General features: G+C 41.1%; 13 protein-coding genes across 24 annotated transcripts; 5 read left to right on the forward strand and 8 right to left on the reverse strand.

The window, feature by feature from the left end:
- Positions 1–8,468: 8,468 nt before the first annotated feature.
- BORCS6 (BLOC-1 related complex subunit 6) lies at positions 8,469–10,313 on the reverse strand. Its single transcript, XM_038132151.1, is given in 5 exon segments — positions 8,469–9,874; positions 9,876–9,954; positions 9,957–10,128; positions 10,130–10,201; positions 10,248–10,313. Coding segments are annotated over 5 exon segments (1,125 nt in total). The 3' UTR covers positions 8,469–9,138.
- PNRC1 (proline rich nuclear receptor coactivator 1) lies at positions 9,946–12,321 on the forward strand. Its single transcript, XM_038133097.1, has 2 exons — positions 9,946–10,692; positions 11,253–12,321. The coding sequence occupies exons 1-2, from the start codon at positions 10,312–10,314 to the stop codon at positions 11,691–11,693; spliced, it is 822 nt and encodes a 273-aa protein (XP_037989025.1). The 5' UTR covers positions 9,946–10,311; the 3' UTR covers positions 11,694–12,321.
- Positions 12,322–36,207: 23,886 nt separating this feature from the next.
- Positions 36,208–53,910, forward strand: PM20D2 (peptidase M20 domain containing 2). Of its 2 annotated transcripts, XR_005256427.1 has the most exons (8): positions 36,208–37,256; positions 37,333–37,481; positions 41,120–41,262; positions 44,242–44,396; positions 46,766–46,901; positions 48,637–48,771; positions 51,155–51,262; positions 51,799–51,817. XR_005256427.1 is itself a non-coding variant. In XM_038133014.1 (7 exons), exons 1-7 carry the CDS (start codon positions 36,423–36,425, stop codon positions 51,999–52,001), a joined length of 1,728 nt encoding a protein of 575 aa, XP_037988942.1. In that variant the 5' UTR covers positions 36,212–36,422; the 3' UTR covers positions 52,002–53,910. The 2 variants fall into 2 exon arrangements, 1 of the variants encoding a protein (XP_037988942.1); XM_038133014.1 differs by lacking the exon at positions 48,637–48,771 and having other exon boundaries at positions 36,212–37,256; positions 51,799–53,910.
- A 2,674-nt stretch (positions 53,911–56,584) lies between these two features.
- On the reverse strand, positions 56,585–86,565 carry GABRR1 (gamma-aminobutyric acid type A receptor subunit rho1). Its single transcript, XM_038133551.1, has 10 exons — positions 86,462–86,565; positions 73,132–73,185; positions 71,326–71,432; positions 69,905–69,972; positions 67,907–68,130; positions 64,489–64,571; positions 63,176–63,316; positions 62,566–62,718; positions 60,640–60,836; positions 56,585–59,805 (listed from the first exon to the last, which is right to left on the reverse strand). Exons 1-10 carry the CDS (start codon positions 86,563–86,565, stop codon positions 59,518–59,520), a joined length of 1,419 nt encoding a protein of 472 aa, XP_037989479.1. The 3' UTR covers positions 56,585–59,517.
- Positions 86,566–107,545: 20,980 nt separating this feature from the next.
- On the reverse strand, positions 107,546–144,602 carry LOC119698861 (gamma-aminobutyric acid receptor subunit rho-2). 2 transcript variants are annotated; one of them, XM_038131510.1, is made up of 9 exons: positions 142,656–144,602; positions 134,381–134,487; positions 126,387–126,454; positions 122,128–122,351; positions 118,688–118,770; positions 117,289–117,429; positions 116,907–117,059; positions 116,090–116,286; positions 107,546–111,981 (listed from the first exon to the last, which is right to left on the reverse strand). In XM_038131510.1, the coding sequence occupies exons 1-9, from the start codon at positions 142,841–142,843 to the stop codon at positions 111,673–111,675; spliced, it is 1,470 nt and encodes a 489-aa protein (XP_037987438.1). In that variant the 5' UTR covers positions 142,844–144,602; the 3' UTR covers positions 107,546–111,672. The 2 variants fall into 2 exon arrangements, with proteins under 2 accessions (XP_037987438.1, XP_037987437.1); XM_038131509.1 differs by lacking the exon at positions 142,656–144,602 and having other exon boundaries at positions 134,381–134,874.
- A 156-nt stretch (positions 144,603–144,758) lies between these two features.
- UBE2J1 (ubiquitin conjugating enzyme E2 J1) lies at positions 144,759–171,481 on the reverse strand. Of its 2 annotated transcripts, none has more exons than XM_038131512.1 (8): positions 171,294–171,481; positions 162,095–162,168; positions 160,331–160,462; positions 160,004–160,088; positions 158,481–158,586; positions 156,505–156,634; positions 152,661–152,792; positions 144,759–145,979 (listed from the first exon to the last, which is right to left on the reverse strand). In XM_038131512.1, exons 2-8 carry the CDS (start codon positions 162,152–162,154, stop codon positions 145,707–145,709), a joined length of 918 nt encoding a protein of 305 aa, XP_037987440.1. In that variant the 5' UTR covers positions 162,155–162,168; positions 171,294–171,481; the 3' UTR covers positions 144,759–145,706. The 2 variants fall into 2 exon arrangements, with proteins under 2 accessions (XP_037987440.1, XP_037987439.1); XM_038131511.1 differs by having other exon boundaries at positions 171,274–171,480.
- A 9,494-nt stretch (positions 171,482–180,975) lies between these two features.
- Positions 180,976–202,685, reverse strand: RRAGD (Ras related GTP binding D). The gene is made up of 7 exons (XM_038133101.1): positions 202,353–202,685; positions 195,568–195,863; positions 194,971–195,170; positions 193,872–193,986; positions 187,947–188,089; positions 186,015–186,163; positions 180,976–184,063 (listed from the first exon to the last, which is right to left on the reverse strand). The coding sequence occupies exons 1-7, from the start codon at positions 202,498–202,500 to the stop codon at positions 183,912–183,914; spliced, it is 1,203 nt and encodes a 400-aa protein (XP_037989029.1). The 5' UTR covers positions 202,501–202,685; the 3' UTR covers positions 180,976–183,911.
- A 4,374-nt stretch (positions 202,686–207,059) lies between these two features.
- ANKRD6 (ankyrin repeat domain 6) lies at positions 207,060–293,143 on the forward strand. Of its 6 annotated transcripts, XM_038133109.1 has the most exons (19): positions 207,060–207,208; positions 207,573–207,706; positions 224,080–224,220; positions 246,524–246,665; positions 257,735–257,991; positions 266,455–266,553; positions 274,761–274,859; positions 275,368–275,466; positions 278,685–278,783; positions 279,689–279,787; positions 281,373–281,471; positions 281,703–281,780; positions 282,588–282,692; positions 282,941–283,078; positions 283,308–283,484; positions 285,474–285,626; positions 286,214–286,327; positions 288,069–288,411; positions 289,454–293,143. In XM_038133109.1, the coding sequence occupies exons 5-19, from the start codon at positions 257,872–257,874 to the stop codon at positions 290,011–290,013; spliced, it is 2,382 nt and encodes a 793-aa protein (XP_037989037.1). In that variant the 5' UTR covers positions 207,060–207,208; positions 207,573–207,706; positions 224,080–224,220; positions 246,524–246,665; positions 257,735–257,871; the 3' UTR covers positions 290,014–293,143. The 6 variants fall into 6 exon arrangements, with proteins under 6 accessions (XP_037989037.1, XP_037989035.1, XP_037989036.1 ...); XM_038133107.1 differs by lacking the exon at positions 224,080–224,220; XM_038133108.1 differs by lacking the exons at positions 207,060–207,208; positions 224,080–224,220 and adding an exon at positions 207,301–207,484.
- A 258-nt stretch (positions 293,144–293,401) lies between these two features.
- On the reverse strand, positions 293,402–296,078 carry LYRM2 (LYR motif containing 2). The gene is made up of 3 exons (XM_038133112.1): positions 295,194–296,078; positions 294,902–295,042; positions 293,402–293,973 (listed from the first exon to the last, which is right to left on the reverse strand). The coding sequence occupies exons 1-3, from the start codon at positions 295,320–295,322 to the stop codon at positions 293,893–293,895; spliced, it is 351 nt and encodes a 116-aa protein (XP_037989040.1). The 5' UTR covers positions 295,323–296,078; the 3' UTR covers positions 293,402–293,892.
- Positions 295,397–387,614, reverse strand: MDN1 (midasin AAA ATPase 1). 3 transcript variants are annotated; one of them, XM_038133103.1, is made up of 102 exons: positions 387,386–387,614; positions 381,761–381,987; positions 379,998–380,222; positions 378,573–378,680; positions 378,303–378,495; positions 376,123–376,335; positions 374,758–374,889; positions 373,220–373,323; positions 370,490–370,604; positions 368,763–368,956; positions 367,674–367,755; positions 366,901–366,996; positions 365,818–365,930; positions 365,141–365,289; positions 364,980–365,040; positions 364,272–364,483; positions 362,675–362,778; positions 361,534–361,678; positions 360,805–360,901; positions 359,745–359,858; positions 358,978–359,125; positions 358,702–358,812; positions 357,730–357,881; positions 357,087–357,265; positions 356,505–356,713; positions 355,290–355,436; positions 354,380–354,521; positions 354,117–354,251; positions 353,902–354,040; positions 352,823–352,961; positions 352,601–352,731; positions 351,966–352,110; positions 350,718–350,847; positions 349,929–350,159; positions 349,006–349,203; positions 348,130–348,338; positions 347,485–347,607; positions 346,388–346,585; positions 346,188–346,295; positions 345,432–345,620; positions 344,569–344,658; positions 344,215–344,475; positions 343,803–344,073; positions 343,295–343,454; positions 342,878–342,994; positions 341,527–341,735; positions 340,834–340,979; positions 340,144–340,346; positions 338,806–339,026; positions 337,689–337,802; positions 336,734–336,866; positions 336,084–336,193; positions 335,297–335,430; positions 334,534–334,694; positions 334,074–334,194; positions 332,732–332,942; positions 332,355–332,586; positions 331,388–331,514; positions 330,349–330,519; positions 329,993–330,207; positions 329,512–329,893; positions 329,221–329,330; positions 327,415–328,111; positions 326,294–326,455; positions 325,333–325,606; positions 324,133–324,368; positions 323,395–323,490; positions 323,060–323,154; positions 322,261–322,385; positions 320,980–321,126; positions 320,589–320,698; positions 320,064–320,137; positions 319,679–319,874; positions 318,017–318,173; positions 317,715–317,861; positions 317,177–317,303; positions 316,182–316,287; positions 315,032–315,147; positions 313,531–314,010; positions 312,784–313,010; positions 312,285–312,431; positions 311,888–312,060; positions 311,353–311,514; positions 311,085–311,222; positions 310,682–310,823; positions 310,285–310,454; positions 309,921–310,064; positions 309,144–309,276; positions 308,222–308,541; positions 306,551–306,712; positions 306,067–306,168; positions 305,715–305,916; positions 305,086–305,253; positions 303,479–303,636; positions 301,907–301,996; positions 301,423–301,538; positions 300,636–300,810; positions 299,951–300,024; positions 299,743–299,857; positions 299,033–299,096; positions 297,701–297,843; positions 295,397–296,331 (listed from the first exon to the last, which is right to left on the reverse strand). In XM_038133103.1, exons 1-102 carry the CDS (start codon positions 387,485–387,487, stop codon positions 296,143–296,145), a joined length of 16,707 nt encoding a protein of 5,568 aa, XP_037989031.1. In that variant the 5' UTR covers positions 387,488–387,614; the 3' UTR covers positions 295,397–296,142. The 3 variants fall into 3 exon arrangements, with proteins under 3 accessions (XP_037989031.1, XP_037989030.1, XP_037989032.1); XM_038133102.1 differs by having other exon boundaries at positions 310,285–310,457; XM_038133104.1 differs by lacking the exons at positions 295,397–296,331; positions 297,701–297,843; positions 299,033–299,096; ... (11 more) ...; positions 309,144–309,276; positions 309,921–310,064 and having other exon boundaries at positions 310,328–310,459; positions 310,683–310,823.
- A 67-nt stretch (positions 387,615–387,681) lies between these two features.
- On the forward strand, positions 387,682–408,345 carry CASP8AP2 (caspase 8 associated protein 2). The gene is made up of 10 exons (XM_038133105.1): positions 387,682–388,082; positions 389,128–389,203; positions 390,348–390,428; positions 392,177–392,277; positions 393,449–393,523; positions 394,711–394,826; positions 396,613–399,107; positions 400,104–403,035; positions 404,554–404,653; positions 405,999–408,345. The coding sequence occupies exons 2-10, from the start codon at positions 389,155–389,157 to the stop codon at positions 406,053–406,055; spliced, it is 6,006 nt and encodes a 2,001-aa protein (XP_037989033.1). The 5' UTR covers positions 387,682–388,082; positions 389,128–389,154; the 3' UTR covers positions 406,056–408,345.
- Positions 387,849–389,140, reverse strand: LOC119699104 (translation initiation factor IF-2-like). Its single transcript, XM_038132152.1, has 2 exons — positions 389,122–389,140; positions 387,849–388,618 (listed from the first exon to the last, which is right to left on the reverse strand). The coding sequence occupies exons 1-2, from the start codon at positions 389,138–389,140 to the stop codon at positions 387,849–387,851; spliced, it is 789 nt and encodes a 262-aa protein (XP_037988080.1).
- A 3,825-nt stretch (positions 408,346–412,170) lies between the features above and the next one.
- GJA10 (gap junction protein alpha 10) lies at positions 412,171–417,257 on the forward strand. Of its 2 annotated transcripts, XM_038132427.1 has the most exons (3): positions 412,171–412,336; positions 415,050–415,585; positions 415,685–417,257. In XM_038132427.1, exons 1-3 carry the CDS (start codon positions 412,287–412,289, stop codon positions 416,611–416,613), a joined length of 1,515 nt encoding a protein of 504 aa, XP_037988355.1. In that variant the 5' UTR covers positions 412,171–412,286; the 3' UTR covers positions 416,614–417,257. The 2 variants fall into 2 exon arrangements, with proteins under 2 accessions (XP_037988355.1, XP_037988354.1); XM_038132426.1 differs by having other exon boundaries at positions 415,050–417,257.
- The last annotated feature ends 12,255 nt before the right edge of the window (positions 417,258–429,512 follow it).

Raw genomic sequence — 429,512 nt, forward strand, 5'->3', positions numbered from 1 at the left:
AGACATTTTGTCCTGAAAAACAGCCCACTTCATTATTTTCTATTCTTCTCTGTACTGCAATTGTATCAGCTTTGAAACGGGTAGAGCTGTTGCTAGGTGATCTTCTTTATCCACTTTGTAGCTGAAATTTCAGCCAGGCTGAAAAGAGTTTTTTTTATCTCTAACAGCATAAAATTAAATTCTGAGGCATTAATAACTGTTTTCAATGCAACCCTGCTTCTAACTATGGGCCTCTTTCCTCGGGCCAACCCAACCACCAGCACAAGCAGCGCACTTTCGTGGGCTGCGGGTCAACATGATTTAAGTGGTAGCAGCTGCAAACCCTCCCTGAGCATTTCCCTTATCTCAGCTGTGTGCATCTGGCTGGAACACCCTTTCTTCTCCACAAGGATTCCTCCCTTGTGCTGAGCAACTGTCTGTGCAGTGGGACAAGGCTGGGAATCAATGCAGCCAAAAAAACAAATAAGTCTTCCACTCCCTCCTTGCTTGGCTCAGCTGGGTGGAGTTCCTCACTCTGTTTTGTTTTGTGGCTGCACAAGGAGTCTGGATAAACTCAGAGGGAAATGCAGTGGATGAAAAGGAACAAGTGGGCATGACTCGGGCAGGAGAGGAGCTGTTCAGGCTGCTTTAACACATGCCTGGCATTGCAGACAAATATTAAAACAGAGCCTCAGATTTTCTTAGGTTTGTGATCTACCAAGGAAATCTGGGTCAGCTTTATGTGTAAAGCTGAACTAATTGAAGTTAGAACTGACATTATTAATCGATCTTGAAACAAACATGTCAGTTATACTAAACAAAAAAATGAGGGGGGAATTTTACTGCTGTGTCTCTTCAGATTTGCAATATAGGAAAGATAAACTCAGGACAGTTCTCACATAACCACAGACAGCAAACTGGGGTTATATCCCCTATTGTTCCTGATCTAGCTATGTTTTGTTCCATCTGTTACTGACACGCAGGGTCACCATAAACAATTTTTTTTTTAGTTTTGGGTGGCAAAACTACATCTACAAAAATTAGCAATTTTTTTTTTCTACAGGGTGAGGGCTACAAAGGATGGTTCAATTACATTCATCGTCATCTGTTTAATGTCAAATATTATTTTCTTCTACATGACCCATAACATCCAAAACCCTGATAAGTAACTGTCTATCCAGTTTCAACAGCATTAGTCACCTTGGAGATACAGAAATTTCTGTATCAGGTGGCCTGCAGTGAGTACTTGCCAGCCCCGCAGATCCACCCCAGACAATCTGTGGTGGTACAAGCAATCTACCACCTGGCCTATTTATTCTTTATTCTACCTTCTAAAGAAACCTGGAGCCGAGCTTGCAGAGCTCCCTGTGGGATCGCTGATCTCTTTGTGCCTTAAGGGCATGCCACTTCTGCAGCAGCTCGAAAAAACTGTTCTGCAGTGAGAACTCACTTTCAATCGCACCTGCTATTGAATAGGTTGCCAAAATACAAGTATTTCAGCCTACTAGCACACTGGCTGAGCCAACACGATGTACACACAAAGTACATTTGTTAATTTACTTTCTTAGAAGTTGTTCAGAACAAGTGTAACCTGGAAAAAAGAATCTACTAACCAGGAAGGAAAGCTGAGAATGAAAAAAAAGGCCTCAGTAGTAGCATTCCCTGAGTGAACTGTTAAGAACTGAAAAGGGGAAAAAAAAAAAAAAAAAAAAAAGCCTAACACATAAAACAGTGTAACAGAGAAACCTTTTGATAGGACTCCCCAGTGTTTGCATCATCCAGCTACCTTTTCACAGAAGTAATACAGGTTTTCTAGCAGGCAGCAGTGACAAGTCATGCTGCTGTACGTCCATCATGCATGTGTAACACGGAGTTATGTTCAATCCAGAAAACTTCTGTTTCCCAGGTATTGTGCAAATGGATATCAGCAGGATACTTAATTCAAAGTCTCATTACAGATTGGTAGAGAAACAAATATAGTTTTGTCCCACTCTTGTTTTGTCTGTTAGCCAAGCTGAACTATTTCTGATACAAAGAGTTAACCCTTATCTTGAAGCACAGCTTATAAATAATCAAGGACAAACAGCATGCACAAGTGATTTCACAACTGTAAATGCTGATGAATGAATGCCGCAACCAAAAATTCCTACGGTGCTACGTAAATTCCAGTAGTCATCAACAAGTTACACAAACTTTCTGGTTTATATTAACACATAAGGGAAACATGTTCCATGACTCCTACTTTACTGAGTGTCCCAATCAGTTGCCTCACTGTTCAGTTAAAGTGTAAGAAACAGACCCTAGCACTGGGCTGAAGTCTTTGCAATCATTGCTGATGGGTATTTTACATACTAAGATTGTACATACTTATTAAGATCTGCACAGCTGACCATTATTAAAAACTGAATTTTAACAACTTTTAAGCTTGACTTTTTACAGCTGTTCTACCCAATACAGTCCAACATTAATTTTTGTTTTGAAACAGATGTTTTATCCCTTATGTAGAATTAGTGTTTTGGTCATGATTTGCATTTTTTCCATTGTCTGTGCAGCACAGACAGTATGAATAATTTTGTTAAAAAGGAATTGATTTGCCATATTAAAGTATGTACATATGATTCTTAGTGAACAAAAGAAAGGAACTGCTTTGGCATATCTTATACTCCAAACATTCCATCCCATCCTTTTTTACCACTATTTCTTTCCAAGGTCTGTTGCAGGTAATAAATATAACACATCCCATTGAGTTTCATAACTTCCACAAAAATACATCCAGCTCTTTGTAAAGTCAGCAAAAGCCCTGTGTGAATGCATGCCAAAATGTGGGCAGGAGACCAGAATTTCTTTTAGCAGTAGCCTTACTACAGTATTTACTTAATCTTTCTATGATTAAAAAGAAAAACAATACAGTTTGCTTTGGGGACTTGCACATATTGCATCACCTCACCATGTCACATCCTATTTGGTGTTCTAGAAAGCCAGTACTGGGAGCCTACGTAAGCAGCAGCTGATTGATTTGCACCTCTCTTACCAGATACATCACAGCACTCACAGTTATACTAGTCTTATTTTGCAAGTAGTTTGTAATTTTTATTTGCATTTGTTGGCCTATTGTTAAAATAAATAAGAACCAAATAATGACCTAGCTCTCTCCAATTACAGATATTAAATTTTTCTATAATGCCTCCTGTTTAGTATAATTATCTGCTATATACATAGTTTCTGATTTGCCAGTGCCTGTGGTTTGATTTTAAAGCAAGCAGTTGGTGGTGGCTATTCTGGATACAAGAAGCATGGCAGAAGACAGCAGCAAGGAATTACAGAAGAAAGCATAAGGTAATTTATTGTGACATTTTAAGGGCTAAAGGAATGTATGACATCAAAAGAAAATAGATCAGGTAGGCAGCAGAAGCATCGGCCAGAACCTGCAGATAGCCATTTGAAATTTGAGGCAAACAGAAATGAAAAACAACAAGGGCAGCCAGGCAACTGAGCTAATAAGGCTGGTGCTTTGCCAGTTCGATAACACAGATGTAGTAAGTCATGCAATTGCAGACAGAAGATAAGTGGGATCAAAGAACAGCACCGAGAACTGATGAGGTCCAGAACAAGGTTTTGCCGGGGGAAATGGGGTACAGCTTGTGGCTGTCGAAAATGGTGAACGGGGCAGGGGAAGGAGGGGGTGGGGACATAGTTGTAACTTTCCAGTTCCTCTCAGCAGACAAAAGAAAGCTGATGGCAGCAGAGCAGGAGAGATGAAAGGCTTGTAGTTGCACATCTCTTTCTTTAAAGAGGGAAACAAAACCAAACTAGATCGGTATCATCAACTATAAATGGCATGCAGGAAGAGTTTTGGAAAATGGAAAATCACAATGTTGCTCAGTGGTGAGAAACTCCCCATCCCTTCCAGCTGAGGACACGTCACTGGAAAAGTCCCAGTCTGGGGGAAAAAGAATCCTCTGAGTAAACAAATTGCATAGGCAGTGAAAACAGAAAGTGGAACAAAGTCAAATGATACTTTGGCTTTAAAGGAGTTTATTTTCAGGTTAGCATTTCCTTGAATGGCATCAGCTCAAGTTCAGACAAGAAAAATCTCATTGCAGTGAAAATGGCTGGTAAACTTCACTGCTGGTAAAAGCCCATTGAAAGAAAGTTCATTTATTAAAAATCTAGGATTTCAACCTGAGAGTTCTTGAATTTTCAGCTACTGAGTGTAGTAAAATGATCCCACTGACAAACCAGATACCCAGGATTGGGCAAGTTTGTGGATTTTTTTTTTCCCCCTTAATTTACATGTATTTCTAGACAAAGAAGTCCTTAACTAAACCCTTCTAAACAACTCCCTGGGCATGGCTCTTTGTCTTGCAAGCAAGTTCAGTGGTGAGAATTTTTCCAGCTTGTCTATAAAGAAAACAAGGGGAAAACTTTCTCAGTGACAATGAGACAAGAAATACAGTGTTGAAAAAAATTCTAGAATTCTTACCTCTCTAACTAGCATTCATAAAAACAAAAATACTGACATAAATTATTACCCTTCTCTGATAAAAATCTACTTTCAACAAAGGTACTTCATAGTAATTAATCACAGCAACGTTAACTCAAATTCTGGAAACAATTACAGTGGTAGCACTTTGCAGCTGTAATTGAGGAAAATAATCAAGATACTTTTACCTTTGCTTTTCTGCTCCCCCACTTAATAACTGCTGCTGTGTCCTGGCTTATGTATATGACAGTCCAACCCTGGTAGCAAACCTATTCACATTCTCTCCGATTTGGGAAGAGGATCAATTAAGAGTCTTTGGGCAAAGAGGTTATGAGTTTTTTGTTTGTTTATCATATAGCTTCGAATGTGTATAAATAGTAGAAGGGAAACAGAACTTCAGGAAGGTTTCAAATTTTGGTTATAATTTTCTTGTCACAAGATAAGGGTAATGTTACTGCTGTTGCAACAGGGGGCACAAGGATCTTGACTGCTAAGGTGGGAGCTCAGGGCTCAAGTCCATTGATCACATCTCTAGTTTTGGAGCTTCAAACAACAGAGAGCCACAGTGACAAAAGCTTTCCTGAGGTAGTGAGCTGAAGGGGCAAATGTGAAATTCAGTCGCGTTTCAATTCCTGCATCTGACGCAGTTACTGCATTAAGCTTTCTAAAAGAGAAGCGTCATCAATTTTCCATGTGTGCTCTTACATGCATGCAGGAGGTTCCAGGATGTGGCTAGGCTGGGGACAATGCCAGAAGTACAGACAATGCTCGCAAAAATGTACTAATTGGACTAATTCATACTTATTATAGGAATGTTCTTTTCTCTAAGTAATTTTCAGGCAACAAAACCAGGTTGTGACAGTATTGTAAACATGATCTGCTGTTCTTTTAAAGTTCTTTTTTTCATGAGTACACACTGCGGTTGATCAGGACAAGGTAGTGTGGCATCTGACAGCCAAAACCTGTCTTATGTTGGATGATACCTATTGCAAGAGATGTCTGTCTCTCCAGTTTTGGCTAACACATTTTGCTAGAAGAATTAATCTTACTCCTCTGGAGACCTGTTGATAATTTAGAAGCCTTGCCATTTTTTGTCTTTTGGTAATACAACCATGCTGTTTGAAACCATTTCAAAATAGTTGCATCTGTAATGCGAAGAGGTTTGTTCTTGGATTCAACTCACATGCTGTTCCTCACACTGGTAACTCCGTCAAGACCTTACTCATGGGAGTATGTACCACCTAAAAGCTGCTCATTGCAGCCAAAAATATTGCTTATTTTAGACACAAGACACACAAAGAGTTGATGTATTTACTTATTGAACATTTGATGCAGTTAAGCAACACTGGGGGAAAAGTCTTAAAGGTGAAGTATTGGTGAAGTTAATTCTTGCTTTGTGTGACCGTGTTTTTTCTCAGCTGTAGTAAGGTTTTATCTGGTAAAGCTTCTTTAAATAGCACTGATATAGAAGTGGATCAGAGTCAGGGAACAGAAAACCTCACAAAGGAAGGAAGACTAAAAATGCACTGAATGAAGCAGAACCAACCATACCTTAATCAGAAAAAGGATTTCCACAGTCAGACCTCACACTTGAAAAAAAAAAAATCATCAGACTAAGCCAATTCCTAATGGAGTGGTGGTTCTCAGAGTAATCATTCCTAGTCCGCAAATGATTCTGCATCCAGCTTCGATTAGTGCAACACACATCATTATATTTTGTTAATTTTCTTCCCTGACCTTGCCCATCTTGTTACAATGAAAGTTCACTTGGCAGCTGAAAAGGAAAGCGAGCAATTGTAACACTGAGTGACTAAGCAAGAAAATACGGCAAGCCATTTGAAGGTCTTGGAAAACCCAAACGTGGTTTTACACTGCTCACCCACAGACTAAGCAAAAAAGGCAAAAAGAACTTGTAAGTTTTCACTCTCAACATCTAAAAGCTAGAAGGGGCTAGAATTAACACAGGATGTGCACAAGAAAGCCTGGACTGGGATCTAAAGGGCAGCACAGGAGCTTACGGCTGCAGAAGGACCAGCTTCACCAGAAGCAACAGAGCTGCACATAGCTCACAGGGATTCACATGGGATTTCAAGGGCAGGGCTGCCACCAGAGCTGCGCTGACAGACGCTGGCAAGTGTCACCATTCCTGCAGCAATGGAGGCTGGTATGGACAGGGGGGCTGAGAACTACAGCAGCCATGAGGTTACCAACCGATACCAATTGTAGGGGCACAGAACAGGCTGACATAAATTTGGCTGTGCCTACCCCAGGGACGGAAAAGGCACAAGGCAGACTCCAGGGAACAGGAGGAGTCACTTCAACAAGTTCAGTTAAATCTGCCCTTCAAAAAAAGCTGATGTGTTCAGAAAAATATTAAAAAAACAAACCCAAACAGCATAATTACTGCTTTCTTCATGCTTGCAATTCACTAGTCAGTCATTCCTTTTTCATCACATGAATGACATCACTGTCAGAAATTATTGCCTGAGGACCTAGACTGAAACCAGCTCTGCAATCACATTAAAAGGTCTCTGTGCAGATGCAGAAGGAGAGTTTAAATTAGCTTTCAAATTATTTTTCCAAATAAGAAACACAGTAAGTGAAACACCTCAACAACAACTAACCACTAACAATTAAAAACATAAAAGTAATAACTTTATTCTACAGACTCAACAATTTTAGTAAGGAATTAGCATTGAATGAAGATGACTGCAAATGAAAGACTATCAAACCCCAAGAGTGTACTGAAACACTTTAAAGGCTTCCACCTTAACTTGTATGAGTGAGGAGTAGCTGTACATAAGTGGCTACACAAATAAGCTTGCAGGTCTTTCCTGTACATTTCAACAGTACTCACAAATTGTGCAAGATCAACCTTTGGTGTTCGCTCTTGGTGTATACCAAACACACTTAGCAAAACTGCTGCATATGCATAATAGACGAGTTCAAATTTTCCCAGGAATAACAAAACTACTAAAAGTGCAGCTGCTGCTGTGGAATTAGGTAATCTTTAGTGTCTTCTAGGCCCATGGGAAGCAGCAGCAGTTCAGTTCTTTTTCTTCCTCCTAACTTCTCTTAGGCCTCTGGTCCCCTCCTGGAGCCACAGCTATTCCCGAGCAGACAACACCAGAGAGAGCCCTACCTTGGCACAGCCCAATCCCAGTCTTGTCCCGTTGCTAGGCCTACAAGGCCACAGATGAAACACATCCCAGTGCTGATGGGAAGACATGGCCATGACAAGGGGCTCAAAACAGGGCAGAGACTGGAATCCTGCAAAGCAGGGTGGCATTAGCAATAATTATTTTGTTATAATTCAGTATTGTCTGTGTGCAGAAGCACAGGGTATCACAGCGTCCATCCCTCACCTGGCGTTTTTGAGGAGATTATGGTGGAGTAGCAGCTCTGCCCATCATAAACATGTCTGCTCTTCAACCACAGGTACAGGACTAGAGCAGTATTTCTGGCTACCTTCATTCCAATGTTTTTAGGAGCCACTGGTCACCAAAAGCACTATTACACTTACATAAGATTATTGATCATTTTTCTGCTGAAATCTTGTTACAGGGACATTTGTGACCCAAGCAGATTGCCAAGAGCATCACCTAAGAGGCTTTTTACATAGGAACATTAGCGAGTAGAGAATTGAGGACTTTCAGGTCTCAGAGGAAACACTCCCTGATATAGCAAAACCTCTTACTGCCTCAAAACTCCCTGATATAGCAAAACCACTTCTGCACACTGTGATTCGTATACAAAAGCTTCAAGTTATACAAATAAATTATTCCAAAGTAGTCATTTTATGTCAGTCATACACCCACATAATGTCACCATGTACTCCTATTCCTCATGTAATTAGATATTTTCCCAATTGGAAATAAAAAAAAAAAAAAAAAAAAAAAAAACAAAAAAACAAAAAAGCAAACTACAAAATAACAGGATAATTTCACAGTGATGCCATTTAAACTTTTACACTGTGAAAACTGTAAAGATTAAGAGGCAAAGCACATTTCATCTGAAAGCTTTTATTTAAAACTTTGCTTATGATTTGTTCTTATCTGAATCTCAAATATCTTCCATGGACTTTATATTCTTCTCAGAAAACAAATGTCTTTGCTATATGTTTAGCAAATGTCTTTGCTAAACTTACTCTTATCTTAAAACTGTGTCCTGTAAGAAACAGTGGTGTTCAGTGAGTTTATTTGCTGTAAAAACATAGGTGAGAATTACTCTTCAGGCTCCAAATCAACTAGAAATAATCACAGATGCATGTAAGCATCAAGCAGGTACTCACAAGAATTTTGAATTTGATTTTTTTAAAAAATTAAGAGCTACTTTTAATTAATACTCGTTAGTTTCTCTTGGCTCTCAATAAATAGAAAGCGTAAGGAATGTGGAATCCAAATTCTTTAATGGAGCTGAAGCTAAAAAGCACCATCTGCCATGTACCCCGCGGTTTTCAACCCGGACTTTTTCCTTCGTCCGTCGCAAGAATTTCCCTTCGTCCAGATCAACACCGGCGATCTGGCCACTGCTGCCGGCGAGTCACGCACGGGGAGAGCGAGCGAGGATGTGCAGGTGGGAGCTACGGACGCCGTGAGCCGCGGGGGCCGCCGGAGCGAGAGAGCAGCAGCCCCAGGCCCCCGCTGCCGGCACGGGAGGAGCGGCGGCGGGAGCAGCTACTTGCAGAGCCCCTCCAGCCGCTCCAGCGTGCCCTTCATGTCACGGATGCGCTTGGCCAGGGCGGGCACGGGCTGCATGGCGCGGTCCAGCTCCTCGCAGCGCGCCACCAGTGCGTACATGGCGCGGATGCTGAGGTCGGCCGCCTCGCCCAGGCTCTCCACGCCGTCGCGGTAGGTCTGGATGCAGCCGACGCTGAGCGCCGTCAGCGCCTGCAGCCCGCAGTGCACGTTCCGCAGCAGTTCATCCACCTGCGCCGCCACCTGCCCGGCCAGGGCCACCACGTCCTGCAGCGCCCCGGGGTCGATGGCGGGGATGGAGGACCCGCCGCCCCCCGCCGCAGACTCGCCCCGCGGGGCGCCGCTCAGCCGGATCCGCCGCTCCAGGTTGTTGGCTACGAACTGGGTGAGGCGCCCTTCGCGCAGCACCGTCCCCTCCAGCTCCAGGGCGCTGGCCAGCGTCGCCCGCCGCCCCTCCGACAGCTGCCGCCCCGGCACCGCCGCCCCTCCGCCGCCAGCCAGGCTGAGCGCCTCCAGGCTCCGCTCGTCCCGCCCCCGCCCCTCCGGCGGCGCGGCGACCGGGCCCGGCTCCTCCATGGCGAGCGACGCGTGCCCGCCCGCTGCCGCCGCCCACCGGGGGCGCGCCGACGCCTGTTTACGTCTCTCGCGATTGGCTGAGGGGCCCGGGGAGGCGCGGCCTCGGCTGTCCGTGCGCATCCCGATTGGCCGGTGGCGCACCGCCCGCCCGCCGCGCACTGCGAGCCCGTGACTCGGAGACCGGGGGCGGGCCTGCCCGGATTGGGCGGCCCCTAGGGGAGGCGTGGCCCCGAGTGTTTGTGTCGCTTTCCATTGGCTGGAGCGAGGGCAGAGAGGCCGCCGCTCCGCCGCGATTGGCGGGGCGGGGCGGAGAGGGGCGACGCTGGCGCCGTCGGCGCACGGCGGTTGGCGCGGGGGCGGAAGTGGGCGGGACGCACCCGGGTAACAACACCGGGGAGCTGCTGGTGGCTCGCCTCACTCCCCCGCCATGTTCTCCTAGCGGCGGCTCTGGTTGCGCCACCACTTCCTTACCCCGTCACAAAGCCCGGGCAGACCCTCCCCAGCAACCCGACCCGCTCGTCCCTGCTTGGGCTTGACCCCTCTCCCCGGCACAACTCTGGGTACCCACGTCCTACCATGGTTACCACCACGGCGCCGCCGCCCTTCTTGGCTCGGATCTCGGCGGGCACCGAAGACCCGCGGCGGCTGCCGCCCTCCGCCCTGCTCCAGCGCCTCCGGCGCGGGGACAGCAACTGCGAGAACCAGCCCAGCTGCTGCCTGGCGGGCCCGGGGGGCAGCGCCCGCCCCGCGCTGAAGAGGGTGCGGCGGAGAAAGGGAAAGGTCCGGCCCGGCCCCGCGGGGCTTCTGCCCAGCCGCTACCAGCAGTACCAGCAGCACCGCGCCGGGCTGGGGAGACGGACGCCGCTCGGAACCGACTTGGTGACGGACGCCCCCCCGGCGGAGCCCCCTGCGCCTGCTCCCTCGAGACCCGCGCCCGGCAAACCCCTCAGGAAGGAGGTAAAGACAAGGCTGCGGTACTTCCCCTCACTTCAGCCCGCTCCCGGTGCCCGGCGAGCCGGCCGACGGTTTTCCCTTTCCCTCGGGGTGGGGGGGGAACAGCGAGCGGGGCGCCCCCTCAGAGCGGAGCGGGGGGGACCGGGCGGGGGGGGCGGCAGAGTTTCCGTTACGCTGGGACGGGGCGGGGCTGAGGGAGAACCGCGGGCGGCGATTGGCTGCCCGGCGCCCACCAATGGGCGGCCGGCGCTGCGCCCCAGCAACAAGCCGGATTTAGCCCTGCCGCTGGCCGCGCGCCAGCCCCGCCCCGCGCTCGCGAAGGCGGGACGTGCGTGGCGCGCAGCGCCCCATGGCGGCCGGCGGGGCTCCGCGCCCTCAGGCCGCCGGTGCCAGCCGAGCGGTGGGATGAGCTGTGGGATAAGCGAGAAATAGCGAGGAGAAGGCTTCTCGGTACCCCCTCCCCCTGCCGAGGTGGCCCCCGGCCCTTCAGTAAGTGTCGGGGGCGGTGAGGGAGCGCGGAGGAGAGGGGTCGTAGTTGACTTGATTGTTCTTTGTCTCCGCAGTTCTTAAAAAACAAGATGGGAAAGACAGAGAAGGCGGCCGTCTCCTACGGCCAGCCCGTTCACAGCTTACACCTGGGTGAACAACCAAAGATTAACAGGCAGAAGAGTAAGTGTAACACGCCAGTGACGAAGATCGCCTCGGCGAAAAAGATAGAGAACTTTTGGCAGGATTCTGTGTCGCCAGAAATAGTTCAGAAGCAGGAGAAAAAGCCACTTAAAAACACAGAAAACTTCAGAAATGCCAAGTCCAAGAAACCTATTGCCCTAAATGAAGTGAGCCAAAAAGAAAATTACGCTGGGGCAAAGTTCAGTGACCCACCATCTCCCAGTGTCCTTCCAAAGCCTCCCAGCCACTGGGTGGGTGGCACAGCTGAACTGTCTGACCAAAACAGGGAGTTGATGGCAGTCCATTTGAAAACTCTCCTAAAAGTTCAAGCGTAGTTTCCAAGATCTCTTGAGTAATTGGCAAAGAAAACTCCATCCAGGAAACTTAAACATGCCTTGTTGCAACAAAAATTGCAAAAGACTGTCAAGTCTTATAATCACATAAAAAAAAATCCTTGTATTATATTTTTTATGGTTGTGTAAATAGTGTACATCTTGTATTATGTGTATATTCTTGTTCATACTTTGAGAGGTACATTTTAGTTTTGTTATGAAAGGATGTATTTTGCACTGCCTGATTGGTAGATGTCTTGTATATAAAATATGGACAATTTTACGTGTGTGCTTGACACATGAAGACTTGACTTGCTTTGCACAAGGTAATGAAAATTTTGGAAGGAGAGTACAGCTTTCTGATTAAGGTTCCAGATCAAATGTGAATGTTCTATTCGTGCACTACTGACAATAGTTTTACATTCTGTCTCCCAATCAAGTATAAACACAGAATTTTCATACAAATGTGAAGTTTTGCCCTCTGCTCTGGAAACTATCTGGAATTCCTGTTCATCTGTTCGTTTTTAAAATTAACTGGAGTTTGACTAAAATTCCGACCCACCAATTTGAGCGCTGCTGATTTCTTTAAAAAAGTTTAAAAAAAAAAAACCAACAAGGAAAAAAAAAAAAAGGAAAGAGCAGAGCTTTCTGCCAAAAATTCAATTGGTCACTAAAAAATTAAATAAAACAATTTGGCCTCCCCTTATACATGTCTCTGTTTTTCTTTGAGTGTGTGTTTGTTAATTCAAGTATGCGAATTTAAATCACTTGATAGCCTTCTAGTGCCTTCGTAGAAATACTTCATCTTTTAACTACCTCAGGAAAAAATAGGAGATCAATAACACACCAAGAATTCCTTATGCTTAAAAAAAAAGCCGCCTTTGTGTCAAGTCAGTTCTAGGATTGTTTTGTTTGTTGAAAATTGAGAGCTCAAGCAAGTTGGGCACTTAGACAGTGAAATTCATCCGGTAATGCTCCTTAAATGTTTTCATAGTATGTGGCTATTAAACAAGTGAACACTGAAAAGTAAGCAGTGACAGAAAATGAATGGAGCAAGTCAAATGTTGAGTTTTTCACCAGATTTGTCTTTTGCTCATAGCTATGCTGGAAAATACATCCCACTGACTTAAAATTCTTAAGGAAGTGGACTGTGGATTAGTCTGACAGACATGTTGAGGATATAACAGATTTGCAGTTACTTTCTTAATCTAGTGTTTAAATAAGATTAATACTAGGAAGTATGTGAAATTTACATAAGATAGAAAAGCATTTTTAAGTTTTTGGAGCCACCAAAAAAAAAAAAAATACACTCTCTGTACTCTGGTGTCCTAGGAGGGGAGAGGTACGTAGGAAGGAAATGGCAGCTTGTATCTGACTGAGGTGGCTCCGTAGTGTGAGCAGCATCCTCAGAGATACAGATTGAGCAGTGTTACGAGTGTTCATGCTGCATGTGCTGCAGCTTTGGTCTAGAGCATCGCTGCAATTGGCAGGATTCCTTAGTACAGCTCTGACATGAGCTTGGTCAAAAGCTCAAAAACTTGGGCTTTTTGGCTTGCTTGTAGATGTTGGTTATGTAATTGTAAAATTAGGCTATTTAGCTATCCATGTTCTAAACTAAGGGTTGATACAAAATTTTGGTTTACCCTGAAGAATGAGAGGTTCACTGTCTTGCAAAAGAGACTGGTGTTGGTGTACTCGAGGTCAGTGTGTGGCTTCAACAACCCAGTTTCCTGCCTAATCTAAATACTCTCTAATTTAGTGTCCCCCATCTTCTGTTCTAAAAACGAACAAAACCCCTCCTGGTTTTCTGTTTGTGGGATTTTTTTAAAAATAAACAGTATTAGGGCAAAGAAAAATGACAGTGGAATCTCGCCGAGGATGATTCAAGGAGACTGTAAGTCCGAGTTTGCTATATTTGGTAAATGCTGTATTGATCTGCCGTTGTGCCTTTTTTTTTTTTTCATTTTTTCTTTTGCCTGGGTGTCACCCACGTGAAAAGCAAAACGTCTTAACAATTACCCATAGCTTTAGGCAGTGGTTAATTTTGTCTGGTCAGCGTGAATCTTGCTAACTAGCTTGACAAGAGGGCGTTTCCATCAGCCAGTGGGTTGGCATTGTTTAGAAGGATGTGTCCTTTATCCCCTTGATTATTATCTCATTGCCAACAGCCTCTTCCCTACCTTTAAGAGCTTACAGAGTGAATGCTAGTTCTGATCCTGGATAAAATTCATCAAAGTCACATACCTCTGTTCCTGCCCTGATTTGCCAACGCATCCCTTAGGGTTAAAGAATTCATTAAATGTTGAATGTTAATTGCCAATAGTTCTCAGCTCCTCAGTCAGTTCTTTGAGAGCTGGTGGTTGAGACTTCTGAAGTGTTGGGAACTTAAAACTTCCCATAATTTGTTGGACCCTAAAGGGTAAGATAACAATCTGGTCTTTCTAAATAGTAGCAAAACACCCGAAGCTTATTTAGCACACATCTGTGTCAATGATGCCGCAGAGGTGTTGGAGCACTTCATGTTTCTGTCTTCCTGAGATCTTGGGGTTGAGCCCCTTCCTGCACAATGGACAGGTTTGTATCTTAGACCTAACATGCACTTCAACATGACCAGCTGAAAATAAAGATGTAGTTGTCATTCCAGGACCATATTCTGCACCTTACTTGTCACTTTCCTGCTTTTTTTCCTGTATTTTTCTAGGCTTTTTTTCCTTTATGTTTCTACAATATCATCTTAGAGGGATTATCACTCTCAAGACTTCCCTTCACTTCGACAGATTCCTTATCCGTTTCCTGAAGAGGAGCCATGGACATACTTTCTTTTGAGTTCAGAGCCAGCAAAACATTAGTGTCACATTTGGAGGGTTTGTTTGCAGTGTAATCTAAAATTATGGAGTGACACTTAAGGAGTGACCAGCCTATAAGGAAGAAAATGAACAAAATTAGTGGATGTGTTATCAGCTAGTCATGTGTTTGCTGTACAGGAATTAAATAAATACCTTATTAAATCTTCTGAGGTCATTAAGGAAACAGAACATTAGCTCCTCAGATAATGGAAATCGTTTCTGTTTGAAAGTCTAGTGCAATGCTGTGGAGAACTCCCGGGGAACCTACTGAGAATTAACTTCCACCTTACTTTTAAACAGTTAAATGTTAGGCCTTGATGGTCCTGAAATTTAGCTCTCATGGAGGACAGAAGTATCTGTTGTTGGGCTCTCATGCGTGGCTAAGGCTCAGCCCATTGCACAGCTTCATTAATAATGGCTGACTTGGTGCTCTAAGGCTGAAATGTTTCTGCCTCCTAATGCAACAGGAGCTAGAAATCCTCTGTGCATTTGAACTCTGTTACACCAGGATCTCTTCAAAGATTTTGCTGAATTCTGCTGAATACTTAAGCAATCTGCATATGAGACTGTAAATTTAATTAAATTCCATCTGATTAATATTTTATCCAAGGCATGTAATTTTAAACTGTACTTTAATTATTTTCAGATTATTTTTAAGCTTTTGCATTATGAAACATTTGGTAACTGTCACACTTGAGGATTTTTTTCTTATTTAGACAGTTTTGAAATCAAGTACAAAGCTGTGTGGATTATATAAAGCCTGAAGATTATCGATTATGTTTCGTTGTAATTATGAAAATAAGTTTACCTTTGTTTTCTACATAGAGTCATAGAATCATAGAATGGCTTGGATTGGAAGGAGCCCTAAAGATCACCTAGTTCCAACCCCCTTGCCATGGGCAGGGACACTCCTCTAGACCAGGTTGCTCAAGGCCCCATCCAACCTGGCCTGGAGCACCTCCAGGGATGGGGCATCCACAGCTTTCTCTAGGTAATCTGTTCCAGTGCCTCACCACCTTTATAGCAAAGAACTTCATAATATATGAATATTATGAACTTTGAAATATCTAATCTAAAAGTACTCGCTTTCAGTTTGAAGCCATCCCCCCCTGTCCTGTCCCTGTATGGTCTTGTAAAAAGTCTTCTCTCCATTTTTCTTGTAGGTTCCCTTCAGGTTCTGGAAGGAAAGTCTTGACAATTCCATTATGCAGTTAATCGCATTCCTTATTTTCTTCTACAACTTCTTGTTCTCTTTGAATTTTGATTTTACAATGCATTCTTTAAATATTTTTTTTCATCTTATATGCTTGACTGAACTTTTTAAGGGGATTTTATTTTCTGTTGTAATTTCTGAGATGGTTTTCTGTTAGGAGTAGACTGATTCTTATCCGAACGAGGCTATGATGTAAGTAAGGTAAAATTGTAAAATGTAAACATCTACTGTGAAAAACTGATGCCACCTTGTTGAACAGGAACTACAGTGTTAAATATTTTTTGATAACGAGAAATAAATATTTAGTTGCTCTTTCAGTAGAAAAGATAGATGAAGGGCATATCCATCAATTAAGGAGAAATACATTATCCAATAAAAGGACCTAAGTGCTGAAGTTGAGCAATAGAATGTTATCAGCAATTTTGAGGCTGTGAACTTTCTGGATTGCTCTGAGTGTGGTAGAATGTTATCAGAGCTAAGACAGGAAGGTCAACAATTCAGCCGAATTTGAAAAAGTTTCCTGAGGAATTAATTTGCATAATCAACATGTCTTAGCAGAGTCTTCCCCTGTGTTGAAGTCATTCCTCTCTTTTTTTCCTATGGGGTAATAAAATCTCATTTGTTCAACTCCCAGAAAACAGATTTTGCAGAGCCCTGACTCACTTGGAATGCTGCATTGGTACTTTTATTTAACATTAGCCTAGTGACATTACACAAGTGTGTGGCAGATGCACCACTTAGTCTGAGTGGTTCATTAACCCTTGTCTTCAGTTTGAGAACTAGGCTGGTTACATGCACTTAGAGTGTAGGTTGCCAGTGGTGAGTAAACTGGTGTAATTTCCCTAAATTATACCTGGAAGAGGAAGTGTTTGGGGATCCAGGACTTTTCTCGTATTTATACAGTCAGACTTTGCTGTCTCTTTTGTTGTAGTTCAGGAAGTGGCTATATGTATTTCAAGAAGTGGTGTAATCATCCTGGCCATTGTGCCATTCTTAAGGTCATAAAGCAAAAGGTTTTGAGTAGATTGCTGTTTGTATTAAAGATGCCATTTGCTCCTTTAATGAAGCGGTGTGCTTTCATCAAGTAGGCCTTTGAACCCTTTAATTTGCCAATGTCCTTATAAGTGGTGATGGCAATGGCCATCAAAATAAAATTTACTTTGTTTTTCATTTCCTGAAACGAGACCTAGAGCTACAGTTAATAAAGGGCTTAATACAGAGAGTCAGGCATTCCTCTAGTTTCTCTCATCACCTGATTCTTGTGTCCTTCACTGCCTAGTGACATAGCTGCACAACAAAGAATAAGGTGTGCCCTTACTTAAAATGATCTGTAATTTGCTTCTGTGTGTATATAGCATGAAGCTTTTCTAAGTTTTATTCCTAGCATCAGGATATTCACAAATTGTATGTTATCATATTTAGAATAGCAATAAGTCATTGTAGGAATTAATGAAGTCGTAACTTGATGGACCTTGTTCAAATTTTAGACATTCTTTGTATGCAAGTAATAAAAAAGGGATCATGTTTCTTTGTGCCCCTTCTCCTTTGTACTAGGAGTGAAAAAGGAAAAAAATGGCGAGACAGGGAGGGAAAAAATACCCTGAAAAACAAGGTCAACTAAGAGATGAGAGAAGCAGTGTAGATGTCACCATTATTTAATGTTGGAAGGAAAGATACTGCAAGAAAAAAATATCTCTTGAGGTAGCTGACGTTATTGCAAATTTAAGGAATTTTAATGGCTAGATGAAACTCAGTTTGCTTCTACTTCTTGATTGGGACCATCTGGAGAATGACCATATGAGATGGCAGACATTGTAACTGTCTTTTTCTCTGACTGCTCAGTACCTACTGTTCATTACTAGAAATTACACCTTGGTGCAGCATTCTTAATGGTTAGTGCTGCTTCAAGTGTCACAAAATGCTGCAAAAGTGCTTACTGCTCTCAGGTTTTCACAGTGTTTCAGAAGCAGCCAGATAAAGTATGTACATTACTGTATGTTAGAAGCCTACTGTATGTTCTACAGCTGGGAATACAGGCATGCTAGAAGGGAACTAGCTGGCTTGAGATCCCTCTGTAGGCTGGTCATTCACCCAGAAAGTGAGCCATAGTGTCTGGAGGTCCAGCCAGGTTTTGCCTTTGCCAGTACATATGGTTTGTTGTGTGTGTGACCTGCAAGTCTTCCTTATCTCACTGTATAGTATGTAAAATGCAGCTAATACAAGGTTCTGCTTAGAAATGTTTGTGGTTTGATAGGACTGGTGAGATAAATCAGCATGCACCTAGGTTTTGTGCGGTATTCAGTTTTATTGCACAATAGTTTTAGTAATTTGCACAATAAAGATGACAATAACACTTTTTTCCACCCTTTTTTTGGACCCTTTGATACAATATATAATCTGTACACACCACTGTCCTCTCCCCATGACCAGCAGTGGGGTGGCTGATGATAAATCAGCCGTTTCTGTTCATTAGCTGCTGCTCTCTGCTGCTGCACAAACATGCTGCAGCCAGCAGCTGGCTGAGAGGGCCATGGACGCGTGCAGTATCCTCAGAGTTCCTTGAGTTTACATTTGCTTTATCTTTAGCCTTTTATTAGATCCTGGAAGAAAGAGAGAGGCCCAGTCTTTCCCAAGAGAGAACATCTTCCTCCAGGAGGACAGAACGTGCAATTTGTGACTGATCCAGTTTTTGTCTACCACCTCAAGCCTTCCCATCACTTTCCCCAACTGTTTTCTTTACTTTTCACTACAGATGTGTCTTTTTTCTTGTATTTCCTCTTAAATGCATTTTCTTGTTCTCAGTTTTCCTCACTTCTGGGCAAATGTTCACACATGTTGGTTTTTTCACCTGAAAAATAAAATTGAGTGTGCCACATTTATACTGACTGCTGTGTTCTGGGTACAATTCCTCCAAGACAGTATGTACTTTTTCCTAGAGGACAGTTAGATTTTTACAAGGGGCAATGATTCTCTTGAGATTTCTGCTGTCAACCTGATATGAATTGACCTGTCAAGCCTTGATAACCATAACATAGCTCTCTTGATATCCTGGAGGACTAGAAACAACTGATGTACTGGTCGACACAGATACCACAGAATTAATCTGTCAAATACAACTCAAAACCCCAAACAATTGGAATTTTCTTTAAGAAGACTTTCATCAGAGATCAGAAAGTCTGAGAGGTCTGACATGGACTGGTCACTGACAGGAGGACACATAGGAAGATGCAAGTGCAGTCTGCAGCTCTGACACTCATGAACCAAGGCTTTCAGTCTAATTTTCTGGGCTGGGTCTGCTGTTTGAGAGCCTGTCATGTGTACAGCCTGCTTGCTGCACGTGTCCAAAACTCCTTATCCTCCTGCTGTAGGACAGTGGCTGTCTGAGTGTTCAGTGGTAGTTCCATGGTTGGCCAAACATTTCTGGTTGTGTCATAGGCAATTCAAGGTAAGAGTTTACACTGCTCCTTTGTGTTTTCTCTCATTTTGGTCAAGGGTAGTCTTTCTAATTTATAACCATTGAGACTGAATTCAACAGCAGCCATGTGACTTCTTGCTGCGTGTAAGTTAACTTCATTAAAGAGAAACTGGTAACACAGGTGCCATTACTTTGTCCACCGAGATAGCTCTGATCAACTAACTGTGCCTGTGCACTGTTAGTTCAACTCAGCTCCTATTTTCAACACATTTCATTTTCCCTCTTTATTTTTCAGTTATGAATTTTTATTTCTTTTATTTTTCTGACTACAATGCTGTTGGGAATACATGCCGAAGCTCTGGAGAGCCATAGCTGGTACACAAAAATGAACAAGCAACATACACATTGAAATTTCTGTCTTTAGGAAGTGTTGGGGTAAAAGGAGGGGTCAGGTTAGGACCCCCAGTTCTGATGAGCCCCCATCTGGATCACATAGCCACCAGCCTCAGTAATGTTCTGAAACATGCCAGCTTTGATGGCTGTATCAGTGTATTTCAGAGTGTTTAAAGAAGGCAGCCTTCCAAAAAAACCCAGGTTTTCTAGTTTTCCCTTCACAGCCCCAGAAGTAGCACTCAGTGAGAGGGCAGCCCACACCCCTAAACAGCCTTGAACTGAAACAGAATCTTCTATACAGGCAACACAGCCTGATTTTATCCTCACCCCTGTGGCAACACTGAAAACTTAACCTGTATTGCTGTTACAATTGATTATTTCCAGTCTTCCAAACTGTTGTATGTTTATATGATTTTTAACACGTACATGCCCTACTTTTCAAATACTATGGGAAAACAGTGTGAAGATGTGGGGGAAGGGTGAAAGTAATCTTGATCAAGTCTTGCAGCCTGTATCCAAATGCCATCTTAGTCACAATTTTCTTAGGAAGGGCTTTGCTCACTTTTAACACTGCTGAGATGGTGATGTGGGCAATGCTCTTGGGACTGGGATTTGCCTCTGGGCTTCAGTGAGATACTGAAGAAGGTGAAGGAGTGGGAAGCTGATACCTCATGACCAGAGGAAGGAGCTCTGCTGACACAGAAACCTTTCTCCATATTGTCTTCCTCAGCTGCATCCAGCCTCCCTGACATCGCTTTTTAAGGACCTCTAGCACACCTCCACCCTTCCTTAACTTCCGTGCCAGAAATGTAAGGGAATGCATTTTACATACAAACCGCAGACACATTCAGTAACTTTTTGGTTCACTTCCAGGGAGCATTGACACCGGGTAGACACAGAGGTGACAAGGAGAGAAAATAATTGACAGAAGGTTAAAAAACCACATTACTACTGAGAGAAAAGATGAAATGTGCCATGTGCATATGGGATGCAAAAGAACACTGGTACGTTTGCTTCAGCAGATGGAGTTACTGCCACGGGTGTCTTTAAAGCACATGCATATAGCTTTAGGTATGCTCTGTTTCAGGGTCCAAGGAAGTGAGTAGGAGGGAAAACCCAGTGTCAAGGCCTCGTAGGGTACAGGCTGAGTTCCCTCCAGTGGTTTGCTTTGGCATTCCACAGGGGTGGCCCCGAAAGGACCCATTTGGGGAGCAGGTCATCCCTCCTCATTACAGCCTTGCCCAGAACCCATGCTTGTATTGGGCAGCTGGAGGGTATAGTCACTGAGTAATTCTTTGGTGAGAGCCTAATTGCAAGTTAATTTAAAGTCAGTTATATAAACAGATTAAATCAATCCTTCCCTGTATTTATTTTTCATCACAGGCAGACTCAACAACTCTTAAAAATTCTCTATCTGCTTTACACTGCTGCTTCATTGAGTTGATGTCCACTGCTAATATTTGCTGCTGCTAATACCTGCGTTAGGCAGAGGCTTTGTGAGATCACAGTGAGTCAGAATAATCTATGTGATGTCGTCAGGCAGTTTGGAGAAAGGCTCAGCAGATGAAAAACGCCACCAGCAGCAGCTCAATCTGTATTTGTGGCTTAGTGTAATGTATTTATTTGTAGAGAATAGCAGGCAGTAATTTATTACGCAAAAATATTTTTGAATTATTGTCGTACTGGTGTGTCAGAACAATGAAAGAATAGCAACCAAAAAGAAATTGAAGAAAACCAACAAAAAAGTTAATGTTTTTGTTTTTCTTCAGCTCATGTTTTACCAAAAAGGCAGCTGGAGATTAGAGCAAGTGGATTAGGCAGGAAACCTTAATTTCTAAAAGAAAACATCCAGTGCACTTTTGGCACCATGTACAAAATACACTAGAAATAGTGTCTTTTGTAAAACACAGGCTCATGACATATTAATGACTGCATCCCTGGGGTTTTAAAAATTAGAAAAATCACATTTCCTCCTGCAAACTTATGAACTTTGGAGGAAATTTCAATAAATAAAACTGTCTGTTGTTGCTCTCTATCCTGTCCTTTTATCACAGGATAAACAGTGAAGAATATGTCATAAATCAAGGGCCTGAAAGTTAGATACATATGTCTAACCCTGGCTTCAACTTAACAGTCAGCAAACAGAAAGGGGCATGTATATTTCTGGCAACTATTTTTCCAGATTTGGAGGATATTATAAATAATTTTGTTTTTCAGAACGTCACTAGTTTATCTAGGCTGGTACATATTGTCAGTACTAACCTAGTCAGAACATAGAAGAAATAGGTATCAAGTCATACATTTCCAAAGAAATCTGTAAGCTTTTAGAGAGTAGTGTAAAATACAATGCTTTTCCATTTCTCTTTCAAACTTCCCTTTTAAAAATATTTGGAATTTTTAATATTTTTATTAATTATGGTATTTATAAATGTAAGTAAGTTACAGTACTTTTCAGGCCTGATGGATTTTAACTTTAGTAGTATTTTTCAGCAGTACATTTTGTAGACTAGATGCACATTAAGTGACAAATTAAAGATTCACTGCTACATGAATGTACAGGCAACTTCATGGCTAATGAGAGCTATTGCTCAATTGGCATAAATATTTAAGAAAAAAGAAGGAGGTCTTTTAAAGTTTCTTTTTTATTAAAAGCATCCTAATTGTTGAAAACAATTTATTTATGATATACCATCTCACTCTGAATTTAGAACCAATCAAATTGTATGCTTGGACTGTGCTCATACCTTATAACTAACACCAGTTAAAACGTTTAACATTTCAGTTAAAAGCCTAAAAGCCATACATTATCACAACTGAAAATCCTCCTCTATACAGGATAAAATGAAAAATACTACAGCTTATCAAAATGTCCCTAATACTTTTAACTGAATATACTTAATTTTGACTTTCAAAATAGAATTCCTATATGAGATAGCAGATGATTACTTGTCTCATTTACCTGTGCATCACCTTTCACTGTGATGAACCTAAGCCTTTTAACAATACCCCATGAAACCAACCCAACTGTTCACCTGACCCAAATGAGCTAATTGCACTTCAGAGCATGGATCCTATTTCATACTCACTCAGCCTGGCCTTTTGTTGAGTTAGCTTTTTTTTTTTTTTTTTTGATTAGCAAAACAGGTTTTGCAAGACTTGACAGTTCTGTTGAACTTGACCTCTGTTCTGGAGGTGCTCATGACATCACTTTAATGTCACAGGCACTTGAACAGCATCTAGGTGCAGAACATCAGAAACTGAAGTTCTCCTTCTACTCTGCTTCCTCACATGAACAGTCACTCTGCTTTAATGGAGGTCTTGGAGTGTCACGGACACTCTGTACCAGGACAGATTTTCTCTTGACAATGGAAATACCATTTCCTGAACCTGAGGACCTTTTCTGGGAGCTTGACACTGATGTTTCCACATTCTTTGGCCTTTCCTGTAATGACTCATATTGTGACTTTATCCTTGATTACCCCTTTAATATACAGCATCTTGGAAATGATCTGGAGTGGAACTGAGACTGTCATCTCAGTTCTCAAATCTCAGCAGTGGAAGTGTCACAGTGTCACCTATACTCTGACAGGCAAACCCAACAGACTATTATTACAGCACTTCTTCAGGAAAACTAAAGTATTTTTTATAGCAGAAATTACATTTCAGTCATGCATCCTTGATCTGTCTTGTCAAATCTGTAAACAGTGTTCATAGATATTGCTTGGTCTTATATCTAGATACCTCACAACACTGTTTTTCATTTTTAAGAATAGTTTCTTTGCATTCAGATTTCTGACAACTCTGGATTTGTGCTACCAAATTAGTCATGTGAAGAATAAAAAATATTGCTGTGAATTGAATAGTATCATCAGCAGAATAAATACAAGAAAACATTTAAAAGACAGCATTATCCGTACCATCTCCTCAAAAGAAAATGGTGCTGGCAGGTTTTTGTGAATCTAGGCCTTTGTTCAAAATGATTTCATAAGAAATACCATATTCTACATGTAAACTGAGTATTCCTGTCTAAGCACAGAATCTGGAGGAGAAAAAAGCAAATGAGATATGTAACAGATGAAAATTTAGGGACATCCTGACCAGGAAGCTAAATAAAGCTTCATTAATGATTTAGTCCTTCAAAATAATGGGATAAAGTGCACCTCACACTGGAACATTTACCACATGTCTGGACAGTTCTCATTCTTCATCTTTTTAACTAAGCGTGCTGAAGGATCCGTGGGTTTCGGGCTGTAAAATCCCCCTGGCTAGTTTGGGATTTAGGCCAGCATGGATCCTACATAGACGAAGCAAAGGACGAGAAGCGCTCTTTCTCCACGTGGTTCTGATGTGCTGTTTATTAGCTGGAAAGGGACATCTGCATCGGAGACCATCCAGGTGAAATAGGAGACCGAATTCCAAACCCAAGGGACATTTATACCCGCGGAATGGGAGGCGGGGATGGAGGGCCGCAGCCAAGGGGACACCAGTGAGGAGGGGTGAAGGGAGAGGCTACAAGGGACAGATCACCTTATCAAAGGGATACAAAGGGAACAAACCACCTGAGGGAAAGGGGAACCGTTCATGTAACATAACACCCAGTGCAGAACATCTAAATAACTATTTAGTGCATCACAACACCGTGGGTCTCCTGTGCAGAGAGCAGGACTTCTGCATTACTAAGAAGAGGACATTCAAAGTGCTGGGGAAGATATTTCTGAGAAAAAGTAAGTACAAACATGCACACCAAACAAAATCAGTCACAGAAAATGTCACCATGGGTCTAAGACCTGACTCTACAGACACACTCATGCTTATTTTTTCTATTAGTGAGTGGACTTAGTGATGTGACAATTCAGAACAAAATTCAGCAGGTACTAAACCTGTGTTCCTGCTCAGGGCCTTACCACAGGTCTGTGTTTGTACACTAGCCATGAAGTTACTAACTTCCCCACAAACTCTCTATATATATTAATAATTTTCATTCCCCTTACATAATGTGTATCCCACTAAGGGCACTAAGGAAGCAAACGTGATGGATGGTGGCCACCCCATGGACTAGGGTGAGACCTGCCTTATGAGAAGGGTGTGTTGTTCCTACACCATCACCTCAATGATGTACTCATCCAAAGGGCTCTTTGTGCATCCTTCTGAGGCAGGAAGAAACATGCTGTGTGCTGTAAGCCATCAATTTGATGGTCTCTAACCCTCCCCAGCCAAGGATGTGGCATCAGATCTGCTGCCAGAGGAGGGCAGCAAGGAATTGTGCCTGTTTGATGGGAAGGTCTGTGCACGGCATGAGGGGGTTGCAGTGCCAGTGTGCCTCCCTGGGACATCCAGTGGCCATGGCTCATGGTTTGTGTTAAGTGAAGGAGCAGAGATGTCACAGCTGTTGTAGGAAGTGAGATGTATATTTTGAGGATATCAATGAGTTATAACAACTTCTTCTTCTCTTTCAAGGCAGGTGTGTGGCTCCAAGGTGGGGTATCTGAGATGTTTCTCATGTAAGCTGAATATCTACACCACAGGGAGAGCTGCAGGTCTATCTGCACATTTGGAGGTTTGGAAACTTCCTCTGGCACTGCAGAAAAATTGCTTTGCTAAGGCTCGCCGTATTAAAGTCTAATGCAAACAGTAGCTCCCAATACCGGACCATAAGGTAATGCAGGCTGGAAGGGACCTCAGGAGTCTTCCGGTCCTGCCTGCTGCCCACAGCAGGGGTGGCTGCTAGGCCAGGCCAGGTTACTCAGGGCCAATTCTTACCATCTGAAATGGAGCCTGGCAGAGGGTTGGATGGCTGAATGGATGGCCTTTCCCTGTCATACAGGATTCTCCCTGTCAGAGAGGATAAATATATCTCCGTAATGCTAACAGGTTGGGAAAGCTTTAAAATCAATCTGTCCCTGTTACCTGTGTATTGAGTTAAAAGGGCTGAAAGATATAAAATGTTTAAGAATGAATGGGATTAAAAGAATAAGCAGATTAAAAAAACCACAATGGGTCTTGTGTAAAATGTTTAGATTCTTCAACTGTCATCTAAAATCAAATGGTTATTTAGTCCAGTGTCCCTTGAGAGGATTTGTCCCAGATTGGTGGGAAAGCATGTCTGTATGTTACAAGCAGGATGCCAAGAACACACACTGTATTCATAACTGAACTGAATGTTTATATGCATTTAAATGGTAAAAATTTTGGTAAAAAATAGGGTGCTCAGTGAGCATAAGATAGCTCCTTCTCTTGCCAGGGAGCAAATAGCAGTTTTGCTTTCACTATAAAATCAATAAAATCAAGTGAATACATGCTGGAACTGTGAGCTTCACATTCGTGTTACTCCACAAGCAGAGCTCAGTAAAGCATCTGACCTGTGCACATTGTGTCTCACAACAGACAATGTTATCCAGTTTGTTTGTTTGGTTTTGTGTTCTTTATACTTTTAGAAGGATTTATGTGCTCCTTTTTAAAGGGACATTCTGGAAAAGGCTGGATACAATAATGGAGATAGGTGAAATTTATAAAATAGCTGATGGGGAGAGTGAGGACGCTTGATGCTATAGAAATAACGCAATTCAGAGATGTTCCCATTGAAATTAGCAGTAGTAATAATAAATGGTGTATACCTTGAAGCAAATGTAAAAGGAGAGTTGAAAAATCTGACAATCGCTTTTATGCATGTGGTGCTGATTGAAAGTACTGTCCTGTATTCTTTTCTTTGGAAAACAAAGTCTTTTTTTGTAAGTATCCTTTAAAAGAAAAAGGTGATACCATAGAATCAGTACCCAGCCTGATTCCAGAAGAGACATTGCTAGGGCTGGAAATTTAATTTTGCTATTTTGAGTCACTCAAACCTTGGACTTTCTGCCAATCTGCAAAGTAATCAGGCTAGAAAATCTTATGATAGAGGCACCTGCTGCTAGGAAACCCAGATTAATATTACCAGCACATATTGAGTAGGCTACTGAACAGCCAACACATACTAATGATGCCTGGGCTGCAAAGTCAGCTGGCAGCCTCGAGACATCCCTTTGTTGGTCCCCTGAGCTCTGCAGCTCCGCAGCTTCCCAGTACCAGCACAGACACTTTTTGACAGAGCAACTTTACCCTTTCTTTTTTAATTTATTTATTCCAAAGTAGGTCACGCCGTGCCATCTGTTGACACTTAAAACTCACAGAGGTTTCCAGATTCCCTGTGGTCTCCGGCGGTTTAACATGTATTTTTAATACCCTGTTGCTCTACCTAGCCGCTGGATGTACTGAGACTACTAATCACAACAGCTTGTTCAATCACATAATGCAAAGAATGCAGGTCTTGAAGTACTATACTAGAGGTGAGCATGGCTGAGAGGGGAGGGAACACAATAAGAAGGGCCTGAATTTTTTTGCTGATGGTGAATAGTGCTTTCAACAAAGAGATGCTCATGTCCACCTGCTTTCTGCTTCTCCAGCAGCCTTGTTGAAAGCTTAGGAAAGCAATCAGCCCCCAGATAGGTACATAGTGGGTTTTTTTTTTCCGGCTGCAGTTAAATTTGCTTCTCTTGTTCTCTAACTATGGGTATGTGAACTGAAGAGTATTTCACATCCACAGTTGCCTTTAAGTTCCTTGCACAGCATTCTCTGCCATGTGCTTGTTCATTGAGAATTACCCCCGCACTGTGAGGATGATTTTTAAAAAATCCAAAAAAACTAATGCTCCGGATTTCAAGTAATGACATTCAATTTATCCACAGGAAGATTTCTGGAAAGGCACATGTCCACATGGGTGCATAATTGGCATGGCACACAACTCCTAACAAATATCTTTGGTATGTGGTACAGTAAGCAGCATTGGTGAGGAGAAGGAAGCTCACATACATGTCATATAAAACATACATAAAACATTGTACAGTGTGCACAGACATTGGTACATGAACACTGTGCCTGAGAATGTAGGAGATGGGCTTTTAATTACAGGAACTGGCCCTGAGCACCTTGCTACTAACTGGATATTAGTAAAGCACCCCAACAAACAGCAGCCCAGGGTCTCTAAAATGTGCTTTTAAAACAAGCAGCTTAAGTCTAGGCAAAAAGAAACAGGCTGAGGTAGCTAAAGATCAAGCCTTCTTGGGCTAGAAACACCTAGAACACATTACCTAAGTCATGCCAGATGTCACTGGGCAATGTATGACTTCACCTCGAAATCATCTTAACCATTAGTGGAAACCAAAATGGATTGGACTAGCTTGTTCAGTAACAGTCTGACCTCCACTATTTGCAATTGTCAGTTCTTGTTCATAGGTTTCTGGATATACTGGATGCCTTTTTTTCCTCAAATTTTAAAAATACAAAAAAATATTTGTTTCATTTCACAGTGATGACCGCATAAGTTCAAAATTACCCTGGAACTCTGGCAAAGTTCTGCACATGTGTTACATTGATTTGAAGAAATCCAACTCTCATGAGTTATCTGTACAGAATTAGCAAAGTTCATAGTATGTAAATTAGAAATATGATTCTTTGGAGTAGCCCTGTAGACAAATATATTTTTTCCCTTTTTCACCTTTCTGCTTATTTTTTCCCAGAAAACTGATATCAATTCCAACAAACCTGCAAATTCCCTATACCCATAAACCTCCTTTTGTCAGCAGTAAACGCAGAAGTATACATGATGAGTGCAAACATACTCTGTGTTTACTTATATTTGTGATATTACAAATTAAATTTTAAAAAAGACTAAAAATCATTGTGTGCTATAGCAGTTATAGCTACTGTGTTATTGCTTTGTATATTCCCACTGTGACTAGATAAAGTATGGCTTTGAACGGATTTTTTGAAATTAATAACTTAAACAAATAATTATTAATCAACACTCTTAAGTCTTACTGTGCTTGTATTTGCATAATTGGTACAAATCAAGAACAAAAATAACTACTCTTTTTGATGTAATTTCCCAGGGTATTATGGAAGATGTCAACACTTAATACAAGTGTTTTTATTATTATGCAATGTATCATACTTCTGATTTTCAAAAAATAATAACATAAAAGCTTTGAGGGTAAAAAGATTTTCAATTAGACACAGTAAGCTCCTGGTTTTCTTTCTTAATAGCTCCTCAGTACCACTAAATCCACCACAATGTATTTAATAGTAATTTTTGATGTAATCTAACAGATGTCTAACAGATGTAATCCATTTAAGATTTCCGTGGATTGTAAATATATAATAAATTTGCTGTCTATCTGCAAAATAGTGTACTCATATGAAACAAACTAGAGGCTTTTACATAAATTTTGTGAGGAAAAAAATGTCCATCTATATTTAAATATAAATTTTAAAAGAGAAAATTGTGTATTGAATTGTTTGAGTAGTCATCTTCCGTCTGTTTAACCCAGAAATACATAGTCTGTGAGCAAACAGTTGTAATATTTCAAAGGCTCACTGTATTAAAAACAAAGAACTTTAAGAGCTGCAAAGTACTTTCTTCCTCCAAGGGAATAAAAGAGCTAGGACCTAACTGTGGTTCTGTTTAAATATCAAAATTAAACTACTTCTAGCAGCATAGGATGTAAGTAACTAGTGACACAACTAAAGGGTCATTTTAACATGAGGAAAGGTAAGATTTTTTTCATTACTTTGAAAAGTTTAACCCAGTCTAGATTTCCTTTTTCACTCACATTTGCAAATATGAAAAATGTTCTTAACCATTTTTACACTGGGACCTAAGAGAAGTAATTAAATGCGTGGAGAACTGTGTAACAATTTTTCACTTTGTTTCAGTTCCATCAGGATTTCACAGGGAAAACATTTGGTCTTGCGTGCACAGGGATGGATTAACTCTGTTTGAGAGGTAGTGGGGGGGCAGTTAACACTGATGGACAGAGTGGCTGCAGTTTGTGGCCGTAGCACACCCACCTGTTTTCTGTGCGTTTGTTTTCTGTGCTGTGGTCTATGAGTCAGACAGCACACGTACAGTGGGAAAGCAGCAGTCCCTGCTCATTGCCATGCTCCTCTCCTCCCAAAGCTGAGGCACCTCAGGCTTTCAAGAGGAGTTGGCAGCCAAGAGACTTTAGCTTTCCGCATCTCATCAGTTTTTCCTTCCACTCTGGGCTGTTAGTGTTTGTTGCCCAGCTAGTAAGTCATGCTGATGCCAGAATGATTTTGGCTTTTATATTTCTTCTATATATATTCACAGCTCTGTAGACTACTGTTGGATATAGTTCCTAGCTAACTCCAGTACCTTTCCCCACCCTGACAGGCAGAAAGCCAAAACACATTCCAGAGGCTCCAGGCCCTGAGGGGTCCAAGGCCCCTATCCTGTCTTGATTCTTCCTGGGAGCCAAGGTTGAAACCAGCTCTTCAAGACACATTTTCATAAACAAAGTTTAGTTCCTATCTAAAGTGGGGGGGGGCTACAGAAGAGGTGGAACCAAAAGGGAGTGATTATTTCATCACTTGTGCTTCTAACTGGGGATTCTTATCAATTATGCCAATCTGCTAAATTTATAAAATTGTATTCACCCTGTGCAGGGTGGGCATTTTTCCATATTTGTCCCTTGGAGACCTCCAATAAAGATCAGCTTTTATATTGCCTCCTATACTAATATTGTCTTGAAAGTATGTTGTTTTATTTCTAGGTCTTTAAGGCATCAATGCTATTAAATGAAGCATTGAATTTATCTGACATTAAATAAGAAAAATCTGCCTCTTAGAGGAAGAAAGGAACTAAGCATCTAAGCTACAACCAAATATAATATAAAAAAATATAACACTTAAATAAATAATACCAAAAAAAGGACTTATATTGTCAGTAGGGAACTGATTTAACATCAAGTGTCTTGAAGAAACACATATGTGATCAGACTGCTTTCATCACAAATCTTTTCAAACTGGGATAGCAATATGACTGCAATGATGCTACTACTACCAAAATTATACAAATATAACAATTGACCTATAGTATAATGTGAAATAATTACCATATTACAGATTAAAATACATATGAAAGTGTAACAGTGTAAGAAACAAAAGAGCATAGTTGAGGCAGGATATTTTATTGGAGGAGTGAGGATTCAAAGGCATTTTCTGCTGAGGTAAGATCTCTGATATTTGATACTTTTCTTGTTGTTACAAAAGTAAAATTTGAGTATGAAAGAGAAAGCAAGCAGTCAGTAAGTTTGTGTGTTAACAGTCTTGGATATCAGTCATATGCACATTATGCTGCGCATACTTCTAAAAGCCCCATAGTAGCTGATAAGTTTTATGTAAGTCTTCAGAGAGACAAACCAAAGAAAGAAATCTAAGTTTGTCTAGCTCTACCATTTTTACTAGAGCTATCTGCTCTAATCGACAATTTTTAAGTCAGGCAATTTTTAAACTTTTCTTGGAGTTAACTGATGTTCCTTGTTAAAACAATCTCACCCCAGCTGGGAAAAAAAAAACAAAAAAACCAAAACAAAAACCCCAAAAGTAGCTACAGCTAATCCCTGGCTGCATTCTTGCAGCTTTCAGAGTGCAAATGAAAATCTGCATCAGATAGAAAAGTACTATTTGTTAAACCAGTCTAAAGCTGGCAAAGCTTATACCAGCCTCTGTGGCTAATGGTGCATGAAAATTATTGTTTTGAAAATAACTGTGTCAGTTTAAAATATTATTGCCTGTCTCCCAGAGGATACCACCCACATAGTGGAGTCAGCCGACTGAGAACACAGATAACTCTAAGCTGCTTCAGGATAAAATCCACTGTTTAAAGCATAAAATGCCGAGGGGGGTGGGGGCAGCTTGAATTAAGCTTTTGGACTTTGCACTGAAACAGCTCAGAGGCAACTGTGTCTCATTCTGCCACCAGAGCTGGGGCAGGCATCTTTGGCAGGCACAAAGAGCTGGGGGCAGCAGCAAAGAGCCACAGCTGCCTTCTCAGTGAGGGTGTGTGAGCTCCAAGCACGTCTCTTACCTTTGTGCTACACATTCACAGCATTTGGGCAAATGGTGAGGCCTTAACCACTAAATCAAATAGGTAATAAAACACACCATATGAGGGGTTTCAGATTTAATTCTGAGTATTGTACATGATGTAACCAGACATTAAGAGGGAACAATAAGCTCATGTCTCAGTCTGCTCTGAATTTTTGACTTCACTGTGATTAACTCTTAAGTGGTAGCAATGATACAGGGAGAAGATTTCACTTTTCTGATCCCACCTACCCTGCATTTTTTTCCCTTAATATGAAATATGAAATGTATAAGACATGTAGTGGCATCCCTGATCCAATAATGCTTAAAAGAGACAGTATGCTTCAGTGACTCAAGCCGTTTCTCTTCCTGAGTTCCTAAAAATTCTTCTGCTCTGTGTTGATGCTGATACTGTGATCTGACCAAGGAAGCCCTTACCATGCTTTCTTTTTAAACACAGGATTCACTGTTGTAGCATTGCATGTCTTGATACGTACTGCTAATATAAAGGTATTTGTAGACCAGGCTGGAATGTTTTCTTAGGCAGGTCAGTGTACAGCTCCTACACACAGCAGCAGCCTACTTTTGTTTTTAATACTCACTGTGCTCTTGTTTTTAAAGCTTTGGAGTTTGGCTTGAAATCCAGGCCACCCGGAATTTAACAGCAAAACTTTCACAGAGTTCAGTGTGATCAGGATTTCAACCTCAATGCCTAATGTTACTAATGTGGGATGCGGTAAACTTGATCATCCAGTTTTTTATGGCCACAACAGATGTTCCTTCTTTTGGACCAATGGAAAGCTACTGAACTTCATCCACCCTCCAAAACAAAAATACAAGCATTTGTTTACAGCCTGATTCCAGGAATATGAATTGAATTATCAGCTGTGAGGTTTGTTCTTGTTTATTTATGAACAAATATACGCACAATTCTTGCTTTTAAGAAATGTTTCCCAGATTGTATTTCCTCTATACAGTAACAGTATTTTAAACAGTCTAATGCTCCATTATAATTTGTTTAGCACAATCAAAATATCATCATAGCATTTTTTACCTCATTTTTTAAAAATGGACCAGTATTTTTCCTCTGTCTTTGAAAACAACATGTTATGGTTATATGTTTTCCATTTGGTAGACTTATAATTTAGATTGACTATAATACAACATTTCTGTAATCACGACCCAAGGCACAACCTATAGAAAGCAAAGGTACTGAATACAAATGTTTTCTTCCTCTTGAACACATTCAATGAATTTTCAAATCAGCAAAAAAGGTTAAAAGACTGATGCCTTCTCCTAAATTAGAAGAATATACATGATAATGTAATAACTGAGACCTGAAATTTTCTAATTTAAGGAGCAATAAAATTATTGCTAATTTAAATGGTACCGTCCCATCTCTGGGGTAAATAGCCAGTGGTTCTTCCAATCAAACAACAGGATAGAAACAAGAATGGGAGTGTAAAGGCTCTCTATTAGAGGAATGGAAGCTTCATTAACATGCATCTGTTTCTTATGAATAAAAGAACTTTACACCTTTTCCTTTCTCTTTCTTGAATTGGACTGATTTCAGGAGTCACAGAACTGTTTTTATTGTGCCAGATTAAAATTTCTTGTGCCTTGCTTAGTCTTCAGCTTATGTGAAGGCTTTGCTCACAACCAAGCCCCCCACTTTGCTTTAATACATGCTGCAGCTGTGTTTATTTTTAGTTCTGTGGGCTGCCCTTGACAGTGATTCTTCCAGCAGCCCTCTCAGGGTAGGATTTATCAGAGTGGCTGAGCAGCTCATGCTTCCACACATCTAGTCTCACTACAACTTCCTTGTCCTGGCTCTTTGTGGACCTTTGCCCAATGTAACTCACTAAACCAACAGGAAGTTACCTAACTTTTTGAATAAGCCTCTTTTTGTGCCATTTTAGTGAATTGCAACAGCTCAGGTAAAAGTCCCACAAATACCAAAGGCAGCCTAGTAAGTGGCACAAGTTCTTGGCTGGATGAGGGAAAATCATGATGGAACTGTGACCTTTTGGAAGCAGAGATCTATTGTGTGTCTTGCAAAACTGTTTCCGGATGAAAAATATCCATTTTTCTTTTCTGAGCAGATTTGTACTGACTGAACTAGCTCATTGAAGACAACATGTTACCCACACAGGAGGAGGAGCAGGAGCACATTCCAGGAGGTATGGAGGGAAACTCTCCGGTCAGCAAGTCCCTCCCAAGGAACCACACTTGCAGGTTGTACACAAAGTGTGCAAATTATCTGGCGTTGTGAAGTGGAACATACCAAAAAGACATACCCATTATTAGGTTAACTGATGTTAATGCTCATTATGATACATATTTCCCCTTTTCAAACATGCAAATTGGAACTCTCAAGCTGGTGTAAACTCTGTAATGCTTACATTTATAAAATGATTGTCTATCTTAGTGCTGCATGCTTCACAAATCCTCACGGCAGACAGAGAGGATTCCAAATGTATTCTAAAGGTTCATTTCAAACAAATGAGACAGTGGTCACATTAGTAATTCAACCCTCTGATTATCTGAGATCTCAGTTGGGAAGGAAAACCTCAAGCTGTGAGTAGATAACATAATCCCTAAAAGTAATTTAGCTGTTCCTCATGAGTGGTAAATTTTCCTGGAGGAGCCAGTGCTAACTTTGTCCCACTTTCAGATGCTGGCATTCGTGTGCAGTCTCTACTCCTTCTTCAGCCCTCCAAACAAGCAGCCAGCTTGTTTGGAGGCAGCTGCCACAGAACAATCTGCTCCATGGCCAAGCCTCACCATTCCTGTTACCTGTGGCTCTGGGGCTCGGCATTCTCAGCTGGAATGCCACGCACTGATCGGGTATGTAAAGCTCTGGAATGTCCTGAATGAATCTGTGCAGGTTCAACAGGACCCTGGGTTTTTATTGAAGAAATACAAAACTATATAGTGAACAGTGGTGCCTCAAGGAATCTGGTACTTGGGAAGAAAAAATACATGAGGGTTTTTTTTTTTCCTTTCTCACTAAAACTTAAAGTGGGAGCCAGCTTTTTCCATGAGTACAAAAGTGATTGAGTTTGATGTATGCCTAGAGTGATTGTTCCTAAAGAATGCTGGCCTGGCACTATCCTCAGGAACATTCTGCCTGCTCCAAAGGGCTTCCATCCCTAAAAATCCTTTGGCAAACAGATCTGAATTATGTGACCCTCTGCTGAATATGTGCCCCCTCAGCTGCTGACAAATACTTACTGCATGTATCCATAAGGATAGTTCAACATGTGTCCAGAGTTCAAACTAAGTTCAGCATGTTTTGGGGTTGATGGCTTTATTCCACTTGGAAGAATCTGGGGGCGAAGGAAAGAACCAACCATAACCATAATACTTGTCAACATACTTGTAGTATGTTCCAAGGGTAAAAATAGCTCATGACAAATGTAAGGCATGGGAGCCTGAGCTCTTCTTGGAGTGACTGAGAGTCCTGTAGGGTTTGGGTGTCACTAGGAAAAGAACCTCCCCCATTTTCTGTGGAGAGGGGAATCCTGCAGATCAGCACACCAAAGCACCTCTCCAGTTGACAGTATTCTTTCTTGTGGAGAAAGAATACAGTGGATAAATGAATAAAGGAAAAAAAAAAAAACAACAAAAAAAAACCACCAGAGTTTGTCATTTTGTTCCTGTTGACTTCAATTTTAGTCAGGTATGGGTTGGTTCAATAGGCAGGTTCCTTGCTAAGCAGCTTGTACCTAAAAACCCCCGACCAGCTGGCTCTCACAGGCCTGGACTTTGGAAATCCCAGAGAAATGTAAAGATGTAACCCGAATCCAGACAAATAGGAATCCTGGTTGGAAAAAAAATGACGATGTCAAAGAAGACAGGGTGTTTCCAAGCCCAGAAGAGGCACAACACACCTTGCACTTGAATGCAATCTCTGGGCGTTTGATGGTAACACATGTATGTAACAAGGCATGTGTTCCATCAGCATGTTGTGCCAAATTAGGTTCTTACACCCAGTGTGCAAGAGGCCAATCCACACTCAGAGTCAGGTATTTGATTTATTTACAGTTCTGCAAAGAAAGGCGTGCTGGGTGGCAATTCCATTATCAAAACATTTCACTACTTACACATTTTAGCAAAGGCATGATTGTTCCCTGGCTACAAGTTACATAGTTCTCCTCCTACTTACCGGTCTATTTTTTATTGGTTAATTGAGTCCCTCTCTTCTTGTGCTAATTAGTCCACATACTCAGTCTTTCTCTTCTTTTGAGTCAGGGGACCATGAGTTGGTGGCTACAATCTCTTTCTGCCAGAATTACATTTCACCCAGTTGGAGCTGATTTCAGCACAGTTGCTAAATTGGCTTTGTTAGTTTCCTTCTTATCATGGGAGCTCTGCCAAATGTCCTTGTGGTTTGTAAATTCTGCATTCTCATTACCCACTATCTGCCGGACAACCTTCTTCCCAAGCTTTTTTAACACCACCCTCTCCCCACCACATCTGAGATCACTGAAGCACACCAAGCCCTAAAGTTTAACAAGGCAATTCTTCCAACACGTAATTTATCTAATATTTTATGCTGGTTTCGGCTGGTGTGGAATTAATTTTCTTCACAATGGCTGGCACGGGACTGTGTTTTGGATTTGTGCTGAACACAGGGTTGATAACAAAGAGATGTTTTTGTTATTCCTGGGCAGGGCTTACACAGAGCCAAGGCCTTCTCCAATTTCTGCACTGCCATGCTGGTGGGGAGGCTGGGGGAGCTTGGGAGGAGACACAGCCCGGACAGGTGACCCCAAACTGACCAAAGGGACATTCCAGACCATGGAACATCATGCTCAGTATCTAAAGCAGGGGAAGAAGGAGGAAGGGAAGGACGTTTGCAGTGATGGCGCTTGTCTTCCCAAGCCACCCTGAGGTGTGATGGGGCCCTGCTCTCCTGGGGATGGCTGAACACCCGCCTGCCCATGGGAAGCAGTGAATTCATTCCTTGCTTTGCTTGCGTGCATGGCTTCTGTTTTCCCTATGGAACTATCTTTATCTCAGCTTGTGGGATTTCTGCCTTTACCCTCCGCCATCCCGCGGGTGAGGGACTCAGCGAGCGGCGCGGCACCGCGCCCGGCACGGGCTGCGGGCGGGCCCCCGAAACACCGCAGGCTGGCCGGGGCCGCGCCAGGCACGCTGGGGCGGGGAGTTCCGGCGGGGCGCCGCCTGTAGGCCAGGCCGTGATTTCCAACTACATTTCCCACCGTGCCTGGCGGCGCAGAGAGGCGATAAAAGGGGGAACGGCGCAGGTGTCACGCTGGAGGGCAGGTGCGGGCGGCGGGTTGGGCTGGGCTGAGCAGCGGTGCTCCCGAGGCCTCATGAAGCCGCAAGAGTCGCCGGAGAGCGGCCCCGCCACCGCCGCCGCGCTGGAGGCGCTGAAGCAGCGGGCGTGCGAGAGCGTGGATCTGAACGCTGCGCGTCTGGGCGCGCTGAGCCGCGACATCTGGAGCCGTCCCGAGCTGGCGTACGCGGAGCACCAGGCGCACGACGCCCTGACCCGCTTCTTCTCCGGCGGGGACCTGCCCGGCGCCGCCTGGGCCGTGCAGCCGCGCTACAAGCTGGGCACGGCTTTCCGCGCCGACTGGGGCACGGCGGCCCCGCAGGACCCGCTCCGCCTGGCCTTCCTCTGCGAGTACGACGCGCTGCCCGGGCTCGGGCACGCCTGCGGCCACAACCTCATCGCCGAGGTGGGAGCCGCCGCCGCGCTGGCGCTCAAGGCCGCCCTGGAGAGCCTGGCGGAGCCCGCGGCCGTGCAGGTGGGAGCCCTCCCGGGGGAGCGGTGGTGAGCGCTCCCTGACAGCCCCTGACTCGCCCTGTGCCTTTGTGCTGCAGATCACGGTGCTGGGGACCCCCGCGGAAGAGCAAGGAGGAGGCAAAATAGACCTCATCAAGGCTGGAGCGTTCGACGGCCTGGATGTGGTTTTCATGGCGCACCCTTCGCAAGAAAACGCTGCTTACCTGCCCGACGTGGCCGAGCATGAGTGAGTGGGTGGGTTCAGGTGGAAAGAGATGGTTTGTTATTAGACTTTTGTCTCCTTCCTGAGAAGGGGACCTGTTTTAGCAGTGGCTGAACCCGAGCCTTGCAGGTGCCCTTCAGACAAAGGTATTTGCTCTCAGCTAAGGAGCCAGGTTAGTGTTAGGGAAGGGCACCCACAGCCATTCTTCAGAAGTGCCGTGTTCAGCCTAGTGCTCAAATCCTGGACTGATCTGAGATAATCTTCCATGTATCCCAAAAATCCATCTTTTGTTCTGACGTTTCTGGGCATTTCTTTTAAACATTTATGTGATTATGCCATCTGTTGAAGTAGAATTTAAAGACACAAATGCAGGGTCTCAAGGGTCGTCATTCTGTGCTTTCCTGGATGCCAGTCATGTGGTCCTCTATGCATTTTTAATCAGTTTGGAGGGTGTTTCAGGTTTGCCTTCCTCCTTTTGAAAGAGCTGGCCAGCAAAGCCTGACTGAAGTTTGGATCTCTAGTAACTTCCACACTAAATTTAGTCACAGCCATATTGTGTGTATTTACTCTCACATCAAGTTTTTGGTTTTGATCCATAGTACCTGTCTTTCCTTCATGTTTGCTCCCAGTGTAAGGATGGACAGCAGTCCTACCCACACAGCTGCCTTTTCTGCCAGCTGTATAACTCTTTGAAAATTATGCCTTGTCTTCTTCTGATTGGCCCTAATGTTATAACTGAGACCTGAAACTTTCTAATATAAGGAGCAAGAAAATTTTTGCTAATTTGCTAATTGAGAGACAGCGCTGGCTCACTTGTGCTTTGAGTCACTTGGTTTGCCTTAAAGTACACCTTGCCGGAATTGCATCCCCAGAATTGTACACACTACATGAGGTGCACTTGCCTTACATCTTACTCAGCTGCTGCATGGACCATAGCATTTCCTTATAATTTTGGAGACAGCTGGCATGTTTGGGACTTCCTCTTTAGTAATTTTCAAGCAATCAACTCTTAGGCAAATGCTTGGTCTTTAAGTACATGATTTTAAAAAAATGCTTTGGAGCTTCATTCTTTTCTTGCTCTGCCAGTCTGCAATGCCATGCTGTTCTTCCTTTAGTGTTGTAAATGTCTGTTTCCACAGTGTCCCAGCAGTAGTCTGCCAGCAGGTTTTTTTCCTATATTTTATGTCACGTTCTTCTTTGTGTTATGTGATTGCTGATCCCAGAGGGTCTTACCTTGCAGAGACTCCACTAGTAAACTCCCTCCAGTGCAACAGTTTTTACAGGTATTACATTTGACTGTCTCAGACTAAATTCTGAATTATTCAAATAAGTAATTTTCCATCACTTATGACTTGTATTGGGAACTATTTTCACACTGGTTGTTTTACTGTCCGGCTCTGATATGCTTGATTTTACTGACCATTTTGCTTTTACCAGGGCTGTTTCCAGTGGATAGTTTGCTTCTGTAAATGCCAGGTTACATGGTAAAACAGACAAGAGTTAGTCTTCTTCACCTGGCCAGTTCCCTGCTACATTCCTTCCTTGTGTTTCTAAAGAGTCTCAACTGGTTGTTGTAACCTCCTTCAAGACTTAGCCCAACTTGCCTTTGCTTTACCTTAAGACTATAATCTTCAAGACATAGTTTTCAATGATAGTTTTGTGTTTCTGCTTTCTTTTGTCTTTCTGCAATAGCCTTTTGAGTTTGATACAGTAAGATCTGGAAATCTCTCCTCAGAGGTCAAGATCTGCAGTAGGATGCAAGTCCTAGATAGCCTTTAAACCTTTGGACATGGAGAAGGCATGGAATTGTAGTGCTGAGTGAAACAACTTATTACCTCCAAAAGCTTGAAATACTGTGTTTGTCATATTTTATGTAATTATGAGGTTTCAAAGGTAGAAAGACAGTTTTTCAAATTTTAATTGATGTTTGGTTGTTTGCAGGCAGTTTGACTGGTGATCACTAGGTTGCAAGTATTGCTGTGTGTGCAATTCTGAAAACTGGCTTGTCCCTGAAATAAGATTAACATATTGGGATAACTGGTGGATACATGCCAAAGTTTGCTGATTCTTATTCACTTACCCTTCACTTAATCAGCCTATTTATTGTTGGGCAAACAGAATCCACATTCTTCTGGTGGTATTCTTAAACTGGCTTAGGGTGTTTTTATTCTGCAAAATCTGTTGGGTTTTTCTGAGTGCCTGTGACATTTGTGTGGCAAAAGAAGTACAAGTAAAGGAATGCTGAAAGAACGTTTTTTAATAAGAAACACATGTTCCTTCTGGAAGAGAATACTGAAGCATGACTTTTTGCTGTACTTTGCCTTCTATTTTTTTTGAGAATGTCCAGGGATCTTTGTGAGTTGATTTGAGGGGTTGCAGTCTAATACTTGGGATATTAATGGACAAGTTTCTTACATTTCTTAATAAATTTAAAATAAATCTCCTAGTCTAAAGAATGAGTTCTAGGATTGTTTTGGAAGATTTGTGGGGATAGAAAAGGGCAAGCTTAATTTGGATTGCCGCAGTAGTAAGAGACGTTTCCTGTTGCAACAGTACACTGCATTGTGTCCCTCCTTGCCTTCCAGAATTTAAGTGCTGGTGTTAACTTCCAGCTGTGGCATGGTTCTGAGCACAAGGGGTCACTTCAGGATAACTGGTTAAGTTGGCATTTGTGCAGGACAGAGGGACAAGCAAATTAGGCTGGTCATGGCTGGATAAGAGACAGGTTATGTGTCTTGGGGTGGGAGGAACGCTTGAAGATTGAGTTTTTTTCTATAAAGGAGGGGGTCTGGAGTACAGATTGCTTTGTGTATTCTATAAATAGTGAGACCTTATATGTAGATGTCAGTATTTAATGTTTTCCTCTTTTGTAAATAGTTCTCATAAACAGTCTAAAATACTAAGTTATTTTGTAAGACTAATATTAATGGCCCTCAGATGAAGCAAAGCATTAATTTTTATTGGATGTGTTAAGGTGCAATATTTTATGATTTCTGTCGAGTTAGGTGATAGCCTTTGCATTAGATTTCCTCCTTGTTGCAAGCCTTTCTACCACCTTTTTAGAAGGGTGCAAGAAGAGAACATCCTCACTGTAGCATAGTAATGTGTATTTTACAATAGGCTGTGCTTTTCCATACTCATAAAACTTGACTTTTGTTATTTAAACATGAGTTATATGTGATCTTACGAGCTTTTCCTATCTTACATACTGTACACATTTTATTTGACAAGAATTAGGACACTCAGCTTCCGATTTTGAATCAGAGAAAAGGGTTTGTTATCCTCTGAGAAGAGTGTTTTTAACTTTGAGTCTCAGAAGAGTCAGGCAGTATAAAAAAAGCAGTGGAGAAATTTAATTAATATGTGAAACATGTACTCTTCAGGAAAAGGCTATATAAAGATGCTACCAGTAACTCCCTTGCCTGACTGGCTGCTGGTATCATTCCATTCTGCTGGTTTTCTTGAAATCTTTCAGTGTTTTTTTGCACTCAAAGATAGTTTATCTATGCAACAGTCTAGTGCCAGGTAAATTGTTTGGTTTTATGCTGCACAAAATTTAAATAACATATATTTGTAGGAACAAAAGGATGTTTTTCATTTCAAAGAGTTTTGTTTTTTTTCAGTGAATGAGAAACAAATAAGCAATGCCTTTTATTTCCTAGTGTGACTGTGAAATACTATGGAAAAGCTTCTCATGCTGCTGCTTATCCTTGGGAAGGAGTTAATGCATTAGATGCTGCTGTTCTTGCGTACAACAATCTGTCTGTTTTAAGACAGCAGATGAAACCGACCTGGAGAGTTCATGGTGAGATCTTTCTTAAACCTAATGTCCAGCAAGTTAGAGTTTAGGCTGTTGAAGTACTAACATAGAATATCACACACTAGTATAGTCACTTCAAATATTATGAAACAGCACCATTTCATTTAAATGGTGTGTCTGCAATTTTTGCAATCATGTCAGTGTCCAGAACTAACTGCTCAAAACAGGCTGAGAGGTCAGATTTGAAAGGGGACTCAAATGCCCAGGTAAAGGTTAGATCAATTTTAAGTCTTGAAGTTGCAGTTAAAAAAAAAAAAAAGAAAAAAAATGCAAAGTTTATTTTGGTACATGGCCTTGAACTCCTTAATATATGTGGATTTGCAAAGGTGTAAGATTAAATGCTTCCAAAAAGTGAAGCATTACTTACTGCATCACTTTTTGAGTAGATATTCCATTAATTAGATGGCATTTATTGGAAGGGTCTAGTGGTCTGGAATGAAATTTATTTGGTGAAGTACAAAAAACAACCGATGGCAGAAGATCACAGTCCTGGTTAGTAGCTCAATCAACTAGATGTTCACTGTTTTCTAATATTTAATATCTAGTAGGTTTTGGATTAGAAAGGCCATTTTGCAGTAAGACATGTTAACCATTAAGCTTGATTTGTCTTTCTTCAACATCACACATTTCTACCTGTACAGTGAGAAAGATTCAAAAGATGAGGTGAAGCAGCCTTTTAGCTATAAACCCAGGGTTCCTTTTTGCACCCAGCACAACTTTTGCCAAGTTGAAATTAAGAAACTTTGCCAGTTCTACAGGACTTCTGAATGTAGAGCTGTTTATTTGGAATATTTGTTACGAGCTAAAAATCCTTCCAGATGTTTTGAGCTGATCATTATGTGTCTTGGCTGCTTATGCTGTATGTAATACAAGTGTGCATTTCTCACCAGGATATCTGGATAGAGTCCTAATCCTTTTGACTGTAGATGAAGCTGTTTGCAGTTCTGCTGTGCAGCATGCCCAAAAGAATTTCAGACAGCAGACACCACCTCTCGATCCTATTTCTCAGTAGAAAACAAGGCACATTATTAAGAGTTTTGGTGTCTGCAACCCATGTGTTGCAGTTTAAGGCTGAAGATGGCTAAGTTTTCTGTTGAATCTAAGCCTAAACCCCTGAATACTGCTTTCATTGTAGTTTCTAGAGGTTACATGGGTAATGTTGGCAAAAAAATCTAAGTACCTAAACAGGCCTTCTATAGGTAATGCTTCTTGAACAGCAGCAAAACTGAAATTACTGTGTTGATACAACTGCTGTCATAAACCTGGTTTTTCAAAGTGGAAATATTTAAAATACTTCTGGGAGAGGAGAAGCAGCCAGAGTAAGATTGAATTTTAGGAATGCTTTCTTTACAACATTGTGTAGGAGACCTCACGTTGTAGACTTTCAGTATAATCAGTGGCTGAATTAAGTGTTCCTAAAAATAATAGTGTTAGCCCACTTACAAAAGCTGAAATCATTTCCATTGCTTGAAGTCTAGAATTTCTAACCAATGTTTAAGGTACTGAAATATTGTTGTCTTGAGTTCATTTGAGATTTTGATGTTGTCTTTCTTCCCTGCTTATGAGCGGAGTACATGTTGCCCCCTTAAAAATGGGAATGTAGTTTGGTTTTTTTTTTTCCTGCTTAAGTAGTTGTATTAAACAGGTTGTAAAAAAAAGTTTCCATCCAGAAGGGCAAATTGGGTGCTACTAATAGTGTGCAGGCAGCCTACTTGTAATTCAGGTCTGCTGTCCAGTCCATATTGCAGCTGTATTTAATTTTAACTGTAGACTTATTCAGACTCCAGTTCCACTTACAATTGTGCTGGACAAGACAAGTGAAAACTGTTTATTCATGAAGCTACTTGTTCTGAGAAAGCTTGTTATGGGTATGTGTCATGCAAATTTGCGTGAATACTTACTGCTTCCTTTCCTTTGGTGTCTGTCCCTCTCATCTGAGCTGTTCCTGTTGTTATGGACAGATACTGATACTGGATTAATTCAATGCTGTTTTTTATTTTGACTGTATTTGAGATGGGAGGTAAAGTTCATAATGTTAATGGGTTTTCTGCACAGAAAGAAATGTTTTGTTGTCTGTTTACAACAAATCAGTACTGTCTCTTCAGGCCTCAGTGACACACATCAGTAACTTTGGCAATATTTCCATTTAAGGTAGAAGTTTCTCAGGTTCTTCAGAAAACAAATCTAATTCCACGTAAAAGAAACTGAGGGTAGAAGACCAGGGAAACACCCTGTTGGAAGCTGTTAGTGCAGTGACATCTAATGTAGAACTGGGATCTGTGACGTGTTCTTGTCAAAATATCTAAATATTCCTGTATTTTATGGTAATGCCTTTGGTGCTGTAATAATAAAAGATGTAGTTACACATTCCCTCCAGGAAGCACTTTCAGCTCAAACTGCACTTGTGACTAAAGCTACATGTATTATACATTCCAGTATTTCTGAAGAATTAATATGAGCTATCTAAATTAACTTTCTGTGCACTGCAATACATACATTATTCCAGTATTGCTGAGAAACTCATTCAGATTTTCTTCAAGCTGACAAAATAAGTTGGAAACATTCTAATTGAGGAAACGTTTAAAAGTTGGAATCCAAGTTATCCCTTATAGCAGTTTTTTTTCTTGTTGGCAGGCAGATTGCTTTATGACTCCAATGCATTGAATTTTAGGGGATTAATTAGAAATGCTAGTTTGGCTTGACTCTGGGATGTAAAACAGATGTCTAACCAAAGAATGCTGTGAAATTGTGCTGAAAGACATGTACATGTTCCATGTAATCTGACATGATGAAGAAACTTTGTCCACATATTGCATTTTTTACATTTTTTGTATTTCATGCTCAGCTGATGTTTTGTTGTTTTTGTTTATATGTTTATAGTTCTTGACCCAGGAATTTCATGCCAGGGCTGAAGATCAAACAATTGCATTTAACACTGACAACACAACTTTTCCCTTTTTGCAGGTGTAATAAAAAATGGTGGTGTGAAACCTAACATCATTCCTTCTTACACTGAACTAGAGTTTTACTTGCGTGCTCCTTCAAGGAAAGAGCTTTCTGTTCTGACAGAGAAGGTTGAAAACTGCTTCAAATCTGCAGCAGTGGCCACAGGATGCAAGGTAAGAATATATTCATTGTCATGTGTTTCTTTTACACAGACCGGAACAGGAAATTAGTGTTTACTTTATTTGTCTGCATAGTGTTTAGCCAAAGTAAATCTAAATTACCGGTACACTTTTTGCTGTTCTGTTGCTCTGTGTCCTGAAAGAAAGCTTTGGTTTATAAATAGAATGCCACAGAAATCTAGAGGAATCTGTGTTGGGAGAGACCTCTGGAGGTCATCTGGTCTAATTCTCCGTTCAGAGCAGGACCGATTCTCCATTCAGAGCAGGACCACTTAGACCAAACTCATCTTTTGCCATGTGAACTTTTGAATACTTCCAAGGATGAAATTCTACCACCTCCCTCAAAAAGTGCTCTACACACCTCGTGGTGTAGAAGGGTTTTCCTAATGTTTATGCTGCAATGACTTGAGCACTGACACAGGTTTCCTGCAGAGATTGCAGTGCTTCCATCTTTGGAGATACTCAAAAGCTGCCTTAGTATGGTTCTGGGAAATCAGCTCTAGGTGACACTGATTGAACAGGGGAACTGGGCAAGATGACCTTCATAGGTACTTTCCCACATCAACCCTCTGTGATTCTGTTGTATCCAATGGGAATTTCCTTTGTTGCATCACTTTGACATCTGAGACGTCTGGTTCTGCCTTCTCTGTACCCTTCCCCTCTGGTAACTCTAGACAGCAGTAAGATGCCCTGCTAACCTTCTGTTCTGTGAAGGCTCAGCAGATCAGGTTCTTTCAGGCTGTCATTGTACATTGTGTTCTCCACCTAATCATCTTGGTGGCCTTCCCCTGGCCTAGCTCCAGTCTTGATTTGAGGAGAAACCAAACGAACACAGGATGATGAGATGTGGTCTCGCAGGGGTTGTCTACACCAGTAATAAGAATATTAAAACACTAATGACACCAGTCTCAGTTGCCGATGAGCGCTACAAGTAACAGGCAGCAGTGTGGTATTTTGTGCCACTGATTACAAAACACTTAGAGCTTGCATGTCTTGTGTCATCTGAGCCAGTCATGTTGTCATGCAGAGCTAGGCTTGATCATGCATTATCTGCTCTTGAATGAGTTCCATCTTGTATTCTGCATGTTCACAATCACCTTGTGATTCGTGAGCCTGGGCATTTGTTCAAGGAGGATTTATTTGCTCTGTAATCCCTCTGGGAACTTGAGGCTAGGATGCTCCGAGGAGTGTGTAGTTTTCAAACACCTCCTCTTGGCCCTTCCAAGAGGATGTTATCTGTAGCTGTTGTTCAGTGAGCTGGAACATCCCTGTGTTTCAGTGACACTTAAAAAAATAATAGCTCCCAGACTGCATTTCTGCTTCTCTTACTCTGCATCCTTGGATGCATCCTGCCTGATCCCATGTACATTCAATTACTTTAAGTGTCCTGTAATTTCTTTTTGTTTTGCTGTGGGTGATGCTTCTATCCTACAGATAGTGCTGCTAGGCTCAGAGACCTGGGAGGCTTGATGGCAAACCTCACCTGTAGAAACAAGCAAAACAGGTATTGGGTCTTCTGTCTGTTTTTTTTCCCATATTCTCGGTCATGAGGTCCAGTGCCCCATTAAACAGCAGGCTCATGTAGCAACTGAGTGATTTTTCAATAAGTGTTCTCATTTGTTTTGCTTTTAGTAAATGGAAGTGTGTCTCATCTAGCTGGTTCAAGCAATAAGATAGATGGTTCTACTTGGCTCTGTTAATTACAAGCTTATGACTAATTCAGCTGTAAAAAGAATGTATGTGATCATCAAAACAAATAGGTATGGGGTATGTGAATGTTAGCATGTCAGTTTTACAGTCTTTTTGAGACATTAGATGTTGTTTTCCTACCGTGTCCCCTTCACTTATCTAGAAAAGAGGTTCAGAAAGTGCACTTTATGCAGCATGAAAGTTAAGACCTCTTTTGAAATTTGACATTGATAGATTTTTTTTTCTATTTGTTTTCAAATTTCTTACCTGTATGAAGCCATTTAATGAATGGGGCTGTAGTTATTGGAAGCATTCTGAAAAAAAGGTAACATACAGTTTGATAAAAGCCTATGTTTATTTCTATGTAGTTTAGTAGTACCTGCAGGCAAAATCGTTAGACACTGTTACAGGAAATACTTGTTTCCTATTTTTGGAGAAAATGTTGAAATCCTTTCTTCTGGAATTTGGCTGTCTAGTGCAAACTGAACAGAACATCAGCTGTGTTTTGATGGAGGGTAATATTTGGCAGAATGTTGTATTTTTGAAGAAATTTAGCACTTACATATGTTTTGCCTTGGGCTTGAAGTTGGGAGGTTTTTTTGACCTTCAGATTGTTTACATTGAACTGGCTTACACTGGAGAAAAACTTACAGTAATTTGGGGTTTTTATCTAGGTGGAAATAAAAGGTGGTGAAAATGATTACTACAATGTGCTTCCGAATAAGAGCCTGCAGAAAATTTACAAGGAGAATGGAGAGAAGCTTGGAATAGATTTTATATCAGAAGATGCTATCTTGAATGGTTTGTCAGGTAACTCCAGCTGCATTTTTCATTGTGTCTTAAGCTTAGGTTGATCAGGCTTCATGTGTATAAAATAACAAATTAGAGCTAAGTTAAACCCAGTTTGGTCAGAAGAAAAAGCCACATTATAAAGCTAAAGCTCTGTAGGTTTATATCTCTGGCCTGTGTTCCTGTATTTATTGTAGAAGCTAAGAACAGGTAAGGAAAGTAGTAAAATTATAATATTTCTTATAATAGTTCCGAAAATATTTCTTGTAATAGTTCTGAAAATATTTCAAGTAATAAGCAGTTTGGCTGGGGGGAGGGATGGAAAGCTAAGTCTTTCTGAGAACATGAGGATGTATAATGAATTGTCTCTCATTCTGTGGCTTTAAAATACAGAATCCTGATTTGCTATAAATGGGGATGAGACTTAGTTTTTAGTAACCTTGTTTAATAATATTTTCCAAGCTTACATATAAACAAATAAGCTAGAATCTAACAATTATTTTAGAGGGAGTTTTTGGAGAGATTTATAACTTGAAGTTTATTTCACTAACTCTAATTTAATCTTTTCATTAACAAGTAATTACATGCCTCTAATTTTAGGTGATGGGATCAACAGATTAGTTTTCCAAAGGGTGCTCTTCAAGTAGGTGTGCACTTTTGAGTCTTGACTATGTCTCAAATGATTTAACTTTTTTTGGTGTCTGACCTATAACAGAAATGGGAATTCTTAAATGCTTAGGTGGGTTTCTTGTTATCCTTAACACTTTCTTTTTCAGCATCTTCCTAGAGGAGCTCTGTTCAAGTCTCAATTCTGCTCATACTTTGAGCCTTCACTACTGATCTTAACTGTATGAACATTTTTACTCCATTCATGCTAAAGGTTTTTCTCTTAGAACGAAGATATTGTTCTCAGTAAAAAGTTATTTTAGTTAGTTTGATTGCGGTACTTGTCTTCTCTTTATTAAATGCAGATTATCTTTGGAATTCGGACAGATTTGGTGTTTAGGAGCAGCTCTCCAAACTTCTTTTTGTGGGTAGGGGAGACACGGTATCTAATGATATTCTTGGTATCTAATGGTGATGGGATTTTTTCTGTTTCTTACTTCCCTTTCAAATTAAACAGTGGTTCATTGTCTTGTGTTTAAAAACAAATTAGAACTTAAGACAGATTTCTTCCTACTTTCTTCAGAGTAATACAAATAATATTTACTGCTTTGCTTGTTAAGCCAAAGAAGGGGGCTGAGGAACCTTAACATGTTTACTGTAGTGCAACTTTCTGGAGCTCTGCTAGTTGGTTCCTTCAAACCGTTGTAGTAAGGATAATCATGTATATCAGTGATTTTGCTTTTGTTCAGAGGTCTTGAACTGAGCCTTTCACAGACACCCAGCTGTGATAGGGCTTTCATATGTAAGTTATATGATATGCTCAATGTTAACCATGAACTTGCTTAAGCCAAAACTCCCTGTATGGCTGTCCTGTCCTTGAATTGCATGTCAGATGTCAAAATGTGTTTGAGCAATTGCTTTTTTATCTCACACTGCAGTAGGGCTTACTGAATTTTCTTTCCACAGCTTCTCCTCTGAATTTTTGCAGTGGGAATTTAGGAGAGATTACAAAGCACAGTCTCCAGAGCCATAGGAGTGGAACTTTGTATGCTACCCTCTTCTGGGGGCGGGGGTTGAGTATTTTGTGTCGTCTTTTTCAAGACCTCTATTTCTGTTTAGTTTTCATGTGGTTTTTAATGTTTTCTTTTAGGATGTCAGTTTCTTCTGTTGAAAGGGAAGGAAGATAGCTCAGTTGCTTCTCCATGTCTGTGCAGCAGAACAGTCGTTAAGAGCTGAGCGCACTCGCTGCCACCTCTGCATGGTATTAGTGTGGCTCTGCTCCCAGGTATCGCTCTAGGCAGATAAGCGTCACCAAGGCTTCCCTGAGTACCTCAGATTACAGGCTCTGGCTGTGCAGCTCTGCTCTGCTGGGCACACAGCCAGGGGGATGTGACATAATGTGAGACTGAGGTAGCTTGGACCAGGTGCCAGGACCTGTTTCTCCTCCTACTGTTCATAGGACTTTACTACAGGATATCCATAACCTCCTAAAGCAGATAGCTCGGTTACACGTCTTAGTTGAGGCACCCATGCCTGTGATAACTTAATCTAGTCAAAATGTAGTATTCATGGGGTTCATTGGCTTCCTGTGTACAAAAGTGGTAAAGATGATCTTAAGGAAGTCTAGTATATTTGAAAATTCCACTTCTGAAGCTTGGGACTATATATAAAATATTTCCTGGAATATTTTGTGTTTTCCCCTCTGTTTATGTTTGTGGTAATACTGACTCCATCAAATTTGCAGTGACTTGGAAGAAGCTTCAGGATATATTTTTGAGAGGCTGGAACTCCAATATCTCTCTGTTGAAGATAGCACAGGATTATGTATATTGTATTGGTAACTGCAACTACTTATGCTTCCAGAAAGAATCCCAATCTGTATGTGTCTAGCAAGCACACAATTTCAGGTGTTTTTATAGAAATTACTAGAACACCTGATGTTCTAAACATACCTCTGTGTTATTCTCATAAAGGGAGTAACATTTTGTCTGATAGAGGGGAAGATTTAGCTGTTAGATTTTCATTAAAAGCTGCCTGGATTTTGCCTCTCCATGTTGCTAGAAAATACCCAATTTATATGTCTTCTACACAGGAAAAATAACATGTCAGCTGGTAGTACATTGAATATGGATATAAGTTTAGGAGGAATGACATGACAGAGAGCTGTGATGCAGTGAAATTTCTAATGTTTCATTTGCTAAGTGGAAGTAGGGAAAAGGGCAGCACAGTCTTTGCAGCAGTTGGTGTATTGAGACTTAGTAAGGCAGGTCTAGAACCCTTGGTTTAGTCTGGAGCATGCAGAACTTCTGGTTTGTCTGTCCAGATTGACCAAAGAAGGAATCGGTAGTGCGGACTACTGGAAATTAAAATAACTTATTGCTGTGCCAAGAGTTAGATTTTCTTCAAATGCATCCTGAATTTTTGGGAAGAGATGTTTTTGAACAAGCATTGTTGTTTCTCTTACCTGTAAGCAGTGTAAATAGCAAACTCTTGTCCTTATAATGTAGGCTCCGTGGACTCACTTTCAATAACTATAGGCTTCCAAGTAAAATCTGTGTTTTTCCATCATTTAATTACTAAATCTTAAGGCACTAGCAATATCTTTTCTTCATAAAGTATCACAATATAGAGGATACCTGATGTGTTAAAATTAAATTTTATACACCATTGCTAAAGAAACAAATTCTTGCGTCTCAGGCCCCAAAAAAAGTTAATTGGGATCTTAGTGGGTCATCCCTATTTTTCCCTGATAAAAAACAATGCTTCCTCTGGCACCTGGGTTTACAATAAGTGGTATGTTGATTTCTCCAGCTTCAAAATGTCATTTTAACAAATAATGAGTGAGTTGCTTGTTTGGGAAAAAAAAAACAGCTTGGGAGGTAGTTGTAGACTCTTGGATGATTTCCCATGAAGAATCTTCTACTTTGGGATGATAGCATTCAGTAGATAAGGCTGTGAGATAGGTGCTAGATAACATACTGAAGGGAATAGGCATGAAAGGTCATCATTAAAATCTGCAACATTGCTATCAGGTGTTTGTCTACAAAGCTCTAGCATTTTGTCTGGAGTTTAGTTCTGATTTTATTTCAAGGGCGCTTGCGCTGTTGAGATTTCCATAACTGAGAATAATCAAAACACATGGGGGTGAAAACAGTTACCCTCGATCTGTTTTTGTTTAAAGATGAATAGTTTCTACTTTAGTCCCCTCCAGAATGGTGAATATTTGCATATTGCTGAGAACCAGGAATTGTTCAGCCTAGTTCTGAAGGGCTCTAACAGGGAAGTAGCTGAAATGTCTGACACTCCCAAGGTTTGCAGCTTTCCTGTTCTGAATTAACTGCTTACTATCAGGAGATGCTTGATAAAAATGAGCAGTAGAAGGAATAAGAACATGCTGATATATCTTCCTTGCAGTCCAGTAACTGGTCATTGATCAGAAGCGCACTGGTGAGCAGCACCTGAAGATGGCTAGTTAGGGAAAAACACCTTGGTGACAGGAGATATTTGTATGGATAGTGGCTCATTAGAATTGTTCTTATTTTAGTATTTGGGGCAAAGGATGCTCTATTTTAGATATGGGCTGGAGAGAATGTCTATCATGCATTTTCTTACAGCATTCAAAACTGCCCAACACTTTTTCATTAAGAAAATCTCTCTGCTGCTTCTAGGTTCCACGGACTTTGGAAATGTTACATTTGTGGTCCCTGGGATTCATCCTTATTTTTATATTGGCTCTGATGCATTGAATCATACTGAGCAGTACACAGAAGCTGCAGGTGAGTGGAAGTGAAAACAATTAACATTAATTGTGGAGTTGCAGAAAAAGCTGACAAATGTAGAATTTCTTGGTTGTGTTTGAGGTTGTGTGTATATGGGTAGGATAACCACTCCTCTTGCTAAAGGATAATAACATCCAGACAAAAGAAATTAGAAGGATTATCCATAACAGCATATTCAGGAGAATTTCTAAACAAGAGCTGAAAGATAAGTCATTTTTAATCCTAAATTACAGGCAACGTAACAGTGCTAGCTTATAAAACTCCACATTTTTTGAAGAGCATAATGTGAACACTCAACTTTCCTGTTCTCAGTCTTAGTTGTTTATATCAGTAGCAGAAAATTAAGTACTTGCAAAAGAAGAAAATGTTTTGAGGCATGGGAAAATAGGTTTACTTCATGCAAGTAGATGTTTAAGAAAATGTTCCTGCAGCTGAAACTTAAAATCTTACTTTGAAAATATCCCTTGTGCAGTAAGCAAGTGGTTTAGTATTGGTAATGTAACCTGAAGTTCCTCTTACTTTTTTTTCTGCAGGGTCACAGACTGCTCAGTTCTACGCCTTGCGCACAGCAAAGGCTTTGGCAATGACAGCACTGGATGTCATTTTCAAGCCAGGTCTGTTGGAAGAAGTCAGGGAAGACTTTAGAGAAGTGAAGCTCAAAGAAGAGGAACAAACAAATCCAGTAAAACCTAAAAAAGAATCTGGTGTTGGTGAAGGAGCATGTGCATCACACTAAACTTGATTAAAACATTCTCAGTAGCATTGACTTAATGGAGATGCTGTATTTAAATCCCAATAGGGGCTGGATAATACATAGCTGAAGAAATTATGATTTTATTTAATTTAGACTTCAGGAGAAGTAAATAGTATAATTGCTTTCGAAAAATGTGAAATTTCATCTAGCTGTAATGTTTGTGTTCACTGTGGTGATGATTTTCATACAGAGATCTCAAATATATTCTCTTTGATTTGCAGTGTTGAATAAATTATAGTGTTTACATCCCTTGTCAGTGATTTTTTATGTAGTGCTATATTAATATTCCTTATAGAGGAAGTATGGCAATTTTCTGTTCTGAAATAAGTACTTTTCATTCAGTGATCATATGCTGAATCTGATCTGTGAAGCTTTTATAAAATTTCTGGTCAGTCACTTTTTTTGGGATAAGATGGAGACTTAAAAAATGAGCTGGTTTCACTGGAGAAAAGGGGCTATGTTTGGAAATATACTTGGTTTTGATAAGAGTAGCTTCCAGCAATGGTACTGTTTGGATAGGAATGCAATCTGTTAAGCTTGATTGTCCTAAAACGCATTGATTTTCCTCCTATTAAATTTTGGAGGTGTTGTGGAGAAGTCACGGATCACAAAATTGGAAAGCAGCTAAATGTTTATTTGATTAAATCAACACATTTAAACTCCTGCAAGAAGAATTCTGCTCTGAGGCAGTACAGGTGTCCACACAAGGTATTGCATTAGCTTAACTGATCTGAAGGAAGTGTATAAATTTAGCTAAACCAGTGGAAATCTTTGTCACAAAGCTACAAGTATGGTGCCATGAAGCAATAAATGGTTGTGTGCAAGTCCCTCTAGTAAGCTCAGAGGAGCTTGCAGTGAGGACTGCTGGCTTTTTTAACCTGTTTGTTCCCGTGTCCTAAGCAGCACATCTGTTAAGTCTTGCCAGTTGTCCTTTCTGTGTGTTGTGTGGTTAGTCCATTTAATCTTTGTTATTTTGCTTCCCAGGGACATTGATACTGCAGTTTTATCAAGGTGGTGTTTTGTGTGCCCAAACACGTTAGGATGTCTTTTAATTCACTGGTTAAAGATCTCGTGAGTACACAGAAAATAAGTCAGTGGACAGATAGAGTGAGAAAGCAACTTACTGATTAATGTTTTCCTAAGCACAGGTATTACTGTGTAAGCTTCAGAAAGGAAGGCAGGCAAGCTGTATTCCTCAGAAGTCAGAGTAACTGTCTTTCAGTAAACTTTTTCTTTTTTCAACAGTCTCTAAATGGTAAACTCTAAAATTCTGTTCAGCATTTACAGTTTATTGATCTCTGTATTCACTTTAACATTATGCCAGTATCCTTGTTTGCATTAGCAAACAGTTTTCACAGCTGGATGGAAGAAACAGATGAAGGTGGGACTCTGAGCCATAGATGTGTCCAGGATAGTAAGTTGAATACTAAATCCAACTGAAATTTGTTCTAAGGTTTGTCAGAGGAACTTTGTCCTTAACTTTTAATTTACAGTCTGCCTTGCCAGTTCTGGGACACAATTGCAATTCATTAAGATCTGCTGGGTTATCAGGCTAGTGCATTAATTTCCTTAGCACATGTGGCTTTTTATTTCCTCCTGCAAGACCTGCTTAACTCATCGCTTTGCTGTTTTTAAGATGGAGTGTTAGGATCCCACGTAGATAGCACATGCTGTGTTGTTGTGTTTCCTACAAGCTGATATGCATTAAAGCCTTCTCAGTTCTCTTTGTTCAGACCTCTTAGCTGCATCATATCCAAGATCAGTTAATTAAACTTCTCTGAACTAAAAGTGTGTCTTCATTTTATTGTAATTGTTGCTGGAATTAAAATGGAATTAAAAGTACTGATTAAAGATGAGTTGATAGTAATAAAGGAGTTTAATTGTGATTGAATTTTCTTGTCTTTTGCTTAATATTGGGATGCTGCGTGATACTGAGTAGCATGTTTGATTTTTTTTTCCCCTAGTTTGTTATGATTATGTAAGATTGAGGGTGGTTTAAGCTTTCCATTTTGGTCTGCAGTTGAGAGGGTTAATGCTTTTCAAATACAGTACTTAATGTCAGTCTTTATAATCTTATGGCTGTTTTAACTGTTAAAACATGCTGGAATTGATAGAATAAGTCAGAATGTGAGCTTGTGAGTGATCACTGAAGGATCTCTGTTAGGCTAAAGCTGGTCTAGCCTCCAGTTTGAAGTGAGATTATCACCAACACTAGATCAGGTGATCTTGGCTTCATTTGCCAAATCCTTGTGACTTGTTCAGCCTCCTTTCTCAACTCCCCATGTGAGGTAATTCCAGTTTGTCTCAGAATGTTCATTCTTGAGGTCCAGAACTAAAGCAGTCTGGGATTTAACCTTGCAATTTTACTATCACAGTGATACTATGTATGGGAAAATTTTAGTTCCTGTGGGAATAAAACTTTGACTTTCAGTCATTTATGCTCACAAATCGTGCATATATGAAAATATCCAACATGCTTAAGTTGCCCTAACTGCAGTCTTCCCCAAGCTGTTTGTAATTTAAGAGTATTGGAGTATTTGTCAGGAATAGTATTCTCAGTAATGAATGTGTGGGTAATGGACTGTAATGCCTGAAATTATTCTGAACTGCTGATGGCAAATGACAGCTGTGAAAGGATGAGGTGATGAAGTCCAGATGTTGTGAAGAACTTCAAGCCTCTGCCAGCCTACCAAACTACTGTATTTCCTTATTTAGTATCTTGTCTTAGGACCCGAGTAAAAGATACACCTGGTTTAAAGCAAAACAAAAAACATGAAATGTGATGGGTTTATTTTTATGAAAAGATTTGAAGGAGAGAACTTGCAACCTGCTGTGTTCCTGGTGCAGAAGAGCCCTGCAGTCTTTCTTCAAAACATAAATGGGATGCAGTTTTGTGTTCTTGTGAATCTTATTTCTGTAATTGCTTCCCCCTACTGTGAGTGCTCTGTACCTGCTCCCGTTGCAGTCACAAGGAGCAGGACTGTTCCTCTGAGGAAGAGTCACAACACATTAGCTGTTGAAGTCTCTCTAGTATTCATTGAGTGATCTCATAACTTGCTAACAGCACTCCTGAAAACAGACTTTTATTTAGAGCAAAATGTTTAGGAACAAATAATTTTGAAATAACAAAGAAAAAGTCAGTCTACATGATTTCCTTTATACCCCTGAGGTTTGCAATTTCCTTGTCCTGCAGGTAGCAGCCCTCCACAGAGCCTTTGTCCACCAGCCTGTTTCACTGACTGCTGCTGCCACCCACATTTTGTTATTACTGGGGAGCAAAAGTGCATCCCTGCATAAGTGCTCATACCCAAACTATACTAAGCCAAAGCTGGATAAGATTGCTACTCGTTTAGATTCCTCTAGGCACTAATGGAAGCCAGAAGTATCTGACAAACTCACTGAGAATTTTTCTCAAGGTACAGCTGCATCTAATGTCCTTATTTAAAAATGAAGCCCAATGCTTCAGTCCTAATGAAGTCCACATGGTTGAGGATAGTGTAAGAATATGGTGCTCTTGTTTATGTTGCATACAGGTAAAACCCCAACAAAGAAAGGCCTTGTAAAATCCGGCCTTCCTCAGCTGAACTAACAGCTAGCCTCTTAAGTTCCCATGAGAAAGAATTCTAGGAATGAAAATCATTTTGCATAGCAATCTCCTCTTGTGAGAAGAACGGGTTGCACCTGTGAGAAACAAAGTCTATCCCATGAGAATCCGTGAAGAAAATATGTAAACACATGTGTAAAAAGAGACTCTTTGCACACACACTTTCTAACCAATGAATTGAGTGGCAAGAACATTACTAACCAAATAGAATTAAACAGAATGACTTTGAAAACTATACAAAAATAGGCTGTAACATTCAAGTGGGGCTTTTTGCTGCTGAAACTTTGAAGTGCTGTGTCCGTCGTTATTCGCTGGCTATTGTTATAATAGCTCTAGAGTTTTAGAGAATCACAGAATGGTTTGGGTTGGAAGGGAGATGGAAAGACCATCTAGTTCTTCATACCTTCTCACTACTCCTAGCAAGCATCATACCATTTCTTTTCCTACTCCAGCCTGGCCTTGAACGCTCCCAGGGATGGGGTATCTGCAGCTTCTCAGTTGCAGACTGAAGTTTGCCTCCTTGCTGCTTCACCCTATCAGTAATTATCATCATCCTTAAAGACTACCAAAGGTTTCCACCTCCAAAGCTAGAAGTGCTCAGAGGCAGAACCTGTGTCTATCCACAATACATACAGACCTGCCTTCTGTGCACAGCTTCATTCCTGGCTGGGCTTTGGGTTAATCTCAAAGACATTGCAGAGTATCACCCAAAGCAAGAAGAGCGAGGATGGTAACGCACACAGTTACTGTGTGAGATGGAAAGCTGAGCGTCATCATCATGGTGATCTGGAGCTTGCATGCAGGCTTCTTATCTGAGCCCTGCTTGTGAAACTCTGTGACTCTCCAGCCCTACCAGCATAACCAGATTTAAGGATGCATTTGGTATTCATCTGGATCAGGTCCTGAGTTCTCCATGTAGAAACTCATGTAGATCATGCTTTTGAAGGTAGAAAACACAAGATGCTGTACAAATGTGAAGTTTTATTGTGATTTTCAGTGTTTCTAGAAACAAAAGCAAGCAAACCTCTTTGATTTGTTGTAGAAGTGGAAAGGAGCAGAGTGTTAATGATTGGATACAAAACCTATACGGTGAAAGGTTAAAAGCCAAAAAAGTGCATATGTAAATATGTTTAATGAGTACTGTTGCTGATAGCAAACACTGACTGTATATGACATATCCTGTAGTTATAGAATACATGTATATACACATTTATATAAGACTGAAAAGGCACTAGAGTTTCCCAAATAAAACACAAGTAAATTAATAGTGTAAATCAAAACACTGAGGTTGGGGAATCAGTTTAGGGGGTTGTGCTGGAAGGGAAATTTTGAAAAATCGCATGGGAAGTTGGAAACTAGGTTCCCACTGAAAGCCAGGGAATTCAAAAATCCAGCTCCCATTTGTATCTTCAAAATCTCCTTTAATATACTGATCAGATGCCAAATAATGTATGTAGTATGAGATTAATGAGTCTATAAAGGAATGTACCATACTGCAGAAAACTACAGAACATTAAGCTTCTTATGGAGCTGAAGAGCTTACTATAAAATCTGGCACTCTTGTTCATGCTATTCTTAAATTGTAGAAATAAATGGGTTCTTGCAATACTGAGAATCTAAATACATTCCTGTGCAAGTTTGCCCAAGAAACCTATTTGCGGGGAAAGTTGTCATCAGAATAAGGAATAAAGAATAATGTAGGGTGGGCAAACCTGGTGGTCAACCTTTTGTCTGCTTTTGCCAGAGTGATCTTTCTACTTTCATATGACTGAAATGTTTACAGGTTAAAAAAAAAAAGGCATTTTTTTAATCTCTTGTAAAAACTTACAGGAGACTAATATTCTATGGAGGGGACTTGATAAAACAAGGTGTAATAGTACATGTGCATGTAAAAATAATCTCCATAGAAATTAGTAGTAGAACTATCTCATGGGTGGGTGTGTTTTTCAGTGATTTTTAGCTTTTGTGATTTTACTGCCTTACCTATGGAGTGTAGGCTGTGTGAGATAAGTATAGGGAGTTTTTCAGGTCACAATTTTAGCAGTTGTAAGAACTGCTTAGTATGTTTATGTAACATTTATTTACATAGGAAATAAAAACAACAACCAGCAGTGTTCAAACAACTGCAATGACTGTGTCACACGCCTGATGGTAGAGTGACAGAACAGGCAGGCCAGGGCAGATGTCATGTAAGAAGATTCACTCTCCTTTTGGAGTCAAAACTGCTTTGGTCTGATGCTCAGAGCAGCTCCACCTGTAATACACAAGAGTATCTGCTGTGCAGGCAGTGATGAATTCTGCAATTGTGTGCAAAAGCATGTGGTGTTTGAAATCCTGTGAATGCAAACCCTCAGGTAGCTTTGTGAACACAGGTGTATATCGTGTAGCAGCAGAAAAACTGAATGATCACAATTCTGAGACACCTTTGGTGCTGCTGGTGTTGTAAAGGCCCCTGATTCCATTCCACTGATTCTTGCTTTTCTGAACTATTTTATCACTTCTGTATTACAGATTTTGCCTTTTCCTTATGGAGTGTATTCACACTGACTGGCTGCTCTGCAGACACTGTGTTGGAGAATTGGGACTTAAGTCGGTGCCAACTGCCCCCAGCTTCAGCTGTGTCCCCTTGCTCTGCCTTGGAAGGTGCAGAGCCTTCTCTGAGGGCATGGGCTGAGGGTGGGCTGCAGGATGCTGGGGGACCATGCAGCATGAAAGCAGATTCTGTCAGTTGTACCTGTGTCTGCAGTGGAGATGCTCTCTTATGGTAGAAGCTGTTTTCTTGCTTCGTTCCAAAGGTTTTGGCATGGTATCTCTTGCAAAGTCCTTATTACTGCTTTGTCAGCTGTTGAGCACCTTTCTGTTATGTTTTTATTACAAACAGATGAACGTGGTTTTCCTGAAAACGAGTTACAACTACTGCTGGCATTGCAGACTGCAACAGGTTTTCAGGCTTTTCAGGCTGGCAATGCCCAGACTGTATCAGAGGAAAGAGGCTTCTCCTCAAGTAAAAAAACCTTGCGGTTTTTAAATTTTTGAAGACAACAGATTGTCTTCACTGGATCATTTTGTAGAGAAACCCATTCCCAGGAAACTCAAGAGCAAAACTACCAGACAAGCAGATCCAAGGAGAGCTCCTGTGTTTCCCAGAGGATTTGGTTAGCATTACAGGAAGTCTGGCTTTTGTTCATTCCTTGTTAAATGTAAATTGCAGCTCCTATTTTTAAAAACTTAGTCAAGACAGTTTGGAAATAGTTCCATGTTTTAAATACTATTAAGACAAAGCACAAGTCTGAAAGTATTGCTATGTGGACCTGTCAGTGCAGTACTGCTCATGAGTCATGTATTAAGCTGTGAAAGTTGTAGCCATCAATTAACTTGCCAAAGTGTTTCCAAGTACTGGATATTTTGTGTTTGTAATTACCATTTCTGACCTCATCCTACAAACATGCAAGTATTTGCATATTCTTGTATTTATTGGTATTGAATGTGGTCAGTCTGCTGAGCTGAGATGCATGCACTCAGGTACTCAGAGAATTAGGATTTCAGGGGCACAAAATGGAGGATGCACCATATATAAGCAACTGGCAATTATAGTCACTTGTTAAAATAGTTTACAGTGGCCTGTGAGGCACAAGAAGGAACATAGCACATCTTTAAATAAGTATAAAATTTTAGATCATGTATCCTATATTTTGCTGACATGTGAAACTTCCACAATTATTTATGCCACACATGTTTATGTATTAGAGTTGCCTCTAATAAAAAAAAAAAATCCTGGAAAAAAATCAATCTTCCTTCCAAATAAAACAATTCTCCAATTTCTTTCTCTTAGCCTACGAGACTGTAGTTTCATTTCAAGTCACAATGCTCTGTGACTACAGAAGTTACGAATCTTTATGAAAAAATGGACCAGTATATCAAATTAAATAGAATGTATGCCCCAGGGAATATTATCCTGGAGTACTTGTCGATGGCATGGGTGTCGATGCGCATGCTGACGTATCTCTGGTTTTTCCTCCTGGCAGAGCCCCTCTCCGAGCCCAGTGCCAGCTGCACCATCATCCGGTCTTGTTTGTCCCCATCCTCAGACATGAAGTGCCCCAGCTCGTTCACGTCCCCGTCGTTGTAGCTGCCGTCCACCATCATGGGCCGGGGCTGAGGTAGGCTGCATGCACAGGCAGGCTGCGGGCACAGACAAGGGCAGCAAGGGTTTGAGCTTTGTCCACGCACTCATAGACACCCCTGCCCTCCTTCCATCCCATAGAGGTGGGGAAAGGCCTGGGGGATTCAGACTACTGGGATGCAAAAGGAAGAACAAAATGGTGGAACTGGGCAGGAGCTTTTTCCATCGCCACTTCCACGTCTGTGAGGCACAGATATGGTCAGGGAGAGAGCAGACCTGTCTGTGGAAAAGCTCCTTCGGTTTAGGCACACGTACCAGGGTGCAAATAAAGGTTGGAACTGCACCTTGTAGCTGAGAAAATCAGAGGAAGACAGAGGGAAACCACAAGAAAGAATGAAGCCTGATCCATTTGGAGCGAAACCCCCTTAGGCTGAAATTTTAGTTTAAATTTAATGTAACAAGGGCAGAGTGGGAAAATTGGGACCACTGTGTATATGTTTAGACTGTGCACAGACAAAAGAGGAGGATATCTGTCATGTCATCTGAAACCCAAACCACAGAATCCAACTCATTCTATCCACAGGTTTTAATCTACAGTATTAAAAAAATATTTAAAGGTAAAATCCTAAGACCCATGTCATCTATACAGGCAGCGGAGGACTATACCTAAGTTAGCTTTCCCAGACTCCAAAGGAAGAGCAGTGAGCTTGGGCGTGGGTTGTCTGTGGCAAATCTTTATAACTCGCAATGCCTCACTGCTGGTGTCTTTTTGCACGCACTGCGTTTTCCCCAGGCAGCTGAGAGCTGCAGTTGCAAAGCTTTGAACACTTCCAGACTTTTGCCACACCTTTTCCCAGGGGCAATAAAATGACATTGGAGACAGAAAACTTCACCTTGTCTCGCAGTTTCCTCTCTTTCCGCTCTTGCACCGTTGTCAGGTAATTCACAGCCGCGTATTCCAGCACCGAGAGGAAGACAAACACAAAACTGACCCACAGGTAAATGTCCACTGCTTTGATATAGGAAACACGAGGCATGGAGGCATTCACCCCAGTGATGATCGTGGACATGGTCAGCACGGTGGTTATCCCTGGGAATACACCAGCAGAAGAGACCATAAGGTGCTTTCAAGCGAGACTCTTCATCACAAATACAGCAGTTGTTACAACTTCCTTACACCTGAATTTACCTTGCAATTTTTTTTTTCACTTTTGGGTAATGAATTTCACTGCCTGAGGAGGGTCCAGGCAGCCCTGATTTGTAACTGGGGTTTTCTTGTCTATTTGGTGAGCACAGCTCTAATTCTGGTCTCAGGGTGTTGCTAGTCTGGCTCTTCACCACACCACCAGCCTCCCATCCCATGGCCAGGCAGCAGCACTTTGACCCTGTGCGGGCTGCACCCCATCCTAGGCTCAGGACAGTCCCTGGAGGGGTACAAGTACATGGATTTTAACTCAATGATCCTTATGGGTCCCTCCCAACCCAGGATATTCTATGATTCTACAATTCTGAGTATCTCAGCTTCTAGTTCAACCCCTCCACAGCATGGACACAAGTGAAGCTGCTGCTTTTACCTGTTTTCCCTGTATTTTCTGTATGCTGGACTTCTCCTGGGAAGTCCTGCTTCATAGGAAGTCACAGAAGTCCCTAGCTGACTCTCACACTTGGTCTGCGCCTTCACTGGAGCAAAATCAGGGAATAATGGTGCCCCACAAGGCAGTGCTGTCCCACATTACACCCTGGGCAAGCACAATGAGCACAAGAGCAAGGGCAAGAGCCCCTATAGTTCAGCATTACCCTGGCTCTGGGAGTGCCTCTCCATGGCCCTCTCATTTCAGGGGCTAATTACGTCACATTAGTGATTACTTTGGAAGTTGAAATTCTGTGTATAAGCACAAAGAACTGAATTCACAGGAGTATCTAGGTGCCAAAAATACTGCTAAGGCAGCGCCTGCATCTTCTGAAAAGCCATGGCCCATGCCCTTATGCTTCTTTTAATGATGTCTTGAGGCAATGAATGCTGTTTCTAAATTCAGACTTGAAAAACTGCTCTATTGGCATCTCAGTTTTGTCTCTCTGTATTCTCTCCACTAAGGAACATGATTTTAAGAATAAATAAAATCCTGAGGCGTGTTGCCTGGAATAAGAGGAAGAAAGCCTGAGCTCAGAATCTGAAAAAAAAAAAACAAAAAAACAAAAAACAAAACAAACAGCACTTTGCTGAGGGCAAAGCATCCACTTTAGAAGAAGATTTATGTCCATATCACAGTTCTGCTCCTATGGTGACTCCTGTGACATATGGCTTCATCCCTCAAAAAGTTGCTGCAAAAGGGGAAGCTGAATCCCTCACACTGCAGTGCAAACTCCTTAAAAAAATTAAACTGCCCAGCACAGTTCAGCTGTGTTACCTCCACCCTCCCTCTTCCTGTAAAACTCATTAAACTGAAATTTTGTCAGGGCTGCTGATACTGATTTTCATCTTCTCACTCACTGAAGTCTCTGTGGAATACTGACACCTTGGCTGTACCTGTGCCCTGTCTCTGTTCAGAGCAATAAAAGCAGAGTGGGATGTTTGCTCTCTGATTCATTCCAGGGGCATTTTGTGCAAACAGGAAAAGCAATTCTCTTGGCACAAGGAGAGTTTGCGCCATGAGGGGACACATGCCCTGACCCTGGGGCATGCATGTGTGACACAGCTGATTCCTGTGCCTCGAGGCAACACGAGGGCGGTGCATGGCACCAGGGATCACACCTTGATGGTCAAGGCTGTGGTTGCAGCCTTTGTCTCTTAGGTTTGCTGACGACAAGATTGTTTTTACCTAACGGGACTCTGGCAGGAACTGCTCGTCGGTCGATCCAGAAGGACACCCAGGACAGCATGACCATGAGAGTGGCAGGGAAGTAGGTTTGGAGCAGGAAGAAGAAGATGTGTCGGCGTAATGTGAAGTTTATATAGAGGCGATTGTACCACCCTGTGAAACAGAGAGTGAAAAAGAGGAGTTACACAAACACCAGACTACTTTCAGATAGGGTGATGCTGCACCAGGGGAAAAGTGACTACTTTTCTTTTCTGAAAACACAGTTAATGCCAGCAGATCATTGCAATTTACAGAAAAAACTCCTTACTGAACCAACTATCAAAGTCAAACCATCTCTCGGGCTGATAAATTCCAGAAAATGTAACCTATCAATCAGAGAGTTTAATTCAAGTGAAGACTTGGTGTGACCTTGAAGAGGGATTATCATTCCAGACTACATGACCATTAAGATGGAAGTGTGTGGCAGGGACAGCCAACTTGGTATAGAAGAGTGGCAGCTCTGATGGGATACAGAGAAAACCTCCAGTGGACAATTCTCCATGGCCAAGCTCAAGAGAGACAGTTTTCACCCCTTCTTCCCCCAGCTCTGGCAGGTGCTCTGGTTGCCCACCTGTGCTGCTGTAAAAGGCAAGCTTTGTGGTGGTGTGAAACTCCTGAATCAGGAACTGGGACAGTGATATCCTCTCATCTGTTTTTAGGGAATCGTTCCCATTCTTCCAGTAGAGCATGAGGTCATCTTCTGTGTAGGCATCTAGGGAAGCAGAGCAAATTCAGGATAGGGCACTAAGACAGTTGCTGCCACCCCCACGGTCCAGAGCTTACCCACAGAGCTTCCAGCTGAAAAAGTCAAATTCCCAAATGCCACAAAGTGGTGGGTATGGCTGTGGCAAGGAGGGGACTACCTTATGGTCACAACCCTTAGGCTTGATGCCTGGTACATTTTGTTAACCCTCCTGTTTCTCTAACCATAGTTTCACACACATAATACGTGTGTCAAGTAACCTACTGCATCAGAACCTGCAGAATTCTTTCCTGTAGACCTCCTAAAATCAGAAGCAAAGAAAGGGAGCCTTAGCAGAAAGAACCTGCTTGGGGTGATGAGAGGAACAATCTGAACAAACAGTGGTCTGAGGCATGCAGGAGAAAAAACTCTTGGAGAAAAAGATTTCTGCCTATGATATACACAGGAACATTACTTCATTTTTTAATACATGTGAAAGTAACAGTAATGTTAATCCTTTCAGATGGGTTTAGTAGCAGCTCTTTTCACATAGGGAGAAAAAAAATTGCATATAAATGTATTAAAGCAGAATTAAGATTGTAATTTCTTACTGCAAGCTTATGAAGGAGAAGAAAAAAACTCAAAAAAGCCAAAAGTTTAAAATGATGCTATGTGAAGCCTGGGAAATTCGTATGTGCATCATACTTGGGACAAAAGGCATAAGCTAGCTTTATCTCAAACAGACAATTAATGTCACTACCCCATCATGGTTTCTACACCATGGATGAGCAGATGGTGCCCGTGAAGGGCGTACAGCCATTTATCCATGTGTTTGAGGGCACCTGGGCAAACAGGTGCTGTTGGACACTGCTGACCTGCAGGCAAGTGGCCCAGGGGCTTTGGGGGTGGGGTGGCAGTGGGGCAGCCTGGGTCCCACTGGGCATTCAGGGCCACTGGCAAGACAGTGCTCATAGCTGGTTTTTAAAAACACTTGTTGCAAACAGCATCAAATTCTAGTGAAAAAATACAGACAGGGAGCTTTTCTTAGCGTTGAAGTCTGATGACTTTGGTTAGAGCTCCCATGAATGTAGCAGCAGTTTAATTATTGGTATAATTAATCATTGATATAATAATTATTAGTATAACACAGTTTGGGTGCCCATAGGGTGCCCTTGGCTCCCCTACACCTCCACTTTACTTACAGCTTTCAATCTCCAGGGAACAGGTCTGCGTGTCCAGTGGAAAGCGACTAAAATCCATGTTGCACATTGCTGTTACTGTAACTCTAGGAATAATAAAAATCACTCCATTAAAAACTTGTCTCCTTATGGGACTGTAAAATAGTAAAGCCGTGAGTTTGGTCTTTTATTAAACACCTACAGCCAGTACCACTCAACTGAAAATAAATTCTTTCCATTCAGCTAAAGCCATTCCACTTTAGTTAAAGCCATTTCTTCCTCTCAGCAAGGTGACTAGAAAGTTAGGCCATTACAAATTGCAACTAGACAGAAGTATTGGAGAAGAAAATGAGAAAGGGCAAAAAGGACACTTCCCCCTGACAATCAGCAAACATATCTCTGCAGACATCTGTCCTTTAAACAGATGCTTTGTACGATAAAATAATTTGCATTTATCAAAGCCATCGTAGTTGCAACCCATGAGGGATGCAGGCAATTTCCTTGCACACCGTGAATTTCCAGCTGCTCAGTGGAAACTCGGTGATCACACATGAGAATCAGCCACCAGAGGGCACAGGGCTGGAGCTGGAATGCAAGTGACCACCAAAATGCTCTGGTCCATCCGTCAAAATCTCTGGCTTTGCTATGGTCTGATTATCACATTTTTAATAGCATAATTTGGTGTTTGAATCAGAAGCAACCATAAATCTCAACTCGACTGATTTGGACGCCAGAGAAGTAAATGAAAATAAAAGTATAAATTATATTGGGGAAAGAATTAATAAGTAATGGAAGGGTTAGTGGTAGAGAGACATCATACAGTGATAAAAACACAAGGCAATCCCTTAGATTAGTAGTCCTTCTACACGAGTGGGTTCTGTCTGATGTTGCTTTCCTGTCTGGATTTAGCCTTTGAGTGAAAGTGGTTGGCTCAGCTGGAAGTTTAGGTGCCAGTGAGGTCTATGGTGGCTTGCAAGACAGGAAAACAATGTCTGGCAAAGAACCCTAAAAGGGCAGACACCAAGGGAAAAATACAAGCTGCAGGCAAAGGCATTCAGCAAGGCAGACAGGCAGTAACAACCTGTCAGGGAGCCTTTGTCCTTCCCCAGCATTCAGGAAGCATTGCAACCTGCACTGGCTGCTGAATAAACACTGAAACTTTGCTGTTGAAGTCTTTCACCACTTTGTACTGGGCAATTGTTTAAGCACAAGGCTGTGCAGGATCTGAGTTTGATGTCCTCCTGTTCTCATGTTCTTTAGATAACCATAAATGCTTGCATTGCAGGTGATTGGCAGCTAAATGAGTGTGTAGGCATGCATGCCATAGCTGAACAATATGTCATATTCTTGTCCTTTCTTATTGTACTCAGGACCTGACCAAACTTTGCAAAGGCCTAAAGAATACCTGAACCTTGTCTAATCTGCTGAGTGAAGAAACAGCTTTGATAATGAGAAGGTAATGCTCAGGCTATGAATTCAAATGAACTGTAAGATAAAAATATCAAAGAAAAGAATTCTTGTCAAACTGATGCTCCCTAGGGAATCAAGAATTTCTTTGCTTGACTTTTTTTGTAGAATAATAAAACACCTTGGCAGGCTGAGAAGTTACCCCCTCACCTCGTGGCAGGCTCAGCTTCATCTCTGCTGCTACCGACATTCCCTAAAGACCTCCACAGCCTTCACAAGCAGTGTATTCTGCAACTTTCTCACTAGTTAAATCTATGAGACTTGCTGATACTGACGTCCTATCAGCCAGGTTTTCCTTCTTTTTGTCCTTCAGAATATATTGTCTATCATCTAATGCTTTGTTTATTTATCAGGTATTTTGTTATTTCATTGCTGTGGAGCTGATGTTGACATTCTTGCATCAGAGTATTGTACAGAAATTTCCTTTCAAATACGTTTTTATGGGTCCTTTGGCAGTACTTGTTTTCTAGCTGGATGGAGCTGCAGCCAAGTAAAACAGAACACATTTTATATTCCTTTAGAGATTGACAAATTGATTGTCTAGGATAGAGTTAATTTTTTTTTCATTGTAGCTAGTGTGGGAATATGTCTTGGATTTGTCACGAAAACAGCATTAATAACACAAGGATATTTTTATCAATGCTGAGCAGGGCTTCCACAGCACCAAGGCCTTTTCTGCTTCTCACACCACCCTAAAAGGGAAGAAGCTGAGGGTGCACATGGAGTTTGGAGGGGAGAGCTGACCCCAGCTGACCAAAAGGACATTGCACAGCATATGTCATCATACTTAGCATATGAAGTGGGGGAAGAAGAAGGAAGGGGTGGAAGTTTGGAAAAAAGGTCTTCATGTTCTCAAGTGACCCTTATGTGTGATGGAGCCCTGCTTTTCTGGGGCTGGCTGAACACCTGCCTGCCCTTGGGAAACGCTGAATGAATTCCTCAATTTGCTTTGCCTGTGCATGGGGCTTTTGCTTTACCTAATGGTCTGCCTTTATCTCAGTCCACAAGGATTTTTTGTCTTTTACTGTTCCAATTCTCCCTCCCACTAGGATGGAGTCAGCCAACAGCTACATGGGGCTTAGTTGCCAGCTGGGGTTAAATCATGACACAGATGCTCCTCACTTAGCATCTCCAAACATTAAAATGTTACTTATCAGAAATTTAAAAATCCCAGTTTAGTAACATTCAGACTTATGTCAACTGATTACCTATTTGGAAAATAAGGGAGAAAGCCAGGGACCACCCCTCAAGCCAGAGGACAAAGCAATGTTTACAAAAAATATCTCCTGCAAGGAGCTTCCATGGATTTCACATGAAAAGTGAGCAAAAAGCAGGAAGAGCCAAACCAAGTGTTTGGGTAGCTCTAACAATACACAGGAGTCACCAAGAGCTAGGTACCCTTGCTCTGAAGCTTGTCACTTCATGTACTGAAGAATGTTCCCTCTGTTTTTTTGCTTATTATAAAGTGGCACTCGGTATAATTTATACTTCCTCATTATTGCTTTCAAGAATAGAAACTGCACATTTTGCTAAGCCCAGAGACTTTGCTGTGTAGTGAAGTGGATAACTACAGCTGCCCTGGACTTCTCTTTATTACCAGACACTGCCCTTTTATTTAGAATGTGCCCTGCCTCTTCAGCAGTGCCCGTTGGGGACTGCAGCCTGCTAGCCCCCACTGAATTGCTCCGAGGGACTGCCATGTCTGACTGCAGCTTCCCAACAGGAGCAGGGGCTAGCCATGCTCACAAGGTGAAGAGACAGTGGTGGAACCAACAATGCTGGCACAGAAACTGGCTTTCTGCAACAGGCACTTAAATGTACTCGTACAGGCACTCAGATGTCTCTGGATAGCCAGCACATTCATTCTTTTTTATGCCTTTTTTTTGTATGAAGTCATGCAAAAACACAATACAGGAATCAATTAAACCATTTTCTCTTCTCACTAATAGCTTGCATTGACCAAATGCAGTTTTACCTGAGGCTATAAAGTACCTTCCCATCTGGCTGGACCCGCAGCATGACATTGTCTGTGGTGGTGTCGTGGATGAAGGAACGCTTGGAGTGGACGAAGAACATGTCGGGGACCCAGATCTTCTTCACCAGTCTGCCATCAAAGGTCATGCTTTGGTTGTTGGTGCTGGGGAAGGACAGCCTCTCATCTTTCCAGTAGTGCCTCAGATAAAGCGTCATGGTGAAGTCCTGTAGTAAACAGGCTTCTATCACAATTTACACCTTATCAGCACAGTAGCGATTGCTCCTCTCTGGGACAAACCATGAACGGTAAAGCACCTCTCTTGAGGGCACATCCACTCCCCGGGCTGCAAGGGGCATCACCAGATGCAGCTCGTTTATTCATCAGGTCAGATAGATTTACTGGGTTCAGCCACGACTCACTTCTCAAGCTTAAATGTAGTACAGAATTAATGACTCTGTCACTGATGTGTCTTCATGTAAAAAGCAAGTAATGATCTTGCTAAGCACCATGGCATTTTTCTATAAAGCTGCACGAGTTAAAAAGTATTGATTCTGAAAATGTAAAATCTTCTCCATTATTATTTTGCTAACAGTCAAAATCGACCCTGAATATTTTTTTTAACCCAAGGCCATCTAGTGGTTTTCCCATGTTGATGAGTGTTGCAACATGACATTAGAGGAGGAACAGGGGCAGTATTCAAAAGCCATGAGAACTAATTCAATATCATAATGTTTGATTAATAAAAAAAGAGGAAGAATGGGTTTGTTATTTGGGTTTTGTTTGTTTTGGGGTCTGGGTACTTCTAAGTCCTTGATGTTAGTTCTTCCGCTCTGCTTTGAAGTCCCAAAACTTTCTAGGGACCCTCTGGCCACCTTCACAAGCTTTCTCCTCAACCAGAACAGGTGAAAGCTCAGGATATCCATGGCTAGCTGTCAGGGTACCAAGAGCACTGGAGTCAGGGAGTCAGCTGGAAGGGTCCCCAATTCTGGGGAAAATGCTCACCCTTGAGGTCAGACAACTGCAGATATCCCAGCCCACAAAAGAGCTGAAATAGCTGATATGAGAGGAGCCTGACATGCCACCAGTGTGTCTGCCAACCACCAGCTGTGCTGCCACACAGCCCTGTGCCTGGCTCAGGCAAGGGAGGAGGTCCAGTGCAGGCTCTTTATCCCTCTGTCTGTTAATTAGGAGCACAGAGAATCTGGGGCTTCCTGTGAAACTTTCAGAGCTATTTGATAGTTTTGTTGAAAAGTCAAAACATTTTGAAAAGTATTTTGTATTGGGGAGTGATTCTTTTCTCTTCCAAAGCAAAACCTGAGTTACTGAGAGACTCTGCTGGTCATAGAATGTTTGGATTGGAAAAGTGCCCTTAAAGATCATCTTGCTCCAATCCCCCTGACATTGGCAGGCTATCTTCCACTAAAGCAAATTGTTCAAAGCCCCCTCCAGCCTGATCTTGAATGGGATGGGGCATCCACAACTTCTCTGGGCAGCCTGTTCAGTGCCTCGCCACACTCTGAGTAAAGAATTTCTTCCTTATATCTGATCAAAACCTACCCTCTTTCAGTTTAAAGCCATTCCCCCTTTTCCTTGGGAGCTCTCTGACCCCTGACTACCTCAGAACTTGTCCAAAGTGACTATGTCTGCAGCATGTAAGTGCCTTAAAACAAACACATTTACTGGTCTCCTCAGAGCTTTTAAGTGTGTTATCACTATTTAAGAAAATGAAGAAACCCAAATCCTTTGAGACAGTCTTGGCAATGTTTTATCATTCTGTTCTAGAGAAAAGAAAATTACAGATTTCTTCCTTCTGCTTCAAGGGCCATGAAATTGTAGCATGAGGTCCATAGAAGTAATTGTTGGCAGATTCAGATTGAACCTGAATCTGCCTTTGGAGGCTGTGCAGTGTTTGTCCTTGGCAGTATTCAAACCCCATGAACACAAAGCCAGGTAGCCTGCAGAGTTTTGGTCTCCAGAGGTCCCATCTATGACTCTTACCATGTCCACTTCAGAAATGCTGTCCAGACTTTCAACTTGGACATCCACCCCAACAGGAATTGCAGGGCCTAGGGAAAATAAAAATAGGAGTTGACAAAGTACAAACCTAGGGAGACAAAGCAATCCTCTGACTTTACTGTCTTACAGATAGAAATAGATGCTCAGTCTCAAATACAAACAACAGTAAGCCAATAGAAAGTATAAGTGATTGTAATTCACAAAAGAAAATCTCCTAATAACAATTAAAGTCAGTAATAAGACTGACTTACTAATAATTTTCTCTTTTTTATTGTGTTGCCCTACATGTGTCCCTCCAAGATTTAAAGGCAACTTTAATTGTTTTTAGCCCTAGTGCTTGAGTTCAGGACTAGTGAGACAGATTACTGGAAGAGGATCCATTCACAGAGAGACCAATGGTGGCACAACTAAGAAAATGTGGGAGATTTTCCCTCACTTTTGCTCCCCTTGCAGGCTAATAACATCCATGAGAGCTACTATGTGCATTTGACTTTCACAAGACTCAGTGCTCAGCTGTGGAAAAGAAAGGGTGACAGGAGGGGATACACTGCAGGACACAGGCATGTGCCACTGCGCCTGAGGCTCCTGAGTGGAAGGATCCAACTGTGACCCCATGTAATAGGGATTCTGAACTTTTTTCCCTCCTCCAGGCTTTGACTAGTCTCTCATATAACTCTGGCAATTACAGTCCAGGAGAGCTGTCAAGTAAAATAATGCTCACATTTGTGAACTGCTGTGAAACTGAAATGTTTTTAAATTAATTGAACATGCTGGTATTTGGCATATTGAGCATTTAGCGATAAAATCTTCTTTCATCAGAGTATATAATGGTATCCTGGATTTGAATGACCATCTGTCAGCCAGGAAGGGTAGATAAATTACAACATTCTCTAATCCGATGGGCTGAAAGAAAGTGTGTTCTCCTTCATCCATTTCCCTGAAAGCTGTGGTTGCTCTAGCACACAGCTACAAAACTGTGAGCAAGCATTAACGCAGTCAAAATATTTTATTTTGGGTTATAAATGAAGTAAATGTGGTATATCATTTGATTATGCACATGTATGGCCATACCAAGACAAAAACTTGGCATTTCCCACATCATCCAGGAATAAACATAAGGTGTATTTGCAGAGGAAATTTTTATCAGGGGAAAGTATCACTGAGCACCAGGATAAATATATTGCCTGTCAATCACATTTCCATGCCTTTGACTATGCTTTTTGCTCATCCAGAAGGCTATTTCACTGAACCTCCATTCCCCTGAGAGTGCCATGAATTCACAACTCAAAAGAATAGAAATTAGAGACAGAAGAGCCAATCTGCTTCTCAGCTGCTGTATGTTTTACAGTATAAAGAAGCAACAGTGCAAAACAGGAACAGTGGCAAATGTGCACGTTTCATACCTCCAAAACCTGGTCTCATGCTGAAGTCATGGTCATCTATTCGCAGCAGCTGCTCTGACTTCGTCAGGGGAGATTTGGTGATGTCAGGGCTTCGTTTTAAGATTGGGCTACCAGGAGGAGAGAAGCACAGCTATGAGCCCAGGGCAGTGCCTGTGAGAAGCACGCACTTTTTTCACTCCATTTACTCCTCAGAACATCCACCCCTTAGACCATGAGCCTGTGATTGTGGCAGTGGTTGGCAGAATGTCATTAAAAACTGATTCCTGCACTCAGCATGCAGTTTAGGCACCTGTGATAATTTTAGCACTGAGAAAACGTTTGTTCAGTGGCTTTTTGTCCCTGTAAAATTCTCTCTGCATACAGCAGTTCGGGGACAGTCACTAAAACATGTGGGCTGGAGGAACAATATGTGTGGATAAGTGGAGAGGGGGAGGCATTCCTGACATTGAGTTATGATGGAGTGTGAGGCCAGGAATTAAGGAAACAATATATCAAATAAGCTACTGGCTGTTGCCCAGGAACAAAATGGAGACCGTCTGGGAAGCAGGCCAGGAGGCAGGCCATTCCCTAACTTGGGATAAAATGATTAGCTTCTGCCCCAGATTTCCATCAAGGATAAAAAGCAGCATTACAGGCCTGGGAGGTCTCTGAGCATTAAAGAGCCTGGGAGGGTAATTTCAGAAGCTGTTGGAGCTGCACCGAATGCTGGACAGAGGAGACTCTGATCCCCTTCCACATCCAAAATGCAAGCTGCTGTTCAGTGCCCCAGTGCTGTGGCTGGGATGGTGATGGCAGCAGCTCCTTGGTTGTTCCCTTGTGTAGGGGAAGCCTTTGCTGCCTTCAGAGCCAGCTGCATGTCAGCCACTTGGGTGGCAGGAGGGCTTAAAAAAAAGGAGGAAAGGTTTTGCTGGCTCTTGATTTTAGATAAGATGGCACACTCAGAGAGGGACTCATCTGAATGTACACAAGACAAGTAAGAACTAGACTAAACGAAAACAGGCTGACAAAGAAACTTGATGAGGGAAAGGTTCCTGAGATAAAGTTTCTCGTAAATGAGGCTGCTTAGCCATGCTGGACTTCTCAAAGACTTGTTGAAAGAAGCCAGTACAACAATCTTCTAACAGATGCCAGTGGTGTTGTCAGTGACTCCTCTCTCAAATCCTTTACCTGGACTTCAAGATATCTTAGAAAGATGCCTAATCTAAGCTCAATAATTGCTAAGAAGTTTGAGTTGTCTACTTCCATCAGTGAATTGTGGTCATGAATTATCCCTCAGGCACATTAAAAGCTGGTTCCTGCTTCTGCTTGAGGTTTAGTTCAGCCTCTGAAAGACCTGTGAGTGTACATTAGGGAAGGTTTATGCCTGTCCAATGCAGAAGAGCCATATCAGCAGGCCAGTGGCATTTGAGAGCAGGTTTGACAGCGCTCAGAAAGGTGCTTTCTCTCTGCCAGTGGCAGTGGGGAGAACAAGTGGCATGATGGAGAGCCCATGGAAGGGTCTCAGCTCTGCAGAAGGGATTCTTGGAGGGAAGACACCCACTGGCACAGCACGGCAACACAAGCTGCGCATCAGCACCACACGAAGCCCGAGGGGATGTGGCAAATGGCCGTGGCCTCACCCCCTCAGCCCCATGAGGGTGCCAGGCAGCGGGGCTTCCCCTGGGGCCCGCTGGATCCCGAATGGCACGGCTAACACCTACCGACAGCTGGCTTGCCGGAGCGGCGCCCCCTTCCCCTGCCCAGCCCCGCCGCGGGCAGTGGCCGGCAGGCCCGGGCCTGCAGCCGCCGCCTGAGGGCTCAGCTCACCTGCCCTGCTTGTGCGCCTCGCCGTGGGCTTCCCGTCGCTGCCGCTGCGGCCGGCTGCAGGAAACAACGGGAAAAGGGAGAGCTGAGACAGATGGACGCGGGCAGGCGGGACAGGATGTCAGGAGGGGGGCACCGGATCCCTGCAGCTTTACCTTCTGTCACATGTGAGAGATGATGCTTACCTTTGTTTTTTCACCCTTTCAGCAAAGGCCGGTGTCAGGCTGGGCATGGCAGAGCGTGGGGAGGGTAGGGATGCTCGGGCTCACAGCAGGACAGGGCAAAAGGAGGGGAGCATGATTTTTGTAAGGTGGGATGCCTCTGGTTTTGACTGTCTGGCAACAGTACCCGGGCAGGCATCTCCGGTCACACCTGCCCAGCTTTGGCTGGCAACACCAGGAGCTTTGGAGACAGGAGCTGCCATGGGGTCTCCGGTGGTGAGGGCACAGCCATTACACCTACAGATTAGAGTCAGTCTCATGTTCACGAGAGGAAAAGCTTTCCAAATTATTTGGGGGGGAAGGGGGGGGTGAAGAAAAAAATTGTGCAAATTGTTTCCGGCTTCATACCATCTCCCAGTTGGCTGTCAAGAAAGGCCTTCTCAGCTCTTCAGCCAATATTTTATTTAAACTTTAAAGGCAAGAATATTGCTTTTGGCCACGTAAATGGTATCTTGAGCAAAAGTAACATTTTAAACATTTAAACATTTTCTCCAGGCAGCAACTGACAGAACGAGAGGTCACAATCTTAAGCTGCATCAAGGGAAATATAGGTTAGATATTAGGAAAAAGTTTTTCACTGAAAGAATGATAAAGTACTGGAATGGTCTGCCCTGGGAGGTGGTGGAGTCACCATCCCTGGATGTGTTTAAGAAAAGACTGGATATGGCACTTGGTGCCATGATTTAGTTGAAGTGTCGGGGTTGGACTTGATCTTGAAGGTCTCCCAACCTTGTGTGATTCTGTGATTCTGTGATTTAACAGTTCTAAGTCATCTTTAACTAAAAAAAATTAGCTTCTCTCTGTAATAAACTAACTCAAATCAACTCTACTAATGAGGCTTTTTGCCCATTAGCATACATTTCAAATCCCTCTGTAGAGACTTACAGTGGCAAAACTCTTTTTGCAGTAATGGTTGACAGCACCTGAGCACCATTGTCCCTTTGGCGTGTGGTGGAGGAACCCCAGGCCTTGTGGAACAGTTCCTTTTGGGGTTGGGAACCTTCTAAAAGCCAATAGTATGGGAGGGAAATTCATCCTGCTGCTGCCACAGAGAAGCAGACAATGAGGTTAGGAATGGGCGCGTCACGCTGTAACATTGACTCACCCTGAAGTGAAGCACTGGATGAGTAGGATTTTTTTTTCCCAGAATCTATTCTGTGTTTCCCAGAGGAATTCGAGGAATAAGTGCACAGGCAGACAAGTGTTTGGGGGAGTCTTTGAGCCATGCAGCACCATTGCCATTAAAAGAAGCAGCTTCTGTGGCACTGCTCAGACCTGGGCATCACAAAGCAAAACACTTGCAAATGCAAAATGCACTTTCTGGAGCCTTCTGCCTTCTGAGACACTCTGATATGTCTCACTGCTGCCTGCTTCTCTTCTGCTGGCTGTCAGGAAGTAATTTCTTGTGTTTTGGGGATATGCAGATTCTGGCAACAAGCTGACCGATTTAAATGACTTTAAGTGCCCTAGTAAACTCTTGGCTGCTCAGGAATAATGCTGGTATTTGAACAGAGATGAAGCAGGCCATGTTCTTGCAATTTCTAATTTTCATTTCCCTTGTAGGTCTTATCTAATGCTTCATGGTAGCTCTGTCCCTATTTTGCTTGTCAGGGGAGACTTCCAGTCATGGCCATCAAGGATTCGTAGCCAATTCATCCCCATCCTCTGCACTCAGCGACCCTGGGTGCTTCCTTTCATTTCCTCTAGGTGTTTCTCTCTCTCCTCTAAAATTAACTTCATTTCTCTGTCACAGACAAGCATAAAGTGTCCCCCATGCTCCATCCACTGCAGAGTACTGTGTTCATTTGAGCTTTGGTTTGGGTATTTTGCTTCTTTTTGCCAGTCCTGTTCCCCTTGTCAAAGCTCTATGGTGGCAAAACTTTTTTAACTGTTACCCAGTTACTCCAATTTAAAGCCCCATTTCTTTCTACTCAATAAATATCTTTTCTGCTCTGGTTCCTGGGGAGTCCTCTGCTGGCTCAGTGATCAATGGCAGCTGCATCATGGGACCCCATTACCCTGCATGTCTGGGCTGTGAATCGATGGAAAGCTGCTGTGGCTTCTGCTGTTTCTGGGTGTTTGTGGTCGACAGCCTCAGCCAGGAGATTCAGCCCAGACATTGTGCACAGATTGCTCAGGACAACTGGCTGTGAGTGACCCTCCTGCTTTCACTGGGGTGACAGGATCTTTAGAAATAACAAACATTCCTGAGGTAAGATGTATTGAATAATGAACAACCCTTCCCCCTGCAGTGTTAATATTTATCTCCTAGCAGCTACAATGCCAAAAGGCATTTCATGTCTCATGAAGCTCACAGAGATGCTTTGTGAAAAAGCAACAACTGGAGCAGAGTGGCATTTACTCACAGTGCTCCCTGTGCATTGCTGGAGTAGCTCTTGGGCCCCTGATGGCAGCTGGGGTGACACAAGCTCTACAAAGTCATTGTTGTTGCCCCAGATTTACCCACTGCTTCAAGGGATCTTGAGATGCCTCTGCCTCAAAGTCTGAGGTTTGCTGGGAGGGAGGCAATGATGTGGCTGAAGCGGAGGATAGCTGGGGAAGAAAATCAGCCAACCCAGATCATGACTATTACTGTTGCTGACACAAGGCAAAATTCAGTTTCTTTTTGTATTTTAAAGCATGATATTTCCTATTGCTCTAATAGTCACTCCAACACAGCAAAAAAGGTTGCAGGGTTAGGGTTAGTGTCTGATTTTCAGTAGAAACAGTCCAACCATGACATCTGAAAGTCCCAGCAAGCATTTCCAAATACCCAACTTCATAGGACAGGTGCTAGAGGAATGTCAGGTCCACACTTACAATGTGCACTAGAAACCGCACAGTGTTCTTCATCTTGGAAATAAGAGCTTTTGGAAGTAACCCAAACAAATGTGTGAGAGGCATTCACAGCATTTTAGTTCACAATTACTTCTGCAACGTAACATTTCCCACCTATAATCTCACAGATCAGCCAATCCACAGACCTCCTTGCCACTGATGCAAGGCAACAGGGGATATGGAGCTTGTTGAGTGAGTTTCCAACAGGACTTCCAATTGGAAAGTAAAGAAAGTGATCCAAGTCTCTCATGCCCGCCAGCCACGCCATGGCACTCAGCTCTGGGCCCCCCCATCTCTGTGTGAGCAGGGTGGACAGCTTGTGCTGTGCCTCCCATCCTGCACCTGCTGTGCTGCGCACACCTCATGCCGTGATAGGCAGGGGAATGCCAGCACCCGCGTTCTGCTTGGTCTTCCCATCAAATTACATCTGGGCAAGGCAGGAGAGGGCAGCGGAGGCAGCACAAGTCCCTGAAGGGAACAAAGTCTTGGCAGGATGGACATGGGATTGACAAAGGTGTATTGGTACTATAGAGATCTGTGAGAAGTGTACAAATCTTCTTAAATACCTGTTAAATGCCTACATATTTGACTAGGCTTTGATCTCCCTATTTTATGACTGGTTAGTGACTGGGGTTCATACGACATCAACATCCTGTTAAAGGCCAAAACCAGACAGGGGAATGCTGGTTTAGGGAATGGGGGAAAAGCAAAAAAGAGCTGGAGATTGTAGGCACAAACATACAAGAGGTTCCTGTGGGGAAAAAGTAGGGCAGAGACAAAGGGACCTGGGATCTGCAACAGCACCTGGGCTTTGGGTGAGACTGAGGAGAAAAGAGGCAGGATGGGCAGAGGTGGGGAGGGAAGATAAGCACTGGGTAATGCCAGAAGATATCAGGAGCAGCAGACAAGAGAGGAGGCATCAGACTCAAACAGTGCCTCATCATTTTGTGGGATGACTTCTGGGGCACAGAGAGCCGGCGCAGTCCTTCATAAGTAGTGGTGTCCCCTCACCACAGAGTGGTGCTGGACGGAGATAATGTCCAGCTCCTGGAGACATGTGAGCCTTGCTGGGCTAAAGAACTTCCCAGCCTATGTCCCAAAGGAAGAAAAGAGTATTTGGAAGGGAGAGCTCACAGAAAGTTCCTCCATAGAATGCGTTATGACTTTCAAATGAATTGGGAAGGCTTCTCAGCAAGCAGGAGATGCTGGTGGATAGGAGGTGCAGCAGGTCCAGGTGAAGACTGAGAAGTCATCCAGAACCCAGAGAAGAGCTTTGCAGCGGGAGGAAAAGTGAGGTAGCTAAATGGGAAGAAAACCCACTCACCACTTGAGGGAGGAAAGAGCAAACTTGAGGGAGGAAACTGCGTTTACCTGGTGACATGCACTTCACCAGACATGATCCACTGTGCAACACATTAATTCCCTAGGGATAATGGAGGATAGAAACCCACTAATTTTACTCAGATTGAGAGGCTTGCAAAGCCATGAGCTGTAAACAAGACTCGAAGAATTGAGGAAAATTTATCATGAAATGTTTTTGGTTCGTTTTTTTTTGCATTTATTTGTTTGCAATTATTTTGGACCATGTGTCCTTATGATTAGTAGGTTTAAAGATTGTGAAGAAAGGTGATACATTGCTATTATTATCAATATTGTTAAATATATGAAAAGAAAGGGGAAAATAGCACTATTTTTGGTGTTTACATTATGAAGTCTGAGAAACTGTGGGATTCAGAGCTCTTCTACCATCTTTTTTTTTTTGAGTGATACAGAAAATTCAATTAGAGTCCCATTTTAATCCATTATTACCTGAATACAGGTTGGTCTCAGAATCCAAAATATGCTAGAGACACACACACCCTTTAAAAGTTGCACTTCTTTTGCTCTTTGCCTGGACATAAACACTGACTAAAGAAAAAAGGGAACATACGTACACATATTGATAACTCACAGAAAAGTTGTGGCACCTGAGGTCTTGACACGGAACCTGATATTGCAAAAGTGGAAATGCCCCTATGTTGCAACAGTTGCATCCAGTGCATGGGTGTTTGTTGAGTTTTGTGTTACATATGTTGAAAGGAAGAGTTGGAGGAAGCAGAAGATCCATCTTGCCTGCTAGGAAGAGGCAGGCGTGGTGCCAGGACTCAGCCAAGTAAAAAAGAGAAACAGATGAAGGGAAGGGGAGAACTAATGGGGAAATGCAGAACATGCTGAAAGGTTTCATGTCTGACCCAGTCTCAGAAGAAAAGTTGACTTGCAAGCACAGTGTAGATCAGGGAAGGGCATTTTAAGGAGTATTTAGATAGGTGGAGGTATTTAAGTTAACAGAGGCTGATGGCATCTCCCCAGGAGCGCTGGGAGTACCAGCTGCTACAGACTCTGAGCTGTAAGCCGCCACCTCCAAGGACTCCTCAGAGATGGGTGATGCCCCTGGGAGAGCGTGAGGGTGAAAACAATACCTGGTTTTAAGGACGGTACAAAAGAAGGAAGTTGGAGCTTTGAGATCCAAAAATAAATTGTGACAAACTCAAGTGATCCATTGGTTTGCCTCTCCCCCAGAGAATAATGAGATTATAAAGATCAGTCAATGTGAATCTTTGCAATAATTGACGTCAAACCAGTCTAATGTCCTGTCTGATGGTGTAACTGGCTGCCTTAGTGTAAGCAGGAGGAAAAGTAGATTTGAGTGAGGTTTTTAGTATTTCATTACTAAACAAGGGAAATAGGGCTGAGATGAAACTGTGACTTTGAACATGTCTGAAGTACCATGGTTAATGTGATGCCATTAAAATTTGCTGCTGAGAGACACTGAACAACATTTCACAGATCTCATCCTGGAAATAGCTGGTCAATGTTTTCAATAGTAGGACAGATGACAGAACTATAAAACTCAGGCATGAGGGCGTGCTTGAAAGAGAAATAGGCATTTGGGGATCTAGGCTCACAGTTCAAAGCAGCCACAATGTGTTGGAGAAAAGGTCTGATGTCAATATGATGAATTGCAATAAAAGATAATACTAAGAATGGTGTGGAATATGGAGAAATAAATGTATAAATGATGAATGGGGAATAACTAGGCAAAAAAAAAAAAGAGAATTGTAATAGAATAGAACATAAAAGGTAGAATTTTAACAATTCTGCTGTTGGGCAACGTAAAAAAATATTCATATTGGCATAGGACCAGAGATAGATTTGAAGTAAATGGATTGAACAGTAACGAGTCAACAGGCTTTTACTGAGAAGAAAGCCAAGTAAGAACCTCTTGAGTCAATTGTCATTGGTGACACAGGACTGGAAGGTGACAGCTTTCCACTTCTTTGGAACCCTAAAAAGCTACTGACTGTTCCACTGGACTAATTAGCTACAAAGGTAGCAAAAACCACCAAAAGTAGACACCAGATAAATGTAGTATGTATTGAATAAGAGTTTTCTTGAAGGATATTATGCCCTTTAGAATTATGGAAACATTAAGTTTGGAAAAGACCTTTAAAATCATCAAGTCCCACCATCACCCTGGGACCACCTCCATGTTCACCATTAAACCATGTCCCCAAATGGCATATCCATGTTTTTTGAACATTTCCAGAGATGGTGACTCCACTGCTTCCCTGGGAAGCCTGTTTCAATGCTTCACAACCCTTCCCATGAAAATATTTTTCCTAATATCTAATCTAAACCTCTCCTCGTGCAGCTTGAGGACATTTCCTCTTGTTCTGTCACTCACTACCTAAGAGAAGAGGCTGGTGCCCACCTCACTACAACCTCCTTTCATGGAATTGTTGTAAAATAATGGCCTTCTCTAAAAAGTTAGTGGCCTTGTAGACAAGAGTGATTAAGATCACACATTGTACCTCAAATTCCAAAAGAATGTTCACAGGTTCTTCTTGTAAAGAAATCAAAAGTCAGAAGGAAGTTCCCCACATGTGAATGGTTACAAAACAAGAAACAGAGGAATTATGGAGAGTTTTTACCACGAAGAAAGTTTCCCAATGTAGTTTCATGGCACCTATGATAGGATCACTGTTGTTCAATAACTTTATAAATTATTTTGGATTAAAGAGTAATTACTAGAAACAATATTTACTGAGGATATGTAACTATTCAAGGTAGTTAAAATCAGAGCTTTGAATTGCAGCAGATTCTCATGACTTCAGAAAAATTCAGTGCTACCAAATTCAGAAAAGTGTACATTGATTTCTACTTTGTATTTTCAATTTTTTTCTATTTTGCTTTCAGAAATGATGTTAAAATAGTGATGGCCTCCAAACCAACTGTTACGGCTAAGGAAGCATCATTGTGGTATTTCTTGGTAAACATCAGCTTAGTGATGCACAGTGCTCAAGAGGACAAGCAATGGTTCAGCATTATTGGGAACAGAGCAGCAAACCAGACAGAAGGCATTTCAATGCTGCTAGCAACACCAAGGCATGCCCGTATCTCACACATCCAATGTCTATAGCTAGAAAAAAATAGCAGAGTAAGAGGAGAGATCTTGGAGGTGAAGAAACGTTCCAGGCAGGCTGAGCAGGGGTCTCAGGGTGGGAAAGGAGAAGTTGGCCAAGTGATGATGGTGCAAGCATATCGATTCAGGAGTAGCTTGGTGCAGATGGGCAGGAATCTGTCACACAAGACTTTCCACAATGCATAGCAAGGAAAAGAAATTTGAAAGAAAGTACATAAGCATGGCATTACACTGTGAAATTCACTCTGAAATCTGTGAGTGCTTTCACAGAAGTGAGTTTGGAAGGTGACTGAGCATATTTTAGAAGAAAAACCATCACCATTTCAGATGTGAACTCAACCCTACAATGAGAAAATCAATTTATATGCACTCAGGAGGGAAGAAATTACCTTGCAGCATCTTTTAATTGGTTTGGGGTTGTTTTTTTTTTTTTTGCTAGGCTTCACACAGCTTGTTATGTCTCCTCACAACAGCTCATAAAACACATGGCAGTAATGGCGGGCCACAGGAAAACATGAAGCTGATGATCCTGAGCAAGTTGCAATGTTACCTGGAGCTTCTGTCATTAGGGGCCAAGTAAGGTTGCAGAGTACTTGGCTGTGTGGACATAGCTACAGAAGTGCCAGTAGAGGCTGTTCTGCCACAACTGAAAGGAGTAAAGTTAGGAAGCTGTGTGGTGCATAGACCTGAGGTCAATTCTAGAAGGGATGAAAGGAAGCTGGTGAAAATGATGAAAGTAGAAAACAGAGTGTTCAAAGCATTATCACTTGCTATCAGAAGCAGAGGGGGGCACTTCTGGCTGGTCCAAGAAAAGGTGCCATGCACAATTGAAATTTCTTGAAAGAACGACAGGGGTGAAAAGGCAAATCAGAGAAATTTGAAGCACTGACGAAAAATAAGCAAATGTGTAACATGATAAACAAGAGGAGCATGGTTGGAGGGAAGAAAAGGGTTTGAAGTAAGCAACAAAGTAATATGAAGTTAGAAGCAACAGCGTAAATATTGGCAGATTTGTGTGAGAAGGGCCAGGGACATGGTTAGGGGGAAAAAAATAGGTATGTGAAACACAGGCTAGAAAAAGGGACAAAAAAAAAAGAGAGAGAAACAGCTTATTGAAGAAGATGAGAAACCTTGAATGAGGGAAAGAAAAGGAGTGAAGGAGATGAAGAAAAAAAAGGAGGAAAGGGGAAGGCAAGTTAGTAACTGGGGAGATGGAGAGATACCACTTGCACTGGCCTGAAGTCCACACTGGCCTCTTGCTCTCCTGAGACCCAGCACTGCTGGAGAAGTGGTGTACAGACACAACTCCATGTGATCCCAGAAAGCAATGCCTTGGGAGCTGCGGGCTGACTGGATCTGGCTCACCACTGATAATGTGGCAATGCCTTCAACAGGCATTTTACAGTCTTACCATGCACTCCACAAGTCTGATCCAAAGACAGCTTGCATTAGGAAGATTTGTTTATGCAAATGGGTTACTATTTGGAGATAAGAGTGAGGCAAAATTATTGGTCAGGTAATGGTAGGGACATGACTAACAACATGAAGTGAGTCTCAGGTAAGGTTAAACAAACATGATCTCTAGTATTTTACAGTGGAATCTCTTCTGTTGAGAGCAGAGTCTGAAAGGTTGTCCAGGGAGATTTTAGTGTTAAAAGAGATCTTTTTTTTTCCCCCCAGCAGTTAGCTCTGGCAGAACAACATGGCTCAGCTCCAGGACAGTTCTTTCCCTATCGCTCATCCTCTCTAGTAGATTCTGCAAGTCTAATTAGCAACACAGGCTTTGGCCCTTTTGTTGGCACAATGATGTTTTGACTTTTAGTGAGCCTTTGCATCATTCTAGTGCCCCCCTCCCTCACCCCTCCCAAAGCCTGGTGGCTTTCCAAGAGCCTGAGCAGTTGGGAAAACAGCAGACAGCTCTCTTGCCAGTACTCCGGAACTCAGCTCCTTTCTGTAGGAGTTTTGGCACTCTGATCCCAACAGGCATAAAAAGCCTTGCAATCCCTGCAGGTTTTGCACATGGCTGACTGCAAACTGTGAACGGGTCTGCAAGGTGAGAAAGCTTTTATTTTTATATTGCTGCTCTTTGAAGTGAAATTCCTTTGAGGTGATTTGTCCTGGAGATTAGCAAAAATAAGTAGTTGAGTCTTTGACAGGCACACAGACATTTTTACAGTGAATTACAATATTTGAGGGCTCTGTAGTAAGTCCCATGCAATAAAGCTATCTACTATGTTGCTTTCACTGTGACTGTCTGCATACTTTGACCTAGACTGATTTGCCATTTTCTTGTCACACCATGTCCTAAAGCCTCAGCATCTTTATTTAAGAAATTATTTTCAAAATTTTTCAAACCTTTTTCAAAATTCCTGTCATGCAAACCCAGTCCTCATAAGACTGTGGTGCATGGATGGACTCTCATGGGCAAAACCTCTCCTGACTGCTCACTCTTCTTCACAGCTCCCGTGTCTCATGCTAGAATGGGATACCTGCAGTGATAAAAATTGTGGCAGACAAGGTGTGTGACCCTGCAGCTCCCCATATCCTCCATTCACCATATCTCTAGAATGTGAAGGCTGTGGATGTGAGCTCAGCTGGATCTGGGCAGGTGAAAAGAGAAGCCCTGGAGATAAAAACAGCAGATCCAGTGGTGAGTTTTAATTTGAAAGCAGAGTTCAGCGCAAGTGAGTCTCACTTGGGAGAAACTGACACACCATCCAAAGAAACAAGCTAAAAGCCTATGTATTCCTCCATCAACTGCACCATGAGAATCAGGAGCAAAACTGGACACGTCTGTCAGGGACAGCAGGATGCTGGCAACCCACCCCACGTGGCAGGTCTTTACAGCAGGTGCTGCTGCCATGTGTCAACACCTGTGGCTGGCGCTGAGCCCTGGCACTAGGGCAGGAGGATGATATTGCTGTTCTGTAGGGATTCTGGGGGTTAGGGAGGTCATGGGTGCAAATCAAGCCATCCTGAGCATCCTGTGATGGTGTGGAGACAGCCTTTTCCACATCAAATAGATTTTCCCATCAATCCCCACTGAGGTCTGTGTCTTTCTTCAGAAGGAAAAGGCTACAGTGAAGGGATGGATTTCCATCCTGGTCCTTACCACAAACCTTATAGAGCAAGAAATAAGTGTTCAGAGAGGAGTAAAGAGGTCAATTACTCTAACTTCTCCTCCTACATACAGGCTGTTCAGAGCCGGCTGTTGAAGGGAGGGGGAAACAGAGTCAAATCCAAAATGTTCAGCAGCAATGTTCTCTGCAAGTTTTTCTGATGTAATATACCATCCTCTGTTGCTTCAGAGGTTGCTACCATCCTCTGGATCCTTTTGAATCCAGGATCTAACTCTGTGATGGAAAAAGGCATAGACTTTGATTGAAGTGCCAAGGCATCATGCCTACTTCAAAACTGTTTTATATAACCAGCATCTTAACATAAGAGACCATCCCATGAGAGCAAAGAGGCTTGGCTGGACCTCTGAGATGAGGTATTCTGCCATACACAGATGCCTGGTAGTGTTGGGCAGGCATGATCTTCCACTGGGAAATCCTGACTGCAGTCCCAGGGGGTCAGGGGGATTACCTCTGCATACAGCACCTGCTGGAGGACTGTACAAATACTGCACCCAGTGCTGATGTCAATCCTGGAAAAGCAGTGAAGGGACAGAAGAAAACAAGCAAATGGCTGGGTCAAAGCTTGGGAATCATTCCACATTGAGAAATGCAAGAAGCCTTATCTCCTAAATGTATGTAATCAGAGGTGAATAGAGGCTTGGTCCTCCTGCAAATACCTCGATGGAGAGAAGATAGCACAAAACAGATGGAAGCCAGAGTTAAAAAATACTTGCAAACCTGTCCTGAATTAGACATTGAAGGTTAGGGGGTTGGTACAGAAGGGCTTGTTCTTTCTGCTTAGAAGGAAATCCTAAGGTCCTGTGGTCATCCTATGGATGGTCATAATCACCTTTTTTTCCTTACATGGGTGTCTCACAGGCTGTCCCATCATAGGGCAAAGTGGGCATTGTGCTGGACACCACGCTGCTGATGGACAACCAACCCTACAGCCACAGGCCAGCTTTGCTCCTCTCTCCCCATTAGCTATCCTCAACATCATTGTGCCCTACTGAGGAAAAAATAGGCCAGAAATGCCCTCCCAGGCCAGCATGGGCATGCTGGGAGGGCAGTGGAGCCAGTTCTCCAGAGCCACACCACCTCAGGGCTTTCTGATGGGCTTACCCTGGAACAATTACACCTCATATACAAAGTATAAGTGAAGAGGCAGCTCCCACATTTACTGAATAGGTATTTCTATTCCATTTTCACAGATTTTTAACACTTTTCTGCTTTGATTTGTCACTTCATTGCACTGACACTCCTAAACATTTAGTGCATATAGAGCTTTCCTTAAAGATGATAGATAAGCAAGAAAATCGCTGTGCGTGCAAATTCCTCTCATCTGGATGCTTCCCAGCTCACACGGTGGTACCTTGCTTTTCACCCCCTTCATTTGCTACAGCCAGCACATCACCTCTGCTGTCACTGTCATGAAGCCTCAACAAAAATAAAGGGATTTTGTGCCTGTCTTGTACCCATACTGGCTCTGGTAATGCATCCCCTGAGGGCTAGTTGTGAAGAGAGCACTGCATCCATTTTGCCAGTCATACCTCCATGGAGGTGGTGTCACTGCTAAAGCCACTTCCTATGTATAAAATGGTTCATGGATGCACAAGTACTGACTGGGACACTGCAGTCACTCTGTAAGGCGCCCCTCACCTGCTACTAGGGGCTGTAGGAAAATAAGCACTTTCCATCCCTTCCACCTTTCAGCTGTTTTTTTTCTGAAGGCTAATAAGTGTGGTTTGAATTCCTCAGGACTGTGACATTCCTGCATTTCCATCCCTATGCACTTTACTGTACTGATGATGACATGGAGTCTTTACAGAACAGCACTATAGTAAAGCAGAGACAACACAGGTTTGGTCTGCCACAAGTAGAAGTACACAGCATTTAAACAAAATTAAGTGTGTCAGGTATATTCTTACATGAAAAAGAAAAGTATTTTTTCCTCTATGTGTAACTTGTTTTGTGCCTGAGCATAAAAATCCTCACACAAAGTTCCAAATATTTCCCAAATAGAATAGAAACAATCAGAATTCAGTTGTAGCAAAAACCCTTCCTCAACTCAAATCTTCCTAAAATGGCTGTCTACAAGATAGTGAGAGCAAAATATCACATAGTCTTTTTGTAAGAGAGAGATAGAGAGACAAAGAATAGACAATGTTTTACATAATTTTAGCATATTAATACAATATACTGAATGCTCTTTCTGTTTCTTCTGATGACTGACCATTGCCTTGCTGAAAGACTATATTTTTTCCTTTTAAGAGGGCTATAAAACAAATAACATGGGAACAAAAAAATGAAATTCTGAGTGTTTTAATTTGAGATCTCAAGTCCATCTAATTTTCAATGAATGCAACAATTCTCATGGACCTAAATTTCATTTTCACTTTCATGTAAATATTCTATCACATTTTAACTACCATAAATATAAATGCCTCTTTTTTTGTACCCTTTCAAACTTTGAGACACTTCAGAAACCTATTTTTTAAAGAAGCAGTAATTTTGATTGTAGAAAATGCATTAAAACTTACTCATTGGCAAAAGAAATGACAGAAAATATTTTTGCCTGAGAGATCACAGTCCGCAAATGCAAGCTCAAATTATCTGTTAGTCATTTTATCATCACCCAAAACATTACATATATCTAAACTGTAGCTACTTGAACATAAAAACATGAGACTCACCTGCCCTTTTTGTATACCTCATGTATTTCTTTTCCTTGTCGGTGGGTTCTGCATTCAGTGGATAAAATCCATCCCCACAGCAGGAGGAAGATGCTAAAATGCATTTTATGGACAGTCAACATGTTACCTGAAGGTCCTGTATCCAGAAATAGTCCATACAAGAAAAAGAAAATCTAAATGTAGATCCTGTTTCTCTTTTTAAGACATTATCGGTCTGATCGTTATTGGAAGGATGTTTACTCATACAAAAAATCATCCTGCAGTATTTAATCTGGACAGTGGGGAAAGCAATTTCCACTAAACCTATAAATCCTTCTACGTCAGATGGCAGGGATTTTCTAGCACTGTTGAATTCACGTATTCTCAGACAACAATTATTTTTAGTCCAAACAGGCTATTTTGTTAATTGGTTTAAATTGAGCCCTGTTCAAATACCTGTGGCACATATACATATATATTTCTGCCTTGTTAAGTGAAGTAGTGCATTTGTTCAGGTAGATGTCATTGGTAATTCTTTAATCACAAAACTTATCTTTGTAGCAGTAATGTTTGTTACAAGCATTGCAATAAATTGAAAAGTATTAATAAACATATATCAATTTGCAGAGAAAAAAAATTATTTAGCTTTACAAGCAGCATTTGATCCTGTGTGTTCTTCTACATTACTTTAGTATCCAGTGGTGCTGTGGCCAGAGTGGTCGATGCTTTCACGACTTGTGCTCTGCTGAGCACCATGTCTGGAAAGTGTCCAGTGCTCAGAGGAACAGGGAAGGACAGAATGGGGGAGATGGCTCTGCATTCTGCAAAGGGATGTTTGGAGCCATCCTGCTGAAATTGAGCAGCAAACACCCAACAGAGCTGCAGGAGGACTTGGGGGCCTGGTGTGTCAGGTCTCATGTGGCTGGCAAGATCCTCATTTGTGGAAAAGAAAATAAAATTCAGTGGGCAGAAATAGTTGAGCCAGCCCCACTGCCCATCAGTTTGGAGCTCACACCCTCCCTGCACAACCCCCAGCTCCATGTTCACCCTCCTCCTCTGTGCCTACTCCAAAGCCTCACAGCTCTGGTTCCTACTTGTGCCTTCTCATGGAGACCTCATCTGTGTCCTGCTGACACCACCAGCCTTGTCTCACCCTTTTGGTAACAAGGCTCTTCTTCCTCTGCCTGTTACCCATGGATTTCTATTGCAGGGCAGTTTGTCAGGTTTCTCATCTCTTTCTACAAACCCTGTGGAGCAGATCTCTACCTGGCCTAAGCTGCTGTGTCTTCACTGACTTAGGTGAGCATTTACAATGCCTTGGGATCCATGGGAACGACACACTGGGAGGCACTAACAGTTCACGCAATCAACAAAGATTCAACTTCATGATTTATGGGGATAAAACACTTTCTACGCAAATTTACGCAGGCTTCAAGAGATGGGCAATCAGTCACCAGCAGTTTGTTGTGATGATTGATCAATACTACTGTTCAAAGAAGTTGTACCCATTTAACTTTGAAAATCACCTGCATTCCATTTACACTGATTCTCCTTCTCAAGGAGAATAGAAAGCACCTTAATGTTATTTTCATTGGTAGGGATGTTAGATATACTCTTCTCAGTCTCAATAACCTATGTAAATGTATTTTTGATTCATACGTATTTAATAAATACTAGTTTCTTTCTTATGCACCAGAGGAGCAATGGGGATTGACAAGCAATGGATAGCTATGAATTCACTTAGCTGCTCTAAAACAGCTGCAGGTGCCTTGGTACGCATGAGAAGAGGGAAACAATCATTCTTTGACTAACAGACAGAATTTGCCGAAGGAATATATCAAGAAGGCCAAAATGTGTTTAATTTCCCTTTTTTGGATTGTTGTTCATAGAAAAGTTCAAATATGAGCAATTCATAGAAAAATCCCAGAACAAATTGTCAGACAACTTCTAAATTCCTTAAAGAAAATATCTAGATGAAGAACAGATGTAGGCTCCTGAAGAATAAACATGTGGAAGAAAATTCCCTGACAGGCCAACAGGCTTCAGAGCTGGGGGAGAAGCAGCAGATTTAGATCAATTTAGCTTTCAACACCACCTCACACAGCACTCCCACAAGCAAGACAGAGAAGCATGGTCTTGCTGAAACCTCTGCAGGACTGATGCAAAACATTTGCAAGCTTTAGCTCAGTTTATCTTGCTGCACCTCGAGAGCAGCTGTCCATGACTGCTCCTAGCCTGCAAGGTCCAACACGTTTTGCAAACGAGCTGCAAGGAAGCTGCAAACCACCTGGGGTGTAACCCAAAGGGAGGGCTGGGAAGGGTAGGAACGGCACAGTGTGTGCCTCCAGGTGTGTAAAGTCACTTCAAACAGAAAAATACTCTGCTTCAAATGGCCGTGAGATACAGAACAAAAAGGTAACTGAGAGATCAGTAAGGGGAAAATGAGGTAAAAATGAAGTTAAATACTAAATTAGATATTAGGAATATTTTATAACAATAGGGACAGGGAAGCACTGCAGCAGAATATAGAGTTTGCAATTGCCATAATTAGAAATTATTAAAACAGCTATAGTGGGTCTTGTCTTAGGACCAAAGGTTAGACTACATTACTTCCCAAGGAAACCTCCAGCACTATTTCTTTCTGGTTTTCCCAGAGGAAAAATGATGGAAATTTTCCATATCAGGATTAGAAAAAATGCAAAAATTCAAACATCCAGGAACAAGAAGAGAGATGGCCAGGTGCCTTGTATATGAAAAATAAAACAGAAAAATTGAACAAAAGAACTTTCAAAAAGTTTGTCCTCCAGTTTTGCTTAATATTGACCTTGAGCAGATGGACAATTAATTTTCCCTGCTTTCTCCATGCGAATGTCTAGAGATTAAAGATATAGCACTATTTTCATTCAGTAGGTAAAACCCTCCAGATATCAAATATGAAAAAAATTAATAATTTGCAGTGAACAGTATTTTTTAAAGTTCATCAGTTTCTACATTTTCACAGGGCTATGTGTGAGCTGACTGCAGTCTCCTCAAATGACTTTACTATTTATCTTATCAGCTGTTAGATTTGGTGGGAATATCCCGGAGATACATGTCAAAATATTGGCATTTTGATTTATTATTTAATTTTATTTGATTTGGTAATCCCTTGGCATTTTTTCCTTGTGGACCCATCAAATGAGTGTTCAAAAATATAAAATTCAACATGCACTCTGCTTTCCAGATACTCAACCAGTAATAAAATAAGTACTAACTTTCCACCTGCATTTGATACTTACCAGATCTCAGAGCAAATTTTAAAATGGAAAAGCAACAATAATGTTGACTTTCCTAACTTTAACACCAGTTCTATGGATAAGAGACAGTCATTTGAATGTGAAATGATTGTGTCAAACCTCTCCAAGCCAGACAGCAGCTGATCCAAGAACAGACCAAGCAGTGGGGATGGACTGTAGCCATGAAGTCGACTGAGCAATGTTGAGTTTTGCAGTAGGAAAGGCCAGCTATTTCCTTTTTTGTAGCAGAAGCCATCTTTCCTGGAATGCTTTTGTGCTTGAAGCCAGACATCAGGCTTATTTGGGTTAGAGCAGCAGCTGAATGCAATTGATAATCCACAACAAAAATATAAAAACATCTCAGACAGATGAAACAAATTATTCTGAACAGGAATGGTGAAAGAAATCAGAGTTCTTGAGTAAGTAGCAATGAATAAGGTGTGAAGTTGTGTTGGAGGGCCCTCACTTAGAGCAGCTTGATTTCCCCTCAGGAATGCCACCCCCAGGTGCTGCTCAGCTCAGTCCTGCTCAGCTCCTGCCAGCTGGTGATGCTTTCCTGGCTCGAGGATTTTATCGCTTTCACCACTATGTTCCTCAGAGGAGTTCAGCAGGGTCTTGGGCTTTTGCTTAGCTACTGAGGCATAGAAACGCCAGGTTCCCAGACTGTTCAGGACTTTAATCCTGGATTTCCTGGATTTTCATTAACAAAGCATGATAAGAAATGTCACAAAAATAAACTTTTCACTCAATTTGGTGCAACCAAATTATTATAATTTGTTAAATATACACTTTTCCCATTTGATTCCAGAAGAGTAAACTATTTATCCAGTTCTGTTTATAACCTATCCATCTCCAAAATGAGAACAGAAGAAGTCAGAAGAATAAATTGAGGCATATTTTTTTGCCTTTGAGACAACAATATACTGGGATACTGAACTTGTCAGGAGCAGAAATCCAGTCTGGAGAACAGTCACACAAGCCACCAGACACCACAAGAACCCAGGAATATTTTCAGTGCCTTCAGGGCAAGGCACAATGCAGTGGAAGTGTCTGACACAACAATAACTCCAGTGAAATCATGACCCAGCCTTCTCTTATTTCACTAACTACCCAAAGCTTCAAAAAGTGCAGCAACACACAGCACGCTCCTTGTAAATACTCTTGGAGCTATATTCAAGCTACAGCAGACACACGTAAAAGAGAATTTAAATGGTCTAACCTCTTTCCAGCATACGTCTGCATTTAAGAGCTATTGATGCAAGCATGGACAACTGCATCACTGTATCTCTGTTGTGGTTTATGTTTGTGGGGGCTGGAGGAACACAAGAGTTCCTGTGTAACAGATTGGGTGCTGCTTGTCTTCTGGAAAGTTATTTCCCCTCTGCAGCTCTGTTTCTTTTAGAAATGATACTCTGTGCTGCCGGACACAATGGTGAGAGAATAGTTTTTTACTTCTTTAGTGTCTTCTCTCATGGGTGTTGTCAGACACTTTAAAAATCTGGCTTAATATTAAGTTAATGGGGTTTATGCATCCATTACTTGTGTCCTTTTTAAGAAAAATACTTCCATTTTTGGGACATTCACAGGAGATCCATGCTCACTTCATGTGGAGTGAAATATGTCGGCTGGATCTCTCATGTTTGTTGGGTTACAGGACCATATCCAAGGAGGATGTTGGTACAGATGAGGAATAGAATTTGATCGACCTAGGGATAAGTGGCATTTCCACTGAGTTCACTATGGTGGTGTCAGCAGAGCTGGTGGCTATTCCTAGCACTCCTAGCTCTCTTAGCTGTGCTTTTTGTATGACTCAAAATCAAACTCCCCAGGACATTGAGAGGATGAGAGAAGTGGGAAGATACGTATTTACACTGGAATGGTTAACACTAAAGAAGCCCAGATGAAAGGGAAAGAAGACAGTGTTTCCTCTGCAGGCACAAGAGGCAAACACATCCTTTCCAGGCTGTAGCTAGAGGTGCTGTGATTGCGGAGAGCAGAGGTCAGGAGCTACTGGCCAGAGTAGGGCAGAGAAAATGTCCAAACAGGAAGATTTTTGTTTTCAGTGTTAAAGATCATTATATGATCTGGCATAAGTGTGCACCAGGATGGGAATCACATCACTTTATATCACTTTTCGGCCACTTTATGGCCAAGGTTTTCACCACAAATAGCCTTTGCACTTTGTTATGACATTTGTTTTCATGCCCCTGCTCCTCTCTGTTGTCTCTTGCACCCCTTGCTTATGACATCACATCTGAGCAGATTCACATGCTTTTTGTAGCAAACCCTGGAACTTCTCCAAGCAGCAATGAGGGCATCGGTGGACCTCAAGAAATCATAAACACTAATGAATAATTAGATTTCTGTGCAACTTGAATGGCAAGGAGGAACAAGTGCCAATGAACCTGTGACCCCAAGCCTTCTTATCGCAGAATAAAAATCAGATAGAGACAAGGCAGAGTACATGGGCCTCTAAGCCGCTATAAATCCCTAAATGGATTGTGCACTGCATGAAAGAAAAGGGAAATAGGCCAAGCCCGCACTGAGCAGAGACCTGAATGGCTACAGCAAACAATGTGCCTGAGAGAATTGCTCTGCTCGGGGACTAATGCACCGAGCTGCTGTTCCGCGCTGCCGAAATGAATAGCAATGCCGCAACACCCCAGCGAGGCGCGTCTTTAGTACCACTCTCCTTACATTACAGCTCTTCCCCCAGGGATGTCTTTCTCCACCAAATGTGTCTTTGCTCCCCACATGATGTGTCTCTGTGCCCATAGAGGCATATTTGAGTTTGCAAGTGGCCCTGCACTCTGAGAGATTATGCGCCTTGCGTGCTCAGCTGTGTCCTTTTGTATTCTGCCCCTCCTGCAATTCCCCGGAGCTGCCTTAGCTGGATTAGGCAGCTTTGTGTGTTCTTGGCTGTGGGGAACCTGACCTTTTGCATAGAGGTTCTGCTACTAAAACTGAAGAAAAGGTACCAAAAAAAGAGTAAAAGATAAATGAGGGTTAAAAAGGCACCTTTAGAAGTATGCTTTGCTGTTAGCAGTTTAACTGGGTTAAATTAAATATTGAAACGGCATACATGCCTAGTGCAGCCCGGTGCAAAGGATTTTTGTCTGCTACTAGCAGATATACTAGGGGAGGCAGACTTTGGATACTATGGATGTCAAAGGTTCTCCTGATGCTCCCCAGTATGTCCTAATCCCCATAGTACACAGCCCTCACTTGCTAGGAGGGACTGTTCCCTTAGAGGGAGTTCTGATAGAAGATCCAGAACTAAAAGATTTGAAAGCATGGATCAAAGACTGGATCGAAGTTATACCCGGGACATTGTAGACTAATTTCACTCCAGCTACTAGAGTGTGGTCCTTAGTCCCTCAATCCAGCCCACACCATTCTGCTTTTTTTGCAATAAGTACATTTCTTACAATTAAACCCTAGATTAAAATGGGTTTCCCGGTTTCCTCTACTGTTCTCACAGTTCATATGCAGCTCCCCATGGAGCTGCATTCCATGGGGAATTTCATCAGCAATATGCTAAGGGCCTCTGCCTATCAACGAAGAAATTCTCCCAAATGTTTTTCAAAAAACAGCAACAAAATGGAAGAAAAAAGAAAAGTGATGAGTCTGAAATTCTTACACACAAACACTGAGATTCCAGCAGGGCCATCTCAAGGCAAAAGCTGACACGAGTATGGGCAACATATACAGAACTGTCAATAGCAATTCAGTGAAGGCAGCAGTGCTTAATAAGAGAGTTGTTCTGCCAATATTCAGAGGGGATTAAAGGAACAACTGGACTAATTACAGCCCTCAGCCTGACAAAATATTGGAAAGGCTGATATGGCACTCAATAAATGAAGAGTTAGTGAGTAATTTGATTAATGTCAATTAGCATGGCTTTAAAGAAAAATAGATCTTTCCAAGTTAATCCTTTTTTGATTAATTTAAAATGTGTTTGCCAGAGGAAATGGAGCTATGTGATGTGCTTCTGTAAGGCACTTAATGTCGCACCACATGGAATTTTTATTAAGGAACTGCTACAATACAGTACCAAGACAAAATAAGAAAAATATTAAAATATTTTAAAACAGGATAAACTCCCCCATATTGAATATGACTGCAAATGGCAAGTCTTCATCAGGTGATGCAATTATCTTCCCAAAGTGCTGATTATTTATCCTATTTTGTTCTTGACAAAAAGCAGGAATAAAACACAAACTGCTTCCTGAATAAGCATGCAATGGCATGAAGCAGACCAGAAAAACTGAAGGATCACTGACAAGGAGTAAATGGAATATCACAGGGAAAGGCCCAGAAACTAGTGTCATTTGACCACAGCTTACTACAAAACTGTGCTCTTCATAGGTACTAGACTGTATCTAACAGTCAAGAATATGGCTCATAATTTTAGGATGAGGAGGAGAAAATCTGGAGACCAATGGAGAGCTTAAAAAAGGAATATAAGATAAATAGCATGGACAAAATTTACTAGCTTTTGTGCTTAAAAAAGGAATATTATAAGAGGATGAAGGTTATATTTCCTCTTTATGTATTGATGCAAACTGGACAAGTGTTGAAAATTATTTCTCCTCTATCCATCAAGCTAAAGATTTATTCAAGTAGCTTTATTAATTTTGTTACAAGATTCAGTGCGTGGAAGACCACAAAACAAAAATTTGAAATAATTTTTTTTTTTACAATAGTAATGAAGTTTGTTTCACTATGCAAGTATTTATTGACTGAAGATAATATGATTTTCTGAAGGGTTTGGACAGGGATGAATCTGGAGAAGTCCACTACTAGGGCCATAAGAGACAGATGATTAGATCATCAAATATTCAGTGAGACAAGCTGAGAACCATCAACTATTGGCACCAGATAAGTGATAAATTTGACCAGTGCTTTTGAAACTCAAGCATGTGACAACCTTTGCTGAATTTGGCAGTGAAGTAACTTCAGAGGGCAGGATGTTGTAACAGTTAAGTTTTACAAAATTATTGGCCAAAAAGACTTTCCTAAAAAAATAATAGGCTATTACAGTTTGTATTTTTTTTAAATAAATACAAAAAAGTCAAGCAGTCTGCCACAATAGACGTAATCTGAGGCACACACTGGTTGTCTTTTAGCTCCTGCTTGGAGTCACCCCCTTTCATGGGTGTCCATCTGTTGGACCTACCTGCCATTCCCAAATGGTGTCTGGCCATTGCACACAGGACTGACACAGTTCATTCATGGTTGTGGAGTCAATGATATGATCAATGTCAGCAGGTCCCACTTTTCTAGTCTTGTTTCACTCTGATGGAGCCTTGTATGTGAAAGCCCATGGGCACCCCATCCCAATGGCTTCCTACATACTTCCCCTCACTGGAGACACTGCAACCTTTTAGTTTTGGCACAAAGAAACCCAGTAGCTTTTGTTTTTCTCTGTGAATATGCTGCAGAATCTCCAGCTCTGTCAATTCAACTATATTTCAATTTTGCACTGATCATGACTGCAGATTGGGGCAACCCTAACAACGATATTCCTTGAATTTCTGTGTGGAAAAAAAAATTAGCTGGTATTTGGATATACTGAAGCTCTGTGAATTATACATGGCCATTTGGAAAATTACTGGTTGGGTCCTTTTCTTCTGCTACTGATCTTCATCACTGTAGCAATGATGCCTCAAAGCAGCAGTAAAAGACAAACTGAACAAGTATTATGAGCTCCATTGAAACACACCAGGAAGAGAACAACAAACAGGAGCCACAATCTGTCACATGAAATTCTGGACTCAGTGGAAATCTCTAAAAGCTGCTAGATGGTTATCACAAATAAACCTGCCTGACACAGCTTCACCAACATGGCTGGTGCTGTTCCCTGCCTCTGGATCTCGAACTCCTGCAGTCCTTCCAAGTCTTCATATCTGTGATGAAACAGAAATGCCTCAGCAGACATTTCTCACAGTGCCTTCCTTTAGCCCATTACCCAGAAGCATAACCCACTAGTGCTCGGTTGCTCTGTCCTCCATATTTACAGAGATGAACTGGAGTTATTTTAGACCATTTTCCCAATCAGTGAATTCCCTGTCAAAAATTTTAGGACAGGATACAGCTAGCATTTGCACATTTAAAAAAATTTATTATAACTGAAACAATTGACCTTTTTTTATGGTATCCCAGGATCTCAATGTAGCAAAATATTGATTTGCTCAGTTTGGCTTACTGCTGTTGTCAGTGTCTTTATAGAAATAGTGGGCTGAATACAGTGAAATGCTTTGTGTTTCTCCACCAGATTAGCTTCTGCCTCTTGTCTGCAGATACCATATGGTGTAATATGGGAAGAGACAAGACTATAATTAGTAGACCATTAGTCTGAATGCAATATTTAACTGAAATAAAATGCTATTAAGAGGTCTTGTTCTGCAGACATTGACTGCAAGTGTACAGGAATCAACAGAAGACTGTGTAGCATAGAAATCACTGCCATTGGCAAACGACCAAGCTTAGTATGTAAAGATTCTTTAGTGTCAGAGCATCCTGCTTATCCCTCTGCAGAATGAGGGAGTTCATGACTTTTAATCCTGTCATTTCTCAGGCTGCATGGTCAGTAGCAACAATTATTTGTCAAGTCTTAGTGGCATAAGAGATTTATGTTTGGAATAGAGCTTTTATTAATGTTGGTCTTAATATAATTTAAAATCTTTTATTGAAATCATTTTGATGTTCCTTTTGCAGCACAAATTATCATTGATCTCTTGAGACGTAATTGAAGGTTTTGATAGGTTCTTTTCACATCAGTCATAAAGCAATTTTGGTTCATTGGATGTGAAACCATCAGCCTTGGTTTCTGGCTTCTTGCTATAGCAAGAAATTGTCTGGGATCCAGACTTATTATTAACACAACCACTGTCTGGAGATGATGTATTTATCCCATGCCATGGGTTTAATTTTTCCTTTTGGTTTGCAAGAATATTTGAATTTAGCATTGATTGTTCAGTGTGAACTGAGCCTTAAGAGGAAGTCCTGATGTTAATGTTTCTTTTCTGATGACCATACACCAGTGAACAGGCCTATTTTCCTGTACAATTTGCTAAAAAGTTTTCGTGGTACTTCAACCTGAGAGATCCAATTAGACCAGGCTTCTCAGGACCCTGTACAGTTGAATTTTTTTATACTTCCAAGGGTGAAGTTTCCACAGCCTCCCTAAACAGCTTTCTCCTTGTATCTTGCTGCAGCTTGTCACTATTGCCACTTGCCTTCTGTCAATCGCCGCTGAGAACAGGAAGCACCTCACAGCACACCTCACAGAAAGCAGATCAGCCAGATCAGCCCCCATCCTCTACCCATGCTCAGGGCTATCCTTCCCTACGTGCAGGACCCTGCATTTACCTTGGATGAATTTCTGAAGGTTCCTCTCTGCTCATCCCTCTAAACTGTGGAGGTCCTTCTGAAGGGCTGCACAGCCCTTTGGGGTTTCAGCCACTCCTCCAGCTTTGTGTCATCAGTGAACTTGCTGAGGAGGCCTCTGCCCCTCCATCCAAGTCATTGATGAACAAGCTAACTCAGCAGGCTCAGAGATGCCTTGACCTGCTGTGAAGCAGAAGTTGCATAGGAAAACCAGAGTGCCAGATATTGAAAATGAAGGAGTGCAGTGTCAGGCTTGTGACATATTAGGTGAGCTGTGCTACAGAAAAAGTCAGCTCTTTTATTTTTTAACCTTTTCCACATTATTTCACCATGGTTTCTTCTTTGCCCCTTCCAAACCAGGTCAATGCCAATTATATGAATCCAAGCATGTACCACTAAAGCCATCATGTGTGGAGGCCATTGAAAAGAGTCACTGAAGTATATGAGCAAGCACAAGGCACATCACCAGGGGGACTGAGGCACAAAAGGTCTATCAGAAACGTCTCAGCAGCTCACTGAGGTGGAATAGATGGAAGAGGCAGACTTTACCTTACATGGTTTTATTTTCAGATAAAATAGAGAAAACTGGATGTACACTTTGTTGCAAGCACGCTAGCAGATGGCAGACTTTTAAAAGTATTAGATAGACCATAGAAGAGGAAAGCCTTGTCAAAACCACAAACATAATTAATACAGTTTTTGCTATGACCATTTTGGTTTCTCACATCACTGATTTCTGCACATATTTCTTCTTCCACACATTTATCCTCTTTAGCCTCTCACAGCCAACACATTCCCTAGTTCAACCTCTTGTTCTCATTCCATGGCACATCCAAGCCAGAGTAAGCAGAAGTGAACACACTGCAGCAGCATCAGGACAGCACAACCCTGAGCAGCTGCCTGTCCCCAGGGCTTGTGTCCACATCAGAACTGCTCCACTTCTGCCACCAGTGCCATTTGCTTGCGTCCCACCTGGGGCCTGACCTCGGGGATGAGACAGGATGGGAGTGAGCCTTACACCCAGCACTGCACAGACAGATCAAGTCCTGGAATGGCAGTCAGGGGAACAGAATCACCTGCATTTTTTCTTTCTATTGGAGTACAGAGACATGGAGGGTGAGGAAAAGAAAAGAGAAAATCTTGCTGTCGTTCACTCTATTATTTCATGTGCTTTTTCCCTCTGGAATACTAATTTGGTATTTTTTCTTTACCAGAACCTCAAACACCGCAATAGGCAGCTGCGATAGGAAGCGACACTAACCAAGAGCAGGTCTCTGCCTCTTGGAGCATAGCACGGGCAGTGGGACTGGCAGGGACATGGGAAGCAGTGGGGCCAGAGTGACAGTCAGGGAGGCAGCGGCTGAGGCTGTGGTGCTGAGTGCTGGAGGCAGCAGCACCAAACCAGGCAGCAGCGGTGCAGACAGGCAGCAGCCGTGCAGACAGGCTTCCACCTGCTGGCCACAAGCAGTTCCACAGCCGCTTGTCCGAGCTGCCCGATCCACCCCAGCAGATGGGGACCTCGCAGGAGTGAGCGCGCTGTGAAGCCCCGGGACCAGGGTGGGTCAGCGGGGAGGTCTTTGTCTTGCAGTTCGGGGGATCAGGGAAGTTTATCCCAGCACGAAAGAGACTATATAAACGGATGTATATTTGTATCTGGAAGGAAATTACATCTTCCTGATAGCCTCTGGGTGGAGGCGAGGGATTGGAAAAGGATGCTCACTGCCCAAGGTGGGGGAAGCGTGAAATAAAATCCAGATTGCCATAGTCCACACTCCAGTGTGTGGGTAACTGGAGGCTTCAGGAGAGCCAGCCGAGCGGTTCCCATGGATGGCAAAACTCACCCAAAGACGGAAAAAAACCCCAAAATAAAATATATCTATCCCTTCTTCCTCACTCCCTCTTCAAAAGGCATCACTCTCTAGCTGTGGAAAGCTGCCTAGCATTAATGGTTTTGGCTTAAATGGCAGTTTTTCTTTCCTTCATTGAACTCTCAGGCACCAGAAAATGGGCTCTGATTTCTTAGGCTAAATCCTCCCTACTCCCTCTCTGGCAACTGTGAATTTGTTTCAGAGGTTTGATACTAATAGCATTTGAATGGTTTATGTTTAAAGGAAAATAATGTCATTATTTCAGAGAGAAATCCAGAGCTAATAGAAGGGGAGATAGTGGTTTGAGATGCTCCGGGCAAGGACCCAAAAAGCAGACTATTAGCATGGGTAGTAGCAAGTTTATGCCTTTGCAGCACAGCATGCTGATGTCAGCCCAGAAACAGTCCAGGAAGATCACGAATCTTCACCAGAAATTCAGTCTGTGCTATGTAGGAGAACCATGGATGATGTTTGTGCTGAACATATAAAGCATAACATGTAGGGGAACATATCATGCCCTTTCCGTGATTGTCATTAGTGGTCAGTACATGGTGTCCTATGCTACCACCCAGAGTTGAACTCTGAGAATGCTGTTTCTCCAACATAAAAAAAAAAAAAAAAAAAAAAAAAAGAGAGAGAGAGAGAGAGAGAGAGAGAGAGAGAGAGAAACAATCTTTCCCTCTACAATAAAATATTTCTTTTCAAATATTTTCCTTGAAAGCTTTTCAGACCTTTTCCTTCTGTCGACTTCCTTCATTTCCCCACCTACTGAGCAAAGGCTGTGGAAAGAAACTAAATAAACCCCAAAAAATACAGAGCAGACATATCTACAGCAGCATGTTTCAAGACAGAAAATGTTGGTGAACTTTTCTTTAAGACTTCTTTCTTTTAAAAGCAAAACTCAAGATTATGTTGAGATTTCTAAAAAAGGTTGTCTGGGGTTTTCTTGTCTTTTTCTAGTGCTGGAGGTTGTTATTAATCTGTACATGCTTTTTGCACATGGTTTCTGTAGCTCCTTATGCGAGCTTATCTCCCCATTTTGACATTAAAGACATTGTCCAGTGTGCCAGAGCCAAAAAAGCCATTAACTATCTTCAGACTGGCATCCCTTTAACAGTAACTTCTTTCATAGCCCAGACAAAGTATTAGAAAGCATTCAGCATTTTTGAGAGACGATTAAGATGATCTAATGGGGCTGTTTCATCTCTGATGTCAATAATGTGATGTTTTCATCTTGTTGCTCACTTTGTATTGGTGTCACAAATTTTCTCTTGGCTATAAATGTGGCCTGTAACTTCCATTACAGCATATGCAGAGCTGTCCATGAGTAAAACGTAGTTGGATTTTGCTTTGTACTGAGTGGCATAAAGCTGCTCAGGGACTTTGCTGGTAAAAACCAGTGTATGAAAAAGGCTCAGAGGGGGGCTGTTGACCACTTTATCTGCTCACATTAGTACCCAACCCACATCGTTTGCATGGCAGCCTGCTGGGAAGCCTCCTTTGCACACCCAGGTACTGTCAACTGACAGACCTTTGGTTGTTAGGGACTTCTGGCCACGTATTCCCTGGGCAGCAGCCCCGTGGAGTTTCTTTCCACCCTTCTCATCCACCACAGTGTGTAGTTTAAGCTGCAGAGCAGTTCGGGGGTGCTGCTGGCCGGGCTGCTGCATTGGAAGTACAGTTGGTGGTGCCCCTGTCCTCCCATCCTCAGGAGCTGGAGAGATGGCCTCAGGGGCAACATCATGCTCCCAGTCATGAGAACAGGGCTCTTCCAGGTCCCCTTAACACCAGTGTACATAAATGGCAAAATCTCTAAGGAGCCGTTTAAATAGAAATCTGCAGCGTTCAGCCTCGCTTGCGCATACCCCGCTCCGGCCACGCTGCTCAGCTGCAAATTCAATCACCTGCTGTGGCTCTTTTGAAGGCTCTGCCTATGACAGTATCTCTACCACCAGCCTTTCTCCCTGTTTGAAGTCCTTTGCCTGCACAGAGCTTACTTTGTTCTCTCACTTCTTACAGATTTAATCTGCTTTCTGCAGCTTGGCATCACTGCAGAAACACCAGGTGAATGGAAAAGAGATGAAAGAAAACCCCAGGATCTGAGAGATCCTGTTTTACCTGCTGAGCATCCCTGCTGCTCAGGAGATATGGGTCTCCTTTGCCTTCTCCTGTTCATGTGTCACAAGCTGTGGAGCTTCTCCTGCTTTATGCACATTTATTTTGTGTAAGTCGGTGTTCTGTAAAAGATAAGATGCTGAAGTAAAATGGAATAATTCTTGCTTTAAGACATTATTTTAAAATACCTTGGATCATCAGTATATTAGTAGGAGGATTCTTATCAGATAATGAATAAAACTAGATGTAGTAAAAAAAAAGACCTCACAAGTACAAATTACCTTCCTGCATGTGAAGCAGTTTTAGTGTATCTATGTCCTTAGGTCACAGGGTAAACAATAGTGACTTTGCTTTTTAACTGGTAATTGTTGACACTATTTATTGGTATTCCAGGAGATTTAGCTTTTCAGTGAGTTTAGCTTTTAGTCCCACAGCTTTGGCAGAATATCTCAGACCCTCTGCTGGGGTGGGTGCAAGCATCTCTGCAAGTTCCCTCTGCAAGGGTGACACTGGGACAGCCTGGAGAGAAGGTGACACCTGTGGAGTAGCCCAGGAGCCAGCACCTAAGGTATCATCTTAGGGAATGTCTTCAGGAAGGGAGGGGAAAATCCGTGAGTCGGTGGAATGCCGTGCTCCCTTGCAAGTGGAAATAAAGGTCCCAGGAGCCTCCTGACGGCTGCGAGGGTGAAAGTCTCTGTGCGTGCATCCACCACAGCATCGGCTGCCCGGATCTGGGCAGCTGCACAGTCCCCTGCCAAAACCCCTGCTGCTTAAGCTGCCTTTGACCTCCTGCTTTTCACCACCCATCTCACAGCCCGGTTCAGCTGCACCCCTGCTCCTTGCACCTTCCCAGGGAGACTCCTTTGACACAAACACATCAGACAGCCCCAAACCTCCATGGCTGAGGTCAAGGGGGTCGGCACCATGCCTCCAGCTGTAAGAGCCTTGGTGTGCCCCCGCACATCTTCTGCATCCCTCGGGCACAAGGTCTACGCAGCGCCCTTCTCCTGCCTCACACCACCTCCTCTGCCACATCTGCATCACCAGGCCATGGTGTAACATATGTACTCTTTAGGAAACAAGATCAGCGCTCCTGGAATTAGAATCTGAGCGATGCTGGCTGAATCATAACCTTTAAAAAATAGCAGGGTTTGGGTTTTTTGTCTATTTTTCCCACAGAGGAACAAAGCCGGATTTAAAGGTCTGCTGTGGGTGGATGATTGCAACCCTTGATCCCCAGCCAGAAGCATTACATTACATAAAGAGTTTTTTTCTTCATTAAGAATTAATCTGTGCTAACCAACTGTCAGCTGCTGGTAACGACCCTTTATTAACATGCTGCCCTTTCTGGACTAGGGGCATTTAACTGACTTATTACATTAGATGTAATATGAAAATGCACTTATCCATATCCCAGGCATTCACGTGGCCCAGCTTTCCTCCTGTCTGCCCACGCATGTGCTGGTGCAGGGGAGCGAGGGCAGACAGGCAGGGCAGGGCACGGCCTCAGCCACCCTCCTGCCTCCCTGCTGCCTGGCTGCAGGGTGAAACCTCAGCTCACCAGCAGTCCAGCTGATGAAAGAGACCTGTCTGTAAAAAGTCCTGCTTTGGATTATACTTGGGGGCATTATTTGCCTCCATGTCAGGAATCAAAGTTTGCAACAATGCTGTAGGCATGGAGGAGCCCTTCTATGCATTTGTGGAATGCATGAGTTCATTGATGGTCATTAGTTTATTCTGCCAGGTTGGAGTTTTTTAGATGTGCAAAATGAGTCCCTTCTGGGCTACCAGGTAATCTTAACAGGTGTTATGGAAAAGCCAGGACTGGTGTTCATGAAAGAGTTACCACCTCTCTGCTGTATAATTGAACATTTAATGAAACAGATGAAAAACATATACACACAAAACCCCAACCAAACAAAAGAAAACCAACCAAGAAAAAAATCAAATTCCAATCTCAAATCATGCCACTTCTTCTGGAGAAGGAAATGATGGATGCAAGCAGGGCTTGTATAACTTGATAGCAATAGGACAAGGGGAAACAGTTTTAAACTGAGAGATGGTAGGTTTAGACTAGACATTAGGAAGAAATTCTTTACTGTGAGGGTGGTGAGGCACTGGAGTGGGTTGCCCAGAGAAGCTGTGGATGCCTCAACCCTGTATATGTTCAAGGCCAGGTTGGATGGGACTTTGAGTGACCTGGTCTAGTGGAAGGTGTCCCTGCCCATGGCAGGGGAGTTGGAACATGATGGTCTTTAAGGTCCCTTCCAATCCAAACCATTCTGTGATTGAAGTAAGGCTGTTGTGAGATTTTTCTGTAAACAAACTGAGGAACTCTGAGGAAGATCTCAGACAAAGTGGAGGTCACTTAGTCCAGAGAAGTGAAGAGCAGAGGTAACACGAGATGTATCTGCACATATTTAGGTACATAAACTGTACATAAACTTCACTTCATACCCACAGAGCTTAACAGACCCAGCAAGGGAGATTCAGCTGGGCTACCGGTGAACACTTCCTAATTTTAAGGCTGGTTAACCACTGGTAGAAGCTCCCTGGGGAGGCTGTGGCATTGCAGATTTTTAAGAGCAGTCTGCACAAGCACCTGCTAGAAATGGTTTAAATGTGGCCAATGATGCCTTCAGGCACAGGAGCTGCCTGGTTCCCCCCAGTCCTGCTTGGCCTGACTGTTGTGGCAGCACTTGGCAAGGCAGCCTTGTTCTGGTGGTGGGGACATGCCCCAGGACCATCATTCCTTGGCCAGAAAGGTGTTGGTGCTGGAGCTGTGTTGAGCCTCTCTGTGCTGCGCCTGAGTCCTGGCACACCCTGAGCGCTAGTGCCAAGTGTGTGTGCTCCACACAAGCACTCAGGGAACCCAGCTCAGCAGCTTCACCCTCCTTGTTCTTCCTGATCATTGACAAACATTTTTCAGCCTCTTTCTTTCTTCAGCTTGTTTCTGGGTGACTCCTGATCTCCTGTCACAGCCTTGTGGAAACAAGGATCAGGGTAGACACCAGGAGACAGTTGTAGGGGTGTCTGTTTGGCAGCAAGTGCGTGTGAAGCCTTTGACTCCATGAGCCGCTGTACTGACAGCAGAAAGTGGGGAGGCTGCGATGGGAGATGGGTGAGATGGTTGAGGTGTTGAGGGGCCTCCAGGTTCAGGGAGGCAGCTGGGAAGTGACACCGGAGCAGTTTAACACCGCAGTGCTGAGTCTGGACAGGCAGCTGAGCCTGGAGGCTCATGAGGAATTAACATTGAGGCATTCTGCTCCATACAGGCTGAGCCAGGGCTCAGCCACATGTCTTGGACTGGCCACGAAGCTTTGGGGCAGCGTCCGTCCTGGAAATGGATGTGCCTGGAAGCATTTTATAGTTTAGGTGGCAGGTTAGCAGCATGGGATGGAGTGGTTGAGGAATGAAACTCTGGGTCTAAGGTTCATCTTGGGTGGCTGCTCCAGTCCTGGGTGCACTGGTAGTCCTCCTGTGGGCTGCCTCCTAGACCTACACCCACTGTCTGGCCAGGCCATGACTCCTCCCTCCATTGTGTGTTGTGTATCTTCACAGCCTTGACTGAGACCTGAAGTGAAAGTAAGACTAGGACTTCTTTCTGAGGCTGCTTCCTCCTCTGTGAAATCAACCAAACTTTAACTTTTATTATTTTTACAAGGCTGTTTTACCTCTTCCTGATTAAATCACTTCAACTAATTGGATTCGCAGAGTAAGAAAACCTTACAGAGTTTGTATCTGAGAAGCAGCCTCAATGGTCCCTTCCCTTGGTAGAGCACCAGCACAAAGATTTTGCACTGGAGCTGTTAGTCACTTATTTTTGTGGCTTTTGTCACCAGCTGAGACGTGGGAAGAATACTGACATTCTGTAATATTTACGTCAGCTGCCAGAGAAATGAGGAGGAGAAAGCATAAATGTTACAGCTGTGGTTAAAGAAAAGCTGGAGAACCAAGGAGCAGCTAATGGCTTGGCAAAATACTGCCTTTGACACAGTCACAAAAATCCTTCTTTTCATTTGTGGGGGAGGAATTTTTTCATCTTCTTGCCTCTTTCCCTACTTTTTCTTCTTTTTAAAAGGAAGCCATGTTCTGCCAAGCACTGCATAGCTGCATCTGCAGGACGGTGGGTAAGAGAAGGGGAGAGCCCTTCCATGGGAGGCTGAGCATGGGGAAGGGGAAGCTGATGGACAGCATTGTTCCCAGGCAGCATCACTGCTGGGTACCATCACCACCAGGCAGCTCCAGGCATTCCTGTACAGGTTAATGAGGTACAGAACCACACACACAGAGCTCCTGCCCCAGCCTTACTCTGTGTGAGCGGTGGTTAAGGCTCATGGCAGCTCAGCCAGCGCCATTTCCATTTAGCAGCTCAGTTCAAAACTGAATTGCATTTTCTCTGTAATCTAGGGCACATAGTGCCCAAGAGCCTGGGACAGGTCATTTGACCCCAAGTATCAGCAGGGCCTCCCATTTCAATCCTTTCATTTGATTTCTGTTCATACACCAGCCCTTCTCCAAAACAAAGGAACCCTTCGAAGCAAGAGCTCCTCCTCCTTTTCTTCTCCCAGGTCACCACTGATGAAAGGAAGGTCTGATGCAGCAGGAATCTGACAGGAAGATCCTGCAAACAGACACCACCTTTTCAGACTGAGCACCAACCTCAATCAGGGATGGAACACACAGAGAGAGTCCCCATCTCAGCCTCAGAATAGGAGAAACTTCTTTCAGTGCACCACCCTGGGAGCACCTCAAAGACCTTTGGGGCAAGGTGACACTGATCCCATAAAGAAAGTATCTCACAGAGGCACAGAACTTGGACCAAGCCCTGAGGAAACGTCCTTTGTCACCTTGCCCAGGGTGGCAGTTTCCATCCATGGTACCATAATGGATTGGGGGTTGTGGTTAGGGTGATGACCACCTAGGTGGTTAGTGCCTCCAGGTCTGGCCAAGCAGGAGTTTCCTTTTCTTTGCTCTTCTTACAAAGTCCCCCGCAGCACCACCCCTGAGCACCCAGCAATATGTGTTAAATGTCAAGGCCTCTATCTGCTGCAAATGATAGCATCTTTCTCCTGGGCAGCTCCTTGGAGAGCATCTTGTGTCCCTGCTCAACAGGTGAATAATGTCCCTGCCTTTCCTGTTTTGTGGAATGACATCTCTCCTGAAACTCTAGATGCAAAATGAGCAGTATTTTTACTTGGAGGCTGCTGCAATTATAACCTGTGCAGAGCACTGAAGGTCTCCTCCCATCTGTATCAATAAAGAGGTGGTCATTATGCACCTTAATAAGAAAGGTTTAAAATTTCACAGTTGAAATTAATTTGGACCTTATTAAAAATCCAGATAAAATGGAAAGAGCCAGGAGGCTAGAGAGTTTTACAGCTCTAATGTTCTGTCCCGTTTCCCAAAATATATTTGTTCAAATAATTCAAACTGTCATTACAATTAACTTGTCCTTTCATTTCCTGCTCTGAATTCCCTCTAAGCTAAACACACAGTTTTCTTCTATAAATCTGCATGACAAGTAAAGCAGTAAAATCTTTCCTTCTTTTTTTCCACATCATTTATATGCATTTTACACGGGTTGAGTTCCCAGGCATTTCTCCTAAGCTAATTTCTATGGTTGCAAGTGCACATGTACACACTCAGGGACTCCTAAAAGACTTGTGGAAGAAGTTCAATTTGGACAACTGGCCAAAAGGAGTCTTCAGCATTTTCTCAAAGGGGGGAAATATAAAAAATATTTTAAAATTATATTTAAAAAAATCAGGTGTCAAATTATCTGCTAAGGGCTTTGCTGCTTGCTCTGGGGAGTGGGCAGTGCAGGACTGTCCTGATCCTTGGCTGCCTTGCAAAGGGAGGGCTGGGGCATGCATTCCATGTCATGCAGTCCCCATCTCTTCAGTGCTGCAGGATGAGCCGAGAGGTGGGGGCACACCTGGGAGCTGGGCATGTCTCTCTGTCTTGGTATGAAGGGGGCTTGGCCCATGGCTGCCACAGGCACATGGCTCCCGTGTGAGACCCTGACCAAGGACCAGCTGATGACACACACGGCCAGAACTGAGCCCAAATCTCTGGCCAAAATGGCTACACCAGCTGCACCGCACCACCTCTCATGACTGCCTCACGGCTGCTGGGGATTCCACCCCTTCTGGCAGAGGATAACCTTTCCGTGCCCAAATCAAGGAGTGCCATATGTGGTGTGTGATTCTCAGGCACTGAGAACCTTGGGAAAGTTGGTTCCCCTCACTCTTGCCTCCACAGCAGGCCCTGCTCACCCAGGCGGTCGCTCCTGTCCTTCCACAAGAGCTGGATGCCAAGAGCGGCACCTTTTCCGTGCTTGTGCGCAATTTCCCTTCTCTCTCATCTGAAATGATAATTCCTCTGACCAGGAAAGTAATGACCCTGATACATTATTTCAAATGTCATTTGTGCAAAGTAATTAATCAGCTTAATGTGAGACTGGATTACATTTTTATTTTAATACTGCTAAATTCTTGCTGTTTTTTAAATAAATTTTCCTGCTCTTCTACATTTCAGCAGGGCAGTATCTCACTCAGGCTGTACCTTGCTGTAATCTCTCCACTGTGGAAATATGACAGACAATAACCTTTATTTAGTGGTTCAGGCATTTAGTGGTTCAGCCTCACCCATGCACATTTATTTTAGGTCCATAAGTCTGCATTAGGGATAATAGCTGAGATCTGGCAACTGGGACCTCTGAGCACTTCCCAATCTTCCATTGGGAAGTGTGGAGACAATGTTTTCAAAGGCACAAAGCAGGAATTAAATGACAAGTTCTCATTTGTATTCAGATGGAGATTGAGATACATACCTGCCACTTGCTCTTTTGAAAATGTGCCATTAACTGTAAAGTAATTATTAAACTTTCTTCAGTTGTGGGTTGCAGTTTTCACAAAAGGTCTCCATAGCTTATAACTGTGATTAACAGCTCCATTTCTCAAACAGCTTTGCATACTTCAAAGTACTCGCATGCTTCCACTATAGTTCTTCCACCTTTTGAAATGTTTTTTTTCACTTGAAATCAATTACAAATGAGGTGTTTATTCAAATCCTTTGCCCCTGGGTATCAGCTTATAGGTAACAGATTTCCAAACAGAATTAAAATCACATTTTAAAGTTAACACCATGAAATTTACTCTTTTCCACTCTTTCCATCTGTTATTTTATTACCAGGTTTGATTACAGCAATCAGCACAGTGGATTGTACTCACTGTGCAAGTTTAGCATCAGCATTGCTTGTATCCTTCTCAACACCTCCCTTTTCAGAAAAATAATGTAAGAGAACTCACATTTTTGCCAATACCTCATTTCTTGGCCCCTGACTGACAATAAGAGCCTTTTTTCCATTCAACATAGTAAGTTTTCTGGGCATAATAAATGGTAATTTACATACAGTATGTTACAATTTCACATATGGACACTATTGAACATAGGTACACATTCCAGTGTCTTCCTTTGTTATACATTATGCTTGCACACACATTATACATATGTGCACATACCTATATAGTTACTTTTTCTCAAAGACATGATTTGGTTAGAAGTTGAATTACAATGGAGCCAGACCTAGAATGAGCAGAGCTGACATTTTCCCTCTTTGTAATTGGACCAAGTTGTCCAGAGAAGGCGTTTTCATCAGTGACCTCAATTTGCCCAAACCTCTGTGCACTTCTGAAAATCCTCTCCTTCAGTGGGTTCATTGTCCATCTGCTCAGTGCTTCAGAGAATTGGGTTGTATCCGTCAAACAGCGTTCAGAGCCCAGCTTCAGGCACTCTCTCTCAAAACACAGGATTTGGGATCTGGCGACTGGAAGTTAGACAATGCTCATGGAGTCCCTTGTAATCCAGAGGAAATCAAAGGGGAAATCAAAGGCGAAATACACTGTCAATACTACACTTCAAATATCTGTTCTAACTTCATGCCTAGCCACTCTCCTCTGAATAAACAGAAAAATACAATTCATAATGCTGACTGAAGGAGAAGACTTAGCTTTATTTGCATCTATACTTTTAATTTGCTGTTTCAATTAATAATGAGCTTAAGCAATGCCTAATATAGAGGAGGGATTTTTTTTCGCTTCAGTGGAAGAAGACCCTCTTGATGGTTTCATAGGCTGACAAAAGCAGACATCAATTTGCATCAGTTATGTACACATGCAAATAAAATAACAGTAAGGTATCCTCTCCAAAAGATGCCTATTAGACATTAAAACTACTGGGAATGCTAGTACAAAGATTACAGGACCTAAAGGACATCTTTGCCATCACATAACTTCTAAGGGAACAGGAAGCGTAATAAAAAGAAATGGCAAAGTAAAGCACTAGGGCTTCCTGGGTTTTGTATGCCAAGAGGCATTATTCATTGACAGCCCTCACTTTTGGGCTGTTTTTCTAGACTTATCCCTGGTTTAATATCATTGTAACGCAGGGGAGTTGTAACAGCATCATAAGGCAGGAGAGATACCTGCTTTCTTCCAGCTGGACTGGTTCAGAAGATGCATTTGAAGAACTCACTGGTAACTAATACAAAATTGGATTCCCACTGGGTGACTTGCTCAGAAATCATAGGCATGCCCCACACACGTGCTATCCAAGCCTGCTGAGCCCCTCGGCACCTTGTGAGGTAGGCAAATCCTAGTGCTCCTCACTTTCTTGGTGGAGGAGCTGAGGCACTGCGAGGTTAAATGGCACGTGCCGTGGGTAATGCCGAAAGACTGGCAAAACAGGGGGGCACAGGAACCAAGTTTCTCACTCCCTGAACTCTCTGGTGGCTTCATGGTGTAGTTGTGCTGCCTTTCCCCAGCAAAGGTCTCTTTGCTGCAACTGTCCTGCTGCCAGCTGGGACATTGGCTCTGGTTTTACACTCAAAACTGCTAATGATGAAGAATGCACTGTTATGCCCAGGCTTTAACCTCTCAAAAGAATGAGTGGTCTATTTCTTTAATATTTTTTTGTGTCTTTCTTGTAGTGATCTCCACCTGTCAATGTGAGAAGTATCCAATGAGTGGTAAATGCACTCTCCTGGTGGCTCAGGAGACAAGTGGCAGGCTAGGCAATCCTTCCCCTCAGACACTGTCCTTCCTCTTCTTGCCAGCAATTTTAGAGGTGTGGTTTCTTACTTTCATGACCAGACAGTACTCAATTCATGTAAGCTATTAACATGGCTGAATAAAGGGGAACATATCTGTTAATTTTAGCTTCTCTCATCAATTTTGTTTCCACTAAATCAGTGCCATCATCAGCTTGACTTAAGCAGTAATATTTGAGGCACAAGGGAAAACCTGGGTATTGCTGACAGCCAAGAGTTGATATTTCTCTGCTACTTTCTACATCCCCTGAGATTTAGGATGTTAGAATTCCTGCTGTGTAAGCAGAAAATTTCATGTGCTGACAAATAATTATGGTTACATCAGTATTTTTGTTTGCTTTTTCTTTATTCTAACCTCAGTCCTGGCTCTTCACACTTCAAGCTCTGCCCCCACAGCTCAGCTTCAGCTTGGGAAGCAAGTGTTTTGATGTACATAATCTCCACAACAGCCAAAAAGTCATGGTGTTTTCTTAAAATAAGGAGCGCACAAACCTGAGCATCATTGTCTTGTTGCTATCATGTTTCTACATTTGGGTTTTGCTGTCAGTGTTGTTAGCAAAGGAAAGGGAGATATCATGGGATAGGAAAAGAACTGCCAAGCACATAAGCATGTTGCAATGCTGTGCAGCCGCTTCAAAGGACTTACATCGACCTTAGACCCACAGTATTATCCTTGGCCATTGAATCTCTGACATGCCTCTGTGCCTGCAGAGAGGTTCTGGCAGACATGTATTCCTTTTGATCCCAAATGCCTGAACAGAAGGGCATTGTGTTGACTGGGAGAGGCACATTGGGATACACAGTTTGTCCATGGGCTGCACTTTGTAATCTAGAAAAAAACCCCCCTGACTCAATCATACCACCTGTGCTCTGTAACCAGCCCAGCCAGCTGTCCTAATGTACTGATGAAGGTCCTGTCCAGACAGAAAGCAGAATCTGTACCCTTAAAGGAGGTGTTCTTCACAAAACAATAGAAAAATGTTATGTTTATATGCCAAAGAAAAAAACAAAACAATTTTCTCAAAAGGAAAGGAAAGTGCTCAGTTTCCTTACAGGAGAAGCACTGTCCAGACCTCCCCACACAAGCTGCCTTTATTTAATTCCTGACAGCTCACATGAGCATTGTCTTTGGTTGTCCATTGCACAGCAGGCACCACCAGTGTGGCCAGCCCCAAATGAGCATCCAGCACCTTTTGGCTGTATGGTGGACACATATTTTCAAGTATGAGAAATGGCATGTGTCATAAAGCACACAGGAGCAGGAGGGTGGGCTGGAAACCAACCAGTACAGCAAGTTCCTCCAGGAGGCCTGCACATGGAATTGCCTCCTGGGGGATGTGTCCTCCCATTTACACTTCAAAGAAGCAATACAACAATCAGGTTTCTAGCTTTGTTGTCCAGATTAGACAAAAAAAAAGTACCAACAAAAGTGTTTTGTAGACATCTTCTGATTCAGAAATGCCAGCATGCTTAGCTAAAGACAGACCAATATATCAAATTAAAAAATATATAGGTGCCTGGGAATATTAACCTTGAATATTTATCAATGGCATGAGTGTTCTGGATGATGCGCAAGCCCACGTGGCCCTTCAGGCCTCTCTTCCTTGATGAATTAGATTCATTGCTCATGGCTAGATGCACAACCATCTTTTCTGGTTTTTCCTCTTCTGGTACCATCTGGTTTCTTGTATACCCTGCCAGGCTGTTGGCATCAGATTCACTGTAGTTTCCATCCAGCATCATAGTTTTTGAGTGAGGTATTCCACACGAACACGAAAACTAGAGACATAAACAAGAAATATAGCTGAATATTGGAAAAACATGTAAGCCACCGAAATTATGCCTTTCTCTTAACAGACAGCTTGTAAACAGTTGAGTTCAAAATTTTGATTGAGATATTTTAAGTTTCTCTTTGAACAAAAAGGTGGGTTTGTTTTTTGTTTTTTTTTTTTTGCTTGTTTTCAAAAGGAGGAAACAGGGTTTATCTCCACTGCTTGGACAAACAGCTTCAGCAAAGATTAGAAAAAATGCTTTAGCAGACATATAGTCTAAGCAAAAGGTTTTTTTAGGTAGCTGCTGTTCAGCCTTACTGTCTTGAGATTCCTTATTATTCATTCTTTGTGTTTATAAATATTCATGGACAAGATGCTGTTTAATCTGTGGAAATGGCTTATCCAGTACATGTTACAGGAAGAAAAGGGCCAAGTTCTGGGTTTACAGATGCACATGCTTTTTTCATAAATATGATTTTAAACCAAGCAGAGAGCCAGCTAAAAGCATAATGTCAAATCCCAGCTCTGTTGGAGCTAATAACAAAACTTGTATTGACTTTAGCAGCAACAGCATGCATCCCAGAAGTCTAAAAAATTCCTATGCATACAGATAGAATTTTGAATAGGAAATGCAGTCTTCAACCATTCAAAACCTTCAGTTTTCCTGTCCCAGCAATATGGATTATGTATTTGCATGCAATGAAAATGAACTCCAAAATGTCCTTTCTGTTAGGAGTTCCTTTCTCTGGTTTCCCACAGACCAATTTCCTTACCCCAAAATACTCCACCAGCTTTGATATGTGGGTTTACCAGCAACTTGTTTTCAAGGATATGTTCAGCTAAACAAATGTATATATCTGAATTCATATATATGTAAAAATGTATATGAAATCAACATGTAATATTCAGGATGCCATTGGAAAACCCTGCAGTCAAGGCTTTTCCTTTAAATTATTCAAACAACGGATCACATTGCTTATTGAAAACCTTAAAATCAACTTGAGGATTGTTTTCTGTGTTCTTGGCGTAACCAAAAGATTTGGTATCAGCAGGTTATGTTCAGAAAAACATGACAAGTTAGAAGCCTTCTTACTTTACTTTTTTTGATCGCTCCATGAGTACAACTGAACATCCACTGGATTTTAAGATATATTTTATTCTAAGCAGGCACACTTTGAAAATCCCACACCCCAAAACTAACAAAATCAAACCAAAACAGAACAAAATCAGAGTGCAGCTCCCGAAAAAGGATTGCCATGATTTAACTGCAGCTGACAAATAAGCTTCATGCAGTCGCTCATTCAACCCACCTTTGCCCCTGAACTCCAGGGGATTGTGGAGAAGAATCAAATGTAAAACTTGTATATTGATATAAGAATAGTTTAATAATTGAAATGTGTTCTATGGTGTGGAATGTCCCTTTGGCTCATTTGGGTCACCTGTCCTGGTCATGTTCCCTCCCAACTTTTTTAGTTTACCTCCTCACTGGCAGAGCATGAGACACAAAAACGTCCTTGACTCAGGATAAACACAATTTAGCAACAACATCAGTGTGTTACAACATTATTCTCACACTGAATTCAAAACACAGCACCATACCAGCTACTGAAAAGAAACTAACTCTATGCCAGCCCAAACCAGAATAATACCAATCAACAAAAAAACCACAGGGGAGAATTACACATCAGGCTCTTTGTCATGAACTGATAGGTGGCTGTGTGTGAGGAGACAGCAGTTACAATAACAAGCCAATTGCTGCAGGACTCAGCAGAGAAAGCAATTCTGCAGATTTACTGTCAGCCCCCAGGTCAAATTAGAGTTCCCATGGCTTCATGCACGTATGATGACAGCCACCTCTATGGACAAGAGAGCCTGAAGAGCTAGAAACCCACCTCCACAGAACCTAAAATGACACTTATCCTCACATAGGCACGTACACGCAGGGGTCCACTACATAATTTCACCCTGCAGGACTTTCAGCCTATGTCTACAATAATAATTCAAAGACTGCCAAAGAGCCTCCTTGGACATGGGAATGCAGCTGACAGTACTATTAAAGCGTCAGAAAGGTCTCTGGCCTCTCTCAGCCCAGCAAGCACTGAAAAGTTCCCAGGTATGGGCTGGGAATAAGCATGGGGCCACAGACCTTTTGCCACAGGCATTTCACAGCAGCTCCTGTGATCTTCAGGGAGAGAAGGTTTAGTTTTAGATACTGCATGTCTTTGTCCCTGGCACATTTTATTTCTTAATGTAGACATAACATGGAGCTGTCTTCTGGGCAGCCTTACATGTTCATACTAGAACTTTTGGGGTCTTTCATAGGGGAGCAGCTCTGGCTTACAAGATCTACATCTACTATGAGAAATGTCTCTTCTGCTTCTTCAAGAGCTTCTTCCTCAAATAATGCTACTTATTATCTCTGTTCCTGTTTCCCCTACTGAAGAATAATATTGTCACATGTTGAAGACTGGGTACAATATTTTCCCTTGTGCAGTAAAAAGGTGTTTGCTGAATATAGAATTCAATGTACAAGACTCAATAAAGGGAAGATTTATGATATAAATAACAAACTACACCGTCACTGGATGTGGCAAAACATTCCAGAAAACTTAGCAGAAAATTAACAAACCCTCTTAAGTTCATTTCATCCCTCCAGTACAGTTAAAAATAAAGGAGAAGAGCTTTCATCTTTAAAAAAATACAGGTTTGTTCTAGGCAAGCCAAACTTAGCAAGGATATTTCTTGTTACTTCCCATGACCTGCCATATTCTTTGGACATGGGATACCTGAGCAGGGCTGGCTAAAATGCCACAGACCACTGCTCACTTGCAGCAAGTCAGACACACTGGAGTCACTGTGCTTACACAGAGCATCTCCACCTTGGGTTGCAGAGAACTGCTGGGCCCCAGGTGGGGGCTGGGAGGGGCGTAGATAAATTAAGATACTCAGAAGCTGTTCAAACAGCTTTCCAGAATCATAATGCTATTGAGAAGGCATTGAAGAGAGGTAAAATTTCATCACAGAAGTCTTGTAAATTTATCCAGTTGTTTTTTTAAATGTATCTAATTACATTTTTTTTACAGTATGCCAACTGAGAAAGGTGCTGGGCTGTTATGGGGCTTGTGCTGTTCTTTAAGAAAGTCACAGGGAGAAAAGAAAGGGAAAGAGAAGGACTTGCAAAACCAAAAGAGTAGTTTATAGAGGGAAATAGCATGCTTAAATTGTATGAAAGATGATGTCTGCATTGGCATTTCCAACAAACTTATACAAATTTCTCCAGGAGTCATAGATAGTAGGTCACCAGTATTACCAGTAGACTAATGTGGTGAGTTCCTACTGGGAAGAAAGAAACTGTAAAACATGGTGATGTCCTGGGTGTATGGAAAAAATTGAGCACAAAAAATAAAAAAAAATGAAAAACAGTGACTGAAAAAAACAGTGACAAAAAATTTTGTTCCAAGCCTTAGTGTTCAAAAGGCAATGGTGCTTTGTTTGACCACAAAGAAGGGCCTAGAGGTCTGTAAGATACCGCAGGCTGGAAAGGACTTCAGGGCATCTCTAGTCCTATGACCTGCTCATAGCAGGGCCAAGATAGTCAGGATGTATCAGGTCTTGAAACACTCCAGGGATGCAGGATAAGACCTTTTATAGCCTATTAAGAAGTACAAGCATAAACTTGGCTGACTGTTGTTTGTGCTTGGTGGTGGGGAACACCCCCACTATTACATCCGTTAAATCCGGTTTCCAGAGGAATGTTCTATAGAGGGAGGAAATGAATTTGCACCAAATAAGACCTTTAGCTTACTAAACAAGAATCATGGCTGCAACGAAGTATAAGATTTTATACTTTCCCCTCTTGCCATTCCCTGACATTTCTAGGTTGTGCTCTTTCCCAGTTCAGATCCCACTCTCTTCTCTGATGTTTCTACGAAGATCCATAAGATCCAATCCTGTTTTTCTGTGTTAGCAATTCAGCCTGAGGTGGAGCACTCTAAACAGCCCCAATTACACACATGGTTGTCAATGTTTTCCCATTAACAGACAGTCAATATAAAAACTAGATCATCTGTAAGGGAAAAAAAAAGGAATAAGTGGATGACAAAAGTGTTTCTCACCCTCTCCCGCAGTTTCCTCTCCTTCCGCTCTTGCACCGTTGTCAGGTAATTCACAGCCGCGTATTCCAGCACCGAGAGGAAGACAAACACAAAACTGACCCACAGGTAAATGTCCACTGCTTTGATGTAGGAAACACGAGGCATGGAGGCATTCACCCCAGTGATGATTGTGGACATGGTCAGCACGGTGGTTATCCCTGGAGAGAACCAAGAGAAAGAAGTGTTTTTGACTGATACAGTCCATAAGAGGTTTTGTCTCTAGAAAAACAGAAATTATGGCCTACATGATGTCCTGAAAGATGTTCAGTATGAGACAAATGGGTGCAAAGTATCTCTTCTGCTAATGCAGAATTGTTTCCCTGCCTACATTTTTGTGCTCATGATGGGTTGAGTTTTGAGGAGCGATGGAGCAGACAATATTTTACATTTAACAAACAGCATTTAACTCCTTCCTTAAACGCCAGGGTTTAAACACAATGCTGTTAAAACATATTTTTACACACCTAATCCTAAGATCAGGTCTGCTAAGACCGATGGTGACAAGGACTCCTGTTTCCTAGCTGTACCATTCTGTGTTACAGCTTCATTTTTAAGACCACACCACTTTCTGTCCTGAGCTACATATAAGTGAGGAAGACTGCTAAATGATGAAGGACTTGAGACAAAGTGCAAGTTATACATTGTATTAATCATCAGATAAAACCACCATTTGCTTGCACAATATCTTTAACCATCAAAATGAACTGTTCCCTTTCCTGACAAAACTTTCACATTCAAAACTTTTCACACAGCCATGGCTTGTTGCAGTTGTTCTCACCCAAAGAGACTCTGGCAGGAACTGCTCGTCGGTCGATCCAGAAGGACACCCAGGACAGCATGACCATGAGAGTGGCAGGGAAGTAGGTTTGGAGCAGGAAGAAGAAGATGTGTCGGCGTAATGTGAAATTTATATAGAGGCGATTGTACCAACCTTTGAGAGAGAAGGAAAGCCAGAATCAGTGAGAACACCTGGACAGCAGGTACAGAGAGACAAGATCTCTCTTTGGTTCTTTTATTTCTAAGACTAGTAAAACAAGAAACTGAGTTTTCAAACAGGCTGTGGAGACTACACGTCAGTGACATAACCCCAAGAGCCCCCTCAAAAGCAGTTAATACAGTATTACATTTAACAATAGTATGATATCAGAAAAGGTCAATACCTGTGCTACTGTAGAAAGCCAGTCTTGATGTGGTGTGGAATTTTTGTATCAAAAACTGAGACAAAGTAATTTTTTCATCAGTTTTCAGAGATTCATTCCCATTTTTCCAATATAGCATCAGATCTTCATCAGTGTAAGCATCTTAGGGAAAGAAGAAATACAATATGATGTGACATTAGCTTAGCGGTTCAACAAAAGTTAATACATCCAGTCTTTGTCATGAACTAATGCCACAGGTAAGGTTGCCAACAACAAAGGAATTCAAAAGATCTTGTCATATAATATACTGTGACAACAACAAAAATCTGGATTCAAGATTCAAGAAAACAAATCCTCTTTTTACTTCACATTGAAATGACAGTTAGAATGGTATTCTTCAGAACATCACAGACTAAAAAGAGATAATAGCTCAGGAAATAATCAGGGGTAAAACACCTTAATTTAGAGGAAGGAGGAATTGTGGACACTTCAAACTATCTTAGAATGATAAAAGCAAAAGGGACAGGTGAGAAGCAAAAGAAATACGTTAAAACTATAAATGAAAAACATAGAGAATTTGTTCACTAAGTAACAGGAATGGGAAATGAGAAGAGGGTTATCAAGATCATCAGGGACAGGAGCACATGGCTTATGGACAAGAGGCTGGGGGAACAGGGCTGGTTCAGCTGGGAGAAGAGCAGTCTGTGGTGGGGTCCAGCTGCTGCACTGCTGACCCTCGTGGAGAAGGTGGCAGGAGCCTTTTCCCAGATGCTTTGACAAAATGGAGAACAAAAGGACAAGAGGCAAAGGCTGCAAGTCTCAGCAAAGGATTATTCCCAAGCAGATAAAAGGAAACATTTTCAGGATCAGGGCTGTGAAATATTTGAGCATGCTGCAGAGAAAAGTTGTGGAGGCTGATTTAACTTGCTCAAAACCCAGCTAGACACAGCGCCAAGCCACCCATCATGAAGAACTCTCTGCTCTCAGCAGGATATTGGAGCAGCTGACCTCAAGGTCAGTGAAAATTATCCTCTGATTCTGATTCTATTTTTTTGCAGAGGAACATTCAGTTAAATAGCTGTGAGGACCTCAAAACAACCAGATATTAGTCTTGCCATACACTGGAGAAAGTCTACAAAAAAATCCTACTGTTCACGTTGCTTTCTCCACCAAATAAGCTGAGCCCAGATCATAGTGTTTGCAGAACCAGGATTATGTCAAAGGATGTTTTTCTTGAAAATTCTGGTCTTGCAGCACAAGGACTAGATACACAATGCTGCTGAGTCAACAGGACTCCTAGTAACTCAGATGAAATATTTTTTCAGACTCTAAAATAGACAGTATTCTGAAACGTGTCCAGGGAAATCTTTGTGCAGCCAGCCACGGAACGCATCTAGCTAGAAACACGGATACAACGTACAGCTTTCCAGCTCCAGAGAACATGTCTGAGAGTCCAGGGGGAAGTGGCTGAAGTCCATGTTGCACATTGCTGTCACTGTGACCCTAGAAATCAAAAATGAGAAAAGCTGGTTTCTATGAGGAGCAATCAAGAGAGAATGTTATCACAGATAATTATTCTGCAGCTTTTAAGCCAGAAATATTGCATGATGTTTGCAAAAAATCCACAGGAGAATGCTTACCAATTCTCCATGTTCAAGCTAGATGGATTATACACAGAAACTCAAAAAATGTAATTTCAATATCAAGGAACTAAGGCACTGTCTTGGATGTCACTGTTATACTAATGTCAGTATAGACATTTCTACTGTGTTTTATATCCAACTATTTGCCTACAAGACTACAATGTAAAGTAACTTCACCATTTACGTTTGAATATTCCCTTATGTGCAGTTTAATTAAGGTTTCCACATTTTCCTCACTGCTCAGTTCCCTCCATAGTCACCCCCAGAATGACCCAAGCCTGAGGAATATGACCGTCCCTATTGCAAGCCACAAAATTCCTTCAGTACATATATTATCAAGGCAAAAGCAGTTTCTTACAGCTCTCAATAAACCCTTTTAATCTGAGGGGTGTTTTTCTGGGGCAGAGGTTGTAAAATGGGTGCAGCTGGTTTTCAGCAATTGAGATTTGCTTCTGTTAAGTTTTTGTCTTAGCTAAAAAGCTGCAGCAATCACAGCTCGTTTTTAAACTAGTCCAGTTGTGCACAGTGTTACATAAAAAATTTTCCAGTGGGTCAGTGAACTTTCCCTTGCAGACGGATTTGCTGTGGAGCTCCTGATTTAGGAGGGGCAAATCAGCTGTGACTCATCGTTTCAGAGGCCAACTTACGTTGGTTGTGACCATTTTCTAGATGCATTGCAGATGTTGGTAAAGGACTTTTCCTCTGTTCCGGGGATTGTGATCCAAATCCTACCCTGACCTATGCACTGACCATCCCTGAAAGGCACACACATGCTGTTCATTTTGACTGTAAACTACAGCAAAATTTCGCCATTTGAGCAAAATTTAAAGAATGTTTTTGGGAATATGCTCCAGAAGGTATTCTGCAACGATGGCCTCCCCTAACTGTGTGTAGCATTTAAGCATTGTATACCTCAGTCTCATTAAAGTGGGTTATTTTCTTCCTCCAGCATCATCTGAACTGTGGCACAAGCTGTGGTCAATAACTGTTAGTCAGGAGCAGAACAGAAACTCGGCTCATCAGTATGATATTCCTCAATTAGAGTGCAGTGTCCAGGTGGCTTTGAAGGCCCAAGGCCCAAAACAGGAATGAAATGTTCCCTAGTCCATTGCCAATCCCATGCAGACTTCTCAAGATATCTGAGGGCATTCCCAGCACCACTGGACGCCCATACTTTTTCAGCTGGATACTGTTCTGAGTGTTCTAAATGCCAGCAGGCCCAAATGCCATGGAGATTTTCTTTCTCCTTGAGTTTACATATCAAATTATCAATTTAACAATTGTGCAACCGGCTATGGGTAACATTAAAATCTTGTGGGTAATATTAAAAAGTCACATCACCTCCTCAACAGACCACAGAAGCAAACTTTATAGAAAACCTTTCCAAGTTTTTGAAAATCATTTTACCATAGCTGAAACTAATAAGTTCCAGAAAGATCCTAGAACAGAAATCCTTGGCTGCAAAATATTCAAAGGTCACTGTACACTCAGAGCATGTTTTCTGTCCTGGGGAAATATCCTTTTTTTTTGGGCTCTTGAGCTTTTCTCCTCTGGCGGTGTGTTTTTGTCCGCTTTTGCTTTTTCATTCTTCTGAAGGAAATTAAATCTGCTGGGATGCTGATGTGAGCAGCCATAAAGGTGGGCTGGTTAGAAGGGAAAACTACTGAGCAAAAAAACTGTCTGATGAAAAATATGGACAGAGAAAGGTTTGCCAGCCTGGGAACAAGACAAATCCTTGAGAAGCACAGCTGGCCTCTTTGACATGCAGATAGGGTACCTAGAAACTGGAGACATCCTGAATTACCATCAATAACTGCCAAAAAAAAAGTGCTTTAACAGGCATTTTATTGAAAGAAAAGGTAGGAAATTATCTTGAAAATAAAAAAGGGTCTGGGAGAAGAGAAAACATCATTATCTATTTGCCGTTACAGGTGAAAAATAAAAATTACCAGCATCTATTGCCTGTTGAAAGTGGTGGCATCCTACACCCACTTATCTCTCTGGATATAAGGAGGCCTTAATTTTTATCCAAAATGAAGCCTTCCTCTGAGACTTTTCCATGCTGCACATACTTTTCTGCTCCTTAGAAGGTTGAATTTAGTGCATGAACTTTCTACCAGCTCTTAGACACCCACCAAGGACTCCTGGCTGACTCCACACCCCATGACTCAGAGCATCTCTGACATGAGACAGTGCTGTCTCACTGGTCCCCTCTGAGCCCACTTTGGAGGCTTTTTCAGTTTGTCCTTCCTTCCATCCGTTGGATGATTTGGATCACTTGATGGTGGTATCGCTTGATACCAGTGCTGTGCACCTGCACAAGCAACCTATCCTAAGTGTACCTGAGGGTATATTGTGGATGAAATGCAAATTCATGTATTGTAAGTAACCTGTAACAGGAAATACCCTGGTTAGTTATTGGCTGTTGCCACATGACTGACAGATGCTAAATTATTGATTGCTGACAGCAATTTGCAATAGAGTGATATGAATATACAGTCACTTTATTAATCACAGGCGCCAGTGGTGATTTTGTGGTAGTTTGCTTGCTAGTGGTGATTTTTGTGGTATTTTTGATAATCTGTAAAAAGGTAGAGAAGTTTAGAGGATTAAGCCTCCATGTCCTTGTGTATTACGGAATCCTGCAAACCCACAGTCACGCTCCGTGTACACTCGCAGGATGGATAACCCTCCAGGTCATGACAGGCATCCCTCAGGATTCCTCCAGCCCTCAAATCTACTAGAAAACCAGGATGTCTTTAATATTGCCATTTCAGCTTCAATAAACATAAACATTTACATCAACAGGAAAGCACCACAACTGAAAAAAAATTCTAGACAAACAAGAAGGAAAATAGGATAATTATAGAGGTCACCATCTGGTATATCAGCAGCTTCCAGTTTAATCACACACTGACCCTGGGATGAACATTCCTGCTTGACTAAGCCCTCCACTGACTGCAAAGTGTTGGGGGCATGCTTCCCCCAGGACGAGATTATCCTGTTACTGCCTACAGCATGGGTTCTCAGAGTTTCCTGCAAAACATTTCGTACAGGGACACACATTTTTGTCCCTGTTATTCTGGAAACAGGGCTCTGCATCAGCAGTGGGAGTCGTAGGATTTGGAGTAGCAATCCTGGTGATCACCAAAGCCAAGCCTAGAGCAAAACTGGCAGCCCCAGGGGATGCTCAGGAGAAGCAGGGCTGCTCCATTACCTCATGCTGTAGAGGACGTGCCCATCAGGGAACACTCGCAGCATGATGTTGTCCGTGGTGGTATCATGAATGAAGGACCTCTTGGAATGCACGAAGAAGACATCAGGAACCCAGATCTTCTTCACCAGCCTGCCATCAAAGGTCATGCTCTTGTTGTTGGTGCTGGGAAACGAGAGACGCTCATCCTTCCAGTAGTGCCTTAAGTACAAGGTCATAGTGAAATCCTTCAAAAAAGGGAAGAGAACCAATAAAGGAAGAGAGGTCTGTCAGTGCTGCACTCTACAACTAGGACACACCAGAAAGAAAACTCACTCCCACCAGATAGATGAGATCTCTCCACTCTCAACTCCTGATTCTTTCCTAGGTCAATGCTCTCTGTCAGTAGATTTTCCTGATGAAATAATTTCAGCCAAAACAATGCATAGCCAACTAATGAATTTATTAAAGTACCCAGTAATGTTCAGTCCCTAACGGGATATAAATACGGCCCAAGAGAAGCGATGTCCTGCAGAAATGGTTCTTCAATTCTGGCAAAATTATCTTACAGGACTTTGGTAGCAACAGGATGATCAAGAGGAAAAACTGTAAGTAGCTTAATGGTCAGGCTAAACACTAAGCAATTTATCCCCAAAAGGACTAAATTGTTGCGAACAGCAATCAGGTGAGGGAACTGTGTTTCCTAATATATAAATGGGTAAATACAGTTCCCTTTTAGGCTTGTTGATGGGGCAGGAGCTTCAGTCACATAAAGGAAAACATCTGTTTGTTGATACCAACCTGGCAGTTGCTGCTTTTGGAGCTGAATCTACTCTCATGCTGAGAGATCAAATACACTTATTTTCTTTATATTCCCAATTAAGCAGGTGATTATGTGGGCTGCAGATGCTAAGTCTGAGCAGGCAGCAACACAGGCCAGGGTTGCTCCCTAACCATGTGGCAACCACTTTCTCAAACCACAACCAATCAGTTTGGTGACAGTGACAATCAGTTACCCTGACTCTCTGCTTCAAAGGACTGTCTCACCATGGCCATGCATTGCCAGTAGGTTTTTCATTAATTTGTCAGAGAAGGCTCTGGTGCCAGTCCTCACCTTGCTGCTTGGCACAGTACATAGTACAGTACAGCCAGGCCTCTCTTACCACGGCAGAGACTGGCCAGGGGGACACTTCTGCTCACCCACCTGCAGGTCCCCACCTTATCAGACTGGTCCAAGGCTCCTTCACCGCTCATCCCAGGGATGCTGCCAGCTCCTGTTCCCTACTGCACACTGGCCCCTTGCATCTACAGTCCCAAAGAAACACTTCCAGCAATTACTGTCCCTAGCAGAGCTTAGGTTACAACCCAGCTAGAAGAGTCAGCCTCGGGGGCTGGACGTCAAGCTCATCAGTTTGACTAGAGCTGGGAAAAAGGGAACCAAGAAAGAGGCACTATTGCTGCTTTCTTAGGAATCAGTGCAAGTTACGGTAGAAGTCAAAAACAGAGTAAAGAAGAGCCTGGCAGTTCAGGCTTACCAGTTGCCTGGCCATGACATGAGATAGAGGGACATGGGGCTGCAGGAGAGGAGGACCATTCTCATGGTTTAACTCCAGCCAGCAGCTCAGTACAACACAGACACTTGCACACTCCTCTCTCCCACCACCTCCAGCCAACCTGATGGGGAGTAGACTAAGAAGAAGTTGGGTTGAGATAAAAACAATTTAACAATTGAAATAAATAGTAATAAAAAGAGTAATGAAAAGGAAGATGAAAAGAGATAGAGGGGCAAAACTCCAGAAAAACAAGTGGTGCACAATACAGTTGCTGACAGATGCCCAGCATGTCCTCCAGCAGTGATCAGCCCCTCCCAGCCAACTCCTCCCAGTTTATACACTGGGCATGATGTTCTGTAGTGTGGAATATCTGGAATATCCCTTTGGCCACCTTAGGTCAGCTGTCCTGGCCATGCTCCCTCCTGGCTTCTTGTGCCCCTCCTCACTGGCAGAGCACAGGATACTGAAAAGTCCTTGACTCAGGGTAAGCACTGCTGAGCCACAACCGAAACACTGTGTTATCACTATCATTCTCATACTAAATCCAAAACCAGCACTGTACCAGCTGCTAAGAAGAAAATTAGCTCTATCCCAGCCAAAACCAGGACAGCCAGGCAGCCTGAGGCTGTGGCTGCAAAATGCCTCTGGGCAGCAAGATCATCAGAGCATGGGGGAGCAGGGACCATCAGCCAGGCACCCTCAGCATTGCTTACAGCCACTGGAGAGGAGGGGGAAGAGACTGTCTGAAGGCACAGCACAGGGAGGAACTCACTGCTTTCAGGCCACCCCTCTCCCTGTCCTACCAGACAGGAGCTTCTCATCTTTCACCTTCAGCCCCTTTCTCTCTCCAAACAGCCAACACAGTGGCCTCTGCAATGGCCAACTCTCCTCTCTCTCCAATGGCCAACACAGTGCACCAACTGCTGCCAACAAAAAGCAGCAGCTGACAACAGCTTCTAAGTATAAAATCCAACTTAAGCAGGCTTTTTCATGGCATGATTCAAAAGAGGCAGTGTGCTGACCGCTCGTTCCTTTCGGACCAGCACACGCACACTATTTACAAGCAAGAAAAGGGGGTTATTTCAGCACTCACAAATAGGAAAGTCCCTTGGAAAATGAGGTTTTACAGCAAATTTGGAGAATGCTAGTACCTGCCAGAGGCACAGCCAATGAGTCTACACAAGTACCTCAATTTTGGCAGCCTATTTCATGTTTGCTCCAAGCTCCAGGCAGCCTCAAGAGTGTGTCCTGCCACTGCACACCACAGCAGCAGTCCATCCACATCAACCAGACAGGCACCGGTTTTAAACCCACATGCTTTAAACCGCCCCTGGCTGCTCTCACTGTCATGCACAGTCTTGCAGACACGCTGGGTTGGGGCTGGTGATGCTTCAGTCTGGTCCTTCTTTGGGGCACCAGGTGCCTGCTCCAGCAGTGATAAGTGAGGCCTGCCCAGCCCAGGGTACCTGATTTTCAGGGTCACTTCAGAGCAGTTTGAAACAAGCCCTGCCTGCAGCTCTGCCCTGCCTGCAAAGAGGAGACAAGGAGGGCACCCTGCTGCAGGCACAGCCAGCCCCTGGTCCCCTGGCCATGCAGAGAGCTTGCTGCCCACTCTCCTCCCTGCAAACACCCATGCTGGGACAGTCTGTTGGGAAGAACACACCAACATAAATCAGACTGAACTGGGAAACCATTCTTCCACCCCAAACATATGTCAGCAACTGCTGTAGAATGTACTTGTCATGAGCTGGGAAAATAGGAACTATCGACAGCCAAGGGAGAGAACTGACCTCCAAGACTTCTGACAGGCAAGATTTTAATTGAATCCTGACAGAAAGCACTGTGAGTTATTTACTTGCACTAATTAAGCCTCTTTGCTCTGACATTATCTTGATACATTAGGGCCCCAGTTCTCCTCCTGGCAGTCATTGCCTGTGCTCTCCTCCCACACACCTCACTGCATGCATACCCCCAAACCCTCTCTTTCAATATCCAGGCAGGCAAGCTGCCTGGTTTTAATCACAGAATATAGAATATTTTGGGTTGGAAAAGACCTTTAAAGGTCATCTAAACTAACCGCACCAAAATGGCATGAAGATGTACTTGCACCATATTAAAAACCACTCAGCCTAAAGCTCTTCCTTTGTCTTTTATGTTTTGTCTAGACCACAAAAGGTGCACAAGAACAGGGAGGAAAAGGCAGAAATAGGAAGGAGCCCAGAAGCTTCCTCTTTTCCTCTATGTTCCCCTTTCCACTTCTCTTTCAAGGGTTTTTATTCCATTTCCTACAATTAAAAATAAAAAAGTCCTCACGAAACAACCCCAAACCAAACAGCAAAGCATGTGTGACACTCATGTGAATTGAGTGGTTCCCTAAGGAAGAAAACTCCTGCAGAAAACACAGCTTATGTGAATTTTACCATGTAGCTTCAACTTTCATATGCAGCTGCTTATATTTTTAGTTGTGATAGATCTTTCACAGCACTGATTACTTTCCCATTCAAGGTTCCTTTTTCTCTTCACGCTTTTAATCTTTTTCCTCTGGAGGTAGAGAGGTAAGACTTTGATCATTTGGTTTTTTCAAGTCTTTGGTTCTGATTATCAGCCTCTTTGAATTTTGGAGATGCTGCTATTACTTTCATCTGACCAATGATTACAAGCCCATAGGTTTCAAGTCAGAAGGTCTTTTTATGACTAGAATTAACTGAGGCTTAGAAGAGGATTACGTACCATGTCAACCTCAGAAATACTGTCCAAGCTTTCAACTTGCACATCCACCCCAACAGGAATCGCAGGGCCTGAAAGAGAATGAGAGTTAGATATGTAAATAAATGTTCTTTCATATCTTCTGCATTTAATTAGCACTTCTAAGGTGACATGCAAACATTTCTGAGCTTATGTTGTGCATTTCTGTCAAAGGTTCTTCAGGTAGGGGCTGGGGAATGAGTTAGTGAATAACCATGTAAGGGCCCTTTTGAAACATTGAATTATCTTCCCCTTGGCATGTGCTGCAATGTTGACACTTTGCCAGTTAGTCTAGAACTTGGATGAAACATTTGCCTATGTTTTTTAAAAACTAGCCATCCTATCTTAAATTGTAGGCCTTTATGAACAAATTTAGCCCCAAGGACAGGGGACTGAGATGAAGACATGGCAAGCAATGAGCTCTTCCTTGGAGGTTTCTAATTTTTTATCAGCAAGGCAGGCCACATTAATCTCTCAAGAGCCCATCACCATCTTGATTCATATTACTCACTGATGATATTGCTAGTTTTCCACAGCAGTTTTAAAATTAGCAATCAGAGAGCTCACAAAGAGCAAATAATCAGAAAACATCCAATAATGAATGGACACGCCTCTATTACTAGAAGCCCTGTATCAAAACTTCACTGTAGACTGCTGCTCATTGATGACCAGGACCTGTTCAAGATCCCCATAGTGTGCCCTCATGCAGCTTTTCCCAAATTCTGGTGGTAAGTGCCTCCTCAGACAAGCACACCAAGCATGACCCAGCAGGAACTGCTGAGGAACAGTCCAGGTGGATCCAGGGTTGCCTGGTGCTCCCAGTGTGTGGCAGTGGGACTCACAGGGCTCACACTGATGACCCTGTCCAGGGTGTGCCTCCAGCCTGGGCACCGTCAGTGAGACAGACCATGCCAAAGGAAGCAGAAGCCCTGCAGATGTGTCTGAGAGTTGTCCAGCAGAATTGAATTTTCCAAGGACCACAGTGGCCCCCCATGAAGATTTGCAAAGACTTTTAGCTCCTAGAATTTGAACCTGATTAGCAGTCAGATAACACATAAAGTGCACCCCAATCCCTTTGTAAACTCAGACCCACATTTGCAGTGCCACAAACAGCAGGGCCTGCTGCATGCAAACATTTAGCTGGAGTAGCATCCTTCTTGAGACCACACCAAAGCTCTGCATACTACAAGTCTAAGCAGAGGGCAGAAATGTTGCTGAGAGACCAGCACATTTTTGCAAGCTGCTATCCATCATGCTCCTGTACCTACAGCAGCATGTACACACTCCCACACATCTTCAGGGCTTTTGAACCCAGCCCTTATGTTTGCCTCTGCTGGAGGAGAAAGAGGCCCCAGGTCAGCCCCAGTAGGGAAAGGCCCATGAGACAAGCTGTGACCAGCCCCAGTGTAGGTTTGCCAGGGCTTTGATAAGCCAGACTCACCTGATTACAGCAGAGCACACTGATGGTGGCACTGTCCCCTTCCCACATGCACAGCTCCGGCTTGTTATGCCCATGGTGCCTGTCAGCAGCAGTGCTGGGAGCAGGCACCTTGAACAAACCCTGTGGAGCAGGACCAGGCTCCTCAGAACCACCAAGTCCAGTTTAAGTGGCTGTTGCCCCCAGCAGTGAAGCTCAAACATGGCTAACCCAGCACTTTGAGGTGAATCCCAGATGTTTACAAACACCTACATGTCACATTCAGACACACAGCTGTGCCAGCAAATTGCCAGCAATCATTTGCAACTGAGAGAAAGAATTTTTCTGTGACATTTCTCTTGCTCAGTAAAACATGCTTTGGTTTGTTGGGTACCTAACAAGGTAGCAAAAAGCACTGTATCTGTGGTGACAGGAGACACTTTGATGTGCAGTACAATCAACAGAGAAACAGCTCAAGCCCAGGGCTGTGTGCCCAACACATGCTGGGCAGTCCCCCACAACTTCCAGACTGCAAAGGAGACTCTCTGTGTATGAATCCTTAATTTAGCCTTGATTTAGGAAATCAACACCCACACAAAGTCTATTTACTGTGATGTCTATGCTTCTCTGAACACTAATCACAGATTAAGCCCCCCTCCCAAAAACAACAACAAACAACTAAAAACTAAACCCATAAACATAAGAACACTGCCAAGCTGATATCTGTCCTGCTCTCCTTCCCTATCTGCCCTTGAAAATAAAATACCATGTTCTTTTCTTTGTTCATGTTCCTGCATCAAACACTCAATAATCAGCTGTTATCTTATTGCAAGGACAAAGCCTAAGGTTCAGTCTGAAGCTGGCACAAAGCTTTATTAAATCCAAAAAAAGGGTGTTCCATGTTAAGATGTATGGTCAGGAAAGTTATTGAGAGAAGAGGTCCAAGGCTGGATTAGATGTATTTTCTCCAGTTATTCACAAATTTTGGTGATGATAAAACAGTGATTGTAATTGAAAGAGGGAGAAATTATTTGAACACTGTACTCAAATGTTTAGTGTTTAATACAGAAACTTAAAGATGAGTCTGTAAAACCAATTTATCAGCAGAAATATTTACTCTGCCTTTTTTGGGCAAACTCCTACTACAATCAGCAGGAGTAATCACTGCTTTTTTCCTTCTCCCTGCTCCTCACTCAACACCTGGGGCTGAGACAATGAGAGAGCACACAAATGCCAATGAGGATATGATGAGACACAAAGACACTTTGGAGGAGGTTTAGACAAGAAGCTGGACTGAGCAGGGAAGGGTGAGTGAAGGGCCAGTGCAAATGTTGCTGCTCATGAGGTAGCGACAGGAATCAAACGATCACCAAGCCCTGCTCTTGGCAATGAGCATAAGTGATAATGATAACTGTATATTAAGTGATAATGATAACTGTATATTAAGTGATAATGATAACTGTATATTAAGTGATAATGATAACTGTATATTCACTCTGCCCATCACTCTACAAAACGTCAAGTAAGATGCAGTTTTGCAGAGGTACTTGATGCAAGCAACACTGAAAGTGCATGCAGCTTCTGAAGCAAAGCAGAAGCCCGTCTAGAAATGACCTCTTTAAACCGTAGAAACAAACCCTGGGTTTCCTTGAAGGTCGTGTTGGCTACAGCACATACCATTGAATTAAATGGCTGTTGATCACCCAGAGAGAAATGCCAGGAGATCTTTGATCTCACTAACCCATGGAGTCAATTAGGAACTGCTAGCTTTTTAATCCTGTCCCTCTGGCAACTGAACAGTTGAACCACAGAGGCTCAGGGTGTTTTGCCAAATTCCTCATCAAATGCCACTAGGGATGAGCAAAAACTAAAAATCCCTCTGTATTAAGAGGGAGCAGAGTATGATGAGGGTGTGAATGTGAAGGAACAAGAACAGCTTAGATGGTAAATGACAAACTGAACTGGTAGACAGAGCAATTAACTTTGATGACAGCATTAGATGTAAAAAAGCCCTCATCAACCAGGCTTTCTTGGTCATAAACAATATTTTATCAATATTCACCTTTTCTTCAGAAACAGAAAATATAAAAGGATCATCCTAGAGAATTATAAGCAACGTAAGACTTGAACACGTTAACAGTGGAGAGATCTCAAAGCTCTCTCAGCTGGAGAGATCTCAGCTCTCTCTCAAAGCTCAGGCTCCTCTCTAGGATGTTCACTGCTGGACAGGAAGCTAAATGGATCCATGTGAAAGCTGGGAATATGGCTGTAAGAGGGGGCAGTGCTGCTTTGCTCAAAGCCTGCAATCCAGCAGAGTTTTTCAGATCACATTTTAGAGTCTCTGAAAAGTATCAGCCAAATTAATGGAATTTTGGGTTGGTTCTGACACAAAGAAGACTTTGTGGCTTGTTCCATTTTGCAAAAACTCCAGTTTGAGTATCAAACTCTGCCCCAGATTGAATGGGATGTCTGGCCTTGGACTAACCTCTCCAGGGAACCCAGGAGCTTTCCACAAGTCCTGTGCAGGAATGACTTCAGAAGGAGCCCAACATTAAAGCCTGTTACATCCCGGTGTGTCTTCACATCTAAAACACAACCAATGAGCAGCATGAAAACTTCAAAGTGTCAGTCAGTCCCCAGTCAGAACTGGGCACAAACGTGGTTTTTATTTCTGAACACTGGAGCAGACTTTGGAAGAGAGGGAAGAGGGTGCTGCCATGAAGATACCTGGAGTCAGTTTTCAACTCCACCTCTGAGACTAAAGCTTTGTGACATCTCTTTAATTTTTCTCTTTGGCAGTGCTTTCAAAGGCTCGTTGTTTCTTTCCGAGACAGTGTCCACTCATCTGTCTTTGAAGGAGGGAGGCAGATCAAGGCTCCAAGATAAAAACATGTACATGAGAAACAATTGGGTTTGAGATTTCCTTACTGACAGGTATCTCACGCACACCCAGAGAGACTGCAAACCCCTGTGGGACCTCTTGGGTGTGGGCAGCTCCCAGGCAGGCAGCACCAGGACATGCTCATCCCCCTCCTCATGACTGCACAGCTTCATCCCTCTGCGTCTCACGGACGGCTGCTCATCAGCAGAGAAGCAAGTTCTATTCCAGCCCTTGTCACTAACACTCAGTGAACTCTTCTTGCTTTATTCATCCCACTGTTCATCCATCCTGGCAAAAGCACTGCCCAGAAAGGGCAGCAAGGACCAGCTGACTTTAGGCTACTCGGCTATGAGCAAATATAATAAAAGTAAAGCATTAGGCTGGTCCTCAATAAAGAAGATACAGCTATTTTAAGTATCAACTAAAGCTGCTTACTCACAGGCTCCCTGTAAAATACGAGATGTCATAAATGAAATGCTTAAAATGGGTGTTTAAGCAAGGCAGCAAAACAAACATTTACATAATCTTTAAATATTAATAATAGTAAATAATACCTGAACATCTGCTACCTAGAACAAGGTCACTGACGTGGAGATAACTCCCTAAGGGTCAAAAACCCTGCAGTCTCTTTTAGCTTATGGACGCTCTTTGACCATCATCAAAGCAAAAAACTTTGTCATTGCCTCTGTGCCCTATTGCCTGTTTAATGGGCTGAGGGCAGGCAAGACAGCCGTGCTTATTGGGCTGTGAATAACACAACTTACACAACATTTGTTTGCTCACTTGCTCTTTCCAAAGATACTTTTTTCTTGAAAACCCCTTCACCTTTCTCTAATATTGAGGGTTTTTTCATTCCACTTTGCATAACCCTGGCCTGCTCTGCCAGTGGTCACAGCTGTGTTGGGCTGGCAGTTTGGTGACTGTCCTCTGCAGACCAGCAAGTGTCACCATGGCCACCATAAAACAGCCCGGTCTCCTTTTTAGCTTAAGGTGGAATTGCAGGCTGGCCCACCAAACTTGGGAACCGTCCACAGTACTGGGTTTCTTTAAGTCTTAATGCCACTCACCATTTACTTATGGTATTATTTTAATTTTACAGAATTGAGGTACCTTTCCCACCCGCAAGGTAACATCACAGACACAATGCAATGCCATGGAGCTGGAATCTCAATTAGACCAGAGAGAGTCTTAGGGCAGCAACCAGTTACAGTCATGTGAATCCCACAGGCTCCTCTCCTCCACTTCAGCAGTACAAAAGCCTTTTTATTCTCCCCAGGTCAGACCACATCAGTTTGACTGACATTGCCACAGCCAGAAGCTGGAAGGACTCATGGTGCATAGCGAATCACTGTGACTGCCTGATGAATAGCATTACGGACAAAACTGTGAGGATCACCTCTTGCCAGACTTTTTTCCCCTTTCCTTTATGTTTTTTTTTCACTAGGCTTATCATCTGTCACTAAAAACACACTGTGCAATCCTGCAGCTGAGCAAGAACCTGTAGCACCTGCTATCTCTGTGCATCTGAGTCAGGATTTCAAAGGCTGGAGCCTCAACAAAGCTGTCTCCATGCTTTGCTCCTCATCACATGCAATTTCAGTACAACTTTGCTAATGCCACACCCTTGTCCCAAGAATCTCTGCAAGTTAAGGAGGTTTTAAGCAAAAATTTTTTTAAAACCCATCATGTTTTTCCTTTATAAAAAAGGAATCTTCTCAGCAAAGGCTCTTAGGGTATTTCTCAGTTTTATAAATGTTATTCCAAATTTTGGCTCTAGAAAAATCTTGATGCCATGAGGGGAGGTAGCACAGGAAAACAAGGCAAAAGAGAGATTAAAATGGAGTTCCATTAACACTAGAAGAGTGTCTGTGTAATTATGTGTGTCCGTTTGGTGTGACCTGTGCTCAAATGCGTTCTGCAAGGACCCTGTGACACTGATGAAAACAGTAAAATTCAGATGTTTCCAGAAATACAGTGCAGTGGCTCCACTGGGCGTCAAACCATCAGCACAACAGAACCAAACCCTGCAGCTTCCCCCCAAAAGAGGCGTGATGCCCTGACATACATCCAGTTAGGGGAGAAAAGAGCAATTCCATGGCCCCCCAGCTGTCTCCAACTGAGGCAAGGTAGGGAGTCCAAATTTCCTCCCAGAGAAACCCTATCATCCCACCCATCAGACCAGTCTGTTGTCCAGAGGACAGATCAGCTGCAGAGAGGACAGATCAGCACCTTCAGTTTGTCCATATCAGGCACTCAGAAGTCAACAGCCAAGCTCCAAAAATTGAGATTGGCTAAAAAAAAAATATTTAAAAAAAAGGTCAGAAAACCTAAGACAGCATCCTCTGATGCTTATAGCGTGGGAGGGCATACCTGGGATTTAGGGAGGCATGTGCACTTTGGTGAATTCACACTTGTACAGCCAATTCATAAAGAAACCCAGAGCCAGCTCCCAGACCTCATCCTTGAGCCTCAGCTGCACCCAGGGCTCAGTGTGTTCCCACCAGCCCCAGGGAGATCTGCCCATGCTCCACCCAGAGGGCAATTTAAGGCAAACTCTCCAACCCTAGAAGTAGCAGGCTAAGTTAAAGCTGATTAGAAAAACGCTACCTCCAGTGTTTAGGCTGGACTACAACTTGTTGGTAAATAGCATTGCAGGGGCAGGAAACACTGGTTATGACAGGTTTTGAATTCTGGAGTTTGCAAATATATATCTAAATTGTGAGCAGGGGTCAGCACTGTGCTCTCAGAACAGCACATCTGCACTGAGGGGCAAGAAACATCTTTTCAGCCACACCAGTAATGGGCAGGTCTGAGAAGCTCTGTTCTATGGGCCAGGTGCAAAGGGCACAACCCTCTGTGTCCCGCCGGGCAGGGAGAGGTAGCCCTTCACCCTAGATGGCCAATTGACAAAGGATGCAGCATTAGTCATTCAGTGAAAACTACAGAAAACTCTGTCCTCAGCTCTGGGAGGATTTGGTTATTGATGTAATCAGAAGAGGGATTGCCATACTGGTATTTCAGCAGGTTTTTTTTCAGGTACCCTCTTATCTGTGCAGGAGTGAATCTAGAAAGGTCAGGCAAGCACATTCCTGTAACTGGGTGTGACTTGAAGGCAGAAGTGAAGTTGGCAGAGGTCTCCCCTCCCACTCTTTTATTTGCTTATGAGAGTTTGAGACAAGATTTTTTTTCTGGACAAAAGTATTCCATTCTTTTATTTGCTTAGGAGAGTTTAAGATTTTTTTCTGGACAAAAGCATTCTGTTTTCTCCTAGTAATGACCGGCTGTGATCTACCCAATGAGTTCTTTACTTTGCAATTCAATCACATCAGCTGAAAAGCTCTTTGCAACTTCACAACCATAAGTGAATATTAAAACCTGCAGCTTCTTCCTCTTCTCAACAGAGTGAAACACTTACTGGGAGGGTCCATCCTGAGCTCTGGGGAATGCCAGCCAAAAACAGAGCCAACTGCAGCAACAGGAAAGAATGTAGGAAATGTACAGAGTACAGAGGGCAAGAAGGATGAGCATGAGGCCTCTCTGAATTGGCACCAAGTCTTTTCCCTTCACTCATGCATCTGGACAGCGGTTTGTTTGCTTGGTTTTTAATTAGATTGTTAATTGGATAATTGGATTATTCTTAATTAGATTAGCACGGAATCAAGAGAACCATTTTATCCTCACCTCCAAAGGCGGGCCGCATGGTGAAGTCGTGTTCGTCGACTCTGAGAAGCTGCTCTGTCTTTCCTCTCCAGGCTTTGGTCAAGTCGCGATTCTTCTTAAAGATGTGACTGCGAAAGACAGCAACAGCATTGCTCCGATGTCTCTGGGCCCGAGTGCCACGACCGCCAGCCCGGGTTCGGAACCACGGGAGCAGCAGCTTTGCAGGCACAACCCCAGGGACTGTGGGGAGACTGCAGCACCAGAACATAGACACAGAGCTGCCTTTCCACAGCATCCACTCAGAGCTTTGTGCCCCACAGGCAGCCCTGCTTCCTCTGCCCCCTCCAAGGACATGGTGCTCCCTCTGCCCCAGACACCCCTGCTCCCGGGTGGCACGAGGCAGAGAGCACAGCATCTCCCAGGGGAGCTGCGTGCAGTGAATGCTGCAGCTGAGAGCAGGCACCAGTGGAAGCAGCTGGGTGCCCCACATTACCTGGCCAGGATTTGGCCAGGTACCAAGGCAACATTGGCACGGAAAAGCTCTTTCCAATGCCGGTCACGCAATGTCATACACTACTTGGAAACTGCCCCACTAACTTCACCAAGTCAGTGCCAGCAGTTTGTGTGGACAGAGGGACTTCTGGCTTTCAGCAACAACAAAACCACCCATTCCTCCCCACAACAGAGGGAAGAGAGGAGTATTAGCTGATGAAGCCTTCAGACCCTCACTTTTCTGAATATTAAGGTAGGAAAAATTCTAACTTTTTATTTGACATATTGTATGATAACAGTGGAACAAGGATGACAACAAACCCATGAGAAAAGTGCGAGATAGTCACTAAAATCCCATAAGGGGTTAACTAACCAGCAGACAAACAAATTGCATGCACTTCTGGAAGAAAATCCAGATCAGCATCCCTGACTGTTCCGCAGTGGTGTGGGTGGAAGACTTGGAACACTGAAATTAAGGTTCCTCAATCCCTTTGCTCTGGACATAAGAGCTGACCATGTTGTAAGTACTGCTGCAATTAGCTGGTTTCCAGTAACTTACTAAAAATAATTAGGATAAATAGGAAGAACTTTATACAAAAGGTTCAGGTTCCTTTTCCTATATGGAAAAAATATGACTGAAAATAAAAAAAACCAAAAAATCTTGGAGGAAAAATAAAGAGACTACTTAGGCTTAAAGTCTTGATCAAGAATTGAGAATACAAAACAATCCCCCCACTCATAAATGTGGGTGTAGAAAGGGATGTTCTTAGCTTCATTAAAATATTAAGCACGATAAGTATGAGCCAAAGGGAGCATAAATCACAAATCGGAAGGATAGTTTCCCATCAGAGCACTCAGTTCAAGAAAGAAATGATGAAACCTAAAGGGTGTTGACAGCTGCAGCTAATATTTCCTTACAATAAGGAGGTGAAAAGGAAGCAACAGAATTTAAAAATAATTGTATCAAATAGATGTTTTGAAGGAATATAACCCTTTGTACCCCAGGGCACATGCTACATAGGAAGAGTTGGATCTCCCTCAGGTTATTTTGGGGTCCTATTTCACTTGGGATGACAGAGCTTCTCTCCGTGCTGGCTGTGAGAAAGAACCAGCCGGATCAAGCGCCCTCCCGACAAGGCTGCATTATGGTTACCTAAAAGCAGGGGTGTAAAACCAAGCACAACCATTAAGGGCAATGGTTGGAGGCAAAAGCTTGGCTTTTAACTGCTTGCTGCAGGGGGGAAGCCTTGTTTTGCTGCAAAGTTAGGGCTGCTGCCAAAGCGCTCCACTTCACCATGCGCTGCACAGGCTCTGTGCCCGAAAAGCTGGAAGTCTGGAAAAGGGATTTTCCTGTGTCTGCTTGACTTTAATTATCAGGGAAAAGCCAGAGTACCAGCGAACGTTCAATCAAGTCTCTCTCCTCAAAGAAGGGGGTAAAAAAAAAATCCAATAAAACATTGGATTGCACTGTACAAGGAATTAGTATGGAAAACCTTGGCAGTATTATCTTGCAAATCAATGGCTCAGCCTCACTGAAATGCTACATTTTGATCAATTATTTGAAAATCATCAAACAACAAAGAGCACACAGGAGAGCTGCTGAAAACAGTCTGTGGCTGCAGAGGTTTAGAGGGCTGGCTGGGGACATGGATACTGTCTTAGGAAGAAAAGAGGTTTTCAGACACATCCTGAGCCAGGGTTTGCATTTAATAACCATCATTTAATCATCGGTTCGTGCCCAATCCTTCAGGTATTATGACGGCCAATTCAGATTTTACAGAAAGAGCTATGACAGTCCCTTTTTAATCAATTTAATCCATTTACAATATTTTTGTATTGAAATATTTTTAAAGACAGGAAGTCTACACAGCCTTTAAAATTTATTACTACTTTTGTCTATTCAATCCAATTCAAGACCGAATTTGTTTGAAAAAAAATTTCTTTATAATAGCATTTGACATCATTTGTGCTGTATCTTCTGCCCCTCCCTGGCAGTGCCCCATGCCAGCCCCACTGCTGTTTGGTATAGGGAGCATCTCATTACCTGCAGCTAAGGTGGCACCAGCTGCCAGTGCTCTTGCGGAGCTGAAGTGTGCTCTGAGCGCTGCTGCCCACAGGGTGCCTTTACTGACAATCTGATCACCAGTATCTCATAAATCCTCCTTGATGTACTTATGGTCTTTAGCATTCCTGATTATAGATTTGTCAGGGTTTCTTTCAGCTTTATGCATTCTTTGCAATTCACCACTATTCATTTAAATCCACCCATCTCCCTTTGTATTTTTGCCCCATTTTTCCTATATAATTTTATTGCTGTTTATTTTTCATTCAAGGGGCATATATTTGATTAATCTGACTTCTGTGAAGAATTGTTTCTGTTTAAAGAGGAGAGAAGGTGACAAATAGCTCATTGAGCTTCTGTAAAGGCTTCTGTATTATTGCCCTAGTTTTTTAAAATATATTTTCATTTCCAGTCACTTTACTCAGAATTGTCTCAATTGCATAAAATAGATGCCTTTTCTATTGCCCAATATATCAAAGAGAATGAATTCTTGATGGCATGAGAAACTACGGATAACAGCTCAGCAGGATTCAGAAAAGAGCAGGTGTCTACGCAGACATTCAGACCTTCCCAGAGCAAGATGAAGAACTTTCAGATTGGAAACAGTCCTCGTGCTGTAGGGCACGATGCAAAGGCTAAGTGGTGAGCCTGTAAGGAAACGTGGTCTCCATCCCGAGCATGGCACAGCTGTTGGCAGCCAGAGTCTGGCAGGTTTCTGCACCTTCTCAGGTGGATTTTTGTCACAAGATGGTACCTCATGGTCATGGGGCCTTGGTTCCAATTACATATTGGGATGCAGAGAAGTATTTCTACAGTTTCAGTGAAAATCTTACCATCTTTCAGTATGTTCTCTGGGGGTAAAAAATCCCAAAATGCATTAGGTGAAAGCATCATTCACTTTGTGTAGCAGCAGCCACAGCAAGTTAGAGGAGATGCACACCCAGCACCAGCACCAAGGAAGGTACAAGGCCTCCTCCTGTTTTTCTAACCACCAAAGCATGTGACTGCTGCAACACAAAGCCCTAGCCCTAGAAGCTTAACCAAAAAGAGAAGGTACAAGAACAGTTTATCACTGTCATAATGATTAGCTAACTCCTAGGTGAGAATTCCAAATATATTTTCACCACTGTGTTATGGGTGCATCTTTAATCTTAATATGCATGGATCATATGGGATCAGATATGGTTGAGAAATTTCTGACAAACTGGCAACATCAAGATCCTCGATTTTGGTGAAGTCTCTTTCCAATGCCTGTCAGGGCCACCAATTGAAGTGCTTTAGGAGCCCCAGCTGCCCAGGAAGGCCACACCAGTCTCTATTGCTTCCAGAGTCTCAGGAAAGAGGTACTCTGTTGCCCTGTCTCTGGATGTAACGTGCTTCACACTAACTCATCTGTGGGTTTATGCTGGGAGCAGGAAGGAAAAGAAAGTGACTTTCCTTGCCAGATTTCTAGAAAAACTAAATCTGACTCTGGAAAAAGGATGGACACAAACTCAAAGGGTGTGAACAATCACTGCTGTCATACACATTCTCTCCCTGTTTTTTCCCACATTGTTCTTTGGCCATGGCTGATGCTGCAGTGTTGGGAAAAAAAAGCTTCAGTAGACATCAAACCCTGCACCAGCAGTGCCCTGGGCTTGAGCCCCAGGCTAGCCATACACCTGTAAAAAATGGCTATCACATTTCAATCACTGAAGCACTAACAAACTCCGAATTTTTAGAGAAACCACCAATAGAACAAAGAGGATCTGTGAGAGCTGGGAGGTACCACAGGCTAGAGAAGGTGTCTGCAGTATCCAGCTGAAAAACAGGAAAAAATGCAGCTCCACAAGGCAACAGAGGGAAGTCGCTGTTGGCAGCAGCAGCTTCAGCAGGGATCACAAGTACTTGCTCCAGTGGAATGCTGTTTGGAAAAAGTTTGTGTGCTGAGCCTTGTATTGCTGGGTCCTTGTGATTGCCCTCTGCTTCTAGGTCCCAACCCAAGTCTGGCATGTAGCACGCCCTGAAAATGGCATCTCTAATGGCATCTCTAATGAGATTCTCCAAAGGACTGATCACTTCCAAAAACCTTGGCAGGAAGTCTTTAACTAAGAACAAGCCAAAGCCACTTCTGTATCAAAGGCAGCTTTTCTGCCGCTGAAGCACGAGGTTTGACGTGGCTGGTAGGAGAGAGGAACAGGCAGACTCAGAGTGGGGTGGGCGCAGGTCCCTGGAAACACAGCATTCACTGGCACAACAGAGATGGTAAATGTCTCCTGAGTTCTCAATTTGTGCAGAGCAATAAACATTACCAGAAGCATTACCACCAATCTTTATAGAGCAGTAAATATTAACAAAACCACTAACTTTCAGAGTTTCTTTCTGTCTTTTGGAAATTCTGTCCAGCTGAATAATCTAGCAGGATTGCCAGCATTTGTTTACCATTTCTTAAAGGCAGCCACTGCTGAGCTACTGAAGAGTACCAAAAACCATTTCAAAAACTCAGTCCTGGACAATCCAGCAGCACTTGCTTGGCATTTGGGGTAAGGCTGATGCTCTGAGGAAGATGCAAGCACAGCTACATACACTGCACAGCCAGTACTACCCTCAGCAAGTCTGACCTGCCCTGGCAGCACGAGCCCAAACTGTGCACAGCTCTCTGGAAAATCCCAGCTATCAACACAGCAGCACAGACCATCTGACACACACACCTGCACCTTTCCACATTTACACTGTTTCCTTCAGCACCAGGCTGTTCTTCCTCTGTGTAAATTTATTCTCGGGTGCGCAGGTAAGGCTGGGGCAAACATGCCCTGCCCAGCAGTCACCCAGGAGACTCCAACAAAACATTTTACTTCTCAATTCATTCATCACTTGAATTCTCCAAACAAAATGAAATGCAAAATTTTTTAACCAACAATGCTGTTTCAGTTCTAGACCCCTTGGTTTCATGCACCATTTGTACATCTTGCACATCGGCAAGAACACACTCAACTTCATAGAAACCAGTATCACTGATATCCTTCAGTTTCTCAGTCTAAGTAGCAGGGACTGTACATCACGGAAAATGTGAAAAACTACTATCAAAGTATAAAGGCAGGAGCTGCTACTCCATGAGCACACACCAATTTCCTACACAAAGCCTGGGCTCTCCAGAGCATAACATGAGGAATCTTGGGCAACAGTCAGGGCAGTGATGCACACAGGCAGTTGTTTCTTTATGTTATACCTCAATCTGTAGGAGCAGAGATGTGTTATCAGTGTGGGGGGGATGCAGGAGTAAGAGAAAATTAAATTCAAGGCAGTTTCTAATCAAGCAAGGATTATCCATTCAGCACGCTGGGCAAGGCACTGCTCATGGATAAAAATAATGTGTTACAGTGTATTAACACAAACAACCAGGAGTAATTAATGATGCACAGGCGACTTAACCTGGCAATCCTTAATTTGGCTTCGTAACCTGACTTTCCCCATGTTCCTTTCCCACTTAGGCATAGGCTCAACAACTTCTCCCCAGAATGGTGGCAGAGAGCTGTCCCAGAACCCGCAGGAACAGCCACACCAAGTGCCCAGAGCTGCGTGGGGAAGGTCCTCTGCATCCTGGGAACCTCTGTGCAATGTCCGAGTAAGAAACTGCAGCGCTGGAGGAGTTCTGCGCCTGCACAACCCGGGTGATATTCTTGAAGTCCGTATTAAGACCTTTAGATCAGGCTGATTCATCACCTTAGTGGACACAAAATATCAAACTTACCAACTGTAGACCCCCCAATATAGGAATAAATTTTCTTTAATAAGAAATGTTTACTGTAAAATTTACTCTGCTTCTTATGGTAAGTCAGTAAGAGAAATACTAAGCAGAAAATGTGATGAAATAATTTAAAAGACCATTCTTTGAATTTCTCTTACATGATTAGGAAAGCAGCCTAAGAACTAGCTTTAGTTTTCTTTTTCCTAGAATAGTCCACTATTCATTGTTGTTTTAGGGACAACTAAATTTTTTATCTACGTAATTGATAATGAATATGAAATTTAAAATAAAGACATTTGAATATTGAAATATAAAAATGGAAATATAATTGAATAGGAAAATGAAAATATTACTGATACTGCTCCATACACTTCTTTTTGTTGCAACATTGCATAGTTCTCTGCATTTAAAATTTCATTCTCATTTGACAATCCCTAAAAACCTGAATTTATAAATTTTTTAATAACTACATTGCATAGGAATTGTATGCATGTGTGTGTGTGTATATATATATGGCATATAGTTCCTCAGATCCTACCTAGATGGAAAATTGTTCATTTAAATCATTACACCAGAGAATACTAAACAGTATTGTTATTCTTTGTAGTGCATTTATAAAAATAATTTTAGCAGTGCATTAGAGCGCAGACTTCCACTCTGTTACAACTCATGAAAATATCGGCACTGTAGAACTTTTCTCCAAGTTCAAATAAAGGTCAAAACTTTTAAAGCAGGAAACTTTTACTTCAGGACAAATTGATATTTAAAGAAGGATTTCCACTATGTTATTACTTCAGAGTATGTGATCTTTACTACACAGAAAGGTTTGCAAGGAAGTGCTACTGTTCAATCCCCCACATTCCTCAGAATACAGACATAGGAATATTTTCAGAGTTGAAAGATCTCATCCAGTAATTGAGATTCTGTGAACTTCAGTGGTAAAACTTCAGTTGACTATAGGATTTCAGGATCAGACCCTGGCTCTTTCAGCTTTTTAACATTTACGTCACTATAAGCATATGCCACTGTATTTTTTCAATAAGTAGTGTAAATCTGATAGCATATTATGTTTTCTTTGCTTCCAATTTATCATGTTTCTTTTCAAAACATTCAAGTAACAACACTCCCTATAGGAGTGTTGAGTGATAAACCAAAAAAGTCCACAAAAATAAATGAAAATTTGGAAGTTTACCATAGTGAAACCATTTAATAAGATGGATTAACCCAATTTTATTTTTGAGCCCTTCAAACAATGAATAGTCTTGTAAGATATAACTGCCACTGGATGACATAACCACAAAAAAGGATAACATACTTTGGACTGTCTGGCAGGTTTGGAAGATTATCTTTTCTAATGTAAACCTCCAGACAAATCTCAGCAGCAGTAATTCTAATAAACTTTACTAAGACTTTTAACTCATTCTTGTGTTTTCACTTAACTTTAAAATACTTTTTTTTTACGCATGCATGTATTTATTAAAAAAAAAAAATTTTTAATTTTACAATCCCCGGCTAACTTCCAGCAGTTAATTTGTTATCAATTACCACAATGTGTGCTAACCAACTTCCCCATCTCAAACAGTCAGAGCATGATGGGCAATTCCAAGCGAATGTAAGTAACACAGACATTTCAGCAAGCAGGTGAATAACCTGCCCTGAAACAGTGCTGAAACATTAAACAGTATGCACATTTGACCATCTCTGTTAACTGCAATTCCTCTGAATTCCCTCAGAAATTTGCATGTATGGCTGAGAACAATTTTACCACAATCCATGCCAAAGCAGTCAACTTCTTTGCAACACCTGCCTCACTCACAGTTAATCAAGGTTAGCCATAGAATTGTCCACTTACCCATAAAACTGATTAGACTACCAGAGACCATTACAAAAACATTATCTTGTAAAGCTGTTCGCACACACAATATACATGAAGACATTGACAGAGTAGGATTTTATCTCCCTGTAGTAATGTAACACTGCAGGAAAAGATACAGACATGGTATAGTAACCCTTACCTTGCTCTCTGCACATCCAGATGCGTTGTCCACCTCCTTCTCCTGTGCTTTCTGCTTTCCACGAGAAGAACTAAGCAGAAGATTAATAAAAGGAGTTTTGTGAAATAAGGCATCTTGCTGGAAATGGGAGCCGAGCACTCTGCACTCCAGTGACCTCCTGCAGTACAAGTCCCCCCGGGCTTGAACATTGAATCGACTCTAATTCTGGCGTGTCGCCTTGGTCGGCGAGCAGTGGCAGGAACGCTGCGTTCCCGGCGTGATGCATTCGACAGGCTCTCGGCGGCTTCGCACTCAGCGCTCTTCCCTCATCACCGCTTAATGATTGGCCATTACTCACCAAGTTTGCCTCACTGCACATTGCCACTGCGTCCTAAAGGATACTTGCTAAAGCCATTATATAAAAACCCGCAATTCTGCACGCCGGCTTTTTGCTCAATCCCCTAATCTCAGTGCTATCCTCCTGCCAGACTGTAAAGCCAGGCTGTCCCTTTTCATTAGGCTTTCTACGTTTTTTGATCCTCTGTACGGCATCTTTTTCAACGGGTAACTGCCTGTGCCACGTTTCAGATGTGCATCTCATTGTAAAATGTACATATTTTAATGGATTTAGGGCAGTTGAGGCTCTGACTCTTCATATTGTTGGAGACAGAATATGAGCTACTTTCTCTGAAAAAGCTGACTTTATTTACTGTTACCTTAAAAGGAAAATTTAAACAGTAACTCCCAATCTATGCATGCAACCGCCTTTACATAAACCAAGTGACCATTGATTTTTTTTTCCAAAAGGCATTTGCATAATCAGGCATTTTAACTTTTATCAAAGGAGATCAAAACTAAAATTCAAATCAGCTATTTCTTTAATCACAATGACGAGGCTGTTTCCAAAATCCATTCGAGGCTTATTTCCTCACAGCCCGGTCACAGGGCAACGCTGATTTGGCCTCTCTGTGCAGCACCGGGCCGTGCTGACAACAGCCAGTGTGTGGTACAGGGGCAGAAGTCTGCTCGGCACGGCAGGGACCCTGCAGGACAAGAAAGCACATTCAGAACAGAGACTCCAGAGGAGCAGGCGACTCAAACCCCAGCAGAACGGTCTTGAGGGTCAGACCTCTTCCAGAACCCTCCTCTGTGAGCCCACGTTTGCAGTACTTGGACAGGGATTCAAGCACCACACCAACAAGGAAACACAGGGCTTCTATCTTAGAGGCTACAGGTTTTTTAGGGTTTTGGTGTGGGTTTTTTTTTTTGGAGGGGGGGGGAGAATTTGTGTATTGGTTTTTGCTTGTTTTTGTTTAATTTCTAATGAAATAAGACATATTAGGTAAAAATATGTTAATTAACATATTGACATCAAATTGGTCTGCAGCAGAAAGTCTAACTGCTGAACAAATAGATACTTTTTTTTGTCTGAACTTCCTACAAAAGCTATTTTTTTCACCTTTTTTCCTTTATACCTGCAAACAAGATTATCAACAATACAGAGAAACGCTAATAGATTTTGGGGTGCTTTCTAAATTTACAGTCTCCCTTAGACACAAAATCGGTTTTCCTTATTTCAGAAGTTGTTATAGCTACTTTAATGTTGCAATACAGTAACATATAGTTGATAAAATTTAGGAAAGCTCTAGCTAGCTTGATAAATACTTGCTGAAAAACAGGATGAGAATCTCACATAAGCCAGTGCTATTATGTTTGACAGCAACAAAATGAAAGCTAGCTAAACTTCCTTGTCTTTGAAATAAACATGCTGAACAGTAATTTGAACAATAATACAAGAGGAAAATTACTCCACTTTATTCTATTTCAGTATTTAAATAGTCAAAGGCAAATGTTCTCAAAACCCTAGCAACTGTAGGTCTGCTGCCTCTACATGCCTTTTCACGTATTCATGAATATTACCAGGGACTTACAATAAGTAGATCTCTGGGTCCAAAATATTGATTTTAAGTTAAAAAATTTTTAAAAGAACACATTGAACAATCCCTGAAAAAAAAAAAAAAAACAAAGAAAAAACCCCAAACAACCAAAAGAAACCCACTTATAAAAACCCAACCAACCAAAAAAAGCCCTCAGACAAACAAGAAACAAACTGCTATGTCATACTTGAAACATATCCAAAGACTGGCTTGAAACTTTATTACTAGCAGGATTGTAATAAATACTTCTGTTAAGCATGTTCATATTTATCAGAATTTAAGTATAATAAGGTTTAAATTTTCTTTAGTAAATAAAACCACATACGAAACATTCAGTTCAACACATTATGTATATTTCTGGTATAATTAAAAGACAACAGCTCTGGGTAAATAATTATATTACATATTTATAACTATTGCAAGAATAGACATGTTTTGCATAATCTTCAAATTTTAAAAACAAGATATACAGTTGAAAGTACTAGAAGAGGACATTCAAATCTTTCAAAAGACTACTTAATCTTTCTTCCAAAAAATAAAAACCAAAATAATGCAAGTTGTTTTCTGGCACCTACTTTCCTCCCACAATCCCTTTCCCCTTCCACACACACAAAGCAGCATCACAACCAATTTGTATGTGTTTCTCCTCTGGAAATGTGTCATGGCAAATAAAAGTGGTTACAAAACTGTATTCTCTCTAAATTAGGAGTTCACCAGACACAAACACATAGCAGTGTTTCATTTTATAATCCCCTCTTCAATGTCAGATCTTATACTAACTTAGATGGGGTACTTATATGAGCATTTATGCCCCATAAAAAATTGAATCAACCATTTTTTAAAAATCATCTTTTACTAGTTCATAAATTATTCAAATTTAGTCCCATTCCACATGCCTTAATATTACTATTCCACTGCACTGTTTCTCCAAGTATCTAGTGGGTACTCAATTAAAACTCATAGCTTACAGGTCCAACTTTGCTTTTCCTACAAGTAATGTATCTGTAGGTACATTAACATTCATACGGATTTAAGCGTAAATACAAAAAGTAACCTTTGTAAACAGTTCTCATGTCATAGCCAATACAGAATGTTCAGTGAAGCATTCAAGTCACTGCTGTTAGGACAAACAACCTTATAACTCAAACACATACTCGTTAGCCAAACATATTCTACGAAATATGAGAGCTGCCAGCGCAAAGGTCAGCAGGACAATGAGCACGGTTGAGCCCGTATGGTTGGTGTTGACTCTGGGCTGCTGTGCCCGGTTGAAGTCGGCTGAAGCTGGGGCCCGTCTCTGGCTCTGCTGCTGCGCACGGCGCTGCCGAGGACTCATCGAGGTGGTGCTGCTGGACACAGCTGCAGTATGCTCCTGGCCAGCCGCTGCACTGCTGTTCTGAGCTTCAGACTAAAAAAGAAAGGTTGAGAGTTGTCAGACAATACAGCACATAAGATTAGCAAGAGATAAAATCACAAGGACTCCAACGTGCTCTTCAAATAACTGTTAATATGTGTCACTAATAATTACAGGATTGTTATAGCTGGTTGTTTCTGCCCATACACCATCCTGAATAGAACTATATTTCAAGCTGAAAATCAGCAGTTCTGTAGACAAGAGAAGGCTGAAGGAAGTCTGTCAAACCATATTTGTGTTAGAGATTTCAAATATCTTTGTTTAGGATTTGTTTTAACTCTTTGCTGCTCAAGAAATCCTCTCGATAGTTATATCTCTGAGGATTTGCAATGTCACCTATACTGAAGGGGAAACAACACGGGGAAACCAAAAGAAGGATGGAGAGAAGTCCAATAACTGTAATTAACAATGCCGCAGTGCTTCCTGTGGACAGCTGGGTCCAGAAGTCTGTTCTCATCACCACCACCACCACTGAAAAAACAAAACAAAAATCCTAACCACAAACCACCTGATCCCAGCAGGAGTTCCTGAGCATAGCACGTGTGCAGGCACTTACCTACTGCCCTCTCCTGGACAAACTCGGCCTGACATTACAAGTACTAAAAAACGCACTTCGGCAAATTATGAAGAAAACAAGTTTCAATCTTATGAACCAAAAGATATGACATCTGATCTCCCTGCAATACTAAAAAGCTCAAACTTCCAACGTTTAATAATAAAAATAATAATTAAGCACAGTCATAAGAAATAAGCATTTTGACACGGTTCAGTTTAAAAGTGTTTTTAAAAAAAAAAGCTCTGAGAAAAAACTGCAGGTTTTAAAAATTTTTAAGTCTCATTTTCAGTCCTCAGAAAATAAGGTTTTCTGGTATTCCTACTTAAACCAATTTGTAGCTATTTTCCTGAGTTAGCTTCCTCTCCCTCTAAAAGAAGGAGAGCTCTAATCTTTCCTTCTAAAAGATTATCATAACAGCAGGTAAAACTAGAATTCTGAACATTTTAGATTTTTTCCAAAGCCTCTTAATGAGAGGATCCATAACCTTAAGCACTGCTTCAGCCATCTACTATACCCATAAAAGATAACCTTTCCACATGACTTAATGGGGAATGCCCTCAACTGCATATCAGGTTTGACAATCCACAAGACAGTAAACAGTACTTGGTCTTGTGACTCTTCTGTGTGTGGACAAAGAAATCAAAATTTCCACCTAGTCGGTGATTTGTCTCATCAAGGGAAAAGGCCTTCCATTCCTGTCTCCTCACCATTAGTATTTCCCACTGTTTTTCACTGGCAAGGAAGTACTGATGCAATTACTCACCACACTTGACAACTTGCCTGTTTACACAGGCGTCTTGCCTAAATAAGCGAAGCAGCTTGGGTAGCTTCAAAGAAAAATGTTTTTAAAAGATACATTTTATCAGCAGAGACAGCCAAGAACATCACAGGCAGCCTGTCTTTCCAAGTCTTTGAAAAATGAAGTTCCTAGATTCATCTACATTCCTGTCACCCAGAAGGTGAGAGGGAGAGAAGTAAATTCAGGACCCAAGAACTACCAATTCAGTAAGCAATGTTTTTCTTCTTCAAACAGTTTTTAAAGATAGAAAAAAGTCTAGAAATATTCCTAAACCTTCATTTTACTAACAAAAGTAACTAGCACTGGCTGTCATACACATCTTCCCAAGACTGCAAAACTTTAAAAATAAAACAGAAGGGCCCTGTTCTGAATAGAACAAGCTGTCATACACTGACATGAACAGATCTGTGATTCAAGAGAAATCCCACTGACAATTTCAAGGCTTTAAGTAATTTTTCTGAGGAAATTATAGATGGATTGGGCCAGCAGCAGACCAAAGGCTTCACCCAAAGCTCAGCTAATGCACCACCTTGGGATTCCCAACATAACCAACGGCCAACTATTGCCAGACATGTGGAAGAAAGCTAAGAAATGAGTGATCATGGTCCGATATAAATTTGGGTCCAGGTGCTACAGTATCTTAAATAATAGAGATATAGATAGATAGATAGGTATTTTTATTTGTTTGAAGACTTAATTGTTAAGAATCCTAAAAATGGCAGATGGGCTGCACTATTTTAAAAAAATCATGATCATCTTGTCTTCAACTTAATAGCAAGTCTTTAAACTCTTCCTAAGTAAACATTACTATATTTTTAGACTAACACAACAACTCAGATGACACAATTTCCCTTGTTTCTGCCAAAAAATGGTTTCTGCCAAACCATATTGGAAATGTGGATGAGGGCTTAACAGACTAAAAATAGAAATATTCAATAATAGTTACATTATAGCCACCTTTAGCACCTGATCTTTACAGACATTTAATACACACGTGTCACATTATTACATACTATTTATATTACTATGTGTCATATTATTTCTGAAGCTTCTGAAACTGTTAGGACTGATAGAAAACTTTGCTCCAAGGACATCTCAACAATTATTTGATGAATAAGTTATTTTGGTAAAATATATTAGAACTAACAAAAACTTATATAATCTAAGAAATGCAAGTAATGGTAGAATTCATTGCATCTTTTATATCTCCAGGCCATTATTTTAATTTTTTTTATCAGAATACTAGAAGGATATTTAATCATTTTAGAAGGGATGTTTTAAAAATACAGCAAACTCAAGAACTCAGAACCATATAAATCCTCTGTGTTACTGAAGCCTCTTTCACTTATACCAATGGTCTGGGGAGAGACACAGAAATCAGGACAGGTGAAATACTTGTTTGTCTGTACAACTTCCAACTGAAGAAACATCGAAGTTTCACACAGCATGGCTTAATGGCTAATATAAAATATGTCTATTTTTTAATGAATCAAAGTTGGGCCAAGTACTCTCAAGTTCAATGTCTCAAGACATTTAAAATGGTTGCTGTAGTATTACAGAACTAAGATATCACTTAACAGAGATAAAGGGTAACCCTTTTTACCAATTTATCATTCAGAACTTATGATTAAAGAAAGGGCTTTTATAAATGTCATACATCAGAACACAACCTCATTTTCTGACAGAAACCTCCTTCATCAGCTCAAAGAGTATCTGGCTTCAGTTACACTGTTTATTTTATCACCCCTCAATGCTTCATCCAGTCACTATTACCAGTGCAAGTCACTACTACAGGATATTGTTTAATAACAAGTGTACTGAGGCTTAATGCATTCCCAGATTATCAGAAAACAGCCCAACTACAGTTTTTATCATGTTACTTAATAAAGCTCACAAAGCATCAACTTTATTCATTAGCTATAAGCCCCAAGGTGGGACATCATTCCATATCAATGCACCAAATGTATTGCTACAGATTTGGTGGAAGTTCAGACACCCATAATCCATGCAGATTTAGTCTGTGCAATCAGGGGGAAGACAGAAATGCAGCCTATCAGCCTCTGCTGCTGAGTAACCTGCACTGCTCTTCAGCCTCCACTAATGAGCCCCACAGTGATTAGAGTTTTGGTACCAAAATTTAGGTGACCACTGGACCTGAGTATCTGCAATATATTCCTTCAAAAACATTGTTTTGCTCAGATGTGGAAGGATTTCACCTTAATACTACAGCAATTACTTTTATCAAGCCATCTTTAAGCAGAAGTACCTTGCTTGCACTTTGAATATTCAAACAAGGATAATGTATCATTACTTTGCCCTGAGTAGACATAAACAGCTACTACGAATAAAATAAAGTACTGTCAGAAGTAGTCTAGTCAGAGGTGTTCAAAGCACTGGCTTCAGACTCCTCAGAAATACTATGCTGCATAATACCTTAGGTAACCTATTTTTTTAGTTTTTTTAATGCTAAAGACTGTTCTTTGCAGCTCTGTATCCTGTTAGACGAGTTGCTGTGGCAGCATTTTCCAGAGCAGCATTGCTCCTTGTTCCCACACTGTTGTACTCATTGCCTTGCACCTGGCAAACCTCGATAATGTTGCGACAGGTTCTCTTGGGAAGCAGGTCTCACTGGCATGAGAATCAACCCTCTCCCCTTCTTCTTCCTTCAAAATCAGCTGTTTAAAGGCTGGATTAATGTTCTCTAGTAATACAGGCACATAAAACTTAACAGCCAATGTGCAACACCTGCACCAGTGTTGCACACTCCAGTCATTGCTAACAGGACAGTGAATGGGAACAACCACTGCTGGTCTGGCAAAAAGACAGGAGAAGGTGGGGAGGAAGTGAAGTGACCTGGAAGATGTGGCCATGCAGGGAAAGCCCAAAAGCCAAGAGCTCTGAGTGCACCTTCCCCACAGCACAGACAAACACATCCATGCAGCAGTTACACAGTAAGTATTTTCAAAGGGCAAGAGTCTGTAAGACTGAAGTACTGAGTAATACAATGACAGCCAAAACATTAACAACAGTTTCAAACTGATTTTTGAAATCTGAAAAACACGCAGTTAATGGAAATACTGTAAGACTTGGTCCTTCTTTAGTCAGTGAGGCTATAGCTATAATCCTTTCCCTAGGTGAAAGACAACAGAGGGGAGAGCTAATTAAAAATATCTCTTTTTCTGATGGAATGAAAAATTCTCTCTCCATGAATAAGGCCCTGCGTGGAACAAAGAAATGGGCACAAAGTGATGCCATCGCAGAGACCCATTTCAGAGTGCCCTTCACATGAGAATTAAGTTAGCCCTGTCCTAGGAAGGACATTACTGTGATCACAAATATCTTGCCATTAACACATTTCAAAAATCTGGCCTTTCAATCAACTTAAAGGTAAAAAAATCATGGAAAAGAGAGCTGTTACTGGAAAGAACAAACTAGACCATGAAGCAGTCCCATAGTAAAACACAGACTACAGATTCCTTCACCTTCACCTAGAGGTGACCTTTTCCTTAGCACCTATTTACCATTGAAGTATTACTTTAATGAAGACTGGTTACAACTGTTCTAGGAGAAGAAGACAGGTAACACTCCATTTTTTCTGCATGATTACTTCTAGTATTCACCTCTGTATTGTCTAGAAAGACAAAAGGTCCCATGACTTCAGAGTGAGACACATTAATCTACTATATCAGAAGGAATTACACAAGTTAATACAAGAATTCAGCATTGGCCCTATCTCATCCCTTTTTACTCTCAAAGAGATTAACCCAGCAAATTCTCTACAACAGATTTTAATTAAGTACATTTTTGTAGAGTAAGTGGCAAATATTTTATCCACAAAGAGAGAATAATATGTTTTGGTATTGCCCAAATCTAACACAACTTAATAAGGCAGAATTAGGTCTTTACACAACAAGAACTCAATAAACGGATTTTACACATGCAGGAAACCCAGCTGAGTAGAAAAGATCTGAGGTTTGCATGGGTACTCTTTCACACCTCTAAGCAGATCAAGGCCCAGAGTGCCCTACTTTGAAAATATTTCTGTTGCCTTTCACATGAATATGAACACAAAAATAGCAAGCTCAAATTCCTTAAAACAGTCTTTCCTGTTACACATTTCTTTCTGCCACTGTGTGGCTATTTTCCACTACTGAATGGCTCCAGATAATTCCTAACACTCAAAATGTGACAGCTCAGAAACACAGGTGTTGGTTCAAACTAAAACTAACAATCCTGAATATTATTTCAATTCCCTAAAACATGAACCCACTTATCATTTACAGTTAATCACATACATGAAAATTTTTACATACATTTATATGTTTGTATGTTTAAAGGTCTCATTTCCCATAGGACTGAACTTCTGAAAATTAAATTAATCATTAATTATTAAATCAGTATAATTGATAAAACTAGTTTTCTCAAAATGTGATTAATTTTAAAAAAGTCTCTCTCCTCAAGAAAATACCAGCAATGCCTTGGTGTGGCAGATCTTTCTACTATATTAGCCAGGATTTGTAATAAGAATAATATAATAAAATGGTTTATTAAATCCTGAACAATCTGGAAGAATCTTTACTGTGGGGGGAAAAAGTTTGCTATTAGCATGTTTATATTTCTACATAGCTTGAAAACATGTTGCAAACACATAACAGATGTTATTGGACATGTTGTAGGTTTTTTAACCAATCTGCAGCCCCATCCTCTCTAAAAAAGGCAGCTTAGCTGGGATTTGCCTGCAATTTATCAGTGAATTTAGATTGCATTTGCAACAGTCGTAACAGCAGCTGCCTTGGCCCACCACCAGACCTCAGTCACTTCTGAAACCTTTATGTAAGCCCAACACCTAGCAGTATTAAAATATAAGTGTCATATTTCAAATGGTAAGAATATTTTAGACTTACTTAAGAGGTTATAAAACCCAAGAAGATAGTATTGATTAATATTTTAAAGCTACAGGTTATCACTAAAACATTTTTTGCCTCTGGCTAAGAATTCTGCAGAGAAAACCTCTGCTACAATACGCAGATGGAAAATTGTAGTGCTTCAGACACCATAAAGTTTTAATGAACACTTGATGTAATTAAAGGAAACACTGGGAAGAAGAACTATTTCTTGTTTGAAGAGAAGAAAGTGGAAGCAAAGGTTGCTATTTCTAAAAATGATTCAGCATACTATTTGCTAGCAGATTTTATATAAAAGTATGCAGGAGTTCCAGCATAAATATGTGAACTACATATTTAATCAGGACTCCAATCAGCTTAAGAGGACCAATTTAATAATCAGACTATGCCCAATAAAGCTCCAAGATGGACCATACCGTTGCACTTGCTGGATCTGGGAATGCTCTAGCTGCACCATCCTGCTGGGGCTCACGTGAAGCAGCAGAGTGGCTCAGTCCTGATGTGTTTGAGGGTCCAGCATCAGATCTCCTGGATGAATTGACCTCTGCCTACAAGAAGCACACATGTACACTTCACAGACAAGATCAAAATTGCTCCAAAACGTTTTGGCTCATTTTGGAATGTGTATTTCATTGTAGAGAATATGAGGCTTACCAAAGTGTAATAATCAGGTGTGCCAGTTGCATTTTGATGACACAGCAACAAGTTTAAGAAATTTTTATTCTTTAAAAATAAGACTGCAAATGTGCAAACAATGGTTTAAAAATCAATTTTGTTTGCACATTACAAATATAACATTCAAAAAAAAGCACAAATGTAGAGAGCAAAAAATAAAATTCTTTAGAAGATCCACATGACATTATGCCAGAACACAATTTTTAAAACTTTTGTTTTGCATGTCCTTAAGACAATGTTGGCTACTGTTAATACAAGTGAAGTAGCACAGCCTGTTCCCCCACAGGACTAAAGAGCCTCTAGTGAGTGCCAGTGTAATCTGGCTATACTGGTTTCAGTACCAAAGTTGCCTCACAGACAGAGTGGGCATATATGCATGGCACTACACTAGGTAGTATATGCATACCAGCGTCCAGTATTTAAATTTCAGCACAGAATAAAAGAAAAAAAAAAAATCAAGTCTTGCAATACTGCTTTCATTCACATTTACAAAATGTTTACTACACATTATTTCCCAGAATTTAGATTTCATGCTTAGGAAATCTGAGACAAGAGATCAGTAGGGACATGTAGAAGAACACAAACCCCAGTATATATGCCAGCAGTAATCTCTTGGGAATGGAAAAGGATATACCATCATAGTGCTGAACTGGAATACTGCTAAAATTTACACACGTCAAAAAGAAAGAAGTCTTGACCAGATTAATTTTTATGAGTAACCAAGTTACCTCTCAAGTCATGTGTCTAGATCCCAATTTATTACAAATATGACAACTTCAAATCTAGTGACTGTCCTCAAATGCAGACGTAGGTAGTGGTGGTAGTAGTAGCAAGAAATACAAACAGTGTATTAGAAAACAACCAGTTACAGTGATAACAAACTGGTAAGATCACAGTATAACAGTGTGAGGAAATTAAGTTCTCTGCTTCTTTATATGCATTACCTCAAGAGAATCTAACAAATACACCACCAAAACAATCTGGAGATGGATTTAATATTTAAAAACTTAGAATTTGCTAAGAAGACTGCTTTCTCTTTGCACTTGACTATTATGAACTGTAATATTAGACAGGAAAAGTTATTATTCAAATACGGATCATCAACAAAGCAACACAGAATTATGAAACATTTAGACTGGAATGGAACTCCAGATGTCCCTGGTCCAACTCTAGATCTCTAGAGTCATGTCCAGACAAGTTTTGAGCATCTCCAAAGCTGGGGGTTCCAGAGTCTCTCTGGGTAGTCTGCTCCAGCATTTGACAACCCTCGAGGTGAATCCTCCTTTCCTATATCCAGGCATATGTTCCCCAGAACCAGAGTACAGATTTTCATACTCTTGCTTCTTTCAAGATGAGCTTATTTCATCTTTACTGTTAATCTCTATAAAGCAGTACCAAATGTGCATTTGATTTACTTTAGTTTATGAAAGTACTAAGTCTAGTATCTAGACTGAAGTCAGACTAACATTTAAAAGATGACCATATTTAAACATAAGAGGGTGAGCAGAAAATTAATTTTACTGCAAAATATGCCTTGTGATGACAACAACAAGGCAAAACATACTGTTTTACAGTGGCACATATGCTGTAAGTAATTTCTTTTTCTTTTTCCTTTTTTAAGCAAAATGGAATTTCTGCTATATAACACCAAAAATGCAGAAAACTATTTAGAAGTCAATATAAAACTGATACAAAATATAATTTACTATTAAAACAGACAGGAACAAAGGTGGATGCTCACAGAATCAGGAAAACCGTAATGAGAAGATGTGTTGGGGGGTTTTTCCCCCTCCTGAATTTCGTATTCCTATCTCAATACCACTTTTTAAAAAGTTACCATGTTGTTTAAAGCTGGTAAGAAACACAATAACCCTGGGATCATCTACACATAGTTAGGAAACCTCTTATTTAAGGATGAAGCTAAGGCAGAGGTTGCTAGTATGCTTGCTAGTAGAGAGATTCTCTCTAATGATACACTCAATCAGCAATCTGATGTTAAATCTTATCCCATAAATTGACATGAAATGTATCCAAATGATTAAAAACTTCTTTATTTTCTGCTAGCAATTCATACTATTAGTTTATTACAAACACATCAATTGAACACCTCCGCCTAACAACAAACAGATAAGAAAGTCAAGCAAAGCAGAGAAGCAGGAAGCTTAAAAAACCCTAACCCCTTAAAATTTGCTTTGAGAAGGGAAGAAAGGTACAACCAGAGGACAGAACTGATTTACCTTATTAAAAAAAAAAACAACAAGAAACAAAAAACACAATGGATGGTGAAAGGCTGTACAAACCTAAGGCTTTTGTTCATTTTTTTTCCTGACAAGGGCTTTTTCTTAGCAGGTGGTGTCAAGCACATAGATACATGGAAAGCACCTGTATTCTTTAAAGACTGATATCTCTAAGCCTTTAATTTTAAAACTGAAAAAGGTATGAAATGTAAGTTATGAGTTCTTTCTCACAAAAGAAAAAGCCAAACAAAACCAAACTCTGATATTTCTAGAATATCTTTGAAGATTAGCAATTCTTAAGTAAAAATCAGTCCTACAACTTTAAACCATTATATATTGTAAAAAAGCCAGGAAATGGCAATCCATTGTTTCTCCAAGTAGCTCAGCTTTAAAACTCTGTCCCTGTTTTTCATATCTTTGTAAAATATTTTGAGATGTTTTCATTTTAAGTGTTATGGCACAGGAATATGCATGTCCTGCAAAACTGGCAGGAATGCTCAGAAGACAATCTTTACTTTCCTGGCACAAACAAAAAAAGTAAAAAGTAGCCTTTAGGATATTATTAGAAGAACATGGGTGATAAAAGGGGACATACTGGCAGCCCTGACCTCAGTGAGGATGCGTTCTGCACTAATGCCATTGTCATAATGTAACTGTAGCTCCCTGCCCCCAAGCACAGTAGTCTTCCTTAGTGGCTGATTTAAGAGTTTAGTGAAAAACCCAGTGAAAAACAACACTGTGCATGCAAGACATGCAATTCTCTAAGGAATGTATTTGTCTAAACAAACCTTGCTTTCACTGACACACAAGCTAGAGAACACATTTTTCGGTCACAGCAACTTCCATACCAGAGTTCAACTTTCAGTATCTTCAGATAGTAGCAGAGTAGTTCAAAAGAATTTGCAACCATTTTTCAGTAGTAATATGTTTTATTTCTTCCATAAGCCAAAAGGAAAAAAAATCACAAAGGTAAAAAATTTAGGTTAGCTTTGCCCAAACTTTTGTCACACTTTTATGATAAAAGTAATTCTGGAGAATTTAATCAAGTTATTAGCGTCGGAAAATGTGGAAGTAAAAGCAACATAGGCAGTTTTTACCACATTGGTGACCACTAAAATTAAAACTAATCAATCAATGCTTGAGATGCACAACTTACTAACCGGCAAATTTCAAGAGATCCTTTCTTATTTCCTCTTTCAGACTATACTGAGGAAACAGGCTTCCACATAGCAATTGATGAAGGTTTTCTGAGATGATGAATGTTTCTGTGATTTACAAGTTTTTCCTCAGTATTTTCTTTTCTAATTCTATATAATAAGAGAGATAAAAGTTTAAACAGTGACTTTACCTTGAAGCTAATTTGTCTGGCAAGTTCTTTAGCCTCCTTGTCTGCCTGGCTTGACACGCTTCCAGATGTCAGTGGTAAGAGGGCTGTCTTCATAGATGTGCCACACATTTCACAACAGAAGTCCTGTGACCTGCCCACAAAATGACATAGCTCAGAATAGCATGTTCTCAGTGTTCCTGTGTGCTTGTTTAATAAACTATTTGCAGAACAATGCGCAGAAAGACAAGCAGTAGCAAGTCCAGTAGCTTAGAAGTACTTCCCTCTGCCTCAAATCACACTATCTTGAAAAAATATGTTGAGAATTATCTATATCACTAACACAAATTCTCTCATGTCATTTAGGAAAATATTAACAACCGACTTAAATATCACTATTATTTATACTTTGTTAATAATTTCTTACAATTAGAATTCTTATATCTGCAGCAAATAAAAACTATAAATTATAAAGATTTAACTATTATTACAAATGTTATATTGGACCCAGGAGCTTGCACCTCCAATTCAGGAATTTCAGCTTCTAGGAGAACATAACCTTCCCACATCATCTCTCTATAGTGCACACTGCAAGTGGCTCTCCAGGCCAGTGAGAAACCACAGAGACTTGACAGCACAAGTATCAAGACCAACCTACCCCACTGACTCACTACTGAAAAAAGCCTGGTTCTACCTTTTTTTCAACTTTCTTTCAGATAATTGTACACATGGATATGATCCCCTGAACCTTCTCTTCTCCAGGCTGAACACTCCCAGCTCTTTTACTATCTCCATGGATGAAACACGTTCCGGCCCCTCAATCACCTCTGCGGCACTGCACTGAATTCACTCTAGGACGTCCTTATCCTTCTTGTACTCTGACCTGGTCACAGCCCTACCTGAACCCAGCACTCCTGATGTCTCACCAGTGCTGAGTACTGAAGTAGAATCACTTCCAATGACCTGCTGGCAATGCTCCTCCTCGTGCAACCCAGGACACTATCAGCCTTCTTTACTGCAGGGGCACCCTGCTGCCTCATGATCAGCATGGTGACCGCCAGAATCTTCCCTTCCAAGCTCACTTCTAGTCAGCTAGTCAGCTGATGTTATTCTCCAGAGGCAGGACTTTTCTCTGACATTTCTCCAGCCAACTGAGGCTCCTCTGGATGGCAGTACAACTTTCTGCTGTATCAGCCACTCCTCCCAGATTTGTATCACCAGCAAACTTGCTGAGGGTGCACCTTGTCCCATTATCCAGGTCATTAATGACACTGAATAGCACTGGCCCCAGTAGACACCAGGAATACACCAATAGTGATCAGCCTGCAGGTGGATTTTGTGTTGCTTATCACAATCCTTTGAGTCAGGCAGCTCAGCCAGTTCTTAATCTACCTTACTGTCCCCAACCACCTAGGCTGTATTCCATGACTGAGGACAAGGGAAAGGAGACCAAAAGCCTCGCTGAAGTCCCCATAAACAACACCCACCGCCTTCCCTTTGTCCACTAAGCTAACAATTTCATCATAGTCACAAACCTAATCTTAAGTTAACTTCCTAAAGATCATTCAGAAGAAGTTGCTTCAGAATTTTGAACTAATTTCATTATTACCTAAAGATAATTCTACATCATTATTTTGGTTGTTTTCTCCTCCACTTACTATCAATTCCATCATACCCACTTTCTCTCCATGCTACAATTAGTACTGTATCACAATGTTAATTACATCTCCAAGTCTGAATTTCAGACAAACCTCAAATATGACCACACAATGCTGGAAGGAATGGAGTGCTCTCAAAATATTTTGTTTGACTGCAAGTTCCAAGTTTGCACAATATTCAGAGAAAAAAGTGACTACACATACAAGTCAAACTTGTTTTATTTGGAATAGATAAGATAAAGACTGAAGACAACAGACTGAAACAGCTTATTTTCTACTCGATGCATTACCCTAAAAGTGAGTGAATGTAAATGTACCTACAATAACAAACCTAACACTTACTTCTTTGCAAGAGCTCTTCTTTCTTCTGGTGTATAATCTAGAGATCCTATTGCTCCTTCACCTTTGGTTGGCATAAATCCAATGATGGCTAGTAAAGCTGTTCTTACTAAAATGGGAAAACAGAGATATAAACAAGGTGGCAGAAACAACAGTTATGTAATCTCATTCCACACTTGGCAAAGTTGCATTTCTGACTGCAAAACTTCATTCTGCCAAGTCTGAATTTCCTACAAGCAGCACTGGCTTGGGTTTGTTTTGGTACACTGCAAGGCTTTCTCAATTCTGTTTTAACGTCGAGTTGTAAACAAAGAAAAGGCTAACAGCCAACAGAGAAGAAAAAAATCAATTGTCACAAAAATGTTGCATTAAGGTGAGTGTTCCAGACTTTAAAAACGATGAGAAAAGGTAAAGCAGAACTAACATATAAAAAGGTGGTTGAGGGAGAACTGGAGCAGGGAGAGAGGAAAAAGATAAGAAGGTTCACAGGGATTTTTTTTTTTGAATTCTGCAATTTAGGGCACACATGCTCAGACCTTTTTTTTTTTTTTTGCAAAGTATTTCAGAATTTGTTCCTTTTACGTCATCATAGTAGGGGAAGGAGCTCACTTAAAATATTAATAACTGCTTGTAACAGAATTGTCATCTGAAGCATCTCTTTTGACAACATCTGTACTTGTACTTTGTTTTGCAGAAGTAATGAAATTTAAGAATTCGAGATACTTTGCCAATAGATTTGGTAAATAAATATCACAGCAAAATAAGTACCACAGAAAAGAGACAGCATATATGCAACTACTTAGAAACACAGTATTTTCTACTCTTTAAAAAACCATTAGAGACTTAACAAAAGTTGAAGAGTGGTTTGCTAGAAAACTCCTAAAATCTTACTAACGTATTTTAAAAACGTATTTTAAAACTAATGTATTTTATTTTATAAAGTGAAACTGATATAGAAATATTTGATATACTATACTCAGCAAAACTAAAATTACTTGAACATAAGCATACTTTGGATGAACTGTGCCAGCTGCAATAACAGTATTTTTAAAAATAAACATAAGAGAAGATTCAGTTATTCTGAACTCAGACCACATTATCTTCCTCTTGAGTGCTCAGAACCACATCATTAGAATTGAAAACTCACTTCTATTATTATTCAAGCTGGCTTAGTGATCATGCAAAACCAGGGTAAAGTAACAGGATTTCTTTTCATAAGAAAAATTTTAAACAAAACACACAAAGAATATTCTAAGTAGTCTGAGAATTCTTAATGCTTATGTATCCAAATAAAGAAGAGCTCACCATCACCCCTCGGCTTCTCAGTCCTGGAGTTTACTTAGTATGATTTCCAAATCATTCAACTTCACTCTTTTATGACCTTACATTTGACAAATTCTCCCATAATTTTACACCCTCAAAATCTGTCTCCTCCTCCACTATAAACATTCTTCATGAGATTTTTTTTTAGTTTAAAGAACAAGTTGTTTGATAGGTGTAACATTTATCAAGGAATTGTTACTTACTACTCCATGAAGGCTGCCATGTTTCAGGATGATGCCCTGAGATGCTTAAACAAATTTTCTTCCCCACTTCAAACCTGCCATTTGCCTTCAAAGGAAGAAGGAGGATACAATAAAGCATGCCAGAAATTAACTCTTGAGTTTTTGTAAAAGTTGTAAAAAACATGATCAAAAGAATTCCATACACAAACAATATGTGACAATTCCAATATGTGCCACCTTTCTTACAAAAATAATATTATGTTCAATGCCAAGAATCTCTCTCTCTCTCTTCCTATGATAAAATTGATAACAATAAAAAGGAAAAAATTAGTAAGCATGCTTACTTACCGTCAGCAAAATAATGCTGGGTGGTTTCATGGGATATTCAGGTGGTAGCACTATTCGCCCATGATAAATCCCTCCATCAAAATCTGAATCTGGAGGGCCTCTAACAGTGAAGTGCCATTCAAAAAGATTGTCCTAAAATGCCCCCATCGATGGAAGAAGGGGGGGAAAAAAAAAAGTGTTCATCACAGAAACAGACAACTTGATGTCATTTCCTTGAAACTAGAGAGTTACAAGAATGCAGCACTAAGGATATAGCATTATAGGCTTCTGGTAATTTTCTTGCGCAATAATTTGCCAAAACCCTCAAATTCTTAATCCAAATTCCTTATGCTAGCTGTATAAATTATTACAAGAGTTTTACTACCCAACAGATGGAAAACTGAGTCAATTAAGAGTACGATCCAAAATCTTTAGATCTTTGCCTCAGTGAACAACAATTTCTGGAGAACCAAGGGCAGACCTACACCAAGAAAGAACACTAATGACAGCCTTCCCAAAGCTCCTTCCATGCCCCGGTCAACACAGGGATTTGACTCACACCCCAGAGAACTCCTATTCTCGCTCTTCCACTATCAACTTTGAAACAGGTACTGTGCCTTACTGCACAACTTTGAAAGGTTCACTTTGAAATTTATTGTCATTGGACACATAAATAACTTCTCTTTAAACATTATTGCTTTGGGGTTTTGAGCTGGGATTTGTGTATCAGAACTTGTGTTGCCAACAACTTCCTAAATATTTACAAGCAGAACAACTCCTACTGTTAGGAGAGGAGCCTATAAATGAGGCTTGCTGTCAGTGAATGAGATCCCTGAGCTAATGCTAAACACTGGTATTAAAGCATTGGGACAGCCCACATAGCTGCAGTTTTTCAAGTCTAGGAGATAACTGTCAAGATTCCAGCATTTCCTTTCATCTGCCACTGTTCTCTTCCCAGTGAGACACTGTTCTAATCCAGAAATAGGATCTTCGTGTGGGTTACAAATAATAGCAAGAATTAAACTTCTCGTTTCACCACAGGAAGGAGCAGCAAGCTACAGACAAAACCCAGTAGACAATAAGGAGTATTTTATAGCACCTAGGAACGTGCATTATTATGTGAGCACATCAAGTGTGTTACGCATTTCTGCAAACAGCTAAAAATCAAACCTCCCAACTGAATACCACAGAACACTGCTTTTTAAAATAAACCCAGTAAAATCAGAAGGGATTTCTGTTTAAGCTTCTAACCACCAGAACTTCATTGTCCCCTCAGCCCAAAAACTTAACTGGGTGTTTAGACAAGAAGCTACCCCTTAAGTGAAATCCCTCTCTCTTACAACGCATCCAGAATTGTACACATTTGTGTTTTTCACAGGTTTTCTTAAATGCAAAACAGCAATCCTCAGAGATCACCTTAAGTGTTTCAGTGAACAACTCAGCAACTGAGCCAGATGTCAGGTTTGGATACAAAAAGCTTAATGTACATATTAAGTATTTCCACAGTCTTGAGAAGGCGATGGGGGAATAAATACACCCATGCTATAAAACTACTCAGGTGCCATGTAAAACTGTTATAAGTACTTTCAGCAATACCCTGAACTACAAGACCATTGAAGTTTAATTCTGCTGATTTCCATCATAGGGGAAAAAAACCAGTTTTCTATCACTTAAATATGTACATTTTAAATATATATGCATTTTAGAGAAGTATATATTAATTAAGAGTATATACTAATAAAACAGCCTAATTACAAGCTCTTGAAAACACACAGAGAAACAAACCTCCAAAGGCTGTGCATGATAATGATCTGTAGGATCCTTCAGTTCTGCAGCTTCTTTCATCAAACGTTTGACAGCTGAAAAACAAGAAAGCATAAGACAGGAAAATGAAGAAAATAACTTAATATGCATTGCATAGAAAAATACATAAAACATTTCCAGAAGAACTCTTTACAGCTAACTAATCTTTTCCAGCAGATTCCAGCTTCATAATTCAAGACACTATACAATTACTTATGGTGAATAAACGTTAAATGGGTTATACAAGCATAAAGTTATGAAAAATATGCGCATGGTCACAGAGTTTCTCAACACTGAACACTGGGACTAAAGCAGTTTTATATTAGTAATTGCACCAGACAGGAGGAAAAACATATGTATCAATAACAGGGTTTCAGACTACAAGATTTACAAGGCTAACAACCTCAATATTTTACAATACAGGACACCATGTGCATCTTTAACAACTGCTGAAAAGCTTTATCCTGACACCTCCCATGACAATTACATGACTACTCCTTTAGTTGATCAAAGGGAGGTCACAGTAATACTTGACAGAAATCAACACATCACCAGTAAGAGGAGATGAAGTTTTTTAAAAGATTTGAAAACAGGTATGTCCAGCCTGAAAAATTTACCCAGGGCCTCTGCAGTTGGAACATGCACTGAGTGTGAACACCCAGGTATTCTTCTGTCACGACTTCAGGATACTCATTACTAACCTTCTCCAACCTTCCACTCCAGAAATACCAGCATCATCTGTATTTTCTGCATCTCCTTCTTGTGCCCTCTTTTGCAAGCTCTGTTACATCACTTACACTTCAGGTGCCCTCATGCACACCATACATTAATAAAAAACTCTGACCTCCCCACAGAGGAATTTTCCTTCCAATCTACTGTGGAAAGTTCTTTTCCTCCTTCACACTTTTGGACAGCTATAATGGCTCAAAGTTTGAGAATTCACTTCTTACAACCCAAACAGAAAACCAGCTACATGGAAATCTGCTGCTGCCAGTTACCTCAGTTATGCTGCTGCCACAGGGAGGTGTCAATTAAACACCCTACAGATCCCACCAGGTCATGGCACAGCTAGCAGCATTCAGGCTCTGCTGAGTAACAGTTTGTCTCTTTCATCTTCATTAAGGTTTACCAGTTCATTAGAGAGGAATATAAGAAAACCAGTCCAGACCAGTACAGGCTTTGGACCCAGCATTGCTTCACAGCCAACAAGGCTGGACACTTGCCTTTAGAAGAAGAGTGGCATGCACCAGGATGAGCTAACTCAGGAGTGAACACCCCATGAGGCAAAAAGAAGGCCATGAGAAAACTGAGAATATACATAACAAAACCTAATAAAGACAGAGAAGTCATGGACAAGGCAGACAACTGTTACTGAGATTTCCCAGCTGAGAGACCAAGACAGAAAAGAAGTACATTCCCCCATAAGAGCATCATGTGGAGTCACCCACGTTCACTGAGGGAAAGCTATTAGAGCATATTACCATTGCACTCTTGGGGCATGAAACATAACAAAATCTAATTTAGCTCTCGAATATCATAGAGATACTTTGCTTATAAGAAGTTTTCAGTATTAAGCAAGCCAGGACATCTTAAAAATCTATCAGGAGACCTAACTTCAGCCTTCCAATATCTGAAGAGAGCCTACAAGAAAGATGGGAGAGGGATTTTTATAAGAGCATGTAGCAACAAGATGGGGAATGGCTTCAAACTGAGAGAGTAGATTTAGATTATATATTAGGAAGAATTTATTTCCTGTGAGAATGGTAAGGTGCTGGAAAAGTTATCCAGTGAAGTTGTGCACGCCCCATCCCTGGAAGTGTTCCAGGCCAGGTTGGACAGAGCTCAGAGCAACCTGGTCTAGCGAAAAGTGTCCCTGCCCATGGCACGGGGGTTGGAAGTAGGTGATCTTTAAGGTGCCTTCCAACCCAAGCCTTTCTATTATTCCATGATTTTAAGCAGCACATGTGTATGCACAAAGGCTGAGAGCTGGGGTTGTTCAGCCTGAAGAAAAGGCTCTGGGGAGACTTTACTGTGACCTTTCAATACCTAGAAGATGCTTATAAGAAAGAAGTAACTTCTTACCACAGCCTGTAGTGACAAGAGGGAATGGGTTTGAACTCAGAGAGTAGGTTTACATTGGACACATGGAAGGAATTCTCTGCAGTGAGGGCAATGAGACACTGGAACAAGCTGCCCAGAGAAACTGGGGAGGCCTCATCCCTGGAAGCATTGAAGGTCAAGTTGGACAGAGCTTTGAGCTGTGATTTAGCAGAAGGTGTCCCTGCCTTAGGCAGGGAGGCTGAACTGGATGACCTTTAAAGAACTCTGCCAACCCAAACCATTTTGTGTTTCTCCTCCCACATTGCTGAAAAATACCAACTGAGAAGCCGCAAAGAAAAGAGGTAAAGGTTCATTCTGAGAATGTGTGATCCAGTGCGAAGCACAAAATTTGTTTCTTCTTTAAGCAGTGCTGCAGTATTCATGAAACAGTTCTTCCTCTGGCTACCAAAAACTGCAGTGGAAGAAACAAGCATAATTCACAAAGTCTGCCTGCAATAAGTCCTGGTATTTCAACCCACTTAAGTCATACTGAGTCACTGAGTAAACATTTGGCAATGGCAATTCTGAAAAATCAGAACGGTTTGGACACATTTGAAATAAAGAATTGCAGGCTGTCAATAAAGTCAAAGAGTATTGCTAATTAAGCCCAAAATAAAAGAAAAGTCAAGACACTGAATTTGTCTAAGACAAGTTTTAGAGACAAAATAATCAAGTTATTTTTTAATGTGACATAACCATCAGCGTGAAAAATAACCATACAATCACAGATAGACCCACTTTTTCAATGTTCATCAAAATTAAATCCTGAGAAAATTAAATGTCTGGACTAGAGATTACAGGAGAGTTCCCACCAAGCAGGAGGTGTGGGAGCTCTCTATTGCTCTGTGGAGCAAAGAGAATACTACAGGTCAGAGGCTCTGCCTGACAATCTTCCTCTTGTGTTGATGAACAAAATTTTCTGAAGAGCAAAATATGAATATTAAAAATCTAAGCTTGCTTTAGGATTGAGTGGTGGTGGAATAACAATTAACGAGCAAAATTTGTACAATAAATGCATATGTGATTTATAGACTCATTTCTGCCAAAACCCATGTCCAGTCAAATTCCACTTTCATCATCCTTTACCTTCAAGCTACCCTCAAACCTCATTTCACACAACTGCTTCTTTTGAATATATCAGCAGGTCACATTGAAATACTCCTGCTTTGTGCCCAACCAGACAAGTCTGCACCAAGTGGCTGGGGAAACCGGGACACAGAAAATGCAAGTGATCAGTCTTCGTAAACATCAGTGTGACTGCCTAAAGGGATGACAGGATTCGAACATTGGTGGTGTTTTCTTAGTAAACCATAATATCTTTTCTTAAAAAAAAAAAAAAAAAAAAAAAAAAAAAAGTTGTGCATGACTGTATCTTCCTCAAATGTACAGCAACTTTTTCATTCTGAAATGAATTCTCAAACCAGTTTGAAATTTCAGTTCCACTTTTTGAAAAAGAAAGTACATAATGAACAGATAAATAATGGAATCCAGAATAGCTGGCATAAAGCTAGAGATCTCTCAATCTTTCAAGTTGACTTATCTAAGTTGGGAAAAGAAGAATAAAACAACCTGACAGCTTTTACTGCTTTGGCAAATGTTTCCTACCTTTTTATTTATGGCTGCTATTATTATTTTTTTTCACTTTAAGCAAGATTTAGAGGTCTATTCAGAAGAAATACAGAAGCAGTAAGCTTTTCCCTATGGCTCTGCTAACCAAAAGAGCACAAGTAAGGATACAATTTATTTACTGAATACAGGTTTTCCAATGAAAGCAAAACTCCCATAAAACCCTTCATCTCAGAGAAACTTTTATAACTACTCAATCCACTTAAGTGATTAGTAAAACACAAGTAATTGTTATGTGTTCTTCTATTAATGAGGCTACTACCTACAATTAGGAAAAACATTACACAACAATAATAGAAAAAATTTTACAAATGAAATCACATAAACAGTTTGAGAAAAACATCAAGTCACCTCAATTACACGGATGTGTCATGGATGGCATTTTGGGAGGGTCTTCTTAAATCCAGCTGCCTTTGTTTTCTTCCCCCTTCCACCCTGTACTTGACCATTGAGCCAAGAGTGCCTGACCCATAGCTGGTGTGACCATCAAGTGACTTCAGAGGTCACAGCACAGAGCGTCACCTGCTGAATCACCAGTCCCCAAAGCCGCCCAAAGCACCTGGGAACCCAAACTGTATTGGCATTTAAAAGAAAATCTCATTTACTAAAGGTAATGTTTAAATTTCTGGTAAGGGGAAAAATAACAGTGAATCACTCTGTCAGTAGCTCCGCTGCACATCATTAGAAAAACTCATCAGGATTAAGTTTATGTGTAATGTACCTAGGATTTCTTGTAAAATGACAGCATTTGATGAGCTTTGACATTTTAAGTTTAAAAAAAAATCCCACTTTAAGTGATGTGGTCACTGGCACATGTAAGAAAACATTTAAAACAAAGAGTCATAGTAGCTCTTTGATAAGGAAAATGGCATTTTTTCAATTTTTTTTTTCTGTACTCTCTAGAGAATGGTTTATTAAATCTAAACATTCAGAAACTCTAACAGGTTCACAGCAACCTGCACAGTGTCACTAGGACTTGTGTGTCACCTTGTGGATGTGACTCCTGGACAGCTTAGAACCTGTGAATGATGCGTGATCATTTGTGATCCAAAAATAAGAGAAATAAATCCAAAACACAGCACTGAACCAGCTACTAGGAAAAAAATTAACTCCATCCCAGCCAAGACTAGGACACTCCTCTGGCAGTTCCATTGACTTCTGCAACAAACAAATGTAAACACCATTTGCCAAGAAATAGGCCAGCTGTTTTCCAACCTCAGGGTCTCAGATACATCCCTTCTCAAGACCCATAAGCCTCCTGAATAGCTGCTTTACATCTTCACAGCCTCATGTACATTCTTTCAGGTGATCAACAAGCCTCCTGTACTCATATAAAGTATTAACAACTATTAAAAAAACAAAAAAACTTTTAATTAGTCTTGTCCTGCTTTCCTCTCACCCTCAGAAACAGCCAACCTTTAGTCCTCATTTCCCTCAGGGCAGCAGGAAGTACAGTACTCTTCTTGTAGTTGCAATTGAAAACAACTGTTTAGTCAACAGAAAGGGAGGTAAAACTTACAAAATCCAAGGTGCTTGTTGAACCCGCTAAGATCAAACAATGAATAAATTTTTAACATCTGTTCAACGTTTTATTTTTAAACAATCTATCCTCATTTCATACGCGGAAGGTACTAAACAGCACAACAGCTACTGGCTATTTCCTATTAGCTCTGTTTAGTTAACAAAGAACTGTCACACGCTTGTTGGCACAGAACACTTACTTGTACAAAATATGCAGTGGAGAAAGAAGTACAGTTTGTAGAAAAAGCAGCAATCATATTGAAGATGACAGCTAAGAGGATCACAATCTCAGCATTGTTACATTCCCTATGCCTTCAAGGCTCCCAAAGCAGTGCCCCTGGGCAACAAATGCAGGAGAGCATGCCATGCCTGCTTCCACGTGCTCTCCCTAGGCCTCCAGTGCCCTCACTAATCAAATTCTTGATGAGGTGGTCTGCTGAAAGCAAAACAAACTCTGCCTCCAAAAAACTAAAAAGTATGTTTTTTTGTGGGGTCTATGTGAGGCACTGCAAGTAGCTGTTCATAATTCTTTGAGTGTCTGTGCTAATGCCCACTCAGACGCCTGGTCACAGCCTACACAGACGTGAGACATTGTCACTACAAGAGCAGTGACTATAAGATTTGGTGTCTGATCTTACAGCAGGCTAAGGGTCACAGCTCTTGGGGGAAAAAAAATGTAAAGAGATTATTCCAAGTAGCTGTCTTATAAATTTCAGAAAATAGGGATGTTCCCGAGGCATGAAGAGGATGAAGTCTGTACTTTAGTCAGCTGAGCTTTAATATTGATGGGAGAGGTTTATCAGCCATGTGGTAGCAGGCTGATATACACTGACTAATCCATTTTGAAATCCTAAGACAGAAAATAGCTTACTCTTTTATAACTGCCAAAAATACAAAAATATGAAGCAACAGTTGACAAGGCTTTGTCTTATTGAAGCAATACAAAGAAATCTGAACTGTGGAGTGTGAAATCTCATCCCTTCCAAAATTAACGGTCTTTTTGGGAAGAAATAAAAAAGAAACTCAAGTTCATAGGCAGTGTGAGAAGACAGCATCAGGTGAATGCCCCCATGGCACCCTGCTCTCACAGAGGGTAAGTGACATGAGCTGTTTGGCCATCCCAGACCGGCCACGGCCTGTACCTATGGCAAACCGAGACGGGCCAGAGCTGCGCTGCCTCTCATTGACAGAGATGTGGTGTGCAGGGGAACAACTTGCTTTGTGTCGTGGAGAGTTACCATCTCTCTGATATGCTGGCATGAACTAACTGGCTGTAGAAACAGGAATAAGGAAGAAGATGAACACATTGCCTAGGAGCAACCAGCAGCAGGACAAAGATGTGTAGTAATATTGCTCTTTTGTGGTCTGCTTGAGAGCACGCAAAGTACGGCAACGGAGAGCCTAACTGATCCCCACTCATCAATCTGGTCTAGCTCATTCACGGAAGAGGGATCCCGGTATTAACCACAGATGAACTTCAGCTCCTTCACAACTCTATAGCAGAATTTGGCTAAAAATAAAGATCAATAAAGGCACATGTTTCTTTTAACAATATTTTCCTATTTAAAATGTATTTTCATCTGCAACATTACATTAAAGCAACTTATACTAAAAGGGTGAGTAGGATTTGCCCTTTAAAAATATACTGAGCAGACAAAGTCACTGTTTGCAGTTTGCTCAAGTCTAAAAGCAGATTTCAACAGTAGAAGCCTCTTTTGCAGGTACAAAACGATTACTTTTTCCACTCTGTCTCAAGATAGCATGCTCCAAATCCCTAGAGCTGACCTAAAGGTTAGCAGCTTGGGTCTTCCACTATTAAAGGCAAAGCAACAACAACAGGCACAAGGTCAGCTACTTGTTCTAAAGCCCTTGAGGGGTCAGTTACCAAAGTAATCCCTTCAGTCTACAGATGACACAACCCCTTGAAACAGAAAATATGGTGGACTTCTTTTTATGTATTTTAGTGCCTTTACATTAATTGAAACCACCTTAATATTAGAATACTCTACAGTTCCATCGTAAGCCTTTAGTCAAATGGCAAGAGTAAGATACCACCACTAAAGTGCACAGGTAACTGGGACAAGATAGGAATTTGTAAAAAGTACACAGAAATATTAAGCAATTGCACATGCTCATCTACCTGGTTAGCAAGTAAAGTGCCAGAGTAGAAGCAGTGGCTATACATGATTACCATCAACTCATTTTAATGGACAACTGTTAAAGAAACAATATTTATTTAAAATATTTGTTTGTATTTATTCAACACCTTTTTGCCCATCTGTTCAGTGAACGATTTCACACATACTGACTACTGAAATCAATCTTTTAAATCATTATAGAAATTTTATAAGTTATTTATATAATTTACAAACTTTCACCATCCATATGGAAAGAATTAGTTTAATAAATTAATATGTAACCAAACATGCTTAATTTGGAGAAACAATATTAAGCCATTGTATGAATTACTTCTCTTTGCTGCATAAAGTTCATTTTGCTATGAAACAGCTGGTTCCAGCTGGTTTTCACCACCAACAGGTGCTGAAAATCAATTCCAATAAAGGTAATTTTCTCTTGAACATAGGGGGGACAAGTAGCAACAAAGGAGAAGACGATTTCTAAATTAAGCCACAAATATTTGTCCTCTCCACCCAGATCCCAGGTGCTTGTCATACAGCACACCACCACAGTTTCCCATGACGTGGCAAACCACAACCAGGGAGCATATTTGTGTGGCCTTGTAAATTCACATATGCCACACATCCTGCATATCTCCCTAAAAACAAAAGTATTCCTTCCTGATATTTTAAATGACAGCAAGTTCGTAATTTGGTTAGTGATCCTTCTTATCTTTCAGTTATGCAACTTGGGTGTGAGGCTAAGGGACATAATTTAACAAGAGACACATCATCCGCATGAGGTATGTTTGTAAACAAGCGTGTCACTGACATTTGTAAGGTACAAGTCATCGTAACATTCAGTTTCTCCCCATGTCTCATGCTGGTAACAAGACGGTATGATTAAAAAAATAAAGCCACTATTTATGACAATAACATGAAGCTGATAATGTCTATTTCTCAACACCCCGTTAGGGGAAAGCAGTGGACAGCAATCCGCACTCAAGCCCTGCCAGCCCTTACAAGCTGCGGAAGAGGTTTTGCTTCGGCAGCGTCAGGCCTCCGGCTGTGCAGGCGACTCCCAGGAGGTGAAGCCCCGGCACAGCCGGCGAGGCCGCTGCTCCAGCCCAGCCATGCGGGCAGACACGGCCTGTCCACTGTTTGCTTCCCAGGAATCCAAACCTTCCCTTCTAGCGCTGTTTTCTCCACATCTCTTGAAGCATCTCTCTCACTTCAAGGACTCAAAAGAAAGCCCAGGAATTATAGGCATGAATTTTAACATGCAAACATGCCAAACCAAACATGTGAGCAAATAAATAGAGCCTGTACAGCAACATTTCTCCAAAACAAACTGACGCCACACAGGCCAAGTTACCCTTGGCAAGCCGTCCCCTCACATGCACCTATTCAGAGAGCAGGCGATGGCCGGGGGAGCAGGCACGACCACCTGACTAAACATTCGAAGGTACGTTTCCACGAACCACCAAAACACGTGGGCACACAGACACGTACACAGACCTGGCGGTCAGGGAATTATAGCTCGGAGGAAGGTTTCGACGCCATCGCACTGCGAAGGCGAACCGAACCCGGCTGGCCTCCGCCTGAACGCCGCCACCCCCCCGGCGCAGGGAACGCACCGCCACCGCCGCGGCCCCGGCCCCGGCCCTCCTCCCCGCTGCGGCCCCGGCCCCGGCCCCTTCCCCGGCCCCCGAGCCCTCCGCGACAGCGGCAACCCCGAGGCGGGCTCGCCCGCCCGCAGCGGCCCGGGCAGCCGGTAAAGGCGCAGCCGCCGCCTACCCGGGCTCTTGAGGTTGTACCGGGCCTCCATGGCAGCGGGCACCGCTCGCTCCCTCCGCGGCGGCTCCGGCGGCGGGGGCAGGGGCGGAGGAGGAAGGCCGGCCCCGGCCCAGCCCGCCTCGCCGCGGGACACTCCCCTGACGTGGCAGCGGCGGCGACAGCCCCGCCGTGACCGCGGGGGGAGGCACCTGCCGCGGCGGCACCGCCCCGGGCCCGGCCCCGGAACAGCGGCCGGGCGGGGACGTGGTGCTGCGGCGGGCGGGCCGCGCTGGCCGCGGGAGTGGGAATGGCCCTGTCCGCCCCGGCCGCGGAGGTGATGGGGCGAGAGGCCTCCCGGCCTCGGTGGGTTTGAAAACTGGGGGCTTGGAAAAGGGGCTTCCAAGAACCCACAGACCCAACACACTCCCCGCCCAACAGACTTCACTGTATGACTTAGTAGCGTCTTGTTTGTTGGTTTTCAGGATCATGAAAGACTGAAATGTTGTCATATGTCAATGAGGCAAGTATTACCAGCAAGAGCTTGACTTGATTGTCACCTTTTCCATACCGCAGTGACAGAGAGATATTTACATCTCAGCTGCTTATCTTCAAGCTGGTTTTAGGTGTAATACACTTGGGATAGAACATTTAAGAACATATAGCTAAATTAAAGGGGTCAGAATCTCAGCAGTCTCTGTTTCCTTTTGTTTCAGTACAAGCTGTAAATAAGAATCAACCTCTTACATATTGTCTTCATCATAAGTTTGGAGTTCATATCTAGCTCATATTGCCCTTAATTTAATCTGTGAAATGAATTGTTCTTAATTTCATCTTACTTTTATATTCCTCATAATCCTTTTTTTACAATTTTTTTTTTGTTGTTGGTCTTAGTTCTCTTTTTCCCACTTTGATTGAACAGCAATGGCAAAAAGTTGTAAATAAAAACATTTGTGTAGGTACATATTTTTCACCCCATCATGTTCTCTCTCAGTATTACAAAACATCATATTAAATGTTTCCTTTCCTGTTCTGTTCCACAGTGATGTGGTAACAGCAATAAGTAAAGAAAGCAACTTTACTCCTCCTGAACAACTAGCAAAATTTTCATAGAGGCAAAGTGATTGTCTTTTTTACAGGACAAAGCACTATGAGTAATATAAATGTAATATAAACTATGTTTATATTATATGTTCAATATAAACTATGTTTATAAACTATATAAACTAAAAAGTAATATAAACTATGAGTAATATTAAAAAAAATTAATGTATAGAGATGGAAAAAGATGGCGTCAGACCTTGGGGTTCCCTCTTACAACAAAAAGCACCCTAGATACATTAAGTGGCCAACAACTCCTGATAACATTTCAGCATTTCTAGCTAAGAATGGTTGATCTGACCATTTGAGATGGTGAGCTGCAGGCACTGGCTGTTGGGTTCACAAACTATTTTGGTAATAAGTATGTTTCCTTGTCTTCCAGAGCCACCTTGCTGTGCAGATGGAGAAGGGCATTGGGACAGTCTGTCACTAAATTGTGCCCTTGCCCAAAGCAGGAGAGAGGTATTCTCCATTCAGAAATCTGGATTTTCATGTAAAAACTCTGGAATCAATTTTGGTTGAAGATAATTTTTGAAGTTGCATTATAACATGAATAGTATAAAGTGGTAGTTATTATGAACTACTTAAGCACAATGTGGAGTTCAGCTCTGCCTTCTGGGGTCTGGCCTTTGACCCTTGGATGCACTTACAGTGTCATTTTATATAGTTCAAGGAGGAAACACCTGCGGTTAATGTGAAACTTGGGCTTTCAGCTAAAAAAAGATACGTAGTCACTCTAACTGCATGAGAGCTAAGCACTGTTAAAAATGAGCTGAATAAGCTGAAAGCAAGAGAAATACCCTGAAAAAGGTGCACATTTTCCCCATTTAAGTAAGCTACAGAGTGGCCTGGTAGGGAGCTGGGGTAATTGCCTTGAGGTATTGTGCAGAGCTAGCAGTACAAGACTGCTTTAATTTTCAGATGTACTGTTAGTTAAAAGTCAGAGCTGCAGGAGGTGAATGCTGCCAGATGAAACTGCTGATTCCTGCAAGGTAGTCAGCATACAGTTAGAGGTCTGGGGATTAATTCCCAACCCCACGTCTCAGCAGCTGCTTGGGGCACATGAGGAGCTGGCACTGCAGAGCTCTTGCACAGTCAGTGTTGCCAGTCCAGAAGCAGCAGCCTCCCTCCTCTTCCTGCCTCTGGTTAAAAATACCCTTTGGATTTTTCATCTGCCTTTTGTTTAGACTTTTGCAGGAAGAAGCCATTTTGTACTAGAACTTGTGGAGTTTTAAAACCAAACACCAAATATAGTAGCAAAATTGCAGTCAAATCCTACATGCTGGCAGCACTTCATGTAGCTTGTGTATCCTGTCATATGATCTAACTTGGTGAAAAAATAAACATACTCAGCTGAAGCACATAGAAACTGAAAGTTTGCCTGAACACTGCTGCAGCAAAGGTTTCATTATTTAATGCCAAACCGAATCTGTGCTGAAAGTTTTTGCTCGTGTTTATGTGTACTTTTTTCTCTAGTTATCTGTGGATGGTGGATCTAATAGATCCACCTAGCTGCAGAGCAAAGTAGCATATAGGCCCTTTTGGTGCAAAAAATATTACAAAATTAGTGACAATCATAAGGTTTGATAAAATGAATAATTTTTCAATTGAAGGTGTTTCTACTGTGAAAGAAAGGCCAAGTCAGAGTAAACATATGGGCAGAATTCTGCTAAACACTTGCAAACTATGGATACAGATTTCTGAGCTGATTTCTGAGGCTCACTTTATAGCTGATGGAGAGAACTGGGAGCTTCTTTTGCCTGGAATAGATGTTAGCTGTACACCCACCAAATCATGCTTTAAAAGTTCCTGCATTTTTCAGTTACCTGCAAAGGGAGATTAAGCTAAGTCCACTGTCTTCTAGACTACCCTGGTTACATATTTTTATATGTATGTATACATAGGTATTTTTATATGTGTATGTATGTATGTATGTATGTATAGCTGCATCTGAAATACATAGCTCTCTGTACCTGAGAGAAATGTATCCTGCATTTCCCCTCAGTTTAGAAGAACTACAAGCATTTCAGTCAATATAGCCTCTTATTTTTAACAGTAAGATCCTTGAAGAACTGACTTTAAAGGTCCAAGAAGGGAGCTCAGCCAGCAGGAATGGGAATCACAAAGGTCAGCATGCAGAACTGGGGGGGATGCACACTAAGAAGCATCCAGCAGGAGCCCACAAAGAGGAAGTAACTCCCAAAACCTCCTCTTTCTCTGGGAGGCAGAACACCTGTGTGACACAGGGGTTCAGTTTTTGCACAAAGGTTGAATGCATCAGTCTATGTTCTTACAAATCTCAGGGAATTATGCTAGGTGATGTGACACTGAACTAGTATTTATTTCTCTGTGCAGGTCATATAATTGTATGAGATGAGTGTATAAATATGTCAGGTGATTATCTAAAGTCAGTTCAGAGTGGGGTTTGTATGCTTTTTAGGCTGTCTCATAAATTCAGCTACGAATTATTTATTCTAGAGAAGGTTTGAGATCACAGAAGCTTATGATAATACAATAGTTCTTTGTACAGAGCAATTACACTCTGCTTTTACGAATTCACAAAATGGAGAAGGGTTTGCCTCATTTATAATACTAGCCTTTCAATACAGACAGTTGGCTGCAGAATTAAACTCTTAATGGAATTAAGGAGTCTAATATTCATATGCCTATATTGTCAGTGGGAACAGATATTACTTACTTGCAAGAGAAATCATCATGGTATTCACTGTGACTAATACAGTCTCAGCTTTTAAAATCCTCTGTGTGAATTCAGACCTTGTAAATCTGGATTCAACAAGTGCACCTCCTCCTCATCAATAAAAACAAGCCTGGCATTGTGTAACCAGTGCCCTGTAGCAATTGCACAGATGGATGGTGCCTCTCAGGAAAGCAATTACTGTCTGTTCTTCCAGCTTAGTTCTAAGGCAACCATCTCACAAAACGGGGGGCTTTGCCAGCTGACTTTTAATTAGCATTATTTCAGAAATGAAGAAAGATAGTAGGGAAACAAGTTAGCAGATTGCTTTAATTGATGAAGCAAGTGAGTGCCTAATCCGGACCATTGGCACAGAGTTAGTGTGAACTAACAAGATGTTTCACAATGTGAAGTCAAAATAAAGGTACATATATTTCACCTTTTCTTTACTCCCTGAAGAATGAGGAAAATCATGCCAACCAGTTGACTCACAGTCTTCTGGCATCATTGCTGTAATAGTTGAGATGATTTCGTGGTTCAGAAGCCATGTGCAAAGACCCAGTCAAAGGTGAATCTGTGTCCAAGTGACAGCTGTTCATGACTCTGAACCTCCCTGATGTAGTTACTCTGTCATTAGCAGCTACAAATAATGGCAGAAATTTTCTCTGGTGCATATTCTTCACCATGCAAATTGCAGAACACGCTAGATAGCTGGAGGCAGTTGCAAACTACCAAAATTTAAAAATATTTTGCTCCAGTGCCACTATTTCAGGAGAAAAGGCTGGGCATAGCCTTTGACCCACGCAGCCAGTTTTTCATGATCTCTTTAGGGCTTCAGGCCCCAGATTTTCTTGTCACTTTTTCCATAGGTGAGTTCCTCTGCATGCCCCTTCATTTTAACTTGCTCCCATAAGCTTCCTTCTGGGAAGGGAGCACCTGTCATCACAATTACACATCAGGCAGAGGCAAAGCACTCAGGGTTAGGTCTGTTGGACTGCCATCAAGTAGTCCTTCCACCCCATCTATTCTAAAACTGTTACTCACCACTTTAATGTGCACTTGCATGTTCCTGCTTGCATACAGCTGCTTACATACAGCTCTGACTGACTCAGCAATAGAAATAAAGGATTGGTGAGCAGGCTTTTTATTTAAAGTTCCTCAAAAAGCATTTACCAATTGGTGTAAGCTTACTGTGTCATTAACCAAGATATATTGAGTTACCAAGGGTCTTCACCAGCCCCTTTTAGATATCTGGGACACACCAGAGTTTCTCAGATGGTTAGTGGAAATCTGGGGCTTGGTTCAGTTGCACACGCAGAAGCATCTGATGCTGTCTGAGGTATCCTAAGGTATGCCAGATATCCATACAGAGCAGAATGGTATGGGATACTGGTACCATTCTGAACATAGGAGAAGCACGAAGTCAGGTGAAGTGCCTAGAGTGCCTTCAATGACACAAGGGATTCATGTGGACACTTAGATTAAAGCCCTAATCACAACAGTTGGGAGAGCCCAAGAGCTGACCAAATATGCCTACCCTCTAGCAAATTGCATTGCTCTCTGGGCTCCAGCTAACTGTACTGACCTTATCTCCACTGCCTGATACCAGGTCACTCCTCTGTATTTTCAGCTGCTTGGGCTCCACAGCCCAGCCCTGGTAGGGCTCAATCCTAGAGCCTTGGTTAGGCACTCGTAGAGAAAACTGCACAGCAGAGCCAGGGGTGGTAAGACAGACCCAGAGATGGAGACAGGGCCACTGACACATGGTCCAGGGAAAAGGTAGCAGTGTTAAAAAGGTGTAAAATGCTGGAGGGAAAAGGCAGAGAGTCAAAAGATGGCAGTGTGGTGACACTTGAGCCAGAGAATACTCATCTGTTGTCTTGCATGGGGGGGCATTCAGTGGCAGGCCACGTGTTTCGTGGGGTCGGTGGTCAAAGAGGGACGACTCACAGACCTCAGAGCTTCATGTGACAGCAGCGTGTTTTATTGTTGAGAGCCTTCTTATATAAAGGAGTTCAAAACTCCCAGGTCAGATAGCTCGTTGGTCTGCTCTTATCACTGCCCAACTCCTTGATCAGTGATGTGTCTGCAGTTTAGGATGGAATGTGATTGGTTGAGATCCTTGTTTATCAACCTAGGGGCTGATTTATGGAACTGGGTTGGGTTTCATATTTATAAATTAATTAATTGCCTAGTACAAGCCAGCTTGTACAGTAACAGGGAAGTGAGCATGTTAATGCTTAGTCTAGCAGCTTGCTAGTCCTAGCTACGTATATTAACCAATAAATTATTACTTTACTCTGGTAAATTGTCTGTATCTGCTTGCAGGCTTTTTTTTTTTCCTTGCTGAAAGGTGTCTAGCAAAGTGACTCATGAGGATACAGACTCACAGGAGATGCGGGCTGCAGAGGCTACTGTTACTCTGGAAGAGAAATAACAAAAGCTAAAACAATTGTGCAGTCTGATGTTGTTTTAACTATTCAAATTACAGATTTATAGCTTGGATTTTTATGGGGACTATTAATGGTAGCAATATAAAAAGAGGAGGGAAGAAGGAAAGAACTTCTTCCATGCTAAGGAACGTTTATGAATGCATTTAGTTCATGGGAGCTGGAAGCTTTCATGGGAGAGGGTGTACTGAGTAAAGCAGAAAGGCATTTGTAATCTGTCAAGAGAATACTAAATTTAAAGCCAATAATCAAGTTTCTGCATAATGGACTTTATGAAGAATACAAAATTTGAATGACAACTGCTGCTTTATAGACAGAAAATGTGGAATTGAAATATGAAATTACTGAAGGAACAGAGCTGGATACACTGCTGAGTGAGGGGAATAGGAACGGTGGTAGTGAATTAATTTGCGTGCCTCTGCTGCAAAACTTGCAATCAGCACTTAGGATATGAGACCAAGACAGCATGATGGCATACTGACAGTCCAAACAAGTTGAATCAGCTGCAAAGGGAGTACTGAAAGAGAAGCAATTTGTGGATCAGACCATTTGGCTCACCAGAGGACAATTCAGTCATTCAAAAGGGCATTGTAGAGAAACAAAGTATGGTTCCTCTTCTCAGCACAGGTTTTGGAGACAGAGATGGTCCCAGGACCTTTAGATCTGGCACTACTGGATTCCCAGAAGGCACATCTGTTCTCTCTGCATAGTGCCTTGCAAAAGGAGTTGAAACAGGTTACATTTCCCACAGCCCAGATGGCTCTCATTATCAAAGTAGCGCCAAAACCAGATGTGGATGTGCATAAGCAAAGGGAGGATTCAATCCACAGATGACTTAACCTCAGAACAAGTTGGAGTTGAATGATAGTGCTGGATGTGGAGCTTCTAGAAACTCCAGAAGTGCTGCTGAAAGGTTTTATTTCTGGGGCATCCATCACTCCATCCAATTACACAGTTTTATCAGCAGCATTAAGAAGAGCTCCAGCTGCAGAAGAGAGCTTGCAGCACTAGTCATGAAGGAGTCTGAAAGCACTACTGGGCTCCCAAACTGTGGGATGATTGTTTTATCCGGATAACAGAAAGTCAAGGAAGGACTAGGGCAGCATTTATCTAGGAAGCACGCACTAGGTATGAGACATGAGGTTTGTGTGGGAAGGAGTAAGGAGGCAGACCAGTTTTTTGAGGACCAAGAATTTGCAGTGATGCATGGATTGAACTGGCTGAGTGGGCACCTACCTGACACAGAAACACCTAAATGCAAACATGGGTTCATCTGGGTCAGAAACTTGAAGTGCTGATGAGAAAGTGAGTTAAGACTATAGCATTCCCGGATGCTAGCACACTCAGGGAATTGACACATCGTGACTTACGCCCATTTTCACTGACAAGCTGAGGTTCCTCTTGGATGTAGTCAGGCTCTTTGCTCTCCTTGTGCTGCTCTCCTGCTTTAGAATTCTTTTTGATTTCCAGTGTGAATGCATTCATATGGTTTATACTTATATTTGTACTGACACTACACTTCAGTTTAGCACAGTTCAGAATGGCTTTTAATTTCCACTGAATGGAGATAAAAACACAAAGGGTAAATCCTGCTATAATAGGAAAGGCAGCTTTGATACTGTCCTGTTGCTCCCTGTCAACTACTTGAACCTTTGAGGACCATGTGGTGTAACCGACCGCACCCACACTACCTCCCCGTGGCTGACCCTGTTGTGATAAGCCCATTGATCTTTTCTTGGTCTACATTTTCATGGAACCACAGAATCAATTCAGTTGGAAAAGACCTCTGGGATCATCAAGTCCAACCTTTGACTAAACACCACCAGGGCAATTAGACCACGGCACTAAGTGCTATGTCCAGTCTTTCCTTAAATACCTCCAAGGATGCCGATTCCGATGTTTAATCACTCCATTACCTCCCTGGGCAGCCAATTTCAATGTTTAATCACCCTTTTAGTGAAGAAATTCCTCCAAATATTCAACCTGAACATTTTGTGTAAGGCAGCTTGAATACACTGAAATGTTCTGGCCTACATGCTGTACCTTTGGCCACTCTGTACTTTTTTTCTTGTCTCTCATGTTTGCACTCATCCATGTGTCTAATCCCAACGCTTCTCAATTTAGGCTAGTGCATGTTAGCTGTTGGCTTGTTTTTATTTTTGGTTTGGGTCTTTTTAAAGAAAGGACATCAATGGGTTTTTTTTCTTTTTCTCCTGCTATTCAGCAATCCTGAAATAAATAATCCCTCCTTCTTGTAGCCGGTTCTGGTATTCAGGGGAATTTTCACTAGAGTATCTTCTCTGACTAGTCTCATGAAAATTTTTTACCTTATCAAAAATATGTCAGTTTAGTCGAAGAGACATTGTGATAGACTGCTGCACTAGGGGTTTTTGTCCTGGATATATTTATATGTTTTTTAAATTTTAAAATACGTTCTGGACATGATTAAGAAATGTTTAAAATCTGACTGCAAACATAAACGGTAACTTCAGTATGAATACATATTTTATGGCATGCATACAAACCAGGATTACATAAATATGTTGAGTCTTTTTAGGGATGTTAATAGCATGTAATGGATTTTTACAATTTAGATTTTTTTTGTACTCAGGATTTTTTCAGTAGGTTTTAGCTCAAGACCCAGCTTGTGGCTCATAATGCCTACAAGCCAAAGGGAATAGGATTGGCAGGAACCAAGGAGACTGAGTATCAGAACTGGTTACAGCAAAATATGAAATTCAGAGATAGCAAACTGAGAAAGGTAACACAGATACCAGGGAGAAAACAAATTAAAAACAGCAATCTGCTAATGTCATTTTTAAATGTAGCTATTTGAAGATATGTGCATGAGCTAATATGCAAATATTAATACAGTGAGAAATCAAGTGGGATGTCAACCATATGCCACCATATAAGAGGAGCCCAAAAGAACTTCCCAACCAAGCTTATTTCTGATTTTCCACACAGCTGAAATGGGAGAATTTGATGTGTTTATCTGTAACTGAGTAAATTCACATGCAGCTATTGATAAACATTTAGAATCTGAGTAAGAAATTTTGGTGTTAATGTATCTGTCCACCTAACAGGACAAAGCTGCAGCACAAAAATCATGACATGATGTCATGTACATCACCAGTACAAAATAGGAAAACCTCTGTTCAATTTAAGAAAAAAATATTCTACAATGACTATTGCAAATGACAGCACAGTAAATATGTCATTAAAGCAAACAGTTACTACTGTATACAATTACAGATTATTTTCTTTAATTTCTCCACTTACTCTGATGATGCACATAAAGATGGAGGGAGTTAATTGGTCAACATTTCTTTTAAAAATTGCTGCAGTACTTTCAGAGAATGAGCTCCCTTAGTATCAAATCATCAGGAGTGCAATTTCACATGCAAGAAACCACAGAATTTTTGTTTTAGTGGGTAAAACAACCCTGTTCAATCATGAAACATGAGAACTCAAATGATCCATTTGAATTATGCTTTATCAGAGTAGTTTGCTCCTGTCAATTACACTTCCATGCTAATGCACAGCATGTCAGTAATCACCAGATTTTAGAAACATTCCAGCACTGTAACATTTTAAATAGCCATTCCAGTGCATGCTCAAAGGTGCATTTGAACTCTTCACAGAACCCTTCACACACTCTGAGCTGCTGCCTGTTGAATTACTTACAGGGATTTCCTCAACTATAACAAGATCTTGGAAACAATATTTTATATTGCACTAGCTCCTGACTTTAAAATGTCTATGGGGTACTAAATTGGTTTGAGTTTATTGTAAACCAGTGTTTTAAAAAGAAATGGCTTGTTCATTAATGGTCCCTACCATTTCTAGTCAACTTCAATGATAAATAAAAAATGGAGACTCATGGATCAGGTGATTTAGAAATACTGGACTATTTGGAAAGTAATTACTTCTTCCACAATTTCTAATTTTAGAAAAGGTATACACTGCCTTAGGTGGCTCTTGTAGCACATGGGGTATTTAATTTCTTTAAAATAAAAACTAGACTCTCAATAAAATGTAAAAGAATTTTTTAAAGTAAAAGCAAGTTTTAAAATATATTTGTAAAAAGAACCTTGCATGCCTGACTTCAATCACTTCAGCTAGAACATTAGAAAATGATTACTCAAAAGTGAAATGAGTTATCACCTAACCTGAAAATACCAAAGTTAAACACTAAAACAAATAAATTTTTAACATTCTTTAAATTTTATATTTGAAACATAAGTAACCTGATGAAAATTATATTTACTCTGATAATATTGAATAATATCGAATTGGAAGTTTTATGTTGGCTAAAATCACCTTCACTAAATTACGCTAGATAGTCTGTTCCAAATTCTAGATGGGACTACAAGAGGCAACTTCACTGTCTTAAACAAGTTGATAGTCTCTAATACAAGGGCATGCATGGCTACATAGAACTCAGGCCAAATACATGGAAGCTACATTTAGTTATGACTCATACCATAGCCATTATGGTGAGATAATTTACACATAAAAACAACAACAAAAAAGATAATTTACACATAAAACCAACAACAAATAATCTGGCCCAGGCTGGTAGGTGTTCTTAGTCCTACATACCCACCTACACCTGATGGGGCAAAGGGAGGACAGAGATTGTGACCCAGTAGGGAAATCTCAACTCAAGCAAAGACAAACACATGGCCAGAAATTACAGCAGCCCTTCAATGAAAGTCCTGTGGACTGGAAAGCTGGATGCCAAAAGTTTGGTGAACTCTGAAAACAACTTTGCATTACTTTAACCGAGGGACTAGTCAGAAGAATTGCCCTCAACTAAGATGATGGGTGGTGACAGTACCAAAAGGAATCTGAACTCTGTGTTTTTGAAACACTCTGATTTGATTACAGCTACTGTCACTGTTCTTCACACCAGCACCAGGATCAGTGATTGTCACTATTATCAGTATTTCTTACCTTCCTGAGCCCTTAGAACTGCATTACTTATCACACTACTCTTGACAGAGCCATTGGTTCTATCTTCCTGCCTGCCCCCAGAGCTATTTTGGCTAGAGGCAGATTAGCTGTGAATAAGGTACATTTCCCCTTACCTGTTTCTGGTGTACAGCAAGCTGCCTCCCATTCTGGTCAAGTTCTTCTCACTCCCAAAAGCTGCCAACAAAACCATTAGACTGTGCATGCAATTGGTAAAAATTAGAGTTTCCCTTCCATTTAGAAATTATAATTTTGTATCACTAATTAAACAAAAACACTGAATACAGAACATGGAAAGTAAGTGTTACTTCTTTTTAGGTTTGAGAGTCCTCTGCTGTCCTGGCTGATCCTGTGGTAAATCTGCCCGTGTTCGATATTAAAATAAAAAGTAGTGATGTACGCTGATTATTACAGCAGGTAGATTGTCCAGTCCTCATTTTAATGGTCTCGTCTTGATTTCAATCACAGATGTACCCCTGATAGAGGGAATCAGAACCCAGTGCTCACACCTTTATCACTTATCAGTACATCAGAATGCCAAGGTGGAAATACATACAGATTCTTCATTGCACCAACTGTACACGTGCAGGCTCTCAACACAAACTTAGCAATGTAAATCCAGCTGTACAGATACAACATACTCCTCTGAAGCCTTATAAAAATACCAGTGCAACATAGAGCCATTTTACAAAACAATCATCTTTATAGAAAGGTATTTTAGTGGTATATGCTGAGGTAAATAATAAAACCAGACCCAAGAGAGGGCATGACCAGTGTTGAGGAGAACTCCGGATGAAATTTGGCCAAAAGCCTGTTTTATAAAAGCTAATATTTACCCACCAGTTACGATCCCTGGTAAGGTGCTTATTGCTGTAATACTTTAATATTATTCTTCAGTTTACAAATTGAAAAATATATGAAATTAGATCTGTATGAATGTTAGATATTAGCTGTCACAAATTTAAAAAGGCGTTGTACCAAGTTTTCTTAATTGTTTACTAACCAATTTGATTGTAGCAGGTAAATAAACTACAGCATACATTTTACCTGACACCATGCATCAAAATCACCATAAAAACTAAGTTTATCAAAGTCCAAGTCCACAAGGAAAACATGAAAAAGTGCAAATTATGTACCCAGTATTTCTGTCACAGCTGTTTTTTCTTAATATGGCATGAAAAAGGTTTACAGCATATATTAAGAAAATTCTTACAAGTGCTCACCTCAATGTTTATATATACAACATTTTGCTCAAAGTGCTCACTATATGAAAAAAACTGATTGGATAAAAATATTTAAACAGTGCTTTCTGAACGTTCAGGGAAAATTCATATAATACATCAGTCCCATTTGTTTTCCTCTTCCCTCAGTGCAATGAGATGCAGAAGTCACATCAACTTCATGAAAACTTTGCTTGCCACATTGCCAGAAAACCTCAGTTACAGTGGCATTCTTGGTGTCCCATTGGGAGTGGGTCTTTTATTTTTTTGCAGGTGGCTTTGATGTTTTCGAGATCTTACTACTTTCATTCTTACTTCAAATACTTCTTGTATGGCTTTTCGAAAACAATGGAAATTGTAGTCTATTAATCCTACAGAGACAGAAATGTTTTACATATTAATAAAGACATTCATATAAACAAGGTAATGAAAACATTGCTTATATTCTATGTTTAGTGAAATACCATACTCTCTGTCTGGAGGTCATATTCAGTGAACTGTTCAGGAATTTCTTCTGTGCTAAGCAAAAGCACATTTGAGAAATACAAATAATTCAGTAAGCATTACAGCTTGATACAATGTCTACTACTATATATACTGGTACATTTTAAGAGAAATCAAATAGAAGTTCATTGGCAGATAACAGATCCTTAATTTAATAAAGGGCTTTGAAGAAGTGCTCAGTATACTAGAAGAAAAACTGAAATCTTCCATAAAATATGGTGTCACTTTGGAAATCTGCTTTACAGAATAACTGCGATAAAAATAAGTACCATCTATTAATCAAGAAATGTTCGTTTTTTGACAATACATAAACTTTGAAATGGATACTTGATAGAACTATTACCAAATCTCACCCAGCTGTATTCCATCTTACACTGTAATTAAAAAGTAACACAATAGACATGCTGTTAGATTAGATACTTACATAATAGGCAGATAACATTACCATGTCAGTGGGCTGAATGTAATCCCACAGAAAAGCTGTAAAGCCATACTGGTAGTCAATTGGAAGATTTACTGAGTGCTACAATTCTGTAATACCACAATATCATTTTAGAATTTTGGTACTGAGCTCATGACCTCATTTAATATTAATGCCATAAGCTTTCTTAACTCAAAAACTGCAGCATTTTCCACTTCAGTTTCCCTAACAGGAGATGCATATTTTTAAGTGGTTTAAATCCACCATGTTACACTTTGGGTTTTTTTTCCCAGAACCTGTTTTCTGTCTTCCTATAGTTCAGACAAAATATTACTTGGAATTCATGAGGCACAAAAAGCTCATCTCCATTATAATACCAGAACCCTACTGCAGAAGAGGGAAGGCTACCAAGTGTCCCAACTATGCAGACACAACAACCTCACACAGTTATGGACAAACCCTAATGGATTTTTATTCAACGTGGTGTCTTTCTGGATCAGTGCTGTTAGTAAGTATGCAGAAATAACACTTTTTATGCTTTCTACAGAAAGCAACGGCATCCAACATTCATCTGCAATAAAGGTGGTAGGGGTATGGAAGAGGCATTTGACCAGTTTAAGTTTTATCAAAAGCTCACCAGGCTGTCAAACAGCCCAGCAGCCACGGTACAAGTGCTGTGTTGACAAACACACCAACACTGACTGGTGAAATTACTATCACAAGATGAGGCACACGAGCCCAGATGACAGCTTGCTCTTCTGCTGCTGAGTTTTGGTCTCAGGGCATGTCACAAAGACCAGCAACTCTGCGAACATCATACTAGTGGGCAGAGAGGTCATGAACTAAGGGTTCAGTATTGACTTCCACCACGGTCAGAAAGATGACAGAAATTTTATGCATTTTAACTGCAAAATATTAAAGCACTCCTAAATAGGACTAGGTCCTAAATATGCAATTTTTCAAAAGCCTCCTTTCAGATACAAGAAAAGCAAGAACATGCTATCAGTCACTTTCAAAATTTTTCCCTTGGTTACAGCAGGCAAACTGTTCCAAATGTGTATGTGTGTATGCTGGTGTCAACAGGTACAAATCAGTGTCAGTCAAGGTAAACTAACACAGTCTACAGTTGCAGGTGGAAGCTTTACTGCATTGGATGTAAACTTTCAAATGCTTTCATATCAGAAATTTGTCAAATATGTTTATGATTTCATCCCATCTTAATGCCTGCACAAGTACTTTCATCCCTTTAGAAATGTTATGTAAGCTTTATCAAACTGTACTTACCTCAATATTTATGATACAGTTAGAAACTGTTATCAGCTAATGACAACCTCAGTTATTAATTAACTCACTAATACAAGGGAAAATTAATGCAATACTAGGAAAGGGGAAAATACCTTTTCTCTCAAAGCTTTCTTCTCTGACAAAACAAACAAGAGCGAGGAATTTTGTCACCTCTTTTAAATAAAGGACAGTTGTATTATTCAGTTTTATGATTGCCATTGATTCTTTGTCATAAGGAGTTCCAGTGCCATCATCTTTAAGCCTAAAGAGCAGTATTGAACAAACAAACAAGAAAAAAAAAGACACCAGATTAGCTAATAAAAGTGCTGCTACATTGGTTCTCTCACCAAAGAATCTCAAACTTTATGAAATCTTCATTTTCATCTTTCAGGGAGACTCTTCTTCAAACTACACACTAGTAAACTAAGAAGAAAAAGAGATTAAATTGTTTATCACGTCACACACCAAACCTTAAATCTGGGGCTAGAAATCAGATTGTTTGATTGCCAAGTGCCTGAACTGGAACCTTATTTTTTCCTCAATAAGTTACCACCCATTTAACACAAGGCCTGCTTTTTTTTTTAATAGTGCTTTATATTATGACTTATCATAAACATATGAAACAGTAGGTCTGTACTGATAACTCCAAATCCAGTAACCTTGCTTGAGTGGTAGCAGCTGACTGATAGTTTAAGACATCATGAGACTTTCCTCATGAGATGTTTGCTTTTGCAACATCATATTATGAAAAGAGATTTCTCATTCACAGATGCTGTGTCGTGATGACCACTGTATTATGTTTTCATACATTGTAACATTGTAATTTTATCTTCATTCCTGAATGCACACACAGATATTGTTAACTGGATAGTTATCACCAACCTCCCAGAACAATTAGTCTCAATAATATATTAAAGTGGCAAGTTCCACAGATGGTCCAGGAACAGAGGACAAAAAATTAGTTGTAACATCGTCTTTAGTCTGTAGCTAAAAAATGGCAAGCAGATCACTGGTGATAAATGCTAAATGGCTACACAAGCACAGTGGCAGAATGATATTTTGTAAATAAAGAGCCCCAGAAGTGCTGTTGTACACATAATTATTAAATGCACACTCTTTTTAACTACACAGCAGAATCTTTCTCTTTATAAAAATCAGCATCCTTTATTTTATACCTCTGTAAAACAAGTTCTTAGACAGTTACTGAAGTGATGACTCCAAAATCTGAAACATACAGTAGAATATATAAACTTCAGAGATTTTAGGTTAAGTATCCAACAGTTTATTGTTCCAGTGTTTATTGCACATGTGCACCAGGACTCTCCCTTGTACCTTCTCCAAGAGTGCAAGAAGTCTGTCAGTGGGTACAGATGCAAAGCTAGCCCAGCCTACCCCTCTCTAAGCATGTTGGGCATTGCCCTCCAAGTGTAAGCATCTTAGTGCACTAATTCTTAATGTGCCCCTGCCTTTCCCAGGAATGGCTGCCATTACATTTGGCCAAGGGCCAAGCCACTGAACACATAACTTGCAAGCAGATGTACATGCCAGCCCAGGAGATTTCCACTTGCTAAGGTACAAGAAGGGGAAACTATAAAAAAAACCCAGAAAGGTCATACAGGGAATAGAGGACAAACAGAACTGAAGTGAGAGCGAAACAACTCTCTGAGGCTATTAGAGGCCACCAGCTATTAAATAAAACTAAATATGGCCCCACTTCTTTTAAAACAGGAGGCATCCTTCTGTTGATTTCATCCCTAGGGAACAAAAAGATGATGTTTCCATTTATTTTAGGTTGGTTTCTTCTGACTTCTTCCTCCAAATAAAATTATTAGCATAGAAAGAGGAAGATGCTCACAAAAGAGACAGAACAGGAAACAATGCATGTTGCTGGGAAGGATCAGTCCCTCCGAAGCCAGCCGTTTTCTCATCCCCTGTCCTGGCAAATTACCCACTCTCATTATTGTTTATACCCACATCACTGGAATTTTGAGGCTATTCAGATTCTCAGTACACAGCTTTATGGAAAACATTCACAATTTACTTACCCATATATACAAGAAATGTCAATCACAACATCTATCATATCACAGCAGAGCTCGTAAGTTTGCATATCCACTGGAGTGCTGTCTGTTGCAATATAGATCTTACTGACTACATCAAATAAAAATGCTTTCTCAATCCCAGAATTCTATTCAAGAGAAGAAAAAAAGAAAAATAAAGTGGAATCCATGTTTTCAAATTAACGCCAAACTTTTCTGTTCCCTTACTTGCCTGTTATACAAAAAGTTTAGGCTAAAGAAATTAAATTGCAATCAAGCTCATTTTGAAAGAACTGTACATACAGCACTGCTGTATTTGTAGCAAACCATAATGCTCACAAACCTTCCAACATTTTCTGCCTCTGAGCAGACATAATGCCAAGTGACACTCCCAAACTGCTCCACCTGGAGAGATTTCTTTTCAGTGGAAAATGAGGGAGGGCAAGGGGGGGAGCAGAAAAATCTTCCAAGTTCAAGATTTTGGTGTTTTAATTGTCCCAACAGACATAAAAGAAAGCTGTAATCTAAAGTTATTCTAAGTGGGCATATGAGAAGATAGAAACAAGGGAAAGAAAACGCTGATGGACAAAGAAGACAGTATTGCTCAGGAACTGATTTCCAAGGAAATTAAGAATTTTTTTCATTGCAGTCTGTAGCTGTTCTACTGTCTGGTTCTGTAGAACATCTTTTAGGATCACTGAAGAGAGACCAACGTTGTGATGGTGCCTTCAGGTTTCATGTCACACTGGTAGTTAAAGCCATGTTTAAAATGCTAAGGCTTGCTAAAATGATGACAGCTACGTTCCTGTGATCCTGCCAAGCTGATTAAGACGCCCTCCATACTGGGGATGTATCGTATTCACAGCTCTGAGAAGCTAGCCAGGAATGCTAGCTCTTAGTCTTTGTGTAGATAAGGTAAACTGCCATAAGCCTCTGCTTCCTGGGAAAAAAATAGTGTACTTCTTAAAGGAAAACAGTAGCCTTGCTGGCTGATATCAAAGGATTACATCTGCACAGCTGTCCCAGCATGAAAAAAGGGCAATTTCCCAGTATTGCTAAAGCACAAGCTATAAAATACTCTTCAGTATCCATCTATATGGGAAGACAAGCAATTTTCTCCATCCAACTGAATTGTCTCCAGAAATGGGATTCCCATTTTAACATGGTTTGGGACTGCTGCCACAGTTCTATAACCACCAAAAACCACACTGAAAATCCCTAACAAGTTTTAATAGTTTCAGCTTCTTTTGTACAGTTGCAGAACTTTTCCATTTTTTCTTCCTTCTTTTCTAAATCAACTGTTTAACACATAGTTAAGTAACTGAAGTGACTCTCCCGCTTTCCATATTTCCTGAAATAGGCAGAAAAATTTCCAACACTAGATATGCTATTGAACAATGGCCAGCAGTATTTTGGGCATTTTCTTCTTAAAGAGGCATTATTCTTCTATCACTGCACACAGTGTTAAGGCTGCAAATATCCATTAGTAATAACAGAGTATAGAGGTGAATTTCTTGTATTTCATAATGGAAAAGACTCTCTGACTGGCCTACTTCAGTAAGTCAGTAATAAAAAGCTATTAAAAACAAAGTATGCACTGTGGATACCTTAGGTATGTAGGCTGAAGCACAGAGTGTACAAGGAGAGTCTTAGAGAAATGGCTTTGTTCAATCTGAAGAAGAGAAGACTTATTGCTATCTACAAATACCTAATGTGAGGGCTCAGAGAAGCCAGAGCCAGACCCAAGCTTTTCCCAGAGCTACAATGTTGAAGGACAGAAGCCAAAAGGCACAGGCTGGAATTCTGACTTGATACAAGAAAAAAAAAAAATTAACAGAAGAGTGGTGAAGGATTGGGAGCATGCTGACCTGAGAGAGTTTGTAGTGTTTCTATCTTTCCAAATGCACAAAGCTGAACTGGACCCAGCCATAACCAACTTGCTGTAACTGGCCTGACTCTGAGCAGCAGCTGATCTCTAAAGGTCCCTTTCAGCCTTCAGGGTTCTATGAGTCTATGTTCTTTGAGCACAAAGAACAAAAATGTATACATATTTAAGCTGGTTGTTCCGGCCACATATGGGAGTTCCGTAATTTTATTTTTAGAATAGTAATTGTGACAGGACCTCACACAGTTCAACAGATGCTGTCAAATAAGATTAATTACACAACTCTTCTGAAATATCATGTAAGTACATAACTGTAACTTGTTGCCAAAATTGTATTTGAAAATACAAGTCATTTCAGACAGAAGAAGCTGAAACTTAAGCCCTGCAGTGTCATTCATGAGAAGTCAATTACAAAGTTTCGTATTACAAAAAGAGAGACATAGCAACAATTTTAGCTGTACAAGTAAGATGCACTTTAAATTATTAAGATGCCAGTGACAATATAATAACATTTAACAATGAGAAGTGATGTTTTTTTCATCTCAGAGCTCCAGGTTCTGCAGCCTGCCTGTACTTGCAGTGACAGTTCAGAAAGTTTTCTGAACGTTTGCCATGAACATCTTGAGACATTTTGCCATGCCAGCAGTTACACCTAAGGGCAGAAATTGGTCTCTTAACTCAAACTATGCTTGTTTTCAATTGCAACTGATACATTGTGCTAGGACCTGCTGAGAAACTGCACGTATTTGCTTCTTGAGAACTTTGTATGGTGACAGAAACCTCTGTGAAACAGTAGGATAGACTGCCAGGAGTAGTAACCACTAAATTTACCCACATGCCTTCAAATACTTAATTTGCCAGGGTTTTTACTACAACTGTAACTGAAAAGTCAAAGGATTTCCCAGAATTTTTGTGTGGAAACTACTCAACACTCCACCCTCCACCTGCTACCCCTAGCCCACAAAAGAACCCAAACAGAAATTGAAAAAACAATAATAAAAAGTCATAAAAAAACAGGAAAAGGTAGATTAAAAGTAATATTCAAAGAGACATTACATCATTAATGCTTAGAGAAAATTACTATAAGAAATCAACTGTTTCTGTTGCTGGAGCTGGTGGGTTTCTTACTGAATGAAAGGCTGCCATTGATTAAATGAGAGCAGGGTCTGAATAAACACCAGTTCTCTCTGACACAACCCTACAGTCTGCAGAGAAGATGCAACATATGTTAAAGGCACTCTGAATTGATGTAAGAACATTCCATGGCTAATCTGAACCAAGAGAGTCATTGTGAAAAATCTGCAATGAATATATGAGATTTTATTTTGGATAGGTAAAAACCATGAGGTAGTTGAAATTCAAACCATGTCTCTCAACTATACGGGGTGTGATGATGTAGAAGACAGTTTCTATTCCTTAAATGGAATGGGTTCAGTAAAAGTGGTAGTATTCCTCCAATTCCTAGGATAGGTAAGCAGGCCTATCTTTTTCTGTTTTTTATGTATGAAAGTAAGCCAGAATTTGGCCCTAAAAAGCGACTCTCAAAAGAACTTAAGAGGATATTGCCAGTCACATCCAGTTAGTAATAAATTTTGGACAATTATTTAAACAGGCCTTACATCACACAGCAGATTTCATAATTTAATTTTTATCACTACATTTGAATTTACAGATTACAAAATTCACATCATTAAATGATCAAAACTGTATATAGTTTTATTTTTACTAAAATAATTGTTTGTCTTAATATATACTTTTTAATATCCCTCAAAACAAAACAAACAACCCTCAAATGAAAACACACTTTCCTATGTCATACAACTTAATTGGTTGGTAAGGCCACAGCAATTAAGAAACAGGAATCCTTCTATATGAAGCTGATGTGTTAGTCAGATGAGATTAATGTGGATTTTTAGTGCCAGTTATTTAATGACTTACAAGCTGTTACATTAAAGAATGCAGAAGCAGTATTATCACACTGATGGTTCCCATTCCTCAAACATGCTCACACACTGTGGCGTTATAAACTTGGGAAAAAACCTGCTGTGAACTTAAGAGCGATCACAGATCTATTTTTGTAATTGTCAGCTTTTTGTGTTGGAAGTCTCTGTAGCATAAATGAAAGCACTTCCTCGTGAATGCTGCTGAAACTCAAAAGTAGAACACGAATACACCCACGCCCTGATATCCAACACATTGGCTTCCTGAGGTAAGGCGTGACCAAAATCCATGCCAAAATTTGTTGTTACTAAGTTGCCAAGGTAAAGAGGCACCCCCTAACTAATTGTATGAGGGAGAACATATTTAATCTATCCTGCAAATAATCATTCTGAGTCTCTGCAGACAGAAGATACTTGAAAAAAAAGCAAGCATGCTGAGGACATAGTGATGCAGCTACACATGGCCCTAGGTCATTTAGAAATTGCAGCAAAGAAACAGTCTGAGACTTTTCCCATACTGAACAAGGGAAATAGCACACCTCCCTCACTTTTCTAGACATCCCATTTATATGAAATACTTTTTCTTCCTTACAAACTATATCTGATATTGCAGGTGTGATTGGATCTGGGTGTTCTAAACACACGAGCAATTGTCATCAGTCATTCAGGAAGCTGCCTGTGCTCAGTTCATGTGGAGATTCTGTACAAACCCTTCACCAACTCCAAACAGTGAGGAGTCTCCATACAGAGATCTGACTCACAAAGAGTGACTGGAGTGACTCTGGCATAGGGAAGACTATTATTCAGCCAGCTTTCTCTGTGAGACTGTGTGCCAAAACCACTACCTAATTGCTCTATAATTGTTGTCACCATTTCTTCATTACCTTTCTGTCGTGGAGTTTTGAGACTACATGATAATAGCTGGTATACAGTCCAGCTGTTTTGGAAGAAACAGAATCTTTGTAGCAAACTATTCATTGTCAAACAGTATAAATGTGCTGTTTAATAGTAAGAGAATAAGTTTTGGAATGACCTTCCCCTATTCCTAGCTTTCCCTGTCACATCCAACTTTTATCTCTCTCCATTTTCACACTGAAAAACCTTGAAGATTTATTTTATCTTACAAGCTGTTGAATGATATTAAATAATTTCTTATGTCAAAATCACAAGAAGACACAACAAAGTATCTTGCTTGGAAATTGAAGCTTCAGAAATTAGTGCTAGATGCCAAGCACAAAATTAGAATATTGTGAGAAAGGGTGCAGTTTTTGAAGCCACTATGACCTGATATACCGACCACTAAAATAGGGAGTTTCCCCTTTTCACAAACTACTCACTGTGCTCCCCTTCACTCACTGCCCCATGTTTCCAACTCTTACCTTGTGTCAGAACAAGAGCATGTTGGACTCCTCCATCACCTGCTTTTAACTAAATTCAACAGTGCATAAGTGCATGGTATAGCAACCCCATGAGCGAACAAGTGAGTGTCAGAGCCAGTACAAAGGAAAGGAAGGGATCAGACATACAGGAAGAGTGGAGCAAGCAATCTCTTCCACAGTGCTAACAAATCACTAGATATACAAAACTCCCTAACTGGCCTTCAGAGAACTATGGAAACTGTGAAAGTTGTGGTGGACTCTACATCTAAAAATTTCATGTCACAAGATTTTCTTAAGCTTGGTAAACTTTCCGATACAAAGTAAAATTAATTTTGGGAAGCACTACAGAAAGCTCCCCATATGAGGTCAGACTAGATTATGTTCCTTTAAATATTTATTCATACAAGGTTAAAGTGCAACTTCAACACATACATGCAGCACAGACTTTTGCAACATTCAGATTGATGTTATGAGCAGAAAAGTGATGGCAGCTAACCCACTTTATGTGACTCAGGAAACAGTCTGATTATCTCAGCAGCTCATCAATGCTGTTTAATAGACATGGAGGTGATGCCAAGCTGCATGGAGGTGCATTTCAACTAAGTTCTGATAATTTCTTTGAGAGCTCACATTGCTCATGATCTCTAAAAAGGCAGTGAACAGAGTATCTGAACATGCATGTTGGACACAGCCAGATCTACAGACAAAGGACATAGTAAGTACTTACTGAAATAAAGATGTTAAGCAGGTTTTCCAGTGTTGGGAGCTGTGGAATCAGTTTCTGTACCACTTTGCTAAATGCTTCAAATATAGAATGATCATATATGCTTGTCAGATAAAAGCTGGAAAAAAATGTCACCACATTTTCCTTTTAGCCACATACTGTGAACATGATGTACCTTTCATAATATGAGTGAAATAAAATTTTGTCAGACAGTAAGTGCCTACACTAATGCAATTACCCCCTGTGATCAAAAGTCATGATACGATTGAAACACAGGACTTAATCTCTATAGTAAAAAACCCCCCAGCCTAGACAGTGATACTTAGAACTCAATGTAGAACTTTTTAATGCAACTCCCATGCTGGTATTCTTACAAAAATATTCAGGATAGTCTCAAATTTCAGGAGAGGAGTATTACTGAGTATGGCTATTGTGATCTACTTTTTGAAAGCTGTGGACCCATTTATCGGTGCAGTGATGCAGTTGAGTAGTTAAGAGTGCTAAAGAGCTGGCATGTTCATGGAGTGGGCCTCTCTTTTTAATATATTTGTACTTGGCTTTAAAGTGCTAAGAAAGCCATGACAACCTGATGTCCTCTGGTTCCCAGTCTTCAAAGTCCACTACTTGTCACCATTTGCTACAGTAACCCATTTTACCAGAAGACACAAGGCAAAGATACAGCACAGGTCTTCCCAAGGGGCTCCAAGCAGGCTGCAGCAGTGAGGATGAGTGACTGGGAGGGGACCATGTGGCACAGAGCTTTCAAAGAAGGCAAAAGTAATGTGGTGGCATATAGACTCCATGCCCTGGAACTCTAGTGGTTGTTGTCACTGTCCAAGCCAACTTATTTCAAGACAGCAACTGCAGCAAAACCTGACAGGATTCTGGCAGGTTTGTCATCTGTTATTAAGCGGCTCTCCATCTTTCCCTTTAAGACAGCACTCAGAAATAGGATACTTTGGCTCAGGTCAAATGCAGTATCTCTGATTATCCTTCATATATCAAAAGCATGTTGCCTGCTACTTCAAGAGGACAGAAAACAGTAACTTGTCAAATAAGCTACTCTCCTCTTCAGCATTCTCTGCACAGCAACTTTTCTCACCTGAGGTGAATCTTCTCCAAGCCAGCATCTGCAAGGTCATCATTTGCCCTCTGGTGAATATCCCTCTGTGTTTCAATCTTATGGTCATCAGATAAACCATCCACTTTATGGATAAAGATTTCAAAGTTGATATCTGGATTCACTTTATAGGCTCTGGTCACAGTAAGATGCAGCCGAGCTAATGCTTCCATATAATCATCCTAATAAAGGAAAAAGAAGAGCTACAACTTAGGAAAGTATTTTAAAATATATATTTTATGATACTTATTTTTAAATAGTACTACAGCTCAACAGCAGCTTTTTTAAATGTTTTATAAGTAGAAGCCTGAGCCTACATCCAGCATGTGCACCAATCTCATGCTGTCAGCACTTACGAATCTGAGCAAGAACCTTGAGATGTTAAAACAAATTAGTTAACTTCCAAACACACTGCAGAGAAATTAAAAATAGCCAAGCTGCTCTTCAAGTTTTAATGACTTCTTTTAATGTGTGTTTGGGCTGCAGATTATTTATTTGCTTTGAAAAACCCTGTGCTTTCCAACCCATTTGTCTATTGCTGAAGAAGGAAAAAAAATAGCTTAAAGCCCCTTTTTTTACCTGAGAATCAATAACAAATATCAGTGCTCCAGTGCCTCTGAAAATCATCTCATAATCAAATGTAGGGTCAAAGAAGTCAATTTGCCCAGGAAAATCCCATATTTGAAAGTTGACAAAAGAGCTGTTGGAAACATCCTCTCTGCAGATCTTGTTTGTGCTCTCCAAGAAGAGAGTCTCATTCGGCGACATTTTGTGAAAGACAACTTTCTGAATGGAAGACTTTCCACTTCTTCTCAATCCCATAAGTAGGATTCTTGGCTTAACTTCAGTACTGAAGGGATCATTGAAATCCAAAACTAAATAAAATCACACAAGAAGAAAAGGAATATACTATGGCAATATAATTAGTAACTGCCAGATAACATACATTTAATATTTATTATCATGAAATTTTTAATTTATGCAAATGTTACCAATGTTTAAGCTTAGAGAGCAGTGCTACAGGCATTTTGACTTGAATTATTTGCCCCTTAGGGTATACTATCAGAAAATCTACTTCTCACCTCCAAGACAGAAACTGCAGAAGGTTTGACTGCTCTGTTTGTATGTGAAAAATCTGTTATCACACATAGACATATTTAAATACCTAATTTTACTCTAATTAACACTATGCCACATATATTCTCCTTTAAAAGAGTATCATCTGATAACAAATACCCTTTCCAGCAGACAGCTATATCACAATGCTGGAAGAACAGAGTAAGACTCTGTTAAGTACCTCTGCATGATCTTTCTGCCTGATGGCTTCCTTTCTCTAAAATCAATCAACCAATAAATAAATTAATAAATGAAATCACACATGCAAGGAGCTACAGGCAGAGTTCAACTCAGCAGGCACGCAGTGCTTCTATGTTGCTTACAGTACTGAGCTCATGAGGAGTCCTTTCCTAAGGTGCTTGGGATTTCACCTGCTGCTCAGTAATTTATGTTACAATCTGTAAAGGTTTGTTATCCAATAAATAAGATTACAGCATATCATTTGCCTATCTGCAAAAGAAAGGCCTGGGAACACAGGGGTTTCATTGTGTTACCTACCCCAGTTTGAAACTGGCACTACTTTTTCTGGTGCTGATGCAGTTATATCAGCATCAAGTAGTTCCAACAGTAAACCATGCTGTTATATCTGTAAGGACATGAATGTACAGCTATCCGTTCCTGTACACACTTTAGCTTCAGGTATCTCTAATCAAAACACCCAAAGCAGTCTAAATTGCTGCATTTAGTTGGCCTATAACTTTGAAATATCCTTTGGTGCTGAGGTGAAGTGGCACTGCCCTTATATGTAAAAAGATTTGAAACACTTCTGTGACTCTGCAGAGTCAAACACAAGCAGCACAAAAAAAAAAAAAGAGCTGTCAGTGCTAAATCCACAGAGTACAACTCAGAGTACACAGAGGTCAGGTTTAAAATACTGATCACACAACAGGCTAAACATACTATTCAGTGAGGTTTGGTAGACCTTCTCCCATCCACTGTACCACAGACTATTCAGATCATACTTCATAGCATAACATAACTGCATGTCTTTATGTTTTTTCTGCTGGGATAAGTTTTGAATTGCAAAACTTATCTAGCACACATTTATTCACATGCATCATTCTTGAATATGACCTGCATACGTGGTCAGCTTTACTCCCAAAACATGGAAATCCAAAACAGGAAACCTTAGTAACAATTTGAACCTGCCAATGAATTACATAGTCTTATCAGCCAAAAGAAGATGGAAAGCTTAAAGGAATCCTTTGCCTAGGAGCATGTTTTGCACCCAGGGATGGTGACCACATCTTGGGACTTCTTGTATGCCTCAAAGTTCACTTACAGCTTTCAGAAACAAAGGAGCAGGGTATGTCTGCCAGGAGAGTACAGAACCGTGTCCGGGTCTGTTTGTGCCTCTCAAATTTGAGTGACAGAGAAGTAGGGTTTCTCAAACTGAAGGTATTGCAGTGTTAGCATAGAACATCTCCTGGCACCATCTACTGGCTTGTGAGAGGTTGTGCCACTCAGTGCAGGTCCGTGTCACTAGTGACTGACAGAAGTTTTCAACTCATTATCGGAGGGATCCTGTCCATTTCAAATACAATTGAAAGACCATGGCAGGTATTAATTAGCACTTACTGTGTTCTTAGCAATTATCACACATGAGCACTGCCAGGCAGGAAGAGGTGCACAGGGGAAACACTTTCAGGCAGAACAGGGATAGGTAACTCTGTAAGAAATCTCATCCTATAAAAACAGCAATGGCCACTTCTGCTGATCTACGCACAACAAATTTATGAAATAAAAAACTGAAGTCAGCGTGCTCCTCTACTCTTCCCATCAACTTGAACAGAGTTGATGTTCAAGTACTCCTGTGGCTGGGAGAAATGTGCTTACAATACTTCACACTTTCAGAAGAATAATAAACATCTACTCTAAAATGATGTAAAGATATTTTATGTTTTGGGGGTACAGCCTTGTCAATAAACCAAACCAAATATGCAAAATTCAATGGTGTATACTCCATCTTACTGTGCTTTTTGGCCTTCAGAAGAAAAAATAATTTATTCAAAGCTTTGTAAAGACTTTATAAAAACATGTAAAGAACAGGCTTCAAGTTGAGGCTTTATTGCATAAAAAAAAAAAAAAGCCTCCCATTTGCTCTGTACGCAACTGAACTGACAAAGTCTCATCTATGGATTTGTACTTTGTGTCCCCTTCCTCTTCCTACCACAAAAACACCAACTTCCTCCTGTATGTCTTATGACATCTCCTCCAAATAATAGATATGACATGCTGTGGCTGATCAGCTCAGCACATTTCAGTTGGCTACACTGTGTACACCCATCTGCCAGCTGCTGCCACAATGAGCACACAAAACTGATCACTTGTCCCTCTGAGAACACTTCATTTAGCTTTCTCCTCTCTCCTGAATGTCAGTTTTTCTCAAACTCGTGGGAATTTAATAACCTTTGAGATGTCTTTTGTTCAGATTTGGTTGAAGGTGGACAGCAGTTTCCAAGACTCTGACCATTGATGAGACAACCAGAGGACAAGCTACATACCTAACTCCCTTTTCTTTCAGAAACAACCTAAAAACCCACATATATCTGAAGAAACATTTTAAACAATTTGGGAGTTTTTACACTGTGGTATTAAATTATTCCAGGCTGCTAGATTTTTACTGATTGTAATGCTTAATAGCAGGAAATTGCTTTCTATTAAAGCCATACTAAAAAAAAAATACGGTTGCAACTGCAAACAGAATTAGCAATGAGAAGACTGAAGACCAGCTCTTCTTCTAGTAAGACTGTTGCTTAGCTTTTGAAATCCTGCCAGTTGAAAGACAGGGAAATGTAAGAGTATCATCCAAACCTGACGAGATAGCAAGGCTTCTACAGCACTTCCCTCTCAGAGAGAGTTAAGAGATTACCTTATATGTAAAGGAATTGGACGATGCATTGCCTGCCCACATTCCTCTGCAGGAGTACATGACAACTCCTTTTTTATTTGCCACAGAAATGCCAGTAGATGTATCACTGCAACTTCCCAGACTAGGTTACTGAGTGAGATCATAATATGCCCAAGAGAAACACTAAACTCTTCTCTGTTCTATAACGGGAAAGATAATTTTCCTTATTGTGAGATGCCACACATTTCCTGCTTCATTCACTTTTGCAAAGAGTAAATGTTGTAAAATGCCAGTCTCTAGTGCATATCAACAGCCCTTCATATTTCAACTTTTCTAAGCAGCCATAAAGAACAGAAGCCATGCTGGTTAGAGGCCATTCCTTTGAAGTAGTCACAAATTTAACTCAACAAACCTAAAAGCACTTTGCCCCAGAAAAGCACTCAATTCCTTACAAAACTTCTGTTAACTGCAGCTGTGTCCTTGCCTATGGAGTGTGTTTTGCATACATTGCAACATGCAGAAGAGTACAACTCTGAGGAGAACCACATGCAACAGTCCCAACCTGTCTCACCAGTACACAATGAATACTTTGGTATCTCCTTTATGCTATTAGATATATAGAGATAACTAAAATAGTTTTTAAAGCCCATCATGAATTCCAGATCAACTGCAATTAATTGTCAGAGCAGGTGACTACCCATGCTTTGCGGGCGTATGGGATGGGGATGCCACTTTCTATACATCCCACCAGCTTTCAAACATCCAAATGAAACATCACAGCTCATCTGTTCAAGTAACATAAAGCCAAAAGGAATCATTTTGCTCATGTTACCATCTGCAAGGTGACAAGCCTCTGAGTCTAGTTTTGAACTAATACAGCTAATGATGTTTTTTTTTTCCCCATGAATTCAGTTATATTAAGTTTTTAACCATTTCTGTGTAAAGGAGAGGTAGCAGTCCCAAACTTTCTACTCTCACCTTCAAACCCATTATTCCTGTAGCACTTCCAGTACTGCTGTGACTGTGGTATTTGGAGCACTTTGAATTGCTGTCAAGACAATGCCCTTACAAAACATTGAACATCTTCAACGCTAACAGATGGCCTGAGACTAAAGAGTTAACAGAAAAAGCTTGTATGCAATGAAGAAGAGTGTTCAGCTACTGTGGGTTCCTAGACATTGCAGAAACACCTGGTGGAAAGAAATTCTTGTGGCTACAGAAAAGACTCAGAAGTGTCTTTTCCAGAAGACCAGGTTCCATGCTGCCACAAGTGCAGCACTCTGGAGTGGTATGTCTTAAAGCCACTTCCTTGGACACTCTGCAGAGGGCTTTCCTGATTCTAAACACTTTTAAATGACATCTATAAAAAATATGACTAGGCTTTATGTAAATTTAAGTGTTCTAAGGTCTCTGAATATGACCCTAAGTGTAAACATAGGACAAGAGCCGTGGTTTCAGCATTGAAGCTGGAGACACAAAGCCAGTATAGGGTGAGGGATGACCAATGCGAAGTTTTGAAATCTTCTGCATACTTACAAGAAGAAATTATGCTTTTACTTTTAAGCCTAGCTTCTCTCTTCACTGCCAACAGCCTTGCATTGAAGCCGTTCTTCTTATACTGCCCTTTTCATTCTTTCTTTGTAGAAAAGTGGAGGCAGTGACACTGAATTTTGGACTACTTGCTGTACAGAGCCAGGAAGAGAGGACAAAAAAAGGGGAAAGCCCCCTGCCCTGCACGCCACTGTTATACAAAACACAGACCCAAATCCCAACCCCCTCCATTTCAGATGTTGTCTGCCTCTTTCTCTGAAGAATTCAGAATGAAACAGAAAACCAGGGAATCTGGACGGTTAAAATGGATTTTGTTTTAATCTTCTGTAAAATAGTCCCTGCATGGACTGCCTTCTTTTGCTATTCAGGATGCAAAGGTTCTTTTCTGTTAAGTACAATATTCTGGTGTTACTGTAAAGAAGCAATTGCAATTTTTAGCAGTCTAACAAGTTCCTATTCAAAAATATCCAAACGAATTTGTCTGAAGACAGTATATGGGTTAATTCTCTACAGAAAATACTAAGTTATTGTAGCACTAAAGAATCACATTAAAATTTATTCTCTTTGCATCAAAAAGAAAGCAATTCTTAGGCAGGTTCAAGTAAGACTTTATTTAATCTCAGTTACAGCTCTTACAGTCTAACATTCCTGTAGCTTTTAACCATGAAGGCTTACACTCAAAGCACTGACCTTCCTCTACTCTCCAAAATTACATTAGTCAGTGCAGCACCTCCCATGGCAGCTTGGAGGACTGGGCCTTTAAGGAGAAGGGTTCTGCACGCTAATATCGAAATAGACTTAAAGCATGTGGCCTTTTATTATGCTCTTATTAAAAAGCACTTCTTTTTTTATCCTGCAATACTGAGAGTTCTCCGAGCTCCTTTGTGAAATATGTCTCAGAAGAATGAATTCAGGCTCTGAATGAACGCAACAGGCTCTGAGCTGGCATTTCCTTTTTCTACTGAATGAGACTGCTTTTCCTGGTAAGCCCGTCCTTCTCAGCATCACCATCCATACTGACACGGACATGCAGTGAGTAAGGCGGCTCCTCACAAGCACAGACAGAGGAACATTTAGCAGAGCCTGCCACTGTGGGACTGACACTCGCAGCTGCGGAGCGGCCCCGGACACAGAGCTGCGTGTGGCCGCTGCCTTTTATAGCGTGACACCCAACCCCCCACCCTTGGCACACTCGGGTCACATCATCAAGCTGTAGGCTCTAATAACTAATAACTCTCACCCCAGACTTGAAGAATTCTGATGAGAAATTACACACACACGCTTTGCCTGCACTCCCTTTGCCTCCTCCCTCTTTCCCAACGCTTCCTGCTACCTGTCAGCCTTGCCCTGCTCCTTCCTCAGGGCTCCCTGCACCCTCTTAACCCACCGAGCACCCTGTCCCCGTCCCGGCCCTTCCCATGGCCACCTCCGCAGCATCCTCGCTCCGCCCGGCCTCCCAGCGCCCAACCCCGTTCCCACTTGGGCCTGCCCTCCCTCTGGACGCCTCGTCTTTGCCCGCACCGCTGGCCCTGGCTCCCCTCGTGCCCCAAACCCCGCGGGGAGCCTCACCTCCTCCCTGACCCACATCCGCGGGCCGCCAAACCTCACCTCCTGGCGGCGGCCCTGCGTCCCCCGCCACCGTCCCGGCCTCACCCCGGCCCCCGCCCGGCCTCACTCCACACCCGCGCTCGCTGCCGGCCGCCGCTCCGCAGCCCCCTGCGAGCCCGGTGCTGCCCCTCGGCTCTCCGGGAGCAGCCCCAGCCCCCGCCCCCGCAACCCCGCGGCCGCCGCCCCGCCGCTCCCCGCCGCCCCCGGTGCCGCTGCGGCCGCCGCGAGCGGCACTCACACGCCTCATCGCCGCCGCTCTCCGCGTCGCCGTCCGAGAAGGACTCGGCCCCGTCGGCGTAGCCCGCCAAGCCCACGATCTCCTCCTCCTCTTCCTCCTCCTCGTCCCCCTCTTCCCCCTCCGGCAGCTTTCTCGGCACCTGGCTCATGCCGGCCGCGCTGCTCGCGGGGCTCCGCGGCCCCTCTGCCTGCGGCAGGCTCGGGGCGCGGGGGGCGCAGGTCCCGCGCTGGCGCCGCGCCCGCCGCCGCTCCCCTCCTTCCCCCCGCACGGCGCTGGCGGAGCGCGGCGCAGCTGCCGGCGGGGCGGGCGGGGAGGCGGCGTGACCCGCGTCACCTGACGCGCCCGGTCACGGGCCGCCGGGGCCTCCGCGCTCGCCCGGGCCCGCTCCCGAGCCCGGCCGTGCCGCTGGCACCCCAGCGCCGGCGGGCACGGCCGGGCGCTGCGGGCTCACCGGCGGGTCCGAGCGCCGCCGCCGCTTGCCCCGGCCCTGCTGTCCCGAGGGACACCCGCGGGAGCGGTGTACGCGCGAGGCGCTGCCCCTGGCGTGCAGGGCGCTGCGGTGGGCGAGCGGAGTGGCCAGGTGTGCCCGGCAGCGGCACCGAGATGGCTCCTGGCATTTCTATTACAAGCATCCCCGCTCAGAATCCTTACAGTCACAGAATCAAATAGGTTGGAAAAGACCTCTGATAACATAGAATCCAACCTATGACTGAACACCACCATGTCAACTACACCACTAAGTTCCGTGTCCAGTCTTTCCTTAAACACTGCAGTGACTCCACCACCTCCCTGGACAGCCCATTCTGAATCTAATCACCCTCCCTGTGAGTTTCTGCCGAAGGTAGAACCTAAATTTCCCCTGAGGCAGCTTAAGTCTATGTGCTCTCCTCCTGTCACTGGTTGCCAGGGAGAAGAGTCTGACATCTCTCTGGCTACAACCTCCTTTCAGTCAGTTTGAAGAGAGTGGTAAGGTTTCCCCTGAAACTCCTCTTCTCAGTCATGTCCTGCAACCTCATCCTGCACAAACGCCAAAGACAGATGTGGGACTGTCCTGCATCATCGGTGTACACTTCCAGCATGTGGGAGACTCTGGGACGTGGACAGGACCAGTGCATGCTTGGTGCTGCTCAGCTCACCCATCTGCCAAGCCTGCTCCAGCCCCAAATGTGCCATTGGCACTGCCGGCTGCCTGCCCCATGCCAACTTGTCATCTCATGGGCAAGGCCAAAATGTTAAGCCAGGCACTGATGGTGGAAGGTAATGTATTTGCAGTATGGGTTAGAGAGATTATTTTAGAAATAATTAACTTGATTAATAAGGAACACTAGTTCCTACATAGTTTCACTACATAGTAGTGAAATCTCCGAAGAAGATGAGATTTTGATGCCCCTGATGGACCAATGTGCCCTCATCTCCCTGCCATTGCTTTCTCCAGGCCTGCTCTGCAAGGACAGACCTCCTGCCTCTCACCCAGGCTCCTTCTCAGGAGTTTCCAGTGCTGCTTTTCTTATCTTGTACCAGTCTAAGCTCCAGAGTGTATGTGTTAGTCCCTGGCTGTCATCCCATGTGCCCACTGTGGTGACTGGCAGCTGAATTCCTGATTCTTCAACATCAAATTTTCCTCTGTTTCTGTTTCTTCCTTTCCACTTCTTCCTGTCTTGTTCTCCCTCCTTGCATTCAGTGTATTGATTAGACTTCTGTTTGGAGTCTCCACTTTTTTCCTGCAGCTGATTATTTTTCTGACCTCTGTGCTGCATGACAATCTTCTTATCGCCAGGCCTTCCAGGTTGCACTAACCCACTGTAGATAAAGGAGGTACACATGTGTTCACAGGTGGGAGAAATACCCCTTGCCCATTAATAAACAAATTTATTGAAAGGCCTGCATTTATTCTCAACTTATCAACCTGCTTGAAGTTTTGCTTGAACAGATTAACAATGTACTAAAAGATTGTGGGAAACCTTTCAAGGTTAAATCCTGTAAAAGGAATTAGGACTTAGGTTTGGAGCAGGATTTTTTTACCACTTGTGTTTTCAGCATTGTGTCATGGGACAGCCCTGACAGGCATTAGCCTGCTGATAACTGATGGAAAGAGGAAGAGGGTTTCAGGTGTGTAATGGAGGACCATCTGTCTCATACACCACTGATCACTTATGTGCACAAAGGGCTGCTAGGTTTCCAGGCTAGCTTTGGATAGGGGGTCCTGCCCAGAAATGTCTGTATTAGGTTTCTTCTATACAGAGAGCTATGAAACATGACCAATGAGAGAGTGAATAATTTGGATATATTAAAATACTAAATCAGGGTGTAGAAACTCAAAAAAGAGGACTGGTTGCAATGCAGCTCTTCCCACAATCTTCCCGCAACTGACCTCAGTGACCTCCTACCTGACCACAGCGTCAGGTTCAATGCCACATAGACTCCAGGCCCATTGCCAGATAGGTTCTTAGAGTAGGGCTGAAGCATTTCTGCCAATCCCTTGGCAATATAATCTGTTGTGGACTCTACATAACCCTCAGGACTTGCTCCTCCTCTGTCCCTTTGCCATCAGATTGTTTTCAGTTCCCTCTGCTTTTTTCTTCTTTCCCTTTTGTCAGGTCACTTGACTTTGAAGCTGGGTGCACATAATGAAACAGTGCCCAGCCTTCAGTCACAGGACTTGCAGTAAGGGCAGAGGTAAATAAGAGGCTGTGTCTTTGCGTATATGACATGTGATAGATGTGACTGGACTTTGTCCATGGAGAGCTGCAGTTCATATACATTATATTCTTTCTGTGTGATTCATTTCTCTCCTCGCTAGGGGAAAAAAATCCAGAAGAATACAAAACCAACTGTCTGCATTAGAAAAGATTACTTTTACTTAAGAGCAGGGAATTTTCCCATCCACACAATCAGGGAGCCTATCTGCACCTAGGTTTGTAGGATCACGATAGGGTCTCATCCTATTCCTGTTAAGAGTGAAAATTTCCATGAAATTTCACAATGTCACATTGGTGACAGACCTGTGCCAAGAAAGCTTTTTCTACAACGTGCTAGCATCTTGTTTCTCAGTCGTAATGATGAAACATAAAGTAGTTCTGCCAGCTTTTACATATATGGGACTTATTTAACATACAGGTCAACTGTTACACAAATACTTCTATTCCTACAATAGAATTTTGCACAGTATCAAAATTCACATGAAGAAAGCCTATCCTGAATATGGAAATGAGCAAACAAAATCGTAGTGTGAAGAATCACGGTGTGTTTTTATGTGTTTTAGCAACTACTACTTTAACTTAAGCAATGACACCAGACTTCAGATTAATGCTGTAGTTTTGACAAAGCCTTGCTGAGATCAGGGAGGCATAAGACCAATAAATCCAGTCAGTCAGTCAGTCTTTCCTGGGGAGCACCAAGGGTTTTGATGTGAACCTCTGCTATGACTATTGCCACAGAACAATGACTACCATAGTAATTATTTAGTGAAAAAGGCATAAGTAGAATAATCTAAAAACACATTCAAAAGAATTTATTCATGACATAACTAGGACCTGCCTGTGATATTTCATTGTTTTGTTTGTTTAGGGCATCAGTTCATTTAGGGCATTTTGAGAATCCCTTCAAGCCAGAGAAACAGCCTCTGAAAGTGATGTGCATGTGAGATCAAGCATTGTATGGGGAACAGCTGCTTGTTTTCTGTTTTCTCCCTCTTCTCCCAATCCCACTTTTATAATTTTGCTCAGCCTACTCATACAAACTCCTTTCTGCTCTACCGGTGTCTACAGATGGTCCTGTCCAACTTGCCTCCCTACCAGTTTGTGAATTACTGACATTCACCCATAATTGCCCACACAGACACATGACTTGGGTGAGCAGAAGGTCCCAGTGACATTATGATAGCTAGAGGGGGGGGGTGAGGCATTAAGCAGGCACAGTCACCTTTCAAGGTGTTCCTCTCTGCCCTTCAGTTCAGACTTTCAAAGCCTGCTGACTGGCTCCCCGCTGGAGGGAAGGGCATCTGGCCTCCCTGAAATTGGGGAAATTTTATTGTGTTCAATTCTGGGCTCCTCAATACAGGAGGGACACGTAGCTGCTGTGGGTCCAGGGGAGGGCAGCAAGAGTGATTGGGAGACTGAAGCATCTCTCTTATGAGGAAAGGCTGAGAGAGCTGAGCCTGGTTGCTGAAGATGTGACTGAGGGGAGACCTCATTACTGTGTGTAGATATCTAAAGGGAGGTTACCAAGAAGATGGAACCAGGTACTTCTTGGTGGTCTCAACCACTCGGATATGAGGCAACAGGCAGAAACTGATGCATGGGAAGTTCTACCTGAACATAAGGAAGAACTTATTTACTGTGCGGATCACCATGCACTGGAACAGATTTCCCAGAGAGACTGGGGAAGTTCCCTCACTGGAGGGACAAGAGCTGTATGGACGCAGTCTTGTTCCACGTGCTTTAGGACGACCTTGGTTAACCAGGGAGGTTGGACCAGGTGACCACTGTGGTCCCTTCCAGCCCGACCCACCGCGATTCTGTGGTTTTGTAGCGCTTCTGCTCCCACGCAAATTATTATGAGCTTCCATCATTAAGCTGCAAAGGAGCTTCGGTCCAGGGGAGCGTCCAGCCCGTGTGGAGCCTTGCTCCGGCCAGAGCCCCACGTTCCTGGCCGGGGCGCGGGGCCCGGGGCTCCGTCCCGCTGGCCGGCGGGGCGGGAGGCGGCGCGGGTCGCGGCCGCTCGGTGTCGCCCTCGCAGCGGGCACGGCGGCGGCGGCGGCGCCTCCCCCGGGGCAGCCCCGGCCCGGCGGCGGAGGCGCTGCTGGAGGGGCAGTGCCGAGCCCGGCGCGGCGGGAGCGGCGCCGCGGGGCAGCGCAGGTGAGCGCGGCGCCGACCCGCGCCCCGCCGCGGCTGCGTGAGGCTGCGGCGGGCCGGGGCAGCGCCGAGGGGCGGCGGGGGCCGGGCGGGGCGGGGGCGCTCCCGGCGGGGCCGCGCGGGTGATGGCGGAGGTGGCCGGGCTGTGGCGGGGCTGCAGCTGGGGACGACCGCGGCGAAGCCAGTGCCCCGGAGCGGAGTCGTAAAGTGTCCCCGTGTTCCAGCCCGGGGAGGGACCCTCCTGTCGGGCAGACGCGGACCCTCCGGGATGCCGCGCAGGTACAGGAACCTGTGTCGACGTAGGGGTTCGATTGCAGGTTTGGGGGTGCAAATGAGGAGTCGTAACGCTCTTGTTCCAACTTTTAAGGCCGCGTCTGATGAGAAATGGAAATCTGGCTCAAACTCATCCTTCCTGTTGTTGACATCACCTGAAAACTCCACTGGAAATATTTCCACTAGTTTTCTGCAAACATCGCCCCCCCGCCGAGGTCTCAACACCTTGTGAGTACGCACTGGCTGCTTGTAGAGCTCTGATTGTGGAAATCCATGGCTACGGCATGTAATTGTTCTGCAGTGTTCTTTTCATTGCAAGCATTAATAAAGAGCTTATCGTGCCCTGGGGTGTTGTGTGTATTACAGCATAGGCCGTAGACAGTGCTCTGTTTTTTTTAAAAAGGCATAACCAATATCTTCATAATTTATAATTATATGTGAAGTGGTTATTTGGTTTTGTGCTTGGTATTTCTGCAATGCACATGACCAAAAGGACAGGCTGTCTGCCACTGAATACCTTTTGGTCACAGAGAAAACATTGAGAGAGTTAGAAAGTAGCTTGCTGGTAGGTGGATTGGTGAATCTTTGCCCCATGAGTTGTTTAAATGAATTTAGAATGTCCTACCAATGTTAAAGGAGTAATTGGGAAGATCAGTGAATCCCCCCCTCTGTCCAAAGACAGAAAAATGTAACCATGTCTTAAGTCTTATGCAGCATTGGTTAGGCATGGATCAGATCCCCTGGTAGGACTGTTTGCGTCTCTGGTTTATTCTGAGAAGAAAGTTATTTACTTTCTTTCAAGGTGATGTGTCAGGCTGCGCAGCTAGTTTTATAACAACTTATTTTGGCAGGCTCAAGTTTCAAGTATTGTGTAATCTTCATTCTCCAGATAGTTGGAAAACAAAGTGTTTCTGGAGATGTGTGATTACATGCAAGATCTGCAGTTGCATTGCAGACCACAAAACATGGTGTAATGACTGTCCTTCAAAACTTCGTAACAATTTCTGAGCAGAAAATACTCAAAAATAGTTAAATACACTGCATGTGGCAAAACTTGCAGTTGGGTGGCTACATGATGTATTTACATGCCTGGTATGTAGATGATGTGTGCCTGTTTGTCTGTGAGGACCCATTAGTCTGCAAGGGTAAATGGGAATTGTGTGGCAGCGGCAATAGTAATGTCACTGCTTTTCTCCCTGGTTTATTTTGTTTGAAGATAAACTAATAAAATTTAAAAAAGGAGTTTTGTGGTAGTAGTCAGCTGGAAAGTTTTCACTTTCCCCTGCTCCTTAATATTTACCCAGACAGTGCTACCAACCTCATATAGGAGACTGGCTTTGAACGCAAGAAATGAAATAGCCAGTAAATGATGGGTAAAAATAAAGTGAAAACCTCCTGATCATGCAGGTGCTTTCTTTCAAGATTTTTTCGCAGAGGTCTTTTCTTTTTTGGTGAATAGAAATTGTGAGAAGTTGTCTGCACTAATGGGGCTCCCATGTTGGCTGATAATGATGTAGTTGCAGCACCAGGCTTAGCATCTTGCCCTGCCACAGGTGGCACGTTCTGGAGTTCGGATTATCAAACTTACCACATTCTTGCACTAGGTGAGATGAATGATACCTTAGTAAACAGGTGCTTGTAGGGTGTGGTGATGAGCAATTGAGCCTCAAGCTGCGTTTCTCCATGTGTCTTTAGCTTCACCTCTGTTTGACTTTGCCAGTGAGTCATTTTGTGATGTACAAGACCTTACTGTCCTTTACTCACTAAAATTGTATAACAGGATGAACAATGTTTATTGGTTTGGATAGGTGGTGTACCAATGAACATTTTTAAAGCACTTTCAGGTTCTTAAATTAATTATACTGACAACTATATTTATTCTCATTAGTTTGAGATATGCACTTTCTCTTTTTCCCTCAACAGTTAGGACTTTGGATGAACTTGCATAGAACTCACAGTTGTATCTTTTTTTTAGAGATATATCAGTACAACACATCACTGGTGGAAGTATTTTATTTAAAATCTCAAATGAGGTGCCATATTTTATTGGCAAGATGGATCTAGGGAGATATTTGTCAAAGACATAAATTGATTGAAGTTGCTTTGGTCAAATAAAAATTTGAAATAAGTATTTTTACTTCCTTTTGTTTATTCAGGAATGAAATATGTGACTTAAATGATCCAGCCAAAAATAGAAGGTGCAGAGCTGCACTTCCGAAAGACCTTAATTCATAACAGCAAGGGGCTAGTTTTCTTCCCGGCCTCCTATCCAGCTATTTTGATCCCAAAAATCTCCAGAATAGTTTCTGAAGTACAATACTAGAAATATTCTTGCATACCATTGCTAACTTGTGACCCTTTAGGAATAGCTTAGTTACTGTCTCACTTGGCTACTCCACTCCCTGTTAGCAGGTGCTGCTGGAGAATAGTTTGTTACAGTTCATTGACAGCAGTTGTGAGAATAGTGAAATCCTGAAATACCCCATGTCTTGCTGTGACCTGTCATTGAATTATGTGTACTGCTCTCTTTCCTTTTGTTTGTATTTGGTTTATCTCATGCTGCCGTTCAGAAGACTGCTGGATTTGTGAAGGCTGGTGTTCCAAATTTACGGAGAATCAGAATAAATGTGTGGAGTCCTTGCTTATTTTTTGCATAGCTTTCAAACACATGAATGTTGGGATGTTCCCTGTGACTGGGATGTTTTCTGTCTATCGCTTCCTTTGACAGGTTGTGCATGACACAATGATGCTTTGTATTCAAAGCTGCTGGTTTGGCCAGACAGGTATTTTTCTTGTTTTCTGGAAAATACTGAGGTTGGGTTGGAGATGTGAAGGTGTTGAGAGTGAAGCAGGAAGGATATTGTTGGTGTGCAGTAGTTTGATACCAAGGTCAAAAAACCAGTGATGAAATGAGTGTCAATTTAGGACACATTTTTACAGGCGTGTGATAAATGAAGCATTAAGGCTGCACAGGAGTTTGAGGCTAAAAGCAATCTAGTTTATTACCACTAATAGTTGGTTTGGTAAATCCTGTTGCCATAAATCAAGCCCCATTGGATGGCCTAATGGATACAGTACAACAGCTTGAATTCTTGCATTATCCAGAAATGGAGAGGTTGTCTTGGTAGCCTCAGTGATGTACTTCTGATGCAATACCAAATGCATAGGTAACTCATGATATAATGCAGGACTGCAGATTGCTGGCTTGCTCTTGCACTGTTTTACTTTTGGTCCTTTGGCAGTGATCCTGCCATGTGTGAGATGGAATTAAAGGTCCTTGGAATGACCAGGAAGACTCTTTCTTGCAGCCAGCACTCATGTCTTCCTGCTGTCTCCTCTGTGGCTCTCTGCTTCCCACTCCTCACACCCACTGCTGGTCCTCCAAACCCTAGGTGCATCTCAGCCAAGCCACAGCCATGAGGGGTAGTCTGGCTGTGATTGGGATGGGATTTGGGCAGATCTGTGGCAAGTGGTGGATGGAAGTATCTGGTGTGGATGCCAGCCAGATGGAGCATACTGGGGCTACAGGGGAGATGGAGTGTGATGTGCTGAGCACAGGTGCCCTAGTGGGACTGCCATAATCCTGAAGAAAAATTTATATACTCTTGTGCCAAAAAAGCCTAGGCTTTTTAATCTTATGTCATGATCAAAAGCATTTTTGGAGTACTCTTCAGATCATTAAATCATACCTCCTTCAAATCCTGGATATAAACAAACTTCTTCTAACAGCCTATCCCTTACTCTCTCTCTCATGATTTGCCACCTTCCCCACCTAAGCACCATCCACTTTGTGAACCACTGAAGATACAGGTTTTGTGTGCATGTCTTGGCATGCTATTGGACAAAAGCATTTTCATTTGCATTATGGAAAATGCATTTGGAATTGATGAAAATGAGTTCCTTAAGGGTGTGCATCTTCATTGTGCCTGCATTGCAGTGGGATAATTTCCTTTTCCAGTTTGAGATGCCAATTGCTTTAAGCCAGTCAGCAATATTTTCTGTTGGTTTTAACAGCATCTGCAATGTGACATCTTAGGAAGATCTGTCGCTAGGTCTATTTATATTGTGCCAATACACTTCTGAGTTAAAGTGCCCTAAATTGTCTCGGCTGGGTCAGTCACTGAGGAAAAGTGCCAGCCTTATAAAATAAGAAAGCACCATGAATGTATGGTAATTATATATGTGCTTAATATTTGAGTAACATTTTAATAGTGATCACAGTGAATCATTTTAAGTATGTTTTACTTCTACTCAGAGTTTGATTTCTGTCTGTGCAACAGATGCAGAAATTGCAACTGGTTCAGAGTCTTGGGCAGGATGTGATCTTTTCACTGCATCATTACTGTTGCAAGTAATTGCACTAATAACTGCCAGGCATATCTGTTGCTTAACTCAGTTTTTTAGTATTTTGTTAAGCTTACATAGGAGTAATTTTCTTTCATTTTCTGTCTGAGCACTTTTGGGATTTGACTATGTCTGGCTGAAGTCTTTCAAGAGGATTATGGGATGGAAGGAAGGGGATGTGTCTTTCTTCTGGCTGCAAAATTATCTGCCTGACATCTATGGTTTTCATTGATGTTATTGTTCTGGTTTGAATCCAGATTTTAAAAGCGCAGCATTTTCTTATCAGTTTGTTTTTTCCAGACTTTGCAACAGCTCCTGAATTCTTGCAAGTATGTGGTGGTGTTTTTTCACAGCTTCTGGGTAAAATCTGACCACACTCTTTCTGTGTGCTCTTTTTTATTGTTATTTTTAAGTTTATGGTGGTTTTTAATGTTTTTTTTTTTAAGCTTATGGTCTAAGTATTGCTATGAATGGCAGATTCAGGTGTGGAGTAAGCTCAAACATGAGTTTGAAGTATAGTATTTTATTAATGTATAGTCTCCTACCAAGTTGGATTCTCTTCTTTCCCTGTAAGACTACACTTAATCAGTTTGGCGAAGACAGGTTTTAAGAAATCCTGACCTGGCATGCACTGGGTGAGGCTGTCATCCATTTCACTTATTCCCTGGTGTCTTGACAGACAAGTGGAGGTGCCCCTGCAGGTGAGCAGCTTCATTGCCAGCATGCCTTATAAAGCAGAACTGGATTTGGAGGTGGGTGAGGACAGCTCAGTAAAGAGAGGGTGTTGATATTGGCTGCCTTAGTTGCCGCTAGCCTCAAAATAAGCAGGATCAAATTTGATTTATTTGAATTCTAATAATGTAAAGAGTTTTCAAAAACTTACCAGTGACATAGATGCTTTTGACATAGGTGGACTAATAGCGTGTCTGACAATAGCAGCTTCTGTGTGTGACCATTTTTACAAATCAGGCTGTGGTTCAAGGCAGTGAGAGGAAGATATCTCTTGCTGACTAGGACAGGATTGTCTGTTCAGCTCTTCCATCTCTGTGACCAGGAGCTGAGCAAGTCCCATGGCTGCAGGAATAATGAGCCGGATTTGGAGATGTGGGTGAATGGTGTCATGGTCAGCCTGACCAGTTCTCATCTCTAAGTTGGCTACATTTCATTTGTAGGGAGAGATGGCATATATTCTCTTTAATGCCTTTCACTCTTGTAGGGCATCCATATCAGTGACTGTCAAGCAGAGGAGGGAACATGGGTGAATGGGAAACAGCTGAGAAAATCAGAGAAGAAAGACAACAAATGACAAACATACCTTGAAAGTTGCTATTTGCTAAGAAGAGCTATTTCTTTTCACTTGTTTTGAGCTTGAAATATGCTAGTTTAATCTGATGTCTTCTAGTATTTCTCCAACCTGATTTTCTTCTACTTAATTATCCTATCTTTGGTTGTCTTATGTTCTCCTCCCTAGAAACTCCTCTAGTTTTGCTAAGCCTTTTTAAAGAGGAGAAGGCCAGACTTAGAACTTCTAAGATGCAACTGAGTTTCTTAGATGATTGAATAAAGGTGGCTTTGGTTGTACTCTCTGCAGTAATAATTTTAGCACCCTTCCTGCTTTTTAACTGTGCTGATGCTTTCATAAGAACAGTCCACTGTCAATCCAGGATTTAATTCCTGAATCATCCCAAGCCCATCATTATGCATATGAAGTGGAGGTGTTTTTTCCCAGCACAAATACCAGACTGTGTTTAAATGGTATTGAAATCTACCAGCCATTTTTAATAGTTGTAATCTTTCCCTGTCCCCTTGTGATTCATTAGTGGGTATAATGAACACAATATATGCTCAGTGCAGATGGCTGTGGGGCTGCAGGCTTAGTGTCCTTCTCTTGGGAAGACTGACCTTGTACTGTTTATTTCCTGTCTGACTGGTTATCTATACAGATGAGAACTTTTCCTGTTATCCCATGACTGCCTAGTTTTTATAATACTGGGCCTTTTTTGTGAGTTTGCTCTTTCCCCCCCCTTTTCAGCCTTCTTTCCTTTGGAGGGAATCTTTGGAGATTGGTCATGACTTATTGGGGCATAACTTCACATCAGTGCAAGTGTGGTAACAGGCTCCATGCACACTCACCACAAATGTGAAGTAGCTTAATTTAAACATCTGTCTTGTGTCCAAACAATCAACATTCAGCTCCATCTAATCTACAATGCAATCACATCCCAGCTTGCTTCATAAAATTTTAAGTTTCAGAATTCTGTGTGGGATTTAGTTTTGGTTAAAGAGAACCCTGTGTGTATTACAGTAACTCACTTCTCATTCTTCCTACTTGTCAGAACAGGTTGACTGTTTCTATATTTAGCTCTGTTTTGTTTCTTCATCCTTTCTCAGTAAGAATTTTACACTTTGTTTACCTTGAAGCAAGATGGGTCCTAATGGGAAAGTGAATGGCAGAATTAAAAGAGTGGTATGAATACTTGCACTACATAGCATGCCATATCAATAAATCAAAGCAGAATTTGCAGATCCTTGGAAGAGTCTCTTATGTGAAAAAAAACCTAATGTTTTAAGAAATTGTTCCCAGATTCATAGTCTCCATACAAGAGTATTTTAGGTTGAAAAAAATCAAACCAAATTTTTTTTTCTGTTTCCTTTCTGTTCCCCTTATCTCTGCCCACCAACACATGCTTGAGAAGTTTAAAAGCAAACTTCTGGGTTCCATATTCTTTCAGAGAATTCAGCCTTTCATGTCTATAAAAGCAGACATACAAATGAGGAGGATGTTGCTGCTTCATTTACTAGAACTGTGCCAGTTTTTCTTCTTTTTGTTTGTAGTCCTGAAAGTAGGATACATGGTATGGAAGACAGAAACATATTCAAAATCAAGCATACAGAATTTGGATACACGTATTTACAGCTCTTAAGAATGACTTTTTTGACAAGCTGTAATAATATGAATTTGCTTACATATCATATGTGGGTTTGTACATGCAGCAAATGTCTGCATATACTTATATGGAGTGTAAGTATATGGTTTTGGTGAGCAGACACACCAAGAAAACAGGTAAGGGTGCATTCAGAAGACCTGAGCACAGCACTTGAAAGGAAAAAACACCAAACCAACATTTTAAAGGTTTATTTGTTCTCCTCACAATTTGAAATTAAGACTCTCTCCTTGACTAGGCTGAAATAAGTGTTGAGCTACTTGGGAGGCTGTGTTGTAAAGCTAGTTTTGTCTGGGACACATTCTCAGTCTTTCCCAGACATGGAATAAAGAGTGTAAGTGAAATTGAGAACTTGCTCTGTGTTTCAGTCCTGTGTAACTCTCATGAAACACAGGGATACAAAAGTTAGCAGATTTTACCAAGTACCATTTGAAAATCAGTTTGGTTATTCTCTGCAAGTGCGATTTTCAGGCCTTGCTTAATTAAGGATCAAGAATAAAGTGATACTGAAATAATAACTATTTTAAAAATTCCCATGATTTGTACTAAAGTAACAGTATGGTCCACAGAGAGGTAATTATCAACAAATTGTGTGTAGCAAAACGGTAATTAATTAACTGTATTACATCTCAGAAGGGTAGAACTGAAAAACAAAACCTTCAACTAGTTTTTGCATTATTAGATAAAGATGGATGCTTATTATCCTGTTTTTTTAAATTGAATTTTATGTCGTATTTTGTATCAGTAATGCTGGATGATCAAGACCTGATTTCCCTGCTTCTGAGGCTGATCTCATTCAGTTCGATGACTGTTTATGTGAATAAGACCCAAAGAATGTGGCTTTGTATGAAAAATATCCTCCCAGAGGGAGTTGTACTAGGCTCACACTTAATATAAAGGGAAAAAAGACAGAAATGAATGTTTATGGTTCCTTGTCTTGTTGTACAATGATTTTCAGTGAAGTTTCATATTCCGTGAAATTAAATCTGTAGCCAAGATAATATGATATTGGACAATTTTTATAATTCAGCATGCAGGTCTGTGCTGTTGAAACAAAAGGCTGAGTGTTTTTAGGTGCAGATAGCCTGACTAAAATAACGTGTTGCCAAAGAAGTTGCAGTGCATTTTCGATAATGTTGAGCAGAGAGATAATTGTGAACTCTGCATGGTGTGTTACAGTCATGGGAGTAGTTAACAAGATAAAGAAAATCTCAGCTTTCTCTCTGTTTACAAAACTGGCCTTTCTGGAAGGACTGGAAAACAAGAATACAAATATACAATCTGCTTGCATTCTCTTTCTACTCCTCCTTTTTGCCTCCCTGTGTTGAGCCAAAAATAAATGGGAAGACGAACTGTAAGAAAATAGCACTAGAGTCAGTTCTCCTCTTCCTTGGTTTTGTCTCTCTGTTTTATACCTCACTGGGAGCTGGTGGTTGTGTGGCAACTGCAGCTCCCCTGATTAGGTGTGATTCAGTCCTGTAGTGCTGAGAGCGAGCTGAACTCTGCTGTAACTCCTCCTTACTCACGCTGCAGTACCTGCAAATCCAGAGATGGAGCAGCACAGCTCAGGAGTGAAGTTTGATCCTGTCTGCACTGAAACACCAATGCATGTTTCCACCATATTAGGCCACTCCTGTGATTGTAAGGTAATGTCCTTGACCTTTTTACCATTTAATTTTCCCATTTCCTCTTCATTCTGTGCCACTTTAAAAAGCTCTGCATTGTCCCCCAATTTCATCTTCCCCTGTCTTTTGTCCTAGTGCTTTCATATCATTGATTAGAGAATCATCTGATTTTCTTTGATCTGTTCCTCATCCCCTACAAATCTCCTGTTGTTTTGCTAGTTGTGCTCCTAACAGTGGTTAATAAGTGCTGAGTCAACACTTAGAACTCAGAAGAGATGCGAATAGAGCAAAAAGTTTTTTGACAATCCTTTAAGAAAGAAATTGTGACAGAATGGAAAAGGATGTGTGTCCCTCTTCCATACCTTTCCAGGCCATCTTTATAGGTCAGATTGATGGTCATGACACATCTTCCAAGGCTTTTTAAAGGCTTTATGTTCAGTATTTTCTTCCTCATCCTATCCTCTAGCCTTTACCAGTCTCAATTTGCAATCTTATTTTTTCTGCTTTTACTTCAACTCTAGTATTGTTTTGGGTCTTGGGGCATGTTTTTCCATCTCTGACTGCTTTCATTTCTCTCTGTTCCAACATCAGTAGCTTATGGGCTTTTCTGGTTGTGCTTCTAGCTTTGCTAGGCTTCCAGTCCTTATCAGTGTGCTGTTTTTTGGATAGCAACGGTCCACTGCGTTCCTTGGTAGGAGTGATGGTTAAGGAATATCTATTTCTGTCTTACTGGACAGGAACTGCCACCTCCTTGAGGTTTTTATTGTGTTTTTCCTGTATGTTGTAAAAGTGAAAACGGAATATTTTTCAAAAGGGTATCCTCCAATATCAGAGGCACAGGGGTGTTGAGCTTCATAAGGGCAGGGAAGGAGATGGCCATGAGGAAAATCCTGCCTGTTTCTGGAAAGATGGTCCAGGAATATGATGTCCCTCTAGCATGATCCTGTTCTTCTCTGTTTCTCTGTCATCAGGTTTGAGATTTTTTTGTTTCTTATTTCTCTTTAGGACCTGGGTAGCCTTTGTGAGTAGATAATGTAAAATGTTCTCTATGTCTTAACACAATCTTGTACGAGCTGGCCTCTTCTAAAGTATGAATGAGACTCAGATATGCTGAGATTTCAGAATATTCATTAACTATAAAGCAGATACACTGACCTGCATGATCCTTTTCAGTACTCAAAATAGACCAAAGCATCTATTTTGACTGAAGACAAATAAAAAACCTAAGGAGACTGAAATGGATGTAACAAATAGCATCATCCTCCGTGGTTCCTAAATTAAACTAATGGTTCCTATTAGTGGCTGACCACGGAGGTGCTTGTACTAAGGGATGCTAACTTTGCCAAGGTGCTGTAGGTAAGCCCATGTAGTAACACATTTCCAGGTTTTCCTTTCTTTCAGGCTGTGGGAAATGTCCACAAGCATTAAGAAGCTGAGTGTCTTTAAAGCCAGTTTCAGTTCCCAGAGAGATGGCTTCCACTGCTCCTTTGGGTTCCTGCAGTGCCTGTGAGCACACAGGGGAAAGGAGGGGGATCAGGGGACAGTGAGGAGGAGTGGGGGTCATTGTGTTCACTTTGCACTCTCAGCTCTCTGTACCTGACACAAGTACAAATATTTCTGGATTATGAGCCCGTGACTTCTTGTGTGCAGCCATGAGGGCAGAGTCTTCACTGGGAGCTGAGGTTTTGTCGTACAGGAGGAGAAGCTTTCAAGAAATGCAGTCTCTGTAGCATAGTTTCTTGGAACACCTAAAATTATATTAGTGGTGATCCTTTTAATCTGTACAAAGAGCCTGCTGGTATGGGAGATTTTTATTTTACCTGGTTGGGTATTGCATTTCAGTGCAGCAGATGGCATGTGTATGACAAGTGCCCTTTGCTAAGAGAGTAATGTTTACAGCAAGAAATACACCCCAACCCCCTGGCATTTTCTTAGGCCTTTTATAACATCAAAGCACCCTTGTGCAATGCTCATTTTAGTCACCTGATGCAAGAGCCAAGGTTTTGTGATAGCTGCTTTCTTCTGTTGTTTCTACGTTAGTACAGCTGGCAAGATTCTTGAGATACAGGGAAGAGCAATGTGATATTCAAGGTGAGATGTGTTAATTGAGCCATAGCCTGAGCTGAGAGAGATTAACTTCAGTTGCTTGTCCTGGAAGTATTTTGTGTTGATGCATAGCTTTTTAAAATTAACTGAGCTCCTAGTTTGCAATATAAGTAGGATAGGATGGAAACATGATTTTGTTTATTTTGGGCTTGGTGGGGAGACATTCCTCATGAATAAAATTCTGAGTTGTTGCTCTGCATGGCTTGCTCAGAACAAATGAAGAAGGACATTTTGGGAACTGGGCTGTTCGGTTGGGTTGGAACAAAAGAGCCCTGAGGTCAGGAATCACTTTTGTTATCTGACTGAGATTCCCACCAGTGAACTTCTGCATGGAGTGGGGAAGAGTCTTCTGCAGAACTTCCAAAGAATTTAGCAAGTAATAAAGATAGCACAGAGGGTGCCCGCAACCCAGTGAGAGATCCTTCAGCTCCATGTCTGCCAGTGGTCCAGGCAAGAGGATCACAATTTCCATAGTTTTGTTTGCATGACCTGTTTGGAGATTACTCACAAACATCACCTATACAGATACAACCGTGAAGGGCAACTTGACCTTGTTGTATTACAACTTCGTAGGAGAATTTAGATTACTTTTTGCAGATACTGTTTCTTATGGTAGCCTTCCTTCCAGAAGAACTTAGAGAATGTCTGTGTCTGTGAGGCATCAAACTCTGTCTCTGATTATTGATCATGGTGAGTGCATTAAATATCAAAGTCTTATTTCTGTGGAGAATCAAGTCCCTAGTCTGGTCCCCTAAGTCCAGGACCTGCTTTATTGGTGTGGCATATCCCTTTGGCCACCTTAGGTCAGCTGTCCTGGCCATGCTCCCTCCTGGCTTCTTGTGCCCCTCCTCACTGGCAGAGCAGAAGACACTGAAAAGTCCTTGACTCAGGGTAAGCACTGCTGAGCCACAACTGAAACATCAGTGTGTTACCAACATTGTTCTCATACTAAATCCAAAATGCAGCACTGAACCAGCTACTAAGAAAATTTGCTCTATCGCAGCTAAGACCAGGACAAGGAGAAGGTGTAGCGAGAGTGGGCAGGATGTGAAATGGACTGGTGCAGCTGAAGGCTTTTTGCAGATTTTTCTTCAAACCAATGTTATTCCAACCAGTGCCAGGACTGTCTTCAGACTGTTTGCATAAACTAAACTTAGTCTTGGATTCTCATTGTAGCATCTGAGTCAGCAAATGTGTCCTAATACTGTATTCAGCTGAGTATGTTTTAATGAAAAAAATGGTCTTGTACCAAAACTGCTGCTGTCATTATTGTGCGGTCTGTCCCACCACGTGGCTTTTCTTAAGTGTAACTCTCCTTCTTCCCCCAAAATCTACAATTGTGAAAGTCTTACTGGCCTGCCACCACATGTCTTCAAAGAACCCAAGGGGCATTTTTAATGAGAATTGCTTTAGAATCCCTGGCTTGATTTATGAGGTCAAGAAAAAAATAATCACAGAAACATTATCCTCTTACCTGTTAAATTTTTTTTCTTCAACTTTATGGTGATAACAGCTTAACTTCTTGCAAATGCAATAACCGAATGTTTACCTGTTTTCCACTTAAAAATATAGACTGTCTTTGCTTAAATGCAAGACAGCTTGAGAGAAAGGGAAATGGAATTGTAAAGGACTAGAGGACTTTATTCTAAATTGTGGAATAAATAGACATTCAGGGCCTCAGAATTGGATGTTGGCTGAATATTTTCCCATAACTTGTCTTTGAGAAATAAAGCTGAAAAGATTTTTAGCAGTTTACTGTACTGTTCTAAGGTGGTTTTTCTAACTTGTACAAAGTGAGACAAACATGGCAGCAGGTCTTTGCTTTTGGTTTCCTCTCCTCAGCCCACCAGTGTTAATGTATGCACTTATTTCTTTCTTTTGAACAAGTCTATGTGACAGCCACAGAAATAAAGCAAGTACAATCATTCTGCACTATTTATATTTACACATTCATAATCATAATTCATAAGCATGTTCACAGGTATAGAAATCCACTCCAGCCCATGCTGAAGTGACCAATTACAGCAGGTGCCCTAAGTCTTTATCAGCATCTTCACTGCCCTTCAGAAAGTGCCAAACCTGTTCTCATTTATGCTGCACTCAGCCACTAGACATAATTTCTCACTGTTCAGTAGCACCTCCCTCTCCTTTCCCCCCCCTAAAAAAAAAACCAGCTTGACTCCCAACATTCCTCTCATGTCTTACAAATATGTGTGAAAGTCTGTGGCAAGAAGCTGACTTGTTCCTCACCACTAGCCAGCCCTCTTCTGCTGCCTTGTGTGCTTGTGTCTTCCAGCGCTTATTCCTGTAGTTCAGGTGCTGGAGGAGGTGTGTACCGTGGGTTTGAACACCCTTGAGTGCAAGTCCTGTGGATCATTAGTATAGGCAAGTGATATGAGAGAACACAGGCAAGGGGTACTGCTGGATATTTGGTTTTGGTTTTCCATGGCTTTTATTTAAAAAGGAAATTAAACATGAGAAACTGTAAGAAGAGAATGCTGTGGTGTAAACCTTAAAGACGTCATCGAGTATTTGCTGCTGGGTGGGAGACGTGGCCTGCGTGGCACACAGGACAAGCAGTGACTGGGAAAGGCTCTGGAGAGGTAGAAGTGCACTTTTGTGTGGAAGCCATGACCTGGAACCCACGAGCAGGCTCGCACCATCGGGAGAAACGCTTGACTAGTTCTGGCAGTTCCTGCTCTCTCTATGATTCGCTTTGCAGCTTTAGTGTTACATTAACTCCTCCTTGGTGTTACATTAATCCAGGGCAAACAAGTTCCTTAGGTTTCTTGTTGCACTCCCAAACAAACACATTCATCAAAACTAGGATAACTTTCTGCACATACCTCGCTTTTACTGTGTTCTTTTGCAGGCATTGACACTGCACACAAGTCGGAAAAATAGGTGTTTCAGGATTTTTGTTTCCTTGTTTTAATCCCTATCTCTGTAAGGGGTTAGATCTCCAGGGAAGTTTGTTTACAATGATCAGTTCATATGATCCAAGGAATGAAACAATAACAACATAAATAATGGCATCATCATCATTATTATTATTTTGTCCCTTGTATGGTCCAGGGCAGAACTGTGTCTGAAAATGCAGAGAAAGAATTCTTTGAGAGGAGACTGGCACTCTCTTGCAAAGGTTGACCAGATGCCAGGTCCAGTACTCGAATAAGACATTTCTTGCCCATATTGGTTCTGCTGACTTTGTTTCAATCTCTTAATTGGTTTTTATAAGCTTTGAATCAGAGCAAGAAAGAGTAATATTCTTCTCATAGAAATGGTAGTAAACCCTCCTGCCACTTCTGAAGTGAATTTCTGTGTACCCTCATCCCAGCAGGTCTGTCAGCAAACTAACATGGAGTCTAGCAAGAAGGAAACTTCTAAAATGGAACTTTTCCTAACCAGATGAAAATACAAATCTGTTGTTCTCAATCTCCAAACCTATTTTATGTAAGAACTCAGATGCCTTGTAAGAGAACAGCTGCAAGACTGTTGATGCAAAATTACAAGTGTTGTTCTTGTGCGTAAACAGTTTGTCAACATTACTGGAGGTACCAAAACAGAAAAAGTAAAAAGAAAACTGTACTCACCCAGGGGATAGTCCTGCTCTGCTTGATGCTTCTGACAGAAGTTCTGCTGTGTGGGACAGGAACAGGATCGATTTCAGATTCTTCATTTCTTTGCCTTCTGCTGCTTCCTGCTGAACTACCTTTTTTCCCCCAGTAGCCTGAAACACATTCCAGAAATGTCTGTGTGAGGTAGAAGAGTGCCGAGGCTGCTGAATAATAGGAGACTTTGTGATGAATCTTGTAAAATTGGACCTTTTCATTCAGAGAATGGTTCTCAATTACTGAGTCTTTTGTTGCCTTCTTTTGAATTGCCAGGGAGAGGAGGAGATATTAAGTGTTGTCCTGCAACACTTCTCTCTAGCGTACCTGAATTACCAGAGGGGTGAATTGCTTTGACGGGGGTGGGGGCGGGGGGAATGCAGAAGAAGTTGACTCAGTTTGTTAAATCTGGATATGCAGCAATCTGTATTACCTCACTTCTGAAACGACACAGTTTTGGGATATTTAAATTTACGTTAGAAGTTTGATTTTGAACTTGCTGATCCAAGCTGAGAGATGATAATGAAAACTTTCAGCTTTAAAATCACAACTTTTTAAACAGATATTCAGGTCTTACTGACACCCAGTTCCTTGGAATAAATCTGTAAGATAATTTTTTTTTTCTATTCTAAACTGTTTTGCAACAATATTATTATTCTAAGATTTGGTTTATTTGTTGATTTCAGCTTGGAGCTTCCTACAAGGAGAATTTGGATTGCATGTATATTTTATCCAGGCTATGTCAGAATCCCAAACATACTTTTTTGCCTGCATAGGGTTTGCCTGTAGTAACAGCTGGAGCACTACGATAGTTTCCATCTCAAGGAAGTGGCGTGCAGTGTGTGGTCAGGGCTGCAGCAGCTGTGTCCCTGGAGTGCACCTTGGTGAGGTTAACCTTCATGCCTCAAATGGTAGTATCTGATTGCTAATAGGCAAAAGTAATATATGTAAACTTACATGTGTGAGCTGTCACTGCAAGAAGGGGCACTTGATGCAATGGAAGAACTGCCTTCTAGTTCGACAGGGGTCCCAGGGGTCCTTGCTTGTGAAAGCTTCCAGTTAAACAAGAACAAAGCAGAACTGAGTCTCACAGACTTGTCTGCAAACCCTTAGTTCTTCATTGGGTCTGACAAGGTATCATACCCGTCTTTGAAATTAATCCATTATTTGAAATTCCTGTGATGCTTTTTGACTTAAACACCTTGAGAGAGTGAGAGAGAGAAGTGTCTTTAAATAGTTCCATATTTTCCTGTATAATTGTTGTAGGAGCTCCTGTTGTCTCCATTTGCAATGTTTCCTTCTGTCCCAGGCTGAGTTGGGCAGCTCTGCTGCAGCAAACACTGTAGCATCCTTTCAGCATTGCTGCCAGAGCCATCAGTTTCCAGCTTCAAGGGAGCTGCCCTGTCTCCACAGATTCTTCCAGCTTTTTGTGTTGGCTGTGGTGCATTGGCTTGGCAACCACTCTTGTCTGGAAGAGCTTTTCAGAGGCTCCAATGCTTATTTTTGTATGGAAATCTTCTGGATAAAATGTCTAACTCAGGAGGTAGGCAGCTGCTTTCCACACTGCGTGAAGTTCTGTGTTTCACTCCTTTATTGTGTACAAGAGGTTTGGCTGGGTAGGCTGTGCTCCCTCTCTGTGCTGCTCGTTCTTCTGAACAGTTGCAGCAGCCGGCGTCCCTCCAGATCTCAGGGGGAGACCTCGCAATGCAGTGGCAAACATCCAAATCTTTTCAGTGCTGGGGGAATGCTCTGGCAGGGTGCTTGTTGAGGAGTGCTGCAAGATAGCTAGAAGGGGCTACTTCCCTCCATCATCAGGCAAGAAAGGAGAGAAACCAGAACTGAGTACAAGTTTCGAGGGCAAGGCATCCTCTTCTCCCTGTGCCTGTGAGGGAAGCACCCCGATAACCCCGATAGCCACCAGCGGCACCTGATGCAGAGCTGCACTGATAGCTCTTCCTTTCTCCCTGCAGTCTGAAGATGTCAGATGGACTCTCTGCTCTCTCCCTGATGGTTTTGTTGTGGCAGGGCACCCCAAGAACACAGTCCTTCTGAAGAGCTTCCTGTGTTTGTGGGGATAGAGCAGGCCTGCCAGACTCACGCACCATAGATGAGTGAGTAGTATATGATGAACTTGCTCCTGATTTCTAATGTGGAACCTTCCTCACTGATGTAGGGGGAAAAGACATGCCTCTTTTAAAAATGTTTTTTGTGACTAGTTTTGTCCTTCACTCTGCAAAAAAATGGTATTAATGGCATAAATAATTTTTAAGGGAATAAGTCCTGTCATAGACCAACATTGCTGCTTTTACCCACCTAAGAAAATTTGCTGTGGAGTGTGTTCTTCTAGCTGGGGAGCTCAGCACTGGCCTCATGGGAAGAAGATAGATAGACCCCTGCAGAAAATAGAGCTGTACACACATGGTTCCCTGCAAGTGTGCTAAGATACCCTTTTCTCTTGTGCCAGCAGGTGACAGTCTCCCCTGCCAGCAAATGGACTTAATAAGTCTTAATTCTTTAACATTACTGTAGAAGTGAGGTTTTATTCTTCAGGCAAGATGGGAAAGCTGGTTTCCTCAGTTTTCTTTACACATTTCCTAAGTTTTTTTATGGACTCATAGAAGCTACTGATTTAAGTCAGAAAATACTGAATATTGTGAAAATTGTAATGTGTGCTTGCCCAAGAGGATTTGTGGCTGTATATTACACTTTCTCCAGAATGGTGTGGAGAGGAGGAATTTTCTGTCCATTCTGAAGATTTGGATGTTTTGTTTTGTAAACCAAAAAAACTAGGTTGCTGCCTAGTGTTGTTGCTACAGATGTCTAAGATGTAGTGTCCAAGACTGAACATGTTTTGCAGGATGTTTGCTCTCTCATCGCTGCCCTACTCTCTCTAACCCCAGCTTGCCACTTCCTCCTTCATTTAATGAATACAGAGGGTTCTTTATTGTATGATAGTCAAAATGTAATATGATAGTGCTGCAGGAGAGCTGGTGGAATGGTACCAGGTGCTTGGTGTTTTCTGTTTCAGGGAGATCTGCAGCTGTAAGAATGGCTTCTGTCTTACTCGCTCCCTGTGCAGGAAGGGAAGGCAGGTTGGGAATGCTTTGTGATGTGGCACCATCTGTGCAGCCACGAGCCTTTCCAGGGGCTGCAAGTTGGTGTGAGTGGTATTTCTCACCACGTGAGAAAACCTCTGAGTTGGCAAACCAAATAGATGTGAAAACCCGTACAGAATCTCCGAAAGATCCAATTTTAGATCACATTTTTTTCCTGAGGGAAGTTTGGGCAGATCTGGTTTTGTATAAAGGCATGAGGATTGTTTTGTCCCTGGCCTCTCATAGGAGAAGCAGGTGAGGTTTCCTTATAGAATGTGCTTTTAGTTAGCTGGTTCTGATCATCTGCTGTAGATATTCTTGCTGTTTCTGTTTTACCTTCTATTGTGCTCCAAGTGAACCCAGCACATACTACAGTATTGTCTTTCCTGATGGGCATACGAATAAAGCAGGACTGATAAATTGTTTCAGGACTGCTTCTTGAAAGACACATCCATCACTTTGTGGACAAATTCAATAACTAGAACACGCCTTCTTAATTTTTGAACATATGTCTCAGGAAACATGTTATTCTATGTGTTATCCCACGAACACATTGTTCTTTGGAAGTACTATTGACTGTGCTTATTAATGCATAGTGAAAATCTCTTACAAAGAGAACTTGGTTGTATGGAAAAGTACCTTAATTCTCCTGTCTTTAAAGATTACTTTCATTTTGGAGCTTCTCTCCCAACAACAGGTTCAAAATAAGACACTTATTTATAAGTTGTCTTGGACAATTAAGCCATTAAGACAGTCTCAAAATGAGTTAATAGCAGTGTCAGCCTCCTGTTCTCTCAGAGAGGGATGTGTAACTTTTTTCTTATAGCTAACTTGTATATTGGAATTTTAAAAAGGCTTCTTGTAATTATTCCCTTGCTGAAGGAGTGTTCAACTGTTCAACCTGGCACTGGATCCAGTTATATTCCCATATGAAACCATCCTGATGAAACCAAGATACATACTAGTATCTTGTATTTTTTCTGGCAAGTAGAATACGTGCAACATAAGCCCTGAAAGTGGATTAATACTACAGTAATTGTACAAATTAATTTATTTTAGAAGTGGCAAAGTCTGTCCATATTCTTCCAGTATATATGCTGATTAATATTTTTTAATCTAATTCATACAACATAATAGTTGGGTTCAGGAGGGATGCCTGGAGGTCTGTGGAAGCTGCACACTTTGCATGCTGCAACAGTGCTTTCAAACCTGAAGGAAACTAAATCAGATCCTCATACACCCTGCTTTCCTGATTGAAGATGAAACCACTTTTGGCTCAGTAGCTTTCAATTGTACTGCTGGTCTCCCAACAGCAGTACACTGCTATCGATTTCATCTTGAGTAATAATTTCACAGCTGCCCTTGCATCATTGCCATGGTTTTGTCCTTCGCCCTTGACTAAGCTTTTGAGCAATGAGCATCTGGTGAAGGTGATGACGATGATGAAAATGTAACCATTCAGAAAAATAGCAGCCAAGGACGTTTGCACCAAGAGGTTTGTGTTGGGTATTCAGCTTCATAGGTGAAGCAGTAAAATCTTGCAGGAGGTCATTCATTTTGAGAGTAATTGGACTGGGCATTGCAAGTTATGAAGAGTGGTCATGCTGGTCAAAATTTCGAGCCAGTAAAAAGTCATCTCTTGATTTTTCTTTTAAAAAGACATCAGCCAGGTCTGCAGCCTGTCCTGTGTGCTTCTTTACCCACTGTATGCTGACATCATTTGGATCTAGCTGCTGCTGAAATAAAAAGCCATTTAGCCACCTGTGTTCACCTGCTACCATAAGCAGAGAAGAAAGAGAGAAATACTTTGAATCCATCTGTTAGGATGGACTAACTGCCAAGTTAGGAGGGCTGTTCAGACCCACGTGGGCATGTGAGAACTGAATAATTGTAATAGTCTAGTTTCTTTTACAACCCCTCAAGGCAAGTGTTTGTGATTATTTGCTGTAAGATACAAATCAGAAACAATATGTGCATTAGGATTTGGGAGCCGTCACATTACCCTAGTGTAAGAGGAGAAAAAAGAGCCTGGGTAAATTTCCTCATGCTAAGGGAATTTCTTGCAACACCCATTATTTGTAGCATAGATGTCATGAACTATTTTAAAAAGATACCTCTTGAAAGCAGATTGCTGAATTTCTCTTTTTAGTTGGTGGATCAGAAAGCCACCAATTACCCTCTTGTACAGCCTTTGCTCCAGTATCCTGCATAGTCATTTTGCTGAGCAGTGGAAGGCACAGAAGGAAGGAAGGTCACTGCATGCTGTGAAACCTCTCCTGCAGCCCTGCATTAATAGGTTCCTTTTTTCTGGCCTGTGTAATACCTGTCAGCTGCCCCTTGTGCCATGTTTGCACAAGGATCATTCCTGCCGTGTATTTGGCCCCAGCTTGTGCTGTGGCTGAATTAGATCAAGCCAAACCAATATATAACACTTTTTTCTCCCGGTTAGATTGACCCTGGGAGTAAAGCTGTTCTCTGGGGCTATGTCTGGTTTTATATATGTGCTGGGTCAAGGTATTACCTGTTAGTCAAAGTTGCTGGCTTGTTCACGGTTCATTAAAAATAAAGCAGACAAGCTAACACTGAATCGACTGCTCCAAAGCTGTCTTAATGTTTTCCTTCCTGACACAGGTGGGGACCTGACCTCTTTCCTCTTACCAGTGGTTTTGTATGCCAGAAGCTTAACTTGCCTTTAAAATCTCACTTGTCAGTAAAAACAACTGTATTATGAAATACGAAAGCTCATCTCATCAGTAAAGGAAAATACTCTTTTGCCCTGTAACACAGTATGTAACAGGGCAATGTGGAAGTGCAATCCCTCTGCCTGGCAGAAATATGTAAGCCAACTCTGAAACTCTAACTGATGTCATTTACTGACCCTTAGTGCCTTTCTCACCTTCTGAGCATGTCCCCTAGGCAGTTTGGGAGCTGCCCAGTGCAGTAAAGGACACCTGAGATGCTTTGTGTTCCCAAGCAGTGCAGCTGCTTTTGTGGATGCAGTGGGAGCTGTACTCCACTTTTAGAGCTCCTTTTACCCGGGGGGGTAACAACTGCTTTTGGTGCTGTTCCTGAGGAGCACCTACAGCTGTGAGACACTTCCAGCCTTGCCCCTTCACTTTTATTCAGAAGTGGTGGTACCACTCTATAACTCAGATGGTGGGTTGGGAGGATGCCTTATGGAGGTTGCATCTGCTCTGTAACTCCTCTACCCAGAGCAGCATGGCTTCTTGTGACTGCTATTCTCTGCTTTTGTCACAGTGGTCCTCGCTGTGCCAGAAAGCATCCAAATGAGGTCTTCCACCCTTCTTTGGCTTTCTCAGGGTAGATGAATTGCACTCTTGAGAGTAGTAATAAATGTGAGTTTGAATATTGCTTTTTAACTTTTATCTTTCTTTCTCAGTGTTTCAATTAAGGCAAATTAAAAATTAATCATATAGCAGCCTGTATTCTAAGGTCATGCAAGTTAGCAATTTGAATTCATTGAGTATGAAGATAAAATGAGAGGTTTCAGGAGGTCTTACAATACTAATTATTTAGGGATGAGCAAAATAGCGGACTGAGATTTGCTAGATTCAGAGGGATCCTGGGATAATCAAACCATCCACAGGTCTGGAATCCTGTACAATGAGGTCCTAGATAAACATCCAGATATGTAGACTATTAGATATTCCATATTACATTGTCATTTCTTTGTCAGTGCAAAAAATACCCCACTACTCAAATGGGGACAAAATGTCACGTACACTTTCATGAGTATGGCCATATCTGCTCTAAGTATCCTGTGCTTATTTTAATTCTGGCTGGAGATTTGTCTCTGGTTTCGCTCTCTGCAAGGTGGGACATTGGCACCACCAAGTACCTTTTTGAACAGCTAAACTAAATGTTACCTTTTTTGAAAGAAAAAAATAGTCGCTCAGTCATCTTCTTAATAATAATGATAATGTATTTTTATAAAGTAACTTATGTAATTTTCTAAAATCAAAGCACTGGAGCCTAAATAGCTGAGCTTCATTAAGCAGATGAAATGAAAGAAGAGAAGCATCTGGCAGAAGAATGGAGGGCAGTGTAAAAATAGAGGCATATGGTTGTTTGAGTAGCATTAGTAATTTCTGAAATTACATTGCCTATGAACCTCTGCTCCATTCAAAGTAGAATACTGAGCCAACAAAGCCAACTTTCAGGACACTCACACAGTGTTCCTTTCTTCCTGAAAATAAGTGGCTGAAGCTTGGGGAAATCAGAGGTACCTTTTGGCCTGCAGAAATTTTTGCCACATGGACAATTTTATAATGTACCCTAAAAAGTCTTCAGAAAGCAAATCAGTTGTTTTTTGGTTTTTTTTTAAAATACGCTGTTTTCCTAAAACATGTGCCCTGATTAATTGTAATTGGTCAGTATAAGGATCCTGGAGAATATTCCTTGCATAAACACACTCCTTGTTTGTACATATTTATCTGTGTAGACTGTATGAAGAGGCTGGCTTGCTTGGTGCTGGGTTGTGCAGTTTTTGCCATAACATGGCTTAACGGAAACATGTATTTCAAAAACATTAATGATTTTTCAAACTTTTAATCTAGAGTTAAAGAGTAAGTTTCAAACTTGTATTGTAAACTCCTTGTTTCAGGGGTTTTTGTGTTTGTTTATTTGGGTGTTTTGTTTGTTTATTTTTGCATTCCTTTGTTTTTTCCTTCTCCTTACATCATTTTCCCGTACTATCTACTGTCATTGCTCATGTTCCTTCTAAGAAATTTAGCTGGGTGTAGATGGCAGTGCATTCTTGCAGTACCACTGTATGTCTCAGTAAATCTGGAATCAGTGTCTGACAGGTGGTTTCCTCCAGTATTTCTGCTTAGTCAGTTCATTCCTGTTTTTGCATTTTTAGAGTTGATTATTCCTCTGTAAATGTGGAACTTTGCACTTTATTGATTGCATCCTCTTTATTCCAGACCCTTTCTGCAATTTGAAATGACTTTGAAAAGTGACCTCTCTCTAAAGAGCTTGAAACTTTACCCATTCTGATGTTAGAGAGAGATTTCACAAGTGTCATGTCTGTTTCCTTGATCCCATATGGGACTGTTGAACAAAACTGGACCCGGCATACACATATATAGGAGCCTATCAGAATTTTCAGGACAGTTTGATAAAGAAACTTTCAGAGATAACTACTGAGCTATTAATTTTCTAAACCTCTCGGGCACTTAGCTTGCATCCATAGGTTGTGTTTTCTTAGTTCATGTGTCAGTGTCAAAAGCCTTACTGAATTAGAGATGCTTACACTGCTTTTCTTTTTGCCTACTGAGAGGTTACCCTGTCAAAGAGGGGTCATATGAATATGACATCAGGCATAATTTTTGATGATTTTTGTGCTGTTAGAGGTTTTTTATCTTACTTTCATTCTTGTATTCTACTTGTGACTGCTTAACCATTTATTTCTGGGTGGTAAGGGCAGGGTGGCAGTTTGTAATTACTTTAGTTTTTTCTTCTTTTCACCTTTTCAATGACAATCCTGACCTTCTTTTGTAGAATTTGTCAATTTTCTCCCTTCTCAGCAAGTTTATAAATATGAACCTAAACAGGTGTAGGGACATTAGTTGAGTGTTTTAATTGATAATATTTTCCAGAATGTCCTGACCTTCCCCTCATTTTCTCTCATGGGCTTTCTTTGGTATAACAAGGCAGGAAAATGAGCAGCTATATTGGCTTAGCTGGAGCAAAAAGCTCCTCCTGGCCTCACACAGTGGCCAGAAGTGAATGGCTAGGGAAGAGAAGGAAGGAAAACTGTCTCTCCCTTGACTCCGTATAATCCTTCAATATCTACATCATCCTTTTTCTGGATAAGTTGCGGTTGGATAATAATGACCTAAGCTTAATTTCCTACATTCCATAAATGAATGTTTGTGTTAGTTTCTGAAGGTAAAACAGTTCTTTTGCTACAATGTAATTGTTGCTGGGTATTTAAATAATGAATGCTTATATCTTCATCAGAACTTTCTGGTTATTTTTCCTGATGTTACCCTATGGCTGCTGTAGGTGCAGTGCTCTTTTATTCTTAACTGTGGCATGGATTTGGAAAGGGTGCCTGGCCTAGAGAGTTAAGGCAACTGCTTATATATTGTGTGAGAATTGAATGACTGCAACATTATTTTGGGGATATGAACATGACTGATAAAAGGTTTATCTAAAATGATTAAGCAGCATTGTTTATATTTTAAATGAAAACAGTAAGCTGCTTTTGGGGAAGAATGGTGAAAGAAGGATGACAGACTTGATGAAGCAATAGGAGAGAAATATAAGGTGCAGGATATGTTTGGTGCAGCTGGGTGAACATACTGAAGTCCTGGTGCTTTGAGCTGAAGAGCTGTAAATTTGTGTAATTAGAGATTAGTCCATGAGATGTGAGTGTCAGTGTTACTTGTGTGTTTTATGAAGATGATGATTGGGCAGATTAGGCTCTGCAAGTGCCTCACCAGGTCCAGGAATCCAACCCAATGTTTTATTTGCTTGTAGTTAATTTGTGACTGAAAGAAGAAAACTATATAATTTCATTTCACTGTTGCTCACAGCAAGTCTGAAAAGGTCTGCTGTTCCCCTTGGTTTCTTTACTTTTCATTATAGCAGTGTTTCAAACACCACTGTCTTCTCTGAATGTGCTGGAAGTCTCCATGCAGGGCCAGCACAGTCAGGATGGGCAATATCCAGCTCTAGGCTGCAGGCTGGTATGATGCAGTAAATGCTTTGGCAATTGTGCTGAAGTGATGCATCTTCCTGAACATAATCCAAAACGAAACAAAGTAACAGAAAGGATTTTTTTCTTTCCTTTGGCACTTTTGCTGTGATGCTTACTCTGACATCACCTTTCCAGTCATTCATGTGGCATCCCAGGAGAGGCAAGACATGAATTTCTAATACAAGTAATAAACAGGAGCTTTCCTTCTCCTCACCTAAATATGTAATTTAATATTGCAGGGACAGAGGATATGTTTTCTTTGGCAGGTCATTTTTAAGAGTCTTCCACACAATTTTTATGCCAAAATACTTCAGTTAAGTAATTCTGTTACAAAGGGCCATTAAGAAGCTCAGGCAAGAAAGGCAAGACATCTTCTCCTTGGGTTTGAAACAAGTTGGAAAGTAGATGAGGGAGGGAGGTTTACAAAGGCTCTTCCAGATTCCATGAGCAGGGAAATGTTTTGTACTAGCAGTGCATTTGAATGGGCACAGAAGAGGCCTGTGCTGCTTCAGCCAAGAGGCAGGAACATCCTCTATGGAAGAGATGAAAGCAAGCTCCCAGCTCAAGGGATGTGAAGGCAAAGCTGTGCCATGGGGCTGTGCTGACTCATGTTTTCTGATGCTCTGTCTCTGTCCTGCTTGGCCACCACCAGTCGTGTGGGGACCAGTGCCAGAACAAAATGTGGCCTCATCTGAGTTGCTTACAAATGAGGAACATGTGTGTTGTCCCATCACGTTGTTTAAATTTGTTAATGTGTAATAATGTGAGAATTTAGCAAGGAACCCCATTTCTCCCCACTTCCCTCTGCATTGAGGCTGCTGCTTGTATTGTTTCCTTTCTTCTTTTCTTTCTTTCTCTTTTAATGTTCACCAGAAATGTGGAATAATGGAGTTTTACACTGCTGCAGCAAGTGTAGCACCTGCCATGTGAAATCTCTCCTTTTCTCTTTGAGTGAAAGCCTTAAGCAACACGTCTCCCAGATGGAGATTAAGGCCTTGGAATTCCTGTCTGGGGTGGACATTTGATTAATACAGGGTCCTTTTATTGTCACCCTGCCTTTCTGCTCTTCCTCATTAGAAATCAGTGACTCTTCCCCAATTCATTCATGACACAGAGAAAAGAATGTCTAATGATACATATAAATACAGAAAATATATAGCATGCATTCAGCTAGTAAAATGAGCTATTTTCCCACGTGGGGACGGGATTAGGCAGGGGGGCATTTGTCTCCTGCAGCTGCTGGTAGAAGCCTCTGACAGATGACAGTGCAATATATATGTGTGTATATATATATATATACACACACACACACACACACATATATATATGCACCACAGTTGCTGTTCATAGATAATTTTGTTTTGTGTTTTTGTGTTTCTGTTTCAGTGAAGGGATGTGATGGCCTGGAGTTGTGGGGGTTTTTGCCTTTGGAGGCAGATTCTGTTTCCGTTAGCACTTGACAGCCCGGTTGGATGGGAGAGGATTTACTTTCTGGGGATTATCCAGGGAGGCACTCCAGGGAGGGGTATGGGGGTGTGTTTTGGCCACAGCACGGTGTCTGGGACATAATCTTTCCCGTAAGGAATTGCACAATTTCCAGAGATAGAAATGGGTATCTTGATAGTTTGATGTAACCCTTTTAGCCCTTATCTCCAAGGTTTTCTCCATTTTTTGGTGATGGAGTCCTTCCAGACACAGACAGGGTGAATATGTGCAACAGTTCACCTAGGGTTAGAGTTCCACAAGAGCTTTTCTGCTGTCCTCTCCCTGCTGCCTCCCAGCTGAGCAGCTGCAGGTCATGCCAGGGCTGGTGTTTGAGGTTTGCCGCAGTTCACTTCAGCCTGGTTGGGAGCGTGAGTACAAGACCTGTGGTGCAAAGCCAAACCAAAACCAAGCTCTCTGGGACTCATGCTTATCCTGTGCTGGGGCAGTGTGGAGAGACTGCTGATGCAAAGAGAGGTGGGAGTTGCCTGGAGGAGACATTTCAGGTCCAGCATACTGGAGGGGGTTTGATGGGGAGCAGAAGCTTTTTTCTGAAATGGCAGGATGGTTATGTGCTGTGTTGATGGTGAGACCTGTGTGGCCAGGGCTTGCCTTATGCCTGGAGCTTGGGGCTGCAGGGTTTGGAGCTGACTAGAGCCTAGCTATAGGCATACATGGCTAAGGTCCCCAGAGCAGGGTTACCAGGTTCAGTGTGATAGGTGGTGTTACAGAACAGAAGGAGGAGGGGAAAATCACCTTAGGTATCCATAAACCATAATGCAGAGTGTAGAAAGTAATGTGAATAAAACCATACATATATAAATATAAATATAAATATATATATATATATATATATATATATATATATATATATATGTATCAAATTGATAAGGAAAGTTTTGCTTTGCTCACCTTGTTGGTCTCCATGCTCAACCATGGTGGTCTTGTACTTTTGTCATTCAATTTCCTGACAGAAGTAAGGATCAAAAAAAAAAGCCCCCAGCAACTGTGGTTCAAGATGAGTTCAGGTGAAATGAACATGAATGAGGCAAATGTACTTGGACAGGTGCTGTGTGAGTGCTTTCTCAATGGAAGATGCTTGTCTGTCCACTGCTGTGGTGGTTCTGCCTTCAAAGTGTACTGGATCCACTCCAAACCATAAGGTGGCAGTGGCCAGAGCGTGCCTTCCTTTATCTTTCAGTTGGTTTTACTTCTTGTTTTAATGTGTTTCAGCACAGTAAAGTTTTTATTATCCCAATACCTCCCTGAGAAGCTTATTCTACTGCTATATAAATTGACCTGGTTAATAACTCAGTTTCAGTATTAATTTTTTAAATGCATTGTTACATGGGTACTTGAAACTGTCAGCTTGCTTTGTTAGTGGTACTAAAATCGAGAACCCAAAACTAAGACCTCAAAAAGAGGGTATTTCCACAAGCACCTGTTCAATTTTTTTTATGGAGGTATGCCTCCAGCACAGAATGAGCTTCATTCTTGCAGCTCTGGCAAATGAGCTGTGACATACTCTTACTGATGCTGCTGCTGCAGGTAATCAGCTAGAGATTACTTTTCTGAATGAAATACATTTAAATGGCAGGGAAGGAGAAGACTTTGGTTTATTTTGATTGCTTTTCCCCCTGATATTTGAATACTGCAATATGTAATACAGAAAGTTATATACAAAGATTTTTTTCCTCCATACGATACCATAAATCAAGAGAGAGTTTTTAAAAACCCAAATTGCTTTTCCTGACTTTGCCTTTTCCCCTGAAGAGCCCAGGAGCTGAGATATGAATGCTTCAAATGAACATATTGTTCTATTTAGGCTGAATAAAACTATAGATTTTTATGTTGGATAATGTATCTCTGAGGCAAATATCATCACCTGAATGTACTAAACATTTAGAGTCAGCCCTCTTTGTTTATGTTTTCATTCCCAGATCAGTGCTAGAGGAATAGTTATAAAACTGCTCATCAGTGGTTTCAGTAAACATTTTTGTATAGTCGCAGAGTGATTAAGATGTAATAACATGTTTGAGATATGTTTGAGGAATAAAGCACTTAATAACCTAGTGCTGTACTAGCTGTTACAGCACAGTGGTGAGTTTCTTCTCCTTACCAAGGAGGTGATAAATTAGGGTGTTTCACTGTGCAAACTCCATCCTTTTTCTTAGGTTCAGCTTCTTTTAAATTGACAAGAATGGGAAAATAAATATGACAAAATACGTGTAAGTCACTTAAAATTCTTCATTCAGAGTGCATGAATATAAATTGGGGGTGCATGAATATAAATTGGGGGCACAGGAGTCAGTTTGGAAAAACAGAACATAAATTTACTCGGCAATCTGTTTGTAACAGGCTTAAATGATACAAGTTTAAAAAGTGGGAGAGCCTTTGATGGAACTGAGGCAGCAATAGAAGCACTCGCTGGCGGCTGGCTTGTGCATGCAGGCGTGTATGGCTGCTTATTTTTCAGACAATTGTGCCAGCGCTGTAAGAGCTCTTGTTTGGTACAACACCACTTGAGTGCACTGAGACTGGGCTGCTTGTTTCATCCCGGCATCTGGTGAGATTAAGTATTAGTGCTGCTGTTTAATGAACAGTGTGTGGATGTGCATGAGCATTTGGGGTTGTTTTTGTTTCCTCTGGTTTGTAGCCGACAAAGCTGTAGGGATGAACAAAGCCTTCCAGGCTGCCTACTACATAGATTAATTTACAGCTGCCAGTTTATATTAGTTGTTCTATTTATTCTGCTTCGGTGCTTTTTTGAGGAAAGGAGTATTTCTTAGTCAATTGTTTGGCAAAGAGAAAGGAATTCAAGATATGTGAAGCAAACAAATTCATGGGGATAATTAGACAAGCTTTTGGCAGATGAACTGTTTGCTCCCTTTTCTTATGATATTATGTTACACGGGACAACTGAAGTTTGGAAACAGAATTTAAGTTGACGTCTGAACTTTGTCTTTACTCTCCTGTTCTCTGTGTTGGTGATGCTGAGGCTTGATGAATGGCAGCTATAACCACATCTCTTGTCCGCCTATTTAGCATAGCCCTACAGGAGGTTTTGACAGGCAGAGCAGCTAATGTCTCCTGTCTCTGCAGCTTTTATGATGCTGTATATTTATCAGGAACCTCTAATGCTCTTTATTTTTGTTTCCCTGTAACTCTCCTTCTGTCTCTGCACTGAGTCCTGTTGCTGTGTGCTGACCACCTGATGCAGCCAGGGACTGCTGGCTCTTTCTGCTGGAGATGTCCAAAGCTGTGCATTAGGTGGTTATCAGTGAGGGCACGAAAGAAACAGCTGAGAGTTTATCCAAGAGCCTCATGGAAATGTCTGAATATTGAAAAGGCAGACTGACTGATCTTGTCTGTCTTCTAAAATAATTGCTTTGGAGGACTCAAGTAGTTCAGAAGGGGATTAGTTGGTTTACTTAGAGCAGGATCTGGCACACTGGTGCATGTGCTCTTCTTCCCCACCCTCAGTGGAGCCAGTAATTTGTTGCCCAAATTACGGAGCATAAGATCAGACTGGGCTAAATATAATCTGGAATGATCCTGCTCAGAGGGTTCCTTCTCCTGCTTCCCTCTGCTGGGTTGCAGGGTGGGGAATAGTGCTTTGTGGACCTCTTTGGAAATCAAGTGGAAGCTAGGGAGACACGAGACACCCCAGGTGCTAAGAAGAGACCTTTCAGGAACAGGAGCCACCGGTCTCCGGACCCCACAGCGTCAGGGGAGCCCATTCTCCGCCGAGGTGTCCCTGATGAACTGTCAGCTCTGAGGGAAGGCAAGGAAGTGAAGTCTCTGTAATTTACTCAGAAACCTTGGCAGGTAGCAATTAGCGTATCTTGTGTACTTGGATGAAAGTCTCTAATGGGAGATCTATCATGTAGAGATAGATACAGAGGCATATGTACACATATATTTTTTTTTCCCTCCTGTTTTTTTTTTTCCTTCTGAGAAGGTGGTTTTGCCTGACTGTTTTGCTCCATAGTAGGTGATCAGTAGCAGGCATGACACCAGCACTGTGATCTTTGCTTTCTTCTGTCTTGATTGGACTTCGGCTTTGGAGCTTGCAGGTGTCTGTGACGATGGTGCAGGTGTTTGCTGTGCAATGTGCAGCTTCATTTGAGAAATGCTTTCTACTCCTCTTTTGATCTTTATCCTTTTGAAGGTCTTTGAATTGATTTGGAAATACCCTTTAATGAATGTTGTTCTTTTAACTGTTTCGTATCAGATGTTTCAAGCATATGTGTGCTCTGTTAATATGAATTTTATTTGTTGACTGTGTCAAAAGTTACTTGATATGTCTTATGTGAAAGATTTCAAAATCTTATTAGCTAATCACGTTGTTTTTATAATTAGCAAAGTGGAGCTGGTACTGGATTTCTTTGAAGTATACTTTGACATGCAGTGGGTACTTGGAGGTAAAAATAAAAAAACCCCAAAACCTTCTAAATGTACCAAGCCCCAAAACAATCAGTGAATTATCAGAAAGAAAAATGTTATATGGGGGGTTTTTAAGTTGTAACTAGTCTTTAAAGTGGTTCAGAATAATTAATAGAACTATTTAAAACCCTCTATTTTTCATCATTTTAATTGAAGAATCATTCCCTCTAAAAACAGCTCTACACAATATTGGGAAGTAGCAATTGTATAAAAAAACCCTAAACAACTCACTGTTTTCTAATACTTTTCTTTGTACTGAATAGACATTTGTGAAAATATAGGACCTTTTATGGTTAAAAAGTAGAACTGTAAATTTTTACTGTAAAGTTTATATTTTGTTGCAAGTGAGTGTGTCTTTATTACCAGACATGCTAAGCTTTCACATTTTTAAAATTACATGTAAAATTAGTTCTTAAAATTAAATCAATTCCTCCCAGTGCCTCACTTACATGCCAGTTAAATTTGCTGCTCAAAAAAAAAAAAACCTCGTAAGGAATCTTTTTGGACATAAAATCTCAGGGCATATTGAGTTGTTTTCAGAAAGTGTGAAGCTGATTGAATAGTTTTTTTTCTGTTGCAGTTGTGGGAGGTTTTATTCCTGGGTTGAAATGCCCAAACATCAGCCCAGCCACATGCCCATTTAGCTGCTGGCAGGGATTAGATGTTCAGAATTATTTGCTCTATGGCTGGGGTGGGTTTACAAGTGTGCTGCTTTGCTTTGGTCACATCCATGGACTGCAGCTGGTGACAGCCTGGGTAGCTGTTGGCTGCTGCACTTCTCACTCCTGAGATGAGAGCCCAGATATGACATAGTCTTATTTAATACTTTCAGGCAGTATTTTGCTTCTTGTTTTTGATACAAACAAGATGACAAATCAAATAGTTTTCACCTTAATTTGTGAAAAATATACAGACATTTAAATTGCTTTGCTATTAAATCACTGGTTTTTGTTTATGGAGTCACTTTCAGAAATTCTGTATGGTTCTCATTTGTCAAGGAAACTTTATTTATTTTTTTTTATCATATGCATTGTTTTATGTTACAGCTGAATAAAGAATCAAATTTCTTCGTTACTACATGCCATACCTCAATCCTGAGTAGATGAGAGAGAATTAGAGTGTATCTGAGTACCTGGCTTCTTTATTCCATGTAGATTGTGCTGCTTTGGTAGGCATCTAAAATCATCACACTTGTTTTGATTGTGATCAGAAATCAAAAAGTCTGACAAAACTGCTGAGAGAGTTGTTTTTTTTCTTTCTCTTTCTTTCTGCAAAAACATTTATCTGTTATTTTCTCTTACACCATCTAAGTCAACAGAGGCTTCATCCTTGTCTGTGTGTGAAAGGGAAATTGCCCTCCTGTGCAGATGAGCAGGGAGCAGGAATCAGACAGTATCTCCGTTAAGCTTCTTTAAACATTTACTGAGAGTTTTAGAGTAAAACCTTTGACAAATGTTGTGGTTGAAGATCTTCGCATCAAACGATGGTATGGGTTTCCTGGTTTTCTTTCATGTGCACAAATGACTTAACAAAAATAATGGCTGTTGACTGTATTCTAGAAATATATATTCAGAGTGTACATCATTAATAAGACTTTGAAAATAATTGCTGTGTATAAAAACTCACAAAACCCCACAAAAATACTTTAAATTACATTATTAGTTTCTTTTGAATGTTTTCTTTTCAACTCTTGACTTTTTTTTTCTTTGCTTTCCTTCTTTTTTCCTTTCCTTTCCTTTCCTTTCCTTTCCTTTCCTTTCCTTTCCTTTCCTTTCCTTTCCTTTCCTTTCCTTTCCTTTCCTTTCCTTTCCTTTCCTTTCCTTTCCTTTCCTTTCCCTTTCCCTTTCCCTTTCCCTTTCCCTTTCCCTTTCCCTTTCCCTTTCCCTTTCCCTTTCCCTTTCCCTTTCCCTTTCCCTTTCCCTTTCCCTTTCCCTTTCCCTTTCCCTTTCCCTTTCCCTTTCCCTTTCCCTTTCCCTTTCCCTTTCCCTTTCCCTTTCCCTTTCCCTTTCCCTTTCCCTTTCCCTTTCTTTCCTTTTCCTGCACAAATAAAGCAGCAAGTATTTGGGATATTTTTAGGTGGGTTTTTTTTCAGGTATCCAGGTTGTAGCTATCCAATTGTGTTAGCTGATTTTTAACCTTTTATTTGTGCCCCAGATGGGAAGCAGGCAGTGTGCTGAGCAGGTATGCAGTCACCAGCACAGTGAGTGTGCCCTCTGACAGACCTGCCTTGCCTGTCCAAATGAGTCTGTGCATCTGCTCAGAGTTGGATTCTTATGGAAAGACTGGAAATGGTCAGTAGTGGCAGTACAGTGGGAACCATCACCGAGGCTGAATCCCATATTTGGGATTTCAATATCCAAAACTGAAATGGGACTAATCTAGCGCTCTCAGAAACATGCACAAAAGATATGCTTTTTAGTTTAAATTAGGTGAGGAAAAGTAGTTCCTGTATTTGCTAATATCTTTTAAACATGATAATTTGGAATGAATGTGAGAAAGTGAGCAGGTCATTTTGCCAAGTCTTTCAGGTGTTACATCAGGTAAACATCAACAAGGCTATTCAAATTTGGACATTTGACTCTTAAACCAACCTGTCTGCCTGGGACTCTCTTTTAGAGAACGGAAAGAGACATTTTTCCTCCGAAGGGATATTTACAATCTCCAAATTAAGTGCCTAGTGTGGACTGCCTTCCATTTCTTTCTCCATAAGCATGCTCTGCAGTCATTGAAGAGAATGGGTCTGGGCTACCTGTGGATATGTATCCTTGTCTTTCCTGAAGGGTGATGGGGAGGGAGAGAGGTGGGGCAGTGTGGCCAGCAGATTCCTTTAGAGGAAAAATCTAACAGCCTGTTCATTTGTTTGAATTAATTCCTACACACAGTGGTCCTAAAACTGCCCATCTTTAGAGAAAGCTGAGTAAGTGACATTTCATGTAGGCTGTCCATTCTGTTATCTAAAGAACTCTTCTGTTTTCATGCGGAGGGCACCTCATTCCCACGGTCATAATGCTCCAGAGCCCTTTGTTCATCTTTGCCTCTCTTTTTGCCCCCTTTGGATGGAGGGGCATAAATCTCTTTGAAACATCCAGCTGAAATGTCAGAGGACTTAATGAATCAGTGGCGCAGCTACTTGTGCTCATCATGAAACTTTTAAACAGCGGACAAATAAACAGCCACTAAGTTCATAAATATAAAGGTTTGTTTTCCTGCAAGAACCAGAATGATTCTCTGGTGCCTGTGCCTCGCAGCTTGTCATAGTATCTGGTTTCAATTTGTGGCTGTGCAGGTAGCTGAATTGCCCTTCCTTTGGCATTGCTAACTTTAAATGGACTAAGTTCTATCTGCTTAAACTTCCCCTCTACTGTTTCTTCCCTTTCTCATTTGATTTTCTTCCGAAGAGAAGTAAAGAAACTAGCAAAAGAGAGAGAAGTCAGATAGAATGGAGAAATGCCATAGTTCAGTTGAACCTATACTTGAATTAAGAACTGTTCCTTTTATAATTCATATTTTGGAGTTGTATTGCAGGGTGGAAATCCCTGTTTGCCTCAAAGAATCGACATGGATTTTAATAACAAACATTACACCTAGCAGAAAGAATTCTTCAGCATGCTGTATTATAGATCAAGATCCACAGACTGAATATTCCAAGATGCAAAATATAGCCTAGAGATATAAAGTTGTTTGTAAATATGAACAATAACAAGCCTTGGAGCTCTCTGGGTAACAGGAGTTGGAGTGAAATAATCGAAGTTTAACAGCAAATTCCCTGTGATATAATAGGGTCAAGGATCATACTTATTTTCTACTTAAGGTTTTGCATATGTAAGGTTAGAAATGGTGAAGGTGGCACCAGGAATAGCTTTGCTGCTTTAATGACAGCAAAATGAATGGTGGTTAAAAGATTCTGGGAATCCTGTAGCCTCAGATGGAAGCCAAGGGCTATAATAGTTCAGAAGACAGTCTAGAAACAATTTTTAGCTCTTTCTCTAAGAAGATGGAGGCCTTGATATTTTCTCTAAAGGATGGCCAGGTTGTTGTTGCACGTGGGGTTTGCACAATCTAAGTAGAGGTGTATGAAAATTGGAGGTGATGTCGCTTTGTGGTCAGAGGAAGCGGCCAGAAAGCAGCTGGGGCACTCCTGTGCCTGCATTACAGTTATTTGCCTTTCTCTATCCACAGTAGGAGGAAATTTAACTAATCTAAATCAAAATTTTTTCAATATTTAAGTTACCCAGAAAAGTGTATCCAGCACTGTGACTATTGCAAAGCTTTGTGAGGGACTTGTGTGTTCTGTCTTAACCTCCTGTTAAGAGAAAGAAATGGGGGGAATGACTAATGTATTGCCTGTAAATGGTGTAAAATAATGAGTGGGAGGAGCAGGGAGTTGCAGAATTGGCTGAAGTCTCCAGGGCTTTGTCTTTCCCTTCCCCCTTGCACCTGGGTGGATCAATAGAAAGGGAGAGCAGTTGTGTAATGGCTTTTTTGCCCATCGCTGTGTGCTGTTAGTTTGACACATGCAATTTACTTGGAAAAGCTTAAGTAGCCTTAATAACAGAAAGTCCCAGCAGAGCTGACACTAATGGTCTCCCCCGTTGTCAGTCTCAACAGAGAGATTAAGAAATGAATGAACAAAGAGGCCCAATTACTATCTCCCCCCTCTGGATGCTGCCGCATGAAAGCAGGTATGGGCTATGGCAGTGGCTCTTTGCACAGGCTCTGCCATGCCCTGGTGTGAGAGGGGTTTTTACTGTGCTCTCAGTTTACTGCCATTACTGAGGGCTGCTGCAACATCAGCCAGCCCAGCTTTTTTTGCGCTAATAGTGAAGTCCAGTCATGCCCCGATAATGCGCATTATAGAGCTCTCATCAGACACTCACCATCCCATACACTGTGCTAAACCTAGCCCAGCTGAGTCTACCATTTTTTCTACTCAGTTTTGCACAGACAGATCATCTTTTCTTGGCCCAGGCTCTCAGGGAGGTATCAGAGTGCAGCTCTGCAGGGTGTGTAGCCGCATACAGACATGTCCCCACTGGACTGGACTTGCAGAAAGGTCTCAAAGAAAACAGAACATCTGTTTCTGCTTTCATCCAGAGCTTGGAGCGACTTGGTTAATAACAAAATATGAGCCCTGTCTGTGAATGGCTACACACCACCCTATATGAGTACTGTTCCTCAAATATATTATAAAGCACAGTGCCAGCTCTCTTTTGCCTCCCTTCACTAGGACAGGTTTGTATAATCAATCCAATATTCAGTTTAAAAAAAATGCTGCTGCATGTGCTATAATTTTGTGTCTGTTTTTTATGGCTAATGTGTGGAAGGCTTTAATTGCAACTCATTTCTCAGTAAGACTGGCTTTTTTTTCTGGAATTTTTCTCTTCTTCTGTTTCTCTAGCTTGGCAGACCAAAGATTTCTCACCATTAGGAAATAAAACAAATGTGTTTCAAGAGGACTCTGGTTGGGCTTTACCAACATAGGGTTTGAGCGATGATAATGATGATGGACTGACTTTGAAAAATATGTACCCCACCTTATTCAGTCTCAGTATTGAGGAAAAACATCATCTTTCAGTGAACAGCTGATATTTGAAGATACTAGCCTGTTGACAAACTGTTAAACCAAATCTGTCTCCCCTGGATTTAGAAAATTAAGACCCAAATAATACTTACAGCATCAGTATCAACATTGTCTAGCCTTGTCAGTCTTTGCTTTGTAGCTCATTGTATTTTCCTACATCACTTGAAATACTTTGCCAGGTACACCAGGTGAATGGTGGAGCTCAACATATTTGTATTTCAAAGGTAGTGAAATAGGTGCTTTGCCTTTTATTAATTGAATGTGAGTAAACGAACATTTAACTGATGTATGTGAGCATATTTCATTGATGGTTCTAGAGAGGAACAATTGCTCTTGTACAATATAATAACTAATATTTATGCTGCTAAAATATACTTAATATGCATGAAAAAGAATGGGTTTGGCTGAAGCCAGGTTTGTACAGCTTTGTGTGTTTTTCTGTGTGCATAAAGCATAAAAAGGAACATCAAATGAATGCAATATTTAATCTAAAGTGAAATGCATAACACTCATAGCAGCAGTTCAAAGATGAGGACAGCTTTATTAGTATTTTAGAGTCACGCTTTCTTAAACATGAATTCTTGTCTTACTGTGATAATTAAAGTTTTGTTGTTGATCTCCAGCAATTGAATTGGCTCCCTTATATATCACAGTTACAGTGTTGGTTTTTGAAGTGATTTGTGCATACATCAAAAATTGCAGGGAGGGGAAAAAAGTGTTAATAATCTTTATTAACAAAGACTTGCATGACTGATAAAAATAGATAAAATAAAAATAGATAAAAATAAAAATAGATTTAAAAAAATGTTCTATTCCCACCAAAATAAAATTTGAAATATCTCCTCCTTAATGGACTGGAGTGCATTTTGGGAAATACCTGTGAATTTCTTAAATCATATACACTAAACAAATATGACAGTTTATAAAGAAGTAGTAATTTATTATAAATATTTACGCTACAGCCCCAGTGAGGTTTTTGACAGCATGGGCGATTCCCTTTTTTTCTCCCTCCAGTTCTCTCTCAGTGTAGGAACTCAGCAATTGTTTTGAGAGAATACTGGCAAAAGAAGCTTTACTCTCTTCTCCTTTCTTAGAAGCCTTCAATTCTTCAGGAAAGGCAGAAGTTCTTTGTCTGCCCTCCTTTGCTAACCCTTCCACTTGCCCTGATGATCATGTACAATCTCAGACCATTTCATTGCTTTTTCATCTCTTCTCTTAGTATCCACCCTCACATCTCATTCCTCTGGTTTTGCAAGCAGCGTCTGAACCTCTTCCATCACGAAAAAAGACCAGACCATCAGAAGTTACATTTGCTCTTCTAGATACCTTCTGCAATTCTCTTCTCCCCCTTATTACTCAATGTGCTGTCAGTAGTTGTTGGCGGTACGTTGACTTTTCCAGTCCAGCTTTGCGCATTTCCTTCTGGGCAGTGCCTTTCCCGACCTCTTCCTCCTCAAAGGTTACAACATGTGCTTCCTCCTCAGCCTCACATCAGCTGCCATCTCTCTGCAGTCCCTGATGTTCTTGAAATCCTGTCCATGCTTTTGTTCTCTGATCTCATACAAGACGTTGGGTAGCATGCCTGGGCTCTTAAACTGCTCCCAGCATTGCTGCTGGATCCCTCCTACGCTGTCTGCCACTCCGTGCAGCTGCTTGATTTTCCTCACAAATACAGAACAGGGATCTTTCTCACCTTTTGGACCCTTTTCTTTGAACTGAGTTTCAGATTGTGAGTAGTCTTTTACAGTCTAAGTAATGTATGAAGTAGCAGCATGTTTCATTAATTTCATACTGTAGATACTATTTGCCAGATAGACTGTTTGTATTGATGTGGAGTTACTTCTGCTAGCCTGCAGTTTTCAAAGAGTATGGATAAGAGAGAAGATACCAAAGTGAAATCATACTGGCTGTGTTCCCAATGAACCTGCTGAGGAGAAAGGAATGATACAGCTAATCAAATTATCTTGAATTAGACTTAATTACATTTTTGCATGAATGTTTCTGGTTTGTTTGTGGTGGTTTGTTTTTGGTTTTTTGGGTTTTTTTGTTTGTTTTTTTTTAAGAACCTTCTATTTTTCCAGTTTGTACATGAAATTATAACAGCACATAATCTATGGAACTTGTACCACCTGTGAGACATTTTAGGAACCTATTTTTAGAGTACACCATTTATTCCTAAACAGAAGTAGCATATAAGTTCATCCAAGCTGTAAGAAGGGATGAGCTCTGGAGATGTCTGTCCAAGTTCCCTTTCTTGATTCTCACTTTAGGCTATGTCTTTTTGCTGTGCATCATCTTGAACGTGACTGTTGATAGTCCACCTGCAGTTTAAATACAGTTTATTTATTTGATTATTTATATTTCAATTGGTATTTCCAATTAAAATGAAACAGCAAGGTGTATTCACAAGACAGTGACATTGTCATTGACAACATAGTCAGCAAAACAGTACCAAAACAGACATAACTAGTACTTAGTTTTCCAATGCCTTTATGTTTTTGTACTGAAACACATCTGCTGATCTGAATGTATTAGGAAAAAGGATAGCAAAAGCAGCTAAATTATGTGGTAATTTTAATTAGTAGGAAAGAAGGATGGTAAGGTCTTCCAGCAGCATTTTCTAATTGAAGTCACTGAACTGGCATTTCAGCAATGATTTCTGCTTCAGAGATCAAGAGAGATTATTTATCCTTAGCAGTTTTCAGCTCTCAAAAGTTCATGCAGGCCAAGTGACTTCCATCATTCATGAGCACTGTTGTGAACTTGTCCCTTTCCTGATTTTATTGATTGTCACGTGATTTCTGGGAAGAAATTAAGGCCTCTGTTGCATTTTCCTCATCCTTACAAAGCAGTGAGAGCTGCACAATTTTATTTTCAGAGGTCAGTTAGGGGGAACCAAACTGGAGAGCTGTGGTTGGAACTTGTTTATAATGGGAAGTGGGTGTATAAACCTCAGGAGGAAACGCCTGGGTTTGCCCAGGTGTATGCAGGCAGCCGAGTGCTGCAGAAAACACCAGTATTAAATTTCTGTGTTTCTCATTCGGCTGTCATGCTCCATTTATGATGTGTTTCTCCTCACCCAGGAGCAGTGTACAGAGACTTGCTGTTGTCATCAACGCTGGAAAGACTGAAGCTGGCATCCCCATAGTCCTTCTCCAGAGGTTGCCTTGCAAGACACAGCTATAAAATGTTCACCAGAAAAAACTGAACCGTAGATCCTTAAGAGTGAGTAAAAAACAAATGTGACCTTTCTGAATTTTTGTCTAAAATGTATAAAAATAATGCCATGGATTCTGCATTTTAGAAACGGATTCCAGTTTCTGGGTGACTAGGGATTGTGAAGAGTTTGGACTGAAGCTGTGGCACTGGATTATGGTATTTACGTTACACTGCTGTGTTCTTTGGGGGTTGTAGTTCCTTGCCTCCTCTGCTCTCCTTGTACACCTCTGTTGAGCTCCATTTTTTGAGGACCAGTGGTTTGAGGAGTGTCAAACATACCATTAAAATGGGATTTTCCTAAGCAGGAGGCTAGCTTGGCTAGCTTGAATTCTTCAAGATAAAGTCACAGACTGTCCCCCTAGGAAGCCCCATCCTCTGCACAAGGAGGGGCTTTCCATGAAGAGCTCCATTGTTTCTGGAAAACAAGGCACACTCAGGGCTGGAGGACTAGCTGGTCTTGTGGGATCACTGACTAGGGCTTAGAAAATTAGACCCGAGAATGTGATGTGATTTCTGAAGTCCGTGCAGAAGATAAATCATTATTCAGATTTGCTGATACTTTCTGCACCAGTTCATTTTTGCATTTCTTTTCCAATCTGAGTGCTTTCCCATGGTAAGTTAGAGTGCTTGCTTCAGATGGTGACTCCAGCTCTTTGGTCACCCTATCCTCGGCTTCCATGATGGACACCTCTGATTGAAGAGGTGAGTGAGTTATTTGAGAACTATTAACTGTCAGTGTCCAAGGAGAGTCTTTTCCCTCATGAAGCATCCCTCATTATCATGCTGTCACCAGCGCACCTTTTGGTCTCACCAGAGATTTTTCCATTGAGATAATCCCTGCCCAGCTGTCTACTGTCACCCTTGCAAGCCAACATGAAAGCAAGATCAGCCATGCCATCAGCATGAAGATATCTTCAAGTTAATAGCACAATACAGTAAAGCAACAAAAAATGTAATCCGATGCAATGCATACAGCCCATAGAATGTGTGCAAAACACCTTATTTTTTTAGTTTTATTTTTAAAGTTATTTTTATCCCCCAGACTTGTTTTTCTCAAAGATTTGACTTATTTAGGTACTTTGTATTGTGGGATGCTGCTAATTGCAAAGTAATTGCTTTATTCCTGAGGGGACTGCGACATGTTGTAAAACGGGATGTAACAATCCTTTAATACAATATGAAAGGGTTTCCAGGTAGATACATTCTCTGTTGCTGCCTGAAATGTTTGTGGGTTTTGGTTCTGCAAGTTATTACTGCTTCTGCCCCTCCTGCTTGTGTAACTACAGAGAAATGAGTGTTAAAACAGGACCATTGGGCTTGTCAATTGTGTTCTTCTTGGTGACCCCAGCTTATGAAAAATAGAAACAGCATTTAACCCTCAAATTACTAATGGGGTGGTGGGACAGGGAAGACCTCTAAGCAGTGTGGGAGGGTGGAATAGGGACGAAATGCAGGAACTTCAAAAGGAGAGGAAATCCACAGGGATTTAGCTCCACTAAGTCCAAAATCAAGGGGAATAAACTCTGCTCAGAGTTGAGTGCCAAGCACTACACTGTAAGAATGGATCTCTGATTCCTACAAGGCAGAGAATTATGGTTTAAGCTGCAGAAATAAGTCTGAGAATTTGGAGTGTGCTGGGAAGTGAATTTGATCTGTCTGATGCAGTTGTAAGGAAAGACAAAGCCCAGCTCCAGGGCTCTGAGATGAAGAAGTTGATCTGTAGAGGACATCAGAGGGAATTATTAACTGTGTGGTCATCATGACCTGAAGGATTAAGTGGCCTACAGAAATAAGAAGATTTTGACCATGGGGGCATTACAGGGATCCTGTAACACAGAAGTGGTCCCGAGGGAGGACTAGTGAAGCAGCAGGCAGAGTCTCACATCAAATGATGAGCCTTGTCACAAAGCTAGTAGTCAGCCAGACATCCCTGATGAGGGTCAAAGAGTTTGTCTAGAAGATCTTGTGGAAAGTTTGTGAGGGGAGCTCAACCTGTGTAAGAAAACCACAAGGCACAAGCAGTGCAGGAAATAACCAGAGGATAAAGCTCCAGTTTGGATAAGAAGTCCTTTCTATGGCACAGAGACATTAGAGGGTGTACAACACACCTCAGCAGCCAAGAGGTGCTATTAATTTCTGTTTTTCATCTGTGAGAACCAGTAGATGATGATGATGATGATTTCTCACATCTCAGATCACTGTTTCCTGTTCTTGCAGTTGGAACAGCCAGGGGCAGTTGTTGAACCTTATTTTCTCAGGATGTTTTCCCCTTTTTTCAACTTTCCCACTTCTTTCACCTTTTCAGATGATAAGTTCTTGGTTTTCTACTTCTTGATGGTATCTCAGGATGCCTCTGGACACCCAGCTGCCTGACTGCTCTTCTCAAGGATGCTGCCAGGCTCCCAGGCTCACAGTCCAGCAGGCATCTCTTCTTTCAGCAGACATACTCTGCTCAGTGTTTCTCTCCTTGCAACCTGGTTGCACTTTAGGGCGGCTCACATCAAGAGCCCTCTGCAAATATTCTGTCTAGATTTGAGTACCAAGCCTCAAAAGAACTATGTCAGGGGATGAATGATCAGAGGGCTGGAGTAAGTTATCTAGAGGGCAGTGGCAAAAAAACTCCAGTGTTTTATCTAGACAAGAAAGCAATGAAGGAAATGAAAGAAGGGAAGGGGACAGGGATCCTCAAGAGTGATTTTCCATACTTCGTTATGTTTGTCAATATAGGAGATATATATTAGATATCATTTTGATAAACCAGCTTATTTTGTGGGGAAGAGAGTATTTTAATTGTCTGGGGTACAGTACTGACAGTATTGAAATCTCTGTTCATAGCCCCAGTTTCTGTGCCTTTACACGCCTTCAAATGTCCAGTCAATTTGCTGAGACTGCTGACAAATGTATCCTTTGATATGTGTTGGAATCATTTATGAACATCTTTGCCTTAGAATTGGAGTAGAGATCTTCTGTGGGTGTCTTGTAGAATCTTGCACAGCCAGGAAACACAGTTTTGGTAGCTGACTTGACCTGGCTACCAAAGCAGAATTGAGCCCATGGTCTCAAGAGGAAAAGCTTTGTTACCTTCTGCTGCTGCTGTGTAACCCAAAACACTGAGCACCACAGGAGGTGTGCAGCATGGAGGCTTTGAGCACTGCATCAGGGAGTCTTTGTTGTCTTTGCCCTAAACTCATGGATAGGATAGGGTAAAATCCCTGAACTTTTCTCTCCTTATTAGGATCTCCTCAGAGATGATTTAATGTTGCTCCCCAGTTCTTTCAGGTCTCTTGCAAAGTCTGCTGAGGTCAGAGAGAGCCCTCTGGCAGAGTCAGCAAGTTTGGGATCTTTCCTAAAGAGGTTCCCTGTGTCAGATGAAGCTAATTTAGGTCATCAATGATGGTTTTTTTCTTGGGAGTTACAGCCAGTTTCTCAACAGCAGCACTGGGAGATCAGTGCATGGGTTTAGGAAATGAGAATTACTGTCCTAGCAGTGCTGACTGGTGGGGTGATTCTATGCAAAAAAATGTGACCTCCATGTCTGCTTCCCTGCTGTGTTCAGTTTCTCTCACTTGCCCATTTTCCAGGGTGTGCCAAATCCCTGGATATTTGTGCTTCCTCTTGCTGTTGCAGCGCCCTGTGGTGGGAGGCAAATGGAAAAATCGTGATCTCTTGATGATAATGGTGTGCACCATAACAGGGGCCACTGGCAGTTGCAGTGGACATACTCAGCACTTCCACTAATGCTTGTCTGAATGCACCTTTCTCCCACCCTGGCCTCTTCATCCCTAGGATTTCATCTACTGACTTTCAGCTTGAGCCTTGTTAAGCTTTTAATTGACGCGCTGCCTGCCAGACTCTTGCTCTCGTGCCAGAAGCCCAGCAAAATTGAGGAATATTGTGCCAATATCCAAACATCTCATGTACTCACGTTGTCTCCATGATTCAGTGCTGAGCTGGGTGGCGCTGGTTCACCTACCTCACCCCACCTCCCAGTGCTCTCCCAAGACATCAGCTGGGGAGGTGCAGGAGGGGCTGCTTCATTGTTGCTGGCAGCTCCTAAGTCATGTTTTCTTGAAGGGGAAGAGCATCTCCAGTGCTCTTTTGCCAGCTGAAAAATATTTTGAAGCTGGTAAATGTGTTCTTTTCTTCTCTGCTGTGTCAGCCAGAGCATTTCCTGATCACTGCCTGGCTGCACATCTTTAATAATGTGTATAAAAGATAGGATCTAGCTCAAATAGGAGTTTTGTGCCTTGATGTTGCTTGGCATTAGATTATTGTAGTGGTGTTTTCTGGCCTTGAAAAACCATCTGTAAGTGTAGGAATTTTTTCTTTAACTTTTCTGGAGTGTCTTTTGCAGTATTAACCTGAGTTACTGTTGTATGCTGTCTGGGAGGGTGTGGGGCTGCTTGTGCGAGCAGGGAAGAGAGTTCAGGTCACACATGGGCAGGAGAAGACCGCTGCACCAGCACTCCTACATGGCAGCAGCAGGGTGCCCAAACGGAATGACAGATATTGTCCATGCTAAAGATAATCTGAACCCTTGCAGCACAGGACATGCTTTGGGATCAGAAAAGGGAAGAACAGCAGAGAGGGAGAGGGAGTTGGTTGTGGAAAGGGCTATGGCACTTTCTGCTCACACTGAGGTCCTGCAGTTGTTTTAATTGGATCCTCCACAGAAGGTGACAGGGAGGGACAGTTCTCCCATCCAGAAGCCCCACTGTGTGTGATGGTAACATAAAACCCCACTCTCCCATGAGCACAGCCGTGTGTCTGCTTCATTCCCAAGGTTAGGCTCTGGCACTTCTGTTAAACAGCAGTCAGCTGGAAAGATCTCCTAACTGGTTTTATGCAAATGGGAGCAGATATGTCATGCATGTGTGTTTGCACACTGGCACGGTCCCCTATCAAACAATAGATATTGTTTTGTCATGTAAATAGTGCCCAACTGACAGGGCTTCCTGGGAGTTGAGCTTGCTTGTGCTGAGTGGTTTTGACGGGTGTGTATGCAGGTGTTGAAGACGTGGGGAGCAACAAAGTCGTAGAACTTCAATGAGCTAAGTCAAATAAACCCCCCAAATCACATTATATGGAAAGTAGTAAGTATATAACTTGTGTGTTGCGTAAGGGAGGTCAGGGCTATGTGGCAGAGAGGTAAGTAAGAGGGGAAGAAAAACAATTGTTTTCCTACAAGATTAGTTATGTTCAAGCAATGACTTGAAGCTGCCTCTGATCCTCATTGCTGGTCTCCATGTGTCTCTCCAAGAGCATTCTGCCTGGCAGGTGCAGCTCTGGAGGTTGGTTTTGATGGTACCAAGGCATTGCCTGAGAGCTGCCAGGCAGCTGAGGGTTTACATTGAGTGCAGCCAGCAGTGGAGGCCAGGCAACGGAGATGGACTGGAGAGAGCAGCTGGGGAAGCTGTCGCTGTCTGCCCGTGTTCCTCGCCAAGCAGGGCTGGCTGTCGGTCCGGCTGCAGGCGGCCACCTGCAGTGGAGCAGTGACATCAATCAGTCTGCTCTGGTTGTGGTGGGAAGCCTGATGAGCAACTGTCATGCAGATGCTCCCTGGGAGGCTGCTAAGTGGTAATTGTTGAAGTAATTACTAGCAACAAGTGGGGGGAAAAAAAAATCTCAGAAAATGTTTTCAGATGTCCCAGACAGTGGTGATACTGACGGAGATAAATATGTAACTGTCCATATGAAAGCTAAATTATTGTACTTGCCACAATAAAATATGTCATGAAAACAGTAAAATCCCACCCACCCACCCACCCCCCCAAACTCAAAGGCTATGTAGATGTCCAAATGTAGTTCAAAATGTTGGTTGGTATAAAACCTAAGTCCAAAAATAGTACTGATGATGTTGTGAAGGAAAGAAGAGAAGTGGGAATCAAAAGCACATTGTTCTTGACCTGGTGGGGGGCTTTTCTGTTTTCCAGATGAAGCTTCTGCTGGCATTTACAATTACACCTTTGACTGATTTTTAACTGTCTTTTGGGGCAAGAAGGGGTGACATGCAGTGTCCTCCCTTTAGCAAAATATGTATTTTTCCTGAGTAGTTTATACTGGATCCATGATGAAACTAAAGAAAAATCACTGAAAGGGAAGCAATGCTGCATGTCTTGGAGAAACCCTTTTCAAGTCAGCTGAAAGAAATGGCAGATATATCAGCATCCTGCAGTAAATGATAAATGAGTTCCAGGAAACCCACTCTTTCTAATGCAATAATCCACTCTGCTGAATAATGCTGTTATTCTAAAGTGAATACGATCTTAGTATTTACGTCATATTTTATGTATGACAAACTGCTTTGCAAAGAGGCTGGATGAGAAAAAGAACATTTTATAGATTTTATACTGTTGTGTACTAATAAAAAAAATAAACCCATTTTGCTGTGGGAGTCAAGCAGAGAAGAGATGAGCAGTATTTAGATGTAGGAAATCTTCTTAGAAAGACAATTATTATGAATTAATAGCTTTTATCTACTCTCCCATAACACAATCATCTAGCTCCATATCTTTATATTAGGGTATTCCAAAATAATTTAGGGTAATTTTATTCCATTGTTTATGTTGAATAAAATAAAGCTACAAGATGCTGAGGTTTTTTCTTGGACTACAGGCTCCCCAGGCCAGTGGTCACAGCCCCAAGCCTGCCAGCGTTCAAGAAGCATTTGGACAACACTCTCAGGCACATGGTGGGATTTTTGGGGTCATCTTCTGCAGAGCCAGGAGATGGACTCAGTGATCTCTGTGGATCCCTTCCAACTCAGGAAATTCTGTTATTCTATGATTCTGTGATTCTATTCAGCATAATTTCTGGGGATAAACTAAAAAGGGGCTTTGGGATCCCTTGCAGAAAACTGGGGCTCCCTTCTTCTTTTTTTTCCCCTTTCATCTTCTACCTCAGCACACATGGAAACTTTGTGTTAGCTATGTAAGCATTCTTTTATTCAAATATTAATTTAACTTAGTGATTGCATTGAGAGTGACCTGTGCTCTGGCATTCATCTTTTCCATTTAGCACAGGCAACTTTTTAAAATTGATTAGCTCATAGCTCCTAAATCTTTCATAGTTTTGGCTTTTTTCTCTTCCCTCAGCGAGGAAGCTGCTGGTTTTAACCCTTGAATTTAGGGGAGTCTGTTGCCTAGCCTTTCAGTATCTGATGTTTGATGTTTCCTGGACTGTCCTTTGGCTTTTGAAAATCATCATTCCTGTGCTTTTTTTGTTACTGACGTGTAGGCGCTACGGCCACTGAAGCAGCCTGGCAGCCGTTTGGAGGGGAGGGAGCTGGGGAAGGGAAAGGTGCAGAGAGTGTTTTTGCCAGCTCTGCCAGTTGCATGGGAGAGAGGACAGAGCTGGGAGCTTTACAGTCCTGCCACCGAGCAGCCAGCTGCCCACCCACAGGCTGCTGTGCCACCCCAGAGAGACAGACAGACATCTCCTGAGTGTCCGTGGGGCAGTGTGGCTCAGTGAGCTGAGAGCATAATCCGTGGGGATGCAGCTGGACCTCAGCGCCTGGGGACAGTGCCTCGCAGCTGCCGATTGGGAACACTAATCCACAGTCAGCCTGTCCTTTTCCACACTCCACTGATGGGGTGAGCACGTTATCCTCGGAAGGGATTGACCCACAACAAAGCAACCGAACCTGTGGGCATCACATCTGGCCAGTTTCCTTGGAGAGGCTTGGGAAGTAGGTGTTGCTTTCCCAGCCCGCCCCAGGTAAGTAATCTGATCTTAAACAAAGAAGCACAGAGATGGCTGTTTTTCATTTAAAAATATGTTAAAGCGAAACAATTTTTGTTGTTATGATTTTGAAGGCATAAGGTTTGAATATTCTCATGCTCTGTGCCTCCCTTGAGCTTCTGGATCTTGGGGGTGATAATGAGGGATTTAATTCTGGGCAGCAGGTGCTGGCAGCAGGGATGCGGTGCAGTGCCTGTAATCGTGTTGTCGGGTTCATTTTGCACCATCTGGGTGTGAAAGGAGCAGTCAAGCTTTTAATTGCAGTCCTTGGGCATCTGGTACCTTCCTCCTGCTGCTGGGGGTGCAGACGTGGTCAAGGAGAGACACTCTGTGTGTTTGAGGCATGTAGAGAGTTAAAGCGATGCCACTGCCAGTGCAGCCACTGTGCTGGGGAGGGGAATGAGAAGGCTGTTCCCACTTCCACTGTTCACCCATCACCTTTTTCTACCAGCTCAGGAGAAAAGGAAAGTTGGTCTTTTAGTTGTCTGGGCTTCCTGTTCTAAATGGACACGCTTTTCTGAATTGCAGATAATCCCAGTTGAGGAGATGTAAAGCAGATGTGGTCACAGGGAATGTGACCTGTTGTTTGAGCAGGAGCCAGGCTTGTGCTGTGACTGCCCTCTGGGAATAGGACCAACACCTGCTGGAGACCTGGGCAAAGTGGGAGATACCCCTAAAAGACCAATAGCTGAATCAGCTCCTGGCTATGCTTTTATGTATGATCCAAGTGGTGGAAAAGACAAGGAGGCAAACTCCATGATAGCAGTGACGCGGTCACAGTCCATCACTCCAGTGTGGCAGGGCATGGCAGGAGGAGGCTCATGATCTCAGTGTGCTGCAGTGATGGGAAAACAGTGAGAGAGAGGGAGAACAATCCAACTAGGGAGTATGATTTCCAGCATTTACCTTGCATAGTTTATCCAGACTTTCCCAGCCCTACCTTGTTGAGATATTAGTGTCTTTCTAGTGGTGTGGCTAAGATGTGATGAGCATCTATGGTTTCTGCAAACTTGCTCAGAAATGTCAGCGTATCAGGAAAATGTCTCCATTGAGACTGAGATTTTTGTAGGAATATGCAAATCTGTCAGTGACAATGATGTCACTGCATTGTTTTCTTTTTGTTGGTTTTTTGTTGTTTTGTTTTTGTTTTTTTTTTTTAATTTAAGAGGTAAGAAAACCAAGTGGGTTCTGTCCAGAGATGTTTTAAGTTGTCAGTGTATTGTACATGCCTCCAGCCAAAGTTGGCAGCCAGCTTAGGGGTGAGGCTGGGGACAAACAAGTGATGGCACAGTTTACCTGGAAACTACCACTGCCCAGGCAGGGGCTGGCACAGAAACACACCATCCTCTGCCTGAAAAGCTCCCTATTGTGAGGTGTGCCTTGCACTGCGTACTGCTCACGGAAGGCAGCTGTGAGGTGTGCTCCTGGGTTATGGAAACTCCACTTTGGGATGTGATGGGAGAGTCGGGGATGTTGGGAGCAGGGGGGCAGGATCATAGGTGGGTGGTGGGAGGTATGGAGGCAGGGTGGGTCTTCAGCTTGCTTTGGAAGCAGGAGTCACTGGAAATCAAATACTTGAGGAGGTAAGATTGAAACTTGGGTTGTTTGTTCCAGTTCAAATTAAGTATAGGCCATCTGTGTTTCTTGGTGCTTTTTAAATGGTTTGTACTGTAATGTGTACAGCACTCTGCCAGAGGAGCAGGGTATGATGTGCTAGTGAAGGACTTGAGGGTTTTTTCTTCCATCTTCCCTATTTTCCATTTTACCAGGGTACAAACTGTGTCCATTACACTGAAGGTGTGGGTGAAACCAGTCCAGTGGCACAGGGTACAGCACCACTCCTCTATTGTCCATGTCATGCTGACTTTGAGGCCCAGAAACTCTTTGTCTGGTTTCTCTAAATAAATGTGCAGCTATTTCCATATTGCTCCAAACATGTTTGCACTTAAAAGGAAGAGAAAGGTGAGGAAAAGCTAAGTTGAATCTTTTAAATGGAAATGGTATTGCCTAATGCTTCTACTTAGAAATCAAGAGTCAGTTACCTGGAGTTTTTACTGGCTTTGGCATAACTTTCTGTCGACCTCAGAGAAAACAGTAACTTTTCTGTGCTTTCAAGGGCCTTTTCTAACATGCATGTAATATTCTTCTGCCTATTGTTCACCTCGAAGGGTGTTATAAGAATTAAAGCTCATAAAGCATATTAAGATTTGCTAATATAAATCACCTTAGGAGTGCAAATTAAATTATGTTGCCATTTACTACCACAAATTACCCTACTCTTTTAGTTATTGCTGTTCTGAGACAGATTTAAAGGATAACATAAGGGTTATGAAAGACATTGAATTCCAGTATCAATCTCCAAGATCATCTGGACCCTGTACCTATTACTCTTTGACTGTGCAGAGTGTTTCGTACTGGTGGCTGTTAAGGAGCAGTGGGGTGATATTTCAAGAGAGGAGAACAGATAATTTATAATTACACTGGATATCTTGAAAGTGTTTTTCCTGTACTGAAACAATTAAATACTGAAGTGAGAAAAGCACAAATAAAGCTGAAATCTTCCCAAACTGGGCGGGTTCTGGATCCCACAGCTCAAAGTGATCAGTGGATACATTTTCTGTAATTATATCAGAAAACTCTTTTCAGCTCTGATGGCTCTGATGGGTCAGTGAAACCTGGGAAGACAAATATACTGACAGTTTGCATGATGAGTGCTAAATCTGAATTGTTTCTGGGGTCAGTGGGGAACGATGTCAGTTTGGGGGGGAGAACATAATTTCTCAGTGACAGCAAAGATGAGTGTTTCCCAATAGCAGGTTGTGATCTTTCCCAGCGGTGTCCTTGGGATGGTTCAGGGGAGGCTGTGAAGCATTTTATACTCGTTAGGGAACAGTCAGCTGCCTTTAATTGCTGACTGCACTCAATCCTTCCAGGGCAGAGGTTTGTATATTTATATCAGCAGCCAGCAACTATAACCTATTCTTGTTCCTTTGGTCAACAGTAGTTAACCCATCCTTGGCCAATTAAAGACCCGGAAACCTGGCAGGGAGAGGATGAAAGGGGACCACACAAATAGAAGTTAGGCTGAAAAACAGTTAAGCTCTCAGAAAGTTTAAGGATTTTTGTCCCAACGAAGGGGAATGAGGGCGCATTGAAAATGTACTACTCTCTACATCCCTCCACCTTGCAACAGAAGTGCCATGTCTTCAGGAGGTTCTGAGGAGTTTTTGTGATCCCCTCCCAAGCCAATGCAAAGATGAACGCTCAGGGAGGAGCTGCTGTAGTGCTCTGTTTCTGAAAGCTGGCTGACAGCAGTGTTGTTTTCTGATCCATAGGTCCAATGGATGGCATAGCAATAGCGTCACTGTCCAGGGAGCTGGAATCCTTCCTCGCCTGCCTGTATGCTGCTTGAACTGATCCCAAGCCTTTGTTTTTGGACTGAAGAAACCTGAAAACCTTTCTCTGCTAATTCATGAGCCAGCAGGATGTGGTCGCCGTGCTTTCAGAACGCCTGCTTGTAGCCGCCTACAAAGGCCAAGTGGAGAATGTGGTGCAGCTTATCAACAGGGGTGCCAAGGTAGCAGTTACCAAGGTAACGAGAGAAAAACGCTTTGCAAAACCCTGGGAACTAATGTAACTCTTCTAGACCATTGTCTGTGAAAATGCCCTCCTAGCTTTACCAATCTGAATGTGACTGAAGTTAGTGTTCAGATTTCCTTAAAGTTTGCACTTAATAGCTCATGCAGATTTGCAATATAGTGCACGTCTGGTGTTTATACCCTTTGCAGAGGCTGCAGCTGTGATGAGCACTGAGTCCTTGCAAACAGTGTGTCGACAGAGGGGAGCAACATTTTTCAAAGCAGGCATTGACTTTTGAGCGCTGTGTGACCTGATGAATGGAGCGATTCATCACTGTCAAGGGAAGGCAGTTCGGGGCACCCATCTCCCTGGGTGAGGGGATGGGGAAAAGCCACCTCTTGTGGCAGGGTAAAGGGATACAGAAAGTGTTTCTTGCTGCTGAAGTCTCTTGGTGCAGCAGCCTCCCTTATACCCAACCTCTTCATTGATTTGTTTTGTGTAGTCCCTTAGTCAGTTCCAAACTTGGGGGTTGCAAATTGTGTTCCTCGTACCTTTGAGAAAAGTCAGAGTCAAAGGATTTCTGCTTAGATACAAGTGAGTTCAAACTGATATTCACCTATTTCTAATGCTCAACATGTTATAAACAATACTATCTTAGAAAAATTGAGATGTAACTGCCTGTTTTAGAGAAGGTTTGATCAACAAAAAATCCTAAAATAACTAGGTAAGTCAAATCTTTCGACCTGCAACATAAAATTTGGGGCATACTGTTTTGATGAACTGTTGTTTGCCATCCTACCTACTTATATTTGTGTTTCCATATTGGTTTTGAATGTTACATATGTATGGAAACTAATATTTACAGATAGAAAGCACACTTGATAAAAAGAGGAAAAGACAGAATGCTTATCTGTCAGTGACAGTTGTTTTCAGTCTGTTCACAGTGTTTAAGTTGTAGATAATACTTATTTTGAAAGTTGGAGTGATCCAAGGACAACCTGTGCTTGTAAGTTTTGTTTGCCAAAATAAAACTTGCTGGTAGATACAAAGCACAGATGTAATAAGCATGAATAGTCCCATGTAGACAGACAGCTGTTTGGTTCTGTTGTCCAAGTAGCTCTGTAGTCAATGAACAACTATTAAAGGTAGTCAGTAATAGACCAGGAAATACTGACTTACACATACCTGAATGGTAGCTCTGGGTTTTGTGGTTGTGTTTTCATCTGTTTGTTTGCTTTTGGTTTGGTTTTTTTTTTGTTTTTTTTTTTAATTATGAGCTTTGAGGCTGAGGGACCTCTGCTAATTACAATAAGAAACAAATAGTGTAGGTTTGACTTTGAAACACAAAATCTGGTTAATTTGATATAATGCAGATTTCCTAGATTTGACGAGTTTTTCTTTCCTATATGACATAAGTGACTCCCTTGCTTTGTTGTTCTGCCCTGTGTGGAAAATGAAAACAAAGCTCATTTGGCAGCAAAATTGTGGCCAGGTGTAAAGTGCTGGTGTTTCTGTAGAGACATGTGCTTGCCAACCATGCTGGAGAGCTGTGCGCTCCGAGCTTGTAGCTCACCAGGTACTGCATCATTGTAGCTATTCTTTCCTAGAAGTTGTGGGTCATCCCCGTGGAGCCCAGAGAGGGAAGATGACAAAAGCTGTCGCTGTTGTCCTTGTGGATGCATCCCAGCACGCCGACAGACAGTACAGATGAGCTGCTTGGGTAGCCTGGTGACAAGCCCTGCTCAGAAGAGATGAAGTCAGATCTGCAAGACTGTGGAGGAGTGCACACAGAGGAGCAGGGACTGTCTCAGAGCAGCAGCCAAGGATGTGTGTATGGGGTGTTTTGAAGGCACACTCCTCCCACGCTATCAGCCAGAGAGCTGAGCTCAGTGCAAACCAAGAGGTGTGAGGCCAGCCTGGTGCCCTCACCAGAGCCCATCCATTTAGGCTCTGTGATGTCCTGTCCAGGTGACACAGCGTGGAGTCTGCATCTGCCTCTCACCCAGCCAGCCAGCTGCGTAAGGAGAGCATGTGCATATTCGCCTACAAAAGGCTGTATAAACATACCCTGGAATAGCTTGGCTGGCTAATCTGATGACACACAGAGGCTGGAAGGAGAAAGATCTGTTTAAAGTTAAGGACAAGGTTGTCACAAGAACAAGGATGTATAAATTAGACTCAAGTATATTGAAACTGGAAATCTGGAGGGGCTTTTTAGCAACAGGTTCTTGTGCAGTTTTCTACTAAGCAGAACAAGTACAAAATAAGAACAACTTTCAGGATAGAGGTTCTTGATTTTAGAATGGAAATTAGATGGCAGAATTTTTGTAGTGCAGTAAAATAGACCAAGCTTTCAGATAAATTGAAATCCAGAACCCTCTTCTCCCCCAAGATAAAACTTATTGCACAATGAAGCATAAAAACAAATTTATCCATGTGCCTGCATTAGATCTGATTTACCTGTATGTCTTCTGCTTTCATAGTTTTCAGTTTGTTCAATGCCTAATTATAAATTACAGGGGTTTGCTTCCAAAACAAGAAGAAAATGGATTTGGTCCTTGTCAACCAAACTTCCTGCTGAATTCTTTGGGTTTTATTGGAGGAAGATACATGGAGACAAAGCTCTTTGGAGCAAAATAGTTCCCCCATCACAGCAGGCTTTAAATGTATTTCTGATCTACCTCTGTAAGCGCAGACCAATTGTTGTGAATAACACCACACAGCCACAGATTAAAGTGTCCAGGATCTAGAGATAAATGCTAGAGTTCTTTATTAAAAAAGGATTAATCGAGCATAGCTCAAGAAAAATGAAGGATATTTTCTGTAACAAGCCAAGTGCTAGTAAATGCCTTACAGCTGACTTGTCCAGTTCTGGTTTTGTCCTGTATGTAAGGTCATATGATGTGGTTAATTGTTGTTTCAGTAAACAACAATTCACCTGCAAAATAGTATTTCATTTTTTGTCACTTCTGAGTAGATGATTTCAGAAAAAAGAGGAAGAATATGAAAGAAAAAAAATCCAATGGAGAATACACTTACACATGTCCAGGTGCTGACTTCAGCACTGTGGTGAGCATGCACTTGTTTCATTTTGACAGCATTACTAGCAAGGTATCTGTGCAGGTGAAGTCAGTGAGGAAATGTGTACCTCCTCTGACTCCAGTGAGGGACACTCAGGCTCATTCCAGATTTGGGGCCTTTAAAAATATGTAAAGAGGAGCTGATGGCCACTGGGTCACACAGGTGACAGCAATCTGACATCAGGGAGCCCACAGTGGGAGAGGGCTGGTGGCACTGCGTGGCACATACATTCAGCACTCCTTGTGGTGCTGGATCTCTGCCACCAGCCATGTGGGGTTGTGGCCCAGGGCAGGTGTGGTGTCCAGCGGAGGCTTTGTGGCTCTGCTCTTCTCAAAAGGCACCTGTTTGGTGCTCTGTTGCTGCTCTGCCTGATGTGACAAATAGATAATTTCCATTTTTACACCTTTTTGTCTGACATTCTTCACAGATATGAAATATATATAGCTGATTCCTTTATGAAAAAGGCAAAAAATACCCCGAAGAACTGGTCATATGTACTGGCTGATCCAACAAGCAGGTGCCCTTATCAAGTACTTTGGTAAATAAGCTGCAAAAACTGGAAAACCAAGAACTTAAGCCTTTTCTTCCAAGCAAGAAAGCTGGTCCCTTCTTTCAGTCCTTTTTTAGAGCTCTCTTTCTGTGAAATTATTGACAGCTGCATCTTCGCACAAAAGCCCTGGGACTTTTGCTGAGACAATGTGCCTTGCTGTCCTCCCAGGATGCTGTTGTCCTTTTTCTGAGGCTATTGGATTTGCATGGCTAGGTTTTGGTAGAGGGAAGGGCTATGGGTGTGGTTTCTGTGAGAAGCTGCCCAAAGCTTCCCCAGATCTGGTAGAACCACTGGCAGGTGGCTCCAAAATGGATGTGCTGTAGGTCAAGGCTTGGCCAGCATACCACCTCAGGAATGGTGGTAACCCCTCTGGGATAACATATTTAAGAAGGGGAAAAGAAAGTTACAGAGAAGATGTAATTATAGCCAGGGAACATCCGTGAGAATATGTGAGAGGAATAATGCAATGCAGACACCAAGGTCAGAGGAGAAGGGGGAGGAGGTGCTTCAGATGGTGGAGCTGAGATTCCCCTGCAGCCTGTGGAGGCAGACCCATACCGCAGTAGGTGGATGCCTACTAAAGACACCTGTGAATCCATGAGAAAGTTGTGCTGGAGCAGGCTCCTGCATTGATCATAGCTATAAAATTGAATTCTGCAGAGAATGGATGATCATTCAGAAAAAAAAAAGCCCTAAAGAAATGGAAAAGGTAGTGCTTCTGTTTTGATTCTGTAATGTTTGATTTAACTTCTGAAGTAGTCGTGTTACGAACACAACATATGGCAACACTTTTGTAATGCTGGGGTACTTTAAGTCTCAACTTCAGAGCATGTTGAGTTCTTTAAAGCAGTCTCTCTTTTACTTCTTTTTTAAGCTAAGACAGAAGCAAAAAAATAAATGTGTTTTAATGCTTTCACATTTTTTCACTCCTTCAGTTTGAAAAGCTATTTGTGTCTGTTTTAAACAATAAATAAAGATAAATTAAAAGGGACTAACAAACACTTAGGAACTTGCTGAATGCCTGTTGAGGTCAATGAGAAGCTTTCTGCTGACTTGAGTGAGCAGGTTATTCATGGAGAACAGTCCAACAAATTATCAGTGTGAACAATGTGACAGGATTTGGATTTTGCTTTCAGGCTTTTCCAATAAAATATGGACAGGCATGTTTTTTAGGAGTGCAGAATGGATGAATAAAAGTCCTTGAGCATCACAAGAATAGGGTGAGATGGAGAACTGAATGTACCTGCGGAAAAGTACCTACACGTAGATAAACACAAGGAAGGATCGTGGAGTTTACAATGCTAAGGCCGCCCTGCATGGGTTTGGTTCTGGAGTGCATACACGTTGGCAGCAGTGCTGGGAGGATTCTGCTTTTAAGTGGTGTGTATCGACAGCTGTCTGTCAATATCTGGGATTTGTAGCGCAGATTTATTGCAAACAAAAACCTACCCTTGCATTTTACTGCTGGAGTTCGTGTGGCTGTTTGCAGTGCTTGGCTGCCACCCGATACACCCCACAGCTACAGCAGCGTGTCACGGTGGCTGGAAGTTGCAGCCTTAGTTCCAATAGGTCCCATTTATTTTGTCAATAAGTCCGTGACACAGGGCCATTTGTATGATTTGTTGCCTGATGAAGCAATTGTTTACATTTGAATAGAAGTCCAAATTGCTGCTTTTTTTTAACATATGAATGACTGCTTTATTGGTTCATTAATCCCAAGTTGTAGCAGTGTCTCATTTGTATTTGTAATAACCCCCAAAACATTACAGTTTATATTTGGCAAGGCTCACAAGCTTCCAAGTCAGTAATCTGCATGTAGAACAGTCCCTGGGTTTGGTGTTGTGTCCTTGAAGTGAGCATCTGGGACACACTCTGGTTTGTATGTTTTCTTTCCTCCTAGAACCCTTGTGTGTATTCAGATAAAGCCCCTCTTTGCTGCTGCATTGAGTGCAGAATGTCTTCATGGAGGAGACACACGAAGGGAGTTTTGTCTGTCTGCCTTCATCTCTCTACCCCTGTGTATTTTGGGTGGGATGAATTGCTGTGAGAGAAAAACTTGGTGGGGTGGTGGTTTGACTTAAAGACATGAAGACAAGAGCAGCCCTGACTTGCTGCTGTGGTGTGGACTTGTTCAGTGTTTGTCTCCAAAGCTTGCTCTGCTCCAAATTTGTCATCACAGCATCAGGGGCAACCAAATTGCCTTGTTTCTTTCTCGTAGTTTGTTCTGGATTGGTGTGTGCATGTGTATGTACGTCCATGCCTGTATGTATGTGTATTTGTGTGGAGATTTGAAGTTTTTCCGAGTGTCTGCATTGTCCACACTGGAACAGTGTCCAGCTGTACCACTCATCTCTGCTCTCATTTTGATGTTGCTGGGAAGAAAATCTGGCATTGCTGGTTCTTGCAGGGTTGTGATTAATCTTGAGATGATCAGTGCTCTTCCAAAAGCCTGAGCCTCTAATCAGTGTAATATGCTGGAATTTATCTTCCTTCCCAGTCTCCTTTCCTGGTTAGTATCACAGTTTTTGTTTATAGTGTCCCTCTAAAGTAGGAAAAACTCAAGCACTGTGTGTGTGCAGAAGCTCTGGTTCCTGAAGGCCTCTCTTTAGGGTTTTCCAGTAGGTGAGATACCTCTCAACCTATATTTCTGGATGGAGAATCTGAAACACATGAACACTCTGGAATAAAAATGATCCTTTAGTCTTCCAGCTCAACCATGCCGGCAGGCATAGTTCATGTGGCAATTGCCCAGGAAGATGTGTTTGGTGAGGAAAATATGTCCCTTGTATTCAAAGAACCCCCTGTTCTGCTTTCATAGCTTACTTTTAACACAGTACCTTTAACTGCATGTCAGCATTTCTGTAGTGGTTGGAGCTGGTTATCTTATGAGAAAGTTTCCCTGCTGGAAGATACATTCATGTTGTTGACGCTTTCCTTTTAAAGCACATGAGCTGGCTTCAAAGTGGGCTTATTTGGGATTTTTCCTTCTCCATACACACATTGCTATAAATTGTTTTCATGGTGTATTAACAACCTTCCAGGAAGTGAGATAGATGCCTGGATTAGGTGATTTACTTTTTGTCATTGAGGAATGTAGAAAGTCAGGACCCGTAAATCTGAATGTGCTGATTCACAGCACATATTCATAATCCAAACATACCGTTCATTGTTGGGAATGATTTGTCAATTTGGTATTTTTTTTTTAAATATATTTTATTCTTTTTTTTTTTCCTTTCTTCATTTCTTTTTATCCCTCTATTGCCTGGGCATTTTATGCCTCCTGCTATTGAGTTACCTGGAACAGCGACATACCCCTGGCTCTCCTCCAGGCTGATGGAGAAGGAAATGTGGTCGGTGCAGCTCAGTGCCCTTCAATAAAGGGATGGGATTTTAGGGACCTGTGGCCAGATAGAGCCAGAAGCACCCAGTCGGGAGGCTGGATGGTGCCCAGGAGCAATGGTGACAACAAAAATGAGCCCTTCCCATGCCTTTAGCACGGCAAGAATGGAAGTTTTTCTCACGGGAAGGAGCTATTGCTGCCAGCAGGGGGACATAATTCAGGTTTTGAGAGATCCATGTGTCATAGTGTGAGTGAGGTTTTTGTCCTCCAATCTGCCCCTTTAAGTCAATAATGTGGGACAATTGATCAACACTTAGTGTTTCTGAAGCACAGCACAACTAATCAGTAATGGCGCAAAGATTTTGCCCTCAACCGTTCTGTTGATTCCAACAGTATTTTTCCAACAGTATTTTCCAGAGTTAACAAGGCTTTACCAGGTGTGTGGGTATGGGGTTTTCTGTATGAAAACAATCTTGTCTTGAGCTTGGTTTATTACATACTTGAAGTAGTTTTCTTAGTGAAGAAGTTGCTTAAAACCTCAGAGAGCCAATGGCTGCCTTCTGTGTACTTCAAGCCACTAGTCGGACAGCTCTTGAAGTGTTTGCCCCTTCTGTGGTTGATGTGTTAGGGCTGCTTATGTTCCTTTGCAGAATAAATCATTGGGTGGAAAAATAGACAACAGCACCAGTAGTGAAGATATATAATAAACACAGGTGAAAAGTCACGTGACTTTTAATGTGACCCTCACAAAATGCCTAGTGGAGAAAACAGCATTCTTTGGGAAGATACCTTGTGAATTTAGCAGTTGCTGGAATCCTGTTTCCTTTACTGCCATTAAATAATCTGCAGTGAACAGCTTTAGTGTTGTTGTTTCACAGATCTTAAAGTGTTTCACTCACTTTGAGATTTTACTGAGAGAGAGATAAAAATAACTACTGTCTAAAAAAACCTGGCAGATCTTTTATAAAATGAAGTTGATTGTCATACACATGAAGTCACTAGGAGTGACTACATGCCTTCCATTCCTTTTCAGGGGAGCATCTGTCATGTGCAACAGCTCAGTAATTCTTATCTCTGTCGCAAAGACAGTACCCACTACATTATATGAATTAGCCAGTTGTTGCAAGTTGACTGTACAGAGGGAAGGTGAAAGCAGTTCCATGGTCCAGAGGGACAGAAACAAGAGGGTCATGGATTCTACTTAGGCATGGACACAGAGCCAGACCTGAATTTGTAAGGAAGGACCCTTATGTGAGTATAATATCCCTTTTGTAGAGTGTCATCGGGATAAACTGCAATGTTGCACAAGGTGGAGGAGAAGTTTTCAGCTTTCACAAAACCAAGGTAAAGCCTTTGTCACACTAATACATGTCAATTGCTACTATTGCAGGTTCAGACAGTGAGGTACAAACAGAAGAATGATGAAAAGGAGATAAAACTCTATTCTAAACTACCATGCAAAAAAAATTAATCTTAAGGTATTATTGTTTTCTTCTCATTCATAGCATGGCCGGACCCCCTTGCATCTTGCTGCCTACAAGGGTCATCTCCACGTTGTCCAGGTTTTGTTGAAGGCGGGTTGTGATCTGGATATTCAGGATGATGTAAGTAGATACAACCTTCTAACTTGGGGTGGAGGAGAAAAGGTGATTTGCAAATAGCAGTAGACATTCACTTCTTTGAAGTGGGATTAAATGGAAACAAAGTCTGTCTCTCTATTTTCCAATTCAGAGATGTAACCTCTAATAGAGATGCAAAAGTGCATGGGAAACGATGTGAAATGTGGTGGTTTTCAGTGAATAGCTTAGTCCTCTCGTTCAAGCTGCAGAGCTTTACAAGAGCTCTGCTTGTGCCAGGCAGGTGTGAGAGTCGTCATCTGCTGCTTCTGGTAGGAATGCACTAGGAGTTAATTGTGGGAACCTACTGGAGGACATCAGGTAGGGGACACAACCCATTTTTGGATTTGCCTGAAGTGGGAGATGCTTTTTGAGTAGGCACATCCCTCAGCATCCGGAACAGCTGCCTGTAGCCCGGTGCTGTGCCGTGGGGAGATCGTCCTGATGGCATCATGCTTCATGTTGGGGTGGTCACATCTCTGAGGTGGTTGTGGGGAGAGGCATCAGCACAAAAGCCAGCTTTGAATTTAGCACATGGTAGTTTGTGTTAATTTGGTAAAATGTGTAAGTTGCTGGAATTTCTTGGGTTTCTGTAAGAGTAGTTCTAATCTAGGACTGGGATTTAAGGTGCTTTGGATTGACAGGTAACACAGTTTTAGTTCCCTCACTGGTGAAAAAAGGTATATGCTGAAATGTGCAGTAGCAGTTGAATAACCATGATTTCTTCAAATTAATTGCTAACTTCTGATGGCATGCTGGAAGAAGTTGGAGGTAGGGCTGCTTTTGTTGTTCCTGTAATATATAAAGTGGAGAGTCTTCAAAGGCCATAGAGGCCCAAAGGTGTTAGTAGAGCCACCTGCATGACTGGTAAAAGGACACTGCAAATGTCTAAATGGCTTTTAAAAATGCCTTTGGGCATTTATTTGCATCTAGAGAGTTAAAAGTCTATAACCACAGGAAAACTGGTTTCTTTCTCTGCATGAGTAGCTGATTCCCTGGGTGACTTGAGCAGTCTGCCTGACGAGCTTGGGACTGGGGTACTGATGTGGGCAGCTTTCTGCAGGGACACTTGTTTTTCCAGGAAGAAAATTTGTTCCTGTGCTCTTTATTCCTTCCCTGTGAAATGGAGCAGATTTGCAAGTGCAATGGGAGAATCAGTTTATTCAGATGTATCCTGGGTACGCTTTTTCACTTCTTCCAGCAGAAATGGTTCATTAGGTATTTAAGACAAAATTGCAGATACTTTACAAATACAGACAGTTGTCCTGAGAAAAGAAAACCGCTACTTTAAGAAAGCAAGAGCTTCCTCTGATTTGGTCAAGTTGAGTTTCTGTGGAAACTGTTTTTTGAATAAATCTGGTTCATTTGTTTTAATCATCTAAGAATAAAGTCTACGCTGTTTATATGTAAATGTGATAGCCATGATAGAAAAACAGTAAATCAGTGTTTAGCATCATTTTAGTTCAGTGAAGAGTCTTGCACTTGCAGAAATACTCAGCTCATAGAAGACTTACTGTCTTATGCACTTAGGGGCTTTGTTCACAATTGGATACTGCTCCTACATGTGATGATTAATATGGGCGGAGTAGGTGCATACTGGATTCATAGATATTGTTTCTTTAAAATGTATTTTGATGTGTAGCTCTGTATTTAGTAGTAGTAGTAATTTGGTTGGGATTGAGGAGAGCCTCGGGAGATTCTGAATTTCAAAGGGTATGTTTGAATTTGTCTTGTAGAAGGAGGCAGTCTAAAACTCCAAATGAAGATTTTTGCTTGCAATAGGTATTAACTAAAATATTTCTGCTTTCCTTTTACGTAGGTCTTCAAAGAAGTTTCTCTGCTTATGGCTTCTCCTTGTATAACTCATTTTTACAGTTTATGCCCTACAGAATGTTTGTAGTGTCTTTTAGTTGCAATCTATTGATTATGCCTTCAGTCACTTTTACTGTATGCTTATGTGGCAGTGAAGGCATCTTATTCTCAGGTGTTGATTAACATCTGTATGTTTCATTGCTGTTATCCAGGAATGTGGATTTAGGTTCAGATATGAAAACACCTGTAAGAGTGGGGAGTATTATATTTAATTGAAAAACAGATTATTTTGTTGATTTTGGTCTATGGTGTTGTTGTGATAGCACACAAAAATCCAAAACTATGATGTACATTTTATTTTTCAAAATAACAAGAGAAACCTAAACACTTCATTTTTGAATTTTGATCAAGTTCAAGAACAAGTTTTAATTTGCCAGTTGATAAGCACAAACTTAAAAGCTGCTAATTGTTTCGGAGAGATTAAAATGCTCCCTTTCATGTTCTACAGATATATTCCCTAAACACAGTAAGAGCCTTAAGAATTAGTTGAAGAATGACCTCCAGTGGCCTGGAGTGGGATTATTATGAATTTCAGCCAGTGGAGTCCAGCTCTGTAGAATATGCCACTCCGGGAGCTGACTCCTTCCTTCTCCCTGCCAATACTGACAACTCTTACTGGGATCCCAGTGCCATCTCTGAGTGGTCAATGAGTGTCCATACAGCACACACCTCAGAAATAGTCCAGGAGAAAGTTGTCCCGGTGAAGGAAATCAAGGATGAAAAAAATAAGAGAAACCAGAAGAGAAAGGCTAGGAAGGAACCTAGAAGATCAGAAAGAGAGAAGGAGGTTAGAACTCTTGTGCATCACCCCTGCCCTGCGCCTGACGCCTGTCCCGGTGCATGCTGCGATCCCCAGTGCGGCGCTGCAGCATGGCCGAGCTCCCTGCGCTGCATGGCTGCATGGCCTGCTTGGCACTCTGTGCTCTGCATCCAGTCTCCTGCCCTGCCTGCACCCTTGAGAATCTAGCTGGGAAAACAAGTTGATTTAAAACACAGGCCAAAGGCCCCAGAACTTTCTTTCTGGAAGCTCCAGTTTAAGAGCAGAAAATTAGTTTCAAATGGCACAATAGACCAGGGTTCATAATAATTTCTAGCTGAATAGAAATATGCAAAGTGGCTTATTCCTGTGGTCCCATTTCATTTAGGCTGTAATTCGTTTTGTTCACGATTATTTTTCATGCCTTGATCACTTCTGCTGGTCATGCATCATCATTTATTGTGCAAGAACCAAGTTGTTCTTAACTGCGTATTGTGGCTGCCTCTCTGTAGCAAAAGAGGAGGAGAGCACACAGAGACACTGAGAAATCTGATAGCATATTCAGTTCCCTTCAGTTCCCCCAGTGTACAGCCACTTCAGGATATCCACATATGCTTGTATGTTCCTGCAAGTATTTAACACTTGGTTATATTTTAACTTTAGAATATTTTGATACTTCTGCTGTGAATTTAGTGGATTGATTTTATATATATGTTCAGCACTTTGTATCAGGGATCAAAGCCATAAGTTTTTTCTGGTTGTTTTGGTTGTTTATTTTTTGATTGGCCAAAGATATGGATGCTCTGTCACTGGAAGTGTGCAAGGCCAGGCTGGATGGGGCACCCTGGTCTAGAGGAAGGTGTCCCTGCTTATGGGAAGGGAGTTGGAACCAGGTGATCTTTGGGGTCCCTTCCAACCCAAACAATTCTATGATTCTATGATTTTGGTGCAATTCTCCAGCAGCAAGATAGTCTGTTGATTTCTACATACATTGAAGTGGGAAGGCAAAGTCTCACATGGGAGAGGGGCTTTAAAGGAGATTGTACAACTGTTGGATACTCTGGAAAATAAGTGTGTGCAGGGAAAAATGTGGTTATAGTTTGTTTGTTTTTTTTTTAAATCAGAGAAAGGAAAAATTAACATGTATTACAAATGAATGTAAACCAAATCTCACTGATCTGGGTCTGTAGAGTGTATAAGAGAGACTCCAGTAACCCAGGAGAGCTGTCAGAAGTCTACCTGAGACTGTATTGGAAGTCACTTATGTTGTTTCATTCCCTTGGGGTAAACTTCAGATGTAAATAGATACCTGCCCAATTTCCAAGTGCCTGGTCCCAGTAGTTACATCCACTATTTTAAGATAGCACATGAGGAAGCTCAGGGAAATAGTTGCAAACACAACACCAGGACAATGAGCAAATGTCAACAGCCATGCCAACAGAGAAGAGCTAAAGAAAGGGTAATGCCAAAGTCTATTAGGAAAAATAAAGATTTAGGTGTCTGCCTTTCTTCAGGAGTACCAGCCTATAAGCCTCTCCTGAAAGCAGGTGTTTAAGCCCTCTGTAAAGAGCATGGTTCCCCCCTGTTGAAATGTACCTGCTGCTGTGCAGGAGCCCTGTTACAGGTAGAGTTCTCAGATGTGCAGCCCTGCATCCTCTGCATCAGTGCACGCAGATTTCTATCCCAGTCTCCAAGTGTCAGCCTCTTACTATCCCAGTGAATACCAAGGTTTTTTTCCTAAAAGTGGAGAACTTTCAACACTGCAGTGCTGCCATGGCAGGACAAAGTGAGTGAGCACCGCTATCTCTGGGCTACTGTGGAAAAACCAGTGGCCACTTCCTTCATTGGCTTAATTTTGAAGGGTGGTGGCTGTACCTGCAACATGCCTGGGTCTTCTTCCATCAGGTGTGTGACAATAGCATTCACAGGGCCAGAGGGAGGAGGGGAGCTGCCTGCATTGGCTGTGCAAGGCCAGGGTGTGCCGTGCCACCATGATGCAGTGCCCTGTACCTGCCTTGCAAGCTGCCATGTCCAGGGCATGGACATCCTGGAGTGGAATTTCCTGAGTTTGAGCTGCCTTCAGGGCTAGGCAAGAGTCTGAGGAAGGGGGTTTAAGATACACCAGTGTAGACCTTAGTGCCTTACTTCTGTTGAGCCTCACTTAAGTCTTTTTGGCTTTGGGCCCACCTCTGCATTTAGGCAGACTGTTGTTTCTGTCAAGGTCATGTTTCTGTGACACGGCTCTGGAATTGTCTCTCTTTATTGCTACTGATCTGCAGTCTGTTCGTAAGGGATAAATCTCTTGGAAACAGAATCATAAATTGTGCCCGACATAATAGTCTGGATGGTTAATACGCATTTACCGATGTAATTGCTCTCTGAGCCTCTGGAACAGACCCCTAATGCTTTGCTAAAGACAGAATTGTAGTGAGTGCTTTCAGAGACATTTATTTCAGTAATTAATAAAAGGTACACAAGTCAGTGATTACACTGCCTGAAAATTCATGCTGTGAAAAAGCCACAACTGATCTGTTTCCTTGGACTCCGTGAAAGGCAAGGCAGGGATTTGCTCCACTGCTGATGGGAAGGGAAGGCAGGTTAGAGTGCAGTGGTGCAGGCACTGTTATTTATAGGATGGCTGTGCTCTCCATGGCCGGGTTGCTCAGTGGCTGTCACACAGAAGCCATCACAACCTGGTAGTTCAGCTTTCACAGCACTTTAAGCAGTTTAAGGTAACTGTTTGTGCTGAAGTGTAAGGGAACAGTGGACCAGGTGCTTCCCTGTCCTGCTGGCTGAGGGGTCTGGTACTGGTAGGGACAAACCCTCACCAGGACAATGATACATGCCCTCTCTTCACTGGGAGGTGCCTCAGTTGGTGAAACAAGGTTTGAGATACCCTTTGACACTCCCTGTTACATGGATGGGGTGCTTACTTTGTACAGTCAGGGTGTGGGTTGGACCTTACTCTTGGATGCTCGTGTAGGGAAGATGTCACAAGCAAAGCCCATACCTTGGGCAGGAGGCACTTGAGCCTGCCATTTGCAGGACTTGTGTCCCTTCACCTACGTCTGTTTCAGGGACCAGAATATATTTTGGGACAGAGCTTAGGCATGGCTGAGGCTGTCCCAGTGCTGCTCTGCGTCCCCAGTGTATGGCCCTCCAGTATACGGGCTGGGTTTACCAAGGGGACCTGGTCTTGCAGCAGTGAGGTGTGAAGCTCACTTTCCAAACAGACAAATGTGTTTGTATAAAATTTATAAGAAATGCTGTTAGAAGTAGCTGTCGGATCAACAAAACCCCAAAAGCTGAATAGTCTTTGACCTCATTGCAGTTACTGTGACGGGGACAGGAACAGCCTTGATTTAAACTCAGTAAGAAGATCCTTAATTACAAACCAGATCCTGTACAATCCATTTCTGCCCCAAATTTGTCTTCTCCACAGTAATTTTCCCGACTGTAAAGCAGTAGGGACCAATCATTTATTGTTCAGATTCCATCCACTGCAATGGCAGTTGCCATTTTGTTTTAGTCTGTTTTATAATATCTTCTGTGGATTTGCTGGTGCATCAATACCACTTGGCAGGGGTAGGTTGGCAGATTACTTTCTTCTTCATGATAGTCAGAAAAAATGATTTCTGCACTGTCCCACATGACTCACTACTGCAGTAACAGTAGCTGTGCCATTGTCAAAAATCAGATTTAAAATTCTTCCTCAGTTTGTTGGTGAGTGGATTTCCATGTAGTCATAGTAACCAGTAACTATTTGACATTTGTACTTGTGAGATGGTATAATTTGGACATTTTCCATAACATTTCGGTTGTCTTTGAATTTGGAACAAACACACAAGTTCAGAGCACTTGCCATGCTGTCAATTTTCCGATACTTTTTGTTTCCATTTCCTGGAAGCTTTACTGCCTTTGCTGAAATCCTTTAAAATACATTTCCAGTCTCAAGAACAAAAGTAAAAATATCTAACCTCTAGAAGCAGCAACAAAAAATAGATAGCAGGCTTTTAAAAAGCACCTTCAACAGTATTTTTTAAAATCAACTTCATTATTATAAGCCAATTTAATGATTTACTGGTAGGGATTACTGAAAGGTTGTGGTTGGCAACGCTCATTTTTTTATAGATTAATAACTATTTTGGAGTCATTAGCACAAAAGAACCCCACCAAGAGCAATTTTTAAGTCAGCTGCTAATTGCCTTTGAGAACAAATTGTTCAAATAAGCCAGTTATCTAAAGACTTGGACACTCTAGAACAAAAAACAAAGAAATTCCTCTAATTTTAGTATTTAATATATTATGCTGTTATCTGATAGAGAATTTTACCAGAGAAATTTTGTGTCTATTTGGGTTTCCTGCAAGCTTTTTTAGGACACATGGCATATCTCTGCCCTGAGTGTGTTTGTGGTGACCATCATCTAGATAAGCAGAAATGGATTGGATTCCAAATCTGTTTATTAATCCCAAACAAGTCTGTCTGCAGCTTTGAAGCCTGTCTCTGTTCCTCGATTCAGAACCTTTGGCATTGCTGGTTCAAAGCAACTTCAAAGGAAAGCCAAGACCAGTTGTTGTGGCAGCAGTGGAGCTACTGCAGCTCATTTTCCCATTGATCCCTGCCTTACATCCCTACACACCGCTTCACAAATCCTTCTCTTGCCTCTCTTTTATCAGGTTCTTACCAACATGTACATAAAAACATACAGATAATCCCTGATGGGCAGGGGCAGTGGTTTAAGTTTCCCTAGTCTTCAGTTTCTCAAAGGATTCTGGAAACTAACCTTGGGCTCTCTACCTCACCAAATGAGTTCAGCAGTTGTTAGAGAGGAGACAGATGAGCAGTCAGACAAGATGACCACATCAGCATAGTTTCTTTTGAAAAGTTGGCCTTAAAGGAAATAAACTGATGTAGGAGACTTGCTTATTGCTGCTACATGGCGAGTCAAAGAGCAATGAAAGTTGCTTTGACCTCAAGATGGCTCAGTTGCTCGAGTGAAACAAGTGGATGGTCCTGCAGTTGTGGTTCTCATCATAAAGTTGCCTCCACTCTTATCACTAATTGGTAAATTCATCCGAGGTGCTGAAGAGACCGATCTCATCTCATGCTCCTTATCCTAAGCAGGGCTGATGGAGCAATCAGAGCCAGAGCAGGAGAGCCTTATCCAGTTAGTGTAAGTCCTGGAGGATCATTATGATGAATTACGACAGCCTGTAATTCCTTTTAGTTCCCTACAGACACTGATGACTATTAGACACGTAGAACCAAATGTATCCAATTCACTGCCTTCTAATACTGCCATGTTTTTGGAATGCTTCAGCGCTGTATGTGGGATTGTGATGACTTTCAAACTTCTGTAAATGGTTTGTAGCTCTGATACTTGCAATAACTTCATTAATCTTGGAAACTTTTATGGTAGCTGTTTAGGGGGACTGTTTTCAAAGGCCGCTTGGATTTAAACAGTATGTGTGTCAAAGATGCAGCCTCTGTGTGTGTTGTCTGCATTTGCATTAAGTCAAAATGACATGGGAATTGTACCAATTACAAATTGACTTCTTTTTGCAGGGTGACCAGACAGCACTGCACCGGGCTGCTGTTGTAGGGAACACCGATATAATAGCAACTCTGATTCAAGAGGGCTGTGCTTTGGACAGACAAGACAAGGTAACAGACAAAACAAAAGCCCTGTGGAATGGCAGCTTTGGCAGTCAGTAATGTTAAGGTCTCAGAGTGAAAGATATAGTTTATACTCCTTAGTAAGTGTCTGATGCTTCAGGAGTAATTGGAACAATTACATTGAAAAAAAAGCTGTACCATCTCTTTAATACAAATTACTGGTTTAGTTATGCTTCTATATTAGGCTGATAGTTTTTGGTTTAAGAGTCTGTTCTCAGCTCATTAAGGGATGAATTAAAGGACTGTACAACCATACTACGCCCTACGCAAAAGACTGCACAGTTCCCATGATTATCCCAGAAACTTGAGAATCCCAGACTGTAAGTTTAATTTAGGAGTAAATATAACTAATTTCAAGTTCCAGACAAATAGCAATGTTTTTACCCTCTTATAAAAATAAAATGGAAAATAAGCTAGTAGGAAATGAAAATACTTTTAAGAGAGTAGTTTGGTTACACAGCCCCTAACATTCTCCTCTTGTGTGTGCGCTCCTCAGGATGGGAACACTGCTCTTCATGAAGCTTGTTGGCATGGATTCAGTCAGTCTGCCAAAGTGCTTGTTAAAGCAGGAGCCAACGTTCTTGCCAAGAACAAGGTGAGACCCATGGAGGAGGAGCTTTCAGTTCTGGTCTAAGGTGGCTGATTCTCAGAACTGGAGATTTCTGGCCATGGCATTTCTCAGCAGGTGGGGGGCCAGCTCTTAGTGGGATTTTTTTTCTTCTTTTTCTTTAAATTTGTCACGCCTGGACAGTTCATCCACATGCATTAGAAAATTCATATTTTGACAGCTGACGCAGGAGAAACTCAATAACGCGTTGAATGATACATTAATTACAGCTGAGGAACACTGCCATTCCTGTGGAAATCTCCATGGTGCTCTAATTTATACTGAGGAGATTCATTGTGATTGGTGTGATTTAAAATGGAAATGAATTGTACTAATAAGGAAAAGGTATTGAAAATCTGGGGGTTTTTTTCCTAGAAATTAAACAGCCAAAGGAATGTAAGTCACAGGGGGAAACAAAAAAAAGTGTCTTTTGTTACTAAGTTTTTCCTAATATATTAGCATAATCTCTTCCCAGAATCTTGTAATGAACCTGGATTATGTTCCTTTTGGTATTTATAATACCTTGAGAGCCATTTAAAGGAAAGAATAACAAAGTAAAGGGTTTTAGTTCCACTCTGATTGTTATAACTGAGGGGCACTTTCATTCAGTAATTCAGAAGTTAATGGAATAGTCTAGGAAATGGTGGTAGCAGCCTGTGGTGTGAGCAGAGTCAGGGTTTGGACAGCTGTGCTGCTGGGTTGGTCAGATCACACGGCTGGCACGGTGCCCTGCGTGACAAGAAGAGGGTTTTGGGATTGCTTTAGGGGATCTCTGAGTATTTTTGGTAAATGTGTCTCTAAAACAACTACTGAAACGGGGCTGGGAAAGAAAGGAGACAGCTTAGAGACAGCTGGTCAGAGTCTCAGATTTAGAGTAAAAAGGCATGTTGCTTGGGCATAGTGTTTCTGTATGCGCACATGTGTGTAGGCGCTATAGAAGCATATATTTGTACAGTTTTGGTGACTTTGTGGTCTGCAATTTCATCGTCTTCGATATTATTTTATGTGTATTCCTTCTTTTGTGGTATTTCAACTACCAATTTTTATTTACTGTAATTACTTTTGCTGTAATGTCCACCTAGATTTGTATCAAAGGTACTGTAGAAAACTTCCCATGCTTGACTGTAAGCCTTGTGAACCATTTTGCTCCTGTCCCTGGATACACTTGTCTGTGTATCCACATACACTTCTGTACAAAGGTGTGGGCTTAAGATGCAAGTCTGGTTATCCTGCATGCTTGGGTGCCCCAGGGAATTAGAAGATTTAGCTTACAATCCAGTCTATGTCACCTGGAGGCAACCTCTCTGGGAAAGTATGTGCACAAAATAGCTCAGCAGGGTTGACGGCTGAAATATGACTGGCAAACTTAAATACTGCCTGAGCAGCTCCTGTGCTAGTCTTTGATGTCCTGCCCTTTGCATTCCACTCTTTGGGTGGTTTTTAATGGACAAGATATATTTTGCCCCTTTTGTTTTCAAGAAAAATTAAGAGCTTAAGTCCACTTAATCCCAAAATGGTTTCTCTGTTCTCTCAGCTTTTTGTGTTACTGATGACAAGGCATTATCATTCTGTCAGCTTTTTTGGCAGCCAGGGTTGAGTGCCGTGTGCAGGAGCATCCCACAGGCTGTTGACTTACACCTGGGTATTGTGTGATTTTGGATGGATGGGACAGATATGGGCTGCTAGATTTGCCAAACCTGTAAAGCAGAAAAAGATGGGAAGGATTTGACACTGTGTTTTGGGTAGCTGTATTCCTCCTGCACAGCAGTCACCCTGGAGGTGCAGTTCATTTTCATTTAAGTTGGCTTAATAAAACCTTTTCTGCTTTGATAGATCATCCAGTGAGATCAGTTGTAGCCTTATTTTTAGATTCTTCATCAGTCTGTACATTTCAGTGAAGATTCCCAGACTGGTACAACTTGGAGCTTCTCTCCTTCTCAGAAGTTGGTGAGAGATTTGTCACCCCACAGGAGATGAGCCAGATGAGCCACTCTGTGAGCTCTGACCCTTGGCACTGCCATTCTCCCAGAACTGAAGTCCTCACCTGCTGCACAGGACCTCTGCCTTCCCACCAGGGCCAGCCTGCCAAATAGTAAATGATAAAGGCATTGCAGAGGCTTTTCAGAGATAAACCTGTGAGGGGAAAAATTGACACTTAAACACAATTTAGCTGAGAAGAGAAATGTTCATGTCTGCCACAGCTTAGAGGCTGACACACAGTCATATTCAGGTCTATAATGTGGAAGTAACGACCTAAGACCACATCTAAGAGTTGGCTTTTGTAATTCTAACCCTGCAGGTTTAATCTGTGTCTTGAAAGCAAGGGGGGCAAATCAAAGGACAAAATCAAGGTGAACAGACAGTGTAGTAAGCCTGGAAAACCTTTTTACCTGAGGTGATTTAATTTCTAGCTCCCAAGAGCCAAAAACCCTGAATGTTTTCAGACCAACAAAAACCAAATGCTGCCAGAAAAACTTGTCAGATGAATAAAATCATTCACCGTGTTAGAAAAACAATACACAAGCCAACACTTCTTTGATTTCTGTCCACTTCTGCACATTTTCTTCTTTGAGGAACCATAGCATGTGATTTTCTGTGCCTTGGGTGGCTTTTTGCCCTCCCTTCACATCTTGGCTGGAGACTGGCGTGCCTCCTGAACATCAAAGCTTCTTAATAGCCTAAAATCTGTATCCAGCCCAGTGAGAGCACCTACAGACCCAGCCAGACTTCAAGCTGGTTTGTATTACAATCATAAGGAGACAGGAGTTGTGACCCTGGTCTGCTCAATACCCTGCAATAGTCGTGGCTGGGATCAAAGATCCTGTGCCATGGCAGTTTAGTTTTTTGTGTCTGTGCATGGGGGGAACCCAAAACACAAGAATTACAGTTCTTTAAATTAAATGTTTAACACTGCTGTTTGAGACTAATGAATGAGACAGTTTCTAGAGTTCTTTCTTCCTGTAAACAGATTTGACCAATGCAGATATCATTATACTGTCCTATTTCTGCCTTTATTATATCCCAGGTAAGCCATTGCCAGAATGGAGATTTCAGTCTCTGGGTTTATTCATCTCATATATTTGGGGAAACAACAGTTTCCCACCCTTGAGTGGATCTTCTTGTGCAAAAATATGTGAGATTTTATATTTTAATGCCTATGTCCAATATCTAAATATGGCTTTTATATTTTTCTGTATTTCTCTAAGGCAGGTAACACACCTCTTCACCTGGCTTGCCAGAATAGCCATTCCCAGAGTACTCGTGTTTTGTTACTTGGAGGATCTCGAGCAGACCTCAAAAATAATGTGAGTTTTGGAAATAACATGTTCATTTTTGTGTGACTTTGTTTTAGGTATATTGCTTTAACTTGTAGAAATACTCAGAAAGGCTTTAAGCAATGATTTTAAATATAAATTACATGAAAAAACCCCACTACCCAACCATTATATTCATACACAGGAATGCTTTCAGTAGGATTGAGTGATGCACTGCTTGTACCCATCTCTTCAACAAGGATAGAAGGAGTCAAATGGGGTTTTGCTGTTGCACAGACAGTGGTGAAAGGTTTCAGATCTGCAGATCATATACACTGCTCAAAAGAGGTAGATTCAAGGTAGCTTCAGTTTCAGACAGCTTTCCTCCTATTTTATAATGATTCTGGCATGATAGATAAAGAAAAAAAAAACAATCTACAAAAGGAAACCAGATATTTTTGCCCTGCTTGATAACAAAGTGGGCAGAGAAATGGAAACCTGTGGGGTTTTGTGCAGCTCCTGGGCTCAGCTGCACAAGTGCCACCCTTCATGGGAATGCTGCTCTGGCTGCCACTCATGTTTTCTACATTATGTGGAACCCTAAGTTGAGATTCGAAATTGCACTGGGTTGTGGTTCAGAAGAACAGATTTAATGGGAAAATATAACTAACTCAGGATTTGTAGTGCCAGTAAAATAGCATTTTATTTTTCCAGTATTTCCCATCAGTGGTCAAAGAATTCATGCTCTTATTTCTCCTGACCCCAGCTCTTGCTAAACTTTCCCACCCATGATAGCAGATTTTGTATTGCAGAGAAGACAGCATTGCTGTTCTGTGGAGGTGTGTGGTGTTTACTGCTCTTTCTGATTTAATAGGATTATTTCATCCCTGAACATCATGACAAGTACAGGCTTTCTCACAGTGATTACATGCTCAGAGCTTTGTTTCTGTTTGCAGGCAGGAGATACCTGTCTGCATGTGGCTGCTCGTTATAATCACTTGCCCATCATTAGGGTGCTGCTCAGTGCTTTCTGTTCTGTCCATGAAAAGAACCAGGTCAGTGCATGAACCTCATTGTGACTCTGTGCCCTTTGCATATGGCCAGTTGTTGGGAAGAGGAATTCCTACCCAAGTAATCCTGCTTCACTGTGTGTTCCACTGTACCACCAAATGCCTAAGCTTTTAAGAATAGGCTTAAAGTAAAGGCATATCAGTGGTTTATTATTTTGCCATCGCATTTGCATTATTTCTTTAAAGCATTGCTTATTTATGAGGTGATTTAATGATCTTATAGCCATTACAGAGACATTGTGAAACACAACTCACTGACATTTAAATGCTACTAAAGTGCAAATTCCTCTGAAATACTTTTCTTTGCTGCATTTTGCAGTAGGGGGAATTAAGAGGACATAAAAGCGAAGACAAAGCATGCTCTAAATTCAAAGTAATGATCAGTCCAGCCTAGGATTAATCATCCATAGTTGTTTTATAGGGAAGTAATTGAATGCTGTACCTATAGCATAGCCTAATTGGGTAGTAGAAGGGAATGAAATTGGTACATTAAAACATTTTAAATCTGCTAAATAAACATATTATGTGGTGCTTAACCACATTTTCTCATGTTCTTAGGAAATCTTCCATGTGTAGTTGAGGATCATAAAGATGTTTTCTAAACTGTACATTTAATGTTCTTTCTTCGCTGTGAGGTATTACAGCAAACAAAATGGGTTTCAGCATGTGAAATTTACTATGTAATTTTATTTGGAAATGAGGTTTTTAACTTGCAAAATGAGCTCCTGAATATTAAGATCAACTGGTGTGAACCTGGCCCAGAGAGACATCCCTTTCCCTCATTCCCCAGCACTACCTGAAGTTGTTCCATATTTGCCCATAGAATGATTTGATTTAGGAGTGCACCTCATCTAAGTTAGCAACAGGCACTAGTCCTGAGGAAATCTAATTTTATGAAGGCAAAATGCAAGACCAGGGGGACAGGAAGGCATTATACACATGTGTTCGATCCCACTTGAACAGTTGCTGGCTCTGTTACCGGTGCCCAAATCTGATCACGGCTGTCTTCACCTCACTGCACCAGGACAAGGGCAGGGCAGTGTGCTAGTGCTGGACCCAGACTGCCTCCTGGCTCTGATCCAAAATCTGTTCTTCCTGAGGAAACCTGTGAAGAGCATGCCAACCATCTTGCTGCCGGTACTTACCTGAGTACTTCTGAGTAATGTGATACACGACCACCTGCACACCAAATAATTAAACCTGGGGGGAAAAAAAAGGAGAGAAGGTTGTAGTGGGAAAAACTTGCTCTACCCTCAGATGTTGTATCCATTTACTGGAGGTAGAGCTGGGCTGTCTCCAAGCTGAATCATGTGTCACTTGATTTAGATAAATCAGATCACCAGCGCCCCAGCTGCATTTCTCAAACCCAGGCTGAAGTAGCTCTTTGCCCCATCCTGTCATCTTCCTCCCCAGACATTTCTTATTGACCAGGCCTTTTTTAAGCTTAGTTGTTCCATCAGTAAGTGTAGGTTTTTTTCATCTCTGAGCATCTTTTAGGAAGGTGGGAATTCTGTAGTGTAAGACCCAAGGACTAGTGTCACAAGTTTGTTTTCTGCTTTCTGACTTGCAGGCAGGGGATACTGCACTCCATGTAGCTGCTGCTTTAAATCACAAGAAGGTGGTGAAGCTCTTGCTGGAGGCAGGGGCTGATGCATCCGTTGTCAACAATGTAAGCAGGACACAGAGTTTCTTTGGTATTTTATGTTAATGTAGAGTCTCCTCAACATTCCTCATAGGCTTGGTAGAAAATACTTGGTTATGAAGTGTTGAATTATATGTGGGTAAATTAATGCAATTAGTCACTTTACTCTTGTGCACAGAGTATATACTGAACTTGGAGAAATTTCATGTTTCTAGTAGCTTGTGTTTTGAAGGAAATGCTGTTTTCTTTTTCTCTCAGGCAGGCCAGACCCCTCTAGAGGTTGCCAGACAGCACAATAACCCTGAGGTTGCACTCCTGCTCACTAAAGCATCACAGGTACATTACACATCTCTCCCCAACACACACATGGAGCTGACGCCACTTAATCTTGGAAGGCTGCATCCCCTGCTCCTTGTCTTCTGCTGTGAAAAGTTCCTACATTTCTGCTGGCATTGTGGGCTGTGCTCGGGTCTATTGACATAGAGCCTTTCAGCCCCCAAAGTGAGCAAGGTGTGCAGATTAAGCCTCAGCATGAAGTGCTATCAGAGGTCTCTGTGTCTTGACTGGCAGAAGGTGGAGCAGTCAGAGGCACTTGTTTCCTGCAGTGGCCCAGGGGTTACAAAGTTGCTCTATACCCTGAAGCTCCTGAGTTGTGTCACTCTGCTGCCTGCCTCAGGCATATCCCATCTCCAGAAGGGTGGTTAGCACTGGAGGATGCTTTGCAACCGGGACAAAGTGTTTATGTCCTGCTTATACTTTGCAGCTCTGTGTGAAATGCTGCAATGCTCTTCAGGCCAGAAGGCAGGAGGCCATGAAACCTGGCACAATCCTTGCCCTCCTCCTTGTCACCTCTGCATGAAAAGGGCTAGGCTTGGCTTGGGAACCAGCCCAAGGACAGCAGAGGAGGTGCTCACCCTTCTAGGGGACAGCAGAATGCCCCAGACTGAACTCAGTGCTGGTGTGTTTTCACAGCCATAAACACTCACATTGCTTGGCTCATCAGCGTCCTCTGCCAGTGTCATCTGGCCGTGCACTCTCCTTTATCCACTGCCTTTCAGAAAAGGAAAAGGTCTGCTCTATTACTTGTCTTCTGTGGTAGGAAAGAGCATGACATCACTGAGTAACAGTGTGGTCTGTCTTCAGGTCTCGCGTTTTAACCGTGGGAGAAGCCTGAGGAAGAAGAGAGAGAGACTGAAGGAGGAAAGAAGGGCTCAGTCAGTGCCACGGGATGAAGTGGTACAGAGCAAGGTACAGGCTGGCATTATCAGTTGGATCTGCTGTAAGGAGGGACTGTCACGAAAACCCATTAAGGACACAGTCTATTTGGAGCCATCACTGTGCATGGCCCCAGCAGCTGCCCGAGGCAGTTTGTCATGCTCTGCTGCTAAAGCATTTCCTACTCACATGTGCAGAGCAGCTTAAAGCTGGGCAATCGAAGAGGCTCCTTTTCCCCATCTCTACAAATGCTCTGAACTCCTTGTCTTTGCTCCAAGCAGGGCAGTGTCTCAGCTGCTGATGACACACCAAGCAGCGACCAGCCCCCAGAGAGGAAGAACAATCTGAAGGATAAACCCCGGTCAGCCTCACCAGATCCCAAAGGGAAAAAGAGCAAAAAGAAAAAGCCAAAGGAAAAGGTATAAGTAGATTTAAAACAGCAGAGAGAAAGAAGGGATAGCTGTTCAGAAGTGGTGTGGGTCCCTTTGGTGTGTTGGGGTAGCAGCCCCACCATGCTCCTGGGGCAGAGATAATCTTCAGAGAAAAGTGATTTTTGCTCTAATTGTCACAATGGATTTGTCCCATTCCCACCAGGAATAGTTTACCAAGGTGCTCATATAGACAGAACGTTGTGTCTATGTTATGCAGGTTTCAGCACTCTCAGACCCCATCTCCCCAGCTGACCAGCAGACACTCCCTCAGCCCCAGAAGAACGTGCCTAAGCGCAGAAGTAAACACCATTGCTCCTCTCCACCCCCTCCCCACGAGGTCCGAGCCTACCAGCTCTACACGCTCTACCGAGGAAAGGACGGGAAGGTGATGCAGGTGAGCCACTGCCCTCACAGAGGGAGACACTGCGAGCAGCCTGTGGAGCTGGGACACAGGTAATGGATAGAAAATATGCTCCGTTAACTGCACTCTCAAGGGCATGAAATAATGACTTGGGATTGGTTTTCCTTGCTTGGGCTTCAGCTGCATTTTGGCCAGAAGTCTGGCAAACAATAAGCTGTTTTTGTGCCTGTTAAAGAAGACATACTTAAGTAGTTTTGATCTGCAAAGATAAGGGGTGAACAGTGATTGGAAATGACATGAGAACTTTCATTATATACTTTGGAACATTAAAAGTTCTGACAGGAGAAAGAAAATTTCCAGGGAAAAGCAGTGTGTGAGCACCGAAAGCTTACTAGCTAAACCAAGAAGCTGAGTAAGCTCAATAGATTTTGTTCCAATTCTTTCTGGGTTTTGCAACATGTCTTTGGGTATTCTATGTTTACTGGGGGCAGGATTTCTATAGAAACTGGTAAACAAATAAACCTGGAGCTACCAGGCCATGTACATTTATTCCAGTTTGGAGAATAATATTTTAGTCACTTTATTACATAATTAATTACCAGTTGACATTTATAAGAAAGCATAAGAACAGTCATGAAATTATCCTGTAGACACTGTAGACCTCTGTATTGTTGTTTTCTTAATATTGCCTTCCTGTACTCCTGGAAGGTCTATCCTTTCATTTCCTTAGCTTCTCACATCCATCCATCAGCTCTTTTACATCCCTTTCTGTAGTTCAGAATTTCAGCAGATTCTGAAGACCATTGAAGTCAGACTGCTAAGGTTTTACTGGCTGTTTACTGCTTTTCAACCTCTGCATGTAATGTTTGAGAAATTTCCAGACAGGGGCACTATGGAATTATCCTATGGCAGGCATCAGGAAGGCTGGGGGACCTTTCATACATTAAAGGGATATAAGAGCAGAGAGGTGCAAAAGGACTTGGGAAGTAGAGAGGTGCAGAAAGCAGACAGGACTTGTGTACAAATCTCATCTGTTCACAAGGATTAGCTTAATAGCGCTAGACTCCCATACAGTATTTCCTGAAATACATGACACTCCTCTCTCCTTTTCTTTTTTGCTTGTCTGTCTTTGATGCCCTGAGGCCATGAATAGCAAACATAATTTCTGAAGTACATGTACTTCTGAAGTTTTCTTTAGTACTCAGCAAACCACCCACCTTTCCCTGCCAAGGGAATAACCCCCAGTTTATGAAACATTGCTGTGGGGCTAAAAAAGAGAGGGAGGCTCCTCTGCAGACAGATTCAGAGCAGCTGCTTTGGGCTACTGGCACAGCCCCTGGAGGAGCCATTTTCTGCCTTTGGGCTGCAGAGGAAGCTGATGAGGTTTAGCTGTCCTTGCTTATGGGAGCCTTTTGTGACCATCGCCCTGAAAGATTTAAATGTGATCAGTGCAGCTGCCCTTGCAGAGGGGCCATGAGATGGTGTCACATGAGTCAAAGGCAGGCAGAGGAGTGCCCAGCAGGCGAGGGGCAGATGAATGTCAGGAGGGTGAGGGCAAACCGAAGCAGTGAGGCCTTGCCATCCAGTACTGAAGGACAGAGCACATGACTGGCATTACATTAAAAAGCAAACAGACACAACCTACATGCATCCACAAAATCAGATTATTTTTTTTTTTTTTTTTTTTACAATTGAGAATTACAGCATTAAGACACAGAGTGTAGGCCTGTGTGGTGGTATTCCCTCAGCCAGCACACAGGGTCTGAGCTCAGCGCTGCTTGTAGCCCCAGTGAAATCAACACTGCTGCGTTAGGGTGTGTCCATACACATCAAATCAATCCCTGTGTAGGCTGTGCTTTTTCAACTAACGGCCCATCTGCTGAGCTGCTGTCGGGAGGGTGAGATACAGTACATGGGCTAGAAGATCCCAAGACTGACTGAAGGAGGCTGTGATAATGTTCCAAGTATGCTGAAAGGGTGGTGGGGTGTAGCAAGTAAATGTATTATCATCACTCCTTTCAGGCGCCCATAAATGGATGTCGTTGTGAGCCCCTGATAAATAAACTGGAGAATCAGCTGGATGCAACAGTGGAAGAGATAAAAGCTGAGCTTGGCACAGTACAAGATAAAATGAATATTAAGCTGGGCCAGATGGAAAGCAAAACTCAACATCAAGTAAGAACATGACCTGAAGTTCTACTTGCCTATATGATTTAGAAACATACCCTAAACTTAATTAATTTTCATTGTAATGATTCATTTTTTGCTTCTTATGTTGTAAAAGCAAACCTGAACTCTAATACTCAAGTCGAGGGAACTGTGACATTCCACTGGGAACTGATGTTGCAAACTAGGGTCTTGAGAAAAAACACATTTAATGTGTTAAGTGGCTTCTGGTGCTTCTTTAGACAACAAATCTTAAAGGCTTGAGCCATTAAGAGGGAAAGAAGGCAGTCCTATGACTAGTCAGTTCATAATTGTCAAAATCCCTCTTGCTAAATCATGTATTCATTAAGATTCAAGATCCTCTAAATTACTTTTTATGAGATTCAAGATCCTATAAATTACTTTTTATTTTTAATTTAATAGTTTTCATTGGTAATTTTGTGATTGAGCCTCTTTGCAAGCTACATCTAACTGTAGTTAGCAGCATTTCTAGAAACAAAGACTAAAAGACAGACTATAGTTTGATTTACAGGGTTCACAGGTGAGAGTCTGGTTTCTTAACGATGATCTCAGCTGAACAGTGTTTCTCCCCACAGCTCCGAGTTCTGGACAAGCTGATGGCCGAGCGGCTGTCAGCAGAGAGGACAGAGTGCCTTCACCGCCTGCAGCAGCACACGGAGCTGGAAAAGAGTGAGGGGGAGAAGCGGCAGGTAGGGCTTGAAACAGCCACTCCCTCTTAGTCCATCCCCTGGTAGGTCAGATCAGGAATTTCATTTCAGCAGGCAGAAAATACCAGAGATGTGTCACATCTGTTAAAACAGGTAAAATAGCTTCAAAGACCAAATTATTCCTACCCACCATCTTAGTCACTAAACCAAATTTATAATGTTTTTGCATTAGAAAAGAGGAACGCGAAATCCAGTCACACTGCTGTAATTTAATTTGGTTCATCTCTAGTGTGGGATCTACAACAAAATACCATTTTTCTAACAGTGATTTGCAAAAATTTCCAACACTAAATTTTTCACAGTTGTGCTTTCAGCTTTTGCTTCATTAGAGGACATATGCAGGAACATATCCAAATAGTTAAAAAGACTAAGATCTGTGTTGTTCCTTTTCCTTCTCATCCGTCTGGTTGTGGGCCCTGGGAATCTCTCCCTTCATCTCTATCTGATCTTTTTCGCCCCTGTGTATTAAAAGGCTGAAGTTCTTTCCTCTGATGTTTGCAATGCAGCACCATCTCCAAGCTGTGTGTTACTGCCAATAGGAAAGTCCTTTTTGGTATGCTCATTCAACCAGCAATACAAGAATAACTGCTCCCACAGAGATCCAGCTCTTGCTCTTCCAGCTTCTGCAAAAACGCACCATTTGATACCTGCTGAGAAATTTGTGTTTCTCCACTCAAACAGATGAATTTAAAATACAGTTTGTTTTCTCATTATTGGTATTCTTCCAAGAATTGAGAAATACACGTTGTGCTAGGAAAATGTCATGAGTGTTTGTAAGACCATTCCAAATCCATGTAAAAAGACTGACAGCTGTGATAATCCTTGCATAGGATACTGATCAAGATACTTGGGTCTAATGTCCACCAAACACTCTTCTCCAAAGAAAAGTACTTACCAAACCAAGGCAGCTTTGATTTTTATTTTATAAGAGATGTAAGTCTTGTATTGGCTTCTGAACATCTAGGCTTGTGCTCCATTTCCTTGTAATCTCCATTTAAGACACAAGATGCTGGAGTGAAACATCACTGAACTGAATTAAGTGATGTCAGCTGTTGCTGCTCAGTTGGGTCTAATTGAAACATCTGAAAAAACAGAATTGGGCTTTACAAAACACACTGACTAAATATCCTTGTGCCTAGGAGAGCCTGACCTAAATTCATGATGTCATATGAACAACAGGGTGAAAAGAGCTACTCCTATTTTAAATTATTTAAATGCATCTGCAGCTGACACTTAGGAAGCATCTGTGTAATCTGAAAGCTGTTACAGATTTATCATGTAGTGGGGGACTCACCTGAATGAACAGAGAAGCAGAGGTTGGTAATTGTATAAAGTTGTCCTACAGCAGTGTCTAATTTGAATTTCACTCTTAAAAAATGACCATGTGGTGTTCCTTGCACTTAGAAAGTATCACCGACTTTATGATTAAACAAGTCATCCCTGATAGAGTACTGAGAGTTGAATTGGAAGTAGCATATTCATATCTAAGAGGTGGTAGCTTGGACTAAAGAGACTGCCTTTCATAAGCTAGTGCATAGTTCTCCACCTTTTTTGATCTGCAGTCCTTTAAATATTCCCAGTGGCAGCATGCATATCTGAACAGGGAGTCTAAGCCCACAGATATCCAGCTTGCTTCTCTTTGTCCCTGCCACATGTCCTCAGCAGCCCAGGAACCACAGGATGTCATATTAGGATTATGTAATTTACAGTCTCTTTCTGATAGATTTCCTTGGTTGATGAGCTGAAGACCTGGTGCTTGTTGAAGATTCAGAATCTGGAGCTCAAGCTTTCTGGAGATTCCAGGTCATCAAGACCAAAATCAACTTTGTCCACTTGTGAGTCTCTCACTGAGACCCTGGATACTGACAACAACCCCAACAGTGCCAAGGACTGTAAAGCCAACCAGCCTGTGCTGCAGTCAGAGGGCTCCCACCAGCATTCCTATATCACACTTCCAAATAGCCTCTTGGAAGATGGGGGAAGGAGCAGAGTCCAGATGCCAGAACAAAGCTTTGGGCAACACTTTTGCATTAAACAAGATGGAGCATTGGGTACAACCACATCAGGTACTTAGCTGTCATATCCCTTCAAGGGCAAGCTCATTAACTGTAGTATCATTAATACTACATAATTCTGGTGGTGTGCTTCCCCCCTCCATAAGCCTGATGGCTTGGGATTTGAATACACTTCAAGGCAGCCACTGGGAATATTTTAAGAGGTGGCTGGGTGGAATTCCACTGACTGTTCGTGATGCTTCTACTATGTCTTTGAAGCAAAAGTCCTTTGGTGCTTTGAATAACTCTTAGCCCTGGAAGCTTTTGAAGAAAAAAAAAAAGTGCAGAATAGCCAGGTGTCCACAGCCAAGTAGAATGCTATCTGAACCCTGGCTTCTGTAAGATGCAATTTGTATCTCCCCTAAACACTAAGCTAAGTGAACAGGCATGGATGCCCCATCAAATAGAAAGGCGTCTAAGAGATCTTGTGGTGCTTGAGTGTGAGCTATTCTGTATCGGAACAGTTCAAAAGCATAGAAATGTGTGACCTTTCCACAATGACTGGGACTTCAAGTTTTGTAGAAGCAGGGAGTTCATAAATATCAGCAAACATAACCTAGTTTGGAAATCCAGACTGATAGCTGTTCCATGTCCTTCTGATGAAGTCACAGAATGGTTTGGATTGGAAGGGACCTTAAAGATCATCGTGTTCCAACCCTCCTGCCATGGGCAGGGACACTTTCCACTGTACCAGGTTGCTCAGAGCCACAGCCAGCCTGGCCTTGCACACTTCTGAGGATGGGGCAACCACAACTTCTCAGGGTAACCTGTGCCAGTGCCTCACAGTGAAGAATTTTTGGCTAATATTTATGTCCTTTGCCCGTTGTCCATTCATAGCCCTGCAGCTGCAATGCTGCAGCTCTCTGCCTGGGCCAGCTTTTCTCCTTTAATGACTTTCTATTACATTACCTGACTGTGAAGATGTGATAAACTAATGTAAGCCTGTACAAGGTACACACGAAACCCCATAATTCATCAAACAGTAAGGTCTTCTGAGTGCTAAAATAAATGCCCAGAGCTTTTCTTAATATATTGTCTATAATTTGTTCTATAGGTACAGAGCAACAGGTAGTGGCTGGTGGACCAATTTCTTCTTCTGCCCCTGCTCAAGATGTCAGGCCAAAGGACAAAGCTGTGAGTGCCAGCACATTCCACAGGTTCCAGCAGGAGCTGCCCTCCTCCGAGCTTTCAGGCTCCAAATTAAGACACGTTAAAGTTCAAGCTGCTTTGCAGCCGGTGACTGAACCTGCAAAGACTGAACCACAGAGCGGCTACTTCATTGACAAAGGAACTCAGACGAAAAAGTCCAGCAAAAGTGGGCAGTCGAGGCACAAAGCTCTGCACCACACTGGGGCACAGCAGGGCCAGGAGCAGCAGCCCTCGGCCCCGCCTGCCCCTCCGCTCAGAGACACCTCCCAGGCCCTGGAGATAACCCAGTACTTCTTCGAGGCCGTTTCCACGCAGATGGAGAAGTGGTACGAGCGGAAGATAGAAGAAGCCCGGTGCCAAGCGAACCAGAGAGCGCAGCAGGACAAAGCTGCGCTCAAGGAGCACATCAAATGCTTAGAAGAGGAGCTGAGCAAATTAAGGACTAAGGTGCAGAAAGAGAGCTAGCACCTGCCAGGCAGCTAATCAAGCAACAGGACTCATTTTGGAACCTGCTGTATGGTTATTTGGAGTATTGATAGATATTTGTAGTGCCTGTTACATCCAAACACAACACTCTATTTCAGGAGTAGAAATAACTTTGGAAACTCCATAAATGAGGAGAGTTCATATGCAAACTATATTGATAACAAAGAGATGCTGCAGATTAGATCCTTTCTTTGTTATTTCCAAGAGTCTGTCAATATTGCACTCTCAGTTTCCAGATGCTGCTTGAAACCAAACTGCATTAGTAACCAAAACTACTTTCTGAAAAGGGAATTCCCTTACCCTCCACACAGGACACAGACTAGGGGGTTCTACTGTATGCTACATACATGTATGCTACATGTAAACGTGTTGTGTTACCAGTACTGAAATAAATCGAGGATGTTTGAAAGTTTTTGACAGAATTACTTAGTGATGAAGGGCTATTGATCCTATTTTAGATACTCCCAGGGCCTCTCTCTAGTCAGTAGAGAGAAGCTGAAGAACCAACTGCAGGTACAAGCCCAGGTAGCTGACAGAGGTAGGCTTCCAGCTGGGAGAGGCCAGGCAACCATGGAGGGAGATGCTAAGGCGAATCATCCCATAAGGTACAGAAGCTTCAGCAAAAGCTTCACTTTGCTTTTCTCTTGGTTTTCCATTATTAAAACAAGTGCTAAATCTGATTTGTTTTTTTTTTTTTTAATGGTGTCCTGCTTGCAGAGCTCCTTGTGATTACACTATTGTTGGGGCTCTACTCCAGTAATCTGACAGAGAACTTTTGTTTAGGGCATGGATGACAAGTATTTTACTGTAACCGTGGTCTGTTTTTTAGGTCAAATGTTTATATAAGTCTTTTTTCCTTCAAGCAGAAAATGGCTAAATTGTCTACTATTGAAGAAGCTGGACAAAGTCCTTTATCTAAGGAAGTGAAAGCTTGGCTTCCTGTATTCAAATTTTATTTTTCTGCGGTCACGATTTTTTCCCAGGCACCTTGCCCAGACTCTACCTTTCTTCCTCTGAATGATTCCTCCTCTGTTTTTTCCCTTCTGTCTCTAAAAAGGAGACCAGTCCTGGATGAGTCTACAGGTTTTAGGACAAACAGTCCCACAAAACAGCACTCAACATTTAAAAAGTTTTATCATTGTGTTTTGTTATAAAATCAGAACTTTCATTGACCAATGTTGTCCATGCTGACAGACTCCAGATAATTTCAAGGCACTCTAACTATTGCATCTGCATCCCTTTAGGGTTTTCTCCTTACACATCTGAGAAGGCTCCATCAGATTCTGCTAGAAATATAAGTTTACTTACCAGATCATGATACAACTGCTCAAAATCAGTTCCAACACAGGATGGTACTGTTACGCCAAGAAGAAAAATACTTTTTTTCTGTACTAAGGAGCTCTAAAATCAATACAAAATACTTTACAGTGTTGAAGAATGCCATTCACTAACTAGTAATTAAGCTTTTATCTTCCTAGCAGATATATAAAGCAAAAAAGTCGTATTATATAACAATATTTTTAAAGTTCCTATTAATGCACTATCATGACAAGAGAAGTGTATCTGCAGCTATGGAAATACTAGTTTTCTTGCTCTGACTTCTGTAGTCTAATATAGACACTTTGGTATGTTTACAGTTTTGTTTAAGCTACAGTAGGAATGCAGAAGCATGCTATTGAAGTTTTGTATCACCTCGATGAAGTTAATGTCTTGCCAAGCAATTAAAGTAAGTGTTGCTCAGAAATGTGTGGTGTAACATTTTCTAGCCACAGAAAACTGACACAGTCCCCTCACTTGACTCTGAAGGGGGAGCAGAAGATTGGACTTCAACTTGTAAGCTTTTTGTTTGTGGTTATAAAACACAAAAGTGGAAATCTGCCATCTGTGCAGAGGGGGGCTGCAGGGACTGTGTTGGCTGGGGCAGGTGCCTCTTTCAGAAGTTACAGGCGCAGGGCTGAGCTGTGCACAGATCACACACACGCTCCTGAGCTCGCCCAAGCTCAAGGGAGAGGCTGTGGCTTTAGCTCTACTTCCCATACAGACCACACTGGACCACACTCATAAGTCCAAGTAATTTAAGTAAATCCAAGTAATTACCAAGTAATCTAAGGCAGTAACCAGACTGCAGGTTACTGATTTTAGAGGTTCTCTGAAGCCAATGAGTGTATGATAAAAGAAAGAAAAGCATTTTCTGCTAATTCCTTTCTATACCCCTCCCTTCTTTAAAACTGTGAAAACAGGTGTGATCTACCTACATGTCTCTTCAAGTAAATTTACTTACCCTCGCAGGCTGTACTTGGATTTTTTAAGACTTCTGGCTGGCAATTTTATACTTGGCAAGCCCACAGAGCAGTGGAGATGAAGGGCAGCAGCACTCAAGAGATAATAATCTGTCCAGGGCCCTGTCTGTCAGTCCTAGCTCTGGATTACAGGCCCACAACCTGGAAATGTACAAACTGGGAGTCAAAGGAGTAATGCAGGCTCCGGGCTCTGAAAGGAAAGCACCACGGTAGAGGCAGCAGGGTACAGCCTCCTGATTAAGGAACAGAAATCCAAGCACTGGCTGAACGGAAAGGGAAGCCTACTGTAGTAACTGCCAACACTGGTTATGGCTGTTCAGACAAAATACCTTTGTAAGCAGCACTTTCTCTTAACATGAAAAATAAATCCTCAACACAAATAAAAATGTTCTGTCAGTCTGTTCTACCAGAAAATGTTAATAAAATGTAAATTTTTGATGAAACATTTTTAGATACATATTTTTCCACTGACTGATTGAAGCTCAGAGGCTTTAGTCTATACAGATCTGAACCATGGCTCCTGCTCTCAAGTGGGGTCGTTCCTCCTGTAGCCTGGAATTCTGTCCTGTCCCTTCCCTGGTGCCAGTGGTGACCACATTTACTGCCAGTTTGTGCAGCTCAGCAACTCTGCAGAAAACCACCTTGAACAGGGGTGCTCCCCAAAGGAAGTACTGTAGCAGATTGGGAGAGGGAAGAGTTCCTGCATGTCTTGGAATCACAACCTAAAATAGTCAGGCATCAATCTACTGCTGCCTGTCTAGCTATGTGCAGAAAATCCCCAGCTCATGCAGGCATTTTTAAATTATATGGAAAAAAAGGAGATACACTGCAGCCCAAGGAAAGTGAGAACAGCTGCAAGCTAACAATTAGAAATGGAGTAGTATAACATTTGAATAAACAAACCACAACTTTTGCACTTAGTATTTTCTACCTGTAATTTTTCTTCATATATTGACTTTCAAATACTAGTTTGAAGGTACCTGGTACCTGGCTAAAATCTCCCATTTTCATAAATAAAGACCTCCCCTTTTAAGTTTTATTCAGCTACTACTGAAAATCAACACATCTACACACAAAACATTTTTTTTAATATTTGTTTGTTCTGGGCCAATTTATCCCAAATTCTTTTTTTAATCAAAAATTTTGGTGAAAATCCTTAGTACAGTACATGAACAGCTGTCACTTGTGAATATTACCAATTACAGCTACCACAGTAAAAAGCAGACAAAATAATATGCCATATATTTATTTTCCACTGCGCTGGCATTAACACAGCTGTTTAACTGTAATTTTTGGTGCTTTCTGCTTTTCCTGCAGCACATGTTACATCATCCATGCAGTTTTTTAATATCCTTTGTGTCCAAGTGATTTCCACTTCTGAGGGTAGCCAAACTGAGAAATGGATGGGGAAGGGGAAAAAACAAAACCCCCACTGTGGTAGATTCCTCCTCCAAACATTACCAGGTTGTCAGCAAAGGCTGCCATTGTAACCACATTGTAGAAAAAACACTGTGCCTACTTGCAATAGATAAAAATGGAACTGTCACCAAAATGAAGATCAGGATTTTGCCAGCTTAAGTGTTCTCTGCAGTTCCTGAAGTTGCATGTTGCCTTGAGTAATCATCATCCTGATTGCATCCTGTAAAATAGAATGGAATCTAGTGAACTGTACATCTGTACACAGCACAGGTTTTACACAAGCACACAGAGTTTTAATGCATTAAAATACATTCAGTAACATGCAACTCTTAGTGGCACTACTGTCATTTACATCTTTGTGTGACACAACACTGAGACGGTTAAAAACCACGTAAATAAATGGATTCATTTTCTCCAGTTCCTTAACATTGTACTTGGTTGTAGCTTTGCTTTAAAATTCAGCTTTAAGGAGGATTCAAACCCCTAATAATGTTTTCTTTATGCCTGTGTGTGTACTGCCTTTGCAAGCCAGTAGTGAGACCGGCACACGAGCATTATGGAGATGGGTTTTACACAGCAGGTGCGGGTTTCTCTCAACATTATCTAAGGGCTCCAATGCTTTGTCTGCATAATTCAGCCACCAATTCCTTGGGCACTGGCTGGAAAAGGGAATGAACTAGGAAGCAGAGGACAGGAGACGTACAAGGAATGTGAGGGTTTCTGCATTTCACACTTGCTTCACATCCTTAACCATCCCATTTGATTGTATTCTGCTTGAATGTCGGTTAAAATAAAGTTTAAAAAAAAAGCCATAAAAAGCTTAACCGTTACTAAGTTTATGTTAGTTACCATATATATACAGTTTTCCTGATCTGTGATTTGAAAAAGCAGAGCATTTTTTTTTAGGTCTTTAATTCCAGATTATTCTCTGGAAATTTGAGAAGCATTACTACCCCTAAGGAGGGGGGGTGGGGGGAATATTTAGAGGTGCTGGATTATTTCTTCGCATAAATGAGGAAATAGTAACAGGGGACTTTTCACCACTCTGGAAGCGTTACCAACAAAACAAACCCCCAAGACACAGGACAGGCAGTGCAGTGACCATGCCCGAGGGCAGGCGATCAGAGTTGCGGGTTCACAATCCTCACCTCTTCTGTAGCATCCTTATTTCGTTTGAATTCCTCCCTGGCCCAGTCCTTTAAGTAGCGGCGATCCTGCTCAGCAGGGACCTCCCGGATAGCCCGCAGGATCTTGCGGTACAACTGAAGGACCTGCTGCCGCCTCAGGAACTGGCAAGGAGAGAGGGAAGTCTGCCCGCCGCCCCAGGACAGTGCTGCCAGCTGCGCCCTCGGCGCTTTGCTTCGAGGGTTATTTAAACAACCACCGAGTTCCCCATCGTTTCTACAGGACGCAGCTCTCCCGAGCCCCCGTGCCCCGTACCTGCTTGAGGGTGAGCGCGCCCGGCGGGAGCCTCCCGGCGGCCATGACGCGGCTCCGCCCCCGCCCCGCCACGGGGCCGCCTGGCCCGCCCCGCACGGGCGGGGCCGAGGCCGCCATTTCCTGCGTCATCGCAGCATTGCCGGCCGCGGCACGGCCGCTCGGGTCGTTCCAGCCTGGGTCGATTCAAAGCGCAGACGTCGTAATTACAAAGAGCGGTACCTCTCTTTATTAGTACAGACGATACAAGATGCATAGCCTTTGCAGTGAAAAATCACGTCCGCGCTCCAAGACACCGGATTTATGAAACATCCCCAACGCCTGCCTCGGACAGGGGCAAACTTCACAGTGTAAAGTGGTAAGGCAGGGATCAGCATATGGCGTGATTCAGAGAAATCGGCAATAATTAAAAAGGATGTGTTAAAACCGCAGAATAGTTTCAAATATTCAAGTACTTTTTTTTTTTTTTGGTTGATTAAAACCATCTACCTCTCCTGCTCCCCACTTCTTCCTTCCCAGAGGCACCTCCACATGGGTGATGCTGAAAAAGGCTTTATTTGTGAGACACCTCAACTTCCAATGCAGAAATGCCTTCCTAGGATCAAGACGGGTTTTACTTATGGCAGGGACAGAGCAGCAGGAATAATATTACCTCTGTTAATATTACAATTATTTTTTTAAAGGTAATAAGTTATTACAAGAAAATTTGAGACAAGTTTTACGTTTCTTGTGGGAATAGCAGGAGACAGTCTCACCATTGCATAATTGTCCTCTTGACACACATGGGAGGATGCACCCAAACCATTCTGTTCTTTCACAGTCTCTGCCCCAGGGCAGCTCCCAGAGGATAATCCCAGTCAGGAAGAGCTTTGTGACCTCTCCCATGAAATACAGTTTCTTGTATTTCAGCAGTTCAGCAGCAGCGATCGGGTCCTGACCTTGTCTACAAAGTCTAAAGAGTGTCAGAGGCAGTCACCAGCTCAAACCACTGTCTGAGGGCATCGCTCAGAGTCTCTGGGAGCGCATTCACATCTCTAAGGATCAGGTAGAACGGGAATGGGAATTCTTCCATGTAAGACCTGATTTCAGGCAATTCTCCAGGTCCTTTGAATATAGGTACTTTAATGTCCAAAATAGAATCCTGTAAAAAAAGTGCTGGTGTTACTACTAAATGACACACATATTGTATGAGCACTACAGAATTTACCCTATTTTCTAAGTACTTATAATTCTCCCCCATTAGATTAAAAGTTAATAAAATAATTTTAAGATTAAAAGCTTTAAGTATTCAATGGTAAATCAGAGCAAAAGCTGAACATAAATCAGTTAAATGCTTTTGCCCTTTTAGATAAAAGTGTACTAATCGATGAATTATAGGCTAGAAGACACTAAGCTTAAGCTTCTGCAATACCAAATTCTGTAAATAAATTCTGTCTTTTCTTAGCATTTTATGATTTGAGTTTACTGTTGGTACTTTAGTTTTATTAATTTGATGCCTTCCTGAGAGAGTCTGTAAGCTCTTTAGTGCTGAGTTCAACTCATTCTTCTGTTGTGCAGTGCTCTAACAGAAGATTCTTTAGCAACTTCACAGTATTTCAACAAATACTACAAAGACAAAAATCAGATTAAACTTCAGCTGTGCTTCTTGTAAAGTAATTTCTAAGTTGCTCAGTGTAGCAGCTCAGAAATTAATAAAGGTTATGGAAAACACCTCTTTTCCCCCAGGAAAAAAAAAGCTTATGAAAGACACCCAGAATTTTCACTTGATACTTCAGCCAGGTTTCATCAAAACCTTTCAGCTGTTTGTCAGCAGGAGAACTGTTAGTTTTTCAACACTAAATATAGAGATGAGTTTTATATGCAAAAATAAAGATCCAGGAAAAAACCACGAACCACAAAATTAGAGTCTTTACCATGTAATTCTCTGTCAGGCTTATATGCTTACTTACTGCACTACAGAGCCTACCTGAAACACTCCCAGATATTTCAGCTTCCCATCCAAGGATATCTAAAGTTTTCTTCCCCCATTACCAGATGCAGGACTCAGCTTTCCCAACTGAGGCACTGAATAACTCTCACACACTCCCTTCTGTCTAATGTTTAATCTCATACTGGCTCCAGCTGTCATGTCAACTGGGGACTGCTGTCAGAAATTATCAAGCTGAATCAGAGCTGAGATGGAACAAAGCATCTCTCAAACTCCAAATCTGTCAACCTGCCAGCTGCTTCCCTGGTGGCCAAGAGCTACAAGCATTCCGTTTGAAGACAGGAGCTCTTAGCCTTTCTGTGGCATGGAAGCTGAGGTGTTTTTTTTTTTTTTTAATACAAAAGATAAAAAGCACAGTAGGAAGAAATGGTAGATCTGACAGACGTGGAAAACTGCACTTGGGTTCAGTATCTCTGACCTCTGCAAAAGATAAGGTAGCTGTATGGCACTATAAAAGACAAGAAAAGGAGTTGTATCAGTTTCTCATTCACTGCAGTTGAATACTTCTCCCTTGTTCACTTACCCGGGAATTAGGGTTGTCCAACACTACAAAAATAACAAAGATATTGGCACTCCGAGCCGCTTGAACTGCTGCTGTCACGCGTTCCTTGCCTTCCAAGAAAAGGCCTCTTCCATCAGATACAATCAAAAGCAGCTGTGCTGTTTCTGAGCACAAAGAACATTTAAAATTCCAGTAAGTTCAGAGTAAACTGTTAAAAAGGCAAACCCCCCTATTTTGCTGTTTGGCTTGTGGATATAATGGAAAAAGGAATACTCCTAAGGAAATTAACTCTTCAAATAGAATTCTGTCAAGTCAGTCCAATTAGTCTGAGGTAAACCTCCTGAAACATCAGACATGGGTTCCTCAGCACCAACCATTTCTGAAGACATGTTACTTGACCCAAGTTGCCCCTAGAGTCAGTCAGTCTAGAGGTATATTATAAGTTACATATTTAATTACACATAAAATCACAGCAATTAGTCAGGAAGGCAAGCCCTAATTGTTACAGGGGGATGCAGAACACACTTCTGCAGACAGGCCCCAAATGTGACAGGGCTTTGTCTTTTTACAGAAAGAGCTAATGAATCCTACAGCCTTTTCTCTTGCCAGCTCCCTAATCCTAAGGAGCTGGTTGCTGCTGCATCCCCACCTAGTTTACACAGAACTGGATGTTGCTCCCCCTCAGAATATTGTGACACCCTGGCCACCCTGTGGCAAAGCAGCTGTGGATTATAAATCCCAGACTGTCCAGTTCTTGGAGTATTTCAACAACAAGAACTTATAAAAAATACTGGTGCCACCATGACAAGTTTTAAACTATCACAGAGCAATCTTTTAGACTAACTATGGGGCAGACATGAGGCAAGCAGTCTTCCAGCTTTTCTTGGAAATTCAAGCAGCTCATGACCTAAAGTTGAAGGACAATGAAAGGCAGGTAGGAGGCAACTCCCTCCTCAGAGCAGTGTGCTTCTGGATACCTAGAGAACTCAAGCTCTCAAGCAGGAGCAGAAGTGTCTAGAGAGCCAGGGTCCTTAGGAAGCTGGACAATGCTCCAAGCTGGCACTGTCTACACCTTAACACAGTCTGCAATCATGAGGTAAAGGGAGACAGGTAAGGCGTGCCTTTTTAAAAGGTCTTACACAAAATTTTAGTGACTTACTGACAAATATGAAGTAGGTGTCGCCTGGGATTTGAGCTAAATTTTAACCAAACATTGCTTTTGACAGAGCAAAATCCAAAGCCCTAATGCAAGTGACATTGCAGTCCTAGGAGTCTTCCTGGCAGGATCGTACTTCGGGACTGTAGTGAGCATTCTGCTGCCATGGCAACAAGCACAGTAACGAAAAAACTCACCCGGATTAATATTTTGAGACAACTGCTGTGCTGCAGCAAACATATTTGCTGATGATTCTAGAAACTGCAGAGAAAATAAATAAGAAAATCAAGTTATCTAATCATAAAAGAGAATAAACTTGAAAATGAAAACATTTCTAAAGAACACCTTTCTCTATTTTAAATGCTAAGACAGTGTGACCACCTAACACAGATACAGTTCTTTGCATTTTCCTGTATTAACTCCTGCTTTAAATTTATTAAATACTTTTGAACTAAAGAATCTTCAGAGATTCAATTCAAACAGAATTAATTTTTTTCCCCAATACTAGCAAAGCCATCAACTATCAACAGCACACTGCAAATGAGATTAATGGCATAATTGAAAATATACATCATATTTCTAGGTTGAACTTCTTTGGCTTCAGCTTGAAACAGAAGTATCTAGTCTCATAATCCCCATTAAAATTAAGAACATCAACAGTACCCAAAATACTTTTTAAGATTCAATACAGAGAAAAGTAAATGCTTAAAAGAGGTACACAGCACAACTAAAAGTGAGCAAACACTCTTCCTGTTACAAAATTATGACCATTTTATTAACCTGCTATCAGACTCTCAAATACAAAAAACTAGTAAGTGTTACAAAGTGATCATGAAACCATGAAGCTGCTGATATCTTGTCTGGAAAAGATTGGTAAACCTGTTACCCTGGAGGCATTCTTGTGTACCTGGGCTATTTTTGTTTTCTTTTGCTGAAACTTGCAAAGACGCAATATCCGTGTCCCTGACTGGTCACTGAACTGCTCGTGGAACGGGTGCAGCAGCTGAACAGTCTCTCCAAAGCTTCAGAAAAGAAGAGAAAATTACAGCATGAAACTGGTATTTACATTCTGCTCTGAAGTACTGAAAAAAAGTCAAGATTTGAAATAAACTCACCTACACACAGCAATTTGTCCGACTTCTAGAAGAGTCAGAGCATTTCCAATAACTGCCAGGGATTCATATGCAAGCTATTAAAGAAAAAAGTTGCATCAAAAATAGCAGTCAACGTTTTACTCAAAGCCCAGTATTAAGTATGAAGAATGTTACTGAAATTATTTTTCACCATCTAGAAAGATAATTGAAGAGACTGCCTATCATATGTAAGACAGTCAGTGCAATAAAGATACACTAGGCTGTGCTTGAGGGCTTTAGCTAATTGATTTAGAGACACCGCTTTAGGTAGGCTAATGAAATAAATAAGTAACTGTTCAGAAGGAAACACAGCATTTTAATTAATGAAACACTGCAAGTGAGCTATGATGAATGGATATTTAGTGCTCCAATGAACTGCCAGATAAGGAAGTTTCAACCTTCTGCAGGCCACAAAAAGTAGTTTTACAGTGGATATGTACACATCTAACAAACTTAACAGCTCATCCTTTCAGCTAGTTTTCACTGATCTTTTGTTAATAATTCTCTCGGGCCTGAAGTGGCAAGAGTTCAAGCACATGGACTGGAAAAATTGGTGCTTTGGAATTATCAGACTTTCCAGCGGCCACCAGCCCTGTACAAAACAAGTCAGCAACTACACATCAATGACTGGTGGTTTCTCCATACTCCTTCCAAGGTTTTATTTTACCTGTTTAGAGTGATTGTCAATCATACTAGAGGAATCATCAATAGCCAGGCAAATCTGGTACTGTCGTTTACTGGGCTTTGTCCTTCGCAGCCAGATCTTGTCTTTTCGGAACTGACTGGCAATGTACGGGATCACTTTGCGCATGTTCAGTCTCTTCCCAGTTCTGTAGTCTCCTCTGAAAAGTGAGAAAAAAGACATAGTGACAGGGGTTATCAGCAAATATCTCATTCTGGAAATCCATGACTTATGCGGCATATACACCAAATATCTTTTCTAAAAATAAAAAAAATCCATTATTAGCAGTTTTAATACTGATATTTCATTATAGATAAAAATATCCCCCACATTTTTAATGTAAGACGGATATTCAGTGTTTTAAATGAAGTTTATATCTAGGTACCTTAAATGGAAGGTAGACCTCGAATTTACATTCCACCAGTTTGAAACAAGTCTACAGCTCTTTAAAAAAATAATCATTTAATGTTGTAAACAACGTAAAACATTTTGACAATTAACTTAATTTTTGACTTAACTTCAAATGGTGAAGTTGACTGATCACCTGTTGCACAGGAGAAAAAAAAATAGGGGGGATAGGTGCTGACTACTGTATCATGTTTGCATTTCATAAAATAACCTAATGTTCCTGTACAAGGAAATTGAAGGCAATTGCAAACAGGAATAATTACTGTAATGCAAAAATGACATAAGGCTGCAGTTTTAGAGAGGTTCAGGTACCCCAAACCCATGAGTTTAAGGAAACCAGAAGCCTCAGAAAGACCCAGCTTACTTCAGCTTGGCGGCCTGAGTGGGTTCCAGGATGAGTCGCAGCTGTTCACAAAGCTGCTGTGATAGAGGAGCTGTCAGTACTAAATACTTCTGCCACAGCTGTGCTGCTTCCTTCTCCTACAACATCACACAAAGAAATTATAGTGAATTATGAAAGAACAAAACAAGATGGGGAGCACTGTCTGAAGAAAGAAACCAAACCTCAGCGCACTAAGGGGAAGGCAGTAACCAGCTAAAACTGAGGGTGCCTCACAAGACAGTCTGCATTCACATTCAAAACAAGATCTGAAACAGCATCCTGCTTCAAGAATAATGTATTAAGGTTTTAAAAATAAGGTAAACGTAACAACAAAAATAGTATCTATATTTTGAGTGATTTAGATTCCAGCCTGCTTGGATTCCTCAATGTTTTAGCAGTAAAAGAAGATGAAATAATAAAATGAAGGATTATTATGACAGTTTTATATTCAAATGAAGTCACAAACCTCCTCTGGAGTCCCAGGCTGTTGTGTCTGCCAAGCTTCCAATTGCCTTTCAAGTTCCTTTCTTAGCTCTTCAGGATCTCCAATGATGTGCTAGAAGTGGAGTTAGGAGTTTTATGAGACAGAAAAATAAGTTTACACATCTGGTGACCCCCAAAGTATAGCAAATTACAAAGAAAGTAAAATGCATTGTTCTCATTCTTATAAATAAAAAAATACCTGAATACCTAAATGAAGATTCTAAATCTCCATGTTTTTTAATAGTTTCTATGTACATGAAGGATAAATACCTCCCCACAAATATCTTCATATGTGATTTATTCAATATAGAAACAAAGCTAGGAACATCTATGATACTGACAGTGAATACAATAAAATACAGAATTTCAAGATAAATCAATGAAATTATCTTGACAAAAACCAGATTTATCGACAGTATAATGGAGATCAAACTATTGAACACTACACCTAACTAGTATCTTTGAAAACACAGTACACTTCACTTAGTTATATTTTTATACAAGCTTCATTCAAACCACTTGAAGACTGAATGACATCATCCTCTACCTGGCAAATATTATTTGATAAGCCACTCTGTTAAAGGACACCCAAGCTTTATGATACTTTTTTTTACTTTCACTCTGCTTTCAGTGACAGCCTCTGCCCCTGACTTACAAACCCCCAGACTGGCCAAACAGCAATACATGGTCTGCATGACCTGCAGGCTTACAGACTGAGGAAAATAAGCCCAAGACTCCAAACTCAATAGTCCCAGTAACTTCTCATTCCTCAAGAAGCAGCAGCTGTCCCACTGGTCACCTGCTGCACATTTAAGGAAGGGAGAAAGAACAGACACGGAGGGGATTTCTTTCTTCTTCCTTCTACTGAAAGGTGAGAAGCTGCACTTTCTCCCAGCTGCCTCTTTCCCTTCCCCTTTAAATGGTGCTGCAAGAGCTCCCTCTCCTGTTCCACATTTTCCGTGCCAGTTGGAAAAAACCTACAAAGCTCAAAGCCACAAATATTCTGACAACATGAGAAGACTTGCACTCAGCAGTCTTTTCCAAAAAGCTGCAACACTTGGCATTAAGAGAGAAATTCCCAGTGCAGCTGGCACACAATCCTTTCAGTGTTATGCATAGAAACAGTAAAATAGCACCCTCCAAGTGTACTTAGGACACCACACTGTAAGAATGAAAGGTCAATCCTTCTAAAAAAAACCATACACTGAAAATATTTTTATTTTATCAACTGGTTATCCACCACCAACTGCTTCTGTGCCATAGGTCTTTATAACAAAATGTGCTTTTTCACAGAAGTTTGCACTGGAAAACCATGTTACAGGATCTTCCAGGCCATGGTATTTTTTGAATTGAGACATTAATAGAAAGCTCAAAAAGGTTCTACAATACCTACAATCAGCTGTTATAAAGAAGTACTATATTAATGTATAATGACTGAATTGGCTGAAAAAAGTAATTCTAGTCTTTTGCATTCACAGAGTTTCATTAACACAGGTCAAGTAAAATCATCTCTTTTTCTTGCTGTAGCTGAAAGAAGACAGACTGGGTATCCTACCTGGGGAATGTCCATCAGAAACTGGTGGGCTGTGTGTATGGTCGAGTCCTTGCTTCTCTCTGGCTTCTCTTCAGCCTCCTTTACTAGTTTTTCTGGTGCAGAGTCATTGACATCCTCTGAGTCAAAAGTCTGGAGCTCTGGCTCCACGTCCCCTGGTGCTACAACCACAACAATAATTACTGACTTCATGGGTCACACATAATACAAGAAGTAATATTGTATCTTGACTCTTTCACAAAGCATCTCGTATGCTTTGTAGTGCAGCTGACATTTTCTTTTAAAAGAAGTGCCAAATTTTAAGACATTTAATTCTAGGAATGGGATGAATACACCTTGCAAATCACTGGAACAGAACACCATGCATTTCCTAATGCAAATTGTTTTTCTGTCTTGTAAACTTCTTTCCAAAGTAATAGTTAAGACATATTTAACACCTGACAGTTCCACTGGTGAAGTACGTTTATTGACTCTCATAGCCTCTACGACAGAATGATAAGAGGTATAAAGTCATATGAGAAGTCAGAAAATCATAATTTAAAAATGGCAGTCTTTGCTTGTCTTCTACTCTGTTTTTTTAACAGAACAGTTTTCTATAAATAAAAAATCAATTTACAGATAAAGGAATGGACTAGAGAGTTTGTTTTGTTACTGTTTCTACTGTACTACTCTATTTAAAAATTCATTTCTTAAAAATTATTCTAAAGGAGAAAAAGAATGGCACTGTAGGCCATGTTTCAAAGACTAGTTTTTCAGAACATACAGTTAAGAGAATCATGTGGAAAAACAAGTAGACTGATTACATGCACACCTGTACCATAAATAGAGTCTAGCAAGAGATCTAAGTGATTAAAGCTCAAGGGAGTGGGAGGCAAGAATGTAAGCTTGTAAAACTCGTCTCCCCTCTCCAGCCATGCTTTGTGTTGTTCAAGAAGAAAACTGTTCAAAATTCCAAGCTGTGATGTAATTTACTTAGATTCATCAAAATTACAATTTCTATTGCAATTGGCAAGAGATACTTCTACCTAGTTAATTTTTTTTTTTTGGAAGCGGGGGTTGTGTGGCTGACAAGTCAAACCTATCTTGTCTACCAGCTACTTCTGTTAGCTGCTCAGTTTTGTTCCCACTTAAGAAAGAAGGCAGTGAGAGTTTGGTGCTACCTCACCAGATGTTGTTCAGACCAGCCCCTCTACTTCTTGCTGGTTTGTTTTTTTGGGGTTTTTTGCCAGAATTTATACATGAAATAGTTGAGTTACGTGGTGCTGATGGTGGTGACACTGGAATGCATTGTTAAATGCCAATTAATTAAGTGAATTGGCACTGTGTTGAACAGCAGGGAAGTGTTTGCTTTTTATTTCTTCGAAGTGGTGGATAAAGATTAGAGACCATTAACTTGAAAGAAAGCAGCAAACCCCTCTGTTGCTCAATCAATTTAGCAAAGGCTAATGCTGGTTACTGGGCAGAAGTAAGAATACTGCTGCAGAGGAATCAATTTAGAGCAGGCATTTAGCCTTATGAAACATATCCACTACATGCAAATATAAATACCTACATATACATCTAAAGATCCATATCAGCATGCATTTAGAATGCTTCACAAGTTAACGTACCAGAAGGTTTAGTGGCATTAGACTTCTTTTTTTCTGGCTTCAGCTCTTCAGTGTCTACTGCTTTGAGATCCTCATCCTGCATTTCTGTTTCCATTGCTGCATCTTCGAAGTCTCCTTCCTTTTCTTCGGGAGGCATAATAGGTTTCTCTTGCTCCTTGCTAGCTACATCTGCACAAAACCAAAAATACTTGTGAAGAGGAAAGTGGAAGGAGAAGTAGTCAAGTTTAAAAAAATATTGCATTCTGAGGCCACTGTGTGTCAATTATAGTGAACTTAGAGATCTGAGGCTCAAACCCCTGTTTTATCTTTCACTCTGCTGTGCTGTCATATCAGTAAGCTATTGCCTTCATTAGCTGTAGTAAGATTTGAAGAGAATAGATTGTAAAGATATTAAGATAAAATGCATTTTTTTAAGTCAAAACCAGTATTTTCAGAAGTGTTATTGTTGGTTGGAGTCTGACTGCCAAAGAGTAGCATTTATTGTGGTGAAATGGTGTGGCACCTTTAACCAAAGCAAGTATTGTTAAACATAACTTTAAAAAGCAAACAGGAAAAACTACAGCAAATACGAGTGTTTCAAGATTTGATTCTGCAATGACAACTCTTTACCCCCAGAAACACCACTGTACCATATGTCTGTGCATCGTAGTGTTCAGAGCCTTCTTTAATATGTTCAAATGCATCAGCCTCCTCCACATTTTGTTTAGGCTGAGTTGCATCCTGCTTTGCTTCACTGCTGGATTCCATGGTTCTCAGTCGCTTGTGGATGCGTTCATTGTGATCTCCCATGGAGCGCTCATTGTCTGCCTGGCCAGGTTTCCTCTTGAAACTCTGAAAAGAAACAAATTAACACCATGAACTTCAAGAGAGGTGTAATCCACCACTAATGAGAACAGTGCTCTGACAAGGAGAAACTGAATCCTGCCTATTTGCTGGTTAATATTAAGGCATTTAAATAAAAATTTAAAAGAAGAGATGAACCTGCGTATTTTTTATGCTTTGCTTCTGAGAAGCCATCCGGGCCATGCGTGTGGATTCATGGCCTTCTGATTGATTTGCACTTGAAGCTCCAGTTCCACTTTCCTGAAATAAAAAAAATAAAAAAAAAAAATTCAATTGTAACCAAAAATAGAAACTACTGTAAACAAACTCCAGATGTTAAACTGCAATGCTTTGCTACATTCTGTTCTGAATGACCAATGGCTCAAAACTGCAAGTATAATTCTTATGGACAGCAGACAAGCCACTTCTACAGTTTAACAATTATCCTATACTTACCTTTACAGCAGTGAAAATACAGGGTATCTACATAGCCTTTAAGGTTTTTTTTCAGTGAATTTATAACTAGTATAAACTAAGGTCTTACACACAGTTCTTAAAAACTATGACAGCAGTTCCCTGATTTCAACTTGAAAATGTATTCACAAATTCACATTTTTAACTTGGACACTTCCACATAATTTACCTCTTTAGACTGGTCTCTTTCTGAAGCCTCTCCAGCCAGCTCAACAGCACTGTCACTCTGCAGATTTTCTTGCCCAGTCTGCCCTTGTGTTTCATGCTCCATTCTTTCCTCAGCCTCAGGGATCTCTTCATCCATCTCTGAATTACCTTTATCCTCCTCTTCCTGAAATAACATCAGATTATTTTAACATTCTAAAAAACATTGAGAACTGTGTGTTATTGAAAGGTACTTAAAGACAAATACAGTTGTAAGACACAGTCAGGATGGTTTAACAAAGGGAAAGGCCTGTTTAACTGGATAACCCTTCTATGATGAGGTCACCGGCCTAGCAGATGAAGAGAAGGCAGCAGATGCAGTTTTCCTGGATTTTTAGTAAGGGTTTTGATAGTGTCCCTTCACAGCATCCTTTTGGACAAGTTGTCCAGCTGTGGGTTGAGTGGATTCACAGTGTGCTGGGTGGATTCTACAGCTAAAATAGTTGTAGTGAATGGGGTTTCATCTGGTGACAGCCACCAGTGCTGTTCCTTGGGGTTCAGCTCCAGGACTAGTCCTGTTCAATTTATTTATCAATGAGCTGGATGCAGGAGTTGAATGCTCCATTAGCAAGCTTGCTGATACAAACTGGGAGGTGCTGTGGGCTCTCTTGGAAGATAAAAGGCACCTTGCAAAGGAATTTAGATTGACTGGGGCACTGGACCATGATTAAGGGGATGAAATTTAACAAGTCCAAATGCTGGATTCTGCACCTAGGACAGAGTAACACTGGACTCAAGCATAGACTGGGAAGAAGAGTGGTTGGTGAGCAGCCCTGCAAAGGGATCTGGGGATGCTGGTGACAGCAGGCTCAGTGTGAGTGAGCACTGAGCCCTGGCAGCCCAGAGGGCAATCCCCATCCTGGGGTACACAGCAACACCAGCTGGTCAAAGGAGGTGCTGAATCCACTGTATACAGCATTGGTGCAGCCTCACCTGAGTGCTGTGTGCAGTTCTGGGCCCCACAAGTTAAGAAGGATGTGAAGGTCCTTATATGTGGCCAGAGGGCAACAAAGGTGGTGCAAGGGCTAGAAGCAATGTCCTATAACAAGTGGCCAAGGACTTTGGGCTCGTCTAGTTTGGAGAGAAGGAGGATGAAGGGTGGCCCCATTGCTCTCTACAACTTCCTGAGGAAGGGACATAGAGAGAGAGGTGCCGATCCCTTCACCCTGGTAGGAAGTGATAGGATGCATGGGAATGGTCATTAGGACTTTAGTATCACTTCTTTACTGACAGGGTAGTCACACACTGGAACAGGCTTCCTAGAGAGGTGGCCAATGCCCCAGGGCTGTCTGTTAGAGGCATTTGGTCATTGTGCTTAATAATATGCTTAAACTTTTGGTCAGCCCTGAAGTGGTCAAGCAGTTGGACTAGATGATCACTAGATGTTCCTTACAGATGAAATAGTCTGTTCCATTCTAACACAAGGCTGAGGAGGCAGCAAGAACACAGACAGCAGAAATACATGTTTAATAAGCATAGTTCTTGTTATCTTGAAGACTCTCACTAACATTGTATCTATTCAATGTCAAATTTGTTTCAGAGTATCACAGACCACATCCATTTCTTGAATCTTGTATAAGGCAATTTAAAAAAAAAAGAAAATAAAAGAAAATCACACTTTTATTTATTACTGTACCTGAGGTTGAAGGCCTTGGTCTTCATTAGGGATTCCCTTATCTTCAGCAGATTCATTTTTTTTCTCATCAGGTGATTGTGACTCTTCCTCTTCTTCTTGTGCATCCTCAGTGTTCCCTGCCTTTTCTTCTTGATCATGATCTTCTCTATCTCCTTCATCTTCCTTCTCCTCTTTATCTTCAGAAATGCCTTCTTCAGCTGCTTTTGCATCTTGATCATCTCTTTCTGTCTCACCAGTATCCTCTGCATTCTGTTCTTCTGTCTTCTCTGCCTCATTTAAATCCGTAGGTTTATCATCTATTTCAAAATCATTCTCTTCTTCTGGATTAAAAAAAATCAGAAAGGTATATAAAACTTTCAGTGAAATTTAGAGACAGTGAATATTACAGGTATTTGGAATAAAACTGCCCAGCCTATCAAAAACTCATAAATTACTCAGTTCTATACACAGAATCTGCGTTTTCTATAGCCAGATAATTCCTTAAAGTCACAGTTGATTTCTAGCTAGCAGTACAACAGGATGAATTCCTAGTAACTTCCTTTAACCTCTTATTCCTGAAAGCAAATTGACTTTTGAGCGTACAAATACTTAGAAGTATAACAGAACAAAAATGAAACCACAAAAGCAACTAGACAATTAAATAAGGAGATTCCAGCCTGAGTTGGGCTGTATCACTTGGGTAACATGAGAAAGCATGCTCCACAGTGTGCATGAAAGGGAGGTAAAGGAAAATGTTGTCATGCTGACTTCTTGTCTGGCCTGCATTTGGTATGTTGGTATTTGGATACACAAATGAATTTGCAGCTTCTTGGTGGTTACACTGAATCCTACAACCATCTCTCTCCTTTCTGTAGGCAAAAAGGGTTCATGATCTGATTGTCTCAGCTTCCATCTAAGAATCTGTAGAGATTTTCAGCTATACCTTCATCCTCTTCATCATCACTCTTCTCATTACTCTCCAGATTCAAATTATCAGGAAGGTCCAAAGGTTCAACTTCAGGCTCCTTTTCTTGCTGGCCATGATAAGGATCTACTTCATTCTCATCATACTCACGCTTTAGCAAAAGAATGGGGGAAAAAAATAACAGGATGGACTAAGTGGGAGGATAGGCAAAGCTAAGAAACAAGATACTACTGTATTCTCTAGGACAAAGAAATACTTGATACAATGTTACATTTTGATCAGTTAAAAGTGAATTTCCAGTGGTACACATAATCATGCATGAAGAGCAGAAAGATTAATTTCAGCAAATGCATTTACATAAATTGGTGGTACTTACAACCAGCATGTTTGGTGTTCAAAAGCCAATTTTCCTAGCTGAAACATTCTAAACAGAATATGCACTCTTGGATATGCTAAATGTACTCTTGCATACTAAGATGTTTCTGTTGCTACACAAAAGAATTAGTTTTGGAGCTTTGTCCATCAAAACATCAATTCAATGTAAAGCCTGTTTTGGCAGCTATTACAAGTTCAGGCTTCAGCAAAAAAAAAATCCCTTCTTGACTATGAATCAGAAAATTAATGTGTATTATAATGTATACAGTATGGTTTACTTTTAGCTCTGAAATGAACTTTTTTCAGGGCACTTCACTATTTTAAAAAAAGTTCAAATTTCAAATTCTCAGAAACACATGGTATGAGCAACAGAGTGTGGTTCAACAGCAAGATACTCCATGTAGTCCAAATAATTTTTACCTCATCAATTTGTTCATGGATTTTCTCTTTATTTCCACTGTCCTCTTCCTGTTGCTCTTTGTCCTCATTCTTGGGAGGCTGTTTTTTATTATCCTTGTTTCCTGTCCCCAGATTGTCATCTTTTGCAACGAGCTCTGAATCCTCCTATTAATAAATCCAAAAGAAACTCAATTACTTTACCCACTTTGAAAAGTCTCAGTGACATCATCTCCTACAAAAAAGACAATGCTCAACAGACCTTACTCCCTGAAATTAACCCCTTCTAAGGCAAAGAGCTATGAGAGACAATTCCCATTCTAGGTCACATTAAGTTAGCAGAGTTCAATTCCTTTGATACTTTTTTCACCACTCTGTTCCTTATTACCTCATCCATTCCTGGTCCAGTTTCTTCTGTTTTACTACTGGCATCTTCATCATCATCATCATCTTCATCATCCCCCCAGAGTCTTTCATCTAGTTTATCATCAGCTTCAGCATTATCAAGATTGCCCATCTGCTTATCCAGTTCCTCCTCTTCTTCTGAATTTTCCTCATCTTCTGTAGACAGTTCAGAATGTGTTTCAGTACAGAAGAGAGAAAGCTAATGTTTTTGTTAACTTTAGAAGCAAAAAAGCAATCACACTCTGAACCTTAATTTTATCACCCCATTCAGTTAATTGATATATGCTGGAAAGGACACACATGCACATGTTATAGGAAAGCATCAACCATTACTGATCTATAACTTTTCTTATAAGTTGGCCATAGTGGAAGAACCAAACCTTTTTTCTCCAATTCTCCATCATGCATCTTTCCTTCAAAGTCTTCAGACATTTCAATTGCATTGTCTTCTCCTTCAATGTCGGGTTTAGAATCTTGATCCTCTTTCTCCTTCTCTTTCCCTTTTTGAAAACTGTCTTCTATCTAAATCATTGGTAAAGCCAAAAATTACAATGGATCTTGCCTATATTAAAAGCTTCACAAGCATATTGAAACACACACAAACATACTGTGATATTAAAAGTATCACAAGTTTTATAAGCTGGTTAGCAAAGATAAAAGCCAACATAAATAGGGGACTGAAGATAACTGTGTGTTTCTTTTTACCTACGACATCCACATCATGGATTTCAAGAGCTTTTGCAGTTTCACTTCAATTAAACAAGATCAACCCCAAACACTTGCCTGATCTTCACTTTCTATTTTGTCGCTCACATCCTTCTTGCCTTCCCCTTCTCCAATACCACCATCCTCATAGTCATGGAACTCTGTTGCTCCCTCTCCTGCTTCATCCTCAAGTAACTCTTTTGGCAGACAAAATCCCTGCGAAGGTGAACAGAAACTCAAAATCCTCCTCGGTAGGAAGTACATTTTCCAGCTTAGCTTCTACTCAAGACTTTTACACATTAACTATATGCTTGCCATATATCCACTGTTACCTCTAATAACTTACCTTCAGAGCAAGCTCTGTAAAAATGCTGGTTAGAACAGAAAGCAGTTTTCCAGTACTCCTGTGAGATGCCAGTGAAATGGTGAGGTAGAACAGGATGAGGTCTGAATATCTGCAGAGCATGGGCTTTAGACGCACCAGCAAATAGCAGGACTGGTTGAAGAACTACAGTTAAACCAAAAAACAGCTGTCAGCCATTACCTGTACTTACTGACATGCACCTCGGAGAGGCTCATGACAGTGACTGAAAACAGATGCTCAAAGCAGAACTATCAGTAGGTGAGTTTAAGTACAACTTCTAACATTTCTGGAGATTTTCTAGTTTTTTCACAAAAACTTTGTCTTCTTACTACAGGAATGTCTAGCTTTTGCCAGACACTACGGAAGACTACTTTTATTTGTCCACAGTTTTTCACATGCTTCTAGTTCTAAGGCACTGGGCAAGAAGAAGCAATGCATGTTTGACCACCGAAGTAGTTACAATTTCAAATATCTCAAGACTCCTAAGCCAAAAAACTCATGAAAAGAAAAATTTTACCTTATGTTTATATGAAGTGCAGTCTTCCCTGTAAGATTTCAGGTTCTCCAGGAGTTCTGAAACACCTAAAATTGCCTTCTGCACATGTAAAGCCTCCAAATCAGCAGACAGATCTTCATCCAAAAGTTTAGTTATATGTCCAGCTTTAATCACATCAAGTAAGGCTTCATCCTCTTTGTTTGAAACACATTAAAAAATGGAGACCAAGTCAGACATTCTAAAAATGTTATAGCAATCAATCTAGAAATATCCACCCTATCTGTTTAAATACATCATTTATATTAAAATAGCAATTTCCTTGGGTATTAATACCTCTGACTCACACTATTTAAGAAATTTTAAGGTTTGCATGGTTTAAACTCTACTGCTCTCCCCACAAGTATATTGACAAACTTACCATTTTCTTCTGAAGATTTTTCTTCCTCTTTTCCACCTTCCTGTTTTCTCTCTACCAAACACTGAACAGCATACAGAACAGCACGAATAACAGTTTCCACTTTTGTTGAGAATTGCTCCACAAACTCTTCATCCGACTGCTGATTTCCTTTTGAACCATAAGACAGGCAGTTTTACATGCTTGTAAACATCAGATTACAGATTCCTATGTTTCCTTTATGCAAGGACAATGACAGCACTGTGCAACTTTTACTACACAGTTCTACCAAAATCTCCTTGCTAATCCTGAACTACAACTACAGTGCAGGATCTATCATTAATAGACATGGTAAAAAAATTATACTGCACAAATAAAGTCTGGACTAAATTTTGCAAGTTTTAATTTCATGAAGTTTTTGGATATCGGAAGGAACACAGGGCCACCTTCAGCAATAACCGAACTAATAAATTCTTGTGTCTTTACCAACATTACAAATCAGGTAGAGAAAAATTATCCTCACCAGTGCAATCTGACACGGAAGCAAGAAGCTGTGTTCTCCAGGCTGTGAAGTGTGAAGATGTGTTATTAACTTCTTCTTGTATGTACTTTAGGCTCTTGATTAGGGCCATCTGATTTGCAGCTTCCATGTCTTGTCCATTTGGAAGAAACAGGGACTCTATGCTTTGTAACTGGCCTGAGACTTCCAGCAAACAACTCACAGCTGATGTGCAAACTTCAAAGTCTCTCCTGCAACAGAAATACCATAATACTGAAAGAAGAACAAACAGTCCAACTTAAGATTAAACCTTTTCTTGGTCATGGCTAAGGGAGAGGCAGCATATCATCATTCTGAATTTATTAAATAAAAGATTTGACAAAAAGCTTATATTCACACTGTTTGAAGCAGAGAGAAAATTAGAAGATTGTTATTAAATAGGCTACAAATCTATTTTAAAATGAAAATTTTTTCATTAAATTTATACTTGAAATTCACTCCATTAGCTAAGGAGCTATGGGGATAAAATCCTAAGAGACCAAAGACAAAGTGGGAAGCTGAGACAGAATTTTTTTCACTTGTCAAGGGAGTGGGAGAAGACATTCTTTAAAGAGTCAAGCACTGCATTTTGCAAAAAAAAAAAAAAAAGAACAGAAAATGTTTGAATAGCATCTGAACCCACTTTTCAATATATGCATAGGCAAAAATTTCAAAATTATTTCACACATACTATGTGAACATAAAGAAGAGATGTTCATGTGTAGAACTCACCAGGAATAAAAGGAGGTCTCACGTGACTGTCGTCTTACTCTGTCCACCTCTGCTTTCATGGCCTTCACATTTGCTATCATTGCAGTCAATTGTGTAGCTACCTGCAGCCACAACTGATCATTATTTCTCATCCTGCATCCAGGAGGCAACTGCTCAGCTGTTACTGGAGACAAATGTTTTAGATCTGAGGGAATCAGGTCAGGTATTCCTGCAACAACATTTCCCATTTCCAGGACTGAACTCTGAGGAATGTTGGGCTTGATATCAGTCCTTTCACTGTCATTGCACCTGGCTGACTCTTCTTTTGGGCAACACTGGACAAACCAAGACAGCTCCTCGAGAAGCATCACACACTGCATGCAAAGTTGCTGCAGTCTGTCTGTCCAGTGTTGAATACTGTCTTGAGGAGGAAATGCTGCATTGTAGTCTCTGTCAGCAGTCAACCTAGAATCTATCTCTTGTATACAACTCAGGAGGTTCCTAGTTAAGAAGAAAGAGAAGTTAAAATCACTGAGTTTTATGTTGTACTTTATTTTCAAAAGATCTACTTTTAACTAAATTAATTTTATTAAAAAATCTAGATAATAACTTCTCCTGGAAAAAATTAAACCAATAGTTGTTTGGTTTTTTTTAAAGGTTGGTTAATTAGTGATTTTTTCCCTCCCTGAATTAGGAAATACTACAAAGCCCTGGAAATCTGATTTGCTAGGAAAGTCATAGTAATGCAGATAAGTGCTCTGAAAGTTTTACTATTTCTGTGACTGTAAAGCTGAGGAGTTTGTTTAGTTGGGGCTTTCTGTTTATTCATTTTTTTCAAGTTTCCCAGCATTAGAATAAATTTTGCACCAGTAATCTCCAGTCTAGAATTCCTTCTCTGTACAAAGGTACTAGCTCCTAACCTGACTTCTGGAAGTTTTATGGACTACAGAGTGCTAAGCACAAATATGCTCAAAGGTGGCATTTGCAATGACTCTGATGACACAAGCAATGAAATGAAAGATCACAGAGTAAGAAAGATTCTTACACACTTTTCATTTTAGAGTTTTGACACAACATCCAATATGTCCCACCTTTCTAGAATTTTTCTTTGTAAGCTGTTGATACTTTACTTATTTTGGCACAAAATATCATCCAGATCATTTTTTTGCCCCAGGTCAAGCCAACAACTTGAATGTAAACAAAATTAACTTAGGCCAATACCAAATGAAAGAGATTTAACAATCTGTAAGTTTAATGGTTTAACTGTGTAATTAACTACAGAAATTAGTTCACATATATGCCTTACTTGTTCTACAAAATTATTTTGATTCCAAAATACTGGCTGCAGTGATAGGATAAACTTAGATCTTTTCCATCTAGGCTTAATTGAGGGGAGAAGAAATATTGGGAAGCAGAGGAAAAAGCTGTTATTTTCTTCTGCCTTATTTTCCATCTTTCTTGAACTGATTTGCTTACTGTTAAAACTTCTTGCCTACATTAAAAATTGGAAGATGGAAAATACCTGAGTAAGATCCACTGTTCTGTCAATGCAGTAAGAGATCGTCTCTGTCTCACAAGCATCTGCATGAGGTGGGCAGTGAACCCTTTGCAGCGTTCAATGCTGCCTAGTCCAATATCCTAAACAAAACAGAGACAGAAAAAGTGAGAGGGAACAGTTAGATGAACAACGAGACAACAGCAGTCTCTGTGCATCCTTTTCACTGAGCAGGCTGAAAGATTATGGTTTAATTGAAAAAGTCTTACAAAATTTGCTTACAAATTTGCCTTTCAAGTAACTTCTGCAACAGTCACTCATATTACATTTCACTCCACTGCAGCAATTCTTATCAGGAATTTGGTTCCAGTATTAAATCTACCTTATACAAATAATAATTAAAATCTGAAGAGGTACCAGCCCAAATGCTTTACATTCATGACCAATGCTACAACCATTCATTTTACCAGATACACTGACAATTACTTTCACTCCTTTCATTAGAAGTGGACACATCTTAAAGCTCAGAATAAAATGGTCACAACACAGAGCATAACTGATCACAGTCAAGTTCCACTATTTGTATCCAGTATCAGGTGTGACCTTGATAAGATCATGTTGTAAAACAAGGGGTAATGCATAGTGAGAGGAAGAACATCTGGAAGAGATGCTTTTTTTCTGAAATTCTGGAAAAGTGGTTCTGGTATGGCAGAGCTCATTTGTCTGTTCTACTCGTTACAGACCAATCTCTAAATGAAGAAATATATTAGCACTTTTTGTGCTGGACACAGACTCCCATTGCACCCAATTATAAATATCAACTGATTTCTTCAAGCCCACTGAATAACATTGGGATTATTTTCCCTACAAGTTTGGATTCAGCATTTCAAGAGTTCCTTAATGCACAAAAATTAGGCAATTAGGGATCTGCTGGGATGAAAGATACTGTACAATGAACAGATCATTAACTTCTTTCCCTAAACCAATTTTGTCCCTACATAAAACAGCAGGTTTCAACATGCTGCATTTAATGAGAGCTATCAAAGTGTCATACTTAGCACAATATTACACAACGGCATTATCTCCCATCACTTTTTTACTACCAGGAAATTTCAGTCCAAGCTGGTAAAATAAAGTTAAACAGAACTAAGATTCTGGTTTTACTTTGTGGTTTTACCTTGGCAGGTGCTAGCAAGGCTGTCTGGAGCCGAGAGTGACGTGCAAGTGACCGATAGAAGTACTTCTGGCATCCATCCCAGGCAGAAGAAATCTCTGTCAGCAATCTGGCAGACCACAAAGAAGTATGGTATTAAAAATTACCTCAGCATGCTGGAGCCACCACATCAGCTCTTCAACACAACCATTTTGCCTAAAATTTGTTGTTTCGAAAATGCATCTATCTTGCAATATTTTCATTTTCTCGAAAAATATGCCAGTTTTAAGAAAACATTTAATTTTAAAAATAAAATCTAAGGCAACCCTAAGCAATAGCAGCAAGATCTTTATCTTTGGATACTATTTGATGCTTTAATGATATTGTTTTTCTTCCCCCCCATGCAGCTGATTCCAGCTTCATACAGAAGCCTTTCTTTTCACCCTGATACATAAACTAAATGCTTACATCCCAGAAGGACAACAACTAGCATGTCGCAATAACAAAAAAGCACTTGCTGACAGAAAAAGAATTAAAAAAAAAATCTACAAAAACATCTTTCCCCTAAGAAAGCTTTTCCAGTAATGCCCACTTTGAAGTATATATATTTTTTCCTAAATATCCCATTATTTAATGAAGATAAAACAAAGAAGAAATCCCTGAAAATCACAGTTCACCTTCAATAAAATCATTAGCAGTTTATGCTCTAATATACTGCTAGCAAAGCATCCCAGGCAAGGCTGGACAGTGGAGGGCTAACTGAAATCTAATTCATGGACAGAATGAAACTGAGGGTACAGTTGGTAAAGTGCAAATATAGAAAAAAAATTAATTAAAAAAAAACCCAAATCCTTGCTTAGTTGTACATACCAAACTGAGATGTAATGGGAGGAAGGGAATATGCAAAACCCTAAATGAATTACTGTCCAGATATCCCAGTCTAAATCAACATGCCATAAATTCTATATATTACAGCTGCAATTCACACAATCTGAGGGTAAGAAGTCCTGGGTACATACGTGGCATGCAGCTCATGTGTACAATCCACTGCAGCCAGGGCACTACGCAAGTCCAGCGGATGGAGGTAGAGAACTTCCTGGCAGTCTTCTGAGCGGGACCAAGACAGACCTTTCCGGTACGACAAACCTGGAACGGTATTTCAGCACGCATCCTTTGATGCCCTCATTTTTGGTATGAAAAATGTCACTCCCACAGTTGGTAGTAAGACATCAAATGTTCTTATTTTGACAAGTCTTTGAACATGCTACAAGTTTTGTAATGTAAGAACACACTGTAGCTGAGCTATCTTGAGCTGAACAACACAGTTGAAATAAGACTGACATAGACCTGTGTACATTAAGGACTTTTCACTGCCCCATGTCCTTTAAGAAAGCTGAGTTAGGGACCATTTTCAAGACATGAAAAGGCTGATGAATGAGGAGGGTGAAAGTGTTACCTTACATCATATTATGGTGGGTTTAGATATATTGGCAAAGATAGTAAAATGCTCAAGAACTCTGTACTTTTAAACCAAGCCCATTTTTAGTGGAAGCTCACCTGTTTTAGCAAGGCTTTTAAAGAGATCTGACAAAGCCCGTTGCTTTTGCATCTGAATATGCTTTGCCTCCGATTTCTGCTTCTCCTTAGTTGCTGTCTGATCAAATGTTAAATTTTGCAGTTCAGCTACAGAAACAATAATACCTCCTGTATAGAAGACAGCAGACAAAGGTATGAGACTGAAATTTTAATGTATGCAAAGCAGCTCTAGGAAGACAACTATATATCTGCACTTTTCCCTGATTTGTTCCATTTATGTTATAGAGGTCAACTGTGGTATGGAAATCACAAGAAAACCTAACCTGTGAACTGGTCAAGATTTTCCACCAGGTTTAAGAATGAATTCTTTTCTGTAACTGCTGTACACATTTTCTTCATTTTCTTTGTCAGCTTAGACAGACGATACTGAAGAGAGTCTGTATGAAATGTAATGACACCCTGACATTCTGGGAGTGCCCTCTGGAAAAAAAATGGAAGAAAATTATACACAAATACTCAAAACTCTCATTTGATCCCTAGGAGTAAATCACTTTTTAAAAAGGGCTAAATTCTGCATTCATCTGAAAGCCCAAAACAGGTTATGTGATTCTTTCATCAGTTCAGCACCAACACTTGAGAAAAATCATAACACACATATGTCAGGCAGACATTAGTTTTGAACAGTCAAGTGAATGAAAGATGCTATGATCTTACTGTCTTGTTTGTCATTGCTGATATGTTTGTCATTACCACTATGAAAAAGGTAATCACTGCTTCAGGTCAGCTTCCTCTGCCTTCCAAGTTTAAAGGCATTAACCTAAATCACTAATACCCCCAGGGTGTCAGGTAAGAACACCCTCACTCACTTTCCACTAGATAAAATTTTTTTTTTAAAGAACAACAAAACCAGTGTGCAAGTAGAAATTATTAAATAACGGAATTAATTCCTCAGCATGTCCAAAGATTTTCAATTTTTTTTTTTTGGTTCAATTTTTTTTTGTTTAATTTCAATTGTTTGCATGCATCTTCTTTAAGGAATGAAGACAACATGGAACTGCAAGAGGTGAAACCAATAACTCTGTTAACTATCAGTAACGGGCTTACCAATCACCCACTAACAAACAAAACCCTCAATCAATCAAACACATTAGATTTGCATTAAATTTCTGCCTCCTTGCTCTACCCTCCTGTACAGGACATGAGCAAGATCAGCCCTGCTCCTGGTCTGAAGAAACTGAACAAAGCTGAGAGTAACTCAGCATTTCCCAGTCACCATCAAATTCTAATGAGTTATGATAGTCTCCTTGCATCTTTTAATGAAAACTAATGATATGAATAGGAATCTCTTTCAGGAAGAAAATTAGCTGACTTCCTCTCTGAGCTGGGCAAATTATTTAGGGACATACTAAACTGAGACTCTGTGGAGCAGGATTTAACATGCATCAGCTTGTCCAAGACAAATGTTCACAGTCCCCAAACTGTCAGTCAAGAGCAAACATATGACAAATATAGTGCATTCCTTCATCACTATCCAAGCCAAAAGTGATTTAATATTTAATCAGAGCTTACATACACACAAATCCTACAGCTACATAATTATATGTTTGGGCCCCTGTTTAGGGAAAAAATGGGTAATAGCAATTTCAACTCTCAGGCTATTTTACTTCACTGGTAGGGAAGTAACAAATTGCTGCAGACAATATGTAAGCAAATGGGAGATGAAATGTGTAACTGCCTCATCTCTCTGTATCAGACACAGATACAGTACCAGATCAATACAGACCATGCTTGTCATTCCATGCTGCATTCCCACCCATCTGCAGTGTTGCATAACACTGAACACAACTAAGACCAAAAAAGTTTATGATATATTCAACAGATCTGACACTTACATAAGATTTTCCTGCATTAATCAGTGAAAAGCAATGTACAGATGAGAAGAGAGAAACTGTTCTTCCCACACTTAGAATAACTAATTCAGTCACCTTGGTAACATCTGTTCTAGCAGACAGAACCTTCCTCAATGTGTTGTTTAGCCTCTGAATTTTGGTTTCTTTGTCGTCAGACTCTTCTTGCTTTTGCATGCAGTCCAGCTGCTCTTCCTTACCAATTTCCACCAAGGCAGGCTGACACGGCTCATCCAGAACAACTTCAAACTTCTTCATGAATTTAAAGAGAGTTCTAATTACCAAATAAAAGCAAAAAATTACTGAGTTTTGTAATCCTGGAAATCTCTCAGCTGCTGGAAACAAATGTTTTCACTGTGTTATGAGCAGAGGAAACATTTCTGCATTCAAATATAACATCATAGAGAAATCACCTAGAAGGAAGGTTTCAAAAAGGGTAGCTTTATTTTAAGTTCTGACTTACCTGCGTATTTTTTCTACTGATTGCTTTATAGCCCAGAAGCTGACATCATTCCACCTGGAAATCTTTACAAATTCCTATTAGGAAAATAAATAATCAATGGGATTACTTATGTAAATGAAATTAACTATTTCCACATCAAAGATGATCTTTAAACCTTATCAGCTACGATGATCCGGTAGCCTTAAAATGCCAAACATTTTAGTAAGTGACCAAATTATTGTACAGGCATCTTATTCTTATTAACATACATACTTGCACTGCATAAAAACTGCTGCCAGATGTTGTGTAATGAACAGGGGCTTCACCCCTGGGCAGAAACCTTCATGGATAAATGGGACTGATCAAACATTAAAGCTTTCAATCAACCCCTTCTCCACTTCAAGAATTAATTCTTGTCAAAGAAAATGTTAAGTTTAGTAGGGATTTCAGGGGCCAACAGAACTATTATAGACAAATTCAAATAGTATTTGCTCCACTGTTCCTTTGATTAGACTAATATGTTGTCTGAGCCAAGCCTCCTTTTACCTTAAGTTCCTTTTCTATGGGCTGACGAAGTTCAGTGATTTTGGCCTCAACACACTCTGAAAACTGCTTATAGTAATTGTATAGATTCCACAGGATGCTGCACAGAACATCTAGAAGGAAGAAGGGACAGATAATAACACTAATCATCATCATCATCCTTCTTTTACAAGAGGGCATTATTCAGTATCATTACAATAAATACACCCCAGCTCTTTTTGGAAGCTTAGCAACACCAAAAGATTGGGTAAATTGACCAACAGGAAAACAGTAAAACAGCTCTATTGGCTTGTGTTCCATTTATGAGCTCAGTGACCTGTTTGGAAAATCTGGAACACCTGATTGCAAGCTTTGCTGTACAGACAACTCACCAAAAGTAATGCTAACAGCTTACCCTTTTCTGCTACTTGAGGCATCAGCAATACATGGCAGTGGAAAACCAGCAGTAGTTGGAGCCGTGCATGAAACTCTCCCAGAGTAGAGCCTTCAATGAAAGCCTGTAAGGTGCTGACCAGCGTTTTCAGATCCATTTGCCCAGTTCCTGAACATTGCACCAGAAATTCAGAAAGAAAGTGAGAGAAAACAAAAAAACCTAAAATATCTACTTGAAAATTGTTGTCTGGTCTTCCTAACTTTCAATTAAATATTGAGTCGCAATTAGGAAAAGTTCAAAACAAAATAGGAAAGGGGCAGAGAGGGGAAGAATTCTGATTTAATAATAAGTAAAACTAACAGACGCCATGCTGGAAGAAAGGAAAGGGAATAAAAAGCAGCATTAGGATAGGGACTGAGAAGGTCAGTTATATGTGGAATTTCAGAATCCACTGAGTATTTACAGAATATTTGCTGTTCTCTATGAATGAATGTTTTTTTCAGTCATGATAAGCAACAGCACAAATAAGTCACTCCTCAAAGTCATGAGGACAGAAGTAGATGAGAAGAATCTGATAGAGAATACAGTGTATTTAGGGTATTATCTGTGGAAGAAGACATGTCCTCTTGGAGATGTAATATAAGTGAAGGATCTGAAGCTCATGAAGTGCATTAAGTAGTCATGAAATTGGAAATTTGGCCTCAAGCCAGAGGATACTGCTTTCATCTTTACAATTCCATTAAATCTGGGGGAGACAAGGTGCTGCTCCTCATTCCCCTATTTTATGTAACATGAACACGTGCAGACAGATTTGCTAAGAACAGTATGTACCAAAACCTACTTACTCTAAGAATTCTTTAGGCTTTATACAGAATGTTAAAAGCAGTTCAGCTGGGATATGAATTACGCTTTCTGCAATTAAAAAAACGAGGTGCCTTTTCCAGTTGCAGATGGAGTCCTCCTACCCTCCAAATCTGTTTGAAATGTCTGTATATGCATGATGTACAGCTATCACAATTCTACTTTCTTTTAGATGCTTTTTAAAGACATTTTTTCTTTACATCACAACACAGGCCCTATGAGCCACAAGTGGTTTCACAAATATATACAAAGTTCACTTGTTTCCAAAGTTCACAAGTTCCAAAGTTTCCATATGGAAAACCCTACACAGTCATGGAATTTACTGTAGGGCAAAGAACTATACCTGAAAGTGCACTGTCAAATTCTGGCATTTGGGACCTTGATCATACATTCTTAGTAATACCAGAACTGCAGCACATTTATTTTAATGCCAGCACTTACCTTCTGTGTCTGCCTCTGTCTGTTCTTGAACATACTTCTCAATCATCTGATAGATTGAGAACCAGTGCTTTGTGGATTTCTCCACATGCTGCTTCATAATATTGTCCAAACTTACTGACCAGCAACTAGAAACAATAAGAAAAGGGAGAGATAAATCAAAAATATAATGGATACTTTGGGTTCAAAACAACCAAAATTTGTTTTCTGTTTCTAGTAAACTAATGGAAAATGTAGCAGGATGAAAGAATCTGTACATAAGCTTAATATATACAATCAACTTCTGAGGATCATTGTTTTGCTCCAATTATTAAATATGAGAGAAGAAAAAAAGAGAGGGTAAAGCACAATGCATCAGAGGCAGGTTCAAAAAGTTTATTATTTCAGAAATTGAGGTAGGCTTGTGGAATTACTGATTGTGACATATTGTGGCTATAAAAATTTTACATGGTCTTAAACAGGAGACTGGATAATAATTTTTAAGGACAATTTAATGGTGGTTATTAAACAGACAAAACCCTGCAGGCTCAGGAAACACTTGGATGAAAACAGGAAAGCACTGGTAAAATATTGTTTCTACTTCTCCTGAGGCAAATACATGGAGCCATGACAGCCTGGACACGCTCAATTCTGATCCACTACAGCTCCTCACTGGTGGTCTCTTTCCCCCACATATTTTCACCACGACAGATGCACAGAAGCACGTTCCAAAATTAAGGCAATTTTGTATTGGAATGCGCCTCCATGTGGAGATGAAAGCTTAGGGTATCTAAGGAAAGCAGCATGGAAGGACAATCCTTACTTCAACTCCAATCTACGCCACTGAATGATCAGCTGTGTGACCAGATCAAGATGCTTCCGCAGGGACAGGGCCCGACTAGCGTTCTCCTCCCAGTCCTAGAAAAGAAAAGTTCCCCTTCACACAAAGCCAGAAATTAAGTCACTGCCTGGCAAAGCTCATTGCATTACTCTGGATTACTGCGTTCTTGCTCTTCAAACTTTCAGCGTGGATCAAGTTCACTTCCCCAAATTCTGAGAAGGAGACAGCTTTTATGTACTGTGTTTGTAACATGGTACCAAATATAGGTAAGGAAACATAAAAGAGAAAAATGAACTTTCCTTTAACCTTCTGCTTACCTGTGCCTTTGCAAGAAGAATTTCCAAGCCATTCAGAAACTTTGAGAGAGGACTAGAAAGTGGAAAACTCCGGATTCTGTCCACCACAACTAACAGCTGCAAAACAAAAACAAAAACATTCAGTAACAGCACTTTAACAGAAGAAGCCATGAAATTGAGTTAATTTCTATGAGCATAACAGACCCTCACAAGACATAAGAATTTTATTCTTTTTTACACATTTTTAAACTGCTTTCTCAATTAATAAGATCACAAGGAGTTCAGTAAGGCCAACGCACTTGGGGAAGGGAGCACAAATTACCTAAGGCAAAGAGCTCATATGGAATTTTGAGTTTCTACATTACCCCAAGAAATGTAACTTGAAGACAAAGCAGATGCTGTAAGAGGGACTAAAAATTATTCTAAAACATTATGCAAGAAAGAACTTTAGAAGAAAACTGAGTAGAAGCAGCAAGACCTCAGGGATCTTTGAGCTATGGCAGACTGAAGATTGCTTAAAACTCCAAGTTCAGACTTGGCAGAATTCCACTTAACATTTCATGATTAAAACAGAACAGCTATAATACATACAGCAATACCTATACCTCTTATGAATAGACAGGTATGACTTCAAAACATCTGCGTAAGTAATACAACATTTAGGCAAGCATATCAATGTGTATGCACATGTCTGTGCATATCTATACACATATTCACACATAAATGCAATCCTAAAATGCTCCAAATATTTGCTTTTACCTGCACAAGTACAGGATGCTCTGGCCATTCCTGTAGCAGCCCATTTATTTCTTTAGCAAAATGGTCAAGTACAGGTTGGCACTGTCGAACTTGCTGAATATTGGGATGCTGGTAGAAGTCATATGGGCCATCTTGCTGCAGCACAAGATCTGAAGTCGCTTCCTCAAAGAAGGTGTTGTGAAGAAGAGTGCTCAGCAGAAGCTGACTTCCCAAAAGACTGTCATTCATTTCAGCACCTAGGAAGCAAGTAAGGAAGACATGGCACATGCTATTAGTTCTTTTTTCAGTTGAATAGATTAGGTTAGGGGTTTTTTCGCCCTCTATCCCAAGTCTTAGCATGTTATCTTTTACAAGGATATAAGACTATACCACTGCAACGATGAGATGGAGTATGGAACATGAGACATACCTAAGAGTTTATATTCTCTATTTTATCAGACTTTTCTATGAAAGTACAATGAGCGTCGTAAAGACAGGCTGTAATCCTGTCAGAAGAACAGATTGTCTGTATATAAATTTACATCAAGGAGATACTACTATAAAGCAAAGCTCAGTGGAAAAGTAATCCAACACACAAAAGTAATCCCACATACATTATGGCTCAGGTGTAAACACAAAAACAAGGTACAGTAGAAACAAAAGCCCTTATCTGCTTCATCTTAATTGCACACACGCCTAGATCAGAACTGAAATACACAGCTGTGCTTTAACAGGTGATGATTCTGACTTCTCACACATTGTTTAAAAAATTTACACATCAAGTTTTTGCAAATTCAGGCTGGAAAAAAACCCCCATTATACCTTTTTTCTTTTCACTTTATACATATAAGCTAATTTTAAAACAATTCTTTAATGAACTTCATTGCAAAATTTACTTCTGAGAAATTTCTTCAAGTGTTTTATCTTCCACAGGACTATACAGATCCTATGACCTAAATTTCACTCAGTAGTCAATACATTTTTAAACTGTGTTGGTCTTCTTTATTACCAAATGGAATTTTAAAAATGCACAGAAGAATAAAAATTCAAAGCATTCCACAGGACAATTCTGAACATGGGACAAATTCTCTGCAAAAAGGATTTTCTGTTTTGTGCATTTTCTCCACAACAGGTGTGTTTCATGACCTGTAATGTGATTATTTTGAAACAAGTCTTTACAAATCTAAACTGGCATATCTGAAATACTGCTAGCAGTCTTACCAATTAAAGGATAGAATTGTGACACCAGGCATGCACCAGTCTGATAGCAGGAAATAAATGTGCTGAAATAATGCTTGGCTTGATGAGAAGGCAGACTCTGTTGATACCACAAGGATCGAGCAAAGTTTAAGCACAACTGCTGATGAACCTTCATTACTGTTTGCATGGAGCTCTTGGACAAAAGGGCTCTGTCAACTTCCAGCTGGTCTTCCACTGGATCTTCAGTTTCCATTTTTTCTTCTAGGCTTGGCTGAGCTGTGATATCTTCAAAGTCCTGCAAATTACATGATAATCAAAAGTAAATTTTAATTTCTTCCTTTAATGCCTCCTCTCCCTATCTCCTTTTTGCTTTTTTTGGCATTGCAACGACATGCTAATGATTTGCAGCTGGTACCTTATAGACAGACTGCCAGCCTGAAACTGAACACAGGTGTACAGAACATTTCAGGCTGTAACTACAGCAGGCAACAGTGCAGTGCAGTGATCCCTGGGCTGCTGCAAACTAAGCCCCTTTGCAGAAAAAGCAGCAGCAGCTGTGTCTGCTGATAAACCACCTCAACATGGCGTGGTCACTTGAGGACCTGAACCGTCTGTCCCAGCTGCTTTATTTAATCAGGGAGATCAGCCTTCTCCACACACAGTAGAACCTCAGATGACCTTATTTGCTAAACAAACAAAATTCCAGCTTTTTACAAGTAACAATATTTAATCATTCAGTTATATAATTTGGGATTATTAACCCAAACCACAGTACAGTTCAAGCCTGGAAATTAATCCCAAAAACATTTTTCAACCAAAGGTAAAATAAACCACAAGCACATAACTGAATGCCTATCAAAATCTACCCCAATTTGGCTTTTGGTTGAAGGAAAACTGCTTAATTCCTCAGGTCATTTACAGCATTTTCAGGAGCAACTTCACATGCAATTTTTGTGGTTTTTAACAGAGTTATAGCTATTACCTTTTCATGAAAAGGAAATCTCCTTCTGAATTCTTCTTCTTCCTCTTCTTCCTCGCTCTGTCCTTTCCCGTGGCTTTTACTCCTGTATCTGTACAGGCTGCGTTCCATTGCCTCCTGCTCTTGGGCACGGCGCTCCTGCTCATCCCACTCATTTACAATCGCCTAAGGAAACACAAAGCAAGATGCTTCTACACAATGTTTAACATCATCTCCTATTCCATCAATGGGGCAGCATCTATTTTGCTTGGCTCTTCCCTCCTCCGTGGTCTACAACAGTAGAAATCAAAGGCATCTAACATTTGTGAATTGCCCACTTAACAAACTACCGAGGAAAATGTAAAGACAACACACAGCAGAGTACTTGACCAAGTTCTAGTCTCCTTTCTTAAACATTTAATAATGAAACTCTCAACAAAGTTAGCATTGGGGTGCCTTTTTTTGTACGTGTCCACCTTTGGATTTTGTTGCTTGGGGTTTTTCTTACAAAAATAAAATCTTTGCTAATTATTACAGGCTATCGTTTTATGCCTTGATAAATTCAAACAAGTTTATCCAATATATTAGATTATCTTTCACAATTAATTGGGAGAAAATTAGAAGATTTTAAAGAAGATCATACTAATAATTATCAAGATAAGGACCTGTAAAGATCGTCTAATACAACCCCTCTGCCATGGGCAGGGACATCTTCCACTAGACCAGGTTGCACAAAGCCCCATCCAATCACTCTCAAACACTTTCAGGGTTGCAGCATCCACAACTGCTATGGACAACCAGTTCCTGTGTCTCACCATACACATGTCCAAACAATTATTTTCATACCCGATCTAGATTTACTCTCTATCATTTAAAACTCTTATGCCTTGTTCTACAAGCCTTGGTAAAAAGTCTCTTTCCCTCCTTTTTATAAACCAAAAAGCCACAACAAGGGGTCTCCTCAGAGACATCTTTTCCCCCAGCAGAACAACCCCAACTGTCAGCCTTTCTTCACAAGAGGGGTGTTCCAGCCCCCTGATGATTGCTGTGGCCCTCCTCTAGAGCTGTTTTTGCAGATCTGTGTCTTCCACAGGGGACAAGTTTAGAGCAAGACTCCCACCCAGTTATGGGCATCCAGAGCTTACCCGACACAGATGTCTGAAGAGCTGCAGAGATTTCTGGTCCATCTCTCCTCTGGATAGTACATGGCATCGAAGATGCAACAAAGCATTCACCAGGAGCTGCTCCAGAGTTGGGGAAGGCTGCTCAGCTCCCTCAGATCCTCCCTCAGAGCGCTTCAGAGAGAACTTTTTAAGTCCATTAAGTACCCCAACTGAATTCACTGAGCATAAAATTTCTGCCCGAGCAAAGTAAGTGGGAAAGGCACGGCCAACAGAAGGAAACGCCAACAAAGAAGTGAGGAGGTTGCTGAGATCAGCTGGGCACACAGAGCTCTGCAGCACTGCGTTTGCTTCAGAAGCTACTAATCGCATGCCATGCTGCAGCTGCAGGATGGCAGCTTGGAGGGGAATGATGGCATCAGGGAACACAGCATACTCCTCTGCCAGGTGTTTTCTAAACTGATGGTGTGATTGTTGCCACGATGCCTCTTCATTTAACAGGTTCTGTATAGCCTGCAGTGATTTAGGTCTCTCTCCACGGAGGAACTGCAGGAGGCGGGCTAGAAGGTCTTGGACTGAGGAAACCCGTGCTATGCTGCTGATGTACTGGTGAGCCTCCTGGTACAAGCAATCATACAGTGGAGCTGGAGGCCTGAAGGCCTTCTTTCTAGAAAGACTGCTTATTTGCTCTTTCAACCTTTGCATTCTTTCATGCAACAGCCTGTGAAGAAATAGCATTGACCGATTTAGACACGGGAATATTTTTCATATGAACTTGTTTAAATAGATCTAACGTAGCAGTTAGATACAGGAAAAGAATAATCAGAAAATACTCTGCTATTTTGTGTGAAACAGCAAATAAGGAAAAAAACAAGGGACAGCCTTTTAGCCCACAGATGTAGATTTCTTCTCTCCCTGCCCCTTCAACAAACTTCAAGTACTTTTTTCTTGGTATCTCACAGCTCTGTGAACATTAGGAAAAAAAATAATATTATCACGAGCAATTGGTAAAACTCAAGCCATTCTGAACCTGCTTTCAATTATTATCATCTCTTTAAGCAGCAGCATGGAACTACCAGATCCTCTACATGTATAATTGTGAAATCAAAAATTCCTATTGAAAGTGGAAAATAATGAATAATAGACAGTTTTTCTGTGTACATCTTCATGTACACAGAACACACTTGGAAGGCTGCAGAAAGGAGAAAGCTCTCTTGGCTTAAAATTTCCTTCTCAAATTCCTCTGATAAAAAAAATCTACAAAAAGCCTCAAACAAAATAACAGTGGCTACAAATTCTGAATACCAACAAGTGTACTCTACTCTGTGTGGTAAGAAATTTAATTCATCTACAGCAACACAGGCAAAGGCTATTGCTAAAATACATATATGTAGATTTCTCCCCAGTAAAATCAGCTGAAGAACTTTGCAAAATATCACTGGCACATACAATGGCCTTGAGAAACTACAGTGATAGATAATTCATCTCAGTTCAACTGATTGATAATATTGTCACATTTGAAGGAAAGTACTGTAATTTAAATGTATGGCATTGTTTTTACTTCTGGGCATGGTTTCAACTTTATCAATATATGATGGCCACTGCTTTAATTCTTCTATTTTCAGCAGTACAAAGTGTACAGACAATTCCTTACTGCAAGTAAGGAGCACAGCTGCTTCTTCCCTACCACCTCAATATGTAAATGGATACTTTAAAACCAGCAACTCTAGTTTCTACAGAAAGAGAGAAAAATTGTAAAGCTTCAGATCCTGAACACACAAAGATGACACATCCACTCTATAAGAGATGGGTTCAGTGCCTGGGTGTTACCTGATATGGGGATGAATATAGTTGCTGACTGTTTCACCTTCAATACTTTTTCCTGTATGCAGCTGAGATGAAAAATCATGTGTTTTCCATTCACACTCCAGCTGGTATAACTAAAAAGGAAAGAATAAATCATTCACAGCAGATCTTGTTTTAGTAACCAAGGAGGTACATCAACTTCTTGGACATTAGAAGAAGTTCTAACAGTATAGTTTAAAAATCATGACCAAGCCAAACTCCTCTGCATTGATTTTATACATAACAAAGGTAAAGCCAACTTGGCTTCATACTCACCTCTTCTTTTGAGTACTTGAGCTTGTATTCTCTTTTAACAGCTGGATCAAACCTGGTCTGTGGAATCCACATCTGGATCTGCACCAAGCCAATGCTCACCCAGAGGCTTCCTCGCCAAGCTGTCTCTGGTAACTCCTGAAGCCCTTCCCCATAGAACTGATGCAAGCAAGTGAGCAGAAGGAACAGGAATTCTTTAGGAAGTAGTTCCTGATCAGTGATGCTTTCAAGTATCTTGAGAAGGTACTCATACGCAACAGGATCCTTGAGGTAGAGCTTCTCACAGCACTCCAAAAATTCTTCTTGCAGATCCACTGGAATCAGATCTACCAGGGCAGAGAGCAGCCTGCCTAGCATTATTCCTTGCAGTCTAGCATCCGTGTGTCTGGAGAAAAAGGAATGAGAAAACGTTCACACACAGTAAGCAACCTCCTGTGACATGCTTGATTTAAATAACATACATGTGGAAGAGAGGTCTTAATACCTAAAATCTGCTGTTGAAGAGACAGCCAGGTTGGTCCACAGCGCTGTGCTGACTTTGTGAAGCTGCTGTGCTCTCTCCATCCATTCTCCCAGTGTTACATGAGATGATGACAAGACAGGAAGCCCACTCACATCCCACTGGCTTGTCTTGCTGTTGCTAGTTAGAATTTCAAAGAAGCACTTTGAGAAAACAGCTCGGGTCAAAATGCCTGGGCCCTAAATCAAGAGATTAAGAGTTAGATCATTCAGATGCAACTTGCTCTGATTATGCTAGAACTTAAAATATTGCTTTAGAAAAGTTGAATTAGTCCACAAGAGCATTCAGGCTAGAATTTGATTAGGTCAGAAGAGACAAACCTTCATAGAATGGGTCACATGGGATTTAGAGAAGTTGTTTTCCTCTGTTGCAGGCAGTGGCCTCCAAGTCAACCAGTAATCTGGGTCCGTGGCGAAAGTACTGCTCCAAAAGGATGCTAACACAGCATTAAGTAGCTGAGATGACAGAAGAGACATTTCTTCAGGGGATATCTAAGGAGAAACAAAAGCCTAGAGGTGAGAATAATGTACAGGGAGCAAAAGGGAATTAAGCACACACATGTACAAAGAAAGTATGGTTCTGTTTTTCAGTAGGGATAGCACAAGATACTCTCCAAGATCCTTTCAAATTCATGTAGCATTTGCTTGCATCTCCTCAGTGAAGAGTAAACTTCCTGAGGTCAGCAATGTCTCCTGTCTGTGAAATATGCAGCATGTTAACAGAGCAGCCTGTAGTCCATGACTGTGCAACCTTTTGTTACAATACACAAGGGTGCAGAGGCATGAAACAGGTAAAGCCATTCAATACTCTCCTCTGAAGCATTTAAGGTGAACTTTGTGTTTAACTGTGCTTTGTGGGAACACCACCACTGTAACATAAATATTAGGCAGAGTTATTAAATGTTCTACAGAAAATGCATTAAGTTGCTTTATCAGTCTGTTTGATTTGCAACAGAACTAAAAAAAATAGAGGCATGGGAACAAAGCAAAGCATTTTTCAGCATAAAATTACTTTGAATACATAGATACAACCAGGCTGGCACCTGCCATCCAAACAATTTCCCATTAGGTCACAGATGTATGGAATAATACTACCAAACAAAATAATATAAAACTATTTTATTGAAGACTTTGTTGTATTTTATCTTTCAACATTGTGTTTTAATTACACTTTTTGAAGGCTTGCAGTTAATAAACTTTCTTGTTTAAAGAAGGACCAGCTTTTGTCAGGCAGACATAGAAAAACTGCAGGTCAAAAATCTTAGTGATATACGTATTTTGAAGAACCTTTGAAAACTTCAGGAAGCTTAATTAAACTAAAGATCTGATTTAATTAAATTAAAATAAAACTTGCCCTTACTTCATTAAGATGTAACAAGTGCCAGAGTCCAGAGAGCTGGTGACAAGCAGCTGGTGTCAACTTCAGAGAAAAAGCTATGAACTGAGCTAGATCTGAACAGATGCTTGAGTCTTTATTGCAGTTCTTCCTGTAGCAGGTAAAAAAAATACAACCTAAGCAGTGCTTAAGTAGGGCATATGAAATAAATCACCTGGATGTTGGAACACCAACCAGCAGAGTTCCAACACTTGGATAGTAAAACAAATTAAGAACGGCAAGCAAAGTCACCAAAAGGTTAAAATGACAGCGTTTCAAATGTTAGGGAAGAACAAGCACTCAAATAATACTCAAAACACTTGAATCCTTCAAAGCTAACAAAATCTAAACACAAGAAAAAGGGGGGAAAGTGTAATCTCCTGTAGCTAGAAGCTCCATGTTGGGCAAAACATACAAAACATTTGGGGACAAACCATTTTCTAGCTTTATAGCTTCTGTGAAAAGTCAGAACTTTCCTGAATTCAAGAGTGAACCAGTGATTCTAAGAGTCTCATTTCATAAAAAATTATTTTCACTGAAATCCACAAATGAACAGCTTTCTTTTAAGGAATGGTAAACCAGACTAAAAATAAATACACTTGGCCCCTTAAAACAACACTAACACTTCTTAAATAATTAATGTTAAACTATGATTCTGTGTGTGTATACACAAAAGTAAGCATGCATGCTAGTCTACTTCCTTTGTCTCCAGGTCTAATTCAGTTTTCCTGCACTAGCCCCCAGCAATACAATATAAACATCTTCTGTGGACTCCTGGTACACATATATTTGTGTGCAGCACAGATATATATGCACATACACACAGGTGTATATCAATTACAAACATGCAGATTTACACTCAGATATAAAGCACTGAAGTTACAGCTTGTAGCTAGGGATTCGGAATATCACAAAAGGAATATAGGAGTTCTTTCTCCAAACTTCTTCTTACCTTCTTGCACAAGCCTTGGCCACGTAATCTGCTGTTAGTTTGTACTGCCAGAGCACCCCTATGTATTCCATTGCAGGCCACAGCTGAACCTGACTGCAGAGCTGGTTTAGCAGGGCAGGGTCTAACTGGTTGGAGATGGTGTCTTCAGGAAGCCTTTCTTCTGAGTAACTACATGTAACTCCTTCTGCTTTCAGCTGTGAATGCACAGCTTTCAAAAATATCTGTAGCTGACCTGTTTGACAGGAAAAAAAAAGGAGGCACATAAATGTATGTACTATGTTTCTTGTCAGTGAACATTTAACATCTTTTCCATCTGTGTACAAAAGAATGGAGATGGCTGAAATCATCCTGCTGGGCTCTTCACAAGTGTTACTTACCCAGACTAACATCTTCTAAATGATTGGCTCTTATTATCAGGCCATCAGCTTGCAGCAATGCTTTCTTCATCTTCACTCCTGTGGCAGCAATTTTCACACAGCACATTTTTTCCTGCCATCTACTTTCTCCACAGGCCAATCTTAGCTCCAAGATGTTCAGTGGTTTGCTGAGAGCTTTTAACTGAGAAAAACATTCCATGCCCAGTTTATCCTGGAAACACGAGAAGGACAATTCATGTCAGCAGTGCTAACAAAACCGCAAACAAGATTTGTGACTGCAGACAAAACTAAGATTTCAAATTCACATGTACACCACAACTAAAGTACAAGTATATATAACCAGCCTGCAACAACAGCCTAAAAAGAATCTTTTAGTAGCCTGACTCAATAAAGCAGGAAGACAGAAATTGAAATTGATGGCTTCAATTCCTCCTTGTCAAGTTAGGGTTTTCTCCCCTTCACAAAGAAACTACATAGATCATGCAGACAAATAGTACTTCAACTGGGCAACTTATCTAAATCAAAGGCAATAAATACACAAAATAATAAAAAAATACCAGTCGTCACTTACAAAAATACTTGTCACTTACAAGAAATTACAGTTTACACCTGCAGTGTAAATACATTTTGAGGCTTAGCTATATTAGATACATTTGGATCTTTTCAAATTCTTAGTAAGCACTGAATGTTCTTCTGAGTCTCATAAAGTAACTATGTGTATTTTTTGATAGCTGAGTATCCTTGAGAGAGAAGGTCATAAAAACCTAGGTCTAAGTAGTAGAAACCAACATAACTGCACATGACTGCTTGTACACTCCCTTTAAACAGGGACTTGTATTCTTTGAAAATTTACTGAAATATTATTTAAAAATTGAATTACAACAAATTCTGAAATATATGAAGAGCAAACTCCAAAACTGTCAAATTTAAGAGGCCTTGTTTTGGGAAGTCATAAGGTAACCCCACCTTGTGCTGTATAAAAGGAAGTGCACAGGCTGCTCTAAATACAACTATGTTCACTGAATAAGCAAGTGGCATATTGATATTCACAAGCCTCCAAACACAGCAAGGAGTAATATTTTTATGCTCAGGTACCTCTTTCTATTAAGTAAATATTTTCTATACATAGCATAATTAAGAGTAGAAATGCTATATCTGGGTAACTGATATATTTCTCAAAAGATATGTACATTAACATGTGGTGAAATGTTCTTTTTAATCAATCTAAAAAATAGGAAAGAACTGTGTTTTGACTGTCCTGAAAAGCAAGTGCTGTAAATATATTAAAGCCTATCTGGACATTGCTGGAAATATAAATCCTTCACAAACATAATATTGATACCTTAAAAGGAAGGGGTCTTCCTAGAGACTTCTGTAGTATCTTCATATTGGTTGAAATACCAGCAGGATTGACCAAGCAGTTCTGAATCTGCTGTGAAATGGACTGCATTTCCCTGGAAATCCTTGTGGAGGAAAAAAAAAAAAAAAAGGGAGGGACAGATGGGAGAAAAGAAGCCCACAGTTAACAGAAGTTTGAGAAACAAGGCAAAAGGATGTATAAGGATGTAAAGTATTCTTTTACTAAAGGGGTAAAAATTCTACATGATTATTTGAGCAAACAGAAGCACAGAGCTAGGAAACAGATTTTAAAAGCGAACAATGTTGTCATTTATGTCACTAATGGAACACAACTTGGGACCCTAATCTAAACAATGCTAAGCAGCTATAACACTACAGAAAAGAGTAATTTATACAGCTATTTAACAGAAACAAATCAAAAGCCACCAAACAAAGCCACTTACTTGTTCTGGTCTGCTCCAATAAGCATCTGAGGAATTCTGTCAATTAGGTGTTTCATAACCCAGTGCCAGTGCAGAGCCAGGAGTGACAGCCCTGGCGAATCCACTGTGACAGAGTCAGAGACGGCCCAGAGCCGGTCCCGCCACAGCGAGCAGTACAAAACCTAGAACCAGCCAGGGAGGTTACAGAGTTACCACTGCCACAGGTTACACAACACTTCTTACTTCAAGCAGGAGAAAAAGCAAAACCACCATCACTCGTATGAACTTCAGAGTCCCACAGTGTTCTGTATTTAGTGCTACACAACCAGGACTCAACTACAGGTTCTCTAAAAATACCACACCAACAAGGGGAACTACAGCAGCCAAAACCAACCAATCCCTGCACCAAGTCTACAATGTCAAGATTTCAGCAAAATTATATACATGGTCTGAAAAGGGAAGAGGAGAAATGAACCACCTCTGTGGCCTGCATGTCAGCTGTCCAGGTTCAGACATTCTTATGACAGATAGAAATGGATACTCTATTTATCATAGTGGAGAGGAACAGGCATTGCTACAGCACACTTCATGCCATCCTAAGCAAGTACTAGAGGGCACAAATATAGCCACTGAAACAAATAGGATCTTTTGCCTGTTAGGCATATTCTGAAAACAAACAGAAGCACTGCATTTTATTTCATGGCCCCTGAAACTAAAAATAGTGTTCTGCCCACAATCTCATTTCACCAAATTTCCATAAATGTTCTGTGGAAAGTCTACTCACATCGTGTGTGTCATCGTCACTTAGGGCCACCTGAGTACACTTCACCCAGTGAAGTGCAAATGCATCCCAAAGTTCAAAGAAAGCAGCAAGGTTGACCACGACTCCATGAGGAAGACAGTTGTAACTTCCTGGATCTGAGGTTTGGGGAAGAGGAAAAGAAAGGCAGAGACTGAATATTCCAGCCACATATCACATGACACATATGGGTCAACTTCTGATCACTAGAACCTCTCTATGATTGAGGAAAAAAAACTACAACCTGAAAAGATCGAAAAAATGAAGCAATAAAAGTAACCCTTCATTATTTTTACAATTCTTGATTACCTCTATGCTTTTTATATATATATTAAAAAACATCACGAGGAATTCCTTGATCAATTGCTTCTATGCAGCACACTAACTTCATCACTAAATTTTACCCTTTGTTTTAGAAGTAAAACTTCCTACTTACATAAAACAAAAACACAGCTGAATAATGTGGTTATTCTTATCAGCTAAAGACAGAACTCTATTCCAGTTTCTCTCCACTGTTATTCTAAAGTTTGGTTAATTAAGAGAAAAATCATATTCACTGATTACCTCATAGAGGCAGGTCATAAATAGATACTTAGGTATATTTAATTTAAGAATAATGTGTTAGGTACCACACTAGTCCTCAATTGACTGCTTTACATTCACATATTCTTTCTTTGCACACCATGTTTAAAGTACACATTTCATAACAATGCAAATTAACCATATTTCAAATCGACTTTAGAACCAAAAGGAAGAGCAAAAATCAACCCACTTTTGTGGAAATCTAGAGACATTCTTAAGACACTGTTTCTTGGCTTCTTGCTGGCAACCAAACTCTTCTCAATGTAACTTCTCTTTTCTCGGTCAAGAAATAACACCGCCCTGAAATAAAAATAAAGCTGTTATCAATCCAGTACTGTTTTAAACCTTAGCCTTATGAGAATGGTGAACTACAACATGGCATTTGAACTGCAAAGTGATGTAATATATTCAGTGTATTATGGGAGAAGTACGAGGTGCAATACAAGTAATTACTTGAATATGGTTTCTGTAGAAGTAAGTTTCACAAGGAGCAGATTCCTGACTTCACCAGGAAGGAAAAAAGATTTAAATTTTTTCAGAGATCTCACACTGCTGCTTCTGCCTCTTTAATGCTTTATCCCACAGTTCTGATTTGTCCTTGAAGTACTGCAGCCAATATAGAATGCTGGGAGCTCTGCTCCTTTATTAAGTGATTGTGTTTAGTATGCATCTACAGAAATCAGAGGCAAAGAATTTAAATACCTGTACAAAAACCTCTGCTTGATATTTTAGACCACACCTATCAAAACCTAAAATCACACCTGGCAGACATCTCAAGTGTTTACTCAGCACTGGTTACAGGCACTGGGCACTCTTTACAAGGGTTTTTTTGTAACCCACCGATTTGCTGCAGACTTCAAAAGCATAAGAAGCTGGTCTGTGTGTTCCATTTCTGTATCAAAGTTCATTGAATTTCTAATGATCTCCAAAAACTGCATATTCCATCTTGGGTCCAGAGGCATCACATGTTCATCTGGAAAGGCAGACAAGACAGTATAGCAGTGAAACATTATTCAATTCTCTTCTTGGTCCCTCTGCCTATGCAAGAACATTAGGGAAAGAAAGAAACAGCCTTGGAGGAAGGCACTCAAACTCTCCCACTCCAGATACCCAAACAGAAAAGCATTAAAGCTGACTGCAGGTTCTGTAAAACAGAACAGTGACAATAAATTAAACAGGGGATAGAGCACCCAAACAGAGCTTAGAAACTCAAGCCTTAGAAACTCAAGGCTCACAGTCCAGGCAAGACACCCAGTTCTGTCCATAAAAGGCCCAGTGTCACTGTATGTAGCTTTCATGCATCTAACAAGCTTGGAAAAGAAGCCACAGGTCTGCGCTCCCCACAAAACACCAAGGGAAAATTACAGGCCAAGCCATGGTTTTCAGATGGGCTAACACAAATCCTGAGAAAAAAAAGACCAGGGTGCCTAAACTATCAAGTCAGAAAGGCAGTGAATATTTGAATCACTCTTCAGAACATCACTCTGAGCTGTAGGAATACATCTGAGTCACAGATACACAGCCAGAACTCATGGGCAGAGCACTCATCTCTAACTTGAATAGTATGAATGCATGCAATTGCCATATTTGCTGTTCTAGACAGCAAGAATGTTTGTATCGGTTGTAATTTCTTTTTTTGTTTGTTTTCTTTGTTGTACTTTCTTTTATAACAAAGGCAACATATATTTAGAATTTAGCCTTTGTCTTGCTACATACATTTCCTAAGAAAGGTTGCAGTGTGTTCACAGAATAAATAAAGGAAGCAATGTCTTACATCCCTCTTTTTCAGCAGTACCTGTCATAGTTGGCTGTAGCAACTTGATCATGTTACTGACTCCAGATGAGAGGGGACTGGCATAAAAACAACCAAGGGCTACAGCACCTGCTTCCAGCTGAATCCTCACTGAATCTGCAGGTGAAGAGGGGAAAACATGGGCATAAAAGAGTGTTTAGTACAAATCAAGAAAAATAGCTTCAACTGAGCCAGCACAAGCAGACTGAATCAAATCTGTACATCCATTTTGGATATCCTGGTTGGCCATATTTTGTATTGGCTCCACAAGGTCATAAAAGCACCAGAATGTCACTGCTGAAGACATAAATCTTATAAGGAGTTCTCGTTGAACTGGTGATACTAACACATATGCTAGTAAAATATGGTTTCTGAAAATCCATGAATTTATACCTTCAAATCTTCCTCTCAATACAACTATTTTTTTTTGACGGGGGGGGGGTGTATTTTCTTTACAATAAGGAAAAAAAAGCACACTTTTCATTATTTTTTTCATATCTTCTACTTTACAGACCTACCTGCCTGAAAAAATGGCAAAATAAAGAGGAAGCAATTAATATAGGGATGGCATATCTGAGATTTCAGACCATAGGAGAAAGCTAAATGTGTGAATTATTTGGACTAATGGCTGCCTAAATGCTCCATGAGTTTAATGCAATTAATTCTGTAATTTAGTGAATAGCTTATCTCAGCTATTATCCTGAATGTTCAGAAAACACTGCTTCAGGAAATCTCAGTTCTGCAGTTTCTTGGCCTTCTAAGCATTTGTATTTTAACACCAGATACACAGAAGGCATTTGCCTGCTTTCACTGTCACTAAAAGAAATAGTGAAAAGGCATATTTGCTTACACAGATGAAAAACCGACCCAAAAGTAACTAATTCAGAAGTGGCACAAGTTACACACATGGCTAAATAATAAAGGATAATGTTTAGCCCAAATCTCCTTATTTCTCTACCGTGCACAACCTGTTTCTGCCCCTCCCTGGAGCCTCCATGCCCGTGAATTAGTGTGGATAGCTGAGAGTCTTCATAACCCATAATTTGGAATGGTCTGGCTGTTTTCGTAGAAGACTTAACAACTCAGCCCTTAGACAAAACAAAATTAAATGATTACATACCAAGCACCTGTGGCAGATTTTTGGCTAAGGAGTTAAGCCATTTAACTCTTAATTTCCAGTCTTGATTGGTCGCCTTTTCTATGAACAATTTCACTGAAGCCTGGAGAACTTCCATTTCATCCATCCAGTTTGCATCTATCTCAACAGCAGTGAACTTGAGACTCTCAGGATTAGTGGACTGCAAAACTTTCTTAAGATCTTGCAGAGTCACTGGTAATGTCCTGAAACACAAAGAAGTACAGCAATCAAGGGCTCAAACTGCCCAATCCACAAAAAAATATATTTTGCAAGTCAAGCTATGCAGCCATCTTTAGGCATCAGTGTAGCAATGCAATGATCTTTCCTCCATTATTTAGCTTTAAAACCAGTTTCCAACTTCAAATTAGTTGGCAGTGTCTACTATTAGGAGCTCAATGTTGCCAAAAATTCATGCACTATCTCAAGAAAATATGCGCAGAATTTCACTGAGAAATTCTAATTGATTTGTGCACCAGAATGATATGCAAAGTTAAATTAAAAAAGACAACGACAGGAAAATAAGTGTCATTGAGTAAAAAATAAACAACAAAACCAAACAAAAACAGCAAACAACACAGCACATTGCTAAGAGATTACAATTTCAACTTTTTATCTTACTACAAACTTCCACAGCTTGTTGTTTCACTGGAAGCAACCTACAGTACCTATCTGTATACCTATAGTCCAGAGTAGGTTATTAAGCAAAGAAGGCAAAAACAAAGTTTTTGCACCAGTGTTGTAAAAATTAACAGCTGTATTGCACAAGAAGTCATTAGAAAATTCTTTCATATACCCCCTGCATGGGGGCCTCTGCTTCTTTCAGACAGCTCTGTCTGAAGAAGGAAATTTGTGTTTTTACCTGAAGCTACTGGACCTAAAATTACCAATGAATAATTTATTACATGAAAACTGGAAATCCCAAGAATAATTAGTATACTCTAAACTAGTTCAATGCTCTTTTAAAGCTTAGAAGGAAACTGAAGGAAGAAATGTTGGGGCTCTTATTACCTACTAAACCCAGTGTTTACATTCACATTTTCTGCTAAACAACTCCCAAAATTAGTCAAATGTGCTTACTGAAGATTAAAAAGCCAAGTACTTTGAATGTATTTGGAAGACTTAAGAATAAAGCAGTAAATAACTGAACTTTCATTTGTTGTATACGAGGTAAAGGTAACAGGAGCACAAGAGTATGACAATCACAATCTCCACCTGTACAATTTGATGAAGACAGGATTTTGCAATAAACAATGACATGCCATGAATAGTTCACATACTTTGTTTCTCATTTACTATCCCAAAAAAAAGTTTCTTGCCTACCTGCAATTTCTGAGGTTTAGTCTATGCAGACAATACATCAGGACCTGTCCATCACTCTGGACTGTGGAAAGGAGTGAGTCCTCAGCTGCAAACAGAGCCGAAGGCAGGGAGTCTGGCCACAATCCCACTGCTAGCAAGGACTCACCCCAAGTGTCAGGGGAAGCCAGAGAGGAAGCATGCCTTGTAACCAACTCTAATACAAGCTACAACAAACAACCAAAAAGCAGTTTAGAGTCACATTCAAACACGTAGCATATATTCAAGCACCATAGCTCAGAAAACTCTTTAATTACATGTATTTATTATGAAATTACTAGACACCAAATCTTCTACAAACACTATATAACATACACAATCAAAGTACCAAAACATTCCTACCAGCAGTGAAATAACACACTGCGCAGTTTCAAAGCAGAAGTCAATGTGTCTGTAGATGACAGTGTGCACAGTGTTACAGGCTACAGATGCATCAGTGTGAATATCCCAAAGTCTCAGCTCAAGCCGTTACAATCTACAAGCCTCAGAGTCCAAACAGGATACTGTTTGATTCATCTCTCCAAGAGCACCATCTCCATCAGTCTCTGTCTCAGGCATTCAAGAAACAGAGGGTCTCAAACACCAGCCTCATGAAGTTACATTTTTCACTTATCCAGATGATCTAAGAAAAGCGTTCAAATATAGGATTTTTACCTTTTGGTTAATCTGCAGTTGTTGTGAGCGGCCATAAACTTCCCAACAGGCTCTGTAAAAAGACTGTGCTAATCCAAAGCCTCTTTGTATTTGCTGCACAATTAATACAGCAGCCTGAAGTAAAGGTGACAAAGATGACACACAACCTGAAAGATACACAGCAATTACAGCGATACGAATATTTAGCAACTGTCAGCCCTTTAATCTGAAAACACCACTTTAGGCGTCAGGATACGAAACAAATATATCCTATTGACCTGAAAGATGAATGGATTCTTCCCAAGGTTGATAAGAAAACCTGACAAGACTGTAAATAACAGACGACTAGCTCAAAAAAAGACACCAGACAGCTGAGCTGAATGAAACTCAGCTGCAAAATACAACTCGTGCAAACCCTCTATTTTGCTGATTTTCACTTTGAATACATTGGCTTCCTGGTAGCAAGGGATAATGTGCCAATGTCTGATGTCTCCTTACAAAGCACTGTAGTAACCATGTTTTCATGACTTAGGCCTACTTCCTGGGAATGCAAAAAAACCAATCCAAAAGTATCTGATTACAGTTTTACTGATTACAGCTTACTTATATCAGCACATAACACAATAAAATAACCAGGGTTTAATACTAAAGACTTCATCCACATATATATAATGAGCCCATGATGCTAAAGAATACTGAACAGACTTTTTTTACCTGCTATTGCTTCCTTTGTTTCTGAATGCACAGCCAGAAGTGCATCACAGACACTGTCTCCAACTAAACCCAAGCCATGCAGGAGTAACTTCAAATCCAGACTGTCCAATAGATTTCCATCATTCTCCCCAGGAATGTAAATTTCAATCCCACGATTCCGCATGGCTCTGGATATTTCCCCATGAACCGGATCCATAGAAAGGAAGAGCCTGTGGGATATCAGAAAAGAGTAATTCAAGTTGGAAGTGGCCTACAACAATCATCCATCTCAACTGCCTTAAATTCTTTAGATGCAACTGAGGTCCTTAAACTATCACTCTGGAACTACCAAATCTGCTTCTCCATAAAGTAAATTCATCTTCATAAAAATGGGGACACAGTATCTAGAAATCCAGAGACAGCTACTGCATTAAAATGAGAAAACGCTCTGAATAGCTATAATTTGCAATTAGACACTGATATTCTGCATGACTTCTAACTTATTATTATCTGAATTATGTGTTTTATTATTTGCCCACTTACAAAGAAAAGTCAGACTATGCCACTGAGCTATAAAGATTTTTAGAAGTCTTAGCAACAGCTTCAAATAAATCTGTGCTATTTAAAAACCAAAGTATCCAACATTCAAGTAGTTAATACTATCAATAGACACCTCTTAAAAGCAAGGAGGAAAAAGTACTTCTGAGATGCAGTGTAGTGGAAACAGGTTTCTGAAAAGTCAAGAATGTTTCCAATTCAGAGGAACCAGAGGGTATCAGTCCCAATATCCTTGTTATGAATTTGTAACAGGTAGGAATGATACAGAATCCTGGCACATTCTCCTTCCATCTTCCCCAGAGACTCCTTCAGGTCTGAGAGAACAGACTGTCCATTTGGGGGGTTTGTTGCATTTTTTTTTAAGTCCTGTCACTGCAGGAAACTCAAATTTATATATGGGATGGAAAAAGCTTGTAAGAAAATAATTATGCCCATATACCAGCTTTCATAACCAGCACATCTAAAGACTTCACCATCCTCAATGCATGTATTCTCAATTTGATCACAGTGAAACAGGGAAGTGCTGGAGTTCTAAACTAGAAATGCAAAATCAAGGCAGAGGCACACTGCTATGAATTTTCCTGTGTAACAGTTCGTGTTGCAACAGGGATATAAAGCAAAACCTCTTAAGCTTTCTTTTATATGCTCACCACAGTGCAGTTTTCTTCCCTGCTAGAGACTGTCACTACACTAATGGCAAACTGAACAGCATTCAAAATATCAGAAGACTGGCTCACTGATGACATTTTTATGCTAAACCTGCTACTTGATAAAGGGGCAAAAAGAAGGGGAAACAAAAAGCAGAAATAAGTACCTGAAGTTTGGATGAGGAGCTATTGTAGGAATTGTGCCATCTATGACACCTCTCTCACTCATGGTCAAAACACCTCCTGGCTCAAGCAAAGCATTCAAGCGGTCCAGCACAGAAGGGCTACATTCAAAACAAATTCATGTGGTCACAAAAAGGTACCAATTTGATCCCTTTCTGATCTGAAATCAAAATGGTACCAATCTCAAGCAAAATCCGAACAGTTAATTACACTATAAGGTAACAGGAATACTGTCTAGTGCTAAGATGTCTGAGAAGGAAGACACACTTCCAGAAAATCTAACTTATTGCTCCTGCCTATTATCAAATGCCAAATATTCAGTTGTGAACCACTCAGTAAGAGGCAAAGTCAATCAGGGAAGTAAAAGGGTTCACTGAAACAAGGCCACTAAAATCTCTTACTTGCAGAAATTAACATTGTCCATTAGGAGCCAGTCTCCAGACTGCAGGGCCTGAACCAACATCCCATCTACCCACTCAAAAGTGCCATGGCTGTTGCAGTCAGCAGCCTGGGCCTGCTGCAGCTTGAAACGCCGGAACTCTTCTACCAGGTGAGCAAACTCTGAAAGGAAACACATCTTACACTGAGACGTCCATTAATGAAGTAGCTTCCAGCAACATTTGAGAAAAATAGCAGTTATTTTGTTAATAAACACATATGCTTCCTACTTTTTAGGGGAACATAACAGCAGAGGCTCCAGCTCTTCGGAAGCCTCCCATAGGCAAAATCCACGTGAACAGAAAATGTTTGCAAGCACAAAGAAATATAAAACAGATTGACACTTTACTCCCTAAACGGGTACTTTTCTGCATCACTTCTCCCCATGAGATGAAATATGATGAGTATTGATGCCTTATTTTAAACAACAATTAAAAAAAAAAAAAGAAGAAGGAAAACCAACATACATACCTGCTTTTGTGTAAGAATTTATTTTGTTGTTTAGTCGCTGGATAAGTACAAGTATTCCCTCCAGTTTGCTCACTAATTCAGCTGTAACACTTCTACCTCCTTCTCCCAGAGATTTGGGTTTGTAATTCAGAATGAAATTGCTCCAAGCACGCAGCACGAGTTCAGCATCATCTGCACAAAGTTCTGCCAGGAGCAGACTGTCCCTTACGAGTGTGCTCACAGCACTCTCCACCTTCTCCAAGAGGTGCTGCCATGGCCTGTTGATATCAACCTGCAAACAGGCCATTGGGGAGTTAGTTCATGCAGAACACCGTGGTGCCAAGGCTCCATTTACGAACACTAAGCTCACAGCAGACTGGCCACTATTAGGAAGGAAGGAGAAATTCTGCCGTATTACCAAAACAGTATTTACCTGCTCAAATCCACCCAGGAGTTCAGTTGTATCCATGGCGCTGTTCATCGCCATGATCTTCAGCCGATGGCCGGTGAGATGGGCCAACAGCTCCACCAGACTGGTTTTGCCAACAGCTGCTGGGCCCACCAGGATCACCATCCAGCTCATGTGCACACACTTCATTATAGACTCCAGGGACTGCAGTGAATGATGCAGAAGTGAGAGAGTTCTGCCAGAATGAGGAATGTAGTTGCCACGAGAAAGAACTGAATAACCAATCTGAAAGGGATGACAGACAGAGGTAAATGGAGCTTAGCTGTGCAAGTTGTTTCCTTCCCTATCCCATCACAAAATCCCTTGTCAACAGTTTACCTGAACATTATATGGATTGATGTGAAACTCCCTGGTTCCTGTATACACATTGGCCTCCCGGCCAAAAATGTCTCTGTATACAGAAATAACCTAGAACAGTTAAAACAGCAAAAAGAGAATTATCAGTTCAAGTTATTCACTGTTCCAAAGATTCACTTCTAAAGGGTGACATCTGAAGTATCTTTTCCTCTCAGCTGCACAGCTGTATGACAGTAACTAACACAGTGAATCACCAGCCCATTTAACTCAAAGTGCAGCAAACAGTGTGAGTGTGAGCTGCCCACTGCAATCCTTTCATTAATCATGGTTTCCTGAGACTTGAAATACTGTTTCTCTTTAACAAAGTAGTGGGATAGAATTTACTTCATAGATAAGTCCTTTCCTTGGTAACACGGAAAAATACAACAATGTTACAGGGAGGGGACGGTAAACCCATGAGGAAATAGCCAGTCACATACAGCCAGCAACTTCAGTTTCACAACCTGACTCTCCAGTTTAATACCATTTAAGTGGTGTGAAATTAAACAAAAGCACAGGATTTCTATGCCAAGAGAGGGATAAGTAGGTAGCAAACATTATTTAATACAGAATCACACAAGAGTACAATGTGTTTTAAGTCCTTAGTTATTCTACTTGCCTTCATTTACATCAGCTGCCTGCTTTTATACTAATTAAATTGATATTTCAAATGGCAAGGGGAGCAGGTATCTACAGCAAACCCCAAAACTCCAAACAAACCTATTTTTAAAAGATAAGTATCTATGAATGAATTGCAAGGAATCTTCAAAATGGAGATCTATACTTGGATTTCTATAAATATGTCCTGACCATCTGAAGAGAAAGGAAGGAGAACAATGGCTCACCTTTTCTTTGTCTTCTCTGGTTCTCATTCTTTCTCCATACACCAAAAACACATGCTGGCCTGGATCATAACATCCTGGTGACTGGTCAACAAGCATAAGCTGGCACCAGCGGAAAAGATCACGTAAGTTGAACTCCCAGGGTCCTCCTTTCTGTCCCCACTTTTTTTCAGCCATTACTTCTTTTTCAATCTTAAAAAAAAAAAAAAAAGATAGTAATTTTAAAAAGTAATCTTTTATTCCACCCACAAACTAGTCTTCAAATATTTTTTTAAATGTGGATTGAACTTCTGCCTTTGGCACTGCTTACAAGACAAAGACAACTGAAAGAGCAGGCTGAATTTACTTTGCTGAAGATATGTTAGGAACTAAAGCTTGATTTAGTTTGTCTCTACTGTTTCTCTTAACACTCAGCTCAAATTTGCACTTTACTCTTGCACTCTTATAAATGAATATGCAGTAAGATGCTGACACAAGAGATTTTACCTAAGGTCACAGAAGACTACTTTCTCCCGTGTATATATGTTTTATCTTCTGTGAAAAACAGTGCCTCATCAAATATCAACAAGGCATCTGATTGTCATGGCACAAGAATTCAGGTTTAGTGGTGTTCTTTACTTTCCTCTGCATATATTTCCATCCCTCTTTTCCATCCCACTTCTCTATAAAAATGCTTGGAAATAAAACATTATACTTATTTTTTTCTAATTTTACTGCATTCTCCCTACTTCTACAGAAAAGAAATTAAAATATCTTTACCTTGTTATTGAAAGCAACCATTTTAGCAATAATAGTTTTATCAATAGCAGGAAACAATGTATTCCCAATAAACTTCATATCTTCTGCTGACAGTGGATCAACGTACACCTGTAAAAATCAAGAGAATTCAGAGTGTTTATAAAGTCAGAAACCTATAAGACAGGATCATGATGTAGTTGAAACCAAACAAATAAGCTTGCCTGTGTAAATCTATTAAGAAAGGACTTGGGGAGACCCTTCCTTCCACCTCCTTGTCTGTAGGGATTCTGGCATCCAAAAATCTTAGTCGTCTCGTGCTGTACATGAAAATTCATTCCCAATTCTGGAACATAAATCTCAGCTCTGTGGTCAAAGCATGCATTAAGCCCCTCTAACACAGACTGAGAAGCCAGATTCAGCTGAGGAAAGAAAGGATACCATATTAATGCTCCACAAAACATTTTTGCATAATCTCTAGTCTAATAGTCTGGGATATATAGAAGGTAAAATTCCACTTCATTGCTGTTCTTGAACTAACACAAGTTATTACTACCAGCTAGACTGTTATTATACTGGAGCAACTAACACTTCCTTATGTTCACTTGTTATTTGTACAGTGTTTTTTCACTGCGATAACAAAACAATTCTCCATTGTAAAACCTGCATTTTTCAGAACTTTTTTCCTGAATTTATGTTCATACATTTGTGGCACTCAAAGCATTTTGTTTGTTTGTTCATATTAAGGCAGTTTCAGCTATTTAATTATAGAAGTTGTTTGAAGTGGCATTCTTCTCAGTAGAGGGGGGGAAAATGAGGTATACAAGGGGCTAAAGAACTGAAGATTTTGCACTCTGCAATAATTAGAATGCATATTGCCAATAAAGCAGATCTGTGCACACATGCTTGAAAGCACTTGCTACATGATACATGAACAAACCTGCAGTGGCAGGATAGCTTATACTGGCAAGATGGAACTCTTCCCCATCTCAATTAAATCAGTAACCAACACAGTATATTAGTCCGCAGAAAAACACCTTCCATTTCAGTGAAATTGCATCCATAAAGAACACTTGTACCAAAACTTCTGTTGACATTCTTCCCTAAAAATTTTCAAATGCAAATCAGACCTATCCTTGGTTTTCTGCGGTAATTTAAGCTGGGATTCAATCCTTGTTCTCTTGTCTCAAGGAAGTCTAGACATCACCTGCCTCCATGAAGGGAGATCATCAGCACTCAAAGGTATTTATTCCACAAGGCAAATCACCAAATTTGCTCTTCTAGAACATTCCATTTTATTTGTCCCCAAACCTGAATTTACCTCATCTAAGACAATCCAGTGTCCAGCCTTTAAAGCTGATAACAGTGGTCCATCACGCCAGGCAAATTCTCCTCCCTTCCCACCTTCAACAGGCAAGTCTGTCCCAAATAAGTCTGTCACATCCTTTGGGAGTAAAGAACAGAATGGGGGAGTTGAGGAATTACAAAATTTAACAGAAGTTCATAAACATCATTTGTTAACTTAACATTTTCTCCCTTCCCTTTTAATACCTACACTTTAGGTCTAATTAAAAATTTTCAGCAACTGCAAAATGCTGAAAGCTTTTCCATTATAGGACTCCAGTGACCAGGTGCAATATTTAACAACAAAAATTTAAATTGGGACAGAAAAGCTAAAAAGCCTTAAAGCTGTTTACGAGTAATGTTGCAGAAACCAAGAAAAACACAGTAGACAAGGATATGCATGACTTCACCTGAAAAGAACAGAAATATCTGGGAATTGGCAATCACTCACAGAAGCTTACTGCTCTGTCTGCTTCCCCCTCCCATTCAGTTTTGAGACCAAGAAGGAAAAACTGACATTTCAGACAGAGTGCCAACGTTAAAGAGAACTGCACTTTAAAAGTTATACAAAGCTTCTACCCTGCCATAAACACCAAGTAGTGAAGATAATATTTTATTCTACCGTTTGCTCAGACAGGTTGATTCGAACAAGACAGTTCCCTGAGGCTTTTGCCAGGGCAGCAACCAGGCTGGTTTTGCCCACTCCTGGTGAACCCTCCAACAAAATAGGTTTGTTAAGCTGTAGGGCTCTTAACAGTCTTTGTGCATTCACTGCTGTAGTCCCAGCATTTAAAGCATAATCTGTCATGTTGTTCCTCTGGATAACAGGGCCTAAAACAAAGGAAAGATAAAACAGAAAACAATGAAACAATTAAAGAATGTTTACACTGGAGATGCTGACAGTGTGCCTCTGAATGAGCTCACTCTGTCTGTAAATTGCTGATCCCAGTACAGCAAGCAATGGGGATCCAGCTTGTATGCCATTCTCAAAGATGTGGCACATACACTTTGTTTGACCCACAGCTGCATCTCAGCCCATCTCCACATATTTATACTGAATTTTGCAAAAAAAAAAGCATATGGACATATGATTTATTTTGCCATGAAACCTCAATACCTCCTGGTTCATGACTTAAACTAGAGATCTATCCCTGAACAAATATAAATGTGTTCTTGCACTTCAGTCATGTGGACTTAAAACTCAAAAGCAGCTCTTGAAAAACTGACGCTGAGGGATACAGTCCAGTCATGCTCCAGATTAATCAGTTCCATACACTGCCAGTTCTAATGAAAAAAGGGAATGAACAGATGTGTCTTAATAAATGTGACTGAGTTGTAATCTACAGACTTGGAGGCAGAAAAGGGATTCTTCTAAAGCTTAAGAACCAATAAGTTGTTCTATGATGATTCAGGTATCCTACTTAGATTTAGTGAGTAACAAAACTACTGAAAATATAAATCACAGAATAAACTTCCACCCACTCCCACAGTCTCTTGCCTTTTGGAATAAAAAACGGGTGAATTCCCATAAAGTTGTCCATCCATACAAGCTCTTTCTCCTTCGTTCTGTCATAAATCTTCAGTTCATTCTTCTGATAATCAGTCAGCTCAAAGAATTGACTCATTTTCTCATGTAAGAATGTCAGACATTTCTCACGAGCTATTAGAGCTGTATCAGCTGAGCAGGATGTTGTACCTGTAATTAGGAAAGTAAAGTGTGCTTCAAAACATAACTAGGCATATTCAACTTACGACAAGAAACTAATCCCTTCATGTGCATGCAGGTTTATATTTTATTTTTATGTTTTTAGTGCTTCCAGTACTATTTACCATGGAGAGATTGTTCTGTGAGCCCAGAACTAAGGACACCATATTCCCAATCCCTTTTCTTCTACCGTCACAATCACCCTGATCCCTTGCCATAGGCCCCCTCAGGCTTTCTCTTCTGGCATTTCTTGTGCCTTCCACTTTTCCTCCTCTCCCTTATCTACTGTTTATCAGCTGGGCCAGCAGCCAAACACACAAAGATGCATTCTCAGTTATGTGCGTGGTACAGGCCAGCACAGACAGATGCTGACATGTGGAGTGGGGATAGAGAGCCTAATATGTGCTTAAGTACTGTATCAGTTCAGTAAAACTACATCAGCTCAATAAAAACCACAGGTTTTCTAAATTTGTGTGCTAGCCTTTATAATATTATTAATCCCTCTAATTTACCTCAGCTTGCTCTATTACTCAAACTCTTGCTGCTGAAACACAGAAAAGGCATATGATGTACAGAACGTTGTCAAATGGAAGTGAAAATGTCTCCTAGAAGAGTCCCATGCTGCCCCAAAGCATTTTGTTTGCATTTCATGAAAAATATTAATACAAATACACAGTTTCATATTTTCTGCTACCAAATGAGCACTGAAGACTTACCTGATCCTATTCCATCAATATACACCAAACATGCAGCATGGATAAAAGACATCCCTGGAGAAATGCTAGGGCGGCTGCATCCCTTGGCAGAACTCGACTCATCCTCTGCCATGACATTCATAAAATTAACCCAGGCCAAGATGTCTCTCACACTGAGAATACATTGGCGACCAAACTCTTGATTAGTCAGCCATTCAACAAAGTCCATCATGAGTTCTGGTATATCGGGCCCTAAAAAAATATTTAAAAACAAACAAACAAACCACCAAATAAATTTGAGTTACCATTTTTTTGGTCACATCTGCTACACTGTTGTAAAAACATCTTTAAGGTAGGTACAGCTGCATGAGCAATGTGTACGGGTACTCTATACCCTAGAAACAGAATAAGAGAAGAGAAAGCTCCTGCCTGAGCTGTTGTTACAGATCCTTTTAAATTCAGGTAACAAGACAGTATCACATGACTAATACTAACAGTGAAGCTGCTGGCAGAAAATGAAGTACCAGCTCTTTCAACACTCTATATCAAAACCAAGCTGGGACACTGAAGGGCTGGGGATAGTTCAGCTACCTGGATGGTGAAGTAAACACAGCCTTGAATTTACTTCTGGCTAGACACATATGATACACAATGAAGGAAGAACAGAGTCTAGAATATATCATACTCTCCTCAGGGAGAAATGTAGCAGAAAAAGGGTGACAGTAGTGTATATTCTGAGGAAAGGTTGGCAGCCTCCATACTCCTTATTTCCTTAGCAATTTTCAAATACCAACACACAGAAACACCTACCCTTGTGGTTTATTTTACCCAGAGACAATCCTGGATGGAGATTGTGGTTTACAATCTGTATCAAATCATCACGGCCATTGCTCTGTGGACACCATATTTCTGTAAATCTGTTGCGCAGCGCAGGGGAAAGCTGCAAACAAGCAGAGTGACAGAGCAATTAAAAAGAGTCATTAAAACATCTTCCCTAAAGGTCAGCTAATAACAGCCTTGTAGTCACTGTAATTGTAAATAATAAATAAAGTGAACAAGATAGATCCTTCCTTCTAATTTTGACAGAGACAGTTTATAACAAAATCTTTGAAAGAAGGATTTTTAAGACTTCTAGTAGTGGCATCAATGCATGAAATGGGTGATACAGAAAGTTCAAAAGAATATGGGAAGAAACTGAGCTGGTTTGCAAGCACCATAGCTCCACTTCATTTTAGGACACCATGTATCAAACAATGGCTCTGTAATCTCCCTTTGCTTACAGAGGCAAACAACCTCATGGAAATTCGCCTTCAATTACAACTTGTTTCTTTCATTCCCCTTTTCCTTGGCTGAATTGGTCATACAAAAATTAGTAGCACAAGTGCAATCCAGAAATAAATCCTGTTTAAACACATGGCTTCAATGAGTGGTTCTCTACTTCAGAAGCAACTTTAAATGGACTACCCATCTTCTTTTGAGTAAAAGAGCTTCTGGTTCTTTTTTAAAAAACTAACTTCCAACACTGCTTAAAAATTGTAAGGTTTTATTGTCTTATGGGTTTTTTAAAACATGTTTTAAATTACTTATTTCTCAACTTCAGAAACAATTTCTTTCATTCAATGAAAAAGCTTTTTTGAGATGTGATGTTCACTATTCACTAAGAAACACAAGATGACCATCACTTTCTGAGTAGCATTAAGGAGAAAAATCTGATATGCAACTTTGTACTACCCCAGAGACCTGGATTTACTTGCTTCACAAGTCACAGTTACTGTACTTGAATATTCCATATATCAAGCCTGACTAGAGTATTTAGAGGCCTGAAGCTTCCTTTGACATTTTGCTGAGTATTCATTCATAATGCCAAAGTGATAGCCCACAGAAATGGCAGAAAACAGATTCACCCCAATCCTCCTCTAGAGTGATGAAGCAGATGCCAACTAGAAAGCACTAAATGCCAGAACTGGCACGATGCATTTTTGTATTGCACCTCCAACCACTTAATGGTCAGTATGACCAGAAGATGCATGTTGCATTTCCAGATGTTTTGGCATTTACCTCTTTCTTCCCAAAGTCACCTCCTGGGTTCATGGTCGCAAGGATACGGAATTTCCTTCCTGCAACTAATAGTTCTACTTCATTCTCTTCATCATCCTGGCCACCTTTTTCAGCAAGTACCAATGTCTTTTCAGCTTCAAGAACACTGGAGAGAAGGTAAAAAAAATTGCTTACATTTTGCTCCACACTTCAAAAGATCACTTAAAAATAAAAATCATATTGATTGGCCTGGATGAACTTTCCTTTACCCAATATAAAGGGTAACAGAAAAGACTAAAATGAGGGATACTGTTGCAAACAGATAATGAAATTGGAATTTATATTTTAGTTGCTCTGGGGGTTTTCTTTACACACACACACACAAAAGAGGGGAATAAAAAGATTTTGTTCCTGGGATTTGACAAAATACATAATTTCAAGAGCTCATTTGCAGGCTGAAAACATTAATACTGCAGATGGTAAACTAGAGATTTTACTTTCAAGTTTTATTTGTAGCATTGTCCTTTCCAGCAAGAGAGCAGCTCACCTAAGCCAGGAAACAAAAGTGCCTAAAAGAAGTCAGATTTACCCCACTCATGTTTAGACAATGAACAGACACATTGAGGATGCTTAGTACTACCACATTTCAGACATACCTGTTAAGTCGCTCAAGTACAGAATCATCAGCTAAAGAAATCTCATCAAGGAGGAAAAACCCCTCCTCCTTCATTGCTAAAACAAGAGGTCCATCACACCACTCAAAGAGTCTAGAACCATCAGATTCCTCCTAAGAAATAGAAAAGAAAGTGAGAAGTGGTAACTGCTACTTTTTTCTTCCATGGTAACACAATCCAAGGTGTTACTGGTGAAAGACAAACCTGCTCCTTGGACCTCTGCCTGACTGGTCGCAGCCCTCCCAGGAAGTCTGATGTCTCCATGTGCAGGTGGCAATTCACTGAGTACAGCTTCTGATTTGCTAATGCTGCAAAGATCTGACAAATGGTGGTTTTACCACACCTGCAACCAAGTAATTTGATTAAAAAGGATGAATCAAAAAAAGAAGCAAAACCAAGCAATCAGCTCCGTTTGGACAGGATTCATACTTTCATTGAAGAGCTATGAGGTAAGGGCCCAGCATGCAAATTTCTTCTGCTCCCTTCCTTGAAAGAAATGTATGCAAAGTGAAGCCATTTTTGGCAAAACTGTTGCTGACTTGCCTTTAATTAAATTTAAATCAATAGCTGCATTGATGGATTTCTGCATGTTCAAAGTCAAATTTATTTCAGCTTGCCCTAACAGATACTCAATCAGCCTAACATTTCACTGAACTGGAAATGCTACAATGTCTAGACAAAGCCTAAGTCTGATGTAATAAACTGCTGAGCATCTAGTTTTCATTTACTACCCAAGTAAATCTTCCTTCTCTCTTTTCTTGCATTTTTCTTTCCTTCTCTTCCATAAAAATTTACTCAACAAATTTATAACCAGCACAAGAGCAGACAGTATCTACTTCCACAACCTCCACCACAACATATGAGGTGGAAAAGTGGTAGCAAGACTATATTCAAGCTCATACAACATGCAAATTGAATGTGCTCTCAAAGAGAAAAATGTCACAATACCCCAAAAGGAGCCCCTCCTGTGAGGCACAGTGAGATTCTACAGGAGACCTTGTAAGCTGGGGACAGAAATCAGTTCACTTTCATTTTACTACTTTTATGTAACTTCTGTGTAGTTACACAGTGCAGATAAACCCATCGAAGACACAGGTTAAATGAGATGCATCTGCTTCTCCTCCGAAAGGAACTGTGAAAAACAGCAGCTGCAAGTCTGCCATGAGACAGGCTCAAATCAGAAAATCCCAGACCAAAGCAGCACTGAAGCCCACCCAATCATTTTGTCTCCAGCTCAGCAGCCAGTACAGCACTACCAAGAACATCATAAAACGCAAGATTACCCAGTGTCTCCCACCAGCAGTACTGGTTCACCAAACTCTAGGGCTCGTCCCACCAAAATGGCAAGTCTCCTCATCCCTTGAGTCCAGACAACATGGTTAAAATCTCTGTCCATCACTGACATCCATGTGGAAGACTTAGCTGCACAACACAAAGCAATCCATCAGCTTCAGTCATGTCTAGAGATCTACCAGTGGGGCCCCTCTAGGAAACTCACCCAGTAGCTTTTTGACACTTTCCCCTGAGAAAAGAGACTCAGGATATATTTTTTTCTTGAAGTGTTTTTCAATGACATTTTGAATAACATCCACCTCCTCCTGTTTCCTGACTCTGCCTGCCAGAAGCATAAAACCTACAAAACAGAGGAAGAGAGAAAGCAATTACTACCTGGGTAATCAGCAACAAAAATTTACACTTAAGAAGTGGGGACCGGAAAGCAATTTTACAGACACTTAGAAAAGCTGGAGCAGCAGAGCTCACCATCATTTGCTAAGTGCTGAAGCCAGTCATACTCCTTCTGCAGCTGCTCTGCCAACCTGTACCTCTCAGCCCAGCGGAACAGATCCCGCAGGGTAATGAATCCGTGCTTCCCCGCAAACACCGTCGAACCTCTGCGGTAAGACTGCCACAAGAACAAAATGTGAGGTATTTTTTCATCAACCTGTCCAAATACTTCAAGCAAAGCTAATCATCCCTCTCTGCAGTGACACTGCAACAAGAAAATTCTACGAATAACTACAAAAAAAAAACTCCAGTAGAGTCACAATATCTAAACACTTACTCCTTTTTAGGCAGGTATTTGATGAACATCAGGAACTAAATAATTTAGATAATGATAACTTAAAAAAAAACAACTAAGAATAGAATAGGTACCTGGAATAAAACAAAATCCTGTTTGTGCTGCAGTAATTGCTTTTAAATACAAGGTAGTTTTAGCTACATACTAAGTGCCAAATGTGTGTTAAATATGGGAGTATCCCAACATATCCAAAATTGCTGCTTAAAAATAATACCAAATTTCACATGACCCAAAGACCCCTACAAATCCAATACTGTGCTTTGGCTCCACAGCAAGGGATAATTCTACACATTAAATCCCAAGGTGTCTAGTTTTTTGTTTGTTTTTTTGGGTTTTTGGTGGGTTTTTTTTGTTCCTAGCTTTCTCTCACATCTGACATCACCTTCCCTAGCCTTAGTCTTAGCCACTGAAATTTGATTTCAGTACCTTGATGGGTTCTCTCCGTGATTTAGGATTTTAAATATCCTTCAGCTAACAATACCTCCCCCCCCCCGAAGGAATTTCTGATTTCTGTTACTTTGTGCATGTTACTTTGAAGCATGTTTGCATTTCTTATACTAAAAAAAAAAAAAAAAAAAAAGACTCTCATACTTGCAGGTCTAACATGACTTTGACAAGCTTGCTGCAGTAAGAAGGTGGCAAACTGCATCGCTTGTGCAGGATGGTTTCCAGTTCAGCACTTGGCAGTTCATCAAAATGCAGCTCCACAAAACGATTTCTGAAGGCTCTGGACAAAACCTAAAATATGAGACCACATTGTGTTTGAACTTTTTCCTTTGATATTGCTCCTAGATCTTCCCCGACACATCCAAAGGAAATAAGGATAGTGTCATAGCATGCAAATTAACACACGCACATCAACCTTGAAATAAAGCATAAGAGACAGTCTGGGTGAGGACAAAAGCTTTAAAATGGACTGAGTGTTTTTTTACGGGCACAGGCAGCTAAGCATTACAAAGCCACAAGCTCACTCTCCCTACAATGGGAGTATTGGAAAGGTGAAAGTGATAAAACTTTTAGGCTGAGACAGTTTCATAGGTAAAGCAAAAGGTGCAAGCAAAGCAAAATTAGCTTTTAGCTCATTCATCACTTCACACCAACAGGCAGGTATTCAGCCATCTCCAGGAAGTAAGGGCTCCTTCACACACCAGTGTTATTTAGGGAAGCAAACACTGAACTCCCCTTCTTCCTCCTCCCCCCAGTTTTGACTGCTAAACACAATGTCATATGACATGGAACATCCTTTTGGGCAGCTGGGGTCAGCTGTCACCAGCTATGTCCCCTCACAGCTTCTCATGCACCCCCCCCACCTACTCCCAAGTAGATGGGGCAGTGTGAGAAGCACAAAAGGCCTTGAATCTGGGCAAGCTTTGCCCAGCGATAATTAAGACATCCCTGTGCTATCACAAATCAAAAGCACAGCACCATACCAGTCACCATGAAGAAAATTACCTATTCCAGACAAGAAACAGTACAAAATGGACTTCTACAGCCTAAGTAGAATCTCTTTTCCAGTGCTCTTGGACAAGAAATGCTGATTCAAGTATAATACACATGAACTCCGGTTCACTAAATCACTTAAATCTCAACTACCTAAAATTAATTAGAAATTCTGTATCCATGAAATAAGCAACTCGCTTAGACAGAGCCCGGTTGTACTGACAGTCCACAGCCACCTCAACACTCTCTCTCTCTTGAGAGATTCATGATGCTACACATCATAACATTTTCACATCACACTTTATGTATGAGAGAGATTAACTCAACTGAAGTCTCAGCTACCAAAAAGGAACAGATCATACAGACCTTTCTGCCACCATAGAGACCTGGAGGGTTCTGTGTGGCAAACAGCATGAAGCGAGGGTGAGCTTTGACAACCTCCTGAGTCTCAGTAATGAACAGCTCTCTGTTATCATCCAACAAGCGGTTGAGAGCCTCCAGAACATCAGTGGGAGCCAAATTCAACTCATCTAGAACGATCCAGTAGCCCTTTCTCATTGCATCTATGAGAATGCCTTGAGGGAAACAGAAAAATGCCTACTTAAAAATCTTACAAAGCAAATCTAACAGAAGCATCCACTCAGATACTTTCAGCAGCCCATTTCATTCAGGATGAACACTAATCCAGAGTAGGAAGTAACAGTATTGTTTCAATTGTTGGCTTATGATGTTTAGGTCCCATGGGACAAGCATGATGAGAGAGACATGGACTTTTCAGAATTCACTAAAATTCACACAAGTGATTATCATTAAAGTGCAACTACTAACTTCATGACAGGCCATCTCTCCATCGTAATAAACTAGACAAATTAATCAGAAAAGGAAAAAAAAAAGCCCAGCCACTGCAATGAGACAGGAATTTGGAGTATATAGAACATGCTCACTTACCCTCCTTAAACATCAACTTTCCAGAGGCATCTGATGTGTAACAGCCAATATATTCTTGGATATCAGTATGCTCATGGTTGTTAATCCTTACACAATGATTCCCAGTAGCTGCAGCCAACCAGCGAATTAAACTGGTTTTACCAACAGAAGTCTCGCCTTGAATCAGTACTGGATGAGTCCTAAAAGCCATGACCAAAATAGTGGGGTAGAAGCATGAGCCATGACTTTCTCACACACAAGATGTCAACACTGTTAAATCACACTATCAAAACACCACCACTTAACTCATTTGGGGTATCCAAGATCACACACTAACAGGGAAATATTTATATCTTTACTCCCAAGTGCTAACAGCTAGCCATGAAGCTTTTCATGGCAGTGTGAAATAAGCAGGTTATTCTAACTGCAAATTTCTAGATCAGAATTTAAATAAAACTAGGTATGGCAGCAAGATGGTTTAAGGAAACAAGACACACATGTATAAATTTCAAGTCACTCTATAATGAAAAGTTAACTGTGAAGTAGAAGGAAAATAGACATTATTCATCCAAACAATAAAGCCCAATCAGAGGGACACCAACAACTCAAGGCCTAAGCAAACATATTTACCTTATTTTTTAAATTAAGAAGTTAAAACACTTACCCTGCAGACACAACCCTGACAATGTCTTTCAGATTAAGCTTAACTGAAGGGGTGAGCACATAACTCTCATCTACTGTAGGTTCTTTGTCCCCAGCTGAAATCCAGTACCCTTCTATAAGTATAAAACTCCCTCCTTTAGGTTTTGGTATTTGCTAAGGAGACATGACAGAAATAACAGATTATAGACATGGGTTTCAATTTGCTAATGGAAACAACTACTGTTACACCACTGCTACATATTCTCTAAAGAAATTTTAAATTAATCCCTGAGCACTCCTGCAGTAAACACTGTCCCTTGTCACAGAATGCAAATTACAGGAAAAACCTGACCAGATTATTTCAGGGTCATGAAGCAGGAATCTTTGCCAATGGCATAAAGATAAAAATGTCTCAAGAGTCTTGGCACTGAATTTTGAAGGGCATTTACAAGCAGGAACTTGGCTTTCATCTTTTTCATGTATTTATACACATTTTCCAGCATGAAAGGGTTTATTTTGAAACAAATACCCATCTTTTTCAACTGGCTTCCCCATCCCCCAAGCAAACTCATGCTGAGTTCCCAGCACTACTGACATTCTTCCTTTCCCATAAGAGACAAAGCACAGATGCTTCTTCATATCCACATGTTCTGCATTCAGAGTCTAAAAATATTAAGCTTGAGAAAGCTCCTCCAAAGTCTGTGAAAGCTTTACAGTTGGAACCACTGCATTAGGCTGTGCACACTCCACAGTGCTTTAGTTATTCAGGCTTCCATATTTTTTCAAATTCATAAATAAAGCCAGCTAACATATCAATATTCAAGCAAAGTAAAAAAACTACAAAAGAATCGCATTAATTTTTTCCACTTCTTAACTTCGTAAAATGAAAAACAGAATTGCAAGAATGAAATGTAGAGGAAAAAACAAGGGAAGACAACTCAAAAGAAATTCTACTTTAAATACTAGACAGCTCTTCATAATCTTAGTTGCCTACCTGCTTAAGAAGGCTTTTGATGTTGCCAGAGACTATATGCTGGCATATTAGCTTTTGAACCACTGGATGAGAAGCTCTGTCAAGCTGTGTCAGGAAACTCAAACAGAAGCCCTAAGAAGAAGAATTATTTTCAGTGATAAACATGAAAAATAAGGAAAAAACATACAGATTAAAGAACCATTTCTGTTCAATACTGAACCTAGAGAAGATTATCCTTTACCCATACAACCTCTGTAGCGAACACACTCTGAAACAAATGCCAGCCCAGGTAATCACCTCATACAGGGAGCGTGCTATGCTGCCACAGGGATTAGACGCTGCAAATCTCAATGCCCTGCACAGGGTACGGAGACTGTAGTGAGGTCTGTGGCCAGTTCCATCCACCAGCTTTGTTTCTGCTTCCTTTCTCACAGACAAATAAAAGCTGCAAAATTAAAGTTACATAGAGCTGTTACTGATCAGACCATTGCTCCAAGGAATCAAACCCCAAGTATGAACACTTCAGTTTATCCCCAACTGCTACTTTTGTCAAAAGCTCCAGGTTACGAAAGCCATGCCTAGCTCTGCCATCTGTACAGTCAGTGAAGCACATCAACAGAGTATTTTTAGAGCCATATTTCTGACAGAGCTCGATATACAGAGAGTGACTGTAAACTCCAACTATTCCAAACATGAGATATTCACCTTACGCTAGGGGAAAGAAAGGCAGCTCTAGACAAACACACAAGACTTTCTTCAGAATTATCTACAGAAGCAAACCATTGTAGTCTCTCAGACGTGAAAGAGGACTGAAACTACAATGCTATTTAACTGGTGCCACCAAGAAAACAATTCTGAATTTAAAAATTAAAAATCTCCTTCCCACAAATGCAGAAATCTGAAGAATTAAGAAGATGGATGTCTATGTTTCCTACAGCTATGCCAACTGCTGCATGGGGAGCATTATAGCATTTCCCAAAGCAGTCTAACCACAGACTATCGTTACATACTTACTTTTTGTGACTTATTTCATCAAGAATTTAAAAAGATTACAGTCAACTTACTTCACAATTCCTTGTAATGTATTTTTGTTCACATTCAAGCTTCTCAGATAATCCATTATAAGAACTTGCAAGTCTCCTTCATTTCTCAATTCTTCTACATAAAGTTCAGTAAACCTACAAGAATCAAATCAATCTGTAACACTTAAGACACCTGACCATATGGAAAAACCATGGTACATATAATCTCATGGCATCCAACATTTTAAATTTTTAAGTAACAGAATACTGATTGTTAAAGCTGCAGACCTATAGACTGTAAAACCTACAGACATACTCAAAAACCAGAGCAGTTGAAAAATAAGGTATTACTAATATTTTCAAGTAATTTATCTGAATTAGTTTAACATCTTAGACTGATAGTGAACAGTGTGACTTACAATTTTAAACAATTTGCAATAGATACTCAAATGTTACAGCCTAAACAATGAAGTACTGACACAGCAGTAGCTATTTTTGACAAATAGAAATATAAATTCATTTAAACTTAGCAAGTTATGCTGATGCTGAAGTATCTTTTCTTCTGTATTGCACTCTTTTTCTTTTCTGTCCTTTCACTATTCTGCAAGAGACCCAAAGCAATAAAACCATGCTTTGCCACTAATAACTACAAATGACTAGTTACACATAGCTGGTGCATCTCTAGAGTCTTGCCCAGTGTTTGTGAATCTGGGAAGGGACCACACATGCAACTTTTGGCACTCGTGAGTGAAACTACATCAAGCAGGAGATGCACAAATACAGAAACAGGTAATGGTACTGAAAAATGGATTTGCCACAATTCCAATTGCCTCGCCATAGATTATATGCTTTGAGGCCATGCATCAAATATTTTGAGTATCACACATCGGTGCCACCATACAAATAATCTTCCTTTTGAGTAAACAAGACTGGATATGCAGCTTTTTGCAAGGATCATCTACACTTCTGAGATAAGAGAAAGTAAATTTGAGTTCATACTTGCATCCTCAGGCTTCAGATAAAGCCCTCTTCACTGGTCAACCCCTGAAACTAATTAAACTCTGAAAAAGACAATGATTGTCCCAGAATCATTATTTCCTACCTGTTTCTTATTCCTAGAGGAAGATTTCTCTTTCCAACATCTGTAGCTGGATTCATGCACGCAAACAAGCGAAAATCAGGGTGACGGACAAGAGGCTCTAAAGCCAAACAGAAATGAAAGATATTTATGTGTTAAATATGGTGTATTTCATCGAAGGCAACTTTCTATTGCTGCACTACTACATTTCCTTAAAATTGCCAGCATCAAGAATTTTCAGAGAATAATCCCATGTGATTTTATCAGAAGTACCTGAACCTTCACAACAGCCACGGGCAAGTGAAACCCTGACTTTTCGGTGTGTAGCAAGATGTTGTAACAACACAAAACACTTCAAAAATTATGTGAGCCCTAAACTTGGAATTCCTTTTGCCTCTTTCAGAACAATAGCCAGTGCTTCCCTGGGCCAGGAAGAAAGTCCAGCCTGGGATGCTCACACAACGTTTGCCTCTCTCTGTAGCTTTTGAGAGCAGCATTCAGCAACTGTAGTTTTTTATCTTTACATCTCTAAAAGGAGTTAACTTTCTACACAGCAGCCCCTACAGTGCTGTTGGGTATACACCAGTGTTTTGGACCTCTTGCAAAGAAGTACGAAATCTACCAAGAGCATATTGCTCTCTTGGGCAAACCTTCATTTTTAATGGTAAATGATCTCAAGTTATTTTGAGCTACATAGGATAGGGAACTCAGCTGAATACCAAGATACAGCATAAGCAAGCACAGAAATAGTACCTGTGTCTCCTCTGTCAAGTAACACCAGTGACCCAGATGATCCTTCCAATAAACCACTCAGGCACTCCAAAGTCTCTGCTGCAGCCAAGTTAATCTCATCCAATAAAATCCACTCTCCTTTTTTCACTGCTTGTGCCAGAGTACCCTAAAAGCAAGATCAATTTGTTAATCATGTTGCCAGCAATGAAGTGTCAACTGTAGCTTTCAGATACTGGAAATAGTTGGTGTGCAATCCATGGCTTGATTAGAAAAATGGCAATTCCAGACCTTTTACAGCAGTAGCAGTTTTACTGCTCTCTCTCAATAACAGCAATCATTTTGCCAGTCACAGAAGTCACACAGTTATCATACCATTGTATCAGTTGCGAGTTATATTGGCTCAAATACAACTGATTTAAGATCCCTTATTTGTGCAATCTACGACTGTGGTGCATATGCATCACTACACCACATGAGAATAAAGTTAATCCAAAGAAATTCAAAGACACAAGCAGTATCATGCTCCTAAGGAATCTGTACCCTATTTATTAAAGCTATACTTAAGTCAGTGGTCCTCCAGCTACTCACAAATACTTTTTTTTATGAAGGACTGGTCAACATTTAACACACTTTACATGAAATTTGATAGAATATATTCAGATTATCAGGGTGACAATAAACAAGCATAAATAAATCTCATAGTTTCTCCTAATCACACATAATGTCTTCAAAACATTATTACAGGTTTGAAACATTAGAAAAATCAGTTCTAGATAAATAGCACATATTCTTAATATTAAATCCTTCACAGGAATCCCTAGCCAGAAGCAAGATCTACTGAAGACTGATCAATAAGTTTTTTTCTTATCTCCTAGAGTCAAAAATAAGACATGACATACTGATACTCTTATCATACCAGTCCTAATTCCTGCTATACAGCACAGAATTAATGTGCTACCACAAACCAGTCTCCACTGCCCATGTCACCACTGCTTCCTGGAATCTGCACACTTGATTTCACGGAGTTATCATGGCACACATCTTACTTCACAGCAGGGTTCTTGCCAGGAAGCTACTTATGTAATACTGATTGCAAAGTCTTTTAAATATTAAAATATTCCTCCTTATTCCTCCTAGCACCAAAATGCAAATATCTAAATACCTCAACAAATGCAAAGAGAAGGGCATTTTCTGTCATTTTCATCTGTTGATGAGCATGATTCAGTTTAAGACCAAATGCCTCCCACTTTTCCTTCAGTGGTAAGCCTGCAAAAAAACAAATTTAAGTTCGTACCATCAGAACAACAGCACAAAAAATGTTTGACAACAGTTTTTTAATCAAGTTGTTTCAAGCTGAGAGATACAAAAGTAAGCTCAAGCAACAAAAACATTAAAGTCCTGCAGATGACACACCACAAACAACAACAAGAAAAAATTAATCTTCTTGTTTTGGTTTTGTGCATGTGTGGTTTTTCATTTTTTAAATTTAACTGTACCCATATGTCAATAGTGCTCAGATAATTTGCTATTCGTTCCGAGAGGAGGAACAAATACTTATATTGCACTTTGTTCCAGCATGACTGTTACCACTCTCTAATTTCCAGAGACAGAAAGAGACATGTCAAAAAAATAAATCCAAATTTATAACCCTTATGATAGAACAGATTAACAATGAACACTTCAGTATCAATAACTAACACACTATTGCTTACCAGTTACAATAATATTTACTATAGCACTAATTTCAGTTATTTGTTAAAATCAAATCACTACCTGAGCTACATGCAACATCAAAATTCCTAAAGAAACTTTGCAAGTTACAGATTTCAGCCTTGTCTTTATTTTAGGATTGTCAATTCTTGCAATAAGTGCAAGAACTCTTTAAACACTCTTCTTCTTTTTTTTTTTTCTTTTTTTTTTTTTTTTTTTTTCATTTGGGGGCATTTATTTTAATATCTGAATTTTCAGAAGAACCAGGTAAAAGGAGAGTGGAGATAAAGGTTCATAATTACTTTTATTTAGCCTAAACTGAATGAAAGCTACAACTTCCCTTTTTCTGCTGGTCTAGAACCAGAAACAAGTCCATGCAAGGCAAAGTATCAACATGACCTCAGCCCCAAAATGGGTTGCAAAGTATAAAACAAGAAAAACTTACTTGGAGATAAAACCACACTGGAACAAAATAAAGCACTAGGCAAGTCAGCATCACTAACAGAGGAACCAAGGCAAAAGCAAGAACTTAAAAATAATTTCTACCCTAAACCAGTTATTACTTTGGGTTTGGTTCTGTTATTATTGTTTTGCTTTGTTTTTTAAAAAGGACATGTTTATGAGACATAGGCAGGTTCCAGGGCTGGAAGTGTGAATGCATTCACATAGAAGATTGACACACAAACAAGCAGGACTGCTCACCAGCACAGCAAACAAGTACTGAGTGGAGACCAGATATTAAGGGGGTACCACAGGGCAGACAATCTCCACACTCTCAGACATAGCTAACAGCAGAGATGAGCTAGAAAAAGGAAAAAACAAAACAAAACAAAACCCAACCACTGTTCTAACAGTGTTCTGAATGTCTTGTTGGAATGTTCACATTGCATTTCCCAAAAGTAGAAAAAAAAAAAAAAGATGTAATATAGGGGGAGGAAAAAACCCTAAACCTTAAACAAACCCAAATTAAAAGAACAGAAGTCACCAGTATTTATCTACCCTCTGCATGGTTTAGCACTAATGTGTGTTTGATCCACCTGAAGTCTTACCAGATGCATTTTCTTTTACTTCTTTATTAATAGCAGATTTATGAATATGTTGCATTAGTTTTAGCAGATCATGCCAACGTTTCTGTCTGTAGCAAGTCTGAATGTGTCCCAAGAATGTTTGATTTTTCTTCCTGGAGAATGTCTGAGAGAAGAGTTCTTCAAAAGACTCTCGCAGAGGGAGCCAGATCAGCTTGTTATCCACAGGCTTGTAACTGAAGAGAAGCAAAAGGGTAATTACTTATGTGAGAATGAGTCACCGGTGAACTTAAAAAAGAAAACTAGTCCAAAACCAGTTGCCTGAAACAACAATAAGCTGCAGCGATGAACCCTTGTTTGTAAAATTTTTTACTCAACTAACAAACTAAATAGAATTGCACATATTTAAATGCACCTCATGAGGCGATTTTGTAAAGACAGGAACACCCTGATAAGCAAAATATTTGTAATACTACCAAACAATCTGTCCAGTGAATATCACATCAGATTTATATTGAACAGCTTAGCCATTTTTAAAGCCATTGGGGCTGTGTTTCTGAATGACTTCATCACACACAGCTCTGCACACAATTCAGTGAAACTGCTCTGCTCTTCAGCAAGGGCAAGGAGGTTTCTGCATGCAAACACATTTATTGAGACATTTATCCTAGTACGTAACAGATACTGCCCATTTGTTCTGCAGAACAGACAAAACAGTGGTCAGTGACTCACCCCCCTAAGAGATCTGCCGTGTCACTTTGCTGGTTCATGTTGACAACCCTCAAACGGTGTCCTTGAAACAGAGACGAAAAGCACCATCAACTTGTGGGTTTGTTCATTTGTTGTTTTTTAAATTATCTTCCTGTTAGTCAAAATTTTCACACATTATTTACCTGTAATATGAGCTAGGTACTGGACTGCTGAGGTTTTGCCAGTTCCTGTTTCACCAACCAGGAGCACAGGCTCCCCTTTGACAACACACACTGCAAGCTGTTCAATGAGTACTGCAGATGGCCGTGTGGCAGCAAAGGTATGTTTTGCCCTGGAAAAACAAAGCAAGTTACTCAAACTAAGATTTATCAAGGAACTCATTTCAATTTTATCTTAATTATTTTGTTACTGAAGTGGTTTGAGTTAGGAATTTTTAAGATAGGTCTGAAAAGAAACAGTTCTAAGATACTCATTTTTCTCAAGATACAACCTAAAAATTCAGGGTTTCCAAATAACTTCTAGGCCAATGAAGTTACCAACACAACACATACAAAAATCTCCCTCTACCAAGGTAGAGCCATCGAAATCTTTTTGTAACAGCTGTGAATCCAAACTCTTTTGAAGACACTTAGTTCAAAGAAGCTGAAAATCTCCATCTCTCTTCTTCTGCCAGAAGCAAGATGCAGACACTCTTAAAATACACCAGGTAAAATCAAGATTGCAAGAGAAAGAGCTCTCACATTCCTTTCATTAGAATGAGAATACCCAATTCGAATTTTCCTTAAACCCTGTGACCTGCAGTCTATTCTGTTCCACCACAAAATATTTCAATTCACATGGAAACTACAGGATATTCTACCTTTGTACAGTGAGAGCCTGGGTCTGCTTCTTCACAAGATTCACTCTTCCAACAGAGACTTCTTGTTCCCGTATTGAAATTTCTGGTTTATAGAGTTCACAGAAGAACTCCACCTGTGAAAAAAGCATCAGCATTTCCAATACTAATGTTGCTTACATCACAGTAAGAGCACCCTCGCCATGCTACCAGTATTATTTTGCAGCAAGTTAATTTTTAGAGGTAAAATTCTGTATTTTGGAGATTTTACATAATCATCACCTAAAACAGTGAAGGACCTCAGAAGTGTTTTTATCTGTACAAACAACTTTCAACTTAATAACCTGGCTATAAGTCTTTCCCACTGTATTTCTACTTCACTTACTTCCATGGTAGTTCAAATACAGAACCTCGAACAGTTTTTTCACAATAAACAATCTCCCTTAAAAAAAACCCTTTGTGTGAACAAGGATATTTTGCCACTTGCAGGGAATAATACATTCCTCTAATGAAATAATGCGAAGAAGGACAAAGAGAAAAACCCACAGAAGATTCAGGGATCCATCTGTCAACTTAAAGTAACAATAGAGGGAATTAGCTGTGTAGACTTCTATAGTCAGAAACAGTTGACAAAGAAGTGATTTAGTTTAATTTTGTCATTTACGGAGCTCCAGAGAGGCAGTTGATTTTGTAAACAGTGAATACAGAACAAGTAGCAGTAAAGATCATGTTTCTCTCTGATCTCTCTGTTTAGGAGCTCAACATTCACTGCAAACCACCTAAGTAAAAACACATTCTTTGCTACCCTGCCCATCTAGTGGTATCGTGTGCTTAGGCAGCTGCGCTGCTCCAGCTGTGAAGTCCTTCTTTTGCATCATGAGGCCATTTGCTCTAACACAGGTTGCCTGGAACTTTCAGAGAAAAAAGAAATGCAGCTGAATATAAAATAAGAGAAAAACAGATCCTGGGATGAAACAGAAAGAAAAAAAAAACTGTTTGGGCATAATTTTGAATAAAAATAGCATAACATATTTCAATTAATCATAGAAAAATTGCAAGTTATAGAATACTACTAATAAAGATCACCTTAATTGTAGCTCACCATACCTTTTTTTTGGAAATGTTTAGGTAACTTCCAATAACTTTTGCTATTTTCTGTCTGCTCCCTTGGTTGGACAACATGGCTGTGAAACAGTCCAGTGCCTGTCAAGGGAAAAACCAACTTGAAAACTAAATTTGAATTATTTTATCTGACAAAGCATCATCTTAATCTAAAGGAACCCAAATGCAATTCAACCATTGTAAATAAAACTATTTCACTATTCTCTGGTTAAGTCAAACAACAGAGTTTAAACAGATGCAATAGGAACTTCTAAACTCTGTAATGTAGTGGGTTTACACCAAAAACAAAAACTTTTTGATGCCCAGCCACAAAAGCTGTTTTTAAATAGACCAAAACGGAGGTGGAAGTAACATTGTAAGATCTCACATCTCAAAACTGCCTCTGACAGATGCACACCCAATAAGTCCTCAACCTATACTGTAAACTGATGAATAGGTAAGTAGAAAAGTAGCCCCATATTACAAGAAAAAGAAAGGTCTCCGCCACATGTAATCCCAGCTTTTATCAGTTACAATTATTTTGCACCATGTGGTTCGTATGACAGCAGGAAATTCTTTTAGCACCTTACTGCAAACAACTTTCCTAGTAGCAACAAAAGTTTCTGATCAGAGAGACCCCAAAATTCCAACAACAGTCCAATTGCTTCAAAACAAAACCAAACAAATTCCCATCTCACATTCCCAAAGAGAGCATTTTGTGAGACATTGCTAGAATTTGGGATCAATTGGATCAATTTTTGCATCAAGTCTCACCGCACCTCCTGAAAAATATTCACTGCTGTGGTTGAAGAATTACTGTCAAAGTTGTAAGCAATCCTGCTGCACCAATTCAGTAGGTCTCTAAAAAGAAAAACCAAAAAGATTTGGTACAAACATGACAAAATACACAGCACCTTCTTTCATGTTCAACTTCGGTCACAACATCATCTTGTGGCACTTGCACGTGTAGTTGTTGTGCAGGTTGTACACAGCAAGACACAAAGGATGATAACTCTGAGGAGTAGCTGATCATAAAGACCAAGATTGCTTATAAACAGATAATACATACTCCATTAAATCCTAAGGTAACTTTAAAACTCAAAGATATTAAAGAATTCAGAAAGGTATAAACCCCTCATTTTTTCAAGATACAGATTCCGTACCAACAACAAGATCTTCCAAAAGGCAAGAGAAAGAAACTTTGTTCTAGAAAATACTGACGTTCTTATGCTCCACAAAAATATCAGGTACTACCCATACCTAGCATTTACTAACTAATTCACAAAGCACTACTGGTTACAGAAATTCCAGATGAGTAGAACTGAGATTTGGTAGGAGAGGAAGAAATAATTCAGCATCAAACTCCATTTCATCACAGAATTTCTGAAATTACCAGTACATAACAGATACAGTTATTTTCAGTCACCTTAAATTATAATGCTGAGAGAGTTCAGCATAAAATAATATACTTACTCAGTTACTGAAAACATTATCTTCTAGCTACTGAGAGAACACTGTACAGCAACTTCCAGTTCTTAACTAGTACTGATATCTTGTGTTAACAATAATTAAGAATAAATTCATATGGCCTGACGCTAACTAAGCACTGCATATGACAAAACCCACATGTTCCCCTATGCCTCCCAAAAAGTAAGTATAGCAAATAGGAAGTTTAAATAATCCAGAATAAGTTTCTTTAAATGATATATGAATCATTATTTTAAAACAAAAAATGTATTTCCCTGGTTTTCATGTTTAATTATTAAAGCTATCACCATTATTTCTAAAAAGTTAAGAAAAATAAAGAAAATAAACCCTTCTATCTCTGTAGCTAGCTGACTTCCAACAAACACCTAAGAGAAGACAACCTTAGAGATAGTTCTCGTCCTTCCAGATTTGGTTTCTTATGTTCTGATCTCAATTCTGATGCTGCTTCTGGCATGTGACTGGAGCCAGCAGCACTGTTTTCTGGGGCCTGATACTTGTCTCCAGCAAGGTCAATGAAAATGTCTAGCAAGTGATCTGTCACAAGAGCAAGGTTGGGGTATCTCATTTGGAGGACCTGAAACCAGAAACAAAAAAGAAAAAAAATGAAACAAAACAAACCCATCCATATTGGAAAGAAACCAACAGCACCCCAGTTTTTACTGGGAGATGCTGCAATAGATACTTTACTTAGCAAGCTACATAAAACTGATCTCTTGCAATCTCTTACCTGAAGAAAACAGAAATCATGACTACTATGACACTGATTTTGATGCCAAAACCAAACTTTTCCAGCTCAACTCTACTCCAATTAATTTAATACATTTGCACAAATACCAACAGGAAGAACAAAAATGTACATTCAATTCTATCTGAACCCAAACCATGACCAGTTACAACTTTCCAACTGGTAACAGAAGTCTTTACCTCCCACCCTTCTTTTTATGACTAAACTAATTTGAGCATTCAAATTGTCTATTCACTGTGCTGACAAAGGCACGTTAAGGGGATAATTTTTCTTTTTTAATTTCCTTTCAGCTCGGTTCTCTCCACTAAAGCTTGCCAAGCAAAATATTGCTTCTCAAAATGACTTTTCACAGATACAGGCCAGGAAAACTGGTCCTACCTTGCCAGACAGACTTTTAAGATTAACAAGAAGATCCTGAGACTTTTTTCAAGGCAAGCAAGTGGGTGTACTACTGTGGAATCTTAGTGCTTAATTTATGCATTTTTGTGACTTAAGCTACAAAGTTGCAGAAAAAAGAATAAAAATAACCTGGTCATAAGAGACACAGCTAACACTCAAGCTTTGTTTTTTTATAAGGTTTTGATAGTTGTTCTTGCCCTATTCCTAACAATTAGCTGATAAATGACAAGAAAGGAAAAAAACCACACAGATATTTAAGGCCACCTATAATTGTGCTGGCTGCTGAATGAGACCAAAGGAATGAATGAATGAATTCTACTGAAAAAACTGTCTTCTCCATTCTAGAAAATTCAGAACTTTCTCCTCAACTCTTCTGCTAGATGCTGTTCACTACCTTTTCCCTCAGCCAAGGCTCTTCTAGAATCAGATCCTGTTTTGAGCTCTGTATCACAAGGAAAATCTCCAGAGAACTGAATTTTCATGTGAGCCCTAGGCTGTTTTAATCTTCTGAAGAACTACACAGAGCAAACACCTCCCAGAGATGCTAACAAAAGAATGATGTTAATAGAAGCAGTTATTTTTAACTGATAACTGACCAACTATTTTTTAGCTCAAAGCTTAGAACATGAAATTAGAGTAAACTCAATTTTCTTTTTTGCTATTTCTCCCTGCCTTCAAGTCCCTGTGGGCTAATAAGAAACAAAGTAACTTGATTCTTAGACCCACACAAAGCACAATTATGTCTGTCAAGGCAAGTTCCAGGCCTCTTCGTTCAATTCACTTCAAATTTTCCTGACAAACAGCCTGTTTACTTCAAAATTGGCAGCACAAAGCTGAAATTGTAAGGGTGTGCTGTAGAACTTCAAGATAAAATAAGGAATCAAGTAACTACTGAAAAACATTTATTACCCCTAAGATAAAACAATTATTCACATGCCACAATAGAGCAACACACCCCCATACCTCCTTGAGCTCTCCTTTGCTCATGTTATCCAGATGTATTTTGGTCCAATATTTGTCCAGAAGAGCAGCATGGCTGCCTTGCTGCCTGTACCAACCTCCACCACAGCTGAATATCCTAAATCAAAACAGTGAAGACACACAGCACGTTAAGTGTGGCTGAAGAATTCAGCATTTTCACTGCATTTCTGTGCATCAAAGAACATGTTACATACAGCTGCTACAGCATAATGCAACAGGCATAAAATGACAGTTTCTCACTACACTGTCATGTACCCTACTGTCGGAACCCAGAACATCCCTCTGGGTGCCCTGGATGGCCAGAGCCGCTGGCAGGGGGCTCTGAGACCCTGGCATGCAGCCAAAGACACACGTGGGGTTTCGATCTTAGCCCTTGGAGCAAATTACCAACTCTGTATGAAGAATTACAAGCCACACACACAAGTTAGGTAGTATAGTAGAGATAATCACAAAGTGAAAGGAAAGATTTTTGAGTGCTGTACAGGGGGGTTTTAAGCCTTGTACGCAGGGGTCCAAGTTTTGTACATGGGGGTCAGGGGTTTTAAGACGGAGGGATTTGGGTGTGCCCTGTCCTCTTTCTTTCTCCTTCCTAACCTCCATGTCTTTGGTGATGTTGGCACTCACAGATTGGTTTAGAGTAGAAAGTCACCATTCAATATAGATAGTAGGCATTGGGGAAAAGGTATAAACATGTAGTACGTAATATATGATATAAAAGATGGCACCAGCCCCCTGGGAGGGCAGTGTGCCTTTGTCTGACCTGCTGAACAGGCCACAGCAGTTCAGGGAGAAGAATCTTTTAGATAAACAACAACAGACAACCTTAAGAACAGACAACAGAGGACTACTGAGTCTTTCTTTGAAGGCATGGGTTGGAGGAGAGACTTTTCCATCTTTCAGGGTCACCCCAATCCGGGGCTGGAAACCCCACACCCTACCTTGTCTATCCATGCTTTCCAAATTACTCATTATCATAGTGTTTTTCTTCCTATATGCCAAAATCTCAATTGAGATACCTTCAGAAAGGCTTAACTTACTGTCAGTTGTCTATCAGAAGCAATACACAGAATCTTTTGTAAAGGGAGAAACCTGACAGAAGTGGCCTGTGAAGTACCTTAAAGGATCTGTGATCTTACTGCAGAGATGCAGGAAAAGCATCTTCAGCCCTGTCCCCTCCACAGTGTCTCACAATTCTTCTTCCTTGTCCTCCAGACTCAGCTCTTCCCATCATACATTTCATTCCCTTTGTTCTTTTACTACAGAAATAACCATTCAGCCATGTGTTTTCACCCACTGTAAGAAGTAGCCTTGCACATGCAAAGCATTAGATTTGGGGTTGTGGTTTGGCTTTTGTTTTCTAGTGGGTTCTCATTAAATTTTTTTCTTCTTTGTTGTATTGTGTTTGGTTTCAATTGTTAAATACTATTTCCTAGCTGTAAACTGCAACAGAATTACAGAATCTACTCTAACGAGCCTAATGAAAATTATAATTTGCTGCTATGCAAACTGTTCACTGATGTGCTGGGTTTGGCTGGGACAGAGCTACATTTCTTCACAGTAGCTGGAGTGAGGCTGTGTTTTACATTTGTGACCCAAACAGTGCTGATAATACAGGGATGTCTTAGTTACCCCTGAGCAGGGCTTCCAGAGAGGCAAGGCCTTTTCTGCTTCTCAGTAAAGCACCAGCACCACCCCAGCAGAGGAGGGTGAGGAAACACAGGGCATTGGGATGGGACATGGCCAGGAGAGCTGATTCTAACTGACCACCAGGATATTCCATATCAGATGGGGCTGTGCCTAGCATATAAAGCTGTAGGAAGAAGGAGGAAGGGTGGGGATGCTCAGAGTGATAGGGTTTGTCTCTTTGTTTGTGTGGAAAGCTTTTGCTTAATCTAAACTCTACCTCAACCCATGATTTTTCCCACTTTCACTCTTCCAACTCTCTCCCCCATCCTGCTGCAGGGGAGTGAGCCAGGGCCTGTGTGGTGTTTAGTTGCTGACTGAGGTTAAACCATGACAACCATGCATAAAGAAATAAAGATTCTTACGAAATGAAGCAACCAAAGGAGTTGAGTAAAGAAGACTCACTTCCAGAAAAAATAGATCAGAAAAATAAATTTATAGTAGTAAGACAAAAGCAGGAAAATTTGTTAAAGGCTTTGAAATAAAACAAAAACATCTGAAAAACATGTAACTGCCATTCCCCATATAGAACTCCTAACCTTCAACCTTGATAAAATATTACATTTTCCTATACAAAAAGTCCTTTTGACATCCAAGGCAGGAGCCACTACAACAGTGAAACAATCAGGCAGAGTATATTGTATCTTCTTCTGGTTAGAAAACATTACAAACACCTATATTGACACAAGACTTTCATAACTATCAATAATAAAGCTTTTTCACACATTACTAAGAGTGGTATTTTGTCTTGGTGATGGGTTGGTTTTGTAGGGTTCCTCCCAGCAAGGTTCACTTCTTCAGCCTTGTCAAAGCCATTTTTTTCCGTAAAAAGATTGGGATTCACCCAAGGCTGGTTTCAAGTGAAAAAAAAAATCAATTTTATAGTTTCTGTTTCTATGACTTATATTGCTTGTTAACTGGAAATTGCTAAAATACTCCTATACAAGTACCTTGTAAAAAGCACCTTGGACTCAAAAATAGGATACCCATGGCATACCCACAGGATATCATTTAAATTTACAAACCTACCTTCTGGTTGCAAAAAATTGGAATCCTGGTGCTACTTTCAAACAGTCACCACGACCAGGAATCAGTAACTCTCTTTTCTCCAAAAGTGGAATCAGCACAGAGATCTGGAGAGAAAAAGAAAAATTATAATACTTTTTTTTTGGTGACACTAACAGACAGCACAACCATCCACACTTATTTCACACTTGAGATGCTGGAGCAATGCCACTGAGCACCATTCCATTGCCAGCAACTGCTATTTCCAGAGATACACTTCCAAGTGATGCTAACAGGAATTGCAGAGTTCCCAGCAATTTTAATCAGCAGTGGAAGCCAAAGGTGTAATGTTTACTTACCTTTTTTATTCCTGTATTCAAATTGAATGATAAGAGAACGGAAATTGCTGCCATTACACTTCAAGTCCAAATCAAAACTTTATTTTAAAATTATCAAATGATTTATTAGACACATTCAACTCAGAAGTTTTATTTTGTTTATCTGCCTGAACAAAGATGACCTGTGTCTCAAGGATGCCATTCTCAACCATAAACCTTTTTTTCAGTGTATACACTGCTACTCCAGGAGAGTTTGGTATCTATTTAAACAATCTACCCTTCCCTGGGGAAGGACAGTCATGGTGGTGGAAAGAAAGAAGGGAGGTATGACCACACCAACCCCTCAGCACAGAGGGAGGCACACAGAGGTCCTTTGATATGGAGAAAGCAGACAGGACACCTGTAGGGAGGACCTGAAGAAAGGGATTTGATGAATGCAGGATACTACTCAGGGTATGCCCATCAGGAGTGCAGTGAGCTAAATCCACAGAAGCAAAGAAGTGCACAACCTCCTAGCAGTGATCTGTCTGTACATACAAGCTCTATTCATTTGCTTTTTTTGTAAATTTGATTATTCAGTCACACAAAGGATGCTTTATGGAACAGATATGAAAGGAAACCCCCAGCAGAATGTCCAGCAGGCCTATGCAGCAAAGCATCTCTATCACACCACGCTTGCAAATGACTTGTTTTCAGTAGCTATTACTTTAAGAGGCAAGGATGACTGACTAACTAGTTGTTCTGGAGCCAAAAAACCAGGAAATCTGTTAAAACTTATAATGCTTAGTGCAATAGTACATTTTTAATACATAAGAAATGTGTAAGAAAAAATATCTGGAAGGGAAAAAATGGCACACACCAAAAGAATCTTATTAACAGCACCAGCCTCATATATTGACAATATTCTGTGGTGTTTAGGGCTACATTTGGTTTCAAACACCAAAGCACTATTAAATAGACACATTATCAGACACATTATCAGTGTCAACTCTATAGTTTTCAGAGTGAAATCTGTGATCAGTGTCAGGGTCACGACTACTCTGTAACAAAGACAAAAACTAATGAAGTGTGCAAACATGGGAACCAACACAGGTGAATTCTTTCTAACCCCTTCTAAAGCAGCAGCAGTTTCAGCGTGCTGCTCCAGACCCCTGGTGATCAGACTCCCAAAACTGCCATCACGGGCATTAAGACCAGTACCTTAAAGCAAACAAAGCTACATACCACATCCAGAGGAGCATAATCAATATCCTCCAGAAGTATCCAGTGACCTTTGGTAACAGCTTGTGTCAAGGTGCCAGGCTGCCACACGAACTCCCCGGGTACATCTGTGCACCGATACAGCCCCAGCAGCGTCTGTGACAGAAACAGTCAGCACATCAGAGACCTGGGCACCGCCTCCCCACAGGAAAGGATGGCAAATACCACCAAAGTTGGGACAGAAGAGACACTTTACCTCCACCTGACTAAACAATCTGGCTATCTGTGCCCAGCATTGCACTTTTTTTAATTTATAAGAAGTTTCCCACCTTCGGTGGCAATTGAACTGAAATTTAATAATTAAAACAAACCCGTTAATTGGAAGTGAATTTACGAGCTGTGCCACCCTAATTTATAAGCAATCTAAAGTAACACAGAAAACTGTCAAGGGTCACACCAAACTTTAGTTTATGTTTTTGAAAAGTCTGTGACTAAGATAGTAAACAGAACAATAAAGCAAGTTATTCAAAGGTAAAATCCAGTCAAAGCTTTGCTGTTCTCTCAAGTTCTAACTTCAATATACGCATTGCTTTAAAAATTGAGTTTGTGATTTTACTACTACATATTTTATACCTGGAACCTCACCATTTTTCCTTAAATATGATGGCCTTACTCTCGTATATGAGAAGATACAGTTTGTGAGATGATGAAACTAGGTGTTCCATGCATGCAAAGAAGGTGCTTATGGGTGCTAATAAAAACCTGATAACTTCTGGTAGATACTAACTGCCTTCAAAAACTAAAAATAAATTGTGCAAAACAACACAACTCAAGCTCCAAAATTCTATATGTAAAGCAAGAAGCACGTAAAATCATCTACAGTCAGAGCTTAATCATTATTATGTAACTGCAAGTCACCTCAACATCCCAGTATCTTACTTTATCTCACCTTTATCACAAAAAAAGGCATCAGATTAAACTGACATTAGCTCACTTAAACTGAAAAAAGAATGTTCATACAACCTTTGGCATCAGAATTCCAGAATTCTACTTTTTCCAATGCAAATAATTTTTTTAATTAAAAAAAAATCAATAGAACTCTTCCACATAGAAAAAACCTGATAAAACATAATTTGAATGATACACACAATCATAATTTGAATGATACACAGGTTTAGCACAATCATGCAAAGAATTTAAAACCTACTGGAAAATAACAGTTATTTTTCTTGTTTATTTATTCATTCTCTCCAGTATTAAGACCAGTACTAAAGAGTTGGGCACTGTAGGGTCCTTGAGTGAAAACATTATGTTATTAGAAAATTAAGTCCATGTTTTAAGTAAAAGTTATGTCACATGATTCAAACATCAAACAAATCCATCGGTTACCTTACTATCAGTTTGATCTCCAAGCTGAACTTTCAAAATATGAGGAGGTTTTGCTCTCCCTGTAACAGCAGCTAAATATTCAATTAAAGAAGTTTTGCCACATCCTATTGGTCCTTCTAACAAAACAGGAGTCTGATATGCCACAGCAATAGCAAGGTTTTGAAGATTTGTGAAGGTGGATTCAACCAAAACAAAATTGCTGGTGTTATTTTCCTGTTCAAACATAAAATATGGGTTACTACACTTGAAATTACTTTTCTTACAGTTGTACCACACAGAACAATTAGCAAAGAGAGTCTAACAACAAGAAAAATTTTGGCCTGCAGCTCTGCATATCAAATAAAATAAAGCAGTCTAAAGTTGTATTTATTAACAGATATTAAAATAGATTTCATCTAAAACATATTATAGGTAAAACAGTTCATGAAAAGTATACATGAAACTTGATCCCAAGGGGAATTCACACTAAGTTGTCAGTACAGGCACAGCAACCATTCAGTCGTAACTCGTGTCAGTCAAATACAATTTGCAATATGAGCAAAATTAATTCCTCAGAATGGATCCAAATCACAGGACAAATCAAACAGCATCTGCATTCAAATGATGCAAATATGAACATTAAATGAATAAATGTGAGTATTTACTTCTTTCTGTAGAGGCCAAAGTATAAGATCATTAAACTCAGTGAATGAAAAAAAAAAGGTATACTCAGTAACATTTTCATTTTATCCAAAATTAAATGAATTCAGTTTATTGAATGGTAATTAATCAATGCTACAGATAGTCTCCAAATATTCTGGCTCTTACAGTCACATATCTATATTTGGCACAAAAATTAGTGCTTTGTGCCAAAAGGCTCAGAGGAAAGGAATCAGAGCATAGAAACAAGTGTCTTGTATTTAAGTCTGACCTTTTTTCAGATATAGCTTGATGTACTTCTCTGGAAACAAGAGAACCTGCTACCCCCCTCACAGTTTGCTCCTATGTCTTCATCAGACCTCCTAAGCTCTCACTGGAACCTCCCTATTGTAACTGGAACTACACCAGACCAGATCAGTGGAATAATACCTGTGGCTATTAAAAAATAAAAGCATTCTTTTCAGGGAAGTTCTCACCTCCCTCAGAGATAAAGAGGATTCTTTTAGTAATCCAGTTTATAGCATGGCCTGGCTTCAGCAGAGCTGCAGCAGCAGTGATGCTGCCATGGGAGTAAGAATTTTCTTAAACTGCTCTCCAGTTTCCCCTGCTACAGTGAAATCCAAACCACTCTCTCACAATCCTATTAAAAAATCTCAAAAGGCTAGAAAACATTGAATTCAAAAACAGAACTGGGGAGAAAAACAGTGTGGGGAGAGAGGAATTTGGAAGTAAAATCCTCCTTCCTTGCTTTGGCCACCCAAACAATTCTGGACACTGGTACTCTTCATTCATTTCTTTGTCCTGATTAATTAAACAAAAGAACTCAGCTATGAGCTAAAACTGGTACCTAAAGGAGAAAAACAGTCAGGAATACTGGCTGTAGCTACAAAGAGGGATCTGAACAGCTTAAGTTAAATAGCAGTTTAGAAGAAAAAAGATTAAATACTGTTTGTTTAAAAACGTTTATGCCTTCCATGGGCTTCCCAAATCTATAAGGCACTATAGTCTATGTTTCACTTTCTCAAGTGGTGACAGTAAATTCTTCCTCACTTCCTTTCCCCTCTCTCTGCCTTTTGGAAAAGTTTAAACAGCAGCCTTGTTTTCTTCTTTTCATAGAAGAACTGAGCATAAGTTTGGAGAAAGGCTGCATACAAGATGCCTGTATAGCACAAAACCCCCTATGTCATGCAGGTAAAAGCAACTGTCCCAGATCCTGGCTTTAGTGAGCTATGGATTCTCACCCCAACTGAGACTGAAGCTACTATGTGAGGCTGAATATTCTTTTGCAGTATGTTTGTACAAACTGCAACATGAAGGTAAAATGAACAGCACTATTGCTCCTTCACTGCTTCACTCCACTGCAGAGCTTCTTTGTGGCACCAGAATTATGCAACACTAGTTTACAGCACACACTGAGAAAGATAAAGATACACACATTACCCACAGTGTCTCAATACCATCCAATCAGGAAATAAAGTCAGGTCACTGTACTTAGAAATTCCTAAACCAAAAATGTACTGATTTAACTGTGGATTACATACCTGCTCTTCAGAAACATGCTGTAGTCTAGGCAGCACAACGCCACAGACAGCTACTACGCGTGCAGAGAGGTCGCCCGACACTATGTGCCCTTGTGTATAGTGCAGTTCTTTCTCCTTTTGCCAAAATGAGGAGTCCAGATTAGCCAAAACTAAGGCTTGTTCCACATTCTGCAGCTGAGATTCTTCTAGCAACCTGTGAAATCCATGTGTGTTAACTGAGCTGAAAGCCATCAAGAAAAAAAAAGTGTTCAAGATTTTAAAAGTCCTTACTTCAGTCTGAAATGTATCAGCTCCTCAGGATTGAATATCTTCTTCAGGAAAGACAATTTATGCTCATCGCTCATGCATGTAACCAGAGCAAGACAGTTTGAAGTATACCTAAAAATTACATTTAGAACAAAATATGTCAAAACAGTTTTAAGGAATGTAGTTTGACAACTGTCAGTTGCATACCAAAATATCAAGTTTGGAAAAACGTGCAGAAAACTTTATTCATAGAAATTATTTTAGCACTATGCTTAACATTCTTTCAGATTAGACAAATATCTCAGAACTGAGGAAAGCAATTCTATCACGGCACAGTTTTAATTTATGCACCAATTAGCTAACATTTCTCTGAAGAACTGAATTATCAGCAGAAATGTAATAATGGAATGCACTTTCCTAAGTAAATGAAGGTTAACATATGAGACAAGCAAAATGAAGTCATCTCTGCCCATTTTTTTCTCCTACCATTTCCCTTCCAAAACTGCATTTCATGCTATTTCTAAAGTAAACTTAATGCAATGAAATCAATTCTGAGTGCCTAAAAAAGCCAAGAACTCCCAAGTTGTGACTACATAAAGCTGTCCTGCAACAAAGGAGTGTATAATAGACATCATAAACCAGTTCTCACTCATTATAATGCTGTTTTTAACTTCCAATAACAAATTTTTCAAGAAGTATGATGGGGCGAAGGAAGAGATGGGGGGGAAGGCAGAAGACAAATGTTTAAGAGTCAGCTCATTCACTTACTTAAGACTGTTGGTTGAACACCAGGTAAACCAATTCTATCCAGTGAATTACAAGTTCTCTCTCTTTTTCTGACACTAACTATGTAATTTTGGAGAGCTTCACAAATGACTGATAGATTTGAAAACACTCTTGATTCTGCCCTTCCTAAATTATACACCTTACTGAAATTATGTGCTACTAACACAACTCAGAATTTATGTTTTAAAAAGTGAAGACTATTAAACATCTTTTTAAAAATAAAAGGCACTATCAATACTAAATAAGGTAGAGCATGTGATTAGGCTGAAGCCCTGTGGGCAGACACCTAGCATGAAAGATCTGACCAAAATCCCACACGAAACCTGTAACAAGGCCAATACAATGTGCAGCTTAAATAAGCTATGTTTAACAGATGCTGAGAAATCAACACACAAACAACTGGAAAAAGAAAACCAACTTGGGCAAACTGAAATAATTTGGAAAGATTCTCTAGATCATAGTTTTAAGCACTACTAAGTGCTAGTCTGAAATTCACTTTGTGATAGATCACTACCGCTTTCACAAAAGGTCAGTTAAGGAGTACAGATATCATTGGTACAGATTCCTGGTATTACTTGAAGATGCTTTTTATTGCATTGTTAATTACAATTCAAGATACAGATACAGCTATTCAATGAAGAAGATTTGGAGGTTTTAACTTACCAACGGACTAAAGTGTCATGACTCCTTAGGAGTGGAACACACACACTCCAGTCCCACAGTTCCCGGAAAACTGATGGCTCCTTCTGTAAAAATCTGTAGGCGGCCTCCATGAGGTCCCGTAACTTCATTCGTCTGCGCCCATACCTGACTGTGTTTGCATCTGAGCTCTCCAGGAAAAGCCTCTGGAAAACTGGTGATGTAGTTTTAAAGTATCTTAGAGCAAATCTTTAGAATAGAGAGTGAAAGAGATAGAACACAAACATGTAAGTCAGAAGAAAGAAAACCAGGCACTAATAAATATGTCAGGGCAACAGGTCCTAAGACAGTAATTGAGAGTAGCAACAACTAAGGCCTGTAATTAATTTCATCCACACATGGGAAAGACAACCACTTCAGCAGTCAGCAGATAACAGACACTTCACCTGATTAGAAATCATTACTTAATTATCAAGGGGAAACAGTACTGCCTTTGGTGAAAACTCTTTGATTGCTCTTGTTTACTGAAAAAGTAATACAGATTCTTACTTACGCAACTTCATATTCTACCAGCCTAGAGGTCTAACATTAAACTCAGAGATTTTGGTTGTGAACTATTTTCAGGCTGTTTTGCTTTTCTGTAGATGACAGGTGAAAGTCAAATTGCATCTTACAACACGATTTAATCAAAGCAAACTGTGTTTGAGACTTGTATTTACTTAATAATTATTTGTGTTCAAAACGCATTTGTTACTGTGGGAGACAATTCAAATTCCGACGCTGCCTCTCTTCCCCAGGGCACACCAGCAAGCACATACTGCCTGGCTGAAATGGTAACTGCAATGTTAATGGGTAGTGATGCCTCAAATCATTGGCCATTTGCAAAAGCAGCAGTGCTTTGCTGAGGATGTGCAGGGCCACAGCCCAGGGGCAGAGGGGGTGAGCACCCATCACCCAGGGCTACAAGCAGGGGTTTGGGCCACATCTGGAAGAGACCAGTAAGGAGCAAATCCTGCAAGGTGGGATAATGCTTTTTATCATGACAATGTCCTCCCTTATGCAAGTGGCTCAGGTGTGAAGACTCCCCTCGGGGAAATACCGGGACATTCACACTGAAGGCTTTCATCCCTCCCGATGGGGCATAACTGGCTCAGCCACCTTAGAGGCAGCTGTCACGTCTTAGGAGGAGTCATGAAACAAAGATCCCCGAAGTGCCCCCAGATTCACTTTTAGGAACTTCCATCAGAGAACTGGTCATGATCCACAGTGCTGCAACACAGCGTAAAACTCTTCCCCAGGGGAGGTACCTGGGCATTCCCACCTGAACCCGAGTGTTTATTAACCCAATAAATTTTGTGTTCCACGGGCTTCCCCCACCTCCTGACGGATCAACACTTCGACCATCACTTAGACCAATGGATATCGAAACTGCAACAACAAAGTCTTGCCACAGGAACCGTGGGTAGAGAGATCTCTCTATTCTTATCTTCTTTCTTTTCCTTTATACGGTTTTTTAAGTGTCTTTTTTTATGCTTATATATTGCCGTATTTCTACAGATAATAACTAAAACGGCTACATATCTCCTTTCCATTGCAACCAAATAGTTCTAAAATAAACAAAACACCAGTATAAATACCAGATCTAAAATATAAAAAAACACCGGTCAGTCAGCGTCCTTCTCTCTAATCCATCCCAAAGGATCTATTAACAAAAAACTGATTTACCCTGCCTCCAGGGGCAGGTTGTAACACTTCCTAAATTCAAGCATCGGCATCTCATTACTCACGGCAGCACATCAGGGTGGTCAGCAACCAGCTTGCTCATTGCTACACAGAGCCTTTCATGCCGATCGTGGTTGATTTGGCCACCAGCTTTGATAGCTTCTGCATTTCTTTCCAACAAATCCAGCAGGATGGGCCGAACCTGACGGCCGATCAATAGAGTACATTCTTTATCCAGCAATAACTGCGCTAAAGTATTGAGGATGCACTGACGATCCTGTTGAGTCCAAACCTAAAGGAATGGGAAGTGAAAACAGGTTAAATGGAAAATTATTTTGACTATTAACTTCAGAAATATTCATGCAGGAGTCAGAGTGAATTTTACAGGAACAAACAGTTCAAAACCAGAAGGGAGTCCAAAATCCCAAAGCAAGTATTCAATTGACACAGTTCTCAGTATTAAATTAAAAAAATGACAATACAGAAGGAGTAAGATGCAGAATGATACACTAAACAGGAATCACAAAGTAGTCCCAAAATCCTAAATTACATTTTACAACAGAAAGATAAAGCAATTTGTAATTTTTTTTTAAGAAAAAGATTGGGGAAATGTTGAAACAATTAATACATCTTCCTAGAATTTCCATTGATCTTAACAGCTTGGTCTCATGAGAGCCATACAACACTTAAGACATTAAACTTAACATTTAAACTTGTTTCATGTTCACTATCTCTTCACAAAAAAAAGAAGCATTCAGTCAGTCAGGATCACAGCCTTATTTTCATAGTTCTGACAAGAATTACAGCAAGGAAAGCTCTTAACAAGAAGCAGCTTGTATCTGCAGTTTTGAAGTTGAAATCCTTTTTCTTTTTATACTGTTATACAGAAATGGTCATTTGGTTCTTTAAACTACAAGAAAAACACATTCACATCTGCTGGAAGAAAGAAAAAAAAAACCCAAGCCAATACACCTTAACCTCTTATCTCCCCTGCCTAATGCCCCTAGCCCTCCTAACTTTGTTACTGACAAACAACCCATTTCTTATATCTTACCCTTAAATATCTCTCTCTTTGAGCTCATATTACTACCCAAGCATCTCTCCACTTCCATGATGGTTAACACATAGCACAGTACAAGTTATTAAGTAATTTTGAAAATTAGGATTATGAATTTGCACTGTAGTGGTTTTGCTCTCAACGCTCCCCTCCCTTACTGAGTGAACCCTTACCCGGTTCAAGACAGAAATATTCTGTAATTCAGGTAGTCTTTTGTTTCAGCACCGCATGCAGCCAATTCCTGCTTCTCCTAGGCTTTAGTTACTCCATTAAGACCTGTTCCTGGTCTCACCATCTGAGGGATGGTTTCATTTTTACAAGAGTGCAGGTGTCCTTTGATTATACCAATACACACCCTTCTAGAACACATGCAAACCATCAAGTTCCTTGGTCTCCTGAATTTGAAAAGACATTCATCCCCATACAGCATTAAGAATACCAGTGAGGTGTGTACACTACAAATATCAAACCCATCACATTAATTGCAACCTGTTTCTTACAGGCCTCGTGTTTGCTTCTGCAGAACATAAGTTTATCTGCCTCTCATCTATCACAGCAGCATCAGAAATAATTTTTAAAATGGACCAAGGCCCTGCTCATTACAGGGAGTCAGACTTTGAGTGGCAAAATGACTAATAAGCTGTTCCAAGACAGAATGGCTCAAGAGAACCAGAAATAAACTCAACTAGAAAAAAACAAAAAGTACCTCGAATTTTCAATCAATTACATCTTTGGCTACCCAAACGAGGCACAACAGGCTGCCTAATTTATTAACCAGAGCTTTGAATATCAAATAAAGCCAGTTAACAATAAAATAATAAATAATGTGACTGATTCAGTAAAATTCTGTATTTACATGTTTACTGTGCAAAAACTTCATGCTGTTTAGCAATTTTGTGAGAGGAAGCAGTTTTTTAACCATTGTGTGCAGTACCCTTAGGACTTATAAAACTGTTCAAAAATCACAGTGGCAACATTTTCATTCTACAAAGAGACTCTTTATCTGACTTCAGACCTAAATGAAAAATGCTACGGAGAAGCATAATACTGTCAGAGGGGGTAATTTTTAACCAAACATGGCTTTATGAAATACCAGCTTTCTCAACCAATAGCAATAGACAGCTGATCTGAAAGCGTTCAAGTCTGGGATAGTCAAATCTGCACACGGGGTTCCAAACAGCTGCTTTAAGAAAGCATCATAAAAGACTGTGCCTAAAAGCACACAACACACACACACTGAGTCTATTATTAAAGAGACACGTGAAGCAGACACACGGCTAGGACTGAGACCTGAGTCAGACACGATCCCAGTCGCTGCTCCAGCAGCAGGATGCACATCTCCTTCCCAACTCCCAGAGCACATGTGCTCAGAGCACACAGGGTACAGAAATCTTTAATAATACCTGGCTTAATCCAAACTCTAAATTCATAAAAGAAAGGATCACAGCAACGAGCAAGCTGGTACCACATGAAATCCACATTTCTGTTCACGACGCACAGGTTACACCAGACACAGATTTAACACTGGGATACTCCTAAAGAGTTGAGAGGGCATGAGGGCCACACATGGAAATCTTTCTTCCCGTCCACCACAGGAAGTGTTGTTCTCGTCTCTGTTCCCTCACACAACAGCTGTGTGATTGTGCAGCAACCACATTAGCAATAGGATCCAAATGAATCCTTCTTACAAAAGTCTTACACTTCGTGGGAAAGCTGAATGCATTTTCCAAATCGGCACTTTTACTGGGATCAAGATAAGAGAAGCAACACAAAGGTGTGGCTTGGTCTTGGGAAGAGGTTAAAAGAAAACGGAGCAGCACCACTCTTTGGCAGCTGCTCAGTTCAGCAAGATAAACCAAAACAGGAGCCCGCACTCTTCCTACAACCCACACAGTTCAAGGGAAAGAAAAAAAAAAAAAAGCAGGGGTGATACGAAGTCTCACAAGCTGGAGCTTCCTGAACCTTCTGCAACACATCTGTGACAGAGTTGGACAAATCTCTCCCTTACAAGAGGGGATGCAAGCAAGAAGTTTCTCGTTGACTGACATAAGGTGTGCCAAAAATCACAGGTTTTCAAAACACAGCAAAAGTAGATGACAATACAGCCCAAGATGGAAGCCAAAGTGCAATATACCTTCCCTTATTTCTAACGCTGCAAGATGTAAAGTCTAACTAATCTTTCAAGCAAAATGTTGAAGTTATATTTTAGTACGAAAAAAAATTCTGTCTTAGTTGCCAGAGCATCAGGATATTTTTCTGACAGACAATGGGTAACTGTGTGAATTTGAGACCACTAAGTCATCCCCTTTTCCCTACATTTATTAATATAAAGGAATAAAGGCATTTCTCAACATCAAATGCTAAGACTGAAGGCCTCTAAATAAGAGCTTAGAATAATTATTAGAACAAATTTCACTGCTACGTAGAAAAATGAAATGCAAAATGAAGGATGCCAACATAAACCACCAACAAATTAAAAAAGAAAAATCAAGAATGGTGTGCTCAAGAGCTCCTGTTCACTTACAAAGGTTGCATGAACTAAATAGAAGAAACATCCAAAGCGGTTAGGTTCTTTGATACATAAATTTCCATATAAGCACTGTGGTAGATGCAAAGGACAGAAACCACTAAGGGTGTTTTTGCATTAAAGTTCCATTCCTAGGAGTGTTTTAACCTTCTCAGTGATTAACTTCTCTGCTAAAATTACATGATCACAGGCATCCAAAATTCATACATTCACACAAAATTCACATTCAGATTCTACACAGGAGGACTTTCTGGCAGACCTTTGGTAACTCAGAGCCAAAAGCACATTCCAGCAGTTTGTGGAGACCTATTGCTCCTACGGTTTGCTTAAATTATTCAAAAATGTAAATGTGTGGAACAAAGATGAGAGCTCTTCATCCCATCTTTCTCATTAAGAGTACAGAAATTTGCTGTGTCTTTGCAGAGTTCATGGTATATACAAATACTTTACAGAAAAGGCTCTAATTCTATCCCATAGCCAAACACGGGGAACAAAACCTTCCATGGCCACATGAACTGTGCCGTACTATGAACCTCAAAAGACTGCTCCTTACTTGCTCCAGTTGTGAGCAAGTTTCATTCCTTCATGGAATACTGTTGAAGAAATATGTTGCCAGAAAGACATAACAAAGCTGTAGAGCAAAGAGAGCTCTACATTTCCAGAATGCCTGCTTCCTAGGTTATATACAAAGCAGGTATGACGTTTAGAGATGGTTTTGTTTACTGGCAAGACAAGCTTAAAATAATCCTAGAGCTGTAGCTTCCAATCCTGGAAACAGCAATTCAGTTTTCAAAAGGATGTGCCACTGTTAAATAATGCGCTGTTCCAGGCTCCCTCTATACAATCACTCTTTAGGAATTTCCACCAGCAAGGCTTTTAAACCTGAAGCATTTCTCCGAGCTGTCACCGAAAGGGAAAGGGCACAGTGTCTTTCCCAAGCTCGGATCTCGGTGACTCACTTCTGGCTCGCTGCTCCATCTGTCTGCTACAACTTGTATCCACATCATCCCCCTTTCCATTTCACAGCAGCTTCCCTCTCTTGAAAAGCAACTCCTCATCACTGCTTCCCACAAATTAGCTTCCACTCAGGACTGTATATTCATGTCAATTTTACTTTGATCCTGTGATTTGCAGAGACAGAAGAAAGAGCCATCTGTCTACCAACAAAGAACCTAGAGTACCAGTATGAAAGCCTTCCCCAACCATAACTGCGACAGCAACTCAGGCTGAAAGCCAATGTTCTGAAAAAATATGATACTTCCGACTTTTCATGTTCAAACAACTGGGACATTTCCTAGACACTCAAAGAGAAACAGAGACTTTGAGCCCCAAAATGTGTACACATCTAAGGGGCTTCAAAACCTCTATCACGAAAAGTATTAATAAAACAATATCTGATGTGCTGATATCCTGTTACGACATGTTCTCAAGCATTTCAGAGCAAGAAAGGAGATGGGTCTTAACTCTCCTAGAAAGCAGGGGTGCCTCTCAGAGGTAAGGCAGCCTAGGCATGAAGGTGACTATAGGACCATGTTTTCAGCATCACTGCAATCTGGAGACTGTGATTTTTAAAAAATCCCTCAAAGCAAAGCCTAGAAAATCCATGCCTTTTTTATCCCACGTGCTGTTTTAAGGTAATTAAAGAAGACACGCAAAACAGCAGCAGGGCAGAGACTAGTTACTGTCTCAGAGCTTGATAACAAAATACCACCGCTCGCTGTCACGCTTCCGGAGTCACCTTAGGGGGCATGGAATGGCTTGAAGATTTTAACTGCGGGCCGAGACGCAATAGGATGGGTACCAGGAGACAGAAGAGGACCTTCTTCATGGGCTGCACCCGCGCATCCCCGAAACGCGAGAGGACGGCAAGAACCAGGGAGAGAGAGAGAGGGAGAGAGCGGGGATCAGCTCCCGCCGGCTGCCCGAGGGCCAGGGACGGCCGGGGGAGTCGGGCACACACAGAGCTGCCGGGAGGAGATGGCGGCACGGGGGAGGCAGAGGGGTGCGCTCCCTTCGCTCCACAGTGGCCGCTACGAGAGCCTCCCTGACGGCGGGAGTACGGACGCCCGGGGGCTGCCACCGCGCGCCGCACCGCCCGCTCCTCACCTGCTTGGCCACGAATCTGCTCAGCTCCACGCCGCTCTTCTCGTTCCTGCGCGCCACCAGCTGCAGGGGCTCGGCCAGGCGGAGCCGCAGCTCGGCCGCCATCCCGCTGCCGCTTGTCCCGCGGCGGCGGCAGGGGCGCACCGCGCAGCACGTGCGGCGGACGCGGCACCACCGACTTCCGCTCCGCCGCCGTCACGGGAAGCGCGGCCGCCGCACCGCCCCGCGCCGCCCCCCGCCCTGCCGGACTACAGCTCCCGGCGTGCACCGCGCCGCCACCCCCCTCCCGCCGCGGGCGCCGTCCGGGAGCGGAGCGAGGCTCTCCCGCTGGCTCCGAGCGCTGGAGCCCCGCGCGTGGGGGGCTGCGTTCGCCGTGCCCTTGGCTTTCCCTGCTCTCTGCTCCCCGGAGAGCCATCTGCCGCTGCTGCCGCGGGACTCGCCCGCCCGCGAGCCCTTTAAATCTGGGTCAGGGTGGCGGCCGAGGGCGGGCGCTGACGGACGCGGCAGCGGGTGGCCCCGGCTCGGGCGGCAGGAGCGTTACGCCCCCGGCGGCAGCCGCTCGCGGAGGCCGAGCGCGGCTGTCGGGCGGTAACGATGTCCCTGCAGGGGTTTGGCAGCGGGATCGCCGACAGCAGCAGCCGCCGGGATTAAACCTTGGGCTTCCCGGGAGCGCCGCCGCAGCAGCGCGGAAAGACAACAGGTAAGCGCGCGTGTGTCGTGCGGCACAGCCCCGGGCAACCTCCGGCGGCCGCGGCCCAGGCCGACGTGACCAGTGATTGCCGTCAGCTCCGGGCCGGAGCAGGCGGGAGGCTCCCGGCTCGTCCCGCCGGGAGCGGCGCGCGATTTCCCGCGCTCGGGGCTGGGCCGGGATGGGGCCCGCGGTCGGGAAGGGGCGAGGGGGCGGGGCCACAGCGGAGGGGGCGGGGCGCGGTCGCCCCGCGCGCCTTACTTTGGCGCCAACTGCTCGGGGCTGGGGGTGGGGTTTGCCGGCGTCACGGCGGCGGACGCGCCGTGCGGCTGCGGCCGTTGGCTGGCGCGGCGCTGGCCCCGCCCCCCGCGCCTGGCCTGCGGCGGCGGCGGCCGGTGAGCGCTGCCGGCCCTGCGCGCGCCCCGCCGCACCGCGCCCCGGGCACAGCCTGCCCGCCACCCGGCCGGGGCTACCCCCACCCGACCCCCGGGAGGGCCCCGGCTCTTCCGCCGCGGCACGAATTGGGGCGGGCGGGAGCCCCTTCCCGCCTGTGCAGGGAGGGCTGGGAGCGAGTGAAGAAGAGCTGCTGCCTCTGAACGGGCTGGGGGCTGCTCAGCGCCTCTGCCTTGCCCCCTGCCAGCCCCCCGGCCCGGCACTGCTCTGGCTGGTGGTATCAGACAACGGGAATTTGCTTTTAAATGGCCAGTAGGGAAAAAAATCAGAATTATCGAATCAGATTATTTTAACTGGGTAAGCTGCATGTTCGGATAACCTGTTCATAGAATGCGGTGCTGATTTTCATATCAAAATTTCTTTGTAGGATCAATAAGTGCCAGTTGTACATCTTCAGGCTGCTTATTCAAGTAACAGATAACTTCTTACATTTCTTGTTACCTTCATCCAAGAGTTTTCTTACTCTAGTGCTGGATTTTACTGAAGAACAAGGGCCACATATAGCTCAGGTGTAATTCATGTAACTCAAGATGCTGCTGCTCTATGTTGCTGTTCTGAAATTGTCGATTAATTGGTTCCCTTTGCTCTGATATTTTACTTGTAGATGGGGAAGCCATAGGGAGTTTGTATCATGGCAGCGGATGAGGATGGACTGGGACTGTACGATATCCGCTACAGTGGTAAGAAGTGTTAGATGGCTTTCTGGCTTGTGGGGAATTAGTGAAAGCAGTCTTATGCAAGTACATAAGTCCAGAAATAACTTCAGAAACAAATCTGAAGTTGTGACAAATACTGATGAGCATCAAATGTTGAATGGTTGTGTCACAATATCATACAAGCCATATCCCATCAGTAAGTTTGTGTTTGAAACCATACACGTGTACTTTGGATTTCTGGATCTTTGTTTTGAATGATCTCGCAGTGTATAATTTAACCTTCATCTGTATCTTAATGAAGCTTGCATTTGAACAGTTAGGGGCATTGCTCCTTTGTTTGCTGTTTGCAAGAGCCAATGTGCTACCAACTGCTATGGTACCTATAAGTACGGGTAAGGTTTACCATTACCTTTACCAAGGTAATCACAGTAACTGCCACAGTACCCATAATCAAGGTACTCTTTATTTCCTTTCCACAGTTGGTTGATTTAACACATATTTGGGGGGTTCCCAGCCTCAGAAGGACTCTGGATATTGATATTTTTCTTTATAGAAAGAATATTTGTTACAGAAATTAAAAGGTTCACCTAGAGGACATGAGAGTGATAAGAAGCATTGCAAAAAGACATGAAGAGAGACTGGGATGATTTAGATCAAAATACATTTACAGAACCAGTTAGTGTGTTAGTAGATGGCAATACTAAAGTAAGTTGTTGGTATTATGATATAGACTGCTACAACATTCTCTCTTTAGCAAGAAGTATTTTCTTTAACAGTGGTGGTTTTATCATACCAAATCTTTTGGTTTTGAGTTATATAAGTTTTGTATTTAGTGTATTCTAGAAAACAGTTTCAAAGTTAGATTTTAAAATTATAAATTAAGTAAAATTGATCTATCTGCCATATAGTTTGCTTTATGCATAGTTCTTGTAGTATTTATGAACTGGTCTTACAAGACTGTCTTTGCTCCCTGGTGACTGATCTTTTCTCCCCAGTAGCAGTAGTTTCCTGGGCAAAATTCCCCTTTTACTGGTCTGTACTATTACTTCTGCTGTTTTCTACTGGTATACGATTGCAGCTACACTTACTTTATGGGAAAGGTAGAGTTTGCAGTTTACTAAATGATTACTTTGGCCTTTTTTTTTTTTTTTTTTCTTCATTGCTTTAGCTGAAGCTTCGCCCTTCAGGGAAGGAGATGAGAGCTCCGTGGATATTTATGATGGCTTGGACAGCAGTTTGTCGGTTTCTGGTAGGTTGATTGTGTCTCACTGCTTAGCATATTGCAGTGTCTCTGCTTCTTAGGCTGATTTCAAATAAAGCAATATTTAGTTCTAACTTTACATTTAGCTGGTGTAAGCTATGCTTCAGCAAGCAACTTGTTTAAATTCAAGAGATATATATTAAGCTGTATAAATGCAGCAGAGATCTCTTAAATCTGTTAGGTGAATGAATGAAAGACAGTTTTCCTCTGATATTGGCTATTTGAAGATACTTGAGCACATAAAGGGGTGCAGAAAACCTTAGCTATTTTATCTGTGCCTTGATAGTAGGACATTTTACCTTAGAAAAAACACCTTTATTTTGTGTTTTTGTAAGCTTCAGGATCAGATCCAACAGTCACTGATCACTAAATCCCCAGGGAGAGATCCAAAACTTACTTTCAATGTGATACAGTAAATTCAGGATATTCTTTAAACCTTTTGTTACTGTCCAAATAATTTGACATGCTGTTGCAGCATATGCCACAGCACATGTGAAGTCCAGACAGCCAGGATACACAAAGTATCACCACACAGTTCCAGAAGGCTTTAAGTATTTCCCCATACAGAGTAACACCATACCTTATCAGAAGGCTTCAGGCATCTCCCCATAGAGAGTAACATCATATCACATCAGAAGGCTGCAAGTATCTGCCCTTCTTGTTCTTTAGCCCAACCTTTTATACCCCTGATTGTTCATGCATTGCCCCTGAGTGCCCTCCGTTCCTTTGGTGATTGGTCAGTGCACCTCCAGGTCTCATTGCTTTCAGTACTGCTCTCCTGCTTTTCACAGCTGTACCCACCGGGGATGAGGCTGAGCCAGTTACCACAAACTGTGTTCTTACAACATGCTAATGTAAATTAATTGCCTCTTTAAACGTCTTTAAAAGTGAGAAATAAATGGATTCAGCACATGTTCTTTTTTATGAGCCTTAGAGTACTGTTTAATGAAATTCTGTTTCTAGTATTTAAGCAGTTATTTCTCTCCTGATATTGCTGCTGTAAGACCATTGAATTTTTATGAAAAACTGTACTACATCCTACAGACATAAAGCATCTATATATCTTTTTCTCATTTTGCATTTTGTATTTCTTAAGTTCATATTTCTTATATGGAGATGCATTGTTAAGTAAACATTAGAGACACAAGGAGGAATAGCAATGCAGTAAAAACATTTTATACAGTCCAGTTTTGAGTGACCTTGGTTTTTTAAATTTGCAGAGAGGGCTGGTGAGATCTTTGCTCTGTACAGATAAGAGCAGTGTGCTAATCTCTTGCATTGTGTTACTAATACTTTTTGCATTATGGTATTTTCCACAGGATGGAAGCACAGTTTTGATAGCTGACTTCATTTATTTGTCTGCAAATGCATCTGTATTTCAGGGGGGTTATAAGCCAGCTCCTGTCAGTTAAGTGTATTTGTTGAACAGGGCACGCAGGCTGATTTGAGGAAAAAGCACTATAATTAAATAATTTGGGTGTTTGGGTGTTGGCTTGTCAGTTGGTTTTGATTGTTTAAGGGTTTTTTTGGTTTCACTTTCATTTCACTTACAGATGGCTATTTCAAGATATCTCTGTACCTTATTGCAACATGGTATGATGTGAGCATGTAATAATTACTTTTTGTCTTGTTACCTTGTAAGTACAAGAAGTGAAACCAAAATGCACAGGCAGTATAGAACTGTGTACACAACGCAACGTGGTTAGAAAAATACCATTTTCTTTTTCTTTATATAGACAATTTTGCTCCAAATACTACACCATCTAGAAGCAGCTTAAATTTATTTGATGAAATACTAATTGAAGAGGGGACTGCAAAGAAAGCGTCCTATGATGAGGTATGTGTTAATATGGAAAAAAAAAAACTTCTGGTGTTTTTGGGGGAATTTTGTTCCTAATTTCCTTGTGTGAAAAGTACAGTACAGAAAATGTTGTCAGCATGCTCACATTGTAGGAAAAATAGGCTCTTTTTGAATAAGTAAAAACAAGAGTGTGCTAATAAACTCTTAAAACAACAAGTTCATCTGAACAACTGAATCTGTCGCTCTGTGACATGATCTGTTCCCATTTCTCATCATTTGCATGCAATTCTTTTATCAGCTGTGTTATGGGAAAATGTACTGATGTTTCCCTGTAGTCAAGGATCTGGTCAGACATCTGATACAAAGCTAGTCTTGACATTTCTCCCAACAAGTTTTACCAGAGTAAAGCAGATAAATCTGTGATCTATTTTACGTGTTGTTAAATTCTGTCCTTGAGACTGAATGTGACCATGCAGTAAGTAACTGCTTCTAGCAAACCAAGACAATGCTCACTTAAGCAGCATCACCAATCCTGGCCTGTAAGACACATTTAAATGGCATGAAAGGGACAGGAACTAACAAATGTTACAGAATAAGTAGGAGTGAATCCTCCAGGACTCTGCTGAGTGAGGAAAATATCACTTTGTAAGTTTGAAAGTTGTTGACTGTTTGTTTGAATGGAAATTGTCCATTCTCCTGTGAAAAGTTTGTCACTATCTACCTGTAAAGAAGAGCTCATGCCAAATTTATTTTACTTGACATTGTGATCTCAGCAGGATTATGTCCTTTGCAGTCCATTTTTGCAGTCCAAGTTTGTTGTAGTAACTTTTTGTTGTGTTTTTACTTACCTGTTTTGTGTTACATGAGATCTGTCTAGAGAGTCCTAATCTATTTGGCTCTCAGAATTCCTTGTCCTTGGTAGTTTTGACTTTATTTTCACAATAATATGGCTTCCTGTTATTAACCTCTTACTGTGAGGCAAGCACACATAGATTTCCTCTTATCTGAGTGCTTGTTTTAGAGACCTGCATACCAATTGGAGCATATTGAAGCCTTTTGTTTCAATATGGCCTTCATATGTTCCTTTGGGGGAAAAACAGAGGTTTGTAATATACATTAATGTGTTAACTAACTATAGATCTAGAGAAGTAACTCTTCTGTATAATTAAGTCCATTTCTGTGCTGTGAATTCTTCTCTCTTTGACAGTTGCAGGCAGAATATGGAAAATGTCAGCAGCAAATTAAAGAGTTGATGAAGAAATTTAAAGAAATACAGGCACAGGTATTGTAGTTCAAAGGGATATATTGTCAAGTTCATGCAAAGTAAATTGAATTTTGCTTTGAGAAAGCAATTTCATATGCTTTCCAGACCTGATCCATTGCATGGATGTTTTGTAAAGCATTCCTGTGGATGTTAGGGGCTTGGTCTGCATAGGATGGTTGGTGGGGATAGCCTACTGACAAGATCAGTAGGTAAATTAATGTTTCACAATGTTGTGTGCAGTAAGACTTTATTTGGTTAAAAGCCATCTTCTGTCTTCCTAATTAGAAAGTAAATGTGTCAAGTGAATAGTTATCAGAAAGGTATCCAGTACTCTTGTTTTTTTAATGCTCCAGGGACAGGGCTGTAAAGGCACCTGAGCTGTCATTAGAACTGGAAGCAGATGTCTGTGTTGCTTTGAGCATAGTGCCATTCTGATAAGTCTGAACTGCTCCTCAGCTTCAGCTGGTGTTCCCCTGCTGTGCCATTCTCTAGAGCTGGATTATTTGGGGCAGTTCTGCAGTGTGCTCTACTGCCTATTGCACATAGCTCCCCAGGGTTCTAAGGTCTGCAGTGGTAAGCAGCTGCTGCTCTGTGACTCTTCTGTATTGTTTTTGCAAAACTTCTCTGCCTTTCTGAGCAGGCTTTGCTGAGGACAATTGTCAAGAGAAAGGACTATTTCTAGGGTTGACAGAGTTCTAGAATATCATACCTAGAAATGCTAGAATGATAAAGCGCCCAAAGTTGATTTTGATACCTTAAAAGAAATACAGTTACCCTCTTTCTCTGAAAGTGCTTGAGAGCTACATCTCTCATTTGATGCAATGACCAAGAAAGAAATAAATGACTAAAAGAATGAAGCAAAGAGGTGGATTATAATTTTTTAGCTCACTTGTTTTATGGCATATTTCAATTCCACTAAATTGTGTGCTTGAAATGTTTGAAATAATTACCAAGACCACAAACAGAAGCATAAGTGTGAGTAATGTTACAAAAAAAAGAAACCCCACAAACTTTTTTGGATCTCAATAATTCTGATTTCTTTGAAAGGGTTTATATATGTTTTACTGTCACTTTACCAATGATGGGACATTTTCCTAGTGGTTGTCTTGCACTGTTTTTCATTACATGGTTGGATATCCAAGCTAATTATTGTTTTTTTGTCTCCCTCTCTCTCTTGCTCTCTGTTTTATATATATTTAAAATAGAATATCATTCTACAGAATGAAAACCAGGCTCTCAAAAAGAATATTTCAGCCCTTATCAAAACAGCAAGAGTGGAAATTAACCGTAAGGATGAAGAAATCAGTCATTTGCATCAAAGGTACAAATAGACAGTAGAACTGAAAACATGCTTTTGGTCTGATCATGTTCATATACTTATTAGAAATTTTTGTGTGTATTTTAAGAAGAAATTAGTAAATTATTGTGTAGTTTAGAACCAGTACAATCAGAGGAAATACAGATCTCCTTTGCCTGATGAGGTCTTGGGTTTCTACTTAAGAAACCAAGAAGGAGTCCAAGTGGTGACCATTTTCATGAATTTTTGTTTGTTTGTAACCCACTATTCCTTTTGGGTTATCTAACCATCTTGCATGTTTGAAAGTGTTATCTTACTAGATTTGAAGCTCAGTTGTGTGTGTTTTATGACCTCAGATAGTAATTCCATAGAACTTTTCAGACAACAACTGAGAAGAACTAAATTATATCATGTTTTCCCGGCAAGATATGAAATCCCTGTCTCCAGTGGTGGGGGATAACAACTGGGGAATTCTTGGTTATTTCTGTGTACCACTAATGTTACTGGAAGGAGTTGAAACAGTGAAGTAGGGATGGGAGAGTAGCTGACAGTAAGGTTTCTGAACCATGTAAAGCCAGAGCAGGGGTTTGGGATTCAGGATGCCAACTTATCCTTACCAAGGAGGTTACCTCCTTGTCACTTGGGTCACACACCATTGGTTTGTTTGTATTTTGTTTTGGCCATTTGATATTTTCTTGCACCAAAACATGTTGTGAAGAAGGTTCCTTTGAGGTTCCTGTGCTAAAAGGCTACGTGCATATAACCTATGCAGGTTTCTTTGCTAAATACAGAGAATTACCAGGCACAGTCTGATGGAGATCAAGGTTTTGACATGTGTAATTCTTTCAGCCCATCAGCTTTCACACAACAGCTGTCATTTTCACACCTTTGAGTGCAGTATTCTGAATTTTAAGTTAAATTCTTTAAAAAACACTTTTTTGTTTTGAATATTTGACCACTTTGTACACTTCACAAACTCCATTTCAATATCATCTGATGGTGGTGAAAGTTAGTGAACAAGGTATTTGATCTAGGTATTTTGGAAGCATCCATCATGGAAAATTGTGGGGAAATTGGCATCTTGAGATCTTAGAAACATGCCTTGTCTGCTGCATGGTTTATGGTAAATTAGCTTTTCTTAAGCAATACATCTGTGTGTAAAGATTATTTCAAAGTTAGTATCTCTCAAGGAATTGTTAGTGTTTATCTCAAAAAAAACCCTCTCAACTATAAAACCACAAAACCAAACAAACACAGCTTGTATACAACTACATTAATAACACATGTATATCCTTTCTAATTTGTTTTTTTAAACTATTTTTAATATGATGACTTCTCAATAGTAGCATATGGCCTTGATGAGGCTTGGTTATCATTATGTGCTTCTTGTTCTCTGGCGCTTGCAACAATTCCCAAAGGTAGTTGATTTGCTTATTGATGGTTTTTAAATTATCTTTAGTGCTGTATAGAACAATTTTTTAAATTTTTTTTTTGTCCCTGGGAGAGAGCTGAATTTGAATTACTGAATTGTTAACTAGGCTCAATACAGTATTTTTTCATAAATCTTGTTTTTTCATAAATCTTGATTTTTCTTTAGATGAATTTCTTTTGGAAAATATGTCTATTAATTTCATTCTTTTGTTCTGTGCTGATGGAAATTATTAAATGTCTTTTTATATCACCCTTTTTTTTCAGCTTGAAATTGAAAGTGTTAACAATTTTTACAGAAACGTGGATTCATTGCAGTTCAGCTTCAGTTATGTTTAAATAAATTTTAAAATAACATAACTTTTTTTGTTTTTATAAACAGGCTATCGGAATTTCCCAACCACCGGAGTGTTTTCACCAGAACGTACCTTCCAGGATCAACTAAAACAAAAGATTCCAAATTCAGACCTTCTGATTTTGGTGACAATATGAAGATGGAGCATAGAATGAAAAATGACTGTTCAAAGGATGCATACCACAGTTACTCCTCTCACAACACAGACAGTGGGAAGTGTGGCTCTGAGAAAAGGAGCGCTCCACTTTTGCCGAGGTACCCTCCTGAGGAGCTCTGCAATGATGGTGCTCACACGTGTGCGCTGAGCTATGACCATACCTCCACCAAGGATAACAGAAAGGAAAGAAAAGAAACCAAAAGCAATGAACAGCACAGCAGGGGAAATGGCAGCAAATACAAAAGAGAAGTACATCAGAGCTCTGGAAATGATGGGGACAGTGAAGACGGGAATTTGGATCCTCAACAGAAGCTGAAAACCCTCTCAGAGAAACCTAGTAAAAATGAATTGCAACAAAAAAGTCAGGGCATGAAACTCAAATGCAGTCCAAGTGTGGAAAGAAGAGTAGAAAGGGGTGTTTCTTCCTGGGAGAAACAGGCAGCTGGTAAGGACAGATTTCAAACAAGAGGTGAATTGTATGCTGATGAGAGATTACAAAATGTATTAAAAAAGGACATTAAAACACATGATAAAGGTGAAAAACATGCTGGCCAAAAAAATAAACCGAATGAGAAGCTGCAAGAACAACCAAGAAAGCCTAGCAGGGGAAGCAGTCCACACTCCAAGAATGAACATTCAAAGAGTCTCCATGAATCACATAAATGTCGTGCAGAAGAGTCTAGAAAAGTAAAACACGCTGACTGCAAGAGAGACAGGGGGACGGATGATCATAGCTCTCGAGAAGGAAGGACTTCACCTTCTAATTCCAGTAGCAGAGAGCATAAATATGGACGCTTGAAGGAAAGTAGCAGTAGACATGAATGGGAAACAGCACATTCCAAATCAGAAAGACACAGAACTGAAGAAAAAAGGAAAAGGGAAAGAGAAGATCAGGATGAAAATAGACATTTTAGAAATGAAAAAAAAGTTGCAAAAGAATTTTCTCACCAATCTGTAAAAGACTCCAAGAAAGGTACACATGTTACAAAAAGTGAGAGAAACAAATCCTATAAGCTGGAAGAAACATCTAGAGTAGCAGGCACCTTGAAAGATGATAAAGTACCCAAAACTAAAGGACATCACACTGGGCCAAAAAGCAAAGACTTAAAACTTAGCTTTATGGAAAAGCTAAATTTAACTCTTTCTCCTAATAAGAAGCAATGTCTCTCTGCAATGGATGGACTTAAAACACCTTCCCAAAAGGCCACTGATGAGAGAGGTACAGAGCTCACACTGCAAGCAGAACTCTTCGATTCTGCCCACCCTGTAGACTGTGGTCCCACAGAGCACAGTCATTCAGCACTACAAGTTCTGGACACTGCAGCTCAGAGCAGCATGGAACCAGCACCGCCTGTTTCTGTCAGTTCTGAAAATGGAGCCTTGGAAGCAGCAGCAGATCCAGCACAGGCTGAAGCATTGCCTGCAGTCACAGCTGATGAACCAAGCTCAGAAACCTTACCAGAAGAAGAAGGGGGTCAGGTACAGCCTCAAGCCTTGCCAGAAGCAGCAAAGGTGCTGGTTCCTGATGAGATGGAGTCTGAAACGCCTTCAGAAGCAGCAGAGGCTTGTGATCCAGCTGAATTGGAAGCCTCAGTAAAAACAGCAGCAATGACAGGTCTGAACCACCCTGAATGTTTGCCCCTGGAGGTGACAGGGAGTGTGGCAGGGTGTGAAGAGCTGCCTGTGACAGAAGGTGAGATGCAGGGTGATTATGTACCAGCAGCAGAAGTAGCAGGACCTGAACCTGCAAGTGCAAGTATGGGAGACCTTCCAGAGTCAGCAGCAAAGAAAGAGGAAGACAAAATATGGCTGGCTGCTGACATAGAAAGCTCTGCAGATCAAAGTAGCTCTCAAAATGTTGTCTTAGATGACTCAGAAGCCAGAAGTTCTGGTGACCTGGAGTCCTCTGACATTGCAGATGATAGCAGTGGAACAAAACCAGACTCTTTAATGGAAGTAGTTAGGGATGATGATCACCTGGCTGCAGAAAATGTTGACTATCCCATTGAGGAAAAGAGTATCTGTGAAGTTGATACGAGTACATCTCATTCACTGGACAGAACTAGGATAAGTGATAAGGATGAACCACTAGTTGACCAGAATACTTGTGATCTGGGGCCAGACCTAACTGATAACAGTACTGCAACAGCATCTTCTCTCAGTGGTGAGATGTGTCCTGTAACTAAAGAGAGAGAAACTAACCCAGTTTCTGTTGATGATGACAGCTCAATACTGAGCATTGATCTCAATCACTTGAGGTATATTCCAAAGGCAATCAGCCCACTGAACAGTCCAATACGTCCCTTGGCTAAAGCACTGAAGATTGAAAGTCCCTGTAAAGGCCTTGTGAAGACTTACAACAAAGGTATTTGTATGTGTATATTCTAATTTATTATCTACATAGAACTTAGAATATCCTCTCATGGAAATCAGAAATTACTTCTAAGTGCTTTCTAAAAAATACAAATTGTGTTTTCCTAAGCTGTGTATGTCCCAGTGGTCCTTTTTGTTAGTGGTGGCAGCATTTAATGTTGCAGCCAGGATTTTAGCCATTTGAATATTAGTGCTCTAAAATTGGAGTTGGTCACTATTGACAGAAGACTGGTTGAAATAAGAGTTTTGTATTAACTTACTGAAAAAAATGCATACACATTTCTTAATTGAGGCTAGTTTTGCTTAGATCTCTTTAGGTTTTTCTCTGAAATTGTGGAAGCAAAAGTTAAGTAGGATAATATTCTTGTATTTGTGAATTTAAGTCTTCCTTGTAACATCCTGCAGCAATTAAAACAAAAAGAATTATTGAAAGTTTATATTTCATACTAGAAAAGTGGCATTGAAATCTGGTTTCTTATGTTGCAGAGTGTAACTCTGTACAGGATTATTAAAACATTATTGGGTCATTTGTTCTCAATTTGTTTTAGTTTTTAAATTGTTAAAAGAAAAGCCAACTATTGTATGTAAATGTTAGTTCATAATGATGTGAGAGTTATAGTTTAGCTGGTACAGTAATCAGAAAACTTGCTAAAGTAAATGGGAAGAAATTTGAAACTGATGAAAACTGCTGTATTTTTGTCTTTCCAATTGATGTATTTGTGAGAAAGTTCACATGTGTTTGGTGAAATGCTGAGGCCCCTTAAAACTCAAAATTTGCTCAAAATAAAGCTTAATTTGCCCTTTAAAGCTCAAAAAAATATATTAAACTGGCAACTGCTGAAGCAAACCACCCAGACTCATAGCTCAGGCTTCATGAGTTCAAACAGTTCTGAATAATCAGTCTACAGAAGAGAATCTTGTTTTTCTCAAAATATCTGTTTAAAATTGCATTCTTTGTGGTGATTAGCAAACTGTTTTCTTTTTATAGATTTAATGCCTGAAAGTACTGTTGTCATCTGTCCCTCAAAGAACTTGTCAAAGGAAGTAAACAAAGAAAATCAAAAGCCAGTTAGCATGGCTGATGAGCACTTAGAGAGGGAGTCTCGGTTGAGTATCTCTTCAGATGAAATAGAAGAAGGTGAAATCGTAAGTAGTGATGAAGATAAAGAAAGATCTAAACCAGAGAGAGGCTCTGAAAATACAAAAAAGTCAAGACCAAAAGCTTCTTCTGAGACACGAAATTTGACCAGCAGCCCGCAGAATCAAAATAGCAAAACTGTGCACTGCAATGAAGATAATGGAAAATTTGTTTCTGTGCAAGTAAGTGCACAAAAGAACAGAGAGAGGCATAAAAATCAGACCTTCAGATCTTCAAAGAATATGAAGAAAAACAAAACTGTGAGCATTGCTTGTCTTGAAAAAATAGTTCATGTTATTGTTGAACCTTCAAATATACAAGAAATCATGCAGATGCTCAGAGCTATACGAAAACAGATGAGGAAAAGTTATATGAAGTTCAAAGTACACTTCCCAGTTCAGCATTTTCACAGAATTATAGAATCTGGAATCATAAATTTTACAGCATTAATAAGATACTTGAACTTTTCCAAGATGTGTGCATTAGGTGATACATTGAAATTGAATATCTGTGATATTATAGAGTCAAAACTTAAACAAGTTAAAAAGAATGCAATAGTGGACCGTCTTTTTGACCAGCAAGTATCAGATATGAAAAAACAATTGTGGAAATTTGTAGATGAACAGCTTGATTACTTATTTGAAAAGATAAGGAGAATTATAATAAAGCTATGTGACGTGGAGAATGAGAGTGAGGAAGGGAAGTTTGAAAGAGCCGGAAAGCAAAACCACAAGATCAATCATAAAAATGATGTGGAGAGATCTAGAAAAAAGTCCCTGAAAGAAGGTTCTCAAAAGCCTGAAGAATATATTTCAAAACAAACTGTGGATTATGAACAATCTAACTGTCACCATGAGAAAAATAAGACAGGTGCACCAAAAACTGCCTTTACAAAATGTCTTAATTCCATTGATAACACAAGAAATTCCCAAACAAAAGTTCACCTCTCTAAAGAGAATAGTTTACAAAACTCTCTTACTCCACTGAAGGGTGTTAAATATGAGAAGGAAGGACTCCAGCTGTCCAGAGATGCTAACAAGTCTGATCTTAGTTATGAGCTTCTCACAGAGCAACAAGCATCCAGTCTTACATTTAATCTAGTAAGTGATGCTCAAATGGGTGAAATTTTCAAAAGCTTGTTACAAGGTTCTGATCTCTTGGAAAAAAATGGTGGCAATATCAACAGAAATGACTGTGAATTCAGGACTCCAGAAAAACAGTTTTTAGACAGTCATAAATGCAGGGATAATACTGCTGAACTGGAGCAAGACATCACTCCAAAGGAGGCATGCATGGATTGTAAACTGGATGAGGATATCAGTTGGACTATTGTTTCACCTGTGAGAGCTCCCTCATTAGCATCCAGGCCTCAAATGCCTGTTGATCCAGATGTGCTGGATGAGAGCTGTATGTTTGAGGTTTCCACAAACTCCGCTTTGTGCAAAGAAGATGAATGCAATTTACAGAAGAATAAATCATGTATTTCTTCTATCCTCCTTGAAGATTTGGCTGTTTCCTTGACGATTCCATCGCCTTTGAAATCAGATGCTCACCTCAGCTTCCTAAAACCTGAGAATAATTCTACCTCAGCTCCAGAGGGTGTTGTTAGTGCACATTACAGCGAAGATGCACTTCTTGGAGAGGAGGATGCCACTGAACAAGACATTCATTTGGCTCTAGAATCTGATAACTCAAGCAGTAAATCAAGTTGTTCATCGTCGTGGACAAGTCGGCCTGTTGCTCCTGGTTTTCAGTGTCGCCCCAGCCTACCAATGCAAGCAGTAATCATGGAGAAATCCAATGATCACTTTATTGTAAAGATTCGGCGGGCAGTGCCATCTGCCTCACCAGCATCTGATCAGATGGCTCCAGTGAAGGAGGCACAGGCATCCTCAGCCAAGATTGGAAAAGTAGAAATGAGAGCTGGGGGAAAAGAAAAGGACAGCCAGAGTGCCACCGTGCAAGAAACTGTCAAACCAGATCTGGTTAAGATGGATCACCTGCCTCATGTCAGCACTGAACAAGAACAAAATCCTACCTTAGCTCAGCCTCTGAAGGAGTCACACAGTAGTATTGGAAAGGAAGAAACTACTGCCTTGCTTGTAACCTGTAGAAAATCTTCAGACAAAGAGAGCCGTGACGCTGAAAGCCCAGATAAAGGCTCTCAGCAATCTGAGGCACAGAAATTGCAAGTATCTGAAAACATAAATGAAATGCATGTTAGATCTCAAGATTCTTTTCTTGCTGGATGCAGTATGAAGTTATGCATAGCGGATGGTGTTGTTGGTGGAACTTCCTGTCATACAGTGGAATCCAGAGCAGATAACGGGACTCGGGAAACTTCAACAGGAAACTCAGAAGTCAGTGATAAAAAGGAAGAACTGGAAAAGTGCTTTGATGCACCTGTAGACCTAACAGAAGAGCTTCCTAATGAGGCTGTAGCAGGTGAATGTGATCTTGAAACAAAACCCAGTTCAAAGACTAGTGGAGGGTGTCAGATAAGTATAGATGATAAAACTAATAAAAAGAGGAAAAAAGAGACTGTCAAAGAGAATTCCAATTCAAAAAGGCAACGAAAAGGAACTGAATCAGCCAGTGAGGGGAGTGATGAAGGTAATGTCAGGATTGAAGATAAAAATTCATCACCCAAGCAATGTTCCAGTAAGAAGAATGACCAGCAGAATAAAGACTCTTCTCCCTTGGCTTCATCTCCATCATCACCTAGCCTCTATGCCAAAAACATCATTAAAAAGAAGGGAGAAGTAGTAGTTTCCTGGACAAGGTAATTTCTGATTTGATCTGCTTGATTACTTTAGGGTTTTTTAAAACCATGTGAAACACCAAAAAGAGGGAAAAAAAGGGTATTTAGCTAATGATCAAAGTTACTTGGTAGCTCTACACCCTTCTCTAAAAAGGGGAATGGGAGCCTCCTTTTATCAATACAGGATTGCTGTAGCAGATTGATGTCCATCTCTTACCCACATCTCCCAAAGCAGGAGTCCTTTTGGTTTTTGTTTTGAAAGCTTATGTGCCGAGGTTACAAGACCTACTGTAATCCACTCCATGTCCTTATTATTTCCCCTGCCTGGTTTATTTTTTCCATCCAAAAATTCCAGCCAGGCTTGGCAGGGGGTGAAGATCCTTGATGTTCCTACAAGGCATTGGTGACTGGTGAAGAGCAGCTAAAGATTTCCCCCTCTGAGGGAAGGCATGAGAGCGAACAGTTTTCTGGTTTTGGGTCTGAGCTGCTCAATCTGTGGAAAAGTACCAGTCAACCATTCAACTCAATATATTCTGATTTACGTGTCAGTAATACATGCAAAATTATTGTGGTGTATTCTTGTTTTTAAGAAATTATAGTTGGCAGGTTTTGCTGTTCTTGCTATAACTTGACACAATGAACGCTTCATAAAGGGGTTTGTAAAATTTTCAGGACAGACTTTTCTAAACTATAGTTCAGATATAGTAAGTTTCTAGGTAGCATTTTAAAGGAAAATCAGTTCCTTCACAGAAACAAGACAGCAAAAGCTAATCTGATTTTTTTAATATGCAAATCAGTAAGGTAGAAAGAGACTTACAGTTTTCTCTATGAATATGACCAGATTTTCAGTTTCTCAGGTTTTGTTTATCTTTGAACTTTTGTTTATTTTTTTAAAAGACACTTATTTAAATAACTAGTCATTACATTTTTCTTTGAAGTTGAAGAAAATAAGTATAATTTGTTGAAGTATGATAGGTTTCAGCCAAATAAAATTGCTGTCTATACACATTTTGGCTAAATTCATTGATGAGACAAACAGGAAATTGGTGACACACTTCAGAATAGAGTCCTAGCTTTTTTATTCTCATGTGAGCAGTTGATGTGCTCTGAGTATATTTGTTACATTAAACCACTTATAGAAGTCAAACATCAGTGGGCCTTGGGTGAAAGCTTCTGTTCAGCCATGCAAACTGAGGCTGGAACTGTTGACCTCTGTTGAATTTGAGTTCATTTCAATTCAAGATAAATATCTGGTTTAGAAGCTTAAAACTCTTTGACTTTGATTTGGGGCTAGCTGTATTCTAACAATCCTGCTCTTCCTAGTAGGGGAACGTAATCTCTACCGCTTGTTCGTACTGACCCTGTTACTCTGTGCTGGTAGAAGAAAGGATCCTACACAAATTTGTGGCTGCTATTTGAACTCGTGTTCTGTAGTTTGGAAATACTCTGAATTTTATATATACCTGTATGTATTATTTTGTTGGTGCACATTTACAAAACTATATGTATTAATGTTTTAAAAATGTATTTTTGCTGTAGAAATGATGACCGAGAAATTTTACTGGAATGTCAGAGAAAAGGACCATCAAGCAAAACCTTTGTTTCCTTGGCCACTAGGCTGAACAAAAGCCCAAATCAGGTAGGTGATGATCGTTCCTTTATATACTCCCAGCAGTATTCCTACATTTACAATTACAGTTTAACAAAAATCTTTAGAGATCTTCTGCAAATCTGTAGTTTTCTTTTCCTCATGTCTTTTTTGGGAGATTCCTGAAAAAAGAATCTTAGATTCTGCCAGTTGTTACTTCTTAAAAACACACATAGGGATGTTACGGGGATTCCTAAGTGCTTGTTTGGTTGGTACATTGGAACTGCTCCACTCATAATCCAGGTACAACAGGATTGTTCTGTTGTTGGATCAGCACTTAGATAAAGAAGGGCAATTTTGAGAGGCCTGAAGCCTTTGGACACCTTTAATAAATGAGAAAAATGATTCCATTTAGACCTGAGAAAAATGTATCATGATTGTGCAGAAAGGACATTTTTAATGAAGGGTTTTTTTTTTTTTCCTTTCACCTTTTAATGTAAAAGTTTCAAAGGATGCAGATACCAAATGAATGTAGAATATTTCCAGAGGTTTGCATCTAACTTTATACTTGAGTTGAATTGCTCTCTTAATATGTATCCTGTAAATCTAGAAAGGGAGAAACTCCATTGTGACTTGACTCCATTAGGAAATCCTGCATGATTGGGATTTGGCTTTTAGGATCTTGTGTTGTATGGCTGTAGAGTTTTTGTGGGGTTTAGAAGCTGATGGGGTGGCTGGTTAGATAAAATAATGTTATCTGTGCAGCTATGCCTCTCTTCCCAGTTAGTTTGGTGGATCATCAATATGCTATAGCAATATGTATACAGCAATAAAAAGTAGTAGCTTAGAGCTGAATGAGGCCACTACTTCAGCCATGGCTATGTTCAGCAAAAAGGCCTTTTACTCTGATCTACCGACCAGTTATGTAAAATCCCTGTCAGGCAGATCATTCCATGATGAGCAAAAAATACCTGAAGCAACAATTGTACAAGAGGGTAGGAAGTAGCCAATAAATGGTGCTTTTTGTGGAGTACAAAATAAGCTTTTGTCTTTACATTTGCATCTTACTCACGGTTATGTGTGGCAAATTCAAGGCTAATTTGGCTTTGAAGCCTTCAATTTTTTCCTCCTTCTTGTAGGGAAACCTGTGTTAAACCTGTGTTGGCTCTAGCTGGCTTTGATTAACCTGGGAGCTATTTCAAATGTGAAAGGTATAGGAAGACTTCCTAGATCCAGTTAATTTGTTAATGGTCCTCCTAAAATTCTCCTAATAAAATTTCTTCAAAGTAAATAGTGGTGGTCTTAAAAAAAACTTGGATGTCAGATCAGTCTGTCTTGGTAGATATGGAAGTTGGGGGCCTTAATGATATGTCTTTATTTTTTTGTCCTCTCTTAGGTTTCAGAAAGATTCAAGCAGTTAATGAAGCTGTTCAAGAAATCCAAGTGCAAGTAGACTCAACCGAAGTTTCTTCATGGTTACAGGGCTTAGCTGTTACCTGCAGGGATGGACTGGAGCCACTGTATTCGTATGGTGGGATTACAGGGAGGCACCCAAGTCAGAATACTGAGTGCACTGTTAGTATTTACTTGTATGAGTTTCCTCTGAACTCCTTTAACAGAGTAACACAGAGGGAACTTCACAAACCAAGTCGCTAGGAAAGAAAGGGCTTTTACACTGCACATGGGGCAGTATCATTTCAAGGGGGTTATCTCCTTTTAGGTAAAGGTGTTCTGTGGGTGGAGACAGGGGCAAGAGTGGGAATGATGGCTCTTGCTTCACTTGTTGAAGTTCTGCATGTGCTGATGTCAAACTGTGATCTTAAAAAGTAAGAGTGCTTTGGAATCCAGTTGATAGATAATCCTGGAAAATGACAGGTAGGTCATCTTGGTGACTGTGGAACATATTTTAAGAAGTGAGGTCTTTCTCTTTTAAAACAAGGCAGGACAATGATAGTGATGATTCCAAAAGTTGCTTATCTAGTAATTGAATTCTGTTGCTCAGGAAGAGGTGGATCTTGCAACTTGTTCTTAACAACCATTTGTGACAATTGTTTACTTACTAGAGATGTAAATCTAACAGAATCTGTTTTCAGAGCAGTCAGTGTGCAGGGTGGCATAAATGTTACTTTACATGAACCCTCCTCCTGAAAGGCCATTATGTTTTTCTGTTCCGTATTACATCTGGAAAAGGTACTTTGTTTAGGTCTTCAACATAATAAACATTCTGTTTTGTTAAAAAAATTAAATATCGAGAAGTGATTTTCTTTTAAAAATTAATTTAGAAACAGACCTTTACAGTTTCATAAAATGTGACTTTGTAGTTAATAACCAGAAGCAAAACTTTTCTATAAAAACAAGCAGTTTTCAAAAGCTTGTCAACTTGGCATGTTTTGACAGCAATTGCATCTATCTTTACACATAGTTTAGTGCATTAGAAATTCATTATGTTGTATTTTTAAAAAATCTGTTATAACTGTTTCCAGTTTTACTAGAACATACCTAAAGAGTGTGTGTGTGTGTGTTTGTACACATCTCATACATACTGCTGTTTATCCCAAATTTCTAAAAAGGTTTTGTTTTTTCTTCTCTCTGAGAAACATCCCTGGAAGTTGCAAGGGGTTTTGTTTAATGAATTAATTTTTGAGGTTTTATTTTCTACGGAGGATTGGAATTACTGTAGTCTTTATTCAGTCAGAGCGTCTGCTGAGTGCAGTTAGACTTCACTTAATAGCCCTCACCTAAGTGCATTGCCTTTCAACTTGGATTGAATTGGCTCTTTTTCAGAGTCCAGTGGCCATTTCTTCAATGTCAGCATGTTTTTTGTTCCCTCTCCAACTAATGGGACAGACTTCTCTTTCTAATAAACCATCAGATAATTTGTCAGTGATGTTGTCACTGACCCCGTTGGAGTATTGTACATGTGACCTATGGAATGGATTGTCCTGCTGCCAAACAGTGCATTGTCCTTGTTTTAGGCAGTGCTCTGGAAACTGTTACAAGGAACGACTTGAGTGGGTGATGATGTCAGTTCTGGCAGTCTTCCATCTTTTGTGCTTGTTTCTGAAATGTTGGCTTTCAATGATCAAATCTCACCTTCCGTACTTTGCTGTCAGTGCCTGGTAACTTAAGTGGGGGATCGGTGCACCAGCCTGTGCTTGTTCTTAGCAAAAGTTTGTGACAATTGTTAATTTGTTGGAGACATAAATCTAACTGAAACTGTTTTCAGAATAATCAGTTTGCAGAGAAGTGTTCATGTGTGTGGAAAAATCAGACTCTCCTAAGAGTGTTCTTTTAACCATATCCTTATAGATCAACATGTGCACAATACTGAAGGCACTGAGGGAAGTCACATCTCTCCACTTAAGTGCTTCCTCTCTGCGTCAAACAAGGCAGGCAGTATTTTATTACAAAGTTGTTTATTCCATATCTGTGTTTTTTTACTTTCATATCTGTATAGGTGATGGGGGCAGAGTTTGACGGTTTTGGATCTGACTTGAATTCCTTTTTTGTAAAGTGTGAAACTTGGTTAATGTTCTCTCTGTTGTATCTATGTGTACAGGTTCCTATGTGGTCATGTAAAATATCTGATGTTTGTATATATATAAATATATGTATAAAAATAGAAAGAGCTTTGTTTAGCCAAAGATGATTTTTTAAGTATATAAAACTACAGGTTTATTTTGTATAAACTGAATAGTTTGCTTACTGTAAGAGCAATACAAAAAATAAAATTCTAAAACTCACACACATGTTCTTGTTGAACAAAGGTTGGCTTGGAGTGGTTTTGTACCATTGTTTGTAATTTATTTCTCCAACAAGAATTTTGATACGTATATGCCAAATGTACTGTATGTAATTCTACAGTCTACTTTGTGAAACCTCAGGTAAATCAAAATATTTTCTAGAACTGTTGTTTAATGGCTTGACAGCTACGCATGCTGTGAAGCAGCATTAAAATTTACTTCTCTTAGTTTGTATAAGTGAGTAACTATGTTGATGTTCTGGCCAATAAACATGGAAGTTGTCGGCTGCTGCTCTGCTGTAATTACTGCTCTGAGTCCGTACTGCTTCTTTCTTAGTGAATGTGACTGGAAATTTGAGAGTTTCACAAACCACTTAAAACCCTTAAGCCACTTATGAAGCAGGATCTACAACTTCAGTCTTTTTTTTTCTGGAAACATGGGGTTATTGTTGAGTGGAATATTACAAAGGAGACCATTTTATGTCTCAAGACCTTTCACTGAAAGACTGTAGCTGGTGGCCCTTCAAAAGTCTTACTGCAACTTGCTACTTCTATCCAACACATATATTTTTACAAGATTCTGTTTAATGGATGTGAGTATTCAGAAATTTTCCAGAGTTTAAATTAAGGGAATGGGGTTGATAGTGAAATCATGAGGCATTGGGCATTGAATTTTGAGGGATTCTCTCTAAGGCAAAGTGTGTTGGCAGCTAAAGGTGTACATACAACAGTTGTCTTAACTCAGGACACTTCTCTTGGATGTCAATCCAGCAACACATAGCTATTCCCATGAAGGCTTTCCTCTCATTGTATTCACTCTAAAACCAGATGAAGACTAATCTTTAGCAATTTGTCTTCATGAAGGGAAGCAGCAGTTATAAAGCAGGCTGAGGAACAGTGTTAAGGATTTCTTAGAAGGCCCTATGAAATCAGTTGAGGCATTTCATCACTGGAATTGGCTTTGCTAGGAAAGATGGATAAAGTTTCAGGGGTGGCTGGCTGCTTCCTGTGAGAGGTAACTTGCTCCAGAAGGAACAAGTTAATACCAGTAATAACAGTAATGACTGTCTGTAGTAAAATGGAAAAAAGTTAAAGTGACATTTTTAATAAGCAAAGATATTTCTAGACAGTGAGAGTACACTGTACCAGTTAGTGGTTTAGGCTAAAGCTAAAATTCTGTAGCTTCATCTTTGCATTTCATTATGCCCATACTGGTATTGCTTTGCCTGCAGTCCGTTGTCCAGCTCACTGTTCACATCCAAGTTGTGATGGGTTTGGTGAGACAGCAGAAAGCATGTGCACTTTGAAGTGGTTTTTACCCTGTACTGTTAGCTTTGTTGTGATGTCAGAATTGTGAAGTATTAGTACAAGGAAGTGCTGCTGTCTGTGTTATAAGAAGATTTCTATTAGTTCCCACATATATATTTTTCTGTTTTTCAAATGTGTGAGTCCCGACAAGAATGTCAAAACCTGAAATGCTATCAAAAGTGTATTTGGATCTAATACTAGAAGAACTTACTTTGTAAGCCATGCTGTGCTTGATGTCCCCCAGGACAGAGTTGGCCCTCCTGGCTGCCAGGGCACTGCTGACTCGTGTTCAACTTGCCATTGACCAGGACCCTTTCTGTCTCTGCTTTCCAGCCTCTCATTCCTGAGTCTACACCTACATCCAAGGTCACCCCTTGGATGACCTGCTGTCACACACAAGACAGAGTAAATGCCCCATACTGGATTTGGAAATGGGGATTTACTGAATAACCACCAGGACCAGTCCTTTCACCCTCTTTGGCTGTGATTTCCTCCTGCCCCAGCACTATGTTCCTGCTTCCTAGCAGGGAGGTCACTCCTGGTCCGGGAAGGTCAGGCATGAAGATGTGCTGGTTCCAATTGTGCTGCTTCTCACAGTTGCCTATTCCAGTTGCCACTGGCCAAAGTCCCGTCTCTGATCTGCAGGATATATTCCTTCCCACCACATCCACACAGAGCCTGCTGTCAATTCACACTGTAAGCTGATTTCTGTTTGTGGCAGGAGCTTATGGCAAGGGAGTGTCCTGAGGCACCAGAGATTCTTGCTTCTCTCCAAATACAAGCACCACCATCCCTGTGCCCTCACCCTGCTTCCCTTTCATGCGCAATTAATTATGGTCCATTAACAAGCTTTTATGAGCAGTCCTTTAACAATATTTGTTATTCTACTGCTAAAGCAGAAATGCAAAAAATTGTCCCTGGACAGCCCACTGTGACCTGCCCTGTTCCCTGAGAAAACCAAAACCTTAAACCAGGTTGCTCTGGTGGCAGAGTGAAGCAGGCAGCCTGTGGTTCTGGACCTGCCAAGGGGCAGGTGGGATGGGACAGAAATGTGCTGGGCCCAGAATGAGCTGCTTCTGCACTGAACAACTCTGGCAGGATGGACATAGGTGCTGCAGCACATCATAGGTGCTGCAGCTCTTACTCTTTTCTCAAGTTTTCACCGCCAGCAGAGGTAAAGAGGGTGCTCCTGAGAAACACCTGGGCACTATGGAAGCTGCTGGAGATGTCAGGTCAACAGCATTTGATGAGGCAGCACAGAGGACCGGGCCTGAGTCAATGGTCTGAGCGGATGCAGCGAGGAAAAGCTTTAGGGACTTGGTGACCAGATTTGGAAAGAAGAGACATGAAAATGAAATGGCAATGGCAGGTATGTGAGAGTATATGGATGAGAAAGGCCTGTGGAGGTCTGGATGAATATTAACACATCCCTCGGGGTGAAAATTTTAGTCCTACTGCCCCTTAGGCATTTGTTTGTAATGTGTGCATAAGCCATACATCTGCTGTGTTAGGCTGAGGCTAGAGGAGAGGTGCTGCAGCCACCTCATCTGCTGCAGGGCAGGGCTCTGAAGGCATATTCAATCAGGACTTCCAGGGAGACACATACAGCTTGTGCGATAGAAAAGGATGCAATGGTACATAAATCAGAGATCATTCCAAAGAAGAGGTGAAGCTACTGTCATTTGAGAACTGGCCATTGGTTTGTGGCAGTATCTTCAGGGAGAGGAGTCTGAAGTAGAAATCACACATGTGCCTTATAAAATGGATGAAAATGGCCAGAAGTTCCAAAATAAGAAAGGAAAAAATGAGTAATTTATATTTCCATAAAATGTAGGCCTGAGCATGGGCAGGAGTAGGCAGTAGAAGGTCTTAGTATGGGCAACTCAGTTCTGGTGGCTCCAATTTCTCACAAAATACCATTTTGACAACTCACCTTCCTTTTTTAAACCTTGTCTCTTACAGATATCAGTTCTGAATGGGCATGAGGGCAGCTATTCAACCCAGCTGATGAAGGGTTACTGTGCTGAATGCCTGTGTTTCTAACTTAAGACTCGAGTTTAGTTCCTGTGGCCTCCATTTTCAAAGGCTCGGTCTAACACATCCTAAATTAACTCACCAGGCAACAGAGTATGAAATCGGACATGACCGATCGATCCTCGAGCATTGATCCAAAGCAAAACTAATGGAACGTAAAGAAAATGTAAGACTCTATTGTACTGTAAAGGCTGCCTATTTAGCCATTTTACAAAATAAAACTCCATTTGGGAGCTGGGTGGAGGTGTAAAGTTCAAGGAACTGACTAAAACAAGGCATAGGGACTTCACAAACTGCTGCTGTACGAATTAAGCCTTGGGGGAATGGCTTTATTAGACACCACTGACTAAAATAATTGCATGATAATTTTGGCTAGAGGCACCATCCTATCATCCATCCTATCATCTGATGATTTTTAAACTGTGCATGAACAGTTTAGACAGAGTGATCTTGGCATCCAGCTACATAGAACTGAGAAGCCCATTCAGTGTACCACATCTATGCTTGGGCTCTTGGGGAAAAGGAAAAAAAGGAAAAAAAAGAAGATGTCCTAGGACTCTCAAAGAGACGTCTCTGAGAAACAACAACAAGCAGTTCTGCATGCTCCTTCTGCAATGCTCTAAGAGATTACCCAAGGGCTTTCTCCTAAGGTAAGTGGCAGAAAAATAATCCTTTCTAGGGCAGTATGGAGCGGGCTTGAAGCAATGCAAATTAAAACCATGAGTATTTGCATCTTAACATTTAATGTCTAACAAGAAATTTAAAATTTATTGCTGCTATTTCATACCTCAGCTGATGTAAACGTGGCAGGAACATAACATAGAAGTGATTTGAATAGTGGCAAATGACAAGATGATTTTTAAAGAAGTAACAAAATCAAAAAATAAAGGAACTTCCTCCAAGAGAAATGATGGATTTCCATCTGGTTCTAACTGATTACATGCATGAATTTTTATTACTTGAAATAACCATACAAAAATACTTGGGCAGACACAAAGTTAGATAGTAGAATGAGAAATGTCTCAGGTATGTACTTTCTATACTGAAAATGGTATATTTCTATTCTACGATGCTAGTAGTATGGAATAGGCTGTACTACTAGAATTTCTAGTCTACTAGTAAACTGGAAATAATTATATAATTGATATTTAAGTTTACTCTCTTACAGTAAACTGAAATTACTCTGTTAGAACTCATTAAGACCAGGAAAGGGGACAGAAATTGAAAAAATTAGAAGCACGTTGCTATGACAAGGTCGTGAAGTAGTTTGGGCTGATTTCTTAGAAACACTGGCTTTTGTGGCTCTAAACTAACTTCTTTATTTTATACACAGCATTCACTGCATCATTATTTATACTGCAAGTTCTACCAGTGCAGTGCTGAGGGGAAGTGTCCTGGTATCAAGGGCTCACTTAAAGGGTGAATTATACCATTCCTACAATTACATTTCCTCTGTTGGCTTTTATAATGCAAAGGTGAGGATAGATTATTTAAACACTGGTGGAAACAGCTCAAGAAACAAAACTCTGCCAAGCCAGAGTGGTATGTTTAGACACCTCCCTTGCCCTGAATAGTTATGTCCACTTTCTGTTCCAGACAGTTTCTACTGCTAGAGAATTTCATCTTTGGGATTAAAACATATTTATCCCTGAATTTACACCCTAGCATCACACTTAGGGTTTTGTTGTTTGGTTGGGGTTTTTTGCTGAGTCAATCAATTTCAGTGAGGGATCAGCCATTTGCAAGGCAGTGAATATGCCTAAAGCTCCCTCCTTTGCTTAACTGTTGCGTTGGACTACAATAATTATTGCTGACTTTCTGTTTTCCTCCTGTGTCTCATTGCAGTGATATGTGTGGGAGGAAAGGAATGTGGAAACAAGATATTCTGGGTGCATAACAACACCTAAGAGATTGCTTGACTAGATCTGTTTACTTAGCCAGTTCCATGTGTGAAAATTCAAATTTGCAGACCAAAAACAGTCCCAGAAATACAATAATAAAGTCTGTAGGATGCCTATGCTGAGAATGACTTCACTGCTGGTTACAACTGAAAATTTTTACTTGAAGTGTGGATAAATACAGTCTTGAAGCAAAACTGAACTACCTGAGATCATGTCATGAGCCAAGCTGTATTAATAATGGTGATATCAGCCAGCTACGCTATCATTTAAATATATACAAGATTTTAGGCACACCAACCAGCCAGATCTTTTTTTTTTTTTAATAATTCTTAGAAATGGCACTTCACTAAAGGTTGTGGTTTAGTGGAATTTGGAATGTTTTGAAAGTATTGTAGCATAAAAGTAATTCAAATGCAAACCCTAAGGTAGATGTGATCCCAGTTGCTTCAATAATTTATTGCCATATTAGCAGAAAAAATCCAGGGACGCAACACCAAACATGCAGTTGATTCACAAATAAACAGTCAAATATCTTACATTTCAATTCCCCATATTACCTGAAGCTCTAAAAGAAAGCTTCAAAAGAAGCACCTTGTAAATCAAGCAGAACATAGAGCAATTTGCTCGTGAATCAGTATCTGGGATAGAGGTAGTTAAAAAGATTTTCACACACTCACTGTTAAAAACCTCCACATCGTTCTGATTCAATTACCTCCTGTGTTAAAATTTACAATTAAGATGCAGCAAAACATGATGCATAAAAATAAAAGTATTAACCCTAGGAGCACTCAGGGTGTTGATATCATCCTAGAACTGGGACTGCAAATGTCCAGCTATGCGTAAATCAGCTATGTATTTGTAGTTTTAGAGAGAAATTTGTGAATCGTTACCCGGGTAGATGGGAAAATGTTGGATGGATGGCATTAAAATTGCTACTACTTTGGGGTAAAAAATGAAACTGGTTTAAGTCACAGTTATAGGACACTTCTCAAAACTTTATAAAAAATTAAAGCAAATAACATTATTTATTGTGGTAAAACTATGGCAACTCCATAGTCAATGTGGAATGAAGTGGGTGGAGAATTAAACTGTAGTTAGCAAATGATTTGCAAGGTGGAAAAAAAAGTCATCTTCACTTCTAGTGGGAAGAAAAGAATATAAAGCTTGGGCAGTTATCAAGTACTGTGGTTTACAGCTGAAATCAATATCTCTTAATCTCACATTTGCATCTTTGACCAGTAATCATGAAGTTTGAATTAATTTAAAAGCTCAGTAAGTAGAAAGTAATTATGAACTTCTAAGAGCTCTCCAGCTACCAGAAGAATGTATCTGAAACACATATATTAAAATTAACAAAAAAAGCCTGAAAACAAATAACAAAAACAACAACAAAAACTAAAAATGGCCATTTCCAAAAGAAATACATCATTGCAGGAAAGTAACTTTTTTTTTTTTCCCCCAGAAATGAACTTCTGACCATGGGGGACTGGAACTTGTTGGGCAGCATCCTTGAAGAAGTGCACATCCACTCCACCATAGTTGGCAAAATCTGGCTCACGATCCTGTTCATATTCCGGATGCTGGTGCTGGGAGTGGCTGCTGAGGATGTCTGGGATGATGAGCAGTCCGAGTTCATCTGCAACACGGAGCAACCCGGCTGCAACAATATCTGTTACGACAAAGCCTTCCCCATTTCTTTGATCAGATACTGGGTACTGCAGATCATATTTGTCTCCTCCCCATCCTTAGTGTACATGGGCCACGCGCTCTACCGGTTAAGGGCACTGGAGAAAGAGCGACAGAACAGGAAAGCCCACCTGCGGGCTCAGCTCGAGGACCTAGAGCCCATGCTCGAGGAACACAGGAGAGTGGAGAGAGAACTGCGTAAGCTGGAGGAACAGAAGAAAGTGAATAAGGCACCCTTGAGAGGGTCCCTGCTGCGCACCTATGTCCTACATATCCTGACCCGCTCGGTGGTCGAAGTGGGCTTTATGATAGGTCAGTATCTTTTATACGGGTTTCACATGTCTCCCCTTTACAAATGCACTCGGCCCCCTTGCCCTAACACGGTGGATTGTTTTGTGTCCCGACCCACAGAGAAGACCATCTTTATGGTTTTCATGAACAGCATCGCCGCCGTCTCCCTCTTCCTCAACATCCTCGAAATCGCCCACCTCGGCATCAAGAAGATCCAGAAGAGCCTGTGCGGGCAGCCGCTGTGGCCGGCGGGCCCGTCCGAAGAGGACCCCAGCGCGTACAACTCCAAGAAGAGCTCGGTGGTGCCTCCGCCGCCCTGCCTGGCCAGCAACGCGTCCCCGCCGCGCCCCGCGCCCGCGCCGCTCCCGCCGCCCGCGCCCGGCGCCCGCGCTCCGCCGCCGGCCCGGCAGCACCGCGGGCAGCTCCGGGCAACGCCGCCGCCGCGCCGCCGGCACCACGGACAGCACCAGCCGCCCTCCTCCAGCAGCGAGGAGGCGCCGCGGGCAGCCCCGGCGGGCGGCGGGACGGGGGCGGCGGGAGCGGCCGCCGCAGCCCGCCGGACGCCCCGCAGGCAGAGCCGGGCGAGCGCCTGCCGGGATCCGGATGAGGAGCGCGGCGACTCCCCGGACAGCGGGCACTGCCCCGGCACCCGCAAGTCCAGCTTCCTCTCCCGCGTCCTCACCGGGAGCCGGGCGGGCAGCGACAGCGAGAGCACCGCCTCCCGCGGCGGCTCCGGGCCCGGCCCCGGCTCCGGCTCCGGCTCGGAGGGGAAGCGCCGCGAGGAGGGCGCGCCCAGCCCGCCGCCCGCCGCCTCGGGACGCCGCGTGTCCATGGCAAGTAGCGCCCGGGACAGCCCGCGGGAGGGGGGCGGCGGGGGACCTCGGCACCCTGTGCCGGCCCTGGGGAGGAGGGGGCGAGCCAGGGGGCAGAACGGCTCGGGCAGGACTCCCAACACAGCCCCAGAGCCTCGCTGCCCCCCGGACAAAGCCAAGCTCCCAAAAGCTCGGCCTCCTTCTGCCGTGAAAGCAGGAATACCAGGGAATTACTAAGTCCCGAGGAGCATTAAGTCCCCGAATGCCAGCTTCTTTATACTCATTCCATCATCCCAATCAACTCGACGAGGATTGTCCCAGGGAAAACTTCTTCACCTCCAGCCAGTGTAAGAAAGAGAAGCCAAGAATGCATTGAGTTCCATGACACAACTTCTCTCGGTTGCAGGTTTGTCTCAGAGGTGACCTCTGAGTCGAATAATTGTTCAATGAATAAATCAAAAGATCTACATGTAAAAACCCCCACCAAATAGTTGCAATGCCAGAGCCAACGACTACAGAATTGCTTTTTCAGCAGCTTCTCCTTTTCTTTGGCCACATGCTCTAGGCTTGCTTACAGTCATAATTTTGGCAAGATACAGTGCTCGCATTCAAGAGTCAACAAGGATTTCTTAAAAGAGGTTTGAATTCTGGTGGCCTCAGATCACAGGTTTGGTTCTTTAAGAGCACAGAGGCTCCTTTACAATCACTTGCAGTAGCAAGCCCATAAATACCTTTTTATAGGGCATGTAATAAACAAGATTACTTCACACAATGCTCAAAGTCATAGATTCTGTTCAATTTTTTCCTCACTCTTCCCGAACATTCCCTCCCCCCTCTTTTTCTTTCCTATATGCAAAACAAACAAAGCCAACAAACTTCAAATCTTTTCTGGTAAGAAACGCAAGGCACCATTCCACTGCTTATGCAAAAATTGTTTGTGAGTTCCAGTTTCCATGGGGTTACAGTTCCTCCAGTAAGCCAGTCAGCATAAGCCATGTTAAATTGTCACTTAGGTGCAATTTAACCACTTTCCACTTCAATCTTTTTAGTAGAGGGAGAGGGCCTAGAGCCTAATCAGTTGATCTGCTGGCTTTTGATACTCAGATAGAAGGCTCTTTAAAAAGGTGAATGCAGAAAGTTGTTCAAAGCTAGACAGAATTTCAGTAGCACTCTCTTGAGAACTCACAAAAGTTGCTTGGCAGCTTTTCCTGTGTAATGACAATGATTCTACCTTCCAGGGGAGACCTTCAGAGAAATATAGTCAGTTTGCAAAACAATGTCATTACTTTTGAAATAACATTCTCCCAGCATGCTGTCTTTGGAGATCATTATGTATAGGACTTGTGCTAGCAGTTTAAAATGTGACTGATGTAGATCTGCTTTCTGGTGCTTCCTGCTTACAGCATGCAATATTTAAAAGTGCAGGTACTTCTTAATACAGCTGAGGCAAGGTTTTGGCAAATGCACTTTATTCTGGCACTGCTGCAGCATTTTTATGAATACTGATTTCAATACACAAATATCCTGGTGCATCATAAATTTGTTGAACCTGGGCATTAAAACTTGAATACTCTTACAGTCTGTATTCCTCAGTTCCTATATTAACTATTTAATTTGGTCAAAGGCACTCAGCATTGGTTTGATTTGTTTTAATATTGATTTCCAGAAGACCATAATCATATACTAATGACAGAATCACAGAATTTTTTGGATTGGAAGAAATCTTAAGGATCATCTAGTTCCAACCCTCACCCTGTCAGGGGAAACCTTCCCCTTGACCAGGTTGCCCCAAGTCCCATCAAACCTGGCCTTAAACACTTCCAGAGATGAGGCATTCACAACTTCTCTGGGCAACCGGTTCCAGCACCTCACCACCCTCACAGTAAAGAATTTCTCCCTACTAAGCCCACTCTCTTTCAGTTTAAAGCCATTCCCCCTTGTCCCACCACTACGTGCCCTTGCCAACAATCCCTCCCCCCCCAGCTCTCTTGTCAGCTCCCTTTTACTTACTGGAAGGCCACTGTTAGGTCACCTTGGAGCCTTCTCTAGGCTGAACAATCCCAACTTTCTCAACCTTTCCTCACAGGAGAAGTAATGTTTGGATAAAAGAAAAATGTGTATGATTATATTAAAAATCTATCGATCATATTTTTTGTAATAAGTACTTAAAAGTGGCTATATTAAAAATAGTTATAAATGAAGCATACAAAGACATTGCCTAATGCCATCCCTGACTGACAGTGACGTGCAACACTAATGCAAAGAAAGTACAGACACTTCTTAACATAACAGTGAATCCACATGCACAAACATACCTTAAACAGCCAAAATACAGTCTGTTCTAACCTGGATCTTAATCTTGTAATCTAAGCTGGGTAGCCTAAGAGCAGAATTGACACTGTTCTTCAATTGTCTTGGAAAAAGTTCCCAAACTATCATCTTTAGTTCCATACTGGTTAAAGTTTTTTCTTTTTCCCCCTCATCCACACCATTGTGCCAGAATTTGTCTGTAGCATTCTTTGTATTAGGTTCAATGAGAGAGGAGCATCAACTCAGCCTGGAAAAGATCACTTTATACAGCTCAATAACCATTCTAGCAGCCTCCAACCAACCACATACCCATGTTCTGTGCCAAGGCAGCAGAACAGCTGCAGCTGCCCACAAACACCCTAGTTTTCTTCCTAGCTGAAAGAAACCCTCAAAGTTACACAAAATCCATCCATCTGATACTGCAAGAGTCTTCAGACAAGTCAACTGCACTCTGTGAGTCGTGGCACTGAAAGCACCGAGCAAGTCTAAGGGTACAGTTTATGGATGCTTGATCTTCAACCAGTGATCAGATTTTTTTATGACCAGTATTACCAACGCCATTTCCACACCAAAACTGAATCTCTAACAAGCAAGTAATAATCATTAGGGACAAATAAATGTGTTAAAAGTTACTTCTCATTATGTATCGGATCCTGTGGATCAAACTATGAAGATCAGGTGTTGGATAGTAGTGGCTGGGTCATATAATGGGATTTTTTTCATAAGTACAAAACTGTATCTCTCAAAGAGAACAGGAAGTTTGCCATAGGCTTTCCTCTTTGGAGGAAAGGTTATTTTGGATCTTTACTGAAAACCCCTATGAAACAGCACAGTAGGATATTGATTACAAAATGCATGTTTGGCTATCAGGATTCTTCAGCTTTTCCAGACTTCACTTCAAACTAGACCAGCTCTATATCTAAAAAAGAAGAAATGCCCTTCCCATTGGTAGGATTTATACAGACCACAATACAGGCCACAATGCAAACCAGAAGGCTATTTAAAACTTCCTTACCTGGAATTGGTGGAGATGAAGAGGTATTTTGTTGTTTCACATCCAGCTGCAGCATAAACCCCTGACAAAATATTTACATTGCAACTGTTTAGTTTTACACCCAAACTACTCACTCTTCATGTTCTGTTCCATTTCTTTCATGTGGCATTATCCAAAGTTAATCATTATTCAGACCAGGAAGCCAAAGTGAGAGAGACAGAAAACCTAAAAACTTGCTTGACTAAAGATTCAGTGGGAAAAAAACCCCTTTTTTTGAGATACTGCTGGTCAATTTTTAGGCTTTCTATATTCTGAAGGCAGACCACCAAAACTGGACCTTCAAGCACATAGCAAAGCAAAGGTGGAGAATACATCAGGGTTATTTCCAACTGATTTCATTCCACCTAAACACAATGACAAGAGCATTGCTGACTATACAGATGAGCTAATCTCAATATAATGTTACAAAACTCTACACTGACAGGGGAATCCAGCAACTGTGTACAGCTGAAGTCAGACTATCTGCACATCTCCAAAACCTTGGTCCCGAGGACCACAGTCAGCATGCTTTGAAGTGACAGAAAACAATTAGTTCACTGATAATAGTCTCCAAGCTAATAATTTCAAGGCTCACCTAGAGGATACATCTTACAGAATAAATAGCGTTTTATCTTCTAAGAGATATTGTGGGTACACACATAGTTCTGCCTTAAGGTTTGCATCTCTCACCATTTTTTAACTTTTATTTAATGGGAGATAGAGCTATGGAGCAAAAGGGCATCTTCAGGATGGTCCCAGGCTGCCAGACTCTGTTAGGTGAAGCAGGCCTTAAATGGCAGCTTTTCATAAACAATGAGTGAAAAAAGCTTCATTGAATTTAGTATATCCGTAATCATAGCTCATAGCCAGGAGGTGGCTCCGCAAAGGTGTGTAAGAATTATGCTGCTGTCCATAGGACTCTGCACATGAATTATATTATGAGAAAAAGACCTCATAATTTGCACCAGTCACGGTCTTGACTGGTGGATAATACGTGCTGAAGCCTGATAAGATTAATAGACTGAGGCAGTCAAAGATCAGTTTATAACAAGTACAGATACAACTGGTGCTGTCTTGAAAATAGGCAGGGCCAGGAATTACAGCCCAAAATAGGCACCTGGCTCTTGAAGCATTGCTCTGAGGGGTATTGTCTCCCAGCATCCACATGCAAGACTGTGTCAAACCATTAGGACCATCAAATAACTCTCTTCTTATCTCTGGGGGCCTGAAAAGCGAATCTGAGCACTCCAAATGAGCAAATAGAGAAGACAGCAGCTTTACTTCCAAAGGCACCGTTTGCCAGAATCAAGCAGTCTTCCTCCTCATCCAACTTCTGCAAACCAGGGAGTGATTGCAGAATGATCAGAAAGCTCAGATGAGAGGACCACAGCCTGACTTTCCATCTTCAGAGTGTCACAATGTCTTCCCAATTCAGTATCTGAATACAATAATTTCTACAAAAGCTGGAGGCTGTCTGGTATTTCATTGCTAGCTGAATTTGAAGTCTTGCTAGCTGTGTTTCCTGCCTTTCTAAAGCAGAGGATTCCAGTTCCGTGCTCAGCAGGATGTCCAGCATCAATTCTTTTCGGTCTTTACCTATACGATAGTTTTCTAAAGAATTCTATGCTATGCTCTAAAACTTAGGAGTTTTAATTTGGTTAACTGGGATTGGGAGTATTTACCCTAGATTGGCAACTCTTTTCACAAAGGCACCAACTTTCAGATGACTTGGAACAAATTATATTTGCAACCCATGCCTAAACCTGTGTTAAGAGAACTACTGTGCTCATGCTTTTTCTAGAGTACCCAAGGGTATTCCAAGAAGATGGGGGCTTGACATTATCTAATGTTTGTGTTTCTTCCTGAAGCCATGATAAGTTCCTAAATCAAAAACCAAAACTGGAAATCATTAGAAGATGTATAATCATCTTAGCAACCAAAATTACTAGATCAATACTTTCATAAAGAAATCTTAGTCATTTTAGGCACTCCAGACTTTTGTTTTTCAAGAACTGCTGCATCTTCCCCATCCTCTCCTCTGGAGTGTCCTGTGCTTTTACAGCGCCTTTTTAATAAGTCTGAATTTTTGGCTACAAAGTAACCAATGTATCTTTAAAAGCAAGACTCCCTTCTTACAGTGGATGAAGGGAATAAAATTAACAATGGAGCAGATGGTGACACTGATACTCTCAGATTGCAGAATTAGTGTGAGATAGGGCTGCTGATTTTATTCTTTTGCAGAGAAGAAAGTCTCTAGGGCTGAAATGTCAAAGTTGCGGAAATTTTACAATTCACTAGGTTTGGTTTCCCTCATTGCACTGCTCTTTTATTCCTCCATGCTGTTCAATTTTTCTCAATTCTCCATTCAGCTTTGAGCCTCTTACCCACTGGGAAAACACTCCATAGTGAGCAGGATAGGGAAGAGAAAGCTGGTGTTCAGCATGAGTGCTTGCCATCTTCTTCAGAACAGGGCATGTTTACTCAACCTTTCAACAACGTGTAAGGAATAAAATACCCACTCATTTAACTAGCTGCTCACCTGCTCTTGCTTCTGGGGCTGCAGAAGCTTGATAAGAGTGAATGTACATTGAAATAACAAACCTGATACCCACGGAGGAGTTATACAGCGGAGCTCCACCAGGAAAATCTGCAGGTGGGGTAAGGGACTGGCAAAACCCTGTGTTGCTCTAGAATTTTTGAGAATCCTTAAAGGTATTCACATTTACACCTGCTGGTAACTACTGCTGGTTTTGTACAGTTTTTCAGTGCAAATACCTCTTTAAAAAAGAAATAAATCCCACAGTACTTGTATTTTATTCTGCCCTGGAGCACTCAGAAGAAACTTGTGGTGATGACAGCAAGTGTACCAATTATCCTGCAAAAGCCACTTGGCCACCCAAAGGTAACCATTCACCACTAGCACAAGCACAGATAAACTTTGGGTGTCAGCAGCAGCTGAACACTAATTAACCCCTCTGAGGATCTGTGCAGCAACAAACAAATAAGCTGGATTTTAAAAAGTGGAATTTGTTTAATTGAGTCCATCTTTGCAAGGTTTTAAAGAATTTAAAAATATACAAACCCCCTTACTAGGTACAGGAAGAACTACTAGATTGCGTTCACTGATTTCAAACAAATTACTAAATCACAGAACTATAGAATCAGAATGGTTTAGGTTTAAAAGGACCTTAACGATCATCTAGTTCCAACCTCCACACCCATGGGCCAGGACATCTTCCACTAAACCATGTTGCTCAAAGCCACATCCAACCTGGCCTTGAGCACTTGCGGGGATGGCACATCCATAACAGCTCAAGACAACCTTTTCAGTGCCTCATCACCCTCACAGTAAAGAATTTCTTCCTAATACCCGATCTAAACCTATTCTCTTTCAGTTTAAAGCCATTACCGTTTGTCCTATCACACGCCCTTACTAACAGTTCCTCTACTGCTTTGCTGTAAGCCCTCTTTAGAGGGCTAAAGGTGCTCTGGAAGGTGCTATAAGGTCTCCCTGAAGGCTTCTCTTCTCCAGGCTGAACAATGCTAACTCAGCCTGTCTTCATAGGACAGGTGTCCCAACCCCTCTGACCATCCTCATGGCCCTCCTCTGGACTTGCTCCAGCAGGTCCATGACATTCTTCTATTGGGGTCCTAGAGCTGGATGCAACACTCCAGGTGAGGTCTCAGAGGAGCCGAGTAGAGAGGGAGAATCACCCCCCTTAACATGCTGGTCACACCAATGCAGTCATGTACTTATTTTGGTTTAAAATCAAGGTGTTTCCCCTCTTCCCACTCCCCCGTTAGCATTGAACAAAGCCCTACAACGTAAGTATGTTGTCAGCTAAACACCAGATTCCCTTAATGATGTATTTGCTGGGGTTAATTACTATGGTAGCATTTCTTTTTCTCCTTTAAACCAATTCAGTTTCATGCTTTTTTTCTCTTGTTATCTTTCAGAGCATGCTTCTAGAACTATCATCCATCATGAAAAAGTAAGGACATTCTAAGGAGAAGAAATAAACTAAGAGACTGAGTACAAACTGCCTTCAGCAGAGAGATGAAAAGCAGATTTTCTGTTGTTATGTTCCCCTGTCCCACTGCTATAATGCTAAATTGATAATACAGTTTAAAAAGCAAACACTTTATTCCTCCATTTCATACCAATCCCGGCTGTGCTGTAGCCTGACTGCTGATGTTACTGGGTAGCTCGCTTCACGACTCAAGATTTCTCTCACGTAGACTGAGCTGGATCTTGTCAGTGTGTGCTGCCACTGCAGAAACAGCCTTGTGTCTTTGGGGAGCGTTTTGGGATGTACAACTTGTTGTGCATGCTAGTGGTGTTCATATCAGAAACCAGCCTGATCCACCGAACTTCAAGGTAGCCTAAGACCCAAGGCACCGACAAGAAAGGAATAGTTTGATTTGAAAGTAACCTGGAAGGCTACGTGGCCTCAATCTCTCCAGACTTCAGCAGCTGATGAATAAAAAACCAGAGGAAACACTCATGGAATCTGAAAGGACAGAAAATTTAAGAGAGAAGAAAAACAGCTGAAGAATATCTGCAGCTTTTCTGCCTGTGCTAATGCAATCCTCAAACTCCGATAGAGCCTTTCCATGCTAATGTAGCCTCCTCATAGCTAATGCTTTTGGATTCAAAATTAAAACTAAGTGATATCAGACAATTTATTTTAAGTGCAAAACATCTATACTTTACAGTTTGCTGTTTGAGAAGATCACATGGTGGTCACAAAAATGGTCATGGTGGTCACAAAAATCTTATTTGCTTCACAGTAATTCATACAGAAGAACCAAAATACAAGCAATGCCAAAAAAGAGCTCATTTCAGTTTGCTAGTACAGCCTAGCTCCACAGGGTTGGCTTTCTGGGTTGTATGCAGCCCAAGGAAGCAGCCCAAGAAAGCAGCTCTTCCACTGATGCACCTGGAAAATAAAGAACCTTCTTCTGACTGTCCCTGATCCTGTTTCTGGCCACATACTTAAAGCTGCTTTTATTTGTCACAGTTCACACTTGCTATCATCTCAGCAGGGAATGATGCTTGGAACAAGTTTGTTTGCTATGCAGCTTTCCCTATGCATAAAAATCCTCCATGACTTGACAACTCTAAGGAAAGGCTAGCAGAAAGCAGGACTGCAGGAAAATAACTCAAGCATAAAGATGGTAGTGTTTTGGTTTTTTTCAAGAGCACATGATTTACATTCATATTCTGCCTCACTAGAAACTCATTGACAATTTGCCTGTGCATTTATTCAGTATTTTAAGGAAAAAAAACCCCTAAACAACAACAACAACAAAAATACTTGAAATGGTGGCCATTAAATGCCAACAACAACTGAGGAATGGAGAAACAGCTTTGCTAACGTAGTCTGTCTACTGCCAGGCTGCGTAGACATGGTGGATACATCCTCTGACAGATTTGATGGGATGGGAAGCTTTTTTCATATATACTCAAAAGGAAGATGCTGAGGTTGGTGGCCAAGGGAACACAATTGATGGTCTTCTGTCTGGTGGTAAAAAAGCCTGGGGATCTCCCTCTAGCAGCCTGACTTCCTCTCCGGGCCACAGAGTGACATGCCAGCAAGTGTGTGGGCCAGGGCAGGACAACTGGTCATGCCATTCCCTCGTCCCTGGGTCTCCTCCTGCCAAGCTGCTGAGCAGGCTCCCAGCTTGCATCCAACACAAGGAGAGAGGTGGCAGATGTGGGACTCCCACAGCACAAACGCCTCCCTGCTGGACCCCATGTCCTGCTTGTGGTAAATAGCATCTAAAGCTGTTGTAATTTCTTCTCTCCTTTCTGGCTTTCCTGCTAATGGTCCATGGCACAAGTTTCCTCTTTCAGGAAGGAATACTACAGAGATTTTTTAGCTATGTTTTGTTTCTACACAAACCTCTCTCAGTTTCTCTCAGGTTTTCCTTAAAGGAGAAACAAATTTCAGCCTCTTCCCCTACCTTCCAACAAGTACACTGGCGCTTTAGAAGACCAAAACAAAGACTGAGCAGAATTGCCTTAAGTCATGCACTAGGGGAATGAGTATAGATACAGCTTATTTGATCTTCCAAAAAAACTTATTTCATGTTTGCAACGGAACACCCTGGGCTGTTCCTGCAGATCAAAGGTAACTTGGATCCCTGGATCAAAGACTGCTAGTGAATTAGCAGTGGGACCACGTGAGTAGAAGTCTCTTCATTAGTCCAGAGATTCACCTGGCAGTAACAACTGCTTCCAACCCACCCTCCTGTATCTCACCTACAACCCATGTGTTAACTGAGCCCTGCAACGTCGATTTCAGAGTCACGATGAGACGATTTACAATACATAATGATATGTCTTTATTTCATCAACAGAAATGGTGTCTAGACAAAATTCAGTTAACACTAGCAATTCAAATGAATGAAAAGGGTTGGGTGGTTTTTTTTCATTTTTGTTTTTTTGCACAATACTGTATTTACAATGAGTAAATGACATTTTAAATTCATTAGTTCATAGCAATGCTTTCTTCCAAAAAGGTAAAAATTCTTAGTAACAGAGAGTAAGCATCAACAGCCACCTCATTTATTTATACAATAAAAATCACAAGAAACCACAGTCACCTAGAAAAAAAAATAAAGACAAGCTTAAGAACTAGTACAATAAAATGATGCATTGAATTAAGTTACATTAATCGCATAGAATTTGTGTAAAAAGTATGTAGAAAAAACACCTGATGTAACCTGTTACAGTCATTGACCAGTTATGAGAGGTACAGAGGGTTATACAGGTAGATATGTGTGAAAACTGTCCATACTGTTTGACCTGGGGAGGAAGAGAAGAGGGGTTGCACCCCCTTGCATACACTGATAAAACCCTGTTTTGAATATGGCCTCTGAAGTTTGTAAGGCATATATAAGAGGTGCACTTGTAACCAACTGGTTCTGGAACAAACTCTTAGGGCATCCTCACCCTTGAAATCAAAGGTGATGCTTGCAACTTGGAGTAAACAACCACGCACTGAATACCACCAAAGTGTTTAGTATCATTCCTGCTGGTCTGAGGGATCCAGAGAGCTTCAGGCAGAGCAAAGGCAGCAGTGAGAACAGGACTGGAACCGTGCACATTTCTCTCAGGTACATCACAGCTGCAGGGTACCACCAGCCTGGGCAGGGGGTGCCAGCCACAACCCCCAGCACGGGGCAGCTGCTCCCTCCTCTGCCCACATCCCAGAGCATGGGCTCCTCTGGCTGCAGGGATGAGCCCACCATCCACTGCAGCCCCTGCCTGGCTCCCTCCAAAGCCGGGGGGGTCGTTTGGGTTCGTAGCCTGGGACCATCTCTGCTTCTAAGCAATCAATGAAATCAAACACTGCCAGTTCCCATTTCTATTTTGGGATGTTAGTTTCTTTCTGCATGCCCTTAATTAGCCAAAAGGGACAACAGTGGCACTGCATGAACCACACAGTGACTTTCGGCTATGGCAAGGGCTCTGCCCACAGTCACTTAAGTTTGCACAAGAACAGGAGTCATCTAACTGGCTTTTTAGCAGTCATTTGGTTGGGGGAATAAGCTTATAAAAAGATATTTTTAGCATTCCTTCCTGCCAAAAAGTGATTTTGTTTGAAAAAATGGCAATATTATTAATGTAATACCTTAAAATGCTCATCAATAATTGAATTCGATATAAATAATACCTATCTTGGTGGAGTGTAGGAAAATACTGTACACTTAAACTTTGCAAGTAATGCCATTAAAATTTTGAGAGTAAAGGGAATAATTATTCTACAGACCACCAACAATAGATCTTTTAAATATACACACAGTATTTGAACATATGCATATACACATATATTGTATTCTACAGCATCAGACCTGATGCCTGAGTCATAAAATACTCCAGGGAGTATTATAAATATACATATATGTATTATAAACAGGAAAATACACAAACACACACTGACTAGAATTATAGATGTATGTATACATACATACATACATACACGTATTCTATATATGGATGCAAAATTAACTTGGACTGTGTTGGCAGAGACAAAACCGAAATGAAGTCAAAATCTGTTGAGAAAATTTTTAACAGGAAAGAGAGCAGAAATTCTTTATGTTAATAGTTTGAGTTTCACCTCACTTCTGATAAAAATAAAACTGCTCCATACTTAGCAGATCCCTTCCTTATGCAAAGCCACTGCTCATACTGAGCTAAAACTTCTCACGGCAGCCCTAAAATAGAGACTTTTAAAATGCTGTAGCCATGGGCTACAACATTCACCCAGAGGCACCTTCAAAAGCATCTCAGATCAGGGAAAAAAATAGGTGGAAGTAGCACTCCTTGTTGCAATGGCAGAGGATGTCAAGTGGAGCAAAATGTGAGCCTGTGGAAACTGGCGAATGTCTACTTTGTCTCACTGCAAAATTTACTGTGGCTCTCCTATTCTGCAAACACACCCCTTGCTCTCTCTTCACCACCACAGCAGTGGATTGCAAGACACAGATGAGGATGTGGTGTTGACTCTGGAATTGCAATGCTTCACCACGCTTTCTCCTAGTGGATAAGTTTTCATTTTATTACAGGATTATAGTGATTCCAGCATGCAGATTTATTTACTAGGCAGTCATGAAGTCACATATTAAAAAAATTAACTATATATCTAGGCATTTTAACTTCTATTTAAGCACTCTTTAGGATACAGACATGATGAAGTGTCACACTCCAGATTAACACCACAGTATCAGCATTAATCATTTCTCTGGCAGGAGTTAATCCACTTAGCAAAGTTACGTATCTCGTTCCCACTCTGCTTTTTAAAGAGAAGTAGCAGTTAGCATACTAATCACTGTGGCTTGCTTTTGCAGCACATTTTACTTCCTTGGGAAAAAAAATAATACAGGGATTAGATCCAAAAATATAGTGCATCTTAAAAGCAGCATATACCCTTAGAAAGACATTTAATAAATTACTTGTACAATATATAAAATAATAGTTTTATACTGCAGCATCAAACTCTTGACGCCTGAGTCATCACGTTAGGAAGTCAGTGATATAAATACTGGGATCTCCTGATAATACAGCCAACATTTTTGCTTTTGTTTTGTTTGTTTTCTGTTTTGTTTCCACTCTTTTTTTTTAAATTTTTTTTCACTACCTTTTTGTTCCAGAATCAGCTTGCAATGAGCTTTAATTGTGTTCAAGGCACCCCCAGAGAACGCAGAGAAACAAACACATTATATAGTGTAGTACTCACCTGACAAAGCATAACAAGCCTAAATGAAATGAGGTTTCCTGGCAATACAAGTATAGCAATGGCAGAGGAAAAGGAGGACTAGATGCAGACTGGACAGAGCTCCAAAGACTCACGTGCCCATGGGAGCAGAGCAGCGCTCAGCGGGGAGATGGGGTCTCACCATGCCATTCCCAAGCAACGCCCAGCAGGAGAGATGCTGCATGTATCCTCTTTGACAAATGCAAAGAGATTCTTAAGATCACAGTGCCCACTGGCCAAACTCTTAGAATTCTGCAGTCAGATTTTTTTTACGCTCTTTCCAATGATGTTTTGTGGTCATTTGGTTTGACCTCGTGAGACAAGAATGGTCGGGTATGTAAACTGACGTCCAGGTCTGAAACTAATTCTCCCAGTAGCTTCCTTTAAACGTTAGCCCAGTAACTGCTTTGAAAGCCACATGGTTCAAAATAGCAAAAAAACCTCAAAACAAAATAGAAACAAATAACAACCACCACCACCACCAAAAAAACCCCACTGAAAAACCATGATACATGTAAATATAGGAAGCA

Source organism: Motacilla alba, chromosome 3 (genome assembly GCF_015832195.1).
Source record: "Motacilla alba alba isolate MOTALB_02 chromosome 3, Motacilla_alba_V1.0_pri, whole genome shotgun sequence".
Lineage (NCBI taxonomy): Eukaryota > Metazoa > Chordata > Aves > Passeriformes > Motacillidae > Motacilla > Motacilla alba.

What these genes read in the sequence shown, in the direction of transcription:
- PM20D2 (XM_038133014.1), top strand. Translation starts at nt 36,423, where the DNA reads ATGGGAAGCAGTGAATTCATTCCTTGCTTTGCTTGCGTGCATGGCTTC. An exon ending in ACCGACCTGGAGAGTTCATG is followed by an intron (nt 41,263 to 44,241) that starts GTGAGATCTTTC and finishes CCCTTTTTGCAG; the next exon opens with GTGTAATAAAAAATGGTGGT. An exon ending in TATCTTGAATGGTTTGTCAG is followed by an intron (nt 46,902 to 51,154) that starts GTAACTCCAGCT and finishes TGCTGCTTCTAG; the next exon opens with GTTCCACGGACTTTGGAAAT.
- PNRC1 (XM_038133097.1), top strand. Translation starts at nt 10,312, where the DNA reads ATGGTTACCACCACGGCGCCGCCGCCCTTCTTGGCTCGGATCTCGGCG. An exon ending in GCAAACCCCTCAGGAAGGAG is followed by an intron (nt 10,693 to 11,252) that starts GTAAAGACAAGG and finishes TTGTCTCCGCAG; the next exon opens with TTCTTAAAAAACAAGATGGG.
- GABRR1 (XM_038133551.1), bottom strand. Translation starts at nt 86,565, where the DNA reads ATGCATTTTAGCATCTTCCTCCTGCTGTGGGGATGGATTTTATCCACT. An exon ending in TTCCCTGGAGATTGAAAGCT is followed by an intron (nt 63,317 to 64,488) that starts GTAAGTAAAGTG and finishes CTGCTTCCCTAG; the next exon opens with ATGCCTACACAGAAGATGAC. An exon ending in TCCTGCCAGAGTCCCGTTAG is followed by an intron (nt 60,837 to 62,565) that starts GTAAAAACAATC and finishes GTGTATTCCCAG; the next exon opens with GGATAACCACCGTGCTGACC.
- GJA10 (XM_038132426.1), top strand. Translation starts at nt 412,287, where the DNA reads ATGCTCCTTCTGCAATGCTCTAAGAGATTACCCAAGGGCTTTCTCCTA. An exon ending in CCCAAGGGCTTTCTCCTAAG is followed by an intron (nt 412,337 to 415,049) that starts GTAAGTGGCAGA and finishes TTTTTCCCCCAG; the next exon opens with AAATGAACTTCTGACCATGG.
- LOC119698861 (XM_038131509.1), bottom strand. Translation starts at nt 134,849, where the DNA reads ATGTGGGGCACCCAGCTGCTTCCACTGGTGCCTGCTCTCAGCTGCAGC. An exon ending in CATGCGGCCCGCCTTTGGAG is followed by an intron (nt 126,455 to 134,380) that starts GTGAGGATAAAA and finishes ATTCTCTTTCAG; the next exon opens with GCCCTGCGATTCCTGTTGGG. An exon ending in TTCTCTGGAGCTGGAAAGCT is followed by an intron (nt 117,430 to 118,687) that starts GTACGTTGTATC and finishes TCTTTCCCTAAG; the next exon opens with ATGCTTACACTGATGAAGAT.
- LYRM2 (XM_038133112.1), bottom strand. Translation starts at nt 295,322, where the DNA reads ATGACGCAGGAAATGGCGGCCTCGGCCCCGCCCGTGCGGGGCGGGCCA. An exon ending in GCGCGCTCACCCTCAAGCAG is followed by an intron (nt 295,043 to 295,193) that starts GTACGGGGCACG and finishes TCTCCTTGCCAG; the next exon opens with TTCCTGAGGCGGCAGCAGGT. An exon ending in ATAAGGATGCTACAGAAGAG is followed by an intron (nt 293,974 to 294,901) that starts GTGAGGATTGTG and finishes TCTATTTTACAG; the next exon opens with GATGCAATCAGGATGATGAT.
- MDN1 (XM_038133102.1), bottom strand. Translation starts at nt 387,487, where the DNA reads ATGGCGGCCGAGCTGCGGCTCCGCCTGGCCGAGCCCCTGCAGCTGGTG. An exon ending in CTGATACATTTCAGACTGAA is followed by an intron (nt 378,496 to 378,572) that starts GTAAGGACTTTT and finishes TGGATTTCACAG; the next exon opens with GTTGCTAGAAGAATCTCAGC. An exon ending in AGCATCCTGTACTTGTGCAG is followed by an intron (nt 323,491 to 324,132) that starts GTAAAAGCAAAT and finishes TTTGTTTTGCAG; the next exon opens with CTGTTAGTTGTGGTGGACAG.
- RRAGD (XM_038133101.1), bottom strand. Translation starts at nt 202,500, where the DNA reads ATGAGCCAGGTGCCGAGAAAGCTGCCGGAGGGGGAAGAGGGGGACGAG. An exon ending in TTGGAGAAGATTCACCTCAG is followed by an intron (nt 193,987 to 194,970) that starts GTGAGAAAAGTT and finishes ATTTTTTTCCAG; the next exon opens with CTTTTATCTGACAAGCATAT. An exon ending in GACATTTCTTGTATATATGG is followed by an intron (nt 186,164 to 187,946) that starts GTAAGTAAATTG and finishes ACTGCTCTTTAG; the next exon opens with GCTTAAAGATGATGGCACTG.
- ANKRD6 (XM_038133106.1), top strand. Translation starts at nt 268,931, where the DNA reads ATGACCTCCAGTGGCCTGGAGTGGGATTATTATGAATTTCAGCCAGTG. An exon ending in AGGACGGGAAGGTGATGCAG is followed by an intron (nt 283,485 to 285,473) that starts GTGAGCCACTGC and finishes CACTCCTTTCAG; the next exon opens with GCGCCCATAAATGGATGTCG. An exon ending in AAAGCAAAACTCAACATCAA is followed by an intron (nt 285,627 to 286,213) that starts GTAAGAACATGA and finishes TTCTCCCCACAG; the next exon opens with CTCCGAGTTCTGGACAAGCT.
- CASP8AP2 (XM_038133105.1), top strand. Translation starts at nt 389,155, where the DNA reads ATGGCAGCGGATGAGGATGGACTGGGACTGTACGATATCCGCTACAGT. An exon ending in AGAAAGCGTCCTATGATGAG is followed by an intron (nt 392,278 to 393,448) that starts GTATGTGTTAAT and finishes TCTCTTTGACAG; the next exon opens with TTGCAGGCAGAATATGGAAA. An exon ending in ATCAGTCATTTGCATCAAAG is followed by an intron (nt 394,827 to 396,612) that starts GTACAAATAGAC and finishes TTTTATAAACAG; the next exon opens with GCTATCGGAATTTCCCAACC.
- UBE2J1 (XM_038131511.1), bottom strand. Translation starts at nt 171,304, where the DNA reads ATGGAGGCCCGGTACAACCTCAAGAGCCCGG. An exon ending in GTACAACCTCAAGAGCCCGG is followed by an intron (nt 162,169 to 171,273) that starts GTAGGCGGCGGC and finishes CTTGTTTTTCAG; the next exon opens with CTGTCAAACGTTTGATGAAA. An exon ending in CCAGCATTATTTTGCTGACG is followed by an intron (nt 160,089 to 160,330) that starts GTAAGTAAGCAT and finishes CTTCCTTTGAAG; the next exon opens with GCAAATGGCAGGTTTGAAGT.